The 576716-nt window shown below is 48.3% G+C and overlaps 1 protein-coding gene across 1 annotated transcript; it reads left to right on the forward strand.

Moving 5' to 3' along the window:
- Positions 1–198037: 198037 nt before the first annotated feature.
- Positions 198038–453613, forward strand: GRIK3 (glutamate ionotropic receptor kainate type subunit 3). Its single transcript, XM_006077572.4, has 16 exons — positions 198038–198190; positions 357483–357659; positions 366346–366603; positions 374614–374795; positions 377151–377204; positions 388974–389147; positions 389718–389861; positions 395437–395544; positions 398853–398966; positions 408723–408926; positions 423711–423934; positions 430211–430329; positions 432713–432930; positions 443968–444190; positions 444705–444955; positions 450923–453613. Exons 1-16 carry the CDS (start codon positions 198076–198078, stop codon positions 451115–451117), a joined length of 2760 nt encoding a protein of 919 aa, XP_006077634.1. The 5' UTR covers positions 198038–198075; the 3' UTR covers positions 451118–453613.
- The last annotated feature ends 123103 nt before the right edge of the window (positions 453614–576716 follow it).

Raw genomic sequence — 576716 nt, forward strand, 5'->3', positions numbered from 1 at the left:
TGCTGCCTCACCTCATACCTTCATTAGTCAGGCTTACCCCACCCGTGCTGTCCTGTACGCAAGTATGCATGGGTTCTGGTCTCTTCTTGGGAGCCACCTCCTTCTCCAAGTCACAGAGTCCAAACATCACTGTTCTGGGGCCTCCCTCCTCCTTTGAAACAGAATGTCAGCCTTGGAGGGGGTGTGGCTAGAACCCCCTCATCCCAACCCACAGGGAGGCACCTTGGGTCTTGAGGTAACAGCAGCTCCTGCTTGGCCAAAGATGGACAGACCTCCCCCAGATCAGCCCCTGAGCCTCAGCTTGGGGCTGAATTTAGATTGAGTCAAAGAGAAACAGAACGTGGGACCTCTTTCCCACTCTTGAATCTGCAGGGCCAAACCCATAGTTGGTCCAGGCATATGCGTTGATCCAATTTTAAGTAATGCATTGGTCAAGAAGTTCATTCGGTTTTCCCATAACATCTTACAGAAAAAAAGACCTGAATGAACTTTTTGACTGACCCAGTAGATTTAGGGGTGCTTCTAATGGAAGGGACAGCACAAGTAAAAGCCTGGTGGCCAGGAAGTCAACTGAAACCGTAACAGATTCTTTTAGGCTGAAAGAGACATTGCAAAGAGGCATCTTATTTTTGTCACTGACCTGGTGGAATTGCTTCATTGTGGAGGGGGAGACACGAACTTGTACATAATACAAGAGATAGAGTAAAATTCCCATAATTCAGGCAGAATTAAGAAGAGAGGGAATGATATAGCTGCAATCTGTCAGGGCTTCCTGGAGGAGGTAGCACCCTAACTCCCAGGTCTTTCTGGAATCTCCTCTCCTGTAGGACCTGAACACATGAGACAAAAACCCCATCAGGGGCCTGGGTAATAAATAAATAGATGATCTCACCTTCCTCCTGCCCTCTGAGCTCTGACAAAGGAAGGTAAGCCCCACGGGCCCAGGGTGTGCCAGGTAGGTGGGACGTGTGTCCCTCCAGTTCACATTCTCAGGATGACCTCAGGAGAGGCATTGTTGTTTCCACTTTGCAGCCCAAGAAAGGGAGGTTCAGAGAGGTGAAGTGGTTTGCCAAGATCACACAGCCGGGAGGCAGCAGAGTGGGGACGGTACAGCCAGGTCTCCAAAGACTGTGTGCGCTTTTCGGTATCATTAACACCCTGTGGGAGACCCAGCTCCCGGCGGGTAAGCGGAGCTGCCCACTAAGGGGTTGGTTCCGCAGGGGGTGGCATTGGCCACTGGAGGTGAGTGCTGAAATGCCAAGCCTGCTTCTAGACGTGACAGCTGTTCTTTGTTCGCCAGGCAGCTGTGGGCTGCAGCGTTCCTGCGAGCTGGGAAAGACTGGCTCCCTGCAAAAAAGCAGGAGCATAATTTGGCTCTTCTTAATTGATTTGCAAATGTACTGAAGAATTGGTGGTAATTCCTTTAAAATTTTACTCTCATTCAAATTTTGGAGGTAAACATAATGAGAAAGGAAAGTCAGCACCATATAATGGAAGGAAAGAAAGGTCTAGCATTTTATTTTATTTTTACCCTGGGCATAAGGAAAGCCAGCTCACTATGAATATCTCATTATTTGAAATTCAAATATTTCTCTGGAGTTGAGCACAAAAGGAAACTTAAAAAAAATATTAACACACACGCACACATACATACCCTGAACCATTTCTCCTCTTAAATATGTGACTCAGAATGTCCTAGTTTAGGTTATAATAGCCCAATTGCAAGAATCAATCAGCCCTAGATAGATGTGTTTACTCAGAAGTGCTTGGAAAGGAGACCAGTCAAAAGAACATTAATATCTTAAAACATTGAAATTATCTTTACCAAAGAACATTAGCTATAAGCGTTAATATTTGGGAAATCTTTTTTTTTTGCCTGCCAAGTGTCTACATTCAGCTGAGCCCAGAGGTCAGGTGTGGGGGAGAGTGAGGAGGTGGTTCTCGGATGAAAGCACAGCATGCGAGAAAGAGCTCAGCAGCCCAAGTCCTTCATTTATTTACATGACGGTTATTAAGCCGTCAGTACAGAGTACAGATGAAAACCATGGGCTCGGCAGTCAAGCAGACCAAGGTGAAAATCCCTGCTTCATCACTTCATTAACTGTGCCGCTTTGTGTGAGTTATTAACTGCCTGGGGGCTTCAGTTTTTCCATCTGTACAATGGGATTAATAATAGTGTCAGGCAAAGGAGGACCTTTCAGCACACTCAGCACAGGGCCAGTACAAAGTCACCTCTCAACAGAGGGTAGTGATGTCAAAGCCTTTTCTATGCAGGGTTCCTATGTCCCAGGCACTGCTAAGAGTGGGGACAAAAGGGCAAACCAGACAAACACAGGAACTTTCCTCCAACGCTTATCAAGTAGGGGCAAGGGGCATCACTTTGCTGAAAAGACTGGGTCTGGATGCTGGCTGAACCCACTTCTTAGCTGTGTCGCCTGGCAAGTCACTTTATCTTTCTGATCCTGATTCCTCATCTGTGAAATGGAGAGAAAACTCTGCTACTCTCCACTCAGGGAAGTTATGAAAACCAAGGAGATAAACCACAGGGAGGAGTCTCTTGTAATGTAGTGAGATCTGGCTGGGGAAGTTTTTGGCTGGTGTGTTTAACCCCTTCAGGCCCAGGACCCAAGTGGAATCAGGAATGACCAGGAGTCCTCTTCTGTTTGGGTCAGGTTTTCTGGGAGGGACTCTGTTTCTGATTGTAGGGCCTTATGTGGTCCATTGCATTAGGAGTTCATGTGTTATCCTGAGGACGATGGGAGGCCAGTGGAGGCTTTAAAGTAGAAAGTGATGGAATGACACTGAGTTTGGGGAGACAGTTCTGACTGTGTGTGGAGGATGGGCTGGAAGAGGGAGCCTGGGTGCAGAGGGCTCAAAAAGAGGTGACAAGGCCCCTGACCAGCTCTAGTCAGGCTCGTCTGAGCCCTTTTCCTACTGGCCTTGTCCGTGGTTTGCCGTCCTTGATCTGCTGAACCTGGATAGCAAGGATTCTGCCAAGTCACTTTAGTAAGAATCCTCCCGCCTTGGACACGTGACCAAGTTCCTCCTGGTAATTGTCTATGCTCTAACCCTGTCACCCTGGCTGCTGGCTACACATAGCCAGTTGCTCTGCTCTATCTGGCGTTGAGCTGTACCAAAGTCTTTCTCTCCTATTGCAGTAGCCCAAATAAAATCTGCCCTGCCATTTTCAGCAAGCATCTGGCACAATTTCACTTTGACTCAGCGCAAATGCCAAGCCACATTTAAGAAGACAGAAAGGCTGGAGAGGCAAGGGCAGGCTTTGGAGGTAGAATAGAAAGGTCAGGCAGGAGAGGAAGGGGTCAGGGACCCATCCCAGGTCTCCTGTGGAAGCAACAGAGATATGAAATCTGGAAGAGAGAGTGGCTTTGGGGATGAGAATGCCACAGTTGGTTTTGAACTGTTGAATTTGGCCTGGTTGGCCTTTCGTGCAATCCCCTTGGTGTTTTCAGCCCAGATGTCGCCCTTTGGAGCTTCCCCACCCCATTCCCAAAGTGCTCCCTGAGTTCCCTCTGGGTCTGCTGCCTCTCAGCAGGCTCCCTTTCCCTTAGCAAAACTCCTGTGTCTCATTTCCTTAGGAACTGGTTCTCCAGTGGCAGGGGCCTACTTTAAACAGCACATCTGGGCTAATGGATGCCTGATGCAGGGCTTCTCTGCTGAGTGGATGTATTTGCATTTTAACAGAGGCATGTTGGAGGGAATACTTTTGCCCCAAAGACAATGAAATGAGGTCACAGAGGCCACAGACCGCTGGTGGTGGACAGACTTCTACAGAAGGGCAAAGAGAACCACGGGCTGTGCAATCAGGCAAAGTCAAGTTCAAATCCAGGCTCAGAGTCCTTAGCTTGGCAGCTTCGGCGGGGACAATGTGTCTCCTCTGAGGAGCTAACCTATCACATCTGGGGCACGCCCCGTACCTCTCTGGGCCTCCACTTCCTCGTGTGGAAGGGGATAGTCATGTCTCCCTTATGACCTAGCACACACATCTTCCCTACCCCTGCAAATGCCCTTCATTTTTAACACACTCTGGTCCTCTCCCTCCTGGGTGGCCTTTGCTCACTCTGCCCCTTTCTCTCCCTTGACCTTTGTGTGTGCTGGGGGTTCAGTCTGAATCCCCAGTGCCAGAGAATTCTGCTGAAAAGCTTGTTGTTTCCAAAGATAAGTGGAGAAGCCCACCCTATGACACCGCAAGCCAGGAGCAGTGGAAGCTGGGACTCGCAGGAGGTGGCCCTGTAATTAATCCCCCCACATTCTCGCCACCATTGTGTCTTCCCTATTGAGATCAACCAATTAGCGGTTCCACACTCCTCTGTGTGGCAGCCACTTATTAACAAAGACAAAGGCAGCATTGATTCCAATTTGCCCTGCATTTGGCTGTTTCTGAAGTTAAAGATTGCATTTGGGTAGCAGTGCTGGGGAAGAAACGCAGGGGCAATGTAGAGAGAGCGCCTAAAATTAGTTGAAATAATTTTAGCTCTATTGTGAATGGCTAAACTAAATATAAACAGAAGAGAGAAGAAAAATCTTAGTAATGTTAATTACCATAAGCACTAAGAACCCCAAAATGAGGCGTACAATTTGTTTGGTGACACTCTGATAATTAAATCATTTTCTCCCATTGAGGCTCCTTGCAGGTTTGTGCCGAGCCTGGTTCTTCCTGAGCGGTTTTCTCTGGCTCTGAGGGATGTTCCAAATTCTGCTTCCCAGGTTTCTGAGTTCATAGGTTTTCTTCAGTCTGGGTGAGTGGTGCTCTGCTATTGTTCAGTTGAGTAATCAAGTGATCACTGGGTCTTGGGGCCAGCCTGAGATATTTGAGAATAAGGTTGAGGTGGTGGTTGACATGGACAGAAAGCTTGCTCACTTCCATCTACCCATCCCTCTATCCATCCGTCTGTCCATCTGTTCACATCCATGCACTTTTTCATTGATTCATTCAATAAGTACCTTCTTTTGTGTAAAGCACTGAGGATGCAGAGCTAATAAGATACAGTTCTTTCCTCAGAAGAATCTATCTGGGGAAGGGAAGGATGATACGTATGTGAAGAATTATTTAACAACACAGTGTCAGAAGTCTTAAAATGGAGGTATAAACAAAGTACTTTGAGAGCATAATATTGACAGATTCATTTTGCCTAGGGAGTCGTGGAAGGCTTCTCAGAGGAGGTGACATTAGTTTTGGGCTTAAAAGCATGAGTAGGAGTTTGCTGAGTGGGAAAGTGGGAAGAGGGACACCCTACCAGGGAGGACAGAGCAGGAACAAAGAAAGGCCCAGTGTTTCCAAGAGCCCTGGAAGACTTGGGTGAGGGTGAGAAGGCTGGTTTAGGAGGAGCAGCAAAAACATCCATGAGAACAATGTATTTATTAAGCACCTACTACATACCTGACACTATGCCAAGTGTCTTACCCTCGTTATCTCATTTAACCCTCACCTCCACTCCCCCACCCTGAGATTTTTACCCCCTCCTTGTTCTGATGGGGATTCTGGGATTCAGAATTTACAAGGCTGGGAAGACCTGTTGGTGATGACTCAGAGCTGTGTTCTTCGTCACCGTATCATTCTGACAGGCTGTGGGCCAGCCTGGGAAGAGCTTAGATGTTAAGCTAAGGAACTGGGCTTTATTCTGCAGTTGGTGTGGGTGCACGCCCAAGAGAAGGCCCTGACTCTGAGCTACCGTTTGGTCTGGTCAAGGAGTGAGGGCTTTGTCCATTGTGGGGGTGTGCACATTGGTTTTGCTGCCTGCTCACTCCTCTTCTCGCCTCTGGGGTATCTTCGGTGCCATATTCTTGCCTCTTATGTCCATGGCCCAAACAAGGGCACTGATACAATTAGGGACAAGGTGTGCCTGGTGACGGCTTCACACACTTTGAAGCCCTTTCTCTGTGTTACTTTATGCAACATGAGTCTTATTGTCCCATTGACGCTGAGAAGGCTCAACTCTTAGAGATGTCATGTGACTTGTCCGAGGTCACCTGGCCTGTGTTTTGGTCCTGAACTGGCATCTGGCTCTTCCAACATTATCTTCCTCTTCCATCATAAAACTCACCCATCCTACATCCTTGAGGAGATCACATGGTTTGGAAGAAAGAGATGCTGGAAGATTCTCCTCAATTTCTCAATGTCCCTTAGGATGTGGGCCTTCAAACTGAAAAAAGAGCATGATCCATAGGGCCTGAGTAAGACAGAGCCAGGTGTGGGGTTAATTATTGCCTCTCAAGTGGTACCATGCCTCTTCCACTCATTACTCCGTTTATTATGCTCTTTTGTGTGGCAAAGTTTCTCGAAAGAGTTTCTTCAGTTGCTGACTTCAATTCTTCACTTCCTAGGCTTCTTCAACCATCTCGTCTCAGGCTCTGGTCCCATCACTCCATGTCTATCGCTTCGGTCAAGCTCTTTAATGACCCCATGGCCATCTCTTGCCATCACTGTGGTCCTCCTCTCGGATCCTCTCTTCTCTGGTTTCTATGGTCCCTGTTTATCCTGGATTTCCTCCTGATGCTCAAGTCTTTCCTTTTGGGCTGGATCTTTATCTCTTGCAGAAGTCACGATCTTCTCCTTATCTTGCTGTGTCCCTGCCGCTGCCACTGGTTTTTCTTCTGTTCTTCCCTCTCAGTGGGTTTCCTTTTATTTCTCAAACCACAATTCACAGTAAGAAATTCATTTTATATTCTGTCCAGTGAATCACCATTCTATAAAGCAAAAATGTAACAAAAACAACATGTTAATCCTTACTAGGTGCAATGCTCTTTGGTATTTTTAGTCTATTCTGTTCCATTTTATTTCATTTGAAAAATACCCATTTTGACTCAATCAGTTTTGCAACCCACCAATAAGTTTTGGACCCTCATTTGAAAAACACTGTTCTAACTTTAGTCTTTCCCAGCATCAGGGTCTTTTCTCATAAGTCAGCTCTTTGCCGATCCTGACCCTGATGCTGGGAAAAATTGAAGACAAAAGGAAAAGGCAGGGTGGGGGTGGGGAGCAGAGGACGAGATGGTTAGATAGCATCACCGACTCAATGGCCATGAATCTGAGAAAACTTTGGGAGATAGTGGAGGACAGAGGAGCCTGGTGTGCTGTAGTCCGTAGGGTTACAAAGAGTCAGACATAACTTAGCGACTGAACAACAGACTTATGGGCTTCCCAGGTGGCACAGTGGCAAAAGAATCCAATCCTTGAGACTCAAAAGACACGGGTTTGATCCCTGGGTCAGGAAGATTCCCTGAAATAGGAAATGGCACTCCTCTCCAGTATTGCTGCCTGGAAATTTTCGTGAACAGAGGAGCCTGATGGGCTACAGTCCATGGAGTGGCAAAGAGCTGGACACGATTGAGCTACTGAGCACGCACACACACACATTCCATCTTATTAAACTAGTTCCACCAGGGGCCTTTGCACTTGCTGTCCCATCACCTAGAATGATTCTTCTCCAGAGAGTCTCCTAGTCGCCTCCTTCTTTGCTTTCACATTTCAGGTCAAACATCTTCCTCAAAAAGTCCTTCCCCAACTGTCCCATCTAAAGGAACTGCATTACCTCGTCTTTCTCCCTTGACCCTGCTTATCTTCACTTTTCACTATCTGAAATTGGTTTGTTTCCTTTCACTCATGTCCTATCTACCCCTCTGTCCTAGAGGAGAGAGCATATTTAGTTTGTTCACTGATGTGGCCTCAGTGTCAGGCACAAGCCTGGCAAACAGTGGGTACTTAATAAATGCTTGTTCGTTGGATGATCAACTCTAGCTGTGTTTGAGCAGCTGCTGACCACACTAACCCTCTCAGCAGTTGTGCCAAATCACTGATCATATTATGGAACATCCAGGTGTCTTGCAGTGACCTGCAAAAATACTCGCAATGTAGAATGATAGAAAATGAGCTGAGAGAACTAACTTCACAGGTGAAACGAGGTGAGTAAAGAACAAAGGCAGAATGTGGCATTTAGGCTGATTTCGGCTCAAGTTTTAAACAGTGACCCTGTTTATTGCTTTACATAACAGGAAGTCCAGAGAGGGTGACCCAGAGACCTATATTCCTTCTGTCTCTTTTCTGTTATCTTCTTTTCCTTAATCTTCAGACAGGTAGCACTACTAGGGATCATACCCAGACATCATGATGTCCAGAGGAAGAAGAAAGATCATCACTTCTTAAAAGAGTGGAAAGTGTTCCCAGGTCCCCCAGGCATACTTGCTCTTTCTTTCTTATTGCCTGGACCTATGTCCCCCACCCACTCCTTAACAAATCATGGATAAGGGGAAGAGAATTTTCTTGCCTGGCTTTTACTAATCATATGGGCTTGAATTAACATTGGGGCATCAACTATGATGCTCATGACACCTGGGGTAAGGTGACATAAATACCATGAAATATCCAGAAATATATATCATGCGATTCTGTGTAGCTGCTGAAGGTGGGTTGTAAATTTCACTTTGAGTTTCCCAGCAAACAAGGCAAAAAGGGGAAGCCAAACTGTTAAAATGCTTACAATGTAAACTGTTAAGAAATTTACAGTGCCCATAAATTTGAAATAAACCAGTTGCTTAGGAGAATCCTAACTTTTAAAAAAAGTTTTCTTTTTTTTTTTTTTTTTTTTTTGCTGTGCCACACAGCTTGAGGGATCTTAGTTCCCTGACAAGGGATTGAACCTGGGCCCTTGGTAGTAAAAGTGCAGGAGTCCTAACCACTGGACTGCCAGGGAATTCCCGAATCCCAATTTTTTCTAATACTGATATCTGAAAATTTCTCCTTGGATCTTCATAAGTAGGGTATTGTGATGGTCCATTTTCAGGTCATACCCCCACATTCAATGCAGTAGCATGCTAATGCTCCAAAGCAAACTAAAGAAAAAATTCCAAAGTCCTAGCACCAATTTAAAAAACTGATCCGGGGGAGGAGTAAGAGAGGATAGGAGAGGCAGGCTGGAGCAAGTAGTTTAAGCTATGTACCTGGCTTTCTGATGGACTACGCTGAATTTTACCCAAGGGTAGAATTTAGATTAGCTAAAAGAACAAATGAACAATTTGTCTCTCAGGCAGTCCACCATGAATATCCTTTCTCTCAGCAAAGTTGTGATAAAGAAGGGGCAGCAGGAAGTTCGAGGTTGTGTCCGCTGACAAGAATCCCCACATACAGATTTTCTAAGATATTCATATGTTGACAGAGCAGATGGGACATTTCTAAAGTAAAAATGGAGCCTCCTGACCAGAATAGGTACCTGAATGGATGTCATGGATGTGGGTTCTCCTACATTCAGCCTCCCCTGTGCTTGTGAAATCGATATTTTCAATCCACATTCAGGACTTCATACATCTCTAGGGTGACAAATCCCAGCAACCCGTCTTTTTGTTAGTATGCTCATTTTAAACTCTCAAGTATGACATGTTTGCAGAGAAATTATATGGCCGTTCTATATCTATCCTGACCTGAGTTTATCTTGTTACCCATCCTACCATCTGGATCTCTGAACCTTGAGTCTGTTACAAAATGTGTTTGCTCCTCTACCTGGGAATCTGAGTACATACAGTATCATCTCTATCTTAACTGAAGGCCCACAAGTGAGAGGTTGGATAGGGATGTTTAGAACATATGATGCGGGCATGTGTGTGTGTGTGTGGGGGGTGTGTGTGTGTGTGTGCACGTGGCCCTAACAGTGTGAAGGTGAGAATGTATGTGAATGTTATTCTGTGTGTGAAGGCATCTCAGTGAGTGTTCCCACTGAACAGGTGCATGGGATGACAGGGCAGCCATATTTGAGTGTTTGCATAAGTCTTTGTCCCTTAAGATGGCCTGTAAACTCCAAAGGTCAAATCATGGGTTTCTTTCTTCTTGGAAGGTCAGCTAGTCTCCAAAGATGACACCTAATACTTGCACTTGGTACTTGTGCCCTTGCAAGTACCATCCTGCATGCAGTCAGGGCTGGCCTGTGACTCACCTAACAAAAAGGATGCAGAGAAGGATGCTGTACCTCATCTTGACTCAAGCCTTAGGAAGTTCTGAAGTTTCTCCTTTTCTGCTTTTTGGAGTCCTGAACTGAGGACCATGCTGGAGAGACCATGTGAAAAGGCTACATGGAAGAAAACACTAGAGACTTCACAGAAAGGGACAAGAACCCCAGCCTTCCAGTCACTGCACAAGAAACGTGAATAAGCCAGCTCACATGTCCCTGCCCAGCCTGGTCCCCAGATGAACACTTTACATGAGCAGAAGAACCACCCGGCTGAGTCCAGTCAGTCCTCAGCATCAACCCTGATGAAGTGGCTGATGTCTTGGATCCTTAACTATGGGGGTGATTTGTTAGTTGCCACAGAGAATCAAAATGCTTGGGTAACAGTTCCTTTCACCATTTCTCCAGCCCTGCATGGGAAAGGGCTGCTGGTTTGCAGGGGGTGGGGTGTGTGAGGGAGCTAGGGGAGACCAGGTGCTGGGGAAGGGAAAGCCACTTTTCCTTGCCCCTTTCCTGTCCTCCCTCTTTTATTTCTCACCCAGACTGGATGGGAGGAGCCTGGGCTGGGAGCCTGCCTTCCTCTAAGTGAATGTTTGGTACCTGGTGTCCTGCCTGTTGGTCCCCTCAGAGCAGCTTGGAGGCCTGTTGGAATTCCACCAACATGCCATCAGGCAGACAGGCAGCTGTTTAAGTGGGTAATTTCATCAGTGGGAAAGGCACTCTGCACTCTGCCTAGAATTCTAATGGGTGAGGCCACTCAGAGAATGCATTCAAACCTGGGAGCACAGTGGCTACGCCCTGCTAGTGCATAAACTGTGGTCTCCACCCTGGGATTCAGACCCGCTTGGGACTGCAAGTAGGAAAGAAAGAAAGAGAGAGGTTTGGGGATCTACTTACGCAAATGCCCAAGAGCCTCCAGGGAAAACTCACCTTAAGAGAAGAAGGACAAGATGGTAAAACCAGTGTGAGACCACAGGCTGGGTGGGGAAGTCTGAGCTCAGGAGCATCTTCTCTTAGAGGAGTTCCCAGCACAGCCCCCAGACCTAGCTCAAGTCCTGGGGCAAGGAGGGTGAAATAAGAGAGAGAAACCCTCAATTTCTCTCCTTTCTTAGACTGCAGGTAATAGAAGCCCCGTTCAAGCTGGCTTGGGTGGAAAAGGAGACTGTTTTGTAAAGCCAAAGGGCATCTCCTGGAGACCAAAAGTAGGAATGCATTTGAGCCCAGAGGACCAAGAATGAGGTGCTCCCCCATTTCTCATTTCTATTCCTTTCTCATCTCTCTGCACATTACCTTCCTCTGCTTCTTCATACCTAGAGAGCAACAGGACACCTCCCAGACCCAAAGTTTATGTGCACAGTTCCAGCCACCTGCAGAAACCAACAGGCACTTGACAATCCTCATTCCAAATTCTCAGGAGAGAGATCTGACTGGTTTTGCTTGGTCAGGTATCTCCCCTGGCCCATCAGCTAGGGGTGGGGTTGTGGCATCATTACAAAAGTGACTTCTGGGGGTTACTTGTTTTAATTTTCTTTTTTCTTACATTGAAGCATAGTTGATTCACAATGTTGTGTTAATTTCTTCTGTAAAGCAAAGTGATTCAGTTATACACATATATGCATTCTTTTTAATTCTTTTTCATCATCATTTATCACAGGACATTGAATATAGTTCTCTGTGCTATCAAAGCTTACTTCTTACAGTCAATCACTGATGTCCAGTTTCCTGAGAGTTATCATTGCATCCATTTTTGCTGTGAGATGCGGAGCATTCAGGGTATTGACCCCGTTGGCCAAAATATTTGTCTACGATGGGCAAGACTGGGACTAAAGCAGCACAAGCAAGGCACCTAGGAAGTACAATTTAAGGAGGCGATCATGGTGGGTCTTATGAAAGAGCATGGTCAGCCTCTGCACAAGCCTGAAAGTGAGCTGGGCCCTAAATTTTGCACCCTGGCAGGGGAGTCTACACCCCATGCTCCATGCAGGAGTGATGCCCTGGGCACTGCTATCCTCAGAACAGACAGTGGGTGCCCACAGGGTGGTACAATGCCCTGGGAGGGTGTGGGTGACACCTCTGTCATGTGCAGGGTTGCCAGTAATAGGGGGCATCATTTCAATGAGTCATAATGTAGCTGAGGCCACATGGTCACCTGACTATATGTGAGATGCTCCTGGGAGATCCTAGAAGCCTGCAAGAGAATTTAAGTGAGGTTGGGTATGAGTGTGAGTGTGGAGTTCTCCTAGAGTGGGTGGAGGGCAGAACCAAGAAACACCAACTTACCACTGTTCTTGTGAGCTTATTCCTACCTCTTAGGCTGGGGTGGCTTGGAAAACACGTTGCATCTCAGTTGGTGCCTGGAGACACAGTTTCCCTTGCTCACTATCACCAGTTCATTGCAGCGATCCTGGGCACAGACAGGCATCATCATCTTGCATGTGTATCTGAATGAACCGAGGCTCAGAGGGGCTGTGCCACTTACTCAGCAGTTTGCATCATGGACTTTGTAGCATTGTTTTAACCTCTTCTCTGCACATATAGGGAAATCGAGGACTAGAAAGTTGAGGTGTCACTCACTGTCACACAAGTTGAGTCATGGAAGTAAATCCCACTGAATTTAATTTCTAGCCATTATCCATCTTGCGAAACCCAACTGAAGCTTGAGGAGTACACCCTGAATTTCCAGATTGGAGACAAACTCTCTCAATCTGGTGTGACCACAGTCAGTCTTGCAGACTGTTTTGGCATCCACAGTGGTCTCCTCTGCCCGACTTCCCATGCTTCTCCTGCCTCCCCAGGTGTCGCTTTGATTTTAGAGGATGTAGGGCAGCTTGATTGGGACTTGCCACAGGTCCTGCTCAGCTAGAAGTTTCCAGCCCTGTCCCTGGTAGTCTTCAGGGGCTCCTCTCACCTGGAAGGAAAGCAGAAGGACGAAGCTTGGCAGGCAGCCGTTTGAGGGGTCGATCAACCGTGGGCACCCCTCTCCTGGCCTCACAGTCTTTGCCTAAGCCCCAGGTTTCCTCCAGGCAACCACGGCATCTTTGAAGCTTGAGCTTGTGTTATTGCTCTTTTTTAAAAATGATACATTTTAAAGCAATAAAATCTGCACGTTAAACCCTTCGTCTGGGCTGCAGCAGCAAGGGCTCCGACAACCTTCCGTGCACTCCCAGTCAGCTTTGCCAGGGGAGCTCCATTATCTCCAAGCTTTGCAGAGCTTCACCTCTAAAGCACATTTGCAAGGGATATAGGGAGGGTGTGGGGGCTTGAAGGAGATGCAAAGCAATACTCTTCTACATAACCCTCAGGTCAAAGAGGAAATCACAATGGAAATAGAAAAATATTTTGAACTGAACAGGAATGAAAAATAGGAACAAATCAAAACTTGGGAAGGCAGTTAAAAGAATACTCGGGTATGTGTAACTTAGGATAAGAATTGGGAAGAAATATTTATTTTAAATAAGCTGATGCAGAAATTTAGCATTTCTTTCCACTTAGGAATATGGACAGCGGATCACAATTGTATTTATGGTATTTGTGATGCCACCAATAGATATCACAGATAATGAATCTACACTCTCCATCAATTTAAGGATTCAAGTCATTTATTTTCTCTCCCTTGGTCTCACAATATGCACTCAGGCTTGCCTAGATACAGGGACACAAATGGCAACAGTTTATGTTTTTTATTGCTTTATAAGCTATGTCAGCATAAGCACGGAGGAAATATGCCTAGAATTTTGCCAAAGAGGTGTCTTGGGCAAGATTTTCAGGTTACCAAGCATAGAAATATCCACGGGTGTATCTTGCAAAGAAGTCAATTAATAGATTCATATAGCAGTCTGAAAAGTTCCCAGATCCACTCACCATCAGTATTATTTATGTTTAAAAAGCACTTTTTATTTTGAACAGTTAAAATTCACAGAAAGTTGCAAAGGTGGTATAGAGAGGTCTAGTGGATCCTTTACCCAGTTCCCCCACAGTTTACACATTACTGGTTTTGATATTTACATTGATAGAAAGTGTGTATATAGCACTATGTAATTTTTGTCACGTAAATAGCTTTGTGTAACCATTACCACTATCCAGATACAGACCTACTCCATCACCACAAAAGATCTCTATCATGCTACCCCTTTAATCTTGTCCTATATGTGACCATCTCTACCATCTGGAAATCACTGACTTATCCTCCATCTTCATAATTTTTTAATGGCAAGCTGCTGCTGCTGCTGCTGCTAAGTCACTTCAGTCGTGTCTGACTCTGTGCGACCCCATAGACGGCAGCCCACCAGGCTCCCCCGTCCCTGGAATTCTCCAGGTAAGAACACTGGAGTGGGTTGCCATATCCTTCTCCAATGCATGAAAGTGAAAATTGAAAGGGAAGTCGCTCAGTCATGTCCGACTCTTTGCGACCCCATGAACTGCAGCCTACCAGGCTCCTCCGTCCATGGGATTTTCCAGGCAAAAGTACTGGAGTGGGGTGCCATTTCCTTCTCCATTTAGTGGCAAGAATGTTATATAAATGGCATCTTCCAGTATGAGACTTTTGAGATCGACTCTTTTAACTTAGATAATGTCCTTGAGATCTATCCAAATTGTTGCTTGTATTAATAGTTTATTCCTTTTTAGCACAGTCATGGTATGAACATACCAGTTTGTTTAATCATTCATTAATTATTGAACATTTTGTTTTTTTTCCAGTTTTCGTTATTTTTGAAGTGAGTTTCCTGTAGATACCATATAGTTGAATCATTTTTTAACTCATCTTGCTGATCCATTTTTTTCTTTAGTATATTTAGATAATTTATAGCTAATATAATTATTATGTTCGGGCTTAAGTCTACCGTTATATTTATTTATTTTCCTTTTCTGTTCATGCTCTCTTGGTTTTTTGGTTTCCTTGTTTTCTTGTTCCTGACCTCCTGTGGGTTACCTGAATATTTTATAAGAATTCATTTTGAATTGGCTCTGCTGTTTTGAGTGTGTATCTTTGTATACTTTTTTTTGAAGTGGTGGCTTCTAGGTATTACATTATATATACATAGCTTATCACAGTCTACTGGTGTCAACATCTGTCAGTTTGAGTGATGCATAAGGGAGTGATAATTCCCTTTGTATCCCTCCACTTTCCCCCATATATAATATAATTGTCTGGAAAGTTTGCTCCACATACGGTGAGAATCACTGTATGGCTTTCACTTCACCATTAAATGTAACTTAGAAAACTCAAGAGGAGGAATGTCTATTTGGCTGTATTTTTGCTCTTTTCATTGCTTTTTTCCCCCCTGATGTTCCAAAATTCATTATTTTATTGTTCCATTTCTGTATTTCCTTATTGTCTAATATGCAAGTCATTCTTTTATGGTATATTTGTTAGCTAAAATATTTCTTAGTTTTCTTTCCTCTAATAATATCTTGATATCTTCATTTCTGAAGGATATTTTTGCTGAATGTATGTTCCTAGTTTGATAGTTTCTTTCTTCTAGCTTGAAAAATTGTGCCACATCCTTCTGGCATCTATGGTTTCTGATGAGAAATCACCGTCATTCAAATTTCTTTCCCTCTAAAGATAAGGTTTTGCTTTTCTCTGCTTTCAAGTGTTTTTTTTTTTTATGTGTGTCTTTAGTTTACATAAATTTGACTATAGTGTGTCTCGGTGTGAATTTCTTTGGGCTTTTCCTGTTTGAGGTTGCAGCTTCTTAAATTTGTAGGTTTGTGTCTTTTGTCAAATTAAGGAAATTTTCAACCGTTACTTCTTTGAATATTTTTTTCAGCCTACCCTCTTTTTTCTCGCCCTCTAGAACTCTAATAACATGAAAGTTAGATCTTCTATTACAGTTCCATAGTTCACTGAGGGGTCTATTTCCCCTCTTATTCAGATTTGGTAATTTCTATTCTGCCAGTTCACTAGCTCTTTCTTCTGTTCTCTTCATTCCACTATTGAACCAATCCATTGAATTTAAGATTTTCAGTTATTGTATTTTTCAATTCTAACATTTCTATTTGGTTCTTCTTTATATGTTCTGTTGCTGAATTTTTTTTTTTTTTAACAAAGTTTGTTTCAAATGTGTTTGTGATTGTTGAAACATTTGAAACATTTTTATGGTGATGGCTGCTATTAAATCCTTTTCAGGTAATTCTAACAGCTGTTATCTCCATGTTGGTATCTGTTGATCGTCTTTCTCATTCAAGTTGCAATTTCCCTGATTCTCGGTGTGATGAGTGATTTTTTTTTTTAATTGAAACCTGGATATTTTGGGTATGTTGTGATGAGACTCTGTATCTTATTTCAGTCATCTGTTTTATCTGGCTTCATCTGACACAGCTCTCATGGGAGAAGAAGAGTTCTGTATTGCTATTGTTGGGTGGCGATCGAAGCTCAGGTTCCCCATTCAATGTCCCTTGACACCATAGTGGGGGAAGGACTGCTTGTTACCATGGTGTGGGAGTGGGAGTTCAGGCTCTCTGTAAAGCCTTTATTGATACCCTCTGGTTGGAAGAGGCAGAAGTGCCTCATTTCTGCTCCGCACATGGCTTCCACTGACGTAATAGGGGGTGGTGGTGATGTTCATGGTGGTGGCGGCAATGGTGGTAGAGAGGCCTCATTATTAGTAATTCTGGATGGTGGTGAAAGTTTTTTGACTCTTCTTAGGCCTGATACCACCTCTGCTGGAAGCGTGAGGAGCACCCTGGTACTGCTGGGTCGGAGCAAAAGTCCTGGCTGGCCCTATTATCTCTACTGACACAGCACAGAGAAGCCTCATTACCACTTGGCAGGGGTGAAGGTCCCAGTTCCCCAGTTGATCTTTTCTGATGCCACCCAGAGGGGGATGGGGGAGGGCTGAACACCTCATTATCATTTGATGAGGATGAAAGTCCAGGTTTCTCACTTAGCCTTTGCTGGTGGGGATGGGAACGGGGCTAAAGTTTTTCTTTGATGTTTGGTTGGAGTAGGGCAGTTATTCTCTAGTAGCTTTCTGTCTTGCTAGGCTGCCCTTTCTTGGTCCTTTGGCTAGAGGGAGCAGACTTTTCTCGAGGCTTTTTCTGTCTGCATCCATGGACATTCTCAGGCTGCCAGCTTCTCCAGCAGCCAGTGGGTTATGAGGCAAAAAGAAGATCTGGGGAGCTCACCTGAGTCATTCCTGGGGTCCTAAAGACCCTAGTCAGCCTGTCATCATCTCTTCACCTTTCAGAGTCTTATGTTTATTTTGTATATAATGTCCAGGTTTTCAGCTATACTCCTACCAGGCTCCTCCATCCATGGGATTTTCCAGGCAAGAGTACTAGAGTGGGGTGCCATTGCCTTCCCCGATACTGAGCAGGAGGAATAGGGAAAAGCATGTCTACACTATCTTTCTGGAAGCAGAAGTTCAGCCTCACTTACTAGGGCAATGACCTACGGAAGGAAGAAAAAAACAGATCAAGCTTTTTTGCAGATGTTGGGGCATTTTGATTACTTTGCCCTAAAGCTATGTCAGCAACTTGGAGGGCCAGTTTGCCTAAAGTCCTGGGCGTCTCCATAATTAATACCAGGCCTTGGTGTGATTATTAATAGAGTACCTCCACAGTTTGGCCTTACAGATTTTGATTGAGTAGGTTCAACCTTGAAAAAAAGAAACTTGCTCAATAAGCTAGTTTTTGCGAGTCACTTTGTCATGAAGGCGAAAGACAAATTCATTCAGCTCATCGATATTTCCACACCAGGTTTTGGTGTCTCAGAAACTCTGGCCATCAGCTCTCCTTGCAAAACTGGCATGCATTAGTGAGGGAGAACAGGCTTTTCAAGGCACTTTCTACAAGGTAAGTGTTCAAACGAGTCCTTATTACAAAATGTACCCATTTTGCTTCCCCGTTGAGAACACGACGGGAATCAAGAAGCAGAGCCGTTGAGGGGAAGCGTTACTGTGGCTGAGGCTCTGCCTCAGCCAGGATGTGTCTGCGACCGCTCTTGCCACTTCTGCAATTTTGCAGAAGTTTACCTCCATCTGTTCACTTTCTCCGGTTGATACCGTGGTTTTCTCAGAAGCTCGTATTATCTTGTTAACATTTTCTTAACCAGCTATTTCACGTCAGGAAATTTGCATTGAACATCTTACAGGCGTCATCGTTATAAACACTGCGAACAAAGATCAATAAAAGGCCCTAAACATCAACATCTGCTCAGTCACGTGACTGTAAGGTAAAGACCCCACTTTCCCTTGGTCTCCTGATGGGTTGCTCAAACGTGCCTTTCTGAACACATTAAAATGCTTTACTTTTCAGTTCAGTCTGTAAGGGTATTTTTTTTTTTTCCTAGCTTGGTTTCCTCTTTTGACAGAAACCTTCAATCATATCTATAGTTTGGCCCCATCCCTCATCACATGGGTTTTCCTTCCAAGGTGATTTAACAAAAATGTGGTAAAATATACATAACATAAAATTCACCATTTACCCAGATAAACGGATGGTAAATTTACCCAGATCCCTGAGTTGAGAAGATCCCCTGGAGGAAGGCTTGGCAACCTACTCCAGTATTCTTTCTGGGAAAATCCCAATAGACAGAAGAGCCTGGTGGGCTATGGTCCATAGGGTCACAAAAAAATCAGACGTGACTGCAGGGACTGAGCACACCTACCGCATGTTTTTTATCCGTTCATCTGCCAATGGACATTTAGATTGTTTCCATATCTTGGCTACTGTAAACTGTGCTGGTATGGACATTGGGAATTTTTGTTTATTTTTTGTAAGAAAGGGTTCTTCTCTCCTATTTCGTTAGACATTAAAGAAGCATCCTTCTCTATTCCACCATCTTTTCTGGACATTGAATCTTGGCTCATTATTTTATTTTATTTATTTTGAAATTGTTATAGATTCACAGAAATTGCAAAAATAGCATTTAGAGAACCCTTGGATTCTTCATTCAGTTTCTCTCAAAAATAACATCTTTATAACTATATATACAGTTCATTATCAAAACCAGAAAGCCACTGTTACAATGCACAGACCTTATTGAGAGTTTACCAGTTTTACATGCCCTCACTTATGCGTGTGTAGTTAGTTCTATGCAATTTGATCACATGTGTTATTCATACACCCACAGCCGCAATCATGACATAGAACTGTCGCATCACCACGAGGATCCTTTGTGCTCTCCCTTTCTGGTCCTATCCACTGTCCTGCCCATACCTCTCTCCATCCCCAACACCTAGCAACTACTAATCTGTCCTCCTCTGTAAGTTTTTTATTTGAGAATTTTGCACAAGTGGAATCACACAGTATGTGACCTTTTGTGATGGCTTTTCTTCTCACTCAGCGTAATGTCCTCAAGATCCACCCAGGTTGTTTTGGGTGTTGACAGGGTGTTCCCTTTCTTTTGGATTGCTGAGTAGTATTCCATGGCATAGACTTACTGTGGTTTGTTTAACCATGAACTGATTGTAGGGCATTTTGGGTGGGTCCAGCCTTTGGCTCTTACAAAGAAACATACTACGAACAGTCAAATACAGGCTTTTATGTGGGCCAGAATTTCCTTTTTCTGAGACAGCTGTCCAGGAGCGTGATTGCTGGGTCACATGGTAAGTGTATGTTTAGAGCTTTAAAAGGCTGCCGAACTATTTTCTGTGGTGGCTGTGCCATTTACATGCTCACAGGCAATGTGTGAGAAATCCCCACCAGCATTTGGTATTTGGTGTTTTCACTATTCAGTCGTGTCCGACTCAGCGACTCCATGGACTGCAGCCCACCAGGCTCCTCCGTCCATGGGATTTTCCAGGCAAGAGTACTGGAGTGGGGTGCCATTGCCTTCTCCGATGATTAAATTTAGCTTTCCTAATAGATTGTACATTGTATTTAAAGTGTCACTCCAGAAGTGGTGGTTTCACACAGTCATTGCTCCAGGTTTTCCTGAAACAGAGATGCTAAACTTTAGGCTCAGTTACAGTCCACAACACTAACACTCATATTTAAAACAAGCTTTAAGGCATCCTGCACTTTCCTCTCCAATTGCTACTACATTGTGGTAGCATCTTCTTCACCCTCAAATCTTCATGGGGAGCTTCAGAGGCTAGAACAAGGTTACCACAATGCTTGATGCTTTGGGGTTCTGAATTTTCCTTATTATCTGGCTGGAATAGTTCACTAATTTCAAACTAATGCTCTAGGCTTCCTATTTTGATCTATGATCCCATTTGATTTTATAATTTTTAAATGATTGTACTATGAAATGACATAAGGAGAATGAAACCAAAGTCATGCAATCTAGAATTTGGGAAATTCGTTGAGGATTCAATGTGGAATGAATCATTGACTCCCCTTCCTGAGCCCTAGTTCCCATTTTTGTGTATATAATGCCAGCAGACAGATACCTTCTCATCCCTTCTACCCTATAAAGAATACTGGGAGTTTAGTCTGGAGAAAGTGAATCCATGAAATTTGGAACTGAGATTCAGCAAAGTCAGCTGAATATCTACAGATGAGATAATCGTACCATCAGCCTCACCACTCTCTGCTTAGTATGAAGACCACCTTGACCCCCAAGTAGGAAAGAAGGTTTTTCTCTGGAGAAAGTGAATTGCCCTGGAGACCTCCACACACTGATTTTTGGGGAAACCACACAAACAATGGCTTATTTCTTTCCTCATTACCTTTATATAAGCCCACTATGCATCAATCTTGCCCAGATCTCTGAATTTTAAGCCAGTTCTTAAACACAGACAATCAAATGACAAATAAGGAGAGGCTTCATCCTGAAAGAGAGAAATCTAAGTAAAAATCAAAACTGAATAAAGGAATCTGGGAGCGACAAAGATAATACAGCAAACAGAAGAAAACTTCCAAAAGAGCCACCAACTCAGCCCTAATGTGTATTTTCAGAGAGCAATGAGAAGGTATCGCATCTATGAAACAAGGACAAGATCTTATAAAGATCTCATGAGAATAAAAATTGTAGTTCAAATAAAAATGGGTGGAACACTAAGTCAAGGAAACATGACAAAAAGCAGAAAAAAAAAATAAAGGGCAGAAAAACATTGAGAATGGTGAAAAGAGACATAGAGAATAAACCCTAGAAATTTCATATCTGACTAAGAAGTTTCCAGGAAGAAAGAAGAGAAAAAAACGGAAGAAACAGAGGAAAAAAATCTATGAAAAAATTTTCCAAATGAAGGATACCAGGCTCCTAATTAAAAAGGCCCCTATCATAAACAGGAATCAGAATGAGGGAGAAAAGACCTCAGTTAAAGCACACCATAGAGAGGTTTTCAGTTCAGTTCAGTTGCTCAGTCGTGTGTGACTCTTTGTGACCACATGGACTGCAGCATGCCAGCCCTCCCTGTCCATCACCAAATCCCGGAGCTTGCTCAAACTCGTGTCCATTGAGTCAGTGATGTCATCCAACCATCTCATCCTCTGTTGTCCCCTTCTCCTCCTGCCTTCAGTCTTTCCCAGTATCAGGGTCTTTCCCATTGAGTCAGTTCTTTACATCAGGTGGCCAAAGTATTGGCGTTTCAGCTTCAGCATCAGTCCTTCCAATGAATATTCAGGACTGATTTCTTTTAGAGAGGTTTTAGAACCTGGAATTAGGAGATTCCCCTAAAAGCTTCCAAAACAAAAACAAAAACAAAAAAACAGTGCAAAAGAAGTCATACACAAAGGGCTAGAATCAGAATGATATCAGAATTCTGAGTAGCAACATTGGGTACCAGAAAGCGACTGAACAATAGCATCAAAAATCTCATGGGAATATAATTTTCAGCCAGAAACTTTATACCTTGCCAGGCTATCAGTCCAGTGTGAGGGCAGAATTAAGACATCTTCATGTATTCATAGACAATTTGCCTACTTGAAACTCTTTCATAGAAACCGTGGAGAAAATATCTCAGCAATCCTGAGTAGTTCAAAGGAGGGGACATCATGGAATCCAGGAAATAGGGGATTCAACTCTGGAGAACACTTAAGAGAAAGTACAGGCTGACAGCAGACAGAGCCACCAGCTGTGAGTGGAGGAGAAAGTTGTGGAGATGGATATGGGGGAAGAATTAAGGATATACATATGGAAAATTCTGCAAATGGAAATAACAATTAATTTTTTAAAACCACCCAAAAGCCTGTCATGAAAAGATATGTAATTGTACACTATTCAGCTCTGCAGTAAAACCACAAATAATTTTATGTGTGATAATGATGCAAACACTTACATTAATGAGAAGACTTTCCTTTACAAGTAAAGGAAAACTCAAAGTGGCTTAAGCCGTAAAGGGAATTACAGTGTTTTGCTCACATGATAGACAATTTTGAAGTCAATTTAGGCTCCAGATAAGGCTTGATGCAGGGGCCATCTAAAATCTTTAACTTCCATCACTTCCTTTGGCAATAGCTATTCAAAGTATTATGGCTTTCCTCATGGGAGCAAGGTAGCTTCCAGTATTTTCTAGGGGTTGCTAGGATTCAGTCCATCAGGAAGAGAATATTTCTCTAGGGGCTTCTGCAGAAAAACATGAAAATTCTACCCCAGTTTCCTCCAGAAAACTTCTTATTGGTCAATGCCGGTTTGCATGCCTTTTCTTGACCAGTCACTATAGCCTGGGGGATGGGATTCAACAAGACGGGGCCCAACCCTGTAGCCAGAGATTGTGTCCGTTTCCAAGGAAAGTGGTGACTTGGTAGGGGAACAGTGGGTTCCCAAATGGAAATCAAGATGTAGTTAAAAGAGGGAAGAATGAAGGTTAGGTTGCCACTAAACGGCAAATGTCTATTTTACAACACAATTTAACTAAAAATAGTGAAATGGCTGGAGGGAGCCATGCAGTTTGGAGGCATAAAGAAGCCAAGCCCACATCCATCTTAATTGAAAATAAATAGAGAATGTCTGAAAATGAGGGATCAATAAATAGCAGTTTAAACATATTATTTAGACACATGGAGGGAGCTAGTAGAAAAAACAGCTGCGAGAGTTATAAAGAGATATAAATCACTATGTCTAGGGAGTTAGGCTGGGGATTGGGTGGAATAGGGGAAGGCATTATGGTTTTTCATGAGAAGCTTTTTGTATGATTTGATTTTAAAACTATGTTCAAATGCATCACTTTGATTAAACATTTAAAAAAGTCTCCAAGCTGTCATGAAAAAACATTAAATTATATGAAATGGAAAAGCAGGAGGTTGCTGACTTTGCCTTGTGAAAAAGACATGGAAAAGTACAAAAATTCAAAATGGCACCTCCAGCCATTTTTTAGTTAGATCCACATGCCACAGATGTGTGTAGTATTCTGTGACTTCCTGTACCCTTTAGCACACTGCTATATATCCCCAGGGAAGGAAAGAATATGGCCTAGTTTGAAAAGTATAGATTAAGACACATCAGAGCAAAGAATATGAAATGTTTTAAAAAGGACAAACTCAAACTTTACCCTAGAGGAACAACAAGCCCAGGTCCCCTGTGAGCATACCGCAATACCACAACACAGAGAAGAGGCTAAAAAGATGCTGGCTTTGGGGTGCTGTCAGGAGCTTTGCCTTGGCGCTCTTCTTTCCCTGGGGGCTAGTCTGTTGCATTGTTCTTCCTTTTGTCACAGTTTCACTGCTTCTGTTTCCCCTTAGACCACACGTGCTGCTTTTAGCACTCAAAGACTTTTCTTAAGTTTGTGTGACCAGCCGGATCCAAAACTGTTTGTTCCTCCTGGGCCCCTGGACCCAGCAGGATAACATCACCTAAAGAGCCATTTCTGCAGCACAGGGGCACACATACAGGATGTCCCCCTTGGGGAGACTTAGGTGTGAAGGACAGACCACAGAAACAGAGGATAGTTGAGGCACTACCATCCCTCCCAGCTGCTCTGTGTGGAGATAACCTCCAAATGATAAAGGCAGGCTCCAGTACTGATGACAAGAAATGAGCAGATAAGGTTCTGCTTTAAAAACAAGTGGCTTTCTGTTTCAGCAAGGGGAGATTTCTGTTTAAGTTTGAGGGCAAATTACGTCCGAATTTATTACAAATCCTTTCCTGGGACTTTTGGTTTCAACAGCTGTAAAGCAAAACATTCTTCTCTGAAACGGCATTTTGGGAGCAGCGAGGAATTCAGCAGCTCCTCAAGACGGTGTTAATACTGTTTCTCCACTTTGGGTTGTGTTAACGTGTCTGTAGATTAGGGAAACAGTGACCTGAGGTCTCTCCCACCCCCACCCCACCCCCACTCTTGCTGGACCCCGGAGGAGACTGGGATGAGGGCGAGGATTTTAATTAATGTAGGGAAGACAGAGACAAACAGTTCTGTTGTGGAAAGAAGCTGGTGGGACCAATGATGCAGCCCAATGGAGCCCAAGGAGGCAGATAGCCCTCTGCACTGTAATTCCATTTTACTTCCCCTAAGGCTTCAGCAAAATTTTGTTAAATGTTGCAATCTGGTTTACAATCTGGTTTCTGTGCTTGGGGAGAATTTGGGATGGGACCTTAAGAGAGCAGAAATAATTCATGGAAATGCAACACACAAATGAAGGAACAAGTTGACCAAAAGTGCGATAGCTGCTTAATATTCAACAACAACCGGGATTTCTTCGTGGGGCACGGGACATGGAAATATCCCTCAGGGATTTTCAGAGCTCCTTGGGGAAAGAACACGAGGAATGGTGAGGCTTTCTTTCAGTTAAGCCATTTAGGGACTCAGACTATCATTTCCAAGATTTTAAGTGAGAAGTTTGATTTTTGGAAGTCTGTAGAACTTGGGAGTGTAGAGGGCTTATTTTTAAGACCTTGAGTATAGTTCTGGGACTAACTCTAGTGTCAGAGCCATTTGTTTCTCTAGTTCAGTATTTTCCCAAATTCTTAACGGGGAACCATATAGCCAGTGAAGGATAACAAAGACCACAACCCACACAACTGCAGGTATCTACAGCATTTAAATGCAGCAGGTTAGCTGTACTGTACCTAATACCACAATTGGACACACTCACTGAGCCAGTTCAAACGGACAATTCCCTTGAGCTCAAGCCTCATTTCCAATATTTCAGCTGCAATCCCTGACCTGCTTAAGCCTGAACTCATTCATTTTACATTCACTTATTGGCCCCCCACCCCCCACAATTATTACCAGCAATTCTCACTGACTCTTGGGAAAACCTTGGAGTCCTTTTATAAGAAGGGTGGAGGGGAACAGAAGCAGAAAATCACAGAGAATTATAGAAAAGCAACCAACTCTTCCTTCTTTCTAAATAAATATCTTTTCAGTTAGAATATCAGATTCTTTGCATGAGCCAGATGTTTAAGACCCACATTGGAATTTTGCATTTTGTGTGGATGGCACACCCTTCCCACAGGACATCAGGTAAGATATTTAGTCACTAGTAAATATTCAAAACCTACAGAAACAAAACAAAACTCCCACAAAAGTTTTCATTCAAATTGCCATTGTGAAATTAAAAAAAACCCCAAACTAAGGATCACACCCAATTAGAATTACGCTAATGGAGCTCCAAGTTTGTCTTCTCGATTTCATTGATTGAATCCCCCAGTTTTCAGCCATCGTTTTGCTGATACACAGCATGTTGGCCCCACACTGGGCTGAGTTTCCAGGGAAGTAGCCCCAGCCACCTGGAACCCTCACAGCAGGGAGCCCCTCCCTGGTGGCTTCTGAGCAGCTGCTCTGAGCACCAGGAGGAGAGGTGTTCCACTGGAAGACCCTCAAAGATGGCGTTTCTTCTTTCTTTTTCTTGTTTTGCGCTGAGATTACCCCCAGATTGTTGGCTCTCAGCAGCTGTCTTTTGGAACTTGATCTCCTCTTTTCTCTCTGGTCTTCTAATCTACGAATTCTGAGCTGTCTTGTGGCTAAAAACTTTACAAGAGCCTAGTCCAGGCATTCGGTGGGAGGTGGGAAACTGTAACGTTCCAGCCTTCCCTTTGGCATCAGAGACTCAACTGTTTATCCTCTGTATGACCTTGTGTGAATAATTCCAACTTGGACTTGAAATATGGGGATAACACAGTCCTAGCCCATGGGGTCGTTGGGATGATTAATGAGGTGATGTGTGTGTAGCATTTGGCTCATTGCCTGGCACAATGGAGTGCCTCCAATAAATTACTGATATTAATATCACTTCCTGTTGGGAAGTAAGAAAGGGGAAATCATTTAGCTTTATCTAAAATACTTTCATATAAAGTACTAAAGTACTTTCATATAAAATTCAATTAATAATAGCAATTGTTAGGCCAAGGCCCTGTTGGTTCTCACTTTCGGCTTGTCCTAGAGCAGAAACAGAATAAATAAATGCAACTGAATTGTTTAAGAGCGTATTAACTCCCAGTTAATCAATATGTAACTAAAGTTTTCTTTGAAGCAGGCCTAAAAGGCAAAGTAGACATTTGTCTGACAGGCAAGAGGCCAGCCAGGATGGCAAACATGTAGCTGGCATCTTGTCCTCCTTGCACTCCCTACTCTTTCTGCATCTCCCCTGCCTAGGGCAGACATCATTAATCAATCATAGCATCTCATCTTGCTGAACCTGGATTCTGCCCTATGATAGTTTTCCTCCTGTGGTTTTTCTGTAGTAAAATATTCTAAAGCAAATCTTAACTATCATGTCATTATGATCCTGCAGGATACATTTCTAAAGAAAATGGCTGCCTTCTTACATAACAACAAGGTGTTGCCTTACCTAACAAAATTAACAACAACAAAAATCCTTTGTGTTGTCTGATACCCAGTTCATGACAATATTTTCCTGATTGTTTCAGAATATTTAGGATTATGTTTAACACAGCTGTGGACCAGTAGTCAGAGTCTTTTAAGCGTGAGTCAGAAGCATCTTCAGGTTGCCCTTTGAGGAATGGAAATGAGGGACTTCTACTCCTAGATGGGTTTGTGCCTTCAAAGGCTTTTTCCTAAGGGTGGGAGCATCCATAATCCACCTTCCTCTCAGAGAATTGCTAGTTCTTCAAATCCTTTCATCTGCCAGGAGGCAGGGGGACCTTCCTATAAACAGGACTCTGGAACTCTGGGGTCCCCAGGTTTTCCAGGGGTGACCATAGCTGATCAGGCCCCACTGTGAGTGGCCATACTAATGGGGGGTCATGGCCACCCTTAGCCCCCAGGAAGCTGCTGATCCTACCCTGGAGGGCTGACTATGGGAGTTAGATCTCCCCCTGCCCAGGTGGTCTCAGATCATCGGTCTGTCCCCTCTGCATGCCAGGGAGCAGGTGCCCTGTGTGCTTTGGAGTCAACTGCCAGTGTGCCTGCAGGGACTGGCATGGATTTTCCATTTCCTGTGCACGTCTTTGAGGAGATTAGAGACTCAATTTCAGGATGACTGGGCTTGCACAAAGGCGGTGATGATGACTATTGTCTGGGAAATGGCCTATTGTGGAGATGGGTTGGGGAGGGCAGCAAATTAGGGACTGTCGATTCCTTCCCTGGGGAGCTGAGACTGTGCTCTGGCAGACGTAGGTCTGATGGACATGCTGAAATCAGAGAGGACGTTCTGCGAGGAGGAGCTGCAGAGGACCTCAGCTGAGACCCTTGGTTCTCAGAGTCTTCCTGAGGTCAGGGGTTTGGGGGTTAGGACAAGAACGGGAGCAGGGCAGCCTGGTCAGGGGTTCCTGGGAAACTTTGGCGTGGAAAAGGAGATCCGAGGGTTTGTATGTTGATTTCACCTTATTCATGACCCTGCCTTAGCCCTTCTAGGGGGAGTAGGACATAGTTATTTCCTGTTTCTCTCTCTGTTTTGCTTCTTTCCCTGTCTTCCTTTCTCCTTCCTTTTATTTCTTCATTTCTTCATGCATCTATCCAGTAACTGTCAAGAACCTTCCTGTGTCAGCCACTGTGCCCAGGGCATAGGGTAAGATGGTGGAAAAGCAGATGTGGTTTCTGCCTAATGGGATTTACAGTTGGTGGGAGAGACAGACACCAACTGAGGGAACACACAGATAAATGCACCGGTTACAAGTTGTAGGAAGGATTATGAGGAAAATAAAAGGGCTGAGATAGGACATTAGGCAGTGTTCTGCTGAGTGGCAGCTGTTAAGCTCTGACCAGCTCTCTGCCCTTGCCCATTTCTTCCCTCACAGTTATGACTTCTTACCTTCCTCTGTGACCAGTGGCTCTGTGTTGAGCCAGTTGCCAGGCTGCCTCCCTGGCTGTAGGCAGGAAGGATTTGAGAGCTCTGGGGCAATCCTCTGGGACTCTGACTCCAGGTTAGTTCTCAACCTTGAGCCCCAGACCTATTTCTGTGTCAGAGATTCTATCCTTAAAAAAAAATCCTGTAAGTTTTTAATGGAGATGTAATTTACATACAGTGAAACACACAGGTCTTTACTTCTGTCTATTTTTGCTTCATGTGTTTACAAGCTCTGTTATTAGATGCATACACATTTGGGATTGTTCTGTCTTCTTGATTATTTGACTCTCCTCATATGAAAATTCCCTCCTTTCCTCTAGTTGTATTCCTTGTCTTGAATCTACTTCACCTGATATTAGTACACCGTTTCTTTTAATTCATGCATCTTTTCACTTTAAACTTATCTGTGTTTTTATTTGTTTTATTTTAAAAGTTTTTCCAGATTCATCAAATTTTAATATTTTGCAGAATCTGCCTACCCCTCTCTAGCTATATCCATTTTGGGGGATGATTTGGGAGTAGATTACATACATTCTTCATCCCTTTGATGTTTCAGCATGCATTTCATAAGAACAAGAATATCCTCTTATGACACCCCAAAAGGGTTAGCAATTAGAAATTTTAACATTAATACAGTATTTTAATCTAATATACGGTCATTACTTTAATTGTCCCAGATCTTAAAAAAAATTCTTTTTTGGTGTATTGTTGAGTTACAAAGTGTTACTTTCTGCTTGCTGTAAGGCAAAGTGGATCTGTTATACATATACATATATCCACGCTTTTTTAGATTCTTTTACCATGTAGGTCATTACACAGAACTTGGCAGAGTTCCCTGTGCTATACAGTAGGGACTTCTTAGTTATCTATCCATCTATCTATCTATATATATTTATAGTTAACATATATAAAAATAAAAATAAATGTCAAAAACATAACAAAAGTTCCATATATAGTTAACTAAACTCTCTCTCTATATAAAACTAAACTACATATATATCAATTTTATTTATGTAGTTGTGCGTATATGTTAATCTCAATTTCCCAATTTATCCCTCTTCTTTTTGTGTTCTTATAAAGTGTGTGTCTTATTATAAAAGGATATAAGTTGGTCTTGCTTTTTTTATTGTCAGACAATTTCTTTTAGTTGAAGTGTTTAGTTCATTTACATTTAATATAATTATTGATTCGGTTGGATTGCAAGTACCATTTTTCTATTTGGTATCTGTTTTTCCACTATGTGTTTTAAAAATTATCTTTCTTCCTTTTCAGCTTCCTTTGGGTTCTTGAGAATTTTTAGTATCCTATTTTTACCTCATCTACTAGTTTTTTAAAAAAATCTACAGTTCTTGTTAAAGGATTGTTCTAGGAATTGCAGTATAAGAATGCAAGGATCTTACAACAGTAGATTTTAATTTCCATCTTCTTTTGTTCTATTTTTGACATTTATTTTTATTTTTCAGTTCAGTTCAGTTCAGTTGCTCAGTCATGTCCGACTCTGTGCGACCCCATGAATTGCAGCACGCCAGGCCTCCCTGTCCATCACCAACTCCGGGAGTTTACTCAAACTCATGTCCATCGAGTCGGTGATGCCATCCAGCCATCTCATCCTCTGTCGTCCCCTTCTCCTCCTGCCCCCAATCCCTCCCAGCATCAGAGTCTTTTCCAATGAGTCAACTCTTCGCATGAAGTGGCCAAAGTATTGGAGCTTCAGCTTTAGCATCAGTCCTTCCAATGAACACCCAGGACTGATCTCCCTTAGAATGGACTGGTTGGATATCCTTGCACTCCAAGGAACTCTCAAGAGTCTTCTCCAACACCACAGTTCAAAAGCATCAATTCTTTGGTGCTCAGCTTTCTTCACAGTCCAACTCTCACATCCATATATGACCACTGGAAAAACCATAGCCTTGACTAGATGGACCTTTGTTGGCAAAGTAATGTCTCTGCTTTTGAATATGCTGTCTGCTTTTTAATATGCTGTCTAGGTTGGTCATAACTTTCCTTCCAAGGAGTACGCGTCTTTTCATGGCTGCAATCACCATCTGCAGTGATTTTGGAGCCCCCAAAAATAAAGTCAGCCACTGTTTCCACTGTTGCCCCATTTATTTCCCATGAAGTGATGGGACCAGATGTCATGATCTTTGTTTTCTGAATGTTGAGCATTAAGCCAACTTTTTCACTCTCCTCTTTCACTTTCATCAAGAGGCTTTTTAGTTCCTCTTCACTTTCTGCCCTAAGGGTGGTGTCATCTGCATATCTGAGGTTATTGATATTTCTCCCAAAAATCTTGATTCATTGAGTATGCCAAAGCCTTTGACTGTGTGGATCACAATAAACTGTGGAAAATTCTGAAAGAAATGGGAATACCAGACAACCTGACCTGCCTCTTGAGAAACCTATATGCAGGTCAGGAAGCAACAGTTAGAACTGGACATGGAACAACAGACTGGTTCCAAATAGGAAAAGGAGTATGTCAAGGCTGTATGTTGTCACCCTGCTTATTTAACTTATATGCAGAATACATCATGAGAAACACGAGGCTGGAAGAAGCACAAGCTGGAATCAAGATTTTTATTTTTACATATGTTAATTCCCACAATATAGTATTGTTCGTTTTTGGTCTAAATAGTCATTTTTCTTTTAAAGAGATTAAGAATTGAGAAAAGTTTTTAACACTGACTTTTATTTATTACTATTTCTGGCTCCACTTATTCCTTGATGGGGACCTTAGTTTTCATCTGGTGCTATTTCTCTTTAGCCTAAAGAACTTCCTTTAGCATTTCTTATAGTGCAGATCTGCTAGTGATGAATTCTCCCAGCTTTGGCTTCTTTACAAATGTCTCTATTTCATCTTAATTCTTGAAAAATTTTTTTCTGAATACAGACTTTTAGGATGATGGATTATTTTTCTTCTAGCATTTTAAGTTCTCCTTGCCTTCCAGCTTGTATTGTGTCTAGTGGTAAATCTAATGGTGATAAGTCATATTTTTATCTTCATTCTCCTATCTGCAGGCATTTTTGTGAGAAGGGAGCTGCTTTTCTTTTTCTCTTTGTTTATCAGAAATTTTGTTTTGTGCCTTGATGGTGTTCTTATTGGCGTGTGTTTATATTGCTTGGAGTTTGTTGAACTTCTTGGATTTGTGGGCAGACATATTCATGACATTTGAAACATTTTCAGTGTTTTCAAAAATTAACATACTTTTTAGAGCAATTTTAGGTTCACAGCAAGCTTGAGCAGAAAGTGCAGAATTTCCACATATCCCCTCCCATCATACATGCACAGTCTCCTCCACCATCAGCATTCTGCATCAGTGTGGTTTATTATAATTAATGACCAACACTAACACTGTCTGACATAAATCGCAGCAAGATCTTTTTTGACCCACCTCCTAGAGTAATGAAAATAAAAACAAAAATAAACAAATGGGACCTAATTAAACTCAAAAGTTTTTGCACAGCAAAGGAAATCATAAACAAAATGAAAAAAAAAAAACCCACAGAATGGGAGAAAATATTTGCAAACAAAGCAACTGACATGGGATTAATCTCCAAAATAGACAAACAGCTTATGTAGCTCAATAACCAAAAAGCAAACAACCCAATCAAAATATGGGCTGAAATCCTCAATAACCATTTCTCCAGAGAAGACACACGGATGGCCAAAACACATGAGAAGATGCTCAGCATCACTAATTATTAGAGAAATACAAGTCGAAACTATGGCTACCATCAAAAAACATATACAAACAATAAATGCTGGAGAGGATGTGGAGAAAAGGTAACCTCCACCCACACACTGTTGGTGGGAATGTAAACTGGTAAAGCCACTATGGAGAACAGTACAGAGGTTCCTTAAAAAAACGAAAAATAGAGCTATTGTATGATCCAGCAAATCCATTCCTGGGCATATACTCAGAGAAAACCATAAATTAAGAAGATTGCTATATTTGTTTATTTGTTGTTTTGTTGCTAAGTCGCATCTGACTTTTTGTGACCCCATGGACTGTAGCACTCCAGGCTCCCGTGTCTTCCACTGTCTCCTGGAGTTTTCTCAAATTAATGTCCATTGAGTCAGTGATGCTATCTAACCATCTCTTCCTCTGCCACTCCCTTCTCCTTTTGCCTTCAATCTTTCCCAGCATCAAGGTCCTTTCCAATGAGTCAGTTCTTTATATCAGGTGACTGAATTATTGGAGCTTCAGCTTCAGCATCAGTCCTTCCAATGAATATTCAGGACTGATTTCCTTTAGGATGGACTGGTTGGAGCTCCTTGCAGTCCAAGGGCCTCTCCAGAGTCTTCTCCAGCACCACAGTTCAAAAGCATCAATTTTTTGGTGCTCAGCCTTCTCTGTGGTCCAGCTGTCACATCCATACATGACCACTGGAAAAACCACAGCTTTGACTATACGGATCTTTGTCGGCAAATTGATATCTCTGCTTTTTAATATGCTGTCTAGATTTGTCATAGCTTTCCTTTCAAGGAGCAAGTGTCCTTTAATTTCTTGGCTGCAATCACCATCTGCAGTGATTTTGGAGCCCCCCAAAATAAAGTCTGACACTGTTTCCACTGTTTCCCCATCTATTTCCCATGAAGTGATGGGACCAGATGCCATGATCTTAGTGTTTTTTTTTTTAATGTTGAGTTTCAAGCCAAATTTTTTCGCTCTCCACTTTCACCCTCATCAAGAAGCTCTTTAGCTCCTCTTCACTTTCTGTCATTAGAGTGATATCATTTGCATATCTGAGGTTGTTGATATTTCTCCCAGCAATCTTGATTCCAACTTGTGATTCATCTAGCCTGGTATTTTGTGTGATGTACTCTGCATATAAGTTAAATAAGCAGGGTGACAATATATAGCCTTGTCATGCTCCTTTCCCAGTTTTGAACCAAAAGATGCACACACCCCAGTGTTCATTGCAGCACTGTTTACAACAGCCAGGACATGGAAGCAACCTAGATGTCCACTGAAAGATTAGTGGATAAAGAAGAGGTGGCACAGATATACAAAGGAACATTAACATATAGCATACAACAAAGGAACATTAACATATAACAAAGGAACATTACTCAGCTGTAAAATAGAATGGAATAATGCCATCTGCAACAATATGGATGAACCAAGAGATTCTCAAATGGAGTGAAGTCAGACAAATATTGTTTTGTATTTCTTATATGTGAAATCTAAAAAAACGGTACAAATGAACTTATTTACAAACCAGAAATAGAGTTACAGATGGAAAAAATAGTCACGTGGTTACCAGGGGAGAAATAGGGGAGGGATAAATTGGGAGGGACATATGCACACAACTATATATAAAATACATAACTAATAAGGACCTACTGTATAACACAGTACTCTGTAATGACCTATATGGAAAAGAATCTTAAAAAGTTTGGATATATGTATGTAGATAACTGATTCACTTTGCTGTATAGCAGAAAGTAGCACAACATTGTAAATCAACTATATTTCTATAAAAAAATTGTTTTAAAATGATGATCATTGACATAGTTTTATCAGCCAAAGTCCGTGGTTTGTATTACAGTTCACTGTTCGGTGTTATATATTCTCAGTGAAAGTGAAAGTGTCAGTCACTTAGTTGGGTTCAACTCTTTGTGACCCCATGGACTGCGGCCCGCCAGGCTCCTCTGGCCATGGAATTCTCCTGGCAAGAATACTGGAGTGGGTTGCTATTCCCTTCTCAGGGGAATCTTCCCAACTCAGGGATCGAAACTGGGTCACCTGCATTGCATTTTTGACAAATGGGTATGATATGTATTCACATTACAGTATTAGAGTAGTTTCACTGCTCTAAAAGTCCTCTGTACTCCTTCCCTCCCCCTAATTCCTGGAATCTACTAGCCTTTTTACTGTCTCCATAGTTTTGCCTTCTCCAAAATGTCATATACTAGGTCAGTTCAGTTCAGTTCAGTTGCTCAGTCGTGTCTGACTCTTTGCGACCCCATGAATCGCAGCATGCCAGGCCTCCCTGTCCATCACCATCTCTCAGAGTTCACTCAAACTCACGTCCATCGAGTCGATGATGCCATCCAGCCATCTCATCCTCTGTTGTCCCCTTTTCCTCCTGCCCACAATCCCTCCCAGCATCAGAGTCTTTTCCGATGAGTCAACTCTTCGAAATAATACAATATGTAGGCTTTGCTTTCTTTTACCAGTGAAAGAAGATTGCCTTCTTTCACTTAGTAATATGTTTTTAAAGGTTCTTACATGTCTTTTCACTGCTTGCTAACTTGTTATTTTAATTACTGAATATTTCATTGTTTGGGTGTATCGCGGTATGTTTATTCATTCACCAATTGAAGGACATCTTGTTTGCCTTCTAATGTGGACAATTATTAATGAAGTCAATATACACATTCATGTACAAGTTTTGGGGGGGTAAATATAGGTTTTCAACTCATTTGAATAAATACCAAGAAATGTGATTGCTGGGTCATATGGTACAGCTATCTTTAGCTTTGAAAGTGACTGCCAAACTGTCTTCTAAAGTATCTTACCATTTTGCATTTTTACCAACAATGAGTAAGAGTTCGTGTTGCTTCACAGACTTACCAGTATTTGGTATTGTCGGTGTTTTGGATTTGGTCATTCTCTATAGGTATATAGTGATATATCACTGTTGTTTTAATTTGCAATTTCCTAATGATATATAAAGTTCAACACCTCTCCATATGCTTATTTACCATCTGTATATCATCTTTGGTGATAATTCTGTTCAGATATTTTGCACATTAAAATTTTTTTTTCCTTATTGTTGAGTTTTAAGAGTTTTTGGTATTTTTTTAAATCAGATATATCTTTTGTAATATTTTCTCCCAGTCTGTGGCTTGTCTTTTCATTCTTGACAGTAATTATAAAACAATTTTTTTTTTTCAACTCCAGTCTCTCTTTTCTTTCTTGGGCTTCAATTCCATCTATGTGACACTTTTTGGTATTGTTCTATTTCCAGTTTTCCATTTTTTTTCTGTGTACTTCAGTTTTCATGTCAAGTACTGTGTTTTCAAATTCACTGATCTTTAAAAAACTTTTTCCAAACTATTGTTTAATTCCAGTTAATTTTTATTTCCAGATGGTGCATTTTTAAGTTTTATCATTTTTATTTGGTTCCTTTGATAGTTTCTACTTTCTATTGAGATTTCCCATTGGTTTATTCACTACATGGTACTCTTCTTTATATCCTTAAACTTATTTATAAAGGCTGTTTTAAAGTCCTTTACTGTTAATTTCAGTACCTGTGTCATCTCTAGGTCTATTTCTGCTGGTAAAATCTCTCATGGTTATGGGTTGTATTTTCCTGCATAAAAAAGTGTATATTGGACATTATGGATGCTGTAGTGCTGCAGTCTAGATTTTTGTTGTCTTCTTTTAAAGAACGTTGTGTTTTTGTTCTGGGAGGCAGCTGATGCACTGGTAAATCAGCTTGGTTCTGCCATTTCTTGGTTTTTAGGTTTTGATAGAGTGAGTGTAGACTAGTCCTTAAGGTCTGGTCTTCCTTCAGTCTCTGCTGAATGTCTGTGGTGTTTGGTAAGCTCTCTCCACCCTGGCTGCTGATCTTCCAGCTCCGTGAGACCGCCAGAATCTCTGTTTGGCTCCCACTATGCCAGGAGCTGTTCCCTGTCAGGTAGCATAAATTCTTACTCTGTATGTACCCAGCTTTGTAACCAAAGACTCAATAAAGCCCTTATGCACATTCTGGTACTGTTCTGTGCCCCTCCCAACTCTCCTGTAACCTGCCCCACAGATTCCAGCTGCCCAGGCTCCTTCAAACATCATCTCTTATTTCCTCCACCCAGTAGGACTCTGCTCTCTCTCTGGGGGCCACTCTCTGTGCTGAGGTCTGGAGAGTGCCCACTGGCAGGAAGCTGGGATTGAGCTTGAATCAAACATCAAGCTCCTGTGCTTTCCTTTCTCAAGGATCACTACCAGTTAGGAGTACAATGCTGCAGACATAAAAGCCAGAGAAAACCATGAAGTTTTATTGCAACTCCATTTCCCTTATCCTTCCTCCACCCTAGGCTTTCCTGGGGCCATTTTCTTGCAGGTGGGGATGAAAGAGCAGAGCAGGAGGCCAATGGGGAAAAGAAGCCTGGAGAAGGAAATTGGGGTATCGCCTGCTATATTTTGTTTACCTCTTCCCAGTGGAGCCCCAAAGACGGAGGCAGCTGTGTGTTATTGAGCTCATTGGAGAGGCAGGGAGGGAGGAGGGTGCTGGGAAGTGCAATTAGCCAACGGTTTGAGACTGATGAAGTGGATAATGAGAGGTGCTAGGACAGATTTTTGTGCTAAAAAAAGGAGACAGGGGAGAAACTGTTGCTCAGGCCTGATCTATCAGGAGCTGACTCCCTGCCAAGAGGACAAGGACCAGAAGATTCAAAGGCTGGGCCAACACCTCCTTCCCAGGCAGCCTTGCTCGGCACTCTTATCATCCCACTTCTCATCATTAACATCTACTGAGGTCATATGGGCCAGGTCTTATGCAAAACAACTCTCATGCTTTGCCTCATTCAATGTCTAAAACAACCTTATGAAGTCGATGTTATTATAACCCATGCTATAGATGAGCAAACTGAGATGCAAAGAGGTGAAGGACCTTTCGTAAGTCACATTGTTAGTAAACAGTGAAGCTGAGTCTCTTCTGTGGTCTGACACCAGAACCTGATGGGTACGGTCTTGGTCTCATGGTGCAGGTACGTTTGACTCCACTGACTGTCCTCGAAAGAGAAGGGACACATCTGCCTAGCACCTGCTATGTATGAGGCTCTGTGTTACATTTTGAATCAAGCAGGTTATATTTCTTCCATTTTGTCTTTCAATTATTTCTAATAACACCCAATGAAGAAGATACTATTTTTACTCTAATTTTACAGAGGAGGAAACTGAGTACATATTAGAAAAATAAAATATCTTGTCCCCAAAACCAAATCTAGCAAGCTATGGATCAGTATTAAGATATATTAAACTCCTAGCCAACAATTATATATTGAACACTTACTGAGTACCAGGCTTTATTCTAGGTATTAGAGCAATAAATAAAACAGACAAAAATCCTGTCCTCATGGAGTACATTCTAGTGGGGGCAGAGAGGGAGCATTGGTAGACAGTAAACAAACCAGGTGGAAGTAAGTAATATAGAGTAAACCAAGGCAGGGAAGGAGAGGAGGGAGGGTTTGGTGTGGAGGATATAATGTTGCATAAAATGTCAGGAAGGATGTGCTGAGAATATGACTTTTATGCAAAAGTCTGAGGAAGCTGAGGAATCCAGCCCTTGGATATGTTACGGGAGAGTATTCTAGGCTAAGTTAGGAACAGCAAGTGCAAAGGTCAGGAGGCACTGAGTCTCCCAACTCTATGGACAGTCTTCATGAAAGTGCCTGTGTGAAGGGTGTCTTCTGGGGCTGTGTAGCGAGGGGGCCTGGAGTGGGGGATAAGAGAAGTGTGGCAGGAGCAGTGATAGAGGGGAGAGGAGGGACCAAGAGTCAGAGGGGTAACTGCAGCTGACTGTGTGGGGCTCTTTACCCATCATATGGACAGAAAGTCTCCTCTGATGGGAACAGAGAAGGGGGTTGAGAGATGATCCCCGAAGTGACCGTCAGTCACTTTGATAGCCTCCAATTTGCCCCTGAGTTTTGCCTTCCCCTTGTGTCCTGGCACCCCAATGCCTCCTGCCCCCTGGTTGAGTGATACCACTTTAAATGCCAAAATGTCCACCATCTCTCTCCCTTTGCCCAGGTGAGAACCTGGAACTGTGCAAAGAACTCACTCAATATGTGTGAGAGAAGAGGGAAGCTTGACTGTGTGCAGGCACCTGCCTCTGGGCCTGGGAAGGGGCCAGAGAAGCCTCCACCTCTGAGTGGTTTAAGGCTTAAGTGAGGTGATGCCCACTTGGGGCAGAGAAGGGAGGTCATCCTCTCATGTTACACAAGGGCTGGTCCTGTGACACATAGCACGGTGCATGCTAAGTCACTTCAGCTGTGTCTGACTCTTTGCGACCCTGTGGACTGTAGTCCGCTAGGCTCTTTTTTCCATGGGGATTCTCCAGGCAAGAATACTGGAGTGGGTTGCCATTCCCTCCTCCAGGGGATCTTCCCAACCCAGGGATTGAACCTGGGTTTCCTGCATTGCCATCAGAGCCACCAGGGAAGCCCAAGAATACTGGAGTGGGTAGCCTATCCCTTCTCCAGGTGATTTTCCTGACCCAGGAATTGAACCGGGGTCTCCTACATTGCAGGCAGATTCTTTACCAGCTGAGCTACCAGGGAAGCCCATGGATCCCACTACTCAGCCCTCAAATCGTCTATACAGTTTATCTAGGCCAGAGATTGGCATGTTTTTTCTGATAAAGGGCCAAATAGTAAATATTTCAGGCTTTTTATGCCTTTTGGTCTCTGTTGCAGCTACTCAGCTCTGCCGTTGCAGCATGAAATCAACCATAGACAATATATATTATAAATGAATAGGTGTGGCTGCGTTCCAATACAACTTCATTTACTAAACAGGTGATGGTCTGGATTTGGCCAATGGGCCATAATTTGCCAGCCCTTAATCTATATCAATCCCTTCACTTACCAGAAAGAGGAGGAAGAAGCCCAGAGTCAACAAGTCACCCATCCCGGGGTGGCCACACCAGTCAGGGACTGAGGACAGGCAGGCAGGCAGGAAGCCTGATTCTCCAGCTTCTTCCCTGAGTTATTCTCTTCTTGTTCCACGTGAGTTAGCTTTCTCTCCCCTGTTGGTTTGTCAGTTGCACACATGCTAGTTACTCATTAAATATTCATTTGATTGGCTTCATATAACAATACATCTTTGACAATACATATAACAATACATTTCTTGGAAGCTTCTGCATCAGTCCTTTGGAGAGAGCTGTGAGATCAGAGAAAGGGACCATGAGCTGGTTGAAAGTTCCCAAGTGATGAGCTTGCCTGGTGGCCCAGTGGTTGAGAATCTGCCAGCAAAAGCAGGGGACATGGGTTTGGTTCCTGGTCCAAGAAGTACCACATGCTGTGGGGCAACTGAGCCCCTGCGCCACAACTACTGAGCCCGTGGGCTGCGACTACTAAAGCCCACGTGCCTAGACCCTGTGCTCCGCAGCCAGAGAAGCGGCTGCAATGAGAAGCACGTACATCACAACAAAGGGTGACCCCCACTTGCTGCAACTAGAGAAAGCCCTACGCAGCAGTGAAGACCCAGTGCAGCCAAAAATAAATTAAATAAATACCAAAAACAAAACAAACACCACCCTAAAACCTTAAACAAAGCAAAACAAAAACAGGGTCTCCAGGTGAGTCCAGAGTTCCTTATTCCCGGCCCTGGAGGATGTTGTCAGCATAAGGACAGCCTTGCTGCACCAGTGAGGCAAGGCTCGGCAACCGTGAAATTCTGCCTTTGGTTTCTCCAAGAAAACAATCCTTTAAAAAGAATCTCGTCTATTAATGTGATTATTAATCTGGAAAAAAACCCACTTCTCAATAAAATGAATCTATGACAAGACAGATGTAATAAACCTGGTTAGGATTTATGATGTGCCCAGGCAGCGTTTTGCAAAAGATAATGTTCCTCTGTAATGTTGATTTGCCGGATGAGAACCATGTAATTTATTCTGTCAATGTACATAAGAAATGTTATCTGTGTGCAGAATGACTGATGGCCTCATGAAAGCTGGCAGGGAAACAAATAAAACAATTTGGGCCTTAAAAATATAATCACCTAATGATCGTGTCCTGGCGCTTGTGACGGGGAGAGCAGGATTGGGAGCTGTGGCTGCCATGAATTCACCTTCTGGAGTTGAGGCCACTTTCCTTTGAGCTTGGCACCAGAGGGCAGCAGGGAGCCCTGAGAAGCTCTCTTGGCAGTCCAGGTTCCTCCCTCTGGGCCTTTGCCCAGATTGTTCCCGCTTTCCAGCTGTTCATCCACGTGTCCTTCAAGGCCCGGCTTAGAGGGTCTCTCCTCTATGGTGAGCTTCAGTGCCCGGGGCTCTGCTAACACACACGCTGGCAACAACAGGGATTTTCCTTTCATGGGACTCTTGAAGTCACCCTCTGGGCCTCTTTTAGGCCACTCAGCATTTGCTCCCTTGGAACTCAGTGATGGATGTCATCTCCTCTTTGAGATTGAAGCCTGTCTTGATTTAGCATCCTCATTGGCAGGATCATTTTGCGAGTGCTCACAAGAGTTTGCTGAGTAAATTAATATTCAGAGGTAGAGCTATCATATGTTGAACGGTTTGAGTGTGTCAGGGACTTTACAACATGATTACATGATGGAACCCGCCTAAGAGGTGGGAGCCATAATTGTATGCAGTGGGAACTGGGGCTCAGAGGACTTCTGATGTGTCCAAGGTCATATACATCTAGCAGACGATCCAGGTTCCAAACCCAGACTGCAGCGTCTACTGTGATTGGATATGAACTCCTACACCATTGACCCTCTCTGTACTGACCACCCCCTTTTTGAGACTCTTTCCTCCTTTGGTTTCCATACACTGTATCACCTGGTTTTCCTGCCACTGTTCTGGCAACACTCTAGGGGATAGCTTCTTTGCAGCTCCCTGGAGCATCGGTTGAAAAGTCCATGGGTGGGGCCAGCAAAGGTTATGGAAAAGGAACAACAGAGATGTGTCTGAGTCAAGGCCACAGGAAGGCCTAGGCCAGGAGGACACAAGGTTCTGACCTGGACAATGTGCAGCTTTGAGGAGAGGCTAGAGGGTAGGGCTGGGGACTGGGCAAGGCCTCTCACTAGGTCAGGGCCAGGTGGGAAGTACCTGGGCATCAAGGGGCAGTCCTGAGGAGGATGCGATGTCAGCTGTGGGGCAGGGAAGCCTACATCCCAGGCCTAAAGGTCTTGAATCAGAGCTTGGATCTGGAGGGCAGTTTCGACAGGCAGGCTCAGTGGCACCAAGGCTGGGCCATTAGGCCTTGAGTCTGGGGAATGTGATTGGATCATTCGGGGCAACGGTGAGAAACAGTATTCATCCTGCATGATTTGAATGAAGAAATTCTAATGAATGGATTGCTCATAGAGGTATGGGCAAAACGAAAGGAATCTACAAGGGGCCGCCCAGAGAGGCACACAGCAGAGAGTTTGTACTACCCTTACAGTCAAAGAGACAAAGGAAGGAGGCTTCTCTGCTGGCTCAGAAGGTAAAGAATCTGCCTGCAAGGCAGGAAACTTGGGTACAATCCCTGGGTCAGGAAGATCCCCTGGAGAAGGGAAAGGCTACCCACTCTAGTATTCTTGTCTGGAGAGTTCCATAGACAGAGTAGCCTAGTGGGCTACAGTCCATGGGGTCGCAAAGAGGTGGACACGACTGAGCAACTAACATACACACAAGGTTACTGGGGTCCAGAGAGAGTTGGAGCTGGTGGTGGCTGGTCATAGCTGTTGAGAGCTGTTAGTCACGAAGTGATGTAGCTACTTCCAGAGACATGGCACCAAAGCAGGAATGAGTGGAGAAGAGGTGACTCAACCTCTCTCTCCTCCTAGCCTGCAGTGACTCCCATTGCTTGAATTCGGCATCAAGGTCAGATTCCTAGGTCATGGAGCAGGTTAGAAAAGGAGGTAGAGTTGATCTGGCCAGCACAGTGACTCATTGCTGACTCTTCCCCACTGGGTACTGAGGGAACTTATAGTGCAAAACCGACTCATGTTCTGGCTGGTCTACAGGTGGAGCCATGAGAAGATGTAGGTTTGGGATCTGGGGAGGCACTGGAAGGAAGGGAGAGGAGGAAGATTGGCAGTCCCCCAGGGAGATGCAGGTCTCCCTACTTGGCCCCTTTGTTGTTGTCTTGTTTGAATTTCAAGCAAGGATTGAGCATGGAGTTTGGGCTGAGATGGGCTGAGACCATGACTCTAGACTCAGTTTTACTAAGGATAGAATGGGAGCATTAGATCAAAGCAGCAATTCTCAAATGGTGTTCCAAGGAACTCCAGAGCTTAGTGGAGATGTCTCAGGGATCGGTGAGTATGCGAAGGGGAAGGCTAAGAGAGTTGGCTAAAGGAACCCCTAACCAATGCTAATCCTGCTAGTTGACTAAAACAGAAAATCTTTCTTGCATTTGACTTTAGTAGAGCAGCTTAGATGAGCTGGACTTGAAGCATTTCATCCTGGATCTGGCTAATGCCTGGGAAAGAGGTGAGGTCATTATAAAAGCTTTTGGTAAGCCCAGAATGTGGTCCATGATGTAAGGGGCAAAATATCGGAAGGAAGTTAAGGTGAGTGCCAGGCATGACCTAGAAGATGCTATAAACCAAATTGGAGAGCCAGCAGGGCTCTCTTCAAGGGTCATTTTGAAAATGAAAATGAAAAAGTGAAAGTGAAAGTTGCTCAGTTGTGTCTGACTCTTTGCAACCCCATAGACTATACAGTCCATGGAATTTTCCAGGCCAGAATACTGGAGTATTCTGAAGGGAATTATGAAGGGTAGCCTTTCCCTTCTCCAGGGGATCTTCCCAATCCAGGGATCGAACCCAGGTCTCCCACATTGCCGGTGGATTCTTTATCAGTTGAGCCACAGTCATTCTATGGGGAAAGAGTATAGAGATGTATCCAATGAAGTGTATTACTCTGAGAATCTCCTGGCTGAACCCTAAGTTTGCTTGTCATATGTGGTTGTTTCTTCAGGTACAGATATAAATGTCTTCAAGGTGGGTGGAGAGTGACAGTTCTAATTAAATTCTTTGATGCATAGAGATGCTGACTCTTAGGGAGGTCACCTGACAGCCAGCAGAGTTTCCCAGGCCTTCTTAGTGTTCTCCCTGGCCCTGAATAAGGCCCTGTTCAAATTTTCCCCTGTGGCTTAAATCTCCTGCTCTCAGTGTTTGAGTCCTGAGCAGCCTAACTCAGCAACTGTGGCTTTTTCCAACCTGGTTCTGACTTCCACTTCTTGGGTTTTCTCTTTTTATCTATTTTGTAAATGTCCCTGTGTCAATATCCCACAGGGCTGACTTCTTCCCTGGGGTTCTGCACTGAGCAAGACTCACCCAGTTTAAGAGATCCCACCTTTGACTTTAGGTCTCAAGCCTCCTCTCCATCTCCCGCTGCAAGTCTTCCCTACTTATCCTGCCAAGACCCATATAGTTCTAAGCACAAGCTCCCAGTCACAACCACAAGGGATCTGCTTTTTGCTGCAATGTGCATGGAAAGAACAAATTGAAGAAGTGTTGACAAACAACTTTGCATGTACGAGTTAGTTTAAGTTGTTTGTGGCTTACAATGATAACAAGGGCTAACACTTCTGGATCAATTACAATCTGCCAAATACTGTGCTAGGTTCTTCACGCACACCATTTCAGCCCTCTGAGATTGTGCTTTTACTATCTTCAATTACACAAAGAAGAAACTGAGGCTCAGAGAGGAAGTGCCTTGCCCAAGATCACACAGCTAAGAAGTGATGGAGCCTGGGAGTTCCTATTACAGTCTGTGTGCCGAACAACTCTGCTAGTTATTGTTTGGGTTTGGGGAGCGAAATGAACAAACCCTTCAAACCTTCCAGAGGGCCCTTTTCAGCCACAAATTGAGCAAATGATACAAAACTGCGACAAGCAACACAGAAAGACTGATCAATAAAGCACCATCTCCAAGAAGCAGAGCAATTAGGTGAGGAAATGGAATAGCTTTCCTGTCTGTAAAATAATGGGCTCATATTAATTTTAAAATATTTTCACTTCATTGTCTAGAAGAAATTCAACTTTGATTCCTTCTACTTGGATCACTCCTCCTTGTCCCCTTGCATGGCTGACCTTTTCTCACCCTTCAGGTCTCAGTTTGACTGCCCCTCCTCAAAGGAGCCTTCTATGATTCTCCAAACATAAAGTAGGTCAACCTCAAGGTTCAGTGCTGGCCCTATGCTCCATCATAGCAATTCTTTGCATGGTCATCATGTACAATTATGTGTATGTTTGTGTGTGTGAAATTGTTCTATCTCCTCTAATAGGCTCTACCATGGTGCGGCTAGGGGCTATACTTGGTACATTCACCCTGTAGACCCTGCACCCAGCAACATGTCATTTATGCAGCAGGTACCTAGCTAGCATTTGTTCAAAAGATAGATGAATAAGTGTGGAATATTCTTATTTACAAGAGTTCAGAAATCTATTTTTGTGTTCTCTGATCTTATTTAGTAACAAATCACTTAAAAGCAGTTTGATATCCTTTGCAATATGTAAACTGGGAAATCATGTAAATACGGTTATCACTTTCTGGTTGTCAATGATGCCCTTGTATTCCTGGAAGGGGTAGAAACAGAGTAAGAGAAAGAGCAATGCACAGGGAGTTGGGTGATCTGGGTATGGGCCTTGGTTTTGCTGTTACTAGCTGTGTGACCTTGGGCATGACCTTTTCCCTTTCTGGTCCTGAGTTTCCTCGGCTGTAAAATGAGCTTGGACTGGCAACTCTCTAAGGATTCTTTCAGCTGGAAAAGTTTAAACTCTGAAAATTACATAAATTGAACTTGTGTATGGCTGAAATGATTGGATTGGGGGCATCAAAGCATGTTTTGGGCAATGCTAAAGCTGAAATGGCATTTTATTGGGGTCCAGTCTCAACCTAAAGTCCGGGTGACTTCTTGTGCAGTCTCCCAGTCACTCTCTGCATATTGCTGGGAGCCATGGGGGAGAGCAGAGCTACCCCCCTTCCTTTCTGATGGGGGTCATCCTTTGTCTGCCCCATCCCCAGAAGTCCTGCAAAGCCTGGGAAGAAAGAAGCTGCAAAAAAAGAATAATAATTTCCCCCTTTTAATCCTCCACTGCCATTTTCTCATCCTCAGACCACAGAGCATCCAACTGCTACTCAGCGGCAGGGCTGGAACCAGAATCAGAGAAGATGCGACTGAGTTTCCAGGCTTTGGGCCGAGGAGCCTGGAGGTGCCTGCGGGTCACGGGGTCTGCCTGGACCAGTGCCGCAGTGCCTATTAATCGGTACTTAAGTGGATTCATCAGTGTGGAGCGGCGGCGGCGGCGGCTGCTGAGCTCAGCCTGGGCCCAAAGAGCCGGGAGCTGGGTTAATAACACCTTATTTAGCAGAAAATTCCACTCCACTGGAGCATGTTTCAGAGGGGCTTGATTTGAATGAGGATTGATGTCAATCCTGCAAGGCAAAGGCGCCTGAAGCCGCTGCCGCAGCCCCCGCGTGTAAAACAAGCCTTTTGTGGGGACCGAGGGGCGCATGCAGGACACTGCAGCGCTCCACGCACCTCCACCCCCACCCAGGCCAGGCAGCCACACGCTTGTCCATCCCAGGCGGGTAGGATGGACAGTCCTCAGAGGACCAGTCAGTGGAAACCCTGTTGCACTGGGGATTCCTGGGCTTTGGAGCCAATAGACCAGGGTTCAAATTTGGAACTGCCAGTTCTTAGCTGGGTGATCTTGGGCAACTTGTGTAACCTCTCATAGTCTTGCTAGACTCATGCCTACCACAGAGATATTGATACCCACCTAGAAGAGTTGATGTGAGGATTCAGGAGCGAGGTGCCATGGGTTAGAGAGCTAATACATTTCCTGCCAAGGAGGTTGCCCTAAGCCCACTAGAGACCCCATCTGACTCCTGTCCCAGGCTGAGGTGGGGATGTCAGGGGCGGGAGAAGGAGTATGGGTTGGGTCCAGTAGGGAGTTTGGGAGGGGCTCTTATAGTTTCACTGTGACTAGCCTCTAAGGCTTTTCTCCAGCCCCTGGTGAAGAATCAGACCTTGTCTGCCCTCAGCGCCAAAGGGGCTGGCAGGGCCTGGTGGCTCCAGGTCCAATGCTATCCCCTGGGATCTGGGTTAGAGACAGTATGATTGGGTGGCTGGTCTCTGTCGATCTGTCTCATGAAGGATGATAAAAAATAAAATATCTTTTTTTCCTTCAGTTTTAAAATCCTCTGCTCAGGGTGCTCAGGGCCGGTGCACTGGGATGACCCTGAGGGATGAGATAGGGAGGGAGGTGGGAGGGAGGGTTCAGGATGGGGAACACATGTACACCCATGGCTGATTCATGTCAATGTATGGCAAAACCCACTACAATATTGTGAAGTAATTAGCCTCCAATTAAAATAAATAAAAATAAAATAAAATCCTCTGCTACCGTGGTGATTCTCAACTTGCATACTTGCATATGCTGTGTGCTGTTAGAGAAAGGCCTAGAGGGTGAATCCGGAGGCCTGTGTCCTAACCTTTCCTGAGGCCTTGGACCCTCCCCTCTCATTGGCCTTCAGGACCGCACCAAAGATGGAAAGCTATGATCTCTAATAGCTGCAACATTTCCAGATTTTGAATCTGAGCAGGGAAGACATTCTGCATCACTGTCTTCACAGGCCTGGCCAGAGCCGCCGTCCCTTCTTCAAGGCAGGGATCGAGAGCCAAGGCCACAGGATTTGCAGCTGCAGAGGGCCCTGAGAACGGGCTTCATTGTGTCTCTGCTGAAGGACTTGGTGAGAGACTCTGAATGGGGCCTGGAGCAGTTTTCATGTTTATTTTTAAATCTCTTTGGGCTTGCTGTTCTTGGCGGTGCTGGTTTTAATTCTTCTCCTTCTTTGGCCCTTTCATACAGGAGCTGGATGACAAGGCATGGCACGATTGTGTGCCCAAGTGCAGATAAGATCAGTCTTGGCAGATCTGCTGAGCCCCAGCTCCTAAAGAGAAATGGAACATAATAAACAGGTACGGAGGGGAGTAAACAGGGAGGATTAAATCTGAACAAAGGCAGGAACATCTGGGACATACAAAGCTTATTCGGAGAATTGCCTGGGAGAGAAAGAAATGAAGAAGAAAGCAGCCCACTTCACTCTTACCTGACTCCCCTACTGGTCTTCAGGAGCACAATGCACCCGGGGCGGGGGCCTCTTGAGAAAAATCTGTGCTCCAAGAGGATCCCAGATGGCAAAACTCTGGTCAGCCCGCCACGTACTGCTGCAGCAGAGGCCAAGGAACACACAGGCCCCCAGCCCCTCATGTCAGCCCTCATTGTCTCCTCCCAAGAGTTACTTTGCTCTCCACTGGGGATTTCTGGAATCTCTTCTCTCAGAAAGCCTTTCTGGGCTGCCCAGAGATAAGCAATGCTCTTCATTGCATTGCATCTGGGATGATTCCCTCTGGGTCTGCTTGTCTGATAGAGTGTGAGTCTCATTTCAGCTCCTGATTGACTGATTAGACCAAGGGAAAGAAAAGAGTATTTTACACGAGTCTCTTGGACTGATCTACTTCTCTGCAGCCATACTTGCCCTACTGCCCTGGGAATGGCAACCATCACTCGTCCCCAGTTAGATTCGCTTAACCAGCCCCTTGCTGCCTGTCCCATCCCCCCAATTAATTCTCAGTGCTGAGGTCAGATAGATTTTAACAAAATGAAGATCTGACCATGTTAGGCCTCCAGTTAAAACTCTTGATGAGAGAAAAGCAGGCTCAGAATGGCAGAAGAATGGCAGAACAAGAACCTCCTTGAACATGCTCCTCCATAAAAGCAATAAGAACATGGGAAAATGCTCTAAATTAATGTTTTCAGAACTCTGGAAGTTAATCAAAGACTTGCAACAATCCACAGTGTTTATTCAAGAAAAATGATATTAATATAATCTCAACAAGAACAATGAGCTCTGCAGCATTTTAACTTGTCCTATTCCCACGCCTCTTTCTCCAGCTCTGCAGTCGCCTTGAGAACTAGCAGCATCAGAAGCACAGTGGCTGTGAAAGCCAGCAGCCTAGTAGTCACTGGATGGGGAAATAGAAATTTGGAGATCCCAAAACCTCCATCCTCAGAGAATTGTCACGATTTGACTTGTACAGCAGTTCCCTGGAAAAGCCTTATTCACAGGACTTGCCTTTATTTGATCTGACTCAGAGCTTTTTCAGTGAGACCCTTTATCTGTAGAGCATTTGTCAAAAATAATAATAGGCAATTGTTTAACATCACACTTACCTGAGGTGGTGATGCCTGCTGGGCAAACAAGAACCTGGCCCAAACCTTAAATCTGGTGAATGAGATGTCCATAGGGAGCTTTGAGAAGCTCTGACAAATTTCTGAGGATTTAGAAGGCTACACACACCTGTGCAGGGGTGTGTGTATCCCCAGGAATGACTGAAAAAAATCCCAGTCTCTTGCTTCTGGCAAATCTTGGGTTTCTGAACAAGCAGGAATGAAGCATTCAGGCAGAGTTATAAATTGCCAGAGCCTTGAAGGTGTGCGCCAGTACACACATAGATCCCCTCAGAAAAAGATGGGAGACATTTTATCGGGTGAAAGCATTTAGGAAATCTCCATTCAGTCATTAGATAATCAATAAACTAACTGAACAGAGACCTCAGTGGCTGCACATGACAAAGAACATAGACTACAGAACTAGGTCAGAAAAGGCACTAAATAAATGCTAACAGCAGCCTCAACAACAAGCATAATGCAAGCCCAGGGATGGGAGAGCATCTGATTTCCAGAGTTGCCCCATCATATTATTCAAAATGTTTATTTTTCAACAACAACAAAAATAAGAGACATGAAAAGAAACAGGAAAGTATGGTCCATACACAGGAAAAAAAAGTCAAGAGAAATTCTTCCTGAGGAAGTCCAGATGTTGGATTTACTAGACAAAGTCTGTTAATAATCTTGTATTATAAAATGTTTAAAGAAGCTAAAGGAAAACACAAAGAATTAAATGAAAATCGGAGAACAATGTGCCACCAAATAGAGAGTATCAATGAGCAGATAGAAATTATTTTAAAAGACTCAGATAGAAATTTTGGAGTTGAAAAGTAAAGTGTCTGAAATGAAAAATTCACTAGACAATCTCAGCAGTGTATTTGAACTGATGGAAAAAAAGATAAGGAAACGTGATGATAAGTCAATTTAGATTATCTTGTCTGAGAAACAGAAAGAAAATGAATGAAAAAATGAACACATTTTCAGAGACCATTGGACACCATTGTTGTTGTTCAGTCATTAAGTCGTGTCCGACTCTTTGCGACCCCATGGACTGCAGCACGCCAGGCCTCCCTGCCCCTCACCATCTCCTGGGGTTTGCCCAAGTTCATTTCCATTGGATTGATTAAGCATACCTATATATATGCATAATGAGAGTGCCAGAAGGTGAAGAGAAAGAGAAAGGGGCAAAAAGAATGTTTAAATAAATTATGTCTTTCCAAGAAATAAAAGAGGAAGAAATACTTTCCAACTCATTCTGTAAGGCCAGTATTATCCTAATACCAAAGACAGACAAAAACATTACAAGAAAACTACAGACCAAAATCCCTTGTAAACATGGACACAAAATCATCAACAAAATACCAGCAAGATGAATCAAGGAATAAATAAAAGTGATTATACATCATGAATGAGAGGATTATCCCAGGAATGCAAAGTTATTTTAATATCTGAAAATGAATCAATAAAGTACACCATATTAATAGAATTTTTAAAAAACCTAATGATCACCTCAATAGATTCAGAAAAAGTGTTTGACAGCACACATTTTTCTTTCAGATAAAAACATTCAATAAAAAAGGAGTAGAAGTGATGTGTAAAGTGTAAAGTGACCTCCTTTACAAGTGATGAAAGACTGGTAAAATAATGATGAAAGACTGATAACTTTCCCTCTAAGACTAGGAATGAGACAAGGATGTCCACTCTCACTACTTCTATTTAACGTTGTAGTGGAGGTTTTAGCTGGGACAAATAGGCCAAGAAAAGGAAGAGAAACGCATTCTGATTGGAAAGGAAGAAGTAAAACTGTCTCTCTTTGCAGATGATATTCAATATAGAAAATACTAAGAAATGCACACACACAAACTCTTAGAATGGTTCTTGCATGATTGCAGAACATAAGATCAATAAATGAAAATCATTTATATTTCTATGCCTTATGAACAATCCAAAAATGAAACTAACAAAAATTCCAATAACATAAACATAAAATGACAATAACATAAAATAATAAAATACTTAGGAATAAGTTTAAAGTGTAACACTTGTACATCAAAAACTACAGTTGAAAACTATTACTCGATAACAAAAAAGCAAACAGCTCTATTCAAAAGTGAGCAGAAGACCTAATAGACATTTTTTCCAAAGAATACACACAGATGGCCAATAGGCACATGAAAAGATGCTCATCACTGCTAAATGTTAGAGAAGTGCACATCAAAACTTCAATGAGGTACCACCTTACACCAATCAGAATGGCCATCATTAAAAAGTCTACAATTAATAAACGCTGGAGAGGATGTGGAGAAAAGAGAACCCTTGTATACTACTGGTTGGAATGTAGGTTGGTGTAGCCGCTGTGGCTCATAAAGCTAAAATAGAATTACCATATGGTCCAGCAACCCCACTCCTGGGCATATATCCAGACAAAACTGTAATTCAAAAAGATACATTCATCCCTTTGTTCATAGCAGCACTGTTCAAAATAGCCAAGATATGGAAACAACCTAATGTCCATCGACAGATGAACAGTTAAAGAAGATGTGGTGCATATATACACTGAAATGCTACTCAGCCATAAAAATGAAATCACGTCATTTGCAGCAATATGGATGGATCTAGAGATTATCATAGTAATGGATGTAAGTTAGAAATAGCAGCAGAGATTGTCATAGTAAGGGATGTAAGTTAGAAATAGAAAGACAGACACCATATACTCTCACTTATATGTGGAATCTAAAATACAACACCAGTGAACCAGTGACGTTGCTCAGTTGTGTCTGAGTCTTTGCGATCCCATGGACTGTAGCCTGCCAGGCTCCTCCATCCATGGAATTTTCCAGGCAAGTGTACTGGAGTGGGTTGCCATTTCCTTCTCCAGGAGATCTTTCCAACCTGGGGATTGAACCACAGCTCCCACATTGCAGGCAGACACTCAGGTCTCCCACATTGCAGGCAGACACTTAACCGTCTGAGCCACCAGGGAAGCCCCCAAAATGTGACACAAATGAACCTATCTATGAAAAAAACCAAAATCACAGACATAGGAACAGACTGGTGGCAGCAAAGGAGAGCGGTGTGGGGAGGGGTGGAGTGAGGAGTTGGGGTGAGCAGGTTAAGCTTTTATATACAGAACGGATAAACAACAACGACCCACTCTATAGCACAGAGACCTATATTCAATATCCTGTGATAAATCATAATGAAAAAGAATATTAAAAAGTGTATCTTTATAAGTACAATTGAGTCACTTTGCTGTAAAGCAGAAATTGAAACAATATTGTGAATCAACTAAACTTCAATTAAAAAAATTAAGAAGTTAAAGAAGACCTAAGTAAATGGGAAGACATTCATGTTCATGATCAGAAGGCTTAATATTATTAAGAATGTAGTACTCCTCAAACTAATCTACAGATTAAATGTTATCCATATCAGAATCTAAGCTGAGCTCTTTGTAGAAATTGACAAAATTCTAAGTTCTAAAATTTTGATTCTAATCTTCATATGGAATTACAAGGATTCATAGCAGCCAAAATTATCTTGAAAACTGGGAACAAAGTAAGAGTACTCACATTTCTTGATTTCAAAACTTGATACAAAGCAACAGTAATCAAGACAATGTGATACTGGCATAGAGATACTGATCAGCTGAACAGAACTGAGTCCAGAAATAAATCCATATATCAATGTCAGTGAATTTCAGGACAATGCAATGGGAGAAAGAGTAGCCTCTCCAACAAACACTATTGCTGGGCACTAGACAGCCACACGCAGAAGAATGCAGTTGGATCCCTCTCTCAATTATGCACATTAAGGAACTAAAAATGAATCAAATACCTAAATGTAAAAGCTGAAACTATAAAAATCTTAGACAAAAACACATGACCTTGGAATTGGCAACAATCTCTTGGATTTGACACCAAAAGCACAAGTGAAAAAACAAAACAAAAATTAGATAAATTGGATTTCATCAAAATTAAACCTTTCATGCTTCAAAAGACACCATACAGAAATGGAAAAGACAGCCTAATGAAACAAAATATATTTCAAGCATATATCCTATAAGGAACTTGTATCCAAAGAAAAGACAGATAAATCAATTTTTTAAAATGGGTAAATAATTTGAATAGACTTATTTCCAAAGAAGACATGCAAATTGTCAATAAGCACATGAAAAGATACTCGATACTATTACTCATTAGGGATATGAGAATCAAAACTATGATGAGCTACTACCTTATACTCACTGGGAGCACTAAAATAAAAAAGGAAGGCAATAACAACTATTGATAAAGATACGTGGAAATTATAACCCTGACATATTGTTAGTTGAATGTGGTGATGCAGTCGCTTTTTGAACAATTGGTAATTGCTCAAAAAGTTAAACAGAGTTGCTATATGATCCAACAATTCCACTCCTAAACACATACCCAAGAGAAATGAAATCTTATATTTATACAAATAGTTGTACATGAATGTTTATGTCAGCATTATTCATAATAGCCCCAAGGTGGAAACAGCACAAATGTCTAACAGATGATGAATAAATAAACAAAATACGGTATACCAATCCATGGAATATTATTTGGCCCTTAAAAGGGATGAAGTACTGATACATGCTGCAACATGAATGAACACTGAAAGCATTACACTAAATGAGAGAAGCCAGTTACAAAAGATCCATAATATATGACTCTATTCATATGAAATGTCCAGAATAGGCAAATCCATTGATATAGAAAGTAGATCAGTGGTTGTCAGGGGCTGAGGGGAAGGAAAAATGGCTAGTGACTGCTAATGTATATGGAGTTTCTTCTGGGGGTTATTAAAATGTTCTAAAATTAGGTAGATGGTTATTCAACTCAGTGTATATACTAAAAGCCACTGAATTGTACACTGCAAGAAGGTGAATTTTATGGTGTGTGAATTACATCTCAATAAAATTCTATTTTAAAAAACTTTGTGGCTTCTTAATTGCTCTCAGGATGGATTCCACCTCCTTAGTGTGACCTACTAGGGTCCCGCAGCATGTGGCTCCAGCTGATCCTTTTACTTCCCACCTCCTCACCTCCAGCATTTAATGCTCCAGCCTAAGAACTAATTCCTGAACATGCCTCTCAAGCTTTTACCTCTGTACCTTTGAGCTTGCTGTATACGCAAGCTAGAGGGTTTGAGCAGGGGCTTAGGAGTCAGTCAGGTCTGGGTTCACATCCCAGCTTTGCAATCTATGTTGTTTATTGCACCATGCAGTCTCCTGCCCTACAAGGACCAGACCAATGCAGGCTGCATTTATGAACACTGAGGGAGGCACTAAAAAGCTTGAGGACCTCTTAAACTGATTGGTTCCATGGCTTGCCTTTCCCACAGGCTTTCCTAGTGATCACATGTTTATTAGCTATTTATGAGATATTGGTAACTTAATCTAGGAGATACAGGAACTGGTTGGGTGGTGATGGGCTCTCAAGTTGAGAAGCCAGGTAGAGTCAGGGGAATGGGGTAAGTATCCAGAAGAAGCTGGAGAGATGATGGTGAGAGAAAGGAGAGATGGAGCTGCACTCTGATCCTTCATTCTGAGAGATGCCCTGTATCTTTTTCATAATGTTCCCTGTCTCTTCATATGAGCTTTCTGTTCTTTTGAAAACCAAGTGGGCCTCCCACTTACCCTGCTTAAAAAGGACGAGAACACCTTCTTCTGCCCTTTAAGACCTCAGTGGGACCATAAACAGAAGCTTTGTCACGTCATTTAATAATACACATTCTGTTATTATTCATTATACTTTCTCTTTGAGCTTCTAAGATTGGGTGGAAAATTTTCAAGCTTTAGCTCTCCTATTAGAGTACTTTGCAAGATGATAGTCTTGACCTTTAAATTTTGTACGTCCCAGATTTAATTCTTCATCTTTTCTTTCCTCACAAGTCCTTATAAACCAACCACCTGCCGTCACTGTGCACTTTGGGGCTGTTACCACTGGGCTGCCAGTCACTCTGGTGGGAAGCCTGGCTGTCAGCCTGACTCTTCCCCTTTTCTCAGCCTCCAACAGTGCATCCTTCCTGCAAAGGTCTCTCTACCAAGCTGCCTCTCCACCGGCCTCCCCGCCTCCAGCCTCTCCCCCTTTTCTGTTGCCCTGCACACATTTGCTGTATGACACTCCACAAAACACTGCCTGTGATCAGCTAAAGTAACTAATGCCTGTCAAGTACTCACTGTGGAGTGGTTGACTGTGTCAAGAACTTTACATTTTAATTCATTCTCCCAACAGTCTCAAGAGGAGGCTTTCGTTTTTCTCCATTTTTATAAATGAGAAAGTTGAGGTTCAAAGAGGTTAAGTAGCTTTCAGTTCTATCTCGCACTCTGTATGATTTCATGCTTTAAATTCAGGTGTGTCTTGGCCCCCTTCTTTCTTGCTCACTGGACTCAGTCAAGCCATATTCCCCTTCTCAGAGAATGTTCATATTTCTATTTTCCAGAAATAACATTTAAAGTTTTCCCCTTGTTATTCAAGTTCCCCCATGAGCTGTCCCCACACTGGATCTCCAACTAGACTGGCCGATGGTTGCTTATGTTTTCCTTTGTTCCTTAGAATTTTCACTTGGCTTTTACACCTCACGTAGAAAAGTTCTCCCTCTCATTCTAGCAGGCATGGTCCCTGAAGCATGCCTGTTGTGGGCTTTCCCTGAATACAAATAGATTAGCTCCCTTTTGCTCTGCAATAGGTGAAGGGATTTGGTGCATTCAGAACTTGCTTCTTGAAAGAGAGGGCAAGAGGACCGGGAATGAAGGGAAAGCAGGACATTGGTGATCATTGAACCCAGTGATTATTATTGGGAATGATTAGGATGTCTATATAATTTATGATCCAAGCTAAAACACTTTTGAGAGTAAAAAGGGTAATTGTGTGTGTGCTCAGTCATGTCCAGCTCTTTGCCACCCCATGGACTATAGCCAGGCGGGCTCCTCTGACCATGGAATTTTCCAGGCAAGAATACCAGAGCAGGTTGCCATTTCCTACTCCAGGGGATCTTCCTGACCCAGGGATCGAACCTGAGTCTCTTGAGCTTCCTGGATTGGCAGGTGTATTCTTTACCACTGCACCTATTCATTCCTAAATTGGGACAACAGGCAAAAACTGAGACTCTCAGGAAAACAGGTTGTGTGACCATCCTGGTAATTACCTCCATTATGAATCCCACTTTTCTAAGAAAGAAATCAGAATTCACTTTCCCAGCCCCATCCTAGTGAGTAGGCATATGACCTGGAATCCTGCAATTGGCTCTGAGACGTTGCAGTTCAGAAGAGGGGAAGAAAGGTCCATGGGAAAGCTATGCTGTTAGCAAGGGGTGGACAGTGGTGGAGGGCCATCAGGCTTTCAGAGGGAGCAGTGACAGAGGTCCTGGGAATGGTATTCTATGATCTACTCTATGAAGCAAGCTTCAGTGCCTGGGCCTTGGACTTGTGTGCTAAGTTGCTTCAGTCATATCGGACTCTTTGAGACCCCAAGGACTGTAGCCCACCAGGCTGCTTTATCCATGGGATTTGCCAGGCAAGAATACTGGAGTAGATTGCTATGCCCTCCTCCAGGGGATCTTCCCGACCCAGGGATTGAACTTGTGTCTCTTATGTCTCCTGCATTGGCAGGAGGGTTCTTTACCACTAGCGCCACCTGGGAAGCCTGGGCCTTGGACCAAGGGGCCCTATCAGCATGTGGGCCAGCCAGGATAGAAGACCAGCTCTCTGGCCTTCTCTGACATTCTGTGAGCTGTCTAATATCTCCTGATACATATGTTTTCATTGTAAAACCAGTTAGAGTGGGATGTGGGTTCTGACTCATGCAACAGGGAAATGTGTAGGTTTTTGTTATTTTTTTTTATTATTTGTATGAGTGTGTGTGTGTGTGTGTGTGCACGCACGTGCGAGTGCGTGATGGAAACAAATTACCCAAAGCATAGAAGCTAGAAGCCTTAGAACTGTGGGTAATAGAGTTAAAAACACTTTTGTTCCCAGCCCTGGGCATCCTCTAGGGGCTGATGCTCAGGCAGCTCAGCTGTGTGGCTACCCTGAGACCAAGAGTCTGCTCTTACAGGAGGAACAACTGGGGCAACGCAGAACCTGAAGCCTCATAAAATGCATCTTTCATCTTGCTTTCCTGTCTTTGGCCTGTTACTACATCTTTTCTTGACTTGCTATTCTGAGAACTTTCTCTCAGTCCATGATGGGAGATTCCTGGAGGGCAGGGTCTGTCCAGGGACCCTTGCCCAGTCCATGTATGGTGAATATTTTGTCTAGTGGTCTCCAAGTCTAGACAGAGTTGATGGAGCCCTCCCAGTCTCAGTGCCCCAGGGCAGCCACTCCAGCATCAGCTTAATTTGGTCCTTGCCACATCCTTCAAAACCTGATTCAAGGGACTTTCTTTGTGGTCCAGTGGTTAAGAATCTGCCTTCCAAAGCGGGGGATGCAGGTTTGATCCCTGGTCCGAAACTAAAATCCGACATGCCCTGGGGCAACCAGGCCCGTATCCTGCAACTAGAGAAGTCCCTGTGTGCAGCAATGAAGACCCAGCGCAGCCAAAATAAATTAAAAAACGAAACAAAACTGATTCGGATTCCTCCTCCTGCTCCAAGTCCTCCCTGCTCACTCAGCTCAGTGTAACCGCCCCCCCCCCCACCCACCGCCAATCTGCTTCCACCCCTGCCATCCATAGCTCCCATCATCTGGACCACTTATTCAACAATTAATCACATTGTTTTGTTTAGAATTGTTCAGCTATCTCTTCCTTTAAAATGATCAAATTTGTTACATGATTCTGTTTGGTTTCCCTGAGTAGACGGTGAGTTCTTGGAGGGAAGAGATGATGATTTATACTCCTAATTTCTTGCCCTTATTTTTCTTTATAGAATTAACTGAGTGGTTTCCTTGCAGAAGATGTTGAAAAATATTTGGTGCGGAAAAAAAAAAAAAAAAAAACCAATATGAAGTAGAAAACTTTCTAAACTGTTTGCTTGGGTTCTCTCTACTTATTTCATTATTGGCTGTTTTTAAGTACACAGAAGCCTGCTATTTACACACTGTTTTTAGGCCAGTTTCTGCGTGGATACACACGGGGACAGCCCATTCTCCCACGAAGTCACAAGTCACCAGTTCAGGAATGTGGCTGAAGAGGATTTTCTGCTCTACTCCACTCCTCCTGGGGGAAGCGCTCTTTGGAGCAAGCAAGGGTCTTAGCCTGTCTTAGGCAGCACATTCTACATCAAAGACAGCGTAGTCTAAGGCATGAGAGCAGGGGCTCCAGAACCAGGCCCTCTGGGTGTCATTCCCAGATCTTTCATCTTTAGTGATTACACTTTAAGCAAATTATTTACTCTCTCTGTGCCTTGGTTTCTCCATATGATGATGATAGTCTTAATATCTACCTTATAGGACTGTATATTGTCACCCTACTTGTTTAACTTATATGCAGAGTACACATCATGAGAAATGCTGGGCTGGATGAAGCACAAGCTGGAATCAAGATTGCCGGGAGAAATATCAATAACCTCAGATATGCAGATGACACCACCCTTATGGCAGAAAGCAAGAGGAACTAGAGAGCCTCTTGATGAAGGTGAAAGAGGAGTGTGAAAAAGCTTACTTAAAACTCAACATTCAGAAAACTAATGGCATCTGGTTCCATCACTTCATGGCAAATTGATGGGGAAACAATGGAAACAGTGACAGACTTTATTTTCTAGTGTTCCAAAATCACTGCAGATGGTGACTGCAGCCATGAAATTAAAAGACACTTGCTTTTTGGAAGTAAAGCTATGGCCAACCTAGACAGCATATTAAAAAGCAGAGACATTACTTTGACAACAAAGGTCTGTCTAGTCAAAGCTATGATTTTTCCAGTGGTCATGTATGGATATGAGAGCTAGACCATAAAGAAGGTTGAGTGATGAAGAATTGATGCTTTTGAACTGTGGTGTTGGAGAAAATTCTTGAAAGTCCCTTGGACTGCAAGGAAATCAAACCAGTCAACCCTAAAGGAAATCAATCCTGAATATTCACTGGAAGGACTGATGCTGAAGCTGAAGCTCCAATGCTTTGGTCACCTGATGCGAAGAACTGACTCATTTGAAAAGACCCTGATGCTGGGAAAGATTGAAGGCAGGAGGAGAAAGGGATGACAGAGGATGAGATAATTGGATGGCATCACTGACTCAATGGACATGAGTTTGAGCAAGCTCCGGGAGATGGTGAAGGACAGGGAAGACTGGCATGCAGCAGTCCATGGGGTTTCAAAGAGTTGGACAGGACTGAGCGACTGAACAACAATAACAACAAGGACTGTTTGAAGATTAAATTAGCTATGACATGTGAAATGTTCAGAGGCACTGATAAAAGTATTTTCATGATTATTATTTAAAGGTGATACTGTTGATAATGCAGAGCATGTGTCAAATAGAAAGATCATACTACTACTACTGCTACTAAGTCACTTCAGTCGTGTCCGACTCTGTTCGACCCCACAGATGGCAGCCCGCCAGGCTCTGCCGTCCCTGGGATTCTCCAGGCAAGAACACTGGAGTGGGTTGCCATTTCCTTCTCCAATGCATGAAAGTGAAAAGTGAAAGTGAAGTCGCTCAGTCGTGTCTGACTCTTCGAGACCCCATGGACTGCAGCCTACCAGGCTCCTCTGTCCATGGGATTTTCCAGGCAAGAGTACTGGAGTGGGTTGCCATTGCCTTCTCCAAGAAAGATCATATAATAAATCCAAAAGGTTTACAAAAGTCTCTGGCATGCACACATACCTGTGGAAACCTCCAAATGAAGACAGAAACTGAAGCTTGGTGAGAGGGGCCATGGAAATAAGTGCACTTTTCTGGCACTTGGAGACTGTACTGAATGACCTTCCATCACTGAGAGCCTGGTTCCTCCCATTGTGTACCAGACAGATTCACATTCATCCTAAAACAAGTGTTTGTTTATTTATTTATTTTTTTTGCTCCCAACTCACATTGGAGATCCCAGCAGAAAAGCAGCTCTGTTTTTCCTTTGGGCAGTTCTTTGGTCTCTCATCCATCTTTCTGTGGCTCTTTCCTATGAATTCCATCTACCTCCTTCCTCCCACCTTTTTTTTTTTTTTTTTTTTGCCAGAAGAGAACTCACTTCTGATTTCAGGTCCATGGCAGCCATCACTGATAATACAGCCGTCCATTCCTCCTGAGACAACACTTTCTAGCTTCATTGCAATTGCATGGAGACGTGGAGCTTGTTTTGGGTGATGGGATGTGAGATATGGTGACAAAACACGTAAGAGTGTGTTTGAGATCTCTCCACATGCCTTTCTCCTGCTTGCCTCAGTGACCAAGACCAGGCTACAGAGGGTGGCACCTTAGTCAGCCTGGATCCTTGAGTGACTGTGAGAAGCAGAGACCCCAGGCCAACCCACAATGAGCCTGAAGTGTGAGCAAGTAATAAAACATGGTTCATGAAACCCCAAGGCTTGGAGCTTAATTGGGGACTGCAGTGTAGCCTAAGCCATTCTGACAACTACCAGGATGTTTGCATGACTCTCCTCTAGGGATTCGCAGACAAAAACCTCCTCCCTGCCCCTGGTCATGGTCACTCTTTATGGTACCAGCAGCATATTGTCTGTAACAGCATCTAAAGCTAAGACACTCTGCTGGCTATTTCATACGTTTTGAACTCGGAATTGTATTTGCTCTGTCACTACCTAGCTCCCCTACAATGCATTCTCCACCCAGCAGCCAAAATGATCTTTTGAAAAAACACAATATCAAGTCAGATCATGTCACTGTCTTGCTCAAAGCCAGTCCATTCAGCCTCCCCGCAAAACGTAATACTCAGAATCAATGCAGAGTCCTTGCTTAGAGATCCTACCCACTTCCTTGACCTTGTCTTCTACAGTCCTCCAGCCACGTTTGTTCCTATTTTAGCGTCTTCTCACCTGGGTGTTCCCTCTGCATGACTTGTTCTTCCCTCTTCTTATTAACCAGGTTTCAGCTTAAATGTCATCTCAGAGGGGTTTTCTTTGACTAACACTACTAAAGTGCCTTTTACCTCTACCCCTGGAGCTCTGTTGTGCCACTCTGATTAATGCCCTTAAAGCACTGATCACCATCTGAAAGCATCTTCCTTAATTATTTATTTACCTATTTCTTCTCTTCCCTCCTCACTAGAATATAAGCTCAAAGAGCTTTTTTGGACCTTTTCTGTCTTGTTCACTGTCATATCCCCCGTGGTTAGCACAGTACCTGATACATAAGGGAGGCTCCATAAATATTTCCTCAAGGAACAGACGAATCAATGAACAGCTCATCATCCATATTACTGCTCACATACCACCCCCTCCTCTGTGAAGCTAGTTGCCTTTGAATTTGACCTCTTTGGTGAAACAGCTAGTTTCTTCCTTAGCCTTTCTGATCTGATGTTCCTTCAGAAGAGTTCAAGGCAACACTACTTTCTATGAGCCGAAAAAAGTGTCAGTATATGGGTGAAAATCCACTCCAGTATTATTGCCTGTAGAATCCCAGGGACAGAGGAGCCTGGTGGGGTGCCGTCTATTGGGTCGCACAGAGTTGGACACCACTGAAGTGACTTAGCAGCAGCAGCAGCGTGGGTGCAAAAGCCCTCCCTTTTCTAAAGAGTAAAGCCCCTTCTTTATATGTAGCAGTCTCCTCTGGTTATTCCACCCTGGGACTTGTGGTTAGTCTGTTACTGTGGCATAGCCCAGGCTGTCCTGATGGATAGAAGGACTTTTGGGAGATTCCTCTCTCCCTAGATCAGGTTGTGCCCTCTGTGCCATCAGGTCATGAAAGGACAAACAACTCAAAACCCAAACCATAGAATGTTAATGTCAGGGGGGAATTGAATGACTAGCAGGTTTTCCTTTTGCAGATGAGGAAACTGAGGCCATGACAAAGGAGGGAAATTGCCCAGGGCCTTTGGCTTATTGGCTCATTCACTGGCTCATTGCTGTCGTGGTTTCCACTTCTAGTGAACTACCCAGAATGTGTGCTGCATGTCTAGGAATTCCCATCCCACTGACTCTTGCTGGGGAACAGAGCCCATCCCCCATTCAAGAACAGGAAAATGGCATGTACTCCCTTTTCCAGGCTCCCTTGCAGCTAAGATGTGGATACATGGCTCTGGCTCTGCCCATCAGGCCACCAGCCTCAGTCTCTCCAGCAGGAGTTAATAACATAAAGAGTGGTGGGAGTGGCTCAGCAAGTTCAAGTTCCCAGAGTATCCGGGGCACAATTCTTGCTGGAGGGGTCAAGGGTCCATGGTTGGGAATGGTGATGTCTCAGCTGAGGGGATTTGCTCTCACAGAGCAAAAGTGGTCTCTTCATCAAACAAGTCCTGCCTGTGGCTGGCCATTGTTCTGCTGTATGATCCTGAGCCCTGTTCTCCAAAATGTGCTGTGATTCTGTGATTCCCAACAGCCCCATGTAATAAATCTCTTTTCTCCTTAAATCAAGCCTGGATGTTTTTGTTGCATGCAACAGAAAATCCTGACTGATCTGTTTAGTCATTCACTTATGCTTGTGGCTCAGCTGGTAAAGAATCTGCCTGCAACGCAGGAGACCTGGGTTTGATCCCTGGGTTGGGAAGATCCCCTGGAGAAGGGAAAGGCTACCCACTCCAGTATTCTGGCCTGGAGAATTCCATGGACTGTATAGTCCATGGGGTCACAAAGAGTCGAACAGAACTGAGCAGATTTTACTTTCAACTATGCAGTCTGTGCTTTTAGACACCTGCTGTGTGTCAGGCACTGTACTAGGCTCCAGGGAAACAATGGTAAGCAAGACAGATGAAGTGGCCCTCTGGAAGCTTCTATAGCAGATGGTTAGACAAGTGGACAGAGAAAACACATTGAATTGCAATACGTACTCCACTGGAGGACATCCATAGTGATATGGGGAGTGTTAGCAACTTGACCCCATCTAGCAATGATCATCATAGAGTACTTCCTATGCTAAGTCACTTCAGTCATGTCCGACTCTGTGCGACCCCATAGACAGCAGCCCACCAGGCTCCCCCGTCCCTGGGAATCTCCAGGCAAGAACACTGGAGTGGGTTGCCATTTCCTTCTCCAATGCATGAAAGTGAAAAGTGAAAGTGAAGTCGCTCAGTCATGTCCAACTCCTAGCGACCCCATGGACTGCAGCCTGCCAGGCTCCTCTGTCCATGGGATTTTCCAGGCAAGAGTACTGGAGTGGAGGGGGTGATATTTAAGTGGAAGGAGGAGTAAGCATTTTCCAGTCAAAAAAAGGAGGGCAAAGAGACAGTTCTAGAGACATCTATGAGGGTCAGAGGTTGGAGAGCATGGCCTTCTGAGGTGCAGTGAGGTGTCCATGGGAAGAGTGATACACGAGAAACAGATGGACCCTGGAAGTGCAGAACCTTGTCTTCTACTTTAAGGAGTTTGGAAATCATCTTAACGGCAAAAAAAAAAAAAAAAAAAAAAAAAAAGCCACTGAAGGTTTTCAAACTGGCTGATGACCATGCTAGGAGTCCAACCCAGCTATCCTTTCTCCCAGTCAGCACTTTTCCCCTGAACCAATTGCCTTCAATTTTTCGACAAAGATGGAATTTGGGTCCTGCAAGTCACAGCTGAAGCAATTCAACAGGAAGGTGGAAAGTCACACATGCTTCACAATGGTCTCAGAGGAAATGCCATTTCTTTGCCTATTTTCTCCCGTGACTGGGGCTGTTTGTGCCTTCACAGTCCAAGGTGACACTGGAAGCGCTGAGAAGGTGTGGTGACATCGAGAGCAAGGTTGAGGAGCACTGTGGCTGCCCCTGAAGGATCGTTCCAGGAGAGTCAGGGAACAGCTGCCCTCGCGTCTGCTCAGAGCTGGAGGGGGGACACAGACTGAGCGCACAGGACAGGGAGCCTCAGACCCCACCTGGGGAGACAGGTGAAGCAGCCCAGACTTGCCAGGGCCCCTTCCTCAGAGTAAGTGCACACTGAGGGACGTGGGGTGCTGGGAAGCTGGGCTCTGGAGGGAGAGCGACCATCGAAGGCTCTGAGTCCCACACTGTGTAGCAAATTTGTGTTTAGTTCAGGGAATATAAGTGCAAAGCAAAGGCTTTGCAATCAGTCTGCACGATACTCAAATTCCAGCACAGTCACTGCTTGCGGTGTGACCTCGGGTAAGTTACTTAACCCCTCTGTTCCTTATTTTCCCCATCCATAAAATGAATATAAATAATAATAACATTCACTTCAAAGGCTTGTGCAGTTGGAATGAGCTAACTCTGTAAAGCTCTTCGGTCTTGTGACCTTGGGAGTGGGGCCAGGCAGTGAGAGTCTAGGGACCCAGGAGAGTTTGGGTCAAGGGCATGAGTACCTTGGCTATGATCAAATCAACTTAATCGCAACTGGAAACTGACCTTAGGGGGATTAGGAAGCAGGTGCCTGCTCTGCCCCAAGAGAGGAGATAGGAAAGAGCTTGGTGGGTCCCCGAGCTTCAGCCAAGAAAGACAGAGTTTGGGACAGGCAGGCTTCTGGTCTAATCAGGGAAACTGAGGTACAGATTGAGCAAATACGGTGAGAGGTGAGCAAGGATTGCTCCACATGTGAGTGAGAAGCCCTTTAACTAGAGCCACTCATTCATTCAAAACTAATGAATTGAGCCCTAGCCACATGCCAGTGTCTGGGCTGGCACTGGAGAGATGGCAGTGAGCAAAAGAGCTCATGGTGGCTGTCCTTGGGAGCTTCCACTCTAGCAGAGAAGCGTAAATTGTAATTACAGGAAGTGACTGCTGTTCCAAGGGAAGTAGAAGATGCCAAGTACTACACGACAGAGGGACTCAGTGAGGGGTGGGGTGGGAGTCAGGGGGGTCTCCCGGGAGGAAGTGATTTTTTTTTTAATTTAATTTTATTTTTTAAACTTTACATAATTGTATTAGTTTTGCCAAATATCAAAATGAATAAGCCACAGGTATACATGTGTTCCCCATCCTGAACCCTCCTCCCTCCTCCCTCCCCACACCATCCCTCTGGGTCGTCCCAGTGCACCAGCCCCAAGCATCCAGTATCGTGCATCGAACCTGGACTGGCAACTCGTTTCATACATGATATTTTACATGTTTCAATGCCATTATCCCAAATCTTCCCACCCTCTCCCTCTCTCAGAGTCCATAAGACTGTTCTATACATTAGTGTCTCTTTTGCTGTCTCGTACACAGGGTTATTGTTACCATCTTTCTAAATTCCATATATATGCGTTAGTATACTGTATTGGTGTTTCTCTTTCTGGCTTACTTCACTCTGTATAATAGGCTCCAGTTTCATCCACCTCATTAGAACTGATTCAAATGTATTCTTTTTAATGGCTGAGTAATACTCCATTGTGTATATGTACCACGGCTTTCTTATCCATTCATCTGCTGATGGACATCTAGGTTGCTTCCATGTCCTGGCTATTATAAACAGTGCTGCGATGAACATTGGGGTACATGTGTCTCTTTCCCTTCTGGTTTCCTCAGTGTGTATGCCCAGCAGTGGGATGGCTGGATCATAAGGCAGTTCTATTTCCAGTTTTTTAAGGAATCTCCACACTGTTCTCCATAGTGGCTGTACTAGTTTGCATTCCCACCAACAGTGTAAGAGGGTTCCCTTTTCTCCACACCCTCTCCAGCATTTATTACTTATAGACTTTTGGATCGCAGCCATTCTGACTGGTGTGAAATGGTACCTCATAGTGGTTTTGATTTGCATTTCTCTGATAATGAGTGATGTTGAGCATCTTTTCACGTGTTTGTTAGCCATCTGTATGTCTTCTTTGGAGAAATGTCTATTTAGTTCTTTGGCCCATTTTTTGATTGGGTCATTTATTTTTTTGGAGTTGAGCTGTAGGAGTTGCTTGTATATTCTCGAGATTAGTTGTTTGTCAGTTGCTTCATTTGCTATTATCTTCTCCCATTCTGAAGGCTGTCTTTTCACCTTGCTAATAGTTTCCTTTGATGTGCAGAAGCTTTTAAGGTTAATTAGGTCCCATTTGTTTATTTTTGCTTTTATTTCCAATATTCTGGGAGGTGGGTCATAGAGGATCCTGCTGTGATGTATGTCAGAGAGTGTTTTGCCTATGTTCTCCTCTAGGAGTTTTATAGTTTCTGGTCTTACGTTTAGATCTTTAATCCATTTTGAGTTTATTTTTGTGTATGGTGTTAGAAAGTGTTCTAGTTTCATTCTTTTACAAGTGGTTGACCAGATTTCCCAGCACCACTTGTTAAAGAGATTGTCTTTAATCCATTGTATATTCTTGCCTCCTTTGTCAAAGATAAGGTGTCCATATGTGCGTGGATTAATCTCTGGGCTTTCTATTTTGTTCCATTGATCTATATTTCTGTCTTTGTGCCAGTACCATACTGTCTTGATAACTGTGGCTTTGTAGTAGAGCCTGAAGTCAGGTAGGTTGATTCCTCCAGTTCCATTCTTCTTTCTCAAGATCACTTTGGCTATTCGAGGTTTTTTGTATTTCCATACAAATTGTGAAATTATTTGTTCTAGCTCTGTGAAGAATGCTGTTGGTAGCTTGATAGGGATTGCATTGAATCTATAGGTTGCTTTGGGTAGTATACTCATTTTCACTATATTGATTCTTCCAATCCATGAACATGGTATATTTCTCCATCTGTTAGTGTCCTCTTTGATTTCTTTCACCAGTGTTTTATAGTTTTCTATATATAGGTCTTTAGTTTCTTTAGGTAGATATATTCCTAAGTATTTTATTCTTTCCGTTGCAATGGTGAATGGAATTGTTTCCTTAATTTCTCTTTCTGTTTTCTCATTATTAGTGTATAGGAATGCAAGTGATTTCTGTGTGTTGATTTTATATCCTGCAACTTTACTATAGTCATTGATTAGTTCTAGTACTTTTCTGGTGGAGTCTTTAGGGTTTTCTATGTAGAGGATCATGTCATCTGCAAACAGTGAGAGCTTTACTTCTTCTTTTCCAATTTGGATTCCTTTTATTTCTTTTTCTGCTCTGATTGCTGTGGCCAAAACTTCCAAAACTGTGTTGAATAGTAATGGTGAAAGTGGGCACCCTTGTCTTGTTCCTGACTTCAGAGGAAATGCTTTCATTTTTTCACCATTGAGGATAATGTTTGCTGTGGGTTTGTCATATATAGCTTTGATTATGTTGAGGTATGTTCCTTGTATTCCTGCTTTCTGGAGAGTTTTTATCATAAATGGATGTTGAATTTTGTCAAAGGCTTTCTCTGCATCTATTGAGATAATCATATGGTTTTTATTTTTCAATTTGTTAATGTGGTGTATTACATTGATTGATTTGCAGATATTGAAGAATCCTTGCATCCCTGGGATAAAGCCCACTTGGTCATGGTGTATGATCTTTTTAATGTGTTGTTGGATTCTGATTGCTAGAATTTTGTTAAGGATTTTTGCATCTATGTTCATCAGTGATATTGGCCTGTAGTTTTCTTTTTTTGTGGGATCTTTGTCAGGTTTTGGTATTAGGGTGATGGTGGCCTCATAGAATGAGTTTGGAAGTTTACCATCCTCTGCAATTTTCTGGAAGAGTTTGAGCAGGATAGGTGTTAGCTCTTCTCTAAATTTTTGGTAGAATTCAGCTGTGAAACCGTCTGGACCTGGGCTTTTGTTTGCTGGAAGATTTTTGATTACAGTTTCAATTTCCGTGCTTGTGATGGGTCTGTTAAGATTTTCTATTTCTTCCTGGTTGAGTTTTGGAAAGTTGTACTTTTCTAAGAATTTGTCCATTTCTTCCACGTTGTCCATTTTATTGGCATATAATTGTTGATAGTACTCTCTTATGATCCTTTGTATTTCTGTGTTGTCTGTTGTGATCTCTCCATTTTCATTTCTAATTTTATTGATTTGATTTTTCTCCCTTTGTTTCTTGATGAGTCTGGCTAATGGTTTGTCAATTTTATTTATCCTTTCAAAAAACCAGCTTTTGGTTTTGTTGATTTTTGCTATAATCTCTTTTGTTTCTTTTGCATTTATTTCTGCTCTAAGTTTTAAGATTTCTTTCCTTCTACTAACCCTGGGGTTCTTCATTTCTTCCTTTTCTAGTTGCTTTAGGTGTAGAGTTAGGTTATTTATTTGACTTTTTTCTTGTTTCTTGAGGTGTGCCTGTATTGCTATGAACTTTCCCTTTGGGACTGCTTTTACCGTGTCCCACAGGTTTTGGGTTGTTGTGTTTTCATTTTCATTCGTTTCTATGCAAATTTTGATTTCTTTTTTGATTTCTTCTGTGATTTGTTGGTTATTCAGCAGCGTGTTGTTCAGCCTCCATATGTTGGAATTTTTAATAGTTTTTCTCTTGTAATTGAGATCTAATCTTACTGCATTGTGGTCAGAAAAGATGCTTGGAATGATTTCTATTTTTTTGAATTTACCAAGGCTAGCTTTATGGCCCAGGATGTGATCTATCCTGGAGAAGGTTCCATGTGTGCTTGAGAAAAAGGTGAAATTCATTGTTTTGGGATGAAATGTCCTATAGATATCAATTAGGTCTAACTGGTCTATTGTATCATTTAAAGTTTGTGTTTCCTTGTTAATTTTTTGTTTAGTTGATCTATCCATAGGTGTGAGTGGGGTATTAAAGTCTCCCACTATTATTGTGTTATTGTTAATTTCTCCTTTCATACTTGTTAGCATTTGTCTTACATACTGCAGTGCTCCCGTGTTGGGTGCATATATATTTATAATTGTTATATCTTCTTCTTGGATTGATCCTTTGATCATTATGTAGTGACCATCTTTGTCTCTTTTCACAGTCTTTGTTTTAAAGTCTATTTTATCTGATATGAGTATTGCTACTCCTGCTTTCTTTTGGTCCCTATTTGCATGGAAAATCTTTTTCCAGCCCTTCACTTTCAGTCTGTATGTGTCCCCTGTTTTGAGGTGGGTCTCTTGTAGACAACATATGTAGGGGTCTTGTTTTTGTATCCATTCAGCCAGTCTTTGTCTTTTGGTTGGGGCATTCAACCCATTTACGTTTAAGGTAATTACTGATAAGTATGATCCCATTGCCATTTACTTTATTGTTTTGGGTTCGAATTTATACACAATTTTTGTGTTTCCTGTCTAGAGAATATCCTTTAGTATTTGTTGGAGAGCTGGTTTGGTGGTGCAGAATTCTCTCAGCTTTTGCTTGTCTGAAAAGCTTTTGATTTCTCCTTCATACTTGAATGAGATCCTTGCTGGGTACAATAATCTGGGCTGTAGGTTATTTTCTTTCATCATATTAAGTATGTCTTGCCATTCCCTCCTGGCTTGAAGAGTTTCTATTGAAAGATCAGCTGTTATCCTTATGGGTGTTCCCTTGTGTGTTATTTGTTGTTTTTCCCTTGCTGCTTTTAATATTTGTTCTTTGTGTTTGATCTTTGTTAATTTGATTAATATGTATCTTGGGGTGTTTCGCCTTGGGTTTATCCTGTTTGGGACTCTCTGGGTTTCTTGGACTTGGGTGATTATTTCCTTCCCCATTTTAGGGAAGTTTTCAACTATTATCTCCTCAAGTATTTTCTCATGGTCTTTCTTTTTGTCTTCTTCTTCTGGGACCCCTATGATTCGAATGTTGTAGCGTTTCATATTGTCCTGGAGGTCTCTGAGATTGTCCTCATTTCTTTTAATTCGTTTTTCTTTTGTCCTCTCTGATTCATTTATTTCTACCATTCTATCTTCTAATTCACTAATCCTATCTTCTGCCTCTGTTATTCTACTATTTGTTGCCTCCAGAGTGTTTTTAATTTCACTTATTGCATTATTCATTATATATTGACTCTTTTTTATTTCTTCTAAGTCCTTGTTAAACCTTTCTTGCATCTTCTCAATCCTTGCCTCCAGGCTATTTATCTGTGATTCCATTTTAATTTCAAGATTTTGGATCAATTTCACTATCATTATTCGGAATTCTTTATCAGGTAGATTCCCTATCTCTTCCTCTTTTGTTTGGTTTGGTGGGCATTTATCCTGTTCCTTTATCTGCTGGCTATTCCTCTGTCTCTTCATCTTGTTTAAATTACTGAGTTTGGGGTGTCCTTTCTGTATTCTGGCAGTTTGTGGAGTTCTCTTTATTGTGGTGTTTCCTCACTGTGTGTGGGTTTGTACAGGTGGCTTGTCAAGGTTTCCTGGTTAGGGAAGCTTGTGTCGATGTTCTGGTGGATGGAGCTGTATTTCTTCTCTCTGGAGTGTAATGAAATGTCCAGTAATGAGTTATGAGATGTCTATGGTTTTGGGGTGACTTTGGGCAGCCTGTATCTTGAAGCTCAGGGCTGTGTTCCTTTGTTGCTGGAGAATTTGCTTGGTATGTCTTGCCCTGGAACTTGTTGGCCCTTGTGTGGTGTTTGGTTTCAGTGTCGGTATGGAGGCGTTTGATGAGCTCCTGTCAATTAATGTTCCTTGGAGTCAGGAGTTCCCTGGAGTCAGGGTTTGGACTTAAGCCTCCTACTTCCAGTTATCGGTCTTATTTTTACAGTAGTTTCAAAACTTCTCCTTCTATACAGCATCATTGATAAAACATCTACGTTAAAGATGAACAGTTTCTCTACTGTGAGGGTCACTCAGAGAGGTTCACAGCGTTACATGGAGAAGTGGGAGGAGGGAGTTAGAGGTGACCCAAATGAGATGAGGTGGAATCAGTAGTGGAGAGAGTGGGCTAGCCAGTAGTCACTTCCTTATGTGCACTCCACAACTGGACCGCTCAGAGATGTTCACGGAGTTATACAGAGAAGAGAAGAAGGAGGCAGGAGACAGAGGTGGCCAGAAGGATAAAAGAGGGAAATGAAAAGGAGGGAGACAGATCCAGCCAGTAATCAGTTCCCTAAGTGTTCTCCACCGTCTGGAACACACAGAAATTCACAGAGTTGGGTAGAGTAGAGAGGGGTTAGGGAGGAGATACAGGCGACCTGGTGGAGAAAACGGAGAGTCCAAAGGGAGAGAGAGCAGTCAAGCCAGTAATCTCGTTCTCTAGTGAAAAATGGGTCCTGAAGATTGGGTTCTTAAAGGTACAAAATTGGTAACAAATACATAAAAGCAAAAATTAAAAATCTAGAGTAGAGTTTGGAATTTCAAAAATGCGATGTTAATGAAAAGAAGAAGGAAAAGAAAGAGAGAAAAAACGAACAAAGAAAAACAAACAAGGTTGCGAAAATTATAAAGAAACTACAGGTACAAAATTGATAACTAATACCAGAAAGCAAAAATTAAAAATCTAGAGTAGAGTTTGGAATTTCAAAAATACAATGTTAAAAAAAAAGAAGAAGAAAAATAAAGAGAGAAAACAAACAAACCAACAAAAACAATGTCGCAAAAATTATAAAGAAAATACAGGTACAAAATTGATATCAAATACCAAAAAGCATAAATTAAAAATCTTGAGTAGAGTTTGGAATTGCAGATGTACGATGTTATACAAAAGAAGAAGAGAAAGAAACAGAGGGAAAAAAAAGAAAGAAAAAAGAAGTCACAGAAATTATAAAAAAAACTATATGTACAAAATTGATAACATATACCAAAAGGCTAAAATTAAAAATCTAGAGTAGAGTTTGGAATTTCAAAAATACGATGTTAAAGAAAAGAAGAAGGAAAAGAAAGAGAGAAAAAACGAACAAAGAAAAACAAACAAGGTCGCGAAAATTATAAAGAAACTACAGGTACAAAATTGATAACTAATACCAAAAAGCACAAGTTAAAACTCTAGAGTAGAGTTTGGAATTTCAAAAATACAATGTTAAAAAAAAGAAGAAGAAAAATAAAGAGAGAAAACAAACAAACCAACAAAAACAATGTCGCAAAAATTATAAAGAAAATACAGGTACAGAATTGATATCAAATACCAAAAAGCATAAATTAAAAATCTTGAGTAGAGTTGGAATTGCAGATATACGATGTTATACAAAAGAAGAAAAGAAAGAAACAGAGGAAAAAAAAAAAGTCACAGAAATTATGAAAAAACTATAGGTACAAAATTGATAACATATACCAAAAGGCTAAAATTAAAAATCTAGAGTAGAGTTTGGAATTTCAAAAATACAATGTTAAAGAAAAGAAGAAAAAGAAAAAACAAAACAAAACAAAACAAAACACGGTCAAAAAATTATAAAATATATATATGAAGTTTGCTGAAGAAGAAAAAAAAATAGGGTCTTTTTTTTTTTTTTTTGCAAAGTAATAGTTATAAAAGTGAAAATTAAAGGACAATAGAGGACTTAAAATTTTTTTTTTATTAAAAAAAAGAAAAGAAAGAAAGAAAGATTGATCATAAAAATAGTAAAAATATATCTAGGTCTTTCTCTGGTTTTGTTGTGAGTATTGTGGGTTCAGTTCATTTTTGGCTAGTTTCTTGGTCTGACTTATATTTCTCAAGATCCTATGTAGTCCGTAGTAACCACAGGGTTTTAATCTATGGCCTGTAGCTTCCAAGGCGTTTCCCTCTGTTATAGCTTCTTCTGTTTGCTGGTCTCTTCAGTGTCTGGTTCCCGCCCTGACACAAAGAGGGCGGTGGAGGACACTATTTTTTTTAATTTTATTTAGGCTCACTTGTTCAGCCGCGCTGTGGGGAGGGAGGGAGGGATGCTGCAAACAGATAACACTGGCGTGCGCTCGCAGTGCCTCAGCCACACTGGGTCTGCCCCCGCTCACGGTGCATAGAGCCTCCCTGCCCACACTGCTCGGGCTCTAGGTTGTTCCGCCGGGAACAATCAGAGGCCGGCCCTGGGCTGAGCTCCCAGGTCCAAGTCGCTCAGGTTCAGGCACTCGGGTAGTCCTCAGAGGCGCAGACTCGGTTGGGCCTGCGTTTTGTGTTCTTCCCAGATCCGAGCAGCTCAGGTGATGTGTTTGGCGGGCGCCAATGCTGCGATTTATCGCCTCCCCGCCACTCGGTTATCTGGGTGTAAAACCGGCGCACCTTCTCAGGCAGATGTTGACCGTCCAGACCCCCAAGAAGTTTTAGTTAGCAAAGAAGCCTGCTTACAGTTTTATAGATAGTGTCTCTCTGGGCCTGCGATTGCCCCCTTCCGGCTCTGGCTGCCTGTCACCGGAGGGGGAAGGTCTGCAACCGGCTATCTCTGTTCAGTCCTTTGTTCTGTGCGCGGGCCTGGCGGTGTCTTAGGTTAGGGCTGGCTTTTCGCGTGGTAGATATCCCACAGTCTGGTTTGCTAGCCCAAATTATTTCGCTCAGATAGCGCTCAGGACATTCGGGCCGATTCTTACTCTAAGGGACACAGCCCGCGCCTCGCTTCCCTGCCCAGCCCCCGCTTGCTAATGCCGTGTGCAGGCGTCTGCGCTGCTTCTCCGCTGGGGGAGTTACCATAGGGCTCACAATCTGCGATTTTTAATTGTTTATTTATTTATTTTCTCCCTTTTATGTTGCCCTCTGTGCTTCCAAAGCTCGGCACAGATTCGGCAGTGAGAAGGTTTCCTGGTGTTTGGAAACTTCTCTCTTTTTAAGACTCCCTTCCCGGGACGGAACTCCATCCCTCCCTCTTTTGTCTCTTTTTTTGTCTTTTATATTTTTTCCTACCTCCTTTCGAAGAGTTGGGTTGCTTTTCTGGGTGCCTGATGTCCTCTGCCGGCATTCAGAAGTTGTTTTGTGGAATTTACTCGACGTTTAAATGCTCTTTTGATGAATTTGTGGGGGAGAAAGTGTTCTCCCCGCCCTACTCCTCTGCCATCTTGGCTCCTCCCACTCCAGTCAGGAAGTGATTTTTTAAATTTTATTTTTAAAATTAATTTTCTTGGAGTATAGTTGATTTACAATGTTGTGTTAATTTCTGCTGTACAGCAAAGTGAATCAGTTATCCGTATACATATATCCACTCTTTCTTAGATTCTTTTCTCATATAGGTCATTACAGAGTATTGAGTGGAGTTTCCTGTGCTATATGGTAAATCCTTGTTAGTTATCTATTTTACATGTAGTAGTAGAGTGCTGAGTGGGAGAAGGAAATGGCAGCCCACTCCAGTGTTCTTGCCTGGAGAATCCCAGGGACAGAGAACCTGGTGGGCTGCCGTCTATGGGGTCGCACAGAGTCAGACACGACTGAAGTCACTTAGCAGCAGCAGCAGAGTGTTGAGTGTTAGTCGTGCAGTTGTGTTCAACTCTTTGCCACCCATGGACTGTAGCTCGCCAGGCTCTTCTGTCCATGGGATTCTCCAGGCAAGAATACTGGAGTGGGTTGTCATTCCCTTCTCCAGGGGATCTTCCCGACCCAGGGATCAAGACCAGGTCTCCTGCACTGCAGGCAGATTCTCTACCACCTGAGCCACCAGAGAAGCCCAATGTAGTAGTATGTGTATGTCAATCCCAACCTCCCAATTTATCCCTCCCTCCCCTTTCACCTTTGGAAACCCTAAATTTATTTTCAACATCTGTGACTCTATTTCTGTTTTGTAAATAGGTTCATTTGTACCATTTTTTTTTTTTTTTTGAATCGCTGGGGAAGTCCTTTTTTTTTTTTTCCTTAGATTACACATATAAGCAATAGCATATGATATTTGTCTTTGTTTGATGTAGGAAGTGATGTTTCAGTTGAGAGCTGAGGAAGTAGTGAGGGGAGAGGAGAGCATGGCAGGCAGAGAGCTAGCATGGGAAAGATGGGCAGAGAAAACATGCTTCTTTGAGAAAGGGACAGAATCCAACATCTCAGAGTTAGAGATGAGGGAAATAGAGCTTGAGGTGCCTAAACAAGCAGGCCAGCCAGGACTCTGGGAACCAGGTTGAAGAGTTTTGAGTTTACCTGCAGACAATCAGCAAGTTAAGAACTGATTTTACTTATTTTTATTTAAAAAAATTTTTGTTTATTAATTTTGTCAGTGCTGGGTCTTTGTTGCTGCTAGGGCTTTTCCCTAGCTGTGGCAAGCAGCGGCTACTCTCTAGTGGAGGTGTGTGGGATTCTTTTTTTTTTAATTTAAATTTATTTATTTTAATTGGAGGCTAATTACTTTACAATATTGTATTGGTTTTGCCATACATCAACATGAATCTGCCACAGGTGTACACGTGTTCCCCCCCTCCCACCTCCCTCCCTGTACCATCCCTCTGGGTCATCCCAGTGCACCAGCCCCGAGTGCACCAGCCTCATTATGGGGGCTTCTTTTGTGGAGCACAGTCTCTAGGGCGCAAGGGCTTCAGTCGTGGTGTGTGGGCTTAGTTGCTCCGTGGCATGTGGGATCTTCCCGGATCAGGGATCGAACCTGTGTCTCCTGCATTGGCAGGTAGATTCTATATCACTGAACCACTAGGAAAACCCAAGAACTGATGTGAAATAGCAGGTGAGTGACACTAGTGCGGATTCATCCTCCAGAGCTGGGCACTGAGCCCCCAGCCCAACTGTATGCCGTGGTCCAATGGGACAGAGCTTCTGAGTGTCCCTCCTGCCTGGGTCATTATGTGCTCTGGGTGGGGCCGCAGGGGCGGGGAGGGGCCGCTTAGACCCTCTGGAAGGGAAGCTGACAGCCACACGACAGAGAATGTTCTTCATGTGCCCTTCCGAGGAGACCATGCAAGTCCCTCTTTGCGGCAGTCGCTACAGGGCTGGGGGCGGGGCAGGAGAGGAGAGGGGCGAGAAGTCAGCTTCCCCAGAGCCCCTCGTCCTTTGTACCATGGCACCAATGGAAGCTACGATGACGCTCAAGGTGATTGACTTCTGGGATCAAGACATTTCTCAGTTTGAAACTCAGTTCAAGAAAAAAATCGATGTTTCACATTCAGCGGTGTTTGGTTAAAAAAAGAAAAATAGCTGTAGCTTGTGCTTTAACGGCAGAAAAGAGTGAGCCCCATCAATTACAGCGGGGAAAACAACAGTGTCTTGCGGCGGTTTTGTTCCTTGTACTCCAAAAATATTAAGTCATTTAGCCCTACAAACCGTCTGCTTGGCGAGTGGCAATGTCTTCATTTGAAAAGCGCTGGAGCCCTGAGGCTCTCCTAAACCAGGAATACTGGGGAGCCCAGGCCCCATCACAGAGAAAACTCTGGGGTCTGGCCCTCTGTCTAACCTGAGATTCCCTTCCACAGAAACTGGCTGCCTCATCCCACAAGGCTTGACCCACACGCCCCACCCTGGCCATTGACCCCAAGCCCTGAGAAGCGGCCCTCTCTGTGCCTGTAGCATTTAGTGCTGACTTCAAGTCGAGCCCCCTAGGAAGTGACACACACCTCCATCCCTCCAAGCTGAACCCAAGTTCAAGGACAGCTTATGCCAGTGTTCTCAACCCTGGGGCTCACCAGAGTCACCTGGGCTTTGAAAAACTCCAGTGCTCAGACCACACTACACCTGAACTAAATCACAGTATCTGGGGGAGGAATCGCTGCATCAGTATTTCTTTGAAAAATCTTTTCATCTGAGGCCAGTTATGCAGGCCAGGTCCAGAAGCAGACAATATAGAGCTCTTCTAGAGAGTCTGCTCTGAGTTAAACACCACTCTTCCCATGCTCCAGTCACTCCTCTTACAAGCCCTGTTTGCCCTGGTGAAGTTGAGTATGTGAGATAAGGATGTCAGAGGGGGAGGTATATGCTATTCTGTTTTGTTCTTCTTAGGGGCCATACTTTAACAGGGATGCCAGGGTTCAGCCAGACACATTCAGATAATCAATATGCCTACAGGGACTGAGACTGAGGGAAACAACTCAAACCGACTAGTCTTATAGAAGCCTGATGTACAAGCCAGCTGCCACTTATTACAGGGGGACTATAGAACCCTTACGGAGAAGGCAATGGCACCCTACTCCAGTACTCTTGGCTGGAAAATCCCATGGATGGAGGAGCTGGAAGGCTGCAATCCATGGGGTCGCTGAGGGTCGGACATGACTGAGCGACTTCACTTTCACTTTTCACTTTCATGCATTGGAGAAGGAAATGACAACCCACTCCAGTGTTCTTGCCTGGAGAATTCCAGGGACGGGGGAGCCTGGTGGGCTGCCGTCTATGGGGTTGCACAGAGTCGGACACAACTGAAGGGACTTAGCAATAGAACTCTTATATTCACCATTCAGAGAAACTTCCTTATGGTAAAAAAATATTTGCTATGTATTTCCTTCTTGTCTTTATTTTTCCATACATATTTTTCCTTTTCATAAACTGTAGTCCAACAATTCTTAAAATATACCCAATCTTAAGTGATTTCCTGTGTAACTATGTAACATTCATAATCATGCTAAAGTTCCATTGAGGAATTATACCATAATTTACTTAGAGGCTGAGTTTCCAGGCATTTTACTTTTTTTCATATTTTAGATGTGACATCATATAAGTAGTTATTTCCATGTCAAGCACTCATGTTTTAGGCCTGATCCTAGGAGTGGGACTCCTGACTCTGAGATGGGATTATCTCTGGGACAGCCAAGCATCTTGAATCTTCTCTCCACCCCTGTGCATTGTGTGTGAGAAATATTTGATGAGACCAGTAATTTCCTCATTTTCCAGAAGGTGTGTACAGGTGTTTCTGGAGGGGATGAGGGATGCTCTGTGGTCAGTTAAATTACAAAGTTGGCTTATACAAAATATGTGTCTTTAAATCAGGACTTCTGTGAAAATTTAAAGTTGAGTCAAATAAAGTTAAGAACTCCTTTATAGCAGGGCCTGTCTGGGCCTTTACTCTTTGCTGATGTGCATCACCAGCACTGGCATTTCCAAGCAAACTTGGCCCTGGACATCTTTTTTTCTTTTAATTTTTATTGTAATATAGTTGATTTATAATGCTGTGTTAGTTTCAGGCGTACAGCAAAGTGAATCAGTTATATATACACATATATTCACTCTTTTTCCTTTTTAGATTCTTTTCCCTTATAGGCCATTAGAGTGTGCTGAGTAGAGTTCCCTGTGCTATACAGCAGGTCCTTATTAGTTATCTATTTATATATAGTAGTGTGTATACGTCAATCCCAACCTCCCAATTTATCACTCCCCCCATCCCCTGGTGACCATAAATTTGTTTTCTACATCTGTGACTTTATTTTATAAATAATTTCATTTGTACCCTTTTTTTAGAGTCCACATATAAGTGATATCATATTATATTTGTCTTTCTGTGTCAGACTTACTTCACTCAGTTTGACAATCTCTAGGTAAATCTGTGTTGCCACAAATGGCATTGTTTTGTTCTTTTTTATGGCTGAGTAGTATTCCATTGTATATATCTGCCACCTCTTCTTTATCCATTCCTCTGTTGATGAATATTTAGATTGTTTGCAAGTCCTGCCTGTTGTAAATAGTGTTGCAATGAACACTGGGATGCATGTATCTTCCTGAACTAAGGTTTTCTGTAGGTATATGCCTAAAAGTGGCATTTCTGGGTCATATGACAGTTCTATTTCTAGTGTTTGGAGGAACTTCCATACTGTTCTCCATCTGGACATATTTATTTATAGTGAAACCTCCTGATGGGGTCAGTTTTCCACACAAGATATTTTGGGAAAAGCCGGGCTAGGAGGTCTTGAAGATTCCCTTCTGCTCTGAGGTTCTGAGATTTTCCATCCAAGTAGCAAATCCAGCTTCTGCTCCCACCTCGTAATTCCAGGGCTCATTTTTCCAGTCCATTTCCTCTGATGCTGTCATATGCTGGGTCTTCATTCTCTCTCACTTGAATTGCCCCAACAGCCTTCCACCTGCCACCTCTTCCCCGCTGTTCCACCCTCTGCAGCTTGGCAGACCCTCCGCTTCAAGCTCTGCTGCTCTGATTGCATCATTCCTGGCTCACAGGCTCACATCCCACTGCTCCACCCAGCTCTCCTAACCTGGTTGACGTCTGCCCCTTTCCCCTCATGCACTCAAGGAACACATGAGCCTGTACGTGGTGCCAGGACCTCCATCCAAAGGAGACCAGATTTTGGCTGCCCTGGGGAGTCCCAGAGGGGAGTGGGTGGCTGTGAGGTGGCAATAGGGAGACAGGGAGAGAGCAGTGTGAAGACTGTCCCCTCCACGTCTTCTTAAATAGCCTATAATCATGAGGAGCAGACGCTGCCTCTGGTGAAGACACCAGTGCCCTGGGCTCAGGCTTCCCCATCTCCATGGCAACCAGCACATGAGGCCTATGTGATGGAGTTGGCAGCTGGGGGTCTGGGGTCTCACCTTTTTTTTCCTGGAACCCATGCCCTTAGGGCTTGTAGGCCCTTATGCTTCCTTCTTTCCTCTCTCTTCCTTCTCTCTCTGCCCTCCTTTTTCCTGCATTTATCCATCAGGTCATATTTAATGAACCTCTCCAAGTGTGGGTCTTTGACTTGAAGATCCTGTGTAGGCCCAGTCTCTGGATGTCAGCCAAGCATTTATCAGGGGCTCTCGTGACACACAGAGAACAGAGCTGTCATAAGGGAGACCATTTATTGCGTCTCTACCAGGTTCCAGGCCTCTTTCATATACAGTATTTTATTTACTCATAAATCATGAATTGTCAGAGCTAGAGAGGGCCTTAGGGACTATCATTCCAGTGGTTTTCAAACTAACTCTTGGCGATGAACTTTTTTCCCTAAGTGAAACTTTTCTGCAGAAGCTCTATATACAAAGCAGATAAGAGAGGTGTTACTTTGGTTGGAGCAAGGTGGCACAGAGCTCAGATCTTTTCACCTTGTCCTCCTCTTTGCCTGTAGGGGATGCTAAGGCCAATGGAAAACCACTGGAAAGCCACTGAGCCTCACGTCTTATTTATAGAAGAGACCTGAAGCTCAGAGAAAGAAGGGCACTTCCAAGGTTACACAGTGAGTGAAGGCTGTCTGGACTTGGCTTTGCATCTCCTGACCCACAGTATGGTATGTTTCAAGTTTCTTGCCCTATCTGGGGCTATGCGCTTGTGTGAACAAAGCTCTGGAAGCTTCTGTCTGGCTGCCAGGCCTTCTGTTTACACTGTGACCAGTTGTGTACAAGATAGAGAGTGATGCTGTGGAGCAGCTGGTATAGGCAGCCCTGCAGATGCCATTGGAACTGGCCAGATGTGCAGGCACCAGCTGCCCTCACAGGGCAGGCTAGCCACTTGTGCCACTTGGATCCACCCGATCCAAGGCTACAGCTACTCTGAACATTTCTAGCACCTCTTGGGAAACAAGCCCCTCTCTCTATCCCAGCAAAAGCATGCCCCCTTTGATGCCAGGATGGGAAATAAGCTGCTCTTTGCCCTTCGAGTAGCTGACCCTGAGGGAGCCATTGGTCATTGGGAAGTCCAGATTCCCAGCACTCTGCCTAGGGGGAGGTCCGTTCAGCAGGAGCTGCCATGGTCAACTTGAGTTGCCGTGTTCACCAGACCAGAAAAATGTCAGCTGGCCGTGCATGTTGAGAGGAGAGTGCCAGGAGTGTTAGAGTAGGAGCAGGGTGGATCCTTTACGAAAACAACTTTCAGGTTCATCGAAAACGTGTTCACACCACTTATACGAGAGGAGTGAAGGACAGCCAGGCCTGATTCTGCTACAAGGCTGACACTTGTTTGGGTAAAGTGAGATTCGAAACTAGCTATAGAGATGCAGATGATTGTGGTTGAAAGGGTGGAGTAGGTGATGGAGACAGTGATGGGGAGGTGACAAGCCTTCCTTGGTTACCCCTTAAACATTACCCGAGAAGCTTCTGTGTCAGATACTGCCAGGGACCAGGAACAAAGACAGACACAACTGCTCCCCTCAAGGGGCTTCCTTGAACCACTCCCTGCCCCACGTCCAGGTTGATACTTCTGCTATTTACTCTTGGGGATGCGTGAGTTTCCTTTGTGGCACATATGATAGTGTGTAACTAGGTATTTGTGTGATTATTTGGACACAAGCAGAAACCAAATAATCACACAAATACCTAGTTACACACTATCATATGTGCACAAGTTTTGCTCACTACTGTGTCCTCAGGCCCAGTAGAGTGCTTGGCATATACTAGGTACTCCTAAGATATTTACTGGATGAGTAAAAAGAGAGTCACTTTTGGTGATCACAGCATGGGCCCCCTTCAGGGTCCCAGAGTTTCCCCTTTCGAGTAGACTGTACACTCACATTTGAGGGGCTGTACATCTCTGGTTGGAGGCAAGCAAGTGAAGACATTTTTGGCTTAAGGGATGTAAAATCCTCGAATGCCAATGAGTGAGGTTGGGTAGGATTGATGGCAGAGCCGTGGGGCCAGTGGACAGCAGAGAGGAGAAGGCTGTGGCTCTTATCAAATGGAATCCCTGGCTTTCCTTCTGTCCCCCAGCAGTCAGGGGCAGGAAGAGGATGTGTACACATCAGGAAGCCATGACAAGTTGTCCTACTCATTTAGGCTTTAAGGGAGTGTTGGAGAAACTGAGGTCCCAGTAGATCATGCCCCCTTGGTTTCCAGGTTCTTGGATGGGATGTACCATTGGCACCATCAAAGCAGGTGGCAAGAAATCCTGCCATGCTGTGAGGAGAGCCAGGGGGCCTGTAGAGTGCGACCCCAGAACCTGGGCTGGGGGATCTCTCACCGTGGGAGCCTGTAGGGAAGCCTGTTGTGAGGATGGGGTGGAACAGGGACTGGGGGAGTCCTCCTCAGGTGGTTCTTGGCAGTGACTTCCTAACCCCGGAAGCTCAAGGAAGCATTGAGACAGACACTTTGAGAGGAAGTGTGACACCTGGATATTACACACTGTAATGGAACCAGCCAAGTGGTAAATGTAGCTTTTAAATAGATTTTGTGTTCCCCATTAACCGCCCTGATGTTGATTAGCCCTGACAGCCAAGGAAAAGGGACTGGTCAGCAACTTTCCCCTGACAAGGCCTCTGGCTCCTGGGGGCTATGAGAGCTCGGCCTCCCTTTTTGGCCATGTACTGGAAATTGCATAGACAGGCTGATGGAAAGTGTGGTGGGGAGTGCTTTCCGGAAGGAATCTGGTGGGCAGGCTTGGGCCCAGGTTCCTATTCTCTTTTCACTTTTTTTTTGCCTACCCCTGCACTATAAGTAGGATCGACCATGGTCATTTGGAGGAAGACATAGAGAATGACCTCCCTTTAATACATAGGTGTGGAAAGGGGGCCACACTAACGAGGAAGTTGCTCAGTCTGAAGGTGCCCTGGGAACAAATTACCATTTGGAGTCTGAAAGACTTGAATGGCCAGCTGGTTCTGATCTATTTAACGACCTGCTCTAGAGATACCTTCAGACTTGGTTTTGGAGACAGGTAGGTCCACACTCAAGAGTCAAGGAGGACATGTGGAACACAAGGACCATCCCACCAGGATGCCAGGCTTTCTAAATCAAGGACAATGAGTGAAACCATGGAAGATTCCAGAAACCTGGTAGCTCCCAGGCTTGTCTGCCCTCATGGAGCAGCAGAAAGAAGCTGTGGGATTGCCCTTGGGAAGAAAAAAGCCGGAGCAGCTGGGGAGATTGAATCCTGTCTGATCAAGTTTCATAGGTATTTTGGTAGCTCCAGAAGATGGAGAAAGCAGGAGGGTCCTTGATCTTGCAGAAAGAAGGAATTCAGGGAAAGTTGATCTGGGGCAGAAGAATGACTCCAGGAATTTAACCCCAGGGAGTTGAGCCTAGAGGAATGGGAGGAGGTTGGTGGGATGTGTTTCTCATTCTCTTCTGTCATCTTATATTCTTGAAGGAGTTTATGTCAGCTAATGTCATATGTTTTTGTCAGCTAATGTCATATTCAGGCCCCAAGTCCAGAATATCTGACCAATGGAGAAATATCCCTTTTATGTGCCTTTCTCTAGGTAAACTGCTTTTGCTCAGCCCTGGACATGAGGAGACAAGGTTGTAAAGTGATGGAAGTTTATCATCAATGGTTCCCACCTCATTTTACAACTGTCTCTGGGGGTTGCCTGCCTCTGCCTCACAATCCTTCATCTCATTGCTCTGGCAAGGTCCACTCCTCCTACACTCAAGATGAAACCTCTAAGAATTCTTTCAACTCACTACAGCTGTGTTTTAACTCTATTCTGTCTGACTCTATGCTCATGCTCTTTCAATCACCCCACATGGTTTTCATGTAAAAATGCTCATCATAGCACAATCTACAAAATAAAAAACTGAAAATAACCTTAATGTTCAACAATTAGGGGGTTGTTTAGTAAATCATGGTGCATCCATTTGTTTGAACATTATGCAGACATTAAAAGTGATCATTACAGAGACTGTAGAACAACTTGGGAAAAGGTTTATGATCAGACACAAAGGGAACATACAATACAAATACTACAATTGCTTTAGTTGCAATGATGGAAAATATGTCAATGTGTCAACAAGGACTGAAAGATAATATGCAGAAGTGAGAAATGACTGGTAGGGTGGAAGAGGGATGGATTTTTTTTTCTTTTAAAATGTTTGCTTCTTTTTTATTCTTCTTTTGCTTAATCCTTTTCCCTTTGAGATACCTTTTTAGTGTTTGTATAGAGCATACAGAATATAAGATCAGATAAGGTCAGAATCTGAGAAAGCCTCTAGGCTGGAGATTCTGACTCTTTCATGGTAAGGGGCCCCGTTCAGAGAGAGCCTCTGTATTGTCATTACGAGTATGAGTGTTACAGTGAGATAGGCATGGATCAGAGTCCCTGATCTATTACTAGTGGCTATATGGCCCTGAGCCTGACCCAGAGCAAGCACCCCTAACTTTGCAAAAGTTCAGTCAATGCAATCAGATATAGAAGATAAAATTCTGACACATTTAGCTCAGTACATTTTGAGGGCATAAAATATCTTACCAACACCTCCTCCATCATCTGTCTTCAGTGCTGTTTTAATTTCCCTAAACTCTTCCAAAGCAAAACATAATGTTTAATGGATGGGGAAGGGAAGAGGGCTACCGCATCGGTTGTTGTCCATGGTCCTGAATCATTGCTACACATGAGTACAGGATTACTTGAGAAGTTGAAGGGGGCTGATGTTCCCCCTGCCCTACTCCATTCCTCCCTGAAACTGGTTTTATGATATCAAGTTCATTGCGGTCTTTATCAGTGAAAGAATGAAAACATTAGGATTTCTAGACCTGGGAGGAAAGAGAATTAGAGTAAGTTACAGATTGGAAGTTACAGAACAAGTTACAGATTGGCTTCCCAGGTAGCTTAGTGGTAAACAACCCCCCTGCCAATGTAGAAGACATAAGGGATGCAGGTTCGATCCCAGGGTTGGGAGGATCCCCTGGAGAAGGAAACGGCAACCCACTCCAGTATTCTTGCCTGGAGAATCCCGTGGATGGAGAAGCCTGGTGGGCTACATACAGTCCATAGGGTTGCAAAGAGATGGACATGACTAAAGTGACTGAGCAGGCAAGCAGGCAGGCACAGACTGGAAACAGGGGAGGAAGCTGACATGTCAGCCCTGACTGAGTTATGATCCTGGTTAATGGCACCAAGACATACCATATACTGAACAGAAAGCTAAAGCTTTAAAGTCACAGTGGCCTTTGGAAGCATTGAAATCGGGAGTGAAAAACTACAGGATCAACAGTTGGTGGTGATGCCTCTTCCCTAATCTACAATTGTTACAGAGTCTTGATGTATTTTATAAAGTGTAAAAAAGTGGCTTTGATGATCTGTTCTATAGACTATCTCCGAAGTGTTGCCTGATAGCAACTAGAAAATGCCAACTCTGATAGGAAGTAATCTTTGCCCACTCTGTCTCTGTCTCATTTGTTCTCTATTTATTTCTGTCTTAATCTGTGCTCAGGTAGTCTCTCCCTCTCTCTTCCTCCCTTCTCCCCCTCTTTCCTCAATCTATTTTTGCTTGTCAGAAAAAACACCATGTAATTTTCTTTAAAAATTAATTCTACTCTACAAAATATGTCCAAAATATTCAAGAGGGAAAAAGTTTCCTTTAAGAGTTGCTTGCATTAGAACTGCTTCTTCTAGCATAATCGGGTTAATGAGCACTCCCTTAGAATTTAATGCAAAGTAACTTTCACACTGGTGGTAAGCTTCAAAGATGGCTGAATAGATAACTAATAGCATGGTTCCCCTTGGCAACCAAGATAAACTTTGATCCTGATTGGTTAAAAACAGTCAAGGAAAGGATGGAATTGAGTCCAAACAGCCATATTTGTCACCCGTGCTCTTTGAAGCAATGAGAAGAGAAGAATGGCAATAATGGAAAGTGGAAGAGGGATGGATTGTGAACCTGAAGCTAGTTTCAGAAAATTGTCTTTTTGGACTATGGAATTTGATCTGGCTTTCACTGGAGGAACTAAAAGGCTGGAGTGACATCCAATTCTAATAAAACCAAGAGCAAGCAAAAACTAGTTTCTGTGTGTTTGAATATAGAGGCTGGTCAATCCATGAGTTGCTGGCACAGGGGATCAGATAGAATTGAGTCCATGCTGTTCATTAGCTCCAAAAACCAGAGCCCAAGGCAGAGCAAACACAACCCAGGAAGGCTGCTGACGTAAGGACATGTTCAAAGAAAATTTGCAATCCAGTCAGTCTTTGAAGCCTGGAGACTCTTTATACTTAATGCCATTTTAATTCATTCATTTTCTCCATCCCCACTGCCTTTACCCAGGACTTTATTGTGTCTCACCTGAACCACTGCAGTGTCTTCCTAACTTGTTTCCACATTGGCCAGAAAGGGTTCCACTCACCACTCGAATCCAGCCACATTACTTCCTGCTTAAATCTTTTCAAAGGGATTGGAATACTTGGCATAATATGAGGATACATGATATAAACGCTCTAGTATCGAATGCAAGTTCTCACTCCAGTTCCCCTTCCAGCCAGCCACACCTCCCATCTCTCCCTCCCACTGCCCCAACACGCAGTCCATTGTGAAACGTTCTGAACAACCTGCTGGTCCACTAATTTTTGTATTGTGCTCTCCCTTTTCTCTGGGTTAATCATTCTGATTGAAATTCTCTCTTCCTCTCCGACCCTTTTCCAACTACCCCATGTCCTTCAGGATTCAGGGAAGGATGACCCTTGGTTCTCCTGACCACTACCTCCTTCAAGGTCTTGGCTGATCACCCTTATGCTGTATTTCCCAAGCACTCAACACATGTCTCTCTATGAATGGCTCTCACCTTGTCTTGTAACCGCGTATTTACCTGTCTTTTTGTCTTTACTATAGGCTGCTAGAGGGCAGGGACTGTGTCTTGTTTCTTTTGGCACCCAAGCTCTTAGCATGGTGCCTGGCATATGATAGGCACTGAGTAAATGTTTGTTGAATAAATAAATGAACCTGAGATTTCCAAGTTGAAATTAATTACAGACAAGGTTGAAAGTGAGAAGGGAATAAATCTGTCCCCTGACACTGCATTTATTTAAGTCTGTCTTTAAATAGAAATTTCTCCTAATTTTAATATATAATTGGGGAGTTAATGTCACCAATATTTGTTAAATTTTGTGCTTTCAAGAGAAGAAAAAAAATAGCCTCTATACACAAATGACAACCATAAGTAAAATACAAATGGTGATAAGATGAAATGCTTTGGAAGAATAGAGAAGAGACAGAGAGAGAGAGACAGAGAGAGATTGCTACTGAGCATGATGAGAGAGGCATTTTATAGCAGTTAGGGATTTTCTATCCTGACCCCAGTCTTCTCTGGTGGCTCAGTCAGTAAAGAATGCAGCTGCAAAGTGGGAGACCTGGGTTCGATCCCTGGGTTGGGAAGATCCTCTGGAGGAGGGCATGGCAATCCACCCCAGTATTCTTGCCTGGAGAAACCCCATGGACAGAGAAGCGTGGGGTCTCAAAGAGTTGGACATGACTGAAAGACTAAACACGCCCTGATCCCGTGCCTTTAACTTACACGGTGCCCACTCCTGCACCATGACTCGTGGCTAAAATGCTGAGTTTCTGGAACCTTAATCAACTCTGACCATGGCAGTGAAACAGTATCTCATTTTTTCTCACCCCTGTTCTCATCCCCAGCTTGTTCCAATGTCTCTCTGGCTTCTGAATCTTCTGATTGGGTCTTTTCTTCCCGGTCTCATGCTTGCTTAAAGATGCACTCTCTATGCTTGTTGTCTTGGACTCTCTTAAAGTTTAAGTCTATCAGTTTCTCCCTGCTACTGGCTGTTTTGGAGGACCCCTGGGATCTTACGTGTGTTATCTAATTGGCTCCCTGCAATAGGGGATAGGAAGGAAGTGAGCCTTAAAGAGTAATGGGAGCTTAATAGGCAGAATGACTGACAAGGCCTAAACTTTTCCAAGTGAGGGACAGCGTAAGTCCATGCATGAGTGGGAGATCAGAGGTAGGGTGTTGATTTGGCCGTTGTGTCTATCCCACCCACAGCTGGTGTTTTGTGAGAAAGCATGATTTGAGGAGGGCAGTTGCTGTGAGCAGAGTTGGGAGCATGGCCAAGGTCTCAGACCCAGATGGTACATTAAGAGATGTAAATTTGCATAGCTCATTTTAGGGATAAAAATTGACAGGGGCAGCCAAGAGACAAAAACCAAGACCAAGAGGAATGAGTGGCCGGCATCAGGCAGGATCACCCACCCACCCCAGACTTGAGGCTGCCCCAGCAGGTACATGGACAAGCCTAACTGCACCCTAAAGTTTTCTGGACCTCAGTATAAAATCTGAAAACTTCATGTGGAAGGCTACACCTACATTATTAAATACTAAAGAGATATGAGTTCAAAAGAGTCATTGGTTTGGACAATTTGGAAAAGAACAAAGGGCTTTTGAGAGACTTATTTGAGAGGAAGAAGAATAATGAGATGAGTTATAGGAAGTCGGGAAGAAAGAACTATCTTCCCTCGACAAGCATGGCACAGAGGAAGGCAAGAACTCAGTAGCCAGATGGCTAAATGGAGGCTTTTATGCTGTTATTTTAATAGCTGCAGCTTGCATGTAAAAGGTTACCTGGATAGATGGTGTGCATCCATGTCTGGCCACGCACTGCCCAGGAAGGACCCCACCTCCACCAGGACTTCAGCACAGGTGGCACAGCTCAGTGCCGGGCAAGATGAAGACACTTGCTGGGACTGTCATCTGAACACTGGGCCCTTGGGTCTTCTGGGGTCTGTGAAGACAGCAGGGCTTCTCTGTGTGTCTTTTGAACTGTGTCAGCATCCCCCAAAACTCGACACAAAGGACGCATTTACCTGTGATCAGACTGTACAAGGCTGATGACTCAAATGGCAGATTTCTTCGCTTTTGGCTGGAAGTACAGCAATTCAGTATGGCAACATGAGTGAACCCCTGCTGCTCTGAAACTCTGATTGCCAGTTATAGATGTTTTTGATGAATAAAAAATGGGAACGCAAATTAATTATTACTTATGAAATGCAGATTGTTTGGGAGACAAATATCTTTCAAACTTTAGGGCCCATCAGGGAGGCTCATAAAAGTAACAATGAGAAGATGATGAGAAGGTTGGAATTCATGGATCCAGGGACAATTTTGAAAACTCCATTCCATAGTAAGTGATGGCAATAGTCTCTCTCTCTCTGGGTTTCTGGTCCAGCCTTTCTGTCTCCTTGACTCTGGGTTTCTAATTTTCTCTGCTTATGCCTTTCTCATTCTGTTCCTATCTTCAGCCTCCTTGATTCAAAGCGCAACTCCATGGTCTTGGTCTCCTTTCTCATCCGTCAGTGTTTCTCAGGCATCGTAACTGTTGTATCTCTCTCATGGCCTCTGCATCTCCTGGTTTCTCTGGTGTCACTCTTCTGTGGTTCCTCTACCTGTGTCTCCTCTTTCTCCCTCTTCTTCTTTTCTTCTCCTTCCTGGGCCTTGGTCTATTCGTGGTCCCTATGACATTGTCTACCTCCTCCCTGGCATCTCTGTCTCCCTGGTTCTCAGTGTTTCCATCCCCTTGCCCCATTTTATTTTCTCATTGCTCTCCAAAATCATGTCTTTCCTACCCTGACCTGTTACTGGACTGGACAGGGCTCTCTATGGGAGCAGGCATTGCCTCACTCATGGCTGTATCCTCAGCACCTAGAACAATGCCTGGCACATGAAGGGGAAGGTCAATAAATATTTTTTAGTTCAGTGGATTCTCTGTCTCAGGCTCCACCTTACCCTCCTCCTCCCACTCTCACTTTTTTTTTTGTTTTTTTTTGCCACAACACACATCTGTTCTGGGCTTGCTATCTCTCTGTTGTGGTCCCTAACCCTTGACTCTTCCTCGTGGTCTCTGTCTGCCCTGGCATTCCCCTCCAGGTCTCTGGTTCTCGCCTCTCTTAGCAGCAGGTGATGGGGCTGGAGAGCTGCCTGGTCCAGTTCAGAATCCAGATCAGTTGTCCCAGACCCTGCCTCCTGCACAGCCTGCTGTTTGGCCTCTCTCTAGGACATTTCCATGGCAAATAAAAAAGAGAAGCTCCTTTGTTTGCTTGGAAGCCAACAGTGGTGGCCCCTGATAAGACAGATAAGGCTGTCTCTGATTTGCATCACCCACCCTCCCAGCAGCTGCTCTGTCCAGTCCAGAGTTTTGAGAGCATCCCTGGACAGTGACTGTAGGTGGCTGGTCCCTGCCTGGGTTGTGGTGTGGGGGCCACTTTTTTGGCGGGTTCTTGCTTGTGAGTTCTAGACAAACAGCATTGTTCTTGGGACTAGCAGCTGACTCTCTGGACCCATAACTCTTGTTGGCTTCAGCCAAACATATTGCAGGAGCAGAACCCTGGGGAAGGGTCAGCTCTTGGAGCAACAAAACCTTTTGGGATGAGGTTCCATGCTGTCAGGATTAAGAGCATGAGTCACACAAGCTGAGTTAAAATTCCAGTTAAGCCAGAGAACTTATGTCTCAGTTTTCACATCTGTAAAATGGGAATGATCACCTATATCTTGTAGGGTGGGAGTGGATTAAATGTGATGATACCCACAATCATGGTATCTGGTCTGCAATAAATACTATGTAAACAGTAGATATTAGAAATGGTGGCAGGCAGAATGGGAGATTTTCTGCTGAAGGAAGGAGGCATGGGCGCTAGTCCTATGACAGCTGAGTGTATTTTCAGCAGTGATACATCCAGAGCTGAGGAACTCTAGAGGCAGACGGAGCTTCACCTGGCCATCTGGTCCAGCCCCCTGCCTTAGGCAGATGACTTTGCAGACCACCCGGGGCCAGTGGAAGGTGTTCTCTTTCAGAGTTTCCCCAGGGGCAGACACACTGCAGCCTTCTCCATCACCCATCTCTACTTCCTCTGCAGTCAAGTTGGCTTCCTAGGATCCCATCTAAAGCCTCTTGCTTTCACATGGGCCTGGTGGCTTGTGGCAAGTGCTCTGCAGACCTGGAGAAGAGCCCTAGGCTATCATCCATCATGGTGGCGGCCCTTCGGACAGTGTCTCCCAGGCTGTGGCTACAACTTCTGATGGAAGCCTTCAGGGTCCCCAAGGACCTTCCTGTAGGAAGTTAGGGATAACACGGAGTCTGCAGTGCAGAGCCAAGAACTCACTTGAAAATAACTCCAAGGCTTTCTCCAATTTTCTGGAAATTGATGAGTGTTTCCAAGGGCTGGTTGGGCCCTGCCTTCCTCTCCAACACTCCTAAGTTCACAAGCCCTACCCCACACCCTGAGCCAGCCTCACTGTGATTCTTCACCAGGCCGGCCCACTTCCCTTGATGCCTTGATGTGGCCCCATGGATCTGAGCACCTGCAGATACTGACAGAGAGGGAAAGAGTTTTGGGTGAGATTTGTTCCCATCTTTGCTCCAGATGACTCACCACCTGCCTTAGTTTTTCTCTTCCCATCGTTACGTAATCTTGACTCCAGGATTAAAAATATTCCACTGACTACCCCGTCCATCTGTCATTCTCTCTCTTTCTCTCCCTCATATTTATACATATGATCTTATTTTTAAGATACTTTGGAAAGAGCACTTCCATCATACGCATTATATCAGACATAGGTTTCCGAGTCATCGTTGGCTTCCTCCAGAACAGCAGTCCTGGAGGAGTGAGATTTCCCCAAACCTCTAGGATTGCAGTCTGCTTGGTGCCTCTGTCACTCTGATAGGTTTGCTTCATTCAAAGGACCTGTGTCGGGAGCTGTCCAGCACTCCCTCAGGGCAGCTCCTTGGCCATTCTCGCCAGTCTCACAGCCTGGGCTGGGTGTGTCTTCCTTACCAGCCTGGGAGTTAGAGAAGGTTGTCTGGCTAACTCAGGGTTCAGGTGGTAGATGGCCTGAGTCCAGTCCTCAGGATGGGGGCACATGCCTCCAGCTCTGCTCCCCATCTTATGACCCAGCTCCCCTTGTCTCCATATTAAATTCCCGGCAAGGATGCCAGGAATCATCCTTGGATTGATGGAGAAAAAGCACAAGGGTTCATTTCTATTGTCTTTGTTGTCATACAATCTGAGGACTGTTGAGGACCAGAGGGACCAATACTTTTGACTGAGGACTCCTTTATTCATTCTTTGCTCATTTGATATACTGATGAGGGGGCGGGGGTGGTTTACCAGGTACACAGTAGGTCAGACTCCCAAGAGGGTGCAGTCAAGGTAGGAGAGACTACTCATGAAGGCCAGCTAATTTAGTGTCATAGGGTTCAAGTCTGTTTTCTGCTGGATGCTAGTTATGTGACAATTGTTGGAGCTCTCAGAGTCTGAGTGTCCCCACATGTGCCATGGACACTGTGAATTCTGCCTCTGGGGCTGGTGCAGCGCTAAAGGGATTGACAGTGCCTCGGAGCAGCAATGCTGAGCAGAAGGTATCGTCATTCTGTACGTGTGCTTTCAGACCCCTCGTGAACCTTGCTCATGAGCCCTGCCTCCTGTTTTGCCTCCTCTGATCCACACTTCACGTGGGCCAGCAGAGTATTTAATCCAGAGTTTATACCGCTATTTCCCCGCTGGTCACAGCACCCAGTTTAAACTCGGAATGACACCCAAGGCCTGCCTCACTTGTCCTCTGTGGACTCCACGGCTGGCTGATTAGGCCTTGCTCTTTCTGTTCTGTGTGCTTGAGTTCATTGATTAACTCTCTGTGTCCAGTTTCCTGAACTGTAAAATGGCGCAAATGAGAGTATAGGCAGACTTGGAGATACCACAGGCTTGGTTCCAGATGACCACGATAAAGCCAATATCAAAGAAATAATCTTTTTGGTTTCTCAGAGCATGTAAAAGTAGCTTTATACTATCAGATCAGATCAGATCAGTCGCTCAGTCGTGTACGACTCTTTGCGACCCCATGAATTGCAGCATGCCAGGCCTCCCTGTCCATCACCAACTCCCAGAGTTCACTGAGACTCACGTCCATTGAGTCAGTGATGCCATCCAGCCATCTCATCCTCTGTTGTCCCCTTCTCCTCCTGCCCCCAATCCCTCCCAGCATCAGAGTCTTTTCCCATGAGTCAACTCTTCGCACAAGGTGGCCAAAGTATTGGAGTTTCAGTTTTAGCATCATTCCTTCCAAAGAAATCCCAGGGCTGATCTCCTTCAGAATGGACTGGTTGGATCTCCTTGCAGTCCAAGGGACTCTCAAGAGTCTTCTCCAACACCACAGTTCAAAAGCATCAATTCTTCAGTGCTCAGCCTTCTTCACAGTCCAACTCTCACATCCATACATGACCACAGGAAAAACCATAGCCTTGACTAGACGAACCTTTGTTGGCAAAGTAATGTCTCCGCTTTTGAATATGCTATCTAGGTTGGTCATAACTTTCCTTCCAAGGAGTAAGCGTCTTTTAATTTCATGGCTGCAGTCACCATCTGTAGTGATTTTGGAGCCCAGAAAAAAAAAGTCTGACACTGTTTCCACTGTTTCCCCATCTATTTGCCATGAAGTGGTGGGACTGGATGCCATGATCTTCGTTTTCTGAATGTTGAGCTTTAAGCCAAGCTTTATACTATACTGTAGTCTATTAAGTGTGCAATGGCATTACGCCTAAAGAAACAGTGTATATACCTTGGAATCACACTCCCAGACTTCAGACTATACTACAGAGCTACAGTAATCAAAGCAGTATAGTACTCACACAAAAACAGACTTATAGATTAATGGAATAGGATTGAGAGTCCAGAAATAGACCCATCCACTTATGGTCAATTAATCCATGACAAAATAGGCAAGAATATACATTGGAGAAAAGACAGTCTCTTCAATAAGTGGTGCTGGGGAAATTGGAGAGTTACAGTAAAAAATGAAATTAGAACATTCTCTAATATCATATACAAAAAAAAGAAAAACAAACCCCAAATGGATTAAAGACCTAAATGTGAGACCAGATACTATAAAACTCCTGGAAGAAAACACAGGCAGACACTCTTTAACATAAGTCACAGCAATATCTTTTTGGATCTGTCTCCTAAAATAAAGGAACTAAAAGCAAATATAAACAAAGGGGGCTTAATTAAACTTAAAAGCTTTTGCACCACAAGGGAAACAGTCAACAAAATGAAAAGAAAACCTACTAAATGGGAGAAACTATTTGCAAATGATGTGACCAATAAGGGATTAATATCCAACATATATAAACATACATAAACAGCTCACACAACTCAACATCAGAAAAACAAACAACCTGATTTAAAAATGAGCAGAAGAACTGAATAAACATGGTCAACAGGCACATGAAGAGATGCTCAGCACCACTGATTATTATGAAAATACAAATCAAAACCACAATGAGATATCGCCTTACACACCTCAGAGTAGCTATCATCAAAAAGAACACTAAAAACAAGTGTTGGCCAGGATGTGCAGAAAGGGAACCCTTGTACACTGCTGATGGAAGGCTGCATTGGTACAGCCACTGTGGAAAACAGTATGGAGATTTCTCAAAAATGTAAAAATAGAACTACCACATGTCCCAGCAATTCTACTCCTGGGCATATATCTGAAACAAACAAAAACACTAATCCAAAAAGATACATGTGCCCGCTGTTCATTTCAGCATTATACAATCACCAAGATATGGAAGCAACATAAGTGTCCATCAACAGATGAATGTATAAAGCAAATGGGGTATACACATGCAATGGATATTACTCAGCCATAAAAAAAGAACTAAATTTTGTCATTTGCAATGACAGAGATGGACTTGGAGAGCATTATGCTAAGTGAAATAAGTTGGGGAGAGAAAGATGATTACTTATATGAGGAATCTAAAAAATACAACAAGGTAGCGAATACAACAAAAAAGAAGCAGACTCACAGATGTGGAGAACAAACTGATGGTTATCAGTGGGAAGGGGGTGGAAGGGCAATAAAGGGGAGTGGGATGTGAGAGTTGGACAGACTACTGGGTATGAGTAAGGGGCAACACGGGGAATATAGTCAAAATTTTGAAATAATTGTAAATAGAAGGTAACCTTTAAAATTTGTATGCATTCTAAAAAATTATAAAATAAATAAAATACTAGATTGATAAAAACCAATGTATGTATCTTAATTTTAAAATGCTTTATTTCAAAAAATGCTACCAATTCTCCTCCAATTAAAAATAAATAAATTAAAAATAATGCTAACAAAATCACTGCAGATGGTGACTGCAGCCATGAAATTAAAAGACGCTTACTTCTTGGAAGGAAAGTTATGGCCAACCTAGATAGCATACTCAAAAGCAGAGACATTACTTTGCCAACAAAGGTCTGTCTAGTCAAGGCCATGGTTTTTCCAGTGGTCATGTATGGATGTGAGAGTTGGACTGTGAAGAAGGCTGAGCGCCGAAGAATTGATGCTTTTGAACTGTGGTGTTGGAGAAGACTCTTGAGGGTCCCTTGGACTGCAAGGAGATCCAACTAGTCCATTCTAAAGGAGATCAGTCCTGGTGTTCTTTGGAAGGACTGGTGCTGAAGCTGAAACTCCAGTACTTTGGCCACCTCATGCGAAGAGTTGACTCATTGGAAAAGACTCTGAGGCTGGCGGGGATTGGGAGCAGGAGGAGAAGGAGATGGCCGAGGATGAGATGGCTGGATGGCATCACTGACTCAATGGATGTGAGTTTGAGTGAACTCCAGCAGTTGGTGTTGGACAGGGAGGCCTGGCGTGCTGCGATTCATGGGGTCACAAAGAGTCAGACACAACTGAGCGACTGAACTGAACTGAACCACCATCTGAGCCATAATCTTTTTGCAATAATAACATCAAACTTCACAGATCACAGGAAATATAATCACAATGAAAAGTTTGAAATATTGTGAGAATTACCAAATGTGACACAGAGACACGAAATGAGCAAATGCTGTTGGAAAAATGGCACTGATAGACTTGCTCAATGCAGGGTTGCCACATACCTTGAAATTGTAAAAAAAAAAAAAAAAAAAAAAAAAAAACCACACTTACGTGAAGCATGAGAAAGCAAAGTGCAATAAAACTAGGTGCGTCTATAGATACCCAAAGAGAATAAACCAGTGGAAACGTGGAAAACACTTGAAACAGCAAGAAATGGTTAGTAAGGGTTTGTTACCAGTATCAATTAGTCTTCGTGCCTTTATACATGCTGTTTCCTCTGTGGGGAATATTCCATTTCCACGACCTCCCTCCACCCTCCCTCTGGAAAGCTCCCACTCATTTCAAGATGCGTTTTAAAGAGGAGCTCCTGTGTGAAACCTGCCTCGGTCCTCAGACACACAGGGCCCGCCCTTCTCGGGGCTCTGCTTCCTGTCTCACGGTGCACATGTCAGTTTCTCAGCAGGCTGCCTTTCCAGGACCGAGCACCCACCCTTCCTCTCTCACCTCCTTCCCCTCCCCTAGGTCTTACTATGCTCAGATTCTGTGAGCTAGTAATTGTTGACTTTGGGGCCAGCCTGGTTGAGCCGTGTTTCCTTCACCTCCAGCACATACCTTTGGGCTTGTGTGAGCTCCTCCAGGGAACCAGGTGATGGCTAAGTGATCCCTCCCAATCATCCCAAGAGAGACTGTGCCCATTGCATGGATGAGGAAAGTAAAGGCCAAGTGAATTAACCACAGCCCCAAAGAACTGAGACTGGCTTACTTTGGCTTCAGGATCAGGCATGGGCCTCCTTTCTGCCCACATGCCTGGGCCTCCCAACCCTGGGGTGCCCACACTTGCCTTCTTCATCCTGCCCCAAACTGAAAGCCTGGCAGGAACCTGCTTCTGTGGCCTGAGTGGGGCAGGGCAGGGAGAGGAGGGCTGACCAGATCCCTGCCCCTCTCTCCTAGCCTAAGTTACGTGTCTGTCCTTCCATGAGGTGTGCCCCCAACCCCAGAGCAGGACCTGCCCCTGGAGAGACTGAGGAGGTCACCAGGCACAGGGACTTCTGATCAATCGCCAGCATGAGCCAGATGTACCCTGGCTGCCCACCCTGGGCTGGCCTCCGCTCAAGGGGGGATGTCTGGCAGGAAAGAAGAAGAAGGGAAGGAAAATTGCTTTTTCATGGCCCCACCACAATCGCCTCCAGGCTGTTATATAATCAATAAAATATCAGTGCCTGTGAGAGGCACCCAACCTCCCATTCCCCGCTCCTCCCAGGAAAGCCAGGCTCTCATCGCAGGGTCTGCTCTGTGACCATGACCCTGTGGGTGGAATGGCTTTCAGGAGGGTTTGGCAGTGGAAGGTGTCCAGCACACTGGCTCCTGCAGCGTGCGAGCTCGCTGCCCCTTCCCCTTCCAGCAGCCTGTGTCTCTCCCTCGCCCCCATCCTGCCTGCCTCCAAAGTCATCTAAGTCCGGTTCAAAGCACCACCTTGCTTATGCCATTTGTCCCCGGGGTGGGACTATCACAGCTGACAGCTCTCAGGTGCACACTCCCTACCCCACATGTACACGCCCTCCCCGTGCACAGCACACACACGGCCACACTCTCACACACCCAGAGGCAGCCTTTCTTGCATGCATCTTTTGACATTCACAGTTCCCCCTCACAAATGCACCATGGAGTCGGAGACACACTCACACGTGCCTACACACACACACACATACTGCAATCCATCCTAAATTCTGAGCTGCTTCTGCCCATCCCTTTATTTCTCTCTCTCTCTCTCTCTCTCTCTCTCTCTCTGTAGGAGATGAGGGGAATTTGGCAGCCAGGTCTCTTTGTCTCTGACTCTGTCTCCATCAGGCTCTCTGGCTTACTCCCCGTGGCCCACAGCATCTGTACACATGGCATGCAGAAGCCTGTGAGGCTGCACACACACCCACTCCTCACACATAACCATGTAGAATCCAGTCAGTCGCAGGGCTCTGATCTGTGGGGTGGGAGGCCTGGGAGGGATGGGGCAGACAGTGAGGGATTCTAGGAGGTGGTCCGGCTCAGAAGCCTGGCAGACAGCCTTGGCATCGGGACCTCTGATGACAGAAACAACAATACCCAGAAGAGGACGCCAATTCTGTGTAGAAGGTAGATGTAGCGTGGGACTCAGAGTAGACTCTCAGGTTTGAAAATCTAGCTCCGGCACTTTCCTGGTGGTCCAGTGGTAAAGACTTTGCCTTCCAATGCAGGGGTGCAGGTTTGATTCCCAGTCAGGGGGCTAAGACCGCAATCCCCTGTGGCCAAAAAACCAAAGCATAAAACAGAAGCAATATTGTAATAAATTCAATAAAGGCTTTAAAAATGGTTCACATCAGAAAAAATCTTAAAAAAAGAAAAAATCTGGCACTACCACTTACTAGCTGTGTGGCTTTGGGCAAGTTATGTAATCAAGGCTCTGTGCCTTGGTTTCCCTAAACCAAGGGAAATGTAAAATTAACGTGTATCAGCACCATTGCCAGGGTGGTCATGAGTTAAATGAATTACATGAGTAAAATGCTTAGGACACTAGATGTGTTAGCTACTTGCTGGTCAAGTCGGGACAAGCCATAGTCCTGCTATTCTACCTTCTGGGGACGAAGTAGGGACCTGGGTGGGCCGGCATCTTCAGGGGCAGAGTCAAGCATCAACAGGCACAGCTGAAGGGCAAAGAAAGGACACAGATGCTCAGATGTGTACTGGGCCCACGGGCCTGTGATCTCATTGAGTGTATGCCAGAACCTACATGGTGGGCATTCTCATTTGCATTTTCAGCTGCAGAGACTAAGGCTTAGGTAGCTAAGGCTTGCCTGAAGTGCCCAGTGGGCTATACCGGGGCCCCTGGGATTCCACCCCCCGAACCAGGGTAGGACTGGGGGTAGGAGATGGCCAAGGAGCTTCCTAGTGACCCCAGTAGTAAAAAGCAGGGGGGTGGAACAGGAGACCAGGCACCGTAAGTCACAGACGGACGCTGGAAGTTTCAGCATCCGCCTTTGGCGCCCAGGTCCTGTGACCCAGTGGGAGCCACGTGGAGCTGGGGTTAGGAGTAAAGCTGGCTTTGTGTTTAGTGAGTAAACACACATCTCCCTCCAGGAGCAATTTCTTTCTTTTGCTCCCCTTCAACGGTGAGCACTAAGCTGTTTCTTCCCCTAAAGGGCAGAAGTCCAACCCCACTGGGTAGTGCAGGGAGAGGGGAGACAGTGGCAGGCAGGTGGGCTGAGCCACCTGCCTCGCTGCTGGGCACAGGACGCAAGGCTGGGTGGGTTAACATTCGGGCTAATTCACACACACACACACATATTCATTAACATTTTGCAGGGAAAAGCTGAGTTTCCAGAGGTGGCAGCACCCCTGCTCTAGTCTGGGAGGGAAAAGGGTCCTCTGGCTCTTCAGCTCTGCATACGTGGGGGTGGTGGGCAGCAGGGACTGGGAGGAGACTGCCAGGATGATGCTAGTGCTCTGGGTGATGGTGGGGTGGGCACAGGGGCAACTGTGGGGCTGTCAGCAATGATCTCACAGCCCAGCCACGCGGGTGCAACTCCTCCAACTGCTCAATGAGACCCCACATTCACCCAGGCGGGGCAGAGACTGAGTCTTAGATGCCTCCATCTAGTGGCACGTGAAGACCTACTATGTGCCCAGGACTGTACTAGGTGTTTTGATCCCTCCACCTGTAGAGCTTGCAGGCTCGGGGAGGAAGCAACCCACAGAAGCAGTCATGATACGTTCCCGCGTGCAGACACAACGGGAGCTGTGGAAGCATATGGTAGATATATAGCTCTACCCCCTAGGGCCAGACTATAAGCTACATGAGGGCAGGGACCTTTCCCTGTTCCCACTGGATCCCCTTGCACATTTTAAAGGTCAATAAATATGTGTCAACTTAGTGAAGGAATGGATGAGTGACATTCAGCCTGGGTCTGGAGTATGATGAGCCGTCCAGACTCAGGAGAGTGGGAGCAGTGTTCCAGGCAGAGGGAACAGCGGGGGCAAAGGCTTGGAGGCAAGAAAGCACTGGTTCAGCACCTTCGGAGGAGTGGAGGCGGGCATGGGGTGGGTCAGGAGGGGAGAAGTGAAGCAGAAGATAAGGTTCTGGAGGCAGAAACGGGGTCAGGTCATGATGGGATCACAGCCCTTTGGGGGTCTTTGGGGTCATGAGAAAGAGGGAGATGTGAGAATGGTTTGTGGTTCACCCTGGTGTGGAGGTGGGTTGGGCTGGGGGATCCTGAGTGCAGGGGGGCCCCCAGGGGCTGTGGCAGTGCCTGAGAAGGGAGACAGCAGCAACCCACCTAGGGGAGGCGGCGGTGGCCGAGGGGATGGAGGGAAGAAATGGAAGAGCAGGACTTGGAGACAGATGGATGCAGGAGGGTGAGGGACCAGGTAGAGTCATGGGTACTCCCAGCTTCTGGTTAGGACCACTGGATGGAAGGTGGTAGCTTTTTCTGAAATAGAAAATGAACGCATAGGCAGAGGCATGGAGCAGGCATGGAGAGCATGTTTCTTGAATAAATTAAACAGAAATGTTTGGACCAGGGATGCGATTGCACTCAAGTCTCCTCAAACCACCCCATCCCCCATTTGTTCTCCACACAGAGCCTGAGAGATTGCCCTAAAGCATGGGTCTGATCTCATCATTTCTCATCAAAACACTCAATGACTCCTCAGTGCTCCTACGATGAAGTCTAAAATCCTTATCATGGCCTCTGAGACCCTGTGCGATGAGGCCACGCTTGCCACTCAGCTCTCGTCTCAGGCAACCCCATGGGCCTGGTTCCATTTCTCCCTTGGCCTAAGCTCCTTCCTGCTTCAAGACCCTCACAGGGGCCGTTCCCTCTGCTAGCATGCTTTTCCCCCTACTTCCTATGTTACTAGCTTCTTCTCATTTCTTATATTTTCACTTTAAAAGTCACTTCATCAGGGAAAACTTCCTTTACTCCCAGACCAGGCTAGCTTCTTCATCCTTCCTCTCCTGCAAGTTTCCAAAATTATAGTTAAATTTGGATAATTGCACCTCCACACCCCCTCCACTCCACCTTCAAACTCTAAGTGCTGGAGGGTGGTGAGCACGTCTGTTTACTTGAATCCTGTCGCCCCAGGGCTGAGCACAGTACCTGGCAAGAGAATAAGTAGTTGTCACTGAGTGAATGCAATATGTGATATATTTAAGATTATTTGTATCATGATGAATGTTTAGCAACAGTTAATTTGCAACATTAGGCAAGTCAACAGAGACCAAAATAGCAGAAGCATTCCCTTTCAAATATAACCCTCCATAGAGATGACTCCCGGGCCTGCACCTCCATCCAACACTCTCTGAGCACAGTCATTCCCTACTTCTTGTCAGTGTCTTCACCTGCCCTCTGGACCTCTGACCCTAGGTATTTTTCAGGCATCTCAGGTCCAAACCTGGGCTGAGCTTGGCCTGGTCAGGCCCCATATGCCTTCCAGGGATGGAATGAGTGACCTTGCATCATTGGGTCTTCCTTCTAGTCTTTTCCATGCACTCTCATTTGCCAAGGTGGGATGCAGGGGCAGGACGTGAGACCACCAAGCAGTGGGGAGTGGCCAAGAGGCCTGTGGGCCTCTGGAGGGACTGGTCAGCATTCCACAGAGGGGTCTGGGCAGATCCACAGGCCACAACAGGGAGCAGGCAGAGGCTGCCGCTGAGCAGATAAACAGGTGTGCAGCCAGAGGCAGAGACCAAGCGGAAATGCCAAGGCGCAGGCTGAGAGAGCATTCCTTCATTCCTCTATAATTTATGATCCTGCCTACATCTGCAAATGATGCGAGGTCACTTGCTACAAAAATACTGATAAAAGCCTACAGGGAGATTCAAAATAGATGGTAGGGAGATCAACCAAACGGATGAAGGGGAAGAAGACGGCAGTGGGCACAGAAGCATCATCTCCTATTAGAACAGTGTTTATGGTTTGCTGGCTTCGGTCCTGACAACCCCAGCCTCATATGACCTCTGCAGTCCCCCCGATTCTACGGATGGCCAGAGAGGCAAAGTCACTCGCCCAAAGGCAGTCAGCTGGCCAGTGGCAGGGAGCGGTGGCTGTGGCCAGAGGAAGGGGAAGGGTAGGATGGGGCACGTCCAGGAGTGTCTGTCCTCTCAGTTTTCTTGCCATTCCCTCCCAGCTTTGGGGTGCAAGCCCTTGATCTTGCCCCTGCTTTTTAGAAAATGTTCTGCACCTTTGTCTACCCTATACAGCAGGGTCAGCTTGGTCTCCTGCAGCCCTGGGCTTGTGACCCTATTGCTGCTGGTTCAACAGATCTCCACCATCTGCAGGAGAACCAACACTCCCTCTGCCAGCACGATCCTCTCTGCTCTAGCTGACCTGCGGTGTCAGCTCAGGTCCAGTTCCCCTTATTCCCACCAGTGAGCAGCCACAGTGGAATCTGAACCCATTCCAAATCCCTGCTGGACCCTCCCACCTCTTACACCTTTCTGCTTGGAGAGGAAAGACAAAAGTGTGGTCAGGTGCATGGACCCTGGAGCCAGGCTGCCTGTGCCCAAATTCCAGGGCTGCTACTTTAGCAGTGCAAGCTTGGGAAAGTTCCGTCCCCTCTCTGCTCCTCGGTTTCCTCAACGGCCAAATGGCCTGCCATTTGGATTGTCATGAGCATTAAATGAGGAGGTAATATCTGAAGGACATAGCATCGGGCTTGACTACTGAGTGCTGCTTCTGTGAGGGGTTCATATTCTTTATCTCATTTGCTGGGGGAAGGGCCCCCCAAAACTGCCTCCCCCACCCCAGAAGCCACTGAAATCCTAAACATCCTGAGTAAGCATTCTAGTTGGACTCCCTCTCCTGCTTCCGTGATTGACTCTGCTCACAGGAATGGTTCCAGCCCTGTCTTTCCCCCAATCTGAGCATTCTTTGAGCTCTAGGATGTTTTGATCACGAGGGTTTTCCTTTGTTTCTGAGAGTGTCTTGATCCCTAACAAGATAGTGAACTCCCAGGGCAGGGCCCTCTCTTATCTTGCGGTGTGAGTCATAGCAGGTGCTTTGCAAACACTTGTTAGGTTTATGTTTTATAACATGAACCCCCTTCTGGCCTCTGCTCACTCTTAAAGGGGGTTCTCTAGGCTTGGAGCTGAGACAGTGGACAGGCTCTTAAAGATACTGTCATATATGCTACTAGAGCCGTGTGATGCAGTCATGTGTGGGGGTGCCACGAAGCAGGGTGGGAGGAGGCTGCCAGCCAGGCGTCAGGTAGCAGGAGAGCAGAATCCCATACCTGGAGGGAAATATGGGCTGGGGGGTAGGACTAAGGTTGGCTGGAACAGATTGTCTCAGCCAAGGACAAGAGCAGACATGGGAGCTGGGGGCCAGGAGGCTGACCCAGGGGAAGGAGGTATCTGTGATTAGAGAAGAAGGAAGCATGTGATCTTCTCTTATTGTTCCGATCTTCTTACTTACTTCTTCCATACTAGCATTCCAGTCCCTCAAAAGCCTCTCTTTCTCTCCCAGCCCAAGCTTGCCGTCTTCTAGTGCCTGACCTTGGGAAAGCATTTGACTTCTGCAGCCCCATCTGTGTAGAGGGACTGACGATCCTCTCTTCATGGCATTCTGTTGAAAAATAAGGTATAAAGTATGGGTTCCCAGGGCTTCCCTGGTGGTTCAGACGGTAAGAGTCTGCCTGCATTGCAGGAGACTTGGGTTTGATCTCTGGGTTGGGAAGATCCCTTGAAAGAGGGCACGGCAACCCACTCCAGTATTCTTGCCTGAAGAATCCCCATGGACAGAGGAGTCTGGTGGGCTGCAGTCCATGGGTTGCAAAGAGTCGGACACGACTGAGCAACTAAGTGCAGCACACAGGAGTTCCCAAGCCTAACTGGGAGGGGAAAGCACCAGGCATCACCTGTAAAGTCAGACACCAGGCCCCACTTTATTCCAGCTGAACCATAATTTTCATGGTAAGGAGCTCAAGAATCTGTATTAAAAAAAAAAATAAAATCTGCAAGTATTCCAGTGCAGCTGGTCCAAAGCAGTGTTTGAGAACCACATAAAAAAATGTCAAAATAAGTTCTCAATCAATGTTAATATCATTTCTTATTTCCTTTTTTCCTTTCTTTCTAACTAAAATGGAGGGTCGCCAGGCTTAATTAATGAAAAGCCCCAAATACCCAATGGTTGGAGAGAATTTCTGCGTGACTGCTGTTGAGGGTGCTTGTTTCATGGGTCAGGGTGACAGTAACCCCCTGGCAAGGCCCTCAGAAGACTATCACCCGAGGAGTGAGTCTGTAGATGTTGAGGGGAAGATCGTTAGGAAATGAGCATTTTGAATCATTTCCCCTCTCCAGTAATTAAGATCTTCTGGCCGCGATTTGTTTTTACCCTGTGTGTTTACTCAACAAACTCGCTTTTTGATTCAACAAGCATGGAGCATCTTCTTGGCACCAGACTGAGAGACGCACTGAGGACTCAGAGATTAAAAAGCAAATAACACACACTCAGTCTCTGTCCCTCAGTCTAGCGAGGGAGGCAGATCACTGAAACGAAAGCAACTGATCCTGCTGGAACAGGCCTGTGGGACCCCAGAGGAGGGAAGGTTGGGCTGGACATGGAGCCCTTTTAGAAAGTCTCACACAAGAGGTTCTGTCTGCATGGATGTGAAACAGTGGGGACAGGTATGGCCTCTGTGTGTCATTAAGCAAGTTACTCAACCTCTCTGTTCCTGGATTGCCTCTCTTGTAAAATGAGAATGATGATTTACTTTATTCTGTAGGATTTCTGTATTAGATAAGTTAACATATGAAGATACTTAGAGCAGGGCCTGGCATATAGAAAAAATTTTTTAATGTGCACACATGCACATTATTATTATTTTGAGAGTGCACGAGGCTTGCCACCCAGAGAAAGGGAAGGCACTCTGGACAGGGAGAAATCACGTGGAAAGGAACTGAGGTGAAAAGTGTGGGTATGCTCAGGAGCTGGTGAGCAGTTGGGTGTGACCAGGCGTCAGGTCAGAGGCAGGGCTGTATCTAGAGATGAGGTTCTTGGGACACAGACATCTCCATGCATGGGGCTATAAGGGTTTCCGTTCTACCTCCCTGGTGGTCCAGTGGCTAAAACTCCAAACTCCCAATGTAAGGGGCCTGAGTTCCATACCTTATTAGGGAACTAGGTCCCACATGCTGCAACCAAGACCTGGTATAGCCAGATAGATAAATATATCTCAGATTGTTACTGGGTTTGAGATCGAAACATGTACTCTCTTCTATATTCAAAATGAATAACCCACAAGGTCACAGGGAACTCTGCTCAATGTTACGTGGCAGTCTGGATGGGAGGGGAGTGTGGGGAGAATGGATACATGTGTATGTATGGCTGAGTTCCTTTGCAGTGGGCCTGAATCTGTCACAACATTGTTAATCGGCTCTACCTCAATACAAAATAAAATGTTTAAAACAAAAATGAAAGTACCCAATGAACAAAAAAGCGTTTCTCTTCCAGTTCCAGTCCATATTCTCTCTCACTGGGAACCAAGTGAGTTGAGCACAAATTAACTGGACTTCACAGTGACCTGAAAACCATTTGGTAAGAGCTGTGGTCACTTATTGGAGAAGGAAATGGCAACCCACCCCAGAGTTCTTGCCTGGAGAATCCCATGGATGGAGAAGCCTGGTGGGCTGCAGTCCATGGGGTCACACAGAGTCGGACACGACTGAAGCGACTTAGCAGCAGCAGCAGCAGTGGTCACTTATGGACTGCTCACCTGAGTCTCCACCTCAGCTGCCACCACAGTGAAGCGTCATCTGCCCCGTCCCCCTCACCCCCACCTTGAAAAAGACCCTTGTGCTGGACACAGCTCGTTCCTGCCACCGCCTCATCTGACCCAGCCAAAGGCAAGCTCTAAGTCATTCTGCTGGTGTCAGTCCAGCGGGTTGTAGACATCTGCCTTGTTTTTGGCCGTATGGGCCCCTGGCCCACCCTCTCGTGTTTGGCTAGCCTCCAGGCCCACATGCTCTTCATCTCCAAGGCTGCTTTCCCAGCCCCCTTTGTAGCCAGAGAGTTGGCAGTTGACCTGGTCTCCATCAGCCAAGCTCACTTGTACAGACTCGCTGAGAAAATGAAGAGAAAATTGGGAATGGGGGCTCCTATGGAATGCATTTTGCTGTTAAGCGGGAGTGTCAGGGTTGCTGGCTCTGGATGGGCGGCAGGGGTAGAGGATAGAGTTCCTGGGGCAGCAGTGGCATTGGCACTGAAACCCAGGACCAGGTGCGCAAAATGCAAGTTCTCAGCCGTGGTGTGAATAGCTTGGCCTGGTGCTTGGCAGGAGGGGAGGCGGCAGAGGCGGCTTCCTCGTCAGAACAGCTCTGCCATGTGGTTTTGGAAGCTCAGGCTCAAGCCGGTTCTCTGGACACTCACCATCCACTGGAAGATTATCATTCCTGCTTAGACATTTAGAGTCAGTTTTCATTGCTTGTAACTAAAAGCCCTCTTGATACACAGCTCTGCCCACTTACTGGCTGTGTGTCTTTGGGTGAAACCATTCTCTGCCTTGAATCCCTCCTCTATTTTACATACATATATATATTTATATTATTTATATATGTATTTAATATATTATATTTCATATATTTATATATATGAAATGCTAACAGTAGCCACTATGAGGCCTGTTACTAAGACTCTGCACTTTCCTTAGCACTTATATTAAGATTATTTTCACTAAATCTAAGAAAGATAAGAAAAATGCCTTTGTTAGCTAAAGAGGCACCGAGAAGTGAAGTGACTTATTCAAAAGCTACAAAATGAGCAAGGGAGAAGGTTTGGGGCCTCCAAAACTCAGATCCTTTCCTCTCTCCCGTAGCTGCCTTGCAGTGTGTGTGTGTGTGTGTGTGTGTGTGTGCGTGCGTGCACACACACATTCTTTATTGCATAAAGCCACTGTATTATGTGTGCTGTCAGATATCCTATTAAAAAGCAAAGTGGAAAAAACAGTGAGAAGTCTTCCTCTGCCTGCGCTTTCACTGATTACAAAATTAAATTAAGCTTTGTGGCTTGCTGCTGCTGTTTGATGGGGAATACAATGAATTGCTCTTTGCCTCCCTATAAGAGGTCCCAGAAAGCAGTGCTGGGGGAGCTGGGCCCAAGATAGTATTTCTTCTTCCCAATGCCCGGGGGGAAGAGACTTCCTCTCTCCAGAAATGTTAAGCCCCTGAACCAGGCTGCCTTTTTATTAGGTTAATAAAACACCAGGCCCATCAAGTCTCAGGCTCGTAAAGGTCAGTGAGTCACGTCTGAGTGCAGGGGAGAGCTGGTAGGGCAGCGGCCAGCTCCCCAGGGCCAGGGGAGGAAGGAAGCTCTCCCTCCAGGCCAGCTCCGACTTTGGGGCTAGGATGAAAGACACAGGCAGGGCTGTGGAGGCAGGATGCTCGGGGATCCTTACATGCCCTGCTGGCTCCCTAGACCTCAGCCAAGCCGGGTCCCTTCGGAAGGGTCAGGACCTGGAGGTGGCTGATGGATATCAGAGCTGGAGAGAAAAGGGACCTGAGTCTCAGAGCTGGGCTGGCCGATGGCCAGGAGAGTTAACGTATGGCATCAGTGATCAGAGAGGCCTTGGTGTTACATGGCATGGCGGATAGGAGCAGGATCTTGGAGTCATTGAGTTCTGAATTCGAATCATGTCTATCTGCTTTTGTCTTCCCTCAATCTGTTCTCCATGTTCCAGTCATCTATTGCTGTGTAACACACCACCCCAAAAGTTAGCGGCTTAAAACTGCCACCCACTGTTTGTCTCTCAAAGGTCTGCGAGTTAACTGGGCACAGCAAGCAGTTATTCTGTTCCATATGGTGTTGGCTGGGCTACAGCCTTCTGAGGCTTCACCTGGCTGGCAGTTGGAAGCTAAGCTGGTGCTGTTAGCTGGAATGCCTCCATTTGCCACATGCCTCTCTGTGTAGCTTGGGCTTTTCATTGAAGAGTCTGGGCTCTAATGGGAAAAATCCCAAGTGGCCAAAACAGAAGCTAGAGATCTTTGAAGGTTCCATTTTGAAAATTATTCAGCGTCACTTTTGCTGCATTTTCTTGGTCAAAATAGGCCAAGGGCTAAACTTGAGGGGAGGGGAAACGGACTCTGTCTATTGATGAGAGGAACAGCAAAGAAGTAGGGGCCATGATTAGCGCACCACCCCTCCCAAGGCAAACAGCGATCTCCTTAAAATGTAAATAGCCCTGTATCCTTTGCTCGTTGGCTTCCCTTTGCCCTTGTGAGAAATACCAAACTCCTGTATCCTGGCAGCCTCCAGGAATATGACCTCTACCTACCCTTCGAGACCTCATCTTATGCTACTCATTGGCTTTCTCACTGCGTCCTGGCATCATCCACTTCCTGTCAGTAACCCCAACACACCAAACTCTTCTCACCTCCGGGCCTTTGCACATGCTGCTCACTCTACCTGGAGCCAGCCACTCCTTGTCTGACAGCTCTTCTTCATTTCTCAGGAGTTGGCAAAAATGATACAGTGTGACCTCCTTTTTCATGTAGTCAGTCAGCAAGTATTTAGTGTGCTAGACACCGATCTGGGCCTGGGCTATTCTACTCAGCATCCTCCCCCAGGTTTTTTGCTCTAATTAAAGCCTATAATTTTGTTGTTTCACTTCTCTTTCCTCTTTTTCGTATTCTCTATCTCTCCCCTTGGAAAGAGGGTGGACCTGTCTGGAATCACCGTGGTTTCCCATTTGAGGGTAAATGCTCAACAAGTACGCTTTGAAGGAATGAATGCTGCTTAACTTAGGTTTATGACCTTGGCCAAGGGACCAAACCTCTCTCAGCCTCAATTTCTCTATTTGTAACATGTAGTATGAAGAGTACCTATCTCAGGAGAGTTGTGAGGATAAAGATAAATGAAGAAGATAAAGCCCTTGCAATGTTTGGTTTATAGAGGTGGGCTCCAGTCCATAGGGTCACAAAGAGCTGGACATAACTGAAACAACTTAGCACGCACAAGTCTTCAATCTAACGGTCCCTGACCCTTTATAATTATTATTGTTGTTATTGTTATTTTATGAAAGTGAGATTTTGGCTCTGCTGTGGTAAAAATTAGCCAGCGAATTCCGTAAGGGTGAGGGAACTCTGCCGGCTGCTTCTGAGTTGTGGGTTAAGCACCTAGGACAGCGCCTGACTCTCGCGAACTGCTCGATTCAGATCGCTTAGACGAAGAGACACGGAAGGGACACCTTGTGCTGATTGTGTCGTCCGTCCCACAGCAGGAAGTACTTCTAGCTAACACCTAACATCATCCTCTTATACCAGCTAATGTCCAGCATTATGCAAACTCGAGAAAAAGCTGCCGGCAGCAGATGGATGCCCTCCCACTGTGGAGCTGTCTGGTCACCATGTGGCCTGGTTAATATACCACTGACCCTCCAGAAGGAGGAGCTGCAATCGTCTCACCCTGTTCATAGCCATCAGTCATAAAGGACACTAATCACCATTTACTCGGTGCTTACTGTGGGCCAAGGACTGTTACTGCTTTTTGTGTAGCATTTGGTCAGGCCAATAAGCTACTGTCCTGCCTGAGGATCCAAGAGGTTGAGTGGGCTGCCAGAGGTCCAACAGTTAGGATCTGTTTGATTCTGTGTCCACGCTCTTGTCCACTGTCCTGTGTACCACATTGCTAGTGCCTGGCCCTGTCCTTCCCGTGGCACTCCCGTAATCTCTATAAACATCTCTATCATCACCCTGTGCTTATAGCCCTAAGGCAGAGCTGGCTTCATGGGCACACAACCTGGGCAGTCACACAGAGCCCCAAGCTCAGATGGTCCCCATGTTTGGTTGAACGCTCTGCTATCACTATCTTGAAATCCTTAATAATTTTGAACAAGGAGCCCTGCATTTTCATTTTGCACTGGGCCCCCTAAGTTATGTGGTCAGTCCTACCATACCAGCTCCCCTACCAGCCTGTGAAATCTTACAGGATAACTCATAAGTATGGTTTTCCTTTTGGATCTTCAGCACCTCGGGTTCAAGGGCACTGGGCCAAGGTAAGATAGCCATAAGGGGCAATGCCTTTGGCTGGGACACTCCTCAGAGAAGTGGCCCCACCACCACTTGCTGTGTGGCCTCTGGAAAGTCACATCACCTCTCTGGGCTCGGCTATGCTTCTAGTTTTCCAGCCCAGCTGGGAGTCAAGGCAACACAGGACATGGTGCTTTATGATCCTGAATGTCTGGGGCTGGTGGGGACACAGAGTGTGTGGGAGGGGGTGTCGGGAGCCCGTTCTTCCTCCAGCAGAGCTGGCTGCTGAGTGGAAGGGTCTGGGAAGGCTCTTCTTGCCAGACTCTGTGCTCACTTCCCCAAGTGGGAATGGTCCTCGGAGGTGACAGTGAGGTATGCCCACCCAGAAGTGGAGATACTGCACATGAAAATCCTTATACATTTCCCATGCCTGGTGCAGCCAGACAGTTGGCTGTCTTCCTGGCTGGCATGCCAGCTTCCGCCACTAAGACTCCTTGCCTCCTCCTCCTGCATGTGTAAATGTTAAGTGCTGTGGAGGGCAAACATGCTCAGGAAGCCTGGCCGCTTTTCCATTTACCTGCCCCACTGGTTGGAGATCAGACAGCTCTGGAGATCAGATGCAAATTTCAACCACAGAGTCTGTACCAACAGTGATGCCGGGGCGGCCCCTGGAGGCTTTGGCTGCAGCGAGGAGAGTGGGGACAGACCCTGTCATTTCTAAAGCAGAGGAGAACACTGCCTGGGCTGATTTTGTGGAGGATTAGGTTTGGGGCAGACAGCCCCAGTCCAGGTGCCCTTTAAGGAAGAAACAGCCTTCTTCTGACAGTTTCTCCCATGTCTCTCAGGTCCTCATGTGGTCACTCATGTCATCCGGGCCTAGCTTCACTGTCCATCGGGCAGATGGAGACACAGGCTCCTGTGCCCAAGGGCTGGCAGTTGGAAGTGGCTCTTCCTCTAGTGCTCTGGGCACTACACCATGCGGATCCACTCAAGAGGTAATACAGGCAGAGGGCATGACTAGGAAGAGACAGATAAATGCCTCATAACCGACAATGTGGGTCAATTAACTGGTCTAGGTTAGTATAGGGCAGTGCTTTGGGGATAACGAATATCCTAGAATGCCCCACTAGAGTTGGCGAGTCTGGGGAGGGGGCAGGGATGGGGTGTCAGAGTGGGTGGGAAAATGTTTTACAGCCTTGTAAGTGCCTCATGCAGAGGAGGGCATGTTATCGTTAAGAACTGCAAGTTGTCAGCAAACATTTCAAAGGTCAGCGTGCAAAGGCAATTCTTTCCATAGCTTTGCTGCCTGTGACCATCTCCCTGGGCATCTCTCAGCCCAGCTCCGTGAGTGTGCATCTTTCCCATGTTTCCGGGCCTCTCTCTCCACCATCGTCTCTCTCAGCCTTTCCTCCTGTCTCTTCCATCTGTCTGGCTCGTCTCTGATCTCTCTTGTCTGCTCTCTCTGTCTGTCCTTCCTCTCCCCAGACCCCTCACTGCCCCTGCCACAATTTCTGCTGCCAGATGCTGTGTCTAAGCCTGCACACAGGTTTTTCATGTCCTGAGTGATTTACGGACCTGGCTCAGCCCGAGAAATGCTGAGTGACGTCTGTGCTACTCCAGGAGCTGGTGTCTGCAAAGCAAGCTCCACCCTTGGTCCCCAGGCAACCATCTCTGGGACGTGTTCTGAGTTTCTGCTTCCTTCTGATGGTTAGGCTCCTCACTGTGGTCCTCGTAGAAGGATACCTGGCTCTGGACTGCACCCCCATCCCCTGGCCTTCGCTGCTCAGTCTCTCTGTGCCTCTGATGTAACTCTGGCTCTGTTTCCATGCATCTCTGCTCCGAGCTCAGTTTCTGTCTCTTTGCCTGTCTGTCTCCATCTCTGAGCTTGAGGTATGTCCCCACCTGCCCATCTTTCTCTCCGGCTGCTCCTCTGTCTCTGCCCAGGCTCCTTTCCAGTTCCACTCCTGTCCCTCCCTGATTTTGCAAACAGCACTTAAGTGATACCAAAGGCAGCAAAGGACAACCCTCAAGCACGTTCTCCAAGCTGGACTACCCTCCTCAGACAGCTCGGGCCTAACCCAGGACCCAGGGCCACGCTGCGCCCCCTCCTGCCCCCCCCCCCTTGTCTTTCATGTCACGTAGGGGAAGTTGCCTGAACTCTTGGTGACACCGCTGTCAGGGCCTGACTTACCAGGAGAGCATGAATAATTAAAAGCTGTAGCTGAGGCTTGTTCCGATTTAAACTGTATTAGTGTTGCCAACTGTCCTGACCCATTTAATATTCATGCCATTCTTGGCTCCTTTAAAGAGAGGGGAGTTTGCTACCTGATTTAAATTGTGCCTGTCAGTTTCGATTAAAGATCAGGTTGACCACAGTTGCAGGGAAATTAAATGAACATTCTCTTAAGCAGTATCATAGAATTTAATGTAGCAATTAATATCTATTGCAATGTGCTGCTGCTAGGAGCAGCTTGGAGTATAATCCAGGGCTCGGGGAGGGGTGAGGCCAGCAGGGCCCCCAAAGTCTTGATTCTCCAGAAATGAGGTCCCCAGTGGTCCTGGTCTTTAACTCACCCTCCCTCCAAGACAGGCAGAAAGCAGAGACACAGATGTTGCTTTAGGATCGGTACAGGTCATGCAACCTTTTGCCCAAGTCACATTTGGGGAAACCGAGGCAGGGGGCGTCAGAGGCTTGTTCAAGGCCAGTTTTGATCTGTAACAGACGTGGAACACTGGATGGTGGGAAGACCAACCTCTCGGGTCCAGGAGTGCCCCAGTGGCAGTCAGGTGTGGTCCACAGCTGAGGAGGGGGCAGAGGTGTTTCAGACAGAAGGGCTGGGAGGACCACTAGGGCCTGCAGAAGTGGAGATTGTTTAGGCTGAGGGGTGGTAAACAGGTTTTAAAGTGTGGACCAACCTTAATTGATTAATGACACCTGCCTACAAGGGCCGGGTCTTGAGTCTGTGCCATGATCCATCAGCTGGGTCCACTGGGGGCGTGGTGAGGAAAGAGGTTTATAAATGTGCTCTCTCCTGCCGGCAGAAGTTTGGCTTGGCTTCCTCTTCTGGAAGATGGAATAATAACTAACCTATCCCTGCAAGGGCCAGTGTAAGAACTAAATAGGATAATGGAGGCAAACCACAGGCTCAGTCCAGTGGTTAGGGACGCAGGCCCAGAACTGGGTGGGCTGGGGTGCATCCTGGCTCTGCCACTTAGTGGGTGCATGTCCTTCGGTGAGGTGGCCTCTCTGACTCAGTTTGACCATCTGCAAAATGCAGATAATAGTGATACTTTTCATGGAGGTCAAATGCATGTAGAGCATCTAGAGAAAGACCCGGTCCCGAGGGTCATATGAATATTTGCTGTTATTAGTGTGATGGTAAGGACTCATTGGATAAGCAGGAGGGAGATTTGTTGTTGTATATATCACATATATATTTATATACAAGATATTATAAGAATAATATTGTTTTCTAAATTAACACCTGATTCAAATAAAAGTATGCATGTGTATGTGTGTGTGTATTATGAAGGTAATAAAATGAACACTGATGTTTCCACCCCAACCCAAGAACTAGAACCTTCCCGAACTACTGAAACTCTGCTGTGCTTCTCCCTCATGGTAAATCCTTGCTCCCTGTCAAGGGTTACGCTATTTAAAATTTGCGTTTATCATTCTGCTGTTTTCTTAAAAACATAAAGTCTGGGTTTGGAGAGGTTTTTTAAAAATTAATTAATTGGCTGCCCTAGGTCTTCATTGCTGCACGGGGACTTTCTCTAGTTGCAGTGAGCAGAGGCTACTCTTCATTGCCATGTGCGGGCTTCGCATTGCAGAACACAGGCTGCTCTTGTTGTGGAGCACAGGCTCCAGGTGTGTGGGCTTCAGTAGCTGCAGCACGTGGACTTAGTTGCCCACAGCATGTAGAACCTTCCTAGACTAGGGATAGAACCAATGTCCCCTGCACTGGCGGGTGGATTCCTAACCACTGGACCACCAGGGAAGTCCACGTTTTTGTTTTTCTTCTTATGACAAAAAAGGTAATTATTTTGCAACTTCTTCACTCAAAAATCCCATTTTTAAAGATTTCTTCAAGCTGATTGTGGAGCTGCCGTTCATGTGTTCTTACGGCCGCATAGGGTTCCAGAATGTGCCCGTGACACACCTTGTTTATCCAAACATTCAGTTATAATCCCCACCACTGGGGACATCCCTGGTTGTGTCTCCAGGCACACATGGCAAGCGCTTCTCTAAGGTGTGAACAAGGGAGTGATCCCTGGGCCCTAGTGTTAAGACAGCCTCATTTTTATGACTTGATCAAATCCCTGGATGCAACTGAAATCAGATTAGGTCAGCCTGGTCCTGCCCGCAGATGAGGATGGGCCATGGACATATGACCTCTCAGGGCTCTGGGATTCTGGAGAAACAGTGCCAACTCTTTTGCTTCTGTCCTATTTGTTCCCCTTTTACCTTGAACACTGCATGGAGCTCCCCAGGACTGCAGGAGCTCCTTGGGAAGTGAAACGAGGTGAGTCCTTGGGCTGCAGCTGAGTGGGCTCAGCCTCTGGCAAGATGTGGGCTCTGTATCTGCTCCTCACCTCTTAGCATCAGGGAGAGGAAAAAAGCAGTACTAGAGGAGAAATGGAAGGGTTATTGATACCTTACCAGTGAGAACTCTTGTCAGTTTATTTTAATGTTATGGTTCAACTTGCCTCTGGGGGTAGGAATGTCTGCCTCATGGGTTGTTGTGAGGGTTAATGATTAATACAGCACCGTGCTTAGAATAGTGCCTGGCATATAATAAGCGCCCAGTAAATGTCAGATATTATATTATACTCACAGACACACAGGCATCTGTGCACCAGAGCACACACTCATTTAAACTTTAAAACAACCCTATGACAAAGGGATCAGTGCTCCCACTTTAAAGATATAGAAACTGAGGTCACATGCTGCTGCTGCTGCTAAGTCGCTTTAGTCGTGTCCAACTCTGTGCGACCCTATAGACGTCAGCCCACTAGGCTTCCCTGTCCCTGGGATTCTCCAGGCAAGAACACTGGAGCAGGTTGCCATTTCCTTCTCCAATGCATGAAAGTGAAAAGTGAAAGTGTAGTTACTCAGCCGTGTCCGACTCTTCGCGACCCCATGGACTGCAGCCCACCAGGCTCCTTCGTCCATGGGATTTTCCAGGCAAGAGTACTGGAGAGGGGTGCCATTGCCTTTTCCACTGAGGCCACATAGTACTTGACAATTCAAAGGCAGGTTTTTCTCAAAATACAGGCTCTTAATTCTTAATCTCCATGGTCTCCACCCCATTTGCCCTTCTTCCTACATACATACCTGGTCACCCACAAACATCACCTATAGAGGTCCTCATTCATTTGACATTTGATTGAGAACATTTTATATAGGGGCTGTCAAGAAGAGACGTGTCCTGTAACCATCACTGTGGAAGGTGGCTGTTGTTTTATCCCCACTTGACGGGTGAGGGAACTGCAGTTTGGAGAGATGGAATGGCTTGCCTCAATTCACCTGCTCAGTAAGTGGCAGAGCAGGGATTCAAATCCATCTTGTGCTCTGGAGCCCCTGTGGTTGGTAGACAAGGGGAGAAGTTGCTCTCACACCTTGCAGACAGGGGACAGTTAAGAGTCAAATTACATAGGAGGGGTGTACCCCTGCCCCCTGCCTAGTCTCATGGAGATGGACAGTAAGGGGCTACTGAGATGCTGTGTGAAGCCTCCTGGGATGGCCTCAAGGGCATCACCTAATTCACTGTTGGTTCCTGCCTGGGGAGTAGATGGGAAAGTAAGAGGGGATCCTTTATAGAATCTAAAGAGAGTGATGCAGGAGCAGAATGCTGGCTATCTGCTTTCAGTGTGGTCCGGGGAAGAAGGTGTCCTCTTTGATCTGTGCAAGGGAGTGTGCAGTGATGGTTGGAGAGTCTCAGGCTATATAGCTCCTGCTGAGACACTTAAGATTCCTTTTCTCAAATCCCTGGGACTGATTCCAGGGCCCCAAGTGGTTTTCAGATGGGAATTCAGTTTCTTTCATTAACGTTGCTGTTGTTCAGTCACTAAGTCATGTCTGACTCTTTGCGACCCTATGGTATGTCCATGAAAAAGGTAGTCCTGACCAGGGTTCCATCTCACCACAAAGTGATAGATTGGGTCCTGTGAATGTGGCTGAGCAGTGAGGGGTTCTGAAACTCCGGAGAGAATAAGTATACAGCTTGCTAAAGTTGTAAACCCCTGGGCCCTTCTCAGGGTTTATGGTTCTAGGTCCTCTGAGGTGGAATCAAGTATGTGCGGTTCTAATAAGCTTCCTGGATGATTCTAAAGCCAGCAGCCCTAGCCACACTTGAAGAGACACTAGGTGTTAACTTCTGCAATCAGGCTAGGCTAGGCTAGGCTCTGCTGCATTAACAAATACACTCTGACATCTCGGGAGGTCACTGCAACAATACTTAGCATTTGCTCATATATGTAGTCTGACACGGTGTGGGCGGCAAGCCTTGGCGCTTTCTTCCTAAGAGTGATTCAGGGATCCAGGCTTCCTCTATCTTGTGATGCTGCCATTCCCAGGGCATGGCCTCCAAGGTCCGTGATGAAGGGGAAGAAAGGGCATGTGGTCTGGCTTAGAGTTGATGCAAATCAATTCTGCTTATAATTAGTTGGTCAAGCCCCATCACATGACCATGACTTAACTGCAAGGGAGGCTGGGATATGTAGTCTTCCTTTGTGTCTAGAAAGAAGAAAATGAAATAGGATTTGGTAAATATAAAGCATTCTCTCTGTTACCAAGCTTGATCCACTTTGGTGCATTAATAATACCAAGTTTCCACAGTTGCAGTGTTGAGGACAAGTGTTAGTCTGTGTCTAACCCTAGGAGGCCCTGCCAGCTTCTCTTTCATGTCTTTTGGCCCATTTTGAAAGAGGGTCGATCTCTGTTCATGTGGGTCACAGTTCAATTCACAGCAAGGTCACCGCTCATCCATCCTGTCCATATGGTGAAGGACTGGTCTATAGGATTCATCTTTGACTGAGTGCAGTGTTGGCTGAAGTAGAGGTTTTGGAAGCCACATTCAGACTCAGGAAGTTCTGTGATCGAGTAGTGATGTCTGCCATGGGATGGGAGGGGGTGAGTGGTAGCATGAACGCCATGCATTTGGCATCCTTGGCGTGGCTCTTGTCAGAATTGACTCTGCACAGCCTACCCCAGCTTCTGAGAGTTAAAGTCTAGCCTTCTGAGAGAAAAATGAAGCATGAGGCTAGGAATGGCTTCTGGTATATAATAAAAGATCAATAAAAGTTAGCTATTATCCTAGGTGGCTTCTGAATTCAGGATCGTCTCTGCATTCCCCTCATGGTAAGATTCCCAAGAGTTAAATTCAACTTTGTAGACATGTGCTGATCAAGACAGAGTGGAATAAAACTTCCCCCTTTCTACACTTTACCTCCATTGATAGAGCCAAAGACTGTATTAGGTTTTTGGTGAAAACACACCAGTGATGCTCTTTGATCTGTTTTCTGATCCCACAAATCTGTCTCATATATATTATACCCAAGCCCAGTGCCTCAGCCTCCCTGTCTTTGTTCAAATCTTCTTTACCTGAGACTCGGACTGTGCGCTGACTCCTGTTTTATTTCATCTCATTCAATTCACCTTCCAGATTGTCAAGGTCTCCTTTTTTTATGGCATGAATGCTCTTTTGTCCAATCTTAAATTGACTTTTCACAACCAGTGTAAAGACCGAGTTGGTTGGTGAAGAAATCTAAGCTGTAATAGTAAGAACCATCCACCGAGCACTTGCTGCATGTCTAGTATTATGTTCTTTACAATATATTATCTCATTTGAGCTCTATAAAACATCGTGAAGTACATATAATAATTACCACCATTTTATAGGTGGAGAAACTGCTATCAGTCCCAAGGTTTCATTAGTAGAAAATGTTAGGGCTGGGACTTAAACCAAGGTTTTTCTAAAGCCAGAGTTGTTGGTCTGAACCACGGCACTGTACTGCTCGAGTGGAAGGAAGACCAAAGCAGAACCTGATGCTCAGGAATCTTAGTTGCAGAATGAATCTACTCCAGGTGCTTTTAAAATAAAGGGATTTATTTTACAGGTCAAGCAACACACAGAATTGTTGAGAGGGTCAGGAAACAAAGCCAGGAGAATGTCCCATCATAAAAGAGAACTGCTCTACTGAAGCCTTTTGGCCACCACCTCCCACTGCGCAGTACCTATGACTAGGGACTTCATAGAAGACCCTTAGCCAAAATTTCTGTAGATGATCCCATAGACACCACATCACCGGGCTCACAATGGCCTTCCACGTCTCATCAGACCTGTCTGCTTGGCAAAACCTAGGTTACATGCAAAAGCTTAGTTACAGAAGGTGTCAGAGAAAGGTAGTTTTTAGCTTCTTAGAATCTGTTATACAGGAAGACATCTCCAAGGTGACAGTGAGGTATCTACCACACTTGGGAACGTCTGGGAATTTAAAGAAAATCTTAGCATCCTAGCCTCTGAATGAGCTCTTACTCAGCACACATGTCTCTTCTCAGATGTGAAGTTTTGTGTACTTCCTCAGGTTAACTCACCGTACCTTCTTCCCTGGACTTCTAGAATCCCTCACCTTGCTGAAAACCACTGCACCATATACTACACCACGTCTCCATGCCCCACTAGCACGAGCCTTCCTCAAGGCCAGGACCATGTGTTTTTATCTGTATCTGAGGGGCCCAGCATGTGAGCCGTCATATACTCAGTACCAGCAGTTCTATTTTGAAAGCATGAGTGATTATGTGGGTGTTTGTAGAAGACACCCTCCTATCCTGGCTATTTTCAGAAGTGTGTGTCCTGCAGGGAAGTGTGTGGGATGCTGCTGCTCTCTGGACCTGAGGGCAGTGCAGAGATATGGCCCCTCTTCCCAGGAATGTATTTATTTCTTACTGTTTCCAAGAATGCATTTATTCCTTACTGTATCTGTGATACTGCCCCATTCCTTGGGAACCCCGGAGCAAAGTACTAGAGATCACTGAGATCAGCTTGCCTCACAGACCCAAGAATCATGAATCTAGGCCACATGACATCCAAGGAACAGCCCAAAGGATTGAATTTAATAATAATAATAAAAAAGTATAATTGTACAAATCCCTTCCTCGTGGGTGCTTCCCTGCCAGGTCAGGCTCTCTGAATCACTATGACCACCTGCATCCCATGACAAACACAAACCCTTCTCCCAGGGAGCTTTTTATGTTTGCCGCCAGGAGACCCACTCAGTGGTCTTCTCTTCCTCTTGTGGGTTTTTACAATGCTACTGGATTCTGTCCAGGCTGTTGGTTGCAAGTTACAGAAACTCAACTTTAAAGTGCAACCCCAAAGGGGCTTTATTAGAAAACTCATATGATTGTTGAAGGGGTATAGCTTGGTCTGGGGGAGAACTAGAACTACTAGGTTTTCTCTATCTCTATATATCTATTTTTATATCTCTACTATCTCTCTCTCACTATCTCTCCTGCTCTATCTTCTTATCTTTATGAGTCAGCTTTGTTTCCTCAGACCAAATTTCTCCACATGTCAAGAAATGACTACTGGTACTTTCCATGCCTTGCACCCCTCAATTTAATCAGCAGAGAGGATCAACCCTTCTTCCCTTAATTCTGGGTCCAAAACTCTCAGGGAAGGCCTCTGTCTGGCCCAGGGCAGGTTTCTCATCCATGATTAGTCTATACCTGAAGTACAGAGTTGGTGATGGACAGGGAAGCCTGGCATGCTGCAGTCCATGGGGTCACAAAGAGTTGGACACAACTGAGTGACTGAACTGAACTACACAGGGGTACAGCTACTACCATGAGGTAGGTACACAATGAGAGTAGGAATACCTACTACCATGGGGTAGGTATTATAATTAGCAGCCCACCAAAAAATCACATTGTTGGAGAGAGAATAGGAATCATTATACCAAAGAAGGGGCAGCTGCTTCTAGAAGATGAATGGGGTGCTAGGCAGACATAATGTTAAATGAGCTCCATCCAATTGGCACTGCATAAGGCCCCATGTATATCACATACTCCCAGCCTTATGGGGCCAAATTTACTGCTTGGAACCACAAACATCCTCCTGAACATCCTGCATTAGTACATCAAAGCTAAAGCAAATGCCAAGATGGTCTTCATGGCCAGTGTTAAGAAGGTCAGTAATTCCCATTCTGACCCAAGTTAATCATTAAAAAAGCCATAAAGCAGACTGGCAACTAAGTTTTATCTCATCTTCAGTTGGTAGTGGCTGGCTGGAGCTCTGTGCTGAAGTAGTCTCAGTCTACTCCCAGCCTCAGCAAGACAGAGTGTCATGATCGATTAATGATGTCTGCCACAGGCAGAGTATTGAGGCTGGTTGAGTGCACCACTTCTGCTGTAAAATGCTCTATAATAAAAGGCAATGAGCATTAGAGCTCCAAACACTGGCCAGATTGGAGAAGCATGTTTGGGGTGTCCATTGCTGAACTTCACCTGAGAGGCTAGTTTCTGAGTGGACAGCTGGCCACTGTCCCTTTCAGGGGTTTCTTTTTTTCAGCCTTCCCTATATATTCAATAGCTATTTCCCAGGTAGGATCACAGCTTCAGGTCTGCATGCGTATCTGTAGGTGCCTCATTATTTAAAATCAGCCAATCACATCCTGACTATGTTGCTATGGGGACCTGCTGTCCCATAAATGGTACTGAGGTGATTTGGCTGATTGTGTGGTTCAGGCTTTGAGGACTCCCTTAGCAGAGTCTTTTCTGCAGCCCTAATTCATCCTAATGGTCAAGTGTTGAGAGACTAACACCAATAAAACAAGAGGTCTTATTAGGCCCAGTAGAAGACCAAATGATGCTTGCTCTGTGTGTTCTGAGATAACTGTAGTTGTTTGTCGTAGCATCTTGTTGGTGGCACAGCTGCTAAAAAGAAACTCTGATTCTAGGCTTTCCTCTTAATCAGGTAAAAATAGTCCTGAGCCTTTGATTAGATCGTTCTAGGAAAGTTAAGAGAGCTGGGCGCTGAGTGGAGCTAACATCACAGCCTGGATGGTTCAGTTTCCCAAGCACTGATTGTTGCTTTTGGTGTGCTGGCAAAAGATGGGATGTACAGATGTGGCTTCTGTCCTGTCCTCCATGGGCTCAGGACTCAAACCCTGGCTGCTTGTGACCAGGGCTAGGAAAAAGAAAACTGCACCAGATGATCTGCTACTGCTGCTGCTAAGTCGCTTCAGTCGTGTCCGACTCTGTGCGACCCCATAGACGGCAGCCCACCAGGCTCCCCTGTCCCTGGGATTCTCCAGGCAAGAACACTGGAGTGGATTGCCATTTCCTTCTCCAATGCATGAAAGTAAAAGTGAAAGTGAAGTCGCTCAGTTGAGTTCGACTCTAGCGACCCCATGGACTGCAGCCTACCAGGCTTCTCCATCCATGGGATTTTCCAGTACTGGAGTGGGGTGCCATTGCCTTCTCCCCAAATGATCTAATTGGCCCATAAGCCAACATATAGTGAGTGTTTTAAGCCTCTGTTAGAAACTTGCCCTTGACCTCCAGGATCAAGTTCAGTCTTCAAAACTGCATAATTTTCCTGTTGTTAGAGGTTATATTCACTGGGCCCAAGGCCCTCAGGGTGTACATTGCTAGGTAAAAGAAAACCACCATCCATCCATCCATTTATCAAGATAGGGTGCCATGACTGATTAGTGATGTCTGCCACAGGCAGAGGTGGAGGATTGGTGATGTGCCATTTGCTGTGCTCCATCTTCCTGGTCCCAAGCCCTCTGGAGCTAGCCTCACTTTTCTGCTAACTTCCTGCTAAGGGAGTCAGGGTCCCTGTAATCAGGGGGCCTCTACCTTTTTTTCCTATCTCAGGTAGGGGAAAGAACTGATATACTCTTGGGCTCCATAGGACACTCTAGTTAAGGGAACCGCTAGGATTTCATCTCATTTTTTTCTCTCTCATTAATTCTCTGTCTGTCTCTCTCACTCCAGGCCAGCCAGCCTCTACTCCACCCACAAGTGGCCCCAGAGTAACAAGGTCTCCCTTCTCCAAGCTGAGACCTCTGGGTAGGCAGACCACAGCCACCCCATCCGACCTGCACCACCTGGTTACCTAAGCCCTCTTCTGGGGCAGTAGGCAATGGGGAAAGCCGTGTGGTGGTGTCCAGAACAACTGGCTGGAAGCCTCATGGTGGGAGGCAGAAAGGTCCAGGTGGAGGTTTCCAAGTCCTGTGCGCTGTGGGCTGCGGAGTCGAGTGCATCCTATGTGAATTTAGTGTGACCGCGCACTAGTCACGAGCCTCACAGGCCCTGAGCTCTCTGTCACTGGAGGTTTGCAAGAAACAAAGTGGCAAATGGCTCCTTGGACATTTCTTACCAGGCAGAGCCTCAAGGGCCCTTATTGTCTTTGTGTGTGAAAAGGACCTCACAAGGTTATTGTGTGGGTTGAATACTGTACTCAGGGTACACTGGGTCCCTCTGGTCTCTGCAGAAGCTGGTGGTCCCTCTGGCTCTATGGCCCCCATCCTGGTTCTGAATGGCCACCCCAGCTTGGCAGGATTCTCCCAGGGCTCTTCTGGTTCTCATCCTGAAGAGCTTTCACGAAACCAGCAGGGAAGCACCTCCAAGCCTCATCTCCTGCAATCATGAGCTCGGGCTGTCTTCCCGCTCTGTCTCCTCCTTCTCATTTTCTCTCCTCCAGGAGTAGATTCTTCACCCCCTGTTTTGCTCCCTCCTAATCTTCAGCCCACTCCCTATTTGCATTTACAAGCAACCTCATCTACATAGGGGCTTCCCTGATAGCTCAGTTGGTAAAGAATCCATCTGTAATGCAGGAGACCCCAGTTCGATTCCTGGGTTGAGAAAATCCCCTGGAGAAGGAATAGGCTACCCACTCCAGTATTGGGCTTCTCTTGTGGCTCAGCTGGTAAAGAATCCAGCTGCAATGTGGGAGACCTGGGTTCGATCCCTGGGTTCGAAAGATCTCCTGGAGAAGGGAAAGGCTACCCATTCCAGTATTCTGGCCTGGAGAATTCCATGGACCGTATAGTCCATCGGGTCGCAAAGAGTTGGACACCACTGAGCGACTCTCACTTTCACTTTTCTTTTATCTACATAGAATGTCTATCTGATGGCTTCTGGGTGATGGGGACAATCTGTGCTACTACACAAACCTCTGGGATGGGACTTTGCATCTAATTCTTTTCCTGCTCGGGGTGACTCACTTTCTTTACAGCAAAGTCAGTTTGGCTTGTTTGATGAAAGCAAAAGTTGCTCAGTCATCTCTGACTCTTTGCAACTCCACAGGTTCTACAGTCCATGGAATTCTCCAGGCCAGAATACTGGAGTGGGTAGCCTTTCCCTTCTCCAGGGGATCTTCCCGATCCAGGAATCGAACCAGGGTCTCCTGCATAGCTTCTTTGATATTTGTGTTAAAAAAGATCTAGGAGACAGAGGGGACTATAACTTTATGTGGGCCAAGGGACTGATATGACTATGAGGAGGCATCATTAGAAGTCAGAATGAGGGAGGAGAGGGCCTGTTTTGACCCTGCTCTTGCCTGGGGTGTCCACACCACATTCTGGGGCATGTTGAGGGGAGGAGTATCTGGCTCAGCACAACAAGGGCTATTGTGGCAACCATGGGAGGAAGGTTCTGCCACGCTCCCATTTTACAGATGGGGAAGTAGAGGCTTAGGGAGGTTAATGTGCCGTGTTCACGGGCATTAAAGTAGTAAATGGCCGAATCAGGACTTGAACCTGAGCAGTCTGACAATCTGGCCAGATAGGCTGAGGAGAGAGCTGGACAGGACTGGGCACTCTGAGCCCTCAGGGACCCATCTTGGGAAAACTCTATTAGAAAAAGCACTGAAAGGTGCTGTGGAGAGCTTTCTTAACAGGGAGGCCTGGCTTCCAATCCTGTCTCTTCCATTTTCCAGCTGGGTGACCTTGGCAAATTCTTTAACATCTCTGAGCCTTAATGCCATCATTGGTAAAGTGCGGATGATGTTAGTTCAGACTCAGGGCTGTTTTGAGGAATAAGGGAGCTAAAGTGTGTTGAGAGGGCACGAAGCCTGTCTCAGAAACATGAGGTCCTGGGATCTGAGGTTTATGCCGGCACGTCCCATCCCAATGTGGTTGTCGTGGGGAGGTTGCATGCAGGAGCCAGCGTGGAGGAGGGAGACAGAGGCTGGAGCTGACAGCTGCTTCTCTTATCCCATCTCGCAGGCACCTGAAGCCTGTCTGCCTTCCTCTGAGGGGTCTGACAAGTGGAATCACACAGTTTAGCAGGAACACTAACGAGTCTCTAGATAAAAGATGTGTCGCTGGCTGTGAGCAGGGCTGGCTGCAGGCAAGGCCTCCGGAAGACACCTCGAGGAAGTTTCCACCTGGCTCCCAGACAGCCACCCCCCCACCACGTCCCCCGCCCTCTGGAGCTGGGCTGGTGGGACTGGCAGGGGGAGGCTGAATGGGGTCTGGGCACTCTGAGCCCTCAGGACCTGTTTCTGGAAAACCTAGTCAGGAAGTGTGCTGAGAGATGCTGTGCAGGGCCTGGGGGCTAGTGGAGTGCTGTCTGGCTCCCCTGGGGTCCTGGGCAATTGCGGGAGGGACAGAGGCAGCTGTGTTCTTCTTACCTCTAGTAAGTCAGGAAAGATGCAATGTGGTCCAGCCCACGGGCAGCCCAGGATGAAAACACCTCTGGGAGAAATTACCCCCGATCTCTCCTCCCTGCTCCTCATGCTCAGTGACAATCTTCTTTTATTTTCCTGGGAAAACAGATGCAATCGGAAGTGAACTTCACAAACACCCACCACCCACGTCCGCAGAGCTCCCTGCGCCCACGTGGTCTGCCTCTGGCCTGGGACTACGGAGGAGCCACCCAGCTCCAGTGCAAGGCCAGTCCCTGCACTTGGCCACAGGACTTGAGTCCCGTGAACCTACTGGAGGACATGATACGCAGCTGTCCTCGCCACTTTTTCCCACCACAACTGGGTCATTCCCGTCATAAACATGGTGCTCTAGTTATACACCCGATGTTTAAAAAGACCCCTCACTTGACTGCACCCTCTCTGATAGCTCCAGGCCCCTTTGCAGTGAAGCCCCAGCGAGGGTGTCAGTGTCTGTTGGGTCCAAGCTCCTTCACACTTTCTCTCTTGAGCCCATCTCCCCAGGACTGCCCTGAGCGCTTCCAACCCAGCAGTCAGTCCTTTAACCCTCAGGGGCAGGTGACTCACTGGCCGTGTCCTCTCCCTTGAAGCCCTTTTTTCACGTGGCTCCCTCTACTGCTGTTCCTGTCTTCCTGCGGGTTCCTCACCATCTCCCAGGCCCGAACGCTGAAGGGCTTCAGGGTTCATTCTTTTTCTCTGTCTGTACCCGTCTCTGCACGATGCTTTCCAGGCCATTCAGTCTACCCTCCTACTCTCCAGTGTCTTCCCCAGATCACTCAGAATTAAACCCAAAGTTCCCACTGAAGTGCCCAGGGCCACATGTGATCAAGCCCCTCTGATGTCACCTCCAAACACACAGAGTTGTTAAATGAATAAATGGGTGGGCAGCAGGGGTGATTGTGCTCCTGGACAAGCCAGCATCACCACCCTTCCTCTCCAGGCTCTTAGCTGATCTGCCTCGTGCTCCCTGCCCCCAAGGGATGGCTTAGCCCCTTCCCTGTCCTTTGAGAGATGTGCCTGACAACCAATCCCGGGCCTGCTGGTTTCCCCAATACATGACTACCCCTTTCCCATCTTTGTTTCCAAGGCAGCCATAAGAGCTGCTGATGGTTGCTGAAGCAGGCCAGGCTTTTTCATATCCTAGCACCTTGACACCTGCCAATCTGCCTGGAACTTCCTTTTTATCCTTCACCCTGCTTGTTCCTATTCTTCCTTCAAGAGCCAACTCAGGTGTCATCTCCTTCAGGACGGCTTCCCTGCAGCACCAAACTAAGGAGTGCCTGGACACCTCTTTTAAGAGCCCCTCAATCTTCACTGAAACTTACAGACCTGGAGAAAACTTTGTTCAGCAGAACTCCTCTCAGAGTCCTGGGGGATGTACTTTGATAAGCAACTGGAGGTATGGATATTGGTGGGGAGTGAGGCCCTCAAAAGGGAAAGAAGAGTGGGTGGGTCTGATAACTTTTGAGCTTTTATTTTGAGAGGCAGGATGCAAACATAGGGGCAGAGCTGACTTGCTCAGGACCTAGGGGCCAGGCTGAGCCTCTTATCAAAACAGGTGAATGATGTTGGTTAGAATTGGCACTGGATCATGTCTTCTGGGGGGTTCTTGCGGGTGTTCATTAGGCTCTGCTCGCTCTCCAGTCTGAGTTAGGAGCCCCCAGTTCTCTACTTAGCATCTTCTCTCCTAGCAGGAACTGCCATGCCCTGTGAACTTCTGTATCCCTCCCCTAGACTGTGGTCTCTTGGAGGGTGAAGTCTATGTTATTTCTGTCTTTATGACCCTAGCTGTTGGCAAGTAAGACTGGCATGCAGTAGGTATTTAATAAATGTTTAGGATTCCCCAGTGGCTGAGAGGGTAAAGACTCTGCCTGCAATGTGGGAGACCTGAGTTGGATCCCTGGGTCAGAAATATCCCCTGGAGAAGAAAATGGCAACCCTCTCTAGTATTCTTGCCTAGAAAACCCCATGGACAGAGGAGGAGCCTGGCAAGCTAGTCCATAGAGTCACAAAGAGTCAGACATGACTTCACCTTCACTTTTCTGATTGAATGGGTGGATTTTTCCCCTTCTCACACACATGCTGGGTGCCTTCCTCCCATGCCTGAGATTAGAGGTTTGTAATCCATTCTGAGCTCTGTGTGTCATCAGTCTGGGGGTGTACAGATTAGATCATGAGCGTCGTAGAATGTTTAGGGGACCTCAGGATGCACTGGGCTCAGGCTCAGGCAACACAGGGTCCTTCCTACTGGGTGGCCTTAAGATGGTCGTTTTCCTCTAAGTACCTCTCTTTCCTTGAGAAAGAGTAGTGGATCTCAAAAGTCCTTCTCACTCTGAGAGAAACTATGAGGGTAGGGGAGGGTTCCTGAGGTTTTGAGTCAAAAGAACTGACTCATCTCTGCAGACCTCAGTTTCTTCATCTCTAAAATGGGGGCAGCGGGGAGGATTTAACAACTTAAGAGCTGTGAAAACGCTCAGGAAGCTACATGGGACTGTGTCCATGGAAGGGGCCGCAGATGTGTGATTGCCCCAATATCCGGCAGCCACCATCTGGCTCATAATCTAACCCTGATTCACGTCCCTAAAGACCTTGCGGACTTTCATTCATACTTTCTTCCTGTCCTCTACCTTCTCATTCATTAGTTCATTCATTCAACACTTTTACTGAGGCCCTGAGACTGCAACTGTACAAAATAAACAAAACTAGGTATCACTCCAGCCATTAGGAGCCAGTGGCCTAGGGAGTGGTGATGGCCGTTTACTAAGATTCTGTGCAAGGCACTGAGTTAGGGGCTTCCATTGCAATGATCTCATTTCATCCTCATGTATTACTTTCTCCATTTTGTAAATGTGGAAACTGAGTAGAAAGGCTAAGTTACTCGCCCAGCTAGAAATGCTGGAGATAGGATTCGAATTCAGGTCATTTGGTTTACGAGTCTGAACATCCCCCCATCCCATTAAGCTGTCCCATCTTGCTAGGCCCATGTTCACAGCCAGTTGCTAGAGAGGCATGCGATATCTGCCTCGAGCTCACATCTGCTCCCTTCTGCATGCACACACACGCACACAGAGGGAGTGAGGAGGTCCCAACGCAGCCCGGGGGCAGACATCGCCTGGAGCTCATCGCTGAGCCCTTGGCCATCTGCTCACCAGGACATGGAATGAGAGGACCTTGGACTGTGGGCTTCCTATGCGCCCACAGCCCTGCCACTTCTGCTGTTCCCTCTGTTCTTGCTCCCAAGTCACAGGGTGACAGCCTTTTCCTCCTTCCTGAGGAAGCTGTGATCTGAGCCACCACTGGGGCTTATGTCAGAGCTGCTCAGAGGAGGATCTAGAAAAACCCTGCCACCACGGGACCAGAGCCTGCTGGGCTTGATGTCTCTAGAGGGAGTTTGGAGCAAACCGCTCACACTCACAGACTCTCCACTGATGACAGCAAGAAAGAATCCCCCAGAGATGGAGGGGAAATAGTGTTAATTGCTCAGTTCTGTCTGACTCTTTGCGAACCCATGGACTGTAGCCCACCAGGCTTCTCTGTCCGTGGGATTCTCCAGGCAAGAATACTCCAGTGGGTTGCCATTCTCTTCTCCAGGGATCTTCCCAACCCAGAGATTGAACCAGGATTTCCTGCATTGCAGGCAGATTCTTTACCATCTGAGCCACCAGGGAAGGTCAGGAGGGGGAATAGGATAGGGTTTAGTTCTCACTGTTGTCTCCTACAAGCCCTTCTGTGGGTGTTTGTGCTTGAATATGTGCAGAAGAATGCCTGTGAATGCAGGTGCACGTATGTATATTCATGGGGGCTGTTATGATGCCTGACTCTGCCTCTCTGAGTGTGTGTATCTCCCTGGATGTGTTTATTGGTTAGCTCTTGCTGCATCAGAGACCACACTATTTCTCATTGTCCAGGTATCTGTGGATTGCCTGGGCTCAGCTGATCCATGCTGGGCTCTGCTGGAGCAACTCTGCTGCTCTCTCTCACCCTCCTGCTGGAACCTGTGCTAGACAGGCATGTTTCTTCCATGGTGTTGATATAAGGGTCGGAGGTATAAGGGTCAGAGGAGAAGTCGAAACACATGAGGCTGCTCAAGTCCTCACCTTGGAACTGGCTCATCATCACATCCACCTTATTCTATTGGCCAAAGCAAGTCACATGACTGAATGCAAATTTAAAATCAGGGAAATGCGTTCTGCTCCTCTCAGTGGGAAACATTGAAAAGTCACATGGCAAAGGATGGGAATCCAGGGAGGGTCAATATTGTGTTGCTATCATAGGCATGCCTCTATGTTTGCATGGGCTCGTGCACATGTGCGCAGTGTCTGTGGGTATGTGCATGAGGGTATACAGCTTTATGTATGCACAAGTGCCCTTCCATATGAATGCAAATGTGTGTGTGTAGTGGTGTACATACATGAGAATGTCAAGCTGAGCATGTACCTGCATTTCTGTGGGTATTTGCATAAAAGCATCCCCTAGACACATGCATGCCAGCATTCAGCCAGTCTACACTGGGGAGAGAACAGGCTGATCCTGTAAAGTGAGTCAAACCCTCACCAAGATACCCATGGGATGCTCCAGCAAGTCTCATGCCATCTACATGTGCTGAGGTAGGTCTTGCTGCTTTAGTGGCCCCGAGAAAATTCACTGGTCAGTTGTCTTGTAGTCTATTATTACCCAGATGTCTGTGTGTTCCAAACAATTGTTTTTAAATTGCTTCATTAGTCTGTCTCGGAGAACCAAATCTGCTACACTTGACTGGCTCAGATTCTCTGGAGCAGTGCTAGTGGGAGCTGGGCAGGTAGTTTGCTTGCACCTCCTAGAAGGGGGCACAAAAGAGAGTTACCCCAGCAGAGATGAGGAGGAGGTGCCCCAATCCACTTGACAAAAGAGGCAGCAATGAAAGGCATAGACTCTGGAGTTAGAAGAGATGATTTCAAGTCCAGAATCTGACATTCACACTCTGCATGTATGGCTGTTGGACTATAAAGAAAGCTGAGCACCGAAGAATTGATGCTTTTGAACTGTGGTGTTGGAGAAGACTCTTGAGAGTCCCTTGGACTGCAAGGAGATCCAACCAGTCTATCCTAAAGGAAATCGGTCCTGAATATTCATTGGAAGGACTGATGCTGAAGCTGAAACTTCAATACTTTGGCCACCTGACACGAAGAACTGACTCACTAGAAAAGACCCTGACAGTGGGAAAGATCGAAGGTGGGAGAAGGGGACAGCAGAGGATGAGATGGTTGGATGGCATTACTGACTCGATGTACATGAATTTGAGTGAGCTCCAGGAGTTGGTGATGAACAGGGAAGCCTGGCGTGCTGCAGTCCATGGGGTCACAAAGAGTCGGACACGACTGAGCTACTGAACTGAACTGATGACCTTGTATAAGCTCCTTGAGCCTCAGTTTTCCCTTCTGTCCAATGGAGTCATTTTCACAATATTGTAAGCGGTCATGAAGATGGAGGGAGATGCTGCATATGACCAGTGGCTGGAATATGGGTGGCCCCTTTCCCCTGCTTTCAAAAAGAGCCTCTGATCTCCCTGCAGAGGCCAGGCCACCCTCAGGACTGAGCAGCTGGGTAGATGGCACCCGTGGCTTCTCAGGTGAGTCACTGACATTCCAGGTAACTTTACCTGCCGACCCAAATCTAACAGACCCTGCTGTGCCCAAGAACCATCCTGCTGGCCAGGATGAGGACACAGGACCTAGAGTCACGCTGCCTAGACTCAGTCCCCTGCTCCCCACTCCCCACTGGCATGTGCTGGGCCGCAGCCAATCCTTCCCAAGGCCCAGGCTGCCCCTTTGAAAGCAGGGGTCATAGGAGTGCCCAGTCCACTGGGCATGTTTTCTGCACAGTTCATGCTCCTCCCTGCAGCCTCCATACTCCATCTCCCTCTCTGGATGGAAATCATCTGGGAAGGCTTATCCCAGTCCCTGCCCCCCTAGCTAGAGGAGACAGTCTCTCTAATGACTCGGGGTCAGGGCTGCTCCCACCACACCATGTGCGGAGCTGCCTGGGGCTGAGCTGTGCCGTCTCCTCCTCTCATTAGCTGCCACCCCTTCAGCAGCCAGGGTGCTACAGAGATGCCCCTGCACCCCGGCCCCTCACCCACTATGGACATATTTTCTGTAAAGGGCCACATAAGAAGTATTTTAGAATCTGTGGGCCAGCTATGATCTCTGCCACATATTCTTCTTTGTGTCTTGTTGTTTGTTTCAACCCTTTAAATGTGGACAAACCACTCTGAGCTTGACAGTCACCCCAAAACAGGCTAGATGTGAACCTCAGGATGTCATTTGCCAATCCCTGGAGAGACAGGTTATGTTAAAAATGTATGTTAAACCAAAGTTTTCAAGTCTGTGAGTGAGAACACTGCATGTCTCTGGGTCAATAATGTCAGGTAAAGTCATTTTCCACTTGTAGGTAAGAGGCTGTATTCCCAAGACTTCTGGACTCTTGGTCTCTTCATGGGTGTGGTGTGCTTGCCACCCCTTGCCCCCACCCCCTGAATGTTCATTCAGCACCCATTACATCCAAGGCATGGTCCAGGTGCCTCCCTCTAACTTATGTTACCTATTTCTCAAACAACCTTGAAAGTGAAAATGACTCAGTCGTGTCCAACTCTTTGCAACCCCATGGACTATACAGTCCATGGGGTTCTCCAGGCCAGAATACTGGAGTGGGTAGCTTTTCCCTTCTCCAGGAGATCTTCCCAACCCAGGGATTGAACCCAAGTCTCCCACATTGCAGATGGATTCTTTACCAGCTGAGCCACAAGGGAAGCCCAAGAATACTGGAGTGGGTAGCCTATTCCTTCTCCAGGGGATCTTCCCAACCCAGGAATTGAACAGGGGTCTCCTGCATTGCAGGCAGATTCTTTACCAACTGAGCTATCTAGCAACCTTAATGGAGTGGAAATTCTCGAGTCCATTGTATACAGGGAGTCAGAGCTGACACGACAATTCTGGCCACTCCACTCCAAAGCCCTCACTATACAGAGAAGCTCCTGCAGGAGGATTTGAAGGGGATGTGAAGGAAGAGCAGGGTAGGGAGAGGGTGGAGGAAGAGAAAGCACTGAAATTCTCTCAGCTCTGTCCCATATTATAACACTGACTAAATAGCATCCTGAATTTTGAGAATGTGTTTATAATTTTTTTGGGGTAAAAGATGATATGTGTTCATTCTTTATAAAAACCAGCCACAGAAATGAACCAAGGAGAAAGTAGAAAAATCACCCGAAATCCTATTCCCAGCAGCAACCCCTGGTACCACTTTGGTGAATGTTCTCAGACACCTCTGTCTGATTGTAAACACATATGTACATGGCTTTAAATGAACAGGAGCAGACTCCACATGCTGTTGTGTAAAATCTATTTTTCTCTCGACAATATGTTGTGGACATCTTTCTATGTCAATAAATATAGAGCAACAGCTTTGTGTTCAATGGCTGCATGATATTCAATCACATGTACAAACAGGACTTTTAAATGCAAAAAAGGCACTGGGTTCCCCCAGTTCCCAAAGAGGGTGTTCGTGGGACGATGCTCAGAAAGCAGCCGGGGTGCCTGAGCCACAACACCAGGGCTGCCAGGGCCAAAGTTCTCAGACTCACCCCATTAGAGACCAGGTCACACCAGGTGGGCTCCTGCAACCCTAGGTTCTGGAGAGCAGCCTCAAGCGGGGCTAATGAACGTAATCAGGGGTCCCAACTCGCTCCTAGAAAGACATTGCCATCATCATGGACCCAGCTCTCCTGGGGTTTCTTTTTGAGGTACCCCAGTAGGGCGTAGCCGATATCTCCATTCTACACAGAGGCTGTGGTATTCTGAATTTGCATGTCAGAGAAATGAAGCCAATCACTCCTTGAGACAGTATGGTGAATGATTAAACACAATTCACTGATTTTGTGATCCTGGGCAAGTTGTTAAAAATGCCCCCAATGCAGTTTCCCCATCTGTACACTGGGGATAATCATAGTCCCTAAATCACAGAGCTGTGGAGAGGATTAAATGAGATCATGAAAACCAGCTCTGAATACACTGTCTGGTGTATGTAAGTGTTCAGTCAATATCAGTCCCTCTCCTGCCCCAATCACCTTCTTTTTCTCCATCATTCTTCTCCTTCTCCTTCATCCTTTCTGGAGACCTGCCCCTTTTTTTCTGACACCAGCCTAGACAAGCAAGGGATGAAGAATCTTTTCGTACAGGGATGGGCTCTCTGGGAAATGGCTGTGAGTCCTGGGGGTCAGACAAGAGAAGACCTGGGGTGGTGATCTTGGTTTTCCAGTCCTTTCAAGAAGCAGAAGGGTAGGGAAGGGATGAAGGACTCAGGCTTAGACCTCTGTCAACGGAGGAAGGTACTGGGACACTGGGATGGGTCAGTAAGGGCAGAAGTTTCTAGTAAGAGAGCTTCAGTGGGCTACTTCGAGGGGTAATAAGCTCCCCATCACAGCAGGGCTGTGGGCGCTCGGGTAGGGATGACCCATGATAAATCTTTCCAGGTCCGAGTCTGTGAGAACAGTCTTCGGCCTGCGGATGCTCGCAAGCTTGATGGGAGGCGGAGGGTACCACGGGGCGAAGGTACCGTTTCTCACCTGCTCCCCTGGGGTAGGCGGGGCCCCAGCTGCTGCCTCTGCGATTTGCATTCAGCCCTTGTCTGTGACGAACTCAGCATGCGGCAGGCTGCTCCCAGAGATGTGCTATTTTAAGTGCTTCCCCTCCGCCCCTAAGGGTGCCATGTGTTTATCTTGCTTTCGAGTTAAAAGGGAAAATCAATTTCACTCTTACCTTAGGAAGATTTGGGGGTGGGGGCCACGGGGTGGCTTCATTTCATTAAAATGAAAGTGGGATTGGGGAGTGGGGCTGGGGGCGGGGGCGGGGGCGCGGGGAAGGGCTGCCGAGTCCGACCTCCGAGGCCAGTTATGAATAAACAGTAGCCTGGTCCCTCCCCCATCAGCCCAGACTGTGGGGCCGCAGGAGGCCCAGGGTTCACCTGTGATGAGGGATAGGACTGTGGGAGAGAGGGAGGGAGAGAGGAGCCCAGCTCATCACTGCGGGGTGGGTGTGTGTGTGTGTGTGTGTGTGTGTGTGATGGGAGGAGAAAGAGAGGGAGGAATGGGAGAGAGAGAGAGAGGTGTCTTTGGGCTTTTGTTTCCCCGAATGCTCATTTAGAGAATAAACCATTTATTGAGCTCCTATTGCATTCCAGGGGCCACACTAAGCACAGACGATCTGACAGAAATCGATTAACAGTCTCGACCCTTAAAGAGCTGCCCGGGAGGGAGGAAAGGAGGCCAGGAACTACTGGGCTTCTAGCGGGTGACATCCCACCATTCTGAATTATCTCATTTAATCCTTAGGTCAAGATTATCTCTCCATTAAAGGTAAGGAAATTGAGCGGTGCATTCCCTGGGGAGGACGAAAGTCTCTCACTGATGGCTGTAGCTCCAGCCTCTGGAATAGCGTCTGGCGTGTGGTGCGGATGCTGATAGAATGAGAGAAGATGGGTGGAGCACATCCTCTGTAGAGGAACAAAGCAAAGGCTGTACATGTCACTTCTTTTATCCTTAAAAGGGGAGGTGGGTCCTGTCAGTCTCTTTCACAGATGAGAAAACCGAGGTTTAAAGACACAAATATCTCAGCCCAAGTTCACACAGCTGCAGTGACTGCATTCTGGGGGCCATTGCTTCAGGCAGCCTGGGCCAGCCCCTGGCCAACGGGGAGACACAGTGGTGGGTGGGGGATGCTAAGCCTTTCCCGGCACTCTGAGGGTCAAGAGTTTGGGTAGCTGCTGGGGATGCTTGGGGTTTGGGCTGGAGGAATAATGGCTGTAGAATGTGAGTGGTCAGGACTGCCATTGAATTTGGACCTCCAGACCCCGACTCAGGTTTCTCCCAGGGGAAAGGGGTGTGTGTGTGTGTGTGTGTGTGTGGTGTGTGTGTGTGTGTGTATGCACATGTATGTGTGTGTGTGTATCTTGAGCTAGTCTAAATATGTATGCATATATGGACCCATGGGTGTGGCATGGTTCTGAGCTCTGGGCACCATTTTCTTGGATGGACATGGCTCTGACTTAGGATCTTGATGGGCTGTTCCAGGCTCAACTGGGCTAGACTGAGCCTGGCCACCATCCTCACCCTCCTTTTTTACAGCTATCACTTTGGTGGTCTGCATTTCTATCAATCTTCTCAGCAGTTACGAGGGAATCCCAACTCCAGGCCTCAGTCCTAGGCGTTGCTCTGAGGCCTGAGGCAGCCACATTGGGCTTCCATCCACAGGGCAGGAGGAGTCTCTCTTTCCTGTGTCTGGAAATGTTCCATGAGAAGAGCCTTTGGGGTTGGAAGTTTAGAGAGAAGAGAGACGAAGACCAGAGGTAGAGTCTTCCTACAGAGTGGTCAACGTGCAATAAAAGGTTGCTGTTCAGTCTCTCAGTCGTATCCAACTCTTTGCCACCCCATGGACTGCAGCATGCCAGGCTTCCGTGTCCTTCATTATCTCCTGGAGTTTGTTCAAACTCATGTCCGTTGAGTCGGTTATAAAAGGTAGATGGTAAATATACCTTTCGGAGAAGGCAATGGCACCCCACTCCAGTACTCTTGCCTGGAAAATCCCATGGACGGAGGAGCCTGGTGGGCTGCAGTCCATGGGGTTGCTAAGAGTCGGACACGACTGAGCGATATACATTTACTGCCATCCTTCCCTAAGATCACCTACCCTGGGGGCTTCAGAGGAAGCAGATTGAAGGCTGCTGGGGTAAGGGCTTGGGTTTGGTTGCCCACTTTTCTTTCCCACCCATTCATGTTTTTAACTAGCATTTATTGAAAATCCTTAGGTTCCAATCTGTTCAAGTAATCTCCTTGCCTTCCAGTTGAATGACACTTCCATGCACTGGGCTGATGGAGAATGCAGCCATAAATCAGATGAGGTTCCTGTCCTCAAGGAGCTTACCATCCAAAGGGAACCAGACACAGAAACAGTCAATGAGGCAGATGTTCCAATGGAGACCTGAGTAAAATGTGGTGGGAGTGAATGTGTGGGGGGCGATTTACTTGAGGAGACTTTTGGGCCAAGTTTAATGAAGGAAGTGGAGTGTAAGCTGCCCCTGGTAGAATGGGCCGGGATTTACAAGCTGCTGAAGCAGGTGAGGAGAGACTCAGCCTGGGAAATCCAGCTTGAGAGATGTTCAGGGACCTGATGTGCATGGTGGTCTGGGGACTGTGAGTGGACAGGATCAGGATAAGGTAGGTGGGAATATGCCCAGAACCACGTTATCCTGAAACCCACAGTGGGTTCAGTACTCTGCTTAAGACTTTACAACTCTCATTCTATCCTTATAGCCATCTTTCAAGGTCAGTATGATCATTCCCAATTTATAGGTAAGATAACTGGGGCCTAAAGAGGACAAGTGATTGGTGCAAGATTAGACAGTAAGTGGCACAGCTGGGATTTCAACCTGAGTCTATATGAGTCCAGAAGTGGTGCAGCCAGAAACAGGCTTAGAAATTTGGGATTTATGATATAAGCAGTGGGGAAGGACTTGGGGTCTTGAAGGTTTTGAGGAGAAGAGTAGAACTTCTCAACCGTTGCTTTAAAAAGATCAGTTTGTAAGGATGGTGGGAGATGGAGGGAACAAGCTTGGAGAACTGTGGACTACAGGGTAAGCCAGGCAGAAAAGCAGGAACAACGCAATGGCAATGGGGAACATGGCAGTGGCAGTGAAGGATCTGGGAAGAATGCAAGGAACAGGGCTTGATGACAGCAGGATCGGGATGGGGAGCTGGTGTTTCTAGAACTTTTCCCACCATTTCACAGAACCCATGGGTAGGGAGTGTTCACGAGGCCATGCAGTCCACTCTCCTGTGTACCTGACCCTGATGCTTGAATCCCCTTGTAAACAACCTGGGCTTTGGGAATCCAGTGAACCACTCCACCAGAATTCAGAAACACCTCAGCATTCAATCACACTGCTCCAGCTCAGGGGTGTTCACTTTCTTTTGATTCTTGGATGCTTCCGACTATTAAAAAGGTCTCCTTTCAATTGAAATGAAACTTGCCTCTCCACACTCTCCACCCAATCAGTCCAATTCTGTCTCTTGGGACAAAGCAGAAAGGGTCTGATGCATATTTCATATGCCCGATCATCAGATACTTGATGGCAATTTTCATGTCCTCCTAAACTCTTTTCATCTCTAGGCTATACAGTAATAATGGTAATAATGTGAATATTTATTGTGCCTTTTCTGTCCCCGGCACTGTGCCGAGAGCTTTGCATATTCTGTCTCAGGGGTGGATCATGAGTAGCTTTGAAATGTCTTCATAAGGAGTTCCATTGTGATCCCAAAGGCAGGAGGGCTTATTGCAGAATTTTAAGTAGGAGATGGGGTATTTTAGAAGACTACTCAGGTGGCTGGTGTGAAGGGTGCCCTGGTGGGAGTGAGAATGAGGCAGGAAGGCTGTTAAGAATAATCTAGATGAGAAATGAATGGGATCTTCATTTCTTCTGTGGTGGTTAAGGGTATGGCAGATAGGATAATTTGAGAGACACTCAAGTGTTAAATCAATAGGGCCTGGGGGGACTTCCCTGGTGGTCCAGTGGTTAAGACTTTGCCTTCTAATGCAGGGAAAGTGAGTTCGATCTGTGGTCAGGGAGATAAGATCCCACATGCCTTGTGGCCAAAAAACCAAAACATAAAACAGAAGCAATATTGTAACAAATTCAATAAAGACTTAAAAAAATGGCCCACATGAAAAAAAATCTTAAGAAAAAATAGAGCCTGGGAAGTAGTTGGATACGGGAGATGAAGGAAAAAGAAGAAGCTAGGTTAACCAAATTTTTGTTCCAGGTGGATTCTATGAGGCGGAAAGTCTACGAAGAGTATCTGGATCATTTTTTGAGGGTGATGAGAAGGAGAGATTAGAAGGCGAAATGACTTTCAGCTTTGAATATATGGAAGACAGATGCCAGTGGGATACTATGCACTGATTTAACTTGTTCATTCACTTACTTAACAAGCCTTTATTGGGCATTAACTATGCACTCTGCTAGGTGTGGAGGTTGTAAAAACTTGGTCGCCTCTGTTCTTAAGGGGCTTTCTATCTAGTGGAGGGAGACAGGCATGTAAATTGTCAAGTGTAAAAAATTTGTATCGTAAGATTTCCTTCAGTAGATGAATGGATAAACCGTGGTACATCCATACAATGGAATATTGCTCAGTGCTAAAAAGCAGTGAGTTTTCAAGCCATGAAAATATATGGAGGAACCTTAAATGTATACTGCAGAGTGAAAGAGGCCAGTTTGAAAAGGCTGTATGACTCCAAAGACCTAACATTCTGCAGAAGGCAAATCTATGTAACAAGATAGTAACAAGATCAGTGATTTTCAGGAGTTAGAGGGGAAGGAGGAATAAATAGATGGAGCCTAGAGGATTTTTAGGCAGTGAAACTACTCTATATGTTACTATAATGGTGGACACGTGTTCATTTGTCAAACACATTTGTCAAAACTTTTAGAACGTACAACACCAAGAGTGAACCCTAAGGCAAACAATGGGCTTTGGGTGATAATGATTTGTCAATGTAGGTTCATTGATTATAACAAATGCACCATTCTAGTGAGAGAGCTTGATATATTGGAGGCGTGCATGTATGAGGAAAGTGTGTGGATGCTTTCTGCTTAATTTAGCAGTGAACCCAAAACTTCTCTAAAAATACAGTCTGCTTTAAAAAATTAATATTACAAGATGCTTATAATATTACATTATTACAATATGCTTACAATATTACAAGAGATTAAAATCGTATAGGGAATAGAATTCTAAAGGGGGAGGAGCAGTCAGGGCTTCATCATGGAGGTGACCCTTGACTTGTAAAAGGCATTATGGAGATAACGGATCTACTAGTCCATTAGAGCTCGGGAGAGGACCCTAGGCAGGTAATGATGATTGAGAATTCATCAGACCATCAGCAAACACCGTGGAAGCCAAGGAAACCCAGGGATGAGTGAGTCAAGTTCAGAGGAAAAGAGAAGTGAAGTTTGAGACCCCCAAGGATGCCAGTGTTTGAGGGGACAAATGACCTTGGAGGAGGTGAGGAGGCATGCTCTCAAAGGGAGGTGAAAAGGAGAAGAGAGGGCCACTATGTGAAAGGAGAATGCTGGTAAGTGGGAGAGAGGCTAATTCTATACAAGGGTGGCACTGGGGAGCTTGGAAATGAGGGAAACAGATAAGTCTCTGAGAGCCAATTTGAACCAGTGAACTAGAGCAAAGATACGCTGGGTCATCTAAAAATGAAAAGCAGTTCTGGGGCCAGGAGTACTGGACTGTAACCCATATCGTATGTCTAGGAAATTCAAAGTAAGAAGGGAGTTAGTCACTGAGCAGAAGAATCCCCAGAGCCAAGATGAGCCTTGCCCATCCAGGGCTGTCTAAAAGAGGAAACTTCGGTTTCCAGTCTCAGAGAATTTGGTTCCTGAGGACAGAAACAGCAGGCCATAAGACTCTGTCTGGTCCCAGGGGCAAGACCATCTCAAGGGCAAGATGGATGGATGGATGCAGGAAACCAAGGTGGCCCCTGGTCCTTTCCTTCAGCATCCTCCTTTGTTCTGAATCTACTGCTCAAGCAGCCTTCCAGCACCCATGCAAATCTTCTCCTAGGGTATCAAGTCCTGAGCCCAGCCTTTCCCAGTTGGAATTTTGGTATTTATCTCCAATTGCTCATCAAATTCCCCATGTGCCCTTTCTTCTCTTTAGCTGGCCTCACACTTCACTGGCAAAATGTAACTGCCTCACCTTCCCCCTACCAAATCTACTGACCTGCCAATATCCAGTGTCTAAACCTACACTCAGAGTCTTCCCTTCTGTCCCAGGGACAAACGGCTCCTGTGCTATGTCCAAATCCTCCATTTATTCCCCAGACTCCACCCCAGCTAGCCTTCTCAAGGACTTTTCTTTTTGCATCCTCTCCTCCTCATCTTCATCTGCATCCTTAGCTGCAGATGTCCATGCTCCAGAATGACCCTTTTTAAAAAACCCTGCCACTGATCAGATGTCTCCTTCCATATATTGTCCCATTTTCCTGCCTTTTTTTTTGCACAGCAAGACATTTCAAGTAATTGTCTACAGTTACTGTCATCTCTTCTCCATCTCTGATTCTCTCCTTAACCTTTTCTACCTGGGCTTCCTTTCCCACAACTCCACCAAAACTACTCTTGTCAAGATGATCTGGGACCCAGATGTGGCCAAATCCAATGCTCATTCCTCATTGGCTCTCCAGCTTGATGAGTCCTCCCTTTTCTTTAAGACAGTTCCTCTCTGAGCTTCCAGGACACCCACTCTCCTTGATCCCTTCCCACTTCATAGTCTCTCTCTCTTTTTTAAATAATTTATTTTTTATTGAAGGGTAATTGTTTTAGAATTTTGCTGTTTTCTTTAGCATCTTTTGCAGGCTCCTCATCCGCTATTTGTTGGAAGGTTGCTAGCTCCCAACACTATATCTTCAGCCTTGACCTCTGCGAAGCCCCAGGCTCACCCAGCACACGGCGTCGTTGTCTGTGACCTGTGGATGTCTATCAAGCCTCTCAGATGGCACATGGCCAAAACCAAACTCTTCATTTTTTCACAAAAATCTGTGCCCTACCTCAGGAAGTGGCACAACTGTTTATCCTGGTGCTTGAACCAGACTCTCAGGAGTCAGCTGTGATTCCTCCCCCATTCTTCCCTCCTGTGTGGGTGTGCATGCTCGGTCGCTTCAGTCATGTCTGACTTTTTGCGACCCCATGGACTGTAGTCTGCTAGGCTCCTCTGTCCATGGGATTCTCCAGGCAAGAATATTTGAGTGGGTTGGCGTGTTCTCCTCCAAGGGATCTTTCCAACCCAGGAATCGAACCCACATCTCCTGCACTTCAGGCAGATTCTTTACCCACTGAGCCACCTGGGAAATCTTTTTCTCTCCTATCACCAGGCCAATTATGAATTCCACTGGTTCTACTTAGAAGTTACATTCTGACTCTGCCCTGTTCACATTTCTATGGGACCACTTACAGTAGGTACTGTGGGGTGGCCAGGCACCCATCCTTCCAGCTGCTGAGTCCTTCTTGAGGAATTCCCCTCAGCTGAAGAGAGAACTCCCTTGCCTGAGGCTATGCCCCCTCCCTTGACCCATACCCCATGTCCAGTGACTGGTTGATTCTAAAGTACGGAAACCTGGCCCTCTTGCCTTAGTTTAGGACAGCTTGAGGGAGTATCCCAGCTCTGCAGCTTTCCTTTGGGTGGGCAGAGGGCTCTCATGCAATTTCATTAGTCTGATTTCTCCCTCTGCCCAATCCTGCTTTCCACCCTCTCCCATAGGTGCTGTTCCTAAGTCCATTCCCCAATGAAGCACATGCATACAAATCACAGAATTTCAGAGCTGGTCTCCTGGAAACCTGATCTGTACCACTCTAGTCAAAAATACCAATGATTTTCCCACTTCACCGCCACATAGCCAGCCAACTGATCTCTCTGTTTTGGCACTTGCCTCCCTATAATCTATGTGGCAACCAGAGTGATCTTCTAAAACAAAAACCACATCATTGACTCCCCTGCCTTAAACCTCTATTCAATCACTGTTGCACCTGGAGTAAAATCCAAAAACCACAGTCTACAGAATCCCATTGATGTCTCTGGCTTCATCGGCTACCTCTCACCTACATGCTCAACTCTGTTTCAGCACACTGGTCTTCTTTCTGCTCCTTGGGCAACCCACGATTTTTCCCATATTAGAGCTTTCCTCTGGCCTAGAATTCTCTTCTTCCAGGGTCTTCCAAGGTCCCAAAGCTCCTTATTTTCATTTAGACCCCAGTTCAAATGTCACATCCCTAGAGAAGCCTTTTCCATCCACCCAGTTGAAAGTAGCCAGCCCCTTGATGTAGCAGCCTCTATCATTTCACCCTATCTTACTGTCATGATAATTCCTACCATTCTCTGAAATCATACTATTTGTTGACTTATTTTAACTGGTGCCCTTATGTGTAGAACATAATCTCCACTGAGAGTGGAGACTGTGCCTAGGCTGTTGAGTTCTTTAGTGCTGCATCTGCAAGACCCAGAAGCGTGCAAGTATATGAATGAATGAATACATGAATGAATAATGAAAGTTACCAGGAGCCACCCTGTCAAGGATCTGATCCCTCTTGGGTCCTCTGAAAGAGATTTAGATTCACTGAGTGTCTTTGGAGGACAAGACTCTGAGGCACGTCAGTCACCAACATCAAAGGCCACAGAGAAGTCAATTACAGAAAGGATTCAAGCCATTCATCAGATTTAGTAACTACGAGATGATTGGTGACCTTGAGAAGAAGAGCTCCAGTGGAGTAGAGGAAACAGGATTAAATTGCAGCAAAACGGGAGTGAACAGAAAAGCAAGTCATGAATATAGAAAACTCTAGGAAGAGATTTTTCAGGGGTGAAAAATAAAGAAGGTTCCACTGATTTTTGAGATGAGTTTTGCTTTGAGATGGGTTTTGCTTGGTTATACTCTAAGGGAAATTGCTAATCTGGAATCACCACTAGCACCAGCTAATAGTCGTAGGCTGTGCCAGACTCTCTTCTAAGCTCTGTGGGTATTCATTTTCCATTGCTATAACAAATTACCACAAATTTAGTAGCTTAAAACAACATGTATTTATTATTTCACAGTTTCTGTGGGTCGGGAATCCTGACATGGCTTTGTTGGGTCCCCTTGCTTAGAGTCTCACAGTCAATTGTAGATTGACACCTACAATCAAAGTGTCAACTGGGCTGTATTCTCATCTGGAGGCTCAACTGGGGCAGATTAAACCCACTGAGATTATTGACAGGATTCAGTTCCTTGTGGTTGCAACTCTGAGTTCCTTGGCTCTTGCTGGTTGTTGGCTAGAGGCTTCGCTGAGGTCCTAGAAGCCACTCTCACTTGCTACAGGCCACTTTCAGTCCCTAGAGGATGCACAGAGCTTCCCAGTGTGGCTGTGAGCATCATCAAGCCAGGGAGGGAATCTCTGTTTTCTAAGATGGAGTATTATATAATGTGACATAATCATGGGAATGACATCTTATCATCTTTGTCATATTCTGATGATTAGAAATGCAGCACAAGTCCTGTCCACACCATCAGAGGGGATTACACAAAAGCCTGAACAGCAGAAGATGGGGATCATGAGACCACCCTAGAGTCTATCTACCTTGATGTGTATTAAACCATTTGTGTGCCTGTGTGCTCAGTTGCTCAGTCATGTCTGACTCTTTGTGACCCCCATGGATGAGCTCACCAGGCCCCTCTGTCCATAAGAATTCCCAGGCAAGAATACTGGAGTGGGTTGCCATTTCCTGTTCCAGAGGATCTTCCCAACCCAGGGATCAAACTTGCATCTTCAGTGTCTCCTGCATTGGCAGGTGGATTCTTAACCATTGAGCCACCTGAGAAACCCTTAAACCCATATAATTCTCACAAAAACACTAGGAGACAGGCCTTATTATTATCTCCATTTTATGTAGGAGAATGCCAGTGATAAGAAAGAGAAAAAGGAGAATTAATGCAGCAAGTGATTTTGGAGCCCCCCAAAATAAAGTCTGACACTGTTTTCACTGTTTCCCCATCTATTTCCCATGAAGTGTTGGGACTGGATGCCATGGTCTTCGTTTTCTGAATTATGAGCTTTAAGCCAACTTTTCCACTCTCCACTTTCACTTTCATCAAGAGGCTTTTTAGTTCCTCTTCACTTTCTGCTATAAGGGTGGTGTCATCTGCATATCTGAGGTTATTGATATTTCTCCCGGCAATCTTGATTCCAGCTTGTGCTTCTTCCAGTCCAGAGTTTCTCATGATGTACTCTGCATATAAGTTAAATAAGCAGGGTGATAATATACAGCCTTGACATACTCCTTTTCCTATTTGGAACCAGTCTGTTGTTCCATGTCCAGTTCTAACTGTTGCTTCCTGACATGCATACAGATTTCTCAAGAGGCAGGTCAGGTGGTCTGGTATTCCCATCTCTTTCAGAATTTTTTACAGTTTATTGTGATCCACACAGTCAAAGGCTTTGGCATAGTCAATAAAGCAGAAATAGATGTTTTTCTGGAACTCTCTTGCTTTTTTGATGATCCAGCAGATGCTGGCAATTTGATCTCTGGTTCCTCTGCCTTTTCTAAAACCAGCTTGAACATCAGGAAGTTCACGGTTCACATATTGCTGAAGCCTGGCTTGGAGAATTTTGAGCATTACTTTACTAGCGTGTGAGATGAGTGCAGTTGTGCTGTAGTTTGAGCATTCTTTGGCATTGCCTTTCTTTGGGATTGGAATGAAAACTGACCTTTTCCAGTCCTGTGGCCACTGCTGAGTTTTCCAGATTTGCTGGCATATTGAGTGCAGCACTTCACAGCATCATCTTTCAGGATTTGGAATAGCTCAACTGGAATTCCATCACCTCCACTAGCTTTGTTCGTAGTGATGCTTTCTAAGGCCCACTTGACTTCACATTCCAGGATGTCTGGCTCTAGGTGAGTGATCACACCATCGTGATTATCTGGGTTGTGAAGATCTTTTTTGTACAGTTCTTCTGTGTCTTCTTGCCACCTCTTCTTAATATCTTCTGCTTCTGTTAGGTCCATACCATTTCTGTCCTTTATCGAGCCCATCTTTTCATGAAATGTTCCATTGGTGTCTCTAATTTTCTTGAAGAGATCTCTAGTCTTTCCCATTCTGTGTAATGCTGAAGAAGCTGAAGTTGAATGGTTCTATGAAGACCTACAAGACCTTTTAGAACTAACACCCAAAAAAGATGTCCTTTTCATTATAGGGGACTGGAATGCAAAAGTAGGAAGTCAAGAAACACCTGGAGTAACAGGCAAATTTGGCCTTGGAATACGGAATGAAGCAGGGCAAAGACTAATAGAGTTTTGCCAAGAAAATGCACTGGTCATAGCAAACACCCTTTTCCAACAACACAAGAGAAGACTCTACACATGGACATCACCAGATGGTCAACACCGAAATCAGATTCATTATATTCTTTGCAGCCAAAGGTGGAGAAGCTCCATACAGTCAGCAAAAACAAGACCAGGAGCTGACTGTGGCTCAGACCATGAACTCCTTATTGCCAAATTCAGACTGAAATTGAAGAAAGTATGTAAAACCACTAGACCATTCAGGTATGACCTAAATCAAATACCTTAGAGTGCCTGATGAACTATGGAATGAGATTCATGACATTGTACAGGAGACAGGGATCAAGACCATCCCCATGGAAAAGAAATACAAAAAAGCAAAATGGCTGTGTGGCGAGGCCTTACAAATAGCTGCGAAAAGAAGAGAAGCGAAAAGCAAAGGAGAAAAGGAAAGATATAAGCATCTAAATGCAGAGTTCCAAAGAATAGCAAGAAGAGATAAGAAAGCCTTCCTCAGTGATCAATGCAAAGAAAACAATGGAATACTATCCAGCAATAAAAACAAACCAACTAATGATACATGCTACAACGTGGATGAACCTCAAAAACATGCTAAGTGAAAGAAGTCAGATACAAAAGATTACATGTTGCATGACTCCATTTATATGATGTGTCCAGCAAGACAAATCTATGGAGAGAGAAAGTAGATGTGTGGTTGCCTGGGGCTGAGGATGAGAATGGAGAGTGGCTGTGAAGAGACACAAGAGTTCTTTTAGAGATGATGGGGGTGTTCTAGGATGAGAATGTGGTGATGGTTGTACAACTCTGTCAATGCACTAAAAATCATTGAATTGTACACTTCAGTGGATGAATTTTATGGCATATAAATTACACATCATAAAGCTGTTAAAAAAATGGGGCAATAAGTTGACAGCTGACATTAAGTTGACAATAACTTTCACCCTTCTCTTCTAATTGGCCTTTTTCTCTCCCACGGAGGTGATGGTCATACACTGATAGTGAGGAGTCCAGCACTGGGGTGGGTGGGGGGCTTGTCAAGAAGGGACGAGGGTTAAAACCTCAGTAGGAGACAGTGGACAAAGCTGCCGCATGGAAGGTCATTGCTGGCAGAGCCAAGGGTCCAGCTGACGATGGAGATTGTGGACTGGGCCGCGTCCCAGTCTATAGTACAGTGTTTTCCAATCTTGCTCCCTACAGAAGCCCAAGAGCCTAAGAAAAAGAAAAGCACAGTTGGGTTATATCAGACTTGGCATTTTGCTGGATGGGATGGGGAAAAATGACAAGAAGGTGGAGTGTTGGCAAGAATGGGATCATTATGATGGTGGTGGCATCTCTTATGGGCAGGAAAGGAAGCAATTCTGGGGAGGTGCTGAGGACCAGGACATCAAGAAGGGCTCAGAGAGTGGGGGTCTCAAGAAGGTCGAGGCACCATGGGAGCTGAGGGTCTCAGGGGTAGTCAGAGGAAGTCTGGTATATGCTGGTTGCTTTACCTGCATGTCCTCAACCATCAGTGTTCTTCTGGAAGCATGATCCCCAGGTCTGGGCATCCCATCCTAATGTGTTATGGCCAGAGCAGGGCAGAGCAGATGTCTTCCTCTCTTGGGATGGGTGTTAGGCTTCCACTGAAGCAGCCCCAGTTGATTTATTTATTTTTAAGTTTTCATTTATTTATTTTTGGCTCCTCTGGGTCTTTGTTGCTGCGTGCGGGCTTTCTCTCATTGCAGTGAGCAGGTGCTGCTCTTTGTCGTGGTGTGTGGGCTTCTCATTGTGATGGCTTCTCGTTGTGGAGCGTGGACTCTAGGCGTGTGGGCTTCAGTTGAAATGTTTGGGCTCAGTGTTGTGGTACATGGGCTTAGTTGCTCTTTGGCATGTGGGATCTCCCCTGAGTACGGATAGAACCCATGTCCCCTGCATTGACAGGTGGATTCTTAGCCACTGGACCACCAGGAAGCCCCCAGCCGAAGTTTAAATAGTCCTTTTTTTTTTTTTTTTGCAGCTTGCTGAGCAATGGGTTTGCAACCACCTTGTCTATATTTCAAATCCTGCTTCCCCCACTCTCCAGGTCTTAGAAGTCATTTAACTACCCTCAGCATTAGTTTCCTCATCTCCCTGATGGGGTAATAATCGTGTGTCTCGTAGGGCCACTGTGAGGATCAAATGGGATGTGCCATAAAAGACCAGTATGGTACCTGGCCTGAAGAACATGCTCACATGTGTCTACCATCACTGGTACCTGTAGCAGAGAGTCGACTGATGCTGAGCTTACTCTTAGCTCATAGCTCTAGAGCCACATGGTAGGGGCTGCTGTAAGTCGGTGGTTGGGTTTGTAATGCAGGGGCAAAATTGCACATTTATATTTGTATCATGTCGTTGTATAAATCTCTGCCTCTTGGTCAGCCAGAGGACATCTGTTTGACCCCACTGCCCTGGCAGCACCTCCCCAGTCACCTGAAACTGTGTCCTGTGTACCTGTTTGCAGGCAGGTACCTTCTGGTGATTTCCAAGTCACTGGTTGACAGAGCACGAGAATGGTTGGATGGCATCACCGACTCAATGGACATGAGTTTGAGCAAGCCCCGGGAGCTGGTGATGGACAGGGAAGCCTGGCATGCTGCAGTCCATGGGGTCACAAAGAGTCGGACATGACTGAACAATTGAACTGAACTGAACTGAACTGAAGTCACTGGTCAAAGGCAGGCTCCTGGGCACCACACCCTCTTATGGCTCTGAGACCCTTTGATCATTCATCCCAGGAAGGAAAATACAGAAAAATGAAAGCCCTTGGGTCTTCAAAGGCTTGCTTGAGGAGTGGGGCACCACGGGGGAGGGGGATCCATCTCTTACTGGGTGCCTCCCTGGAGTTAGAACCTCCTCTCCCCCAACCAGTCTGCCCCATGAAGGTGAAGCTGATTTCACCACAGCCTCCCTCCCAGGGCGCTTTCTGTTCACGCTCCAAGTCCCCCAGGCAGGAGGATCGATGCTTTCTGTGTCTCCTGGAGACAGACCGTGCATTCCTGCAGGACTATTGACAGCCTTGCCTCTCTCTCGTATCTTCCATACTTCATTTGTGAAAGAACTGTAATTACCCTCCGGAGTCATTGGAGAAAAGTGCACAGATTGAAAAGGACTGGAAATGGGCACCTCTGGCTGCGGAGAAAACACTTTCAATATTGAACCGTTCTCTCCCGGGTCTGTGCGTTCTCCTTTGCTGGGCCCTTCGTGTTTCTGCCGCAGACTGTGGCCGCCTTTGTGCCCACCCTGACAATGGGCGTCTGACGTGGAAGGCAGGGAGATTAATGAAAGACTAGAGTTTTTCATTTCTTCCTTCAACAGCTAACTACTTTCTTTTCAATCCCTACTGCTAAATAGCTCAGACAATTAATAAAGCTTTGGTTGTGCTTGGTTTTTCTCTCTTTTCTTCCCACACAGTTGGTTGTTTATGCTGCCTTAACCTGACCGCCCAGTGGCCCTGTTAACTGCTCTGGAGACTCAGCTCTTGCCAAGTGTGGAGGGCTCTGGGATTCAGGGAAGAAAAGGTCCCATTTTGGGGACAGTTATCTGAGGACAAGATGCAGAAAGCTTTGTCCCAGGCCCTGGAAGGTGACCCTGAGCCAGGACCCACCTCCGAGCTCCCCTCCCAGCTGCCTGGTCTGAGGGTGCCTCTTGGACTTGAGGCCTTCTGTCCGGGGAGCTGTATTTATTTCCCAGGGCTGCTGTAGGAAATTATCACAAACCTGGTGGCTTACAGCAACAGAAATCATTCTCCCACAGTTCTGGGGCCCAGAACTCCCCAATCACGGTGTCAGCAGGGTCAGTTCCTTCCGGAGGCTGGGAGGCAGAGCCTGTTCAGGCCTTTCTCCCAGCCTTGGGGAGCTGCCAGCAATCCTTGGTGTCACTTGGCTTGTAGCTGCATCCCTCCAATCTCTGCCTCCATCATCATATGACCTTCCCATCCCTGCAGCTCTGCATCTTCTCCTTTCCATCTTGTGTAAGTTATTGGATTTAGGCCCCATGCTGATCTGGGATGATGATCTCATCTTGGGATCTTTACCTTAATTATATCTGCAAAGACCTCGTTCAGAATAAGGAAGTTGCAGGTAGACTTCTCTTTCGCGGGGGCACAATGCTAACCATCCCAGGACCCAACACGACTCTTGTGTCCCCTGGACTTCAGAGCTTGGGCTTCTTCAAGCTCCATTCTCTGCCCAGTGCTAGAGGCTGAGGACCTTTCTGTTCCCACAGCAGCTCTCAGGAGGCAAGTGAGGTTGGCCATGAGGCAGGAAGGGCAGGAGAGTGACCATGAACCACGGTAGCCATGGGCTGTGGTGGGCACCTCCACTCGCCTGCTCCCCCACAGTCCACCCTGCACAAAGCAGGCCCTCGAACACCAGCTGGGGTCTGAGGAAGCTGCTCAGGACCCCTTTTTCCTCAACCCACTTCCTCTCCATCTCACCTCCCTAACTTTGAACTCTCAACTCTGGGACACTGAATTCAACTTGCCTTTGACCTCTCCTTTTGTTTCTGTCCTTGGACTTTTGTTCTTGCATAGACTCTGCGGGGTTCCCTCCCTTAGCTCTCGCTCTTTCTACTGTCTTAAGTGCCAGTCATTGTCTTGATGGCACACATTTGTGGTGCCTGTTCGGTGCTCGGCACAATTCTAAGCACTTTATGTGCATTAGGTCACTTAATCCTCATATCAGCCCAGTGAGGAGGGTTCACATCCCCATGTTAGAGAGGAGGAGACTGAGGCACAGAAATGTCCAGTCATTCACCTAAGGCAGGGTTTCTCATTTGTCCTTTTATGCAGTTCATGAGGTTCTCATGGCGAGTATATACGAGGGTGGTTTGCCATTCCCTCCTCCAGCAGATCACATTTTGTCAGAACTCTCCACTATGACCCTGCCATCTTGGGTGGCCCTACACATCATGGCTCATAGTTTCGAGTTACGCCAGCCCCTTCACCATGTCAAGGCAGTGATCTGTGAAGGATCCAAGAAGCAACAGTTAGAACCCTGTATGGAACAACTGATTCAAGAACAACATCTTGAACAACTGGTTCAAGATGGAGAAAGGAGTATGTCAGGGTTGTCTGTTCTCACCCTGTTTGTTTAACCTATGCGCTGAGCCCATCATGAGAAATGCTGACAGCATGAGTTACAAGCTGGAATCAAGACAGGCGGGAGAAACATCAACAACCTCAGCTATGTGGATGATACCACCCTAATGGCAGAAAGCGAGGACCTAAAGAGACTCTTGATGAGGGCAAAGGAGGAGAGTGAAAGAGCCAGCTTAAAACTAGATATTAAAAAACTAAGATCATGGCATCTGGCCCCATCACTTCACGGCAAATAGAGGAGGAGAAGTGGAAGCAGTGACAGATTTCCTCTTCTTGGGCTCTAAAGTCATTGCAGATGGTGACTGCAGCCATGAAATCAGAAGACGAGTGCTTCTTGGCAGGAAAGCTATGACAAACCCAGACAGTGTGTTGAAAAGTAGAGACACTACTTGGCCACCAAAGGTCCGTGCAGTCAAGGCTATGGTCTTCCCAGTGGCCACGTACGGTTGTGAGAGCTGGACCGTAAAGAAGGTGGAGTGCTGAAAAACTGATGCTTTCAAACTGTGGTGCTGGAGAAGACTCCTGAGAGTCCCTTGGACAGCAAGGAAATGAAACTAGTCAGTCTTAAGGGAAATCAACCCTGAATACTTGTTGGAAGGACTGATGCTGAAGCTGAAACTCCAGTATTTTGGTCATCTGATGCCAACGGCTGACTCATTGGAAAAGTCCCTGATGCTGGGAAAGACTGAGGGCAGAAGGGGAAGAGGGAGTCAGAGGATGAGACAGCTGGATGGCATCACCAGTGCAATGGACATGGACCTGGGCAAACTTCGGAGATGGTGAGGGACAAGGGAGGCGTGGAGTGCTTCAGTCCATGGGGTCACAAAGATTTGGACACGACTGGGCGACTGAACAACAGCGAGGATTTCTCAACCTTATCACTACTGACAATTTGGCCTGGTAATTCTTTGTTGTGGGGTCTACCCTGTGTATTGTAGGATGTTTAACAGCATTCCTGGCCTCTGCCCCTAGATGCCAGTAACATCCCCCTACTCCCTCAATGTGACAACCCAAAATGTTTCCAGTGGTTATTGCCAAGATCTCCTGAGGCAATAAAAATCACCCCAGTTGAGAACCATTGGCCAAAGATCTTATGAGAGTGGCAAAGTCAAGGCTAGAGCCCAGGAAGTCTCCACCTGACCCTCTGTTTCTCTCAATTCAATGCCTATTCTGAGCTTGAATCTGTATTGTTCTGCAGTTCAAAGTTAGGGATAAAACTTTAGCCTGCACCTTGTGAAATCTAATGTATTTCATGGCCTTTCACTTATGCCATGCTGGGCTCACTGGACACCAGGAAGAGGGGCACACACTTTCTAGAACAGCAGACAGTCTCTCCAGCCCTGCACAGCTCCTGTCCTTAGGACAGGGGTGAGTCCCCTCACCTCATAGTGGTTTGCTAGGGAAAGGGCATGGATTCCCCCTTCCCTCCTTAAGAACTTGAGCGATTCCCACTTGTACTCACTGGGGGAGGGGATGACCTTTCAAGGTCTCTTCTACTCTGGCTTTTTTGGATTCCAGAAGTGGTGAGGGTTTTGGAGTCTGCAGAGAAGGACTAGTAATTAAAGAGTCAAAGTTAATTGCCCCCACCCACCACCCTGGCCATGGCCAATAGCCTTGGCTTCTGTCCATCTCTTCTCCTGCAAAGAAGAAAGGAAGGTATTAAGGTATTAAATTAGTAGAACCAGAGAGGGTTGCTAGTTCTGTGTCCCATCACCCCCCGCCCATAAACACACACACGTGTGTTCAGCACTGTGAAAAGCTCTGCAGTTTTTGTTTTTGTTTTTTTTTAAAGAGCCCCTCTCTGCCTGATTCCATAATGAGCAGGAAAGGACGTAGTGGTGTCATTCTCAGGGGAAGTGAATCCGCTCTTTCTAAGCATACAGTGGCTATGAGGCCTCGCTGCTTTTCGTTGTCTTCTATAATCGCATGTTTTTTTATTGGCACATAAAAGAGCTTCCTGCAAAACATATTAAAGCTTCCAATTCTGAATGAAAAGCACTTGATGTACAATCTCCCCATGAACAGGAGCCTCAGTAAGTGAGGCTGATGGCATCTGCCCTGCGGGGAGGGCATAGAGCCACCTCCAGTGTGGTCTCAGCATCACCCACCCTCCAAGGAAGTCATCCTAGGGAGGACAGTGTCTGGCCAACTCCTCCAGGAACCTGGGCCCTGGCCCCTTCTCCATGGCTGAGCCCGCCACAGATGTGTTCAGGCACGTACCGGGAGGTTCCAAAGCCCCAGGCAAACATGATCCATGTCTCCCGGATGCCTGTTTTATTAGAAGATTCGAAAAGAAAATGTTATTATCTTCATGGGCAAACAAACATGGCAATACTACGGAGCAGAATACAAAATATGTGCACACTTTTAAGATTAAAACACAAGGTAGCAAAGAAAGTTCCCGGCTCTGAGCAATGCTTCTTTCTAGCAGGTATCTTTTAGCAGACAAGTCTGAGCAACATTCATGTTTGGATCCAAGCACTAATTCTGCAGCATTCCGAATCTTTTATGATCAGGGTCCACTTCTGGGGTGAAAAAGCCCACCTGCCTAGAATTTAAGCCCCCTTAATGCTAATCCTGTTTTACCTGTGTGAGGGAACTTGGGTTCAGAGGGGAAAACTGATTTGCCCAGCAACACACAGCCAGCAGCAGCGCCAGAATGCAAGCCTGGATCTCCTGACTCACCCCTGATGCCTCTGGAGGTTGCTGCCCTCGCTGAGACTTCCTCCCCCAGACCACCAGCTCCGGCTTCCCCAGACAGTGTCACGCTGACAGCCCAGAGATGGAGAGACATTGTGGGTTCACCGTGAGTGAGTGCATAGTTCAAGGTTAGTGCTGCAGGAGCTAGATTTAGCTCCCGTTTACATACTACCTATATGAACACAGGATTATAGTGTTAGCTCACATTTAACAAGTGTGTCCCATGCGCCAGGCACTCAGCTTTTGGTAATAGGCTTATGAAGGAGTTACTATTATTATGCCGATTTTACAGATGGAGAAATTGAGGCACAAAGTGATTAAACAACATGGCCAAGGTCACACAGCCAGGAAGCAGAGGAATTCAGGCTGTGAATGTGGGCAGTCTGGCTACAGAATAAGAACATGACTGTCTCTTCAGTTTCATGGTACCTATTTTTCTTTAGAGCAGTGTTTTCAAAGAGTTGTCCCCAGACCAGCAGCATCAGTGCTAACTGGGGAACCTGTTAGAAAAACACATTCTCAGTCTGCACTCTGACCTCCTGAACCAGAAGCTTTGGAGCTGGGCCACTGCAGCCTGGTTTCTTCCTCTGACTTAGAAACCTGGAAGTCTCTGTGACTTAGAAAGTCCCTTGGGTGATTCTGATTCATGCTATAGTTTGAAAAGCACAGCTTTAGAGGGTTAAAATAAAATAATGTTTATAAAAGTCTTAGCACAGCATTCAACAAATGTTGGCTATTATCATGACCAGCTTTATTTGGTGAGAATGAAAATACTGTTGTGGGGAATATAAAAAAAACACCTGTCTGCTTGGTAAGGTGCCATATGAAGCAACTTAAACTGGCAAGAAGGAAAAAAAAAGGTATTCAGGCGAAGACTGAGGGGGGAGATATTGACAAAACCATCATGGTACACCTGGCACCTGGCACCTGATCCTTTCTAAGTGAATGCAGCCCACCCCAAGGGGCAGAGCTCATTTTGTCATTTGGAGGATGCTGCTGCCTCCTCCAAGGACCGGAGGAATGTGCTGGCCAGCTGATTCACTGGCTGGCTTTAGAGCTAGATGCAACCCCAGCTCCCTCCTGGGCACCCCAGTTACTGCCCCTGCGGCCTCCTGACTTAAGAACAAGGATGAGCCCTGGCTTCCTGTGCCTAACGGGTATCAGGAAGATACTTCCCTTCAAGCATCACCTGCCCCTTGTCACTGTATGTCACCCTCAGTGGTGATGGGCCTTCCCTGCTCCAGGATGCTTGTGTAATTGGCCTGGCATTACCCAGCAGTCTCTGGGGAATTGCTTCTGTCAGGCGCGGAACAAGCTTATCTGTTTAGCCTGAATTATGTCACCATGTGCCCCGTGTAAATCTGACCGCCTTCCCAAAGTGCTGGGCCTGGATGGATCTGTGAATAATTTCACCACCACAATTATTTTACAATTTTGAATCTTCTCTGGCAACATAATGCATAGTTTGCAGTAAGAAGCCATATAAATCAGGACTTCGAACAAAGGCTCTCCAACCAGGCGAGGGATTCCCAAGCACCCCCGAGAGGGGCTGGCGAGCGCCTTACTCAGGGGAGTGGGGCTTCCTGTCCCTAGACCACCCAGGCCACACCTCAGCCTGGAGCTTGCATCTGCCCTGGGGGCTTTTATTGCTCTCCAGGCTAGATTTTTCTTGCTATCTTAGTGCTTGAGTTGATTTCCTCTTTATAGATGGGTGTGAAGGGTGGCAGTGGTTTCACCTCCTCTCTTCCTGCTTCTAGAACCAGTTTCCTTATCTTTCCATCCTCCAGAGCATCTGTCAACCCACAGGCTTTAAGAGAATAGAATATCAGGATGTCTGAACTAGCAGGGCCCATAGAAATCATCTTGTCCAGCATTTTTCTGTCCTTTTTTTTAATAGGAAGTTATACATGACATGCAATATTGTATTAGTTTCAAGTGGGCAACAGAGAGATTTGATATTTTTATACATCGTGAAATAGTCACCACAAAAGCAAAAATAAACAAACGGGACTGTTCCTGCATTTTTCAGCATCTGCTCCCTGGAGCCTCAGAGATGCTTCAAAGGCTACCTTGGGGGCGACAAAGAAGTCCGGGTGAGGCTCCGCTGTGTGTCAGCCAGAGGCATCTCCTTTTACTTATTTTACACATTGGGATTCTGTTTGAATAAAAAGGTTCAGGTGCCAAAAAAATTTTCCAGAAGCCGGCAGTCTCATTCTAACTTCTTTGTTTTACAGGATGGGAATTTGGGGTTCAGAGAAGAGTGGCATTGCTAAGTAAATTTAAGGGTAAGCACATGGTTAGAAACTCAGACTCTGCAAATGATTCCCCAAGCTGGCGTCTTTCACTCACCAGCTTGTGCGACCTTGAGTTAAGGCTACTTAACCCCTCCAAGACACAGTTTTCTCATCTGTTAAATGGGGATCACAATGAATTTGTTCTGTAGGTTCCATGATGTCATGTTTAAAGTGACAGCATAGCATCTGGCCCATGATAAGTACTCAGTAAATCAGTAAGTGTGGCTAATATTATGAACTTGAGTCTGCTAAATTCCAGCTCCAAGAAAACCCTTTAGAAACTCTTTTGTGGTAAGAGTCTGTCTGTAAGGAAAGAAGAAACTGCATGGATTGAGCCCCTAATGCTGGTCAGCTTCTCATTTCACCTTCATAATCAGCATGTGCATTCTCATTTACGTTTTGCAGGAGAGGAAACTGAAGCTCCAAGAGGCAGATTGACTAGGGCAGCCTCCCAATGTGGTCCCACCTTCCTTAGACCAGACACTGACTGGGCAGAGGCTTCTCTAGCCGTTTTTGCTGAAAAGGATTCAGGCTGGGCTATAAGCAGGTTCTGTAAGCCATGTTAGCTGTTCCCCCCACGTAGGTCTTATCAGCAGACGTTAATTTCTATGCTGTCTTCTGACTGTGTTTACTTTGATAGCATTCAATAGCTATAGTGTGTTGTTCTATTAGTTACCTTTTCCCCCCGTTTTGCTTTGTTTTTATACTCTCCCCACTTTTACAAATGATGAGAAAGACTCAAAGGGGCCCCTCCTTGGGGAGGGAGGACCCAGGAGAGGGATGCTGCAGTTCCTGAGAGCTTTAAGGGGGTAGGAAAATGGAAATTGTTCTTTCTCTGTACATACTGGACAGGACTGGGCATTTCCTTATTCATTCAGTAATTTAACTGATATTCATCAAGAACCCCCAGGCAGTAAGGGTACACCGGTGGTTGAGACAGACCTGCTCTCTGCTGTGTGAGACCCAGAGGCCACTGCGGGTGGGGAGGGCAGCTAAACCAGCCCTGGGAAACCAAGCATTGCTGCCACGATGAAAAGTTCTTGCCTTGAGTCCTGGCAGCACTTCCTGGGGCCCCACTCCAGCACCCGGCTCAGGGCACAGCCCAGAGCATGGCTTGGTAACGAGGCTCAAGGAACGTTGGTGAGGAAATATGAGTGGCATCTGCCCATCATTTCTGGTCCTGGCCCTTGCCCTGGAGCCTATAGTCAGTGTCTGCTCAGACCTGCAGTCATTCCGAGGCGCGACTCCAAGGCTAGGGCAGCCCTCTGGGGATTTGCTTTGCTTACTTTCAGGATAGTATTTCATTCCCAGGCTATTCTGGGTACCCTAGCTTTCCTTCCTTGAAGTCCATCCAGGACCTAAGTAAGTCCAGCTGGGACAAAGATGAGCAGAAGAAACAAAATGCCTACCAAGTTTAATACACACTCTCAGACACATACATACAAGTACAGGTACTTAGTACACACACCGACCTGCAGACTTGTGCACACAGGTAAGCATGCACATCCAGAATGACATATTCCCCTACTCAGAGGTACATGGCAAATTCACATACATGCACACACACACTCACACACACACACTCACACACACATTCACCCAGTCACTTAATTCTTATGGAAAACCTACTATCAATGGGATACCACGCAGGGCACAGAGGATGGCAGGCATACAAAGAGAGACTCCCTGTCCTCATGGAGACAAAGACTAGATACGCAACACACGAAAAATATACAATTACAAATGGAAATCAGCGCATGGAAGGAAGATAATTGGACATAGTGAGAGAAAACAGCAGAGAACATTTTCTTTGAGTTGGATAAAGAGGTAAACAGCAGGGAAAGCGTCTCCAGCATGGGAGCACACACGTGGAGGCCTTGAGGGTGGAAAGAATTTGGGACAGTTAAAGAATCAAAAGATGGCATCAATGTTCATGTGGATGCTCATCAATGCACATATATGTAGAGACCTACACACATACGAGCGTGTGCATCAAACACACATCGACAGGCTACAAAGTGCACACATACTCTGAGGCCCATGTACCCGTGTGGACAAACACACCCACACACGCACCTGTGTAAACATACAGGCAGTACACAGGGGCACATGGAGCCACACGCATGAGGCTCACCTCGGTAAAGAGAAGCCCACATGAACAGGGCATGCAGGGAGGGGCACCGCACACGGACGGGTATGCACACTCACACACACACACACATTCGCCTGCATGCTCATGGACCTGAGAGGAGTGCCCACCGTAGCTACCAGGTCTGTGCACATCCACCTTCTGCACGTGGCACACACGCACGCACACGCCAACACACAGAGGATATAGCATGTGCTCCAGAGCACCCGCAAGCTCCGTGATCCCGGAGCCCGGGATCATTAAAGTCAATGGCCGTTAAGTAAACTAATCCTTCATTCAGTTCTCTGAACATTTGGGAGCCTAATCCGTGGCCTCCTCCGACTGCATAGCTTTGAAAGGATTCTGGAGCGTGAGGACAAGCGAAGGGAGGCTGGGGTCTTAAGAGTCCTTGATGTTAAGTCTTTTCCGCGGCAGCGTCTGCCTTCCTGGGCTGTGTGAGAAGTCGATCTGGAGCTCCGCGGAGGGGGCGGGGCTGGGCCCTGTAATTCACTCTCCTCGTCCTTTCTTTGGAGATTACACCAGCGTCCCGCTGGCCACGGAGACCCGCCAAAGCTCCCTGGGGCCTGGAGGCTTTCTTTCTCCAGTCAGGGAGGGTCTGGACCTCCCTCTCCGCTGTAGGGTGAAAAAAGGAAGGTCGTGGTGGGGGGGGGCGGGGAGCGGGGAGGGGGGGCCCTGCTGTCTGGGGACACGTGGCCCAGCAGACTTCCAACCTGCACTCCGCTGGCCACATGTCAGTCTCCCCACACACCTCCCAAACCCCAGAAGAGTCGGAGGCTTCATGTTGGCGGGGCTCAGAGGAAACCAGCAGAAGGGGCTCTGCTCAGTGTCAGGAGGGAGAAGCCTGTGGTTCCCATAGAGGAATGCCTGGGAGAATCGGAGTCCAGGAGGAAGTTGGGAGGAGATGATCCTGAGAACCAGTGTCCAGGAATTGCCAGGAATCTAGGAGCGGCCCTGACCTCCAGGTCCATTAGGGTCATAGTGTGAAGAAGGCCAGTGGCCGGGGAAGCAGGAGGTGTGTCCTGAGGGGGATGGGCTCGGATGGATTCTCAGAGAAGAGAGGATCTGGAGAGGCATGGCAGTGCCCCTGTCCTGGAGGGAAGACTGGCTGAGCTGAGCCTACAGCTAATGGGGCTCATGGGGGACAGGACCAAGCTATTCCAGAGACCTGCAGGTCCACAGAGGGACAGCCTAACAGGGCCAGGTCCACGCCTGTCTCCTGGCCATAGTGAGCTGAGTCTCAGTTGAGACAGCTCTGACCTGGGCAGGAGCCTCTGCGACAGCCTCTCTCTGGCTGCCTCCCTCCCCCAGGGTCCACACAGTATGCAGGAGGCTCCAAACATGTCCATCACACCTGCCCCTGGGGAGGCTGAGCAGAGTTCACTAGACTCAGCCATTCGGCACGTCTGTTAAATTAGATTGAGCAATTACGCGCAGTTTAGAGGCAGAGTGATGGAGCAGGAGGAAGGCATGTCAGAGAAGGGGATGCAAATGCATCACTCACATTACATGTCTGATCCTGACTTATGCCGCCTGGCTCCTGACAGCAAAGCCCACGCACAGGAGCACTGAGCAGTCCTGCCTTTCCTGACCCAGCAGCTCAGGCCGAGCTGGGGAGACAATGCTCAGAAAAGGGAGAGGGAGGCAGCTGGAGGATCTGATGCTGGATGATCAGAGAGGAAGCCTCAAGGAGTGGGCATAACATATGGAGCAGTTTAGGAGAAACTCCTTGGGGACCACGTTCCCAGGAAAGGGGAGGAAAACAACTCATTCATTCATTCAACAAATATTTACTGGGCACCTAACAGGTGCCTCAGCAATCGTGGGAGAGTTCACGAGAGCAATGAGGTTGAAATGTTTGCGCCAAGAGCAGAGACCTAAACCTGAATAGTGAACTTGGAGTCCCAAGTTCAAGTGCTCTCATTTCTTCTTGATTGAGAGAGTTCAGAGGAAGAATCCTTGACTTGACAGGGAGGTGGGGACTGGGAGAGGAGCCAAAGGTGGAAGTAGGAAATGAACCTGGAGACGTCTGTGGCAGCCTGACTAATGAGCCTTCCGTGCCAAGCCAGCAGGAGTGCCCGCGCCCATGGCTGGCTCAGCTCCCTCTGCAGACAGTGATGGAGGCCTCTGCGCTGTGACCAGCTGAGCGAGGCCACACGTGTGCCGGAGGTGGCGAGAGGAGAGGACGGGGCAGAGGTAAGAGCAGACGGTGGGGACAAAGGCAGTGGCGCATATCCGGGAGGCCCGGTGCCCGGGGAGAATGCCACACTGTGGAGGCTGTTGTGGGCGTGGGCGTCAGGACACCAGGCGTGTGCTCCCACCTGTGCTGGTCCGAGTGTCTAGGGTGGGCCCAGTGCACAGCCAGAGGGACGGGGGGAGTTCAGCTCCTGGGCAGGGGCAGAAGCATCCCAAGAAGCTGGCTGAGATGCAGGGCAGGCACGTTAGACCCGGCTGAGCAGAGCCCTGGCCTGGGTCCCCACCTCCACCCAGCCAGGTCTGGTCAGGCTGGGTTCAGCGACCTGGCAAGTGAGTGAGCAGAAAGGGCTGAGGAAGGCTGGGCAGATTGGGAGAAGAGATGCAGCAAAAGCCAAACAAATGGATCTGTCCCCGGGTGATGCTGTTTAGATGGCATGTAGATGACACGGGAGCATGTGCTCTTTCTGAAATAGGTGCTTTGGCCCATTTCCCTGAAATGTTTATTTGGTTTGAGGAGGGCGTGCGGATGAACAGAAGAGAAGGCCTGCGTGTGGGTCCAGGAGAGGAAGAGAGAAAGAAAGGCCTCGTAGGGCCAGTTGTTGAGGGATGTTCTTCATGGCAGCCTGCAGTAGGGTTGGGGGACATTGGACCCATCTGGGCTCAAGAATTGATGGCTGAGTTTGCAATTCTTGTTTAGGAGAAGCCCCCTTCCCCCCTAGATTGGTAGCAGAACCATGAAGGTGGGAGGAGCTGTGAAGAATTTGAGGAAAGACCACCATGTGATACCAGTTATTCCCATTCAACTGGTAAAACTCAAGCTGCCTAACAGTAGCACATGTGGAAGAGCATGGTCCTTCCAACACTGCTAGAAGGATGCATGGGCACAACTCCTCTGGAAAACAGTTTGACACTGTTTTGTAAAATTGAGCAATTCAAATACCCTCTGCCCCAGCAATTCCACTCCCAGGTATATACGCTCAGAAACCCTTGCACCTGTGCCCCGGGAGACACATACACGGCGGCTCGTAGCAGCAGTATTCATAAAAGTAAACATAAAAGACACTGAGATCTGGAAACAGCCCAAAAGTCCAATGCTGGAAGGATGGCTAAATAAACTGTGGTGAAGCTCACACTATAGAATGATGTAGAGCAATGAAGAAGGAATGAACTGTAGCCACACACAGTGACCTGGATAAATCCCGGTCACAGATTGTGCAGTGAAAAACCACATCTCAGAAGACTGCATACCATTTGCTGCCCCGCTTATAATGAAAAATCCAATGCTAATTGCTTAGGCATATGTCATGTGTTAGAATTAAGAAAGGAAGGAGGGAGGGAGGGAGGGTAGGGAGGGAAAATTACCCATTGTAGTAATTACCTAAAGAAGGGGCAGAGGGCAGAACCATAGGATTAGGGAAAACGCATAGGTAGATGTGAATTCTAATTTGGGGCTTTGAGTAGTGGGTTAATGGTTGCTTGTTGCACTGTAATTATTAAACCAAAACTGTAAAAAATCACTAAATGTGGGTCATGGCAAAACAGTGTTTCACGAACAAAAGCTTCTGATGAATATGATTCTGTGCTGAGGGACAAAACATGTGGGCTCCCCTCGAAGGTGCCAGTGTTGTCAGGATGTCCCCGGGTCTCACTTTGGCTCTTTCCTACTGCCCCTCCCTTCTGCCATCACTTCCTCTGGGCATCTCTTTGAGCTCTGCCTGGAGTGAGTGCTGAGGAAACAGAGCCGTGAAAAGAGGGGACCTCGGAGATGAGGAGCCAGAATTCTTGGATTCACTGCTGCATCCCAAGATCCCAGCGCAGAGGAGAAGATGCTGAACATTCAGCAAAGAGCAGAGGGAGAAATGGCTCTTTCTGTGTCTGCTTTTGGTCCTTGCCCTCCTCATGCTCTTAGCAACTTTCTGACTTCCTTTGCTGCACCTTTCTGCCTATGATGGGCTGAAGGGAACTTTCTGTCAATTCTGGTTTCTGCAGGCTCAGAGGTCTTAGAATTCCCATGACCCCTGCTCCAGCCACATCAGTGGCTTCTCTTCCGTTCATTCATTCAATCAAATGTATTTGCTAAGCGCCTACAGTGTGCCAGGCACTGTCCTAGATGCTGAAAACAAAGCAGTGAACAAAGGGAGCAAAGATGCTTGTCTTTGTGGCGCTTGTCTTCTTGGTGGGAGGCAGGCAGGCAAGGAGACAGATGATTACAAAAGAAAAGACCTAGTGTGTTATACGGGTGGTGTTAAGTGTTGTCAGTGGAGACAGGGGACCAGGGGTAAGGATAAGCGGCAGGCTGCAGTTTTAAATAAAGTCCAGGAAAGGCCTTCTCACCTTGTTGAGAAGGTGACATTTGAGTAAAGGTCTGAAGGAGGTGAGAGAGTGAGCCATGAGCACATGCAGAAGCACTGTCTAAGGGGAATAGCAATCACAGGTGTGTTGTGGGACTGCCTGGATGGAGAGGAGCTGGGGAGAGGAGGAGGTGAGCTAAGGGCTGAGACAGACAGAGGTGTGAGCTTGCCGGTCTGACAGACAGGTAAGGAAGCTAAGACGACACCTGGGCAGTAATCAGCAGTGACCTGGGTGAAGCTGGTAGCAGTGGAGGTGATGAGAAGTGGTTCAGTTCCGAGCGTACTTTGAAGGAAGAGCTGACAGGGCTACTCACAGACTGGGGTGTGAGCGAGGTGTCAGCAGTGACACCAGGCTTTTGTCCTGATCCCCTGGAAGGATACGTTGTCATACAGCGAGATGGCAAACCTGTGGGTGGCACAGTGAAGAGCAGGAGCTCTGCTTTGGATGGTTAAGGTGAGATGACAGTGGGGTGTCCAAGCAGATGGTCAGGGGAAAAGTAGGGAGGAAGTGGTGGGAAAAGAGCCCTGGTCCAGACTTACCGTGCCTCCGTCGATCATGTCCCATGGGACCTCCAGGCATCAAGAAGGCAGGGATCATTTCCTGGGCAACTCAATTTCTTAGTGCCTAATACAGAGCCTGGCCACAGGCAATGTTGAATGAATGAATGAATATACAAAGAACAAGAGTGTCAGCTTGCCAGTCTGAGAAAATTGCCTATGTATGACCAAAGAGGAGGAACTGAAGTGTTTCCCTAACTGTGTGCACATTTTCAGAGGGATCTTGTAGAGACAGTGATCCACCCTGCTTGTGAGATCTACTGCAGGAGACCAGTGCTCTTGTGGGAATTGATCGTAGTCAGCAGGAGTAGAATCCCCAGGGGCAGGGGACCCCAGGCTCCACAGGGCATGGTTGAGAGATGGCAGTAGTCATGTATAGATGTGAGAACTGGACTATAAAGAAGGCAGAGCACCAAAGAACTGATGTTTTCGAGTTGTGGTGCTTGAGAAGACTCTTGACAGTCCCTTGGACTGCAAGGAGATCAAACAGCAAGGACAGTCAATCCTAAAGGAAATCAACCCTGAATATTCACTGGAAGGACTAATGCTGAAGTTGAAGTTCTAATCTTCTGGCCACCTGATGCGAAGAGCTGACTCATTGGAAAAGACCCTGATGCTGGGAAAGACTGAAGGCAGGAGGAGGAGGGGATGACAGGGGATGAGATGGTTGGATGGCATCACCGACTCAATGGACATGAGTTTAAGCGAGTTCTAGGAGAAGGTGAAGGACAGGGAAGCCCGGTGTGCTGCAGTCCATGGGGTCACAAAGAGTTGGACACAACTGAGCAGCTGAACAGCAACCACAAACTTCCCCCGTGCTGGGTCAGTGACTAGCTACACTCAGCAATGCCGGTTCCCAGTCCCACCCTGGAGACTCTGAGTCCGTGGGTCTTCTTTGCCTAAAGGGTAAGCCCTTGGCCTCCTGTTTCCAGGCTTATAATCTTGTTCCCTAGGGTCTGTGATTTGGACTAAGCTTTTACCCTCTCTAAGCCTCGGTTTCAAATCTTATAAAAATGAGGATTCTGCCAGTACCTTGTTTGCAGGTGAGGATTCTGCAAGACAAAGCTCCGACAACCATGGCTGTTCTCTCTTGTTTCTATCAAAAGGCTCTTTCAGGTGGAGCCAGGTTTGGGGACAAGTAGCGGGGAGGTCACCACCACCCTGAGGATGCCATTGTTGTAGAATTCCATTGAGCGGTTCCACCATCCTGTCTGTGTTGAAGCACTTTACATGCAGCTGCAACGGTCTGCCTTTCCCCTCACCCTCTCCCTCTCTGCCCTCCCTCCCTGCTTCTCACCTGCCTCCTCTCAGCCCCCACCCCCCGGGGACCCTGGAGAGGGATGCAGCCCTTCTGCACAGCATCACCTGTGAGACTAGCAGATGCTAGGGGGACAATGGACTTCTGGCGCATCCCCTTCCTTCCCGTGGCCTCTCAGAAATTGGGGGCAGCTTCTGAAGATGCTGTTTTTGGCCCAGGCACCGGGAGCCCAAACAAAAGCATTTTCTATGGCTGCTGGGAAGGCGACAATTGTTTCCATTTAGCAAACGTTTGCTGCCAAGACCAGTGTTTTCTCTCGGAAGCCAACGTTTGGTTGAGAAGACAATGCCAAGCTAAATATTTTCTCTGCATAAAAATCCCTTTAATTTTTTAATCATTTGGCAAACGTTTCCTTCCTCCCTCCTCTCGCCCTTCTGTTCCTCTTCTCCAGCCCCGCACCACCACCCCCCCCCACCCCCGCTCTCTGTCTCTGGCTGGGTGTCTGCGACACCAAACATCTGGGCAGGAAAGGAAAGATTTGGTAGGCCATGCTAATGTGTCCGGACCTATAGATGGTGGGCTTGGTGCAGACACATCTGGTTGATGTGTTAACATTTTTTTTTTTCTTTTAACAACATTTTATCTGAATCTTTGAGGTTGATGCAGACATGGTCTTTTCAGCTTCTGCCCTATCCTAGTTCCATTCTAGCTGCTTATAGTAAACTTTGGTTAAGAGAAGCCAACCAGGACTTCCCTGGTGGTCCAGTGGTTAAGACTCTGCACTTCCAGTGCAAGGGACACAGGTTCGATCCCTGGTGAGGGAAGTTTCGCATGTTGCAGGGTACAGCTGGAAAAAAAATAGAGGCCAACCAGAGAGTGATGAGAGCTCTCTATGCTGCCAGCTAGCGCAGGGGAGACAATAGCTTCCCATCACTCTATGGCTGATGGCTGGAGCAGCTGTGGATCATCCAGCTCCTCTGGCTTCCTGGGTAGCCCCTGAGGAGGACCCTCATCCTTTTCTCTGTGCCAAGGTCTGAGGGTACTGAAGGGTTCAGCCCTCCAAATTCTCTAGATCCAGGAGGGAGCTTTCCCCACCCTGCGCCCCACAAATCTTCCTTTCTCATGCATCATGGCTTGTGGCTGGACCACTTCCTCCCACCTCTACCGTGTGCTGCCCTTTTGGAGCTGCCCTCCCTGGGATCAGGCCTCCTCCCTGCCCCTTTCAGTGCTGATTCACACCTGGAATGCTTCAATTTGGACTTGACCCAGGTCTCCCTCTCTGGAAACTTGAATTTCTTTACCACAACCTAGATGGTAAAGCATATATGGACAGGATTCACAGAATGAGTGGATACATGGATAAATCAGTCGATGAATGGATAAATCAATTGAATGGCCTAACTCCAGGGGGAGTTAGTGAACATGTGAATAAGTGAATGGGAGAGTGAATTAATCACCAAACTGTGAGAGACCAAGTGAATAAACAGTCTCATCTCTGCATCTGTGCCCAAAGGCAAAGCATGTGCATTGACATTGGGAAGGAATACAATAAACGTAATATTGTGTGGCTCATTGAGTCTCCATGGAAGATCTCACCAGGAAAGGGGGATTGTGTTTATTCCTTGTCAATGACAAAAGCTACGCTGTCCTTAGGAAGAGCACCAGCTTTGGAACCTGAGCCTTATATCTGGGTTTTATTCCTGGCTTTGTCATTTTTTTTGGCTTATGACCTTGAGTAAGTTGCTTCACTTCACTAAGCCTCAGTTTCCTCTTCAGTGGGGGTGAATGGGTACCTATCTGTTGGATTGTCTGGAGAACTGGGGAGGAGGTTGAACATGAGGCGCTTCCTAAGTATGAGTCTTTTCTCCCTAAAAGAGGGTGAGGTTTTCAGGTCATTGGGAAATATAACCTTTGGGGCCAGACGAGGAGTGACTGAAGTTTGCCTAGCAGCATAGTGAGTAAAGGCCACCTTTGGGCTCCAAGGGAACATCCCATTGTGCAGAAGGACATCTGGGTATAAGAGCCTCTGTGAGTACATGGATATACCCAGAGGTCACTGTCAACTCTTCTGCCTTTCCTATCCTGCTGCTGCTGCTAAGTCGCTTCAGTCATGTCCGACTCTGTGCAACCCCATAGATGGCAGCCCACCAGGCTCCTCCGTCCCTGGGATTCTCCAGACAAGAACACTGGAGTGGGTTGCCATTTCCTTCTCCAATGCATGAAAGTGAAAAGTAAAAGTGAAGTCGCTCAGTTGTGTCCGACTCTTCGCGACGCCATGGACTGCAGCCTACCAGGCTCCTCCATCCATGGGATTTTCCAGGCAAGAGTACTGGAGTGGGGTGCCATCGACTTCTCCGTTTCCCATCCTAGCTCCTAGTGAATGTTTGGCATCACATGGGCCAGGCAAGGGTGGGTATTTTCAGGAGAAATCCTTCTTGGCATGAAGAAGGGAACTTTCTAGAAAGAATCGCTACTGAATACTAGCAGGGGAAGATCAGAGAGAATGTCCACTGGGGCTGAACATATTAATCACCAAGGCCAACAATTTCTATGAACCAGGGAACAGGCAATGATGTAGAGCCAAGGCAATGCTGATGAGAAACTTACTTGCTTGTGACCTTGGCAAGCTGTTTAACCTGTGTGTCTCTGTTTCCTCATCTGTGTAATAGCAAAAGAAGTATATACCTCAATGCTTGGAATAGAGCCCAGCACACAATTGTTCAGTCATGTCCAACTCTTTGTGACCCCCTGGACTATAGCCTACCAGGCTCCTCTGTCCATGGGATTTCTCAGGCAAAAATAGTGGAGTGGGTTGCCATTTCTTTCTCCAGCATCTTTCTGACCCAGGGACTGAACCCGAGCCCAGCCCATAGTGAGCAATATATGAATGTTAGCCATTGAATATTGGCATGGCCCTCAACTCTTCACTCCTCTCCTTTACAAGAGGATTACACAACTTCTCCCTGTTGACTTTGGGCTTGGCCATGAGACTTGCCTTGACCAATGGAATCTAGGTGGGTGGGACCATGTTCTAGTTCCAAGAAGAGCTCTGAAGAACATCTTCTACAGGCTCTTCATCCTGCCTCTACCAAGGAGAACAGCAGAGTCTAGATAACGGTTGTTTCTTTAGCTTTGGAGTTAGGACAAAAAGATACACAAAGCCCAGGTGAGTCTGGTCAAGGGCAGGTGAGCTGCAGCTTTTGTGTAACGGGAACAAGAAATAAATGTTTGTTACTATAACCCATAAGCCATGAGATTTGGGGGTTATTGTTATTGCCACAGAGCTGACTAATACACCTGTTATTACTATCATTCTCTCCATTTTACAGATGAGGAAACTGAGGCTCCAAGAGCCTCATGTTTATGCTTCCATAACTTCCTTGCTCATGGTTACACAGTAATTAAGGGGATTTCATACACAGATGAAATTCAAATGCAGAATCACTCATTCATTCAACAACTAGTGGCAGGCCTTAAAAAGGTAAAGAGGACGCTGCTCTCATGGAGCTTACATTCCAGGAGGTAGAAATAGAGAAACACATGTCAACCAGTAAACAAGCAAGAAAATTTCAGGTGGCCCTAGATAGTTTGAAGCATATAAAATATGGTGATGTGACCATGAATGGGGAAGGAGTGAGGGACTAGCTTGGAAATGACAGTCAGAGAGGAGCCCTGAAGGAAGTCACATTTGTCTCAAGATGTCAAGGATAAGAAGGAGCCAGCTGTGGAAGGCAATGGGAAGAGCATGGCAAGCGGAGAGAACAGCACATTCAAAGATCCAGAGGCTGGGACAAACATAGAGTGTTTCAGGAACAGAAAGGGGCCCCAGGTGGTTGGAGGGGAGTGAGAGGTGGAGTGGAAGATGAGGCAGAGTGAGAAAGGCAACGTAACGTGTGACTTTGTTACCTGCACTGTGTACGGACTCCAGAATTTAGTCTGAGCACACAGAGGATTTCAAGCAGAGGAGAGGTGTGCTTGGATTTATGTTTTAGAATTAATATTCTTTTGTACAGAGAAGGAGTGCAAGAGGCCAGCTTGCAACTATGTAGAGTGTAGGAAGGAATGGTGGCTAGGTCCTCGGGTGATCAGGTGGAAATAAGCAAAGGAAACTGACCTGAGAGATACTTTAGAAGGAGAAGGCACATGTTCACTGGAGATTTGGAGGTGGGGATGAGATAAAGAGATGATCAGGATGATCTGTTTTGTGATCTTGGGTGGGATGGTACCAGGCTTTGACTTGGGGAAAGTTGGAGTGAGTTTTCCATTAAACATGCTCACCTTAGGAGGCCTGTAGGCCATCCAGGGGAGCTGTTAAGTGGGCAGTGGGCAGTCCTAGGCCAGAGTTCAGGGCTGGAAGCATAAACGTGGGCATCACTCCCATCAGATCAGATCAGTCCCTCAGTCATGTCCGACTCTTTGCGACCCCATGAATCGCAGCACGCCAGGCCTCCCTGTCCATCACCAACTCCCGGAGTTCACTCAGACTCACGTCCATAGAGTCAGTGATGCCATCCAGCCATCTCATCCTCTGTTGTCCCCTTCTCCTCTGCCCCCAATCCCTCCCAGCATCAGAATCTTTTCCAATGAGTCAACTCTTCGCATGAGGTGGCCAAAGTACTGGAGTTTCAGCTTTAGCATCATTCCTTCCAAAGTAATCCCAGGGCTGATCTCCTTCAGAATGGACTGGTTGGATCTCCTTGCAGTCCAAGGGACTCTCAAGAGTCTTCTCCAACACCACAGTTCAAAAGCATCAATTCTTTGGTGCTCAGCCTTCTTCACAGTCCAACTCTCACATCCATACATGACCACAGGAAAAACCATAGCCTTGACTAGACGAACCTTTGTTGGCAAAGTAATGTCTCTGCTTTTGAACATGCTATCTAGGTTGGTCATAACTTTCCTTCCAAGGAGTAAATGTCTTCTAATTTCATGGCTGCAGTCACCATCTGCAGTGATTTTGAAGCCCAGAAAATAAAGTCTGACACTGTTTCCACTGTTTCCCCATCTACTTCCCATGAAGTGATGGGACCGGATGCCATGATCTTCGTTTTCTGAATGTTGAGCTTTAAGCCAACTTTTTCACTCTCCACTTTCACCTTCATCAAGAGGCTCTTCAGTTCCTCTTCACTTTCTGCCATAAGGGTGGTGTCATCTGCATATCTGAGGTGATTGATATTTCTCCCGGCAATCTTGATTCCAGCTTGTGTTTCTTCCAGTCCAGCATTTCGCAGGATGTACTCTGCATAGAAGTTAAATAAACAGGGTGACAATATACAGCCTTGATGTACTCCTTTTCCTATTTGGAACCAGTCTGTTGTTCCATGTCCAGTTCTAACTGTTGCTTCCTGACCTGCATACAAATTTCTCAAGAGGCAGATCAGGTGGTCTGGTATTCCCATCTCTTTCAGAATTTTCCACAGTTTATTGTGGTCCACACAGTCAAAGGCTTTGGCATAGTCAATAAAGCAGAAATAGATGTTTTTCTGGAACTCTCTTGCTTTTTCCATGATCCAGCAGATGTTCGCAGTTTGATCTCTGGTTCCTCTGCCTTTTCTAAAACCAGCTTGAACATCAGGAAGTTCACAGTTCACATATTGCTGAAGCCTGGCTTGGAGAATTTTAAGCATTACTTTACTGGCGTGTGAGATGAGTGCAATTGTGCGGTAGTTTGAGCATTCTTTGGCATTGCCTTTCTTTGGGATTGGAATGAAAACTGACCTTTTTCAGTCCTGTGGCCACTGCTGAGTTTTCCAAATTTGCTGGCATATTGAGTGCAGCACTTTCACAGCATCATCTTTCAGGATTTGGAATAGCTCAACTGGAATTCCATCACCTCCACTAGCTTTGTTTGTAGTGATGCTTTCTAAGGCCCACTTGACTTCACATTCCAGGATGTCTGGCTCTAGGTGAGTGATCACACCATCGTGATTATCTGGGTCATGAAGATCTTTTTTGTACAGTTCTTCTGTGTATTCTTGCCATCTCTTCTTAATATCTTCTGCTTCTGTTAGGTCCATACCATTTCTGTCCTTTATCGAGCCCATCTTTGCATGAAATGTTCCTTTGGTATCTCTGATTTTCTTGAAGAGATCTCTAGTCTTTCCCATTCTGGTGTTTTCCTCTATTTCTTTGCATTGATCGCTGAGGAAGGCTTTCTTATCTCTTCTTGCTATTCTTTGGAACTCTGCATTCAGATGTTTATATCTTTCCCTTTCTCGTTTGCTTTTCATGATTTTAAAGAGACAGGATGCGATGACCTGGGGAGTGAGGAAGAGGTGCAGGGCTCGGTCCTAGGAAGCCAGCTGGGGTTAAAGGAGTCAGTAGAACAGTCTGAGAACAAGAAGCCAGCAAGTTACCTCTATACCATCCCAGAGGCAGAACTCATTATTAACAAAGCTCCACGACCCTTGAGGCCTGAGACCGCGCTGTATGATAAGATGGTAGCCACCAGCCACATGTGGCTATGGAGCATTTAGAATGCGGCCGGTCCACATGGACACAAGCTGCAAGTGTAAAGCACACACCAGATTCCAAAGGGTTGGTATAAAAACCAGAACGTAGAATATCTCATTAACATTTTGTATACTGATTACGTGTTGAGATGATAATATTTTGATATCCTGGACTGAATAAAATATAGAAGCAAAATTAATTTTACTCATTTCATTTTACTTTTAAACATGTACACACTGCAACATGTAAAATAGATAATGAATGAAGATCTACTGTATAACACAGAGAACTCTACTCAATACTTATGGGAAAAACAACAGCAGGGGATAAGGACTTCCCTGGTGGTCCAGTGTCTAAGACTCCACTCTCCCAGTGCAGGGGGCCTGGGTTCCTTCTCTGCTCAGGGAACTAGATCCCATATGCTGCAACTAAGAGTTCCACGCTGCAACTAAAAATTCCAAATGCCGCGGCTACAACCCAGTGCAGCAGAATAAATAAATGAATAAATGTCTTTAAAAGAGAGTGGATACATGTATATGTATAACTGATTCACTTTTCTGTACAGCAGACCACATGGTCAATGAAATCATCTGGGAACGTGTCAAAACACATTGCAAATCAACTATACCCCAATGAAAAATGTTTCAAATGCAGCCACTAGAAAACCTACAGCTACTATGAGGCTCACGTCTGTGGTTTTGTACTGTATTTCTATGGGGCAGTGATAGAAAGACCGCAGTGCAGTGTCATCCCCATGTAATGACTTAATTCCCGAAGCACTGTCCAGAGCTGTCCCTGAGAGTTGCTGGGCTTCCCCAATCAAAAGTAAGTGTTAAATCTCTCCGCAAAGACTCAACTGACAAGTTCTCACTCCGGCCCATGAGGACCTGTTTTTGCCTTAGAAACCACATGCAATTTTCTTCAGAAAACACACACACACACACACACACACACCATGAAACTAAAGAAAGGAACAGAATTCCCTGATGCACTGCCAAGCAACTGTTCCATTTCCCACAACACCCTGCAGTTTCTTCAAACACAATGATGTCTGCCACACAGTCAGTGAAATCATTTGGGAATGTGTCAAAAGAACATCCATGGCTTTGGGATGTCTGAGAGTCACAGGATTTCCCCACGCCTCGTAACCATCTCAAGGACTGTCACCTGTCTCCCCAGCTCAGAGCTCCCTGGGGAGTGGTCCCTGTGAGAGTGGTCCCTGAGATAACTCCACAGCCCCATCAGACCCCACACTCCCGAGGAGGGTTGCCACTGAGGGTCTGTGTGGGCCTTGGGGGCAGCTTGGGCTCTGAACAATTATCATTTCTCCTTCCTGGAGGGTGTTTGAACTCAGCAGGGTCAGGGAGTGTTTGGAAAACGTGTCATCTCCTCCTGCCTGCTCACAGCCCTGACTGGCTATGTCACCTTGCCCCAGAGCCATTGAACAAAGAGGACCCTCAGTGGAGCAAGACAGAGATCTCAGAGCTGCAGAGACAGGCAGATTCAAAGAGACCAACAAAGACAGAACCTGGAGATGGTGAGACAGAGAACAAAGAGAACACCCAGCAAGAAGGATGCCTTGGGCCCTTGGGTGGGGACAGGCCTGGAGACAGCTCAGCAGAGGGGAGTGCATTCATTCATTCACTCATGGAAACACGAACAGTCTATCTGCTAGGCACTGCAGTAGGTGTGGGCAACACACAATGAGAACGACAGATCTGCTGTCTGCCTTCCTGGGTGTGATGGGAGAACGTTAAACAAAGAACCTGAAAATGTATGTATAAAGAAAGCAGCAGGTGCTGTGAGGTTAGGGATACAGTGTTGTGACATCTCCATCAGATACTGATGCTAACCTGAGAGACAAGGAAAGGAAAGCCCTCCTTGAGGAAAAGACCTGTGAACTGAGACATGAGGGGAGGCTTGGGATTAACCACACAAAAGGAAGACTGAACATGCCGAGCAGAGGGAGAGCATGTGCAAAAGCCCCGCGGCAGAGGGAGTAGGAGAGATAGAACAGAGACAGCTATGGAAAGCCTGTCAGGAGATGAATCTAGAAAGGAAGGCAAGGGCCAGACCACACAGGGCCTCAAGGAAATGTCAGACTCAGAGTAGGCAGTAGGGCTGAGACTCTGAAGCCAGAGGCTAGAAAGAGCGGGAGATTTGTTCATTGCCAAGGACGGCATGCTCATGGTGATGCATGGCTGAGGTAGTAACAGAGGAAATGTGACTGAACCATGAGGGGATCACACCTGGAGTCAGCCAGATCTGGATTCACAAGATAATTTTTACTTTGCGGGAGGGTATCATGAAGATTGAATGGGATAATTCTTGGGATGCACATAGCAGAGCACTAGTCTGTGGTGAGTGGAAACGTATTTGTTGTCATTGTTCAGGTGCTCAGTCGTGTCCAACCCTTTGCGACACCATGGACTGCAGCAAGCCAGGCTTCCCTGTCCTTCACGACCTCCTGGAGTTGTTCAAACTCATGTCCATCGAAACATATTAGAAAGACAGTGTTCGTCTGTTATTAATATTGTGAAGCTGGGATGGGGCAGCCAGACAGGGAACCCCACAGCAGAGCTCAGGCTTAGGGATAGGATGCTCTGGGTCCATGGAGGACCAGGGTTGGCAAGAGACAAAGCCAGAGTCAGGCATGCTGGGCAGGGCACTGCCAAGTTCCCCCAAGCTCCACCACCCAAGTCCTAGGACCTCAGTCTGTGTCTTTCCTCCCACCTGCCAAACAGGCAGGGGTTGGGCTTCTGGCTGGTGTCTACCATGAGGCAGGGGGATAGAGGAGGCATCCTGGTGTCTCCCTCTAACCACCTTGGCTTTGGAGCTTGAACTGAAGGATGAAGACCCTTATTCCTTGTGCAGTGACCGAGCATCAGCTTCTGAGGCCTCCTCCTCTGGGGATGCAGTCACTGGGCACAGATTTTGAGGGAGCCTGGGAGGTTGGCATCCATGGACCACAGACCTCAGGGTCTAAACAGGGTTTAGAGTGTTTTAGGTTTCTCAAAGTTCCCAAAACTTTTTATCTGCTTTTCAAAAGTATTGTTTTCAATTTCAAAGATTTGGGGTTGTTTTTTAAAATGCTGCCCATGCCTGAAGAAATCTGAACAAAAGAACTTTGGGATTTGGGAGGTAAATAGTATACATGTAATGTTTATTGGTTTTTCTCTTAATTATAAAAGTAACATATGCCCAACCTGAAAACATGTAAAACACAAAAAAGACAAATTAAAAAATTGACTTAAACCCACTGTCTATATACACTGAGTATTAATAGTATTACTATACAGCATTAAGGCTATTACTATATATTTGAAAGTGAGAGTTGGTCAGTTGTGTCTGACTCAGCAACCCTATGGACTATAGCCCACCAGGTTCCTCTGTTCATGGAATTCCCTAGGCAAGAATACTGGAATGGGTTGCCATTCCCTTCTCCAGGGGATCTTCCTGACTTGGGGATTGAACCTGGATCTCCCACATTGCAGGCAGATTCTTTACCATCCGAGCCACCAGGAAAGCCCGTTGGAGCTCTTCTAATAGCACATAACAGCCATTACACTTGACCTTTTAGTACATGTTATTTTGTCCTCATAACAACTCTCAAGTATTACTGTTAAGTATTACTATTAGTATATGCTCTCTCAAGTATATACTGTTACTATTTCACAGATGAGGACAGTGAAGCCTAGAGCAGCTACACAGTTCGTTCAGGTGAGAAGAAGCAGAGTTGGAATCCAAGCCTGTCTGATCTTGGACCACTCGCCCCCCCGCCCCGCTGCAGATCACCACTCAGTCAGCTTCTGTCTTGGGTCACATCCTGATAGTCTGCTTTTCCATGCATAGATGCGCATTTAGAGTTAGATTTACACTTACATTGACAGCATTACCCAGATTGTTTTGCAGTTCACCCTCTGCACTTTGCAACGTATCATGTCTATTTTCTCAAATCAATATCTATTCTTCTTTAACATTATTTTTAATGTCTGCATAGTACTCTGAAGTTTAGACTAACAGTGGTTCTCAAACATTAGTTCCAGCATCACCTGGGAACTTGTCAGGAATACAAATTCTCAGGTTCTACACAGAACCCACTGCATCAGAGATTCTGTGGGTGAAACCCTAGAGTCTGTGTTTCAGCAAGCCCTGCTGTGATTCTGCGTGCTCAGTCATGCCTGATTTTGTGTGATCCCACAGACTATATCCCACCAGGCTCCTCTATCTGTGGGATTCTCCAGGCAAGAATACTGGAGTGGGTTGCCATTTCCTATTCCAGGGCATCTTCCCAACCCAGGGATCGAATCAGAGTCTCCTGCGTCTCCTGCACTGGCAGGTGGATTCTTTACCACTGGTGCCACATGGGAAGCCCCTGTGATTCTGAGGCAGGCTAAAGTTTAAGAATGGATCCTTTGGATATTCCGTATTTTTCTTAACTGATCTTCTATAACTGGTACATTTAGATTGTTTCCAGGTTTTGGCCATCAAAGATAAGGCACAACAAGCACCCTCATTTGTCCATATCTGTGAAGATCAAGAAAGTGGTTTTCAAATAAAATAGGTGAAAAATACCAAATCAAATAAGAACTATTAATTAGTAAATGTTACGTTTAGCAAGAATTTCCCAGGTGGTTCAGCAGTAAAGAATGTGCTTGCAATGCAGGAGATCTGGGTTGGGAAGATCCCCTGGAGGAGGAGACAGGAAAATCAGGAGAGATTCTGGTGAGACCCAAGAAAGTACTTCCTTTTGGTGGCAGGAGGAATGTCCCTGGGCCACTTTGTCACCTGTGGCTCAGTCCCCAGACAGCCTGGGTGGCCTCTCCAGCACTAAAGCTAAAAAGCTCCAGGCTTTTTTCACAGTTTCTGTTCTTTAGAGCATAATGGCTGAGATGTTTATTAAAGAGACAGCTGCTGTCTGGGCCCACCCAGCAGGGGGAGGGCAGAGGGGCTCAGTAGCTACAAAGATGGATCTAGAGGGCAGGCTGACCGCTCACCTCCCAGCTGGCCATTTTTATTAAGCAGGGGCTGCCAGAAGGGCTCTGTCCGCTGCTCACTGCTGTTGCCCTGCCAAGCTGTGTGATCATTAGCCCAAGGCCAAGCCCAGACTTCTGAAACAAACTCCAGGCTGTTCCCCAGGGTCTCAGAAGACACCCTCCATCTGATGCCGAGAGGAGATCCGTCAATAGGGCATTTCGCTGCCTGCTCTGGAGCCCAGGCAATCACTAACGCCTGCCAGTTTTCATCTCCCGTCCAGCTCTCTAGCTGCCTGTTGGCAGAAAAACTTTCCCAGAATCGGATGGGCCTGAGAAGGACTTCACAAAGAACTCAGAAAAAGAAATTTTAACTTTCTGGCATGCACCACTTTTCTTGCTTAAAAGACAGGAGTAGCAATATCCATCCAATGAGAAAAGGGACACTCTATGGGTTGTAAGCAGTAAGTCTTACACAAAAAGTGGATTTTTGATGTCATGGCTATTTTTGTGAAATTGTTTAGTTTATTATTTATGCTATTATTATCATTCTGGAAGCACAGGTCTTTGGGGACTAATTGGCCTGGATTCAAATCTCAACTTTTCCACTTAGTGACTGTGTGACCATGGGTGAGTCACATCTCCTTTCTGAGCTGCCATCAGTGACACAGAATTAATCACGCCTGTTTCAGAAGGTGACTGTGAGAATGATGTGGGCCAGCCAGGGAGAGTGCCCAGCACGTGCCGGGCACACAGGAAGTAAGACTGTTCCGCTCCAGTCTCCATCGACCCTTCCTGCTTCGGAGTGCTCCTGTGGCTTTCTGCCTGGAAACGGTCACATGTCAGACACCTGCCAGTCTGGGTCCTGTTAAAGTGTTTTCCAGCCTTGAACACACGATGTCACCTCTCTGTGCCTCAGTTTCCTCAACTGTAAAATGGGAAAATGACAGCTCCTATTTTATAGAACTCTTGAGAGAATAAGATTACAACATAGTCTTTAGATGTGACTGATTGTTAGGTATCACTGTGCCTATTGTTCCCAACGTGACAAAGCCCGAGTCTCTGTATCATCAAACATCTGGAAAGTGGAAAGGCTGGGAGTGTTGAAGCTTTCCTGTTTTGATTGGATGTTCAATGACCAGATGTTAGTTGAGAACCAGCTAGGTGGCAGGTCACTTATTGGTCCATCAGCCCTTTGAGTTTGGGGTTTGTGGAGGATTTTCCACATGACAGAGAGACCCTGGGACTGGAGATGCTGGAGGGTTTGGGGGGGGTCACTGTGAAGGTCAGAGGGAGTGGACAGCCTTTGCAATCATCCAGTGAGGAAGCCACCTCTCAGCTTTTGTGCGCACATCTCAGAACAGTTCCCTTCTCTGACAGCCCCTCCCCTCCCACCTCCAGAAAAGCAAAACTTTGAGAAATTTCAGGTTAAAAATCAGCCCTCAAATTCCACTGTAGGTTATTCAAAGGAGAAAAAGAATAAAAATCAATGCAGTCCCAGTCTCCGGTTCTGAGGGAGCAGTCGCATCTTGTTTGTAACCTGAAAGGATCAATAAGAGATGCTTCTTCTGGTCCATTTTTTTAAGCTCGATACCATAGATGCAATTTGGTTGACAATTATGAACAATCAGTAATCTTGTACAGTCCTGCTCCCGTCATCAGCCACCCTTCGGGCAATCATGAGCTATTACCAAGGGGGTGGCATTGGCGAGGGGCCAGTTCCTGTGATGCCCTCTCCAATGATCACTCAGAAGTAAACGAAATTTGCCGATCAATTGAGTCATTGGGATGGAGAAGTTATGAATGCTTTGAGGCAGAAGCCTGGCTTCTCGAGTTTTCAGACCATTAGCCAGGGCATAGATTACTATTGATTAAATTATACATCTCCCTGGCATTGGCAGTCTCAGGGGCCAAGAGTCTAGGTTAGAACTTGTAGGAGGTCAGAAAATCAAATGCCTCTTATTATCATAGAGAATGCAGAGGGACAATTGTCTTCACAACACGGATATCTAAGTTGGGTGGATAAAACTCTGTGAGCTGCCCCTGGGTGTTTAGGTGCCCCAGACACAGACCTAGGCTAGAGCTTGGCAATCCCTTGAGGGGAACATTCCTCCAATGTTCTTGGCATGTGGTCACTTGGCTGCAGGAATCCACAGGAGCAGCCCTATGTGTGGTGGCTGACCACTGAGGATTTCACCCTCTTTCGGGTTGCTATCATTGTTGTTGCGGAGAAGGCAATGGCACCCCACTCCAGTACTCTTGCCTGGAAAATCCCATGGATGGAGGAGCCTGGTAGGCTGCAGTCCTTGGTGTCGCTAAGAGTCGGGGACGACTGAGCGACTTCATTTTCACTTTTCACTTTCATGCATTGGAGAAGGAAATGGCAACCCACTCCAGTATTCTTGCCTGGAGAATCCCAGGGACAGAGGAGCCTAGTGGGCTGCCGTCTATGGGGTTGCACAGAGTCGGACACGACTGAAGTGACTTAGCAGCAGCAGTCATTGTTGTTGAGTTGCTAAGTCCTGTTGGACTCTTTGAGATCTCATGGACTGTAGCACACCAGGCTTCTCTGTCCTTCGCTATCTCTCAGAGTTTGCTCAAACTCATGTCCATTGAGTCAGTGATGCTATCCAACCATCTCATCATCTACGGCCCCCTTCTCCTCCTGCCCTCAATCTTTCTCAGCATCAGAGTCTTTTCCAATGAGTTGACTCTTTGCATCCGGTGGCCGAAGTACTGGAGCTTCAGCTTCAACATCAGTCCTTCCAATGAATATTCAGGGTTTATTTCCTTTAGGACTGACTGGCTTGATGTCCTTGCTGTCCAAGGGACTCTTTGGAAAACTGATGCAGGCTCTTCATCTTTTCTCTAGAAAACTAATCAGATACTATGAAACCTGGGATACAAACGTAAAGCCAAGGGTTTGGGCTTTTGCAGAGAAATCTTAATATTTTACTTAGCAAACTGTGATACTGGGCAAGAACCTTAGTTCTCTAACCTGGAGTTTCCTCTTTATCATGGGAATGGTAATTGTATTAACCTATAAGACAATCCAGGTAAAGCAGTAATCTATATGCCTAGTGTATCAGTTCAGTTCAGTCGCTCAGTCGTGTCCGACTCTTTGTGACCCCATGAATCGCAGCATGCCAGGCATCCCTGTCCATCACCATCTCCCAGAGTTCACTCAGACTCACGTCCATCGAGTCAGTGATGCCATCCAGCCATCTCATACTCTGTCATCCCCTTCTCCTCCTGCCCCCAATCCCTCCCAGCATCAGAGTCTTTTCCAATGAGTCAACTCTTTGCATAAGGTGGCCAAAGTACTGGAGTTTCAGCCTTAGCATCATTCCTTCCAAAGATATCCCAGGGCTGATCTCATTCAGAATGGACTGGCCGGATCTCCTTGCAGTCCAAGGGACTCTCAAGAGTCTTCTCCAACACCACAGTTCAAAAGCATCAATTCTTCGGTGCTCAGCCTTCTTCACAGTCCAACTCTCACATCCATACATGACCATAGGAAAAACCATAGCCTTGACCAGACGGACCTTTGTTGGCAAAGTAATGTCTCTGCTTTTCAATACGCTATCTAGGTTGGTCATAACTTTCCTTCCAAGGAATAAGCGTCTTTTAATTTCATGGCCGCAGTCACCATCTGCAGTGATTTTGGAGCCCCCAAAAATAAAGTCTGACACTGTTTCCACTGTTTCCCCATCTATTTCCCATGAAGTGATGGGACCGGATGCCATGATCTTCATTTTCTGAATGTTGAGCTTTAAGCCAACTTTTTCACTCTCCACTTTCACTTTCATCAAGAGGCTTTTGAGTTCCTCTTCACTTTCTGCCATAAGGATGGTGTCATCTGCATATCTGAGGTTATTGACATTTCTCCCAGCAATCTCGATTCCAGCTTGTGCTTCTTCCAGTCCAGCATTTCTCATGATGTACTCTGCATGTAAGTTAAATAAGCAGGGTGACAATATACAGCCTTGACGTACTCCTTTTCCTATTTGGAACCACTCTGTTGTTCTATGTCCAGTTCTAACTGCTGCTTCCTGACCTGCATACAAATTTCTCAAGAGGCAGATCAGGTGGTCTGGTATTCCCATCTCTTTCAGAATTTTCCACAGTTTATTGTGGTCCACACAGTCAAAGGCTTTGGCCTAGTCAATAAAGCAGAAACCTAGTGTATAGTAAGTGCTTAATAAACATTACCAGTGGCACTATTAACATGAATGGTAACTATTAGTGGTAAATAGCTATAAACCATGTAATCTCTCTATGCTGTGTCTGTAAAACGAGGATATAAGAAAACCAACCTCACAGACACATTTAAGAAAGTGTTACTTAAACGGATGTGTGCAAAGCACTTAGCCCAGACCTGGCACATTTTAGGTTCTCAATAAATAGTAGCTGTTTATTGTATTATCTGGGGCTTCCTGGTGGCTCAAATGGTAAAGAATCTTCCCACAACGTAGGACACCTGGTTTTGATCACTGAGTTGGGAAGATCCCCTGGAGAAGGGGATGGCTACCCACTCCAGTATTCACGGGCTTCCCTGGTGGCTCAGATGGTAAAGAATCTGCCTGCAATGCAGGAGACCTGGGTTTGATCCCTGGGTTGGGAAGATCCCCTGGAGGAGGGCTTGGCAACCCACTCCAATATTCTTGCCTGGAGAATTCCATGGACAGACGCTATGGTCCATGGGGTCACAAAGAGTCGAACACGACTGAGCAACTAACACTTTCACTTTTCATTGTGATTATGCTCATTCATAGTTTTTTACTAGTAAATATTTCATTATTTCCTGGGTGCCTCCTATCTGCCAAGGACTATGCTGGGCCTGAGGGGGAGTCTGATGAAAGCCTTGGCCAATGACAAAGATCATGGAGTTCATGTTGGACTCTGGCAGGGTAGCAGGGGCTGGGGAGGCAACAAAGCAACCACATGATGCAAGCTACCCAGTCCCAACTCTGTAATGGATATGCTGTGTGATCTTAGCTAAGTCTCTTTCTCTCTCTGGGCAGCACTTCTCCAGATATATGGTAGAAATCGAACTTGATGATTTCCAGTGGTGTAGACTCTACATGGTTCAACCCAGTTGAACTAGTCAGCTAGTCAGTTGCTGGAGAGATTTCCTGTAGCTGACATTGGGTCTGGATGAGTGTGGTTTGATGCTGAGGCTGGACCAGGAGGAGACAACCTGGGCAAACCCATAGAATCCTCTTCTCTTACTCTCTCCTTTCCCTTGGGAAAGTTAGGCTCACGGACTATAGATGTTTCCCAAAACATCTGGGAATGTTTTCCTGGCCTCTGTGGATCATCTCTTTCCATCACATGCAAAAGCTTCGTGTTGGGCCAAGAATGCTGAGTATTGCTGGCCCAGCAGGCCAGGCAGCCAGGTCCATCTCTCCATCCTTCCCCACCCTTACCTGAGATCAGGAACTGTGGCTGCCTCATGCCTGATGCTTTGGCTGGGGTAGTGGGAGGCCCAGCCTGTCCCGCCGTCACCATTTGCTTACTGGTGAGGCCTTACTTTGCTTACTCTCCAAGCCTTAATTTCTCCTTCTACGGAATAGGATGGACAGCCCTTGCCTCCCCACCTATGATGAAGCAGGGCAGGACCTCTCCATGTAGAGCAGGAACAGCAATGGGCCGCCCACAAAGCCATTGTCCCTTTCCCCAGCCCTTTGAGCAAGCTGGTTCACTCAGCAATGTATCCTCAAGACCCTTATGGAGGAACTGCTGATGCCTGGGGTGGGAGGTGGGCAGGTGGAAGCTGCTGTTTCTCATTCTAGATTTGCACCCCCCCTCCAATGCAGAGCCTCCTTCACTTGAGTGTTTCTCCCCAGTTCCAAATTCCTGATGCCATATACCTGTCTCTCTCCTCCAGCAGTTGATCTGATGTTCATGTGGACTCTTTCTTGGTGCTGTCTGAGCTGCACATGGCTGCAGTTGGCCAGCTCCTGGCTGATCTTGCCCCTTCATCCCTGGACCCCTGGATCTTTCTCTGGCACCGTTTTCATTCTGATTCACAGGCAGTCACAGCCATCTTCCCAGGGGAAGTGGGAGTAAGAGGGACTGGGTGACTCCTAAAACCCGGGGCTGCAGGATTAAAGGCATGCTATTGAGGAAAAGGGAGGGGATAGTCCTGCCTATGGCCCTGCCACGTCACCCAGGGGTTGTATTCAAATCAGTTCTGTTATCAGTTCTCAGAGAACTGAGTGATCTTCCTTTAGGTCTCAAGGTTTGTAATGACTCATTTATTTATGTGATTATTTGTTCATGTCTAACCTCCTCACCAGACTGCATGCTCCCTGAGGCCAGGGGTCGTATGAACCGATTTAGTTCATCCTTGGTATTTACAGCTGCCACATTGTAGGTACTAAATATTGATTTACTGAATATATACATGGATGAATGTATGCTTGGATGGATGGAGGGAGAGTTTAAGAGGGAAAGCAGACTTTTATAGAACCTGCCCCTCACAGGTTTGAGTTCAAAGGACGTTAGGAGGGGAACAGCCCAATATGCAGAGGATGGTGTTCTGTGCATGTCTATGAGGCCTCCAGCCTCTGAGTTAGAGCCCAGGTCTCCTCCAGGGTCAGGGCATCGACAGTAGGAACAGGATGGACCCAGGGGTCCTGGACACGCCCCTGCCCCTCCCCCAACCCCTACCCTTCTTTCCACTGGATGGCAACCTTGTACTCTTGTATGTCTTGTCCCAAACCATCTTGCTTTCAGGAAATGATGTGATCCTTTCAGGAGCACCTGAGATTTAACTGGATTCCATTCTTGGGGTTACTTGCATTTTAATAACCAGGGGAAAAATATGCAAACATGGCGAGACAGCAGAGGCTCTTCCAGGTGTTTAGAGAGAAGGTCTCTGGGTGCGGAGGGCTTAGGCCCTGCCACTCGACGTCCTACGGGCAGGTTTGTGGGCCATGCAGCTTTTATTCCTGCCTCCTACCCCCAACACCTCCTGTTCCAAAACTGTTGTTTATTTCCAGGATAGGACTGGGCTCTCGGTGGTGGGCATCATGGCAGGCTTTCAGAACCGGCTGCAGTCTTTTCTTACCCTCTCCTCCCCAGCCAAAGGTCCCGCTCCCTGCTCAGGCACCCAGCCTACCTGGAAGCTCCCAGTTCAGCACCTCCCAGAGACGCAGCTTCTATGTAAGCACTGGAGCTTCTGCAGGGGTGGGACTGAAAGAGCCAGGCTGCTAAGAAGCCAGAACCGGGTTTGCAGGCAAGCCCCACCCCGCCCTGTAATTAGGCAGGTGCTGGTGAGGAAGGGGAGGGGGAGGGGAGAGAGAACAGGCCTGCGGCACCAGAAAAACCGCTGCATGAAGTGCCTGCCTGCAGGATTCTGGGTTCAGACGGTCTCCCGACCCAGCCATGGTCTCCCGAGCCATCCACGACCCAGATGGCTATCCGTGACCTCAGAGAGAACCCTGAGGGGGTAGGGAATGGGTTGAGATGGGCTGAGTGGAAAGGGGCCTTTTCCCAGCCTCCCCGGTGGGGAATTGCTCCCTTGATGAAAAGTAGGCCCACTTTAGAGTGAGTGGCTGGTCTACGCAGTGGCGCGTTCATCTGGTATTCATAAGCCTGGCGTGTTAGCTCTAATGGCAAGGCACCGCGGGCTCTGGCTGAGACACTCAGCACGGCTTTGCAGCTAGCTCCCTTTCCCGGCCCACTCTGTGATTTCCCGTTAGTGAAATGAACATGCAGAACTCAGATGACAGTAGCTTGGACTGCCAGGGGTACACACACGTGCACACATGTCTACGCACGCAGGCACACGGGGCTGGGTTCTGACCCAACGTCTGGGTGAAGGTGGCAGGACAGCTACTTCCCAACACAGCCGCACATCCTCGAAGGTCGGCTTGCGAGCCTCTGCATCACAGATTGCTAGAGCGTCGGAGACGAGGAGCACAGGCTGGAAGCCGAGAGACCAAGATGCAAGTCCCAGCTAAGAGCTGGTTGCCTGCGTGTTCCCATCCTCCTGGCACTGTGCGGTGTGCAGGGTACACCTCACAGCCTTGAGTTGCCACAAAAATGCTCAAGTGGTTATCATCACCCCATTCTGTGGATTAGGAAACCAAGGTGAGATAACTTGCTTGACGTCGTACAGCTAAGAGGCAAAGCTGGAATTCGAGCCAGACCCGCCAGAGCACAGGGAAACACAGACTGTCGCTGTCGCTCCATTTCTTACTAACTTCATGACCTTCTTGGAGCTCAGTTTCCTCATCTGCAAAATGGAAGCTCATACATCTTCTACCTCCTACACAGGATCGTGATGAGGCTACAGATTACGTACATACTTACTCATGAGATTTTTTTTTTAAGTCTTTATTGAATTTGTTACAACATCACTTCTCTGCTATGTTTTGGCTTTTTAGCTGCAAGGCATGTGGGATCTTAGTCCCCTGACTGACCAAGGATCAAACCCTCATTGCCTGCATTCGAAGTTTGAAGTCTTAACCACTGGACTGCCAGGACAGTTCTCAATGAGATTTTTATGTTGCTTGGTCAGCACTGAAAAATTGATGCTTTTGAACTGTGGCGTTGGAGAAGACTCTTGAGAGTCCCTTGGACTGCAAGAAGATCAAACCAGTCAATCCTAAAGGAAACCAGTCCTAAATATTCATTGGAAGGATTGATGCTGAAACTCAAGCTCTGGTACTTTGGTCACCTGATATGAACAGCTGACTCATTGGAAAAGACCTTGGTGCTGGGAAAGATTGAAGGCAGGAGGAAAAGGGGACAACAGAGGATGAGATGGTTGAATGGCATCACCAACTCGATGGACACGAGTTTGAGCAAGCTCCAGGAGTTGGTGATGGACAGGGAAACCAGGCGTGCTGCAGTCCATGGGGTCGCAAAGAGTCAGACATGACTGAGTGACTGAACTGACTGGTCCATGTTAAATTCCGGACCAGAGATTCAGACAGTCTTAGATAGCTGAGAGCATTCTGAATATCCCTTGTAAGAAAACCCCACTCCAACAACTTGGAAAATGTTCTTTTCATTTTCAGAAAGAGTGGAACTGATAGATCATGGAAGAAGCACCCTAGCCAGAATTGGCAATGCCTATAAAGGACTCAAGGTGATACATTTCTCAGGACTTTCACCTTGAGCCCCCCCGACTCATTGCCTTGAACTCAGAGAAAAGGACCAGTGATGATATCTAAGGCATCTGATGCTTTGGCCTCAGGGCTCTTGCTCGCTCAGCAAACACCAGAGCCACCCCACACTTTCTGCCTCTGACTGTCTTTGTCTGTTAACTATCTCCTAGGTCAGTTTTCTGGGTCTTAGACTAAAGGAAGACATTTACTTTTGTTTGTACTTGAGTCAGAGACCACCAGGAAAGCATGAGTTGGCAGTCAGAAGGCTGATTTCCCTGTGTCTTGAGGCCTGAACACAGGATGGATGAAGCCACTGGGTCAGACCTGGTCACATCGAGGTCACCGAATTTCTATTCCAGACAGCGGCCTTCTCCTTCCACCATCCTGCGTGTGAGCCAAGCTGCAGCCACTGGCATGGGGGGGTTGGAAGGCTGTCTGACTTGCCACTCTGTCACCTCCACACTGAGGTGTCCCAGCTATGGGCACACGGGGACAGGCGCGTTCCACGTGAGCAAGGAGTCAGCAGGTGGTGTTCTGGGGTGAAGTGATCTGAGCCCTTCGTCCCAGACCCTGGGTGTGGGCACTGGAGAGCCAGGGGGAGAACCACAGGAGAGATGCTTGCAGGCCCCGGAGAAAGCTGCGCTTGCAGGGAGCCACCTTTTGGTTGAAGCTCCCTCACTCTCACCTTTTCCTGCTCAGGCCCCAGGAGCAAAGGAGCCAAGAGACTCCTCTCCTCACTTTACCTGCAAGATTCTTCTCCCCACTCTGGGAGAGCTTCTGGTCACATGTGCTTGTGTGAGTTAGTGCACTTTTCTCAAGATGGATGTGTGTGTGTGTGTGTGTGTATACATGTACTCGAATAGGTGCATACATAGGCATTTGCATATGTGAACATGTTGATGTGTGTGTGCATATACGTGTTCAGTACAAGCACAAGCCCTCGTGTTTGCACGTACATGTGCATTCTGAGCCGCCTTGCCCCTGACTCCTTTCCCTGCCTGGGTAGGACACCTCCTGGGCCCCTGCTCATGGCTTCTTGTCTCCTGAGTCTACACACTCCCAGGGGATCTCATTCTTGTTCATAGCTTCTTTTCTTCCCTCATGAAGACAAAACTCCCAGATCTATGCCTCCGACCTCTGACCTCTTTTTCAAGCTCTAAGGCTTTATTTTCAGTTGATAATCTGTGTACATCTCACCCAATGGTCCCAAATTGCCCCTTATCACCCTTTCCCCAAAACCAGGTCTCCCTCCAGCCCTAAGGGTGCCTGAGATGGGCACAGCTGCCCTCCCAGCCTCCTTCGCTCTCACACCTCACCCCACAGAGGCCGGGTGGCTTCTCCTTGTGAAACACGACTCTCTACTTCACCCCTGCTGTCCTGGGCCAAGCCCTTCCCATCACACACCTGTGACCTGGTCTCCCCGCATCCAGGCCCTCTGGCCCCAATACATCCAATTCAGAGGACTTGGGTTCTTTTTATAAGCATGAACCAGACCTTATCATTTCCCATTCCCAACCTGTGATTGGGTTCCTGCGGCCTTTGGAGCCAACTGTATCTCTTTTTTTGAAGTATATTTGATTTACAATGTTGTGTTAGTTTCAGTTGTATAGCAAGTGATTCAGTTATATACATATATGTGTATATATATAAAACTTTTAGATTGCTTTTCCATTAGAGGTTACTAGAAGATGTTATACAGTATACAATGCTGTACAGTAGGTTCTTGTTATTTATCTGTTTACTATACACTAGTATTTATCTGTTGATCTCAAACTCCTAATTTATCCTCCTCCCTCTTCTCCTTAGGTAACCAGAAGTTTGTTTTCTGGTCTGAGTCTGTTTCTGTTTTGTAAATGAATTCACTCATGTCATTTCCTTTCTAAATTCCACATATAAGTGATAGCAGATGACATTTATCTTTCTCTGACTTACTTAGTATGATAATCTCTAGATAATCCGTGTTGCAGCAAATGACATTATTTCATCCTTTTTTATGGCTGAGTAGTATTCCATTTCACATTCTTCTTGATCCACTCCTCCTCTGATGGACACTTAGGGGTGCTTGCAAGTCTTGGAAGCCAACTATCCCTTAATCTGATTCTCTCCTCTGGTGCTCACTGCCTGTGGGTTCCTGGCCATGCTACTTGAACTCTGAGCCACACCAGGGTTTTCATGGTAGCAGGATGACAGCTGGGCAAACCAACATTTGAAAGTACCGCCAGTTGTCTTGTTTGTAATATATATGCTTTTATGTGTTGTATAAATATGTATAAGTATTATATAAAATATGTATTTTCTTCAAGTTCCTTGGTTTGCAGGGAGAAGCAGTATGTATTTATGTATGTGCAAATTTGCAAATATGAAGGGAAATGAGTGTTGCATATAACTGCATGCACTGAAATACTTTTATCTTTCTCATTCTTTCATTCAGCAAGCAGTCAAGTAAGTATCTGTTGATCCAACCATGGACCATGTGTTGGTTCAAATGCATAGAAAGACCCAAGTTCTAGTCCTTAGGAACCTGGCATCATATATGAACCTCCTCTCAAGTCAGAAGCCCCGAGAAAAGTCCAGATTTCCGCAGTCAAATCCTAATTCCCTTGCTCAGTCAGAGTTCATGGTGGTGTAATAATGTTTACAGTGTTTACATGAATGCCCGGCTGGCCCTGTCCCTCCATTGCTGAGGGGCCTCTCACCTGGAGTTACTTGCCCTGGAAATCACCAGGCTCCATGGAGTCCTTCCGCAACACAGCATGTCTGTCCTCTGCCCGGCTTTTTTCTGCTGAGCGTGAGTCCCTGGCCAGTGCAGACAGTGGCCTGGGCAGAGCTGGGGCAAGGCCCCAGCACACACACCCTAGGAAAGAAAGCCACACTTGCTTTTGTGGGGGGCAGGGAAGTGGAGGTCGCCGAGACTCCATCAAACTGAAGTCTCTCCAATTTACTTTCAGGAAGGAGCTCCATTAACACGAGCGTTTGGGGAAAAAAACAAAAACACTAATCACCATCCAAAATGTACATGCTATTTCCCATCTGGTGTGCAGAATTGGATCGTCTCAGGAGTCTCGGGAAAATGCAGCAGATGGGCTGGGTTTGGAGCGCGTCTCCCCACAGGCAGTGAGGAGAGGAGGAAGAGACTTGGCATGGCAGCCAGCCTGAGTGAGGGATGCTGGGCCCCGCCGGGCCCCCTTCAACTGGTCCTGCAGGAACCCTCCCCACTGTCAGATGCCTGATGCCGCCAGAGCAGCTGTGTTGGCTGCCCCTGTGGCTTCCAGTCCATCCTGGGAAGCAGTGGCTCATGCTCTCGGTTTGCAGCAACTCTGCTGCAACTCAGGCCTCAGTGGTGCCAAGGAAAGATTCGAGGACGTTTGCTGCTACTTCTTCTCTGTGCACCAAGGGCCAGCCACTCAGCAAGGATCATCGTTAGGGCTCCCAGAGTCACCATGCGGGACCATTGCTGATTAGTGGGGTCAATGGGAAGCATCGAGTACTCTGCCTGCACATAGTATTGCTTGGTTTGGATGCCTCCAGGGAGGGAATTTAGGGGTGCTCCAGGGAGGATGGGGGCAGACAGATGAGGCATTGTCCTCAAGCTTCTGGCCAGCCAGACCAGGGCAATAGGTGACCGGGGTCTCCAGGCTGCACCACTGCAAAAGGGGCTGTGTGTCCTTGAGAGCAGCTTAGTCTGTGACCTTTGAGTGGACTCAGAAAGGAGAGAGGTGTGTGCAGCAGGCAGGAGGCTGGATCAGCTCCCAGAACATGGAAACAGAAACTGGGAGGGAAAGCACTGGGTGCAGAAACAGGGCCTCTGGAGAGAGGGACCATGGAGATGGCAGGGAGTGAACAAAGCTCTCCATTCCCTATTTACAGGGGCCTCTAGAAAGGGGATGGCCCCCTCCTCCTTCATCTGATCCTGCACATGACTGTTGTCCTATCAAATAGCAGGATGCCACCAACACCTTTCATCTCTGCTGTGAATTTAGATCCCACTCCCTGGGACAGCCCTACCCACCCACCTCCCCACCATCTAATTAAAGGGAAGAAAGTAATTAAGGAAGGACATGTAACGTTCCCTGTAACACTGAACTTAATAACGGCCCTCGGCCCCTCCCCCTTCTGATCCATAAATATGACATGGAGAACAACTCTCCACAACACCAAATTGTTTATTGCTTGCTAAGCTGGAAAGCACTTGAATTAACCTCCTGCATAAGTGGAGTTAGGAAAGATCCAGGCGTCTTTAAGTGGAAAGAGCCAGACAGCGTCCTTGTCAGAGAACCCAGAGGATGGGGCCTCTCTCACTCACACACTCACTCATTCATATAAGCATTCACTGAATGCCCACTATGTAACGGACCATTTGGTAGTGCTCAGGATGCAGAGGAGAATAAACAACATCGCCTTGGCCGTTGGAGTCATATAGTGTTTCCAATTTCAAGAGTGGCAGCTGTGACCCAGGAAGAGGAGGCCCTGATGCCCCAGGATGAGACCCTTGGAGCCGGTGGCTAAAATGAGATGGGAGGGCAGCGCCCCAGGGCCCCACCTCCCAGTCCTGGCTGGTCATTGCTGATCAACACCAGGCACTATAGATATGCAGTGGATGGAGATAAAGCAGACACTGCCTACCCACTCCACCTAGAGAAGTTCACAGTTAAGGTGGGGAGACAGACTAGAACCCAGCATGAACTATAGCATAAGAAGAGCCACTCCTTAAACAAGATGTGTGCAAAGTGCAGGAAAAACACAGCGACAGCAACAGTTAACTCTGGGCGAGTTCTAGAAAGGATCACAAAGAAGCTGACCTTGAAGTTGGGTTTGAAGCATAGCTAGGAATTCCCAGGAGGGAAAAGGGCACAGGAAAATCTAGGTATTAGGAAAAGTTCGTGCAAAGACTCAAAGGCATGGAAAGAGAGGTGGCCTGTTTGGGCTGAAGTGGAGAGGGGTTGGGGGCAGGTGAGGGTGGGGAGGGGAGCCATGGAGACGGCTGAAGAGAGGAAAATAACCCACAGTCCATGAAAGGTGATGTAGTCTAGAGGTTAAGAGACCTGGAGAAGGTGGCCTGGATTCAAAACCTGGCCTCACCGCTTCTACCTGCACCTCATGCAGTTTCCTCATCGGTAGAGCAGAGTGAATAATAGTACCTACTTTTCAGGGAAGTTGTGTGGATCAAAAAAGTGAAAAACCATAGAGTGCCTGGCACACAGCAGGAACCAATAAATGTATCTGATTACCACTGAATTCATATCACCATTCCATCTAACATACTTCTCCCTGAGCCACGGGGAGGGTTTGAGCAGAAGAGCAACACCCTATTTGCAGGGTGCACTTGGACTGATCCCTCCAACAGTGGTTTAGACTCAGTACGTTCCCAAACATCACCACAGTCCCAGAATGCCCCAGGATGCTTGTTCAAATACATATTCCCAGGCCTGCCCCAGAATCACTGAGTCCAAGTCCCCCAGATCAGAAGGGATATTTTGGAGAGGATAAAAAATATTCTAAAACTGGATCATGGGGATGATTGCACCACTAAGTTTACTAAAAAAATCATTGAATTGTACACTTACAACAGATGAAATTTAGGGCACGTAAATGGACCTCAACAAAACCATCATTTAAAAAATCCCCCAGGTGATTCTGTAAGACAGCTCAGCCTTGGAGGTCAGGGCGGGCTCAGGCAGGGAACTCAGAACCACAGGGCTGGTGGGCAAGCTGGGGGGAAAGAAGGACAGTGATGGTGGAGTAAATCCTGCAGCAGCCTGTGCCAGATCGCCTGGATTTGAGGCCGCTTCGCTGGGCTTAAACTGCTCTCTCATCTTTATCAAGGAGGCCATTGGATTTCGCTGAGGGCTCTCCCTTCTCCGTGGCTCCCTCAGGCACCAGCCCTGCCCACCTGCTATTGTAGGGCTTGGACCCATCGTCGAGTGTGCTGCTTCCAGGCCTGGCTCTCCAGGGGCCCTGAGAGCTCCTCCAAGGCAGGCAGACAGAGGGGCACAGATACATGGTCATCCAGCACACAGTGGGTGCCCCGTGCATGCACTGCCCAGGCTTCCTTTCTGTGTGGGGTGTGGATGGCGCTTTAGTACCTAGGTGGGGTCCCAGGCGCCTGGCTTTGCAAAGATCTTCCCAGGAGCTGATGCTAAGCTTGGCCTTCTGCTCCTGGTGGCTCCGAAGCTACTTTCGCTAAGATACTGCGTGTGTGCATGCACACTCAATCGTCTCTGACTCTACAACCCCATGGACTGTAGCAGCCCACTAGGATCCTCTATCCATGGGATTTCCCAGGCAAGAATACTGGAGCAGATTGCCGTTTCCTTCTCTAGATCTTCCCGACCCAGGGATCAAACCTGCATCTCTTTTTTGTGTCTGCTGCGTTCTCAGGCAGGTTCTGTACCAGCTAAGCCACCAAGGGAGCCTCTGCTAAGAGATGTCAGGTTTTCCTGTAACATCTGATGGAAAAACCGGAAAGAGCTTTTTGGCCAACTGCAAATTTATTCATCTCCTCCCCCTCCTTCCTCTCTGTCCCTCTCCCTGCTCCTGACATCAGTCTTCATCTGTGTTTCTTCTCCTCTTCAAGGCTGGGAGTGGCTTCTAGGGGAGGGTCTGCCTCCCAACCCCCAACCTCGCCCTTCTTCTCTTCCCTGGGTCACCACACCTCCTACCCGTCTTTCTTGGCTGAGTCCCAGGAGCTCTTACTTTAGATGACCCCTCGTTTGTCCCTTCTGGGGGTTCTAAAGTTCTCATCTGTCTCCTCAAACTCTCCGTGTATTCCTCTGTCCTTTGCTGTGACCCCCACAATCCCTTCCTGCATCTCCTCATCACGCCCTGTGCCCCTTGACCTCTATCATTTATCCCATGGACCCCACCTGTGATCGTGTGGTCCTCCTACGTCACCTCAGCCTCCTGGTCTCCCCATGCCAATAATGCTCGTTGAAAAAGAACAAACGAATGAATGAGGGAAGCAGCTGTGCAGATATTCAGAACTAGCTTGAAGTGTGATTGGTGCAAAGTGCTTTTCCTTGAATTGTCTGGAAAATTGTTTCTATTTTTTGCTCACTGGTATGTAACTCCCCACCAGAAACTGTGGAATTCTTGTCCATACCCCTGTCCTTCTGTCCTGGTCTCTGGCCACGGGATCGAAAATCAGGAAGATAATAACTCTCTGCCTAAGGGCTCCTGACTTCCTAGGTTACATCCCACACACTGGCTCTCTCAGGGGGCACCCAAGAGAGCCACATAAACAGCCAGCCAGGGTCCCATCCTAGCTGCTTTGTTGTGGGACCACCATCCAAGACCCAAGTGACCTAATGTGCAGGGAACCTCCTGCACTCGGCAGGGAGAACCAGAGGGCCATCCAGAGTCCCCAGTGTCTGAATCTTGTTCTCTGTCACCATCCCCTGGTTCTCATCTGTCCTCAAGCTGCTCAGAGCTTTGGGCTTCTCTGAGTATCTTTGAGCATCCTGGTACTTGGAAGGGATGGACATACATGTTAAGAGCAAAGGGACTCAGCCAGCTGAGTCAATAGAATAAAATGAAGCCGAATCAGAGAAATGAGGCTGTGGCCACTGGCACCTGTCCTGTTTACTCAACCCAACGCAACCCAGGTGGAAGAGGGGAGCCTGGGCTTAATTGACTGGCAGAACCTGCTTCCCCATGGCTCTGTCTTCCTGGTGCCTGAGAGAGAGCACAGAGCAGGGTCTGGCTCCTGCAGCCTGGCCTCCTCCCTCCCCAGGCCAGGGCTCCCACCTGAACCTCCTCTCCCTACTCTCATCTGCAGCTGCCTTCCTCTGTCCACAGGGAGCACAGCAGTGTTCACAGCTTGGGGCCTGGGGCCCCCAGCCCTCCCTGAAGTCTCTGAAGGCTCCCTGCTCTGAATGGGGTGGGAAGGGTGTGTTCTCTTTTTAAATGGAATCTTCTGAATTATGTCTCTTACAGGCTGGGAAGTACTCCTGGGGATCAGAAGATCCTGGATTGAGATCAGAGACGGGTCAGGCACATCACCAAGGACAGGACCAGCAGGAAGCCCAGGTGAGTAGGGGTGGGGGCTTGCTGGGGAGGAGGGAGCCTGGAGAGTTTTCCAAACCTGACAGCAGGTTTGGGGATCAAGCTCTAGGCTTCCGTTTCCCCTGGCAGCCAGCCTGCCCATTGCATGAACACAGAGACTCACTCCCAGTGCACACACAGCTTCTGTGGGTGCTGTCCTCATAGTGGGAGTGAGTGGGGGGAGGGGAGCAGAGGAATGGCCCGACCTGCATCATTCCTCTGAGCCCCTCCCACTCACACACATCCAGTGAACCCTGGGGGCCTGGAGCGAGGTGTGCGCGTATGTACTGCAGGCTTGCAGGAAAGAGGGTTATTTTTTCCCCCAGGGTGGACTCAGGAGTCTGGCATGTCCATGAAGAAGGGAGAGTTCATCGCTAAGTATAACACGCCCTGACCGTGTGCTGGGTACATTTCTGAGGACATCACATGTATTAATTCATTTAATGCTGACAACAACCCTGCTGGGCAGATACTATTATTATCCCCATTTTATAGACAGGAAAGAGAGGCACGAAAAGTAAGGTAAACTGCCCAGGGGTACTCATCTGGCAAGAGACAGGGCACATGTGAAGCCAGCTGCCTGGCTCCAGTTCCCACTTTCGTTGGTACTAGGTAGATGCCAGCAGCTGAGCGTGCCAGTCTGTGCTTGCCTAGAGTAGTACAGGCACCTTTTTGTGCTCAAGTGTTTGTGTATGCAAAGCGCCAGGACAGGTGCGCTCTCGCGCTCGCCTGCCCAGCTTCGTTCAATGAAATCTTGAGGAATCTACCCCTTCTCCTTCCGCCAGAGGAGCCTATAGCTTTCCTCGTTCCAGGCTGCATCTGACCAGCTCCCTAAGGCTGGTGCTTGCCTTCTCCACGCCCTCCCTGCAGGGGACAAGACACCAGAAGGAAGACCAGCACAAAAGCAGAGCACACCCAGTGTTCAGATATGATGCCGGGTGAGCTGGATTTCCAGCACCGGCTGCAGCTGGAATTCTGGCCACCCCCAGCCCCATTCTGCACACAAACAGGAGTACTTCCTTCCGCCTTTGACAGTTGCTGGAGGAAAATCTCTTCCTAGATCCAGGCAGGATAGGGGCTATATCCCCGGAGATCCTCTGTATTACGAGGTGGGGGCTGAGACTGTCTGGATCAGAGCCCAGATCTGACATCAATGGCAAGCTGGGGACCCAGTGGCCACACCCCTCTGGCCCTGGGGCAGGGAGGCAGCGTCTTGTCCCCACAGCCTGCTGTCCCCACCTTCCCTGGGGCCCTCCACCCAAGGGCATGTGCTCCTCTCCACTCCCAGCCTGGCTGCCTGCCGCCTCGCCTGTCTTGCGGGCAGAGCAGCGCCATACCTGCATGGCGGAGAGGCACAGGTGTGCCCGCGCCTCTCACACAGCGCACCACCTGCTGGAATCTTGGCGGAGGGCGGGCTTGGGATGGGATCCACGGGAGAGACAGTCTGTGGCATAATTAAGAGGGAGCAAAACACAAAACAGAACAATGTTTTCCTTCCTCTCTTTTCTACCACTTGCCCTAATTATTTTCCCACTTTAAAATTCTACATCAACTTTAATTAAGCTGGCCTCGGGCAGGGAAGTCTGGCAAACTTGGAGAAGTTCTTGTTTATTTTCTTATCGCTCGGTGATTGGATTTTCGTGTTTCACTCTGTCGCTTTCTGAGGAGGGATGACGGCAGCCTCCTGCCCGTGGGGGCACAGGTGCAGACAGGACTGCCCACCACAGCCTCCAAAGAAGGTACTTCTCCAGAAAAATCTACTGATGGCTGACTTATGCTCTAGTTTTATCCCACCTCTTATTACACCCTACAAGGTCAGGGTGTGGGAGCAGGGTGTCAAGCAGCTGAGAGAGCACTGGACTTGAACTACAGAAACTTGAGTCAAAAGCTCAGTTTTGCTGCTTATCTGTTGAGCACAGGTCATTCATGTGTTCATTCATTCTTCATTCACTTGTTCATTCATCTGCTTTCTCTCACCTATTCATTCACGAACTCATTTAGTCTCCCGTCGTTCAGTTGACCATCTGCTCTCTAACACCGTGAGCCAAGTACATGCCTGCTTCTGCTCCACCCTCAACCCCAGCAAGCAATTTGTTCTCAAGTTATTTGGTTCCTTTAAGCTCATTTCTTCATCTTTTGGTTATTTCAAGGACAAAAAGATCATGTGAATGGAAGCCAGTGTGGCTTCTGGCTTGGTGTGGTGGCATCACAGTTGGGCCTCCCTGGTGGCTCAGATGTACAGAATCTGCCCACCATGCGGGAGACCCGGATTCAATCCCTGGATCAAGAAGATCCCCTGGAGAAAAGAATGGCAACCCACTCAAGTATTTCTGCCTGGAAAATTCCATGGATAGAGGAGCCTGGCAAGCTACAGTCATCAAGGGGCACCTCTAACGTTACATCCATCATCAGACCTTGGCTCTGGGGCATTCTGGACCTTGGTCTTCACTGGCAAGTCAAATGCCCAGACCATCTTCAGGGTCAGGTAGGTCAGGGATCCTGAAGGTTCCTGAATTTCATGATAAAGCAGGGAGCTAGGTGCTCTGAAGGAGTCACAAAGCTTGGGTAGCTAACTGGTGAGTTCAGCACAGTGCTGCGGCACCCTGGGCTGTACCATAAAGTTGGGTGGTATTTGATGCTCAGGCTGAAGGCTGAGGACAAGAGAAGCAGGCAGTGGCTGCCCAGGCTGGTGGGGAGGCAGCACATGAATGGCAGTTAATGAGCGAGTGACTGAGTGGATGAATGTGTGAGTATTTAAGGAAGTGGGTGATTGAGCAAAGGACTGAATACATGAATGGAGGAGTGAACAACGGAATGCCTGATGAGTGCCTGAATGAAAGAGTAGATGACTAAATGAAGGCATGAATACGTGAGTGAGTGGGTAAAGTGAATGAATGAATGAGTGAGGGCTGAAAGAGCAAATGAGTGAGGGATTAGTGAAGGAGTCCTTAGGTGACTGACTGAATGAATTAGGAACGACTGAATGGATGAGAGGATGAATGTATAAGGGGCTGAGTAAATGAATCAATGAACGAGTGAATGAGTGGATGATCCTATACATGGATGAATTAGTGTGACTGTATGAATGTCTAGTGGTGACCAAGGGATCTCACGCATAGATTAATTAGGGAATGACTGAGTGACTCTCCTCCCCACCTTTGGTAACGGGGCCTGGAAGGGGATGGTTTCTGATGGGCAATTCTCCTCTCCTCCTCTCCCGCTGTGCAGCAGAATCCCCCCTCAGCTTTGGAACCACTGGAGACTGTTCCATTATGCATAGATACAAACAGGATTGCCTTAGCATTTACTTCGCCCCCAGAACTGCACCCAAACTATTGAAATGCAGGTGTCAGGAAAATAACAGATCTCTGGTGGCTTGCTTACCTGTCCCCCTGACTGCTGAGAAATAACTCGCAGCAGCAGGTTAAACTGACAATAAACACAGGAATTGACTTCAGTGGGAATGAACTTGCTTGACTGTTGACAAAAATTTAAGGTGATGCAACTCTCACAGGGCTTGCTGCTTGCTCAGATGGCAGCTGGCCGCTCTGTGCTTTTTCCTTCTCGGAGCAGGGACAAAGGACCCAGGATGACAAAAGGGTGCCCATCCCTGAACCAAAAGGCAGGTCACAGCATCTTGAGAAGCGCTGAGGCTTAGCTCTGGAAGTTGGCACAGGTGGACTTTGCCGAGGAGAGGATGCTGTTAAGTGAAGAGTGGGGATGAGGAAGGCCTCCCCTTCCTCCTGCCTCCCATTCAGGAAGGTGACAAAGATCAGGCGAGGGCTGGCAGCTTTCTGTCCTGGCCACCCTCCAGGTTGAGATGGGGGTGAGGTTAATTTCTCCCCGCATTCTCATCAGGGCTCCCTGAACACGCACCAGGCTAGTGGCTGCCACTTTAGAGAGTGGCCAGAGTCTGCCTGCAGCCTGCCCACCGGGCAGTCTGAAGGGAGATGAAGGTAGGCAGGCTTCGGCAGAGGGCACTCACGTCCTAGGAATCTGCACTCAGCAACCACACGCCTGTGTTCCATGGTTTCCTGGGGAAGCGGAGATCATGAATCTCGGTAACTCGAGCCCAGGGCCCCATCACTCACCGTGATTGTGGGGGGATTGAGAGCTGGAGTGGATCAGTCTAAACAAAACATGCACACAGGGGACTCTTCCAATGGGCCCGCTTGGCCATCACTGGGGGAGCCCTCCCGCCGCTGGGGGGAAGCAGGGGAGGCGCTCGGGAGGGGCCCTGCAGCTTAGGGTTTCCTCCTCCCCCATCCCCACCTGTGAGCCGGTGGGAGACATGAATCTTGCTGGCAGCAACTTGGGCCAGCTCAGCCGTTTTCAGGGATGTTAATGAAATGCAGGAGCACTTGTCCTTTCAGACAGCGGCCCCTTTTATTTTGGAATGAAAAGCTGCATTAGTCTGAATGAGGTTGGGAGGCCTCATAAATCCGCTCTGCCTGCCTCGTGGGGGAGCGAGGAGCGGAGGCCTGGCTGGTGGGATAGACTTGTTTACCAACAATTCAAGAAGCCAGGATTGGTGGCTCCCAATCCCCGGAGATGCCGCTTGAGATCATGCCAGCCTTGGTGCCTGCTGGTGGCAAGGCAGCCGGGAGAGGTGCATGACGGCAGAGACAGGGGGCTGCAGGTTCCTCCCGACCTGTGCTGGGGACAGTGGAGCTCCCCAGTTTGCTCAACTGAAGGACTCAAATCCTAGTCCCCCCTCAGCCTTTCTATAAGCAGCCAGAAGCCTAGTAGGTCTGCATAGGCGGTGATGAAGGTCCTCTGCTAGAGCCTGTCCCCTGCTCGGTCCAGGCGGGACAGGACAAGGGTCAGGCCTGCAAGCTTAGGATACAGATGGGCCCCGGTGGGGGTCCTGGCTCCCCACCCACAAAGCCCGGCAGTGATGGCCAATACAATTAGAGGGAGGGAAGAAATTAGGAGTGAGGAGGAAGGAAGGGAAAGAGGGAGATTGGGAGGGGACGAGGGGAGGGGCAGGAGAAGGGTCACACACTAGCTGTGTGACATTGGACCTCCCCGACTTCTCTGAGGCTCGGAGTCTTCAACAGAAAAATGCAAAAATCAACCAGATCCTATCACAGAGGGCTGGGAGATGGTTAGACGAATGATGCACAGAAGGGTCGCTGAGTGGTACATCGTCTGGAACACAGAGAACATGTAATAAATACTAGCGGTCATTATTATCATTGCTGTTGTTTTTGTTGTAGTACATCCCAACCTCCCCTGACTGGGAGGGAGCTGGCTGCTGTCAGTTTGGGGAGACCTCTGCGTAACAAAATGGCTTGCAGCTAGGTCCAGAATAAGGCCTGGTCCCCCTCTGGGGGCAGCCGGCTTCCCGCTGACCCACGGTTCCAGCAGGATTTCCAGGCCCATGGACTGAGTCCCACAGCCTCTGCAGCTGGAGGCTTTTCCCAACACAGCCAACGTGGCAGCAGAGGAGAGCCTCCCTCTGCTGCGCTGGCTGACTCCCGCCCACTCTGGGATGCGGCAGGAGCAAGGCCTGGCGGATGCTGCTTCCCTGGGGGTGCTGAGGGGGCTGCAGGGCCACACCCTCGAGCCCCAGGGTCCTCAGATTGCCCCTCTGCCTTCCCCCACGTGCTTCTCCAGGGCCAATCTCTTTCTTGGGAGCTACTGCTTCTCCTCCTCCTGCTCCTCACCCTTCATCCCTCTGTCACCACTGGCCTTTCCCAGAGTTCTGGTCCAGGGCACATACCTACCCATTGCCTGCAATCACACCTCTACAAGTTCCGCTCTTCAGTTTTCCAGCCAGGTCACTTGTTCCCTGCCCCTCTCATGGCAAGAGGCTGCCTGCAGGATAACCAATACAGACATAGCATCCCGGCTCACCCCTCCTCCCCCAGCCCCTAGCCATTTCAGGGCCCAGCTGAAATTTTACCAAAAACATCCAAGGAAGATAAGTACCAAGCAGCTTGCAAAGGTTTTGGGGTTAGCTTGCCTTCTTGTTTTTTCTTTTTTCTTCTTGGACACTGTTGGCAATGCCTTTTTAGCCTTACATCCTTTGCCTTGAGTTCAGATCCTGCCATTGCCTTTTCCATTTCCCTCGCAGGGCACTGGAATTTCCTTCTTTAGTCATCAGCCAGGACTTTCAGGTTCCTTGGAACAACTAAACCAGCTGTGGAAGCTGCTAAGTGCTGGCAATGGGGTGTCTACTCTTGAAGAGGCGCCTTCAGCTTTACCCTAGAGGGTGGGGCCTTCTGCTTCCTTCTCTTGCACGTCCTCCTTGCTGGTGCCCACTGGGGCCCATAACTCTCTATCAAGAGGTGGCAGCTGCTGCTTCTCTGGCTCTGGTCTGCATGTCCTTCCCTCTGGTCCCTTGGGCCACATTTTTCAGTGGCTGCTTGGGAAACCAGCCACTCCTGCTGGAGGGTGAGGAAGGCCCAAAGTCTGGCAAAAAAAAAAAAAAAAAAAAGGTAACCTTCATTTGCTGGCAGATCTTTGAGGATGTCCTCAAGACCTGCACACCTCTTTCCCTTCTGGAGAGGAAATCCTTGGGAATCTCCCTTCTTGCTCCTTCCAGGGTTGCCTCCATTTCAAGAGGGAGAGAGTACCTCCCCCGCCTCCCCCAGTCATCAGGATTGGCCATGCAGTAATACTCACGTCCCCACACAATGCTTCCTATGCCTGGACAGGGAGGCAAAGAAAAGACCGGGAAATTAACAAGCCAGATAGAGCCCGATTCATAGTCTATTTGTAAGAAAATTAAAGATTTGTTTTTCAGATGTTGGGGGCCATGCTGTTACCAGACAGCTGGCAAATGGGAGAGATTGGAATGATGGAATAGATCAAATTATTTAAATGAGAAAAATAAATTCACACACAGCCTAGCCGCTGCCCGGTGACAGATTCGTTTATTTATCTACTGTATCGGCACCGCTTTGTCTCTGTCAAAAAGGTCATTAAACTCGCCTAACTGCGTATTTCGCAGCCTCCTGCTCCAGACTCGCTCCACAGCTCTTCTCTTCCCTCGACACCCAGCGCCACTTGAAAAAAAATTTATTATTGCTAATAAACAAGGTTTTTTTTTTTTTTTTTTTTTTTAACCCTTTCTAGCATGCTCCCCCTCGGGTCCTGCTCCACCCCCAAGGAAAATTACAGTTTCTCTTTATTCTTTCTCAGGAGAAATGGGGAAGGGGGGCCGTCCTCCTGCAGGGTTGGAGAAGAGAGATGCGAAGTACCAGGGTGCATCTCAGCCGCCCCTCCGTATCTAAGGATTTAAGCCATCTTCCTCCGAAAACCCCGTAGTGGCTGTGCACGGTCAAGTCCGGCTTTCCACAGCAGAGGGTCTGGCTTGGGCTCTCCCACCCCCACCAGCTCCTGCAGCTCCCCTAGAGCAGCGCTGGACGATCCTCTTGGAATTTCGTCTCCCTCGAGTCCCGGGCCCAACTCTAACTCTGCTTCCACGAGGGATGGGGGTTAGGGAGGGAAACCGGTTCCTGGGTCAGTCCCCGGCCGCTGCCGTCCAGCCAGTGCCGGTTGCGTGGGAGCTGAAAGGCGCGACTCCGCCGACGGCGGGCTCCGGGTCCCTCTGCTCCCGGCGGGCGCGTCTCCTCCAGCTGGTCGGGCCGCTAGGCTGCCGCCGTCTCCCAGCTCGCGGTGCCAGCTCTCGTGCTCCACGCCCGGCTCCCGGGCTCCGTGCCCTCGTAGTCGAAGGGGACCGGGGGCCGCAGGGCGGATGGGGACGTCTGAGAAGCGAGGAGAGTCCTCGTTCTCCGGGCGTCCCCCTAAAGCGGGTCTCGGGCCCCCTTCCCCGCCCCCTGCGCAGGTGTGAGCTCGCGAGTGTACGCCTCGGCGGGTGTGAGTGTGAAATGTGTGTGCGCGGGGGAGTGCGCGGAGGGAGCGCGGGCGGCGCGGGAGGCGGGAGGCAGGGCGCGAGGGAGGGGGCTGGGAGGGAGTGTGTGCGCGCGTGCAACTCCACTCCGGGGCTTTGTGCGAGCCCGGGCGATAGCATCCGCCGCGGCTGGAGGAGGAGCGGCCGGAGACGCGCGTGCAGCCCGCCCGCCAGCGCCCGGCAGCCGGGGCAGGTGGGAGCCCGCGCGGTAGCAGAGCCGACGCGAGCCGCAGCTGAGTCCGAGCGGAGCCCGGGCGGAGCCCAGGAGCATTGCTCGCGGGCGGCCCGTGGGCGGCAGCCGGGCGGGGCGGGCGCCGGCGGGGCGGCCCCCCAGTAAGATGTGCGCGGCGCCGCGGGGCGCCCCCCACTCGCAGCGGCGCTCGGGAGCCAGGCTGCTGGGCCAGGCGGCGCCTCGGGGGCTGCTGCGCGCCCGCGCCTAGAGCTGCCGCCCCAGGGAGCCCGCCACGGCCGCGCCCCGGGCACGCTTGGCGGCGCCCAACGATGACCGCTCCCTGGCGGCGCCTCGGGAGTCTGGTTTGGGAATACTGGGCCGGGCTCCTCGTGTGCGCCTTCTGGATCCCAGACTCGCGCGGGATGCCCCACGTCATCCGGATCGGTAAGGGCTCCCGGGAGCCGAGGGTCTCCGTGCGCCCGGGCGGGGGCGGGAACGGGGGCCACTGAACGCGATCCCAAGAGATTTCCTAACGTCTCTGCGGTCTGCCGGGGCCGGGTGACCATCAGAAGCTCGACCCAGTGAGGACAAAGTTCCAAGCCGGGGTCACGGGCCTTACTTATTGGGAAGGAAGCAGCTGGGCTGCGGCGGGCGAGGGGCCCTTGGCGCACTCCTGGACCGCCAGACCTGGCGGAGTGTAGCGAAGCGTTCGGGTCCCAGCCTGAGTCGCGGGCGCATTTGCCCGCGACTGCCAGCAGGACCGGCCGCAGACCGAGTTCTGGGACCTGGCTCCTCTGCGAAGCGGGAACCCTGGGGAAGGCGCCAACTTCTCTTGTTTCTCCCCGCTTCCCGCGGGCCCCTAGCCTCGACCTGGGGCAGGGCTCGAGCGGCCGCGGCGGGGAAGCAGGGTCCGGCTTCGCCAGACGAGGACGGCCGGTCTCCTCTCCCGGTGGCCGCCCTCGGCCTCAGTGGCCCCCGTTCAGCCCCGCTGCGCGGGGCAGGGGAGGGTCGTCCCCTCCCCCGGTCGCTCCAGCCATCCATCGCGGCAGAGGCCTCTCCCCCGCCTGGGGCAGGGCAGAGCCTGACCGGCGCAAGCAGGGAAGGCGAGGAGAGGGATGCCAGCGGTTTTTTAAAGTTAGCCGAAATCCCTCAGCAGCTGGCGGCGGCTGGCGGGTCTGCGCGCGGCTCTGAGGCTCTCGCGTCTCCGCGTCTCTTCTCGCCAGGGACTCTTACTCGGGGCTTTAACTTTGTTGTGGCCGCCCCAGGCATCCCGTAGGCAGCGCTCAGGCCTGTGCTGGGAGGGAGAGTGGTGGCGGGGGAGAGGGTGGAGGGGCGCGTGTCCCAGGCCCGAGACCGCCAGGGCTGGGCCCGGCCTGGCCAGGCGGGAGCCTCGGCCACGCAGGCCCTGCGCCCGCCGCCAGACGGGAGACCTGGGCCGCCTGGGTTCGCGAGGCGCCCCCACCAGCATCTGGCTCCGGCGAGCTAGGGCCGCCTTCCTCCCCTGTGGCTCTAATCCAGGCGCGGACTCTGGGCTGCCCGCGGCGTGACCGGGTGCAGGCAACCGATATCGAGCTTGGCTTCCGTACTTGAGGTTTTCCTAGGAGGCAATCAGAAATCCCTTCTCTCGCCTCCCTGCTCTCCCCTGGATTCCAGGTCCTCTTGAACTGGACATCTGGACGAGGGTAGAACACAGTCCTCAGCTCTGCCCACGCTGGGGTCTTCCTGTTCCTGCCCAGGACCCCAGCAGGCAGATATTTGAGGCAGAGGAATCCAGGCACCCGACTCTGGGGACAGCCCTCACGACCAGGCTTAACCCTTTGCAGCCCAGACTGCTCCAGGCAAGCCAAAAATATTGTTTCCATCTCTGCACCTTTGCCTGTCCCACTGCCCGGTTTGGTCACCGTTCCAGGAGCAGGCAGCCCCTTAGTAGTGGGCCAGGACTTCCTTTATTCTGTTTGTTTGTTTTTGGGGTGTGTGTGTGTGTGTGTGTGTGTATAGGGGCCTGATTGATAGGGTGCCCTTGGGAGAAGAGAGGGGGACCCAAAAGGTGCTATGCACCCAGCCCACGCATTGCAGTTCCCTCTTCTGTGTTCCTTCCCCTGCAGGGGTGGGAGGGGCACTCTCAAAGCCCAGAGTCAGGGGGTGGTGGTCTTTGGGGGCCCAGGAAGACAAGAGCAGGTGAGGGAAGCCAGGCAAGGATGCACTGAGGAGGGGCGGGATGATGTATCCTCACCCGCTTCCTCTTACCGTGAAATTGACTTTCACCGGGGGACTCCTCACTGCCCTGAGGGGAAGCCCCAAGCTTGCCCGCCCTTTCTTGGGTTCAGCGTGTAATAATGCAATTAAGGATGGCAAAGCCCTCCTCTCTTCTAATCTTCTTCGTATTAAGCCCCAGGATTAATTAGCGTGTCGGCCCAAGCCATTTATATCCAAGAGCCCTGCCCCATTTGATTCCCAGCCCGAGGACTGGGGTGCTGTGCCAATGCCAAACGTGACCGCCGGAGCTCTGCCAGCTTGGATGGAGGATGGGTAGGCTCTGAGATCCCTGGGTTTCTCTGGAGCTCCCTGGGGAGCTGAATTTGCCTCCTTCTGAGCCCAGGCTGGAGTCTCAGCAGGAGCCAAGGGCAGTGGACGTGGTGTGTTGAGAGAGAGACACACACAGAGAACCGTGTGTTGAAACCCAAACACAACACCTTGGCTGGGCCCAATGCCCTCTCCTTTTTCTCTCTCTCTCCAGCCCTGAGATCTCAGGGCTCTGGCTGGGGCCACAGGAATTGAGGCCCTGGAAATTGGGTGTGCTGGATGGTTCTGGTTCCCAAGACGGGTGCCTGCGCTGGCTGTGTTGGGAGCCGAATCCTTCTCCAGTAGGCAGGCGTCGCCTAGCACCAGCCCAGGAGAGGGTTTTCCTGCAGGTGTGCAAGGGGCTCTCTGGACTGGGGAGCAGCGTACCCGCCCCCTCTCTTTGTGCCTTTTTGGGGGGCTTAAATTTCCTCTTAGACAAGGAGATGGATAGCTCAGCAGTGTGACAGAGTGTCCAAACAATCCGTCTTGAATAGATGAATTGCATTGCTCTGTCTTTTTGTAATTGTGTCTATCAGAGGGAGAGGTCAAGGCATTGATTGCTTGGATGGTTTGCAAGTAACAAAGGAGAGTGAGGGAGAGAGCGAGGGAGAGAGAGTAATTGGATTGTAGTCTGCAGGAAAAAAATGATCATTGATTATTTTATATGAATATGTGGAAGATGTATTCTGTGTGTTGTTATCAAGTGTTGCTCATTGAAGATTTTCAAGACATATTGTTCAGCATTTTGTTATTATTATTATCATCGTTATTATTGTTCAGATGGATCCTAGTCTTAACTCACGGAAAGCAGCTTAATGCGTGGGTCCTTCCAGTGCTTCTGTGGCCTCATGTGGGGACCTGATTTCCTGGCTACTAGACCTAGACACTGATGCGGAGGGACCTTGGGCTGGGAACCAGGAGGCCTGGGTTTTCTACTCTGCCTTCCACCAATTTCCTGAGCCATCTTGGTCAATTCACACTCTCCCACCAACCCGGAGCCTCAGTTTCCTCATCTGTAAACTATTGAGCTGGCCATGATGCTTGGGATATTCTGTGATTTTAGGTTTCCTTTTAGTGTGGGCTGATGGGGACTGTCAATGCCTTGGTAGGTTTCATGTCTAGATCTCCCCTTGTTTTACATACATGTAGAATCGAGGGCCGCCTAGCATTTGAGAAGGGAACCAGACAGTGGTGGCGTTAGCTGGAGGGGTTCCAGCGGATGGTGGTGATCTCTAGCCAGCCGGGGGGAGGTTCAGAGCCAAATGACTGCAGAGACATAAAGCAGGTGTATGTGGCAGGGTGGAAGGTGGGCAGATCGGGCAGACTCGCGGAGCATCTACACTGGGAGCAAAACAGAGTTGCGAGACTCTGAGCCTGGACTGGGGGCGGGGAAGCCCAGCGGACACTGTAGTCAGTCCCAGGGGCATGAGGTCCCCTCCCCAAGTCAGCCCTGTCTGCATCCCCTGTCATCAGTTCACCCAAATGGTCCTGAACGTTCATCTCCTGAGTTTCAGAGCCGCTGTGTGTAAAACAATGAGAAATTTCTCGCAGTGACTGGTGATGCGCTGAAACATCGCGGCCGTGTTGGAGCAGACAGGCACTGAATGAAGATCAATAGGGTTTCCCCCCCTGGAAGTAAATAGCTTCAGACAAGACCTGGGAGTGGCCCGAGGGGCCTTAGAAAGCATTCACTTGAGGAATTTCTGTCTCCACTTTCCAGCCCAGCTGCTCCTGTCAGCCCGGGCTTCCCTCCTTCTCGAGCTGGAGTTTATAATTTCTTCTTGATGCCTGCTTCGCACTGCGCTAAACCGTCTTTTGACGTCAGGATGATCCGGGGTTTTTAGAGGTGGCTGATGCGGGGTGAGCCAGCACAGCGTCCCGACTAGGCCCTCCCAAGGTCACTCGGGTCCCCCTGCCGCCAGCATGATAGCTGACTTCAGAAGTCCAATCCACTGCTTTCTTTTGGGCTTTGAGGAGCGACTCTTCGTTCCCACCCTTCCAAATGCAAAGCTGCTTGGTTGCTTCCTTTGTGGGGTCTGTGAGGGCCCCTGAGCCCCCGTTCCCACAGGCCCCTTGTCCTGTCCCCAGGAAACAGAGCCCACTTGGTGGGGGTCGGGGGAAGAGGCACAGATGCACTGTGGGTTCTAGGACGACCGCATCCTCAGTGGCAGGGGGTGCAAGGTCATATGCAGGGGAGGCTCAGGGCTTAGGGCTGCTTGGGATATCCATGCAGGGCAGCACCTGGCTGTGCTCCACCACTGGGACCGTTTCTGATCTGCCGAAGCCAGGCTTCCTCCAGGCTGTTACAGTCACCTGCCCCTGCCTTAGCCCCACACTGCTTCAGCCTGCACATCCCCATCCCCACCCTCCCCCTACCTGCCCCCCCCCCCCCCCCCCGCCCAAGCCCCCGCCTTTTGCTCAGGACCTTCCAGAGGGAACCGAGGGGCTCCCCAGGCCCTGCCTGGCAGCAGAGAGAACTGAAAGTCCAGAAGCAGAGCCCTCCCTTTAGGGCTGGCACCCAGCAGGCCCTGGCGTGTCCTTGCCAAGGTGCTTTGATGGACAGACGGGCCAAGGGTGGGCCTGGAGCAGACGCAGACCGGCCTTGGGCTTGTTGGCTGGCAGCTCTTCTTGCAGGCGCCGATTCCCCCGCGTGAGCACCAGGGGGCAGTGTGCCTGTGCTGAGGTGGCTGCACCATCTCCTGCCTGGGACCCCACCTGGGTCTGGAACAACACACAATCGAAATATAATGGCTCTGGTTTACTGAGCACTTACTAGCTGCCAAGCACCGTGCTTTTCAAAGAATGACTAGTAGTGTGACTAGTAACTGCTTGAGACCAGTAGCTGTTGCATATTTTTTTTCCTTCGCCATCTGGTTTAGGCTTCACCAATCCTGCCTGCAGACATTGTCCTCATTTTGCAGATGAGGAAACTAAGCTTAGTGAAGTCACTTGCCCAAGATCACGTGGCCAGTAAGTGGTGAATGCAGGATAAGAACTCTCACCAGCCAGACCCCAGATCCTGCGCTTTTACTGTGTAGTCTGTGTAGTCGGAAGACAGGAGGCACTGATACTCAGGGGTGCTGAGTGTAGCGCCCCACCACTGTGCTTCTGGGTGCTGAGTGTGGCCTCAGAGTCCTGGGCTGTTAGGCTTTCTCTGGGGATGATTGCATGGGCTCTGTGACACTGAAACCTACCAGTAACTGGTGTTCAGCATCAAACTGTCCTTGTAGATGGACCAAGTGGTAGATAAGCTTTCCCGAGAGGAAAGGGATGTTTGGTCTTTCCCACCCCTTCTGCACATGCGATGTACATCCTTACATGTCTACACCCCACCTCGTCTGGGCTTCTGGACTCTGCTTAATTCTTTAATCCGAGTCCGAAATAAAGGTGGGACACTCCTTTGGGTGTGGCCAGTCCACCCACAGGAATCCCTCTGCTCTCCGGGAGCTCCAGCCTACAGTTCACCCTGGCAGCCCGCAGGCTGTCCTCAAAGACATCATCAGAGCCTTGAGGAAAGCCCAGGGCTCTGCGTTTGTGTCTCCCTCCCTGCTCTTCAGCTGGTGGCCTGGCCAGAAAAGGGGGTCAGCGAATTTGCTCTTGTCCTTCCTTCCTTCCCCACCCTGTCTCCCCTCCAACATCCTTTCCAGGCTGATAGGTTGTTTGGTCATTTTGTTTGTAAGCAAGAGTCACATTTTGACCTTCTAAATAGAGCCTGCCTTGCTGTGAGCTGAGATTGGTGGACCATCAGAGGGTAAGGTCCACTGATGCTGGACCCTGGAACATGTTGCTGTTCCATGGACACTGGGTGGGGTGCAGGGACCTGGGTGCAAGAGCTGCCCATTCCCCTTACCATGCCACCTCTGACAGAGCACAGGCAAATCCATGCTTACTGTTCTTCTGCACCATGTTCCTTCTTCCGGGGGCACAGCGAGATTGGGATGATGGTGGCTGCCGGGGACTGACCTGTTCTGGAAGTATGGGAAAATGCCCTGCTTAGAGTCCCCACAGAAGTGACAGATGTGGAACAAGCACGATAGGAGGGGTCATGTTATTTTCCAGGGTCTCAGTTTCCCCATCTGTAAAATGGGATGAGACTGCTTGCTTCATAGAGTTAGACAGATGGGATATCATTTCAAAAAAGCTTGAATTCTGTTCCGTTCCAAGATCAGCATTTCTTCTTGTTTTTGTTGGAGGAGAGGAGTCTACTACCAACAAACTGGGTGGGACTGGGGTCAGGGGAGTGTGGCCGCCAGGAAGCAGGATTTAAGGAGGCTCTCAAATGGTGGCCATACTCTTGGCGTGACTGACCGTGACAGTGAGCGCCTCCTTAAATTTTGTGCTCCAGATGCCTCGCTGGCCTATGCGTATTAGCACCAGTGCTTCCTCTGAAGTCCCTGTTTTCTTCGGCTTCTCTTTGTACTCCAGAAACCAAACCTTGATTGAGTGTGATTGGGAGATCAGAGAAGACTGGACTGAGGGCAGGGGACCCGAGGACAGCAGATCATTCTGATTTTGCTTTGTTTCCCTTCAGCCACACTTCAAAGGTGCTGCACCCCAGAGCTCTCCACCCTCACCGCACTTTGGTTTATTTCCAGTTACCTCCAGAGTCCACACTACCTAACCTCCAGCCAGGCTTTCTGCTCCCCACAGAGCTTGCGTTCCCCTGTTCCTCTCCTTGTTTCCTTTGACCTTTGCAGTTTCTTCACTAAGGCTCACTGACCTTGATTATAGCTATGTTTGTGGGTTTGTCTAGGGCTTTCTCTCACAGAGAAGTTCTGTGAGTCACTTAATATATCTCACTGATTCTAACATCAACTCTTCCCCTGACATTTTCACATTTCTGAAATCAGTCTGGATCTCACATCGGGTTTGAGTTTACTTGCAGGATTTTTTCTTTATTGGCACCTTTAAACATGATGGTATGTCTCAGGTTTGATGAAATATGGTGGATCTGAGCTTGAGTGGGAGTCTAAGGTGCTAGCTGTGAGACCTTGGGTGAGTCACTTCACCTCCAAGCCTCCATTTCCTCATCAACGAGGTAGATTTATTAATATTGAATTAAACCATTTTCAGCTGGTTTTGACCCATAAAAATTTCATATTGTTGAAACTCCTAGGGTCTTCACAGGGCTGTTGTGAGGATTAAAAGAAATAAAGTATATAAAGCTCTTTGCATAGGGCTTGGTGCTTAATAAATGTTAAGGAGAAAAAGATTCCCCAAGGATGGAGGCTCTGTCTCCACCCTCAGACTCTGAGCTGTGAGGTTATCTGCTTCTTATCTGCCCTCTGCCTGTGCCAACCATGTGCCTTGTGCCAACCATGTAACTAGTACCCCCTGCAGCTCAATATGTGGGTATTTGCCCATTTCTCACATACCCAGCAATGGAATGGATGTCTCCGGCAGCCTGTGATAGTTACCTGCCATGCTAGGGAGCAAAAGGGGTACTCTTCCTAGCATGCTCCTGTATGCCCAAAGCTCCCAGACACCTCCTGGCCTGTTATTTATCACACACCCAAAGCCCATGAGGTTCTGGTTCTTCCCTACATTTGCAGTGTTTTGATTGAAATGTCATTTGCACATATTCAGAGCTGGGAAGACCCTGGCTATGGGATGCCCTTGAGGGATTGGTCTGGGAGTCCTGATCAGTTCTTCTGGGATGGGGAGTCCAAGCTCGCTCCTGAAGCAAGCTGGTGAATCCTAGAGAGGATCTGTGGCTGGAGGCTGGGCCCCAGGGCATAGGCACTGCTGGTTCTGCTGGGAGACTCCAGGTAATGAAGCCATGGAGCGAATCCCACGGTGATCTTACAGATGGGAGACAATGAATGGGGTGAAGTCGGGGAGAGCGGAAGCTTCCACGCCAAATCCTTTGGTGCTATACTGAATGGGGGTTAAGGAAGACAGAGGGAAAAAGATGAGGGAGAAGGAGCTGAGACCCCAGTTTGTGTGAAGAGGGTTCCCATCCATGGGAGACAATGAAATCTTATGCTTTTAAAGGGACCGATGCAGACACGCTGTGTTGGAAGGGGGTTAAGAGTATTCTCAGAACTGCTGCAGAGATGAGCTCTTTAAATATAGGAATGAGGGAGACTTCTGCAAAGCCTTCCTGCATCTGCTTTGCAGAACTGAAATATGCTATTCCAAAAAGCCTGCCCAATTGGGCGGAAAAGCAGGAGCAGGGAGCCAGGGCCTTCCCAGGGCTCCAGGCATCACATTTCCTGTTTACAGTGAAGAATCACAGAATCCAGGCTGAAAAGAACCCCAGGGGTCAGTCTAGGCCTCTGCTTCTCCAATCTTAACATGCATCTGAGTCACCTGGAGAGCTCAATAAACTACAGACTGCTGGGTCCCACCCCCAGAGCTTCTGATTCAGTGGGTCTGGGGTGAGGCCTGAGAATTTGCATTTTAATGGATTCCCAGATGAAGCTGATGCTGCTCATCAGCCTACACTTTCAGAACCACTGTTCTAAGTCACTGGAGGACCCCTCCCCCATCCCTAGTAAGTGGATATCTAGTCTCTGATTGAATACCACCCATAACAGGAAACTCACCACTTTTTGATTGTGCTTTGTTCTTTCTCGCAAACATATTGGCCCACTCCAATCTTTGTTGCAAAATTTGCCCTAAAATTGGTTTTCCTGCAGTTCCAGGGAAGGTAGTGTGACTTACACGTCAACAGTGTAGGTTCTGAAATCCATCTGTCTTGAGTTTGAACCCTCATTCCTTCATTCCTTCCTTCCATGCTGTGTCACTTTGGGTAAGTCATTTAACTGCTCTAAGCCTCGACTTCCTCACGTGTAAAATGCGGATAGCAACAGATCTGACCTCCAGGGATCATTGTGAAAATTAACATGGCCCGAAGGAAGCTCTCTGTAGAAAGTAGAAAGTGAAGTCGTTCAGCCATGTCCAACTCTGCGACCAGTGCTCTTCTGTCCATGGGATTTTCCAGGCAAGAATACTGGGGTGGGTTGCCATTTCCATCTCCAGGGGATCTTCCTGGGTCTCCTGCACTGCAGGCAGACTCTTTACCATCTGAGCCACCAGAGAAGCAAACTCTCTATAGATTTTAGCAATCTAACATTGTGGATAAACTCACAGGGTCTGGAATCTGACAGCCTGAGTTTAAGGACTGCCTCCATCACTTCCCACCTGAGTGATCTGGGACAAATTATTTAATCTCTCATAATAATAATAGTAACACGTGCCTTACGGGGTTTTTATAAATCCTCATTTATAAGGATTAAATGAGTTAATGCACATAATGTGTTTAGACCATAGCGTTGTAAGCTCTCAATAAATGTTACCCATCATTCTTACTATTATGCTCACCCTGCCTGCCTGCATCTGGTTTGGATTTATACCCTGGTGCACAGTGCAACCCCACAGAAATGTAAAGGCATTTCTCCAGACCAACGACGCCCAGTTCTTTCAGTGTGGTGTCCAGAGCCAACCACAGTCCTGCTTATGTACTGAAAACAGTAAGCTCATCCCCTCCTTGCATCTCAGCATTGACGCAAGGTGTCTGCTTATACACCCCCAGACTATTTCAGCCTTTTCTGCAGCCATTTCACTCTGTTGATTTATACTGAGCTGGTGGTCTCATGAGATCACAAGGTCTTTTCCGCAGGTATGGCTGCCGATCTACCACTCCCCTCATCCTCTCTTTGGCAGTTGATCTTTTGAGCCTAAAGGCAGGACCTGTCATTTATCCCTGGTAAATCCTATCTTGAACCTTCAGGCAGTTTTTCTTGCTCGCTGTTTCTGGACCACCAAAGCCTGTTCCCATCTCTCTATCCTTAGGAGGTAGGCAGGGATTTCATGCTCTTCTTCCTCCTTGACCTCCCACCCACTGCCCCCCAGGGGTCTGTGGTAGAGAAGTAAGTGGTTATGGGCCTGCAATGTGGTTGTGGTTGAGAACCATGGGTCTGGACAGTGAAGCTTTTGTGCCTCCTTTTCTGTTGTCTGGCATGCTTCATGCCCTCTGAGCCTTGGATGAGCATGCTTGCCTTCACTTCATCTATCCATGCCATCAACGCATTAGGCAGGAAATGACCAGTGTCAGAGTTTGTCAACTTTATTCAGTGGTCTTGAATCCACCACCCACACTTTAACCAGAGTTGAAATCCTACTGGCTTCTTCATGCTTTCAGGCCCTTTATGACTGCTGGGGTTGATATCTGCAGGCTCATGCGCTGTCCCTCCTTGCCTCACACACTCCTTGCTCCTCTGAACTGAACATCCAAGTCCCTAGAAGTCACTATGTTTTCCCTTAAACTTGACCTCTGCTCTTGCTCTTCTTTCTGGCTAACTTCTTAGTCATCCTTTCAGTTCAGTTCAGTTCAGTTCAGTTCAGTCACTCAGTCATGTCCGACTCTCTGCGACCCCATGATTCACAGCACGCCAGGCCTCCCTGTCCATCACCAACTCCCGGAGTTCACTGAGACTCACGTCCATTGAGCCAGTGATGCCATCCAGCCATCTTATCCTCTGTCGTCCCCTTCTCCTCCTGCCCCCAATCCCTCCCAGCATCAGAGTCTTTTCCAATGAGTCAACTCTTCGCATGAGGTGGCCAAAGTACTGGAGTTTCAGCTTCAGCATCATTCCTTCCAAAGAAATCCCAGGACTGATCTCCTTCAGAATGGACTGGTTGGATCTCCTTGCAGTCCAAGGGACTCTCAAGAGTCTTCTCCAACACCACAGTTCAAAAGCATCAATTCTTCGGTGCTCAGCTTTCTTCACAGTCGAACTCTCACATCCGTACATGACCACAGGAAAAACCATAGCCTTGACTAGACGGACCTTTGTTGGCAAAGTAATGTCTCTGCTTTTCAATATGCTATCTAGGGTTGGTCATAACTTTAGGTCTCAGCAAACATATATTTTCTTCCAGGAAGCCTTTCTTGACTTCCATCTCCTTTTATGAGTCCCCACAGCATCCTGAACTTCCCTTGTCATAGCACTTACTGGATTGTAATTCATGGTTACCTCACAGAGAAGCTTTCTTAGAAAATCTTAGAGACAAGTGTGGACTGCAACTGACTTATTCACCACTTTGCCCAATTCACCTAGTACCACGTGTGGTACGTAGTAGGTGATTAATAACTATCTGTTAAATAAATGAATGCCTTGATACATACAGGTTGAATATAAGTCTATCTAGCAGCCTTGTCATTCAGCTCAACCCTTTTTCCATGTTGCCAGCAAGGATTTCATGCAAGACATTGTTAGATTCTTCCGTGAAGTCAGTGTTCTAATGCTGTCCATGGTGGTCTTCTGCCCTATCAATTCAGCACCTTCTACGCCAAGACCTTTCCTATGGGGTCTATTGGGCAGAGCTGGAGTGTTTAGGGGAATGGATCTTTCTTTTTTGGGCCTAGGATTGGTCCTTACATCCATTTTCTGGCTCCTATAGTGATGATTCTCCTCTTGAGAAAGGCACAAGCTGTCAACTTCAAGAAGAGGCAAAAGAAAAGGCCATGACCCTCCTGTCTTTTCTGACCTCAGCCCTCTCCTCTTCCCATCTGTCCCTCAGCATCTCTGCTGCTCCCTCTGGGAGCTGAACCATAAAAGAGAACTTCTGCGGTTCCAGCCTCACCAGGCAGGTTACTCAGGGCAGCTGCGCGGCAGAACTGTGGCTGGACCACTTGTGCTGTCGCCAGCCATAGGTCAGGCTTCCCCTTTTCCTGTTTATGCCACATCACAGGATCCTGCTAGGATGTGTAGACAGCAGGTCTACATGACAGCTTTGTGTAAAGTGAGGTGTTGACGGTTAAACCTGGAGATTCAGGCTCTATAGACAGTCAGCTTGGGCCATTTAGCTTTGAGAGTATAAATGCCATCCACCCTGAGTCTGGTGAGCAAGAGTGTGTGCATATGTGTGTGTGTGTGTTTGTGTACTTGTAAGAGATGACCAATCGAAGATTTGCTTCTCTAGCATAGGCTTCCCAAACTGGGGTTCAACAGCCATTCTTTACCCAAGTCTGATGAGTGAATACAGTGACTTTACTTTGGATCACGGGGGAAACAGAGTAGTTTCCCACTGGCTGGCCTGACCTGTCTACCATGTAGCTGAGAGTGGGGGTGGGACAGGTTGCAGGGCAACCCTGAGCTTCCCCCCTGAAAGTGACAGGACTGGGCTCTCCTATTAGACTAGGACCTCCCCTTTCTTGCTTCCCTCCCCCAAGGAAACAGATGACACATTATAAGCAGAAATAGCCTGTTGCCTACATGGCTGTTTTTCCTGCCCAGTTTAATAGAGGTGACAGCCGTCTATTTTACTTGTCTCGTAACATCGAATCAGTAAATAAAATATGGGTGAACTCTCAGGTTTAGCTGAATTATGGCTGGTCCATGGGGAGTGAGGGCTGGGGGGAGAGTTGAGCAGAGAGAGATTGAATCCCTGGCTTCTTACAAGAGAAGCTAAGCCTTGTCTCTTCCTCTGGATCCAGAAAATCTTCTGTGCTGGAGGAGGCTAGGCAAGGTCATCCTGTTTGACAGTCTCTGAGTCCCTGAAAGAGCCAGAACACAGGTGTAGGCACTCTGAATGTCAGAGCTACAGTACAGTACCTGCCCCAATCTTTTCTACCACAGATTGAGAGATGAAAAAGGGAAATGACTTGTGCCACATCCTTGGTGAGCCATGGAAAAATCAGATGAAAACATGGATCTCTGATCAGCACCCCCAGTCCATTAAGAAAATCCCATCCATTTTCCTGTCATACACACACAAACAAGCACACATTTGAAGCTTTAAATTTACAGTCTTAAGAGAGAGGAGACTAGATTTTTCCAGTGTTGCAAAACAGACCTACGAAACCATTTTCATATTGAGGGAGAAATACAAATCAGATGCATGTGTGTTTATAAAAGCTCCTAGACAGTGAGAACAGTCTGTGTTGTCCGGGGAGCAGCAGGGAAATTAAGGTTCACCCCAGCCTCTGTGTTCAGCACCATGGAGAGCAGCCAAGCCCTGGGGGTGGTGAGTGGGCACCATTTGCATGCTGATTCTTATAGTAGGAGCAAAGTGGTTATTGTAAGGTCTTGCTTAACAGGCATTCTTTTTCCTAATGCTATTCCTCTAGGACTCTGGTGTTCATAAACCAGACTGAGGTGTTTAGCAGGTACACAGTAGGCTAGTAAGAACTATTATTTGTGGTCGTTCAAATAGAGTAGCTCACAGTAAAAGAAAATGGAGCGAATGGATAGAATTTTCTCCTTTTTTTTCTCTCTCTCACGTAAATTGTTCTTAAACCTTTGGTGCCTTGTACGGCTTGTATGCTCAGGAGCAGTAGCAGATGACAAAATGAATGAACATTCCATTGTCAAATATCACACCTGATACCGAGCATCTTTGCTCAGCTTGTCAGCATCATCTTTCACATTGCATTTGGTAAGTAGGCTTGTGTTATGTATTTTTATCCCACTAAATGTGATTTCTTTAAAGTATTTTGTGTGTTATTATTTCTTGAATCGTGGAGCCCTGCATACCTATAATAGAGCCGTATTTTCTTCTAGTAAATAAAATTACTCCTTGTTCAGGTGACAGGAATTAAATGTGTCACAGCTTTGTGCATTCCCCAAAGAACCCCAGCCATACCAAGTGCTCCACCACCTGGATGTGTCTGAGAAGACTTGTGATCAGACTGGGTATTGACAAAGGTCTCCCCAGCTAGGAAAATTATGACATGGGTGACCTCAGCAGGCCTCAGAGAAAGGGAGAGTTTGCCCATCACTGGGGTACTGAGCGTGGCCAAAACACCTGGACTTGAAGCCAAGGGCATAGGAGGCTAAGAGTGTTAGAAAGATAGAGTCTGAAGAATTGGCTTTGGCCTCTGAACAAGGAGGGAAGCTTGGGTAAATGGGCTTCCAGGATTTAGGAGGCAAGATGGCACCTTGAAGTCATATTGAAGATAGAAAGGTCAGGAAAGACATGAGCTATGGTTTGTACAGAGTAAGGCTACTCCAGGGACCCTGGATTGAGATATTTTAGTGAAAGGGGATTGGAGGTTTTGCTGCTCCTGCTTGGATTCGCAGAATCAGAAGAATCTGCTTTGGAAATGGGGCTATTTTTATGCTGCTTGTAATTTAGTGTTTATTTCCTGTCTTTTTCGCATCGTCTCTGGGCTGACTCATTGATTCAGCAAACATTTCTGGATCACCCACTCTGGGTACTGCAGAGTACACAGGGCAAGGGATTGAGGGAGTCTGAGAGGTGGCACAGCATCTGAATGGCCTCATGGTAGGTCCAAGTGGGTGACCATAAGTAATAGCCACAGTTCCTTGAACATTTAGGGACGTGCAGTTCAGGCTAGAACCTTATGCTTAGATTGTTCTTTGTTCCTTGTTCTCCTGTGTTCTGGGGAGGAGTATGGAGGCTTAGAGAAGAAAAGAAACAAGGTGACCATCTCACAGAAGAGCCAGCTGGGAAGCCACGTCTCATCTTTCACGCTTCACTCCCCCCCCCCAACCTTGTTCTTGCCTTTGCTCCTAAATCATTTCTTCACTTATATTGTTCTGAGAGTTCCCCCATGCCTGAGCTGTTACACCTCATCCTCAAGCCCCACCCAAGGTTCATTTTGGCCAGTTCTCTGTGTCTTGGTAGAACTGAGCCTTAACTTTCCTCAATGGAGTGGTGCATGTGTAAGCAGGAAGGAAAAGGTAGGGACAGGAGTAAGTATTCAATTTTTTTATGTCTCCAAGAGCTATAATTCTGTCTCCTTGGTGAGAAAGTTCTTCTTTCTGGCCAATTCAGATTCTTCCTGCTGCTATGTAAATCCATCTCATCCATGGTGTGATGTGGCCATTCATAAGGCTTGAGAGAAACCTCTAGATTGGTAAGTAGTAGCTTCAGGGACTCTTTCCCTGGGGCTGTAGCAAAGAAGGTCTCAGACAATTAAATTGAAATGGCTACACTTTCACTCACATGGGTTCAGACAGATTTATAATATTTTCTTTTTAAAAAAATTGGGATTGTTTTTCATGGAGACAATGATTTATGGAATAATCAATTTCTTTATCTACCTAATCCATAGGAGTGATCTATCAGTGTATGCATCAATCTCCCCTAGAGGCTGGAGAGAGTGGACAGCCTTTAAGCCTGAGTCACCCAGCGGAAGGCAGCTTTTACCAGGAGCTACTAGAGAAAGGAATGGCAACCCACTCCAGTATTCTTGCCTGGAGAATTCCATGGACAGAGGATCCTGGCAGGCTACAGTCCATGGGGTCGCAAAGAGTTGGACACGACTGAGCGACTCACACACACACACACATACACACATACACTGTGATCCCAGATCTGGATCTGAGGCCTGTAGGAAGGAAGGGGTGGAGCTCCTGCAGCCTCCCTCTCTGAGCCAAGATGCTCATTCTCTCTCCTCATCAGTCTTATCCCCCCCAAAGAGGAGTAAGGTGCATCACGTGCTATTCCCACTGTACAGGCGTGGAGACTGAGTGCCAGAAAGGATGCTCAAAGACCAGATGTTGGAGACCTGACATCAAGAGGGGCTAGCTCTCTATCTCTGAGGACTGCAGCATAGAAGAGAGGGCAAACCTGAAAATTGGGACCAGTTGGGTGGTGGTCCCAGAAGGCAGAATTTGGTTCAACACCAGCTATCTTCTAGTCAGTGTTCTTTGAAGATTAAGTGAGATACCTTAGGAGTAGTGAGCTTCTTGCCATGGGGTATGTTCAAGAACAGATTGGCCTGGGATGTTTCAGAGGAGCTCTGAATCCCTTTCACTATGAAATTCTAGGCATCCTCAACTATGCAATTAGAGATGCCATAAAAATTCCAGCTTTCTGAGTTTCCTAAAAGACCAAGCTTGTGCCTGCTCTGGGTTACACAAAGTCCATGAAGGCTGAGCTCAGTGTGGTGGTTACAAGGAATATTCTTAAAGTCAGACGCTTCCCTGTCTGTCTTCTAATAGCAGTTCATCCCTTGGCAGTGCCCTTGGGTCAGAAAGGAGCCTGGTGGCTGCAGCCAGCTCCAGGCAGGGCCCATCAACATTTCTGAGCAGTATAATGCCAAACACACTGGCATGCCAGATGCCACTTAATTTGCACATCCCTCTCGTATAGGGATGGTGACCATCCTTTGCAGATGTAGAAAACCCATGTCTGAGGGAGGTGGCTGGTTCGAGGTCACATAGCTGGTTGGGGTAGAGCTTTGTCTATTCATTCATATGTACAGGTGGTTGTCCAGTGAGCCTTTACTGGGCACATGCTGTATGAGGCATTTAAATTGAAATGGCTACACTTTCACTCACACGGGTTCAGACAGATTTATAATATTTTCTTTTTAAAAAAATTGGGATTGTTTTTCATGGAGACAATGATTTATGGAATAATCAATTTCTTTATCTACCTAATCCATAGGAGTGATCTATCAGTTCTCCATGAGGTGCCAAGACTAAAGGGTGAGCAAGACAGACATGATCCTGGCCTCATGGAGCTTTCAATCTAGCAAAAAACAGACAGCAAAGAATCACTACAAACTCCACGCATGTCACAGAGGGACTTGCAGGCTACCAGGGGAACATCAGGAAAGGCTGCCCCAAGGAAGTGACACTTGGGGAGGAGAAAAGGAGTGGTTAGGTGATGGTGATGGTGGGGAGCAAGGGATACATTCTAGGTGGAGGGTACAAATGCCCAAGGCACAGGTGGTTGTGTTAAGTTGATGCCCTATAAGCTTTGGAGGTCAGTTCAGTTCAGTTCAGTCGCTCAGTTGTGTCTGACTCTTTGTGAGCCCATGAATCACAGCACGCCAGCCTCCCTGTCCATCATCAACTCCTGGAGTCCACCCAAACTCATGTCCATCGAGTCGGTGATGCCATCCAGCCATTTCATCCTCTGTTGTCCCCTTCTCCTCCTGCTCCCAATCCCTCCCAGCATCAGGGTCTTTTCAAATGAGTCAACTCTTCGCATGAGGTGGCCAAAGTATTGGAGTTTCAGCTTCAGCATCAGTCCTTCTGATGAACACCCAGGACTGATCTCCTTCAGAATGGACTGGTTGGATCTCCTTGCAGTCCAAGGGACTCTCAAGAGTCTTCTCCAACACCACAGTTCAAAAGCATCAATTCTTCGGCATTCAGCTTTCTTTACAGTCCAACTCTCACATCCATACATGACCACCGAAAAAACCATAGCCTTGACTAGATGGACCTTTGTTGGCAAAGTAATGTCTCTGCTTTTGAATATGCTATCTAGGTTGGTCATAACTTTCCTTCCAAGGAGTAAGCGTCTTTTAATTTCATGGCTGCAATCACTATCGGCAGTGATTTTGGTCAACTATCAGCAATTTCATATGTTTCAAACCAGTGTTTAAAAAGAACTCAAGCAAGTCTGCTGTGAATGGAGCAAACAGAAGGGATTGTGAAAAAAAAAGTAAGGTTTGAGTAGTGAGAATATGGAAGACTGAATAAGCAAGGTAAGGAGGCAGGACTTTAACCCCAGGGCACTGGGGAACCACTGAGGACTTTATGAAGGGGAGCAGCAAAACCACATTGTAGCTTTGAAAAGTCGACCTAGTGGCTGTGTGATGTGACTGCAGGAGGGGCAGGGGGGTGTTGGGGACAGGCATCAGGAAGCTGTTTAAGTAGTCTAGGTAGGAAAGGACAGGAAGATATAGTGTGGAAGGTTGTTATAGAACAAATGTCCTGATTCCTGGTCCAGGGCTCTCCCCAGAAGCCTGGCCATCCCCTTTGCCCCAGGTTTGAGCACTGGAGGCCGGACTGCATTGTGCATGAGTGGACCCTTCCTGGGGCCACCCATCTGTTTCCCGAATCAGCCATCAGTGGATGCCACATCCGCTGTCTGTGAGCTCAGCTGGGCCTCCAGTCCCATTTCATGGTTCCCTGGTTGGGCCGGAAAGCCCTAGGTGTGTTCCAAGGCAGCAAGCATTCCTTGAGGCGGGGAGGATGGGATGGGGTGGGATTAGTTGGGTGGTTGCTCCCCTGATAGACTCACCCAGCTAGGACTTCTGTGAGTCTTCAGTATCTATGACAACCCAGCAGGCAGACCCAAAAAATGGGCATTGTCTGGTCTCGACTTTTCCCTTAGAAGCCTCCACAGGGCCAGGAGCTTCCCTGTGGCTGAGCTGCAACCTCTTCTCCCAGTGAGGGTGGAGCCATCTTCCTGTTCCTTGGCAGATGTGGTGGGAGGGGGGAGACCTCAGCCTGTAGGACAGATGCAAGGGTCCCTGATACCTAGGACTGTGGCAGCAGGGGTAGGATGGCAGCCCCACACACATGTGGCTGGGCTCTGCTTCCAGTACCCTGAGCTAACCCAGTGTTACTATATTCGTGAAAATAATAATAGCGAACCCTGGATCCCTCGAAGGCTAACAATGTGCCAGATACGCTGTGCTAAGCAGCTTCCAGACATTCAGTCACTTAATGCAGCCAATCTAAGAGGTGAGGACTCTATTGCTGCTTTTTAGATGAGGAAGCAAAGCCTGGGGTGATGAACACAGAGGGAGCATTCCATAGAAAGGTGGCCATATCCTCAACACATCGTCATGATTGCTGTTGTTTAGTCACTCAGTCATGTCCAACTCTTTGTGACTGCGTGGACTGTAACCCACCAGGCTCCTTTGTCCATGGGATTCTCCAGGCAAGATACTGAAGTGGGCTGCCATTTTCTACCCCAGGGGGTCTTCCCGACCCAGGGATCAAACTCACATCTCCTGCATTGCAGGTGCATTCTTTACCACTCAACCTGGGAAGCCCTATGATTGCTGATGTTATTTTAAATAATGGACATAGACACCTATCAGTGCCAGCACATAGTAGGTGCTCAGGAGTGTAGGTTGAATCTGTTTATTCAGATTTGGGCAGAAAATGGGGTGAGTCGGCTGGGCCTGGAAACCAGCACAGGACAAGGCTCTTCCCAGCCCTCTCAATATTCATGGATCTCTAGTTCCCATTCCTCTAGCACAGGATTTTCTTAGCCCAGTCCCTCCTCTTTCTTTTGCACATAGCCTGTCTCCCATTTCTCTAGCCAGGACACCTGATTCTCTGGGCTCCCTGGGTACCCTTTCCTGGCAGCTGCAAGGAATGAAGGTTCAGCCCTCAGTACCCCTGATTTGGGTGGGGAGTGAGGGTTATAAAGAAAGCTGAGCACCGAAGAATTGATGCTTTTGAACTGTGGTGTTGGAGAAGGCTCTTTAGAGTCCCTTGGGCTGCAAGGAGATCAAAACAGTCCATCCTAAAGGAGATCAGTCCTGAATATTCATTGGAAGGACTGATGCTGGAGCTGAAACTCCAATACTTTGGCCACCTGATGCAAAGAACTGACTTATTTGAAAGGACCCTGATGCTGGGAGGGATTGGGGGCAGGAGGAGAAGGGGACGACAGAGGATGACATGGCTGGATGGCGTCACCGACTCAATGGGCTTGAGTTTGGGTGGACTCCGGGAGTTGGTGATGGACAGGGAGGCCTGGTGTGCTGCGATTCATGGGGTCGCAGAGTCGGACAAGACTGAGCGACTGAACTGAACTGAGGGTTATAAGACCTCCATCCTTCAGGTCTTCCCACTGTGGTTAGCTCTGTCCAGCCATCAACTACTGGCAACTCCTCCCTTGCCCTGGCCCAGCCAGGACTCTACAGAAACCACTTCACCTACAGATCCGTTATCAACTCAAGGCAGGTAGGGCTATTTCTGACTCGAGTGCATCAGTATTCTGTGCTTCCCACCTGGAATGCCCTCCCCTCTTCGGCTTCTTGCCTAATTCCTTCTTCCTTTTTTCTATCGTACTTCATGTGCTATCCTAAGACTCACCTCTTCCAGGAAGCCTTCTCTGATGCACCCAGGCAGTGGTCACAACCTTCCCTGAGCCTCCCTGGGGCCTTGCTGTAGCCGCCTTTATTGATGCAGAAATGTCTCCTTCCCCACTCCTCTTCATCGTGACCCCCAGGGCTTATAACACTGAGGCTTGTAGATCTTTTGTATTCGCCTCAGATTGGTATATTTTTGTTTGTTTTCTTTCTTTCTTTCTTTTTGGCTGCATGGCATGTGAGATCTTAGTTCCCCAACCAGGGATTGAACCTGAGCCCCTTATAGTGCCGTGTCTTAACCACTGGACCACTAGGGAAGTCCCTAGACTGTTTTTAAAATCTTGTCATTAAAATAACAACAGTTTCTGATAGTTTATCCTCTTGAAAGACAAACTCCTTAGCCTGGAATTCAGGGAATTCTTTTTCTGAACTCTTTGGGGCTTTGCCCTTAACGTTCATCAATTTAATTTTAAGTTGCATTCATTGTTTTGAGTTAGCCGACATTCAAAAATGGGGATGTTTTATATAAAACTCTGGATTTCCAAGTTCTTTTCCCACCATATCGCAGTCCCCACCTCTCCTTATCATGCCTCCCTTGTGGCAACACCGCTGACTGACGTGTGTGCCCTTTTACTTGCAGTGGAGTTAAGACAGAAAAGTAAAATGTTTTGTGTACCTGTGTTTTTATTATCAGGAATAAACAGAAGACAAAGAGGGCTGTTTATTTAGAACATTTCTCTCTCACCAGCCTTGCTTCTCTTTATGTTTCCTGTTGGAACTTCTCAGAGACAAGGACCTTATCGCATTCTTGTTTATCATGCTAAAAACAGCTAGTGTTCATTGAACCCCTTTCTGTCTCTTTTTTATTTTCTTTTTTCCCCAATTTCTTTTTAACCCTCCTGAGCCCCAGCCGGGTGAATGTACCCCTTTAATAAGTGATGGTGTGCCCAGGATTTGAACGTCCACCCACCTGGCTCCCACTCTGTTCCCCGTGTATTCCCAGCATCTGCCCCAAGTGATGCCCACAGTGAGTGATTAAAAAGTGCCGGACAAATCTAATTGAATTCCAGAGTCACAGATGGGATGGAGACGGGTGGGGAACCTCCACCCTTTTGAGAAGGGACACCTTCAGGATGCTCCAGTATCTTCCTTCTTTCTGTTGGCACCTGGCTCCAAGCTCTTGCTGTGTACCTCTAGGGTAGCATCACCCAAGTTGACACGTGCTGGGTGGAAAATCTGCTGTGGTCCATTTGCTTCACTATGTCTTTGAGGTACCAGAACCTGGTGCAGGCGTCAGAGCTCTGTGGGAGGATTTAACAAACCTCTATCCTTGTTCGCTCCCTGTAGGGCTCACAGTGGTCGCAGGCCCAACACTCTGACACAGACCCAGGGACTAATTGGGCCTGGATAATGGGCCATGGGCAAATATGCCCTTTCCCATCTTCCTCATACTCCGAGATGGGGGCTGCAAAGTAGGAGGCTCTGCGAAGCTACTGAGTTACTGATTCTGCTTGGTGGGGGTTGAGGGAGAATGGGGAGGGAGGAGGAGAATGTGCCCCCAACCAGGAAAGCATGAGGTGCTGGGCACCCTTGCCCTAGCCAGGTCTTGGGCAGGGCCCCCTACAGTGAGCATGCGGGCTGTCTGGTGCCCAGCATCCCCTGTGGATGTTGTCAGGAGGTGCCTGTAGGAGGAAGAGTTAAAACAGTGTCTGTAAAAACCCCCTCACAGAGATCCTGAGATCTCATTATGCCATCGGTCCCCTGGAGCCAAGTGGCAATGGGAAGCCTCAGGTTCATTTGGGAGATGTTTTCTTTGCAGAACCTCCAGCTTTCTGTACAAGTGGATTAAGTTCTGGACGCAGTGGGGGTGCTTACTGTCTTAGTATTTGGGGCTGGCTTTACCTTCTGTCTGCTGGGATGTGCTTTGGGCATATGGATTATCCCCCCAAATCCAGACTCAGGGATCCTGGGACTCAGACACACTTCTGGTATGAGATTCTAGACTTCCTGATCTAGTCTTCCTGGTCCTGGAAGTAGGCCCCTTTCCAGGGAGAAAGTATCCTTGGTTGAAGGTGTTGGGTGCAGTGTCTTGGCAGGGATGGGTGTTGTGGCAGGGATGAGGAGGGACTTGGTCCTGACACCACCCGGGGGGATGCCAGAGACCACTTCCTTGGGCCAAGTTCAGGCCTGCCCATGGGGGAAATTGAAAGGTCTTGACCTCCTGGAGATTGCAGTGGCCTGGAGGTCAGATGGGGGCTCAGCTTCTGTGAAAGTCTGTCTGCCTTCCTTCTTCCCAGCACCAAGTAGGTCATGCTGGGGTCAGCAGACCTGTCATGGGTCAGCAGCTCTTGTGTCTCTACTTCCTGGGATTTAGAACAAAAAGAAGACCATGAAACATACAACCACTCTCAGGCTCTGTGCTTCCTGAACCTGCTCAAAGTATCTCCATCATGGGCCAGGATGAGGCTCAGGTACCCTTGCAGGGTTTAGAGGAGAGAGTCCAAGCAGGGCTTCTCAGAAGACCGCAAGCTCTGTCTCTCCCTTAGGGGTCTTTGCTTTAGCACATGACCTTCAGGGAGATAGGGCTTTTCCTACTCAAGGTGGACCGCACTGCCTTTCCTCATTGTTCCAACCCAGAGGATGGGCTGGCACTGCAAACAAACAAATGAGAGCTAGCAGACTAAAGGCAGGAAAGCATTATTGTAAGGTGAGTGCAGAGAAAAAGGGAGTGAGCCGGGCAGTCAGGCAAGAAAAGGGAAATTTATTAGAGGGAAACGAGAGGGTGACTGGCCCTTGAGGAGAACCAGCGTCCTCCCTTTCTGACGAGGTCTTTCTTATAGCCCACCAATGAAAAATTCTCTGAAGAGATGGTTAAATTTTAGCTTGTAGTTGAGTCCTGTGGTCACGTAGCCGGAGGTCTGGAATCTGGTGGTCTCGTAGCTTTGAGAAGGTAGGCGCCAGTGATAAAACAGAATGTCATTTGGACAATTTGGTCAGTCTCAAGGATCACTGTGATTTTATTCTTTGTTTGTAAGGTCAACATAATGAGCCATCTTAACAATGAGATCCCATGTGGGCCTCATCAATTATAGCCAGTACTTACTGGACACTTACTATGCCAGATACTCTCTGCACATCTCTGTAGTCTTCTTTAATCCTCGCGATGCCCCTTATCCCCGTTTTGCAGATGAAGAGATTGTGGCTCAGAGCAATGGAAGGACATGCCTGAGGTCACACCGCCAGTAGGTGGCAGATCCTGGATTCCAACCTAGATGGCAGGCTCCAAGCCCTGGCCATTAGCCATCTCGCTCTAGGAAGGCTCTGTTTACTTAGAGAAAACCTACATTATTGTTTAATAGTAATTTTTTCCCACACGGACACAGAGATCAGACTTGTGGTTGCCAAGGGGGAGGGGAGGTGGGGGAGGGAAGGACTGGGAGCCTGGGATTAGCAGATGCGAACTGTCACATGTAGATGGATAAACGACAAGGCCCTACTGTATAGCGCAGGGAACTATGTTCAGTATCCTGTGACAGATCATAATGGAAAAGAATTGGTGACGTTTATGTATAACTCAATCACTTTGCTGTACAGCAGAAATTAACGCAACATTGTAAATCAACTGTATTTCAATCATTTTTTTTTAAATAGTATTTTTTTCCAGATTTCTGAACCCAGAGTCCTAAGAGAATGTGGGTAGGAGTTTCTTGGGTTTCAGGATCCCTTGATGCTAAGATGGAAATGGGATGTTTAGACTCTGTTTTGACTCCACTGTTTTCACACCCCTGAATGAGCCAATGTGGTTGAATTCTTACTGAGAGATAAATGGTGGGTCAGAAAGAGGAAGCCAGCGACTGAGACAGAGACACTCAGAGACAAGGAAATAGAAACAAAGAGTTGAGAGAGCGACAGGAGAAGAAAAGGAGACTAAATGGGTTGTGGTATGGGATGTTCAGGCTCCCTGGTGGGGTCAGAAGATCCCTGAAGTCCAAGCAGCAGGTCAGGTGCCCCTGACCCAGATGTCCACTTGGGATCACTTCATCCTGATCCCACCAGTGTTTCTGTACCCTCTGCCCACCTCCAAGTTCTTAGCAAATATGCCACTGGGTGTGGTCTATCTATTGGGGGGTGAGTACCATATGTAAAATACCTAAATTGTGCCAGCCTGGCACAGAGTGGGGTTCAATAAGTTATCTGAGACAGTTTTCCTGGAAGAACCAGATCATGTAAATGGGATCAATGTGAAGAAATGTCTGAGAAACTGCGAGAAAAATAACTCTATAGGTGGACACACCCATCCCTGTTGGCCTGCAGTTCATCTTGCCGGGTTTCTTTCCCCTCCTCCCTCCTCAAGTCTCTTCTTCCTTTAATAAATTCTGGTTGAGCACCTACTGTGCACCGGGTGGACTAGGAGCTGGGTCTAAAATGATGACCAAAGAGACGAGGTTCCTTTCTTCATGAGATCTTGTCTACTCTACTTGGGGTGACAATAAACAAGTAAGCAGACAAGGAGACACATAGTTGCGAATTGCAGCAAATGCTGCGCATGAGGACAGTGGGGAGGCCACTCTGGCTTGGGAGCAGGGAGGGCCTCTTGGAGGAGGTGACATTTAGGTTGAGGCTTGGAGAATGGGAAGAATTCAGCAGGGTGCATTCCAGGCAGACAGAAAGCGTGTGTGAGGGTGTTGAGGTGGGAAAGAGTGCAGAGTTGTCAAAGAACAGAAAGAAGGCCCCTGTGGCTGGGGCTTGGTGAGCAAGATGAGAGGCATGGCATAAGATGGCATGGGGGAGGTGTGTTTTCAGAAGCTCGGGGTCATTCCAGGGCTCTTACTCCAACCTCAACCTGCGTTTCACTCCCACCACAGACCATTGGCTCCTTTGGTGCTCAGCCACACTCTCCCTTCCCTGCATCCTTCCTTGAAGCTGCTCTTGGTGAATGACATCCCCTCCCAGCAAGGGGCCTCACACAAAGCCTGTCCTAAGCACATATGACCCAATGGTGGAGAAGCCATATTGCATCACTGGGGAGCAGAGCTCTCTGCAGGGTTGGGGGGGGTAACCCTCTCTTCCAGGGAGGTTTATGTCTCCTGGCAAATCTTTACCATCCAGGTAAGTGAACCCATGGAAGCCTGCAGGTGCTGATCATGCTGGGAGCAGGTGGGGAGTTAAGAAGCAAAGGTTCTGATTGGCTCTGTCCATGAAGCCCATGCCCAAATTTGTAGCTAGGCGTGGCCCACACATCTGGAGGAAGAGTACACAGCCATCACCCAGGTGTTTCAAGGATGGGATACCAGGCTGTCCAATGATGCTTCAATCCATCGATGAATTACTCGACATGTATTAGCATCTGGGCTCAGGCTAGGAGTTTTGGAGGGCTCTTGGAGGAGAGACCACTGACTGGAGGAGTAGAATTCTCTTCCATTTGTCAAGTGCATTCACCTCTGTGTGTAGTTCCATGCTCCCAGTTGTGAGCTCTGCAGACAGGGCAGGACGAGGCTCCCCCACATGCACGTACAGAAATTGAGGTTCACTGAAGCCAAGTCACTCATTCAGAGTCACACTAGTATGAGCTGGATCAGGCAAGTTCTGAAGTCAGATCTGAATGTGAATCGTTCCTTCACCCTTTAGTTACTCTGTGACTGTGGAAACACAAAGTTGTTTAGCTGCCAAATTGTGTCCAACTCCTTGTGACCTCATGGACTATAGACCGCCAGACCTCTGTCCAATGGATTTCCCAGGCAAGAATCCTGGAGCCGATTGTCATTTCCTAGTGCGGGGGATCTTCCCAGCCCAGGGACTGAATCCGTGTCTCCTACATTGGCAGGCAGATTCTTTACCGCTGAGCCACCAGGGAAGCCCTGGGAACACAGTTCCAGCCTCATTTTTCTCATGTTTCTCTCAAATACAGAGAAGCATGGTAAGTGCTACAGCATTTAGCTCTGGGTCTGGCAAACAGTGGGTACTTAATAAATGCACAGCTCCATTTGCTTCTGGCCTTCACCCTGACCCTGGGCTGGCGTTTCCTAACCCATCACCTTCTTCCAGGTTCATCATGGTGACCTTGCACGGAGACATCTTCAGGTAGACAGAACCTCTGGAAGATTGGCCCATCTTTTCCCTCCCCATCCCAGTGTTGTGATGTCATGAAGATAAAGCCACAGAGATGTAACTGCCAGGGCTCAGTTCCCAGAAGGCCATAAAACACGGGCGACTCTGCCCAGGCCTGCTCACCGCAATCCAGCAAAGTGCTCCTTGCCTCCAGCACTTGGTTATTTTTTACAAAATCGCTGAACTAGCCATGTTAGCTACATTGATCAATAAATTACTTTGATGAAAACTCAATAGGCATTGCCCCCTTTCCCCTGGCACTCATTCGCACACAAAGGAAGGATTTTACACTCTTCATATCTCAAAAACCTTGGTGCTAGGTCCTGTCCTACTTTTCTCCTCTACGTACCACTCCCAGGGGCCACTGCCCTGGCCAACACGGCCTGGACAGGGCTTGGAGATTTCTGGACCCACAGGCAGGGATTCTTTTGGGCCAGGGCACAGGGGACCCATGGAAGGAGTTGGTCCATCTACCCCAGCCTCAAAGAAGCATTTCACTTTCCAGGGCAGTGTGGACACCCAGCCACCACTGCTGCTGGGCATCCCCCATAATTAGCTGGCCTGCTGGGGGAGTGACAGCCAGTCGCCACACTGGCTTCCCTGCTGGAAAGAGCCAGGAGCCACAACAAGCTGACGGTCTTCGCTTAACTTACCTCCTTCGTTTATTCACTTGGCATTTTCTGAGACCCTGCTCTGTGCTGGGAGCTTTCTGTGTGTAATATTGAATCTATACCAAAAAGCAGGCTTTTGAAGTTAACTTTTCACCCCCTTAGACCTAACAATAGCCTGCATTGCATGCTTATTAGAAAAGGCCGGTGTGGGCCAAGGCATGGGCGTCGGATGAAGCAGAGGAGCCATGCTGGTTATGAGCCCAGACACTGAGACCTCACTGCTTGAGTTCACGTCCTGGCTCTTGACCTTGAGTGCAGATTTTGAACTTCTTTGAGCTTCAGTTTCTCCATCTGTAAATTGGGCATGCAATAGTGTTTTCCTCACAGATAGACTAGATGGAGTTACTGTGGCTATGCTCCATATGCCTGGCACATATAAGCACCAAGTAAGTGTTGGATGCTTTTAGCTGGTGAGGGTCAAACGAACTTGCTGCTGCTGCTGCTGCCAAGTCGCTTCAGTCATGTCTAACTCTGTGCGACCCTATAGATGGCAGCCCACTAGGCTCCTCTGTCCCTGGGATTCTCCAGGCAAGAACACTGGAGTGGGTTTCCATTTCCTTCTCCAATGCATGAAAGTGAAAAGTGAAAGTGAAGTCGCTCAGTCGTGCCCGACTCTTAGCGACCCCATGGACTGCAGCCTACCAGGCTCCTCCATCCATGGGATGGAGGCAAGACTACTGGAGTGGGTTGCCATTGCCTTCTATATGTGTGCAAAGTGTGTAGAACAGTGTCTGATACCTAGAGCTCAACATGCATAAGCACAGATCATCATCACCATGTATTATCTTCACAGCAGTGCGGTGAGGCAAGAACTGTTCCCCTCCCCATGTAACTGATGAGAAAGTGGAGGTTAAGCAGATCACCCAGCATTTCAGAACAGACAGTTAAATAGAGCTGGTCTGACTCCAGCCTCAGACGTCTTTCTATAGTGCTAGACTGCATGGTGCCATCCTAGCGCTTTGGAGTTGGAAAGCACCTAGAAGATGCCTGGACCAGCAGAATAAACATGGTATAGATGTGAAAAACTGATGCCCAGAAAGGTGCGGTGACCTGCTGAGAACACACAGACATTTGGGTTAGTGACTCTTGGGTGCTTCCTGCGTGCATTGCAGCTGGTGCTCACGTGTCCTGGGGTTGTCAGGCTGTCCTGGGGGATGAGGAATAGCATCTCCTTCAGTCCAGGAGTGTCTTTCAGAGCTGTCAGACTTGCTGGGTTGGAATCCTGCATCCACCACTTCCCATTGGTCATACTTCCTGTCCCTCAGTTTCCCAGCCTATAGAAAGGGTCGAGTGGGACAAGATGCCTGGTACTCAGAAAGCGCTTGGTTGACTTTACCCCCTATTTATTCTTCTCAAGAATAAGCACTAAAATGAAAAGAATAGATATTGATATGTAGAGCTCTAAATGTATGTACAGCTTGTTTGGGCCCTCTGGGAGATGGAAAGGGTAGAGTTCGTCTCTCCTAATTTGAGGCTGAGAGAAGAGAGGTCCAGCTCTCTTTTGGGGACTTGTCCAGGTCACACAGCTGGCTGGTAAGAGAGGCAAGACCCAGACTCACACCCGTGGATCTGCCAAGTGGCCTGCTCCCCTGCCCTACACCTGACCCCTTTGTAAAGACCTGGCTGCAGGGAAACCCAGCCACCTGCGAAGCAGCTAGCATATGGCAGCACAGGCCTCTCACACAGCTTCTTCCCTCTTCCAGGTGTAGGTGAACGCTCAGCAAGCATTAAGGGTGGTCTGCCCAGCTTAGCGCTTACCTTGTCTTCTTTATTATCGAGACATTATCCTAACTCTGCCTCCTGCCAGACCCTGACCTCTGGCCCCTCCCATCAGCCTTCTTGGGACTATGGCTGCAGGCCAGGGGACATTTTTCCCAATTAGGGCGATCGCCCAAGTTCCTGATTCAGCCTGGCCGGGCCCAGCCCCATTTGCATACCATTAGCTATGATGCTATGCATTATGGATTCATATTTAATTTTAGTATTTTTTTAGAGGCAACTCTAACCTAATTAAATCTTCTCCAAGAACCTGACATTTCTCTGAACTCTGGTAACATGGGTTGTGCATGAGTGGACCACACACACACACACACCCACATCCTTCCAGCCATAGACACGTACTGCCATTTCAGCCCCAGTTCCATAGATTCTTTTTTAAATGAAAGGGGAAAAAAATGAAAAAAAAAAAAAAAAAGTCTTTTTTTCTCCAAGGTGATTTGTATGCAGACTTGGCTCTATGAGCCCCGTGGGGCTTGTGCCTAGAGAGGCTGCCGGAGCCAGGCTCCCTGAGAATCTGGGATAGCAGAGTAGTGGAGACCCAGGCTCTAGCTCAGCCTCAACGCATCTCCCTCTGGGAGTCATTGAGCCTGCCCTGGCCTCCGTTTCCCTTTTCTTGAGATTATTGAGTTAAAATTCTCAAGTCCCACACCAACCTATTTCCACTCAGGCAACATGAAATGAAGTATGTGAATTTTTTTTTTCCTTAATCAAATGAAAATAAAATAGCCGGGCGAGAAAGGGATGAATAGATGAGAGTACAGGGGATTTTATGGGGGTGAAACTCTTCAGTGTCATATGACAGTGGTGGATACATGTCATTGTATGTCAAATCCCATGGAACATACAACACCAAGAGTGAACCCTAATGTAAACTCTGGGTGATAATAATGCGTCAATGTAGATTCATCGATTGTAACAAATGTCCCACTCTAGTGGGGGATATTGATAGTAGGGGAGCTTGTGTGTGGAGGGGTAGGGCATATATGGGAATCTCCAAGCTTTCTGCTCATTTTTTTCTGTAAAAGCAAAACTTTTCTAAAAAAATAATGTCTTATTAAAATTAATAAATAACTTTCTTTAAGTGTGCACCATTTTACACGTGTCGAGTATTTTACACGCATTAACTAATTCCAGTTGATCCTTGAACAACGTCGGGGCTGGCGGCCCCCCACACACTTGAAAATCCTTGTACTGCTGTCTCTGCTTCAAGAACAAAGGATGTGATAAATGAGTCACCCAGGGGCAGGAAGTGGAAACACTTTGGATAGAATCGGAACTCAAACCCTAGTTCTCTTGATTCCACACATTGTGATCTCTAATCAAATACAAACATTCCCCCACATTTAATTTAAAGATCTCGGAAATGAAAAATACAGGTTTTACTTTGTTTATTGAGAAACAGCCACATATAACGTGGACCGATGCAGTTCAAACCCATATTGTCCAGGGGTCGACTGTAATTCTCACAACAACAATTTGAGGTTGGTGTTATTATTATAATTATTACATCTCCAGTTTACAGATGAGGTTCAGAGGCCCCATCGCTTGCTCAGGGTCACACAGTGGGAAGATGGTAGAGACTGGATTTGGACCCAGACAATCTGACTCCAGAGCCCAGAATGATAACACAGCTGCCTCATCCTTTTTACCAAAGGAGGAACCAGGAGTGATGTGCTGGAATTATTTCATTGTTCTAATTCTATGATAATGACTTAATTCTTACCTGACTCGGGGGCAAGATGTGGGCCACCAGTCATCTCCCTGACATTTCTCAGAAATCAGCAGGGCGAGCTTTCTGACCAGGCTCTACTGGATGCAGTGGAGCTCAGACCAAACCTGGGAGCTGGGCCATGATCAGCCAGGAGGTCAGGTGTGTTGGGTGGGTGGGGTATGGTGAAAGTGCAGAGCTCCTCAGGGAGCAAGGACCCTGGCCCAGTGCCGTCAAAGGCCCTCACCATCACCTATCCAATCCCTTTGTCGTTCCACACGTGGAACAACCAGAAAGATGCGTCTAGGTGGGTTGCTTTGTTTGGGTTTGGTGCTGGGTTTGCAGCATCCAGGGAAGAAAATGCAGTATTTTTTTGCTCCAGCATTTAATTATGAGACATTTGAAATGTACAGAAAAGTTGCGAGAACTTTGCAGTGATTGCCGCTGTGCTCACGTGGTATTTCTCTAGTTCTCATCTGCCTTGTGCTCTGGCACCATCCCGGATGCCCGTACAGTCATTTCAGTCCCCACACAGACCCCGTGGAGTTCCCCACATCACCCCCATGGTACAGATGAAGACACTGAGCCTCAGATAGAGGAAGAAATCTGCCTAGGGCCCCAGCTTTGCCGGGGTGGGAACACGAATTGCACTTAGAATTTTCTGACCCTAAGGCTGTTCTTTTTTCTACTCTGTCCTCTATTATCCCCACAAGATTTGGGAAGTCCTCTTGACAGTGGCAGGCAAAGCCCTCCCCACCCAGAGTGCTCTGGGTGCTGGGATGAGATGTGCATTGTGGTCAGATGGAGGAATGAGAGATGGAAGTGAGATACGGGGTATTACTCTCAGGCAAGCTTGCACCAGGCACATTAACAGCTCCCACTTCTGGGGCTGCTGGCCCACCAGGGACCCAGGGCTCTGAGGAGCAACTGAGCCCCTGTTGCAAGCTGGGTGGTTCCCAGGCTCCAGGGTCCTCCCTGCCAGAGGTCCACTCCCACCCTTCCATGGCCACCTGCTATGTCTGCTACTCCGTGAAGGCTGGGTGAGGGCTGTGTCCCATCACTGCCTTCTTCAGAAGACTTGCCTGGCTCCGGCCATGCTCAGCCCCCTTAGCTGGGTCTCTTCGGACAAGTCACTTCACCTCTTTTGCGGGACCACCATACTTCAACTGTGAAGCAAAGAGGTAATCATTGAACCAACTGCGTATGGTTGACAGTGTTTAGAAAATGCCTGGCAAGTGCTTACTCTGGCCCTGGTACACAGTAGGCATGTAGTGTCATGATGTTCTCGTGTTCTCCATCTGCAGCTTCCCAGTGAGATTTGTACCCTTGTCCCCAGCAGACCCAATGGCTCCCAAATGCCACCACACACTCGGTCCTTTATCATTTGGTCCTCTTGGCCTGGGATGCCCTTGCCAACATCCGTCTGGGTCAGCTCCCACCTCCTCCAGAAGGTCCTCCAGGTAGGAACTACTCCCCTCCTCAGACTCTCCCTGGCACCTGAGGTCTGTGGTTAGAGGCACAGAGTCTGGCACCAGCCTGTCTGGTTTGATTCTCACCTCTGTCACTTACTGGTTGCATGATCTTGGGTTAAGTTGCTTCTCTGTTCTAGGCCTCAGTTTCCTCATCTGCAAAATGGGCATGATGATAGTCCCTTCCTTGTTGGGAGATCTTAATGGGTTACAACATGAACGAGCATTCACACAGTGCCAGCATTCACACGGTGCCAGCACGTAGCATCTCGGAGCCCTGTGCATGGTGGGGTCGCCTGTGCTTGTCTGCCGAGTCAAGATGACTAAGGTCAACCCGCATGTGTGAGACTCAGCGAGGAGGAGGCGCTGCATTGACAGGAAGCTCTGAGAGGCAGAGCTCAGGGCAGCTGGCAGGCTGGGTGGGGAGTGGGCACATGGCAGGGCAGAGGCAGGGGCCTCTTTCCTGCCTGGGAGGTACCTCGGTGAGAAAGGCGCTTGCAGGGCCACTCTGCTAGTGGTTCAGGGCTGTAGAGCAGAGTCTTGGTCCAAGAAGTGGCTCTGGGGACACATAGCCCTGAGTTCCATTCCTGGCCACCCCAGGCCTGCAACATGACCTTGGCCAAGTTCCTTAGGCCCTCTCAGGCCTCAGTTTTCCTTCCTGTAAAGTGGAGACAGCGCTCGTCCCCACCTCCTGAGGCTCTTAGCATGGCGAAGCTGCAGCCCTTCCAGTATTTGTGCTGTGACTGCAGATGGTTTGTCTCAGGCCTGGTCTTGGCGGCCTGCCTCATCACACAGCCCCGCCAGTGATGGCGAACAGAGCTCTGACCGAACCCACATGCCTGGTTTGTATGGAGACTGCCTGCCCTTTGTCCAGAGGAGTTTAGGTTCTTAACGAATCAGTTCACCTGGGTCCTGCAGAGCATTGACCAGGAAGGTCTTTGACTCCAATCTCCCATTAGCTGTCTCCTCCTCTCCTGCCGAGGCTTTTGCAGAAAATCATTTAATGTTTTCTCTGTGTTTAAAGAAAGCTCCGAGGGGCCATCGGGCTCAGCCTGGCTGGCTTGATCTTGAAACAAAGTGTAGTTCCCAGTGGAACACGCCAACCTCTGCTCTTAAGTAAATTCAGGGGAGCATTTCTGCACATGGCCTGGCTGGCTATATTTAGGCCTTGCGAGGGCTTTGAGTTCCTCCCTCACTGCATTATTAAGGTGTCTGGCTGCCTGAAAGGGCTGAGGCCCCCAGGGCAGCGGGAGAAGCCCCACCTCGGTGAACACAGCTGGAGTTTGCCTTGCAAGGTGTGGAATTCATCTTCCATCTGCCAGTTGTGTGTTTAGAGACAAGCATCTCACTCCATCTCACTCCAGCCCCTCCCCCACCAACTCACATCCACGCCCTTCTCTGTTGCTTCCTCTTCGTTCCCATCTTTCTTGTCAGTGATTCTCAGTCTTTGGCATGTATTCACAAGTCACGAACCTCGCTCAGAAACCCTCGAGGGCTCCCCAGTTCCTGCGTGATAAAGCATAACCTCCTCAGCCTGGCCGTCAAGGCCTTCCACGATCTGGCCTTCACCTACCTTTTCATCCTCACCTGCAACCGTAACCCCTTTGAGAGTGAGCTCCGTGGAGATCAGGCCTTTTATCTTTTTTATGTACCACAATATGCCCAGGGCTTTGGAGGGTGTCTAGAAAGTTGCAGGTATTCAGTGAATATTTGCTGAATGAATGATTGAATGACTAAGCCAATGAATGAACGATACCATGATCTGCAGTTCCCCAACCTCGTGTTTTTGCTTTGACGGCTATTTGCCAACCTGTGTTCTACCCCTTACAGCCCAGATCCTGCCTGCTTCTTCTGTGTACCTCCCTGGTGGCCCAGCCCCTGTGATTCCTGCTGCTAACTTTGACATCTGTTGTCAGATACCCAATGCCTGCCCTGGTATCTGACTTTCCAGAGGCCACACCTGCATGCGCCCCTCTGAGGTCTAGAACGGGTGAGACTGCCTTTACCCCCAGCCTCCCAATACAGGAGACCTTGGGGACATTGTTGGTTGGGTTCCAGGCCAACCAGTATCACAGTAAAGGGAGTCACACAGGTTTTTGGTTTCCCAGTGCATATAGAAGCTACATTCACACTGTATTGTCGTCAGTTAAATGTGCAGTAGCATTATGCCTAAAAATACTATGTACGTACCTTAATTAAACAATAGTTTATTGCTAAAAAATGCTAACCATCATCTGAGCCTTCAGCAAGTCATAATCTTTTTGCAGTAGTTACATCAAAGATCACTGATTACAGATCACCATGACACATACAATAATGAAAAAGTGTGGTATATTGTGAGAATTACCAAAAAGTGACACAGAAACACAAAAGTAAGCAAATGAGTTTGGAACACCGTGCTCATAGACTTTCTCGACGCTGGGTTGCCGCAAACCTTCAATTTTTAAAAATTGCAGTGTCTGCAAAGCACAGTCAATTGAAGCACAGTAAAATGAGGTCTGTCTGTACCTTGGAGAGTCCCTCTGTGGCCTTTAGTGGATGTAGGAGGGCAGAGTGGTCAGCTAGGAGGGGACTTGGACTGTCTGGGAGGGCAGAGCCACCCCTGGTGGGTTGGAGGCTGGGGCAGAGACGCAGCCACGAGTAGGGGGTGGGGTCCTCTCAGGACAGAGCATGACGGCCACAGAGGCTGCCAGCCAAGGTCAGGTGGGGATCCAGGCAACAAGGCCACCAGTGAGGTAGAACATGGGCCAGGGGAGTGGCCAGAAAGTGACAGAGCCCAGAGCAGGAATCCCAGGTGCAGGTCAGCTTTGGTGGTCCAATAGACAGCAGACAGAAGTGGGCCAGGACTGCAGGCCCTGTCATTGGATTAACTGTCCTTAAAGGGAAAAGGCTATGAGACAGGTATCTGAGACCAGCACTCCAGCCCAGGAAACAAGCAGGGGCCCTCACTACACCCAGGAACTAAGACTGGGGCTCCAGCCAGCCAAGGGGGCTCTTGATGGTGGGCCCACTCTCCGTAGTACAGAGTTGACTGGTTAAGTACTTTCTGTCCCTACCCTTACTGGGGTAGGGTCCAGAGATCTGAAGGGCCTGGACCTATAGGAAGATTCCAGGGGTCTAGAGGGAAGGAGATGAGGCTGCCCCGGTTACACTCAGTAGGTGTTTTGTAAACATAGGCTTCAGCCACTGCAGATAATGATGGTTCCTCTCTGTGGTCACCAAGCTTAAGTCATGCCTGTGAAATCTCCCCTATTGGAAAGCTTTAGAGGACACAAACATGCACACATACACAGGCACACATGTGCACCCAGACACAGAAATACACACAGACACACACACACAGTTAAGTAACAACAAAGGAACACCCGGCCTGGCACCTGGGGAGGGACCAGATGACCTCCCGATGGCCCCTGGAGACTCCTGCTCTGAGCACTCAAGCCTGTTGATTCAAGGGGATAAATGAAAACAGGGTGTTTCCATTTGGGCAGTGGGTGCAGAGGCAGGGACCTCAGGCTACGCCCCGCCCAGATCTTGAAGCTCACTTTCTCCCTGGTTCTTCTGGGGTCACTTAGCTCTCAGAGGGAACAATTGCAGTAGCAATTCTCTACTTCTTTGTGTGGTCCTTTATCCTTTTCAAAGTCCTTTTGTGCAGCGTTTTCAATTTGATTCACCCTCTGTGAGATAGGCTGGGATCCTTATCTCTGCTTTAAAGATAAGGAAATCGAGGCTCAGAGAAGGTGCGGAGGCTTGTCCGAGTCCCGTTGGTGGGTGGGCTGTGAAACAGGGGATTAGAACCAGGAGCATATGACATTCTACCCTGTCACATTCTCCTCTTCCCTCTGATATGTGATTTTTTTTTTTTTTGGAGAGTAGTTTCCTCCAGTCATTCTGCCCTGGTGTTTCCTGGTGTGTGTGTGTGTGTGCATGTACTTGTGTGGATGTGTGTGTGCATGTACATGTGTGGATGTGTGTGTGTGCATGTACATGTGTGGATGTGTGTGTGTGCATGTACATGTGTGGATGTGTGTGTGTGCATGTACATGTGTGGATGTGTGTGTGTCTGTACATGTGTGGATGTGTGTGTGTGCATGTACATGTGTGGATGTGTGTGTGTGTGTCTGTACATGTGTGGATGTGTGTGTGTGCATGTACCTGTGTGGATGTGTGTGTGTGCATGTACATGTGTGGATGTGTGTGTGTGTGTCTGTACATGTGTGGATGTGTGTGTGTGCATGTACATGTGTGGATGTGTCTGTGTGTCTGTACATGTGTGGATGTGTGTGTGTGTGTCTGTACATGTGTGGATGTGTGTGTGTGTGTCTGTACATGTGTGGATGTGTGTGTGTGCATGTACATGTGTGGATGTGTCTGTGTGTCTGTACATGTGTGGATGTGTGTGTGTGTGTCTGTACATGTGTGGATGTGTGTGTGTGCATGTACATGTGTGGATGTGTGTGTGTGTGTCTGTACATGTGTGGATGTGTGTGTGTCCATGTACATGTGCGGATGTGTCTGTGTGTCTGTACATGTGTGGATGTGTGTGTGTGTGTCTGTACATGTGTGGATGTGTGTGTGTGCATGTACATGTGTGGATGTGTGTGTGTGCATGTACATGTGTGGATGTGTGTGTGTCTGTACATGTGTGGATGTGTGTGTGTGCATGTACATGTGTGGATGTGTCTGTGTGTCTGTACATGTGTGGATGTGTGTGTGTGCATGTACCTGTGTGGATGTGTGTGTGTGCCTGTACATGTGTGGACGTGTGTGTGTGCCTGTACATGTGTGGACGTGTGTGTGTGCATGTACATGTGTGGATGTGTGTGTGTGCCTGTACATGTGTGGATGTGTGTGTGCATGTACATGTGTGGATGTGTGTGTGTGTACCTGTACATGTGTGGATGTGTGTGTGTGCATGTACATGTGTGGATGTGTGTGTGTGCATGTACATGTGTGGATGTGTGTGTGTGCATGTACATGTGTGGATGTGTGTGTGTGCCTGTGTGTCGGATGTGGCTTTGCCTCTGTGCATGTCTGAGGGGTGCTGAAGCCCTGAGTCTGAAATCTGAGGCTGGCCAAGTGCTGCTTAAAGAATTCCATCCTCCCCTCTTTAGTGCTCCCTCAGGTTGACTTTGGGCTTCCTGATGGGCAGCAGGAGCCATTCCCAGCTCCCTCCCTCCTCACCCCTCCTCTGCCCAGCTGGGGAAGCATCCGCAGAAAAGTGGGGGAGCTTGGAAGCCAATAGGGTGGCAGTGTGGGGAGGAGGAGACTAGAAATGGCTTACTCAGTCCAGAAGGGTGGCAGCTGATGGGCCTGGGTTCAGAGTTTGTAAAGACAGAGGGACTAGAGAAGGAGAAAGCCTAACTCTCTAGTACCCACTGAAGGGGTCTGTCCTGGGACCAGAAGGGACACATTTTAAGAAACGTTCAAAGGAGACGTTCAAAGGAATTTGGAGAGAGATGTGGATTTATTGTCAGTTGTTCAGAAAGGCCAGGAGTTGATTCAGGGGACAAATGATAACAAAAAAAGTGGTGATTCCACTTGGGCGAGGGGCAGGGAGGTGTGGGGGCTGGGAGCCTATTGGCTGGACCCCAGACAGACTCCACCCCCATCTAGATCCTGAATCTCAAGCACCTTCACCTTGTGAGACTGGCATCATGAGGTAGAGCAGAGGACCTTTCTCTTTCTCGTGTCCAAGGCAGACTCAGCAGCTGAACTATCATGGCACTAACCCAGGAGGGCATCATTGATGTTTCCTCTTTGTGTCCAGAAGTGCTATTTGCACTCTCATTGGCTGGGCTTAATTTTTAATTGATGAGTTAGTAACTACTTCATCTCATTCCATGAAAGTAATTTGAAGTTGTTTACAAGAATTGCATAGTTCTTGTACGTCATATATCATAAGATAGCTAACTTATCGTTCAAAGAATTCAGGGCCAGGAAAAAAAAATATATATATATATATATAATAAATTAGAAACACCATGTTTCCTAGGAGGAAAAAGAAAATGCTATACTGAAGTCATGACATCCATAACAGTTGCTGTAATTGGCCCGAACATTTGACTCTGTGCTCCCTGGTGGCCAAAAGGAAAAGAGAAATACTACTAGTTATATACGTGTACGTTTTCTATGTGAAAAAAAAAAAATCACCCTAGTATCTCTGAGACAAAATTAAGCTTTCATTAACCCTTCACTTGAAAATAACTATTTCATCTGGGGTTTTAAGAGGAAGATGCTGAGAAAGACAGTATCTTTCTAAAAAAATGGCAGTAGCAGATTTCCTAAGACGGTGCCTGGCATTCTGTCTGCTCTACTTCTCTGCCAAAGGCATAATGACAGAAGACACAATGAGAAAACGCCAGGAGCCTAGGCACACGGTTCGAGTGCACAGCTTCATCAAGGATGCATCTGAGAATAATTGGAGATATCAGCGGCCAGTCCGCTCTTCTGCCGGTTCTCCAAAACAGACTTTGGATTTGTGCTGGGCAAGAAGTAACCGTCTCTGGCAAGACCTGGCATCTGGGCTGCTGTTTGGTTGGATGGAGGCAGCTCCCGTTTAATTTCAAGCAGTGATTTCCAGGCTTCCCTGATTGATAATGATCACCCCTTAGTAACAAAATTTAGCATGTATCCCGATAAAGGTGATTTATCCCCTATAGATTGTCTACAAGTACACCCAGGTCAGTCTACTATGTACGTAATAAATCATACACCAGTATGTGTGATTAAAAAGGATGAGATGCAAATCAATGTAGGTAGAAGTTAATAATTTCCTACTTTCCCCAGTGGGTTGTCTTGAGTACTCCTTAACTGAGCGCATATACCTTTAGATCCTTCTGCAAGCCCAGGCTGCTCACTGAGAATTCCTGCAGTTCTTTCCATACAGGAGAGAACAAGAGTGGATCCACCAGGATCCCAGTTTCCTCTTCCGTCTGTTGGGATCACTCTGCAGCAGGCTCCACACCACCTCCCAGAGGTCCTCAGCAGTAGGCAGTGGCCAGACTGAGCTCCAGCTGCCCAAGTGCCGTTTGCTTGGTGAGCCACCCATCTATCAGCTGCCTTTCTTTCCCCGGCTCACTCTCCTCTTCCCTCTCAGATACCCTCAGATCTGTTGTTGTTTAGTCACTCAGTTATATCTGACTCTTCTGCAACCCAATGGACTATAGCCTGCCAGGCTCCTCTGTCCGTGGGATTTCCCAGGCAAGAATACAAGAGTGGATTGCCATTTCCTTCTCCAGGGCATCTTCCTGACCCAAGGACTGAACCCACATCTCTTAATTGGCAGATAGATTTTTTTACCACTGAGTCACCTGGGAAGCCCCAAACCTTGAGGTCACCTCCAAATAAACTACCAACAGTCAACTCTTGGTCTAGAGTACTGTCCCCAGGGAAATGCAAATTCCCTCAAAGTTTTCTTTTGAAGGATATTGAAACTTCTTTCTTTTCACTTCAACATGGAAAAGGGCCCTGGGTTTTTTCTTCAAAACCAGTCCTGTGTCTCTTCCTACAAATGATCAAACGGACAGATTTATTCCTGGTGTGATGATTCTGGGCTGAAATTTCCCTATCAGACATCATGGGCCTCCCTCTAGGAGCAGGGAGAAATTCCATAAGGTCCTCCAAGAGGGCAGGCTGGTAGAGCCCTGGGGCTTTCTGCCTGGGGATCAGGTGCAGAACATTCCCCATGTAACTAAGTTAAGCTCCCTGCTGTATAGTTATTGAACATAAACTTGTTAAATTTAAGAGGACAACTGCCAAATGCAATTGATTTTTGCTTTAGAACAATTGATCTCAGGCAATTCTTTCTGACAATAGGCAGATGAAGGACCACTTGTCTATTTCAGTCACTCCTGGTCTGTGACAATAAAATGAAACCATTGGTTCATGGAAGCTCATCTTTCTGAGTGCAGTGGGCAGCAGGGGTGGGGGACATCATTCACAGCATCTAAAGGCATTTCAATTCTGTAAATCTGAATGAAGATTACTGGGTGGTGATCCCAGGAATATCCTTGTTATTTTTTGACAGATATTGAAAGTAGGATGTTACTTAGGCATTTTACTCCCTGACCTCTGCAGCCAGGTACCGCTGCCAGCTTTCCTGGCTGACGATTAGGTGAAATAAGGGCCCAGCACACTACTTTGTTATATATCAGTGGATATGTGTTACATGTGGATTTCAGAGATGGAAGACTCCCCACAGGCATTTTGACCCAAGAAAGGAATTGGGATCTAGACCACCCTTTTCAAGGCTCACCTTCCCTCCCACTCTGATTGCAGGTCCCTCTGAATGTCCACTGCTGATAGGAAGCTCCCTGTCCACGTGGCCACAGGGGGAAGGAGGCTGGGTTTAGATTCAGACAGATGTGGGGTTGAATCTAGCCACACATCTTGCTGCCTGTGTGATCTTTGTCAGACAGTTGCATCTCCCTGAGCCTCAGTTTCCTTTTGCACAAAATAGAATGATTGCCTTACAAGACAGGTATAAGCATTAAATGATAGGGTCCACGTAAATCACTCAGCTGTGCGACCTTGTGCAACTTACCTTACTTCTCTGAACTCCATTTTCCTCATCTGTCAAATGGGGTTAACAGCACTTACCTCCTAGGGTTGTTGTGAAGACTGAATTGATTAGATTTATGGGAGTGGAACATTTATCACAGGATCTGGCACATAGGGAGTGCTCAATAAAGTTGGCTGTTAGTACCGTAATTATTATTCACTCATATATATGGGCGAGATAATAAAAGTAACATCTGTCTTGTCAATCTTACTGACTGAAGGGCTGAAAGATCCAGTGAGACAGTGGATTTCTGAAGGTCATTCATTGATCTATTCAGCAAGTATTTCTTGGGAGTCCACTGTGTGCCAGGTACTGTTCTGACAAACACTGGGGAGTGAGCAGAGAGTAAGACAGCAGCAGTCCTCACCCTCAGAGAGCCTGCGTTCTAGCGGGACACTAACTATGAGCATTATCGTTAAAGTAAAATGTAGTGGGTGCTTGATAATATTGAGTTTTTAAAAGACAAAATGAACAGGGATGAGGAATAGGAGGGGGAAGGAGAAGTGGTGTGAGATCGTGGTTGGGTCCCCAGGGCCTCAGTGAGAAGCATGTTTGAACAAGATCTGAAACAGCACTTTGAACGTGTCAAAGGGACGTTTAAGGGACAGTGATTGGTCCCTGCTCTGCAGAGGCCTTTTGCAGGCAGTGGACTGCGTGTGCTGCCCTGAGTCAGAGCCAGAGAACCCACCTGCACTGTGATGAGCCCGAGCTGCTGCGGGGAGAGCTGAAAACCCTGGGCTGTTGCAGGGTTGATTAGGTGACCTTTCCTTAAAGCCGCTTCCCAGCTGCTGCAGCCTCTTCAGGTGGGAGCAGGGAGATAGACTTAGGGCCTCAGGGTGCTTCCCGGAAAAGACCTTTTCAGAAGGCAATCCTGCAGATCAGATGCTGATACTGCGCTGTCTCCCTGCCCTGGTGCTCACCTGGCTCCCCATACCTGCGACCTGACTTTAGTTTTCTTCCTTCTGAGAAAGCAACATCCAGCCCTGGCCTGGAGAGATGATCTGCTTCTCCACTAGCCCCTGAAGCCGCCTCTCCCACCTTGGTGCACCTGGGCCGCTTCCCCATGCCATGCACCTCTGTTCCTGAACTCTGTGCTCTGATTATTCATACAAGTGTGAAAGTTGCTCAGTCATATCCGACTCTTTACAACCCCACGGACTATGCAGTCCATGGAATTCTCCAGGCCAGAATACTGGAGTGTATAGCTGTTCCCTTCTCCAGGGGATCTTCCCAACCCAGGGATCAAGCCCAGGTCTCCTGCATTGCAGGCAGATTCTTTACCAGCTGAGCTACCAGGAAAGCCCCTGATTATTCCTGGGTTGTCCTAATACGTGGGCCTGGCTCACTTTCCCCTGCCCTTATGCAGTCAAGTCTCCAGCCTTGGGCACCTGAGCCTTCCACTCTGCATCCCACATCTCAGCAGGTCACCTGAGCCGCCCTCTGGGTCTGGTATCTGTGGGGTCCTCACCCCTCCTTTGTTCCCATCCCTAATACATACCACCCCACCCCTGCTTACTTCTGAAGTTCAGCAGAGCAGGGTTAGAGGGGATGTGATGGGAACTGCAGACCATACAGACGGCTGTCAAAGGACGTAGCAGGAGCCTCAGAAGCCCCTTGGACTTGAGCCCCTGGGAAGGGTCCTTCAGTGGTTCTGGGGGCCCCAAACCTTGCCTTGCTTCCCTTACTGCCTTGAACTGAAATCCTAACTGCTACTCACAGACTGGGAAAGGGGGTCCCTTCAACACTAGGATGTTAGGGAGCTGTGGGAGGCTTCTCTGAGCTTCAGACTCCTCTCCTGTAAAATGGAGTTGATAACCCCACATCATAAAGACATTGGGAGGGTGGGGTGAGATGGTGCAAGTGAAGTGCTGAGGACAGCACTTGGCAAGTGATGGGGAGGGAGTCCAATAAATGACAGACAAGATGAAGAAGATGCTGCTGGTACTTGCCCATCAGTCATCTGCTTGTTCATGAATCATCCCAACAGACACTTATTAAGTGTCTTCTGTGTGTAGGCCTTGGCCAAGGGTGGAGACACACAGAACACTAGTTATGGGGCTTATCTTGGGGAGGCCATGGTCTTAACTGGTGAGGTGGTGTTAACTTACAAGGCCTTGTGGTCAAGCCTTAACAGCTGTGAGATGGGGTGCCTGGGAGACCAGCATGAGGGCACAGTCAGAGAAGGGTGCCCCCTAATGGTGGGGTTTTAGGCCATTTTCCAGCAGGAGGCAACATTTTTGACTCCATCCTCCCATTCCCCAAACCTGGATCAGGTTAAGAACTGCTTGTTTTACTGGTATCCTCCAATCAGAAACTTGGGCTTGAGGGAGTGGCATGGCCAGCTTTGGCCCTTGTAACCCCACGGCCTGGACCCCACTGCCTCTTCCCATTCATTCATTCAGCTATGCCTACTATGTGCCAGGCATTCTATGCTCTGAATTTACACCAGGGAGCAAAACAGATCCCAGTCCCTGGATTAATAGAGCTTCAGGTTTATCTTGGGAAGAGATGGCCAATAAAAAGAAGCCAATTACCCCAAGCTCCTCCCAGGCTGGGCGTGGCCATCCCTGGCTCCTCTTAGCCTGGATTTGGTCATGTCCTTTCCAAAACTCAAGTTTTCCCTGGTGGCTTAGATGGTAAAGCGTCTGCCCGCAATGCGGGCGACCTGGGTTCGATTCCTGGGTTGGGAAGATCTCCTGGAGAAGGAAACGGCAACCCACTCCAGTACTCTTGCCTGGAGAATCCCACGGACGAAGGAACCTGGTAGGCTACAGTCCATGGGCTCGCAGAGTCAGACACAACTGAGCGACTTCACGTGCACTTTCTTTTTCAAGACTCAGGCTTGTTTTCCGCCCTTAATCCCACCCAGGTTAGGTCTGGTAATTCCTGGTCTTTCTTCGGACCTGACCTTCATGGTACCGCTCAGGCTAAGTTTGGTCATCCTGGCCCCTCCCATGCTGGGCCCGGCCACTCTTATTTTCCCCAGAAGCAGCCTGAGTAGCAGGAGTTGGCAAGGGCTTTGGACTGAGTCCCTCTACTGCCCCGGGCTCCTTTACTGTCAAGGTTGCAGCCTGCCGCCCCCCAGCCAGTGCTGTGGAGGGGGACCCTGGCTCTCCCTCACTGTGTGTGGTGTTGAGCTCTGGAATTATATTTCCTGATTTAACAACTGCGAGTGTTTGCTGCAGCTTTACTGCCTTAAAAATGTTTTCTAATAATCCCCAGGTGTTTCTCTCACATACAATAGTCTGGCTTGTTACAGCCCAATTAAATTCTTATTTGAGACGCTTAATTAAAACTCTGAACAGAACAAGCCATAAAGCTGTCTCCTTCCCAGCCTCATACCTGTCCCTTCCCCTATTTGCCGCCACCCCGTCCCACCCCCACCCCCCACCCCCGCTCTTTTTGGCGCCTACCCCTGGCATTTTCTATTTCCCGTAACTTGGTAGGGTGGGAATATCCAGTTTCCTGTCTGGGGGTTGGGTTGGGGCATGGATGCTAGGCTTTGTTCAGACACAGGGAGGGGGCTCCTTGAGCCCTTGGTTCCCACCCAGAATTAGCTTCTTCTGGGTCCCTGGAATGGAGTTCTGCAGCCTTTGCACTCTTGACATTGTGTGCCAGATAAGTCTTTGCTGTGGGAACTGTGGGAACTGCTGTGGGAACTGCTGTGTGTTGTAGGATGTTTAGCAGAATCCCTAGCCTCTGCTCACTGGACCCCAATAACATCCAACCCCTGAGTTACGATGACCAAAAATGTCTCCAGACGTTGCTAAATATCCCCCAGACCAGGGAGGGTTGTGAACCACTGTCTCAGAGGAAGGCACCATCTCAACACATCCCAACACCATGGTTCCAGGAGCCAGGACACAGCAGGGCAGCCCCTGGATGCTAATTCTCACCTCCTACCTCCTACCCATGGGGAAACAGTGGAAACAGTGTCAGACTTTATTTTTTAGGGCTCCAAAATCATTGCAGATGGTGATTGTAGCCATGAAATTAAAAGACACTTACTCCTTGGAAGGAAAGTTATAACCAACCTAGATAGCATATTCAAAAGCAGAGACATTACTTTGCCAGCAAAGGTCCGTCTAGTCAAGGCTATGGCTTTTCCAGTGGTCATGTATGGATGTGAGAGTTGGACTGTGAAGAAAGCTGAGTAACAAAGAATTGATGCTTTTGAACTGTGGTGTTGGAGAAGGCTCTTGAGAGTCCCTTGGACTGCAAGGAGATCCAACCAGTCCATTCTGAAGGAGATCAGTCCTGTGTGTTCATTGGAAGGACTGATGTTGAAGCTGAAACTCCAATACTTTGGCCACCTGATGCGAAGAGTTGACTCATTGGAAAAGACTCTGATGCTGAGAGGGACTGGGGGCAGGAGGAGAAGGGGATGACAGAGGATGAGATAGGTGGATGGCATCACTGACTCGATGGACATGAGTTTGGGTAAACTCCGGGAGTTGGTGATGGACAGGGAGGCCTGGCGTGCTGCGATTCATGGGGTCGCAAAGAGTCGGACATGACTGAGCGACTGAACTGACTGACTGACTGACTGACTGACCTCCTACCCCCAGCTGAGTTCTAACTGTTGTTCAGTCTCTAAGAGGTGTCTGACTCTTCGCCCACCCCTCCTCCCCACCAGGGACTGGAGCACGCCAGGCTTCCCTGTCCTTCACCATCTCTCAGAGATTGCTCATACTCATGTCCAATGAGTCAGTGATGCCACTGAACCATTTCATCCTCTGTCGTCCCCTTCTCCTCCTGCCTTCAATCTTTCCCAGCATCAGGGTCTTTTTTGATGAGTTGGCTCTTCGCATAAGGTGGCCGAAGTATTGAAGCTTCCACTTCAGCATCAGTCCTTCCAATGAATATTCAGGGTTGATTTCCTTCAGGATTGACTAGTTTGATCTCTTTGCAGTGAAGGGACTCTCAAGAGTCTTCTCCAGCACCACAATTTGTAAGCATGAATTCTTCAGCACTCTGCCTTCTTTATGGTCCAACTCTCATATTTGTATACAACTACTGTAAAAACCATAGCTTTGACTATATGGACCTTTGTCAGCAAAGTGATGTCTCTGCTGTCTGGGTTTGTCCTAGCTTTTCTTCCAGGAGCAATCTTTTAATTTCATGGCTGCCGTCACAGTCCATGGTGATTTTGAGCCCAAGAAAATAAAATCTGCCACTGTTTCCACTTTTTCCCCATCTATTTGCCATGAAGTGATGGGACAAGATGCCGTGATCTTAGTTTTTTGAATGTTGAGTTTTAATCACAAGCTGGAGTCAAGATGGTGGGGAAAAATATCAACAACCTCAGATATGCAGATGATACCACGATAATGACAGAAAGTGAAGAGAAACTAAAGAGCCTTTTGATGAGGGTGAAAGAGAAGCATGCTAACTGAATGGGGAGTTATAGGTGACAGAGACACCTCTGTTCCCCTCCAGGAGTGGGGATGCCCTGATACCAGGAAAGTGACGGGGGAGAGGGAGGAGCTGAGAGGAGCCCTGCCTTGAATGCAGTCACAGATCTCTGCCTGAAGTACCTTCTTTGCTTCCCATCTTCTTGGTCTTCCCCTCTCCTTGCACTAGTACCTCAGCTTCGGACCTAATGTAGCCAGGTTCCTTTGAGTAGCCTTTCCCTCCAGGTAGAAGCTCAAGGTAGGGTGACCAGCTTCTCCCAGTTTGCTGGAGGCTTTTCCAGTTTTAGCACTGAAAACCTCATGTGCTTGGAGATTCCTTCTGAGAAAATCAGGATGATGGGGAAGGACTGTCCATTGCTCATGCCACCGAGTGGTCCTTGGAGCACCTGCCCTGGAATAATGAGTTGTTAGTTATAAGCCATGTGCCCTGCGTGCATCATCTCATTGCATCTTGCAGCCGGGAGAGTCTGGTGGTATGAGCTTCATCTTATGGGTGAAGGAAGTAGGACACAGAGAGACTTGCCCATGGTAACCCAGCAAGTGGAGAGAGGATTCAGCCAGCCCTGCCTCTCCCAATTCTGCTCTCAGAGGCTTTTCCCACAGATCCCAGAAAAGGGGGACCTGGACACCTGGGTTCCCATCTTCAAAGAGTCTGTCTTTGACCTTGGCTGTGGAGGAAAAGGGTCCGTTTTCCCGGTGCTGATTGTAGGCTGATGCAGAAGTAGAGTTGGCGGTGACAGGAGAGCCAGACCCCCAGACAGCAGCTGGGAGTATCCTTGGAGCCACACAGATCCTCCACTGAGTTCTTGACTTGCCTGGTGACAGTTCCAACTTCCAGAACAAAGAATGTGATTGGAGGAGCTGCCTGGGACCTAATTCTGACCAGCAAGAAGGTGGCTGGTGAAGGGGCACAGTGGGGTCCAGCTCTTGTGTGATGTCAGAGCGGGTGTATAGCCTGAGCTTTAGCAACTGATGTATTAAAGCTCAGAGGAGACATCATGAGCAGCATGATGTCTTCTGTGGCAGGAGACAGGGCTCAGAAACTTGGAGAAATTTCAGGTTTCTGTTTCCAAAGGTACAGTTGCCAGTTGATCCCAGGAAATAGAAGGCTGTGGGGTGATTCCTAAGGAAAACTTCCTGGTTGTATAAGGGAGCTCTCTGGAGAGACTGGATTTATGGGGGTCATTTTCCAAGGTTGGAAAGAAGGGAGGTTAATCGAGAAAGCACATCAGAAGGGGTGTGATTCCTGGAGCCGGTCATTCCCCAGGAGGAATTTCAAATGCTGAGACTTGATGGCAGCATACAGAATATGCCTAGAGAAAATAACCATATGTCATAATAATGGCTGTTATTTACTGAGTGCTTACTATGTGCCAGATACAGTGCTAAACATCCTTCTTATAATGCCAGGAATAATGCCCCCAACAGGCCAGGACTTAAGCAGTATTGGTTGCCCTGTTTTTTTCAGATGAGAAACTGAAACAGGCTATGGCACTTAACCAAGTCAGACTGGTAGTTAGTGCTGGAGGCAGGGTTCAAGTTCAACAGACCAGGGTTGAAGTTGTGGTTTGGCTACTCTCTTCCTTGCTGTGTGGCCTTAGACCAGTTATAAAACTTCCCTTTTCTTAGAATGGAGGTTGTGAGACTTGAAGAATTCATCCATGTGAATGTTGATATGTTGACAGTGATGGGTGTATAGCTCATGTCCAATACGTAGGAGTGCCCTTCTTTTTAAGAGACAAGGAACACTAGCCCTTGAATGGGCTGTGGAATGGAGGCAGAAGGGAGCAAATGGTAGGCCAGAAGAGAGGGAAAAGTCTCTTCGATTTCTATTGAGAATGAGAAAAGGGTTTCACGTTGACGGGTGATGAGGGACACAGGTGACACGTCACTCCTGTTTTGCTTTTGCTATTGAAGGGAAGTATTGTCAGCCTACAGGGGCAGCCCAGGCCTCAGGGAGAGAAACAGCCCCAGAGGAAGCTTTCCCAAATTCCCCCTGCCTGGGTACTGGGAGAATTTGCCACCGAGATTACTAAATCGCTGCTGGTGACTTCTGGCGCACAGAGGATGGGAGAGGCCTAGGAGCCCAGGATGGGCAGATTTCAAAAGGGAGAGTAGTTTTCAGAAACTACCAATCAGGGATCTTGCTTGAGGCTGATGTTGGTGAACACAGGTTCACCGTAAACAAAAACCAGGTTTTCTTGAAGCCCTATCACGTGTCACATGCTGTTAGGTGTAAGCCCGAGTTCTGCCAGCTGAAATTTTCTTGGAGGGGTCAGCAGACTTTAGACCAGGGGAAGGCATATGCCTGAATTCAGAAGGAGAAGCTTCTCAAGCTCTCCATACAGTGGAGAAGTGCAGATATCAAGGTGGGTCATACCTGCTCACTGATGGTGTTCTGTCTACAGGGAGGGGTCTCTGCTAGAGTGCCACTGGGCTCTGTCCTTGGCTCATAGGTCGAGTGTGTGGGTGGCTGCAAGCAGATTCCCTCTCATGATCTCAGGTCATCAGGGTTTATTGCCATGGCACGTGTGTGGCTGCTGCTGCTGCTAAGTCACTTCAGTCATGTCTGACTCTGTGTGATCCCACAGACGGCAGCCACCAGGCTCCCCTGTCCCTGGGATTCTCCAGGCAAGAACACTGGAGTAGGTTGCCATTTCCTTCTCCAATGCATGAAAGTGAAAAGTGAAAGGGAAGTCACTCAGTCGGGGGACCCAGTAAATGTGAAAGAACCAGGACTCCAAACGCTGAAGGGTCCTTGGGGTCTGGAATGGCCCTAGGGACCTTCCGGAGCACCCCATAGACTGGGCTCAGGTTCCCCGGTGTCTGCCCCGCTTTCCTGACTGCCCATTGCCTTTTCATCCTGTTCTCTGCCTCGCCAGCCATGTCCATACATTGCACCTGTCCTCTGTGCCTGTCACTTGAGTGTGGTCTGTCATGACCTCTCCTTCCTCCTCCCTAACCTTGTGGCCTTTCAGCTTCTGCTACCCATGGCTTCATGCTTAGCCTGGCCTCGTTCAGATTCCCATGAGAATGGTCTCACGGGGCCATCGGTTTTTCACATGAGGCCACTCTCGTGGGCTTTGGGCAACCTGTGGATAGCTGCCAGTCTCAGCCAGTCATTTGAAGCCCAGGGGGAAGAGGGTTGCAGGGTCACAAGATACAAAACAGAGGTGCTCGAGGGCTGCACAGACGTGGTGGATGGAACGTGACTACCATGAACAATAGTGATAATTGTTATTATTGATGGTGTGGCTGATGTGTGGTTATTAATTTCACATGTAATGTGAAATTGTGGGAAATTGCAATTACATTGGACAGCAGCAACATTTCTAAGGATCTTGATGGCTCTCTGATCTTCATGAAACCACTCCCTCCCCTTACTGGGCACCTGCTCAGCTCCAGTCTTTGGAGGCTCCCTCTCTGTCCCCACTGCTCTGCAGAGGTCACTGGCAGGGTCTCTCTGTCTCATTTGTGAGCTCTCTCTGCTCTTCTATTTGTGAAGGGCTTTCCCCAGACTAGACCAAATCAAAGAAGGTTAACTGTCGCAGAGATAAAGCTGGTGCCTAGCACACAGATTCGGAATCCAGCAATAGTCAAAAGACAAAGACATGCTATGAAAGTATGCGTGAAAGAGTTTTAGAGGTGGGTTTCCCTCCCAGGAATCTGAGAATGACGCTTGGTGTGGTGTGGCAACTAGTGGCTAGAAAGAATCACCCTCCAAAAATTCTGGGCAGCATGATTAGAAATAAAAGAGCCAAATTGGGAGGTGGTAGCACCATATTTTCCCCAGTGGCTCAGCAGTAAAGAATCCACTGCCTGTTCAGGAGACGCAGGAGATGTGGGTTTGATCCCAGGGTTGGGAAGATCCGCTGGAGAAAGAAACAGCAAAAGAGACCATAGCCAATAGCATTGCATTTTAGCTCTCAGAACCGACTGATAAAAGAGTTCTGAAGACAACAGCCAACATCTATTGAAAACCTACTTCAGGTAAGGCACTGTTCCCCAAGTGTTCTGAGGATGAAGTACTCAATTTTATAATAACTCTATGGGACTGGAGCCATTTTTGTAGATAATAGAACTGAGGAAGAGAGAGATTAAGTAACTTGCTAAAGGTTGCTCAGCTTAAAGTAACTTGAAACTTAGTCGTTTATATAATTATTGGGGAAATTGGGAATGAAAAAAATTTAAGTCAAATGGTGTGAAGGCAGAGCCCATGTTACATAACCAAGGAGCACATGAATATCTTAAGAAATGTTTTTTAGTCTAACACAATTCTTGTGTGAAGTGAGGGTTCCTATGCCCATTTGATGAAGGAAGAGACCAAGGCACAGGGAGGTGATTTAACTTGTCCTAGGTCACAGTGTTAAGTAACAGAAGAGGGGATAGCCCCGACTGTGGAACGCATGCTGGATGCTGTGTGGGATCCTCAGAGAGGTCGGTGCAGCTCCCTGGAGGGAGAACCAGATAATGGCCAGCACTGTCCACCGATGGGCTTCCCAGGTGGCTCAGGGGAAAAGAATCCACCTGCCAATGCAGATGCCACAGGAGACTTGGGTTCAATCCCTGGGTTGGGAAGATCCCCTGGAGGACGAAATGGAAACCCACTTCCATATTCTTGCCTGGATCATCCCATGGACAGAGGAGCCCATGGCTTCATGCTCAGCCTGGCCCCATTCATATTCCCATGAGAATGGATCTTCTGGGGCCATCAATTTTGGCCTGACTGCAAAGAGCCTCTGCAAAGGGTCAGACACGACTACGCAACTGCACACACATGCACGCACGCATGTCCACTGATGGTCTGGGTGACACGTGGGCTCAATGACCTCCTGGCAGGCTATTTATTAGGGAATGCTCTCAAGACCCACCGCTGTGAAGGATGGGACAGGAAGCAGGTTTAGTAGAGAGAAACGTTGCTGCAACTCAGTGGCACATGGGGCCCCTGCAATCCCATAAGAAGCTCTGGAGCTGGAATGGCCTTTCCGAACTGAACTGCACCGGGATGAGAGTGCCAGGCTGGTACATCCCTGGGCTGGTCAGTTCTATGTGGGCCACCCCTGGTAGGAGGCATGACCTTGGCTGAGGCAGTCCCCAGAGTGGGCTGCTGTCTAGGGAGTGGGGGGAAGTGAGAACAACCTTTCTTCCTAAAGGGGATTTGGGCAGCATGTCTCAGCGTCCACCATACCCCCTCCCCGACTTCCATGTGTTATCTACACAGAGCTCGCCCAGGCTCACATCACATAACCAAAACTGTGAGGGTGCTTACAGATAGCCATCAGGTTTCCTGTTAACAAAAGGCTTTTGAAAGTTCAGTCACATTTTATCCTCCCAAATACCCTCTGAACAGAGAATTATTAATGTCCCCACTTGATAGAAAATGGGCTCGCATGCTCAGAGTTAAGATATTGGTTTAAGGATGTACAACAGCAAGAGGCAACATGGGGACTCATCAAATCCGGCCTCTTGAGCCCAGCCAAGTGCTTCTCACATAAGGTCCCCAGGGCTCTCTCACAGCATGTGCAGATGGCACCCTAGGTTTGCCACGCTCCATCAGCCTTCCCAGCTCTTTCTCTGCAGCTGATCCATTAGACATCCCCCATGATCCCACCCCTAGGGCTTCATCACCCATGTCCCCGCTGATGCCTCCAGAACTCCCATCTCCCCCCTGCCCTGAGATTCAGGTCCATGTTTGCTCCCTATTAGCCCACCCAGATGTCCTGAGTCACCTCGGACTTGCCATGTCCAGCCTTGACTTTCTCATCTGACCCCAGGGCTGCAGGGCAGGAAGGTAGCATGAGCTCAGGCCTCGAGCTCAGACTGGGTTCTAATCCTGGCTCGCCACTTCCTAGCTGTGGCCTTGGGAAGTGGCTTAGCCCTTTGTGCCTCAGCATTCTCATCTGTAAAATGGGGATAAAGATGGTGTGCCCACCTCCTTAGAGATGCTGTGAGGATCAACTGAGCAAATGCACATGAAGTGCTGACAACAGGGCCTGGCGCGCCGTCAGTGGTCCAGAGACTTGAGCTGCTTTGACAGCTCAAGATACAAAACATATTCATGGTGGTGCTTAAAGGTACCACCCGCCACCGAGTCCCAGGTTGAAACACGTGCTCCCTCAGCCCCCTCTCCTGATTGGTCTCTGCCTCCCCATATGCTGGGCATGTGCCCCCTCCTGGCCTTCCCCATTGCCACTGCCTCAGTCGTGGTCAGTTTCCCTTCCACCAGGACCCACTATTTCCTGGGATCCATCCTGTTATTCAGCCACAAGAATTGGACTTCTCTGACATGACTATTTGATCATGGCCTTCTTCTGCGGCCATTCCTTCTATGACTCCCTGTCCCCCTCAGTTTATGGTCTGGCTTCCCAAGGAGGGTTTCTGAGGCCCCCGGCCAGTCCACTCACGCCTTCCTCCCCACCTCTCCCCGAGGCCTGCACATCCTGGGATCTTGCCTCACTCAACACCTAATATCTCCCTTGCACGTCCTGCCTTGTGACCTGTCTCCCTTGAGTGACCTTCCTTCCTTGAAGTCACCCTCCCTTACTTCCCCAAACTCTGCATGGGACAGAAGATGGCATCTTGTCCCTCTCTAGGCCCCAGTAACACCATTACTGTTCAGTGAACTTGACCACGAGGAGAGGCACACAGTGGGAGGTTTCTAGCTCCATTGGAAAGCAGGAGTCAGCTTTCCTTTGGGGGCCATCCCAGTCAGTCCTCTGTTTTCCCACCAGACATTGGCCTACCCTGACTCCCAGATGCACTGCAGCCCCGCCTGCCCTCCCCGCCAAGCCACACCTGCTGTGCTGGAAGCGGCTGGGCCCCGGCTGCCCCAGCTCCAACCAGCCCGGGGCCTCTTCCACCAGGTGTGCCTCTCAGCCCACAGCAGGACACAAGTCCCCCTGGACAGAGTCTCTTGTGCTGGCCCCAGGCCCTCCCCACCACCTGGCTGAGAAGCTTCACCATTACTGTCACAGTTTTCCTGGGCTGGCCAAGGGCTGAACTCAGAAGCGGCAAACCACCTGAGGCTGCAGCCCTCAAGGATCTCAGTGCTCAGCTGCAGAAAGGCAGATTCCCGAAAGAGCGCCTTTGGACCTGAGCACCCTGAGACCTGGGTTCAAGCCCCCGCCTCTCCCCTTGTGTGGCCCACACTCCTTCCCCTCCATCGTGGTTTTTCCCCTGTAAAATGAGGGTTCTTGCTGGAAAGTTCATAAATCAGCCTCTTGTGCAGGTGAGCTGATGGGAGCAGCTGGGGCACCACGGGAAGGACCTCTGCCACTGCTCTGCCGTGTGTTTGGGGTTGCCCACTTCCTCTCCCTGGGCCTGTAAAGCTCAGGAGATAAAGAAGATGGTTTCTGTGGCCGCTTCGGGCTCTGGCCTCCAATAGTCTAGGACTCCTGTGAAAGGGAGTCTAGGAGAGTTGAGAGAAGGAGTAAAAGAAGTGATACTTACTCAGTGCTCCAAGGTATACAGCACTGTATTAGGCAAGCCTTGCCTGTGTGAGCTCACTGAATCCTCCCAGACTCTGGAGCGCTGAGGGCTTCTATCCTTAGTCTTAAGACGGGCTCAGAGAGGTAAGGTGACCTGCCTAAGGTGACACAGCAAGGGCATTGTATTGCTGACTCTGAAACCCATGTGCTTCTCTCAGGCAGCTCAGGGTAATCTACAAACCCCACTCTACTTTTCTCCCACACACACCAAGGACGGGGCAGCTGGGGAGCAGGGGATGGACAGGTGGGTGGGGGCCTAGCCTCCACAGCCACACGGACTATGGAGGCAAAGTCATTTCCCCTTTCCAGGAGGCACATGGCCCCAGCAGAGCCTGGATTTGAGTCTAGACCTAAGCAAGTCTCCATCTCATCTGGCCCCAGTGGCCCCCAGGGCCCACTCTCCCCACTCCCTGAAACTCTGGCTCTCACCAGCAGCCCGGGCCCTGGGCTCAGCGGTTTGTAACTGCCCAGTTGCTCCAGACCCCAAAACAGTCCCCTTTGATGCCCTCCATAAATGCCCTCCATTTGATGTTCACGTCCACACTTACAAAGGAATTGTGGCATCTATTCCTCCAACAGATCTCAAGATCCTGTTAGTGCCTTCATTTGCCACTAGAGGAAACAAGTATTGTTCTTCTTTGTAAGCTGGGCCCCAGCCTGGGCAGCTCCCTGGAATTCAAATATTAAAAATAGTCAATTAATGGGAGTGTGCCTGGGTAGAGCCCTCCGGCCGTCCAAATGCTTCTCCAGAACTTCTGGCCTGTCCGCCCTACAGCCTCCGAGGCTGTCCAGAGCCTGCCCCAGTTCTCCCAGTCCGCAGGGATGCACGGACGTCACTGGTTCTTCCGTGCTGATAGGTAAACGAAGCAGGATCTCAGGATGTGGGACGGGATGATGTGGACCTGGCTTTGTGGGGAAAGCCTTGCCCAGTGGACACAGCCGACTGCGGTGAGGACAGGTGGTGCCCAGGCAAATGGGGCATCATGATTGTCAGCGCCGGCTTATATTTCAGAACCAGGACACCAGGCCTAGGCTGGGCAGCTGGGAGGGCTAGGCAGGAGCTCAGGGCTCAGCCTGGTAAGTCTGAGGGCTGTGGTCAGGCCAGGGACCTGGAGGGCAAGCTGAGAAAGCCTCATTATAGTGTTGGGGTTAAGGTGTGTGCGCTGAAGCTGTGCTGCTGGAGTTCAAACCCTACTGCCCTGTTACCTGGTGTAACGTCTTAGACGAGTTCCTTGACCTCCCTGTGTCAGTTCCCCTCTCTGAAAATTGAAGATGAAAATAATGGTATATAGTCTGCGGGATGCCAGTGAGGCTCAAAGGGGATACTGTCTGAAAGAGGCTTAGCATGGTGCCTGGGATGAAGCAGTTGCTCCAAAAGGGGGGTGTGGTTGCCCCCACACTATGGGTGCTAGGTGGGCCAGGCGAGGCTGTGAGTTAGGACTACTTCACCTGAGGCTGGGGAGAGGACAAACTCTGGCCCCAGAGGACATTCAGGAAGAAGACCCTACAGACCCCAAAGTAGGTGAACACAAAGGGCAGCCAAGCTTTTCTGGGCTGAGTGGGGACCTGGTCTGTGTCCACTGCGTGGTGGGCAAGGCTGTGCCGGGAAGCGGTGAAGGACTGGGCTTGGTCTCCCCAGAAAGATCCCAACGATCAGAGCATGTGATTCACAGGGGCCATTCTGCGGACAGCTCTCTCCGTCACACCAGACTCCAAGCAATTAACCAGCCAGGCCCCTGGGAGGAGCGCTCCGCGGCAACCAGAGAGTAACCTTGACCTCCTTTGTGCGCTGCCGCAGCCGCCTCCTGCCTCCTGTCTCCAAGGTGCTCCGTGCTGTTGAAGGGCAACTCCTCCCCTGCCAGCCAGAGCGGTGAGCAAGGGCGCCTGGGCCCGGCCACAAACGCTGCACTCGGGTCTCCCACCTGGGACAGGTGGCCTCATTTGACCTTTACACGCTGATACACTGTTCACGTTCTGGGTATCTTTCTTAGAGATGTGCCATGTCCTCATCTTGTGTGTGTGCGTGCATGTGTGCATGGCCCCACATGTGTGCAAAGCAGAGAAGGGATGCAGGGCGTGTGTGTGCATAGGTGTGCAGAGGTGTTGACACCTGTTTGCCTGTGTGAGGGGAGAGGACGTGGGTGCTTGTGCTGGTGTAGGAAGATGGACCAGGGGTGCAGGAGCTGGGAGGGAGTCGGGTGTGTCTGGTGGGCAGGGGAGGAGGTGGGGCGTGTGTGGAAGGGGAGGAGGAACTGTGCTGGAGGGGCAGGGGGAGTGTGTCTGAGGATCACGTGAGACAGAGGCGTTGGAGGTGGGGGAGATGTTGCGAGGGGCGTGTGTGGCTTCGGTTTTAGGATGTAGTGACTGTACGCTCCCGCCACCCCCTCTCCACCAGCTCGGGCCTGTACGTTTCAAATACTTCATTGTCAGCCCTGGTAAAGCCTTTATTTATAAAGCGCGGGTGTTTCATTCAGCTTAACTGAAAAGGCCTTTAAATCACCGCAGCTGGGAGGGCTAATTACAGTTAGAGTTGTCAAGGACTCTCTTGTCTGCTTTTGCCATCTGTGACATAGTGAATGCAAAGATCATTTTAAACATAGGCAGTTAATGTAGAGAATAATTTGAGAGCTTTAGATATTTATGGTAAATTATTTAACTTTATAGTTGAGTTTTATTGCCTCGTTATTCCATGTGTGAAGAATCTTGGCATTTTCTGTGACTCGGCACTTTGTGGAGTTTCACTTTGCAACACTCAGGAGTAAAGTTACTCCGCACTTAACAGGAGCTCTGGATCCATTACTAGTCCTCCCACATAAGGGACTCTGATCTTTGCCCGTCTGGCTGACAGCCACAGCTTCTCCTCGCCTCGCCATCAGGGTCTCTGGGTGGACTTGGGTGCTTAGCAGAGCTTTCTGGTGCTTGTTACCATTAAACCAACCCCTGCTTCCTGCTGCCCCATAGGTGGGAGGCGACTCTGCCCTCTGACCTCAGCCCTGCGCCACCCCCATCCCTGCCGGGGACTCCACAGTGATGCCCCTGGGGCCAGGAGGATGGTGCCCAGGCATGGGTTTTTATTTGCATTAAAGCTCTTTGGAACCTCTGTCCTGGCACATTTTGTATCCTACCCGAGTCCTATTAGGCAAGCACTTGTCATCTGGATGTCATCTATCTGAGTTGTCACTGATCACTGTTCAGAATTGAACCTTCCCAATTACTTAGATTTCTCTTGAGTGGCTGAAACTTAACACTTCCCTCACAGAAGATCGCCAGTCTCTCTCTCTGCCACGGTCCAGAGCAGAGGTGGTCCTGCCCTGGACACTGTAGCAGAAGCAATTGGTGCTGTGCCCATAGGCCCTTGGCACCCATCATTCTGTTTATGTTAGTAGGATTTTACTGCAAGTACCCAAGACTGCTTCCCCAGACCATAGAGCCGGAGTGCTGATGCTCCGGGAACAGCCCTTGGCCAATGGTGGATAGAAACTGGAGAAGTACCCTGGCTTCCTAGCAGCTCTGGTGGTTTAGTCGCTAAGTCAAGCCCGACTCTTGCAACCCCATGGACTGTAACTCGCCAGGCTCCTCTGTCCATGGAATTCTCCAGGCAGGAATACTGCAGTAGGTTACTATTTCCTTTTCCAGGCGATCTTCCCAACCCAGGAATCGAACCCGAGTCTCCTGCATTGCAGACAGATTCTTTACCAACTGAGCCATGAGGGAAGCCCTCCTAGTTCCTCTAGAGGGATCTTTCTGGGGCACTGTCTGCACGTCTCACAGAATGACCCAGCGAGCCTGAGCCCAAGTGGTCCTTGGTGGTATATACTCATCTACACTCTCATTTTTGGGCTTCCTTCCCTTCCCTGCCTCACATCCCCTTTCTTCACCAGTGTTTATTGGCATCACATTGCAATTAAATACTTGAATGCAAATCCTTGTCTCAGGTGAGATGTACAATTGAATCCCAGCCCTGCCTACCTGCTGGGCTTGGAGCTGTGACCCCTGAGCTCTGTGAGCTCTTCAAATCCCTGGCTTGACTTTGACTTTGGACAAGACATATCCACTGTTTGGGGCTCTGCTCTTGACGGTTCAACTTTGATCAGGATTTCTGTGAGAGGAACGGGGACTGCTCAGCTAGCCAGAGCTACAGTAGAGCCCCCTAAATGCATAGGCTGGGATTTCTAGGGAAAGGTTTTGCCCTTGGGAGGGGCCAGTGACTATTTTCTGTGAGGCTCCGATTCTTAGTTCAAGGTCTAAAATGACTGTGTCAAGTTTGAGCTCCGTGGCAGGGGAGGATTTAGTTGGAACCCTAAAGTTATTAGTTGTGGAGCTAAACCTGTCACAGGACACCTGAGAGATGTCAGGCCGAGCTCTCCCCCTCGTCTCCGGCTGGGAGCCTGCCACTCATTCTACAAGCGCAGTTGAATGTCACCTCTGCCAAGCCTTCCCCAGCTCCTCCAGGCTTTGGCCGGTGTGTTTGCACAGCTGTGTGTGTGTCGCCCGATAGTTGCACTTATCACACTGTCCTGTCACATGTCCGTGTCCACATCTGGTCCTGAGCCAGACCGGGAGTTCATCGAGGGCAGGGACTGTGTTGGTTCATCCTCTCTGTCCACAGGGCCCAGGGCCGGGCGCAGCTATAGCTGAGGGAACATGACCTGAACTAATGGAGGGATGAGTAGATGGGTGGATGGATGGGTGGGGAGGTGGGTGGATGGATGGACAGACTTGAGGAGAGGATGGATGAAAGGGAAAGGATGGGCTAGGTGGGTTTGTGAATTGATGGATGGATAGATGGACGGATGGACAGAAGACTTGTGGCATTCTGTGTTCGAGCTTCGGAATCAGTAAACATCCACTTTCGCCAGTGACTCCTTAGGGTCCTCCCTGGAAGCTCAGAGAGGAGGCCATAGTGAGTCTGAGTCTCTGGGGGTGTGGTGTGGGGTCCTCGAAGCAAACTGAAGGGTGAGGTCCCTTCCTCTTGCCTGGGTAAGGAATGGTTGGGATGGGAGCTGTGATCCAGGGAAACTTCTTTCCCAGCCTTCTTCTGGAGTCAGCATCTTCTACCATCTCGGCCCCCACAACTTTATGAAGACCCCACAGCAAGGAAAGGGGAGGGAAGTCACGGGGAGAGGGTCTGCCAACGCCCTCCATTGCGGGTCCTATTTTGGGAGAGAGGGGGCAGAGAAAGGTCCCAGGTGTGACATGCCTGGGGGGCGGGGGTGGGGAGGAGAAGCCCCACATACAACTCCAGCTCTGCAACACAAGGTCTGGGAGTGGCAGAAGCCGGCAGCAGCCCAGAGGGCAGGAAGCAGGAGTGTCTAACGACAGTAGCTGGGGGCTCAGGGTGCAGCCTCTGAAAAGCCACTGTCTGCCATTCAACAATTGCTGTCATGTGGGAGGAAGGCTGAGGTCCCAAAGCCTTTCCTCTGCCCTGAGATGCCGCAGGAGGAAAGGTTGCCCCATCACCACACTGAGACCATCCCAGCCATCCTGGGAATGGGCAGCACCCACACTTTTTGCCCAGGATGACACAGGAGGCCAGCAGGATCAGAGGCGTGTGTGCCCATGTGCATGCCAGTCTGCACACACGTCTCTGTGCAGGACGTAGTGCATTCAGGTATGGTGTTCACCCTGCCTGCTCTTGCTGCCCCACTCCGGACATCCACATGAGCTGCATGAAGATTGTGCTCGGGGCCCGAGTCCCAAAGTGATGGCAGCCCCTGGGGAGGCAGGTGGTCTGATGGGGTGTGGCTGGTAGAGAGGGTACATCAGGGGCCCTCGCTGCAGGGTGGCCCTAGCTTCCAGCAGCTTTATTAGGGGTGGACAGGGACATCCTGGCCTGCCTTGGAGCCTAAGGAGGGGGATGGGCAGAGCAAGGGCAACCCCTCCCCGACACCTCCTCCCAGAGCTCAAAAGCCAGGTTCTTCCTGCTGCCACCCTGAGCCTCTGTCCTTTCCCCATTCCCTCCTTGTTGATCCCAGGCTTCTTCCTGAGCCCTCTGGCCTGCTTCATGGTCTCCAGGGCTAGACGCTGCCCCTGTCCCCCACATCCTGGACACCCACCGAGGGGGTTATCCTGTTTTGGGAGGCACTGTCAGTGCCCAGCATGTTCTTTCTGCTTCTGCCCTTGCTTCCAGGAGCCTGTGACCATCATACTGCTCCCTGCCTGATTGTAGCCCGTGTCCCAGCCTCCTTGTCCAGCCAGGTCCCTCCTCTATCCACTCTGCCTGCTCTGTGCTCTGCCTGAGATGTCCCTGAGGCCTGGCTCACCCTGATTCATCCTTAGCCTGCTCTCTGTGTTCACTGCGGCCCCGCTGACCTGGGCCCCACGCCCTCGCTGCCCACATGGCCACATGATTCTGGTGTGGAGGTCCTGCCCCATCAGCTGGGCTAGAGGGGGCCATGTAGAAGGGAGGGGGTTTGGTCCTCACCCCAGGTCAAGCCCCCGAAACCCAGTCACTGCCTGTGTCTCCCTTCCCTCCTGGCCGCCACCTCCCACCCTTCCCACCCTGAAAGCACCCCGTTATCCACTGACCCCACCTTCCAGTTGCCAGAACCCTTCAGTCCCAGAGCTTAGACAAGCAGGGAGTAGCCTCTTAGGGAGCTGGGGGCGGGAGCTCTGCTGTCCTCTGTCTCCTGCTGGAGCTCCTGGGTTCACCCGTCCCCACCAGTGGGGTGGGTGCTGTCAGTGTGCACGGGTGCGAACGTGCAATGAGAGGGTCGTCGGGAGAGTGTGTGTGTCTGTGTAAGCATCTGTAAGGCTGGGGACCCAGGGCTCCCTGCGGATGGGCATGCAGGTGTGTGCAGACGTGGGAATGAGTTGTGGCAGTATTGTCTGTCTTTTCCACACATCTGTTAATTCAGTCTAGACTCTTACTGAGGGCCTGCTCTGTGTCACAGGTGCCCCGGGGGCAGTGTGGACAGAACCCCCAGCGCCATGGGGGTGGACAGCAGTGGGAGAGACAGACCGGAACAGGCCTCAGCAGCCAGCACAGTGCCCGGGACCCGGGAAACACTCCACCAGCACTTGTTGAATGAATGAGTGCAAGTTAGACAAACTCATAAATATGTCATTAACTCTGGTAACTGACTTCAAGGAAAAGCCCAGCGTACCCCAAGACCATATGTCAGAGGAACTAATTTAAACCTGGGGAGGGGCATCAAGGAGGGCCTCAGCTTTGAAAGTTTCTTGTCGTGAGCTGAAACATGGGATGGAGCCAGGAAGAGTCCTGATCAAGAGCTCCAATTTGAGGCCTAGCTCTGCTGCTTATTAGCTGTGTGATCTGAGCCAAGTGCCTTGACCTCTCTGTGCCTCCATGCATGTGAAATGAAAATGACCGTGGCTCCTACCTCCTAGGATGGCAGTGAGGAGTAAAGCCATGAAGAGCATTAAGACATGGCATGAGTGAGTGTTCCCCCACCCCGGGTGCTGAAAGAGGTGTGCACGCGTGTACCACCGGCACATGGGGATGTGAGAAGCACGCACACGGGAGAGTGTGGGTGACTGAGCAGGTGTGGGGATGTGGGCCTATCCATGCCAGAGTGTGTTTGTGTGACTCCCATGTGCGTGGAACAGGGCAAGTACACTGCGGCTGGGGAGGAGGTGGAGGTGCATGTATTTGCGTGTGCACCAGGCCTAGACAGGCCATCCCCAGAACCCTGGAACCCCCGGTGTGCAAGTAGGGAGGAATATGCCAGCCGCTTGGTGTGCGTGGCCATGGGTGCATACCAGCATGCGAGATTGGAGGGAATGAGTGATGCTGTAACTGGGAAAGTGCCAGCGTGTGTGTGTGTGTGTGTGTGTGTGTGTATGAGAGAGAGAGAGAGAGAAGAGGAAAAAGAGAGGGAGAAGGAGAGAGATACAAGCCGGGGTGGTGGGGGAGAGTGAGAGAAACAAGGAGAGAGGGAGAAAGAGAAGGGGAGAGAGAGAGAGAAGGGGAGAGAGAGAGAGAAGGGGAGAGAGAGAGAGAAGGGGAGAGAGAGAGAGAAGGGGAGAGAGAGAGAGAAGGAGAGAGAGAGAGAGAAGGGGAGAGAGGGGGCTGGACCTAGAGCCGCAGCAGCAGGCGGGCCCCGGACCGCCAGGGCTCACTCGAGACAGCCGGGTTTTAATTGTCCGTGGAGATGGTGGGGCTCTGGGGAGATGTCAGCTCACTCTGAGGCTCTGAGAGCTGCAGTCGGCTCCTTGCCCTACTTGTTGGCCAGCAGCCTTCAGCTCGCCTGCCTGGCAGCGGCTGCGCCCCGGCTCCCTTCCTCCTTGCTCCTCCCGTACTTCCTGCTCGCCTCCCTCCCTGTCCAACCTCAGAGCTCCTTGTTTGACCCTTCACCCTCCTCCATGCTAATGGACACCCCGACACCCCAGCTCCTGGCTGCCTCTTCCATCCTCCCTGAGCAGTGACTTGCCAGGAACCTCCCTCCAGCAGCTCAACTCCATCCCCACAGACCCACTGGACAGCCGTCCTGAGGCAGCGCTCCTCCAACCTGAACACAAGGATCGTTTCTTCTGCAGATCTGATTCCGGGGCCTGGGGTGGAACCTGAGACTCTGTATTTCTAACAAGTCCCCCTAGATCTGGTCTGAGTACCGTAGCAAGGTCTTGAGTAGCAAGGACTCGAGGCCTTCGGGGTCAGCTGTGAACCAAGGGCCCTTTCTCAGGAACTCCGTGTCCTCCCCACCCCTCCTCTCGGGTGATGGGCTGAGCCAGGCCGCCTCCTCTGGCAGCTGTAGAATCTGTAGCCGCACGTGAGAGCGCCCAGCTCTACATGGCCACAGCCCACGGCAGTGCTTCTGGCCGGCTGGTCTGGTCATCTGGCCACTGGTGTCCTCTTGGGGAGCTGCCTCTCACCAGCACCACTGACGCATTCCACGTGCCCCACCCGGTTCAGCTGGACAAACTGAGATGTTGCCCTGAGAGTCTGCAGGACACACGTGTTCTGGGGCTTCCTCACCTGAGCTGGCTGAAGGAGGGACTGCAGGGAGTGGGATTCAGGAGCTGGGGGCCTGGGGATGACTTGGCAACAAGGTCAGGAAGAACCCTGGGGAGGACTCCTTCCCACCCACAGTGCCTCCTCTGGGCACGCTTGCCACTTCACATTCCTTTGCAGGCACAACCCAGAGAGCCTCAGACGCATGGCTCCCTTGTAACTGGACTTGATGTTACGAGTTCATTCACTGGTTTGTGGTCTGATTTCCTCAATAGGACTCTAGGCTCCAGGACGGACTTTTTTCGGTGTCATTTCCTCACTGTGAGCACACTGCCTGGTATATAGTAAGGGCTTGAAAATATTAACTGCATGGATGCCCTAGGCCACCTGTATACCCTGCTAGAAAGAATAAATAGGAGTAATAAAGCAGAGGCACAAGTTGCCCCTCATCCTTATCCTTCCTGGAGGAACAACCAGGCTGGCTTCTGGGAGGTAAAATGGAGCGGATGACAAACAGAGGCTGATCAGACAGGCCTGGCTGTGCTCCCTGCTTTGGCCACTATGAACTGTGTGAGTCTCCTAGGCTTAGTTTTCTCAACTGCAAAAGGGAAACAACAATCTCCATCTCATCGTAGCGATAAGGAGTCCGAGAACATCGTCCAAATGGAGCTCCAGTGATAGTCCCCTTTACTTTTCCTTTCTTCACCTCTGATCCTGGCTGGCTGCCTTACCACCCCGCCTGCCTGGTCACTAGGCAACCAACAAAGGGGGTGTGGTGATGCCTGACTCACTCCCCCTCCTGGAGACCTAGCTCAGAGTCCCATGGTCAAGGCAGGTGAGCACCTTCTAGCCCCGTCTCTCTCCATGTACGCTTTTGCCACTTGCTTCCATTGAGAAGCCCCAAATTAGCCTGAGTTGCCTGAGACAGCTCAAGTTAGTGGAGCAGGCATTAGTTCTGGAGCTAGATTGCCTGGGTTTAAATTCAACCCTCACTTAGCAAGTGAGGGACTCTTAAAGCCTCCCTGAGCCCCAGTTTCTTCATCTGGTTAATGTGTTGTAAGAATGAAATAAAATCACCCGTGTCAGATACTTAGCACAGTGCCTGGTGTATGGTCAGCACTCAATAGATTGCAGCTGCGGTTATTATCTTTGGATATAGCTCATTGTTCTTATGGCCAAGCCAACGGGACAGAAATGGGGGGTAAGATGGAAGGATGGTGGGAGCTTTAGTTTCCTCATCTAAAATTAAAAGAGCAAGACAATCTTTCCTATCATTTCCTGCTGCTATGGACCCTAAACTTAGTGTTCATATCCCTTGCTAGCTATAGTTTATACTCTCTTCTCTGGGGGGATGAAGGCTGGGGATGGAGGAGAGAAGAGTCAACTCCACAGAGGGAAGCCAGACCTTCCCAGAACTGGGGTGGGCGGGGCTGGCCTCAGGTTGGCGGGGCCTGGAGCTGCCTGTTATTAGCTCCTGCAGATGTGGTGAGGTCAGTCCCTGAGTGTATGTGAGCAAGGCTTGTCCTTGAGGATGTCCAGGCAGGTCCAGTGTCCAAACCATATGAACTGATCCTAGGAGCCACGGGGCAAATGGCACCCCAGGAGGAGGGAGAGTGACCCAGGCAGAAGGAGCAGCAGGGGCAAAAATCCCATGTGAAAAGAAGCAAGGCCCATTCATGTCTACATGGAACCCAGCTAGTAGGGTAGGGGAGTGTGGTAGGAGATGGGCTGGAAGCCTGGCCACAGGCCAGACCACACAGAGCTCTGTAGGCCTTGGGAGGATTTGCAGTTTATCTTAAGAGCAATGGGAAGTGTCCAAGGGTTTTAAGGAGGGCTATAGCCAGATTTAAATTTTAAAAATATCCCTCTGGCTCCTGCATAGAGAACGGATTGGAGGTCCATTTTTTGGTCCTGCTGGTTCTGCTACAGTGAAGTTGTATTCTTTAAAACGGAGCTTTCCTAGGAAACTGAGAAGGACATGAGAAGACCCAGACATGCTGGAGCTTGTGAGTTTGTAGAGTGTTGTGGTTAATAGGTTTTTCGAGTTGCAGGGAATAAAAGCCCACTTAGGAGAATTCACTGTCAAGAAGCACGTGGATTGGAACTGCAACTGGAAAGCCTTCGGGATCCAGGGGACCCTGGAGAGCAGCCTCTCTTTATCTCAGTTCGCCCCTCTGCCGCCACCCTGTCTCAGGGGCGATGTGGCTTGAGGCTTGTGAAGTCTGAGGCCCCCTGTTCTCCTCCTCCACCCTCTGTACCTCATGGCTTCTCCATGCCATTACTTGGGGTCCTTTCTGGCCTGATGAAAACCTTATCCTCTTTCAGCTGCAGCTCCTGCCACTGACCAGCAAATTGTTTCTATTTCTTAGTTCAAATACTCAAGAGAAGAAATCTAATTGGATCAACTCTTCTTTATGAGCCAGGTCATAGATTATTTGTCTTTGGTTCAAGTGTCTGCCCTTTTGTCTAATCAACTGTGTCCAAGGAAGATGTGATCCAAAGCATGGCCTCCAAGGTAGCAAGCGCTTTGTAGGGGGAGCCCCGCTGCTCCCCTTGGAGAGGGTGCACATACCTGCTTATTCCAGACCTAAAGCATTACCATGTTATGCCTTCTATATCTGACTGCTCAACCGGTTGAGCTGGAAGACCAAACCCAGGCCTTTGAACTCTGGGTGAACCAGAACCAGACATGAATCTCCAGCTATAGGTTAAGACCTAACTCTGACCTGTTGGTTCGTGTGTCTATGCCATTGGTTCCAACAAGGGAGTGTGAATGGTTCTTGGCAGCCCAGTGCTACCATCAGACCACAAGTTGTAGTGAGGACTGGCAGATCTGGGGTCCCCTTCTGTCTCAGTGCCTAGCCTATTAGACTGGGGTTGGATACCACACTTAGAGGCACAATTCAGTTTATAGAGGTTATCATAACCAGTAGCAATCTATCTGTCCCTGACCCCCCCACCCACCCACCTCACTGGGCTACACTTCCATCATCATGAAATGGCACCTGAGCATGGCCCATCCAGCCTCTCTTGCTCTTCAAGTATGTATAGTTCAACATCTCCAGTAGTAGGGTGATGGCAAATGGCTATAGGTTTTCATCCCTCCCTGCATCCAAGATATAAGCAGTATAACTGCAGCATCTCTTATCAAGAGGTGAGGTCTATTTTAGCCAATAGAATTTGCAGAAGGGACATTGTGCCAGTTCTAAACCAGACATTAAGACTCTTTGCCTGCTTTTACAATCTCTCTCTTTCTCTCTGAATCCAGCTACTGCCATATGAATAAACCTGGTATGCCTGCTGGGTGATGAGAGATGGGATGGATGGCTAAGTCACCCCATCACCCCATTGATAGTCAATTGCTAGACATTAAATGAGCTCATCCTAGACCAGCTAGCCCCTGTAGACCACTGACACGCTAGTGAGTTCTGCCTAGGTCTCCCTAGCCTGGCCCACATCAGTAGAGCCATTAAGTTGATCTGTAGACTGCTGAGTGAGCGAAGTCACTCGGTCATGTCCGACTCTTTGCAACCCCGTGGAGTGTAGCCTACCAGGCTTCACTGTCCATGGGATTTTCCAGGCAAGAATACTGGAGTGGGTTGCCATTTCCTTCTCCAGGGGATCTTCCTGATCCAGGGATCAGACCTGGATCTCCTGCATTGTAGGCAGACGCTTTACCATCTGAGCCACCAGGGAAGTGCTCAGTTCAGTTCAGTCGCTTGGTCGTGTCCAACTCTTTGTGATACCATGGACCACAGCACGCCAGGCCTCCCTGTCCATCACCAACTCATGGAGTTTACCCAAACTCATGTTCATTGAATCGGTGATGCCATCCAACTGTCTCATCTGTCATCCCCTTCTCCTCCTGCCCTCAATCTTTCCCAGCATCAGGGTGTTTTCAAATGAGTCAGCTCTTCGTATCAGATGGCCAAAGTACTGGAGTTTCAGCTTCAACATCAGTCCTTCCAATGAACACTCAGGACTGATCTCCTTTAGGATGGACTGGTTGCATCTCCTTGCAGATCAAGGGACTCTCAAGAGTCTTCTCCAACACCACAGTTCAAAAGCATCAATTCTTCGGCACTCAGCTTTCTTTATAGTCCAACTCTCACATCCATACATGACCACAGGAAAAACCATAGCCTTGACTAGACGGACCTTTGTTGGCAAAGTAATGTCTCTGCTTTTGAATATGCTATCTAGGTTGGTCATAACTTTCCTTCCAAGGAGTAAGCGTATTTTAATTTCATGGCTGCAGTTACCATCTGCAATGATTTTGGAGCCCAGAAAAATAAAGTCTGACACTATTTCCACTGTTTCCCCATCTATTGGCCATGAAGTTATGGGATCAGATGCCATGATCTTTGTTTTCTGAATGTTGAGTTTTAAGGCAACTTTTTCACTCTCCTCTTTCACTTTCATCAAGAGGCTCTTTAGTTCTTCTTCACTTTCTGCCATAAGGGTGGTGTCATCTGCATATCTGAGGTTATTGATATTTCTTCCAGCAATCTTGATTCTAGCTTGTGCTTCTTCCAGCCCAGCATTTCTCATGATGTACTCTGCATATAAGTTCATTAAGCAGGGTGACAATATCAGCCTTGACATACTCCTTTTCCTATTTGGAACTACTCTGTTGTTCCATGTCCAATTTTAACTGTTGCTTCTTGACCTGCATACAGATTTCTCAGGAGGCAGTTCAGGTGGTCTGGTATTCCCATCTCTTTCAGAATTTTCCACAGTTTATTGTGATCCACACAGTCAAAGGCTTTGGCATAGTCAATAAAGCAGAAATAGATGTTTTTCTGCTCTCTTGCTTTTTTGATGATCCAGTGGATGTTGGCAATTTGATCTCTGGTTCCTCTGCCTTTTCTAAAACCAGCTTGAACATCTGGAAGTTCACGGTTCACGTATTGCTGAAGCCTGGCTTGGAGAATTTTGAGCATTACTTTACTAGTGTGTGAGATGAGTGCAATTGTGCAGTAGTTTGAGCACTCTTTGGCATTGTCTTTCTTTTGGATTGGAATGAAAACGGACCTTTTCCAGTCCTGTGGCCACTGCTGAGTTTTCCAAATTTGCTGGCATATTGAGTGCAGCACTTTCACAGCATCATCTTTTAGGATTTGAAATAGCTCAACTGGAATTCCATCACCTCCACTAGCTTTGTTCCTAGTGATGCTTCCTAAGGGAAGTGCTCAGTTCAGTTCAGTCACTCAGTGGTGTCAGACTCTTTGCGACCCCATGAATTGCAGCACGCCAGGCCTCCCTGTCCATCACCAACTCCTGAAGCAGTAGCAAATGCTTATTGCTTTAAGCCACTGAATTTTACAGTGGTTGTTACACAGCAATAGCTAATTGATACACCTCCCTGCTGGGAGACCTCCAGGAATGTGTTAATTTACCCTTTTTAATTTATTCCCTGAGCCTGGGAGGTCCACTCCTCGAAGGCAGGACTTGAAACATAGTCAGTCTCAAGTTGCCATGATGACTCTGTATATTGATAGATGCCCCGTAATCTGGGTGCGGTGTGTGCCAGGCAGCTGCACTTCCTGCCACTTACAGAGAATTTGCTGTAATGCATTGTGATGCATTAGCATAATAATTGCTAAGCATTCGTAAATGAATAGCTCACTGACTGATGGATTTTGTACAGAATCTGTGAAGGTTACATCGAGGGTGAAAACATTTCACTGTGTCAATGAACATACTTAATTTTTCTGGAAGTGCTATTTAAATTGCGTCGTGCTATGACATTAGCATAACAAAGACATAATGCATTCGTTTACGCTGTAGTAGGGAACACTGCCTTAATCAGGGGACACAATGCAGGGGGAGGTGGGGGTGGGATCTGTAGAGAGTGGCCTGGGAGCTTAAGAGAGCAGCCCCATTGGTTCCCTGTGACCATGCAGGGGAGGTCCCAGCCCTGCAAACTCCACCCCCAGCTTGGCTCCAAGGGCCCTGGGGGCTCTGGCAGTGGGTGGACTCTTTATTGGCTTGTTTTCCTTTCACCGATTTTCTCTTCTCACAGCACTGGCCACCAAATCCTGCTAATGGGTGGGTGGGTCTTGGCTGTCAGTGAAGAAATCCTCAGGAGAATTAGGAAGCATTCAAATCTGGCAGGATTCACCCACCCCCTTCAGCAGGGCAAGGCAGCCTCCCCAGAATCAACCAGCCGGTCCCAGGAAGCTGGGTCTTGGGCCCTTGGTCTCTCCATCCTCCTCTCCAAAAAGGGCCATCAGAGCTGCTGTAGAAATAGAAAGCCTCATGAGGAGGCTGGAGGATGGCTCTATTATGGTGTCTTAATTTCCTACATTTTCTGTGTATCTGGCTCTTCAAAGGGGAAGTGTTTGGGGGAAGAGACAGCCTGCTAATAGTATATGTTGCTTGGCAGGCCCTGAGCTCCCAACTTCTCAGCCAGCTGTGCACAGATGCTGGGTTTCATGGTCCAGCCCTGGGTTAAAGAGATTTTTGCACAACTTTCTAGAACCTTTAGTATAATAATGAATCTTATGTGTCTCGAAGAGGGAGACATAAAGGTATCAAAGCTTTAAAATAGTGGAATATGGTTTGGGAGAGGCAGGCATGATTTCATTTGTTGCTTTATAAGGACTCAGTGAGGTAAAGATTATCAACCCTATTTCAAAGCTAAGGAAATGGAAGCTTCACTGGGAGGTAATTTGTACCGAGCTGGCAAATGGCCCAGGTGGGATTTTAATCCACATCTCCCTGGTTCTGACAGCAGAGGGATAATGTAAACTGGCTTCTTGAGGGGAAAGGAGATGATTGTCAGCCAACCTGTTGGAGGGACAGACCAAATTGAGGACCACCCACAACTGCTGCTGGTCACACCCCATTTGGACTCCTATGTATGACCCTGATTGTCTGAGGGAGCCGTTCTGGGGATGCTCAACTGAGGTCCAGGCTGAGAGAGGAGTAACTCTCTCTGTCCCATGGCCAGGGGCCCTTCTGGCAGAAAGCATGTGGCTCAGAAGTGTAACTTGGGAGGGGGTCAATCAGTCCTCCCTGACCCCTGGGTTGTGGTTCACAGAGGAGGTCACTTGAGTGTCACTTGGGCTGGTGTGGAGTGGAGGGGGTGCAAGGAGGTTGCAACTCAGACCCAGGTGGTGACTCAGAGTCCTGGAAGGAGTGAAGAACCAGCAGATTCAAGACCCAAGGGGAGGGGATGGAATCAGCCCCAGCTCGAGCATAGCAGACCCTTGAAATACAGTTGATTTCACACCCCTGAGTCCCAGCTATCAATTCAGGTGGTTTTGAGGTTTGCACAGTGGCTGAGCTTCCTGGGTGGGCACCTCCACTTTCACCTGCCAAGGTCTAAGGCCCATGGGGCAGGGGGGACAATTTGAGTGGGTCCCACAGGCTTTTTCCTTGGAGCCAGGAATTTCTCACTCTTTAAGAGAGCACAGGTCCTTCTGGAATCTGATGAAAGTTATGGAGTCTTTCCCCAGAAAAACGCACATTCATATAATAAGTTATATACAATATGAAGGATCACAAGTATCATAAAGACCAACCCCCAGTAAGGCCTCCTGTCTTGGGGTGAAAGAATCTGAGACTTAAGACCCTGCCAAAGGGAAGAGGCAGGGAGCCTTCCCATTGGCTTACCAGGACTCAGCCAGTTGCCCTAGGTTGGCATTCCAGGGCTCATTTCACCTTCCATCTTCCTCTCTAACCACACATACCTGCCCACACCCCACATTCCTGTCCTCTGCTCCAGCCTGGCATGACAGATCACTGTCTCCAGAACATGCCATGGGTCTCTACTTTAGGTTCCCGCTTGGGCTGCTCTTCTATTAATCCTGCTGCTGCCAGAACAAAACTTGTCCACTTTTCCTGATAGCTTCTGATTCAATCCTGTTCAATGGAGCATGTATTTATGGAGTACTTTCCACATCCTCTGTGCTGGGATGCAGAGAGGAACAGGTAAGATGAGTCATTGATTCCATGTGACCAATAGGCCAGTGGGCAACCAGACAAGGAAATAAGCATTTACCGAAGTGATGAGTTTATAAAAAGGCAAAAGTGGAGGGTGTTCTGGGAGCAATGGGGGTGCTTCATTTCATGTAGGGTGAGGTTTCCCAAATTCTGATCATTTAAATTCCATCCTCACAATTTTTGCCACATCAGCATATCATCTGTACTATTTTTTTTTTCCTTTAAACTCTAAATGGGCTCACTCATCTTCTTAGTCTTGTCCTAAGCAATATTATCTGTGAGGTCTTGGATGTTAATGTACTATTTATATATACATATATATATATGTATATTTAAAGTTTGAAGTTTTATTTATTGTGGTAAAATAGAAACTTCAGTAAAATATAAATGAATATAAATTTTAAGCATTTTATAATGTATGATTTGGGGGCATTAAGTACATTCATGATGTTGCACAACAATCATTGCTATCCATTTCTGGGTTTTTTTCATCGTCCCAAACAGACTATACCCATTAAACAATAATTCCATTATCTCCTCCTTCCAGTCCCTAGCGACCTCGGTTCTACTTTGTGTCTCTATGGATTTGCTTATTCTAGATAACCCATAAGGGCAGAATCATAGAATATTGTCCTTTTGTGCCTGGCTTGTTTCACTTAGCATAATGTCCTCAAGATTCATTCATTTTTGTAGCCTGTATCTGAATTCCATTCTGTGGTGGTGCAGGGCTTAGGACTCCACATTTCCACTGCTAGGGGCCTGGGTTTAATCCTTCACTGGGGAATAAGACCCTGAAGGCTGTGTGGAGTGACCAAAAACAAGACAGACAGACAAATTCCTTTTTAAGGCTGAGTAAACAAAGATCATGGCATCTGGCCCTGTCACTTCATGGGAAATAGATGGGGAAACAGTGGAAACAGTGTCAGACTTTATTTTGGGGGGGCTCCAAAATCAGTGCAGATGGTGACTGCAGCCATGAAATTAAAAGACGCTTACTCCTTGGAAGGAAAGTTATGACCAACCTAGACAGCATATTCAAAAGCAGAGACATTACTTTGCCAACAAAGGTCCATCTAGTCAAGGCTATGGTTTTTCCAGTGGTCATGTATGGATGTGAGAGTTGGACTGTGAAGAAGGCTGAGCGTTGAAGAATTGATGCTTTTGAACTGTGGTGTTGGAGAAGACTCTTGAGAGTCCCTTGGACTGCAAGGAGATCCAACCAGTCCATTCTGAAGGAGATCAGCCCTGGGATTTCTTTGGAAGGAATGATGCTAAAGCTGAAACTCCAGTACTTTGGCCACCTCATGCGAAGAGTTGACTCATTGGAAAAGACTCTGATGCTGGCAGGGATTGGGGGCAGGAGGAGAAGGGGATGACAGAGGATGAGATGGCTGGATGGCATCACCAACTTGATGGACGTGAGTTTGGGATGGTGATGGACAGGGAGGCCTGGCGTGCTGCGATTCATGGGGTCGTAGAGTTGGACACGACTGAGCAACTGAACTGAACTGAATATTCCATAGCTCAGTGGGTAAAGAATCTGCCTGCAACGCAGGAGACCTGGGTTCGATCCCTAGGTTGGGATGACCCCCTGGAGAAGGAAATGGCAACCCACTCCAGTGTTCTTGCCTGGAGAATCCCATGGACAGAGGATCCTGGCAGGCTGCAGTCCATGGGGTCGTAAGAGTCAGACACTACTTACCAACTAAACCTCCACCACCAATATTCCATTGAGTATATATAACACATTGTTCATCCAGTCTTCACTGATAGACATTCAGATCATTTCCACCCTTGGGTTATTATGTGTGCTATTTATATTTTAGTGTATGTTAAAACATATACATAGCTATTAAAGTAAGAAGATAGTTTCTTTGTGATCATTTGTCCTGAGAGCAGAGCCCAAAATAAGGTCTTCTAGGAAAGAACTTGAGTACAAATGGTTTATTTGTACTCAAGATAAGGACTTGAGTAGAAAGAAAGAAAGAAAGAAAGAAAGTGAAGTCGCTCAGTCATGTCAGACTTTTTGCGACCCCATGGACTGTAGGCTACCAGGTTCCACCATACATGGGATTTTCCAGGCAAGAATACTGGAGTGGGTTGCCATTTCCTCCTCCAGAAGATCTTCCTGATGCAGGAATTGAACCTGGGTCCCCCACATGCTAGGCATTGTAGGCAGATGCTTTACCATCTGAGCCACCATTTGGGATTGCTTGAAGTGGATCGTGGGTGGGAAACTGTCCAGTACAGCTGTGCTGAAATCAGGTGAGCAGAAAGGATGCGGTATACTATATCATAAAGACTGCTACCTCATCTAAAGACATTTCTTTTTTTTTTTTTTTTATTTTATTTTTAGACTTTACATAACTGTATTAGTTTTGCCAAATATCAAAATGAATCCGCCACAGGTATACATGTGTTCCCCATCCTGAACAAAGACAGAAATATAGATCAATGGAACAAAATAGAAAGCCCAGAGATAAATCCACGCACATATGGACACCTTATCTTTGACAAAGGAGGCAAGAATATACAATGGATTAAAGACATTTCTTATACCTGATTCTATACTTTGGGAAGCTTGGCCCTAAAGAAAGTGATGTCTAAGCATCACCTGAAGAAAGAGTAAGAGCTAGTCAGGCAGAGAGTGTGAGAAGGGTGTCCTTGGTGGAAGGAATGGCTCAGGCAAAGACCTGGAGTACAGACAAAGCAAGGTGTGTTTCCAGACCAGAGCTGCTGAAGCAAGGAGGAGGAGCAGAAAGATGGCTCGGTGGAGGTGAGCAGAGGACAGGCTATGGAGGGCCCTGAGTGCTGCAGTGATGTCTGTATGTTAAGAGCCATGGGAAGCCTAGGAAGGATTTAAACAAGGTTTGTGTGATGTGACCACCTGGTGCCTTGCCTTTCTTCCATTCTCCTGGGACAGAGAGTAGATTGTCATGGGTAACTCATAATACCTATCTTTCCAAGGAACTACAGTGGGAGCCGGTCAGGGTTTTGCATTCCCAGGGTCCTTTGGCATCTGGTACATGATGAGAGTTGATAGTGATGATGGTGGAAGCCCTAAGCCTGAGACCACCTTGGCAGGTCGCCAAGCCCCTATGTGTCTGGCCAGTTTCTTCAGTGTTAGAGAATCCTCCTGTGGACACACACATTCAACCCCATCCTCTGGCCTCCAGTGTAGTAGAGAGGAAAGGGTCCCATGGACCTGGATCCCACTTCTGCCACCAGCTATCCAAAGAACCTTGAGCAAGTCATTTTCTTCCTGGGGTCTTAGTTCAGGGCTGTTAAGCAGGAGTAATAGTGTTTTTCTTGCCTGGTTTCAGGACAAGTTCCATGAGAAAAATTTACTAAGGGCACAGCAAGCCTAAGTGCTCAATTGCTCAAGACATGGGGATTTCTTTTGTCAGTACCCTTCAGTCATCTTGACTCCCTGAACATAACAGCCCAGCCTACCTGAGGGAAAGGCCACATAACAATGGCAGAAGGAATGTCTCAAGATAGTAAGATCCCTTATTAGGACAGGTCCCACCTCTCATTTCTCCAAAGTCTGCTTCTACCCCTTCCATTCTCTCTGCAGTGTACCCTCATCCAGGGGCTGACTAGGGTGGTACCCCGCATCCAAGGTGTTGAAGCCAGGCAGAGCTGGGCCATTCCAGCAGGATCTGTCCACTTCCAGTCTGGGCTGGCTCTTTGGACATAGACGGAGTGGAGTCCTTGGGGGCTCCAAAGCAGCTCCAGCCCCAGGGAGGTTCTGACAGGCAATTCCCAGGGGTCCCAGGCCCTGTGGATTTCCCTTCAGAAATAATGGCCTTGTTGGGATGCTGAGCACATGGCAAAGCCCACGCCAAAGATGGATCGGGAGACTCCACGTGTGGCCCGGCTGGGATGATTATAGCCGCTAAGTATATTGCCAGAGCCTCCTCAAGCCCCATTCTGCCTGATTTTGTGATTCATTTCCGTTCAGAGAAGTTTAATAATTAGCAAAGGGGATTTCTAACAACAGATGGCGCCTGGCCCTAGAGAGTGGTTCTGCTGCAGACGTACTTCACAAAGAGGTAAGCTGGAGATGTTCTCTGCTCCCTCCAAACAGGTGTCTCCAGGGTTCTGTGACTGTTAGGTCTATTTGCATAATGTGGCTGCAGGATGAGTAGGAGGAAGGGAGGATATCATCTGGGCGCACATGGGAGTTCGTGGCTCTGCTGGAAAGGGGATGCCAGGCAGGGGTCTCCTTCACTCTGTTATTCATCTGAAGGTCTTCAAACATAGAAGGTCAGAGCAAGAGCCTTGAGAGACCACTCAAGAGCCCATTGGGATTGAAGCAAGATAGCACAAATGGGCTAGGAGCCTCCAGGAACCTGTAAGAGGCTTCTGATGTCCAAGCAGAAACTTTTCCTCCAACTGCTTCTGAAAGCAGAGCAATTTGCTCATCTCCCATCCTCTTCATGGTACAGAGGAACAGCTTAGACCTTGGTCTCAATTTTGGAAACCCAACTCAAAGTAGCTTAAATAAAAGGGGGAATTGGCAGGCCCTCTGAATTGGACAACTGAGGGGTAGGCTGGCTTCAGACTTAACTATACCTACAAGACCAGGCTATGCCATCTTTGGCTTTGCTTCTGAAAGGCCTAGATGTGGCCCCATTCTCTTCTCTAGCATAGATTTTCTTCCACTGGTGTGGGAAAGACGTTTCCCCTGGTAGCTCTGTCATAAACCCTCTGATGGGTCTGGACTTGGTCATGTGCCCATCCTAGAGTTGATCTCTGTGGCAATGAACATGATTATGCTGACTGGCTAGCTTGAACATTTGCCCACCCTTGTGGCTGAGAGCGAAAATACTGTGATCGACAGTCCCACCAGAACTATAAGGGGTGAAGGTTTTCCAAAGGAAGGGCTGCAGAAGAACCAGACCAAACATGTTCTGGAGGTCCAAAAAGAAGTGAGCAGCCATGGTCACACAGCACAGAGCTGAGTAGAGAAATCAGGCTTTACTTGGCTAGTAGCGTCTCATGCCTTGGCATATCTCCCCACTGAGGGCTTGTTGTGATCCCATCATCACCTAGTGAGTGTCTCCTGGGACTTGTCCAATGAGCCAGGACTGTGTTGGAACAAAACACAGGGTGTTTATTTTTGTGGTAGTTGTAGGCTACTTGAAGAACAGATGTGAAAAATTAGTTGCAAAAACCAAGAGGAATTAAGAGATGTTGCAGGGTAGTTTGTGGAATTAAGGCATGATTCATTTCCTGGTGAGCACAGCAGATCCATTACCAGGAATTAAGATGAACAAATAATCACTGTGCGATGGAATGGGTTTGGGGGTGGGGGGAGGGGTCCTGGAGGGCTTGAGAGAGAGAGGTCTTACGAGTCAAATTTTCAAAGGTGAGCTGGATTTAGATAGGGTATTCCAGACAAAGCAAATGGCATGATGTAGGACCTATCCAAGCATTAATCCACCCACTCACCCCTTTATTCATTCTACAAGATACTTATTGAGTACAATTTATATGCTAAGAATTGAAGTTACAATGGTGATCAAAACAATAGAGCATGTAAGGTGAACAATGAGTAGAATGACCCAGCTGGCTTAGAGAGTATTGTGAAAGAAAAGGCTGAAAATGTAGTTTGGGTCAGACTATGGGAGCCTCAAATACCAGACATAGGCATTTGAGAATTTTTCTGGGGGCAGCCAGGCCTGGCATGATGAGGTGACCTTACTCAACACCCAAGGATGCCATGGGAACAGCCTCTTAGGTCAGACTAGAGGTTTCAGGAGCGTAGAGACCCTCCGCTGCTCTGACCATAGAGTGATCTTTTTCCAGATCACAGAAACTGTGCAGTCAGTTGATAGGATTTTCTCAATCACCCCAACCCTAAGGCATTTTAATTAATCATTTGGTGCCTGCTAAAACTGGTTCCCAGGAGTCAGTAGCAGATGACATGACCAATGACTATTCAGTTTTCAGATATCACACCTGACACCAAGCATCCTTGCCAGCCTGTTGACCTTACCCTTCACACTGTCATTGGTGAGACGACTTGTGTTATGTATCTTCTCCCTGCCAAAATGGGATTTCTTTACAGTACTTCATATTGTTTTGACACAATCATAATTTCCGTTGGCTGAATTGTTCTTAGCTTATGTGATAGAGTTCTGTCCAGCTACATTTTCTCAGTGTTCCACAGAGAGCACTGTGATTTCTGGGTATGCCATACCCAGATGCACTTGGAAAGACTTGTGTTGCAGCCTGAAGCCAGGACCCTGTGACTTTATTGAGCTCTCTGAGCTCCCTGTCAGCCCTTGATGAATTCCTACTTATCCTTCTAGTACCTATGCCAGTGTTCTCTTGGATTTGAAACCTTTTCTGATGCCCTTAGAAAATAAGGAATCTTTCCCCACCACAGGCTCACGGGGCACCTTGCACATAGCTCTACCCTAGTACTAATTTCATTATCAGGGTTTTCATATCTGTACCTCCGAGGCCTAGGTACCGGCCTGGTACATGGTTGGTGCCAACAGATGATGAATGAGTGAATGAATGATTCTATCAGTGATTGTGTGTGGAGGAGGTTAAATTTTCAAGACCAAAACTCTGAAAACTCTATTCCTTAAAATCCCCAACAGCACAAAACCCAACTCCTGTTCCCATATGGCAGACTCAAAATAAAACAGATCCCACTCACCTGGTTAGCTCCTGCCACTGGTCTCACAGGGGACATACAGAATGTGGATGACCAGATGTAGCCCCCATGCTGGTTGCCAGGGTGGGGTGACCTCCCTGTATGAGTCCATTCCTTCCCCTTCTCCCTCCCTGGTCCCCTGACAATGTCAGGGACCTGCTCAGCCTTCAAGGAGGCTCTTTGCAAGAGAACCTCCAGGGCTGATTGAGGAGACGAGTTGGAGGATACTTGCCTGGCCTTCTGGAAAGTTTGCTTTGTCTTGGAAGCCAGAGTAATTTGGGGAAGAGAGAGTGGCATTTGCAGTCATTCCATTAATCTGGTTTCCCCATAGGAAGCAGAGGAGAATGGGGGCTGGCTCTGCAGTGGGTACTCTGGTGAGGCCACTTAATTAGTTTGCCTCCCTTGAGAGAGGATTGGAAAGGCTCGCTGCCTTGGTTTTGTCTCCAGGACGAGTCATTCTCTTTCAAATTGTCAATTGTCAAACCACAGTCAAGAGTGTGTCCTGGGTGAAGGGTCAGTGCCGTCCTGACAGGCATATCTGTTCCCAAGACACCTGCAGCTGGGAACTGAGGGCCATGCTGCTACCAAGTTACTGGCCTGGATGTCTCAGCAAGGGCTGCATGGAGACCAGGCTGGCCCCATATGGAGCTGTTTCTGGAAGATGGGAGGTGGGGGTTCCAGGCTGAGAGGAGGAGGAAGCTATTGAGACTGTGTCCCAGTGTTGGTGGACTGGTGAGATGTCTGTGTGTATATAAGAGAGTGAAAGTGAAAGTCACTTGGTTGTGTCCAACTCTTTGTGACCCCATGGACTATACGGTCCGTGGAATTCTCCAGGCCAGAATATTGGAGTGGATAGCTTTTCCGTTCTCCAGGGGATCTTCCCAACCCAGGGATCGAACCCAGGTCTCCCGTATTGCAGATGGATTCTTTACCAACTGAGCCACCAGGGAAGCCCAAGAATACTGCAGTGGGTGGCCTGTCCCTTTTTCAGGGGATCTTCCTTACCCAGGAATCGAACCGGGATCTCCTGCATTGCAGGTGGATTCTTAATCAGCTGAGCTACCAGGGAAGCCCATATAAGACAGGGGTAGATAAGTCAGAGGCCTTTGAAAAGGCAAGTGAAGCTAGTGTCTGAGCTGCCCAAAGCTTGACTGGAAATAGGTTAAAATATTCCTTGTTCTTGGGGAGCCTCAATACCTGGGGGAAGGATACTTAATCAACCCCCTTAACAAAGAACTTCTCACTTACCTTTTGGGAACATGTGCTATTCTCAAGGACCACCGGTTATCTTTCCCTGCAGGGCAGTGGTAATGATGGAGGGGGCAGAGACAGAGAAGGAGAAAAATAATGCTAGAGAGAGAACATGACCAGAAGGAGACAATATGAAGAGACATAGATAGAGAGGCAGAAAGGGAAAGATGTATCAGCAGGTGAAACTGTGGGGAAGTGAATAGAGGTGCTCCCATAACCCATGATGAAAGTTCCTACCTTCAAGAGACGGATATAGATGGGGCAGGGTGGTGGGGAGTGGGGGGTCTGTACCATCACAGAACACCTGCCCTCTGCTCTCAGTGGAGTAAAGGGCCTGGAGCTGAATCTGGGTTTCTGTTCCCAGGAGTTTGGAAGCCAGGTCTTTCAGAACAGGCTCAGTTGATGAGTATATGTCATTCATATACTGACTCTTATTGATTGAGTGGTTACTATGGATCACAGATCCATTATCTCAATTAATTCTCACAACAAGGATATATTTTTGCCATTATTAGCCCCATTCTACAGATGAGGAAACAGAGCCTTGAAGAGTTGAAATAACCTTCCTATCAGTGGCAATGTTGGGCTCTAACTCAAGCCTGTCTCCAAAGTGTATCTTCTTTGCCCTCCTGTCATTCACCTCTCATCATACGCCTTCCATGGGCACTGCCTAAAGACTCCTCTTGCCCACACCCCTCTGTGTCTGTCTGGCTGGATTTTCTCCTTGGTTTTCCCTCCTACTTCCTCTTTACCTCCTGTTCTGTCACCTCCCACACTGCCATACCACAGTCTGTGGTTCTGAGTCCTGGTGTTGTCTTTTCTCAGCTAGCCACAGATGACCCAGGGGTCTCTGCTTCCTTAGGTCCAATGTTAGGCCCCTCAAAGGCCTATAGCATGTACATGGTGTGACCCCCTAGGTGGGGGGCCAATCAGCTCCTGCTGGGCATGGAGATGGGAACAGAAAGCCAGAACAGGCTGGGCGAAAGCAACAGTCAGAAGCACTACTCAGGGCTTCGTGGTGCCCAGTAGAAGGGGCCCAGGACTGGGCACATGGCCCCTGGTATCTCAGCTTTCAGTAGAGAAGACATGACCAGGGGCTAGGAAAGGGAATTGAGGACCAGAAAGCTCTCCTATGCACCCAAAGACCTCTCTGACTCCATGACACTGCAGCTCAAACTGTACTATCATTTTCAACTCCTGCAAATTGGGTCTGTGCACAGGTGATTGGAGTGATAGAGGAAAGTTCACTGGTTTTCCTCGGTCTTTTATCCTTAATACTTCTGACACCAGTTACTCCCCACCCCCACCGCCCACACCAAGTAATTATCCAGTTTTCTGCAGACACTGACTGGGTATCCCACAATTTAACTCAATTTTGACCCTATCTACTGGAGTTAGTATCAGATTTCATGGGTTAAGGTGCTCAGTTCCAAAGACTGCCTCCACTTCAAACACCAGTCACAAGCAGCAGGTCCCCAGGATACCCACACTTCTGTTTGACTTGGCTATAAATTGGGGGTGCTCACAACCTCCTCCTCAGGTTAGATAGTAAGTTCTAACAGTTCACAGAACTCAAAGAAACTTACTTATGTTTAGCAGTTTACTATAAATTAAAGGATATGAGAAAGGATATAGATGAACAACCACAGGTACAGAGGACGAGAGCTTCTGTCCCTGTGGAGCTGAAGTGAACCACTCTGCTGGCTTATGGATGTGTTCACCAACCTGGAATTTCTGTGAACCCACACTGATCCAGAGATTTTTATGGAGGCATCATCACACAGACATGATCAATTATTACTCAGTCTCTGGTGTCTTTCCCCTCCCAGGGCTGACCACTAGTGGGGCTGACCACTCCAAGTTTCTGATCATGGCTTGGGCTTTCTGGTGACCAGCCCCTATCCAGAAGCCCACCAAGAGTCATCTCGTTAGAACAAAAGACATTTCCATTGCCCAGGAAATTCCAAAGGATGTATAAGGTCTGTGTAAAATACTCCTATCACCTCCATCACTGAGGAAATTACAAGGATGTTAGGAATTTTGTCAGGAACTGGGGTCAAAGATCAAATATTAGTAGGAGGTGGGGGGCAGAGACCAAATAAATCTTATAAAGTCACAGGTGACCCCTCAGGACAAAAGATAATTACATTAATACACAGCTGGCTGGACCTGCACTCTTGCTGGGTGCCTCTCACCAGCCAGCATCCCCTATGGCCCAGCGTCTATTGGGATCATGGGCCATATTTCTCTTTCAGAGCAAAACTTGTGTTTTGGGTGGGATTGAGAAGTGCCGTCTCAGCACGATGCTTCCCCGGCTAATATAGCAGTGTGAAGGCTCATCCCTGGAAGGGCAGATTAATCATTTCCGCCTGGAGTCACCATCCGGGCCAGATTTACGGTGGCGGGAGCATGGGAGCCCCTGACTTTATGGTCTTGTAAATTACAGAGCTGCTTGTGCAAGAAGCAGGCTGGGCTGTAAATCATGTGTAAGTGCTTGTAAATTGGGAAACAAATAGTATTTTTGCTTAAATTACCCTCTTTGCCATGTTTCTTAGGGAATCGAGGTTCCATAAAGGACCTTTAACCTCACTGGGACCAAAATTCCCACTGGGACTCAATATAAACCATCTCAAAGTCTTTCAAAGCCACATCCCAGCTGGTCCGGAGGCCTTAGGGTCAAATGGAGAAGAATTGACTGCGGTTGTCATAAATCCCTCTTTTAGGCAGGCTTAATCCACATTCTCCTGGGACCTCCCCCCGACCCCCACTCGCCCCTGGCTTCGTTTCAAATTAACCCCAATCCCAGCTGGCCCCTCACTACAGCCGGTCCTCCCCAAGGCTCTGGGAGGACAAGCTCACGCGAGCTGCAGAGAATCCAATTTCATTCCTCTTTCTCCCCCACGCAAAGGCCGTGGCTCACCATGCACCGGTAAGCGTGGCCTCTGTGTTACGACGCTATCTGCTGGCTTTTCCTCATCTTTTCCTATTTCAAAGAAATTACATTTATAATCTTTTTGCCTGCTTTGGTCAACTTTGAAGAGTCATTAAACTTGCTGATGGGCAGCCTGAGAAACTTTAATTGAATCAGGAATCATGGGCTCCTAGAAGGTTCAGCCTTCAGGGGACCTTGGGGGCCACATAATTCAACTGTTTCATTTGACAGATGAGGAAATGGAAGCCTGCGGTGGTTAAGTGACTTGCCCAAGGCCGTACTCTGAGGGAGGGCAGCTCTGGGAGGGGAACTGAGCCTCCGTCTCAGGTGTGGCTCGCTTTCCACTCGCAGGGCGGGGCCCCTTGGGAGGGGAACTGCGCCTCCGTCTCAGGTGTGGCTCGCTTTCCACTCCGCAGGGCGGGGCCCCTTGCATTTAGCTGTCGCTGGTACAGCTCTGCTGTGTGATGAACCCTCACAGGATCAACAGGCCTTTGTCTTATTACTGGGAGGATTAGCTCATTTCAAATCCCTCCCCAGGAGACTGGGGCTGTGATGGGGGCCCCTGGCGGCTCTGGGAGCTTCCTTATGGGCTCTGGCATATGATTTTTGTCAGATGCCTTGGAAACTCCACTTTGCGAAGAAGTGGCACCTGAGGCTTGACTTTGATGAGCTCTGTTATGGCTGCACCGATCACATCGTGTGGGGTAGTTGCAGGGAGAGGAGCGGAAAGGACATGAATAGCCTTGGATCCAGGTGCGACTACTCACCATGGATGTGGTCTTGCCCAAGTCACCCCCCTGAGCCTTGGTCTCCTCAGCTGTCCAATGGGCCTCAGGAGCTTTCCCTGGCAGTGTTACTGTGAAGACAACAGATACAGCATGAGAAATCATCTAGGCACATGGAGAGCCCTCGTCCACGCTGGTTGTATCAGAAGGGCAGAGATATGGAAAGTGAAAGTGAAGGTCACTCAGTCGCGTCTGACTCTTTGCAACCCCATGGACTATATAGTCCATGGAATTCTCCAGGCCAGAATACTGGAGTGGCTAGCCTTTCCATTCTCCAGAGGATCTTCCCAACCCAGGGATCGAACCCAGGTCTCCCACATTGCAGGCAGATTCTTTACCAGCTGAGTCACAAGGAAAGCCCAAGAATACTGGAGTGGGTAGCCTATCCCTTCTCCAGCAGATCTTCCCAACCCAGGAATCAAACCGGGGTCTCCTGCATTGCCGGTGGATTCTTTACCAACTGAGCTATGAGGGAAGCCCCCTGAGATGTGGAGCTTTGGGTTTTAAATGACCTGAACTTGTCGGCAGAGGCTGTATATGTAAGAAGAGGGAGAGGAATAGCTGTGTGGAGGGCATCCGTGCTCATGTGGAGCCTGGGGGCTGACTTCCTGTCTTTCGATCCTCATCAGCCATGCTAGTCGAAGTGCCAGGCCAGAGGTCATGAGCCCTCTCCACAGGAGGTCGCCTGAGCTCTGACAAACCCTGAACCTTCAGCAGGTACCTCTCTGGGCAAAACAAGGAGAGGGGGAATACTGTCTAGAGAAGGACTACGGGGTCATCCAGAGGGCCGACCCACCATGGTAGATGAGAAGCTCCCACAAAGGACGGCATTCTCCCACTGCTCTTTATACATCACAAGGACTAGAAATTTAAAGCAGAGGTTCAAATCCCGGCTCCACCACTTCCCAGCTGAGCCACTTTGGGCAAGCTCCCGAACCTCTCTGAGCCTCAGATGTTCAAAGGGAGTGAGTCCCAGTACACAGCTCAGAGTGGCTGTGAGGCTCATTGAGATAATGCCAAGAAAGAGCTTAAAACGGTGTCTGCCACGGAGAAAGATTTCCTCGACATTGTGGTTATTCATGGAACTCCCAAGCCTCCTTCCAGGCCGGCAGGAAACCACTGGGAAGCGTGACGGGTGTGACTTTCATGTTCAGCCTGGCGTCCTGAGTGTCCTGGTCTCAGGAGGCTGAGCAGGAGGATTGTTTATTCCTGGAGCTGTTTTCTCCACCGCCTGCCTCCCCCAGACATACTTAAGGAGCCAAGTGGGCAGGAGGCACGAGGGAGCCCTGCCAGCCTGATGGAGTGGAAGACTGCGGACAGCTCCTGTGGACAGACAGATGGACCAGCGAACACTGGGCAGGCAGCCCCCTGCCCAGCGCCTTGACCCCAGGCCTGGCCTGGCCTGGATTGAGGCCCTCCTCCTCCTCCTCCTCCTCTCCCCGTTCCTGCATCTCTCTCCTCCCTGACCCTGGCTGCTTCTGTCTCTTCTACCCTTCCTGTCCTTGTCTTTGCTCCCCCTCGCCTCCACCCACCCCACATAATTGTTGACTGTTTATCTGCTTCTATGCGTTTTTCCTCTTTCCTCCCTTCTGTTCCTTCCCTTTGTACGGTCTTTGCCTGTTTTGATCCTCCTCTCTGGCTCTCCATCTCTCTCTCTCTCTGATCTTCTCTTCTCTGCTATCTCTCTGTCTCTTAGCCTCTCTCTGCTCATCAGTTGTCTCACTCGTCAATTGTCTGGCTCATTCTTTCTCTCTGTGTGTCTCTTTCTCGAATGTGTTTGTTTTCCCTCCTGCCTCCCCCCACCTGTCCCTTTGCATGAACTCCCTCTCCAGCCTTCAACCTGCTCCCCTCAGGGTTGATCAGCCTGCACTGCGGACATGCCTGGCTCTGTTCGGGTCTCCCAGGTTTTCTTTACCTGCTGGGTGGCTCAGCTCTCTTTCTCCTTCCCTGGCCCTTCCCCCAGAAGCCAGAAACATCACTTCAATTCTTTCCTAAGTGGATTCTGGGCTGTATCCTCCTAGAGCATGTATCTGGGGGAGACCTTGAATCCTTTGGAGCAGAAAAAACAGGGACGTGAACTTAGTACACTCTGCCCATGGCCGTTTTCTGAGCACAGACAAAGCTTCCATTTGATGAGGATTTGTGGGGCTCACTGTGTGCCTAGGACTGTGGGAGAGAGAAGAGAAATGGCGGAGTGCCCACTTGCAAGGATCTTTCTACTTAGTTGTGGCTGAGAAACTAATACATCCTTGTGGAATTGTTCAGAGGCAGGTACTGGGCAGTTAGGGAAAAGAGCCATCCATCAGGGGGTCTGGAGTTGTCAGGGCCAGCTCCAGCCCCTCCCCAGTACTTCCTTGGGTCTCCCTTCCTTTAGAAACCCTTTCATGTCTTCCCTGACAACCTGGATCCAGTATCCTTCATCCTCATTCCAAGGGCACCTGTACTCAGGCTCTGAGACCAGTGGTCCCAGCATATTGAAATCCCCTGGCTGGATTTCTCTGTCCTCTCCCATCAGGCTGGGAACTCCCCAAGAGCAAGGACAGTTGGCTTTTCTGGTCCCTGCCAGAGTCCCCTGTGCTTAGCACAGTGCCTGGTACAGAGAAGGGACACGTTCTGAGCTCTTCATGAGAAAGGCTGGGGAAATAAGGAAATGTGACTTGAAATACAGCAGGACAACCTTGTTGCAAGGGTCTTTGCATCCTTCGGCAAAGTGATTTTGTCTAGTACATCCCAGCTCTGCCATCTCCAGGCATTAGTGTTGGAGTGGCAGGACCTTGAGCTCGCTTGGTCCAGCCCTCCCAGGTAACAGAGGGGCATCTGATGCCCATGCTGGGCCTGGTGTAGAGGGAGTGGAGGAAGAAGGACTCCCTCAGGGCTCTGCCTGGGGCCAGCATCCCTGCTTCCTCTTTTGTATGGCTGCTTCCCTGAAGATGCCACCTCTCACCGTGCCTGTTGCTGTCTTTGTCTCTGCCTCTGGCTATCTCTCTGTCTGCCACTGTCCTCGTCCTCTCCTGGTTTTTTTTTTTCCCTCTCTGATGGGATAATTATGCTAATCAGCCTGTCAGAACAAAGATAATTTGTGGTGGGCTATTATTTCAGACTTTGGAATTCAGGCCGAGGCCCCTTTCCTGCCTGCCTCTGCATGCTCTTTGACCCGCGGCTCAGGGTGTGAGCCGGGCAGGTCTGTTGAGGGAGGGTGGTGGGCACTCGGGGGCAGATGGCAGGGTAAGGGTGTGGATGAGTGCGTCGGTGTGCACATGCAGCGTACGGGGCCCACTTCTGCACAGGCACACGCTGCATGAGATGCCTGCAGACACCAGCAGAACGTGGAGAGGCTGATCAGAGCCAGGGGTCCTGCACGCTGCATGAGTGCACCTACGCACTCATGTGCTTCTGGCTTCCGGCTTCCCCTCTGGGGTGGGTGACCACTGACCGCCCCAAAGCTGATAGTACTGACATGCACATGGTGGTCCCCTGATACAGGCCAAATCAATACCCTTTCTTCTCTGGGGCTTTGAACCCCATCCTCCACTCTAGCCAGTCCTGGGCTAGAAGGGGCCTTGGCATATTCACTCACTGGGTGCAATCGGTCATGACTGTGGGGAAACAGGGCTGGTATGCCAGGCAGCAGGGCCAGAGGGGTAGTTCTGTGTCCCTGGGAACTCCAGGGTCTAAAGATACGGATTCACGAGGACCCAGGTTTAGCAGCGGGAGTCCTGGAGGTGCCAATGGGGCGAGCCCAGAGACTGGACACAGAATTCTGGGCCACCCTGCCTGCTCCTGTTTCTCTGAGATTCTGAAATGGGTCAGGGGAGCATGTCCTCCACTGAGTATGGAATGAGAACCCCAGAGGCCATACATACCGCATTCTTGCCTTCAGTGTCCCCCTCCTTCTCCAGGGGCCACCAGTCCCCTGACCTTCCTCTCACATTCCTCCACTTGACAATATTTATTGAGCATCATGAGTTTGAGTAAGCTCTGGGCGTTGGTGATGGACAGGGAAGCCTGGCGTACTGCAGTCCATGGGGTCGCAAAGACACGACTGAGCAACTGAGCTGAACTGAGCAGGGGCCAAGAACTGTGTCAAGCGCTGGAGTTACAGAGGATGCTTGCCTGATGGAGCACAGTGCAGACTCACAGAGCTTCTCACAGCCACGCCACTCCCTGCCCCAACCTAGGAGTTCCCTGCAGCGTAAATGTCTCCTTCTTTTTTTTAATTTTTTTTATTTTATCTTTTAACTTTACAATATTGTATTGGTTTGCCATACATCAACATGAATCCGCCACAGGTATACACGTGCTCCCCATCCTGAACCCTCCTCCCTCCTCCCTCCCCGTACCATCCCTCCAGGTCGTCCCAGTGCACCAGCCCCAAGCATCCAGCATCGTGCATCAAACCTGCACTGGCGACTCACCTCATATATGATATTATACATGTTTCAATGCCATTCTCCCAAATCATCCCACCCTCTCCCTCTCCCACAGAGTCCAAAAGACTGTTCTATATATCAGTGTCTCTTTTGCTGTCTCGTATACAGGGTTATTGTTACCATCTTTCTAAACACCAATACAGTATACTAATGCATATATAAGAATTTATAAATGTCTCCTTCTGTCTGTCTTAGTAAGAGTGCAGGCCCCTGACCAGTCTTATTCAGGGGCTGGTTTGTTTGAGCCTCAGCTTCTATACCTGTCATGAGGGCATCGTGCTCCTTGCCTCCCAGAAATGTCAATGAGGCGGTAGAGGGATGGTGTCTGGTACTCTATGGGGCTCAAAGCATGGTGGCCCTACCCCACCCCACCGCCATCACTCTCTTTCTCCTACCACCACCCCCAATACACCCAGCCTCCTCTCTGCCCTGTCCTGGCACTTGGATGTTATAAAAAACTCATCCAGCCCATCTATAAATTCACCTTTAAGGCTGGCCTCCTCTGCACCAGCCCAGCCCCTGTCCACTAGGCTCTTGGCTCCAAAGGGCCGATCCATGCTGGCCCCTCTGGGTGGAGTGCTACCCCCATCCATCCTTCTCCAAGCATCTTCCTGCTCATCACTCCAGACCAGCCTGAGTCCTCCTGCTCTGCAGCGGGTGGGAGGATGGGTCTTGCCTCTCATACCCTCATAGGTGCTCAGCCTCACCCAGAGAGATGCAGATGAGTCCACTGGACAGTGAGTGCTCTCAGGGCAGGGCCTCCGAGAAAGGAATGGTTTGAATGACCGCATGATGGAGTAACTGAGAGATGGATGAGTGTTATCTCTAAGAAAGGGAATCCAGAACTTAAAAACAAACAAATGAACAAAACCTCTTTTATTTCAGAACACTTCAAAATATGCCAAAGGAGAGAGACTGGGCCAGTGAGTCCTCACGTGCTCATCACCTCAATTGTCAGCTCAGGGCCAGTCCTGTCTCGTCAATTCCCCACCTGCCTCTGAGAGACAGGAGCATCTGCAGGAGCTTTCGCTCTGTGCTCCCTGTCCCTTCCTAAGGATGCTGGGGCTCTGGGTCAGGCTCATTTTAGGAGTCTTCCATGACTGCCTAGATAGTGGTGATGGGGTGCGCAGGCCGAGGGAGGGTGGCGGACGTGACCCCGGCAGCCCTCCTCTCAAAGACAGAAACCCGCCGGCCACCGGCCAGCATGGAAAGAGTTAGTGGCAGTCTTCCCTTTCTCTGGTGTGCAATTGGAATGCCGCCGTCCTGGTAAATTGTGGCGGTTTTGCAATTGAGGCTTTGAGTCATTTAAATGGCTGTGGGTGAGATGCTACACTGACTCATTTCATCTTCCTAAGTAACTTTCCTCTCTTGTGCTTGTGCTTACGCAGCACCGGGCGGTCTCATCAAGGCGGCTGCCAGACCCTGCTGCTCCCGGCCGCCAGCCTGCACCCCCAGCTCCCTCCTCCAAGGGCTTCCTCCCCCTCTGCTGCCCTGGCTCAGCGCAAGCTGGCTTAGCTGGAAAGGGGAGAGGTTGCTGTTGGAAAGGCGGGTGTCAGAGCTCCCAGTGCTCCACGCCCCAGGCTGAGGATCGAGACGGATGAGCAGGACGCCTTGACTCCTGCCCAGGGGTCTTCCACAGGACACGCTAGCTGGCGAGGGAGCCTGGGGGCCTGGGAGGGGAGGCAGCACCCAGACTCTGTGTCTGAGCCCTGTCGCCTAGCAGTCCTGAGAATCCTGCCCAGACGCCGGGCCTTGGCTGTGACAGCCTTGGTCATATCAGTCCCCCAGGGGTGACCAGCCGCAACCCCAGACCCTGGCCCTGCTGGCAATGAGGGGACCCTCGTGTGGAAGGCCTGCAGACACTCTGAGGTTGTGTGTGTGAATGTACGCGTGTGCACCGTGTGTCTGCCCGTGTGTGTCCTGGTCCTAAATGCCTTGGTGCTCTGGATGCGTCCAGATCTGTACGGCATGTAGCAGGGTGTTCTGAGCCTTCTGCTGTTGTGTCCGCATATACGTGTGCTTCAGCGTGTGTGTGTGTGTTGTGTGCTCTGGGTATATCTGACGTCTTTGAGCATGCGCGCGTGTGTGTGTGTGCTCTGTGTGACTGCTGGAGTCTGTGTTTGTCCTAATATGCCTGTGTGTGGTCGTATGTGTGGGTGACCCGAGTCTCTCTGTATCTAGGCAGTGTGTGTGGTGTGTGTGTGTGAGTGTGCACTCTGGGGTGTGTCTGTTGTGAGTCTGTGCCGTGTGTCTCTGCCTCTGTGTTTGGATGACGTGAGGGTCTGTGATGACTCAGTATGCTTGAGTTTCTGTGTGTGTCAGTGCCACGCGTGTGTTCACGCCTCCGTCAGCCTCTCTGCTTCTGTGTACGTTTGCATGCTTGCCCACATGTGCGTGTGTGGCCCTGCCTTTCGGGGTGAATGGGGGTGGGGAAGCACAGTCAGGGCAGTGACTGGTCAGGCCCAGCCCGGGTGTCCCGCGCCCGCCCCTTCCCATCCCGCTGTTGGGTTGAGGACAGGCCAGCCAGGTCCTGCCGTCCAGCCAGGTGGCCTGTCACTCAGCCACAGCCTCTACTTAGGAGGGGAAGCAGCTGACTGGCAGGCAGCTGGCTCAGCCCGAGCTTCAGTGAATCTGTGAGCTCGAGGCCCATTCTGGGCACCCCTGCCTCTGCGGAGGGCTGTTGAGGGCTCCCCAGAGCTGGGGGCCCACGTGTGCCTCTGCCCATATGGCCTGAAACACCACCATCTAACAGAGAGCCAGCTTGGGCTTTCCTGCCTACTCTTGAAAGAATAGGGCCTTGCCCAGGGCTCCTATGGGCCCCTGCACACACACGTGTGTGTGTGTGTGTGTGTGTACACATAGGAGTGTGTCCCTCTGGGCATACCTGCAGGCCCTTGTCCATTCTCCCCTGTGTGCTGAAGCACCTTCGTGTGGCCTGAACTTGTGTGTCCCTGCGTGTCTGTGCTTGGTGTTACCCATGACATGTATGTGTATGTGTTTGTCCTCATGTGTATGCAGGATAGGCATGTGCCTCTGCAAACGTGTGTGCATGGATCCGTCTATGTGTGTGTGGCTGGCGGGGTGGTTTGTTGTATATCCTCTTTTCCCCAGCTTCCTTATACTAGCCAGTCTGCCTTTCGGAACTTTGCTGTGGTTTCCTCCCCTGGGCCCTGGGAGATACAGGCAGGAGCGAGCACAGCTTGGGTTCCCAGGCCTCTCAGGCCAGCGCAGTGGCAGCATCCCCGGCCTGGGACGTAAGGCATGCTCGAGAGACAGGGGTTTTCTGCCAGGTCTGGGTCCTCTGTGCCTCTGGCCCTCTGTCTCCACCTGGAGAAGCCACCTCTGTCTTCAAGGATTCCTTCCTGAGCCCCCTTTTCAGGACTTCTCTTCTGATGGCCCAACTAAAGACACAGCCTTTGCCCTCCTCACGCCTACACGGCAGCATCGACATCGTGCTCCTGGGAGATCCCTTTCCTTCAGGGACAGTAGGTTCCCCGAGCCAGGGCTGGGGCCAGCAGTCAGCTCGGAAGACAGGGGCCAAGGGCCCTCTGACTGCAGGGGCAGCACTCTGTGGAGAGGGGGGCCTGGCTGTGGCTCCCTGGTGCCCGCAGTGCCATCCTGGGAGTCCTCTTGTTGCTCCCTGGCTGCACTTTCCTGCAGCTTTCCCATTCAGACTATTCATTCTCAGGGTCCCTCTTTGCATCGTCCCCAGGGAGCTCCTCCAGGTCCACACTTTGATTGTTGTTGAGCCAACAAAGCCCTCATGAGTATCTCCTTTGAGCTCCGAGCCCCAAGTCTCCCACAACTTGCTCCATGTCTCCACATGGAGACCACAGATGTGCCCAACCCCCAGCTCCATTTGCACAGACTGGGAAACCATAGTTTCACTGCTGACTCCTTCCCATCCATCTCCGCTCCCCCCACCTGGCCCATCACTGTCTCGTAGGTTTCACTTTCTAAGGGTGCCTGGGACAATTTTCTTCTCTCCATCCTTTCTGCCACCTCCTGCCCCGGGCCACTGTGATAGCCATCTCTGCTGCTCTCCTGCATCTGCTCTGGTCCCACCCCTTCATCTGTTCCACCTGTGGTATCTACACATTTCATGATGGAGACCCCCTGCTTAAAGCCATCAACGGCTCCCCATTGGTCTTACAATAAGACCCTAGTTCTGTGCTAGGCCCCCTAGTCCCTTCAGTCCAGTAATTTCTCTTCATCCTGCAGATCTCTTCTCAGCATCACACATCACATATCAGAGAGGACTCCTCTGACCTCTCCTCCTTCCCAACTTGTGCCAGGCCAGGTCATCCTGCCACCTGCTCTGACCACACTGAGCACCTCTTAGCACTTGCAGGAACCAGAGTGAGATGCTTATTGGGGATTATCTATTTCATCAGCTTCCGACTCCTCCTCTAAGGGCTCTGAGGCCAGGGCTGTGTCAGGGTTTGCCCAGTGCCAGCAGGGAGGTTCACAGTCTGCAGACTGGGAGCTCGGCAGACGTGTCTTGATGCATGGGTGAGTAGAAGGAAAAACGAGTGGAGTGAGCCCCATCTCTTCCTCCTTTCTCCTCCTCCTCCTCCAAGCAGTCCTGGGTCAGCCTGTAGAGCCCTTCAGTGGACAGTGTGGACACCTAATGGTTCACTGATGCTCCTGTCATCTTTCTCTACCTGGAGAGCTTTCCCTTGTCACCTGGCAAGGGAAAGCTCCCTTTGAAAATTCCCTTCCTGGGGAGGCCTTCCCTGGTACCACAGGTAAGTTAGACCCCTCCTACCATTCTCTACCTTGTCTTCTTCCTCCTAGCACTTACACAGTTGAATGTCATTCATGTTTTAATTGTCTGTTCGTCCCACCAAACCATAAGCTCTGTGAGGACACAGATCACATCTGTTTATTCCCCACTGGTTACCCAGAGCCTTGTTGGTACACAGTAGATGCTCAATAAGTGCACACATGAATGAATGAGAGATTGTGTTATATAATTTATTTTCCATCTCTGCAAGGGATCCATTTTAGAGATGAGAAAACTGAGGGCCAGAGAGGCTGAGAAGCTCACCAGTGGTCCGGAGCTCATGAGAGGTAGAGTAGGGATTCAAACGAATTTGTCCCATTCATTCATTCAGGGCCTGGCCTGTGCCGGGGACTGGGGCACAGAGGTGAATCATCAGACTTGCTGCTTGGGAGATGTCTTGGGCCAGCTGAGGGTCTGACCCAGATCATGGCCATTGGGAAGGACAGACAGCAGGAGGTTGTGGGGGCCCTGCAGAGACTTCTTGGAGGAGGTGTCTTTGAGTGGGGTTTTGAGGGATGTGTAGGCATCTGTCACTGCGTGGTACATATTGCACAGCAAAAAGAGCACCAGACGGGTCAGGAGGCCTAGGCTTCACTCATCTACCATGCCTCCCACCTGTGACTTTGGGAAATTCACTTTCTGCCCCAAACTGTTTCCATATCTATAAAGCAAGGTGGTTGGTCCTGTCTGCCAGTGAAAGGCTCAAGTGGCTGATTGACAGGACATTGGTTTTTCTTCACTCCTCCCCTTACACAGGTCCTGGAGGGAGGGGCTGTTTGGTGGTGAGAAGCATGGGGCAGCGGCTGGGCTCACTTCCTTCCCTCTGCCCTCTGCCCTCTGCCTCCCGGCCCCGCCACTGCCCGCTCTTCCTCCCTCCTGCTTCCCTGTTCCTACCCCCTCCTCTTCTTCCTCGTGCCCCTCCTCCTGTCCTCTCCTCCCTCCCCCCATCCTCCTTTTCCTCCCCTCTGGGCCTCCTCCCTTTCCTCTCCTTCTGCCCTGCCCTAGGGGGAGAGCACAAAGGGTAGTCATAGTTAATTTAGGCTCAAGTAGCTGGTCACCTGGAAACAAGGCCAGTCCCCCGGCACAGGGCCTCAGCCGTGGCCTCATTAATCTGCGCAAGACCAGCCTTGTCAGTGCTGATCTAAGTAGGGCAGAAGCCACGCTGCCGTGGAGAAGGGACCTGGCACTCCAGCCGCTTGGCCCCCAGTGGTCACATGGCCAGCCCCAGGTGTGCGGTGGAGGAAGACAAAGAAGAAGCAAGGAGAAATGAAGACCCAGGGGTGTCTGCTGTCCCTTCCTCCTTGTGTCCTTGCTGCTAGCTTGAGGGCTCCTGGGCTTCTACCGTGCCTTCCTTGTATGTGTCCGTGACCACAGTCCACTCCTCCCCACCCTCCCCTCCTCCCCGAATGCAGGGCTATGTTGTCCCCCCTTCAGAGGGTGCTGCGGAGCTTGGGGTCCCCAGTTCCCACCTCTGCTCGAGTGCACGGACCCTCAGACAACTCCTGTGTCCAGCCTCGCGGCTGCGAGCCTCTGCCACGGGAGTGCTGGGTGACCCCAAGCAGCTTGGCTCCCTCCACAGAGCCACTTCCTCCCAACTCCAGACCTTCTTCTCTGCTGGGTGCTACTCTGGGACATTTTCCCTGCAGGGCTGAGTATATTGCCTCTGTCCTGCCTTGGCTACTATGTTTAGAAGAACCTCTGACCCCAGCCTGCAGCGGAGGCTCTGCCATGCCCCACCTTAGGCTTCAACTGGCTTATTCACAGTAGCATCACAGGCCCCAGCATTCAGCATTCAGAGGAGGAGGGGAGTGGAGGTGGGGGGGAGTGTGTAATTGGTAGGTGAGAGCGCATGATCACTTGTGACATCAGCTTCCACAGATTGTGACCCCCCAAAGCCCTAGTTCGGCTCTGCAGTGGGGGAAACAGCAGGTTTTCATCCAGACAGCCCCTGAGGATAAACAGGCAAAGGTCGTGAAGGCTCTTGCCTTTCCCAAAGCCAACTGTGCAGCAGGCTGGAGGGTACCAGCTGGGCCACCATGTCCATCACACGTTCCTCTGCTCTGCGCAGCCCGCCAGCCACACAGCCTGCCCAGTCCAGCCCAGTCCAGAAGCAGATTGCTGAGTCTATTCTAGCTTTGCTTCTGAAAATCTGATCCATTCAGTGTGCAGGAAGATGGATGTAAACACTGGCCACAACCTGACTGCCCAACTGTTGGGATTTGTCAAGGGAATTATGAAGCATCTACATTTTTTTATGGGAAAATATTTTATTGAATGGAAAAATGTTATTTTATACATGGAGAAATGACTTGAAAGGACCTGCACCACAATACAGACAGTGATCTTTCTGGATGGTGCAGTTATAAGTGCTATTAATTTTTTTTCTATTATTCAGTGGATGTGTATTTTGTAAGGAGAGATGAGTATATTTCAGAGTCTGAGTTTGAATGCCAACTGATCTAGTCTCAGCTGTGCTGTCTTTGGCAAGCCAGCTCTCCTTTCAGAGTTCCAATTTCTACACCTCTAGAACTGGGTAATAAAAATCATTTCATATTAGCATTGTCCCGAGAAAGAAAATGAGACTCTGTGTGTGTGTGTGTGTGTGTGTGTGTGTGTGTGTGTGTGTGTGTACATACTGAAGCAGAAGCTGGTACATATTTAGAGCAACTCCAGTGTGATGGGCACATAGGTAGCCTGGATTCAAATCCTGACTGATACTTACCAGGTGTGTGAGTCTGGAAACGCTACTGAACCACTCTGCGCCAGTTTCTTGTCTGTAAAAGGGTTGTTATAAGGGATAACCCAATAGTAGCACAGTCATGTCGGACTCTTTGTGACCCCATGGCCTGTGGCCTGCCAGACTCCTCTGTCCATGGAGTTTTCCAGGCAAGAATACTGGAGTGGTTTGCGATTTCCTACTCTAGGAGATCTTCCCGACCCAGTGATTGAACCTATGTCTCCTCTGTCTCCTACATTGCAGGCAGATTATTTACCATCTGAGTCACATAAAGGGATTAATATATGAAAGCACTTAATATGGTGCTTGTATACAGCAGGTGCTCAATAAAGCCTCGCTGCTATTCTGGTTCTTATCATTTTATTATTGAATACGTATTCTTTCACTTTCTTTTCAGGCCATTAGGATTCAGAGGCTCGAGGAGCCATGGGGGTCACCTTTTTCAGAGAAGGTTCTTCCCACCAGTTTCAGAGTCAAGGAGACAGGGGTCCTCTGGGAACTTTAGTCAAGGGCCTGGGGGCCACCAGGAGAATTGGGGTTCTCTGTAATAGCTGGGGTCAGAGGCCAGATTGGGGTGATAGGGTTCAGTCTGGGCTCAGGATCAGGACTAATTTGGGGCCCAGATCTGTCTCGTGCTCTCCAGTGGAACCAGACAGTCTGGGGTCTGATCCGTGCTGCTGGCTGGACATCCAGAAAGGACCTTGCCGTGGGTCCCAGCCTCACTCTTCGAGTGAATCCATCCTTTAACTTGTTTCAGCCTCCCCACAGGCCCCGTGATACCTCCCTTCCCAGGCAGACTGAATCCCCCAGCAGTGCCCTTGACCTGTCCTCCCCAGGAGTTGCCCACTGGGTCCTGGCCTCTGAGCATCCTCCAGCACAAGAAGCAGCCAGCTCAGCTTGGGCGGGGGGGAGGAGCATACCCGCCCGCACCCAACCCCATACCTGGGCCCCCAACCTCAGCTGTAGTTTTAGAATCGTTCCTGCCTGTCCACCTGGTGGGCAGTGGGCTGGAGACAGGGAGGTTGGCCACCTCTTTCCCCAGGCAATGACAAGTTGATGGAAGGCCCAGATGCTCCCTAGAGCCGAGCTGGGCTCCTGCACTGGCCCTGGCTGGTGATGACAGGCACGGAGCTGTGTGCACAGATGGCCCTACATGCGCGCATAATTTGCCAGAATAAATAGTTATTATTAATCTCCCCTGTGCTTTCCTTCTTCCCCTTCCTCTCCTATTTACTGTTCATCCCAGGCTGATGAGGAAGCGCTTGAAGGCAGGGCCTGACTTGTACTCTTCTTGTTGCCCCAGAGCCTGGTTCAGGACTGGCACACAGTAGGTGTACTCTCAGCATGAAGCCAGGCACACAACTGCTCCTTCCTCATCCCTCCATCATAAGAGTTCTTCAAACAAGATCTGTACACACTAGGGTTTTGGCCAACTCAGGTTGGCACATAGGAGATGCTTTCTTGGCCTGGAGCCTGGCATAGAGTAGGGCCTCTCCCAGCATGGGACCTGGCTCATAGGAGAAATTCATCCAGCATGATATTGGACACACAGTAGGGCCTCAGCCAACCCAGAGTTTGGTTGGGAATAGGTAGGTTTCAGACAAATATTTACCAAATCAAGTTTTCATTCTCTCTGCTATGCTCAGTCAATACTTACTAAGCACTTAGTATGTGCCCAGTTTTGTACCAGGTATTATGAGGATTGCTTCTTGAGAGAAAAGCTATGTCAAATCTGTGCTGGGCTAAGTTGCTTCAATCATGCCTGACTCTTTGTGACCCTATGGACTATAACCCAGGCTCATCTGTCCAGGAGATTCTCCAGGCAAGAATACTGGAGTGGGTGGCCAGGCCCTTCTCCAGGGGATCTTCCCAATTCCGGAATCAAACCCACATCTCTTATGTCTCCTGCATTGGCAGCTGGGTTCTTTACCACTAGCACCTCCTGGGCAGCCCTATGACAAACCTAGACAGCGTATTAAAAAGCAAAGACATCAGACATCACTTTGCCGGCATATTAAAAAGCAGAGACATCAGACATCACTTTGCCGACAAAGGTGCATACAGTCAAAGCTGTGGTTTTTCCAGAAGTCATGTCGGTATGTGAGAGGTAGACCATAAAGAAAGCTGAGAGGCAAAGAATAGATGCTTTCAAACTGTGGTGTTGGGGAAGGCTCTTGAGAGTCTCCTGGACAGCAAGGAGCTCAAACCAGTCAATTCTGAAGGAAATCAACCCTGAATATTCATTGGAAGGACTGACGCTGACACTCCAATACTTTGGCCACCTGATGTGCAGAGCCGACTCATTGGAGAAGACCCTGATTCTGGGAAAGATTGAAGGCAGGAGAAGGGAGTGACAGAGGATAAGATGGTTGGATGGCATCGCTGACTCAATGGATACGAGTTTGAGCAAACTCTGGGAGATGGTGAAGGATAGGGAAGCCGGGCCTGCTGCAGTCCATTGGGTTGCAAAGAATCAGACACAACTTAGCGACAGAACAGTGACAGCAAATTATGAGCGGAGCAGGGTAGGTTAAGACAGGGACCATTCATTCTTTTTTAAGGAACCTACAGCCGAATGATGAAGCACTAGCCCTATACAAAAACCCCATCACAAGGTGGACTGAGTTGGGTGTAAGAAGGGGGAGCTGCCTGGAGGAGGAGGTGCTGGAGATGGGTCACGTTTCCTGTGTCCTCTAAAGAGCAGAGGTGAGTGATAGAGTGGGTGGGGCCTGTTAGAAGAGCTGTTAACTGCCACAGCTGTAGGTTGGCAGGGTGGTCATTCATTTATTCAACAAGTGTCAAGTGCCAGTGATATGCTGGCCCTGCTCTGAGCCCTGATGGCATGGCTCAGAATAAAAGCCTCCCTGCCTGCGTGGGGACAGCGGATCGAAAATCCAGTGTATTAGATGTCAGCTGGTGATCGTGCTTTGAGGAAACATAAAGGAGGGAAAGGGGATGGAAGACGGGAGGGGGTGAGCTCTTTTGCAAGGTTTGACATGGTGTGATATGATGACACTTGAGCTGGAAGCTGATCCAGTGAGGGACAGAGCATGTGGGTTAACAGGGGGAGAGCCTGGCAGACATCGGGAAGGGGTGTCGGGGGGAGGCTGCTGATTAAGAAGGGCCTTGAACACCAGGGTGAAGAATCTGGACCTGATTTGGTCATGGCAGCCAGCATTTGAAGGCCTTTGAACAGAGGAGGGATGTGATCAGAGCCTTAGGAAGAAGAACTGGCAGAACTGGAGGCTGAGGCCAGGCAGGGGGTGCGTGGCCACGGTCTAGGTGGGAGATGACAGGCCAGGTGGTGATGGGGAAGGGGAGGGGCAGATGCCATAGGTTTTTTAATGGTGGGATTGGTTGTGTGAGATCAAGGGAAGGGGAAAAACAAAAAGGCAGTGAGAGTGAACTCTCACTGTGAACCCCTCCAGAGCCTCCCCTACAGCCTAGAAACTCCACAGTCTAGGTCCCCTTACCTCGCCTCTTCTTTCATCTCCCTGTATCTTTCTCCATCTCCTCTGTCCTTCACACCCCTTCTGAGCCAAGCTCCTTGGAGAAATATTAAAAATCAAATTGTCAAGGTCTTTGCGGGGATCCCGGTGGCCTGATGGGGAATGACCACATCAGAAGTAGTTAGGGCTCTGTTTTTTGTGTCAGACAATAAAGGGTTTGCATCCCAGCTCTGCTGTTGACAAGCCACACGATGGTGGTTGAGTTAATATCCCTGAACCACTGAGTCCTCAGCTGTAAGATGAGAAGATACCAGTGCTAGCCCAGAGCCCGGCACAAAATCCGAGTTCCGCGAGTGTGGCTGTTGCTCTTATTGTTGTTATTCATTAACCAAATGGGAGGCTGTTAACATAGGTGGGTCCTTCAGACACTACAGCCACCTTCAGGGAGGTATGACTGATTCGGAATCGGGCCGGTCTGCCCAGGTCGCTCCTGATGCTTGGGCTCACCCAAGCGTCCAAAGTCCCCACTCCAGGCAGGCTACCTGGAAGCCACTCAGGATGGCCTTTCTGCAGCCCCCAGCAGGCACCCGACCGTCAGTCTCCCTGTAGAAGGCCCGGAGGACACTGCAGACCCTTTGATGCCCACTGGAGCTGCAAACTCTGGGTTGCCCCAAGGCCTGGACCTCAGCTTGTGCTGTGATGCCCCTGGGACCTGTGTTCCTTCAGTTCTCCTAGGGTTTGGCCCTGCCTCCCAGCCTGACATCTCAGTCGTCAGGGCTTCCGTGGAGGGTCTGGCTGCAGAACTCACTTCTGGTCTGGCCTGGGCTGGGCCCCGGGGCCAAAGCTTTAATGGTGGAACTTTTGGCACCTGTGCTATCCACTGACCACAGGCCCATGAATCCCTGGCTCTTTACCTTTACCCCTAGGCTGGAACTTCTTGGGGGCCAGGAATTTGTCACCCTGGAAACCAGGATACCCCAGATGGTAAGACTCTTTGGGGCACAACAAGGGTTCACAAGGACCCAAGGGAATGACAGAAGCATCCCCATCAAGCATGGCCTGGTAAGAGCAGAACATCCAGTGCTGCCACGCATCAGCTGTGTGACCTCGGGCAAGTCACATAACCTCTCTGAACTTCTTTTTCTTTATCTCTGAAGTTAAGACAAGTAATTCCATCCTTTCAGGGCCAGTGTACTGATTAAATGAGATTATAAACAGCAAAAGCACATTATGTACTGGGGAATATTGGTTGTGGATCAATACCTGAGTCAGTAGACTCAAGCCCTGCCTCTGACTTGATGGACAACTTTGAACCATCGATACACTCTCGGGTCCCCAGTGTCCCCCTATCTGTTGTGTGAAGGATCCATTTAAATGATGTTGCAAGATGAGTCTTAATCATGTGACAAGTCCCTGCCAGTTCTGAAAGTCGGTGATGGACACCTGGACGTTTTCATCCCCAGTGGAAACCCCGATTCCTGGGAGCCCCTCCCTGCCCAGACCTGGTCCTCAAGACTGGTTCAGGCCCCTCTCTAGCTGCCCGGCCTCATCCACTCCCCAGCTAGCCTCTCTCCACGCCTCTGCCCCTTTCCCCCTAAACGGATGTGTTGTCCAGAAAACTAATTGCTGTGACTCCAGTGTTTATTTGGAGACAATACAAGCCAATTGAAGCTGCCGCATCAGGAGAAATATGTTCCACTTAGATCTTTAAATTAGCTCGGCACCGGCCTTTGATGAGGCTGGCCTGGGAGAGGCATCTGCCCTCGTGCTCCGCTGATCATTGGCCACTGCGGACCATTTGCTTAATGAACAGTGTGGCCAGCGGCCAGGGGGCAGGACCAGCTGGGCACACCTGCTGCCCACGGGCTGCATTGGCTGGAGTGGCCTCGCTGTGCCCTTGCCTTGGACTTCTGCTCAGCATCCTGCCCTTCTGATCGAGGAGGACACTGAAGTCAGCTCAGTCAGTGCTAATGGCCCTGATATAAAGATGGTCCCATTACTGGGTGCTTCCTGCATCCCCTGCCACGTAGGCTGAGCTCTCTGCAGACATTACCTCGTTAAAGATTAGAGCAGTCTATAGAGGTTGGGGCTGTTGTTCATCCATTTTGCAGATGTGGAGACTGATTTAGAAGTGCGTGGCAGTCACGGGGAAAGGACAGGAGGAAGGGGACTGAAGTGGAGGATGAGGAACCATATACTTCCTGCCAGAAATGCAAGGTCACAAGGACTGTTCCCTTAATGTCTCCAAGGCCCCCTCCTCTTCCCTTCTCTTCCTGTGGCCTCCTTCCTGGGAGCAGTCTCTGCTTCCCGACAGCATGCTCCGCTGCCTCTCCTCATCCCTGTCCTCCTCTGCCTTCCTCTTTTCTCCTTCCCACCTTCCATACCTTCCCCTGCCCTGATATCCTGCAGTCCTCAATTTCCTGCTCCCTCCCCCCAGATTCCTGTACTTGCAGACTATGGAAGGCAATGGAAGGCTGCGACCCTTTCAACCTGAAGGGCCTTCCAGCAAGATGCCCCTTTGCCATCTCCCATATCCATCTCCCGGGAACGAAGAACTCAGATGTTGGGGATTCACCTTGCCTCCCAGCTGTTCTGTTTACTAGCAGCCCACTAGCCCTGGGAGTTGCTCTTGTCCTACCTCTCCTTGTTTCCTTCCGTGGTTATTCCCAGGGATGGGGGATGGGGGGAGATGTATGCATTAGGGCAGTAGCCCTTCAAGGGGCCCCCTGGTCTGGGCCAGCTGTGCGCCTCCCTAGGGGAAGGGGGTGGGGTTGTAAGTCCTGAGAGTCAGTCACGCAGTTCTGCGGATTCCTCTGATGCCTGTGTGAGATGCAGGTCCTGGGCTGGCCTTTGGCCTGATGAGAAGGTGTTAAGGGGGCAGAACTCTCAACTCTCCCAGAAATGCTGCACCTGCAGACCTAGCTGAGGTCTCTGTCTGAGAGTCAAGCCTTCACCTGCAGCCACTACCTGGCAGGTACCTGTGAGTCCCTCCAGCAGGTTGGGGCCAACACCTGAACCAGCCCAGCCCAGCTTTGCAGGGCTTCCTCCTAGACTGTGAGCTCCTCCAAGGCAGGGCACATGCCTCGTCTTCCTAAACCCCTTGACTGCTGTCCTGCACATGGTGTAGCAGTAGACCAAGAATGAATGAACGGGAGCTGACTATCATTCATTCAGCCACTCTTCATTCATTTTTCTTTCTTCATTTGCTCATTTATTGTCTACTCTTGCCAGGAAGTTTCTGGTCTGGATTCTTAACATGTAATTACCTCCAGGACCAGACTAGGGAAAGACTAATGAGGTGCCTCAGGCACAAAATTTAAGGAGACACTTACTCTCAGGGTCATGCGAGTACCTGATTAGCTCAGTTCCTGAAAATGACCTTGCTGGTAGGTATTGTAATTTCCATTTTAGAGATGAGGAAATGGAAGTCAGAGAAAGGCTAATTACTTCCGTGGTCACCTGGCTGGTAAATATTTGTTCCCAGGTCTGTGTGATTCTAATGCCTTTGTTTTTTCTTCTGAATGGCCCTCAGTTTCCTTGCCCTGCGTGACCTCTGGGGGGCGGGGGCAGCATTAGGGAGGAGGGCTGAGTTACAGCCCCTTCCCTCCCTGTTTTATGCTCACCTCCAGCCCGTCTTCTGAACAGACTGTCTGCCTGGAGTCTAGTCCCATCTCCTCTGCTTAGGGGATGACAGTGACCTTGGGCAAGTTACTTAAACTCTCAGTGCCTCAGTGTCCTTCTCTGTAAAAAGGGACAAAATAGTAGAGCCTGTTTCATGGGTTGCAGTGAGGATGCAAATGAGTAGGGCTAAAGATATGCACAGCACTTAAGACGCTGCCTCCCACATAGCACGCTCCGTGGACATGCGAGCTGTTATTTTCAATAGCTGAGGAATCTATTATCACCTGGAAGTGGGTAGAGTCTGCAATGAGCCCCAAACTGTCTGCAAACTGAGCCCTCGGGGTTCAGTCCCCATTTCCCCAGGGTCAGCAGCTCTCAGGGTGTTACCTCAACTCTTTGGGAGGTGGAGCCAGTTTGGTCCCTGACACCCCAGTTCCCCTTCAGCTCTGGGAGAGCAAGCAGCTTGCCTGGCTCCTTCCAGCTTGAGCTCTCCTGGAATTCACAGAAGGTTTGAAGAGAGAGAATTCACACTTCACTGAAAATGTGTTTCAAACAATTAGCAGGTCTTTACCAGAGGAGCCTTTGAAGTAGAAGCCCAGACCCATCTCTGTGAAGGATTTCCCCAGAATTGACAGGCTGGCAGACAGCACCACCAGCTCAGCCCTTCCCTGGGTGCCAGGAGCTCCTGTGAGTCCCTCTGTGTGGCAGCTCCAGTGTCCTCTTCAGCACAGAGGCTGCTGCTGCTATAGGTTGTACCACGGGGTTGGACTCCCACTCGTGTCCTGTGTTAAATCAATGGGATTTTTCCCTTCTCCAGATCTTCCAACGTATAGGCCAGGGCAGCTGAAGCCTTTGACTGTGAACTCAGACCTCCTGCATCCTTAAACGATGCCTAAAACCATATGTAATTATTATTATTGAATAAATGTGTGCATTCCTCCAGTGATTGGCCCCGTGGCCTGGGGCCAGCCTCCATCTCCCCATCTGCAAGCTAGAGACAGGTGGGGTGGGAAAGGAACGGGCTAACTGACCTTTAGAACTCTCAGCTAAACCTCGGTGTCCTTAGAAGGGCCCTGGTGGCAGTGGAATGAAGGTTGGATCCTAATTCTGCTCCCTAAACTTTTAGCTGCAAGAACTTGAGCAAGTCAGTGAATGTGTCTCAGTTTTCCCATCTATGGAAAGGGTAAAATAATCCCCTTTATTTTGTAGAGCCGTCTTGAAGATGAAATGAAGAAACACCTAGAAATTTCCTGGTACAATAAGTGCTCTGGATTTATTGAATACAGCTATGATTCTCATTGTGCCTTTTCTGACCTGTTCTTTCTGAGCCAAAGTGACCGGTTAACTATGGTGGGAGGGACCCTTTATGCAGTATCCCTCCCCCATAAAACTGAGGGGAGGAAGGGCAGAACGAGCCAGCATAATGGGAGCTGAAAGGGCCTGTCCGCATTCTCATGGCCCACGAAGATGCCCACCTCCTCCCCCCACCCCCCCACCGCCCCCCAAGCCTGGGTCTCTAGGCTGCTGTTTGATTCCCTCTCCCTGACATTCCATCCATCATCATAATTGCTTCTCCTGAAAAATGAATTTGTAGTTGATTTCTTCAAAAGAGGGAATCAGCCAACAGATAAAAGGCTTGTTTTATTTAATTTGCATGAAGAGGCTGCCTGCTGCCGCCCAGCTGTGCCAACGGGGCTTGTGGGGAGGGCGCCCGGCAGCGTGCAGTGGGTGTGCACAGGTAGGTATGGCCGTTCCCTGGCTTGGAGCCTGCCTCCCACGTTGTTGGGATCCTGGCCCCAGAGATCAGATCCTTGGTGGTCACTCTGAGCTGAAATCATTCTATTTTAGTAGGTCCCTCGCCTGCCCCACATCTGTTGTTCAGGGGCAGGACAGGGCTTCTAGTCCAGGAGGCTGAAGGTCGTGAAGCTAGATACTCATGAGGGCAAAACTCAGGAGGTCAAGGGCTCTGAAAGGCCAGGGGCTTGGTACACAGGACAAACATCAGTAAGCTTTCTCAGGAGGAAGGAGTATTTACATAGCATGTGTGTTCAGATCAAACTGGGGACCCCGGGCTCCCCTCTGAGATAGATTTCCTCTACAAGGGTGTTGTGTTTCCTCTCTAACTCAGCAAACACCCAGTGATTCTCCCTTGTGTCCAGGGCATGGCTGATTCTCTCCAGAAGCTTCTCAGGTAGTGAATATGAGCTCCATGTTCAGGAGAAACTCTTGGCAGGGGGTGGAATTTAATGACTAAGGCAGAGCCACCAAGGGATAGAAGTGGGAGCAGGCAGGGAAGGCATCTGAAGAGATGCTTTCTCCTCTGCCAAAGCACCTCAAGGGTGGAACAATGATCAGGGAGGTGGGCCCCGAGGTCTTCTGGGGCAGAATGTGGTAGGACCCCTCGTGTTGTTCCACATCTGGAGAAGATGTGAAACATCCATTCTGGCATCAGGATGCTCCAGGAATCCAGAGGCTTGGGTACTTCACAGATGGGGGATGGCGCGGAGCATATAACTTATCTAAACCTGGACACTTCTGCAAGTGGAGATGGGTTCTATTTACAAGCATTTACAACAAGGACAACAAGTGTAAACTAGAATTGTCCCCAGTGAAGCAGACATATGATTACTCTAACCATGTGCTGAATGTGATGGGGACTTAGGCCAATAGGGCATCCTCCCAGGAGTTGCCAAAAAGAGCATCGTATATTTCTGGATAGAACCACAGCACATTCTTAGGGCCACAGACTGGAGGTAGAGAAGCAGCTGGGGTAGAGCAAGCAGGAGTTGAGTTTCATCTCCTGGGGCTGCTGATTAGAGCAAGTCACTTACTCTCCCTGGACCCCCGACTCCTCTCCATGAGATGCTGAGGATCTTTTATGTTGATTACATCCTGTAATTGTCTGTTCCTTCATTTGTTTACTTGCTTCTGTCCCCAACTACCAGGTAAGTCTCTGAGGACGGAGACCTTGTCTGTCTTATTCACTGCCATGTCCCCAACTTCTAGAATAAGTAGACACTCAGTAAGGGGGACACAGATTTAAGGAGCCTGTGAGGGGGTCTCATCTGTACATTTTCAGGTTCAGGAAGATGACTGTGTCAGGGTGGTCCAGGACAACTTTGGTGAAGGCAAGTGGTAGACCAGTTGTCTTCTGGGAGCTCCTTCTTGGCCTCTGCTGCTATTTCCTTGTCCCCTTCTCTGACTCACATGGAATTCCTCTGCCTGTCTGTAATATTCTGTATATCCTCTGTAATATTCCAGATACAGAATCTTGGTTATAATTATTAAGGCAGGTTTAGGGGTGGGACAGAGCAGAAGGGTCCCTGACTTAAAACTGTGAAGATGACAACAGGGTTATCAACAATGACTAAATACTACCAGCAAACTTAAACAGCATTGTGAACAGCCACTGTAACTCACCCTGGTAGGCTTCTAATACTCATTTCTACTTCTTTCTCCTTGAAGGCTTGGTGAGAACCCCTGCCTGAGATCTGCAATTGTACCATCCGAACTGCTCCTCTACCGGAGTCAACCCCCAATCTCTTTGTTCTCTGAGTGGTTCTTGTCCCCTGCGCTCTAAGCTGGGATGTGCAGCCTTGTGTCAGCTTAGACCTCTTAGTGTTTGCAGAACAGATTGGTCTTCCACTGGCAAAATGCACAAACCCAAGTGTGGGGTCGTTCTCTATTGTTCTTCTTGGGAGAGTTTCTTCCTTGGCGGCAATCCCCCAGGAGAAAGGCTGCTGTTCTGACCGTGTCAATCCCCATTGGGGTTGCGTTATTCCGCAGGCACTGGGCCTCTCCCACCGGCTCCCTCTCTGGCTGCACCATCAGCTTTGAGTGTCTGGCTTCTGTGTGGCGTGTGTTAGAGGGACATTAGGCCTTGATTACGAGTGGTGGGAGCCTTGTATCAAGCAGCTGACATATCAGTAGAGGCCATTATTGGCTCATGCAGCCAAATGCAGGGAGGCAGGGGCAAGTCAGTCCCCCCGCCTTTGTCTCTTTCTTTCTCTGTCTCTCTCTGCCTCCATCTCTCTGTCTCTATGTGTTTCTGTCTCTCCCTCTTTCTTTGTCTCTCTGTCTTCCTCTGTCTCTGTCTATCTCCCTTTATCTCTGTCTCTCTTTTTATTATGATTTTATTTACTTATTTATGTATATATTGGCTGCACTGGGTCTTCGTGGCTGGCGTGGGCTTTCTCTAGTTGTGGCAAGTGGGGGCTACTCTCTAGCTGCAATACAAAGGCTTCTCGTTGCAGTGGCTTTTGTTGCAGAGCATGGGTTCTAGAGCACAAGCTACTCAGTAGTTGTGGTGCATGGGCTTAGTTGCTCTTTGGCATGTGAGATCTTCCTGGACCAGGAAGTGAACCCGTGTCTCCTGCATTGGCAGGTGGATGCTTTACCACTGGGCCACCAGGGAGGCCCTCTCTCTGTCCTTGTCTCTCTCTCTCTTTATCTCTCTCTGCGTCTCTCTCTCTCTCTCCGTCTCCTTCTGTCCCTGTATCTTCCTCTTTCTTTGTCTCTCTCTGTCTCCCTCCGTCTCTGACTCTCCCTGTGAGTCAACTTCATTCTTTCTAGCTGGTGTCTCCAGGAGGAGATAAATCACAGCTTCAGGGAACTCCAGGCTTTCAGCTGTTATGGTGTTATGTCAAAAAAAAAAAAAAAAAAGTCTCTTCTCTCCCTTCTCCTGTTTGAAAGACACCAGGAAAGGACTCAGTTGATTCACCTTGGAGCCGCTGACCCTATAACCAATGACTGTGGCCAGGGAGTTGACTCAAGAAAGAGGATAATAGCCCCCATCCAGAATGCTGGCCAAGAGTCAGGGGCAGGAGGCCGCTGCCTGAAGGAGGCACCAGAGTGTGGAGTGACACAGACGTTGCTACTGGGGGGATGGAGTGAGCTGGGCAAAATCACTCCAGTTTATGACTGACACACGAGTGGCGTTTCATCTCCTGGCCTCTCAGCAGGAAGAACGTGGAGAGTCAGTCCAGACTGCAAACACATTTCTGCAGTAAACAGAAATGCAGGCACCACGGAGTTCCCGACTAACACCATCGATGCCCTCCCCGGCAGCAGCAAGGCGAGGCTTCACTGTTTAATCAAGGCAACCCCTGCTCCTTGGTTCGTGATTCAGCTCTGGGCTCCATCGGGCCTGCCTGGGGCAGAAACACCCCAGCGCCTTTGAGGGAGAGGAAGTCAGGTCTGTACCCCCTTGTCTGGCCCAGAATGGGGGCTGTCTCCACCCACTCTCGGCCTAGGCTAGGTGAGAGCCAAACGCGGTGAACCCAGGAGGCACTGTCCATCACCCCTCTCTCATGCCCCACCCTCCAGACCCAGCCCTCCGTCTCTCTGCTGCTTTGCCTGGGATTGCAGCCTGCCTTGAAATGGTGTGTGTTTTTCTCTCCTGCTAGTCCTTGAGCACCTAAAGGCCATGGACTAGGTCTTGTTTATTGGTTTGTCCTAACGTGACATAGGGCAGGGCACCCCACATATCCTTAAGGGGATGCTTGGTTATTATTTATGAATAAAAGAACGTGTACAGGCTCGGAAGGTGTGCAGGCAGATGGGGTTAGCAGAGGGTGAGGTGTTCAGCAGAGACCACTCCGTGCGGCCTGACTAGCATTTATCTGAGGGCCTTCCAGGCTGCCTGCACAGTGCGTTGCCCTCCAGCTGGGTCGGCTCATGACTGTAATGGCCCTTGGACCGTTGTGAGTAGCTGTGAAACTTGACTGTTCATTATAAACCTGAAACGATCATAGTTGGAAAGCCTGTTTGTAAGAGCTAGTTTTGCCCTCCCTCCCTTCCTCTCTCTTTCTCTTCCTTCCTTGGAGCCTGACTCGTCTCCTCAGCTGGATCGTCAATTCCACAAGGCAGGAGCTAGGCCTTAGCTGTGTCTGCTCCCCACCTCCACCCCGACTCTAATCACATGGGGATGTGAGGGGTTAGGCATGACTCTGGGGTCATTTTTCTCCACAAGATTTCCCTTTCATTGAATCACAGTGAACTCAGGCTGAGTTTATTTATCTAGGGGATCTGAGACAGTCATCCCATGATGAAGAATAGCACACAAAGCCTGATAACAGCTCCATCTTCCAGCATCAAATGTTGGACCTCAAAATTGAGTCCAGTTCCATCTATGCCCCAGAGTGAAGTAACATCTCATCCTCCTCCTCCTAGGTATTCTGCTGATCTCCATAGCTTTCTGGGAAACTGATTCAAACTGGGCTGGTTGATCACTGAACGGGGTGTCGCTAAGGTACATCACCCCATCCTGCACTGTGGTCCAAGGATGGGCTTCAGTATCCTCCTGGGACAGCTCATCCCGCAGGGCTGGTCCATTGTTCCGGCTCTCCAAGATTCTTCTATCCTGATTCCTAGCCATCCCTCTGGCTTTGTGACATGTTTCTCATTTGATGACAAGTTGGGGGAAGAAACAGAAAGTCCACCTTGGTCTTTTGGCATAAGTTATATTTTCCAGTACAACCCTTCTAGGGAAGATACAGAAAGGGGAAAGAATGGAGGCGTCCGGGACACTGGAGCAGCTCCTCACTGGCTAAGCAGTGCCTCCTCTCCCGTACCCTTCCTTGATCAGAAGTTCAAGGCACCCCCAAACCCAAGGCCCCTTCGGTTCTATCACCCAGTTTTGTGGATTCTGGCTTTTTCTCGTCCTCCAGGCCTGTACGCCTCTCTCTTACAACCATTCAATATGGTGAGGAAGCAAGACTCTTTCATCCCAGGCTTCCTGGGGAAGGGTGTGTATCCAGCCTGTACAACCGCCCCTCCACTCCCCTCTCTGGGGCTTCCCTGGGTCTTCCCTGGCACACAGCCCAGACAAATGTCCAGGAGGCCTCTCTGTCCACTGTGACCCAGAGCCCCTGCTCTCCTGTTTGCCAAGTCCAACGATGTCACTCTTTCCCTGGTCACCTGAATACCTTTCTGAATCTCATCTGCTCCCTGATCCTGGCCCCACAGGTTTTCCTGCCCTGGCCATGGTGACTCTGTTTCAGGTTTTGAACAAACCAGGCTCTTCCCTGGCTCAGAGACTTCACAGTGCTGTTCCCTCCAATGCAAGGCTCTTCCAGCCATCCATTTTGGCTAACTTTTTTTTTTTTTTTTTAATTTAGCTGTGCTGGATCTTTAGTCATAGCATGCAGAATCTTCATTGCCACATGCAGGTTCTTAGTTGTGCATTCAGGATCTACTTCCTCAACAGGGATAGTTACCTCCTGCATTGGTTACTGGCCCACCAGGGAAGTCCCTTGGTTAACTTATGTCCCAACTCAAACATCACATCTTCAGATAAGCCTTCTCCTCCCTGCCACTTTTTGTTCTTTTCCTTCAGAGAATTTGTAACAAATTGAAATTATACGTGAATGCTGCAAAAGTAACAGATCTCCCCAGATCTCACCAGGTGATTCAGCCTCACCTGTGAGCCCCTCTCCAGTTTCCCTTTCCTGGTGTCTGTGCCTCCTTTTCTTCTCCTTATTTGGTCTTGATTTCCTACTGTATTTGGAGTAATTTTGCCTCTTGGTTCATAAATCCCTTCCTCCTCCCCACCAGCCAAAGAAACGGTGTAAAAGAAGCAAGAGAATATCTAATAAATGCATTTGTGTTGAATACATACATGAAAGTGTATTTGTTTGATGACATCCTACTACTATATTGCAAGTTTAATGACACTTTCATGTCTTCAGGGACACTTCATCACCACTGTATACCCAGGCCTAACATGGTGCCTGGCACACAGTACAGGGGTTGATAAATATTGTCAGGATGAATGAATATCATATTTCTGTAACAAAACTCATACTGACCTCAATTTGAATGTTGAGAACCCCTGGATATCTAAATCTGGGTGAGTGCCTATATACCAATTAGAATGTTCCTGTGGTATAATAACAAAGATATATGTGGTCTTTGTCCCCAGTTCTTGACACAGAGCTCCAACAAATCTTGGAATTTCCAGAGTGGTTAGGGTGTTGAGGGGCTTCCTTGTTGGCTCGGTGATAAAGAATCTGCTTGTAATGCAGGAGACTGGGGTTCGATCCCTGTGTCAGGAAGATCCCCTGGAGGGCATGGCAACCCACTCCAGTACTCTTACCTGGAGAATGCCATGGGCTGAGGAGCCTGGCGGGCTGTGGTCCATAGGGTCACAAAAAGTTGGACATGACTGAGCATACATGCATGCTAGGGTGATAGGAGCATCTTTCGTTCCAAAGAGGTAATTCTTGGGGGCCCCCTTGTAGCTTCAGGACGAGGGGTGATTGCCAGAAAGACCACCTTGATTAGAACCTTGATTAGAAGCTTGGAGCTTTCTGTCCCACCCCACCAACCTCCTCTGGGAAGGGAGAGGAGCTAGAGATTAAGCTAAATCACCAGCGGCCAGTGAGTCAATCAACCATGCCTGCGTAATGAAACCTTTATAAAACCCCTGAACCATGAGGTCTAAAGAAATTCTGGGCTGGTTAATATAAGGAGGTACACTTTCTGAGTAGTATCCTTTGTAATAAACCAGTGACAGTAAGTCAAGAGTGTTCCTGAATTCTGTAGCTGTTCTAGAAAATCACTGACCTTAAGGAGGCGATCGTGGGAACCCCTGATGTATAAGCAGTGTGTCAGAAGTCCAGGTAGCCCAGGATTTGCAGCTGCCATCTGAAGTAAAGCTTGAAGTAGGGAGAGACTTGTGGGAACCCTTAACCTGTGGGGTCTGCACTAATTCCGGGTAGTCAGTGTCAGAATTGTACTGAATTGTTGGACACCCAGTGGGTATGGGAGAATCAGAGAATTGGTTAGGTAGAAGAAAAAACCTTCAGAGTCACCACAGCCAGCAGACATTTCTAGTCTTCTTAACCTCTTGGGACAGGCATTAGCATCCAGAACTCTCAACCACGTTTGGATTACACTCATCCCATTTAGGTAGGGGCTCCTCTGAATCTGGAATAACGGGAAAAACCATCTCCTCTCCTCCTCCCCTCCCCTATGGTCTCTCCCCCACCCTGCCCCCATTCCAAGTAAAGATAAAGAGAATGACTGAACAAGCATGAAAGATATGGAAACTTCCCCCCTGAATGATCCTGCTAATGGTAAATTGATGGGATTGAATACATTCAAGTCGGAAATGATCCAAATATATGCTAATGAAGCTGAATATGCATTATTTAGACTAAAACAAACTAACTGCGAGTCAGGAAATAAAGTAGGTGAATTATTAGTTTGGCAACCCAAAGAATCGGAAAACTCAAGCACTATTCCAGAGACAGGCAGAGGCAGGCAGGAAAATGTGGTTAATGAATTCTAAACCAATTAACTGCAAATTGATGGCACACTCGAAGACTCGCCACCCCCGACTCAACTCCCTCAGATTACTTTCTGAAAATTTAAAAAGGAAACACTGTTGCCGCGTACTTTCCTTGTTTCACCTTCCTACATGTGCTCCCCTGGAAACTTGAGTGAAACCAAAAAAAGAAGAAATGTAGGAAACTACAAACAGATTCCAGAGATGGAGAATAGGGCTATTTTGGCTACAGGGGAAGATAAATAATGCAAGGAGGATTTTCTCAATTCTTCTTTGTCAAAGATAGCTATCCTCAGACTGAAGAAAGGAAAGCAAGTCTTGATGCAGGAGAGCTAAAGTCCCAGATGGAGAAGAAAATATGAGAGCACACCTTGCTTGTCCAGACTAGACTGCCCTGGCTGAATTCTACCCTGGGGAACAAAAGATACACACGTTAGGTCCTGGTGAGACTGAGGAAGTCACAGGAAGAGGTTAGAACACAGAAGGTGGCAAAGATGGAGTCCATAAGTTTCAAAGCATTGGATGATCATCATCAAAAAATCTCAGGTTCAGTTCTTAAAAAGGTGTAGGTTGTGAGGTCTTAGGAAATTGAGCAGTGGTTAGCTGGAACCAGCATGGGTTCCTCAGGTACGAGATCTTGCCGAAAGGGCACCTTTCTTGGTGAAAGCTCTCCTGATCTCTATAGAAAATAGCCCTCCTCACCAGCCCCAACCCCTCATCTTGCTCATCTCCCATTGATTGCTTTATTTTTCTCCATAGCACTGCATGTCATCTAATCCACATAGATAGTTGGCCCTTGATGTGCTTGAGGGGCTGGTTCCAGGACCTGCTGCAGACACCAAACTCCAAAGATGCTGAAGTCCCAAAATCAGCCCTTTGTATCTGCAGTTCCACATCTAGGGATTCAATCAGCAGCAGGTCACATTATACTATATGTATTTATTGGTGGAAAAAAATCCATATATGAGTGTCCCGCACAGTTCAAACCCTTGTTGTTCAAGAGTCAACTGTATTTACTTGTTTATTTTCTTCTTCTCCCACTGGACTAAAAGTTCCATGAGGACCAAGACTTTGCCTGGCACCTGTTAGGGGCTCAATAAATATCTGTTGGATGAGTGAGACTTCTCCCTCATTTCACACTCACCCATATTGGCCACACCCTCAAGGCAGACCGGTCCCTACCCACCTACCCTCTCACAGACAGAAATTCTGGAACTGAGCTGGAGGGCAGCCCTGGTGCCCTCTAAGGCACATAGCCTGTCCACTAAGAAATATGGCTCAGTGGACTCTGAATACTCAGACTGACTATTCATCCTCATCCTATGTAGGGCATGGGGAGGGGGCAGAGGAGGACAAGAAGCCCCTGGGGAAGCTCTTTCTTCCTCTAGAAAGAAGCAGAAGCTTGAGAAGAGGGGCAAGGATTCTCTCTTCCCCTGCACTCCATCTAACCAATCGAGGAAATGGAGGAGAAGGCATAGCTAGTGAGTTCTGACTCTCAGCCCTGTGCCCCTTCTATACTCTGCTGTTCTGAACTTGGAAGTAATGTTGGAGAAAAGTGTGTAAGACATATGAAGGACTTCTGCTGCCTCAAGCCAGCCAGAGCAACTGGAGATATTCTGCCTTTGATTAGGAGAGAGTCACTCAGTTATCTGTGGGTAGATTAACTGGCTTGCAGGTAAACCATGGAAAAACACATCATAATACAGAAAATAATGGGGCAGGGGGCAGACATGGAAAAAAAAGTCAAATTGATTACCGATCAGTAACAACCTCCTTCTTTCAGAAGATGCCAACTGTGTGGAACACATGCTTACACGGAGGTCCACATTGTGCCCTTGGCAACATGGAAACCTCCCCTGCATCAGCAGTCCATTTCAGCAGCACATGGGTGAAGACAGAGAAGTGAGGACTCCATGAGTGACTCTCTGTGACATGTGTGGACTGAGGTCTGAAACCTTGAGCCCAGTGGGGTCACCTGGCAGAGGTGGGGGTTGGCATGGGTGGGGGAGGGGCTGCTTACTAAACCAAGCCCCCGAAACTGCTGGGCTTTGTCACCTTGGCCTGGGCAGGCTGCCAGAATGTTTAGAAAGCAAAGAGCTCAGCCTGCTCAGTGACAGACCGTGTTAGTGTAAGCTTTGTTCTCAATTCACACACAAAAAAGATAGCTCAGATAGAAGCAGACAGTGTAACAGACTGCAGAATGAACGGTAAATGTGTTTGTACATATTGGATGTGACTGTAACGGAATCAGCTGACATCAAATGTGTCTTGGGCATGTTTTGGGTTTTAGTGTTAACAGTGACTTGGGGTTCTTTCTGGTCTCTTTCCCCCTCCATTATCCCAGGACATTCATTCAACATACATGTATGTGCCCGGCACTGGGCTAGATGCCGGGGTCCAGCCCCGGTGGATCCAGGGAATTCAAAGCGGGGATGGCATCAGCGAGGATCAGGAAACAACTGCTTAATTAAACGTTAATTAAGGATATAAAGAGTGGTTAAATAAGGATAGCTCAGTGAGGAAATTCAGTGGAGAAAAGAGGCTGAATAATTCAGCCAGAAGGTGAGAGAAAGAACGACATGGGGAGACCAAGTTTCGGTGAACAAGGCCCGCACTTTATTTTCCAAAGTAGTTTTTATACCTTAAGTTATGCATAGAGGATAATGGGGGAAGGGGTAGAGTCACGCAGTAAGCCAGGCTTTCTTCCTGCAAACTTATCATATGCAAAAGTTTAGGTGATTTGCATCATCTTCTGGCCCGGAGGCCTGTTAACATTTTAAGACCCTTTCTTCAGAAAACTTATTTTTCTCTAAAGGTGATTAGTCAGGCTACCCTCCAAAAGCATTAAAGTTGCATTCCTATAAGGCAAAGGTGTGGTGGGCTATAATAAGAAAAAGAATCAACTCAAGAGTCCAAGGTTACAAACATTAAAGCTACTACTTACACCAATCATATTAATCAATACACTGCCAGGGACACAGCAGGTAAGGGATATGGAGACTTAGCGGCAAACATTGGCCCAACAAGTGAAAAACCCTTCACCAATACAATTTCTAATCAATCTTTTAACTGCTCAAAGGAATCTGTATTTGACAGTTTAGAACATCTCATGCCTCTCACAGTTGGGAGGCTCTGAGCAATCACATGTGGCCGGAAAAACCTATTCAGGCAGGCTAGAGGACTTCCAAAGGAGTTTGTAGGTTGAAATACTCTTGTCACGCCCAGGAACTTTATTAACTGGAGCTGTAAGTTAACTCTTTTTTTCAGAGAGAGGTAGTGGGGGACAGCCCCCCATAAAGTCAGAGGTGTAGGTGAGAGCACAAAGAAGAAAGTAGGCAGACTCTGGTTTTGGGGGTAGATGCTCAAGAATTTCCAGGGGGACTCCTGAGGCTCGATCCTGCCTTTGCGTATGCCGAGCCTCCTTCCTCATGACCTTTGCCACGAGTGGAACTCCTCACCGCCGGCTCCCAGCAGCTAGAGATGCCACCGTGAGCAAACAGATACGGTACCTGGCCCTGGAGTGCTTACAGGCAAAACCTGATGACAGATGTGCCTGGCAGAGTGACCACGTGTGACCACCTCTCTGTTGTTTAGTCACTAAATCATGTCTGACTCTTTGTGATGCCTTGGACTCTAGCCCTCCAGGCTCCTCTGTCCATGGGATTTCCCAGGCAAGATTACTGGAGTGGGTTGCCATTTCCTTCTCCAGGGACTGCCTCTCTACTCTTGTGCAAAATGAAAGGAAAAGGGAGACTTCACTTAGGAAGTGGAGTGGATGGACGTGAATTGGCAGTTTGGAAAACAGCATGGATCTTATTTTAGCCAAGAAGCTTCTTAATGGAGGAGGTACCCCTGGCTGTAAAGTGGCCATCATGGTGACTGAACATTTGTTGAAGATCAAGGCCCTGAGAATATTGCCTCCATGTCCTCTGACTTCAGATTCCAGAAGCGAAAGGAGGCCGAACTCCAAGTGTCTGTGGTAGCAATGGGCAAAGAAAGGCAGGGAAGGCCTTTGAGGTGCTCAGGTATCTCCTAAACCCCCCTCTTGGGTGGAAGAGGGAACTTATGACACATCCGAGTCCCAAGGGCCAGAACTGACTGCAGGTATCACTTGCTTGGGAGTGGCATTCACTGAGTTTCCAGAGATTGGGTGCAAACCACAACTCCGGGTTGGCTTTCTATGCCTGGAAGATCTATAGCGTGATAAAAATTAAAATGAGGATTAGATTAAGTCACGTAGAAACTAATCCAGTCAAATTAGAGTTAAGGTCAGTCATTAGGAAATTGCCAGCATCAGAATCCTAGTCTGAAGATCCTTCATCTTTGCCCTGGAGAAGGAGGAACAAGCCAAGAGGCCAGTAGGTAAATGGGATGCTGGCCCCCAAAGAAGCCCCAAGCATAAACTGGGTTTACCCAGGAAGAGGAGAGAGCAATGAAGCCAGGCTGTCCCAGCAAACACTGAGGTCCAAGATGGGACTTGTCTCTGGTGGGGCTGGACAGGGTGGAGAGAGAGAAGTGGGCTGGCAGAAGGGCTGATGCCAAGCTTCTGAAAGATCCAACCAGAACCAGACAGGATGAAGGGGCAATGGACAGTCTACTCCTGAGAAATAGGGGCTGACAAGAGTGGGGTCAGCCCCAGCCAGCCAGCTGAGGAGCAGGCAAGACTCCTTGCTGGATGCCAGAGACACAGCATCTGAAACCCAGACAGAAGGGGATGTGCATGCCTCTCTGTGGGAGTGGGTTGGAGAAGCTCTCATCTGGTCCTGCTGCCAAAATTAGGAAGGCGGACTCTCCTCCAGATGTCTCTACTCTTGGGCATATGGCAAAGGAAAACCCTCTCCTATTAAGGCGAGAACAATCATTCACAGAGTGAATGGGCACTGGGCTGGGCACTGGGGACAGAGCAGGGAATCAAACTGTTATTATCCACATCCTCATGAAACTTGCGGTCTAAAAAGGGAGATAGTGAACAAGCAAACAGCACGTGGATAAGTAAATTAAGTGCTGTGAAAGAAACAAACAGGATTCAGAATGAAGATGATCAGAGTGACTAAACCTTTAAGAAGGTGATCAGAGAGGGCTCTTGGAGGAGGGTGATATTTAAGCTGAGGCCTGCAGAATAATGAAGACTCACTCTTGCCTCTCTTTAGGGGACACTGGGTCTGAGATGGAGCTTACTTCAGCAGTATGAGCAGGGTGGTGGTGTTTCTATTTCTATTCAGTCTTGCTCCTTATTGAATTCCCCGTTTATCTTGATTTTATCATCATCTCAGGTTTACTGTAATAATTTGACAAATTTAGTTTGTAGCGAGAAAACATGCTTATGGAAACTTGCGACAGTTTGAGTCCTAAAGACTGAGTGCAGGTGAGACCTTGAAACTGGCTCCACCAGCCACTCGTGACTGACCAGAAAGGCAGCCCCTGTGTCTCGAAGGACATAGTCCCTGTGAGTGCTCTGTATAGATTCAAGCTGGGCCAGAGATACAGGGTCAGCAGGCAGCCCAGTGTCCACAGCTCTCCCATCCACAGGGGCAATGGTTCCACTGCTGTGTGAGTGGCTGAGCTCCTGTTTGGAGAGGGGGGTGGGTCTCCAAATCAGGTTTTGAGAAGAATGCTCCTAGGGGTCCCAACCACAAGAACTTAAGAAGCCCTGAAATAAAGGAGCCTCTTTAGTTTTGTTGAACCCAGAGTTCTCTAAACTCACTTGACTATGGATACTTTTTTGTGCCTAATGTTTCCAGGAATTCATGCCCCATATCATACATTTGGGGAACTACTGTTCTAGGACAAATAGAAGATTTGAAATTTACTAATGCACTGTAATCTTAAACCTGTGTTACCCCAGGATCTGTTTGGGTTCAAAATATATCTAAATTCATTCATCTATCCATTTAACCACATTCCTGCCTCATCGCTGCAGGAACCCATCCTGGGTCCCAGGAGTACAGAAATGAATCAGGCAGTCCCTATCTTCAAAGGCTCACAGTCCAGTGGGATTTAGCAGGGTAGTTAGGATGAAGGCTCAGATGTTATAATGCCTGATTCTGAAGCCCAGTTCTGTCCCTTACAAGCTGTGTGACCTGGGGTAAATTCCTTCACCTCTCTGGTTTAGTCCTCCCATCTCTAAGTTGGCACTAATAACAGTGATATCTGGCCCACAGGGAAGGTTTTAGGATTCAGTGAAACAACAGAGGTAAAGCACTGATTGTGTGCCTGGCACATAGTAAGTATCGAATAAACACCAGCTATTCTCTTTACGTTTGTTGTCCTTTCTGCGGAGTTTAACATAGGTGCCATTTTCTCCAGGAATTGTTCTCTAGAAGCTGTGTCTTCAGGCTGATTAAGGTGCCCCTATTCTCTCCTTCTTTGAGAATATCATAACTTTACCTCCATCAAGAGCATTTTCCTGCTGCGTAACTGGGGACAGCGAGGGGCCAAAGCAGAGAGTATAAGAGGATGAATGAAGAGGTAGGGGTGGGGGCTTAATTTTTTTAATTTTTATTTTTTGGCCAGGCTGAAGTCTCTGCTAGATTTGCTGGGAGATGGGAAGCCAGGGAGGGTTGCAAGTAAGGATGTAGACAGCCAGCCCTCCACCCCAAGCCTGGCTCAGCCTGTCATCAAAATGATGTCCCACAGGCAGTCCTTACCCACCGTGAGTAGGGTCCTGTTCTAAGCCCTGTGTTGGCAGCCAGTGGTTTTGCATAGCAAGGAGGGTAACATCATCGCTTTCACCGCCCCATGGCACGCCACTTTTGTTCAGACATGTCCAGTTTACCAGGTAACACACTTCTTTGTTCACCTGGGCATCCACAGTGAAAGGTTTGAGTGATGGTATGGAAACCACTGTGGTTCCTCAGGCCTGCATCCCTGGGGTGGAGGGAGCGGGCACTAAACCCTGGCTGTAGGAGTTCCTTGTCTTGTTACAGCTGCAGAGCACACTCAGAGGGGCTTTGCAGAGAACAGCTGGTAAATTCTCTTCGGTGTCTGCCTCCCCCAGCCCTTCCCTGCGCCCTGTGTGGGTGGCTGACTCTCCAGCAAGACAGTGAGCCTCCAGATGACTCTGAGGCCCTCCCACCTCCCCAGGGGCAGCTCCCAACCAGCAGGCCTGGCTCTGAGGCTCCCTAACCTCCCTCCCAGCCCATTCTCTTTGATCAGAAGCAGCAGCCCCATGCCAGCAGCTCCAGGGGGGTCCAGGCGAGGCCGGGTGTCTCCACCTCTGCTCTCTTTCCCTCACACACAATTCTGCAGGTGGAATTCTAGACAATCTCTTTTTCTTCTTAAATCTGTGAAATCAGGAACCAGAGGGCAAACTAGGGCTCTGGGTCTCCAATTATCTCTCTCCCCCTGCCTCTCGGGGAGCCTCACACTCTCCCGCTCAGCTCCAAGCAGTCAACAGCCTCTCGGAACCTGTTGAAATCTATTACCGACCTTTGGTCTCATCACCACAAAGGAGCTTTCTGCAGCGCGGAGATGGATTAAACAGAAATGATTTGGCCGACGAAGGCTTTACGACCCTCTTCGGTTCTTGCCTTCCTTTTTCCCCCCTTCTCTCCCTGTATCTCACTTTTATTTTTTATAGAAAGCCAGCTGGGCAGAGCTAAGATAAGGCAACGTGGCCTGCATGGACTGAGGTCACAGATACCTGAATGAAATTCACTTTGTTCATTTTGCAAACTAGGACACTGGCAGTTCCACGGCACGGGGCCTGTTAGTGCTAAATTCATCGTGTCTGGCAAAAAAGAAAATAAAACAAAATGAAAAGCCCATAAAGTTGAACCGTTAAATATTTAGGGCTCGTGATGAACAGCATGTCATAATATTTGTTGAATTGCATTTGCTATTCAATGCATCTTTTCCACTTATGGCCCCAGTTTGGGGAGGTAGATGAAGGAAAACTAGAAGAATTGGGTTGCGTCAAAAATGAAACGTGGGCTTTAATTTAACCTCAAAAGACAAATCTCTCTGTCTGCACATCCTGAGCTGCACGGCTGTTAGCGCTCTTGAATGGGGGTCTTCGCCTCCCCTGAAGCCTGTCTCTTGGTGTTCACACACAGCTCCTCGTGTAATTAAGCAGATGCTCCTAGACGTTCGACTTAAATTATCAAATGTCAGGACATGACGCTTTATTTGTGTATGTTTTCCTTGCTTAGCAAATCAGGCAGTACCTGGGGAAGGGGGATGTGTTTGCTCAGCTCTAGGAAGGAACCTATTCCTGTCACTCTGTGTCTGAAATTCTACCCTTAGAGTTTTACTTCTTGGCTTATTAACTCCTTTCAGGCACATTCCCCAGGAGTACCCAGGCAGACTCAGTTTCTTACCTGGTCAGAGGATGGGTTAATAAGATCTTTTCTTGACAGCAAAAAATAAGAGTGTATATGAGAACTTGGGGGAATCTAAGAGGTGATGGGGGGGCTGGCTCTGGCCCAGAGACAATGAAAGTGAAAATGTTAGCTGCTCAGTCATGTCCAGCTCTTTCTGACCCTACGGACTTTGGTCTGCTAGGCTCCTCTGTCCCTGGAATTCTCCAGGCCAGACAAAATAGTAGATTCCTTTTCAACAGGCCTGGGAGATCTTGCTGAAGAAGTTGGGGTGGTGACAGGAGAAGGAAGGAAGGGAAAGAGAGGGAGGAAGGAGGAGCCCTTCCTCTTCAAGCATGTAACTTGTATGTCAATTACCAAATTCCCTGGAAGCACACACCACCCCTCCCTGCCAGCACCATCCCTGCTCTGTGGTACTCACCATCTAGTTGGGAAGTTTGACTGCTCCAGACTTGCCTTTTTGTCAGGAGCCCAAAGGGCCAAGGCTGAGGACAGAGTCAGATCTTCCTCAAATAGAAGATTCGCAGCCTCAGAAATGCTTGGCCCTGACCCTAGGAACCACTCTGATCTCAGGAGTCAATCAGAAATGGTCTTAAGTGTCTCTTTCCAATCACTACCCAAATCATCGTGCATGACCTTGGGAGTCAGTGAGGAATGACCTTGAAAATCACTGAGAAGTTGGTTGAGGGCATCAATTTTTAGTGACCTTGGGAACCAGGAAGTAGTGACCTTGAAAATCAGTGAGTAGAGATCTGGTGACTCAGTGAGTGATGACGCCCAGTGGAGGGTGCTCAGGGAGGCCTAGAGGCAGTGGGTCAGGCCAGGTGTCCAAATGGGCAAGGCCAGTGGGGGCTGAGATATGGCTGATGCTTAGGGTTCCCTAGCCAGACTCCTACCACATGAGCACTGAAAGCCTCTCTGTCCCCTGCGTTGCCTAGACCCAAGTAGCTTTTTTGCTGAGCTGCCCAGGGCTCTGGAGAAGTCCAGGCACTGGAGCTGAGCCCTCCCTCTCTGTTGCCAGGCTGTTGTGCCAGGCTTGACTCATGGTGGGGGCCATACTGACTGCACTATGAGCAGAGCCCCAGCCTTTGGGAGGGCCACTCAGCAGGGCCTGGCTGTAGCTGAGCTCCCAATTTCAGCAGACTTGTTTGTTTCCATACAGCATCTGGGGCTTACTGCCACCATCTGGACTTGCTCCCTGTCAAAGCCCACTTTATCTTGCCGGCTGCCAGTGCTGTTATCAACAGCAGCCAGGTAGCCTGCTCCGAACCTGGGGAGGTTGCAGGGAAAGGACTCAGAGCACATGGACTGGCTCCCTGGGGGCAGTGTGTCCAGGCGCCTGGGGGCACTGAGGCAGAGGGTACATGGGTGGGGAGGGAAGTGCTTGTGCTATGTGTGTGTGCATGCAAATGTGTTTCTGTGAATAAACGTGTGTGTGAGTCCAACTTTGTCTCTATGTGTTTGTTCACGTCTGTGTGCGTCTGAGTGTACACATGTATGTGTGTGTGGGGGCAGGTGTGTGATGGTGTAGTGAATGGTAAGAACTCTAGCTGTGGAGTCAGCCTGTTGGAGACTCAATTTTATCTGAAAAATGGGACCATGATAACACCTCTCATCTAGAGTTGTCAGGAGAGTTGGACTATATAACACCAATTAATCGTTTGGAAATAACACACATGGTAAGCGCTCAGTGTATATGACATATGGGTTTGTGTGTGCCTGTCTGCGTGTGCGCATCTGTTTGTGTATCGACGGTACTTGTGTCTCTGGGTCTGTGTGTCTGGGGAGTAAGTCTGCGTGGATGTTTGTATGAGTGTCGGCATGCTGTGCGGCATGTGAGCAGGTGTGTGCGCGTGTGCTGGAGGGCCCGGCGCCTGCTAAATATTTGCTTTGTTGGGCCCTAGGGAGCACAGTTGGCAGAGCTGCCAGCACTGCGTGCAGTGCTTCTGACAACTCGAGCGCGGCCTCCCGAAGTGTGAACTTTCTCAGGGTAAACAGCTAATGATCCTGTGATGTTAGTGCTGACCCCCTCTAGGGCCTCCTCGCAGGCTGGGAGTGATTGGGAGGCTCCTGGCTGGCGCCTCCCTCCCAGTCCTTCAGTGTGTGAGAGAGAATGGTGGGGCTCAGTAGTGAGCCCAAACCCCTGCCGCTCCCCACCCTGCCTACGGCTGGTAGCCTAGTGATGGAAGAGGATAGCGTCTCCTAGCCAATCTCTCCCTGCCCTCAGCCAGTCAGCACCTTGGAGAGCTCCTGAGCCACGTTGGGGGCGAGTGGGAAGGATACAGCACCAACCCCTGCTGGTAGTCCAGGCGCCGTCAAGACTGGGGTTGTGGGACTGCAGCCACTTCAGGTCTCTGGATCAAGGGAAGCCCTGGTGAGGATGTGATTACTTTTAATTTATTCAAAACTTCACTCTTGTCTAAATTGGGTCACAGCCTCTGGGAGCTCCTGAAACCCTGGCAAGAAACCTATTTCGTTGGTGAGAAAAGTGGCCCTTGATCCTCTGCCCTATAGCAGCACCCTCCCTGCCCCTCACTCTGCTGCTATCTCCTGCCTGCGCCTGGCCAGGACAGGGCTTCCTCTTCTACGCAACCGCGTGTGCACTCATATGGGAACTCTGAGTACATCTGTATGTGTGCACAGGCTTGCTTGTGTGCATGGGTCCCTGGATGCAGATGTGTGCCGGTAGGGGTCAGCCAGTGCATAACAGCAGAGACATGTGAACACATTTTTGTGCTTGTGTGTCACAACAGGGGTTTTCTATAAGTCGTGCAAGGGCAGGGGATGTCTGGGGCTCAGCTCTTACTAGGTTATCTGCTAAGAGTAAGGACAGGGTAAACACCAGCATTTATCCTAGAAGCCGGTGATGTGGGAGAAGCAAAAACTGGGAGGAGAGTGTTGAGGATTGTTTCATTCTCTTCCCCAATTTACAGATGAGAAAACGGAGGCCCTGCCAGGCAATTGACGTGCGTAAAGTCTGCAGGAGCAGAGCCAGAGCCATTTCGATGATCCTACTTCCTGCACAGTGTCCTCTCCCCACAACCCCAGTGCCACCCCACCTCATGACTGGTCAACCACCTGGCCTTGAACCTCCCCCACAAGACTCCAGAAAATCAGGGCCAAAGACTCCAGAATTCTCAGGTCTCCAGTCAGGCCCAAAGAAGCCCCCTTAGGTCTCTCTTCCCTGCCTTGCCCCATGCCAAGCAGCTGAGGTCCCTCTAACAGATGGGTCAGGCCCCTACCCCAACCCCCTGCCGCTGCTGCTGAAGAGAGAGAACCTTTCCAGACAGCCCCTGTCTGTGTTTCATTATAAAGACGCAGCTATATTCCATTAATTCCTCATTTGCTATGGGCTGAGCGCTGACACATACATTTTTACCTGGGGTGGTTTTAATCAGTTAATTTAACCAGAAGCATTAATAATGTATTTCTTTGCCACCCGACTGCCCATCTGTTGAACAACTTACCTGTTGGAGAGCAATGTCACCTCCTGTGACTCGGAGCCCTCGGCTTCCCAGGAACAAGATGAGATCCTGCATATTTAATGGCTTTGCAGACCAAGGGTGAGAGCTGGGAGTGCCTCTCCCTGCTCGGCATGGGCCCCAGGCTGCAGCTAGCAGCATGGCCTGCTCTTACCCCAAGGTCCGGATAAACACCACCTTCCCGCCTTTAATCATGCTTTGTGGATAGATTTAAGATTGCAGGAGAGGTTAAGGAGTGGAGGGGGCTATGTGAGCCAGGAGATACCAGCAGACAGATCCAGCACTCTGAGTGCCTCCTGGCCTCTGCTTGGGCAGGCAGCTGCACCCCTGAGCCTCAGTTTCCTCCTTCACCTCTTGGATCTGTTGGAAGGACTCAGGGAGGAAGTCTGTGTGAAGTCCAGGCTACAGGGCCAGGCACAGAGTGGTCCCCAGATAAGGTTTACTTCCTTGAGGCTGAGTAAGCCATGGCCCCATAGAGTCAGGACTGATCCCAAGGAAGCTGAAAGCTGGAATTACCTTAGGGGAGGCAGGGGTGATACTCTGTATAAGTAACTGCCAGTCTGGGAGGAGGAGCAGCAGCCAGTCAAAGTTCCTTTTAGGATTAGGCATGGTGGCTCAAACGGTAAGGAATCTGGCTGCAATGCAGGAGACCCAGGTTCAATCCCTGGGTTAGGAAGATCCCCTGGAGAAGGAAACGACAACCCACTCCAGAATTCTTACCTGGAGAATCCCATGGACAGAGGAGCCTGGCAGGCTGCAGTCCACAAAGAGTAGGACACAACTGAGGGACTTTCACTTTCATTAACCATTTAGCTGCTGGTAAAGGATCCCAGGGAGGGGGTTGAAGCAGTTGAGGCTGCAGCGGCACTTTCAGAGGTTTGGGGGTGCTGTGTTGGCTGAGGAGGTCAGGGGGTGCCAGCCATAGGACAGAAAGTGTGACCTGGCCTCCCTTAAATCTCGCCTTTCCTGGGCTTCTCAGCTTCATGTTCCTTCCATTGAAACCAGGAAGCAGCCAGAGCTCTGGGTGCGCCACCCACTTCGGAACCCACCCCTCTGGGCTTGACACGCAGCCAGCTCAGGTCTGTGTCCTGTTCTCCTGCAGTCCTGGGGTCACTGGAGGGGGGTGAAGATGCTGTGTTCCCACCTGGTGGCTCAGGACCCCAGCGCACACTCACTGCCTGGCCATCAGCTGTCAGCCACCTTCACCTCTCGGGGCCCTCACGAGCAACATAAAAGCAGAGCAGATGCTTCTCTGTTTAAGAGCTTCCCTGTCCTGAAGGACATTGACCTCACTCCCGGAAGAAAGAGCAGGCAGGTGACGGAGAGGCAGGTGGGTTAGGAGGGGACATTGGGCCCCAGGTGGCCAGAAGAACTTGTTCCCGAGGGGGCCAGGGATGGGGGGCAAGACCAGTTGGATACCCTCAGGACACAGCAGGGCCAGGTCCTTGGTGAGATTCTCCTTGCCTTGGTCTGTTTTGATTTCATAAATACTGAAACACCACTGACGGTAAGATGCGTAATTTGATGTACTTCCCTAAGAAAGAAAAAAATGCCACCAATTAAACTATGACACAGTGCTTTCTTATCATCTATTGCAAGACTCATCTCCATTTCAGGGATGTTAAAATGCGGAGGAAAAAAAAAGTGTGATTTTGAATCAGTGAAATACGGTCATAGAAACAACACTCACTGCAGTTTATCAAGTTCTCTGCTGAGGGCTATCCGTGCAGCATCTCTTTCAATCCTCCCAAACCCTGTGAGTCGAGATATCGTTCAGAGAGGTTAAGCAACGTTACAAGGTCACATAGACAATCCTAATAATACTTAGTGTATGACTAAACTCAAATACCAGCATGATCGCTCTGCAAATCTGTAGTTAAGGAGTTTGAGACACCCAGAGCTTGACAAGCTTATCTGAGTGCCTGTGGCCTGTAGGTGGCGGAGGAGTTGGGGCTGGCTGACCTCCCTACCATCCTGTGAGCAGCTAGCAGGGGTGGAACTGGGCCTCAAATCCCGCCCCCTGGAACTCCAGGCTGTGCTCCTAGCCACTGGGCATCACCACCTCTTTTCAAGAGAAAAGGGCACCAAAGAGGATGGGTCTGCATAGGCGTCTACCTGCAGGACTCACCCTCTCTCTGGCCCTCCCAGGCCCCTGCGGGCTGCTCCTCACTGTCCACCCCCCTCCTCTGGATGGGCATTTGCTTTCCCTTCTGACTGGCCGGTAGAGGGTGATTCCCACCTCTCTGGCCTCCTTCAGAATCCTAAAAGCCAGTGGAATGAGAGGGAGCAGCAGGCAGGCAGAGATGAGGCAGAAACAGAGAGCAAGAGCAGCCTTCGAAAACTCACAAATTGGTCCCAGAGAGAAATGGAGTCTCTTTTTTGCCCATCAGCTCACTCCCCCAACCATTACCCAGCAAGCAGAGTGAGGGCCTTGGCTGGAGCAAAACCCCGGCATGGGTGTGGGGAATGGCATTTTAGGGCAGTCATGGCTCCCTCTCAGAGGGGCAGGGACACCCTGGGAGCCAGCCTGGGCCCAGCCTCCTCAGAGGAGAATTGGGCAGGAACACACAGCTGGTACCTGGGGAAGACTTGACCCTGCTAACTTCAGGTGGATGGGAGAGGCCAGGACCGGTTTGATGCAGGGAGCAGGGGCAGGTGCTGGAGAGACAGACACAGGGGGCTGGGGCCCCAAAATCCACCCCAAAGCAGACAGTGGCTTCTGGGGATCAGGCATGAGCAAGAGGTGGGGCTTGGAATTATAGATTCAGGAATCAGAGCCTTATCCCAAGCTACAGGCAGAGAGCAGCGAGAAAGGAGAATCAGAGGAACATTCACTATGTGCCCAGCACTGGGCCAAGAGCTTTAGGTGTATCATTTGCTCTAACCCATCCAGCAGCACTGGGGAGGTGAAATTTCCATTTCACAGATGCGAAAACTGACATTCAGAGCAGATGAGTAATGGCTAGTCAGTGGCTGAGCCTGGATGTGAACTGTACCAAAGCAGTCTGGCTCCAGACCACCGTGCTCTGGTGCTTCTAGAGAAATGAGGCGTTAGACAAGCAAGCCAGGCCGGACAAGATGAGCTCTCAGAGCTGGACACACAGTCAGTACAGACTAACCTTCAGGGGCTAGTACACCGTGGCTCCTGAATTCCCTCCCAGCCCTGCTCAGCTGTGGTCCTTAGTCCTCAGTTCAGGGTAGGGCTGAGTGTGGGGGAGGTAGGGGTGGGGACATAGGCCTTGCTTCTAAGAACTAGGAGCCAAGCAGGTTTCCACAACTGCAGCCTGCACACTTCTGCTGACAGCCTGGATCGAACTGGCTGTCCAGCTAGGAGGGGTGTTCCATCCTTTCTCCTGCATCACATGCCTCTCTTCTGAAAATGAGGATGCTCGCCAGCCTGGGAGGCGCTCCCACTGTGCTTCCCCACAAGACTCTCCACTCCCCAACGCTGGCCTCGCTGGCAGCCCCAGTGCCTGCTGAAAGATGCTATGGAGATGCAGTCACAGGGTGTCTGCTGTGAGCCGAGCATAGTGCTGGAGAAAGGAGCAGCAGTTCCTAGAGGCAGCATGTCTTTCTGAGTCAGGGACTGAGAAAACTGATACCTGGGCGGAGATGGCCTGGCAGGCGGGGCCATGACCACACCTGGTCCCTGCCTGCTTGCTACAATCACCAGACCCTTTCATGCTTCACTCCTGCTGTTCCTCTGCCCATTCAGTGCTTTTACTATGCTGCTTGATCAGCTTCTACTCACTCTTCGAGGCCTTGCTTAAAGATCACATCCTCTAAGAAGCCTTATAGGATTTCTCCTGGCCATTTTCATTCCTAAAGCACTTCATATTAATCACAACAGAACAGCCATCACCCTTATTGTTAATTATTTCTTTGACTCTACCCCTTCAATCTGTGAGCAACCAAAGGAGACAACTACTCTTATCCAATTTTTTTTTATCCCCCTGCACTGAGAAGGTAGCAATAAATGTTTGTTGCATTCAACTTCCCTTGGGAAAATCATTAAAAAAAAAAAACAAAAAACAGCCCTCTGTAGATACTTGTTATCATCTTACCTGTTAATTCTTCTCATAGCTTTTTATAACAAGAAGGTTAGTACTTAAAAGGCAGGAAGATTATTTGCTTCAGTTCAGTTCAGTCACTCAGTCATGTCCGACTCTTTGTGACCCCATGAATCACAGCACGCCAGACCTCCCTGTCCATCACCAACTCCCGGAGTCTACCCAAACCTGTGTCCATCGAGTGGGTGATGCCATCCAGCCATCTCATCTTCTGTCGTCCCCTTCTCCTCCTGCCCCCAATCCTTCCCAGCATTAGGGTCTTTTCCAATGAGTCAACTCTTCACATGAGGTGGCCAAAGTATTGGAATTTCAGCTTCAACATCAGTCCTTCCAATGAACACCCAAGACTGATCTCCTTTAGGATGGACTGGTTGCATCTCCTTGCAGTCCAAGGGACTCTCAAGAGTCTTCTCCAACACCACAATTCAAAAGCATCAATTCTTCGGCACTCAGCTTTCTTCACAGTCCAACTCTCACATCCATACATGACCACTGGAAAAACCATAACCTTGACTAGACGAACCTTTGTTGACAAAGTAATGTCTCTGCTTTTGAATATGCTATCTAGGTTGGTCATAACTTTCCTTCCAAGGAGTAAGCGTCTTTTAATTTCATGGCTGCAATCACCATCTACAGTGATTTTGGAGCCCCAAAAAACAAAGTCTGACACTGTTTCCCCATCTATTTTCCATGAAGTGATGGGACCACATGCCATGATCTTAGTTTTATGAATGTTGAGCTTTAAGCCAACTTTTTCACTCTCTTCGTTCAATTTCATCAAGAGGCTTTTGAGTTCCTCTTCACTTTCTGCCATAAGGGTGGTGTCGTGTGCATATGTGAGGTTACTGATATTTCTCCCAGTAATCTTGATTCCAGCTTGTGCTTCTTCCAGCCCAGCGTTTCTCATGATGTACTCTGCATATAATTTAAATAAGCAGGGTGACAATATACAGCCTTGACGTACTCCTTGCTTAGATCAACACTATCTCCCCAACTCTAGAAACAATCCTTTAATGGGGTCACAAAGAGTCAGACACGACTGAGCAACTTCACTTTTACTTTTCACTTTCATGCACTGGAGAAGGAAATGGCAACCCACTCCAGTGTTCTTGCCTGGAGAATCCCAGGGATGGCAGAGCCTGGTGGGCTGCCATCTATGGGGTCGCACAGAGTCGGACACGACTGAAGTGACTTAGCAGCAGCAGCAGCAGCAGATGTTCAGTAAACATTTGTTGAATTAATGCATGAATTAGAAAAAGGCTGCTCTGAGAGTTCAGACACACAGGGACTGATGTCGGTTGTATTCCCACCTGCTCCCTGGTAGCTCAGCTGGTAAAGAATCTGCCTGCAATATAGGAGACCCCAGTTAGATTCCTGGGTTGGGAAGATCCCCTGGAGAAGGGATAGGTCACCCACTCCAGTATTCTTGGGCTTCCTTGGTGGCTCACATGGTAAAGAATCTGCCTGCAATGCGGGAGACCTGGGTTCGATCTCTGGGTTGGGAAGATCCCCTGGAGGAGGGCATGGCAACCCACTTCAGTATTCTTGCTGGAGGATCCCCATGGACAGAGGAGCCTGGTGGGCTGCAGTCCATGTGGTCACAAATAATCGGACACAACTAAGTCACTAAGCATGGCATAGCACTGTACTGGACACAGGATGATACTTTCCTTACAGGTCCTGCAGTCTAGTTGGGGGACCAACATGGAAACAGTGACAGGTAAGTGTCAAACCAAAGACTGAGCTGTAGTCAGGACATACCTGGGCACACCTAGGATCCAGATGTGAATGGAGAAGTTACTACCCTAAGTCTCAGTTTCCTCATTCATAATATAGTGAGAATCTGATATTTAGGGATATTGTAAAGATTAAACAAGATGATGCTCATAAAGCATTTGGCACAGTACCTAATGCCTGAGAAGGCATCAAATACTTTGTCACCGTTAATAAGGAACATAATGTCATGAGCAAACGCATAAAAGTGTGGAAGTTAATGGAGTAGTTGAGAAACTGATGGGGAGACATGTACATGGATAGACTCAAAGATAAGGCAGAAAAGTCAATGCGAGCCAGATTTATGAAGATGTTGAAAACCAGAAAGAAAACTAGGCCCTGATCCTCTGGGCAGGAGGGAGTCAGGGACACTGAACCTGAGCACTGGCATCGCTGAGTTTGTACTTTGGGCGTCCCTGGGGCTGATGTGTGGAGGGTGGACTGGGAAAAGAGAGGGTGGAGGGAGCAGGAAGGAGCTGGTGCCAGAGTGCAGGGCATGGGCTGGAGGGTGACGATGGAGATGGCAAAGACAAATCCCAGAGTCTTCTGGGGGACAAAAGGTGATGCAAGAGATGGGGCTGGGAGGTGAAAATGATACCAAGGTTTCTAGTCTGGACCACTGAAGGGCATTGGTATCCTTCCCTGAGATGGGAAGCCCAGAGAAATCATAGTTTTGGGGAGAAGATGCTATGTTTGATTTCAGAAATGTCGGGTTGTAGATATCATTGAGAACTTGAAGGTAGATCTTAAGACAGAGATCCTTAACGAGACAAAAGTCCATTTCTTACCCACAGCCTGGAGGCTGCCAACCTCTCATCAAAGGCCATGTGGAGGTAAGGGTGGTGGAGAAGAACCCTCTCCTGGACAAGGATGACAAGCAGCCCACTCAGGCATGAAGGGCCCATGCTAGAAGGGGGCACTGACTTGGTCTGTTTTTGTGGAAAATAAGCTTTCATCTATCTTCTTCTTCTTCTTCTTTTTTAAATTTTATTTTATTTTTAAACTTTACATAATTGTATTAGTTTTGCCAAATATCAAAATGAATCTGCCACAGTTATACATGTGTTCCCCATCCTGAACCCTCCTCCCTCCTCCCTCCCCATACCATCCCTCTGGGTCGTCCCAGTGCACCAGCCCCTAGCATCCAGTATTGTGCATCGAACCTGGACTGGCAACTCGTTTCATACATGATATTTTACATGTTTCAATGCCATTCTCCCAAATCTTCCCACCCTCTCCCTCTCCCACAGAGTCCATAAGACTGTTCTATACATCAGTGTCTCTTTTGCTGTCTCGTACACAGGGTTATTGTTACCATCTTTCTAAATTCCATATATATGCGTTAGTATACTGTATTGGTGTTTCTCTTTCTGGCTTACTTCACTCTGTATAATAGGCTCCAGTTTCATCCACCTCATTAGAACTGATTCAAATGTATTCTTTTTAATGGCTGAGTAATACTCCATTGTGTATATGTACCACTGCTTTCTTATCCATTCATCTGCTGATGGACATCTAGGTTGCTTCCATGTCCTGGCTATTATAAACAGTGCTGTGATGAACATTGGGGTACACGTGTCTCTTTCCCTTCTGGTTTCTTCAATGTGTATGCCCAGCGGTGGGATTGCTGGATCATAAGGCAGTTCTATTTCCAGTTTTTTAAGGAATCTCCACACTGTTCTCCATAGTGGCTGTACTAGTTTGCATTCCCACCAACAGTGTAAGAGGGTTCCCTTTTCTCCACACCCTCTCCAGCATTTATTACTTGTAGACTTTTGGATCGCAGCCATTCTGACTGGTGTGAAATGGTACCTCATAGTGGTTTTGATTTGCATTTCTCTGATAATGAGTGATGTTGAGCATCTTTTCATGTGTTTGTTAGCCATCTGTATGTCTTCTTTGGAGAAATGTCTATTTAGTTCTTTGGCCCATTTTTTGATTGGGTCATTTATTTTTCTGGAGTTGAGCTGTAGGAGTTGCTTGTATATTCTCGAGATTAGTTGTTTGTCAGTTGCTTCATTTGCTATTATCTTCTCCCATTCTGAAGGCTGTCTTTTCACCTTGCTAATAGTTTCCTTTGATGTGCAGAAGCTTTTAAGGTTAATTAGGTCCCATTTGTTTATTTTTGCTTTTATTTCCAATATTCTGGGAGGTGGGTCATAGAGGATCCTGCTGTGATGTATGTCAGAGAGTGTTTTGCCTATGTTCTCCTCTAGGAGTTTTATAGTTTCTGGTCTTACGTTTAGATCTTTAATCCATTTTGAGTTTATTTTTGTGTATGGTGTTAGAAAGTGTTCTAGTTTCATTCTTTTACAAGTGGCTGACCAGATTTCCCAGCACCACTTGTTAAAGAGATTGTCTTTAATCCATTGTATATTCTTGCCTCCTTTGTCAAAGATAAGGTGTCCATATGTGCGTGGATTTATCTCTGGGTTTTCTATTTTGTTCCATTGATCTATATTTCTGTCTTTGTGCCAGTACCATACTGTCTTGATAACTGTGGCTTTGTAGTAGAGCCTGAAGTCAGGTAGGTTGATTCCTCCAGTTCCATTCTTCTTTCTCAAGATCGCTTTGGCTATTCGAGGTTTTTTTGTATTTCCATACAAATTGTGAAATTATTTGTTCTAGCTCTGTGAAGAATACTGTTGGTAGCTTGATAGGGATTGCATTGAATCTATAGATTGCTTTGGGTAGTATACTCATTTTCACTATATTGATTCTTCCAATCCATGAACATAGTATATTTCTCCATCTGTTAGTGTCCTCTTTGATTTCTTTCACCAGTGTTTTATAGTTTTCTATATATAGGTCTTTAGTTTCTTTAGGTAGATATATTCCTAAGTATTTTATTCTTTAGAGCAGAAATAAATGCAAAAGAAACAAAAGAGATCATAGCAAAAATCAACAAAACCAAAAGCTGGTTTTTTGAAAGGATAAATAAAATTGACAAACCATTAGCCAGACTCATCAAGAAACAAAGGGAGAAAAATCAAATCAATAAAATTAGAAATGAAAATGGAGAGATCACAACAGACAACACAGAAATTCAAAGGATCATAAGAGAGTACTATCAACAATTATATGCCAATAAAATGGACAACGTGGAAGAAATGGACAAATTCTTAGAAAAGTACAACTTTCCAAAACTCGACCAGGAAGAAATAGAAAATCTTAACAGACCCATCACAAGCACGGAAATTGAAACTGTAATCAAAAATCTTCCAGCAAACAAAAGCCCAGGTCCAGACGGCTTCACAGCTGAATTCTACCAAAAATTTAGAGAAGAGCTATCACCTATCCTGCTCAAACTCTTCCAGAAAATTCCAGAGGATGGTAAACTTCCAAACTCATTCTATGAGGCCACCATCATCTATCTTATTCTCATGGCCTAATTCCCTCTGCTTGTAAATAATCAGATGCTTTTGTTTTTGTTGTTGTTAAATTATAACCTTTAAGTCAATGAAAGAATTAGTTGGAAAAGATTGAACCCAGACATAGAATGAGAACCCCACACCATAAATCTAGCAGTGCTAATTTGTGAATAACCTACAGACTTAAGGACTCTCTGGATGCTGGTGTTAATTACCAGGTGAGATCCTTTCCCAGTTGAGGCTTAGGAAGGACATTCTTTCCTGGTTCTGGGCTAAATGCTCATTCAGTTCAGTTCAGTTCAGTCACTCAGTCGTGTCCGACTCTTTGCGACCCCATGAATCGCAGCATGCCAGGCCTCCGTGTCCATCACCAACACCCAGAGTTCACTCAGACTCACTTCCATCGAGTCAGTGATGCCATCCAGCCATCTCATCCTCTGTCATCCCCTTCTCCTCCTGCCCCCTATCCCTCCCAGCATCAGAGTCTTTTCCAATGAGTCAACTCTTCACATGAGGTGGCCAAAGTACTGGAGTTTCAGCTTTAGCATCATTCCTTCCAAAGAACACCTAGGGCTGATATCCTTTAGAATGGACTGGTTGGATCTCCTTGCAGTCCAAAAAAAAAAAAAAAAAAATGCTCATTACCAGTATGCTATTTACAATCTCTTCTTTTCACAGCTATTTGTAAGGCCTCCCTACACAGCCATTTTGCTTTTTTGCATTTCTTTTCCATGGGAATGGTCTTGATCCCTGTCTCCTGTACAATGTCACGAACCTCATTCCATAGTTCATCAGGCACTCTATCTATCAGATCTAGGCCCTTAAATCTATTTCTCACTTCCACTGTATAATCATAAGGGATTTGATTTAGGTCATACCTGAATGGTCTAGTGGTTTTCCCTACTTTCTTCAATTTAAGTCTGCATTTGGCAATAAGGAGTTCATGGTCTGAGCCACAGTCAGCTCCTGGTCTTGTTTTTGCTGACTGTATAGAGCTTCTCCATCTTTGGCTGCAAAGAATATAATCAATCTGATTTCGGTGTTGATCATCTGGTGATGTCCATGTATAGAGTCTTCTCTTGTGTTGTTGGAAGAGGGTGTTTGTTATGACCAGTGCATTTTCTTGACAAAACTCTATTAGTCTTTGCCCTGCTTCATTCTGTATTCCAAAGCCAAATTTGCCTGTTACTCCAGGTGTTTCTTGACTTCCTACTTTTGCATTCCAGTCCCCTATAATGAAAAGAACATCTTTTTTGGGTGTTAGTTCTAAAAGGTCTTGTAGGTCTTCATAGAACCGTTCAACTTCAGCTTCTTCAGTGTTACTGGTTGGGGCATAGACTTGGATTACTGTGATACTGAATGGTTTGCCTTGGAAACGAACAGAGATCATTCTGTCGTTTTTGAGATTGCATCCAAGTACTGCATTTCGGACTCTTATGTCTGAAAACAGAATGGGAAAGACTAGGGATCTCTTCAAGAAAATCAGAGATACCAAAGGAATATTTCATGCAAAGATGAGCTCGATAAAGAACAGAAATGGTATGGACCTAACAGAAGCAGAAGGTATTAAGAAAAGATGGCAAGAATACACAGAAGAACTGTACAAAAAAGATCTTCATGACCCAGATAATCACAATGGTGTGATCACTGACCTAGAGCCAGACATCCTGGAATGTGAAGTCAAGTGGGCCTTAGAAAGAATCACTATGAACAAAGCTAGTGGAGGTGATGGAATTCCAGTTGAGCTATTCCAAATCCTGAAAGATGATGCTGTGAAAGTGCTACACTCAATATGCCAGCAAATTTGGAAAACTCAGCAGTGGCCACAGGACTGGAAAAGGACAGTTTTCATTCCAATCCCAAAGAAAGGCAATGCCAAAGAATGCTCAAACTACTACACAATTGCACTCATCTCACACACTAGTAAAGTAATGCTCAAAATTCTCCAAGCCAGGCTTCAGCAATATGTAAACCGTGAACTTCCTGATGTTCAAGCTGGTTTTAGAAAAGGCAGAGGAACCAGAGATCAAATTGCCAACATCCGCTGGATCATGGAAGAAGCAAGAGAGTTCCAGAAAAGCATCTATTTCTGCTTTATTGACTATGCCAAAGCCTTTGACTGTGTGGATCACAATAAACTGTGGAAAATTCTGAGAGAGATGGGAATACCAGACCACCTGATCTGCCTCTTGAGAAATTTGTATGCAGGTCAGGAAGCAACAGTTACAAGTGGACATGGAACAACAGACTGGTTCCAAATAGGAAAAGGAGTACGTCAAGGCTGTATATTGTCACCCTGTTTATTTAACTTCTATGCTGAGTACATCATGAGAAACGCTGGACTGGAAGAAACACAAGCTGGAATCAAGATTACCGGGAGAAATATCAATAACCTCAGATATGCAGATGACACCACCCTTATGGAAGAAAGTGAAGAGGAACTCAAAAGCCTCTTGATGAAAGTGAAAGAGGAGAGTGAAAAAGTTGGCTTAAAGCTCAACATTCAGAAAACGAAGATCATGGCATCCGTTCCCACCACTTCATGGGCAATAGATGGGGAAACAGTGGAAACAGTGTCAGACTTTATTTTTCTGGGCTCCAAAATCACTACAGATGGTGACTGCAGCCATGAAATTAAAAGACGCTTACTCCTTGGAAGGAAAGTTATGACCAACCTAGATAGCATATTCAAAAGCAAAGACATTACTTTGCCAACAAAGGTCCGTCTAGTCAAGGCTATGGTTTTTCCAGCGGTCATGTATGGATGTGAGAGTTGGACTGTGAAGAAGGCTGAGCGCCAAAGAATTGATGCTTTTGAACTGTAGTTTTGGAGAAGACTCTTGAGAGTCCCTTGGACTGCAAGGAGATCCAACCAGTCCATTCTGAAGGAGATCAGCCCTGGGATTTCTTTGGAAGGAATGATGCTAAAGCTGAAACTCCAGTACTTTGGCCACCTCATGTGAAGAGTTGACTCATTGGAAAATACTCTGATGCTGGGAGGGATTGGGGGCAAGAGGAGAAGGGGACGACAGAGGATGAGATGGCTGGATGGCATCACTGACTCTATGGACGTGAGTCTGAGTGAACTCCAGGAGTTGGTGATGGACAGGGAGGCCTGGCATGCTGCGATTCATGGGGTCGCAAAGAGTCAGACACGACTGAGTGACTGATCTGATCTGATTTGATTTACAATCTTAGTATGTATTCTTTGAAAAATCAGAGCTGAGCATGATTCCTGGATCTGCAGAAATGTGCAGTTTTGGACAAATCACTAACTTCTCTGAGCCCCCATTTCCTCCTCTGAAAAAATTAGAGTAACAGTAGAATCCCCTCATTGAGTTGTTCCGAGGATTAAATGAGTTAATGAGTGGAGAAGGCTTAGAACATAGACTCAGTAGGTATTAGTGATTCTTGTTACTGTTATTATGACCCCTGCGCTGCTTTTGGTTCCCCTGCTAATTCACACCAGATGGTGATGCAGAAAACTCTGTCTTTGTGTTTGTTCAAAGTGCAGGGTTTAGAGGAGGATGGCTTTAAGTCTGTATTTTTCTTCCAGTTTTATTGAGACATAATTGATATACAACACTTGTATACAAGTTTAAGGTGTACAACATAGTGATCTGACTTATTGTACATATGTCAAGAATTGTTTACCACAATAAGTTTTGCAAACATCCATAATCTCATATACATGTAAAAGAAATGAAAAAGTATTTTCTCCTTGTGATGAGAATTCACAGTTTACTGTCTCAACAACTTTAATAGATAAAACTTTCTGCAGTGTTAATTATATGTCATGTTTTATGTTACATCACTAGTACTTATTTATTTTATAACTGAAAGTTTGTACCTTTTGACCACCTTCATCTAATTCTGCCTTCCCCAAACCCCTTGCTCAGGTAACCACATATCTGATCTATTCTTCCTTCTTTCTTTAAAAAGCTGAAGTATCGTTGGTTTACAATCTTTTATTAGTTTCAGGTGTATAGTAAAGTGACCCAGCTATTTTTTTCAGATTATTTTCCATGATAGGTTATTACAAGATACTGAATATTGTACCCTGTGCTATACAGCAAATCCTTGTTGCTTATCTATTTTATGTATAGTAGTTTGTCTCTGTTAATCCTATACTGTTATTTATCCTTCCCCTCCTCCCTTTCCCCTTTGGTAACCATAAGTTTGTTTTCTGTCTGTGAGTCTATTTCTGTTTTGTATTATATATCATTTTGTATTATATATCAATAATTCATTTGTATTATTTTTTAGATTCCACATAAAGTGATATCATATGATAGTTCTCTTTCTCTGTCTGACTTAACAACACTTAGTATGATTTTCTCTCTGTTTTCTTTATGCAGTCTATCCATATTGCTACAAATGGCAATGTTTTATTCTTTTTATGGCTGAGTAATTTTCCATTGTGTATATCTACCTCATCTTAAACTAATTATCTGTTGATGGACACTTGGGTTGCTTTCATGTCTTGGCTATTATAAATCATGCTGCTATGAACATTGAGGTATATATATCTTTTTGAATTAGAGGTTTTTAATCTTCTCAGGGTATATGCCCAGGAGTGGGATTGCTGGATTACATCTTGGCTCTAGTTTTTGTTTTTTAAAGAACATGAACACTATTTTTCATAGTTTCTCCACCAATCTACATTCCCACCAACAGTGTAGGAGGGTTTCCTTTTCTCCAGCATTTATTATTTGTAGATTTTTTTTGATGGTAGCCATTCTGACTAATGTGAGGTAATACTTCATTGTGGTTTTAACGTGCATTTCTCTAATAATTAGCAGAGTTGAGCATGTTTTCATGTGTCCATTGATCATCCGTATGTCTGCTTTTGAGAAATGTCTATTTAGGCCTTCTTCCCATTTTTTTATTTTAACATTGAGTTTTATGAGTTGCTAGTATATTTTGGTGGAGAAGGCAATGGCACCCCACTCCAGTACTGTTGCCTGTAAAATCCCATGGATGGAGGAGCCTGGTAGGCTGCAGTCCATGGGGTCACTAAGAATCGGACACGACCGAGCGACTTCACTTTCACTTTTCACTTTCATGCATTGGAGAAGGATGGCAACCCACTCCAGTGTTCTTGCCTGGAGAATCACGGGGATGGGGGAGCCTGGTGGGCTGCCATCTATGGGATTGCACAGAGTCAGACACGACTGAAGTGACTTAGCAGCAGTATATTTTGGATATTAATCCCTTGTTGGTAGAATCATTTGCAAATATTTTCTCCCATTCCATAGGTTGTCTTTTCATTCTAATGATTTCCTTTGCTTTGAAAAAGCTTTTAAGTTTGATTAGGTCCCATTTGTTTATTTTTGCTTTTTCTTTGCCTTGGGAAACTGATCTAAAAAAATGCTATGATTTATGTCAGAGAATTTTTTTTCCTGTGTTCTCTTTTAGGATTTTTATGCTGTTGTGTCTTATATTTCAAGTCATTTTCAGTTTATTTTTGTATGTGGTGTGAGGGGGTGTTCTAATTGCATTGGTTTACAAGTAGCTGTCCAGATTTTCCAACACAACTTATTGAAGAGATTGCCTTTTCTTCATCGAATATTCTTTGCCTCTTTTGTTGTAGATTAATTGACCATAGGTGTGTGGGTTTATTTATGGCCTCTTTATTCTGTCCCATTGACCCATATGTTTATTTCTGAGCCAACACCATGCTGTTTTGATTATTGTAACTTTGTAGTATTGTCTAAGATCTGGGAGGATTATGCCTCCAGCTTTGTTCTTTTTAGGATTGCTTTGTCAATTCTGGGTCTTTTGTGGTTCTATATAAATTCTAGTATTATTTGAAAATTTTCAAGAATATCTTGATAAGGATCACATTAAATATGAAGATTACTTTGAGTAGTTTGACCAGTTTAACAGTATTAATTCTTCTAATCCAAGAGCATGGAATATCTTTCCATTCCTTTGAATCAGCCTTGGTTTCCTTTACCAGTGTTTCATAGATGTCAGTGTATAGGTCTTTAACTTCTTTGGTTAAATTTATCCCTAGGTATCTTTTTTTGGACATGATTTTGAGTGGGACTTTTTTTTAATCTTTATCTTTCTGATATTTCATTATTAGTATAAAAAAATGCAACAAATTTCAATATGTTAATCTTGTATCCTGCTGCCTTGCTGAATTCATTTATTAGTTCTAATAGCTTTTGTGTGCAGCCTTAGGGTTCTCTACATAAAGTGTCAATGTCATCTGCAACTGATCTCTTTCTCTATGAGCTTATTTTTGAAATACAGTTGACCTACAAGATGGTGTTAGTACCTGATGCATAAAATAGTGATTCAATATTTCTATATATTACAAAATTATCACCATGACAAGTCTAGTTAACATCCATTACCATATAGGGATATTACAGAATTATTGACTGTTATTTCCCATGCTGTACATTTCAGCCCCATGACTCATTTGTTTTGTAGCTGTAAGTTTGTACCTCTTAATTTCCTTCACCTGTTTCATTCATTTCTCAACCCCTCTCTCTGTCTGGCAACCACCTGTTTGCTCTCTATGACTATTTTGTTCTGTTTGTTGATTTGATTTGTGTTTTAGAGTCCACATATAAGTGAAATCACCTGGTATTTGTTTTTCTCTGTCTGACTTACTTTGCTTAGTATAATACCTTCTAGGTCCATCCATGTTGTCACAAAGGTCAAGATTTCATTCTTTTTATGGCTGAGTAATATTCTATTATAAACACACATCACAACATTTTTACACACTCAACTATCAGTGGGCACTTAGATTGCTTCCATATATTGGCTATTGTGAATAATGCTCCACTGAATATTGGGGTGCACATATGCTTTTGAATTGGTGTCTTTATTTTCTTTATAAAAATACTCAGAAGCGGAATTGCTAGACAATATGGTAGTTCTATTTTTAATTTTCTGAGAAATGTCCACACTGTTTTCCACAGTGGCTGCACCAGTTTACATTCTTACCATCTATGCACAAGTGTTCCCTTTTCTTCATATTCCTGATAACACTTATTTGTTGTCTTTTTTGATAACAGCCTTTCTGACAAGTGTGAAATGATAGCTCATTCAAGTCCTGATTTGCATTTCCCTGATGATGAGTGATATTGGGTTTCTTTTCATGTACCTGTTGGCCCATTTTTCAATTGAGTTTTTTGTTTTTGTGATGTTGAGTTGTATGAGTTCTTTGTATATGTTGGATATTAAGTCTGTGAATATTTTCTCCTGTTCAATAGGCTACCTTTTCATTTTGTTGATTGTTTCCTACACTGTGCAAAATCTTTTTGGTTTGGTGTAGTACTATTTGTTTACTTTTGCATTTGTTTCCTTTGCCTGAGGACACATATCCAGAAAAATGTTCTTAAGACCAATGTTAAAGAATGTACTGCCTATGTTTTCTTCTAAGAGTTTTATGGTTTCAGGTCTTATATTCAAGTCTTTAATCCATTTTGAGTTTACTTTTGTATATGGTCTGAGAATACAGTCCAGTTTGATTCTTTTGCAAGTGGCTCTCTAGTTTTTCCAGCACCACTTATTGAAGAGGCTGTCTCTTCCTCCATTGCATATTCTTGCCTCCTTTTTTGTAGATTAATTGACCATATAATTGTTGGCTTATTTCTGGGCTCTCTATTCTATTCCATTGAGCTATATGTCTTTTGTGTCATTGCCATACTGTTTTGATTACTGTAACTTTGTAGTATAGTTTGAAACCAGGGAGTGTGATACCTCAAGCTTTTGTTTTTCTTTCTCAAAGTTGTTTTGGCTATTTGGTCTTCTGTGTTTCCATACAAATCTTTGAATTATTTTTTATAGTTTTGTGAAAAAAATACCATTTGTATTTTGATAGGAATTGCATTTGCTTTGGTTAGTATGGTTATTTTAATAATATTAACTCTTCCATTCCATGAGAATGGTATATCTTTCCATCTGTTTGTGCCATCTTCAATTTTTTTTATCAACGTCTTCTAATTTTCTGAATACAGGCCTTTTGCCTCCTTAGTTAGATTTATCCCAAGGTATTTTGTTCTTTTTTGATGTAATTGTAAGTGAGACTATTTTCTTAATTTCTCTTTTTGATACTTTGTTGTTAGTGTTTAGAAATGCAATATATTTCTGTATATTAATTTTATATTCTGCAACTTAACTGAATTCATTTATTAGTTCTAATAGTTTTTTAGTATCATCTTTATGATTTTCTATATATAGTATCATGTCATCTGCAAACAGCAACAGTTTCACTTCTTCCTTTCTAATATGAATTCCTTTTTTTCTTTTTCTTGTCCGATTGCTGTGACTAAGACTTTCAGTACTGAATTGAATAGAAGTGGTGAGGGTGGTCAGCCTTGTCGTCTTCCTGATCTTAGGGGAAATGCTTTCAGCTTTTCACCTTTGAGTATGTTGTCTGTTCATTTGTCAGATATGGCCTTTATTGTGCTGAGGTATGTTCCCTCTATACCCCCTTTGTTGAGAGGTTTTTTTTTTTTCTTCTTTTTTATCATAAGAGGATGTTGAATTGCGTCAAACGCTTTTTCCACATTGATTGAGATGATCATGATTTTATTCTTCAGTTTGTTAATATGGTGTAGCACATTGACTGATTTGTGGATATTGGACCATTCTTGCATTCCTGGAATAAATCCTACTTGATCATGGTATATGAACCTTTTACTGTATGTTGAATTTGCTTTGCTCACGTTTTGTAGAAGATTTTTGCATCCATGTTTATCAGTGAAATTAGACAGTAATTTCCCCCTTTTTGTGGTATCTTTTTCTGGTTTTGGTATCAGGTGATGCTGGTACTGTAGAATAACTTTAGGAGCATGCCTTCCTCTTCAGTCTTTTGGAATCATTTGAGAAGGATTGGTGTTAGCACTTCTTTAAGCATTTGGTAGAATTAACCTGTGGAGTTGTCTGGGCCTGGACTTTTGTTTTTTTGGGAGTTTTAAAATTACTTGTTCAGTATCATTACTGATATCTGGTCTAGTTCTATTTTTTATTTCTTCCTGATTCAGTCTTGGGAGATTGTACATTTTCAGGAATTTACCCATTTCTTCTAGGTTATCTATTTTATTGGCATATAATTGTTCGTGGTAATCTCATATGATTATATTTCTCTTTTAACTTCTCTTTCTGATTTTATTTATTTGGGCATTCTCTCTTTTTTCCTTGATGAGTTCGGCTAAAGCTTTATCAATTGTATTTATCTTTTCAAAGAACCATCTCTTATTTTCATTGGTCTTTTTCTATTGTTTTTTAGTCTCTATTTCAACAACAACAACATGATTAAAGACAGGGACTAAAATAACAATAGGAATATAGATAGCCTCACCAACACAATGGACATGAATCTCAGCAAGCTCCAGGAGATAGTGAAGGACAGGAGAGGCTGGCATGCGGCAGTCCATGGAGTTGCAAAGAATGTGACACGACTTAGCAACTGAACAACAACATGATCATTATTATTTCTTTTATTTTATTAACTTTGGTGTTAGTTTGTTCTTTTTATATTTCCTTTAGGTGTAAGCTTAAATTGTTTATTAAACCTGAATTTTAAAATAAATTTTAAAGTATTTCACCATGGCTGTTGACAGTCTATGCAGATTTTAGGATTGCAACTTTGTGTATGATGTGAAATAGAGGCCTAGTTCTATACTTTTGCATGTGGCTGTCTAGTATTTCCAAGACCATTTATTCAAGAGACTATCTTTTCTCGATTGTATGTTCTTTGCTTCTTTGTCATAAATTAATTGTCCATATATGTGTGGGTTTATTTCTGAGATTTCAGTTCTGTTCCATTGATCTATGTGTCTTTCTGGCCAATACTGGGCTATTTTGATTACTATACTTTTGTACTATAATCTGAAATCAGGGAATGTGATACCTTCAGCTTTGATTTTTTTCTCAGAATTGCTCTAGGTAATTGGCCTTTTGCAGTTCCATATAAATTTTAGAAATTTTGTTCTATTTTTTGTGGAAAATGTCACTGAGACTTTGATAGGGTTTACATTGAGACTATGTTTTGCTCTAGGTACTATGGGCATTTTAATTACCAATGGTAATTCTTTCAGCTCATGAGCATGAAATATCTTTCCATTTCTTGGTGTTTCTTTACTTTTATTCAAAAATGGCTTATATTTTTCAGAGTACAAGTCTTTCCCTCCTGGTTAAATTTATTCCTAGATATTTTAGTTTTTGCAGTTGCAATCATAAATGGGATTGTTTTCCTAACTTCTCTTTCTGCTAGTAAATCAAAATGGATCAAAGAGCTGAATGTAAGACCTGAAACCATAAAACTCCTAGGAAAAAAAGTGGTTTGCCCTTTGACATCACTCTTATCAATCTTTCTGGATACCTTTCCTTAGGCAAGGGAAACCAAAGCAAAAATAAACACAAGGAGCTATATCAAACTAAAAATTTCTGCACAGCAAAAGAAATCGACAAAACAAAAAGATGTCTACCAAATGGTAAAAGATATTTGCAAATCACAGATCCAATAAGAGATTAATATCCAAAATACATAAAGAACTCAATGATTAAAAAAAAAAAAACTTGATTGAAAAATTGGCAGATTTGCACATGAAAAGATGTTCAACATCACTAATCATCAGGGAAATGCAAATCAAAACAATTAGATGTCACCACGTGCCTGTTAGGATGGCTGTGGATGAAAAAGTCAAGAAAAAAGCACTGGAGAGGATGTGAAGAAAGGGAATCCTCGTGCATGGTTGGTGGGAATGTAAATAGGTGGAGCCACTATGGAAAACAGTATGGAGGTTCCTCAAATTATTAAGAATAGAATTACTGGGGCTTCCTTAGAAGTCCAGTGGCTAAAATTCCATGCTTCCGCTATAGTGGGTAAGGGTTTGATCCTTGGTTGGGGAACTAAGAGCCTGCATGCCACACATCATGTCCACAAAAGTGATTTTTAATTAAAAAAAAATAGAACTACCATATTGTCCATCATTTCCACTTCTGGGTATTTAACTGAAGAATAAAAAACCACTACTTTGGAAAGATATGAATGTTCAGTCACTCAGTTGTGTCCGACTCTTTGCAACCCCATGGACTGTGTGTAGCCCACCAGGCTCCTCTGTCCATGGAATTTTCCAGGCAAGAGTGCTGGAATGGGTTATCATTTCCTACTTACTCCAGAGGATCTTCCCAACCTAGGGCTCAAACCCACAACTCTTGCATCTCCTGCATTGGCAGGTGGATTCTTTACCACTTACCACCTGAGAAGCCCATGGAGAGATCTATGTATTTCTATATTTGCCACAGCATTCATTACAATAGCCAAGATGTGGAAGCAACCCAAGTGCCCCTCAGCTGGTGAGTGGATAAAGAAGGCATGGTATATGTGATTGACCCTTGAACAAAGAGGAGACTAGGGACACAGTTGAAAATCCAAATATAACTTATAATCTACCCTCCATATAGATGGGTCCTCTGTATCTGCAGTTCCACGTCCACTGATTCAACAAACTGCAGATGCTGTATGTATGAGATGTACTATTGAAAACAATCTGAAAAAGAAAAAAGAAAACAATCTGCATGTCAGTGAATTCACACAGTCCAAACTCATGTTGTTCAAGGGTCAACAGTGTATAGAATGGAATATGACTCAGCCATAAAAAAAGATGAAGTCTTGCCATTTGTAACAACATTGAGGGTAAAAAGTAAGTGAGGTAAGTGAGACAGAGAAAGACAAACACTGTATGGTTTCACTCGAGTGTAGAATAAAATAAAATGCATAAGCCAAATCAAACAAAAACAAGTACATAGATAACAGAGTAGCAGTTACTAGAGGAGAAGGAGGGTTAGGGGGAGAGCAAAGTGGGTAAAGAAGGCCAACTGTGTGGTTATGAATGGAAACTAAATTTTTAGTGGTGAGCACACTGTAGCTTCCCAGTTTGCTCAGTGGTAAAGAATCTGCCTGCCAATGCAGGAGACACAGGAGATGCAGGTTCGACCCCTGGGTTGGGAAGATCCCCCGGAACAGGAAATGGCAACCCACTTCAGTATTCTTGCCTGGAAAATCTCATGGACAGAGGAGCCTGGGGCGTTACAGTCCACGGGGTCACAAAGAGTCAGACATGACTGAGCATGCATGTGCACACACATGAAACTTATATAAAGTTATAAACCAATAAAATGAAAGAGATTGCAATTTTTCTCTAGTCCTGGGAATGCACCTGCTGTCCTGCCTGTTACAAACTGCCTTGGGCTTTTCTGAATGGCTGTGACTAGAAGGGACTATGAGTCTTTCTGGCTTTTGGCAAGAAGTGTTCAGCTTTCCGATCTCAATGCTTCCTATAAGGAATCTCCCCCCACCACTTAAAAGCCCCAGATTATGTTCTTACTTTTTGTGCTGTCCCCTTCTATCATTTGTTGTTCAGTCACTCAGTCATGTCCGACTCTTTGCAACCCCATGGACTGCAGCATGCCAGGCTTCCCTGTCCTTCACCACCTCCCAGAACTTGCTCAAACTCATGTCCATTGAGTTGGTGATGCCATCCAACCATCTTGTCCTCCATCATCCCCTTCTTCTCTTGCCCTCAATTTTTCCCAGCATCAGGGTCTTTTCCAGTGGGTCAGTTCTTCGCATCAAGTGACCAAAGTATCGGAGTTTCAGCTTCAGCATCAGTCCTTCCAATGAATATTCAGGACTGATTTCTTTTAGGATTGACTGGTTTGATCTCCCTGCAGTCCAAGGGACTCCCAAGAGTCTTCTCCAACATCACAGTTCAAAAGCACCAATTCTTTGGTGCATAAAGAAAGCTCAGTCTTCTTTATGGTCCAATTCTCATATCCATACATGGACTACTAGAAAAACCATAGCTTTGACTATACAGACCTCTGTCTGCAAAGTAATATCTCTGCTTTTTAATATGCTGTCTAGGTTTGTAATATCTTTTCTTCCAAGGAGCAAGCATCTTTTAATTTCATGGCTGTACTCACCATCTGCATTGATTTTGGAGCCTGGAAGTAAAGTCTCTCACTATTTCCATTATTTCCCCATCTATTTGCCATGAAGTAATGAACTCCAGGAGTTGGTGATGGACAGGGAGGCCTGGCATGCTGCAATTCATGGGGTCACAAAGAGTCGGACACGACTGAGCGACTGAACTGAACTGAACTGAATGAGACTGGATGCCATGATCTTCGCTTTTTGAATGTTGAGTTTTTAAGCCAACTTTTTCACTCTTCTCTTTCATCTTCATCAAGAGGCTTTTTAGTTCCTCTTCACTTTCTGCCATAAGGGTGGTGTCATCTGCATATCTGAGGTGGTTATTGATATTTTTCCTGGCATTCTTGATTCCAGCTTATGCTTCATCCTGCCCAGCATTTCACATGATGTACTCTGCATAAAAGTTAAATAAGCAGTTTGACATACTTGACAATAAACAGTATTGACGACATACAACCCTGACATACTCCCTTCCCAACTTGGAATCAGTCCATCATTCCATGTCCAGTTCTAACTGTTGCTTCTTGACCTGCATCCATTTTTCTCAGGTGCAGGTAAGGTGGTCTGGCATTCCCGTCTCTTTAAGAATTTTCCAGTTTGGTATGGTCCACCCTTGCCTTCTATCTTGTCAAGGCGTAAAAGACACCATCCATGTGTCACCTCCTTGGAGTTTTGTTGTTTAGCCATTTCATGCTTGCTTCTGTCTGTTCCATACATCTTCCTTTACAGTTGAGAAGTACTAAGTGCTTGCTATGTGCCAGGCACTAGAAAGAAAATAATGAACAAGCTGCTCATGCTCAAAGAGCTTATATTATAGCGGTAGGGGTGGGGGACACAGGCAGACTCTAAGCTAGATAACAGATATTTGAGATCATGGATGGAGGAGCCTGGTAGGCTGCAGTCCATGGGGTCGCTGAGGGTCGGACACGACTGAGCGACTTCACTTTCACTTTTCACTTTCATGCATTGGAGAAAGAAATGGCAACCCACTCCAGTGTTCTTGCCTGGAGAATCCCAGGGACGGCGGAGCCTGGTGGGCTGCCGTCTATGAGGTCGCACAGAGTCGGACATGACTGAAGTGACTTAGCAGCTTTAAGAGCTTTGGGAAATAAACAGGGTGTTTCAGGGGTAGAGGTCTCCCCTATTGTTTATCTGCTGTGTGCCTGGTGTGTGACACATGGGAGGTGCTCTCTGAGTCTTTGGAGAAGGAAAGAATGGCTGAGCAGATGACCCTCTCCATCAGTGGTGTCTGTGGGAGGTAAGGTCGCTTGGAATTCCTTTGTAGGATCTGAGAGCTTATGAAGATGCAAGCAGTCTCATTTTCTAATGATCATAATTAAGTCAGAATCTCTTAGTTCAACCCAGTGCCTTGGGGAGAGAGGCACAAAGCATTGGGCTGATGAATTGGCTCCCCACGCTTCCCTCCCTGCTGTGCTCCCCCCAGTTGTGTGCCCACACCTGCTCAGGTGCACACAAACACACATAGACATGTGCTAATGAGAGCCCAGCAGAGTAATCACACCCCTACGCTGCATTAAAACAACCTGTCCCTGACGTCCGGAATCAATCCAGTGAAAAACCTAACCCATCACACCGGGCCCCTGGTGTTAAATAGATTGAATACTTTCACCATCATACTTTGTCATACAGTCTTCATTCTTTCTGGTGTGTCTCTGGTTCTCAGTGCTGGGGACCAGCTTCTGTGGGGCAGACTGACCTATGAAGGCTTTAGTCCTGAACATCAAATAGCTCACTCCTCGGAAGCGGGGAAAAAAAACTTTTGCCCAAATCACTGTAATGTAGCGATTCCCAAAGCATGTTTTCAGTGAGATGCTCTGCCAAAAAGGGTTTCCACGATTGTCAAGTAAGTTTGGGAGATGTCACTTACGCTCCCCACCTCTCAGAGGCAGCGCGCAAGCACAGTACAAGCCCAGAGAAGTTCTGCAAAGAAGAAACTGCTCAATCTTGTTTAACTTGTAGTTTCCCAAACATCAGGAGGATGGTGACCTCCCTGCACACTGACTGCAGTTTCCCTAAAACAGCAACGACACTCTTTCCCCTCCAGCCAAGGTAGAGGTGCCCATGCCCTGTTCTACCCGAGGCAGCCTGGTAGATGGAGCCAGAGCCTGGACAGGGAGGGAAGAGAAAGCAACAGGGCACGTCTCCTGAGTGGGAGAGAGGAAGTCACGGTTCCTTGGCTGAGGAACCCTGGCTCCCTCAGCTGTGGTCCAGGCACCATGGGGCCACAGCCCGGGATGATAAAGAGGGAGCTACGGGAGGGTCCAGAAGAGTGCCAAGGAGACCTGAACTGTACTGCCCAAATCCAGGAGGCCAGTCCAAAATCATGAGCTGAGACCCCAGAGGTCAAAATATGTGAGCGGAAAGTGGACTTGGAGCAACTTGGGCTGCATTTGTGGTTTTGGGGTTTTTTAAGCAGGGACAGCCACAGTGTGGGTGAGAGCAGACAACAGTACTAATATTTTCAGCATCTTGCAGTCCTGCCTTTAAGAGCTTCCACCTGGGAAAGCTGTGCCCAGGAGGCCCACCTGGGAGAGCTCATCCCAGTCAGGGGTCTGGTGGGGGTTTGAAGGCGGGTGGGCAGGGCCTGCGGGGCAATGTTAGTGCTGCTTCCGAATCAAAACAACACGTGTTTTGCTCCACCAGACCCCTTTCTGTCACTCCAGCAGCATTGTCAGAGAAGAAACAAAACAAAATAGAGAAATGGAGGTTGATTCCATAATTAGTGCAGTTTCTTCACTGTTCATTCAGGATCTCCAGAGATCAATTAGCTTGCTTTTAAGCTAAAAGGCATCTGAATAAGTATTTAACCTGCATAGCAATTGATATTTAAAACAGATGAGGATGGGAGTAATAATGCAGAACGGACTGGCTCCTTCCTCCTCCACTAATTTCCCAGGTTCTGCTCCCCCTGCCCCTTGCCCCTGCCCACTCTGCATCCCAGTGGCCTTAGATTGGCCTGCTGGCATTCTCAGGGCCGGGCTGTGGGTGGGCAGGCTGGCACTAGGGGGCTGCTGGAGGCAGGGCGATCTTCCAGACGCTGACACCGCTGTGGAACAGGGTCCAGGGTTTGGAGAGAAGCTTCAGTTGGGGCTACATGTAGGGTTCACGCCCAGCCAGGGAGAATCAGGTCCTTTCTCTACAGCAATCCAGCCATGTCACTTGGCACATGACACCCTATCTACCCCTGCAAGGGGCAGGCACCTGGAAGTGTGCCTACTGAGGACACCTCAGCCTCAGCTTCCACCTCTAGTAAGAGCCAATCATGGCCAGAGCTGGGGAGGGAGGAGCTTGAAAACTGCAGGACTTGGGTGTCTGCCCTGCTGGGCATCTCCATGGCAGGTGGTCTGGAGGATGTTTGTGTGTTTTTTGCTTTGTCACTTAAGTATCAAAGTCCTGAATAGGAATTAGCTTTTAACAGCAAGTAGTGGGCTTCCCTTGTGGCTCAGCTGGTAAAGAATCTGCCTGCAGTGTTCGAGGCCTGGGTTCAGTCCCTGGGTTGGGAAGATCCCCTGGAGAAGGGAACAGCTACCCACTCCAGTAGTCTGGCCTGGAGAATTCCATGGACTGTATAGTCCGTGGGGTCGTGAAGAGTCGGACACGACTGAGCGACTCTCACTTTCAGTGCATCCCATGCAACATTTTGGATACACACTCAACAGTTACTCATCTTGGGCTTCCCTGGTGGCTCAGACAGTTAAGAATCTGCCCGAAATATGGGAGACCTGGGTTTGACCCCTGGATTGGGAAGATCCCCTGGAGGAGGGCATGGCAACCCAGAGGCAACCCACTCTAGTATTCTTGCCTGGAGAATCCCCATGGACAGAGAAGCCTGGCAGGCTACAGTCCGTGGGGTCGCAAAGAGTCGGACATGACTGAGCGACAAAGCACGGCACAGTGTGTGTGTGTGTGTGTGTGTGTGTGTGTGTGTGTGTACAGGCACACACTCATGTACTTATGTATGTATTTATTTAACAAATGTATCTCGACATCCTCTCTGTGCTAGATGGTGTTCGACATTGGGGGGCGGGAAAGAGATATCTGGCCAACTAAGCTGTGCCCCCCCACCACAGATGACCACAACCTGATGGGGAGGGAGTAGGGCACAGGATACTCAGCACGCGTGAAGGTAGAGAGGGATGCATTTGGACCTCAGGGAAGGCATCTTAGTTGGGAACCCCTGAGAGCAGGCTGGCAACAAGAGTTAGGATGCGAGTAGTTTATCTGGGAGATGATTCCAGGAAGCATGGTGGTGGAGCAGGGAAGAGAGACAGGGTAGGAGAAAAGCCAGTGAAGGAGTGTCAGCAGGGGGCATGTGCTGTGGGCGATGGGCTCAGCCTAGCTGTGGACCTTTGAAAAACTGCGTGGGTCATGCCCCGGAATTGCACTCTGAGGGGTGAGGATGCCAGGGTCCATTCACCCGCTCTGTGCGTCCTCCACCAAGGCTCTGCTGAGCTCAGCTCCCTGGCTCTTGTGTGCTGCCCTTGCTGGTCTCACCTGCGCCATCGCCAGAGAATGTCCAGGACACAGAAAGCCCGGGGTGGGGGGGCAGAGGAAATGTCTTCAGGTGGCCCCTGGGGGTGGAAGGAGGACATAAAGGACAGTGCCTGTGACACCAGGCTCAGGAGAGAGATATGGAAGCCAGGTTTAGAAGGAGGAAATAGCAGGAAAGGCGAGCCAGGCAGAGAAGGAACACACTCGAAGGCAGAGTGGCATGAAGAGGTGGGTGACAAGTGCGGTGACAAGTGTGGTGGACGGAGGTGTCCTGGTGGAAGAGCTGAGGCTGGAGGAGGCCGGGCTGGACCAGGAAGGGCCTCAAATGCCAGGCTTATGGTGGGCCTTTCTGCTGTGGGCAGGCATGCAAGGGGCGGGGCGTGTGACGGCTCCGCCTGTCCAGGAAGTGAGAGAGCCCCACCAGGGCCTCGGAATTCAGGATCATCGTTCCTTCAGCCCCTCCAGCAAGGGCGCTCACGGCCCCTTGGGCCCCTCCACCGCAGCCCCGTTCCCAGCAACCCTGCTCCAGCTCCTCCGCCTGATGACAGCCCATCGGTCATCAGGGTCTCTGGGCAGCACGGGAGCCTCCGGCCATCCTCCCGACATGGTCCATCCTCCAGTATTTGACTTGTGCGTCCCCGAGTTGTACAGACAAAGCTCGGCATATCGCCAGATCAATTAAAACAACTGCCACCGGGCCCCAGGACTCCATCAGGCGCCCTCCCCTGGGCCCCCCACCAGGGTTGCAATCCTCTCCTCTCATCTGCTGTTTTTCTGGATACCTCCATCTCAGTTTTAAAGGCCTACCTCCCACAGCTTCCTTGTCACTACATAATAATAATTTCTTGTCTTTATGAGGGCTTACAATATGCCTAAGGTGATTTATGCCATTTAAGCCTTAAAGTAGAGCTATATTGTAAGTGCTATTAATATCCCTGTGTTCAGTTGATCAGACAGAGGCATGGGGCAGGGAGGGACTTGCACAAGGTCACACAGCTCGGAAGTGATGAGATCAATTCCAATCCAGGCAGGCTGGCTGTGGAGTCCACAGGCTTGACTGCACTCCCACCCTGGTTCAGGATCCAGGGTCTTCTCTGATGCTCCCTCTGCCAGGCCCCCACCTCCCTTCATCACCTAATCCCTGACCAGTCCTGGTGACAGAGAAGCAAACCCAGCAGCTCCCCTCCTGTCTGGCCCCCTGCTTCACTCCCTCCTCCCGGCCTGCCTGAGCCCAAGTCCTCATTCCGGGAACCCACCCAAGGCCATTCTCCCCCTCGCTGGTGCCACATTCCTTCCACAGCTCAGCTCTGAGCGGAGAGGATGCTGCCTCTTGCATGGAGACATCCATGACTCCCTCTTCTGTTAGCTTCCCCAGCTTTCTGTTCACATGGACAGTTTTTACCCTTTCACTCCACAAATCAAAAAATGCTTTGATTTATGCCCCTCTTCTTATTTCTTCTTCTGAGCTGTGAGTTCCTGAAGACCTGGGAGTGTTGCTTAATCTCTCTCTGACTCATCTAGTGCCCAGTGGGGTTCCTTGTGAATGGCTGTAGCCTGTAAACTGCTTGGGGAATGAATGAATGAGTCAACAAACACACAGGAGGGAAGACATTCATACTCCTTGTCTCCCTTCCCTTGCCTAGGACCTCAGAAAGCCCATCCCTGGCCCTTTTCCACTGGGCACTGCTTACCTTCTATAAACCACCTACTATGCCCACCAGGGAAAGCCAGCCAATGTGTTCCCCAGCTCCTTCCGCTGAGACCACGAAACAGCCCCAGAAGCAAGTCCCCAGGCAATGCCGGGGCCCCAGGAGCTGGTGCAGCAGAGAGCAGAGCCTTGTTCTTCCAACCCACAAGCTGCACAGAGCTTCAGGGGCCCCGGCAGGGAGAAGAGAGAACCCTGATCAGAACAGACAGGGAGGCGGCCCCGGGAAGAAGCTGTTAGCAACCACCTTGCTGATCAGTGTCTCAATTAATCTCTATGACACCTTGGAAACTTCAGAAAGAGAACAAAGCAGATTAGGAAAAAAAAAAAAAGAACAGACTCAGGCCCTGGAGGACAGATGCCTGGACAGGTGCCTGGGCCCAGTGCTGGGAATGTGAGTGTCTCCTGGGACTCAGCTGCCAGACAGTGGCAGCACGTTGCAGACCGTGCCTGAGTCTCACTGTGCCAGGGGCTGGGCTGGCTGGGCCAGCCTTTGCTTTGGCAAGGGCCAAATTCAAAAGCACAAAGTTGTTCAAGAGAAAGGAAAATCTCAAGATTCCAGACTGGCCCTAAACAGTCCTGATGCCGTGAGCTTAAGTCGGGGGCTCAGTCTTCTGCCTACATCTTCCTTGGGACCTGTGTGTTGGAGACTCTCCAGGGCCATCTGCCCAGAGGGAGTGTGTGTTGGGACAGAAGGGGGTGTGGGGTGCCTCCTGGCCCTTCACGATGAGACGTGGCAGGACAGCACCGGGTTGTGAAGGTCACACTCAGCTTAACACAGGCCTCCATAGCTCATCCGAGAGGCGATGATGCTACCATTTGGGCACATTTCCAGGGACAGAAAAAGCCATCTTAACAATAAGGGTCTTTATGCTCAGGGCAGTCAGAATGTTTCTCGAAACGTCTGACAACATGTCATGATATAGAAGGCGAAGTGTTGGTTGAGCTGGCCCAGCTAGTTCGAGTCCTCTGCTCCCACCCGGCTCTATGTTTCGCTGTCTGCATATGAGGTTAGTTTGGAGTGGTGGTTTTCATAATGTCCCTGGTGGAACCCTGGGAAGGGCTATGGAGCCTTCTCGATACCTGTGGCATCCAGCCTTTAAGAGCCCAGAGGACAGAAATGGGTTCGGGCAGGGTGGGCTGGTAATCAAGCTCTCCAGGAAAATGAAGCCCTCCTTTGTAGAACCTGCTTGTTCCTGCGGTGTAAACACACTCACCATGCCTGATTTCAAGCTGCCAATGGCTTAGTGACTTGCTTTCAAAACTCCTGAAAAGTTAACAATTGTCCCTAACAAGCTGCCTTTGGTTGCAGAAGAGAATTTACTGCATGGTAATTGTCACAACGTCTTTAACCTCCCTGGGCCTCCGTTTTCTCTTGTGTGAAATGGGAGGATAATAGTGTCTATGCAATGGGGTTGTAGGGGTTGTAGAGGCTCTTGTGAGTGTTAATGAAGGGGGTGGAATGCACTCAGCATCATGCCTGGCACATGATCAGTTGTGTTGCTGTTATTATTATAGTTGGTGTTATTTGTTTTACCCATTGGGCTTCCACTCAAGGTTTTCTTGGAAGAAAATGATCCAGCTGCACCCATGCTCCCCATGCTAACATCTTCTGGGACCCATGCACGCGCGCACGCACACATACACACACCCCATCCCATTTCCTCAGCAGCCCTGGTGTCTGCTCCATTTTATTAAAGCAGAAAGCAGTGACAATTATTTTCATAATGAACTGGCTCTTCAAATTAATGCCAATTACACTATGCAATCATGATTAAGATTATGCATTAATCAATGGTGCCAACCTACTTATTAGCCTCTTTAAATAACGATCGTGAGGAATGTATAACGATCGTGAAGAATGTATGGGAAGGAAGAGAATGGAGAGGAGCCAATTGGATGGGGGAGCTGCCTCAAAGCAGGACGGGGTGCTCTCTCCAGAAGCCAAGACCCAGAGCAGACTTTCTTCCATGGGGTGGAGCCTGAGTCAGAACCCGAGCCCATCAGACCCTAAGCTTCCAGACTTCCTGCTCTCCAGAGCCCCCTGCATAAGCAAGAAAGATCAAGAAGACCAGAAAGGAGAAGGGAGAGGAACCCTCAATAGATGAGAGTTTTTCAATAGATGACATTCGGTGCCCCCGTCCCTTCCTCCTAAAGCACTGAAGAGTGAGTGTGGTTGATACTTGCCTTGGATCGATGTCACCCCTGTCTTTGGTCAGGTGTCTCAGATGCAGAGCCTGAGTCAAGGATTCAGGTGCCTAGGGTTGATACGGGGAAGGGTGTGCTTTAGGAAAACCCTGTAGGGGAGCGAGCACAGCAAAATAGAGAAGGGGACAGAGCTGGGCAGCCTTGGATAAGCTCTGGTCTCTGTCTGATATAAGGTGGCAGTGTTGGAAAGGTCTCGGAAGCATACACACACCACAGTTATACCCACACTGAGACAAGGGGACCACCCTTTATAGTGATACTGCACCCCAGTATCACTCAGTTAGGGCTTCCCTGGTGGCTTAGTGGGAAAGAATCCACCTGTAATGCAGGAGATGCTGGACACTCAGGTTGGATCCCGGGGTCGGGAAGATCCCCTGGATGAAGACATGGCAACCCACTCTAGGATTCCTGCCAGGAGAATCCCATGGACAGAGGAGCCTGGCGGGCTACAGTCCACAGGGTCGCAAAGAGTCAGACACGACTGAGTGATTGAGCACATCATTCTGTTATTGCCTGCGTTCTGCCCCCAGGGCAGAGGTAAGAGCAATTCTCTAGAGAGAGGACAGCCTGTGAACAGAACTAAGATTCAAAACCAGGTCTTCTGCATCCAGAACCCACCCTCTGAACCTCTGTGCTGTATCTAAATATTTGCTCTCTGGGTACCCCAAGACATTCAAACTTTAGGGGCACTTTGCCCCTAATGTTCAAGCAGGATGACCCAAGCTTACACTGTGTTTGGGGGATAGATGTTGGAGGGCAGCCTCTCCCTAGCATCTCTGAGATGCCCTAGGGCTTAAGTTTCTCATCTCCTCTTGTTCCAACTTCCTTCTCTGCTGAATTTTCCATGGCCTCTCTCGTCCCAGCTCCTGCACCTCTTTTCCTCTTTCTGCCCCAATTCGCCCTGTGCCAGGCTTTGCCCACCTTCCTTCACTGTCCCCAAAGAACACAAGCCAGGGGTAGTTTTCTGTGACTGGCTTTGGTAAACTATGAGGCTCCTGTAAGTAAGGAGATAACACCACAGCTCAGGCTAAATGGGCACTAAAATGTTAGCATGGCCTTTCCTGCCGTGAGGTCACTTGCCTTTGCTCCTGGGATATACTGTCCTTTCCTTTCTCCCTTTTTGGGCACACTTCCTATCTACCCTCTTTCTCTTGGGCCCTTCTCACCCATCCTCCCCACACAAACAATCAACAGCCTACCTTAGCTTCTTTCACACAGCAGTTCAGTACTATAAATGTCTTTTCTTCTTCATCCAGGTCTTAAGGTGCTTTTACCTCTAAGATAAAGACTGCCCTTCACTTGGAAGAGGGGACAAATTGCAGCCCCCACTGGCCAAATCCAGCCTACCACCTGTTTTTGTAAATAAAGTTTTATTGAAACACAACTGCATCATTATTTACATATTGGCTACCTCTCTCATGCTGCAGTGGAAGAGTCCAGGAGACCTTCTGGTCCACAAAGCCAAAAATATTTACTGCTGTTTCTTTACAGAAAATGTTTGTCAACCCTTGACCTAGAATGTAGAAGTTCAGAATTTGTTTTGTTTTTTCTAAATAGCATGGTTTCACCCCTCCTTTAACAACTACTAAGTCCTGGCCACATCCCATGCATTTAGCTACATTGTTTTCTTTCTTCCTCGCGGCAATCAACGTTGGAAGTATGTACCCCATTTTGCAGATGGAAAAACTGATTCTTGGAGAGTGTAACTTTCTCCTGTGACTAGAGCTGGGGTTTGCACTGAGGTCTGGCTGTCTCTGGAGCCTAAGTTGAAAACCACTCCACTCTTGGTTCTAACAGCTGACTACCACATGTATGTGCTCCTTATGGTCATCTGTTTATTGTCAGCTGAGTCCTCCTTGAGAGCAGGGGCCCAGGACTGACTTCTCTCATTCCAGCACCCAGTCATAGGTGGGCACATGGCAGAGACCAATGGGTATTCATGGAACCAAATGGTGTAGCCTCTGGGCTTGGGTCTCAGTGACTTGACACTCCCTCTCTCCTTTCCCCCCCTCAACCTGCCACTGTCTGAGAGGCAGGCAAGGAAATGTGAAGCCCTAGGAAATGGCCCTTTCTCCCGTGACCTTTGACTTTCATTTGAGATAGGACTCCATAATGGCTAGTTTTCTCCCTAGACTTTCTTGGGAAAAGATTTTTTAATGTTTATGTTTTAAAATATTAAAAATAATACTTATTCACTGGAAGTAATTTGGAAAAATCAAGAAACTACAAACAGCAAGATTAAAAGTATCTATAAATCTCTCTTCCCAGAGAAGCTCACTGGTACCATGATACAAATCCTTCCAGTCTTTTTTCTATAACTGTAGTTACGTGCTTTTTATTTGATAAATAGGTTTCATACTGTAATATTACTTTGTTGCCTTTCGGAGGAAGCAGAATGAGCATTTCCAGTATCATTAAGTATTTTTTAAGAGCATTTTTTAAAAGCTTTTTTCCTTATTACCAAAGCTCTTCTTCATTGCAGAACACTTGAGGGAGAAAAGCACTAAAGCAAAAGGAATCCATTATCTTTTTACTTTCTAGAAAGAACTTCTGTTAACATTTTGGTGTATGCCCTTCTGGTATGTCCTTTTTGATTTTAATTGGAATTGCATTAAATTTATAAATTAATTTGAGGAGAACTGACATCTTTACAATATTGAGCCTTCCCTTCCAGGAGAAAGTTATGTCTCTCCATTTATTCAAGTCTTCTTTTATGTGCCCCAGTAAAGTTTTGTAGTTTTCTTGATATAGGAATTGCACGTTTATTGTAAAGTATTTTATTTTTTTGCGGTTGCTTTTGTGAATAGGGTCTCTTTTTTCCCTTGTAATTCCTCACTGTTTATTGCTGATTTATAGGAAGGCTATACATTTTTCTATATACGTTTTTATGTGCTGGCCCCTTGATGAGCTTTCTGTTTACTTTCTACTAGGTTTTGATATGATTCTCTTGAGTTTTTAAGAAAATGGTAATAAGCATCTTCAAATGATACTGTGTCTCTTCTCTGATTGCATGACTGTGATTTGCTATTTTTACCTTATATATCACGATTTTGAAGGCAATTTTATCATGGAAGATATGCTTATATAAGCTTGTGCTTAGGAAGAATGGGATAGTGAATCCCTGTGTACTTACCACCTGGACCAACAACCCATGACTTTTCCTATCCTATCTGCATTCCCTTCACTTCTACTCCGCCCATATTATTTTGAAGCAAATCCCGGACATCACATCCTGCCATCCTATACCCTGACTGTTAATGCCTACAAATTGTTCTGCCATATGGGTGGATTTTAATACATTGAGCAGTCTTCTGCTTTTGAACATCGAGTTGTTTCTATTTTTTCAATATTATGTCAAAAATATTCTTATACATAAATGTTTATGTGTCTCTAACTCTCTAACTTTTTCTAAATTTGTATCTGTAGAAAGTGGAATTACTGGATCAGATGGTATTTTGATCACTTATTTTCCTTTAAACACATACACACCATCACATGATGGCTTTTCTGATTAGAAATATAACACATGTTCACTGCAGAACTTTTTGAAAATACAGAAAAACACAAAGAAGGAAATTAAAGTCATCCATAATCCTTCCCCTCAGAGAGACCTACTCAACATTTGAGGAGGTGTTCTTGTCTTGTTTTATGGATGTGCTGCACCCCCACACAGACTCATGTGCGTGCACACTCTGTGTTACGACTGTACCCTGCTGGCATACCAGCATGGGGGTGGGGAGAACAACAGATTTATTTGTTCACTTTTTTAAACATTCAAAAAAATCATTTTTCAAAACAGTGAAACAACCTGGATACCCATCAACTGGTGGTGAATGGGTAAATAAAATATGGTACAGCCATAGAAAGTAGTACTGTTTAACCATAAAGAGAGATGAAGTACTGATACGTGCTACAACAGAGATGAGCCTCAGAAACATTATGCTCAGTGAAAGAAGCCAGATGCGGAAGACCACCCATGATATGATTCCATTTAAACGAAGTGGCCAGAAAAGACAAATCTCTAGAAACAGAAAGTAAATTAATGGTTGCCTGAGGCTGGAGCATGGAGGGGACTGAAAACAATGATTGACTGTTAAGTGGACACCGGGGATCTTATAGGGTTGCTGGAAATGTTCTGAAACTGGATTGTGGTGCTGGTCATGAAATTTAGTAAATTTACTAAAAATCATTGTATACCTAAAATGGTGAATTTTGAGGAATTTCTCTATGTAAATAATACTTCAATGAAGTTAATGTTTTTTTACAAATAGAGGTTTATATGGGGAAAGTCAGCAGAAAGAACAAACTAAGAAATCTATTACCTAGGAGTGTTTACTGGTGTTGCTTTAAAATGTCTTCTTTTCTTTTGTCACTGACATAAATCCCTCCTCATCTTCCTTTTTATTCTTCCTTCTCTAACGTGGGGTCACACTGCATCTCTGCTTTATAACTTTTGTTTTTCACTTAAAGCTATATCATGGATATTGCCCAATCATTAAATGTTAGCTATTATATGGAAATATATAGCTATTTCCATGTAATAGTAAATGAATGGCAAAAAAAATTGCCACTCATTTACTATTTCTTTGGTGTTGAGTGTCTTTAGATCCACCTCCTTTCACATGATCTGTGTACCCATTGTTGAATTCAGTTACTAGAAACGGAGGTGTTGAGTCAAAGATCTGCAAGTTTTTAAGGCTTTTTATATATTTCTAACAACCATCAAGGAAGGAGGATGTACTGGCTCCTACTTCTACCAACAGTTAAGCAAATGTCAGTTTCCGAATGCCCTGGGCAGAGCTGAGTGCTGCCGTGTACTTCATGCTTGTCAGTGAGACAGTCAGAAAACAGCATTTCACTGTTGGGTCAAACAGCGTTTATTTGATTATTAGTGGGGATGTACATCTCATCATGTATGAACGGTTCCTTTGTATTGTTCTTTCTTTTTGTGCAAAGCCCATGCTTGCTCTTTGCATATTTTTCATTTGAGTATTTGAGTATTTTCTTTTGAGTATGTTCATTTCATTTGAGTATTTGTCTTTTTAAAGAATTTTAAGTGGTTTTTGTAAAATTAGAGCATCAACCTTTACATGTTACTGATATTATTTCCAAGTTTGTTTACCATTTAATTTTGTTTATGGGGGTTTTGAAATCTACACATTTTATATTGTCTCTATGAAGTTATCAGTCATTCTCGTACGATTTCTGACCTTATTGGAAGGCCTCCACCACTTCAATATTATATAATATTCACCTATATTTATTGTCTTTTTGGTTCTTTTATAGTGTTTCTTCCCCTTCCTTCCCTTACTTCCTTGCTATTTAATCTTACTCCATCTGAAACTTTTTTTTTAACTTATTTTATTTTATTTTTTAACTTTACAATATTGTATTGGTTTTGCCATATATCAACATGAATCTGCCACACGTATACACGTGTTCCCCATCCTAAACCCTCCTCCCTCCTCCCTCCCCGTACCATCCCTCTGGGTCGTCCCAGTGCATGAAACTTTTTTTGATATATGGCTTAAGATTGGAATCTTACATTTCTCCCAAATAATTGAATAATTGTCTCAGCACAATTAATGAATAATTCATCTTCTGCCTTCTGATTGGAAATAGCCATCTTTATCATGTCTTAAATATTTATCTCTACTAGAGCCTCTTTCTGGGGATTTTATCTCATTCTATTGACTTATCTGTGTTTTCATATGCCGTTAGGGCTTGGTTTTAATTATTTTGGCATCATGATATATTTTAAATCTGGCAGTGCAAGTCATCTCTCATCTCTGTGTAGGCTGTCTCCTGTTTAGTCTTCCAGATGTATTTTAGAGCTGTTTTGTCAAGTAAAAAAAAAGTGTGCATATATAAGTGTATGTGTGTGTGTGTGTGTGTGTGTGTGTGTACGTATATATTCTATGATTCTGATTGGAATCACATTAAACTGAAAAAGTAATTTAGACACCTCTATCCTTGACCCTGTCTACCCACCATGACATGGTTCCTCATTTAACATGCCTCCTATTTTTATGTCTCTCACCCAAAGTCTTTTTATTTTGTTGCCATTTTTAATACTGGAGTTGGTTCATGATTAGTTATTTAATATTTGCTGATATTGCAAAGGAAATCCTTTGGCCATTAAGGTTTTGCTGGTTGTTGTTTATTTAAAGTAACACTTAATTTGTGCTCACTGGTCACTGAACTTGAATCTCCTGCTAGTTCTTATTGGTTTTCGGGTTAAGGGATTATTTTAAGAGTTTTTAGGAAGGCATTTATATCATTTGCAAATAAGAGTGTTTTTCTTCCTAAGAGGTGTGCCTCCAAGTTATATTTCTTCTTATCTCAGTGGTTAATGGTGTAATGTAACTCTCCGCACACCTCCTCTTTTTTCCCTTTAATGAGCGTGCCTCTTGTGTTTCACCATTAGTTGCTATTAAAGGCCAATTTGAGCTGAAGATGCTTCAAGTGAGTATCTTTTCTAGAGCTAGATTATTAAGCATTCTTAACAGCATTAGATATTGAATTTTATCAAATGCCTTCCTGCATTTTGTGAGTTGATCATGTTTTTCCCCTTTGAACTACTGATGCAATGGAATGATATTCATAGATTTCTTTATATTGAACCACACTTTATATTCCTGAAATACAACTCTATGATCATGGTATGCTATCCTTGTAATAATATTCTGGTAGATTCTACTTGCCAGCATTCTCCTGAGAATTTTCATAGCAACATTCATAAGTTGGTCAGTTTTATTTGGCTCCGTTTGTCAGTGTCTGTTATCAGGAATTTGCCAGCTGAGTGAAATGAACTAGGAGAATTTTCGTATTTCTTATGCTCTGGCACAATTTCTACATAGGGGGATTACCTGGCATCTTATTGAACATTTGGGGGAAGAATCTTGCCCATAAAACCTTCTGAGCCAAGCATATTTCTTCGCATACCTCCTCCTTCACCAGCACACACAGTTTTCCCCATCTCTCGCAGGAGGAATCTTTGAGTATGCAGACGGCCCCAATGCCCAGGTCATGAACGCCGAGGAGCATGCCTTTCGATTTTCTGCCAACATCATCAACAGAAACAGGACTCTGCTGCCCAACACAACCTTGACCTATGACATCCAGAGGATCCACTTCCACGACAGCTTCGAGGCCACCAAGAAGGGTGAGTGTGCTGCCCCCACCGTCCTCTTTCTGGCCTTGGGGGGCATGGGTCTGTGTTTGTTGTCCAAGGTCCTTAAAACATACCCAATCTCTGGCTGGGTTTGGGGATTAGAGCCTTTTCTGCCTGGTTTTTGGACCAGCCTCAGGCCCAGTTAGGCTTAAGTTGAGTCACCTCCCAGGAGGAGTGGTTTGCCCATCAGGAGTTCCCAGGCCACAGGCAAAGGCCATGAAGAGCCTTGGGAAGGGGTGGGGTATTGAGGGATGGAGTCCGAGATGGGTGAGGAGGCAGCCCAGGTCTTCACAGCCTCTGAACCAAAGCCAGCATTTTCACATTTACTTTTTCTTTCATTGAAATCCTGCCCAGTAAATCGGTATTTAAAATATATATAAAACAGATTATGTAGAGATTCAAACATGCAACATTTACTTGCCATAAAAGGACTTGCTAAAAACAAAAACAGCTGTGTCTGTGGCTGCAACAATTTGACCCCAGTGATGGATGACACTTGAAGTCTGACAGTGACCTCAGCTTAAGTATGTTTCCTTTTTTATTTTTTGCTACATAATAACAATAAAACCAAAATTCACAAAAATAATTTTAGTAAATCCAATCAAACAGTTTTCACCATACCTGAGTTTTAAAAAATCAAAACTAAAATATTGGGCTATATTCTTTCACGGTAGTGACATGTTTACAGTAAACTCTAATGTCTGTACAGAAAGGACTGGAGAAATTTATTCCAAGATCCTCAAGGAAAAATCATGGTAATTTGTCAATACATGAATGAGCTACCAGTTTCCAATGTGGCAAATAGCACATCTGAGTATACAAGTATGCTCTTTTGTTACTGTCTTTTAAAAATACCACATACATATATTTAAGTGGAATTTAACTTAAAGGCCTAAATAACTTTGGGAATAACTTCCATAGAACCCTAGAGGTCCATGGAACTCCATTTAAAAAAACCCTCAGACCTAAGGAGTCTTGGTTCCCAGAGACAGCTAGGTCATTCGTCCCATAATATGTTTTTATAGACCCTCGCTTTTCTTCTTCAAGGCCCTTATCACAATTTGTAGTTAAATCATTGTGGATATTTAATGTCTTTCCCCTCCTCGCCAATACCACTGAAAAGAAGTTTCTCTCTTGTTACCTGATATAGCCTGGCACCTAAAAGGCTGGCATATAGTAAGTGCTCAATGAAATGGCCATTGAATGAATCCGTGAATGAGAGGTATGAGGATAGGGCACGGGAGGCTGAGCATCACTGCCCAGGACCACTGCCCAGGCTGAGCTGACTGTGATATCCATGCATCTTGGGAAGACAGCCCATCCACACGATCCCCTTGGTCTTTCTAAGGGCTTCCCAGTAGCTAATCAAGGTCTCCTGGGCTCTCAAGTGCAGACTTGCCAAGGTGCTGCCTGCTCCCAGCTCTTTTGCAAAGCCCCATTGTAAAGTAAACCTCTCCGTACAGAAAGGCAGAGCAGCATGGGCTTGGAGCCAGACAGCCCAGAGTTGCACCCTGTCCACTCTTAGTTGTGTGACCGTGCACAAAATACACAGTGACTCCGTTTTTTTCATCTACAAAACGGGCACACCTCTGTGATTAGAGCAGTGCCTGGTTCATACAAAGTACCATCAGACTTTGTTCCTTTTACATTGGTTGCCTTGCTGTCCACCCACTGAACCATCAGGTCAGGGGCTTCACACCTTCAGGCACTTTCCCGTTGGTGGTCCCTGTCTCACCCACCCTGCTCCTCCTTGCCTTGTGCACTGAAGATCGAGGGGTCTCTGACGTTGAACACAGCTGTCACTGAGATTTTTGAGGCCACTGCCTCAGGGCCAACCTGCACACAAACTACAGGCACCCACCCTGCTAGCCTTGAAGAGTGGTCCTTCCCCATCGCTCCATCACTCACCTTCTTTGGTGCTGGCGTGCTCTCCTCCCTACCTCCATCCTCCTAGCCACCTCCCAGCAAGCATTGCAGCCAACACCGTGTAGTCAGGTCTCCATCTCCCTGCTGAGAGTCCATGCTGGCACCCTCTGCCTGGCCTTGTCCAGCTGGAAAATGGTTGACCTCAATCAAAACTGCTCAGTGAAAAGGTCAAAACACAAAACCGATGCCTGGAGACAGAACACAGAGGCCTGTAAGCACACAACCACCCCAGAGGACCAGGCTGTGCCTTCTATCCATTTTCCCTAAAATTCACTAAAAGGCTATGATGACTCTCTAGTGGTGTATAAGCCATTCAGTGCAGAGACCTTGCCCAGCAGTGAGCCAGGAGCAGAGTTTCAGAGCCTGCCGAGGAGCTTCCTCCAGTGGGAACTCAACAGTCCCACACTATGTGGAATTGCCTGGCAGCGGGAGAGCAGACCCGAGATGGAGACACTCAGCTACGAAAGTCCAATCAGATTGGTCCAAGTGACCAAAGCCACAGCCCCTCCCCATCCTACAGGAGGTCACATGACTTGTTTGCGGGCCTGTCTAGTCTACCACCAACATGGCCCACCAGCCACATCTGCGCCGCTTGCCCCTCAGTCTCTGGGTTCTAGTCGTCCCTGCTGTCCTCGGGACACCATGCTTCCTCCCACCTCAGGGCTTTTGCACATGTTTTTTCCCTCTGCTTATAACTCCCTTTCCCCATCCCACCTCCTTGTCTAAATAACTCCTCCCTCTCCTCTTAGCCTCCTGGTCCTCAGGGAGTCCTCCCCAATCCCGTAGACAAGGTCAGATCTCCCTGCTTCCATCTCGTAACACCCTGGACCTTTCTATCATATCTCTGACCCCTGGCTGTGTGGATATGGGTGTGTGGGTATATTCTGTGATTGCTGTCCATTGCTTCCACTCAGTGGCACATCAATTTGCCTCCTCAGTGACGTAAATACAGAATCATGGTTCTGGTGCCATACACTAGCTTTGCTTGTTTTCGAACTTTCCCTAAGTAGAATACCAATATATACTTTTCTGAGTCTTGCTTCCTTCACCCTTCAATAGATCTTGAGATTCATCTCTGTTGTCAGATGTAACAGTAGTCTCTTGTTATTCATTGTCACGTAGTATTCCATTATATGAATAGGCCACAATTTTTAAAAAGCAAATTTACTGTTGAGCATTTGAGCTGTTTCCATGTGAGGCCACAGAGTGGTCCTGCTGTGAACATTCTTGCTGATGTCTTTTGGGCACAAAAGCGCACATTTCTCACTGGATGCATGCCTTGTAGTTGTTCAGTCACTCAGTCATGTCTGACTCTTTGAGACCCCATGGAATGCAGCGTGCCAGGCTTCCCTGTCCTTCACTATCCCTCAGAGTTTGTTCAAACTCATGTCCTTTGATTTGGTGATGCCAACCAACCATCTCATCCTCTGTCGTCCCCTTCCCCTCCTGCCTTCAATCTTTCCCAGCATCAGGATCTTTTCCAATGAGTCAGTTCTTCGCATCAGGTGGCCAAAGTATTGGAGCTTCAGCTTCAGTATCAGTCCTTCCAATGAATATTCAGGGTTGATTTCCTAGGATGCATACCTAAGTGGAAATGTGAGGTCACCCAATGTGCATCTGTTTAGCCTAACAGTTTTTCAACTAATTGCTGTACCAATTAGCACCCCATGCCCCTGCAGTAAAGCAGGACAGTCGTGGTTGCTGTATGTCTTTGCTAACTTGTGGTGAAGTATGTTTTATTTTTGATGGTTTATGTGGTGGATGTCTCACTGTGGTTTTACTTTGTATTTCCCTGATGACCAGAGTTATTGAGCATCTTTTCATATGCTAATAGATCATTTGGAGCTTCTCTTTCCTGGAGTGTCTTTTGGAGGCTTTCAACCACTTTTGAAAATTGAATTGCTTGTCATTTTCTTATTGATTTGTAGGAGTCTTTATACATTCTGGATACGTGTCCTTTGTTGCATATACGTATTGCATATATCTATTGCCAATGAGCTTGCCTTCTCACTCTCTTAGTAGTATCTTTTGAGGAGCAAAGTTTTTCATTTAAAGGAGTCCAATTTATCAAGGTTTGCCATTATGGCTAATGCCTTTTGTGTTTCTGTTTTTTTTCTATCCTAAAGTCATGAAGATACTCTCCTATGTTCTCTTCTAGAAGTTCGATTGTTTTATCTTTCAGAGTTAGCTTTATGATCTGTCTCAAATTGATTTTCTGGGTAGGGTGGGAGGTATGAGTTGAGGTATATTTTTTCTACATAATGCTGGTGGGAGTGAAAACTGGTTCAACTTCTCAGGAGAACTGTGTGAAAATATTTACTAAAGCGGAATATATGTGTGTAAGGATATTCCTAGCCACTTTCTTGATAATAGCCAAAGTTGGAAATAAAGGAAAGGTCCATCAACAGCAGAATGGATAGATGGGGGAGGGTACAGTTATACAATGGAATTGAATCAGCAATAAAAACAGAAGCAACTCTTGCTATGCATACCGTCATGGATGAGGCTCATAGACATTGTTGAGTGAATGGACAGTGATTACTTTTGGAGGAGGGAGTCCAGTGGATATAAACTGGAAAGGGGAAGACAGAACCTTGTTAGGTGTTGCAAATGTTCTGTATTTTGATCTAAGTGGTAGTTACGTGAGTACAGTTATATGTAAAAATTCACAGAAGTCTGTGCTTAAAATTAATGCACTCCACTGCATTATATTATATCTCAATAAAAAAATTAAGTGGCTCCTGTCTACCATCACTCTCCCTTAATGTCCTTCTGATAACACACCTAAGACAGACCCCTGCTGTGGTTAGAGTCATCGCCGTCTGACCCCGAAGGCATTTCTGCTGTTGGATCATACTCCCCATTGGGTACCCTCTATCCCTCGGGGAACCCCGTGTTCTGTGATCTTTATTTTTCCTTTTGATCTTTGGTTTTTGAAAATGTATTTCTTGGGAGCATCATTAGGACTCTTCCAGGGGGGTGAACTTGGGCCTCATTCTAATTAACCCAATGATAATTCATTTTTTCTAGGCAGAGGTTCTCATCACAGCTGGACCCACCCAGCCACCTCAGGCCCTGTGGGTTGAGGGGATGCAGAGGCACAGAGCCTGGTACCGCCTGCCCGGCCAGCCCTGGTTGAATCAGTCCTTCCCTCCGCATGAGGCCCAGAAGGTCTTTTCCCATTAACAGGGACATTCACTTATTGTCTTTATTTTTAAATGTTTTGTGGAAAATTAAAAGAAGAGTGACTGCCAGGCAGTGCCTGAGCCAACAACTCAGAGAGCGTCTGTGTTTTCTTCCAAGCCTGAGCGGAGTGAGCCTGGAATCGACCCAGGCCTCCCCAGGCTCCTCTGCCTTCATTTATTCTCTGGGCAGCTCAGTTCCTTTTAAGACACAAATTGATTGGGATAATTTTTGCTATAACTACAATTGCCACGGAAAGGGGGCGGGGGAACTGCATTCAGGCTGTGGACTCCTGCAATGACTGTGAAGCACTGAGTTACTGTAAAATGACCAGAAAATGGATTCAAAATTGAAGTCACAAATAATGTAATTACTGCTGTGTGTGTTCAGAGCTGCCAGAACAAGAGTTGGCTGCCGCCCTGGAAACATCTGGAGAGAAAGCTGCTGCTGCTATAACCCTACTCTCGTCCCTTTGGGGCAGCAGTATTCTTCCAGGCCGGAAGCCCCTCAGAGGGTGGAAGGAACATGAAGGGGATGGGAAAAGGGATGTGGAGAGAGGCCACAGAGAAGGAATAGGTGAAAGGCAGGGCTTATACCTCCTGTAACCCAACAGGGGGACGCAGTCATTGCGTCTCGGGCAGAATGAAACCCAGTGTGGTCGCTGTCATCCTATCACACCGTCATCACCGCTATCAACACCTCCACACCAGTGCACACCGCCACGGTCAGTATTACCACCGTAGTCGTGGCATCACCTCCACTCCTGAAGCATCAGCACTGCCAGCAGCATCGCTGCCGTGACATCAGCGTCTTCATCAGCACCAGTCTCATCCACGCCAGCATCATCGCCACCATGGCTATCACCTCCTCTCTCATCAGCACTTGCATCACCATCTTCATCCCTACCATCGCCATCACCATTACTTGCGTGACATTGGCATATTTATCATCGTCAATCCCCTCATCACCATCCCACCATTGTTACAGCATCATCACTGCTCCACCCCCACCATCACCATCATCATCAACAGCCTCACAACGTGGTCTGAAGACACCATCCTGACTGTCGTAACTGTCAGGGCAGTTACCTTTACCATCGCACAGTCAAGATCAAAATCATTTCCTTCAAGATCCCTCTTACAGTCCTCTGCCCAGTTGGCTCTGTGCTAGCCTCCAGGCCTACATGTGCCATCCTCTGGAGGTACAGCCACGCTGCCATGGTCATACTCCTAGGCTCTGTCTAGGGGTAACCAATAGATAGCTCCTTGTAAGGGGTGTGGACAGAGCTTGGACCTAAGAAGTAGGCTGTCCATATGATGAGTTCAAGGCCCTTTATGGTTCAGTATGAAACCAGTGGTCAAAGAGGAGGGGGCGGGGAGTGGGGGAGCTGGTGCCACTCCTCCCCACATCACTGAGGAGGAGAAGTCTCCATTCTCACATGACTTTCCAGGTTGTTTTGAGCATATTTGCCAAGGTAGAAGGAAAGGGCATGTTTTATAAAACCGTTTGTTAGCTTGACTTAAAGTATTTAAATATTTAGCCACTTGATATGTGGGCCTCTATTTGATCTCTGGCCCTGGGCTTTGCAAACCTTAGGGGTGGGTCAGAGCCCAGAAGGTCTTTCCCAGAGGCCCTTGAGGCAGCCAGGACATGTGTGAATCCACTATTCATCCATGTCTTGCCTCCTCCCACATGCATCATGTGTTCATATATGTGCACACTGTGTCATTCCCATGGCCACAAGCTGGTGGGTGTGCTCATGCTGCATTGAGGGTTGCAAGTGACAGAAAGCCAATCCTAACTGGCTTAAGCAAAAAGAGCACGTATTGGTTCGGGTAACGGAAGTCCAGGGTGCCACTTGATCATGGGGCCCACATTTCTTTCTGTCTCTTAGCTCTGCTCTCCTCCACAATGACTCCATTCACAGAAAAGCACCAGGGTTTTTCTGTGAGCACTAGAGGCTACACTACCTCCAGGTCTTACCTCCTCCCTGGTCCAGTTATAGCAGGAAGTTTCCCCTTTTCAGTGAGAGGTCTCATGCCATCCCATTGGCTCCAACTAGTCACATGACCAGCCTCCAAACCAATGACTGGCCTGGGGGTGGTGAGTGAACAGTCCAGCTAGAGCCTGTAGCCCTACCGCTCAGAGGCTGGAAGTGGGAAAGGCAGTGGAGCCCAAAGGAAAACTAGAGATAGTTGCCAGAGAAAGGGCAGTGGCTCCTGGGGAGCCCTCCCCATGACTGCCCCTGAGGTCCCACTTTATGGCTTTTTTAGGCATGGTCCCTGCATGAGCCTATGCCCTGCTTTGAGTCCCAGCTGCTCTGGTTCCTACTCATTTCATGCTTCTGCTTTCATGCTTCTGCTGTGCCCACTGTTTCTTGCCCTTCCCAGAAGCATCTGCCTTCTGACCTGCCTAAGCCCTTGGGCCTCCCCCAGGATGAGTAGCTGTTTGAAGACAGGGATTCAGCCTCCATTCACTCAGCAGTTGTCAGTTAAGCACCAGATACTGTGTTAAGCACTGTTGATACAGCGATCATCATTTCTGTTTCATGAGTGCTGTGCTGTCTTTTTTTTTAACTGAAGTATTACAGTGGGGTTTACAATCTTGTGTTAGTTTCAGGTGCACAGCAAAGTGACTGAACTACACACACACACACACACACACACACACGCACACATACACACACACATATACACACACACATATAATATTGAGTATAGTTCCCTGTGCTGTACAATAGGTCCTTTTTGATTATCTGTTTTACATATGGCAGAGTATATCTGTTAATCCCAAACTCCTAGTTCATCCCTATGCCTCTTTCCCCTTTAGTAATCATAAATGTGTTTTCTGTGTCTGTGAGTCTATTTCTGTTTTGTAAATAAGTTTATTTGTATCTTTTTTTTTTCAGATTTCATATATAAGTGGTATCATGATATTTGTCTTTCTCTGTCTGACTTACTTCAGTTAGTATGATAATCTCTGGCAATTGGCATTATTTGCAATTGGCATAATCTCCACAAGTGGCATTATTTCATTATTTACGGCTGAGTAATATTCCAGTGTGTGTGTGTGTGTGCGTGCGCACGTGCATGCATGCATGTGCCTCTGTATGCCACGTGTTCTTTATCCATTCCTCTGTTGATAGACTTTTAGCTTGTTTCCATGTCTTGTTGTAAACAGTGCTGTGATGAACAATGGGGTACATATATCTTTTTGAATTAGAGTTCTCTCCAGATGCATGCCCAGGAGTGGGATTGCAGGGTCCTTTGGTGACTCTACTTCTAGCCTTTTAAGGAACCTCCATATTGTTTTCCACAGTGGCTACACCAACTGACATTCCCCTCAACGGTGTACACTCATTATCTCATCCAACTTGCCTATGATTCTCTAAGGCCAGGATTATTACAACCCCAGTGCTGAGATGCAGAAACTGAGATTCAGAGAGCTCATCAGTGATGCAGCCTCAGAGGGGTCAGTAGGGTCACAGCCGCTCGTGCTCACAGTGCCCGGCTGCCTGGCGAGACAGCACTGACCCCTGTACTGTCCTCCCTCCCTCCTCCTGCTGCAGCCTGTGACCAGCTGGCGCTGGGCGTGGTGGCCATCTTCGGGCCGTCCCAGGGCTCCTGCACCAATGCCGTCCAATCCATCTGCAACGCGCTGGAGGTGCCCCACATCCAGCTGCGCTGGAAGCACCACCCACTGGACAACAAAGACACCTTCTACGTGAACCTGTACCCGGACTACGCCTCTCTCAGCCACGCCATCCTCGACCTGGTGCAGTACCTCAAGTGGCGGTCGGCCACTGTGGTCTATGACGACAGCACGGGTGAGTAGCCACGCCTGGCTGCACCAAGAGCAGGAGGTGAGGGTGGCAGAGCCCCGCGATCGGGTTCTTGGCTGCTTGTTCAGCTCAGCCGCCCTGTCCACACTTACACCCAAGTCTCATCCAGTCACACTGATGCTTGCCCTGCACTCACCCACAACCCCGTGTGCACCAACCACACTCACCCAAGCTGCTTCACACCTGCCCTGAATGGCTCCCACCCCAACCCTGGCAGCATGCTCCAATCTGCACTCACACCTGCATGGCCATGCCCACACCTGCCTACACCCTCACATTCACACATTCTCACCAGAGCGCACACATCCAGCTCTGTGCTATGGGGCTGTGAGCACAGACTCTGGATTCAAACCAAACAGAGCATGATGTGGGCTGACCCTGCACTTAATAGCTGAGCAGCACAGAGCAATTTCCTCTCTGCCTCATTCTTTCCAAAGACTCAAGTCCCAAGACGTTTCTTAGCCCTGGCTCTTAGAGAGTGACCTTGGCAAATCACTTAACCCATCTGGCCCTGCTCTGCCATGTGACAAGTCAAGAACTATAGCAGCCAGTTTGGAGAGAGCCCTCCAGCTCTCAGCTCCCTGTGATTCGATGTCAGCTCTTGATTACCTCCTAATGGGGAGTCAGGGTATGGGGAGAGATTCCCTCAGAAGAGATGCTCAGAAGTTGTTTCATTAACTGGGATTCAACAAGCATCTCTTGAGTTCCTGCTCTATCCGAAGTGCCAAACGGTAGATCCTGGATGGCAGAGATCCCCCCGACCCCTGCTCACTGCCCCCAGCCATCGAGAGGCACTGCTGCCCAGCTCCAAGTCTCGGCCTGCATTGCCGCAGCCCTGTATTTTTGTCTGTCTTCACGCACCACTATGAATGATTGTCTGTCTTGAAGCCTGTTTCTGCCTCCAGACCATGAACCTTCTGTGCCTCCGGCGTTTACCGCAGCACCTGGTACAATGAATACTGTTTAAATATTTGTTGAGTTGAATTGAGCTGAAAATAAAATGGAAATAAACTATAATTAAATATGGCAGGAAACGGCATGTTGGGCCCTGGTAAGGAAGAAGAAATAAAGATGAAGTTATCCCATCTTCTTTTGAGAAGTTAATCATACTGAAGGGGAGTGAGTGCCCACCCAGAGCTCACTGGTCTTTTCCAGGCCATCAGAGCTAAGAACCAAGTGACATGTTCATACAGTCAGAGCTAGAAGCACTTGCGGAGAGGAGGCTCCATGACCTTGGCTAGTGTGGCCTGACACCAGAGGAACAGCGACATGAGCCTGGCCTTAAGGATGGGTGGACAGGAAGAGGAGTCATGAGGCATTATATGAGGGAGGAACAGCAAGGGGTCCCAGTATGGTAGGTGGGAGGAAAAGGTCAGATACACTGTGTGTGTCAGGCTGTGGGCAAGGTCTCTGCAGTCTAGCTTCAGAGTTCAGACTTTATCTTGTAAGTGGCTGAGGATCATTGAGTGTTGTTGAACAAAGACATAGAATAATAAAAGCAGAGTTTTAGAGGGTGGCACTAACAGCTAGGCAATTTGGCCACCTGATGCGAAGAACTGACTCATTGGAAAAGAGCTTGATGTTGGGAAAGATTTAAGGCAGGAGGAGAAGGGGACGACAGAGGATAAGGTGGTTGGATGGCATCACTGACTCAATGGACACGAGTTTGAGCAAGCTCCAGGAGTTCCTGATAGACAGGGAAGCCTGGCGTGCTACAGTCCATGGGGTTGCAAAGGGTTGGACATGACTGAGTGACTGAACTGAACTGACAGCAATGTGCAGAGAGTTAGAGGGAGAACATGGAGCAAGAAGACTGGGACAGAGGTGGCCATTTTGGTCCAGGCAGGCACAACAGGGTTGCTTGGAAGAGAACTTGGGGCCAGCATGGGAGAGAAGTAGATATGAACAGATCATATTGAAATTATGTAGGAGTGTCATGGGCATGGAGTGGCCACAGTAGACACTCACATAAACTGCTGCCTAGCAGGAATGGGGCCTCCATAGGCTGGATGCAGGTAGAGAGAGAGGCTTTGCAGAGGAAGATCCTGTGGCATCAAGGTGGTCCTGGTGAGACTGGTCCCGGCAGATGCTGAGATCTGGAACCTCCTCTCCCTGTGGATATCTAGTTCTGACTGTACACTTGCCTCTGATGACCAGTGGCTTCTGGGTGGGCACTCACTCCCCTACAATATGATTAACTTCTTAAAAGAAGATGGGGTAGCATCTTCATTTCTTCACCTTTCCCAATGCCCAACACACTTTTCCCTTCAGTACTTATCATTTAATTCAATTTTGATATTTAATTCAATTCAGCAAACATTTTAAAACGTAGGGTAGTCAGTAATGGCGCTGGTTTAGTTAAGAAGTCAGTACTAGGTATTCAGTGTTGGATTCAGTCAAACAATAATATGGCTTTGATGAAAAATAGTATTAGTAGGAAGTGTGCTCCCAGAATCAGGATATTTCAAGGGGACAGCTTGCGGGTCATCAAGCCCATGAAGTGGGAAGCACTTAATAGCAGGCTTTGACCGTGTTTGCTTTGGGGGTTGTTTCCATTAGGGTATTTTGGCTGTAAGTAACAGACAGCCCAACTCAAACTGACTGGAGCAGTAGCCACTTAGTTATCTCACTGACAAGAAGTCTAGAGATGGGCCTTTCCAGGATAAGTTTAGCAGTTCATCAGAGTCAGGATTCTGGGTCAGTATCACACTGCAGTTCCCTTAACTTCCCCCCTCATGGTCACAATAAGGATGCTCCAGCTCCAAATATCAGATCCGCACATGATGATACCCCAGGAAGTGGGAAGGAAAGAGGTAGAAGACAAAGGGATTTTTTTAAATGTGATTTGTGCCTGTTCAGGGAGGAAAATCTGTCTCAGAACCTTCCAGCATACCACCCTATACAGTTCATTGAGTCTGTGTCCACCACCCTAAACATCCCATTCAGATACGAATGGGACTCCTACTGATTGATTTTGCCCGCTGCTGCTGCTGCTGCTAAGTCACTTCAGTCATGTCCGACTCTGTGTGACCCCATGGACGGCAGCCTACCAGGCTCCTCCGTCCCTGGGATTCTCCAGGCAAGAACACTGGAGTGGGTTGCCATTTCCTTCTCCAATGCATGAAAGTGAAAAGTGGAAGTGAAGTCGCTCAGTCATGTCTGACTCTCAGCGACCCCATGGACTGCAGCCCACCAGGCTCCTCCATCCATGGGATTTTCCAAGCAAGAGTACTGGAGTGGCGTGCCATTGCCTTCTCCGTGATTTGGCCTACCATGAGTCATTTCTTAGGGCTGGCACACAGCCACCAAAATCAATGGTTCTCTTAATATGCTAGAAGAGGGGACATCTATTTCGATAATAATTCTGTATAGCAAACCACCCCAAAACAATGTGGCTTGAAATAATAAGCATTTGTTTAGCTCACAAGTCTGTAGAGTCAGTGACTGAATGAGATTGGCCAGGCAGTTATTCTGGTCTCAGCTGGATTGCTCACCTGCCCGGGGGTCGGCTGAGTGTTGGCTGAAATAGGCCAGCCTTGGCTGAGATGATGGGGTAGCTGGGCTCTCATCCTCCAGCAGGCTAACCCGTGCATGTGGTCATGACGATGGCAGAGGTGAAAAGAACAAAACCAGTGTACAATTCCATTTCAAGCATTTGATTTCGTCATGCCTGCTGATACCCCATTGGCCAAAACAGTTCACACAGTTGAGCCCAGCGTCGTGGGTGGAGCAAGTCACCTGCCGCAGCTAGCGGGCGCTGCAAAGTCACGCAGCAAAGGACAGGGTGTAGGGAGGGGTGAAAACTGGAGTCATCACTGCAGCCCACTACAGGTAGAACCGCTTTAAAATGCACCTGGGATCTAAGGAGTAGATATGACTAATTGATGACACAGAGAGGCCAATGGCATGAAAAGATGGGTTGTTACTTACAGTTCCCTAAAAGCTGAAGGGGGCACATCATGGCACCTAGGGCCACATGCAAGGCTGGTCAGGAGGTAGGAGCAAGGGGAAGACACAGGCAAGAGCCTTTATTACTTTAGAGCCTTTATTACTTATTCCCTGGTGGCTCAGGTGATAAAGAATTCTCCTGCCAATGCAGGAGATATGGGTTTGATCCCTGGTCCAGGAAGATCCCATGGAGAAGGAAATGGCAGCACACTCCAGTATTCTTGCATGGAAAATCCTGTGGACAGAGGAGCCTGGTGGGCTACAGTCCATGGGGTCGCAAAAGAGTCAGACATGACTGAGTGACTGAACAGCTATAAGATTGCCCCTATTACTACTAGGTGGAATTTGTTAGGTGCCAACATCCCATATGGGGTAGGAAGCAAAACCCAGATTTGGGAGTTTGTGACTGAAGAGTTTATAACATGATTTTGGTGTGCCCAGGAAAACACAGGTACTACGGATACAAACAACTTTGGTCATTAGCTTGGCCTGTGATTTCAGGATGCCAAGTCATCAGTTACAGAATATCAAGAATGATTATTCCAGGGACCAACGGTGTTTGCCCTTTGAGTTTTGCCATGCAAACCTAATCTGTGCACAAGCCAAATTTATATCAAGAATGAAAGGAAGGGGTCTAGAAAAAGCTGGGGTAAAAAAAAAAAAAAAAGCCCAGCCTAAGAGCCCAAAAGATTGGGTCTTGAATTTGGATCCCATTGCTAACATTCTGCAGAATCTCGGGAGGATCACTTAACCTTTATGGGCCTCAGTTTCTTTATCTGAATATTGGAACCAAAGCAACTACTCTGTATGTCTTCTAGGACAGGGAGATGGTTAAATAGGGTAATGAATGCACAAGTGCTTTGTAAGTGAAAACCATGACTTCAACAACCATGATTCACTGCAGATATTTTGAGAGAGATTGATTAGGGAAGCAGCCAGGAAGGAGAGCTCATCTCAGGCAAACGAAGAACCTAGTCCTCTGCTGGGATGGGCTAGGATGAGCCTCTGGTCTCCTTCGGGAATACGCTGACGGGAAGGAGTTCTGACACTTGCTGTGAGAGAATGTGGGTCACTGTGTATTACACGGGGCGATGAACTTGGCTGACGAGAAGGCTCTGATGGCTGTCCTCCAGCATCCACACTGTCCCTGTCCTCATGTCCTGGGTCCCCAAAGCCCACGTGCCTACTGATGCTGTGCCTGAAAACTGAGCCAGTAGGAGCAAAGTGTGCGCTCAGAGCCTTGCAGGGTAACAGGTGTGAGCAGCAGCATTCAGCCAAACCAAGGACTTCCGGGATTCGTTGAGGAGGGAGGGTAAGGATGGAGGTGTGTGTTTGGGGGGAGCTTGTGGCCCTTCCCTCCTCTGCTAAGATTACCTGATATCCCCTTCCTGCCCCCATCAAGTCTGGTATTAGGAGGTACTGGGGCCCCTGTTTGGTCCAGATCCCTCCAGGACTCCAGAGCCCTCTCCCAGCCACACACCTGGATCTGAGACTATCCAGGGGGCCAGGGGTTCCTGATGCCCACAGTCATGGCAAAGCTTGTTTGGAAGCTCTTTGGGAGGCTTAGGTCCCAGAGAAATATCTCTGTCCTCCCCAGCAGAGATAACTCCCTGGTAGTTCAGGTGGTAAAGAATCTGCCTGCAAAGCAAGAAACCCAGGTTTGATCCCTGGGTTGGGAAGATCCCCTGAAGAAGGAAATGGCTACCCACTCCAGTATTCTTGCCTGGAGAATTCCACAGACAGAGGAGCCTGGCAGTCTACAATCACAGAGTCGGACACGAGTGAGTGACTAACACACACCCCAGCAGAGTGTAATGAAGGATACCAATCAGCTTGCTTTCCTGATGTCCAGCCTTCAGGAATGGGAGTAAGGGGCTCATCAGACCCAGGTGTGTGTGCCAGAAGTGGCTTTGGAAGCCCAGACTCTTTGTTGGAAGGCTGGCAGTGTGGGCTGTCTGTGTATGAGGACTCTGTCCAGATAGGAACACTGAGACTGCTGATCGTGAACTTTAATCCATCGCAAACTAGCTTAAGCTAAAAAAAAAAAAAAAAAAGCAGGGGATGGGGTTGAGGGGTGGATTCTGTTGATTTCCTTTACTGGAAAGTTCAGGAATGATTTTAGCTTTAGAGTTGCAAACAAGTATCTTTAGGGCTTAGGCCTCCCAAGTGGCACTATTGGTAAAGAACCCTCCTCCCAATGCAGGAAACATAAGAGATGTGGGTTCAATCCCTGGGTTGGGAAGACCCCCTGGAGACGGGAATGGCAACCCACTACTTGCCTAGAGAATCCCACGGACAGAGGAGCCTGGCAGGCTACAGTCCATAGGGTCGCACGGAGTTGGACCCGACCGAAGCGACTTAGCACACACACACACATCTATAGGGCTTAATTTCTTTCTGTGTCCTGACTTCTGCCCTGTTGGAATCCTTCTCAGGTTCTAAGTGGTGACCCCCAGACTCACTCCCCCCACCCCAATTTGAAGTTAAATTTAAAGAGAGTTATCTCTTACCAGTTGCCCTGGCACAACTCCTAGGAGTCATCTGATAAGACCAACTGGCATCTCACATCCGTCTTGTACCTATGCCTCAAGCAATGTGTGTGCTGATTGACTGGGGTGGGGTGGTGGGACAGATTCTGTGTCCCTAGAGTGGGAACAGATCCCTTCTGAGTCACGTGGACTGAGCATGAGGGAGGAGTTGTTCCCCGAAGGAAAACCAGAGTGCTGTTAGCAGGGAAATGGAGCATGGCTGAGTGGACAGGGCAGCCAGGATGCAGACACCAAGCCCTGCGTATGGGCAGTGAGCCCAGCAGGTGGGAGGGGCCGGCCTGCCTGGGACCCTGGCCGGATACTGCCACAGGTCTCCTTGAGGTGGGCGTGGCTGTAGAGACCAGCAAGCAGGCTTGTTTCCAGGCTAAGCACAGAGGAGTCAGCAAGAAGGGACCTCGAAACAGACGGAAATGAACTTAATTAGGCCTAAGCAAGCCATTTGTCTCCAGGAAGTGACATTCAGTTTTCCCTGGAAGTCCCCAGATTAAGTGGTTTTGCAAAATGCCAAGGTGGAGGATGGATTTTTCAGTGTAGAGAGAGGAAAAACAGTAGCCAGTCCAATTATGGAAATTGGTGCTGAGTACAACCAAAGGGCCAGGCCCTGTGCTGTGGGAGTGTGGAGACCTAGCCCCCCTGATGTTGAAGAGCTTGTGACAGGACAAGGAAAGTGAGATGAGGTCTGAGGAGGCGAGCACTGAGGGACGAGGCCCCCAAGTTGGTGGGGGGGAGGGGCAGGATGGGAGTTGGGTAGAGAGATCTTCTCCAGGCAGAGCAGTAGGGGTAGGCTTCGTGGAGGAGGCGGTTGCGTTGAGCCTGGAAGAATGGGAAATGTTTACAGAGGAGCCTGCTCTTGGGGCTGGGGGTGGGGGCGGTGACTCAGCACGAATACCCTCTGGCCTTACCTGGTCCAGCAGTTGGTACAGCTGAGGCTGAGCTGCCACTTTTGCCGCATTCTGGCAGCCGGTTGCTGAGGCTGTTTCAGGAGATTATGTCCCGTGCTTTACAGTGTTGTAGGGGGCGGGGAAGGAGGAGGGGGTGGCCTCTAATTCAGGCTCCATAAGCCTCTACACCCACTGGACGAGAGAGGAGCAGGGGGGTGGAGTCAGTGGGGGTTTGCTAGCTGTCTGTGCCTGCTTTTGAATCTACAGGTGTGTACACGTTATCTGTGTGTGCGCACACCTTTACATGTGTAGGCATGTCTATCAACCCAAGCATATGTCCTGTCTGTGTCAACATGCATGTGTATGTGTAAGCATGTGTTTGTGTGTGCACACGTGTGTGTGCATATGCGGGCCTGCACAGCTGGGTGCACGGGTCTGTGCCCCAGTGTGCCAGGGCCTGTGTCTGCACACATGTGGCTGTGTCCATGCACAAATCTCTGGGGGCCACACATCGGTGTCTATGTGTGGTTGTAGACCTGTGACGACCCAAGTCTGTGGTGTCTGCAGCTGTGTGTCCATGCGCTCACGTGTGTCTTTTGTGCCCCGGGACCTCTCAGGGCTCATCCGACTGCAGGAGCTCATCATGGCCCCGTCGAGGTACAACATCCGCCTCAAGATCCGCCAGCTCCCCCTTGATTCTGACGACTCGCGCCCGCTGCTCAAGGAGATGAAGCGAGGCCGGGAATTCCGCATTATCTTCGACTGCAGCCACACCATGGCTGCCCAGATCCTCAAGCAGGTGTGTGGGCGCCGGCCAACGGGAGGGAAGGCTGGGATCTGCCTGCCATTTCTCCCAGCCACCCTCATTTCCCAAACACAGCCCTGACGTCAGCCAGATCAGAGTTCAATCCCTAGTCTGCCTCTTTCTGGCTGTGTGACCTTGGGTGGTCACTTTACCCCTATGAGCCTCAGTTTCACCAGCAGCAAAATGGGCACAGTGGTCTTGACACTCCGACTTGCTGTGGGGATGGGATGAGACAATGGATCAGCTGCCCAGCCAGGCCTGGAGCACAGAGGGTGCTGAGTAAATGATAGTTTCCACATCACCCTGATGCAAGTGGGAGGCAGGGGCTACTGAGGAGGCATAGAACACTTGAGGAAGCACAGAGACCTGGGGGTATCACAGCCTCCAGACTGCCTCTTCCAACCACTAATTCCCTGCAGCCTGTGGCACTCAGTGTTACTCTCCGATCACTGGGAGGTTTATCGAGGCTCCGCATCCCATCTGCTCAGCTCTGCAGTGATGGTGGGGGAGGAGAGTGGCTTGCAGTCCTGGCCGCGCCTCCATTCCCTGACGAGCCCAGCATGGCGTGCTGGGAACCAGACCAAGCTCTGCCAGCCACCCAAGAAATCAACAATGAAATTGCTCACAGCCCCCTCTGGGGGTGTCACAGCTGAAACCAAAACCACTCTGATTCGAGCCAGTGCTTTGTGTAAAAGGCAATTATATGGTCTCAGAAAGCGTCCCTGGTGATTGGAGGAGGCATTCTGTGGGGCCTTGATACATGACCCCGAGAGAGGCAGGTGGCAGGGAGGGGACGCAGGGAAGCCGAGGGAGAGGTGCCGAGCTGGGGCCAGAAATCTATTCAAGGCCTGACGCCCCCCACCCAATCCTACAAGGGGTGCCAAGACGGATAGCAGCCTGTGTCTTCCCCAAGGAAGCCTCCCACCAGGCACCTTCACACAGCAGCTAAAAACTCGGTTGAGGGCATGAATCCTGTTCCTGCCCTGGGGCATGGTGTACCTGAGAGCGAGTGGCCCCGGGGTCATCCCCTGCTCTATAGATGGAGTAAACGATCGCTCCTTTATCTGGTTCTGGAGGATTTGGTGAGACGAGTGAAGGAAGGAGTTCATCCTTGTGCCCAGGGCACAGTCAGCACTGGATGTGGCACAGCTTTAAACTCAAAGTGGGAGACTCAAAGCTCCCGGAAGTCCCTTAGTCCTCGTTCTCTGGCCCATGGCGCCCAGCGCTCTCTCCTTTTTCAGGCACGTGGAACCAAGTAATAAAGACCACCACTGCTCATGTTCACTGAGGAGTGACTCTGTGCAGTGTACACACACCCCTGGGAAGTGGGGCGATTATCCTGCTTGATTTACCAGCAGGGAAACTGAGGCTCCAGGGGAAAGTCCTAGGCCTGACGTCACCCAGCCAGAAAGTCAGAATTGACTCCCTGGTCTGCTGAGTTGGAAACCCCTAGAACTGAAAGTGGAGATTCTGTGTTCAGCCTGACACTGAACTAAACCAAGATGAGCGTGACTGCTGACCGAGGACTGCTCCAGCCTTTCACCTGCGGATGCGGGCTGTGAATCCCCTCCAAGACCGGGAAGAGATGAGAGGCGTTTTCAAAGTATACTTGACCTCGTGACATTTCCCCCTGAGCACTATGTGGGCCCACATTCTGAAGAACTCTGTAGAAAATGCATTATGGTCATTAGTATTATAGATTATAGGCTTCTAATAAAATACATAATATAAAATGTAGACTTCACGATGGTGGGTGATAATAATTCACACAGCCACGTGGCCTGCTGTGTGGTCAGCCAGCACCCAGGAAGCAGGGATATCTCACTGCTTCCCATTGGGGAGCCTCAGACCAAGGATAGACCCTGCTCTTTAGGTCTGGCTGGGTTGGCGGGGCTCGGGCTCCCACAGACATCTTTCCAGAGCTAGGACAGTGGATTCAGCTGAGTGGAGTCAGGGGACTAGAGAAGCCAGTGTTCGGTGGATTCCATCAGCATTTCTCCGAGTGCACAGACCTGGAGATGCTTCCTAAAAACTCAGACACCTGGCCCCCACCTGGGCCTGCAGAATTTGGCATCTTTGGAGAGTGCGGCCCAAGATTCTGCAGTTTAACATGTCCCCTGTGATTTTGCCGCACACTCTGGTGTGAAGTCCTCTGCTGTCTGCCAGCCGGCCACTGTCATGGTCACAAGGTCTCACAGGACATCCCACTCTGAGCATCCAGCCTCCCCCAACCCACCACCAGCCAGCCTGTGATGCCCCCATCCTCATCCTGGCCCCCCACTGGGGTAGAGAGAAGGAGGGGCTTCTTGGATGTTCCCTGCAGGGCACTAACGCTTTGCTCTCCCACAGGCCATGGCCATGGGCATGATGACCGAGTACTACCACTTCATCTTCACCACACTGGTAACGTACCTTCGGGTCCTGGCATGGGTCAGGGTGGGGCTCCCTCAGAACAAGGTCAGCCTCGGGGGGTGGGGGGAGGACAGTTGCTACAGGAGATTCAGACTGGACTTGCTTCCTAAGGCTGTAGGCGTAACCCCAGACAAGGGCACAATTTGTCTCTGTGGCCCACCCACTTTGAGAAGGGGCATCATGTTGTGAGTAAGGGTAGGGACTCTAGAACCTGCCGGTGTGAACACAAGCCCCTCTGCCTGCTGGCAGAGAGACCTTGCAGAAGTCAGTTCTTCCTCTGCAAAATGGGCACAGTCGTGGCTCCTGCCTCCTAGGACTGCTGTGGGAACTGAGTGGGTTCACGCACTGATGCACTGAGGGCAGTGTCTGGCTCGTGTGAAGCGCTGTTATTAGGACAATGACCCCTGGCCCCTGGCCCACGCACCTCCACACAGGTCTCAGGCCTCATGCAACAGTAGAAGCCGCCACTTTGGATTCCTGCAGCATCCACGCCTAAGTCTGACCACTCACCGTCAGCCAGGCCAGCCCACCTGCAGGCTCCAGATGGGTCTTGTCCAAACCGTGAGAACATTTAGGACCATTTAAACCCATTAGGATAATTAGCTGTGGTCTGAGATCAGCAGAATAAAGAGATCCCTGTGCCAAACGGGCACCAACTCCCAGCCACCCTGTCTTGGAGCCAGATGCCCTCAGATGTCACTGGGCCCCAGGTGGACTCTTCTGCCCAGCCCAGGTCTGGGGCAGGTGACAGCATCTTTAACCATCCTGGTGATGCAACCATCTCCTGAAACCTACATCAGACTTGCTGCTGCAGTCCTGCAGGCCTCTAGCTGTGTTCATTCATTCATCCAGCACCTGGCTAACATTCCTTACCCAGGGCCTGTGCTCGGCTAGGTGTCTCAGGATGCCTGATCCTGAGGCCTGCCCTCAAGGAACTCCCATCCTGTCCAATCTGCATCTGTACGTCTAACTCATTCAGCAGACTTGTGCTGTTACACGCCTGGACAGATTGCCGTGGGGCACAGTAGAAGGAGGCATCAGATGCCACAGGGCTGGTGGAAGGTGGGGAATTTCAGACTGCCTTTATAGGAAAAAAAAATGCTTGAACTGGGCCTTGAAAGGTCAGAGGGAATTCACTAAGGAGAGAAAGGAATGATATTCCACAGAGAAGTTACAGCATAAGCAAAGGTCAAAGACAGGTTAGCTCTTCGAGGTTCATTCTGGTTGAGTCAAAGTGTCAGTTGCTCAGTCGTGTCTGACTCTTTGCGACCTCATGGACTGTAACCCGCCATGTTCCTCCATCCATGGGATATTCCAGGCAAGAATACTGGAGTGGGTAGCCATTCCCTTCTCTAGGGGATCTTTCTGACTCAGGGGTCTCCTGCATTGCAGGCAGATTCTTTACCATCTGAGCCATGCTCCTTTATGTACTAGTTGATTGCCAGCACCAATTGTGTTCATCTCTTCCCAACTCCATATTCAATGACATCACTCAGGTAGCTTGAAATTAGCCATGGCAGGAGTATTCATACTACAGAAGTTGGCAGATGCTACAAATAAAAGACACTTTCCTACCATCCCCTGACAGCTGGTTATTAAGCATTTCCCAGCGCACCAATGCCTCTCTGCACCCCCAGCCACTATACCCTGTACTCATGTCTGAGTCACCTTGCTCCCTCTCCTGATCCAGTGCTCAGATCTGGGGACCTGCCAGGAGCCATGGTGGGAGAAAGGGATTCTGGAAGCTGGTGACTGAGACCAGGCATCTTCTTTCCCAATTCCCTTTTGGAATTCTATTCACCCAAGCTGGCTTCTCTCCTGGGAAAGTCATCGGAGGCTGGGGATAAAGCCATCAGATCCCCAACATTCCATCTGAAGCTAGAAGCAGGGAAAAGGAGCAAGTCTGGGAAGGTGGGCACATTCCAGGGATCCCAGGCTCTCTCTCCAGGTGTGGCAGCCCTAGCATTCCCCGACTGCGCTCCTTGGGTGCTGAGACCTCTGCACCCATAGAGGTCCTCCCTAGCCCTGTGCTAGCTCAACACATTCTTCCCACACTTCCATCCTGCTGGCTCACCTCCCTGAGTCTTTGCCACTCTGAGTTGCTGTAACAGAGCCTTGGAGTCCCCGTAAGAAAATACGAGGGAGGAGCAGGCAGACCTCCTGAGGTAGCCATGGCCCCCTCTACAGACCATGCCCATCCCTGCTTCGCATTACTGTCCAGCACAGTGATGGGAGAGCAGGCCTCAGAGGCACAGATAAGGATGAGAGTTGCTGTTCCACCACCTCTTGGCTGTGCCTGTGGGCAGATTGCTTAACTTCCCTGGACCTCAGTTTCCTTGCCTTTAAAATGGGAATAATTCTGATGCCTCTAGGCCTCAGGGGTTTCTTTGGTGGCTCAGACAGTAAAGAATCCACCTGCAATGTGGGAGACCAAGGTCAGTTCCTGGGTTGGGAAGATCCCCTGTGTTATTCTTGCTGCCTGGAGAATCCCCATGGATAGAGGAGTCTGGCAGGCTACAGTCCATGGGGTCGCAAAGAGTTGGACATGACTGAGGGACTAAGCACAGCGCACAGTTAAGCCTGAGATCCCACATTTAGCCTCTTTTGGTCTCACTCAAGTAACCTCAAGTCACTAGGAACTCAGGAATGAACTATGAGGCCGAAGAGCAGACATGGAGAGTCGTTCTGGATCCAGAGCAACTCTGAACATCATGGGGTTTATGGTCCAAACCTCTGCCCTGAGACTCAACCAAGGTTTTTCATTCCCCTCTCTCTGCCTGTTCTCTGCCTGTTGCTCCCTCCCTCCTCTCTCAGCCTCAGCTCCTTCCTTGTGATCTCTGTTCCCTGGAAACTTCAGCTTATCTCAGCTGCCCTGGGATTGTCACATCCCAACAGACCATCCATTCGGTCTCTGCCACTTTTCAGCATCTCTTTCTCTGAGTGTTATCTGCCTTTCCCAGGTCAAATTTCAGACTGGCCAGGTGCCAGTCAGGGCAGTATATAGGCATTCGGGGCTGGACAGTTCCTTCTGGAATATCCTGCCCAGGATACAGAGTTTAGCATCCCTTCCTCACTTATTGATTTCCAGGCTTGATGACAAATAAATGCCATCCCCACAGTTTCTAAAGCCCCAAGGATAGGGACTGAGTCATCAGCCAGATTGTAGCAACCCCCCAGGAGGTGACCCCCTTGGCTGGTCAGCTGAGGTCTGACGGTGGGAGGCAGAGTGCGGTGGATTCACAGAATCCAAGGCTTGGCCACCAAGCAGAAGGACTGGGACACTGAGCAGTCCCTTTCGAAGTGGCAGGAACAAAATCCACAGATCTCATTCCCTGGCGCTGAGTACTGCCCCCTCATCCACTGTGTCCACACAGGACCTGTGTTTAAGTCCTCTCTGGGCCTTGCTCCCAATCCTGGCTCCAGAGAGTCTATTAAAGGCATCTCCACCTGGCTCACGCCCTCATTCCAAGACCAGAGAGGTGTCCCCTCAGGGAGCTGAAGCTTTGAACTCTCAGCCCCATGGTCTGACCTGACCTTCTAGGCAAGACTCTGGGGAAGGTACAACCCTGGTGACTCGGGTGGCTCCTCACATCAACCGCACTGCGAGCATGGGGTCAAGGTTGGAGGTCCCAGAGGGAAGGGCAGGGCCAACGTATCCTTGCACGCTGGGGCAGTATCCTATTCGCAGAGAGTGTCTGCTTTCCCTAAATTTTTATGTTTTTGTTTGTTTTGGGGGGTTCGGGGGGTCTTTGCCTCAAAGCATGTGAGATCTCAGTTCTCAACTAGGGATCAAACCCACACACCCTGTAGCAGAAGCTGGAGTATGACCACTTGACCACCAGCGAAGTCCCTGCTTTCCCTGCTCTTACATATCCTCCGTTCAATCTTTCATTTACTCACTATCCAGCAGCCATATACCTACGCTCTCAAGGCCCCAGGTACCGAGCTAGACTCTTAGGTGAGGGGTGGGGGTTGTCTAGAGGCAGATCCAACACAAAGTTCAGCAGCTGGTGGGCTCCCTTTGTGCATATGAGAATCAAGGATAGTGCCCAGTCTGCCTCTGTATCGCCAGTGATCAAACAGAGCCTGGAATACAGTAGGCGCTCACTGATGCCTGAATGAATGAATACAATACAAAGTAGAAAGTAATCGGTGAAATCAGCATCCTCATCATAGCAAGAGTGAAGACCATGCACTCTGGGGCCCGTCTGCCTGAGTTAGAATCGAGATTCTTCCACTTACATGGGCAAGTTACTTCACTTCACTGTGCCTCATCCCCATCTGTAAAATGGCCACAGCAACAGTACCGCCTCGTACAACTGTTAGGCTGAGCATTAAGCAGGTATGTTGACATCAGTAAAGCCCTATGGAAAGTGCGTGGCATTTAGCACTACTGCTGCTGTTAAGTCGCTTCAGTCGTGTCCGACTCTGTGCGACCCCATAGACAGCAGCCCACTAGGCTCCTCTGTCCCTGGGATTCTCCAGGCAAGAATACTGGAGTGGGTTGCCATTTCCTTCTCCAATGCATGAAAGTGAAAAGTGAAAGTGAAGTTGCTCAGTCGTGCCCGACTCTTAGCAACCCCATGGACTGCAGCCTACCAGGCTCCTCTGTCCATGGGATTTTCCAGGCAAGAGTACTCGAGTGGGGTGCCATTGCCTTCTCCATTTAGCACTATGTAAGAGTTAAATAGATCATTAAAATAACTCCTGCTTATATTTTTTATGTGCTCAGCACACCCCATTTCATCCAAAATTCAGAACAACTAGGAAGGTATGACTTTTCCAGTTTTACAGACAAGTAGAAACTGCGACTCAAGGAGTCTACTCAGTAAGAAAGGGGAAGAGCAAGGATTTTGACCAGCTGGGGGCTGTCCGACTCCAAAGCCCTCTGCTAGGCTTGTAGCAAGAGCCTTCAGGCAGTGTCGCCTGGCTTCCTCTGGCTGGCTCAGGCTCAGATTCCACAGGCCATGATGGTCCAAGCATTACGTGATTAACACTAATGGGGGGGACAAAGCCTCCACAAATCCCTGCAGCACCCACACTTCACAGGTTCTAAAGCCCTTTCTCCACGTTGCTGATTTTCCTTTTCACAGGGCAGTTTGTGATTGATGGGGAAACCTGGGACCAGAGAGGTTGAGTGAGCTGCCCCGAGCCCCACAGCAGATCAATGACAGAAACCTTGGCTCCTGACTTCTTTTCCAGCCCACTGCCCTCCCTCCCCTGACCTCTCTGAGGGTCAGGGAGAGCCGATCCTTCTAGAGACACAGTTGCTACAATATAAACAGTTCTGCAGTGGAATATGCATGTGTGTTGGAGGGGGCAGGTACCAGGGCATCTCCCAGAAGCTCCCCATATGCCAGGGCATCAGCTATGTTCCCTGGGTCCCCACGTTCTGCTTCTAGTTCCAGGTCCAAGGTCCTCCTTCCAGCTTCATTGGCTTAGGAGCCTACCTCGTGATTCTGCCTCTTGGTGCTCATTGGTCAGTCCTGGCTGGATTTGGGAGGGCAATGGCATTTGACATTTATCTTCTTTGCTTTAGGAAACCCATGTCACCAATTCCTCGCCTCAAAATAATTCTCCAAACTTGCTTCTCCCACGCAGAAGACATTTTAATTACCCCAGCTGCCATTATCTGTGCCAGCCAGCTTTGAGCCATTCCCAGATAACCCCACGTTAATCAGCCCCAGCTGAGCCCCTGGTCCATGTCATGTGTAGGTAAAAGCCTGGAGGTGAAAAAAGAATTATAATAAATTAATAGATAAGCAATCACAATTAATGCCACTTCCCGGCAATAACAGTTATATCATGGGAAAGATATTTTCATCTGTCATTCCTTAAGGCGATGTTTTCCGAGCTTCAGCTTCTACCCAGTCAGACCCATGGGGTGCTAATGAATTAGTCTATTATGTTATGCTGAATGTTTCTAAAAGGTCCCTCGTCGATACTGAATTCAATGTGTCAACATTTGGCATGGAGAACAGCAACTTTTTGCCAAGCAGCAAGGTTGTGCACAGTTCACTGTGTACAGCACATGGGGTCTCAGCCCAGGGCAGTTTGGACAAAAAATTGTAGCCAGACAAAGAGGCCTCTTTTCCAGCTCCCCGTTGTCACTGCCCTCATGTCACATGGATGGTGGCACTCGGTGCCACAAGCCTTGCAACACTTTGCAGCTGAGCCCAGGCTCAGAGTGACGGATGAAGATGACCCCAGCAGCGACACCCCATCATGCCCCCTCCCAGGCTGTGATTGGCCACAGCCACTGTGTGACTGTCAGCCAACCCAGCGCTGCATCTGGAAACTGGAAGGGCTGACGTCGCCAGCACCCGAGCCCCACCAAAGCCAGAGATGCTGCCCTCCCCACTAAGTCCAGAGGGCCTCTGGTCCTCAGGGAAGTGAGCCAAGTCAGGGAGGCCCTAGGTAGACTCGTGATGGGCATCTTTCAGGCTTTGGGTATCAGCACTGAGTTGGAGAAGAGGCTGAGCCTCATTACAGAGGCAGAGGGAGAAGGGCGCCCCCTGGGGGCAGAGCTCAGCTTTTCTTCTGTGTCCCAGGCAATTCAGCTCTGGCCCCAAACTTGCATTCACCACTCTACAAAGCAAAATCCCTCCATCTCCCCAGACCCACCTTCTTCAAAGGCAGTTTAGGGAAGATCTGTCATTTCTAAAGCAGTCCCTTGAGGGGCTCATCCACCACCCCAGGGAATTTACCAAATCACCCCTAACTTCTAGCCCCATAGAAAGCTCCCTCTGAGAGTAGGTTATGAAATTCTACTCTCTCATTTCCAGGCTCTTCCCAGAGAGCTACCCAGCCAGCTGATCCTTCTATCCACTTTGACTGATGGGAGTATTTGGTATGGGAGCTTCTAGGGGAGACAGATGCAGACATAGAGAGTTCTCATGAGTGGGATGAAAGCCAAAATGTCCCAAGATAAGAGCAGAAGCACCTTTGACCCACCTGATCATGTGTATCTAGAGTAGTAATCACGGGAGGCTTCACAGAAGAGGTGACACTTGAGCTGAATCTCAGAGTGAACCCACTCAAGAAGGGTTGAGAAGACAGATGTTCCAGCCCAGAGATAGACAGAGCACACACAAAGACACTGGCACAGAGAAGCTGCATGATGGGGAAAGGGGCCACGAGGAATGGGGAAGGGAGGCGAAAATGGTTTGGTGCTCCTGGGGCGAAAAACTGAGAGGCGGTGGGAAGAAAAGCGAGGCTGGAGGGGTGCAGAGCCTGGCAAACTACACTAAGGAATTTGTGCTTTATTCTGAGAAGGCAAGAAGAAGCCATTGAAATATGCCAAGCAAGGGAGTGGCAGGGTTGGGTTTATCCTTCAGAAAGACCCCTCTGAATGCCATGTAGAGGGTGACTGGAATACCCAGTGGGTGGGAACTGAAGGCTGGTCATGGGACAGAGGGAGGGCTTGGGAGCTGGCAGACTCGTTTTGACACTGTTGCTCGCAAGTGTATAACTGTGAGCAAAAGACCTAACCTCTCTGTGACTGAGTTCCTTCCTCTAAAATGGAGTGATAATAACACCTTTCTTGTAAGGCGGAAATGTACATTTAGTGAGTTAGTATACATAAGGCACTTAGAAACTGTTCTGAGGTTTGTAGGTGCTCAGTAAATGTTAGTTCAATGTGATTGTTTTTATATTGCCAAGAGGGGTAAGGCAGGAAGGATGCAACTCAGGTCTGCTCCTCTCCTCCAAGAACCCAGTTGTGTCGTGGGGGGCAAGTCAATTAGCTTTCACAACCTGCTGCCAGAGAAGGCAGAATATGAATATTTATCAGCACTTGTGCGATGTCTGCCATGCACCAGACATGTTCTAAGTATGTCTATTAGCCCATTTCTTCTTCAGGATGACCCTATGTGGCAGGTACTATTTTCATACCCATTTTGCAGATGAGGCAGGTGAAGTAAGGAGAGTAGATGGCCTGGCCTCACAATCTATGCTCATAACCATCACCTGGGGCTGCCCAGTGAACCATTCTCAGGGAGCAGCTGTGGGAAGAGAGGCCTCTTTCCTGTGTGTCCCCTGCCTTGCTCTCCATCTCTGACTCCACAGGTCTCCGCTTCTAAGCCCAGAGCCATCTCTGTGTGTTTCCCGGTCAGGAGTAATAGCTTAGATGAGCGGCTTCTCAAAACACATGTTGCAGCCCCACCCCACATTCTCAGTGGCCCGTACTTTCCAAAACAAGTTCTCCAAAAGCAATTCTGATGCGTGTCTTGTGTTTGACAACCACTGGGGACATAAACACAGGAAGTTTTAAATAGAACAGATACTATGTACTGGTAAATGCATACTACCAGCTATCCAAAAGTGGGGAAAACCCAGGTTTGTAATGCTTGCCAATTTTCATTGTGTGCATTCTTGTACTATGGCCAATGTCAAGCTACCAACGAATGTCACTGAACATAGTTGGGAAGTGTTGATGATTAGCTCTTACAAGCCGATGGGAGCCAGCTCCAACGCCCCACTGAGCTGGACCTGGGAACAATTTCTGCACTGCTTCCGTGAGCAGTGTGACCTTAAGGCGAGCCACGTCACCCCCTCTGGTCCGTGTTTCCTCTGCAAAAAGGGAATACTATTGAATACCTACTTTACAGGGGATCGTGAGAATCAGATGACACACTCCACTTGAAGGGCTGAGCACAGTGCTCACCCTCCACTCACTCCCCACTGAGACTGGGGCCACACAGACACCCTCTGGCCAATTCCATGGGGACTCCTCCATCTACTTCCGCCCAGCCCCTCCCCCATCCCAAATCCTGGTCTTGAATCAGGGCCCCATTTGAGCAAGGCTGGGACTAAACTTTCTTTCCTGGGCTCAAAACTGCCCCCAGCCTCTCCCCTAATCCCTAAACTCTTAAAGGGGAAACCAATACTGTGTATTTCAGAAGGAAGCCAATTGGAATTACAGGAGGAGTTCTGCATGAATTAGGAACATTTTGCCTGGAAAATCCCATGGATGGAGGAGCCTGGTAGGCTGCAGTCCATGGGGTCACAAAGAGTCGGACACGACTGAGCGACTTCACTTTCACTTTTCACTCTCATGCATTGGAGAAGGAGATGGCAACCCACTCCAGTGTTCTTGCCTGGAGAATCCCAGGGACAGGGGAGCCTGGTAGGCTGCTGTCTATGGGGTCGCACAGAGTCGGACATGACTGAAGCGACTTAGCAGCAGCAGCAGCAGCAGAGACCAGAGAAGACCAGCTCTGTGGGCTCCAGGTTTTATCCCTCATTATTTTTCCATGAACCATCATGGATTTAACTGAAGCTGGGACTGTGATGGGGCCAGATGTTTCTCCTGATGACTGCAGCCACGGACCATTCTGACCCAGCATTGGATGGATTGACTGAGTTGAGGGACCTGGGAAAGATGATGGGCCAGGTTGCGGGGGTGGGGGGTGAGAGCGGAGGAGAGAGAAGAACAGTGGAAGGCAGCTGGATGGGAGGAGAGTGTGGAAAAGAGCAGACAACAGATGAGGAGGACCTCAGACCAAGACCTTAAGACTCATTTTCCCTACTAGTGGAATGAGGCCCATCTAGATTATCAGCGTATATGTTTCAAAAAGTAACATGACTCTTATGCAAATATAGAATGAACAGGAGTCCAAGATGTATTCAAGTCATGAACAAAGGAGCCAGTAGGATGACAACGCCTGCTCAAAGAGCATTTGAAGGATTGAGTATTTATAGGTATTCGGTGTAGGGAGAACATCAGATAAGTCAGCTAAGTTAGGTACAAAATGGATTAATGTCCTACAGGGCAATAAAACCACCAGCTTGGGGATTATCTTTTCTATGGGCAAAAGTCTACACATTAACTCAGGATCTGGGCCTTTAACCAGCGGCTGACAGTGCAGTCAAACCCAGGTGAATTCTCCCAGAGAATCGCACAGTCCCCGGAGGGCCTGGCGAGCAATGTGTCCACGTGACATTGGAAGGACGTGCTGGTCTCCATCTTCCTTATCTCCAAGTTTGGGAAGTTTTTCTTTCTTTTCTTCTTTCTTTTTTTAAAATTGGAGGATAACTGCTTTACAATGTTGTGTTAGTTTCTGTTGTACAACAACATGAATTAGCTATGCTGCTGCTGCTGCTGAGTCACTTCAGTCGTGTCCGACTCTGTGCGACCCCATAGATGGCAGCCCACCAGGCTCCCCCGTCCCTGGGATTCTCCAGGCAAGAACACTGGAGTGGGTTGCCATTTCCTTCTCCAATGCATGAGAGTGAAAAGTGAAAGTGAAGTTGCTCAGTCGTGTCTGACCCTCAGCGACCCCATGGACTGCAGCCTACCAGGCACCTCCGTCCATGGGATTTTCCAGGCAAGAGTACTGGAGTGGGATGCCTGAATTAGCTATATGCATACATAAATCCCCTTCCTCTTGGACCTCCCTCTCACTACCCCCATCACCCCTCGAGGTCATCTCAGAGGACTGAGCTGAGCTCCCCACACCACCCACCTCCTGCCATCCCTTCTCAGCCTAGCATCTGGCTCCGCCCTCTGCAGCCAACCCCCTTCTTCCCCCCTGCCCCCTCCCCTCACCAGCTCATGATGTCCCAGAGCTGAAGCTAGGTTGCCCCCATGCATTAAGACCTGTCTTCCCAGCTTTTAGACCCCTGCACCAAACTGGATGTGACTTGGCCAACATGCTGACTGCTCCTAGGATGCAGGGTGTCAGGGGGCCTGGCTGGTGATGTGAGGTCGAGGAGAGAAAAGAGGGCCCTGTACTCCTTCAGTCCCAGGCACAAGAGTCAATTTTAATTCTTTTTATTGAAGTATGGTTAATTTACAACATTGTATAAGTTTCAGGTGTACAACAGATGATTCAGTTATGCGTGTGTGTGTGTGTGTGTGTGTGTGTTTGTGTGTGTGAATCACTCAGTCGTGTCAGACCCCATGACCCCATGGACCCGTCAGGCTCCTCTATCCAGAGAATTCTCCAGGCAAGAATACGGGAGTGGGCTGGAGATCTCCAGGGGATCTTCCTGAGCCAGGGATCAAACCCTGATCTCCTGTGTTACAGGCAGATTCTTTACCATCTGAGCCACAGGGAAGCCACCTCAGTTATGCATATACACCTATATATCTATCCTTTTTCAGCTTCTTTTCCATTATAAACTATAAGACAATGAATACAGTTCCCTGTGCTATGCAGTAGATCCTTGTTGCTTATCCGTTTTATATATAGTAGCGTGTATCTGTTAATCCCAAACTCCTAATCTATCCCTCCCCCGCTCCCCATTTGGTAATCATAAATTTTTTTTCAGAATAGACTATTTTAAAATATCCTCTTTGGGGAAATAAAATCTTCCCTCAGCTTCCCTCTGGGTAACTTGGAGATGCCCAGACCCAGTGCCCTTTGTCTTCCCAAAGGAGGCCTCCCCCATCAAAGGAAGTGACGGTCATGACCATTATCACGCTTCTTTGCTGTTCCAGGCTGGGCATTTCATATGAACTGCTTCACTGGGGCCTATAAAGGAGGCACAATCCCCGTTTTGTAGATGAAGAAACATGCTGAGCCGTGTGTCTGAGGTCCGGCAGTAAGTCCGTGGGGTCAGCCACCAGGCAGCTAGGTCTGGCTAACTCCAAGAGCAGAGCCCCCATGAGTGCTCCATCAGTGCCCCCTGAGCCTCCACCCCCAGAACTCTGCAGGGAGCTACAGCTGCTCTGGGGCCCCAGTAGGGAGTGTGGGAGGTAGGGCTGGAGCTCACAGCTGTGTCACATCTCTGTTTATTGAAACTCTCTCTGTCAAGGATCTTTACGCTTTAGACCTGGAGCCCTACCGCTACTCGGGCGTGAACCTGACGGGATTCCGCATCCTCAACGTGGACAACCCTCATGTCTCGGCCATCGTGGAGAAGTGGTCCATGGAGCGGCTGCAGGCGGCTCCCCGGGCAGAGTCCGGCCTGCTGGATGGGGTGATGATGGTACTGACGCTGGATGCGCCAGACCCGGGGGCTCCCCTCCCTCCCTCCCTTCCTTCCCTTCTCTCCTTCCTCCCTGTTTCTTTTTTTCCCTCCCACCACTTCCCTTCTTAAGACTTACACTGCATCTGCTAGACCTGAGGCCAGGGGCCAGGGACACTCAGGAATCAGACGCAGGCCCCCTCCCCCCACCCAAGTACGGGAGTGCAGGCATATAAACAGGTGGTCACAGAGAGTGGGGACAATGTCCTGGATGCAGAGGACTTTTAGCTGTGGTGGGCAGGAAGCTGGGGAGGCTGGAAAGGTGAGCGTGTGGACAAGGCCAGGCAACAGAGAGACGCCGGGGGTGGAGGGCCTGGCAGAGAAGATCTGAGCTGCAGAGGGAGGGAGTCAGGTGTCTGCAGAGCTGCAGAGACACCCCAAGCCTGGCCTCTCATCAGGAGCCAGGACAGGGCCTTTCCCTCTCCAAGACACCATGCTTTTGGCGAGGGAGATAAAGGGAGACAGGGAAAGGTGGGCTGAGGACTCTCAGGGCCCGAGCCACTCTCAGGCAGCCCTGGGCTTCCCCTCCAGACGGACGCGGCCTTGCTGTACGATGCCGTCCACATCGTGTCTGTATGCTACCAGCGGGCACCCCAGATGACCGTGAACTCCCTGCAGTGCCACCGGCACAAGGCCTGGCGCTTCGGCGGCCGCTTCATGAACTTCATCAAGGAGGTGAGTGGCCCCTGCACTCACCCCCACCAGGGCCATCTGCTGGGGCCACAGAGCAGTCAAGGGCCCAAGTTTGGGAGTCTAGTCCATGTGAACTTGGGCCAGAGCTGTTTCCTCAGGTGCAAATGGGCTCAGCAGGGACCAGTCTTACAAAGTGACAGAGAGGTTGCGTCCTTGGCACACAGTAGGTGCTCAGTGGGTGGTTGGCATTGTCAGCAGGACACAGCCTGGGCCTTAAACAGCTGAGCGTCTTTGCCTCCAGCTGTGTGGCCTCAGGCAAGCTAGTGTACCTTGCTGAGTCGGGTATGAAGCATGCCCATCTCCTGCAGATGCTGTGAGGACAAAATGAGACATCATGTGGATGAGGCTTAGTGCTGAGGGCAGAGGCGGCTCAGTAACTCGTAATCAGCCCCACAAACTCCTCTTCACATCATGGGCCCATCAGCCTGTGGTCCCTAGTGGGACCTGGCTCTCCTGGCACCATGGCAACTGTGAAGTCCCATCCGGCTCAAAAAACCAGAGAACATGTCCTGCTGCTGAGAGGATGAGCATGGAGACACACAGTGCCCACGTTTCCTTTCAGACTCTCCATCACTGTTGTCCTTACAAATGCAGAGTGTATTGTTCCCATTTTACAGATGGGGGCACACAGGTCTGGGTCTGTGCCCTGGCTCCAGGACAACAAGCTGTGTGACTTTGGGGAAGATGATTAACTCTTTGATCCTCAGTCTCCTCAACTAGTAAGAGTCCCTGCCTCAAAGCATTGTTGGAAAAACAGTGTAAAAAACTGTAAGCAAAGCACATAGCCCAGGACTGGGCAGAGTCAAGTCCCAGTAATGGTAGATGAGGAAGGCACATAGGGGTGAGATCTAGGTGTGTAGGGGCGAGATCTCTGGGTCAGAAGGAGTGACCTGTCCAGGGCAATGTCAAGTGCACTTAGGAGAAGCCCCCTAGGAGGGCTTTGCATAGACCACGTCTTTGTAGCCATCACAATGAACCAGGAATGAAGCAGACTGCCTTGAGAGTTCATTCAATTCATTTATTCACTAACTATGTGTGTGGGTCTGCTGAGTGGCCAGCACTGAGCCTGTGCTGGGGATCCAGCGGGGTTAAAACAGACTGGCAACTGCATGCACAGAGCTCACCGCCTAGGGAAACGTCAATCAAGGTATTCCATTAGTGAATGCAATCCCTTGACAAATGAAGGCAGCACAATGAGGGGAAATAACAAAGAAATTCACCACTCAGCAGACAGGATTGCTCCCCTAGAGATCCCAGTTCACCATCACTGTTTGGGACAAGGGCAGTAACACCTCCTGTATTTTAGAACAACACTAAAAGGCATATGGCCTTAGAGTCTGATACACATACCTTTGGGCTTGTCTCTGCCTCTTCCCAGCTGTGTGGTTTTATACAAATTCCTGGACATTCCCAAGTGTCAGTTTCCTCACCTGGCAAACCATGTCCTAGTCCCAGTGAGGGAGCAGTTAAGTCCTTGGTACGGGTTCCCTCACACCTAGAAGAGACTCCGGTGTCAGCTGTTTCGGTAGAAGAGGACCATGAGGGTTCCTTCTCATCCAACCCCTCAAAACTGTGGAGGCAGGCTGATGGTCCAATGCCCTGAGCGAGGCCTGGCTGGCCTGCACAGTCGTCAGCTTGTTCTTGGGGAGCACGGAGGCCTCACACCCCACCCCCTGAGCCTCCTACCTCTGCAGGCCTCCAACCCAGTAGCCAGAGACTGGCGTGGGTTTCTCAGTGACCGGGGCCACAACTCTAAGACCCTTAGGAGCCACACATAAGTGACTCTGAAACTTAACCACTTTTCAGCGGTGTGATCTTAGACAAGCTACTGAACCTCTCTGTGCCGCTCCGGCACAATGGAGACAACAGCAGTGTGGTCGTAGGTGAGTCATGATGTGTGAAGCGCTTAGGGCAGTGCCTGGCACAGAGCAGATGCTGAGCGGCTTGGCTGCTGTTACTATTTCTATCATCACGACTGTCTTCGCAGAGGCTTCTTGCTCCCCGGTGGGTTTCTAGCTACAGAGGATCTCCAGGCCACAGAGCTTCAGAGAACCCCCTGGAGTGCTCGAGGCTCAGTCCTGAAGCCCCAAAGGGAGCAGATGGCTTGCAGAGCAGAAAGGCGCCTCCCACCCCAGGACTGACGGGCCCTGCTGGAGTGTCCACTCTCCTGTTTCCTGGCCCCAGCCCAGTGAACAGCCCTCACCACACACTCTCCTTCACACAGTACTTTCAGAAACATCTTTGTCTCAACTCCATGTGGGGGAAGTGGAGACTGAGGCCCAGAGCAGCTGTGGGGCTCCCCGATGGCCCTACAGCTGGCCACCCCCAAGACCCAAGCCCGCTGCCTGAGCCCAGCACCCGGTCTTCCCTCAGACCATTTCCAAGTCTCCCGTCTCCCCATCTGACTGCGTGACAGTAAATCATTTTAAAGACTTGGCATTTCCGAGAGGAGCTGGAAAATACCAGGCCGGAGTTCAGAGCTTGTGAAGCATCTTTCATTTAGGGAGTCCTGCGCGGCAGCTGAAAGGGGCGGGAGGGCTGGGAAATGTCACGGGGCGGAGCTCCCGCGGCCCCCTGGCCTGGCCCTGCCCCTGCCTGCCCGCCCACAGACAGGCCGCACACCTGCTGACATTTAAGTCCTCTGGAGCTGACAGGGAGGAAGGCTTCCCTCCCGCGCAGGTCTGAAGACCTGCCATGATTTCCCCAGGGGCCCGGGGAGATAGCCTCAGGGGGCGGGGCCCAGGCAGAGAAGGGGGGAGGCGGAGGGACTGGGAAGCCTCAAGGGAGCGGAGCTTCCCTGTGAGGTCATACACAGTGGCCTTCACCTTCTCTGATGCATTTTTAACTGAAGTAAAATAGTGTATGGCCTTCCTGGTAGCTCAGAGGTAAAGAATCCGCCTACCAATGTAGGAGACGCGGGTTTGATCCCTGGGTCGGGAAGATCCCCTGGAGGAAGGCCCGGCAGCCCACTCTAGTATTCCTGCCAGGAGAATCCCATGGACAGAGGAGCCTGGCAGGCTATAGTTCATGGGATTGCAAAGAGTCGGACAGAACTGAGTGACTAAACAAGAACAAAACGGTGTATAACATGTAAGTTTCAGGCATAGGACATTATAGCTCCACATCTGTGTATGTTACAAAGTAGTCCCCGCTGAAGGTCTGGTTACCGTCCATTATATACAGTTGACCCTCCACACTTTATGCCCACCCCCAACCCGGTGCCTCACTGTTAACCACCAATCTGTTCTCTGAATCAGATGCATCTCTAAATCTCCATCCCCAAGTCCAGTCGGCAGTTTCCTGGGCTTCATAAACTGCCCCCACTCAGCTTGGACACAGTGACCCCAGCCCTTCAGCTCTGCTCAGCACAGAGGGGATCTGCCTGGCACCACCATTACTTGGGACCTGCAGAGCTCAGCCTGTCTTTGAGCCTCAGTGGCCATGACTGTAAAATGGGGACAATCATGACACCCACCTGATAGGACTGTGATGCGAACCAGATGAGCTCATGCAGGGAAGTTAATCATGGACGAGCCTTCTGTGATAGGTGTCTACGGAGGTGGCCCACGTGATCATCCTCCCCTCTGCCCCCAGCCAAGGGCCAGCCCTAATCCAAGGGAGCCCCACAGGAGGAAGGGACAAAGGAGAAATCATAGCTGGGGCTTTGTGTTCCAGGCACTGTGCTAAGCCCTTGATACACCTTTGTCACCGCCTGTGAAATAGGTTATTGTCCTCTTCCTGAAGCTCAGAGAGGTTGGATGCCTTATGCAAAGTCCATGTTCCACCCACTTTTGATTTCCAGCCCCCTGGAGCCCTTCGAGGTGCACCCCTCTGCCTGAGCTAGCAAAACACATGCCATCTACACCCTTATAAGACTTTACAGTGCCAGACGGCTGCCCAAGTGCTCGGAGATTCCCATGGATTTTAGCTTCGGTCTACAGATGGGCCTTCAGGGATCCAGGAACCCATAAACTTGTGTATTATATTCTGTAAGCTTGGGTGCTGGGGAAACTTCAGCCATGGAGAGGCTATGGAGCCTTCTTCAGAATCTGCAGGGATCATGACCCCAGTGGGGTGAGGCACCTACTGAGCCTGTCTCCCAGGGCTTCTGCAGAGGCTGCATGGGGTGAGTGGCAGGAAGGTCCTTATAGCACTAATGCTCTAGGCCCACAGAAGAGGTATTGGCTAGAAGGGCCGATGGCAAACTTTCTGTACAAAGGGCCAGATACTGAATATTTTGGACTTTGCAGACCAGGGCTTCCCAGGTGGCTCAGTGATAAAGAATCCGCTTGCCAATACAGGAGACGTAGGTTCGATCCCTGAATCAGGAAGATACTCTGCAGTAGGAAATGGCAACCTACTCCAGTATTCTTGTCTGGAGAATTCCATAGACAGAGGAGCCTGACGGGCTACAGTCCATGGTGGTGGCATACGTACCATCTAATGGGTGTCACAAAGAGTCAGACACAACTTAGGAACTAAATAAAAGCAACAACAGACTAGACAGTCTCTACTGCAGCTATTCAACTCTGAAGCTACAGCACAAAAGCAGCCAGAGACAACAGGTAGATACACGGGTGTGACTTTAACAGGAAATGGATCCATGTGTATCACCAGACATCATTTCCCAATCCTGGCTTTAGAAGACGGAGCCTTTCTCAATTTAGACCCGTTCCTTCTCTGAACCTCTGCCTGCCTCTCTGTTAATGATGCTAAAAGCAAGAAAAAGTAGAGAAAGCTACCATTTATTCAGGGCTCAGGTTGTACCTATGGACATGAATCTGAACCAACTCTGGGAGACAGTGAGGGACAAGAAGTCTGGCATGCTGCAGTTCATGGGGTTGTGGAGAGTCGGACACGACTTAGCTACTGAACAACAAAAACAACAGGTTGTACCAAGCACCATTCTCAGTTTTTCATGAGACTTACTTCATTCTGCCCTCATAGTGTTTTGGTGAAATGGGTACTGTTATTAGTTCCATTTTACAGATGAGGAAACTGAGGCAGCAAGGCAGAATTAAATCCCCAGGTCACACAGCTAACTGAGGTTGGACCCTGTATTCTGACCCCAGTTTTTAACTGGGACATGAGTGGAGTTGAGGTGAGAGACCTGCTCTGTCACCCCTGGCTCTCTGGGGGTTATTCTGTCTGGTCCTACAGCCAGAGCTGGCTTGGCCTCTTGACTTTCTGCCCCTCGGTAGGTCTCACCTGCCACAGTCTACCCACTTGCCTCTTTGCCCCTCCTTGGGGACCTGACATGGACTGGACTACCCCCTTCTCATGGCTTCGAGGCAGGGGCTCATCTGAGCGCATCTGAGATCGATGTTGTACACGAGAAGGTGCAAGTGTAAAGCTGGCTAAAGAACATAATAGAATTTATGGAAATCGCTGGCTCGCACCACAGCCCTAGCAATGATGGAGGTGATTATTAATTAATCATGGTCTTGGGGGAACAGTATCAGTGCAAGGAGTAATTAAAATGAAGCATTATACAGTTGTACCGAATGATGATTTATGAGCCCGAGGAATTGCCGATCTGCCCTCTCCCCTCCGGCAGGCTCAATGGGAAGGATTAACTGGACGGATTGTTTTCAACAAAACCAGTGGCTTACGGACGGATTTCGATCTGGACATCATCAGCTTGAAGGAAGACGGCTTGGAGAAGGTGTGTGAGCTCAGCAGTGGGGGGGCGGGCCAAGGAGCAGGGGCTGTTAAATCCCCCACGACAGATCCCAGGCAGAGACCCTGAGAAAGAGGGCAAGACCCCATCCAGCTGCCCCCTCGGGGCTCAATACGACCCGGTGTGGCCACTGCCTTGGCCCCTCTTGGCCTTCTCAGCCTGGAGGGGTGCAGAACCCAGTAGCCTGGCCGTGGCAGATATTCAAACGATCACCCTGTCAGCAAGGGCCATCAAAGAGATGCTTAACCTGGGAAAGGTTCATGGGACAGATGGATTGTCTCTAAGTCCTCTGTCATGGGGCAGAGGGACAGACGTGTCCTTGGGTAAGAGAAACTCTCTAATGACTTATGGATGCCTGCCTGGGGAGTAGTGAGCTCACTGTCCCTGGAGACATTTCAGCAAAATTGAACAAAGGGATTGCTTGTCTGGGAGACTGGAGGTGATTCTTATCCTTGGATAGAGGTTGAAGCACATGGATTCTGAACTCCCCATGCTAAGCTTCTAAGGCCTCTGTGATTCTGGGAATTACAAGGAAAGCAAGCCCACAGGGCTGGCCTCCCATCCGGCTACCAAAGAAATATTCGTAATGGGGCCAGTTCTGACCCTTGGGAGACATAAGCAATATTGTGACAAAGTCAGGCTGCTGGGCTGAGAAGGAGATTTAACATCAGCCCTGATTCTCAGCATTTCCTTGGACCTCAGGGCCAAGGGCTCAGCCACACCCCCTGGTCCCTGGGAGCCACCAGGGCACATCTCCAACCCTGGGAGAGGGGGTGTATAAAATGCAGAAGTGGAGGGGCCGCCCCTGGTGCCTGTGATCCTTCAGGGGCCCTTGATTCCTCTCCTATCTTCCCCTGCCCTCCCTGGTCCAGGTCTCTTCTGTGGATTTTTTTAACACCCCAACCTGGCTTGCCACTTCCACTCCTGGACCCTCCATCCATCCCAAATGCACACAGAGATGAAGCTACCCGATGCACAGCTCCACTCTGCCCTGGGACTGTGCGTGGCTGCCCAGTGCCGAGGCATTCAGCATCTGCCTCTCACCCCAGCCTTGAAGACTCTCCAGGAAATGCCCCGATTTCCTCTCCAGGACAAGTCTCCACTGCCCCCCAAATATTCCTCAAGGCCCAGCCACATCCCTCCCTCCCGCACCTCCAGGCCTTTGCCCATGCCATCTCTCCGGTTATAGGAATGGCCTTTGTCTCCTTGGTTCGTTCCCACAGGCACAAACCCAGCTCTGCCTGGGTTGTACTTTGTGGCCAAGGTGATGCCATTTAGTCCTGAGTTTCCCACGGACTCGTGGGGCCACTGTCCTGGGGCCAGGTGGCCAGGACAACCTCACCACTCCCCTTATAGCAACAGTCCCCTAAGGACAAGGTGCTATACCCCCTCTTCCTAAGATGATCCAGCCCTGTTGGTCTAACTCTTCAAACTATGGCTTATCAAGCGCTCTGCCAGCTCCTATTTAGACTCCTGCAGTGCTGGGAGCCTGCTTCCCCCTCTGGCAGGACCACTGTAATAGTTCTCACTCGAGTAGCTGTCTCATTTTTGCTCTCTCAACTGTCCATCTCTGGGGATAGCCTAAAATTCTAAGGATGGCAATTAGATGGCATGTATGCCACCACCTCCCACTCTCGTATCTATGGCAGGCATCAGTAATCGCCCATCAGAGCACTTTTGCCATCTGAGCCTACCCGCAGCTCCTACCAGCCCTCCAGCAACAGCAGACAGACCACAGCTAATACTCAAGAAAACCTCTCTACTATACCTAGACACCGGCTGACCTGCAGAGGCCCCACCAGAGGCTCCTGGTCACAGCCTCCCAGATAGTGGGCAGAGAGTCTCTGAAAGCTGGGTCCTCCTCAGTCTTAACTGTTCTCCGATGTCCATGGGAGATAGGGTAGGAGTTCAGTAGCTGCTTGCTGGAGCAAGGGTTCCTGCTGGTCACCAGGCTGCCAGCCAGCTGTTTGTTGACAGCTTTCTGCACCCAGACCTGCCACTAGGGTCCCTCATGCTGGGGCTGGGCTCTGCGCTTGGCCCCCTTGAGAGAAGAGCCTGTTTGATGCTGTCTGATTGTTTTCTCTCCTCTGGGCTCTGGGGGTCTGCACAGAGAAAGATGCTGCCCAGAGAGGGTGCTGAGCCCCCAAACACAGACATTCTGCCTCTCGTCACTTCTCTCTCATCACTTCTATTTACTAAGCCGGGTCATAGCTGATCCAGCCAGCTCCAGCCAGTGGCTTTGGGGGGATTAAAGCAGAATTACCCAAGCATAATTACATGTCTCTCTGCTATCTGCTTTGCACAGCTCTCTTAATGGGATGTTTGCATTCGGCCTCCCTGTTTAATTGATTAGGTTTCCTGAGTGCCGTCCCCCGAGCCCCCAAGCAACTGGGCCAAGGACAGGATGGTCAGGCCAGAACCTTCCTTGAGAGGTGCTGATATGGGCACAGAGAGGGGCAGAGTTGGATCCCAAAGGCTCTTCAAGAGACCCAGGGCTTGAGAACCATTTGTAAACTTGATCTTCCCTTGCCTCCTTCCAGCCCCAGGCCTGACGTCCACAAAGGCACTATGGGAACAGAGATTAGGCCACCTCAGCCAGAACATCTGCCAACTTTAGGTGTAAAAGTACAAAACAAATTCCCTTCAAATCCAATGGCATCCACTGCCCTCTGTGAGGGTGTTCCATTCTGTCTGCCACCCCCTGAAATAGCCGCAAAGACCAGCATCCTGCCCAGACTGAGTTCCTGCGCAAAACACATCTCCTTCTCCTTCCACACATGCCTAGGGAACATCTCCCTCGCTCCAGGCCCTCTGGAGGGCATCTGGCCCCAGAGCTGGCACAGGCTGAGACCCAGTGAGTGAGCAGCTGGTGCCCAACTCTTCCCTAGGAGGCGGGAGGCCGCCCCCCACCCCCAGGCTTGGAATGACTCTGACCCAGGGCAGGACCTGACCCTAACACTAACTTGACTTCATGGCATCCGCTCCACCCCAGGCTGGCTTCCACTGTGCTCCCTGGGCTCTCCTTATATTCCTCTTCTCCCTCTGCATTTCCCTTCCATCTGGGATGGGTTTGCCAGCAAATGGGGAGGGAGGAGAATTCAGGAGACTCAACATCTCGGGGGCTTCCTCTGGGAAGGAGGAAGGCAGCAGGGCTGTCAGAAAAGTTGGCTCAAAACTTGTCAGCAATGACGATGCTCCTAAAAGGTGGGAACAAGATGAGTTGCTTGCTGATGTGAAGAGAGGGTGGAGACACTGTGGACTCAGCCCCTGTACTGCATCGTCTGTCCATCCAGGTGGGAGTGTGGAGTCCCGCTGAGGGGCTCAATATCACGGAGGTCGCCAAAGGCCGAGGCCCTAATGTCACCGACTCTCTGACCAACAGGTCTCTCATCGTCACCACCGTACTGGTAAGAGCTGCAGCCCTGCAGGAGGCCCCCTGTGAGCTGGGAGATGGGCTGGCCGTTGGGGATAGAGGGACCCCTGCATCACCCCGCCCCGCATAGACCAGCTGCCTCTTATGGGGCTGCTGAGAGGCTGGAAGATGAGGGAGGGGAGCTGAAGGAAGCTGGAAACACTGAGGGTCCCTCAGAAAGCCCCCAGAGAGAAGTTGAAACATAGCAATACTGCTCACAGTCACAGGTCAGAGACACCAGGAGGTAACTGGGCTGTCTCTTCCCAAAGGTAGAGCGGGCCAGCCCTCCTGCCTGGACCTGCTTGGCCAGCCCCTGCTCCAGAGGCCTGCCTGTTTGTATCCCAGCCTCACCCGCTCCCTGAGCCCCTGATGCCTGTGCGGGAGCTGTGGGAAGGAAGGAGGGGTGACCTGCTCTCTGCACCAGGACCTGAGTCTGCTTCTTCCAACCCAGTTCCCAGGAAAAAGGGCCTTCCCAGCAGTCCCCCACCCCAGCCTGGGAGGTGCTATGGTCATACCCAGGGAGCCCAGTGGGTGCGGTGGGCCCTCACACATGCCACCCCCACAGGGTCCTGACCCAAGTGCTCCTGGCCATGGCCATGACCATTCTCCCTGTCCTCCTCCTTCCACTGCCCGGGACTAAATAGTGTGTCCTTCTTCTGACCATTTCAACCCAAGGAATTGCTCCAGGGGTCTCCCGAGCTCCGTGCATCTTAGAGCTCAGGGTGAGCAGGATGCCCAGGCAGTTGGCCTCCTTTGGCCACCACTGTGCCCACTCCATGTGCACCAGCCCCTCCTGGAAGGCCTCCAGGGTGTCCACAGGTTCAGGATGCACAGTCTCAGAGGCACAGCACTGCTCCTGGGACCCATGCTGGACCAGGGGGCAGCCCGGTCACAGCCCAGTGTATTCTGACCAAAGACCCTTTGAGGACAGTCTGGCCCCGGTCAGCTTCTCCGTGTAATGAAGCAAATATGTTTGTCAGGACCACGTGCTGAGGATATTCTCAACCAAAAAGAAAGGAGCTCAACCCAGTTTGGAGCACTTAGAGTAAGGCTGTCACAGGATGGAGCCTGGGAGCAGGGCTGGGAACCTCACCCCGGGCCTCCTGGCACTCAGACAAGGCTTGTCCCGCCTGCCTCCCGCCAGCGGCAGCCCAGCCAGGCCCTGTGCCCTCTCTCTAGTGCTGGGTATATGCTCAGTGACTGGGTGTTGGACACCATGGACGAAGAAGGGATATCACATTCCATTCTCCCAAGAATCCAGTGAGCAGCAGACTCCAGGGGCACTATCAGCATCTGAGGAGCGATTTTAACCTCTGAATCTCATCCTCAGTCTCCAGGCTTATGACTATTAAGACGATCCACGTTAAAGGTGATGGAGACCTAAGAGTTCTGAACATGTTGCTGATGGGGCCAGAAGGAGAAGGCTGGGGAGACACCTCCCCACCCCCACCTTTTGGGAGTGAGACCCCCCACAGTATCTTCCCCAAAACCATACATCCTGCCTGCCTTTATTGATTGACTTTTGGTTAACTAAATAAAATACAAATATCAAACTATAAAACCAGTAAGTCAAAAGATCTCATCAGGAACAGGGGAAAAAGTATAAAAAATAAATTAAAGACTAAAAATAAAATAAGCTATAAAGATATATTGGACAGCACAGGGAATATAGCCAATATTTTATAATAACTATAAATCGGGTTTAACCTTTAAAAATTGTGAATCATTATATTGTACACTTATAAGTTATATAAAAATAAAAAAGAATAAAGCAAAAAAGATTAAAAATAAAAAGACATAAATAAAAGGAGCAAAAGGGATAGAAGGAAGAGTGATGAGCAATTAAAGGAATATTGATGTGGATAAAAATAGAAAGGATAAAAGGAGAGTTGAAAGAGGACAAAATAAAGGTTAAAAGGAAGGTAATAAAGAGAGAAATGAAAATAAGGGACGAGATTAAAAGGAAAGCTACCCAGAGAGAGGAAAAATTAAAATAAATAATTAACAGCTCCAGCTAGAGAAGGTGAAAAATGTAAAACCGAAATGTCAGAAAGCAAAAGGATAAAAGTGTGACAAAGCTAAAATATAAAAGGGTAAAAATAAAATAATAAAAAGGTGGTAAAAGATTAAAAGTGGAGCTGCATAAAATGTGAGATATAAATAAAACACTTTTCAGAAGACAAGATTAAAAAAAGGTAGAACTGGTATTCTTGGAGAGATTAGGAGAGATGATTAAATGAACAGAGATGATTCAGCCACAAAACAATACTCTCACGTAACAGGAGAGCTAAAGATAATACAGCAGAAGGATGCAAAATACACACCTTTCAAAGACCACAGGTTAAATTTTATTAAAGTGGCAGGAGCCTGGTTTAAAGGGTGTAAGACCCTTCCGCAGAGCCGCAGGACATTTATGTACACCCCCAGGGGCAGAATCCCGCAGACTTCCTGTGCTCTTCTCACAGGTTTTTAGCCAATACTATGGGGGAGCCTGGTGGGCTGCCGTCTCTGGGGTCGCACAGAGTCGGACACGACTGAAGCGACTTAGCAGCAGCAGCAGCAGAAGCTTCCTTGATAGATCAGTTGGTAAAGAATCCGCCTGCAGTGCAGGAGATTCCAGTTCGATTCCTGGGTTGGGAAGATCCCCTGGAGAAGGGATAAGTCTACCCACTCCAGTATTCTGGCCTGGAGAATTCCATGGACTGTATAGTCCATGGGGTCGCGAAGAGTTGGACATGACTAAGCAAATTTCACTTTGACTTTCAGAAGCTTCTTTCAGGGCTTCCCAGGTGGCACTAGTGGTCAAGAACCCCCCTGCCAATGCAGGAGACATGAGACAAGGGTTCCACCCCTGGGTGGGGAAGATCCCCTGGAGAGCGGCATGGCAACCTACTCCAGCATTCTTGCCTAGAAAATTTCATGGACAGAGGAGCCTGGTGGATTACAGTCCATAGGGTTGCAAAGAGTCAGACACGACTGAAGCAACTTAGCACACACATGGAAGCTTCTTGCAGAGGTCCCAACCTACTGCATTCACTTGCTCACTGAGGGTCCCACCCGCAGCATCCTGCTGGCTCCCAGCACCCTCCAGAGAAGGAGAGAAGCCCCCTTGGCCGGCAGCCTGGACACAGCTCCATCTGTCCCCCTGCCCCTCATCTGGGCAAACATGAGCCCAGCAGTTCTTGGGGACATGCAAGAGTGACCAGAACACAGCAGTCAGACTGCGAGGTGCTTAAGAGACTCAGACCTTTGCATTTGAGTGCTGGCTGTACTGTTCTCTAGCTCTACGATCCTGAGAAATTGCTTAGTCGATCTGTGCCTCTCTTTCCTCATCTGCAAAGTGAAAGTGAAAGTGAAGTCGCTCAGTCATGTCCGACTCTTCGCAACCCCATGGACTGCAGCCCACCAGGCTCCTCCGTCCATGGGATTTTCCAGGCAAGAGTACTGGAGTGGGGCACCATTGCCTTCTCCGTCATCTGCAAAAGAGAGGTGATAATAATTGTATCTACTTCATGGAGTTGAAAGAATGAATGATTAAATAGCATACATGGCCCAGGGGACTTCCCTGGCAGTCCCGTGGTTAAGATTTCACCTTCCCATGCAGGAGATATGGGTTCGATCACTGATCGGGGAGCTAATATCCACATGCCTCATGGCCAAAAAACCAAAACAGAAAACAGAAACAATATTATAACAATATTCAGTGAAAACTTTAAAAAATGGTGCACATCAAAAAAAAAAAAAACCTTAAAAAAATAAAGAAAAATAAATAAATGGTACAGAGTGGATGCTGTCAAGTAATGGCTGCTGTTGGTATTATTGATTACAGATCCAGTCCCCAGTAAGCCCAGGTTTAATACAGTAAGCACAGTGAGTGTTCTAGAGAAAACCTCTGCTTCCGTCCACAAGCAGCATCCTGAACGTCCCTGAAGATTGAGCCCTGACTGTGGTCACAGAGGTTATCTCTGTCTAGCACAGGATGCATCATACACGTTGAGCTAGGGTTTAAATGACTTTGAGACCTGGATCACTGCAGACCCCACCACTCCCTCTTGCTTACTCTTGGCTGCTTCTTATACAGGCAATTCCTGACTGGTCCCTGAAAGCCCTAGGGTGTGAGCCACTCTCTAGGCTCTCATCTCCTGCTGATACATAAAACTCCGCATTCCAACCACCACCTCATCCCCTGCCCCGGAGGAGTTCTGAGCCCCTAGCACTGACATTGTGATAATCCCCTCCCTCAAACTCCTTTGCCTTGACCCGAGACGTGGCTACTGACCCACTTGAAACAGATATCCCACCATCTTAACCACATTATGCAGTGTCAGATATTCACATGGCCTGGGAGTGAGCCATGATCCAGCTCTCTCCAGCCCCACTGCCCAGAGATCATGGGGAATTGGGTCTGCTTCTTCCCTGAGAGAAGCCCAGTCTTTCCTGGAGGCGGGAGGGGGACAGAGGATGTGACACACAGCCTTCAACTGGTCTCCAAGAAACTCTCTGTGTCCAGCTGAAAATGTCCTCGGGGTCCCCTGAAAGTCTCAGCATGGTCTGCATGTCCCAGAGCCGGGGGTGGGGTGGGTGGGGCTGTGATGCTCTCAGCCTAGGCTTTGGAGGACAACACTACCAGTTGTGTGGAGTGGCCCAGGCTGGCCCAGCCCAGCTGCTCTGGGAAAAACCCCAACCCCAAGCTTGGCAGCCTCAAAGCAGGGCCAGCACCTTCCACAGAGAGTACTGGCCCCTGCCTCTCTGGAAGTGTGTTGTCAGGGCAACGGTGCTTTGAGTGACAGGCCGATACCAAGCCTGAGTAAAGGAACATCCGCCAGCTTTGCCCCAGAGAACAGGGCTGTACCTGCACCCACGCTGAGGGGGTCTCTCCTCCTCTTCTGGTCCCTAAAATCTGGATGTGGCAAAAAACACAGGGAGATGTAGGGGCTGCCCCCAAGCTCCATCTTTTCTCTCCCATCCCGAATCCCGGGGTTAGGTGCTAAGGGCTCATTACCCTGGAAACACAGATGGACAGAGCCTGGATCCTGCCCTCTCTGGCTCAGCAGAGCCACAGGCTCTTCCCCCTTCTTGGGGCTGAAGCAGCAGCAGCAAGAGGCTGGAAGCCTGCCCTCCCCGCCCTCTCCTTGCCAGGCCCCAGCTTCTGCTCAGGTTTCCCTCTTCCATGAGCTCATGAAAAATTCATCTGCCCAAACCTCAGCTCACACACCGAGAAAACACACTCAGCTCTCTCCTCGGGGCCCTGCTTTGGAAGGTTCAGGGTTCTTGGGGCCACTGAAGTGAGCAGCTGTGTCGGCATGCGTGCGGATACCTGTGCGGGTGTGGGGCTGGCTATACACAGGGGTGTCTGGATACAAACCGATGGGTAACGTGTTTGTGCCGTGTGTGCATTGTGACCATTTAGACTCAACTGCCAGGCAGGCCAGACCTGTGCATCTAGTGCAGGAGAGGAGAAGCTACGGAGACCAGAATATGGGCTGGGAGAACCATTCCGGGCCAGGCCAGGGACCTTTCTGGGCCCCACCTGCTGGGAAGACTGGCCGGACTCCTAATGCTCTGCCCTGGTTCTAACTGACAGAAGCCAAGGCCTGAGGGCCAGGGTCCTTAACCTCTGTCTCTGAGCAGGGCAGAGCATCCGAGAAAGTGGTGTCTTCATGCCCGTGGCATTGTGTGTGTACAGAGCGCATGTGCGTGCAGATGTGTGTTGAGATGGCCTAAGCCAGAAGGACTTAGGAACGCAGCTCTTAGGTAGCTAACCCTTGGCTCCCCGCCCCCCAAAACCCCTTCTTCCAACTCCACAGGTCCCATCACTGGGAGAATCTTAGCACCGGACCTGGCTCTCATGATGGTGAAGCTCGACTAAGAAACTGAGAGCCCTAGCGATGAAAAGTCAGAAAAGGTTATTTTTCAGGACCCTTGTTTCCTGTGACTTGTTGCAGAGAAATATTACCCCTGTTCTTACTGCTGTTCTCCCAGAGCAATAGGAGAGCGTGAAGTTATGAAATTGAGGGCACCTTCACTGAGCAATCGATTAGCAGCCGAGAGAGCTTGTGAATTGGCTGTCTGGACATTTCCAGTAATAAATTGTGAAATAGTCCATGAATAAGTAGTTGGCGGAGTTCAGAATTACCCCCTAGGAAATGTTGCAGGTCTGGAGACATTACTAAGGCGAGCACCATTTTAATGCTCTGGGCTTTGGCTGTTAAATATGTATGCCATCCGCAAAGCACTTCCAGAAATTAATGGCATTTTACAGCTGCTCTGAAGGCAGCGTATTTATATGGAGATGTATAGATTCTGGGGCTTGGTGGCTCCACAAATGAAGTGCTAATTTTAGAGGATAGGGCCAGGGAGGGGCTGGGAGATAGGGTCAGGAAGTGAGCCATCTCAGGGACCTTTCCGGAAATAGTTTTCCGCCGCTAGCTATGATTTTTAACCTTTGGTGGCTTTGGGCATGGTCTCGAGGCTGGAGAGGTCACTGCAGTAAGAGGCCACGCAGTGCACAGAAAGACAATAATGATATTCATCATCATCATAATATTGCAGTTTATATTTGCCAGGCACTAAGTGCTTTTCACAGATTAACCCATGTAATCCTCCCAACAATTCTGTAAGGTAGGTTCTGTTATTATTCCCATTTTACAGAAGGAGGTCGATTTCACTTAGGAGTCTACGTGTGGCTGGTGATTCTCCTGGCAGAGGACTTGCCTTCTCTTTAATTCGCTCCTGAGCTAACAGCAGGGCCAGCTAGTGCAGCCGTGTAGGGTGTTCACTGCGCAAGAGCATCTGACCTACAGTTGAGACAGGATTGAAATCTCCACCCTGGCCCTCTCACCAGGCCCCATGCTGGGGTTCCAGGCAGCAGGGTCCACTGTAGCCTAAGTCCCCTTCTCTCCAGGCAGTCCCAGCCCCTTCCCCGGCACCTCCTAGACTCTTTTCTCCAACCTTGTGAGCTGCCTACTTGGTTGGAGGCAGGGATGGGGGGCACTGAGCCTTAGTATGGAGTCTAGTCAAAGGACCCAGATTTCCACCCAGCTAGACTGCAAAGTGGTTTTCTCAGAACCCCTTAGGGGTACAGACACTCCCTTGCCCTTTCTCTGTAGCATCCCCAAGGGCTGTTGAAACTCTAGAGTAAATCAATCATGGGGTGGGACGGGATTTTGAGAACTAGTGTTGCTGGGGAAACAGGGCCAGACAATCAGCCCATCTTCTGGAGTAGGAGCCTGGCAAGAGGCTGCTGGTGGGTTTCTGCACCTGAGGACCCCTGATGAAGGTCCTTCAGGCTCAGCCAGTTCCAGGGGTCCACAGTGGCAAAGGAATGGCCCCATTCTCTCATCACCACTTGAGAGAATGATGTGCTTAGCCGTTCATCCGTGTCCAACTCTTTTGCAACTCCACGGACAGTAGACCACCAGGCTCCACTGTCCATGGGGATTCTCCAGGCAAGGATACTGGAGTGGGTTGCCATACCCTCCTCCAGGGGATCTTCCCACCCCTGGGATCGAACTTAAGTCTCCCACACTGCAGGCCGATTCTTTACCATCTGAGCCACCAGGGAGGTGCCTCCAAATGAGGTATGTGCTCTTCTTGTGGGTCCAAGGACATGAGCTTCCCGGAACAAGTGTGTTCTGTCAGCTAATGATTGTCACCCATCAGCTGAAGGCTTGAGGCATTCGGACAGATGAGGGTGCAGAGGTGGCTGAGGGGAGGGTTAAGGTCCAGAAAGGCCAAGAAGCTACAAGCAGGAAGGACTGAACCTGGACTCCATCTGATTATAGTTCAACTCCTGTGTGACCTTGGGCAACTTACTGACCTTCTCCTAGCCTCAGTTTGCTCATCTATCAAATAGGGATAATGTCACCTGTCTTACAAGCTTCAATCAAACAGCTTATGAAAATGTTTGTCAGTGCCTGATGCATAGTAGGAACTCAATAAATGATTAGTTTGCTGAGTTCAGCCCATACATTGCAGTTCCTCACTCTGTATCTCATGCTAGACAAGGTCAACAGCTTTTTTCACCATTTTCCTGTCTCTGTTCCTAGTTATTGGGCTTCCTGGGTGGCTCAGCTGGTGAATTTGATTCCTAGGTTGGAAAGTTCCCCTGGAGAAGGGATCGGCTACCTACTTCAGTATTCTTGGGCTTCCCTAGTGGTCAGACAGTAAAGAATCCTCCTGCAATGCAGGAGACCTGGGTTCAATCCCTGGGTTGGGAAGATCCCTGGAGGAGGGCATGGCAACCCATTCTTGACTGGAGAATCTCCAAGGACAGAGCAGCCTGACAGGCTATAGTCCATGGGGTCTCAAAGAGTCAGACGTGACTGAGCAACTAAACACAGCACATCCCTAATTATTCTTTACAGGGTTGTCAGTGTTTGTTTCTAAATGAGAAATCAGACAGAGGTGGGCCCTTTGAGAGTCCATTAGTGGCTCCCCATCACCTTGGAGGGAGGGAACCTGACATGGGACGGCTGTCAGGTGTACTGTAGAACACAAGCCACCTCCTGAGGACCCCCCCTGCCCACTAGGGAGAGGCACCATGTGACTCAGGGCCTCTGGCACAGTGAGGTGGTTAACAGCTCCCAGTCTGGGATCACACCAACCTGAGGCCAGATCCTCTCTCTATGGCAGCTGAGTGACCTCTCACAAGGAACCTTGTCTTCACCAATTTACTCTCTGCATCTATAGGATGGGGTTATTAGTATCTCTCCCAGAAGGTTGAAATTAAGACTAACAAAGTGATACCAGCACTTCCACTGAACCCCACTGCTCCGCTGGGCTCTGCACTGGGCCCTCCACAGGAGCCACTTCATCTGCTGACTTGCTGGTGCCTGGTCCGTCCACATGTAAATGCAAACTGCCATAGTTGTCAGGAATCACCAGCAGATCCTAATGCTGGGGACTAGACCCTTGGAAAGAGAGAAAGGGAGCAGGTAGGTCTAGTCTTTTTATGCAGGAGTTGGGGGAGATGGGACAGGCTTCCCCTGGTGGCTCAGATGGTAAAGAATCTGCCTGCGATGCAGGAGCCCTGGGTTCAATTCCTAGGTGGGAAAGATCCCCTGGAGATGGGAATGGCAACCCGCTCCAGTATTCTTGCCTGGAGAATCCCATGGACAGAGGAGCCTGGCAGGCTACAGTCCATGGGGTTGCCATGAGTCAGTCGGACATGATTGAGTGACTAACACTTTCATTTACTTTCTTGGGAGTTGGAAGAAACTTGATGAAGGCCTTCTGGAGCAGTGTGCTCACCCTTGAGCAGACATCAGAATCCTCTGGAGGGCTTCTCAAAGCACACATTTCCAGGCCCCACCTAAGGGTTTCTGGTTCATTATTTCTGGATGGGGCCTGAGAATGTGCAATTCTGACAAGTTCCCAGGAGACGCTGCTGGTCTGGGGGCCACACTGTGAGAACCATCAGCCTGTGCTGATGGTGCAACAGAGAGAAGGTGAGATTCAGAATCACAGTCTTGAGTTCAAATTCCAGTTCCACTGGCTTCTAGCTCTGTGAACACTGGGACAATCAAATCCATAAGGACCTACTAAGTTCTGCATGCATGTCAGTAGGTGGCCATCTGTGAGGCACTAACTTGGCTTTCCCTCTCCTGACTTAGTGGGCCATTCTTCTGAGCCACCCCCAAAGATGGCTTAGAACACCCTTGCCGAGGCCCGGGCACAGGCTCTCTGACCCCAGGCGGCCCTGTCCCACCCACTCAGCCTCCATCAGCCCCTGTCCTATCTGTCCCCACAGGAGGAGCCCTTTGTCATGTTCCGGAAGTCTGACAGGACCCTGTTTGGGAATGACCGGTTTGAGGGCTACTGCATCGACCTGCTTAAGGAACTGGCCCACATCCTGGGCTTCTCCTACGAGATCCGGCTGGTGGAGGACGGGAAATATGGGGCACAGGACGACAAGGGCCAGTGGAACGGCATGATCAAGGAGCTCATCGATCACGTAAGTGGGGTGGGAGCGCCATGGACAGGGCCATCCGGGAGGTTTGGCCAAGTCCTCTATGCACATCAGGATGGGGCATCCTGGCAGACCGCAGCCCTGGGGCAGGGGAGATGGAGACAAAGGAGCCATTGGTACAGGCCCACCCAGCACATTCTAAACATTACCTGCCCTCCAGCTCAGGGCCTTTGCTTTCCAGAAGCATTTTTCTATCTGGGGCCTGCTAATGAATGCAAGAACACGATCTGTACCCCTTATTTCTTCTCTCGTTTATCCTTACAACAACCCAATGAGATGGGTACTGTTATTACCACCCATTTAACAGATGAGGAGGCTGAGGCAGAGAAAGATGAAGGCTCCCAGCTAGTAAGAAGTGGAGCTGGGACTGAGAGAGTCTTTTGGAGGCTCTCTGCTTCTGAAAGGCCTGGGCTCTGACGTCTGCAAAGAGCCATCTGATCACCGGACCCAGGGTTCACGCAGTCAGTCTTTGCAACCTGAAAAGCATCAGCCAAAAGAATTATTGTCACTTTGCCTCTCCAAGTGCAGACAGCTAGCCTCAGGACCTTCTTCGGTTAGCCCTCTTGCCCCTGTCAGAGGGGAGCCAGGAAGAGAAGGAGGCTGGAGCTCAGAGCTAGAAGGCTCAAGTACAGCCTCAGTGGTGGAGTGATTTCCTCGGTCCTAGAAAATCAGTCCCCCAGGGAAGGCGGGTGGGAGAGGCTAATGGTCCAGAGAGTGAACCCAGTCTGGACTTGATTCCTACTCTCCCACTTACTAGCTGTGTGCTTCTGGACAAGTTTCTTAACCTCTCTGTTCCTCAGTTTCCTCATCTGTAAAGTGGGAATGATACTAATGGCCCCCTCCCCCACAGGCTGTGGTGAGGACTAAGTTCACACGTGCGCACTACACAGTCAGCACCGTGTCAGTCCTTGCTTGTATTACTTTTATCATTATGGCTGCTCCTTTGAGGCGGGGAGAGGGGTTTCAGGAAGTTTCTTTTTCTCCCTAAGCTCATTTCCTACCTCAACAGTGAGAATAACGATGCCTGCCCTGCGTTCTTCCCCGCTTGTTGGCGGAGGTGACAACTGCTGGGGAAGCAGCTCCCAGACTGTGGAATTCAGTCTAACCGGGAGGGAGGGGTGTTGTCAGCATTATTAGTAATAACTGTAATTATTATGGAAATTAGTCAGCAGGCCCCAGAGACATCTCCATTTATCGGCCCCCCCCCCGAGCTTTATGAGTGGGGCTCTGGAGCGTGGGGCTCTGGGTGGGATATGAGCATGTCATTTGCAGAGGTGAGCTGGGCTGGGGAGGAGGGTGGGATCCCATGGACAGTGGAGGCCACATGTGGAGGGGAATAAGGCTAGTGACGCTCTTGCCATCCACAGCATCCCCAGCAGTCCAAGAGCTCTACTGAGCCATTTGCAAGGGGGAAGACCAGAAAACCCAGCAGCTTCCGAGGCTGACCCTCAGCTGGAGGAAAGAGGGGGTCTTGTTCGTGGCCTGCATGCAGCCCAGTATCCATCAAGACCATAGGCCCTGACGGCTCATGAGGGGACCTTGTTAAACCCAATTCCCTACAATTGATGAGCCTATTAATCCTAGCTTGGTGCCATTTTTAATAACATCATAACCATTTATTAGTGTCGTCAGATAATTAGTCTTCTCACTAGCTCATAGAAAGCGTGGCAAAGGCTTGGCAATATTATTACTTCCTTATTAGGGATCTGAACGCAGATGTAAAAATGATGAATGCCCACCTTTACAAGAATCTGCCCCCTGAGGGCCATTTGGAGTCCCTGGGTCGAGCCTCTGACCAGCAGGACTTAAAAAGTCCTTCACTGATACTCTCTGCTCGTCTCTGTCCATGCCACGGGCCATCAAAGGAGACAAGATTATGAGGGAAGGTGGGGGATCTAAAGGGTGTGTCCCCCTCCTGCTCACATCCTCGGCCTTCCTCCAAGTTGTCTCCAACTATGGGAGCAAAACAGATGATTGGACAGAGCAGTGGTTTCTCCCTCCATCTCCTGGTCTCTCAGATCATCACTGTTCCCACCTCTACTGCCCGCTCTCTCTCACTCCCGCCCCCCGCCCACCTTTGGAAGTCTCCTGCTGGAATCCATGCCTTAAATCACTCCCATGTGTTTTAATGTCTTTGGAATGCAAGAGAGATGGGTTCAAATTCAGGGTCCAGCACATTTTAGCTGACAGTAGGAAAGCTATTCAACCTCTCTGGCCTCTATTTCCACATCTAGGAAGTGGGAATAATAAAATAAGTCTTCTGCCCAGGGTTCATGGGAAGATTTAATGAGCTACAGTACAAAAATGCTTAGCCAAGTGCCTGGTGCTCAGTAATTGTGCAGTGCACAGGGCTGTCTTACTCCTCACCATTTCCTCCTGTCTTAAGTATGCACATGTCCTGTCTAAAGTATGTATGTGGGTGGCCATGATGATAGTGAGGGAGTCCGCCCCTCAGCCATGGTCACCCTGGTGGGCCAGAGTGACCCGGGATCTGGATCTTGCCCCTCTGAATCTAAAAAGGAGACTCAGGGAACCGACTCACGTTGATCAGAGTCACAGGGAATTGAGGCACACATGAGACATCACCCGCTTATTGCGCTAGAGACCTTTCCCAACACCTGCTGTCCAGAGCTCCTGTTCTGGCACCGGCTGCCTGGGACCTTGCTGGGGAGTATGGAGACAGAGCTCTAAGTGTGGAAAGCCTGGAAGCAAGCGGAGAGGCTGCTGCTGGAGAAGGGGGCAAGAGATGAGCCTTGAAGGACCTTGGCTGCTAAAATGAGGCATTTCGTTTTTACCCCAAGAGCTACAAGGCACAGTTGAAAGATGTAGAGCAAGGGGGTGACATCAAATTGGGACTTGTGCTGCCAGGCTAAAATGGAGCCAGTCTGGAGGCCATCCCTGGGACCTGGGTGGAGGAGAGCATGGTGGCCTCCGAGGACTGTGGTCAGAAAAGAAAGTTGATGGCACAGGATGGAGCCATGAAGGTAGAATCGATGAGGTTGGCAGTTGACTGGATGAAGGAGGAGAAGGGCAGGGAGGAATCAAGGACATGGTGTGAAATCCTAGCTTGGATGGCTGGGGAGGGAGTGGCATCATCCCCAGAGACAGAGCCTCCTGGGAAAGCAGAGGATCCAGGAGAGGTTCTGAATCATGTTGAAATTGGGGTTCCTAGAGGCTGGGGTTCAGGCTGGACACTCAGAGGGGGGATTGATGGGGAGAAAAGAGAGGAGGACTGGGTGCAGGACCCTGAATGGTGACAGAATGGGATGAAAAGGAGGCCTCCACAGAATGCTGGCTCCTGCAAGGCCAGAGCAGAGGGAGGAGAGGCAGGGAGGGTGGGCTATGGAGCCAAAGGAGCAAAGAGGCTGCGGGAAGGTGTGGGCACAGGGTGTGAAGCAGCAGGTGGGGAGGTGGAGGCAGGTGAGGATGGACCTGCATCCATGGGTTAGCATGAGTGCCATCTCCCAGGGGTACAGGTCAGTCCCAACACGGGTTTTGTGACCACCCTAGCCTGGCCTCCCCAAGCTTTGTGCTCAGAGGCCAAGGAGTCCTGTCCTGGCTGCTCTCCCAGGCCCTTGAACAGTAGGGGAAGGAGAGGGAGCAGGAGCCTGGCCTCAAGGGGAGGCCTGAATGCCCTCTGGCCAAAGGAAGCTGTTCATTCTTTTTTCTTGAAATTGTTACATCTCACTATAGCATATAAGGCAGTTTCCCTGGTTCATGGAAGAGGCTGGACCAAAATGGGTTTGGACCAAGATGGATAGGAGTGATCCTGGGTAACCCTGATGTCATCCCTTCCCCTGTGAAAGAAGTAGCACTGCCCAGATGTGATTCCCCATAGGACGGAGAGCAGAGCAGGGGAGTGGCACAGCTCCACGGACCCATGTCCCAGCCTTACTCTTCTGGACAGACAGTGCCTTTGGATTATACTGGCACTTCCCGCACCTGGCGTGGGGCTGGGCTTGCAGAGCAGGCGTTGATGGGTGAGGGGTGTGTGAATGAGCACGTGGACTGGCACACCTTCCCCAGAGACAAGGCCGTGGGATCATGACTACTGAGCTTCCCATCCAAAGTGTGCGAGCGGGGGTGGGGGGGGGGGGGGCGGGTCTAGTGTCAAGGTCGTGACCCCATCATGCACTGTGTCCCCTGCCTCCGAAGCAGGAACCAGATCTTGGTTCTGGCCAGCATGCACTGGTGTTAGAAGGAGCCCCAGACTCCTGTTTGGGTGGCCAGGAAAGTCTATGCCAAGCCACCTCCTTCAGACTGGCCAGTGCACTTTGAAGCAAGGCATGCTGGGAGCTCGCCTGGGGCAGGTAAGAATCCTGAATGAGACAGAGCAGGTGAGGGCAAGGAAGCAAATGGATGAAAAGGTAGCCTCTTATCAGGGCATCCAGGTTGCCCAGAGCAATGACTGAGGCGCTCTGAGGAAGCTCAGGATCTACCTGGGGACAACCGGATAAGCAGATGAGGGAGGCAAGAATGACTTGGGTTCCGTTGAGATGCACCCCAGGGCTGTCAGCTGGACTCAGCAAGCAGAGACCAGCCTGGAAAGATGTGGAAAGAGCCTGGCAGGAGGTCAGGGTCTAGACAACCAGGTGTGAGAGAGGACAAGAAGCAAGGTAGCAATAGAGCTGCAGGAGCGAGGTGGGTGTTGAAGAGAAAGTGAGGTCACAGGGAGCAACGGGAACAAGCTAACCCTCCTGCTGAGGATTGTTCCTTCATTCTTTCCACAAAGCTTTATGGAGCCCTGTCTCAGCCTGGGCTCCTGGGGGCGGGGCCTGGGCTCCTGGGGGCGGGGCCTGGGCTCCTGGGGGCGGGGCCTGGGCTCCTGAGGGGCGGGGCTTGAGGAGGAGGCTTAGATGCCACTGCTGACTGAGTTCAAGGGTGTGATGCCAGGGAGAGTCAGGGCAGGGAAGTGGAGCAGAGGGGAGGGAAGGCCAATACAAGGATGTCATATTGAGCTGGTCACCACTGAGTGAGACTAATCCAAGTCGGCACCCCAGAAAAGCCTGACAAAGTGTGTCTCAGAGCCATCTCTTGGGGTGAAGGGAGAAGAGGAACAGGTGCATCCACTGGCTCATGACTTCCATGCATTTCTGGGTTTGGCAGGGCACGCATGGGAACCAACAGGACCTGCCGGAGCATCAACAGAAAGTTGTGGGGGCAGGGGGTGTCTGTGTGCAAGGAGTGCCCAGGTAGACAGGAGGCGAGATGCTGCCAGTTTGTACCTGTGTGAGGCTGGTGGTGGCCAGAGGGTCTGACCTGGTGCATGAGAGGGGTGAGCCAAGCACAAGGGACGCACCAGACCCAGGGCGGTGACAGGAAATGTAGGAGCAACCAAGGTCAACGTGATTCCTGCCCCTCTAGGAAAAAGCAATGAATCAGCCGAGTTAAATTTCATTAAAATTTTGATCAGTGCTGCAAGGGGGAATATGTATAGGGGACTTTGGGAGTATAAAGCAGGAAAATGACTCAGACTTCCCTGCAGAGGTGACTCTTGGAGCTGAAACTTGAAAAATGAAGGAGAGATATTCAGGGCTTGGATGTGGGTACTGACCTGGATGGGGGCACCTAGATTGCTGAAGTCTCTGCCCTCGTGGGGTCCTGTGGGGTGAGCAGTAAGGTTCCCCGGGCGGACCCTGGGCAGACACCAGCCTTGCAGATATGCAGGGCGTAGGGGAGGGAGTATATTCTACAGATGGGAATGGAGGTGTGGTGTATCCCCATAGTGTGCCACAAAGTGGGGAACGCCATCTGAGCCGTCCTGAAAGACAGCCCTGCAGGGATTCAGGAGCGGGCCGTTCTCCCAGGCCTGGAAAGGCACAGGCTTCAGGTCTCACTCTCAGGCGTCCATCAGCTCAGGAGACCTATGTGTGAATCATGGGTACACAACTCCTCGGTCAACACTTAGGAATTTTCTAGCACCTGTCCCATTTCTTTAGATATATACAAGCTTTCTGAGGTTATCGGTAGCTACATTGCTGATTGATAAGTGTGGCGCTGGCTGGCTGGAGGGACATCAGTGGACACTGCTCATGACTCAGTGCTCTTGCTTCCACAAGAATGGCGGTGCACCAGGCCCCAAGAGAAGGCTCACTGGGTGACCTCTTCTAAACCTCAGAGGGGGAATCCAGCCAATGCCTCCTTTGATCAGGTTATTCATTTATTTGTTCATTCAATTTATTCAGTTAAGTCCCATGCTAGGTGCCGTGGATACAGTGTGAACAAAAGTCAGGATCCCTTCCCTGAGCCTCAGGATCTTATGTTCTAGGGGAGGAAACAGGCAGTAATCTATGACTGTGTGAATAGATGTCACTGTTCTGTGAGAGGAGTGTGGTAAGTGAAAGAGCTTCCCTGGCTCCCAGGCTGGGGCCCGGGCTGAGAGATCCCGCCAATCAGAAACCAGTGGAAAGCTGCTGATGATCCATCCCAGGAAAGCCTGGAGGAAGGTACTGGAGACTTGTGAGAGGTGAGGGTAACTCAGGAAATGCCTTTCCCATGCCCTTGGCTGGCAGCATTCAGAGAGATCCAGGGAGGGGGTCTGGGTCATTTCTAACTACCTGGCATGCAGCAGAAGATGGTACGTGAGGGGCAGAGGGAGGAGGGGCATGGACTTGAGAAGATGTCCCCCAGTAACAGCCACGGCCTTAAGACTACGCCCTCGGGTCTCCCAGCCTCCAGGTAGGCTGGCATATGTGCCGGGAAGATCTGGTCTCACAGACACACCACTATCGCCCTGCTGTGTCCCATCTTCCTCCTAACTGGGACAGAGACCTTGTTTCTGTCCTGTATGCGTTGGACCCAACCCCTGTTTGCAAGGCCGGGGCTGTCACTGAGGGTGCCATGGAGCTGAAAATGTCGCTAGGACCTGACTGAAGAGGGCCGTGAGGACAAGTGAGGGCTATCAGTGAATGCTCGAGACCACTGATGGTCATCAGAAAGGTTGCCATTAGGGCAAGGATGCAGCACAGCATCCAAACTCTGGAGGGAGGCTGGTGAGAGACAGTCAGGACCTGGCAGACTGGCAGGGGTCAGCAGCGGATGCTGAACAGGGAAACAGGCCAGAGCTCAGCCCACAGGCTGGAGTAGGGGTTGATCAGAACTCTTGGGGGTACTTTGATGCTCAGTCTTCCATCAAAACTATACTGAGCCCCTTCTTTTTGCCTGCCTTGGTACTAATCCTAAAGAAGCATCAGAGAGTGAAATAAATGTAGTCCCTGCCCACCTCCCCCCACCACCACCAGAACTTATATACCAGCAGAAGAGCTAGATATTAAGCAGTGACTTACAAATCAACATTCAGCTGTGTGAGGACCAGGGCAGGGGCTATGGGAATGTACAACTCAGACCTCACAGCCTGTAGAGGGAGAGGCCTCCCTGTCCCCAGGTCCTAGGGCTTGACTGGGCAGGGCCTGTCTGGGCGGACACCACCTTTAGGGCCCTGTGGGATGGGGAAAGAGAACCACTAGAGATAGGAGACAGAGCCGTAGCTCATCCGTCCCCAGGGTCCCTGTGGCTACGAAGCAGGAGGACCTGCTCATGCTTCCTGGAGACAGAGGTGCAACATGGTGCCTGCTGGGACTCAGGAATCAGCTCCTCTCCCAGGCCAGGGAGAAACACAGCATCATTCCGCACTGTCAGGCCCTGAGGCTGCCGTCAGCTCAGGAAGTTGGCGTGTGAATCAGAGGTGTTGGCAGCTGACCCGTCCGCTAACATTCATGAATTTACTAGCACTCCTTTCCCCTCTGTTCAGATGTGTGGGTTATTGAGGTTGCTGGCTGTCGGGTTAATGTCTAGGGCTTTTCAGGGGGCTCTGTGTTTTCTTCAGCTCAGAGTCGGGGGTTCATCAGCAGACACTGTCTGTGACTTGCTCTTAGAAACTGTGAGGTGCCCAGCCAGCTGGCTCTGAGAGCATGCTAGCCGATTTTCTCTTCTAAACCAGCAACATCCCATTCATTCAGTTCCCAAGTCTCTACTTGAAGGCCTGCTATGAGCTGGACACTGTGTTAGGTGGAGGGCATACCATAGTGAAAAGACACTGACTCAGGCCAGCTCTCAGGAGCTTATGGGCCAGTAGAGAGGAAATCACTCAAAACCTCTGAAATCACAACTGTGATCAGTGCTAAGAGAGCAAGTACCTGGTGCTGTGAGAGTCATCACTGGGGAGGCTTGATTTCATCTGAGGATTTTGTCTGTGGAAGTCATGTTTGAGCTGAGATCTGAAGAAGCAAATATTAGCTAAACAAAGGTTCAGGGAGGAAGAAGTTCCAGGTAGAGAAGAGTATTGTGCAAAGGTCCTGAGGTGAGCATGGACTGGAGGGTCTGAAAGCAGCCAGTGGGAAGAGAACCAGGGGGAACAAGATGAGAGGTGAGACCATAGAGGCAGGCAGGACTGGGACTACACTTTCTAATGCAGGAGCCACCAGCCACATGGGGTTATTTAAATCTGAACTTTAATTAAAATCAACTGGTTACATTAATTTAAACTACTTAATTTAAAATGAATGAAATCAAAGTATAAATTCAGTTCCTTGATTATACAAGCCACATTTCAAATTCTACTTGTGGCCAGTGGCTACCATACTGGACAGTGAAGATACAAAGCATTTCCATCATCGCAGAAAGTTCTGCTGGACAGCACCACCTAGATTGTGAATGGCTTCATGAACCCATAATAAGAATTTTCTGGAGGGCAGAGGGAAAAGTCTTAACATAGACTAAGCAGCATTGGGAATCAGAAAAGATTCTATTTGGAGAAATAACACTTTGGGAAAAGAATGGAAGGTGAATTCCATGGATCCCACACACTAGAGATGTGGGCAGAGAGCCGGCAAACAGAGGCCTGGATTCAAACCCTGCCTGTGTGGCAAGAGTGAGCCTTGTCTTCTTGGGTGGCTTTGGAAGTAGAAGTACAAGGACCTGGTGGAAAGTAGGGGCAAATCAGCGTGTTCCTGCAGCCACAGGCTTCCCAAGCATGATCAGGTGTCGGAAAGTGTATTCTGGGGAGGCCCAGGCAGTCATGGCCAGGAGCCAGAAGCAAGTTCAGGTCTCTGGGAATGCAACGTGGGCTCAGGAAGGGCAGTGTGGGCCCAGCCCTAAAACTTGCCTACCAGAATGGGTCCGGTGCAGGGGCGGGGCTGGCAACAGGTGGCACAGGGAGTTGCATGCGTCCTCCCCAGAATCTAAGTAATATGTGTATGAGTGTCCTTGGCCTGTCACAAACCTGGAGACTTAAAACAGCAGAAGTTTATTCTGTCTCAGTTCTGGAGGCCAGAAATCAGAAATCAAGGTGTCTGCAGAGTTGGTCCCTTTGGAGGGAGCATTTGTTCATTGACTCGCCTAGCATCTGGTGTGGCTGGCAATCCTTGGCATCCTTGGCTCAAAGCTACATTGCTCCAGTCTCTACCTCCATTATCACATGGTCTCCTCTGTGTGTATCTGTGTATCCTCTCCTCTTTTATAAGAACATCAGTCATTGGATTTAGAGCTCACCCTAATCCAGTATGACTTCATTTTAATTTGGTGACTTCCACAAGAGCCTAATTTACAGAGCTTCTGAGTTGGTGAACATGTGAAGATGTGAGGAGGATGGGACGCTCAGTGAAAGAGAGAAAGCATGGAAGCACCACACCCACTCCTGTATAACTTGCCCTATGTATCTCCTCCATCTAGCTGTTCCTGAGTTCTGTCCTTTTATAGTAACCAGTAACTTCAGTGGCTTCACCATTATACATCCCCACCAACCACCTATGAGGGATCCAGTTGCTCTGCATCCTCATTGCCATTTGGTATTATTAACATTGTTCTATTTTGGCTCTTCTGATAATTTGACAGTAGTATTAGCGGGATTTTAAACCACATGGGGTGTGTTGCTGGGGGACATATGAGGGAACTGTATGCATTTTAACAGTAAAATGTACTGTAATGCAGAGAGTCTGAATAAAAAAACAGCCTTGTGCCAGGAGACTTCACAAGGCTGCACACTCAGGAGAGGCTGTTTTGCACACCAGTGGATTTAGGGGCACTTGGCAGGAGCCAGAGGGAAACAGATCTTTGGAGAAGTGAACAATCCCACTGAAGACAAAGAAAGTGAGTCCTTCCTTAGCAAAGTCCCAGTTACTCTACCCAGGAATTTCTCCAAGATTATTTAATCATAGTGGCAACAATGAGACACTGTTTTAGTGGGGAGTAGGCAAGGGGAATGGCACCCCATTCCAGAACTCTTGCCTGGAAAATCCCATGGATGGAGGAGCCTGGTAGGCTGCAGTCCATGGGGTCGCTGAGAGTCGGACACGACTGAGCGACTTCACTTTCACGCACTGGAGAAGGAAATGGCAACCCACTCCAGTGTTCTTGCCTGGAGAATTCCAGGGACAGGGGAGCCTGGTGGGCTGCCAGACATCTATGGGGTCACACAGAGTCAGACACGACTGAAGCGACTTAGCAGCAGCAGCAGCAGCAGGCAAGGGGAGGAGGAGCCTATTTCCTGGTAATGTCACATTCATAGGTACCAAGAGTTAGGACTTGAACATATTTGGAAGAGGATGCACAATTCAACTCATTGAATATGGCTGGTATGGTAGAGTGATAAAACATTTGAGTTTGAGGTCATGGTCAACGGGTCCATGCACTGGCTCAGCCACTCACCAGCTTGGAAGGCAGCTCTGCTCATTTCTGTATCACCAATGTCACTGATCACTCACAAACTTGACCAAATCTCCTAGCCTAATTGAATCACATTACCCTTACCTGGGATGTGGTGATCCTGTTTACTGCATCATGGGACTGCTGGGAGGGTCACATAAGGTAATATATATAGTACACATAGCAGTGCTTGGTATATAAGTGAAAGTAAAATTTGCTCAGCCATGTCCGACTCTTTGCGACCCCAGGGACTATAAAGTCCATGGGATTCTCCAGGCCAGAATACTGGAGTGGGTAGCCATTCCCTCCTCTAGGGGATCTTTCCAACCCAGGGATCGAGCCCAGGTCTCCCACATTATAGGCAATTCTTTACCAACTGAGCCCCTAGGGGAACCCAAGAATACTGGAGTGGGTAACCTATCCCTTCTGCAGCAGATCTTCCTGACCTAGGATTCAAACCGGGGTCTCCTGCTTTGCAGGCAGATTCTTGACCAGCTGAGCTACCAGAAGTATCCACAAAAGATAGTAGTTCTTTCCACAGAAGGTATATATAAACTATGACAGGTCACAGTCAGCAAGCTGATGCCCAGGGGAACCCCAATCAAGAGGCAGAGCACATAGATGGGGAATCTGGTTGAGATCATACTTAGGAATTAAAGTAGGCAGGTGCCAACAGGGACACCAGACACAGGTAGCAAGCTGAGGCTTTCCAGGTTTCACTCTCAGGTATGAGGCTAGTGTCTGACCAGCAGCCAAGGAGCCTGGATACTAACGGCAAAAATGTGGAGCTGTAGCTAGTTAAGCATTCTTTCCTTCAGTTTTGGTTGTGGAGATGTGGTAAAGCAAGTGGTGCCAATCAACCCCATGTAAGCTTGGAGGAGAGTAGGACAGCTTCTTTGTAAATAGAAAGCTGCTTATGGTGATGGAGTCCTCGAAGTGCTATCCTGTCGGGTCCAGAGGTTTATAGAAAAAGGCATGGAAGGTCTTTGGTGAGGCAGATGGAGCTAACAAACCACCCATAAGACCAATGAATATGTCGGAGGAGTCAGATGTTTGTTTTGTTCAAGGACATGATTACTGACAGCAAAGTCTTCAGACCATCTGTGAGCCTCAGTTTCCCTCCATAAATAATACAGGTTGGAATAGATGCGCTGAAGGTCTCTTGTCCAGCTCTGACAGCCTATGATTTTATGAATCATCCTCAAAGAAAACTTGCACAAGTAGGAAGAGCCTGCCAAGATTGGGCCTTTCATTCTGAGTAATGAGCTGAAACAGCAAAGGCTTGACATCTGTTCGGCTCTTTCAAGGGAAGTTGGACAAAATAATGCCTTTTTCAAAGAAATCGTAACCAACGGTGAAATGTAGTATTTCCTGCCTAAACCAAGTGGAGAACTCCAGCCTTGCTGAAGCCCAAGGGAGAACACACATCAAAACTTCTCATAAAGAAAGTCAGGTTGACCAGCTGTCTTGCTGCTGTAGACACAGAATGCCCAGACACCCCTGCCTTCTAACACCATTAAAACCAGAGAGCAGAAAGGCTGGTGGAGAGATTCTGAAGATTCTGAGACCATCTGGGGAAAGGAAGAGGGCCTGTGGTTGGCTTTCTGGCTAGCCCGGGAATACTGCTAGTTGAGATAAGCATTGGCCACAAACACCTTGATCCTCGAGTTACTGACATTCTCATCCAACCTGCTATCAAAAGCCAAAGGAAGACTTGCCACTGCTGACTTTGAGATTCTTCCCAAGAATCCATTCCAAGCCCCAGAAGCCAATCCCAGAGACCAGTTCCAAATGCATTCTGAGCAGTGATGATGACTTTGGAGTCAGAACAGAACCTCCCAAAGTGATGTGCTTTGAAAGGACAGGGCTAGGGGAAGCCAAGTTCTAGAATCATGACATGCCAACATTATAAGGGATCCTAGAACTTCAGGGCTTAAAGAGATCCTCCAGAATGTCCCACTGAAGTTCCCACTCCACTTGGAATCTTATCCAGTCTTCAATAGGGATTCCCTTGCCTGGAAGCTGCATGAGAGCAGAGCTGGGTCTCTTGCTCGCCTCTCTACCCAGACTGTTCCACAGTAGGTCTTGACCAAATACACACTAGTCACCGGGCACCTTCCCTGACAGTTCTCTCTCCTTTTGTTGCTTTCCTTTGAACACACCCCGAGATGAGAGTACTCCAGGGAGCCGAGGTAGCAGCAGCTGCCCATTTCTTCTCCCTTGCCTTCAAAGCTAGACAAGTTCCAACACACACGTTTAGAAATTCGCCAAAGAAAGATCCCAGTATCAAACAGCCTTTCTAATAGGCTCCCCTTCCTTGATGTTCCCAAGTAGTCCTAAGTTTCATTAAAGCCTTGGGCTCCTAATGTCAATAATCAGCCATGGGGGCTGGTGTTAGAAGGAGAAACATTGGGATGAGCAACACCAGGGTTATGCGTTTGCCAACGTCCCCCAGCCTGGGGCACCAACAGAGTCGTTTCAGAGCTGGGGTTCTACCCATAGCAATCCTCCTTGCCTTGAAGTCTCATTTCAACTTGGTTGCTGGTTTCTATTCTAGGATTGGTGGAGTCAGAGGTGTGTTAACAGCTACCACTTAGAAAAGAATTTGATTAATGTCCATTTTCCCTACTAGACTGTAAGCCCCATAAAGGCAGAAACCACGTCTGTTTGGCTCCGCTGTGTATCCCTAGTGCCTAGTGGATCTCACAAAATAATTAATTAACTGTTTAATTAATCAACTAATTAAGCTAGGCAAAGTCAGAGGGTGACTGCCTAGGGACTGTTGTTTGGAAGGGGGTTCTCAGAGGCAGCTGCTGCCGCCCTTAGCAAAAGGGTCTTTAGTGCTGATCTTTAGGACTCAGTCTCCCTTTCTGTTCTGCCCCATCTGAGGAAGGGAATTGATTATTTTGTTCACATTCTGGTAGATATCCACAGGAGCCTCTGAGAGGGAAACATTATTAATCAACAAACACTGCATAGGCTGAGATGGGGCTTGGTGGTAGAAAAACAGAGCAGTGAATCAGCCACAGTCCCAACTGTGCTTAGGAACTTACAGGTAAGCAGGCAGATATGACGAAAGGACATATGCCCGCACATACTGCCATTTCAACGGTGCAGGTTAGGGCCTTACCACAGGACAGAAGGAGCTTCACGGGCGTTTAGAATTGGAGGCTATCAGGGAGGACTTCTTGGAAGAGGATGCATGTGCAAACGAATATTTAAGGCGGTGAAAGTTAGACAGCAGGGAGAGGCATTCTCAACAGGGCACACTGTATGTAAAACACAGAGGTCAAGAAGGGAATGTGGTAAACAAAAAGCAGTTAAGCGGGACCTTGTGCTGGAGGAGAGCAGTGGGGCAAGCCTGCAAAGGTGGGAAGGAGAGATTGCAGATGTTTAATCAGAAAAAGCTCAGACTAGAGATATGAAACTTTAATTACTCCCCTCGTTAGAAGTGTGATGGGGTGAGCTCTATCGGCATGTGAACATCCCTAGCTTTCTCCAACCCCTTCCCTGCCTCCTCTGCTCTGTCCTCTTCCTGACCCTCTGCTACTAAAGAGGGCTCAAAATTTGTCTGTTTCATTTCTCCTCCTGCCCTTTCCCACCAAATAGAGTTTTATTTTTGCCCAACAGGTTTCGGGGGCTTTGAGGATATATAGAATATCCAAAATGGGGTAAAGCATGCGAGAAGTAGATAGGAAAGGAAAACGGATATAAATAAGGGGTGCTGTGGATTGTGTCCTCTTCATGACATTTGAAAGTCACAAAGAAAGAACACAAGCTATTTTTAAATGTTTGTAGATTGCTGAACTATATTTGACAAGGCACCGTTTTGAGAATGGACCACATGGGTTATAGCTGTAATAGTGTTCCTTTCTCCACATGTTGATACCACTGTCCTCTTCCTCAAGGCCATCAGCTCTTGGATAACAGGGGTTAAGTCTAATTCACCATTATCTCCCAGCACCCAGGGCATTGCCTGGCCCAGAAGAAGAATTAGTAAACAGTTCCAGGGTTCAGGCAACAAATTCCACTTCACTCCCTCATCTCTCCTCCTTTCAAGAAGGGATGTTCTGTCCCCTGCTAGTCTTAGGCTTTGCTCATAGTCTGTCTATGTCTCTCTCACTGCAGAAGGCAGATCTGGCTGTGGCCCCCCTGACCATCACCCACGTCCGTGAGAAGGCCATCGATTTCTCCAAGCCCTTCATGACCCTCGGCGTGAGCATCCTCTATCGCAAGCCCAATGGCACCAACCCTAGTGTCTTCTCCTTCCTCAACCCCCTGTCCCCAGACATCTGGATGTATGTGCTTCTCGCCTACCTGGGTGTCAGCTGTGTCCTCTTTGTCATCGCCAGGTAAGGGCAATGCCCTGGTCAGAGCTCTGGCCCAGGGTTAGGAGCTCAGGGAGCCAGGCAAGTCTCCCCATCCTCTGTGCAGTTGGCACAGAAGACCCAGGTTCAGACCACTGCTTACCTTCTCCTGTCTCTTTCCCTGAGGCTCAGATCCTTTCATATCCCCCAAGGAACATTTCATGGCCCTCTAACTTGAATCCCCCAGTCCTCACCCTGGTCTGTGTCCATGACTTTAAGAGGTATCAGTTGTATCCTAGGTCCTATGAGCAGGCTTGGAGAGGTTCAATCACTCCCCAGAGCTGGACCACTTGGACCAGGCACCCAGTACAGCAGACCCAGGTGGCCCAGCAGGTAACTTAAAACTCAGAAAACAGACTGTGTCCATCCACTCCACAACAACAGGAGGAACAATGCCACATAAACTCACTTGCACGCACACATGCAGAAACTTGACTTGCACACAGCCTTACCTGCCTCTGCCACATGCTAGCAATACTCTTGCATATTCAGCTGTTCACGTGAAGTAGGCGTAGCACATCCTTACTGGTGGGTCATACTAGAGGCCACTGGGAAACGGATTTAGCCCAGTGCTTACTGAGCACCTACTCTGTGCCAAGCACCATGCTCTGTCCTTTATAGCCAGTTATCTTATTTGATTCTCGTGGCCTCGCATGAAGGGGAGACAGCCGACACTCAGAAAGGCTCATACTCTCCCAGGCCACCCTAGCAATGAGGGACACATCCAGCTCGTTGAACTCAGGTCACCAAGTGTTTCATCTGCAGCCCACATCTCTGCCACCTGAACACCTGTGTTCTACTTCCGCCCCAAGTTGGTAGCTCCTGGCCCCCCGCCCTCTGCCGCCTCCCTCCAGGCTCCAGCCCCAGCCCTTGCCCTGCTTCTTTTTTCTCTAAATTCTAACAAGGTGTGATGCGAGACTTCTCCGGAGAAGCAATCTGAGATCCAAGGACTTGGTGTGTCGGCCTTTTTCTCTGCTGAGTCTTCTTTGAAAGCTTTCTCCCCACCCTGCTCCTTTTCACTCCCTCCTCCCACACAGACACAGACCAAAGGGAAGGATGTGAGAGAGGAAATTGTCCTGCCTGCTCGCCCAGCCGGCAGCCCAACCTGCCACAGAGAGACCTTCATTATGCCTCTTGTCTCTAATGGTCTAACAAGCCTTTGAAAGCCAGGAGCCATTCTCCAGAGCTCTCACCATAATTTTAGCAGCGCCAGCCGGCCTCTTGGCTCCCCACCCCCTCGAAAACAGCTCGAGCTTTCCCAGCATCAGCTTTGCTCATTTGATGTGTATCCCATCCCCCTCCAATTCCTGGCCTTTCATCCCCTGCAGCCGAGCCTGCTTTCCACCCCTTACCTTCTGGCCAGGCAGGTAGGAGCCCCTCCTCCCAAGGTCAGGATGAGAAGATTTTCTGGAAGAGAAGGGATTTCTGGAGCTGCTGGAATGACACAGAATGCCTGGAGAGAGAGGAGAGGGCCAAGGGTCTTGATCACAGAGCCATGGATAGCATCACAGGACGATCATCAGTGTACCACTCACACAACACAATTCACACCCATCCTGTCAAATCCTTACAGCAGTCCTGGTAAGGTCAGTATAATTATCCCCACTCTACAGAAGCAGAAACTGAGGCTCAGAGGGGGTAAGTCTTTGCCCAAAGCCAGAAAGCCTTTTGTCGCAGAGTTGGGCTTCAAATCAAGACTTGCCGGACTTTTAATCAGGGGTGGCACACACAGGAAGCATGAGAGAGTGAAGCACGCTGGGTGGTAGGCAGCAGGGGGTGGTGGGGACTGAGGCAAACTCGAGCACACACCTGGAGAAAAGGGTCATTACCACTCAACTCCAACAGACCATGCCAAGCAGGAATGCAGGCCAGCGCTGTGGGGGTTCATGATTTTAGAGAGAGTTTCAGATCTTCATGTGATGCCTCATGGCTTTTATAAATAGCCACTAATTAGATTTTTTAGAATGCCGTTGAGGTCAAGCACAGCCCATCTGTAGTGTGGAAGTGGCCCTCTGTCCCCTCCCTGTGTATGCCCTGTGTCCTTTGGACCTCTGCTTGCTGGTTACCAGAGAGCTAGACACAACTGTGCAAGAGATAGGGTCTGCAAAGGGTGAGTAGGTGTCTAGATTCTTTCTGGGCAGCTCCAGCAAGACACAGGACTGTCCATCCTACAAACTGGCCAGCCTATGCCTGGCTAGCATTGGAGTCTAGGCATTGACCAAGGCCTTTCTCTATGAGAAGAAAAGGGAGGCAGGGAGGGAGGGAAAGAAGGAGGAAGGGAGGGAAGGCGTGGGGAGGGACGATGCTTGCCATCATGGAGACCAGGCCAGTTGGCACTCACAACAAGGAGATAATCCTAAGTGCTTGACCCTGGAAACAGGACTGAGGGAGAGCCGCCAGTCCAGCCCCCCAGGAGTCACATTCCAGCCAAATCCAGTACAGATGAGAGCCCCAGGGAAGAGGTGATCCCAGCCACAGTTGGTGCTCTGTCTACACCTGTCATCTGGGGCTGGAGTTTAGCCTTCACCCTTCAGGGGAGACAGAGTATCTCCAAGTCAGTCTCTCCCACTGACTTGCAAAACTTGGAGAACCTCTTGTAGCCACAAGCCATAAATCCAAGATTCATCATTCACTTCAGTGGCACCCTCCTTACTGTCCAGCAGCCATCCCACCCCTCTGTCCTCCTGGGGCACTGGAGTGGGAATCTGGGCCCCTCCACCCCCTGACTGCAGGACCACCGCCAGCTGGAGGGCCCAAGCTGCCTCCCCGCCTGTGAAGTGGGCATCTGCTGCGCTGTCTGCCCTCAAGGGGTAGTGAGGACCCAGGTCTACAACAAGACTTAATAACCCGGAGATCCATTCTAGACCAGTTATTTTTATCATGGTAAGAAATTCCACCTCCGGGAATGTATCCTGTTGAAAGCCACCACTGAGCCTCACTTTACATGCATGTGCGTGCTTGGTTGCTTCGGTCATGTCTGACTCTGTGTGAGCTACCCATGGACTGTAGCCTATCAGGCTCCTCTGTCCATGAGATTCTCCAGGCAAGAATACTGGAATGAGTTGCCATGCCCTCCTCCAGGGGATCTTCCCGACCCAAGGATCAAACCCATGTCTCCTGCGGCTCCCGCACTACGGGCGGATTCTTTACTGCTGAACCACCGGGGAAGCCCTGCCTCACTTTACAGTCCTCCATGAATCTAGAAAGCCTTCTCAGCAAGGCCCTAGACAAGGCTGCCCTTTGGCCTGGGGACTCATAGAAGTGTGGGCAAGGATGTTTCTTTCAGCAGAGTGTATCACAATGGGAAAAAGGGCCAGGCTGTGTCAACAAAAGAGGAGTGGTTAAAAACACCCATTAACTGAAAAATTATACAAACGAACTTATTCACAAAACAGAAAGAGATTCACAGGCATAGAAAACAAACTTATGGCTACCAAAGGGGATGGAGGGAAACTGGGGAGAGGGGAGGGTAAAAATTAGGAGTTTTGGATTAATACATACACACTACTGTACAGAAAGTAGAACAACAGGGACCTACTGTATAATAGCAAATGCTATACTGTAACACATGCTATACTCAATAGCTTATGATAACCTATAATGGAAAAGAATCTGAAAAAGAATATACATATAGAACTAAAGCACTGTGCTGTGTGCCTGAAACTGGCATAACATTGTAAATCAACTATACTTCAGTGTTAAAAATATTTTTTTAAAAAATCCTATCAAGTAGTTATAGAGAATAAAGGGCATTAGGAGTAAAGGTTCTAGAAAGAGGGTGGTGGCTTATTAAGTGACAAATCAAGACCTTAGACATTATTATGGTATGATGTGATTTTTTTCTATGTAAAAGGATGATTACATGTATCATATCTATCTATCTATATTCATATATATTGTGTGTATGTACATGAAAAAAGCAGGGCTCATGAGATCTCATCAGAAATCACCTTTGCTTTGTCCCTCACCCACTTTTCACCCACCTGCCAAAAGAAGGAACTGGCAACCCACTCCAGTACCCTTGCCTGGAGAATCCCATGGACAGAGGAGCCTGGTGGGCTAGAGTCCTCGGGGTCGCAAAGAGTCGGGCACGACTGAGTGACTAACTCACACACCTTTCAGTGTGTACAGAGGAGAAGTTCTTTGCCCCAGTGAAAGCTCTGCTAGGACCTGTCACTTTTTGGATCACTTCCAGAGCACAGAAACCCTAGGTCTCTCTCTGTAGCACAAACACACTTTCAACTCAGAAGTTAGAAGGCTGAGTCCGGTATAGTCCTCCACGTTTCTATCGTCATGCACAGTTCAGACTCCTCCCCTTGCCCCCTTGCGGGTCTGCTTTGGCAGTACCTCCTTAGTCTGCCCACGCCCTGTTCAATGCCTGGTCCTTCAGCAGCCCCCGCCCTATGGCTTCTCTCTGTTGGAGTCTCATTGCCTTTCTTGGATACGAGTCGCGATGGGTCTCTTCTGTATAAGCCCATCTGGTCCAGGAAAACAACCTCAGCCCTGACTGTGCCAGGCCTGCAGGCCAGTCCTGTGCAGCAAGGACTTACTCTCGTAGAAAACATGCATCAGCCCGACCCCTGCCCTCCAGATTTCCCAGCTAGTGTCCACCACATCCTTACAGAGCCATTTTCAGGCTCTCCCAGCCATCCTGTGGAAGCCACTCTCCCTAGACTTCACTGTGGGAATGCAGGGGCCCCTGAGTGCACAGCTCTCCAAAGGCTTTCTCTAAAACCCTTCTCACAACAGCCTCTCATCTCCGCTCTCTTCATCCTCTATCTCTTCCTTGTGGATTTTTAGAGCCTCTAGCCAGATCGTGGTCATTCCCTTTGAAAATCCCCATCTTGATTTGAAGCCTCACTTTGGAATTTCCTATTTGCAGGATCTTTCCACTTCATGAAAACCAAATTCTTTTCATGTGAGCATTTTGGTGATCAATGTTTAATTTACTAAAGCTTTTAGAAGAGAGATGGAAAGTCACAGCCTCACTCTTAAAACGCATCACACTTTACAAAACAAAAGAAAATTCCATCAGACATGTGTCTCCTTCCCGGTCTCTCATCTCAGCATCTGACCCTACACCAGCCACTCTGAACACACCGACATCAGCCACTTCAGCCACGTCAACCACACCAGTCACACCAACCACACTAGACTGGGGGGGACTTTCTCCAGAGTCTCTCAGTCTCTCCAGAGTGTTCCAGCTTCCTCCAACTTACATTTTCTCAACTGGAATTCACCCAATAAACAAAGACCCCTCCAGTTATCAGGTCTTCTCTTCCTTAGAAGGCAATGGGGCCGGGGAGGCTTAAATAACAGTTTTTTTTCTGTCATGCATGTATTTGTATATTCAGAGAGAAAAATCTGAAAAAAACGATAGAACACATTGTTCTTCCCAAGAGGTGGGATCATGGAGTACTTTCACTTTCTCAGTGTGTTTTATACCGTCTGAATATTTTATGAAGAGTGTATTTTACTATTTTTCTATTTCAAGGTTTTCAAAGTACACAAGTAATTTAAAAGCCTATTTTCATTTTTCAAAGTTCATGCAATACACACAAAGCAACAGGCTTCCATGAAATTTCTTCTGTGTTTCCCCTCCCCAGAGGTCAATAGTGGTTTTTTTTTTAGATCTGGATCCTTCCAGACTGTATATGCATTTGTATTCAAATGTATATAAGTAGGTACGCAACTATGTCTTCAGGAATCTATTTATGTAAATGTGATCATATTGTTCTTATTTTTATCGCTTAAAAAAAAACAAACAATATGTGTTGAAGATCCTCCCTGTTGGTGCATCTCTTCTAACAGCTGCATGCGGTTTCAGAGTGTGATGGTGGCGTAGTCTATTTAATCATTCCTCTATTGAAGGACATTTAGCTTGTTTCCAGTTTTTTGCTATTACAAACAATGCTTTGATAAACACCCCCATGCACTTCTCTTTATGCTCCTGGAAGACTCTTTTTTCTACGATGGATAATGAGTCACAGAATTGCTAGGTTGAAGGGCATGTGCACTTTTAATTTTAAGAGATACTGCTGAATTACTTTTATCACCAGAAAAGGGCACTAACAATAAAAAATGAGAAGCAAAATGACTCTGGTTTCCCATTCCCTGACTCCTTAGCAGAACAATGAAGGAATTGATGCTAAAGTGGTCGGCACATCAATGTTTGCTAAACCACCAGCTTGTAAGGCATGAACACCCCTTCCTCCCATCTCCCCAAAGATTTGCCTCATTGCTCCCCTCTTCCTGCTGCAGGTTCAGCCCTTACGAGTGGTATGACGCTCACCCCTGCAACCCAGGCTCCGAGGTGGTGGAAAATAACTTCACTCTGCTGAACAGCTTCTGGTTCGGAATGGGGTCCCTGATGCAACAAGGTATGTGTGCCCTTAGAAGGGTGCAGACACCTTTCCCAGGTCCCCAAGCTCCACCTCTGCTGGAGCTAGCTGGACTGGCTCACCGTCTGAGGCTGAAGCGTATGCCAACACCTGCGGTGGGCAGGGCTCATCCCCAGCCCCTCCTGCCCCAGCTGGGACGGACATACAGCATCCTGCCTCCTGCAGTCAACCCCCTGATTCTCACCACCGCAGAATCTGCCTGAGCAAAGTTGGGCTGAGGATGGAGGGAGACTGGAGGCAGGGAGGCTGGATGGAAGGCCACTGCAGAAATGAGACAGTGAGACCTGAGCCAGGGTAGTGGCTGTGGGAGTTGAGGCCAGAGATGGACTTTAAGAACTTCAGGATGTAGCAGGGACTGGACTTGGTGACTGCCTAGCTCTGGGGAGCCCAGTAGAAGGAAGGGGGCACATTTGTGTTGGGGCCACTAGCCTGAGTGCATCAGACCTGGTATACCCAGAAGGATGCCATTTTTCTCACATCCTCCTGAGGGAGGTTTGGGATAGGGTACCTGCCCCACCCACCACCACCATTCCCCCCTTCCACTCCACCGCTGGTAGCCTAGCTTCTGGAAAGATTTGCATCTTTCCAGATTTGCATCTATCTCAGAAAGCAGAGCACCTGCAAGGAGCAGAGGCTGGAAGACAAGCAGAGCGGGAGGGGACCCCAGCCAGGAAAGACCCCCAGAAGAACCCTACCCCCACAGTCCCTGATGACCAGGAGCCAAATGCGGATTGCCTCTGTCTATGGAATCACTGTCAGAGCCTCTTATCTCAGGGAATGAGGAGGGAGGCAAGGACCAAAGTCTCTGCCTGGGTTAGGGCCCCACAAAGGGACAAAAGGGGGGCCAGGGAGGGAAGGAGATCCAAGAGGCAAAGAATGTCCCTGTCCCTCTCTCATGTGTGTATCCTCAAGGCCTGGCACAAACCCTGGTCCTCAGTGATATCTACCAGCAAGCGCCACAGGCGTGCACAACTGATGTTATCTCAGAGTGTCCTGAGTGCCCACGACCTGCCAGGCCCTGTGAATGAAGAACCCTGGACCCGAGCAAACTCTCAGCCATAACAGAGGCCAGGGGTGGGGTCCGACAGAGCCTGACCGAGCTCACCAAGCAAACAACTAAAATAAGTCCTTCTCCCTTTGGGGGTACCTCCAGCCCCTTGTTTGGGGGAGGGCCAGGCAAATGAGGCTGAGGTGGGGGTGGGGGAGTGGTCTCCAGCAGCTGGGAAGTGACAGGCAGCTTGAGGGGGAAGCGCCTCATTCTGTCCCCACGACTAATGAGCGTCCTGAAGCCTCACCTTGCTGCTCTGTCCATCATCTCTGCTCAGTGACAGTTAGGAAAGAACCTGAAGGCCCCTCCACGCAGTAATAGCTTCTCTTCCACCTCCTGCTGCTATTCAAAGCATTGGCCCCTGATGTATTCCCCGTGAGGTTTTGATTAGGAGGGAGAAAAATGGTTATGTATTTGAAAAACTCTCCCTTGAGTGATTTCTTTGAGAAAAAAAAAATCATCCATATCAAAGCAGACGCTTTTCAGATGCAGGTCCAAATATTCTGGAAAGTTCAGGAGTCACTTGCTATTTAAATCTCTTGAAAGCCGCCTAGTTAATTACTTCAGTTAGAAGGTTTCAGCTAAACTGTGCTCCGCACCCAAGGTCGGGAAGGAAGAGTGATCGGCACTCTTTCTATTTCAGCAGAGAGCTTCGAAAAATGTTGATTTTTCTCTGCCTGCAAAGCATCGTATAGCAATCTTATATTTGTATACCACTCGCATTTCCAACACACTTTCCTCCTCAAATTATGTCATCGCAGCAGCACCGTGGTATTTTTGTGAGGCTGGGACAGAGGAAGGACGATGCTTTGCTGAGTTCCAAAGAGAGAAAATGACGGGCACAAGACCACACAGAGAGCTAAGAGCAGGATTTACTCAAGAACCCAGGGGTTCTTGAACCTGGGACATATTCAGGTGCTCAGAACCTGGGACCACACGTGTGGTTCACAGATACGCATCAGAGGGTCTGACATGCCTGTGAAATAAATATTCTGCTTGTGTGTGTTTTTGTCAAGCAGTGGTTCTTGAATTTTAGCCCAGATCAGAATCACCTAGAGGGCTTACTGAACCCAGATTGCTGGGCCTCATCCCTAAAGTTACTGATTCAGTAGGTCCTGGGTGGGACCTGAGAGTGTGCCTTTCTAACAAGTTCCCAGGTGATGCTGTCAGTCCAGGAGCTACACTTCGAGAACCACTGGTCTAAGGAAGAGGTCTCAGCTGTTACTAGATTATCAGTGGAGTCTGTGACCCAGAGGACCGAGCAGCCCTGGTTTGGGCATTTTCAGGGACTATTTGTCTCCTCCTTCCTCCCAGGGTCTGAACTGATGCCCAAAGCCCTGTCCACACGCATCATTGGTGGCATCTGGTGGTTCTTCACACTGATCATCATCTCCTCCTACACGGCCAACCTGGCTGCCTTTCTGACCGTGGAGCGCATGGAATCACCCATAGACTCTGCGGATGACCTGGCCAAGCAAACCAAAATCGAGTATGGGGCAGTCAAAGACGGGGCCACCATGACCTTCTTCAAGGTGAGACCCTCTCCCTCCCTTCACTGTCCTTCCTTAGTCACACAGAGCCAGAAATCCCAAGGGCTCAGCCCCTCCCTATTTAAGAACAATTGACTTTGGGGAGCTGTAGTGTTTTGACCAACTGGATGGTCCCAGCACAGATCCTAGAAGTTTCCATACCTGGGACAAGCAGCCTGAATATGCTGTGTTTCCCTAAATCATCAGAGGAGAACATCAAAGGAAGCTGGAGAAGGGGGAAGGAGAAGCATGGCCCAGAAAACACACAAACAGGCCCTGGGGCCAGTAGGCTCCCTGCCCTTGGCTTTGCATCTCAGGGGCTTTCATCTCCAGGAGGCTGACCTAAGCTTGGGGTGAGCTGGGAAACACCGAGGGGGCGGCAGGGGTGCATCCTCCAAGGAAGGCTTAAAACTTGAGCAAGCGTTTACGAATGTTTACCAGCATGTTACACTCGTGGAATGCTGGTGTCCAGGTAAAGCCTGTCACCTGCTCAGGTGCCGGCTTTCATGGGGATCTGGCCATGACTTCGTTGCGTCTCCTGTTTTGTAAAGCACTGGCTTGCTTCCTTACATTTTTTAACCTTCTACGAGCGTAGCTGAGGGTTTAGGACAGCGGCTGACCCTGGCTACCGGTAGCTATAAATGTTCCCCAGGAAATTAAAGTAATCATAACTGTAGCTGGCGCCACTAAGAGCTCACCGTGGGCCAGGCACTGCGCTGGGCTTCATTTAATCTTCCTGACAAATCCCGTGAAGTAGGTATTGCAGTTATTTCACACGTGTGGCAACTAAGGATCGGAGCCATTAAGCGAGTTGTCCCAAGGACTCACAGCTGAAACAGCCTGGGTCTGGCCCAGGTCTGCCTTCCTCCAGAGCCCATGTCCTAAGCCGTGGTTCTCAGACTCAGTGTGTGTCCAGATCACCTGGAAGGCTCGGGGAACCCCAGGTTGCCGGGTCCCAGCCTCTGCAGTTACTGATTCAGCAGATCCTGGGGCAGGGCCTGGAAATGTCCCTTTCTAATGAGTTCCCAGATGATGCTGATGCTGCTGGTCCGGGGACCACACTTTGAGAATCACTACTCTAATGATTTCTCAGAAATGGTCAGGATTGGGACCTCTGTGGCTCTGAGTCCATTCATTCATGTATTTATTTAGTAGTCAATTGCACTCAGTCAGTGTGAAAGCCTAGGGTGTTTTCCCTTCCACTGGGCCCTGGTTCCCCATCCACTAGCCCTTGCCTCCTTCCAGGCTGAACCTCTGAGTGATGGATTGAGCTTCCAGTGAGGCCTGAGTGAGAAGAGAAGGAAAGGGTTGGGTGGAAAGCCTTCTACCTCCTGGGCATGGCCACTCTCCTCCCCCTCCCCTGCACCCGATTCCCCTCCTCTACATGCTACCCTGACCTCGCCTGTTATGGGCTCTCCCTGGTGGCTGAGGTGGTAAAGAATCTGCCTGCAATGCAGGAGAGCCTGGTTCAATCCCTGGGTCGGGAAGATCCCCTTGAGAAGGGAAAGGCAACCCACTCCAGTATTCTTGCCTGGTGAATTCCATGGACAGAGGAGCCTGGCAGGGTACAGTCCACAGGGCTCCCTTCTCAAAAGTAGAAGCAGTTCCATGCTTAGTGAGGAGGAACAAGAGGAAACAGACTCCCCTCTGGAATGCTGCTACTGGCAAAGGCAGTGTTCCTGTGAGGTCCCCCCCATGTATTTATTTATAGTGAAGGGGAGATAAAGCATTGTCATAAGCGCACTGGGGGCTCTCTGGGACCCTGTGTATGTATTCATGAGGGTGAGCAAGCATGTGAGTATATGACTGCATGCACGGTGCATGTAGCAGTATATAATGTGTATACGTATATGCACATGTGTGCCTATGCACGAGTCAGCCTGTCTGGATGCTCGTGTGTCTTTCTGCTGGACCACAAGTGTCTGCATATATGCACTGGTGGGCACATGTGTGCCTGTGTCCCTGTGATCTGGGCATGTGGACACGTGACTATGACTGTGTGAAGTATGAGCTCGAGGGTCCCCATGTATATGTATGTGGAGAGTACACTCATGTCTGTCTGCTTAAATGTCCCCATGGGTATGCTTGCATAAGTGTGAGTGGGAGGATGGGCCCATGTGTGTGTGTGTGTGTGTGTGTGTGCACATGCATGCACACGCCTGTTCCTGCCAATCCCCAGGCTGCGGCCCAGCCCTTTGACTATGCCAGAGCATCCCTCATGCATTACACATGAGCCCGTCTCTAAGCAGGGCTCCCGATCAAAGAGAAGCAGCATAAATAAGCCCAGTGCAGGCTCATTGGCGCTGATTGGATGCCCTTGCCTCCCTCCATGCTAAGATGCTCAGATTGGCTTCCAAGAGCCCAGTCCCTGCTCCCCACCGAGCTGCTGTCCTCGGCATCAAGCAGCACCTCCCGCAGCCCGCGCCGCCCTCACCCACCTTCCCTGCAAATGGTGCAGCGAGGAGGGCAGGGGAGGGACGCAGATGCTACCACCCAGCTGGGATGCTGGGGCGGAAGGGCCCAGGCTCACTGGGGCCTTGGGCCAGGAAGAACAACTGCACAGCCCCTGAAGAACCAGCTCCCCTTCCTCACTCTCCTGATCGCCAGTGAATTCTGCTTGCTGTCTGACCACCTTGTCTCCTGCTTTAATTCAAATGAAGTGCTTCTTGCCCAGCCTCCCTACCAATGGCACCAGCCATGGAACTGTTATGTAGGCAGAGAGGAACCTGAGTGTGGCTACATTAACCACACCTCGGATGATAAGCTAGAAGCAAAGATCCTCCCAGAAGGTCCCTGGACAAACTTACTTCCTCCCTGCCCCACCCCACCCTGCCTTGCTTAGTCCAAGCCCTCCGCCTCCCCCACACCTGTACCGGGCCTGGGGGTAGCCTCCTTATGGTAGCTTTCAAATTAGAGCTGAAAGGAAACCTGAGCTAAACCTAGAGAATCAGAGGCCCAGAGGGGCTGGGTGAATTGATCAAGGCTCAGAGGAGCTGATGTACGGTCCGTTACTCTGTCTGCACACACACTGCCCTCTCCCTCAGCCCCTCTAGGGTCTTCTCCTGGAGGGGTGGGCCTCTCCCCTGCCCATGAGTGTGTACTGCAAGGTTGGCACTAGGGTTGAACAGGAATTGGCTCCAGAGGTTGCCGTTAGATGTCCTGGAGACACTGGCAAAGTCCACAATTACAGTAACATTTATTGAGCACTTCCTGTGTGCTAGGCAACGTTCTGAGCACTTTATCTGTATTCACACCTATCATCCTCATGACTCCCTAGAAGGCAGACACTATTACCACCCCCACATCGAACATACGGTGAAAGGAAGGCGCTGAAAGTAACCTGAGTTCATACTTCTTGCCTCATATCTAACAGCTGGTGAAACGCAGCATTGGGGTTTGAGCCCAAGTAGTCTGGCTCAAAGGCCTGTGCTCTTTGTCCCTGTGTCCATAGCATTTCTCCAAGGAGCCAACTACCATCCAGGAATTCCTTGGGGGAAGAATGAGGCCGTATCCTCCATAGCCTAGAACAGTCCTGGTACATCGTAGTTGCTTAAATACTGCATGTTGAGCGGATGCCGTTGTTGGATTAAAGGGTGGAATGAAAAGACGGCAGGAAGCAAGTAAAGCAAACACAGGAGACTGTGTTGAGGCTAGGAGCCCAGCAGGGAGCACCCCTGAAGGTTCCAGAGCCCAGGGCAGATGAACTTTGGTTCTGCGGTTAGCCTGTTTCCAGGTTAAGCTGCAAACCGTCTTAAAAAGCACCCCCTGATGGAGAGGAGCACTCGAGGGAGAGAATGCATCCCCATCCAAAGATGGCAACTGCAGGAAGTGGGGTGCCAGTCTCTTGGCGGTGGAGGGGGGTGGTGCTCCGCTCCAGATCCCTTGCCCCCTACTCTGTAGCCTGGGAGACACGTGGCTGGAGGCAGCCCGTCATTCCAAAGGAAATTTCATTTGAAGAGTTGTCAGGGAGCAGCAAGCATCACAAACAGCGTCTCCTGTGTTGTGCTCCCTCCGTCTTGGAAGATAAAAATTAATTAGGAGATAAAAAAGGAGGCCTTTGAAAGCACTGTTTGGCTGTAAAAATATGTAGGCAAAAATGTAAAGGAGGATGTGGGGAAAGCGTGTTCTCGGCAGGGCGGGCTGGGGAGCTTTGAAGAGAGAGGGTGTCGGAAGGCAGCTTCTCCAAGGATTTAGCCCTCTTTGGTCTTGCGGTAGGAGAGACATCACGCGTGGGAGAGACTGTGTGTGAAGCCACAGCTGCTTAGGAAAGCGACAGAGCTGGGGACCAAGACTTCCAGGCTCCCAGGGTCCCTGGCACCATCAGGCCCCACTGAGGGCATGGTGTCGCCCCATCCTAGCAACTGAGTCTGGAAGGTGCCTGGAGAGGCCATCCAGTCCAACTCCCACCTTCCAGCTGCTCAACAGACTCTGCCCTGGGCTGGAAGTCTCAGGAGGGTGCTCCCGAGCTCTGCCTCTAATTCCTCCTGAGCTGACTGCTGGCCTCTCTGATGGCACTTAGCAGAAGCAGAATAGGACAGAAATGCAGTGACCAGGCAGAATTGGGTGTGGTGCAGCCTGGCACAGTCAAGTCACATCAGTCTTAGAGTCAGACAGGCCAGGACTAGGGTCTTGGCTGTTGTCTCTGCTGGGTGACCATGGGGAAGTCACTTTATTCCTCTGAGCCTCAGTCTGCTCACCTGGATGACGGATTCTGAGTCCCACTGTGCCGCAATTAGCAAGGAGATTCAATGAACTACCGTGTATACAGTGGTTAGACCAGAGCCAGGCACACAGAGGCAAAGGCTTTCTTCTCTGATGTCCCTCCGTATGGCTGACCCAGAAGATGGGCAAACTGGCTGGCTCCTTTTCTCCTTTTTCCCTGTAGTCCCCTCCTGAGGCAAACAGGAGCCCCATGGAGAAACCACAGCCAGTAGACACCTGGAGAACCTCTCATCTTCCAGGTCCCTCCAGATTAGGTCCGGGGGGCATTGTGGAGGAGATTGGTGCCTCTGTCACAGGATGGCTGTCTACCTCTGCACAGAGCCGAGCACTTCAGGGGAGCCCAGAGGCCCTCAGAATAGAAGAGACACCGAGCAGGCGGCCCGAGGGGCAGCAACAGGTGCAGGGTCGGCCCGGGGATGATGGGATGTTATTGAGAATGACTCAGTTATGGTGAGCTCTCTGTGCCTCGGTTTTCTCACTTATGAAATGAGTATAATAATGATACTCCCCCCTGCCATAGAGGTGATTTTTGAGACGATTAAATGGGATAATTTATATAAGCAACTTCGAACCATACCTGACACAGGATATACATGCAATGAATGTCAGCTCTTTTTGTTGTTTATTTTCGGTGATACACAGCCCTGTTGAGCCCACAGATATAATTTTAGGGGCCAGATATTTCTTATATATATTATTTAGTGATCAGCATTTTAAAAAGGGAGATTTTTGCATTAAAAAGTCACATATCCAGCTTCTTGAAAACATGAAAGATGGAGTATCACTGAACCAGCGCTCATGCAGAGAGAGAGATTGTTGGGAGCCAAGAGGGCACTCGCCCTCTCAGCTTACCAGAACTCCATCCAGCCATCTTGACGTATTTACAGTATCCCTGCCTGGACCCTGTCAGCCCTGGAGTTTTCTACCACTGAGTCTTAAGTCATTTCATTTCTTTAGGAACTCTGCACTCTAGAAATTATTATCCCCAATTTCTGGATGAGAAAACCGAGCCTTAAAGAGAATTAAGGAGGCTTAAAAAGATAGAATGATGCCAGCCATTTATCAAGCACATCCTAGGAACTTAGCTCTATGCTAAATGTATCCCTATTTTACCCATGTGGAAAGAGAGGCTCAGAGATGTAACATCACTTGCCTGTGGTCACAGAAGGAGTTGGCATTTGAACCCAGGTAAGTGTGACACCAGAGTCCATGCAGTGGGGCCAACCTCTACCATTACCTCCATCCCCCGTCTGCAGCCCTCACCTCCTCACTTTCCCTACAGGGGCCAGTCTGCAACCCTTACCTCCTGACTCTCCCCTGCACGGGCCAGCCTCAGGGGATCATGCAGTCTGTAGAAGCAGCTGCTAGGCCAAAGGATCGGCAAGTCTGTGCTGGGAAGGTGGGCAGAGGTGGGGGCCTCAAGGAGCCCCCTGATCCCCACGAAAATAACCCAAGAGACATGATTAACTGCTCGAGTATGTGGATCCAATAAGGCCAAAGACTCCACATCCAGGGATAAGAAAGCCAATTAATCTGGGAAAAGGTCTCCTCTCCAGTATGGAAAATACCCGAGGTCTCGCATGGAATCACATTGCCACTGCCTCCCCGCATACATTGCCTGAGATTCAGCTCCCTTTGGAATTGATTTATGTTTATATATATATATATATATATATATATATATATATACACCTATATACATTTTCTTGTACAGAAATGTTAAATTCTCAAGATTAAATATCTTCAGTTGGGGAAAATCAATTTACTTCTTTGAGAAGGCTAGAATTGAAAGTCGTGAGCCTGAAACTTACTTTCTTGCCAATTTCACTGATAAAAAAAGCCTCTCCGTCCTGGCGTGTCGCCCTGTATCAGCTGCTCCAAACGATTCCATTAATTGATTGGGTGACTGGCCCTGAAACAGCGCTTCTTAAGGTTTCCACTGGAGCTGGGGGACAGGCAGGATTGCATTGGAGCCATAGTGATGTGGGACCATCTTCTGGGGTGGTGACTACTCGGGCCAGTGATGGAACTCGGACCGCTGGTGACCCGGCCCAGGAAGGTGGGAGAGGGGCTGAGATTCCAGGAAGGGCCCTGGCTGTAACCCTCCCTGCCTCAGAGGTTCCAGAAGGAAGTTTCTCAGGGATGTACTCGGAATCATGGAATATCACTTAAGGACGGGACAGAATCTAAGGGGAATTAGAAACCATGAGTGGGTTTTGTGGAAAATGGGGATCCCAAGATATGAGACAACACAGGGGCTGGCCTTTCTGGGGAGGCAGGTTTCAGGCTCATCTGCCTGCAGGTGATGGAGATAGTGAATTTGTTGACACTGGAGCCAGGAGAGCAGAAACTATTGAAATCAGTATCACAGCCAGCTTCCTGCTTTACTGTTACTTTTCACCTGAACTGGCCCAAGTTCTCTGGTGTCCTTTCCCATCTTCCTCATCCTGGCCCTTTATCTGCTGCGGTGTCTCTCCTCAAAGCCCATCAGCCCCAATACCAGTCCCTCCCCACTCCAGCCTCCAATGGAAATTCCTGTCTACATTTGTGATGGGGTGTTCCTGGGAAGAGCATATGTTTTGATGTCTGGCAGGCCTATGTATAGGAGGAACTAGGTGTTGGGGTGTTAAGGAAGAGAATTCAGGGAAGGGTTTCCAGAAACAGGAGAAGTTCTCCCCTTCTGACACAGAGGGAATGGGACAAGGCTCCCTGAGTGGTTCATTGTCAAGTTACTGATGGCTAGTTGTGGGGAGAATGAGTGGGTAAGCTGGGTGAGGAGCAGAGATGGCGGGATGGTTGGTGATGGGTAGGTGGACAAAAGAATGGGTGGGTATTGGATGGATGGATAAATAGGTAAAAGACTGGCTGGATAGTTGCATAGTTAGTAGAATGAATTGGTCTGTAGATAGTGTGAGAGGATAGGTGAGAATACAAACATGGCGAAAAAGAGAATAGATGGGTGGTGGATGGGTGGGTGGATGGATATGTAGATGGAAGGATAGATAGTTGGATGGATGGACACATTAGGAGATAGAAGGGGAGCCCTGATGGGCTCAGCCACTCCTAATTCCCACCTCTAGGAAAAGAAGGAGAATTTGAAAGCAGGAGGGACTGGGATGGAAAAGGAGTTGAGGTGCTAAAATCACTGATGAGAGAATAGTATTTAGTTTTTATATATCTCCGGCTTCCCTGGTAGCTCAGGTGGTAAAGAATCTGCCTGCAATGTGGGAGACCTGGGTTCAATCCCGGGGTTGGGAAGATCCCCTGGAAGAGGCCTAGCAACCCACTCTAGTATTCTTGCCTGGAGAATCCCGTGGACAGAAGAGCCCAATGGGCTACAGTCTATGGGATTGGAAAAGAGCTGGACACGACTTAGCAACTAGACAACAACAACAAACCAAGAAAGCAGAGTGCCTGAGGCCGTGTGTCCCTGGGAAGCAGGGATGACTGGACTTGGATAATCTTATTAGAGGAATAATTGCAACTGATTATCTGAGAAGCGACTATATTGGGAATAAAAGCAGCTTCTGTCAGCATGTGTGTAAGAGAGTATATCAGTTACCTGCTGCTACATAACAAATTACCCCAAACTTAGTGTCTTAAAACAACAATATTATGACCTCTCAGTCTGTGGGTCAGGAATCAGCACAGCATAGCTGGGTCGTCTGCAAAGGGCCTCTCACAGGCCAGGATCCATGTGGTGGCTAACGCTGCACCTCCAGGTCCAGCTTTCAGACTCACTCAAGTAATAGTTGGCAGCCTTCAGTTCCCCCCAGGCTGTTGGACTGAGGGCTTCCGTCTCCCCACTGACTGTTGGCTAGAGGCTGCCCTCTGATCCTTGTCATGTGGACCTCTCCATGGGGCAGCTCACAGCATAGCAGTGAGCTTCCATCAGAGCAGCAAGCCAGAGAGAGTACAAGCAAGGCAGAAGTCAGCCTCTCCTGTAACTTAATCTCAGATGTGAGATTTCCCATCACTCGTGGAAAAAGCGAAAGTGAAAGTCGCTCAGTCGTGTCTAACTCTTTGCAACCCCATGGACTATAAAGTCCATGGAATTCTCCAGGCCAGAATACTGCATTGGGTAACCTTTCCCTTCTCCAGGGAATCTTCCCAACCCAGGGATGGAAACCCGGTCTCCCGCATTGCGGGCAGATTCTTTACCAGCTGAGCCACAACGGATGCCCAAGAATAGGGGAGTGGTAGCCTATCCCTTCTCAGCAAACCTTCCTGACCCAGGAATCAAACCGAGGTCTCCTGCATTACAGGCGGATTCTTTACCAGCTGAGCTATCAGGGAAGCCCATCACTCCTGGGGACAGGGGTTAAAAGCAAGTCACTGGGCCCAGCCCACACTGCAGGGGAAGGGATCTCACCAGGGTGTGAATCCCAGGGACAGGGATCATTGGAGCCAGTTTGAAGCTTCAGACTATGAGAATCTGGGCAGGAAAAGGGACAGAGAGCAGACCCAAGGGAGAAGCTGGAGGGGGCAGAGTCTGGGTAGCAGAAGTTATCTAGAAAATAAGAGACGTCTGGAGAGTCCGAAGAGCTGAAAATCAGGAATGTTCTTAAGGGCAAGGGCAGTTAAGTGTGGGGTTGGGGTGGGGAGCATCTGGGGCTACAGGAGGATGAAAAAGTTGAGGAGCAGGAATAGCTGATCATGGGACAGGCTGAGGATAGGCAGGAGTGGGATCAGCCAGCTTGCTGCTCCAGTGGAACCCACTGAGGGTCTCCAGGCATCTGAGCCCTCCCAGACCTTCGGCTTCAGGGCAGATAAACTTGCAGGAGGAGAGTGTCTGTGAGGTGCCCTCAGACCCTATGCCCAAAGGCGGCATCACTGGCACTCAAGAGATTCTGGGCTCAGGTGGAATCTCGAGTGAGGCACTGCCTGCTGCTCTGGGGCTCCCTCCTCCCCAGGCCCTTTTGGAGGGACAGCCCTTAAAACTAGGAGGCACCTGGAGAGTCGAAGGTCCACTGTCCTCCCAGCCCCCTCCCCCGCCACTCCTGACAGTCACAGCTTCTCCCTTCTCCTCCAGCCCCACACCAGCCTCTTGGAGCACACCCATGCCACCACGCACCCCAGAGCTGGGCCAGGTGCCAGTCAGACAGGTCAATATCACAGACAGGCATGGTCAGACTCAGAAAAAGCCAGGGACAGTGGGGACTGCAGAGCCACCTGCTCCCCTGGGATGCATGGAGGTGGGGCTGATCCCTGCTGGGAGCAGGCAGCCAGCAGACATTAAGATCCCAACAAATCTCATGAAGGCATGCACCTTGTTCTGCCCAGTCCTTTCCGGCAGCAAGAGACACTGAACCTCTCCTGGCCTCAGGCCCTCCCTGAGTTCCCCCAGCTGGGGATCAAGCACAACAGCCCGCTCACCAGCCTGTTCTCAAGGATGCTGGTTCCACCCAGGCAGCAGCATCCAGCCTGGGACACTCTGGAACCAGAGGGTGAGGGGGCCTCCGGACCACCTGCTCTGACTACCCCTACTCTCCTGCCCTCTCAGCAATTCTCACCCTGCTTCTCTTTCACTATATTGATGGAGAACAGACAGGAACCCTTGCCTGAGACAAACATTCCCCAGGAACATGGTGCATAAGAGGGACTGCTTGAAGTGGGAGTAGGGAGCCCAGAATCCACCGAGCTTTGCCCTCCTCAGCATCCACCCACCTTCCCGGCCACCCTCACAGCGGTTTCTAAGAGGCAGGGAAGCTCAGTGGTTAGGAGCATGGACTCTGGAGTCAGATAGCTTGGTTTTGCCAGTTTGTGTCTGAGTAAATCAGGCAAATTGAGGCACAGCTAAACTCCATTCTCTTATCTGTAAACTGGAGCTAGTAATAGTACTGGGTTGGCCAAAAAGTTCATTTGGGTTTTTCCATAAGATGCCATGGAAAAACCAAAACAAAATTTTGGCCAACCCATACCTGCCCCCTTTGACTATGGGGAAGAATCAGTGAGTTCATGCAGGCAAAACACTTGGAACATGACCTGCATGTGTTTAATTGTTTAATAAATCTTAGAGAAATAAAAAAGTTTTTAAAGAAAAGCCTGAAGACCTCTTGTGCCACGGCAAAGAGTCAATGGTTTCCATGTGGGTGGGCCTGAGTCTGACTCTCAGCTTTACGATCAGATGCCACGTGTTTGAGGACATACCCTCCCAGGGCCTTAGTTTCCACATCTGAGCAGTGGGTGGAACTCACTCACTCTAAGGACTGTGCACAGGATTCAGTGACCCAGGCCCTGCTGAGAGTGAGCAGTGCTTGGCCCCTGTGTGGTCAGTAACTGTGTGTGCATCACCCCCACTGCTTCCCCGTGGCCCAGAAATCCAAGATCTCCACCTTCGAGAAGATGTGGGCCTTCATGAGCAGCAAACCTTCGGCGCTGGTGAAGAACAACGAGGAGGGCATCCAGCGGACGCTGACGGCTGACTACGCACTGCTCATGGAATCGACCACCATCGAGTACGTCACCCAGAGGAACTGCAACCTCACCCAGATCGGGGGCCTCATCGACTCCAAGGGCTATGGCATCGGCACGCCCATGGGTGAGCACAGGGGCTGCAGACAGGAGGGCGGCGGGGGACAGAGGTGGGCAAGACCCTCAGGTTCACTCTTGCGCACACGTGGCCTCCCACTCCCTCTCTCAGATCACCCCCTGAGCCTTGAAAGGGCTCAGCCCAGAAACAAAACGGCAGAGTCATAAGCCTCCTGCGGTCAGCGCCGGCCTGAGCAGAGGAGACCCGGAGGCAGACACAGAGATGGGGGTCAGTTCAAGGTCTTGCCTCCTCTCTCTCACCTCATCCCTGCTGAGGCAGCTCAGATACACTGGGCCTTCCAGAGGCCTGCGGGGACAGGGATTCATAGGCAAGACTCTCCACCCTGGATCCGTGGAGACACCATTGATGAATTAAAAGAGGGGCCTCCTGGCACTGGGGGCCCCCTTCGGAAGAGTGTGCTGAGAGGGCTAGTGACAGTGGCTAGCCCCTGCCAGGATGTTGGCGGGGGCGCACAGATGGGCTGAAGGCCGCTAATGGCCAGGGCCCCCTCTCCCCCACCCAGGCTCCCCGTACCGGGACAAGATCACCATTGCCATCCTGCAGCTCCAGGAGGAGGACAAGCTGCACATCATGAAGGAGAAGTGGTGGCGGGGCAGCGGGTGTCCCGAGGAGGAAAACAAAGAGGCCAGCGCCCTGGGCATCCAGAAGATCGGGGGCATCTTCATCGTCCTCGCCGCCGGGCTGGTCCTGTCTGTGCTGGTGGCTGTGGGCGAGTTTGTGTACAAGCTCCGCAAGACCGCAGAGCGAGAGCAGGTAAACCTCCAAGAACTGGAGCAGGCATGGGGAATGGACAGAACAGATCAGGGACCACACTGGCTTCACCCTCCTTAGGTGCCAGGTGCAAGGTGGTGTCCGATCCCACCCCTCCACCCATAGCCCACTCTGCATCCCATTCTCCAGGAAGCCCTACCAGCCCCATTCTGCATGCTTTCCCATCATGCTGGCTCCACGCCAGGCCATGCCCATCATCCCCAGCTGGACCACGCACTAGCCTCTGGTCGGGTCTTCCTGCCTCCTCTCTTCCTCTCCACCAGCTGCTCTCCATACAGCAGCCAGTGCCCTGTTTAAAACTTAATTCGAACCATGTCGTTCCCCTGCATAAACCCCTCCAGGGTAATTGTGGATGCTTCGTGATGCTTACATAGGGGTTCATTATACTGTTCTCTTTACTTCTGCATATATTTGGAAATTTCCATAATCAAAAGTTTAACAGAGAAAAAGAGTTAAGAGGGCTAGCCCAAGCTTGCTAGGTTCACCCCCTCTGATTAATTCACGTGTGGTTGGGCAGTGGTTCTGGGTCCCAGTAGCAAATTGGAATCACAGGGAGAAAGTGTTTTAAGTGCTAATACCCTGGCCTCACTCCCAGAGACTGTGTTTTAATTAGTCTGTGGTGGCCCCTGGGATTGGCTTCTTAAGAAAGCATACGGAGTGATTTGAATGTGTACCTTGAGTGGAGGGCCAGTGGTCTGTGGGGAAGCTCTTCTCACAGGGAAGTTGAAAGGGAGACAGGACAAGTGTAGAAGGAGATTGCAGTTAAGTCTTCTGTATAAGATGCACTTATACATCCAACCAAAATTCAGTGGAGTCATTTCTAATCAGTAAGCTGGAGTGAGCAAAGAGGAAGGGCGAAGATAATTCTTGGTGTTCAAGTTCTCACAGGTGTGAGAAAAGGGACATGTTACCACATTGCTCAGGGGGAGTCCAAGAGGTTAAGTTTCTGGAAGGTAACTCTGCAGTATGGCCAGAGTCTTTAAAGGAGGCTACATGTTTTGATCAGTCAATTTCTACTTTTAGAAATGTACCCAGTAGAAGTGGCCAAAACATGTGCAATTTTATTGACAAGAATGTTCATTGACGTGTTCATTGTAATGTGAAAAAAAAATGTGAGAAAACCTAAATGTTCAATAATTGGGAATGGTTTTAAAAATTATGATTCATCTAAGAAGAACAATCAAATCCTTTAGGTTACATTAGAATTACATTACAATTGAAATGCGCTCCAAATTCCACTAAAAAGCCTACAGGATCTAGTCCTTACCCACCTCTCCAGCCTCCTCCTTCCCACTCTCCCCTCTCTTACTCTGCTCCACACACACTGGCCACGTTTTTAGTCCCTAACCAGCCAAGCACATTTCTGCCTTAGGGCCTTTGCACATGCTGTTCCAGCACCCTGCACTGTGCTTCTCCCAGAGCCCCATATTCTTAGAGTCTTCTGGTCATCAGCTGAAGCTCAAGTAGTCTTTCCCTCCTATCCCCACTCCCCACCCAACTCTATCCCATTTCAATGCTTTATTCTCTTAATAGTTATCTCTTTCTGAAACTATTTATTTGTTCACATGTTTATTATCTGTTTCTATCCCATCATCAGCGTTCCCTGAGCACTAGGACCTTGTCTGTATTTTTCACTGCTCTGTGCCTAACACCTAGAACATCAGTGCCTGGCACAGAATTCAGCTCAGTTCAGTTCAGTCGCTCAGTCGTGTCCGACTCTTTGTGACCCCATGGACTGCAGCACACCAGGCCTCCCTGTCCTTCACCAACCCCAGAGTTTACTCAAACTCATGGCCATTGAGTCAGTGATGCCATCCGGCCATCTCATCCTCTGTCATCCCCTTCTCCTCCCGCCTTCAATCTTTCCCAGCATCAGGGTCTTTTCAAATGAGTCAGTTCTTCACATCAGGTGGCCAAAGCATTGGAGTTTCAGCTTCAACATCAATCCTTACAATGACTATTCAGGACTGATTTCCTTTAGGATGGACTGGTTGGATCTCCTTGCAGTCCAAGGGACTCTCAAGAGTCCAACAGTTCAAAAACATCAATTCTTCGGCGCTCAGCTTTCTTTATAGTCCAACTCTCACATCCATACATGACCACTGGAAAAACCATAGCTTTGACTAGACGGACCTTTGTTGGCAAAGTAATGTCTCTGCTTTTTAATATATTGTCCAGGTTGGTCATAACTTTTCTTTCAAGGAGCAAGTGTCTTTTAATTTCATGGCTGCAGACACCATCTGCAGTGATTTTGGAGCCCAAAAAGAAAAGTCTGACACTGTTTCCACTGTTTCCCCATCTATTTCCCATGAAGTGATGGGACCAGATGCCATGATCTTCGTTTTCTGAATGTTGAGCTTTAAGCCAACTTTTGCACTCTCCTCTTTCACTTTCATCAAGAAGCTCTTTAGTTCTTCTTCACTTTCTGCCATAAGGGTGGTGCTATCTGCATATCTGAGGTTCTTGATATTTCTCCTGGCAATCTTGATTCCAGCTTGTGCTTCATCCAGCCCAGAAATTGTCATGATGTACTCTGCATATAAGTTAAATAAGCAGGGTGACAATATACAGCCTTGACGTACTCCTTTTCCTATTTGGAACCAGTCTGTTGTTCCATGTCCAGTTCTAACTGTTGCTTCCTGACCTGCATACAGATTTCTCAAGAAGCAGGTTGGGTGGTCTGGTATTCCCATCTCTTTAAGAATCTTCCACAGTTTGTTGCGATCCACACAGTCAAAGGCTTTGGTGTAGTCAATAAAGCAGAAATAGATGTTTTTCTGGAATCCTCTTGCTTTTTCAATGATCCAACAGATGTTGGCAATTTGATCTCTGGTTCCTCTGTCTTTTCTAAATCCAGCTTGAACATCTGGAAGTTCATGGTTCACATACTGTTGAAGCCTGGCTTGGAGAATTTTAAGCATTTCTTTACTAGTGTGTGAGATGAGTACAATTGTGTGGTAGTTTGAACATTCTTTGGTATTGCCTTTCTTTGGGATTGGAATGAAAACTGACCTTTTCCAGTCCTGTGGCCACTGGTGAGTTTTCCAAATTTGCTGGCATATTGAGTGCAGCACTTTCACAGCATCATCTTTCAGGATTTGAAATAGCTCAACTGGAATTCCAACACCTCCACTAGCTTTGTTTGTAGTGATGCTTCCTAAGGCCCACTTGACTTTGCACTCCAGGATGTCAGGCTCTAGGTGAGTGATCACACCATCGTGATTATCTGGGTCATGAAGATCTTTTTTGTACAGTTCTTCTGTGTATTCTTGTCACCTCTTCTTAATATCTTCTGCTTCTGTTAGGTCCATACCATTTCTGTCCTTTATCGAGCCCATCTTTGCATGAAATGTTCCCTTGGTATCCCTAATTTTCTTGAAGAGATCTCTAGTCTTTCCCATTCTATTGTTTTCCTCTATTTCTTTGCATTGATCACTGAGGAAGACTTTCTTATCTTTCCTTGTTATTCTTTGGAACTCTGCATTCAAATTGGTATATCTTTCCTTTTCTCCTTTGTTTTTCATTTCTCTTCTATTCACAGCTATTTGTAAGGCCTCATCAGACAACCATTGCCTTTTTGCATTTCTTTTTCTTGGGGATGGTCTTGATCCCTGTCTCCTGTACAATGTCATGAACCTCCGTCCATAGTTCTTCAGGTACTCTGTCTATCAGATCTAATTCCTTGAATCTATTTCTCACTTCCACTGTATAATCATTAAGGGATTTGACTTAGGTCATACCTGAATGGTCTAGTGGTTTTCCCTACTTTCTTCAATTTAAGTCTGAATTTGGCAATAAGAAGCTCATGATCTGAGCCACAGTCAGCTCCTGGTCTTGTTTTTGCTGACTGTATAGGGCTTCTCCATCTTTGGCTGCAAAGAATATAATCAATCTGATTTCAGTGTTGACCATCTGGTGATGTCCATGTGCAGAGTCTTCTGTTGTGTTGTTGGAAGAGGGTGTTTGCTATGACCAGTGCATTTTCTTGACAAAACTCTATTAGCCTTTGCCCTGCTTCATTCTGTATTCCAAGGCCAAATTTGCCTGTTACTCCAGGTGTTTCTTGACTTCCTACTTTTGCATTCCAGTCCCCTATAATGAAAAGGACATCTTTTGGGGGTGTTAGTTCTAGAAGGTCTTGTAGGTCTTCATAGAACTGTTCAACTTCAGCTTCTTAAGCATTACTGGTCAGGGCTTGGATTACCGTGATACTGAATGCTTTGCCTTGGAAATGAACAGAGATCATTCTGTCGTTTTTGATACTGCATCCAAGTACTTCATTGGACTCTTTTGTTGATCATGATGGCTACTCCATTTCTTTGAAGGGATTCTTGCCCACAGTAGGAGATATGATGGTCATCTAAGTTAAATTCACCCATTCCAGTCCATCTTAGTTCACTGATTCCTAGAATGTCAACATTCACTCTTGCCATCTCCTGTTTGACCACTTCCAATTTGCCTTGATTCATGGACCTAACATTCCAGGTTCCTATGCAATCTTGCTCTTTACAGCATCGGACTTTACTTCTGTCATCAGTCACATCCACAACTGGGTGTTGTGTTTGCTTTGGCTCCATCTCTTCATTGTTTCTGGAATTATTTCTCCACTGATCTCCAGTAGAATATTGGGCACCTACTGACCTGGGGAGTTCATCTTTCAGTGTCACATGGACTACAGCCTTGTATAACTCAATGAAACTATGAGCCATGCTGTGTAGGGCCACCCAAAACAGACAGATCAGGGTGGAGAGTTCTGACAAAACATGATCCCCTGGAGAAGGGAATGGCAAACCACTTCAGTATTCTTGCCTTGAGAACCCCATGAACAGTATGAACAGTATGAAAATGGCACAGAGTAGGTCTCAGTAAATAGTTGCAGAATGAAGAGGGGACGTAAGGAGGGAAGACATCCTGCATTTAGTGGAGGAGCAAGAGGAAGCTTGGTGAGGTCACACAGAGGGTAAGAGACAGAATTCAAAGCCTAAGTCCTCGTTCCCCAGTACCATATGACCTAACTACAACCTATCTGAGTGCTGATGCCCAGGCCTCCCCGGGCAAGTTGAGACATTGACAGCCTGCTGCCTTCTCGGCAAGCCATGGGACAAGCCTCTGGCAGCTGGTCTCGTAGAAGCCACTGCCATCAGATACCTGTGGGCAGTGCTGCACTTGAGCTGTCCCTCTTGGATACCCACAGGGACCCAAGCCAGCAAAAGCCCTACAGGGATGTGCCTTCCCATTGAGAAATCTGTACTAGGCTTTCCTGAATGGGAGCAAAGTGACTCCTCCTTTCAATGGGAGCCCCTTTCACAGAGGTCATCCATATATTCATTAAGTGTTTCTTAAGCCCTGACTCTGAGCCAGGCCTAGAGCTGGAGGCTGGGCTCATAGGATGAAACTGCTGGTTCCTGCCCTCAGAAGCTAGTGGAGAGAAGTCAAGCAGGTGAACTACTCAGACTTTAATGTGCATGCCAGTCAGAACCACAGTTTGTTCATCAGTAAAATGGGGCTAAGATGATATCACCTTAGATTCCAAACAAGGACGTGATGCTTTCTGGGGTGCTCTCCAAACTACCTGGGCTTCCCTAGTGGTTCAGTGGTAAAGAACCCACCTGCCAATGCAAGAAATGTGGTTCAGTCCCTGGGTTGGAAAGATCCCCTGGAGAAGGAAATGGCAACCCACTCCAGTATTCTTGCCCAGGAAATCCCATGGACAGAGGAGCCTGGCAGTCTACAATCCATGCGGTTGCAAAAGAGTTGGACACAACTTAGTGACTAAACAACAACAACCCACACTAATCACCTTGCAGGGGGCAGAGGGTGGGTGGCGTAAAGCTGTGAAGGAAACCCAGAGGCCTTAGCACAGGCTCTGGGAGGAAGGGGAGGAGTTGGCTGGAGTTCCATGGCCGGGCCTCACCCCTGTGCTCCTTTCCCTCCCACCCCCAACCCCAGCGTTCCTTCTGCAGCACCGTGGCTGACGAGATCCGCTTCTCCCTTACCTGCCAGCGTCGGGTCAAGCACAAGCCGCAGCCTCCCATGATGGTGAAGACTGACGCCGTCATCAACATGCACACATTCAATGATCGCCGGCTTCCAGGCAAAGACAGCATGACCTGCAGCACATCATTGGCCCCCGTATTCCCCTAGGCACAGGTGGGGTGGGGACTGCCAGCCTGGGGGCAAGGTGGAGGAAAGCAAAGGAGACTGGAAGAACATCCCCAAGCCCCACACTGGACTTGGGGACTAGAGCTGCTGCCTGCCTGTTGGGCCAAGAGCCCTCTGCCCTTACCTACCAGGAAACCAGCAGGCCCCCAGGCCAGCTGCTTGGGCTTCACCCTCCTCTTGTTTCTTCTATGGGTTTCTAAAGCTGCCAGCCAAGACAGCCAAGGCCAAAGGAAGCACATGCCTCTCTCAGGCCAAATTCACCTGCCCCTCAACTCTCTTCTATAGTCAGAAGTTTCTACCATGGCCCTGCAGGGGCCAAAGAAAACAGGAAACAGCTCTCATGTTGCCGCTCCTTCCCCACGAGGGCAGGCCTCCTGGAACTTGACTATAAGACCAGAGACACAGACCTTGGGTACCGAAAAGGATGTTATCGTTTGGCTGCCCATGTTGCCGCTCCTTCCCCACGAGGGCAGGCCTCCTGGAACTTGACTATGAGACCAGAGACACAGACCTTGGGTACCGAAAAGGATGTTATCGTTTGGCTGCCGATGGGAGCTGAAGCTGGAGGACAGCCACCCCACATGCCTGGTCAGAAGGAAGAACTCATCCCCCAGGGGCTGCTCACATGGTCCTCATCTCCTGGACTTGACACCACCCATGGTGGAGCCCCTGTTTGGGCAAAGTTAAAGGCAGGAGCCCCGCAGGGAAAAAGAGGAGTTTGGAGTCTGGGAGAGAGGAGGATGCACAGAGAATGCCAATTTGAATTCTTCCAGACAATGTCCCAAAGGGTCCTGCTCCTTTAGAAGGTCTCTAGGAGTGGGAGAGTGGTCAGAGCAAATTCTCCTCCCCATTGTGACTGGAGGAGAAAGGACCCGTGGGATCTCTCGCAAAGGATGCCCAGAGACTCGGCCAGAGGAACAGTGGATTCCATGGAAATCCCACAGGCCCTCAAGCCATTGGATTTTATTTTGCTGGTTTCCAAGCTGTTTTCTAAACCCCAGTGGCATTAGGACGCTTGAGCTCTTTGCCATCTACTCTTCAGCAACTCCCCATTCCTGGCCAGTTGACCTTGACCGTCTTCTGTCATCATGGAAGGAGAAAAGTAGCCTAGATTGAAGTGAACATTGTCACCTTCCTCCAAGGAGGATCAAGTCCACGGCACAGGCTCACTTTGGGGTAGATGGGGAAAGCTGGACTGGGGGGCGCTTAAAGAACTCCATGCCTCCTGGACTTGTCAAACCTGAAGATGCCCCCCAGAGAAAGAAAATTTCCAGGGAGCAGAATAGCCTCCCTGGTAGAGGCCTCTGGAGTGGGGAGGCTGAAGCTGCCTCCTGGAGGATTAACCAAAGACCCCACACAGAGATACAAGGTTGTGGTGGCCCCTGGTCTCTTGTCCAGAGGAGCTGGGACCTTGTGGGGTTTGGGGGTTCAGCAGAGGAGGTGCAGCGAGGGGTGGGCCAGGTGATATGTGGGTTCCAGCCAGCTGGGACAGATACTCTAGGTCTGAGACATAAGATTCTGGGAGGAGAATGAGACGTGGAGGGATTAGGAACAAAGTGTCCTTAAAGAGAGCATGATGAGGCCAGCAAGGCTGCCCATGGCCAAGGGCAGAGGTCAGGCTTTGTGCCAGGGAAAGGGGGCTGGAAATCTGTACAGAGACCAGGAGACACCAGCCACCCACCCCCTGCCACTCTTCTGCTTCTGCTTGGGACCCTGGTTAAGAAAAGAGCCACATTTAGGTCTCAAGAACCTTCTCAGCTGGGGTGAAGGGTAATCTCTAACTCTCCTCAGGAGTCCCAGAGCAGGAGAGCACAGTGGACGCATGTGATAACTATCGTCCCTTCTCCAAACTGGGCCAAACCAGCTGGTTCCCAGGGCCACAGCAGTTCCGACAGGCTGTGAGCACTGGAGGTGGGAGAAGAGGGATGGAAGGCCACGTGGCCAGCACGCATCATGATAGGAAAAGCCATGCTGTTGTGAGCTCCTGGATGTAGGAATGTATGTGTGTGTGTGTGTGCGTGCGCATATATGTGTATCTTCGTATGTCTGATCTTTGGGGGCTGGGCATGAAGGATAAATGAGGGCATGTAACAGAGTCCTGGGCATGCAATAATAGGAGAATCCTTTGGGTTCTGATGTGTGTGTGTGTGCACGTGTGTGTGAATTTGGGGTGAAGGAGATAAATCTGGACAAGCAGCAGGACCCCATACATGTAAAAACAGGAGAAGCCATGCCATATTGGGGTTCTGGTGAGTATACATATGTACACATACGTGAACAACTGTGTATGCTTATGTGTGTGTGTGTGTGTGTGCACGCGCACGCTTTTGTGCACCTAATGGCAGAGGGTGGAGGACAAGATAAAATATGTTTTAATGGAGAAGCTACTGCTGCTGCTAAGTTGCTTGAGTCATGTCCGACTCTGTGCGACCCCATAGATGGCAGCCCACCAGGCTCCCCCATCCCTGGGATTCTCCAGGCAAGAACACTGGAGTGGGTTGCCATTTCCTTCTCCAATGCATGAAAGTGAAAAGTGAAAGTGAAGTCGCTCAGTTGTGTCCGACTCTTTGCGACCCCATGGACTGCAGCCCACCAGGCTCCTCTGTCCATGGGATTTTCCAGGCAAGAGTACTGGAGTGGGGTGCCATTGCCTTCTCCAATGGAGAAGCTAAATGTTTAAATGGAGAAGCCATGTCATCCAGGTGTCTGTTTGTGAGCACGTGTGCATGTGTGTGTGCAGTGGAGGGAACTAGACTGGTGCACAGCACAAGGGAGTGCATGTTGTATGTGAGGAGCCACGTGGGCCTGGAGTTCATGTGTGTGTTCACATATGTGTGTTCAAAGGTGCACATATGTTCCAGCTCACAATAGGAGCAGAGATGGACAATCAGGAAGGGAACTAGAGTCTGGGTACACTTCTGCCATGGAGAGAGGTCATTTGTCACAAAGATTTGCTGAGATTACATTGGCCTGGGGAGACTGGGCCAAGTGGGGAGGAAACCCTGCAGGGACCCACAGCTCGTGACTTCTTTGCTCTCTGTGGAGTGTCCTATTTGAAGGGAAAATGACTGTTTTGGGCAATTTCCAGATAGCCAGATTCTGATGAAGGTATTTGCCAACTTTTTCTCACCAATCACAGACATGAGCCACTCTCTTTATCTGGTCTACTTTCATAGCACATGCCCACGTCCATGTTCGTATCACACACTCGACCGTGTGTGTGCTTTTGTGTGTGACACGCCATGAACGTGTCATTTCTTCTGAGGCTATGCACATATATAGACTGTGATGGCAGGAAGACTAGGAGGTGGTGGGGTAGAAAGAACTTCATCAAAGGAGGGGAGGAAGGTGAAACTCAGTGGCACAATTCCATTAGGGAAATTCCCTGAAAGGGACTGAAATTATTTCTCAAGTCCTACATGGAGATGGGAGGACACACAGCCTGGTATCGCCTTCCATTCAAGCCTTATGTCCATGTGTGGATAATGGCTCCAACTCCGCCTGATGATCTGTGTTTCTCCAAGACCAGCCCAGCATTCAGAGTGCAGCGGAGGTCGCTTCCCTCCGAATGTGAGCTCTGTCCCAGGGGACGAAGGTGCTGCTGCGTCTTGGGGTGGGAGCCAGGGAACTATTCCCAGCAAGGTGGGTCAAGTGGAAATAACGTTCAGGGCCACCTGCCTGTGGGCGTGGATCTGAGCCATGGCAAGTGTGCATGTGCACACACGGAGGCACTGAGGTCATGGCAGCTCAACACTGGTTTGGATAGAGAGGATGGGACTGGCCCAAGCAGGCACTGGACTGTTCCTATCCAGCACATATCGGCCCTGAAGAGAAGAGCACCCCTACCTTCCACCTCCATCCCCCACCCCAAAACGCCAGTGCCTCCCCTCAGCCTGCTCCAACTGGCCAGATTGAGGGGCAGCACTGGATACATACACACCCTGCCAAGGCCCTGGGGGTGGGGCCACGAGGCCTCATTTTCTCTCTCCCCTTGACCTGTTACTGGTCCATCTTCTGTGGACAGATAAGAAAAACCTGAGAACTTTGTCACCATTCAGTGGGCCCCACGCTGGGCTTGTGTCTCAAGACAGGTAAGGCCCCCTTGGCCAAGGGGCTGACTCTGAGTCTCTGAAGGGTGGGAGTACCTCCCCTGCTCACAGCCAAGACTCTGTCTCCACTAGCCGAGCCCACAGGTTCCCCACAAGGCCCCAGGCATGGGCAGAGGGCAAGTCCAGCCCTGGATGGAGGAGGGCTGTGGCAGTGGAGAGAAGGCTCCACGTGGTTAGAAGGCACTCCCTCCCTAAGCCCCAGGAAAGCAGAAGTCAGACACAGGCACCCGCTCAACCCAGAACAGTGGGAAGCTCCCTCCCCGACATCTCCCAGGTGGGCATGCCATGTGTGGGCTGGCGGCTGTGGCTTCATCACTCAGCATGAAGCCCATCCCTTCCCAGACCCTTCCCAGCTCTCTGCTCCGGCCCACGTCTCTGGTCACATGTGGACAGTCATCTGGGAAGGCCTTAGCAATCTGGACAAACAGCTGTATGGACTTAACCTCTGAGATGGGCCCAGCCCCGTGGACAGACTCAAGAAGTGAGCCCAGCTCTGTAGACGGGCCTCTGGACTAGACCCATCAGGAAAAGCCCCGGGCTGGGAGGACCCATCTGGAACGGGCCCCAGTAGAAGGGTCCTGCCATCGGTCCCCCGGCCAGCCTGAATGGAGCCTTCCTCTCTGTCCTGGCTTTGCCCAGGAGTTAGAAGTTCAGAGCTGAGGCCATACATGAAAGTCACAAAACTGTTTCTGGTAGAAGGTTAAAGTTCTGTACAGTATATATATGAATGTAAAAAGATATATATATATGCTGTATATATATATATATATATGCACAGTGTATATATGACCTGTAGCCCATGTGTATATGCACCCCTCCCCGCACGTCTGCACACAGAGTGTACATTACCCAGCCAGTGTGGGTGGGGACCAGGTGAGCGGCGGGGGCTGCAGCTGCAGAGTCTGGGATGGAGGCTGCTTGGGGCAGGGGCTGTGAAGAGCCCTGTGGGGGACGGGAAGGGCCCATGCACGTCAGAGCTGCAGAACCTGAGCAGGAAGGGAGAACCGAGGGGCTGGTGGATAGGCCTCCTGAGGACGACAGGAGTGGTCCAAGGGCCTTGTCTGCATCTGAGAGGCTCTGAGGATTGTCGGGCCCCTGTCTGGGGGCAGTGCCGTACAGTACTGGGCTCCTGGGCCAATATGACAGCTGAAGCCCCCGGGCAGTTAGCAGGGAGCTGGAAGGGCTGGGAAAGAGGGGGCCACTCGCTGGACCAGCTCTCAATACCTGTCTGCCCAGCTGCCAGGGATGCTCCACCTGGAATACCCTAGAAGGCTGGAGTATGGCAGAGGCCATTGACTCACATTCTCAACTATACACAAAGACAACCCAGCTCCCAGCTAAGAAAAACCCTTTTTCAGGAGAACGGCCCCCTGGGTACTGCCAGCATGCCAGTCCGATGTCCCCAGCCCCTGTCTTATAGAACAGACTTCAAATCACCCTGCAGCGTCTCTATTTTACAGATCAAAACTCTGAGGCCTCCAGATGTAAGAAAACAGCTGTGGACCCAGCAATTCCAGCCATGAGTTTGTCCCACCCCAGACAATCTCCCCAGCCCCATTTAACGGCAAGGTCAGCTGTCAGGGAGTGACTGGGGAGCCAGAGATGTGAGCAGAGCAGTGACAGGAGGTGAAAGCGGGGAAGCCCAGAAGGCAGTCTGAGCACAACCTCGTGCCATCTGTCTACTCCCTCTCCCCTGCCACACCTCCCCTGCAGGGCAGTTGGCATAGAGCCTGGCCCCGCCCCTGCGGTACCTGCAAACCTCCATCCCTACCACACTCGGATCCGTCTGTTCTTTCCCTTCTAACCCTTCAGCGAGTGATTCGGCTCCATCACCGGCGAGAGCATCTCTGGACCACGTGGGAAAGGGTCTGGAGTGGGCTTCCGTATGGTCAGCAGTCTGCCTTCTGCTTCAGCCCCATGCGTCAGACTGGTCTGCACTTAACTCTGGGTCTGCCTCTGTTTGGGGTCCTGACCGGAGCATACCTGAACCCAGCCTCCTGAGGATGGGCCTGTCCTGACTCCAGGACAGGAACAAGAGGCTCCAGGGGCCCCCTTGCCACTGTGCTCCAAGCCCCCAGCCCACCTCTGCCTGGGCCAGCTTCCTGGCTGTGCCTCCCACGATGGGGACTTGGGTTCCCAGCCCCTTGGTGAAGCCCCAAAACAGCACCATGTGAGACCCCTGGCCTGTCCCACCACCCAGACCAGAGTGCCTGGACGCCCTCCCAATCCCACTCAACATAGTTCCCACACACTGGTCTCTGGGCCATTCAGGGGATGCCCTTTGTGGACATGCAGAATTTCTATGAATATAGTTTTTTGTAAACATTTTGTAACAATTTGGGTTTCATAGTAACTGTGTTACTTGCCAATCATTCTAGGCTGATGTAAATAAATTTCCAAACAAATCTGATTATTTTCCTTTTTAAGACACTGTGATATATCAAAGTGCACAGTTTGCTGTATGAAGTAATATGGTTTTAAATTTTAAATAAAGAAATGTTTCTAGAAAACAGGGCTCTCTTCAGATGCATTTTCTGCTTCTCTTGTCTCTTTAGAACCAGAGGGTCCTGAAGTTGTGCCATCTTCACCCAAGGTTGACTGTGTCCTGGGCAGGGGCCCCTGGTGGTGAGCAGGTGGGTGACTCCAGCCCAGGCTCCTGGTCCCCGTTTCAGACGTTTACATGGGACATCCGTATTGATATCATCTGACCTCCATCTTCCCTTCTCTTGGGCACATTCCTCTCCGTCTCCTCTCCATCCCATAGCTGCCTTCAAAGTCGCCACGACCCTGTGTAATCCTGTCCCTTTGGCAACAGCTGAGGAAGCGAGGTAAGCCTCTTATCCAGAGTTGGCCAATCAGAGGTCTTGCCTGAGCTTTTTCAAACTAGAAATTAGAGAGTGCTCCGTCGGTTACTCTTGGGTGATGGAAACTGTACACATAATAAAGGGTTTGGGGCAGGACACTTTAAGCAGGAAGAGGTTGAATACAGATGTTTACAAAACCAGTGAAAGATAAGGGAGCAAGGACATGCTGGGCTTCCAGTGGCTCTCAGAATACAGAAGTGACCCACCAGAGGAGCGACCCCTCCAAGACTGGGAGGCAAAACACACCAGACAACTATGCCCTCAATGCCAAGGCCTCCTTTCCCTTTGACCTTGGTCATCTCACCCTACCCAGAACCCTCCTGCTCCAAGCTCTGAAGACCCAGGCCCAATACAACAGCAGCAAGAGCTGGACCTGTCCCCATTTAACCCTTCACCTGCCCTATCTGAAATGCTTATGAATTCCACCTCTCACTGCACTGCCCTATTCCTCTGTCTTATCCAGCCCCAGAATGTGTAGGTTGGAGTGGACACAGATCACTCAGCATCCCTCTGCTTAGGCCTGATGACAAGCCCCACCAAGCAGTACAATCAAGGAGGCCGGGTTGAACTTGCTAAGCTCTGCCCACCCCCACCCCACCACCGCTGTGTCTTCTTCAAGCTTCAGTCTCCTTCCCTGCAGAGAGGAGAGGCTAAGATCCGCCTCCTGAGGTTGTCATAGGGATTCGATAACATTGTAGCTGCCTGGCACTGCTACAGCTCCTCATTTTCTCATGGAGGGAAAGTAACAAATGACCGGACCCCTCCCCAAATATTCCAAGAGTCAGAGTAGCCCAGGAACAGAGAAATCAAAGATGGCCAAATACTCACGTTTGAGTAACTTCAAAGAGGTGGGTTCTTGTCTCAAATACAAAACATCTGGAAGGACACATGATCCATCACCCCTCCACCACTTCCTCAATTAGGCCCAAGAGTCACAGGCTGGAGGAGGGAAATGGGGGAGGGACGGCCAGACAGAAACAGAGTCACGTGTGGAGGGCTCCCCAGATCGCTGGCGCTAGCCAGCTCCAGGGGGTGGACCCTAGTCTCCACCTGCACAAAGCCGGTGCAGACCTGGGGACATGTGCCAGGCTAGAACATCCTTCTCAGCACCGCCATAAAGACAGCTTCCTAAGCAGCCAGATGATGCCCCCTGGCCATCTTGCATGAGTGAAGAGCCATTTGTAGCCTGAGAGCTCCCCAGCCCACGTGGCTGAGTCCTCTTTTATTGAATCAGGAAATCAGAGCTTTGTCCTGAATACTTAGAGGGAGGGTGGCGGTGTGTTGCGGCACCTCCGCACTTCCAGCCAAGTGAGACTGGACTAGAGGCTTCCCTCTGAGTCGTGGAAAAGTCCCTCTCCACTGTTTTATTCATCACCGTCATCATTATTGTGGTGGTGGTTGTCACTTCTGCTTCCCAGGCGGTCGTCAGGAAGCCCTGGTGTCTTGGAGTTGATAGGCCAGGATGGTTCTGGAGCAGGTTCTGGTTAGGCTCCTTTTGGGCCTCTAGGTCTGGGGAAGTCCCATCCCAGATAACTATACCCTCGGTGTCAAGGGCTCCCTTCCCTTTGACTCTGGTCATTTCACTCTGCCCAGAACACAGAGGTCTGAGACCCCTCGAGCTGGCTTTCACCTCAGGTCCCTACCATCCTCCAGGTCAGGGACACACCCTCCCCCCTGACATTTCCCATGGCAAGGGCCTCCAATCACTCATGTCCAGAATCAGGGACGAGCTTCAAGGCCCTTCTGCCACCTTAATTCGAGCAGGTGATCTTGGACCATTCACAAACCTTAGCTTCTCTCCTATACAGTGTGAATGCCCATTTTGACTGCCTCAGGGAGCTCATGTAAGAATGAAAGAAAAAGCTCCCACAAAAGCACATGTTAAGTGTGAGGCATCGGGCTCACTCTCTGTGAGGGTCCTCCGCTCCTCTGTCAGTTTCCCCTTCTCCCACAGCTGCCCCAGCGCCCAGGTCCAGCTGAAGTGAGCAGGAAGGGTTCAGGGACCAGGCACTCTTGGGGCTGCAGGTTGCCATTCCAAGAATCAGGCTGGGGCCAGGGCATGCAGCTCCCCCAGGGCCTTGATGGCACTTCCTTGGGAAACAGAAGCTGAGTGTTTAAGAAGCATCTGTCATTATGGAAACAAAGTTGCCAGGCCATTTTTTCTTTTACTATTTTTACTGCGGTTTCATTATCTTATGCAAATGAGGCCGCTGATGAAGCCTTTCTGCAGGGTGGCCCATGCTGGGACCAGCTCCACCGAGGGGATTTATTGCCTGCCTCAGCCTCCAGACTGGATCTGGGATGAGGAAGCCCTGTGGAGATGGCTTCCAGAGCAGCTGCCCCACCCTGGAACACACGACTTCCTGCCAGACAAGCCCCCAGGTCCTGCCTCTGTCCTAGGAGAGCCCTGGTCCTTTATTTCCAAAGACGTAAGTGTCAGCTCAGCCTGGCCCAGGACCCTGTCCCCACTTCTTCAATAGCTGGGGCTCCTTGAAGACAGAGTTGCCAGTACCCAGCAGGATGTAAGGGAAATGATGGGAAGCAACTGGGGCTCCATCCCTCTAGGAGCTCTGGGAACAGCATATAATAAGCAACTCAGTCTCCCATTCAAGGAGAAGAGAGCTGGGCGAGGTACACCCCCACCTGGGCTCGGCTGGTCTCTGGAGGCTGGCATCGCACACGTTTCTGGCACGCCCCAGGTGTAAGGTGGGCTCTGGGGTAGGATAAAGTCTCAGAGAAAGCAATCAGGTGGTGGCAACTGATAACTGGGTGGTAACTGTGCAATAATTGTGCAGACGTGGTAAGGGCAGGAGACATGTGGAAGACAGTGCCAGCATCTGCTATGACCCCATTTTAGAGACGAAAGGCCCAAGGCTCAAAGCATCCAGATAACTTGCCCACACTCCAGGGCTGTCTGCCTCCCCAGCTCTAGGATCCACAGTCGCTTACTATCTCCTGACTCTTTGCCCCTCCCTCACACATTTCCTCCCAGCTTGAAGTGTGCTGGCCAAGCTCACGTTCTTCCCGGTGAGTCCAGAGGCTCCCGGGTGTGGGGAGAATTTCCCCTGAGAGTGCCCATCCTCTGTCCAGTCCCTCTGGCCCCAAACTTTCCCTTGTAGTGTACCATGAGGACCAGCCTCCCCTCCTTTTGCCTAATTTAGTCCTGGAGACTCTCTCAAGTCTAATAAGGCATGTTCAGGCACCAGAGCAGGTCAAGCCTTCAATAAGAGCCTTCTGAACCATGTGGGCACTTCCCTTTATGAGGTGGTCTAACTCAGCCCATATTTCTTTCCCAAGAGTTGTGCATCAATGAAATGCTGTGAAAAGTCAGAAGTTTCTCAGCCTCGCTCACCTGAAGTGCGTGTGGAGGGAATAAAGTCACAGCAGTTGCCGTAACCCAAATGTCCCTGGCTCTGTGCCCTCTTGCATTACCTTGACTTCCAGTCCCCACAAAATCTAAAGGAAAGGTGCCCCCTGCACTCAGAATCATCTCTCATCTGAGGACCAGAGGTTAAGAGCTCTTAGTGCTCAGCTCTTTCTTTTCCAGGAGAAGCTGTCATTAATAATAAAATAATAATAATAATAACACATTCTAGCTACCTGAGCAACAACTCCAGACCTGGGACAGTGTTCAGCAGTTTGCTTATCTCATCTTATAGAATTCTCACCATAACCCTATGAGCTAGGAGTTATTGTCCCCATTTTACAGATGTGGAAACTGAGGCCAAGAGAAGTAGGGTAACTCACCCACAATTACCCAGTCAGTACCAGAATGAGACTTTTCAGCTGGGACCTTCACATCATAGATTTAATAAATGAGTGAATAACTAAATGAATGAGTGAATCAGAAAGCAGTCAATAATCAATGGTGTTTAGAGACACTGGGGAACTTTCCTACTTATAGAAAAATAATCCAAACTTGATTGGGCCAAAAATGAGAATTACTAATTACAGCCGCTCACAGGAACGACCTACCATTTATGCCTAATTGCAGTGCAGTCCAATAACAATTATGCACATCAATAAATGTGTCAGATTAACTTGGGTTTAAGCTTTATTTGATTGCAATGCTAAAGCTGGTGGTGGCTCAGACTTGGGAGGCTGTGGCCCATCCTTGGAAGCCCATGGTCCCTTCTGGAAGCAAGGTTGGTGATAGAGGGGAAGTGGGAGGTGGGGGCAGAGAGGAACAGATCTCTTCTCTGCCGTGGCAGGTCTGTTCTGGCAAGCTCGGGAAAAATATTTGGCAGGGGGTCTTTGTGGGGTACACAACATCACAAAGCCTCCCCTCCCTCCCTCAATGCCAAAGGCAGCTTCCTAATTAGAACATCCATAACCCTCAGCATCTGCTCCAAGAGAATTCAGCTGCTCTAAGATGGAGAAGTCCATTAACTTTATTGCAAAAACGTCGGACGTGCTTTTAGACAGAGGATCACTGCCAAGTGAGATAAACTGCCAGGACCTGCCAGGGGACAGGCCAGAACTTCCTGCGGTCCCCAGTTGGGTCCTCCTGACTGCCTCCTCTCCCTAGCCAATGCCCTGGGTGGGACCGCGGCCTCCTGGGAGGCTGGAGCTGGGGAAACTGTGAATTTCAAATGCAGGTGCAGTCTGGGCATGCTGGCTTTCCCCGTGCAACTCACAGCCTGCTGGATGGCAGCGCCAGAATTGGCACCATCTAACTCCCAGAATGCACCAGGAGCCCACTCCACGGTCCGGCCCCTCATTCCTGCGTCAGCAGGAGTTGGATTTGTTGGTGTCCTTGGGAGCAGTGGAGCAAGGTGGCTAAGAACGGGCTTTGGAATTAGATATTCCTGGGGCTGAATCTCGATTTTGCCACTTAGGAGTCGCTGTGTGACCTTGCAACAGTGGCTTAATGTTCTGAGACTCCATAGTCACCTCTCAGAGGGTTAGACAAAATGACTCTGGGAACCTTCAACTCAGTGCCTGTCACGCAGCAAGGGCTCTACAAACAAGAGTATCCCTGCCAGGTCTGCAGTGTGGAAATGGAGAGGAAACCAAAACCCTGAAAGCGTGTCAGGGAAGGGAGTAAACACCAGGTTGGAGTCAGATGGTCCTGGCGTCTAATCCCAGCTCTGCCCTATGCTTTGTTAGCCTAGACCCTCAGTTTCCTCATCTGTAAAATGGGATTGATGGTCCCTGCCCTCCTTTCCCCAAAGGAGAATTAGAAAGATGTGAAAGTACTTGGAGGCCGCTAAAGGGATATTCAAAAGTGCCACTTTATTGCTCCTGTTACTCTGGTTGTCAACCTAATGTCTAGCACTCTCCCCAGACCCACCAGGCCTGAGGCTGGCTGTGCCCCAGCCTGGAATTCATCTCTGCCCCAGCACCCCATGCCACAGCCCTCCTGCCTTGTCCTGGGCGGCACAGTTCTCCACAGGGAACAACCACAGAGCTCCCAGGCTTTGCAAATGTCTTGCCAAGTAGGCCTCCTGGGTGTCCTTTCTCAGATTCGGATCGTTCTTAATATGAATAATTAGCAGAAACAATCCGAGGGAGAGGCGGCAGCCATAGCAATCGACCCCCATGATTTCCGAGCCACGGGGAGAGCCCAATTTCGCTCCAATCCGGATGCTGTAAATTCCCATCAAGCTAAGAAAATATAGTGCAATTTAGAAACACTGATACGGCAATAAAACACAGATCTCCGGCAAATGGAATTCGGCAACATCTAAAAATGGAGCCATACATTACTCCGCCTGCAAACTCCCTCTGGGGACACGCTGCTGGGAGAAGTTGGGGGAGTTTTAGGTCTAAGCTGATCTTTCCTTTCTGGATGAAGGCAGGACCACCCATGGCTGCATCCCAGGCAACCGTCTCAGGCAGGCCTCCTCCGTGGGCCCGGAGAAGGATCCCAGCAGAGTTCCCCAGCCAGAGGCCCTGTGGCCTGGCCTCTATCATCCAGGGGCCGCTGGAAGAAGCATTTCTGAAAGGGAGGGAGGGGAAGGAGGGAGAGAAACTTACCTCTGTTTAGTCCTCACATGTGGCCTTCAAGGGAAATGTGATTGTTCTATTTATCAGATGAAGATCCTGACATTTGGAAGTAAAGCGACATGTTCAAGGTCATTCGGGGACAAGTGGTAAAAGCTGGATTTGAACCCACATCTGTCAGCCTCTTTCTCTTCTATGTACCATCCCATTAAGCTCAGGACTCAGTTCATGACTCTACAAAAGCCAGAATGGAGCCAAGCATCACTGCTCACTGCCTTCTGGGACTGTAGATAGGAACACAGCCCACAAACGGGCTCACCACTCTGCTTCCTGGTGTTACTAGCCCCACTCTATAGCTCCTGAGCGCATGCTGGCACACATAACACGAGAGGCAGGAAGAGGCACACTGGCACAGTCCTCTCTCTGTCTCCTAAACATGTCAGGGAGACCTGACTTCCCTGGGAAGGATCGATGGACAGAGGGCAGACTCACAGCCCCTAGTAAACCCAGTATTTCACTTCCCCCCGGTAGGGGCTCAGGGGCTCAGCACACTGTCCTCTCTGAGCCAGGCCAGCCTCCTCACTAAACCCATTCCATCTCACCCTCAATGATACTCATGCACACATGCATGCACGTGCGCGCACACACACACACACACAACATTCATTCTCACCTCCACACTGATTCCCATCAGACTGTGAGCTCCATGGCAGCAGAGTGGGCTTTCGGTCCTTGACTGACTCCACTCAGGAATTCCACCAATACCTGGGTCTCTCTGGAGACAGCTTTCAAATGCTCCCCTGGGTCCCACTACATCCTGGTGCCTAGATCCCAATAAGGGCATAAAAACTAAGGTGGCCTTTCTGGAATATGTGTGTTAAGAATCCCAGCTCTGGAATCAGACAGACCTAGGCTTGCCTTCCAGCTCTGCCACCTACTAGCTGTGTGATAACTTGTGGAAATTACTTAATCCCTCTTAGCCTCAGTTTCCTCTCCTGTAAAACAGTTAATAATAGGCCCTGCCTGGAAGTACGGCTGCAAAGATTTCATGAGATTATGTATATAAAGCACTTACCACAATACTTAACCCACAGTAGGTGAATAAGAAACTGCAGTTAGTTAGGCTAGCCTAGGTTAAGCTACAACAAATATCCCCACATCTTCATGGTTTAATACTATTCTGTTTATCTGTGGATCTGGCAACCACCTGGGACAATTGTCCTCCACTGTGAAAATCGGTGGTCCAGGCTGCTTCTTCTCCAACACCACAGTTCAAAAGCATCAATTCTTCGGCGCTCAGCTTTCTTCACAGTCTAACTCTCACATCTATACATGACCACTGGAAAAACCATAGCCTTGACTAGACGGACCTTTGTTGGCAATGTCTCTGCTTTTCAATATGCTATCTAGTTTGGTCATAACTTTTCTTCCAAGGAGTAAGCATCTTTTAATTTCACGGCTGCAGTCACCATCTGCAGTGATTTTGGAGCCCCCAAAAATAAAGTCTGACACTGTTTCCACTGTTTCCCCATCTATTTCCCATGAAGTGATGGGACCAGATGCCATGATCTTCGTTTTCTGAATGTTGAGCTTTAAGCCAACTTTTTCACTCTCCTCTTTCACTTTCATCAAGAGGCTTTTGAGTTCCTCTTCACTTTCTGCCATAAGGGTGGTGTCATCTGCATATCTGAGGTTATTGATATTTCTCCCAGCAATCTTGATTCCAGCTTGTGCTTCTTCCAGCCCAGCGTTTCTCATGATGTACTCTGCATATAAGTTAAATAAGCAGGGTGACAATATACAGCCTTGACGTACTCCTTTTCCTATTTGGAACCAGTCTGTTGTTCCATGTCCAGTTCTAACTGTTGCTTCCTGACCTGCAGATAGGTTTCTCAAGAGGCAGGTCAGGTGGTCTGGTATTCCCATCTCTTTCAGAATTTTCCACAGTTTATTGTGATCCACACAGTCAAAGGCTTTGGCATAGTCAATAAGGCAGAAATAGATGTTTTTCTGGAACTCTCTTGCTTTTTTGATGATCCAGCGGATGTTGGCAATTTGGTCTCTGATTCCTCTGTCTTTTCTAAAACCAGCTTAAACATCTGGAGGTTCACGGTTCACATATTGCTGAAGCCTGGCTTGGAGAATTTTGAGCATTACTTTACTAGCGTGTGAGATGAGTGCAGTTGTGCGGTAGTTTGAGCATTCTTTGGCATTGCCTTTCTTTGGGATTGGAATGAAAACTGACCTTTTCCAGACCTGTGGCCACTGGTGAGTTTTCCAAATTTGCTGGCATATTGAGTGCAGCACTTTCACAGCATCATCTTTCAGGATTTGAAATAGCTCAACTGGAATTCCATCACCTCCACTAGCTTTGTTTGTAGTGATGCTTTCTAAGGCCCACTTGACTTCACATTCCAGGACATCTGGCTCTAGGTGAGTGATCACACCATCATGATTATCTTGGTCATGAAGATCTTTTTCGTACAGAAAAAGCCAAAGAATTGATGCTTTTGAACTGTGGTGTTGGAGAAGACTCTTGAGAGTCCCTTGGACTGCAAAGAGATCCAACCAGTCCATTCTGAAGGAGATCAGCCCTGGGATTCTTTGGAAGGAATGATGCTAAAGCTGAAACTCCAGTACTTTGGCCACCTCATGCGAAGAGTTGACTCATTGGAAAAGACTCTGATGCTGGGAGGGATTGGGGGCAGGAGGAGAAGGGGATGACAGATGATGAGATGGCTGGATGGCATCACAGACTCGATGGACGTGAGTCTGAGTGAACTCTGGGAGTTGGTGATGGACAGGGAAGCCTGGCGTGCTGCGATTCATGGGGTCACAAAGAGTCGGACACGACTGAGTGAGTGAACTGAACTGAGGCTGCTTCTACCATGTGGCTCCAGCATCTCAACAGGAGGCCTTCTCTGTAATCACCTCAACAAAGAAATAAATGGACTGAAGCATCATATGAGTGCTTTTTACTGCCTCTGCCCAGAAGAATGGTATGATGTCCACTCACATTTCATAGCCCTGGTGGTTCAGATGGTGAAGAATCTACCTGTGATATGGGAGACCCAGGTTCTATCCCTGGATCGGGAAGATCCCCTGAAGAAGGGAATGGCTACCCACTGTACTATTTTTGCCTGGAGAATTCCATGGACAGAGGATCCTGGCAGGCTACAGTCCATGGGGTCACAAAGAGTCAGACACAACACTTCCACCCTTTTCATGTTTCATAGACCAGAACAGCCAGACCTAGACTCGGCCTAACTGCCATCAGCAGTTGGAGTGTGTCTCCCACGTACCCCAGATGGAGAAAAGAACTGGATGCCAGTGAGTCCCTGTAACTTCTTCCACCATCCTTAGCTGTTATTGTCCTTCTCCTGCATCTGTACCCAAGTTTTTTTTCTAGACCCGGAACCAGCCCTACTGCCCAAGAGTTTCTTCTTCCCCCTTTTCATTTCTGCCACGTGTGCTGCAGGCCACCCTGAGCCCCACTGGCTAAAGGCCAGCCCTGGCCCAGGGGAGGTGATTCTTGCAGAGGAAGGGCTATTTCTGAAGCCCTCCCTGACCCTCTCCCCGACCTGTCTTCTGCTGACTGAAGAGCCCTCGTCAATTTGTTGACAACCCGGAATCAGGCCTCCGGCATCTGATTACGGCGGTGCCTCTGACTGTCAGGGATAAATGTCTGTTGTCTTTAGGAAGATCTATGTTGATGGAGGTGTCAGCAGAGACAGTGGTGATGGAACCAGATCCCTCCCCAGTGAGATGTCATTTGTGGCAAGTCAGATATTTCCAGTTCCTGGCAGAACTCGGGCCTCTGAAGAGAGTGGAGGTAGGATGGCTGGCAGATATGTGAGGCTGCCTGGGGTGAAGGGCGGGGAACCAGAAGCCAGAAGTGAGCAGATCATGTGTGAAGTGGCATCAGCGGCCCAGAGGGGAAACTACTTGAAAGAAGCTAATCTTCTGGGCTGCAGGAGACCACGAAGATCCCCCAAGCGGAATCCAGCAGGCCTGACAAACAGGAACCAGAACACGGTGCCGGTATGGTCTCTGGAAATTAGATCTGACTCCTGGTCCTATCACCAGACAGCTGTACGCCCTTGGAACAATGGCTCAGCCTCTCTGTGTCTCCTTGGTAAATGAGGCTCAAAAGCCCTGCCTTGTGAGCTTCTCATAAAACTGCAGTGAGCTGGATGCAATGTGTTCAGCACAGGGCTTGGCCACAGCAAGACCTCCACCAGGGGTGAGTGGAAGCTCAGGGAGAGGGAAACGGGCCCATTCTGGAGATGCTGGGCCACTGTAGCATGTTCTTCACCCAGACTGCCTTCGCCTGGACGATGCACCCCTCCTCTCTGAGTGTTGGCTGCTAATGGCTCCCAGCTGTCCCCTTCCCAAGCGCCTCCTTACCACTAGCCTAGGTTTCCCATTTCCTGGCACCTGGGTCAGCTCACAGCCTAAGACCTGCAATGTGGATGTACAAAAGACCTCCTTGTTTCCTTAAGATGGGACTGACTCCATGTGCTCCAGAGCTCGGCAACAGGACCACCATGAAGCTAGACTTCTGCTGAGACCGTAAGCTTGCCCTTATCTTATCCTGCTGCTCTCTGGAGAGCATCTTCTCAACACATTATGGGTTCTCAAGTCCCCATCTCAAGCTCTGCTTCTAGAGAATCTGATCAAGACAGACATCAAACAGAAGGCCAAAAAATGAGATCTAAGGTGGTCTCAGGTGGCCTAGAGCTGGTCATGACCTGGGTCTGACCCCAGCTGAGCAGCCAGACTGGGCTCCTGCACAGACACTGAGTTATGTGGCCTCTGGTGAACTTTGATCCCTTGCCTGGGGGCACTGGCCCAGAGCTGGTGTGGCATTTGGTCAGGGCATTTAGGATAAGCTTTAGGGAGATAGGGAGGCAAAGCAGGGAAGAAGAGCGAACTCCCAGCCCTTCAGATTTCTCTATTTATTGCCTCATTCATGGACGCCTTATCCCTATGTACTTAAACAGGATTTGAGGAGCTTAAAACTAAATGCACTTAAAAGGGAATGATCGTAAAAGCAAAACAGCACAAAAACCATGTCAAAGGAGTGAAATATTTTTATTTCCTTGGAGGTTAACTGGGATAATGAAGTCAGAGCTTCTTACTTAGATCACCAGGAAAGCGAGTTATTGCACACAGCGCCCCTGAAGAATCAACAGAGCCCTTACTTCCCTGGTAAGTTCCTCCAGGAGTTCTGGGACCCACACAGGTATACTCCCTGTCCAACTCTGGAGCAACGCCTCTTGACTTCAACAGAGGAGGCAGAGGCTCCCACCCCATCCCCAGCACTTTGCAGGGCCTGGGGAACATCCCTCCCCTGTCCAGGCACTTGCCCCCTCTGCACAATGAGGGGGTTGAGCCTGATGATCTCAGGGAGGGAGTGCTCTCTAGCTCTGGGGCTCAAGAACCCCATCTAAGAAAACCAGAGGCCAGAGTTACCAGGTCTCAAGCAGGTGGAATGTGAATCTCACACTCCCAGGTGGTGGGAGATGCTGAGAACCCAGCGCTGGGTCTGAAGTGAAGTGAAAGTCACTCAGTCATGTCCGACTCTTTCTGACCCTATGGACTGTAGCCCTCCAGGCTCCTCTGTCCATGGAATTCTCCAAGCAAGAATACTGGAGTGGGTAGCCATCCCCTTCTCCTGGGCATCTTCCCAATTCGGGGATCAAACCTGGGTTTCCCATATTGCAGGCAAATTTTTTACCACCTAAGCCACCAGAGAAACCCATTGAGTCTGAAGCTGATGGACAAAAGTAAGGAGATTGGATACAAGGTCAAGCTAAACCCAAGACAGAGAAAGTACAGGAGAGGGACATGGAGGCGGGAGACCAGGACAACCTGCAAGCTCAGAAAAGGGCTGGAACAACAAGGGAAGTCTCTGTCCCACTGGGGAGGTTTGATATGAGCTAGGGTTAGAACCAAGAGAAACGAGCAGAGACAGACAGGAGACCCTGCCCTGGCTGAGGGGACCTGGGGGCAGGCAGGAGAGAACTTGGGAGCCCTGGACCAGGGGTCTTCAGAGTCTCCACTCGTCATTGGCCACTGTGCTAAGCCCTGGATGTGCGCTCCCTTTCCTATTTCATCTTTCCAATTCTCTTTGAGATGGATTCCACGGCAAGCTCCATCTTGGAGGTGAGGCCAATGTTAAGACTCTGCCTCAGGTCATCACCTGGTAAGAAGCAGAGTCAGGTTTTGCCTCAGTTACCTTTGACTCAGAGTCAGTGTTCTTCTGCCATAATGCCTCTCTCAGTGGGACTCAGGGCATTCTAGGTCCTGGGAGGACCCAAAAGAAGTCAGGTCCTGCTTTGCTAATCACATCACTTTCTAGTACCACATGTGTTCTCACTTGCCTTCAGGAGCTAAGCCCTTCACAGTACAGGCACTGATGGAGAGGGAGGGTGGCTATCAGGCACTGGATCAGAAGAGGATGGAAGAAGAATCTTAGCAAGTGGGGCCTTTCCATGTCCATAGACGTCAGATGGTCAGCCAGACCCCTATCTGATCTAGCACCTGACTGCACCCCACCTCGAGATCTCTGCCCTAAGCATTTGCATTTCCCAGGACCAAGGAGGTACAGACCTCCCAGGACCTGTGAGTTTCAGGGCACCTAGTGGTGTTGGCTTCAAGCACTCCTGGTGCCCTGCTGGCACAGGGGAGACGTCAGGGGCATCTGCCACCTAAAGAGCACTTCTGTGCACCAAGGTGCCAGGAGTGCACAGAACTGTTTGGCACAGTGGAGATTAGTGAGCTGAGCCTCTCATTTTGCAGGCAGCCCTGCTCCTCGGTGCTCAGAGACCAGCATTTCATGAGGAGCATCATCCAGGCGCAGAGCAGCTCTTGAAAGAACACCAGGGCAGGCAGTGAGAGATGTGAATGGTGTGTTCCAGGCAGGCTCCCTGAGCAGGGACCCTGAGGATCCAGAGGCAACCAGGCTCAGGTCTGGCATCGGCGGCCAAGAGAGCATCACCCCGATTTCCTGGCACTTCCAGGGCCCCAGAGAAATTCCACAGTTACCACCGTGCTGGGCATGAGGTTGATACTGTCATTATCCCCCTTCTATAGCTGGGGAAACTGAGGCTCAAATGAGAGGAGCTAGTTGAGAGTGAGGTTAAGAATGCGTTGGACCACACCGGTTGGTTAAATCCTGACTCTACCATCTTCCAGCTGTGTCCTTGGACAAGTTCCTTGACCTCTCTGAACCTCAACTTTTCCAGCCACAATGTGAAAGAAATACCAGTACTTCTCCTAGATGTCATCATCGAAATTGGATAAAAGGTGAGAGCATGAAGATCAGCACCCAAAGTCCAGACGTTTCAGGGAGAAGTGAGCAGGAGGAGATCAGAGCTGGGAAGTGAACCTCAGAAGGTAAGACATTAGGGGTGGGTTTAGGGGGAGCTACATAGGTAATCACGCCCGACCTAAGCTGCTCCAGCCTCTGCCTCACCCACCCTCTCCTGGCACCAGGAACAGACCGTCTGCTCAAGAATCTGCTGCTGGTCCTAGAGTGCTCAGCCAGCTTGGCTGAGGGTGGGTGGTCCTGTGGATCCAGGGGCAGCACAGACCCCTTCTTTACCACTTACTGCCACACCCTGGTGGTGTCTTCAGGATACTATGAACATAGAATGTAAGATCTAAGCATCTGGGAACTCTTCTCTTTCTATTCTGCCTAGCATCCCCAGTTCCCAGAAAAGGCTTTACCTGCAGTCAGCGACCAAGGAAGCTGCCCATGTGGTCCAGAAATTTGGCTTTCTTGGACAGTTCCTGAGCTGAATTACAATAAACTCTCTCTTTCCCTGTGTCTCCACTTCTCGATCTCTCTCCCTTTTCTTCTCCTTTCCCCCTCTCTCCTTCCCACCTTCCTTCCCTAATTTTTCCTACCACATTCAAGTCAAGAATCCAAGGCACCTTAAAACAATAGATGCATTAAACAAACATCAAGGGATGAGGAAATGAAAGCAAGCAAATTCAGAGCATGGGGTCAAGACAGAAAATACAAACCAGAAGTTACTACAAGGAATTTGGCTCCAGGCCAAAGCAGAAGGAGCTGGGATCTGTCACTGGATCTGGGGGTCCACAGGGTAAAAGCAAACAGGCTGCGCATGTGTCCTGGGTCTAGAGACCACAGAACCATTTGATTGCCCTTGCCAACAGCTGATGCAAAGAGCTGACTCATTGAAAAAGACCCCGATGCTGGGAAAGACTGACAGCAGGAGGAAAAGGGGGTGGCAGAGAATGAGATGGTTGGATAGCATCGGCAACTCGATGGACATGAGTCTGAGCAAACTCCAGGAGATAGCGAAGGACAGGGAAGCCTGGCACAATGCATTCCATGGGTTCACAAAGAGTCAGACACACTTAGGGACTGAACAACAACACCTGACAACTGACTTAAAAATCCTGCCCTAAAATCTTGCCCAGGGCCTGTGAATTGGCAGTGCCCTCTGGGGCTGCAACCTGACCCCCTGGGAGGACAGATGGCAGGGATCCAGGCTCTGCATCCCAGCCTGAGGGACCTAAGCACACAGGGACAGCCTACTTCACCGGTCCTTCCAACTGGTGCCCAACTACTGGCTGGGGCCTCTTATCCAGGGCAACTGCCATCCTGCCTCCTCTGATTCACAGAGAATCAGAGGGGCTGGGGGGAGAAAGGCACATTTACTGAGCTCCTACTGTATGCCAGGCACTTGCTCACCCCTTTACACCTCCCACGGGCTCTTTCCCATCTGGGTCTTGGTTAATCCCTGTGCTTGAAATGTTCTTTCTCCCCTTTGCCATTGGACAAATCCCTCCCAACCTACACAGCATCTCTCCATTACAGGTCCTTTGCCATCCCTGCATCATGCTTCCTGTCATCCTCTCTCATAGCCATTTCCTCTCCCCTCGCAGCACGCATCACAATTTATGCTGCTTCCTAAATGCTTGTTAAACGTACACGTCTGCCTTCTTTTGTGCTGTGTTCTCCTGTGTGTCTGCGGCATTTATGACACCGCCCAGTGCCTAGTAGGTGCTCAATAAATATTTGTTGAAGGAGGAAGAGATTATTTCTACTTATCTGATGTGTCTGGGGTGGGGGGATTTAAATAATCTGCTCAAGGTCACACAGCAAGGAGGAGCTGGAGCCAGGATCTGAGCCCAGATGGTCTGGCTCTGAAGTCCACTCTCTTTTCTCAGCATTAGCTAGCAGACTCCAGCTAAGGATGTGGGTGAGGGGACAGTAGAGGGAATGGCTTTGGGGTCTCCAGCAGCTTGGGTGGTAGGAGGCAAGAGGTATTTGGCTTTGAATCAGTCATGCCACAGGAAAACGCGTTGCAAGGAACATTTCCTGCCACCTGTTATTCATAAATTCTAGAAACATTTACTGAGTCCCAAACGCTGAGCTCGGTGGCAAAGATTCAACAGTGAACAAGACAGAGGTGGTCCTGCTTCTGCAGACCTTGCAGCCTAGCAGGATCACCCAGACCTGTTCCCAGTGGGATGCTGGTACAGACTCAAACCAGCTCTCAAGGACCGATCGTTCATTTTTCAAGAATTTTCAAGCTGGCTGATAAACACTGGCATTGTTAAAAATTAAATGATGCAAATGTACAAACAAATAAACTCTAAACAAGTGTGATAAATGTTCAAAACCCATCGTGTGTGCGTGTGAGCTCAGTCATGTCTGACTCTGTGCTACCCCATGGACTGTAGCCCACCAGGCTCCTCTGTCCCTGGGATTCTCAGTGGAGCAGGTTGCCCTTTTCTCCTCCAGGAGGTCTTCCCCAACCAGAGATCAAACTCCAGTCTCCTTCATCTCCTGCACTGCAGGCGGATTCTTTACAGATGAGCCATCAGGGAAGCCCCAAAACCCATCTGGTCTTGGTTATTATCTATGACCCAGAGATTATTTTTATCTGTTGAATCTGGAAATACCAAATTTCCAGTGATGTCATATTGTACTTGGAAACTGGAAGTATTTACATCAGCTTACCTGGCAAACACTACATATCAGGGTGTGTTACGTTGTGTTGTGGTTGTTTGAGAGCCAGTGGCTAAGCACTCAGAGTTCCCCACTGCCGGGCCCCCATTACACAATCCAGATCATCTTAGACCACCTTGGCTCCTCATTGGAAGTTGCTGGGCCAGGATTCAGGCTGCAAGGTGAGGACCTTGGCGGGGGCACATTCTGCACCCCTCGTTCCCTCCTCATTGGCCTCTGGGTGAGTTTACATATGCAGGGCCCCGGCTCACCACCTCTTCACCTCCTCAGAAAAATATCTAAGCCTGGTCATTCCATCAGAAAACAGCTGTTCCCACAAAGCTTTCAGGCTTATTTCTGATCACAGACACAGCTGGACCGCAGCTCCCAGGCCGATATGTAACTAACTTTCACTTTACTCACATTCACAGGAAAATTGACGATTTTCTGCCGTTTTATTACACTTGACGATAATTTAAAAGGCAGGTTTAGTGCATCCATAAAACCAACTTTGCAACAAGCTTGTGATGATAGAAAAATATATGCAGCTGGGACCTATTGTTTGGAGTTCTAAAACCGAGACCAGGGAGAGCCCTCTGGAGGGGCCGTGTCTACCTACGGCTTCTGCTTCCAGAACCTTGGCCCACCTCTGTCCTACTTCTGGAGGGGCCAGGCCAGCCTGGGGCTCTTTCCTGCACGTCCCCATGCCAGCCTGAGCAGAACGCTCCCAGCCTCCATCCCTGAGTGGCCGCTCGCTGACCACCGACGCCGGAAAACTTTACCCAAGTTCTGGGCCACACACACACCAAGTGCTCTGCTGAGGCCTCCAAGGGCAACACTGGCTTCCGAAAGGAAATTTATAGCCAGCTAATCAAAGCTTAATTACAGTAGCTCAGCGGGCTCCAGCAGGAACTCAGGCCAGAATGGTTTTGCTAGGAAACTTTTTACGAGCTTAAGCAGAAGCAGCAAATTAGCAGGAATGAGAGGAAAATTGTCCTGCCTTTGCCGTGTCCCTGAGCTGGGGATCTGCAGAGTCACCCGTAGAATGTGGCTCTGGGTGGGCCCGGGAGGGGGAGTGGGGGGTGGCGGCTGCCTGAGTGTGGTCCCCTGGGGTCAGCAGGTGGGATCCACGTGTCACACACACTCCTGCCACCCTGGTGGTGAAAAATACATGGTGACTGCACACCTCTCCACGCCACCGCCCACTAGCCCCCACCCTGTTCCATCTCCGTGGCCGCTGGACGTGGCTGAAGGTCACCCACAACCATGTGACCTGGAGTCTCCTCCTTCCCTGGCATACCCTTCATCTCAATCCTCAATTCCTTATAAGTGCTTCTGATCAATAAACTCTCCCACCTTCCCTCTCTCTCCATATTTCAAAATTCCTCTGCTCTCTCTCCAAAAGCCTCCAATCCGCCACTTAACTAACTCCTTCTCTCCTGCTCAAAGACCTGCCTCCAAGTTCCCAGAAAAACCAAAGCTATGAGTCAGGACTGTTTCCAAACCCTGACCTCTCTACACCTGGCACCCACACATTCCTTCATGCTCACCCCTCCTTTCTTCCTCCCTCACTTCTCTAAGGAAAGGCCACTTTAGAGCAAAGAGCCACACCTGGGTTTGACTCTTGTCCCCGCCACCAACCAAAATGTACTTCCTTAGGCAGATAATTTAGCGTCTCAGAACCGCAGTGTCCTTGTCTATAAAATGGGAAAAATAAAATCTTCAACGCGAGCTGAGGCACTACATTGAAAAATTCACGCACCATAGAACTCCACACCTGTGCATTGTAACATTCATAAGTGATGGTTATTATATTTAATTACAACATGGACAGCAGATATCCGAAGAAACTATAGTTGCCCCCTAAATCAAGGGTCTGGGGTTTGAGAGCTTCCAGATCCCTGTGTCTGTTATCAATGGTCAGACCCAAAAGACGCTGTCTCTGCAACTGAACTGGGGAGAGGGTGCCCCAAGAGAGGTGTGCACAACACTAAAGACAAGTAAATTGGAAGGATGGAGACCTCAGGATAGAGAAAAGCAGGGGCCCTGGAGCTGGGCAGGGGTTTCTGCCTGGATGAGTTGACCACGTGTAACTCCCAGGGGCACAGAGCAGGAGGGAGGAGGGTATACTGGGTTTTATTTCAATTTCTCAGCTGAAGCAGCCTTCGGGGATTAATCATTTCATTTACAAATTAAGAAAGGACTGAAATATGCCTGGTGCTGCTCTAGCCCATGTAGACGCTTGCTTTCGACTTTATGAACTTCTTTAACAATGAATAAAACCACTCTGGCATGACAGGCGCCTGTATTATTCTGTGCGGATTCCTTATTCCTAATGTCATCAATTACAATAATCAGAAAACTGTAACACCAGGTTGGAACAGGGATGTTGCTGGGGAGCGGAGCAGACGTGCGAGACCACGGCTCTTCAGAACCGCTCACTCGTGCTTTTAAAGGACCATAAGGTGGTGGGAAATGTGATTGCCCTTAAGTTTTAAATTACCTGCAATCATTAAAATAATCTAGTTCTTATTCATAAAGCTGTGATTATATTTTACATACCCAGTAAACACTTTATGAGACAAACCCACAATTCTGCAATGAAATAAAGAAACTCAGTCTGGTGGTGTCAAAATGCTAAGACATGTTGGCGTGAAATTAGCCCAACACACTAAGTATGGAGGGTGAACACTATTCATGGCCCACACTCTGTGTCTCTCTCTCTGGTGGGCGGTAGGGTGGGTTTTTGAAAGGATATTAAGCAGATGAGGAAGAGAAAGGACAGGAGAGGAGGAGGCAGCCCGTTTCTGAGCTTCTGGAATTGTCTTCAGTCCATGTCTCTGGGCGACCTCTGTCCCTCCGACCCCTCTGGTGCCAGTGGGGAAGGTCATTACCCATCATGCAGCTTGCCTGGCACTACAAAAGGCATATTGGGAATCCTTGAAGGAGAAACTCTTGCTTCTCTCATTTGATAGTTGAGGAACCTGAGGCTCAGAGAGGTCAGCTGATTTTCCTAAGATCACACAGTAAGTGGCAACGCCACACTCGAGCTGCAGGTCTGTGTGACGCCAAAGCCTACACTCCACACTTTTTTGTGGGTGCCTTGGCCCAGGTCACATGGCAGTGAATGCAGACTGGCACCCTGCTGGCTGAGTGACTGGTCTGGCCTGACCCCACTCAGGCATTTTTTATTATGCTGAGTCATACTGTAATGTGGTCCAGGCAGCCTCAGCATTCAGTGAGATGTCAAGGACAAGGCCCAGGGGGCACTGGATCTGAAGCCAAATGTTATGAAAAAAAAATCCCTGACTTATTAAAGAAAATTATCCATGTGCTTCCCAATTTTTAACAAGACATTTTTTGGATACTATTCATGCTTCGGAAAAGCCAATAAATAGCATCCTTCTTTTCCCACCAGAATTAGACAAGTGGAGATCAGAGTACCAGCCTTAGTACATACGAGAACGTGGTTTAGGTATAAGAGTCATGTGGCCCTGTCAAGTTGAGATCCTTACATTGAGCTTCCTCCCCTTGACTGCTGACCTGCCTCTGTGAGCAAAGCCCACCCCACCAGTGGACGGAAAGAGATGGGGAAACCTCTCTGCAAGCCAGCAGAACCCAGGGAGGAGGGGCCTGAGCTGAGCATGCTCAGTGAAGTTAGGTGACGTCAAAGTCGCTCAAAAAGTCGTGTCCAACTCTTTGCGACCCCATGGACTATACAGTCCATGGAATTCTCTAGGACAGAATACTGGAGTGGGTAACCTTTCCTTTCTCCAGGGGATCTTCCCAACTCAGGAAATGAACCCAGGTCTCCCGCACTGCAGGCGGATTCTTCACCAGCTGAGCCACGCATGCTCAGTGCCTTTGCCCAAACCACCAATCAGAAGAGTTCCTCCTCTTCCCAAAGGGATCAGAGGCTGAGCAAATGCAAAGTTAGGTCTTAAGCGTTGTTCCAAAGGAAGTGCCTCTACTTGCAACCCCAAGTTGTAATAAATGAGAGTTGCCCTTACCCCAAACAATAAAGGTAAAGAGAGTGAAAACCATTTCTAATCCCCTCTCTCCAGACCTTCTCTTTTGCAAGTTCCCTTGGGTGCTCTGCACAGTCACATGACTGCAGTCACTGGGCACATCCATGGCACTTCAGTGTCAGCTATCTCAGGGATTACTAAGGCTGCTCAGAATCATCACAGCCACGTCCACAGGCTGGGAGTGTTTCCATGGGGCAGGAGCCCACCATTGAAGCACCCTCCGCTTCTTAGTGATGGGAGAGGGGCTGCTTCCAGAAGGGGCATTACAAATAGCTCCTGGTGGTACTGAGCTTTCAGTCTGGCCTTGGCCATTCTTTCATGCATGTGCTGGCCACCCAGACCCCCACCAAGTCCCAGCATGACTTTGGTTGGGAAGTAGCTAAAGGGCTAAAGGAAGTCCCATCCCCTTACAGTTCCAGCGAGAGACATGTCTTTTCCAGGTGTGCACACACCTGGGGTCTTAGCAAACAGTGGTCATTAGTGAGAAGGGCTGGAGCCCCACTAGGCAAAAAATGGTTGAGCTTTAGCACAATCGCTGTAGTTCAAGAGCCACTCCGTGGTCTCATTTGTTAGTATCAACACCCAGTGTACATCGTAGACAGGTGCCTGACACTTCCCTGCATATCAGCCTCAGAAGCAAGTTTGACACAGCTCAAGAGCAACAGTCCAGCAACCATCTGCCCATAGGCTGTGTTAACAAGCATTCTGAGACTACCTAAGGAACAAAGCAAGGCCCAGGTTCTCAGAAGTGTGCTATTTGAGAGCAAGGCCAAGATGCCAAGGAGCCTGAGCCTTCTGTACTCCCCTCTGTCCCTTACCTACCTTAGCTCCTCACAGTCCACCTTATGAGTCCTTATGAGTCCACCTCCTAACATCACTCTCGGATTGGCTGCTTCTCCCCATCCCCGTGGCTGCCCCCTGCCCATCCCTCCACCCTCATCTCCATCACCTGCCCTTCAACACTAGGACAGCTCCTTGAACACACCACTGAGGCATGAGGGAAAAATGAATAGCTCTCTCTTTCTTTATATGTTCAGGCTCAGACTCCAATGGGAGTCTGGTGAGAGAAAAGGGGAGAATTGAGCAAAGTCACACTCTTAAACTCACAGATTACTTGAGTCTCTCCTTTTCCCTCAGGGAAGGCCAAGGAGGAGCAAGGGGACAGAAGAACAAGGTTCCTCTCCCTGGAGGAGACATCTTCTCCTGGAAACATGAAGACAGGAGACTCGGATTCTCCCTGACATGTTTCCACCCCAGGGCCCTCACACATGCTCTTCCCACAGTCACCAATGTGCTTCTGCTGCGAACATTTACCTCCCTAATCCCCTCCCCACACCCCCGCATCCTGTACACCCAGCTCAAGCACCTCTTGCTCAGAGGAGCCTTCCTGATACCCCTGTAAGGTGCTCTCATGGCTCTTCACAGTCTTCCTCAGATCACTCGTCACAATTCCATTTAGACACATAGTTGAGGAAGCTATTGTTTAATGTGTGGGTCCCTCTTACAGTGGAGGTGCCCTGAGTGGAAGATCCCTATTTGCTTGCATCTCCAGGCTCTTGGCCACAGGAGGCACTCATTCAATATCACTGAATGATGGAGCAGTGGAGTACTACCACCCCACCTATGCCAACGAGGATTGACCATGTTGCACTGCAGCAACAAACAACCCCAGGATTTCAGGGGGTTTAACAAGACCTAGCCATGAAATTAAAAGATGCTTTCTCCTTGGAAGGAACATTATGACCAACCTAGGTAGCATATTGAAAAGCAGAGACATTACTTTGCCAACTAAGGTCCGTCTAGTCAAGGCTATGGTTTTTCCTGTGGTCATGTATGGATGTGAGAGTTGGACTGTGAAGAAAGCTGAGCACTGAAGAATTGATGCTTTTGAACTGTGGTGTTGGAGAAGACTCTTGAGAGTCCCTTGGACTGCAAGGAGATCCAACCAGTCCATTCTGAAGGAGATCAGCCCTGGGATTTCTTTGGAAGGAATGATGCTAAAGCTGAAACTCCAGTACTTTGACCACCTCATGTGAAGAGTTGACTCATTGGAAAAGACTCTGATGCTGGGAGGGATTGGGGACAGGAGGAGAAAGGGACGAGAGGATGAGATGGCTGGATGGCATCACTGACTCGATGGACGTGAGTCTGAGTGAACTCCAGGAGTTGGTGATGGACAGGGAGGCCTGGTGTGCTGCGATTTATGGGGTTGCAAAGAGTCAGACACAACTGAGCGACTGAACTGAACTGAACTGAACTCTTGTTAAACCCACAGGTTCATCACAGACCATCTGGGTTACTGCACTCTCACTCAGATCATCACAGACCATCTGGGTTACTACCTCTCACTCATGTTGGCAGAGCAGCCACTGTCTGGAACACTGCTGGTCCCTGGCAGAGGAAAAGAGAGCGCAGTGACTTCCACCCTGGCTTGTTAAAGCTTCTCCCTGGAATCACACGTCCACTCAGCATTACCGGTCAAAGTGAGTCATGTGTTCACCTCCACCCTCGGGGCTGGACAAGTAATAATCCTATCCTGTGCCTGAGAGAATGGTAACCTTTGATGCGCAACAGTATTGACCTCCACACCACCCGTTCAGTCCCTGATGCCACCCTGGGCTTGGCCCTATGCTGGTACTGGGTGGAGACATGAGTCCCAGACACTGAGATGTCCAATATAGTGACGGCATATGACTATCAAGCACTTGAACTGTGATTAGTCTGGATTTAGACATGCTCCAATTATAAAGTACACACCCAATTTCAAGACCTGGCATGATTGAAAGATTTTTAAGTGTCTCATGAATAATTTTTAATTCTGATTACATATTGAAATGATGCCACTTGGGTTAAATAAAAGATATTATCAAACCTAATTTCACCTCTTTATTTTTTACCTTTTTAATGTGTCTCCTAGAAAACTTTAAATTATATATGAGGCTGGCATGTGTGGCTCACATTCTGTTTCTATCAGCCAGCACTGCTCTAGAACCTCTAATTCTAGATGTGGCCAAAAGTAGGACTGAGACTGCAAATGAAGTCAAGTGGGCCAACCTGTGGGAGGGAAGGGAGCAGAGCGGGGTGTGAGGGAGCCGGCAGGTGGGGTAGCTATAGCTTTCACTTCATTTGAAACCTCACCAGCCCTCGGTGAAGATGAAGCCACTGCTCCATCTCTGGGTGGGGACCTCATTTACTGGTCTGCCTGGGGCTCCCTTAACACAGGCAAGCCCTGGGGTGTGGCACGGAGCATCGCTGCTACAGTCTGATGCCCCAGGAGCTGCAGCCAAGAAGGCGCTCTCGCCTGCAGAGGAGTGTTAATAAATATTTACCGAGCCCTTTGACAGCGCCAAGGGAGAATACAAATCAGCCCCAGCAGGCGCTGAAATGAGCCTCCCGGGGCTGGCAGCCAGAGCCGCTGGCCACACAGGGCCAGGCAGCGCACTGACCTTCGCCCGCCTGCCCCTACCCTGGAGTGGCCCAGCCATCCCCGTTTACAGAAGCCGTGAAATAGAACAATCTCTCACTATTGATTTTGTGCCTCTCCCTGTGACCGCCGCCCTGGATAACTCACAGCGTATGGATTTTTCTATAAACCCCCGAATTAATATCTGCAGCGGGAGGGAATATACTGCTGTTGGATGTGGCAAAACCTCCTGGCCCCACTGGGCTGGAGATTGGAGGACACGTGGCCTATGGTTACTTCTCATGGGTCTGGGTCCACAGCCTGACCTCTGCTTGCAGAAGTCAGCAGGCCAGGGGCATGGAAACTTCCCTGCTGGCCTATCCACCTAACCGCCAGGGGCTCTTGGTGTTCTCTGTGTTTGAATGAGGTTGGGCGTTGAAGAGTGTCATCTCAAGATCCTACAATTTTTAAACAGAGGAATAGAGAGGAAAGAGCAGTTTTTGTGTTCATTGAACTTTGGTTTACTCTCAGCTTCACCACCAACCTGCTGTGTGACTTTTGAAAGTTACTTAACCTCTCTGTGCCTCCATCTCCTAATCAGTAAAATGGGAATGATATGATATGAACATTACAGAGTTGTTGCGATGATAATTTACTCATTTAACAAGTGCAAAACAATAGAATTTCCACTTGGATAAAAGCTATAAGGAAATAAGCAGGGGGCTGATCTAAATAGTAACGGGAAGGTCTCTTGAGGTAGGGTTGTCAGGGAGGGTTTCTCTGAAGAGGTGACATCTGAGTTTAGACCTGAAGGGTGAGAAGAAGCCATGCAAAGAACTGGGGAAGAAAATTTCAGGCAGAGGGGACACAAGTGCAAAAGCCCAGAGAAGAAGGTGTGGTTAGTACACAGCACATTTCCCTGCAGGGAGAAGGAACCCAGGGATGTGAAGTCTTCTCTTTGCTTCAAGGGAAGGGACCTTTGTTAGGGCGGTGAGTGGGAGTTGGAGACAGTGGAGAGAGAGTTGGGCCCTGCTTACCTCCACCTCTCTGCTTCTGAGTTCAACGCTCCCTCCTGGTTATTGAGAACAGGAGAGTCAGGGCGCTGTCCTGGGTGCTGAAGTGGAAAGGCAGTGGCAGGTAAGATATGAATGTAGGAGAGAGGCAGCCAGGGTGTGCATCCAGCCAGACAAGTGCTCCAAGGGCCAACAATTGACAGAAAGAGCAGACACATTAGTGAAAAATGAATAAACTCCCCCAGCTAAAGTCAAGTAAACGTTTGCTGCAGAGGCGTCTAATCCAATTGTCTTTAATAAAACCGTTAATTGGGTTTGGGAGTCTCCTCAGGGCCTGGCCAAGCCGGTTGGTTGCAGAGCCGCCCCTCAATTCCTCCCCATTCAAGGTCCCTCCTTTGCTTTCATGAATTAATTTGACTTGACACTTCAGGGCATAAAGATGTGGAGGTAAGTTAGGGCCAAAGGAACTCTCATGGCTAGGGCAGGCACGGGCACGTGCTTGGGTTTAGGTGTCATGTGTGTGTGCTTCTGGATACAGGCATGTGCCACTGAGAAGAAAGTGGTTAAGGATGCCAGCTCTGGAGTCAGGCTGTCTGAGTTCCAATCTCAGCTCTCTACAACTTACTCAACCTCTGAGGTCTCGGTTTTGGCATCTGTAAAATGGAGATTAAAACAAGACTGGAAACCTCAAACTACTGCTGTGAGGATTTGATGAGATAACCCATGTAAAGTGCTCAGTGAGCACCTGCTCCCTGGTCCGCACTACTAACCGTGCCCCAGGCTGGGTCTTGGGCCTCAGTTTTCCCATCAAGTACTTTGGTGCCTCCTCTGCTGATTTTGAGGTATCCTGCTTGATCACATCCCTGAAGCCTGCAGAGCCTGTGCCTGTATCCTTGCTGGGAGCTAGATCCTGCTCCCAGTTCCTCACTGCTCTCCTGGGACAAACAATGTCCTCATCCTCTCACTTCTCAGACCAGGGGCTATAACTACATCAGGTCTTATCAGTCATACAACCTCCTCCATTAGACTGGTTCCCATGGCCTCAGCAGCTGGCTTTGTGCTTCCTGGCTCTTGGGCCAGTCTAGACTTCTTTCTCTTACAGGGTGGCAGGACCCTGACCCCTGAGCTGCCAGCCTCTGACTCCACTCTCTCCTGCCTGTGAGAGGGGGTGTCCCAAGTGTCCCAGGCCCAAAACTGTTCCCATTAATATCTCATACACTTATATGTGAGTGTGCATGTCTGTGCAAGAGAGAGTATATGGATGTGGGTCCATGTGTGGGAATGTAAGAGGGGAGTGAAAACGTGCTTTAGAGGTGAATTTAGTGGCAGATCCAGAGGAGAAAGGAAGCAAAGACCATACAATACAGGCTGGATGGGGTGGCCCAGGACAGGGAGGTAGGGCACAGAGGAGGGCCCAGTCCTACTGCAGAGGAGGCGATGCCTGAGCTGAAGCAGGAGACACATGCAGAATTAGGTGAAGGGCTGCCGGGGCAGGGACACAGTGAGCACACCAGGTGGTTGTTGGAACCACTATGCAAGCCACCACCAACGCTGGGGTTTTGCTGGAGCTGAGGACAGGTGAGTGGGATCAACAGCATCTGGGGTGCTGCTAGTCACAGGGAGGGATGAGGGGGATAGCTGGGCAGAGTCTGAAGAGAAGCGCAAGGAAGAGGAGTCTCCCCTCACCTGTGGAGGCAAGAAGGGGAGGCTGTATGTGGAGAGAGGACTGGAGCTGGGGCAGATACAGGAAGATGGACTGATGCTTGCCCACCGATGAGCCAGTCCAGCAGGCAGAGAGCTGGACTGAATGCAGTGAGGGGCAGGATCCATGGAACAGAGAGGAGACTGGGGATCAGAACTGACTCCTGTGGCCCCAGTGAGACCCGGGACCAAGAATCAGCAGAGTGCTTGGGCTCTACTGTGTGGTCTTGTCCAGGTGGCAGAGCCCCTGAGTAAAAGTGGTGGAAGAGAAGTGGGGAAGAATCCATGCAAGGCTGGGCCCTACCCAGCAGACAGAACATGGGCAAGGGGTAAAGGTACAAGCAGATGGTCCAGGTGGCTCTCTACCTGGTCTCAGGCTGAGCAGAACAAAAGTGGGGTCAGAAGAGGGTGGGGGAAAGAGGGGATGAGGAGGAGGCAGAATGGAGAGCCACCATGTAGGAGATCTACTAAGTGCCAGGCACTGGGCTAAGCACTTGATATACATCAACACTCAGAGCTCACAGCAGCCCTGCAAGGCAGGATTAGTAAACTCATCTTAGAGATGAGGAAGCAGAAGCTCAGAGGGATTCAGTGACCTTCCTGGAATCATACAGCTAATTACTTCCATGGAGTAACTTAAAAGGACACTGAAAAGATAGGAGGTTACAGTCAGAGAGAGCAGTTAAGATTGCAAAGCTGCATATGACTTAAGTGATGAGACAGTCCAAGGTGTGGCACCTCTGACAGAGAGGCCAGAGTGCTGGACAGCCTGTCCACAGGGCCAGTGAAACCCCGAGGATGGTGGCTGTTGAAAACAGCCAAGTATTTTACCAGCAAAATGGGCTTATTTGAATACAGGAGAGAATTGTGATCAGGGACAAGCATACTATAGCAAAAACTATAGGCAAACAAAGGAGAGGGACATTACATTATAGACAAATGAGAAAGTTGGGATGCGTGCTTTGAATGAAAGACCGTCATAGGGAATGAGAATTCAGGGTGGTGAAGGCTTCCCACGGCCTGACTTGCAATGGTTCCCATTGGCTGGGTTTGTTGCTGGGTAAGGAGAAATCTTTCTTTCTCCTGCTGGAATGGTAAAGTAGACACTTTCTGCTGGGAATGCAGGGTAGGTGTCTTCCTGTTGGGGTCTCTGGCTGGAGTGGTAGTGTGTGGGAGCTCCCTCTTCTGGCCTCCTGGTTCCATTTTGAATGAAGTTTCCTTTATTCAGTTTCACATTGCAGGACTTGGGGTGGGTCAGGTGCCAAAGTCATCATGAGATCTTCCTCCCATCCTTCTTCCCTTGCCTTCTTCCCTCCCTCCTTCCCTCTTCTCTTTCTTCCTTCCTTTCTCCCTTCCTTTCGTTCATTCCTTCAATAATTCAATATTTCTTGAGCACTGGGATTCAAGGTATGAACTAGATAAATTGGTCCCTCCCCTTTGAAGGAATTCTATTTCAGTAGGGGAAAGACAGGGGTTTCCCTGGCAGCTCAAGGGCAAAGAATCCACCTGCAATTCAGGAAACACAGGAGACTCGGGTTTGATCCCTGGGTCGGGAGGATCCCCTGGAGGAGGAAATGGCAACCCGCTCCAGTATTCTTGCTGGGAAAATCCAATGGACAGAGGGGCCTAGCAGGCTACAGTCCATAGGGTCACAAAGAATCAGGCATGACTGAGCTACTGAGCCTGCATACACAGGGAAGAGACAATTTTAAAATGCAAATAAATAAAATAATTCCATTAGTGATAAGTGTTAGTTGCTCAGTCGGGTCTGACTCTTCGTGATCCCATGGACTGTAGCCCACTAGGCTCCTCTGTTCATGGGATTCTCTAGGCAAGAATACTGGAGTGAGTTGCCATTCCTTTCTCCAGGGGATCTTCCTGACCCAGGGACGGAACCTGGGTCTCCCACATTGCAGGCGGATCCTTTACCATCTGAGCCACTAGGGAAGACCCATTAGTGATAAGTTCATAAAGAAAGTAAGAAGGTGATTGAACTGAGTGCCCAGGAAAGGTTTCCCTACAGAGAAACCCAAGGATGGGAAAGAGTCAGCTATGTAGGGGTCTCGGGGCAGAGCATTCCAGGCAGAGGGGCATCCATGAGTAGGGGACAACCAGTGGATTAGAGGCACAGCAAGAAGGTGTGGTGGGGTGGGAGTGCTGTGTGAGGGGGAGCAGAAAGGAGAGGACTTGAAAGGTTGCCAGGGCTTGAGCTGGAAGGGACTAGAAAGGGTTAGAATCTATTCTAGTTACAATGAGAATCTTCTGGAGGCTTTTAGCCAGGGGGAAAATATCCCTTATTCACATTTTAAGAAATCTACCTCTTCTCTGTGGACCATGGACTGTAAAGAGGAAGCAGAGTGGGCAGTGGGGAGACTCTGGTGGAGCCCAGGAGAGGGAGATGCTGGTGGTCTGCAGGAGCGGGCAGGGAGGAGTTGACATCAAATCTGGGAGATACGGGAACAAAGAGGGATCACCAAGAAGCGGGCAGTTCCAGTAGCTCCCTGTGTGCTGCGTGTCTATATCCACCCTTTACTCCTTTATGGTTATATTTAGTGAGCATCTGCTTGAACCAGATGCTGTCCTGGGAGCCAGGGGTACAGCCACAAACCAAGGAGACAAAGTTCCCTGTTCTCAGGCAGCACCCATTCTAGTGCGAATGAGACAACCAGCACCTTATAACATGGACTGTCAGGCAGGGGCATGTGCCGGGAGGAAAACAAACCGCGAGGCGGGCTGGGGAGTGAGCATGGAAGGGGTTGTCATTTCAGATCAGGGGCTGAGAAAGGCCGCACAGAGGTGAAGATCTGCATCAGCAGGAGGAGATCTGTGGAAGGACTTTCCGGGAAGAGGGAAAGGCAAGTGCAAAGGCTGGAGAGGAGAGTTAACTTGCCAGGACTGAGGAATAGTGAGGAGGCCCGTAGGAGTGGAGCAACGAATAGGAGGAGAGAAAAGGCAATGACGTGGGAGAGGAGACGGTGTCTCGTGGGGTCCCCTGTGCAACACTGAAGGCACTCACCGTGAGCTCCACTTCACAGATAGGGCGAGGGAGAGGTGGAGGGCCGAAGCTGGTGGCCAGCGGCCAGGACACAGCACGCCCCAGAGTCAGGATTTAAACCTGGCTGGCTCCACGGCCAGTGCACTGAGTACCTGCCTCTGCCAGCACTGGTTGGCATAATCAGGGAAGACAAGGTGCAGGATTGTGGTGTGGTCACTCAGCACCACAGAATATCAGCCAAATGCTATTATTCTAGTATTAGACCCATTTTACAGATGAGGAGATAGAGGCAGCTATCAGTTGCCTGAGGCCATGCTGCTAGGGAAGGGTGGAACTGGGCTTCAAACCGGATCAGTCTGACCCCAGTGCCATGCACACACCAGCTGCTTTAGCTGTTGATCCCTGAGCTTGGACAAGGGTGGCCCTGAGCCCAGGAAGAGGGGCCCGCTGGGACAGAATGAAGCAGACTCTGCCCACCCGTCCCTCTGTCCATCCGTCCTTCCATCCGCCAACACGTCCACTGGCTCTGCACTTGGACTCTGCTCCTGGGCTTCCCTCTGGCTCAGGGGCTGGCACCAGGGCTGACCCCAGGGTCACCTCCCTGCCATAGTCCACCCACCAGCTGCCCATCAGCGTGACACATCCTGGAACTTCTTGTCATTTGCCATCCAAGATTCCATCCCGAGGTGTGATTGCTGAACTAATAGATAGATAAGGGATCTGTCCAGGCCCTGCCTGGCGCACCGGGCAGCTGCCGGGTTTTTCCCATTAGCCACAGGGCTTGACGGACAGTAATGGATTTCATACTGATGCCAGAGCCTGCGGCGGATAATTCCATGATAACGGTTTATCAGGCGCTGACGGGAGGTAATGGGTAATCACCAGGCAGAAAGCGAACCCGTCAGGGAGCCCTGGCTTCCGCCCAGTCTGGCCCCACTTTTGATGCACCAACTGCCACCTTCCAACTCACGGGCCACCTCCCCTCTGTGTCCTGAAGGACAGCAGAGCACTGGTCCCGGCTGGGGTCCGTGGAACCGTTTGCAGACATGATTCTCATGGATGACGTCCTCCCAACAAGCCTCAGACACCTTGCCCTCTGGGACTTGAAGCAAACTCAGGAAAAGAAACATTAGGGGTTTCAAGGACAAAGTAACCCAGTGCAGCCCGCAGGTTCCAGTCCTCCTGGCACACAGAGCCCTGTCCCAGCTCAGCATTTCAAAAGGGGGACCATGCCCAAGTCAGACTCTGGCCACTCTTTGCATCCCCCGTGGAGTTAACCAACATCTATGCCTCCTTGGTGGCTCAACAGTAAAGAATCTTCCTGCCAATACAGGAGACGATGAGGGTTTGATCCCTGGGTTGGGAAGATCCCCTGAAAAAGGAAATGGCAACCCATTCTAGTATTCTTGCCTGGGAAATTCCATGGACGGAGGAGCCTGGCTGGAGGCAAGGGGTCGCAAGGAGTTGGACTACTGAAGCAACTAAACAGCAACTGCAGCCTGGAAACTACCCCCCCAACCCCAGACCCTGGGGACCCAGGAGTGTCAAGAGCCCCCTGCCACAACCTTGACAGCCCCCACACCCCATCCACACCTTTGCAAACATCTGAGAATGCCACCTGTTTCTCACCCTATAGCATCTGTCTTTTCCAGATCTGTAGAAGAAGAACAAAATGAAATGAATGGATACAATTTCCCCTACTTTAAAGTTTTCTGCCTTTTAATTATTTTTTAAACATCCAGCTTCTCCTTATCTCCCTGTGACTCCTGGAAGCAAAAGAAACAAATAGGGAATAATGGTCACTAATGAGAAAGCCCACGGCAGGCTTTTCATACCTTGGTCCACCTGGGTTTCCTTAACATGGTTAGGATTTTCCGGAGTGTTTTTTAAATGTATAGCTTATTATATTTAACATTTCTAAGCTCCGCCAACAAAAGATGCCTGAATTAAAACTCAGTGCAAAATCCCAGTCCCCTGACAGAATGTCAGTCACTAGAACGTGATCTGTGTCTGGGGATTCCCAAGACCCTCCTCACAAACGACCAGGTCTGGGATTCCTGATCTGAGCACAGGGAGGCGGAGAGCTCCAGCCACAGGCTGCAAATACCGGCCACAGAGAAGAGGAAGACCAAGAGTTCAAGAGGGTCCCTTCTAAAGACCGCAGGAGGAGCCTGGGGAGAGCAAAGGCATCATTCATTCATTCGTTCATTGCACTTGTGTATATAGCCTAAAGGTAGGCTCTGAGAAGACAGACCAAGTGCAAGGGGAGATGTAGACGTGGGAACAGACAGTAGCAGTGAGGGGTAAGGATGGGGGAGAGAAGCCCAAGCTGGCCCTGAATGAGCTCCTTCTTAAATTGTGATCTGATCACACAGCCTGCCTGATCACACAGGCTTCCTGCTGCTCTGCGAGCCAAGACTGAGATGGACGCCCTGCCTCCTGCCCCAGTATCCTCTCAGCCTGATGCCCCTCTGCACCCCCAGACACAGGGGCCTTTCTTTAGGGTGCATTGTCCCTGGGGCTCAGGGCTCCCTTTGCTTGGAAATCACACATACACACAAACTCATCTCCCCTCACCTGGCGGATGTCCCCCCACCCTTCAGATGTCAGCTCAATGCCATTTCCTCAAGAGCCTCTAGACCACTCTGGGCCCCTCACCCCCACCAACTGCATCCAGCCCCCCACCCACATCTCTCTCTGAGCACATCCCACACCCAAGAATGAAATATGCTTTTGTATGATTATTTGGCCAATGTCTGCTGTCCACCTCCAGACTAAAACTGCAGAGACAGAGCCTTCACCTTTTCTGTGCCCAGAACAGGGGCCAGCAAACAGTAGGTGATCCATCACCACTTGATGGGCAGGTGAATGAGTGAATGAATGGAGGATGCAGGCACAGGTAAAGCCGGGAGGCGTGTGAAGGAGCCTCAGGTGGTTCCCTGCAGCTGGAGCCCCAAATGCAGTGAGAAGCAGGGGGTTCTGGGCTGTCCTTTGGGGGAGAGAGACAGCATGAATTCTCTCCACCCCTTAGCAACCCTGTAACTCTCGAGGGCTCAGCACAGTGGGCAGAAGGGCTAGGGTGGACAGACACACAAACAGGGACTGGCCTGGCTGCCCCAGAGAGGCCAACAGCTGAGCCAAGAGAAGCTGCCACCCTACCCGATCCGTCCCCGCCCCACCGGCTGGGCACCAGAGCTAATTAAACTGGGTTTGCTCAGCCAGGCCCTGGAGGGGCCCAGCTCCAAGCACTCCAGATGGGCTTTATTTGTCAATTTGAAAACTAATCTCTGACTATTTAAACAGCAGCTTATCCAGGCCCAGACCAGGATTAGCATTTGACACCTTGGCTGAAAAGAATAGGTGGCACTCCCCCAGGTGCGAGGGAAGGATTTGAGGGTGGATTTCCACGCAGAAAGAGGAAGAGCCCAGAGCACCCGTAACCTCCAGCCCCCAACCCCAAGCTGGTCAGTTACTTGCTCTGTGGAGCCTTCCAGCTCCGCCAACCACACCTTGTGCCTCCAGGGCGCACCCCTGACCTGGATCCTAGGGAGCCTGTGATTGTCTCTATCCTCACCTGGGGAGGAGGGGAGGGCAGGTAGAGGTTGTCTCCATTCACATCTTAGAGCCCCAGCTTCACTCCAAGAGAGCTAGGAAAGCCAACATCTGGGGTCCCTGGGGAACCCCAGATACCCCTTGACTATTCCTTGGGGGCTGTCACCCTTTACTCTCACCCCTGGGAGCAGGTTCCATAGGTCAGATGGTCACTTGGAAATGGGCGGGCATCTTGCAAAACATTGGTCTGGCCTCCTGGGTCCCACTCTCCCTTGGTGCGTCGGCCCTGCTGTCCCTCCCAGCAAGCCTTGACCTCCACTTGGGGAATTCATTGAAATGATTACAGAGACTGTCACGTTCCAGGCACTGAACTAGGTCCTGGGAATCCAGGGCTGACCAAGACAGACACGGCTCCCGCCCTCTGGGGGTCTCAGTCTGGAAAGGCAGGTAAGTATTTACAAATAGCTCTCTAGTTCCAGGACTGAAAAAAGGAACAGTGAGGGCTGCTTTGTGAGCTGTATCAGGGCCCCAGCTGACCTCTGTGAGGCCAAATCTAATGGTCAGTTCTTGGGCTCATCTTGACCTCTCTGTGGCATTGAACCTGGTCAAACCACTGCCCCCTTCCCCCAAAACATCTTCTCTGCTTGCTTCTAGGCCATTACTGGCCTCCCCTTATCTAACCACCCCCATCTCCATGCCTGTACCCCAGTAGTGAGTTGAATGGTGACTCTAAAGATAATGTACTCACATTCTAGAACCTGTGGATGGGACCTTATTTGGGAAAAATATCTTTGTAGATGTAATCAAGCAAATGATCTCAAAATGAAATAATCCTAAATTATCCTGTGGGCCCTAAATATAATGACAACTGTCCTCAGAAGAGACAGAAAGGGAGAAGAGACTGCCGTGTAAAGATGGAAGGAGAGATTGGAGCAATGTGGCCACAAGCCAAGGGATGTCTGGGCCCCCAGAAGCTGAAAGAGGCAGGGACGGAGTCTCCTCAAAACCCACTGTTAGGAGCTCAGCCCTGCAGACCCTTGATTTCAGGCCCATTCCCTCTAGAACCATCAGGGAGTATAGTGATTTAGGCAGTGTGTGGTACTTTGTTCCTACAGCTCTAGAAACCATACGGTAATACAAGCCCCTACTCGTCCTGGCCTCCAAATGCTGGCGGGCCCCAGGGCTCTCCTCTCTCCACCCTCTCTCCCTCAGTGATCTCGTCCAAGGACATGGCCCTAGAAGCCTTCTATAAACTGAGGACACCTGAATGTGTTGTCCAGCCCTAACCCCTTCCCTGATCTCTTGGGCTTCCCCATAAACCCACCTCCCCAAGGCTTCTGCATCTGAATACGCGTTACCCAGTTGCTCAGGCCAGAACCACTGCCGGCCTGCTTTCACACCCTGGATCCAGCTCATGGGCAAAGCCTGTGGACTCTGCCTTGAAACCATGTCCTTCAGAATCCACCCCCTGCCTCCACCATGACAGCTGCTGTCCCTGTTCCAACAACCACCACGTCTACTGGACCATTGCCTGGCCCTCGCCAGCCTCCCTGCTTCCAGGCTCTGCTACCACACAGCAGCCAGAAGGGGCCTGCAAAAATGAGGATCAGATCATCAAATCACCCCCACTGAAAACCCTTGGTGGCTTCTCACTGCAAAAGCAAGTAAAACCCCAAGTCCCTACTGGGACTCAAAAGGCCCTCCCTGACCTGAATCCCTGTCAACACCTGTGACCTCCATCCCTGCCTCTCCCTCAGCTCCCTGCTCTCCACCCTCTGGGCTCCTCCAAGCTCCTTCCAGCCAACTCCCTGACCCAGACCCACAGCTCCTTCGCCTGGAACTCTCCACCTTTAGATCCCAGTGGCTCATCCCTTCATTTGCTTCAAGCTTGTGCTCAGATGTAACCTCCTCAGAGAGTCATCTGAGCAGACGGCCTGAAACTCCTCATCCCCAGGCATCCAACACCCTGTACCTGTTTCACTTCTTTCCTTAGTTTGTATGTGTGTGTGAGTGTATGTCTGTGTGTACGTGTGTACATATATGTCTGTGTATGTGTGTATATCTGTGTGTGTGTGTGTGAGTGTCTCTGTGTATATCTGTGTATGTGTGTCTAGCTGTGTGTCTGAGTGTGTATGTCTCTGTGTGTGTGTGTATGCTCCACCTCCGCTTCAGGGGCAATATAATACAAGCTCCAATTTGTTTCCTCCACCAGTGGCCTCTAGAAAAGTAGCTGACATGTATTAGGGGTTCAAAAATATTTACTGAACTATTGAGGTCAGATAAGAACAGGTTTCCCTGAGAAAAGTGATATTTAAGCCAAGGCCTGAAAAATAAGAAAGAGATAGCAAAGCAAAGTAGGGGAGGGTGAACAGAGCTTTCCATGAAGATGAAACAGAATATGCAAAGTCCCTGTTGCAAAATGGCTGGCACATTCCAGAATCAGAGCATGCTAGTGTGGATGGAATACAGTGAGCTAACCAGGAAAACACAGTGTCCACCATGCTTAACTGGGCCTCAGCCTGTGGCCCTCCAACATCCTATGCTGACCAGTCCCACTGCCTCAGGATGCAGGTCCAGGTCTAGAATTTCCTCCCTGAGAGGCAGGCATCTCAGTGGTAGAAGGACCATTGTACTAAAGTCCAGAGATCTCATTCCTTGCATGTGTGACCTCACCTCTGGACCTCAGGTTCACCATTTATACAGTGAGGAGCTGGGGCCTTTCCATCAAGAGCTCTCTGCTCTTTCCCCCGAAGAGAGAGGCATTACCATTACCCAGGGCTGAATATCCAGGCTGAGTCTCAGCAAACCCACCATCAGTGGGGTTCTTTCATTTCAAACACAAACAGAAACACCAACCAAGACTGGCTTAAACATATAGAGAATACATTAGCTGATGTGTCAAAGAGTTGCAAAAATCTGATAAAGCTTTAGGTACGGTTTGATCCAGGTCTCAAACAATTCTTCAAGATATAATCTCCTCTCTTCTCTTGTCTTCTTTCTATAATACAGCTCTCTCTAGTTCTACTATCTTACTGGTAGCTCCCCTCATAGGCCTCTTGTGTTTTCAAAATGGTTACAGTATCTCCAACCCCTCCATCCTCCCTATAAAAGGAAGTGTGGAAAAGAGAGGAAAGAACAAGGTGGGGAGTGCTGAGAGAGGAGGCAGAATCAGATTAAGCAGGACTTCAGCCTGAGAGCAACCAGAGCCATGGAAAGTTTCCACAGGGGGATGGCAATGACCCAACATAGCTGAGTTTCCCAAGACCAGCCCTCCCACTCCTACCCCAACCCCAGGGCAGCAGCCGTAGCTGCAGGTTTATCCTCTGACCCACTGTGCTGCCCCATGGGTCTGTCCGACCTCTGCCAGGGCTCACCAAGACCAAACTGAGTCAGCTGGTCACCATACTGCAGGTCCATCCCAGGTCCATGGCTCCCCCATGAGCTAAGGCCTTTGTTGCATCTGCACCACTATTCAACCCCTTCCTCTGCCTAAGCCTGTATCCTTCCTGCCCCCACACCTCGCCAAACTTCCTGCCCACAACTCCCCATCTCAGAGTGTGCCTCCTCAGGAGCCCGACCTCAGCTAGCACCTCTCCTGTGCCCTGCTCCAGGCTGGCACGTGCCTTGCCCTGTTCACTCCTCAGCAGCAGCACTGGAGGCGGGCAGTGCTGTCCCCTAAGAAAACCAAGGTTCATGGATGCCAACTAACTTGTCCAAGTTCACAGAGCATGTCCACACCCTTGCCTCCGCCACACTGCAGCCCCGGCGCCTTGGCTATCTACTTGCTTTTCTGCAGATATCTCTCTACTGTGTCTTATCTGTTTTGAAAATAAATCCAACCACTTTGGGGATTAAATTCCTTTCTTTTAGCCAGGACGAGCAAGAAAAGCCAGAATGTGTACCTGGTGTGCAGAAGAAAGTGATGCGTCTGCCTGGTGTCACCTGCAGCAGGTAGAGCTGCTGGGGAAGAACAGCTGCAGACTGGTGGCCGACTTGCTTGCTTGCAAGGCTCCTGTAAACTCAGACCCTCCTCATCGCCTCCTGAGTTGTGTTCCTTTCTTCCTTTCTGTGAAAAGATGATGATGCTCTCAGGCTTCATTTGTAAACAAGCTCCCTGCTTTTCAATTTCTCTAAGAGGCAGCTGCCTCCATAGCTAGAAACAGTTCCCATTTGTTCATGGGCTGTCCCTGCTGCTGCTGCTAAGTCGCTTCAGTTGTGTCCGACTCTATGCGACCCCATAGATGGCAGCCCACCAGGCTCCCCCGTCCCTGGGATTCTCCATGCGAGAGCACTGGAGCGGGTTGCCATTTCCTTCTCCAATGCATGAAAGTGAAAAGTGAAAGTGAAGTTGCTCAGTCATGTCCGACTTTTAGCAACCCCATGGACTGTAGCCCACCAGGCTCCTCCATCCATGGGATTTTCCAGGCAAGAGTACTGGAGTGGGGTGCCATTGCCTTCTCCGGCTGTCCCTGCAGTAGCTCTCACATCACTGTCTAATTCTCATCTCCCCTGAAGATGGAGGGGCAGCTAACTCTTAGGATGAGAGAGAAGTGCCCCTGCCTCCCTTCTCCTCCCCTCTTCTCTTCCCACCTTCCTTTGCTCTGTTCCCCTCCTCCCTGTCCCCTCTTCCAATCTTCCTGTCCCATCTGCCTCTCGCTGCCCTCCCATCTCCTCCCCTTTTCTCTCTCCCCCTCCCTTCCTCACGCCCTTCTAGGCTCATGTCCTTCCTTCCTTCCTGGACTTGTACTATTTAAGACCATGGCACCCTGGAAATACCTGAGGCTTACAAATCAAACACACTCGGGCTCAAATATTAGTTTTGGTTTTCTCACCTATTGTTATTGCTGTTTAGTCACTAAGTCATGTCCCACCAGGCTCCTCTGTCCATGGGATTTCCCAGGCAAGAATATTCGAGTGGATTGCCATCCCCTTCCCTGGGGGATCTTCCAAACCCAGGGATCAAACCTGCATCTCCTGCATTGGCAAGTGGATTCTTTACCACTGAGCCAGCAAGGAAGCCCTTTCTCACTATGCTGCTGCTGCTGCTGCTAAGTCACTTCAGTCGTGTCCAACTCTGTGTGACCCCATAGATGGCAGCCCACCAGGCTCCGCCTTCCCTGGGATTCTCCAGACAAGAATACTGGAGTGGGTTGCCATTTCCTTCTCCACTTTCTCACTATACAAGACAACAAATGAGACCTACTTCTCATGGTGGTTGTGGAAATCAGTGTGATCACATAGGACATGGCACACAGGAGGGGCACCATCTATTTTTATTCCAACCTCCTCAAGGGACATAATACAGATTGGAGTTTCTTCCAAGAGGGAGAAGAAGATGGATGAGGGAGGTGACCCGGGAAGCCCTCCTCTTCTCGTTAGCAATTGGCAATTTGTTAGCAAACTTTGCAATTTGCTGAAAGGGAGGCTGCCCCCAAGACTCAATGCGACGCTTCCTCAGCACCCCCCACAATCCTCTCCTGGGGTTGAGAGCTACGTCTGGCATGGGCTCCTCAAGCACAAGCCATCAAATTGCCACCAGCACCATCTGGCCTGCCAACATCCTCATGCGGGATTTATTACCTATTCCTTTCCATTAGCATAAATAATATGGAGCTTGAGTTTCGTGATGGTTTACATAATAAATAAAACAGGTCAATTGCCCACAAAACTAGTCTCTGTGAACAGTAGCAGATTTAATTAGATTTATTTTACCCTGGGTTTTCTGGAGTGAAGCGGATGTCTCTCATGCCAGAGATATACTTCCCCATAAACTTCTATTTCTGGGAAGGCAGCTCCCCATCCTCCAAGAAGACAAAAGGGAAGAGAGATGAAAAGGGAGGAGAGGGAGTGAGAGAGAGAGAGAGGGAGTGAGAGAGGTCAGAGACAGGAGGGGAAGGAGGGAAAGGAAGACAGAGGGGGGCCTATATCACCCCATAGATGGCACCCTCCCCAGGCCATCTGGTCCCTTCCACTGCCTCTGTGCCTATCCGAATCACCTATAATGGACTGAATGTTTTTATCCCCCTAAAATGTATATGTTGAAGCCCTACTCCCCAGCGTGATGGTGCTCGAAGATGGGGCCTTTGGGACGGAATAGGGTTAGATGAGGTCATGAGGGTGAGGCCCTCCTGATGGGATTAGTGGCTTTATAAGAAAATGGCCTTGCACAGGCACCAAGGAGAGAGTATGTGAGGACACAGTCAGAAGACAGCTGCTTACGAGCTGAGAGCAGGGCTCCATCAAAAACAGGATCAGCGGACACCTTGGTCTTAAGCTTCCTAGACTCTTTCTGTTTTGTTTTTTTCAAGGTAAAGACAAACAATGTACTTTTATTTATGTCTAAATCAGCGAAACAAAGTGTTTTGTACTGCAAGGTACACATTTTTTAACTTGAAAAGTACCAAATCTTCTTATATTTGAACATAAAATATCTTGCTGAATTTGAAAAAATATGTTTTTAAGTGAAATTTATTCTTAATTGACAGTTATTCTGAAACACGCCCGAGGCCAGGGGCAGCGGCCGGGAGGAGCTACCCCATGTCCAAGGAGCAGTGGCTGCATGGGCACAGGAGGGCCTAGAGGAGCTATTCCACGTTCAAGGTTAGGAGGGGTGGCAGTGAGGAGATACCCCTCATCCAAGGTAAGGAGCAGCGGCTGCACTTTGCTGGAGCAGCTGTGAACAGACACCCCACGTCCAAGGTAAGAGAAACCCAAGTAAGATGGTAGGTATTGCAAGAGGGCATCAGAGGGCAGACACACTGAAACCATACTCACAGAAACTAGTCAATCTAATCACACTAGGACCACAGCCTTGTCTAACTCAATGAAACTAAGCCATGCCCATGGGGCAACCCAAGACGGGTGGGTCATGGTGGAGAGATCTGACAGAATGTGGTCCACTGGAGAAGGAAATGGAAAACCACTTCAGTATTCTTGCCTTGAGAACCCCCATGAACAGTATGAAAAGGCAAAATGATAGGATACTGAAAAAGGAACTCCCCAGGTTGGTGGGTGCCCAATATGCTACTGGAGATCAGTTGAGAAATAACTCCAGAAAGAATGAAGGGATCGAGCCAAAGCAAAAACAATACCCAGTTGTGGACATGACTGGTAATAGAAGCAAGGTCCGATGCTGTAAAGAGCAATATTGCATAGGAACCTGGAATGTCAGGTCCATGAATCAAGGCAAATTGGAAGTGGTCAAACAAGAGATGAGAAGACTCTATACATGGACATCACCAGATGGTCAACACCGAAATCAGATTGATTATATTCTTTGCAGCCAAAGATGGAGAAGCTCTATACAGTCAACAAAAACAAGACCAGGAGCTGACTGTGGCTCAGATCATGAACTCCTTATTGCCAAATTCAGACTTAAATTGAAGAAAGTAGGGAAAACCACTACACCATTCAGGTATGACCTAAATCAAATCCCTTATGATTATACAGTGGAAGTGAGAAATAGATTTAGATCTGATAGATAGAGTGCCTGATGAACTATGGAATGAGGTTCATGACATTGTACAGAAGACAGGGATCAAGACCATCCTCATGGAAAAGAAATGCAAAAAAACAAAATGGCTGTCTGGGGAGGCCTTACAAATAGCTGTGAAAAGAAGAGAAGTGAAAAGCAAAGGAGAAAAGGAAAGATATAAGCATCTGAAGGCAGAGTTCCAAAGAATAGCAAGGAGAGATAAGAAAGCCTTCCTCAGTGATCAATGCAAAGAAATAGAGGAAAACAACAGAATGGGAACGACTAGAGATCTCTTCAAGAAAATTAGAGATACCAAGGGAACATTTCAGGCAAAGATGGGCACAATAAAGGACAGAAATGGTATAGACCTAACAGAAGCTGAAGATATTAAGAAGAGATGGCAAGAATAAACAGGAGAACTGTACAAAAAAGATCTTCATGATCAAGATAATCACGATGGTGTGATCACTGACCTACAGCCAGACATCCTGGAATGTGAAGTCAAGTGGGCCTTAGAAAGCATCACTATGAACAAAGCTAGTGGAGGTGATGGAATTCCAGTTGAACTATTTCAAATCCTGAAAGATGATGCTGTGAAAGTGCTGCACTCAATATGCCAGCAAATTTGGAAAACTCAGCAGTGGCCACAGGACTGGAAAAGGTCAGTTTTCATCCCAATCCCAAAGAAAGGCAATGCCAAAGAATGCTCAAACTACCGCACAATTGCACTCATCTCACACACTAGTAAAGTAATGCTCAAAATTCTCCAAGCCAGGCTTCAGCAATACGTGAACCGTGAACTTCCAGATGTTCAAGCTGGATTTAGAAAAGGCAGAGGAACCAGAGGTCAAATTGCCAACATCTGCTGGATCATGGAAAAAGCAAGAGAGTTCCAGAAAAACATCTATTTCTGCTTTATTGACTATGCCAAAGCCTTTGACTGTGTGGATCACAATGAACTGTGGAAAATTCTTCAAGAGATAGGCATACCAGACCACCTGATCTGCCTCTTGAGAAATTTGTATGCAGGTCAGGAAGCAACAGTTAGAACTGGACATGGAACAACAGACTGGTTCCAAATAGGAAAAGGAGTACGTCAAGGCTGTATATTGTCACCCTGCTTATTTAACTTCTATGCAGAGCACATCATGAGAAACGCTGGGCTGGAAGAAGCACAAGCTGGAATCAAGATTGCCAGGAGAAATATCAATAACCTCAGATGTGCAGATGACACCACCCTTATGGCAGAAAGTGAAGAGGAACTAAAAAGCCTCTTGATGAAAGTGAAAGAGGAGAGTGAAAAAGTTGGCTTAAAGCTCAACATTCAGAAAATGAAGATCATGGTATCTGGTCCCATCACTTCATGGGAAATAGATGGGGAAACAGTGGAAACAGTGTCAGACTTTATTTTTTGGGGCTCCAAAATCACTGCAGATGGTGATTGCAGCCATGAAATTAAAAGATGCTTACTCTTTGGAAGGAAAGTTATGACCAACCTAGATAGCTTATTGAAAAGCAGAGACATTACTTTGCCAACAAATGTTCATCTAGTCAAGGCTATGGTTTTTCCAGTGGTCATGTATGGATGTGAGAGTTGGACTGTGAAGAAAGCTGAGCACTGAAGAATTGATGCTTTTGAACTGTGGTGTTGGAGAAGACTCTTGAGAGTCCCTTGGACTGCAAGGAGATCCAACCAGTCCATTCTGAAGGAGATCAGCCCTGGGATTTCTTTGGAAGGAATGATGCTAAAGCTGAAACTCCAGTACTTTGACCACCTCATGTGAAGAGTTGACTCATTGGAAAAGACTCTGATGCTGGGAGGGATTGGGGACAGGAGGAGAAAGGGACGAGAGGATGAGATGGCTGGATGGCATCACTGACTTGATGGACGTGAGTCTGAGTGAACTCCAGGAGTTGGTGATGGACAGGGAGGCCTGGCGTGCTGCAATTCATGGGGTCGCAAAGAGTCGGACACGACTGAGTGACTGAACTGAACTGAACTGAACTGAAACTATGGAACAAAGAAAATAAAATTATGTTAATTAGGGCTGCTTAAATTGTATCTTTTGCAGATTTTTTTCTTTTTTTAATTTTTATATACATATATATTTTTTCATTGAAATATAGTTGATTTACAATGCTGTGTTAGTTTCAGGTGTACAAAACTTCCGAGTTTCTAGAACTGAGAAATTCAAGTCTATTGTTTAAGCCACCCATCCTACGTATTTGTTATGGCGGCCCGAGGAGACTAAGACACGGCCCCAGCTACCTCAAGCCTCACATGCCTGAGGGAACTTCTCTCTTGCTCAGAACCCTCTACTGGCTCCAGATTGCCTGAGATCAAGTCCAAGCCCCTTGGCAGGACCTCCCTCCCCACCATTCTCCTTTAACTTGGCCTCATCTCTCACCACCTCTGCTCACAGCCGGTCCCCACATCAACCCTCCAGTCACAGGCGTCCACCTGCAGTTACTATTAATAAATTCTCTTTCCCCTCCCAGGTCTCCACACCTTTGCTTGGGCTGTTCATCTATCTGGAACACACCCCCTCTTCCAGGCCCCTCCTGTCTTTAACAGTCATCCTTTAAGTCTCAAAGCCCTGCACGTCTCATTCCCCTCTCCCCCTACCCCATCCTCTGATTTTCAGGGCACCTGTGACCTGCTGACTCTGAATGTCTGTTATTTCTGCACATGTGTCCCCTAAAAAGGATGAAAGCTCTCTGAAGGCAGTAACCACAGCGTTTACTCTTAGTCTCCTTGGCCCAGAACAGTGCCCAGCCCACAGACTCACTCTTTACCCAGAGTGCCCAGCCATTTCTGACCCACAGTGGTTTTCAGTCCATGCACAGCAGATAGATGATTCTCTCAAGGACTTCTGGCCTTCCTTGATCCTCTGCTCCAACAGCTTCTCTGCAGCCCTTGAGTGGGTGCTTAAGGTAAAGTTGGATGAAATAGAGTTGGCAAGGTGCCTTCTAGTAATGAGCATCTATGGGGCTTGCTATGCAGCGTCGTTTGATAAAAGGACCCCTTTAGCCCTTGAGAAGTCCCCTTCTCTCACTCTCTACCCACCGGTTTGGGAGGATAATACCTCCAGTTTCCAGGAGTAGGCATGTGGCCCAGGACTGACTGATACTGAGTCACTGCATCTCCCAGCCTTGGTGCCTGATTCAAGGACACCAGCTAGTCCAATGAGACTCAGCCCAGGGCTTGTGTGGACCAAAGAGGAGAGAGAGATGCTCCTTCTGGGCAGATAGCTGAATGGGCAGAATATAAGGTTGGAGTGCCCAGGGGCTGTGCAAGGAGAGAGTTGGGTTAGAATTGAAGGACATGAGAACAGTTCCCAATGACATTGACAGAGTTCTGGATCCCACCTGGAAGGAAGCCGAGTCTACTCTACCCTACACCATGGGCTTTTCCATTTTAGGTGAGCCAAGAAAACCCCCACTCAAATTTGTTTAGTCTTGATAAGCCAGCTTAAGGGGGTTTCTGTGCTACAGCCAAAAGACTTGATTGATGCCCTTACACTTTGGCACAGAAATTTCACTTCTAGGAATTTGTCCTAAAGAAATAGACTGACACAGACAAAGGTTTATTAACAAAGATGTTCACTGATGGTGTGCCTTCTGAGACCCACTCAGACCACAACCTCCCATCCAGAAAACCTCCCTCCAAACCCTAGACTGGACGAGACTCTCCCAGTTACCCTATGTTCAACCTCCTGCCCAGAGCTCCATGTGGTGAACAGCATCCTCTGCAGCCAGAATGTCCCCACGCCCTCAGCTTGCTAAAGGAGGTCACATTCCCAGGCATTCTTAAATGACAATAACTTGGACCATCCACCATCTCCTGCCCTCACAAGAACCTAGCTCACCTCAAAGTGCCCCCAGTGAGCTGCCCAATATTTCTACAGGAACACACCCCAGCATCTTCCCCTGACCCGCTTCCACAAGCAGCAACACCATCTCATGTCACCACTGCTGGGGGGCTGGGCAGCCGCTTCTAGCCACTCATACCAGCTCTACAAAAGCAGTCTCCAGCCTCCCCTTCGCCGTTCGGTCCTAACCAGGAGGCTCTTTTGTCCCAGCTGAGAGCAGATCACGGTGAGTTCTTTGCTGTTTCTTTGTTAGCTCAGATGGTAAAGAATCCGCCTGCAATGCAGGAGACCCGGGTTGGATCCTAGGTTAGGAAGATCCCCTGGAGGAAGAAATGGCAAGTCACTCTAGTATTCTTGCCTGGGAAATCCCATGGAGAGAGGAGCCTGGCAGGCTACAGTCCATGGGGTCACAAAGACCTGGACATGACTGAGCAACTAACAAAGTTGATTTACAGTGTTGTGTTAGTTTCAGGTATACAGCACAGTGAATATATATTTTTTTTAATTTTTCAAATTCCCTTCCCTTATATTTTATTACAAAATATTAAATATAGTTCCCTGTGCTATATGGTAGGTCCTTGCTGGTTATCTATTTTATATAGTTTTTTGTGTGTATAGTGATTAACAGAACTTGATGTTTAATGAAGCTCTGCTGAAGGTTCGAGGATACAGAAGGGAAGCTCCACACAGAGTAGCATACAGGTTGGATCTGCGGGATCAGTACACACATCCCTTAATGGATGTTTTCTGCCCGGCTTCTTCCTGTCTCCACCAGGCAGAGGTCAGCTCAACTCAGTCCGGACCCAACTGACATAAGGCCCAGAGGAAAAGGTAACCCTCTTTCCTTCTCTTCAAGACCCACCACCCCAGTCCTCATTTTCCCTCCTGGGGCCAGTCACTTCCCCAGTGGTTGACAGAGGAATGCTGAGCCTAGAAGAAGGTCCTTTTCCAAGATCACACCATCCAGGCCAAGCTGGATGCTTGGTCCAGAAAAGTGAGTGTTGTGATGGGTAAGGGAATCACAGCTGCAGCTGGGTGGACGGGAGGCTCTTTATCCAGGATAAGACGGCTGACAGCAGGCCCTGCTCTGGCCCTGGCTGGGCCCTGATGCTGCCACTACCCCATGGAGGCATCAGAGCCAAAGGTCAGCCCAAGGAGATCAGCAGGCTGCCTGCACACCCAGAGCAGACCATGGGCTGGAAGGAAGTCACTGATTGTCCAGGGATCATTTCAGGAACGAGTGGAGGAAGCCAGAAGAAGCAGCCCAGCCCATCAGCTGCCTTTGGAGAGCTCATCTCTGCAGAATTATGCAGCCTTCTCAGGCACACATCTGTTAATTATTAATGCGTTCTCTGCCTGCTGGGGACCCATGCTGGGGATGACAAAGAAGGGCAAGGAGTGTTTCAGTTAACAAGGAAATTGGGCAGAATGGGGATCCAAAAACTGGCAAGCCTATATAATACCTCCTTTACCCCCACCTTTGCCACACTCCTGGTTCCTCTCTGGGACAAGGCCAGGGGATGGGATGTCCCTGTCTGAACTCCTTCAGCCCTATCCCTTCAAGCCCTATGATTTCTTCAGGCTTGGTGGTCACCTAGCGTAGCCATATGGAGGCCTGAGTCCCCAGTGTCCTAGGCCCCTCTCCCCATGGAGTTCGTTCCAGTCTCTGGCACCCAGGTGGTATCTCTTGGACACTGTTCCTGGTGCCAGCAGAGCCTGCAGAGGTGTTAGCTGGGCCAGACCCAGCCATGACTGACAAAAAAACCAGTGTTGAAGACTGACCTTGTTTATAATCAGATAGAAAAATTACAAGCAGGTAGGCCCAAAATTTCCAAATATATTGTCACCTTGCTTATTTAACTTATATACAGAGTACATCATGAGAAACGCTGGGCTGGAAGAAGCACAAGCTGGAATCAAGATTGCCGGGAGAAATATCAATAACCTCAGATATGCAGATGATACCACCCTTATGGCAGAAAGTGAAGAGGAGCTAAAGAGACTCTTGATGAAAGTGAAAGTGGAGAGTGAAAAAGTTGGCTCAAAGCTCAACATTCAGAAAACTAAGATAATGGCATCTGGTCCCATCACTTCATGGGAAATAGATGGGGAAACAGGGGAAACAGTGGCTGACTTTATTTTGGGGGGCTCCAGAATCACTGCAGATGGTGATTGCAGCCATGAAATTAAAAGACGCTTACTCCTTGGAAGGAAAGTTATGACCAACCTAGAAAGCATATTAAAAAGCAGAGACATTACCTTGTCCACAAAGATCCATCTAGTCAAGGCTATGGTTTTTCCAGTGGTCGTGTGTGGATGTGAGAGTTGGACTGTGAAGAAAGCTGAGCGCCAAAGAATTGATGCTTTTGAACTGTGGTGTTGGAGAAGACTCTTGAGAGTCCCTTGGACTGCAAGGAGATCCAACCAGTCCTTCCTAAAGGAGATCAGTCCTGGGTGTTCTTTGGAAGGACTGATGCTGAAGCTGTAACTCCAATACTTTGGCCACCTCATGCGAAGAGTTGACTCATTTGAAAAGACCCTGATGCTGGGAAAGATTGAGGGCAGGAGAAGGGGACGACAGAGGATGAGATGGTTGGATGGCATCACTGACTCAATGGACATGGGTTTGGGTGGACTCCGGGAGCTGGTGCTGTGATTCATGGAGTTGCAAAAAGTCGGACACGACTGAGCGACTGAATTGAACTGAGGTCAAAAAGAACCAAGGAGGAGCCACTCTCTCTGTGTTTAAACACTAGATTGAGACACAAATTTTTTTTCTTACTATAAAGGAGAAAAACCCAGCAGTATAGGCTATGAAATACATTGCAATATAAAAAAGTGGTCATATCATGCTATACTATTAATAATAGTGTGATACGAAAGAGGACTCATATGAAAACGATTTACTAAGGGAAACAGAAGGTGATTTTAGAAAGGCTTGAGCTCTTGTTTTGAATCATTTTTTTTTAATTGACTCTCTCCTTTCTGTTCCTAGAGTCTTACTTTTTCCAGTGTGTCTTATAAATGAAATGAAATAGTTTGTAGTCTTTGAATCTGTATTCTTTAACTTAGCATAAGAATCTTCATTAGGAGACTATCAAGACCAAAAAAAAAAAAATCTGAAAATGGAATTGGTGATGTGACAAGCAGATTTTAAGGAAAAGACAACAGGGTTTAAAAAGTATTACAAAAGAGAAATGACAGATAAGGAAGATAAATAACTAAGATTTGATATATAAATCATTAGTATTTCTAAAATACATACAAAAACAGAACCAAAGCAATGATCAAAGACACAATAGATGATATGTGTTTTGTTAGAAAACTGAGTCTATAGTTTAAAATCTCTAAATAGTAATAAAAATATTGAAAAAAATCAAAGCCTACACATATCCTCATTAAATTTCATTTTTTACCATAAAAATATTATCCACAAAGCTGGCCTAAACAAAACAAAGTCGGTTCCTGCAAAGAAAAAATAAAATCAAGTTTTTATGCTCTAGAACTATGCTGTTCAATGCAGGGGTCTCTATCCACACACCTACTGAACACTTAAAATGTGGCTGATCTGAATTTAAATATGTTAAACGTATAAAATCACACAATGTTTGAATACATATTACAAAATGAAATACTGTAAAGTATCTCAAGAACTTTATTTTTATTACATGCTGAAATAACTGTATTTGGGATATGCTGAATTCAATAAAATAAATTAATTTTACCTGTATCTTTTCACTTTTTAAATATGTATACCAGAAAATTTTTAATTACATATATGGTTGCTCTAAAGCAGTGGCTGGCAAGCTATGGCCTGTCGTAAATATAGTTTTATTGCAACACTGTCACACTCATCTGTTTCCCTATTTCTGTGCTCTTCTAGATTATAGTAAGGTTGAGCAGTTGCAGCAGAGATCAGATAGCCTGCAAAGCATAAAGTATTTGTAATCGAGTCATTTTCAGAAAGTTTGGCAATCTCTGCACCAAAATATCGTGTGAAAATTTCAAACAAGTTTTGAGATTAAAAGGTAGTGTAATGTCTAGAGAGAGTCAAATTCTCATTTAAATGTGTTTTTCCTCTTTCAAATTGGCAGAGATCTATTTTCCTCCTTTTGTCTTTTTTCTTTTTCTTTCTTTCCTTTATTACTTTTTTTGTTATAAAACCTAGTATAGGTGACAGCTTTGGGGAAATGGATACCCTTATAGCTTATTGAAAACAGTATAAATTTAATCTCTACCTTTCTGGATGGCACTTTGTTAATAGGTATCAATACTGTAGATCTAGGATTCATGGGTGGAATTCAGGAAGATCTTTTATGAACCTGAGCAGGAAAGTTTTGCATCTTTATTTTTACCATATATGCGGGTCAAGAAGCAACAGTTAAAACCCTATATGGAACAACTGACTAGTTCAAAACTGGGAAAGGAGTACATCAAGGCTGTATGTTGTCACCCTGCTTATTTAACTTATATGCAGAATATATCATGTGAAAAGCCAGGCTGGATGAAGCACGATCTGGAATCAAGATTGCCAGGAGAAATATCAACAACCTCAGATATGCAGATGATACCACTCTAATGGCAGAAAGTGAAAAGGAACCAAAGAGCTTCTTGATTAGAGTGAAAGAGGAGAGTGAAAACTTTGCTTAAAACTCAACATTTAAAAAATTAAGATCATGGCATCCAGTTCCATCACTTCAAGGCAAATAGAAGGGGGAAAGGTGGAAGAAGTGACAGATTTTATTTTCTTGGGCTCCAAAATCACTGCGGACAGTGACTGCAGCCATGAAATTAAAAGACACTTGCTCCTTGGAAGGAAAGCTATGGTAAGCCTAAACAGAGTATTAAAAAGCCGAGACATCATTTTGCCAACAAAGGACCATATAATCAAAGCTATGGCTTTTCCCATAGTCTTATACGGATGTGAGAGTTGGACCATAGAGAAGACTGAGTGCCAAAGAATTGATGCTTTTGAATTGTGGTGCTGGAGAAGACTCCTGAGAATCCTTTGGACTGAAAAGAGATCAAACCAGTCAATCCTAAAGGAAATCAACCCTGTATATTCATTGGAAGGACTGATGCTGAAGCTGAAGCTCCAATACTTTGGCCACCTGATGCGAACATCCAACTCATTGGAAAACACTTTGGTGCTGGGAAAGACTGAAGGCAAAAGGAGAAGGGGTCGGCAAAGGATGAGATGGTTAGATAGCATCATTGACTCAATGGACAGGAATCTGAGCAAACTCTGGGAGATAGTGGGAAGCCTGGAGTGCTGCAGTCCATAGGATCACAGAGTCAGACACAACTTAGTGACTGAACAACAACAACATTTTTTACCAAACTCTAATTGAAATATATTAAATAGAATTTCCTTTAGTTAGGAATGTAGGCATGGTACACAGGGAAATAGCCCTGCCATTACCTTACAAGGTAAAAGGAACGTTGCAAAAGTGATTGAATCGAAGGTCAAGATGGAGAGATTATCCTGTATTATTTCAATGGACCCAATGTAATCACAAGGATCCCTATACGTGGGAGGCTGGGGAGGTACAATAAGAGAAGATGTGCTGAGGGAAGAAGAAGTCAGTGATGCAGGGCACAAGCCAAAGAATGGGAAGCCCCTAGAAGACAGGAAAGACAAGAAAACAGATTCTCCCCCAGGACCTCCAAAGGAAAACAGCCCCAGACACCTCGATTTTAGCCCACTGACACCAACTTTGGACTCTGACCTCCATCACATAAGAAAATAAACCTACATTGGTGGTCATCTGTCATAGCAACAATGCTGCGAGGCTTTGCAACAGCAAATACAGGAAACAAAACAACAGTAGGATTAGCACCTTGTTACTGATAAACATCGGGGATTTTCTTGGCTCATTTGTAGAGATATAAATGGACCGAGAGTTTATCATCAGAGTGAAGTTGGTCAGAAAAAGAAAAACAAATATCATGTATTAACAGCATACACTGCTGTTGTTTAGTCACTAAGTCGGGTCTTTTGTGACCCCATGGACTGTAGCTCACCAGGCTCCTCTGTCCATGGGATTTCCCAGGCAAGAATACTGGAGTGGGTGCCATTTTTTCTCCAGGAGATCTTCTCAACCCAGGAATCAAATGTGCATCTGCTACATTGGCGTGTGGATTCTTTACCACTGAGCCACCTGGGAAGCCCCATTAATGCATAAATATGGAATCTAGAAAAAGGGTTAAGAGGCAAGGAAGGAACAGAGACACAGACGTAGAGAACAGATGTGGACACAGTAGGGTAGGGGGAGGGTGTGCAAATTGGGAGCAAAGCAGTGACACATATACTACTATGTCAATATGCATGTGTGTCAGTATGTGCCATGTCTCTCTATATACGTATATATATACACGTATACTGCTATGTCAATATGCATGTGTGTCAGTATGTGCCATGTCTCTCTATATACGTATATATATACACGTATACTGCTATGTCAATATGCATGTGTGTCAGTATGTGCCATGTCTCTCTATATACGTATATATATACACGTATACTACTATGTCAATATGCATGTGTGTCAGTATGTGCCATGTCTCTCTATATACGTATATATATACACATATACTACTATGTCAATATACATGTATGTCAGTATGTGCCATGTCTCTCTATATATGTATATATATACATATATACTACTATGTGTAAAATAGAGAGCTGTGGGAAGCTGCTGTATAGCCCAGGAAGCTCAGCTAGGTGCTCTGTGACAACCTAGAGGGGTGGAATGGGGGGGCAGGGGTGGTAGGAGGAAGGCTAAAGAGGAAGGGGATATATGTATACTTACAGCTGATTCACTTTGTTGTACAGTAGAAACCAACACAACATTGTAAAGCAATTATACTCCAATAATAAAATAAATAAAAATTAAAAATCAGATAAAAAGTCAGTTTTCCTTCCAATCCTAAAGAAAGGCAATGCCAAAGAATGTTCAAACTACCAGACAATTGCACTCATCTCACATGATAGTAAAGTAATGCTTAAAATTCTCCAAGCCAGGCTTCAGCAATACGTGAACCATGAACTTCCAGATGTTCGAGCTGGTTTTAGAAAAGGCAGAGGAACCAGAGATCAAATTGCCAACATCCGCTGGATCATCGAAAAAGCAAGAGAGTTCCAGAAAAACATCTATTTCTGCTTTATTGACTATGCCAAAGCCTTTGACTGTGTGGATCATAATAAACTGTGGAAAATTCTGAAAGAGATGGGAATACCAGACCACCTGACCTGCCTCTTGAGAAACCTATATGCAGGTCAGGAAGCAACAGTTAGAACTGGACATGGAACAACGGACTGGTTCCAAATAGGAAAAAGAGTACGTCAAGGCTGTATATTGTCACCCTGCTTATTTAACTTCTATGCAGAGTACATCATGAGAAATGCTGGGCTGGAAGAAGCACAAGCTGGAATCAAGATTGCTGGGAGAAATATCAATAACCTCAGATGTGCAGATGACACCACCCTTATGGCAGAAAGTGAAGAGGAACCAAAAAGCCTCTTGATAAAAGTGAAAGAGGAGAGTGAAAAAGTTGGCTTAAAGCTCAACATTCAGAAAACTAAGATCATGGCATCTGTCCCGTCACTTCATAGCAGATAGATGGGGAAACAGTGGAAACAGTGTCAGACTTTATTTTTGGGGGCTCCAAAATCACTGCAGATGGTGATTGCAGCAATGAAATTAAAAGATGCTTACTCCTTGAAAGGAAAGTTATGACCAACCTAGACAGCATATTAAAAAGCAGAGACATTACTTTGCCAGCAAAGGTCCATCTAGTCAAGGCTAAGGTTTTTCCAGTCGTCATGTATGGATGTGAGAGTTGGACTATAAAGAAAGCTGGGCACCAAAGAATTGATGCTTTTGAACTGTGGTGTTGGAAAAGATGCTTGAGAGTCCCTTGGACTACAAGGAGATCCAACCAGTCCATCCTAAAGATTAGTCCTGGGTGTTCATTGGAAAGACTGATGTTGAAGCTGAAACTCCAATATTTTGGCCACCTGATGCGAAGAGCTGACTCATTGGAGAAGACCCTGATGCTGGGAAAGATTGAAGGCAGGAGGAGAAGGGGACGACAGAGGATGACATAGTTGGATGGTATCATCGACTCAATGGACATGGGTTTGGGTGGACTCTGAGAGTTGGTGATGGACAGGGAGGCCTGGCGTGCTGCGGTTCATGAGGTCTCAGAGTCATCAGACATGACTGAGCAACTGAACTGAACTGAACTGAAATTTTCATGTCAGATCATAGTTATTGCAAGTATCTCAAAATATTGTTTACTCTTATCTTAACTTCAAACTGTCAATAGTTACAGACCTGCTTCTAGATCTTGATATAAAATACATTTCTCCCAGTCTATTTCTCCCAGCCTATTGTTTTACTTAGTTTGGTATAAGGTATTTTTGTCTTATAGAAATTTTAAATTTTGATATAACTAGAATAATCAGTCTTTTCTTTTGTGGCTTTTGCATTTTGTATCTTTCTTAAGAGACTCTCACCTGTATCACTGTCATAATCACACCTTCCTACATTTTTTCTAACATTTGTTTGATTTATTTTAAAGGTTGTTTTTAATTTACCTGAAATTTGTTTTTGTGTATGATATGAGGTAAGAGTCTCCATTTATTTATTTTCCCAATGGTGATCCAGTTGATTCAACACTGCTTATATTTTCTTTGCTTATTTAAATGGCCATCTTTATCGTATACAAAATTCACATATCCCTTAACTTAATAAGCATTTATTGAATTCCTACTCTGCCAGGCACTGCTCTAGGCAGAAGAACAGCAATGGACAAGATAGACAAAGGAAAGCAGAAAAATAAAAGTGTAAAATAAGATGACAGTGCAGAATTACATGATCAGTTTTGACAAGTACAACTGGATTAAATTTCCCTAATTTAAAAGAAGGACTCTTGTTTTAGGTCAAAAAAACATAAATTCAATTGTACTCTAGTTCAAAAATAGTCAAATAAATCAGAGGGATCTAACAGAGAGCCTAGAAACAGATCCTAGCAGTGGGTCATAAGGTGGGTGCCCTTTCAAACCGTGAAGTAAAGGAATGGAAAAGAATTAGCTAACACAAAACATTGAGGGAACCGGTAGACTTCTTGTAGGGGAAAAAAGCTAGATCCTTATCTCACCCTCATCAAAATAAATTCTCAATTGCCAAATGAGTTTAAACTACTAAGTTTTAGAAGAACCAGAAGGACCTATGGGCAAACACTTATCTGATTTTGTGGCAAGGAAGGTATTTCTATGCACAATTTTTTTAGAAGAGAACACAGAGGGAGAGAATGACAAATCTGAAAACATAAAAATGAAACCATTATGTAAATCAAAATATCATAAATAAAATTAAGAATCAATCTGCAATCTAGGAAACTAAGAAATAGTGTTTGTACCATACCCAACAAAGTGCACGCATAAGTCTACAAATCAATAACAAAACCTGAAAATCCCATTAGAAAAATGAGCAGGGAACATAAAAATGAAGTTTATGATAGAAAACTACAACAGCAAATAAATACTTGGAACATTTCGGCATCACTAGTAATCAAAGAAATTCAAATTAAAACAATGAAACATGTATTTTGCTTGTCATCTTAGCCAAGCTTTTAAAAAATCACAGTGCTTAGAGTTGGCAAAGGCTGAGTGCAAAGGAACCTCTTTAGCTCTATGAGGGTAGTGAGAATTGTCACAACCACTCTGTAAGGCAATTTATTTATATGGATCAAAGGCTGTAAAATGTCCATACCCTTTGATGTAGCAATTCCATTTATAACAATTTCTCTTAAGGAAATAATTAGAGATGTGCGCAAAGATTTATTTCCAAGGAGGTTCCTAGAAGTGTTGTACACAATAACAAAGAAATAAAAGCCAACCAAAAATGGAGACAATTTTTTACAATCCTCTACACTGCGATTTGTTGAATAAATCATATTAAACTCATATGATGGAATGCATTGAGGTCATTAAAAATCACATCTCCGATCATATTTCATTTTTAGGGATGATGCCCAAGGTGTAAAGTCAAGTAAAAATAAAAAGAACACTAGACTGCATTGATCATGTGATAAATCACAAATAAGTCTGTTCAATTATATGACACGTACCTACTTCCACCCACCTCCAACTTTCTGCTGCTTCTACCAGGTCTCTCCAGCTCTGCCTTCTCTCCTGGTGTCTCTAAGGATATCCCTACTTTTGCTGGTCACTGCCCCTCTCAGCAGGCACCCCTCTCAGCAGGCACCTTGGAAGCCGGGGCTTCCAATATCTCCAGCCAGATCCATTGTCAATGCACTGAAATGTTCTATACCAAAGTGTAGTTGGGACTTGGCAATTTGAAGTAGCCAGCTGAAAAGAAGAGTTTATGGGTTCACATGATCAAACCATTGGAAGCAGAGAGGTGTACGTGGATGGCAGAAATGACCAGAACCAGGACTGTGACTGCCCTCCAAGCCCTCCCTTACCCCACTTCTCACCTCTGCTTCTCTTGATGCCTGGTCTCTGCTCTCTCCTACACAGACTGAGCTCTCCCACAGCGGGGGAGAGGTTATCGCCAGTCATTTAAAGGATCATGTTGCATGCCTTTGCCTTCAAAGAACAATTGACTCCTTCCCCTTAGTTCCAAATTCTCAGGGAAGCTTCCTGAGGCTGGACCTATGTGGCTATCAGGTTGAACCCTGTGACTGGCAGTTTCCACATGAACTGTAGGGCTGGACGCAGAGATGAAGCAGTTTTCCAGAAGGAGGAAAGGCTGGAAGGCAGGCCAAACTCATCTCTCTCAGTGAAGTGCCAACAGAATGCTGCTGTGTCCCCAAGGTCTTATGGGAATTTTAGTGAAATGCTCCTTTTTATTTTTGCTGAAGTCCCCTGTATCCTTCCCAGGTATATACACAGGAGTGCATGGGGCTGGGCCATGAGAAAATCTGAGTTAGAACCTAGGAGATGCTCAGCCTCATCTCTTCCATGTGGCCCCAAGGCTTTGTAACTAGCTAACATTCATTGCATGCCTCCTGTATGCCAAGCACTCCCCAAGTATTTAAGGTGTCCACAACCAGCCTGGCCAGCTCAGCAAGTGGGGGGTGGGGTACAAAGGCAAACACACCTGTCAGTACGTTCCCTATTATTTAAGTGTCCACCAGTCTCAACAATAGGATCTGGTGGCTCCATCTTAAGGCCTCTATCCCCATCCCTTCTGAATTATTCAGAAGTCCTAGTTGCTCATGGAGTCAAAAGAGGTCAAACTTACTTCCAAGCACCAATAGAGAAAGAAACAGGATGCCCCTTCCAGCTGAAGGCTGGTCCTGCCTGCAGAGTGTAAACCTGTCTACCAGCAGGTCTGAATACTGCCAGCATCACCTGGGCATCCAGGGACCCAGGGCTTTTATTACACATATGTGCCTGACACGTGCTTCTGTGCATGCTAAGTTGCTTCAGTCATGCCCGGCTCTTTGTGACCCTATGGACCATAGCCCACCAGGCTCCTCTGTCCACGGGATTCTCCTGGCAAGAATACTGGAGTGGGTTGCTATGCCCTTCTCCAGGGGATCTTCCCAACTCAGGGATCAAACCTGCATGTTTCATGTCCCCTGCATTGGCAGGCAAATTCCTTACCACTAGCACCACCTGGGAAGACCTGTGCCCCCCGCACACACACACACACACACACACACACAAAATGTCTCGCTACCTCTCAGTAAGCTTACTCACTTGCCATGTATATACCTCATTATGTGTATTGTTATCTCACTTCATTCTCTCCACAACTGATGAGTTGGACCCCACTATTATCCCCCACCTTCTAGATTAGGAAGCCGGGGAATGGACCCAAGTTCACTCACATGTCTGTGGTGGAGCCAGTATTCAGACCAAGCCCTGTCTGTCTTGGAGGTCACACATGCTGAGCTGTCCCTACCTCGCTGCCTCTTCTGTCAGGGTGAGTTTTCTTCCAGGAGGCATTCAAGTGCTGGGAGAAATGGTGATGGCCCTATGCCACCAGTTCATCAGATATGCTAGAGCATGGCTGGATCCCAGTGCTGGACACAGCTCAATCCTAAGCCAGGAAGCCCTCGGAATGCCGCATATTCACCTAAAGGAAAAAAGCTTGGAAGAACCAGTACAGTGCTAATACTATTCATTGCTCGATGTTGAGGTCGTGGATCATTTTAATTTTCTTCTTTATGCTTTTCTGTATTTTCCTGGTTTCCAACAATAAACTCGGATTACTTTTATTGTTCAAATAACACTAAAGAACATATCAATATATGCATATGTTTAATTTTAGCTAAAGTGTCTGCACCCTAATATTAATGCTAGTGATTTTCTGTATCTTCCACATCTCAACAGTGTCCTTGAAAAGAACCTACATGTCATTCTGTCTCATTGTCTGTCTGCCTGCCTCAGAGACAACATATTTATATCAAACGCTCTAACTTAGTCTCTGCCTTCCTCGTGTTGGAATGATGGCCTGGACCCTCAGCCAATGAGAGCCAAGCAGCCTCTCAGCCAGGCAGCACTGCCCTTCCGTGGACTGTTTTCACAGACCCGATGGGGCAGGTGTCATCATTTCCTTTTTACGGATGAGAAAACAGGTTGAGGGACATTGTCACCTGCTCAGCTTCAACTTGTGAGCTCTGGCTTTCTATTACTCCTGACATGCGAGGCGGAATCGGCCATCAGTGAAGGTGGGACACACCACAGCCCCGTGATGAGGGGCCTTGACGTTGGAGTCAGCACACCTGAGTCCAAATTCTGATGCTGTCATACAAGTTGCGTGACCTTCCCCAAGTCTCCACTTTCTCAGCTGTGCAATGCAGTAGTGAAGGTACCTGCGTCATGGGACCACTGCGAGGAATAAAAGAGACAATAGCCTTCACGCCTCTGGGATAGCTGTAATTTTTTAAATTTTTATTGAGGTATAATTGACCCATAACATAATAGTTTTGGTTATATGGTGTAATGATTTGCTGTTTGTAAGTATAATGAAATGTTCGCCATGGTGTGCTTTGCGCTTAGAGCTCAGTCGTGTCCAACTCTTTGCGACCCCATGGACTGTAGTCCACCAGCCTCTTCTGTCCATGGGATTTTCCAGGCAAGAATACTGGAGTGGGTTGCCATTTCCTATTCCGGGGGCTCTTCCCAACCCAGAGATTGAAACTGTGTCTCTTAGATCTCCTGCATTGGAAAGCAGATTCTTTACTGCTGTGCCACTTGATCACCATAGTAAGTCTAGTTAATATCTGTCAGCACACAAAGTTATGAAATGATTTCATTTTTTTCTTATAATGAAGACTTTTAAGATCTATTCTCTTGGCAACTTTCGAATGTGCAACACAGCTTTACTAACTATAGCTACCAAGCTGTACGTTACGTCCCCAGAACTTATCTATTTTGTAACTGAGAGTTAGTCCCTTTCGATGCCCTTCATGTAATTTTTTCTTCATGAAAATAACAAGTGAAAAGGATGTACCCTGAACTTCTGAGGGTTCAGGAGTCTGAACCCTCACACACTGCTGGTGGGAATGTAAAATGGTGTAGAGCTGCTTTGGAAAACAATTTGACCATTCCTCAAAAATTTAAACATAGTATTACCACAAAACCCACAATTCCATTCTAGGATATGTATCAAAAGAATTGAAAATGGATGTTCAAACAAAACCATGTACACCCATGTTCATAGCAGCATTATTCATAATAGCCCAAAGCTAGAAATACCCCAAATGTTCATCAACTGATGAATGGATAAAGAAAATGTGGTATATCCATATATGAGTGAAAGTTGCTCAGTTGTGTCCAGCTCTTTGTGACCCCATGAACTATACAGTCAATAGAAATCTCCAGGCCAGAATACTGGAGCGGGTAACCTTTCCCTTCTCCAGGGGATCTTCCTCACCCAGGGATCGAACCCAGGTCTCCCGCATTGCAGGCAGATTCTTTACCAGCTGAGCCACAAGAGAAGCCCAAGAATACTGGAGTGGGTAGCCTATCCCTTCTCCAGTGGATCTTCCCAACCCAGGAATCGAACCAGGGTCTCCTGCATTGCATGCAGATTCTTTACCAACTGAGCTATCAGGGAAGCCCATATATCCATATGATGAAATACTATTTGGCCATAAAAAATGAAGTGTCATTTATGCTACACTATGAATGAGCCTTGAAACCACAGTAAGTTGAAAAAGTCAGAACATAGGAGCTTATATATTGTATGATTCATTTCCATGAAATAGCTAGGATGGGTAAGACCACGGAGACAGAAAGCAAAGTGGTTGCCAGGGGCTGAGGTGGGGGTGGGGTGCAGGGAATGGAGAGTGTCTACTTAATGGATATGGGGTTTCCTTTTGGAGTGATGGAATATCTTAGAATCTGACCTAGGTAATGGTTTCACATTATAAATGTACCAAATGCCACGGTACTGTACACTTGAAAACAATTTTATGCTGTGGGAATTTTTTCTCAATAAAAAGCAAGAGGGAAAAAGTGAGGTTTGTAGTATTGAACCCGGCATGTAGTCAGTGCTCATGTATTAGGTTGGCCAAGAAGTTCCTTTGGTTTTTAAGTAAAAATAAAAGACACATTTTTCATTTTCACCAAGAACTTTATTGGACAACGTACGCACTGTTTTGTTCCACCACCTTCTGCCATTTTTCGGGCAACTTCATAATTCCATCTTCCCCAGAATTTTTATTTTTTTGAGCAAAGAACTGTTCCAGGTGACTTTTACAGTCTTACAGGGAATTGAAATTTTTTTCATTAAAAGAATTTTGTAAACACCAAAATAAATGGAAATTCGAAGGTGTGTTGTCTGATGAATACGGCAGATGAATCAGAATTTCCCAGCCAAGCTGTGAGTTTTTGCCTGGTCATCAAAGAAACATCGGTCTTGCATAATCCTGATGGAAGATTATGTGTTTTCCGTTGACTAATTCTGAATGCTTTTTGCTGAGTGGTGCTTTCAAGGGGTCTAATTGGGAGCGGTACTTGTAGGAACTAATCATTTGGTTTTCCAGAAGGAGCTCATAATAGAGGACTCCTTTCCAATCCCACCATATAAACAACATCACCTTCTTTGGATGAAGACCAGCATTTGGTGTGGTTTTCGGTGGTTCCTTTTGCTTGCGCCATGATCTCTTCCATTTCACATTATTGTACAGCATCCACTTTTCATCACCTGTCACAATTTGCTTTAAAAATGGAACATTTTCACTACTTTAAGTAAAGAATTGTATGCAAGAATATGGTCAAGAAGGTTTTTTTAGTTAAATTTATGTGGAACCCAAACATCAAAGTGATTAACATAACCAGCTGGTGCAAATGATTTTCAGGGCTTGATTTGGATATTCTGAGTATGTCAGCTATCTCCCACATGGTATAACGTTGATTGTTCTCAGTGTCTCAATTTGATCACTATCAGCTTCAACTGGTCTACCCGACCGTGGAGCATCATCCAGTGCGAAATCTTACCCGACTGTGGAGCATCATCCAGTGCGAAATCTCCAACATGAAACTCAGCAAAACACTTTTTTTTTTTTTTATTGAAAGATAATTGCTTTACAGAATTTTGTTGTTTTCTATCAAACCTCAACATGAATCAGCCATAGGTATACATATATCCTCTCCCTTTTGAACCTCCCTCCCATCTCCAACCCCATCCCACCTCTCTAGATTGATACAGTGCCCCTATTTGAATTTCCTGAGCCATACAGCAAATTCCCGTTGGCTATCTATTTTATATATGGTGGAGATCCAACCAGTCCATTTTGAAGATCAGCCCTGGGATTTCTTTGGAAGGAATGATGCTAAAGCTGAAACTCCAGTACTTTGGCCACCTCATGTGAAGAGTTGACTCATTGGAAAAGACTCTGATGCTGGGAGGGATTGGGGGCAGGAGGAGAAGGGGATGACAGAGGATGAGATGACTGGATGGCATCACTGACTTGATGCACATGAGTCTGAGTGAACTCCGGGAGTTGGTGATGGACAGGGAGGCCTGGTGTGCTGCGATTCATGGGGTCGCAAAGAGTCGGACACAACTGAGCGACTGATCTGATCTGATCTGAATGTAAGTTTCCATGCTACTCTTTCCATACCTCTCACCCTCTCCTCCCCCTCCCCATGTCCATAAGTCTATTCTCTATGTCTGTTTCTCCATTGCTGCCCTGTAAATAAATTCTTCAGCACCAATTTTCTAGATTCCATATATATGCATTAGAATACGATATTTATCTTTCTCTTTCTGAGTCCCTTCACTCTGTATATGATTCTAGGTTCATCCACCTCATCAGAACGGACTCAAATGTGTTCCTTTTATGGCTGAGTAATATTCCATTGTGTATATGTACCTCAACTTTTTTATCCATTCATCTATTGATGGATAGCTAGGTTGCTTCCATGTTCTAGCTATTGTAAATAGTGCTGCAATGAACAATGGGATACATGTGTATTTTTCAGTTTTGGTTTCCTCAGGGTATATGCCTAGGAGTGGGATTGCTGGGTCATATGGTGGTTTTATTCCTAGTTTTTTAAGGAATCACCATACCATCTTCCATAGCGGCTGTATCAATTTACATTCCCACCAACAATACAAGAGCATTCCCTTTTCTCCACATCCTCTCCAGCATTTATTGTTTGTAGACCTTTTGATGATGGCCATTCTGACTGATGTGAGGTGACATCTCACTGTAGTTTTGATTTGTATTTCTCTAATAATGAGCAATGTTGAGCATCTTTTCATGTGTTTGCTAGCCATCAGTATGTCTTCTTTGGGTTTATTTCTGGGCTTTCTTCTATGTCCTCTTGTTTAGGTCTTTTTCCCACTTTTTGATTGGGTTGTCTGTTTTTCTGGCATTGAGTTGTATGAGTTGCTTGTACATTTTGGAAATTAATGCTTTGTCAGTTGTTTCATTTGCTATTATTTTCTCCCATTGTGTGGGCTGTCTTTTCACCTTGCTTATAGTTTCCTTTGCTGTGCAAAAGCTTTTAAGTTTAATCAGGTCCCACTTGTTTACTTTTGCTTTTATTTTCATTACTCTAGGAAGTGAGTCATAGAGGATCTTGCTTTGATTTATGTCATCGAGTGTTATGCCTATGTTTTCCTTTGAGAGTTTTATAGTTTATGATCTTACATTTAGGTCTTTAACCCATTTTGAGTTTATCTTTGTATATGGTGTTAAGAAGTGTTCTAATTTCATTCTTTTACATGTAGCTGTCCAGTTTTCCCAGTGCCATTTACTGAAGAGGCTGTCTTTGCCCCATTCTATATTCTTGCCTCCTTTGTCAAAAATAAGGTACCCATAGGTGCATGGGTTTATTTCTGGGCTTTCTATCTTGTTCCATTGGCCTATATTTCTGTTTTCGTGCCAGTACCATACTGTCTTGATGACTGTAGCTTTGTAGTATAATCTGAAGTCAGGAAGGTTGATTCCCCCAGCTCCATTCTTCTTTCTCAGGACTGCTTTGGCTATTTGGGGTCTTTTGTGTTTCCATATGAATTGTGGATTTTTTTGTTCTAGTTCTGTGAAAAATGCCATTGGTAATTTGATAGAGATCACATTGAATCTGTAGATTGCATTTGGTAGTATAGTCATTTTCACAAAATTGATTCTTCCGACCCAGGAACAAGGAATATCTCTCCATCTGTTTATGTCATCTTTGATTTCTTTCATTAGTGTCCTATGATTTTCTGTGTGCAGTTCTTTTGTCTCCTTGGGTAAGTTTATTCCTAGGTATTTAATTCTTTTTATTGCAATGGTGAATGGGACTGATTCCTTAATTTCTCTTTCTGATTTTTCATTGTTAGTATATAAAAATGCAAGTGATTTTTGTGTATTGATTTTGTTTCCTGCAACTTTGCTAAATTCACTGGTTAGCTTTAGTAACTTTCTGATACTATTTTTAGGGCTTTCTATGTACAATATCATGTCATCTGCAAACAGTGAGAGCTTTACTTCTTCTTTTCTGATCTGGAGTCCTTTTATTTCTTTTTCTTCTCTGATTGCTGTAGCTGGGACTTCCAGAACTATGTTGAATAACAGTGGTGAAAGTGGACACTCTTGTCTTGTTCCTGATCTTAGGGGGAATGCTTTCAGTTTTTCACATTGAGAATAATGAGCAAACCACTTTTGACACATTTGATCAGTCCCAACACCTTCTCCATACACTGCACAAAATCTATTTTTGCATTTCAGTTGCGTTTTTACCTTTCTTGAAGTAATAAAGCCTAATATGCTAAAAATTGTTGCGTTTTTCCCACCTTCAATGTTAAAACAGCTATACAAAAATTGACCGATTTTGATGTTTTTTTAAAAAAAAAAACACACACAGATATGACAGGTGTCACAATACAATCTAACAAAATTGTTTTGAATGAAGTGAAAGACAGCTAAGCTCTACTACCGGCATCTTATGGAAAAAACTGAACGAACCTTTTGGCCAACCCAGTAATAGGCACGAATGTTTCAGATTGTGGAGACACAAACACTGAGCCCTGAGCAGCCTGCTAACACCAGAGACTGGACCAGAGAGGGTGCAAAGGGGCTTCTCCAAGCACAAAGGCTCCAACTCCAAACCCCAGCTGGACCATAAGGACCTCAGAGGCTCAGTCTGCATCCCAGGCCAGCCCGAGGCTGACAACAGTGAACAGGCCCAGCAGTATCTTTGCCACCTTCTGTCACATTCTCCTAGCAAAACCCTGCCCCTGTAAATCTCACCCACGGCAGGAAAGAACTCAAGGAAAGAAGCAGGGCCTTGTCCCAATGGTCCCAGTACCTGAATCAGAGCCAGCCTGACGAGTCACCTGCACTCTGCTGGGAGAGGCAACACCTAAGCAAGAGGTCACCCCAGGCTTGTCTCACTATGTCAGATGCTCTAGAGATGCTTATCCAAGAGAAGCCCAAGAGTCTGTGCTCCCAAGAGGAGCACAGGGGGAGGAGCCTAGGAGAGGGAGACGGAGAGGGGCAAAAGGGGAACTTGGTGGAGGACTTGAAGCTTTGTTCCCGGCGTGGCCAAACTCCACACCTCGGCACTGTTGCTCTTTGTTGTCCAGGCACTAAGTCGTGTCTGACTCTTTGCAGCCCCATGGACTATAGGACACCAGGCTTTCCTGTCCTTCACCATCTCCCAGAGTTTGCTCAAACTCATGTCCATTGCTTCAGGGTCTTTATATCTGAGCATGGTGATGATAAAATCTCTCAGTCTTCCATCCCATCCCACTCCAGGATAATGGGAAGGTGATGTAGAGGGGGAAATGAAGTGAACCATACAACCAAGGTCATCTTTCACTGCCCCTTCAGTTCACTTCAGTCACTCAGTCATGTCCGACTCTTTGTGACCCCATGGACTGCAACATGCCAGGCTTCCCTGTCCATCACCAACTCCCAGAGCTTGCTCAAACTCAGGTCCATCGAGTGATGCCATCCAACCATCTCATCCTCTGTCGTCCCCTTCTCCTCCTGCCCTCCCTAAACAGAACTGAGCATTAAGTGAGGACCCATTAGAAACTAGTTTATCCAGAGGGTGGTCCCCTCCCCTCCCAGGACCTTGAAGCCCAGGCAGCCTAGAGTTAATTGGAGGCTGAGCTTGCCTCCTTCCTTCCTTCCAGGCCCACTGCCCCTTTCTGCAAAGAGAAATTTAAGATATTAAAATGGAAGTATCCCCTCCCTCACCCCTACCCGCACTACAGAGCTCCTAAGCCCTGCCTGAAAACACGTGAGGAGGAATCTTGTCCTCAGGAAGCTGGTCCAACACTCACCCACCTTGAAAAGGACTAGGTTTCTTTCTGTTCAATTAACCTGCACATGGGAGGCAGAGGTGGTGGGGGCATCAGGGAGTAAGGAATAGAAAAACCCTGCGTGATTTCCTCCTTGGCTCTAAGATGAGGGAGAGCTTGCAATTCTGCCCCCAGGAGCCAGAAGCCCTTTTCCTACCTGTGATAATCGTGAGGGTGTGTTTTCTTTCATTTAAACTCTCCCAAACTTAATTTAAAGTTTCTCTCTCCTTTAAATAAGTCCTGGCTGCAGAGTGAACAGCGATAAGCTGCCAAAGGGAAGTGGAAGGGGAGAGAGGATTGCCTGTGAGGATATTGCTGCTGCTTAAATGAAAAACTGTGTCCCTTGAGAGGACAAAGGTTGAGAGGCCGGGTGGGGAGCAGCCCTGGGACTTGGAGAGGGAGCACAGTGGTGGTGGTGGGGAGGGCGGGCGTTCTCAAGGGACCAGGCAGGCCCAAGGATTCTGAACAGTGCCCCCCACTCCCCTCCCAGCTCCCTCCTCTGCGAGGGGCAGCCACCTCCATGGGGCCATGTGCTCCACGGTGGGGCATGCCTGCTACCCCTGCTGCCACCACCTTTCGCCCATTCAAGACATCACACTGGAGGGTCCAGATTCTGCCCTAGCCACCCAGTCCCTATGAAGAAAGGACTTCTTCCAGGTAAACCAGGAGAGGAGGGGAAGGGAGGGCCAGTGCCAGGGTGTCTGCAGGGCCTCACACCCCACCTGTGCTCTCTCAGATGCCTCCAATGTGCAGATGTATCCGTCCTTGGAAGGGAAACATGATTAGACCATCAGCAGGGCCGAGGCATGAGGTTACTACGTGAGGGTGGGCAGGTGCCATCCCTCTCTGGGCCTCAGTTGCATCTAAATAAGAGGCCACTGTGAGTATCTGTTGGCTTTTGATTTCCCCAGACCCATTTTCCACCATCGTCTGGGTTGGGGCAGCTGAAAGCACTTCTCCCACTGGAGGACCGTGTCGTGTTGTTGTTGTTCAGTCGCTCAGTCGTGTCAGACTCTTTGCAACCCCACGGACTGCAGCACGCCAGGCTTCCCTGTCCTTCACTGTTTCCCAGAGCTTGCTCGAACTCACGTCCATTGAGTTGGAGATGCCATCCAACCATCTTGTCCTCTGTCGCCCCTTCTCCTCCTGACCTTCTGTCTTGGCAGGAAGAAAATCCAGGTGACTGCCTTCTGGTCAGGAAGATGAGCTTGTCTTCCTCCTCCTGAGACCAGCCTGGTGGCGTGGGACCCCCCACTCACCCTCCCCTGTGATTCTTGGAAGGCTGCCACTGCTGAGGGGACAGTAGAGGTCAGTCCTGACCCCAGCTGCACACCCCGCACTGTGGGGACACCATATTCCCCTCAGCTTGACCGCCCCCCCCCCACCAACATCCTTCATCCCCTCCTGTTCCTGCGGCCAATTCTCACGTCCCTCTTGAGACAGAGAACCTCAGAGACTTGTGGCCTATGCCCCTCTGCTATGTCTGCTCCTTTCAAACAAGAACCAGATTGGTCCCAGATGCCCTGGGTGTTCCATCTTCGTATGAGGGTCTTTAGCTCTCACGGCTCGTGCGTTGACGAGATGAGTGGAGGTCAAGAGGCGGGGGCCAAGGCGCTTGCGTCAGGCTTGCTTTGAGAGAGGCTGGGCTGTGTCCTCCCCACCGTCACCCCGCAAACACCCCCACCGCCGCTAATTGCCGCTCACCCCGCCTCTCATAGAAGCGGCGCTCTCTGTGTCCTTGACTGCTCAGCTGTGTCTTCCCTTTGCAGTCCTTCAAAGGCCTCCTCCAGCTTTGTTGTGTCCTGCAGAGATCTCATTAGTTTCTGCTGTCTCCCTCGGAGCGCAATCGGAAGGCTCCGCTCACCTTCGCGTCCTCGCGTCTTCTCCTCCTGACTCTGATGCGCTGGCGATACTGTCCCGGTCTGGGGAGGGCCGCGGTGGCATGGAGAGCCTCAGCAGGGCTCCAGGAGCCCCAGCTTTTTCGTGGACAAGCCCCTGTCTCCCCAGCCTCTGTTTCTCCATCTGTAAAAACATGGGGCAGCGTCTCATCCAGATCTCATCCTTGGGAGTGGGGGGAGCAGGGGTGTGTGCCCTCCAGCAGAGAGACTGAGGAGCAGGCTGGGTCCAGGAACGGGGTTTTCCCGGGACTGTTGACTACAGCCTCCTAAAGGCCTGCCTGCCTCCAGTCTTACCAGGTTCCGCTCAGTCGTCCAGTTTCCACACCTAGTGGGTTTTGTTGTTGTTTTTTTTTTTCCTCTCTTTTCCTTCAGATCTCCCAGGAGCTTCACGTTGCTCCAGTCTGTTTCTGTTGTGGCTCCATTCACCCAGATGAGGAGTGCCGTCCAAACAGGGAAAAATCATTCATTGGAAGTGACACACACCAATCAGAAAGATGCCCTGGAGGGGACCCTGGAGGCTCCCTGCTGTGCCCACGAGTTATCCTTTTAGTGTGGAGGAGGGGGGGACAGAAAGGAGGGGCCAGGGGAGCATTTGCGGGCTGGGACAGCAGCTCTTGATCGAATGTCTTTCTGTATGTCTTGCGCTGGTGCTGCTTGGCTCCTCCACCCATTCCTCATCTGTGTAACCAAGCCCTGCATTAAATCTCTTCTGTCCAATAGGTTTCCCTTTGCCTGGCTGGATCCTGACTGATACAACATCTGACATCAGAATTCCTCTTAGGCAAGCACATGTCTTTGTATGAGAAAATACCTTGATAAGGCACTTGAGGGGAGGTGGCATCCTGGGGGTATGATTTGACAGGAGACAAGGATCCAAAAGCCATAGTCAAACTGCTCTGCATGGAAAATAAGTGGGAATTCAGAGGTAGGGAGAGGAAGAGCACAAAAGGGAAAATAATAAAACAATGTAGCGGGAGGTTGCCGCTCAGGTGGTGGAAATGGCTGAGGGCTTTTAGGAATGGAAATATCAAAGACAGGCTTTTATGTTGCTGGCATTCTAGCAACCTGTAAATCCCTTCTTCTCGCCATCCTTTGGAAATGTCTGCTACCCACAGAGACTTTGTGTGCCCAGCCATGCTTTGTTTTACGGGTTGGGTTTTTTTTTAATGGAACATTTTTAAAAAAAAAAGGATTGAGGTCCATGTCTGGGCTGACTCAGGGTGAAACTGGCAGCAGCAGCAGGGGGTGAGAAGATGCACAAACTGAATTAATTCCGTGCAAGCAGGAGCTCAGAGCTAGAAGTGACAATAAGAATAAAGCACTAATCTTTCGTAGTGTTCACCATGTGTCAGCCTCTGCTCTAAGCACTTGCGCTGAACTAACTCATGCAATTTTCACAACAACCCTAAGCAGTAGGTACTATTGCTATGTGCCTTCTAAGGATGTGAAAACGGAGGCACAGAGCAGTTGAGGAAGGCAGCTTCTTTCAGCAGATGGGTTGAGTTAGGATTCGAACTCAGGACAGTCTGAACTCCTAAGCAGTCCACGTGGAGAAGCCCTCTAGGAACATGTGCGAAGCTTGGGAGGCTTTCAGCCAGCAGTCTGCTGAATGGGAGGCTGAATCTGTCTGACCTGGATTTTAAGGAACAAGACGAGCCTACCTGGCACCTGGGTTCCTCTGTGTTTGCATCATATTTTTGTCTAGCTCTGAGCTCCCCCTGAGGCAGGGACAGTATTTTATTCCTCATCATCCTCAGATCTAGCACGGGGCCTTGCATAAAGCAGGACAAGGCTCAGTGGAAGCGAGGGAGGGAAGGAAAGACCCAAAGGAAGCTGGCACATTCGTCTAGACCAGACTGGGGCTGAATCCAGGGCCAAGGGAGACATTTGTTGCCTCCCCTCCCCTCCCTTCCTCGCTTCCCTCCTCCCCCTGCCCCCCAGTGCTAATTCCAGCTCTGCCACCTCCCATGCAGGGCGAGAAGCTGCGGATTTTTTCTAATTGAGAAGGAAAACATCTTCTGTCTAGTCAAGGCAGCTACATCAAGGCAGGACTGTGGCGGCAAGCAGCACGAGCTGGCAGCAAACACTCAAGGCGATTCGGAACCGCTTTTCCTGCCGCTGTGGCACGTTTAACTCTCCCTGTGTTTTAAACCACGACACCCTCTTTGAAAGCCCCAAAGAGAGAGAACGCTGACATTTCAACAGGGACAGTTCTTCGGGGAGGTGCAGAGGGGACGAGGGGACTGTACAGCAAAGGCATAGTCGCTCTCTGCAGTATTGTCTCTTCGGGTTTATTCCAGCATTCTTTATTTCATTTTCATGTGATAAAAATTGAGATGTACAACTCTTGTCTCAGCAAACACGAGCGGCAGTCAGCTGGAAAGAGCTTTGTTCTCCCGCGTGGGTGGGTGACGGGCAGGAGACAGGCTCTTGGGAAACATTCTAGGCACCGCGGGGAAAGAATTCCCTCCTTGATCACCCCAGGCAGCAGGCTGACACACAAGCATGCGATGCACACACACATGCACACAAAATACCCACATGCACGCACACACACACGCACATATCTCTTCTCCCCAAAGCCAGGCCCCAATTCACAAGGAACCAGAACTCCAGATCTGCCCCAAGTTCAAGAGACCTCTCTCAGGGACACCTGTGGACACCTCCCGAGGACAGAGCACTGCTGATGTTGCTGGGATCAGGGAAGTAGAAGCTGGGATGCCACAGCGGGCTGCGTCAGTGATCAAGGCAAGAGATACTACTGTCCAGGACTAGAGTGGTGGTGTCCACAAACAGAAGGAAAGAGCAGATTTCAAAGATGCTCGGAAGGGAGAGCTGACAGGACACTAGTGACTGAATGGGAAGTGTCTGTGCATGCTAAGTCACTTCAGTCATGTCCGACTCTTTGAGACCCCACGGACTGTAACAGCCCACCAGACTCCTCTGTCCAGGAGGACTCTCCAGGGAAGAATACTGGAGCTAGTTGCCATGCTCTCCTCCAGGGCATCTTCCCAACTCAAGGATCGAACCCGTGTCTCTTATGTTTGCTGCACTGGCAGGCTGGTTCTTTACCACTAGCACCACCTGGAATGGAAGCGGAAGAGTAAAACAGATGAAGGAGTCCAAGTGTGGGGAGGAGTCACAGGTTTCTGGTTTGGGTGCCTGAGTCGCTAGTGTTGACAGAGAGCCCTGGGGAGGAAAACGGTGACCTCTGTGTTGGCCTCTGTGAGCTTGAAAGACATCCCAATAGAAATGGCCAGCGGGCAGTAGGATAAGCAGGCCTGGTGTGCAAGAGAGAGGCCAGCCTGGAGACACAGATTCAAGAGTCCCCGCACACAGGTGGCAATTGTAGTCACCCAGGGAGAGTGTAGAAGTGGAGAGCGAACAAGGTCAAGTGCAGAGCCATGAGGCTCGACAATACTAAAGAGCCTAATAAGGAAGATGAGGTTGAGAACCTGGAGCCACGTGATGGGCAGAAAAGCAGGAGAGCACGTGTCTTCCGAGACAAAAGCATGTCCCAAGAAAGTGGGTGTGATCCTCAGCCCCAAGGCTGCTGTCATAAGGACTGAGGGGTGTCCACAAGGTCCACCATCGGGGTGCCACTGATGACCTTGGAGAGCTCTTTGTGGAAGCATAACACTAACTACCCTTGAAGCCTGGCTTCAAGGCAAGAAGGAGCGACAGGGTCAGAGCCATCAGGACTCTCAAGAGGGGTATTGTTATTGTTGTTTTCTTGTCTTTTTGGTGGTTGATCTTTACAATGGAAGAGCCTTCAGGGGTGTTGTAGGCTAAAGGGGGGTGTGCAGTACAGAGGAAGAGGTTGTGAGTGCAGGAAACAGGAGTTACTGGTGGAGAAAAGTGCCAGGAGAGAAGGTGGAAGGGATAGCTTCAAGGGCACAGACGGAAATTGGCAAAACAGTAAGAGGAACAGCTCCTAATCTGGGGGTCAGGGTGGGAATGGGGATAACAGAGGGAGAGGCTCCATCCGAGGAATGCTTCCAAGAGGGAGAAGGAGAGACTTCAGCCTTGAGAACCTGGGGCAGCCCCAGGGGCCAGGAGCAGTGAAGAGAAGTGGAAAGCCCCCAAGCGGGGATGGAGGGGCCACTGGGGGCCCAGCAGTGGCCCTTCTTTCATTCCAGTCGTTTGCTGCTCTGGCACCCAATCTCCCCAAGGGTAGCAGGTTCTTAAACCTTGCCAAGCTTCTCTGTGGCCAGGGAAGCTGATGGAACTGCGGAGACAGAAGACCCCAGTCTAACTGAAGAACTCCCAGCAGAGCCTCTGGCAACGCCTTGGGCTACTGTGGGAGGCGGTGTATTCCCCATCCGTCAAGAAGTCTAAGCCAGGAATCTCAGCTGGAGTCTGCAGAGGGGATCCCCAAATGGGAGGGAAGCTAGGCGCCAGGCCTCCTATTCTATCCACCCCTGGATTCTACAGGCATGGGGACAGGGTCCATTTCTCCCTCTGCTGTCCCCAGATTGGGAGGATGATGCTGAATCTGGGATTGTCCCCATGTCAACACTCTCCTCAACCCCCATGGCCCCACATAGCTGTTGGGAGTTCCTATGCTCCCCCCATCTTGGTATTCTGACAAGCCCTGCCCATTTAGGTTCATTTCCTATTAAACTCAAGTCTGTTAATGCCTCCCTCATCTTTAGAACATCCCAAGAGGCTCTGAATGTTTGTTTTCTATAATTTTCAGATGAAGAGACTAAGGGTCAGAGAAGTTAGGACTTTTTCCCAAGATCACAAAGCCAGCAGGGAGCAGAACTACACCCTATGGCTCTGGCTTGTGTCCCAACTATTACACTCCACACAGCTGGGCCCGCGGCCCCCACCACGAAGGCCTCCTGCCTAGCCCTGAGCAGATGCATCAGTGCTCCAGCCTCATGGCTGAGCACTGAAGTTGCCCCCTCCCCAAGCCTTCTCCATAGCAATCACTGAAACCGACCATGACTGGAGCCTCCAAGGATGGACCCCAGATGCTCAAGCACCCTCAAATCTCAGTTCTCCCCTCCCTCTGCGTCGAGTTGATCCAGGGAATCCACCACCTCGCTGAGTGTCCTGGTCCATCCAGCCAGGGAAACTGTTTTTCCTGACTCTTTAACCTCATGGGATCCTTGTAGAAGAGGTGTCTCTGCCTTGCAGATGAAGGAACTGAGGTTCAGAAAAGTGAAGTGACTTCCTCCAGGTCCCACACTCCAGGAGCATCCAGGCTGGCTCAGGGCTCCTGATTCTGAGACTAGTGCTGCTTGCCTTTATTCTGCTCCCTATCTGGTTCCCGGAAAATCAGACGTGACCCCCTCTCCAGCTAGCTGGCAGATCCCAGACATAAGGACTGACTCTCCTGGACTGTACAGGTACAAATCATCAGACGCAAGCTCTCCCTGCCTCTCTCTTGAGGTCTCTGTGGCAGCGCCTTAAGAAAGTTCTGGCCAAATGCCAAGGGAGCTAAGGACTGCCTAACATGGAGCTAGGAAGACATGATTACTTGCTGAACATCCCTAAGAGCTTTCAGGGGACACAGAATAGCCGCATCCTGAGTAATCCCAGGGACCAGAGCTAGAATCGCTGGGGGTTGGGGGTGGGGGGAGAGACGGAGATAGTGATAGAGATTTTAGCTCACTCTAAAGAAAAATTCCCTATAGCAAGGGTTGTTGCCCCAAGATGGGAAACCTGGCTTTAGTATTAGCATCCTGTCTGGTGGGGAGAGTAACCTTCTCCCAAACCAGGATGACCTAAAGAAATTCCTGTCACAGTTAAAGGTTAGACTGCTACCGCTAGGTCACTTCAGTCGTGTCCGACTCTGTGCGACCCCATAGACAGCAGCCAACCAGGCTCCCCCGTCCCTGGGATTCTCCAGGCAAGAACACCAGAGTGGGTAAAGGTCAGACTAAATGATCCCAAATGCCCTTTCTCACTCTGAGATCCTGTGGTTCCATTAAACATGGCAGGTGGATCCCAGTCTCTCTCTTTCTCTCCCTCCCCCACCCCTGGCCTACCAGTCTCACATCACATCTGCATCCTTTTTTTAATGAATATTTAAATATCATCTGATTGCATTATGCGTCACAAGTAGGAAAAAACTGGTCCTGAAAGGCCCTCCTCTGCCTGTCCCCCCTTCCTCACTGCCGTGTAGGAGCCAGAAAAAGAAACTCGTCCCTAATTACAGCTTCTGTAGCTCCTTTCTCCCCGCTTCCCACCCCACCTCACTCTCCTGGCAGGTCCACCTGGTCCCGAGCTGCGGGGTGCGGCGGGGGGGGGGGAGGGATGGGAGGGGAGGGCGGAGGCCAAGGAGAGTGGGAGGACCAGGGCTTGTGGGAGAGGGGCGGGGAGGTCTAGTCACAGGCGGCATGGCTTTGCTACTCCTCTCTGTTTTCTCACACAGAAGGCCCCACTTCAGTGTCATATGCCTCCTTCTTCTGACCTGTCTCCCAGCACATGACCTGAACATGATTCCCATCACCATCCATCCACCAGCCCTCCCTCTCTGCCTTAATCAACTCAGGCTGCTATAGCAAAGTACCACAGCCAGAGTGGCTTACAAACCACAGGCACTTATTTCTCACAGTTCTGGAAGCTAGAGTTCCGAGACTAGGGTACCAGCTTTGCAGGACTTCTTTGACAAAGATCCTCATAGTCAAAGCTACGGTTTTTTCAGGAGTCATGTACGGATGTGAGACTTGGACCTTCAAGAAGGTTGAGTGTTGAAGAATTGATGGTTTTGAATCATGGTGCTGGAGAAGACTCTTGAGAGTCCCTTGGACCGCAAGGAGATCAAACCAGTTAATCCTAAAGGAAATCAAGGCTGAATATTCATTGGAAGGACTGATGCTGAAGCTGAAGCTCCAATACGTTAGCCACCTGATTGGAAGAGCTGACTCACTGGAAAAGATCCTAATGCTGGGAAAGATTGAAGGCAGGAGGAGAAGGGGATAGCTGAGGATGAGACAGTTAGATAGCATCACTGACTCAGTGGACGTGAACTTGAGCAAACTCTGAGATGTAGTGGAAGACAGAGGAGCCTGACGTGCTGCAGTCCATGGGGTCGCAAAGAGTCAGACATGACCTAGCAACTGAACAACCCCAGTGTTTGGGTTCTGGCAAAGGTCTTCCTCCAGTTTGCAAACTGAGAACTTCTCACCCTCACGTGATAGAAGAGGTGAGGAGCCCTGTGGGTCTCCTGATAAGGGCACTAATGCCATCCACAAGGGCTCCACCCTCAAGACCTGGTCACCTCCTAAAGGTCCTACCTCCTAAGACCATCTCATTAAGGGTTAGGATTTCAACACAGGGATTTAGGGGGACACGACATTCCTTCTCTAACATTCTCTTTGTGGTGATTCCACACTAGAAGCAAACAGGAGCATCCTGTCCCCAAGTCTCACCCCAGCTGTAGTGAAGTCATCCCAGCGTTGCAGTAAGCAGGTATGGCTGAGCTGGGAAGAAAGAAGCAGGACTGTATGTGGAGCCACAAAGCAGGGCCCCCCCACCCAAAGCACCTGGGACTTTGGGTAGAAATAGAAAAGGAGCCAGGAGAGTAAATACTCTCATCCCGCTCTCAGATTTCCCATCAGGGTTTCCCATTGGCCGAACCCAATCGGAGGCCGAGGCAGAGGAGCCTGGTGGCGGGGTCAGGCTAGTATGGGGAGGGGTGTGAAGGAGGAAACAGACAGGATGTGGAGGGCAAGGGAACAGAGCAGATCCAGCCTGGCCTTCCTCCAACTGCCCCCTGCCTCCCCTGCCCCGCCCCCATGTCTTTCTCCTCTCCTTTCCTCTCAGGACAAAAACTAATTCCTCTAACTTTCTCATGCAGAACACTTTAGCCATCTTATTGCCTTGGCTCCTGCCATCATCCTGCCCTCAGCAGCTCACCCTCTTGCCCAAGCAGCTTATTAAAATATTTCCCTAAACAAAGAGCTTAAAAGAAATTGTGCTGTCAAGCTGTTAAGCAATCATTTTTTTCCCCATTCTTTTCACCTTAACTATTTAAAAAGGAGAGGAAGGAGGGAGAGGAGCATTCCCAAAGGCAAGAGTTAATAGTCCATCCCGGAAACCTCTCTGCCCAAGTGTGGAAGCAGAGGGATGGGCTTTTTGGGTCCTGCCAGGCCCCCATGGTCCTAGAGTGCTGACTGAGGTCCTGCTTTCTCCCATATGCTACTCAGAAAAAAAGTGGGGCGCTCCATTGGGTCCCCCATCCCTGGGATCTCTACCTAAAGGGCTGCTATTTCTGCCCACCCAGAGCTGGCTGGGGGCTTCCCTGGTGGCTCAGTCAGTAAAGAATCCACCTGCAATGCACGACACCTGAGTTGGATCCCTGGTTTGGGAAGATCCCCTGGAGAAGGGAACAACTACCCACTGCAGTATTCTTGGGCTTCCTGGAGGCTCAGTCGGCAAAGAATCCGCCTGCAATGCGGGACACCTGGGTTCAACCCCTGGGTTGGGACGATCCACTGGAGAAGGGAACGGCTACCCACTCCAGTATTCTGGCCTGGAGAATTCCATGGACAGAGAAGCCCGGCCGGCTACAGTCCATGGGGTCGCAAAGAGTCGGACATGACTGAGCGACTTTCACTTTCACTCTTCAGAGCTGGCTGTGACCCAGCCTAGCCCACTGCTGCCCCTGGAGGTCTGTCCCCCAGCCCAGGAGACAGCCCCACCCCAGACGGAGTTGGCTGCTTCTCCACACCTCCCTCTCTTCTCCAGCCCCTGGGACCCAGGACAGCAAATGGGGCTGTTAACAAAGGCTCCCCACTGGGGGCTGAGTTTCCCCCTCCAGGAGCCACTTCCTTGCTAAATATCACCCTCTCGATATTTGGTAATGACCTTTTTAAGTCTCTACTTTCCTGCCTTGGTATTTAGAAAGCAGCTTGGTCTCTGGGGAGGGAAGGGAACTGAATACTTATTCATGGCACTTCAGAAGCTGGCTCCAAAAAGAGAGAAGAGAACAGCCTCCTCCTTCCCCACTGGAGGCTGGTGCTGCAGCCCCGGCCAGCCGCAGGGACTTGGCAGATGCCCAGCAAGGTTGTGGACTCACAGCTGTCACTCAGGCTTCAATACTAGCATGCCCGGGGTGAGCTCACACCAGCACGTTAGAACGTCGAGTGTCTGCCCGCATGTTTTCTGTACGTACCAGCAGGAAGATGGGCACAGTGGATGGGGGTGGTGAGTGTGGGCCCTGGGCAGTGGGTGTGCATGGGGTTGTGGCATTCCAATCCATGTATGTACATACATGGGAGTGTGGACGTGCTTACTGCACACGAGTGGGGAATTGGAGGCTTGGTTCTGGGTCTGCGCACTAGGGGCACGGGTCTGTGGACACACATGTGTGTGCATAGGATCTGAGTATGATTCTGACTTTTACAGAGCCATCAGGGACTACAGGCCAATTCCCACAGCAGGAGAGCTGGCCCAGCAGGTAGGTGCCTGTGGGTTTCCCAGGAAGCAAAGCAGGGGTTATATGGGGTGGGGGTGCCCTGCTCCACTTTCCCCAAGGCCTGCAAACACCTGGCCTGTCATCTGAGCCTCTGGCTGCCCCATCTCCCTGGGGCTCACTCCTGCCACCATCCCCTTGGGGCTTGACTAGGAGGCACTCCCAGGGTATGTGAGCGTGGCTCTGCCCAGGTATGCTCCATGCTACCCATCCTTCCACCAGCCGGGCTCCCCAGTCAGACTCCATGGACCAGGCAGGTTGATTCCAGGCCCAAAACTAACTTCCAACAAGCCCCTTACCGGTGCCCGGGTCCCACAGTGCCTTGCACAGAGTGCACACTCAGCAAACGTGTGTGGAATTAATGAACACAGACACAGACAGCACGCGAGAGGCAGAAGGGTCAGTGGTGGACACAGCTTGCAGCCTTCGGGGAACTGTACTGTATGAGAGCACACACTCAGCAGTGGTCGACTTCGTAAGTGTGGTCTTTGCACAGAAAAGGGAAGGGCTATAAATTCAGACTTGGTACTGTGCCAAGTTCCCCCAACTTCCGGACTGAGATGCTCACTTCCCTGCTGTCTGCTCCCACTGGACTGTTCTTCATGAATTGCCTTTTAGAAGGAGGCTACCTCAGCCACTCAAGGGGCACGGACCCTCCCAAGTGCAGGACACAAAGGCTGGTCTCCCTGGCTTCAACTCAGCAGTTCAGTTCTCCATCTTAGAGCCTGTTTTCTGATTACTTGATCTAAGATAGGCGTAATAGGCAAATAGTGTTAGGTAAGTGTAGGGGGACTGAATCCAAGTCTGCCTGCAAAGCAGGAGACACTGGTTCCATCCCTGGGTCGGGAAGAATCCCATGGACAGAGGAGTCTGGTGGGCTACAGTCCGTGGGGTCGCAAAGAGTCAGACACAACTGAGTGAGTAACATAACTACTACTAATTGTAGGGTGGAAAGAGGAGTGGAGAAAGAGCAAGAGCCTCGGGAGAGTGAGGCAAGAGAGGAAGAGAAGTAGAGAGGAGGATAAGGGGGGACCAAAGATGGACCTTCCAGAAACAAGGATTTTTTTTTTCCAAAATAATTAAGATATATACAGTTTTCTCACAAGAGTAAGATACAAATTGAAGTTCCCATCAACTGTAAACTGGGAGACATTGGAACATATCCAGGGACATAAAACAAGGTGGAAAAACAAAGACTGGTTTTAACCAAAACTGAAGAAAGTTTGGTCTGAGAGGTAGAGGGAAAAACCAAAAGATCATATTGTCAGAAGATCAAAAGAGGAGACAATTTAGAATATTTTAAGGAGAAAGTGACTGAGAAAGTGACTGATGGTATCAAACTCCAGAGAGAGGTCCAATCAAATAATAACTTCTTTTAAAGTCGTTGAATCAGGAACAGGAGACAACTGATGACTTTAACCAGAATAGTCCTCAGAAGGTGACCAGGGCGAGAGCAGGTCCCCTTGGGATGAGCAGTAAGAGGAAGCGGACATAATGAAGGGAGGGTTTAGACCTCTCATAGAAGAAATGAAAGCAAGGGATATCATTATCACCGTTGTCATTGTTTTTAAGACTGAACACACAAACCTTGAGAATTTTCCAGGCTGTATCCATTCATGGCCCCCAGAGAAGTCTTCACTATCTGACCATGTGGGGTTCTCTTTTCCGAAGGCAAAATAAATCCCAACCGCTCGAATGAGAGGAATCCATTACTTTGAACAGAAAAGACACTTTTCAATACAGGAATACACTTCACGTGAGTAAAAATTGGGTGCCAGCTGGTAACGGCCTTGGCAAACTTTTGGGGTCTCCCTGAGAAGCCCCTCCATTTGGTCATTGTTGCAGGCATTGTTTATCCATCCCTGGGTCTTGGAGGGCAGCCCAGAGAAGACACTCAGAGGCTACTGTTCTTATAGCGAGGTGACATATGTTAGTTCCCCAACCAAGAGACTTCCAGATTGCCCTTGCTTGGGTCAGTTTTATCATTTCTGTGGAACTGGAAGATGGCCACTTGCTTAATTAGCCAGTCCAAGCATGTGCTCCAGTTGCTCATCCAGTGCCAAGAGGCCAGAAGGGAGTGAGGAAGCCAGCTTCAGGCGATATGGAAAGCTTTTACTGCAGCACAGACTAGAAGGCTGGGTGGGGGAATACACCCTGGCCTCAACACTGTATCAGCTACAGAAGCAGAGAACCATCAAAAAAGGGGTCTAATGGAATGTGGGTCAGGACTGGTGTGGTGGATCTACACAGTCATCTCAAAACCCACTTCCCATCTCCATCCCAACATGCTCGGTTTTCATCCTCAACATTTCCTCGTGGCCCAATATGCATGAAAGAGCTCCAGCCATTACATCTGCATTCCAGATGTCAGGAATGAGGATAAGCAAGAGAAAAAAGGACTTGCCCCTCCATTTTAAGAATGTTCTTAAACGATCTGTCTGACACTGCTCACATGTTTTTGGCCAGAACTTATTCACACAGCCACACCTAACTGCAAAGGAACCTACGAAGTGTACTCTTTTACCTCGACACACTCTAGCCCAAATGAAATAGGGTTCTGTTTGCAAAGAAGAAGAGGAGAATGGATGATAGGATAATCAACTAGCAGTCCCTCCCCCAACCTGTGACTTTAAAGCAACTTGCTTGAGCCCTCTGGGTCTCAGTCTTCTTACTTGTAAAATAGCAATAATGGCCATTTTTTATTGTTGTTGATTGATATCACCAATAAGGGTTCAAACCTTAAATTTCTACTGAGCTCAAGAAAGTAATTTAAACAAGATGCAAAAGAGAATGGTAGGGACTAGTGCTAGCTGGAGTGGCCAGCTAGGTCTTGAAGGAGAAATTCCTATTCAACCCCAGCCTTCCATAACAACGGAAATACTAGCTCAGCACTTCCAAATCTTCTCATTTAAAAAAAAAAAAAAAAAAAGAACTGAAAATCAGGATTATACATTAAAGGTCTCTAACTTTAAACTTTACAATAATTCACTCTTTTTACCCTCCTAGCACGAGAACACACAGAGGCACACACGTATCTACAGACTAAATACAGGCCTGGTTGCTCTGGCCAGGGCACAATACCATCCTTCTGCTCCTCCCTTTTCTCAAGACACCTTGATTTCTTTCTGGTACAATATACACCCTTTTCCTGGACAAAGGACAGTGTGGACGTGGCACACAAAATTCTACAAGGACAGAATCCAGGTGTTGTGGGTCTGAGAGTGTGTTCTCACTGAGTAACTGAAGCAAGCCTTGCAGGTCACGACACTCCATCTCTTGCTTTTTACAAACACTGAGCACCACTAAATAAACATCCTTTTTAAAAAAGTGAAAGTGCTAGTCACTCAGTCGTGTCCAACTTTTTGTGACTCTACGGACCATAGCTCACCAGGTTCCACTGTCCATGGACTTCTCCAGGTAAGAATACTGGACTGGGTAGCCATTCCCTTCTCCAGAGGATCTTCCCAACCCAAAGACTGAACCCAGGTCTCCTGCATTGCAAGTAGATTCTTTACCATCTGAGCCACCAGGGATTTCTCTTCAAATCATATAAAACATCCTAAAGAATAGTGCAATTCTACATGCACTCTCATCCTTTAAGCAAACCATTGGAGCAAGTCAACAAAAATGTGGACTGGAGATCTGGTTGCTGACCACAGTGTGTGAACCTCTGGCCATGTGACTTGATCCACATCTCTCTGTAAACCGTGCTGAAATTGCATGCATGCCAACGTCCCTGATGGGGGTAAAGGAGGTTCTCTTTGAGCTGGCCTCTGTGCACATTTCAATTTTCCCACAGGCATCTCTGAAAGCATCATTGCCTTCCAACCTCAAGATCCAGCACAGTTATCCTTCAGGGAATCCCTGCTTCCTTTCAGTACAAGGTGATTTGAAAAACTAACCCACAGTCCCCGTGGCTGCATGATTCTATCACAATACCTGGGGAAGGTGCATCAGCCCAGAGGCAGCTGGGGCTATTTCAGTGATGGAGCAGAATGTGAGTCACAAGTTCATGCTGTTCTTTGCAATTCAATTCCAGGGCTTCTAAATTCTTTCCTATCATGCTCTAATACGCTTTTCTCAATTTCCATTCTCCCTTCCCTTTCTAGCATCTAGCCCTCCTCCTCTCTTTTATGTATGACATGCTCATCTCAGATTCAACATATCGCACTAAATGTTGTCACACCAAACCATGTTTTGAATTACGACGCTGCCCAAAGCTTCAGGAACATCAACACTTAAATGCCAATCTGTTAATATCCCTTTGGGCCAATGGGCCCACACTTTTAAGGCGCCTACATTTAACTTCCCTGCATTATTCAATTTATTAAGAGCAGTCCTTGTAACTGATGGACTTAGGATGGTTTGTAATGGTGCCAATTTTACTCAAGGCTCTGTATCTTTCTTGGCTAGGATTGAACCTTGCCCACATGTCTTAAAACAAAATACATATGAGGTATGTGTCTGGGTATAATGACACTATTACCAAACTTTATGCATTTAAAATCATCTTAGACACAATGCGTCTGATACGGTCAGAACGGCTCCAGGATAAATGGCATTGGATATTCTGCGCAGGCTGTGTGTGTTGGCAGCTGGAGAAACGTGGCAAGTTTGGATTTTGCTAGTGGCATCTGCTCTCACGCAACCAGAGTAATCACCTCAAAACATAAATCAGAGCGCGACTCTCCCCTACTTTAAACCGCAGTAGCATCCCATCCCACTTAGGATAAAAGCCAAGCTCCTTGTGCTGACTTAAAGAAGCAGCAGCCCTCGGTCTGCCTCGCCAGCCTCTGTCCCCTGCCACATCCCCACCACTCGCTCTGCTCCAGCTGGGGCAGCCCGTCAGTGTTGCTCCAGCGCCCTGAGCTCAGGCCCGCCTTAGGCATTCTGCACCTGCTGCTCTGTCTGCCTAGGGCTCTCCCCAGAGATGGCACCTGGCCAGCACTGTCTCTTCACACAGTGTCACCTCCTAAGAGACACTTTGCATGTTATGCTAAGTTGCTTCAGTCATGTCCAACTCTTTGCGACCCTATGGACCACCATTCCCCTCTGTCCATGCAATTCTCGAGGTGAAAATACTGGAGTGGGCTGCCATTTCCTTCTCCAAAGAAATACTTTCTTGACCACCTAAAGTGTCCCCTTGTTCACTCTCTCTTCATCTGAATTCCTTTCTTAGCCCCTCATCACTCCTGGGCTTTCTCTTGTTTCTTTATTGAATTTGTTGGTTTCTGCCTCTCACTTGCGGCTCCATAATGATGGGCACCTTGGGGGGTCTTCTATGCTCTCTTTCCCCAGCACAGTGCCTGCTAATAATGGATGCTCCATAAATGTTTGTTGGGTGGGTAGATCGGTTGAAAGAAGCAAGCAGGAAAGAGAGAACATTAAGACAAGTTGTGCCTGGACATAGTGCCTTGTGCAGAGATGGCATGCAGACGGTCAGGAGGGTGGGGAGTGATGGACATCAGGTTCCCAACCACCATGTCCCTTCTTCCAGTCTGGCCAGGGTCATGGCACCCATGCCCAGCCCTGCCCACTGACCAAGTTTCCCCAAAGACCTATAGCAGACATGTCCCGCCATCCACGGCACTTTCCACAGACTCGCCTGCTCTGACAGCAGTCGGTGGAGCAGAGACTCAAGGAGCCAGTCCATCCATCACTCAGAGAGAAGAGCCACAAATTCTGAGATCTCTGTCTGCACCTGTCAGGCTCAAGGGTAAACTTGCCACGGTCGCGGCGCAGAGCCACTCCTCCCTCTGACAGCTGTGCTGGACCAGGACTCAGCCAGTGGCGACGCTGTTGCCAGCTCAGCAGCACCCACGGACCGAGGCCAGGGCCAGGGCTGGATGGCCACGGAGTTGGGGAAATTTACAGCCAAGTTCTCCTTGGATAAACTTTGCTGAGGACGAGTCGGGGAAGTCCCACTGTGAATGCCAACCAAGGACAAGGGCTACCCAGCAGCAAGCAGCAGAAAGCGCTCCCCAGCAGTGCCACCCCGTCTCCCCCAGACAGACCAGGGGCTCCCCCTGGTCTCCTATCCCCCACCCAGCTGGGTCCAGGACCCCCAGGGCTTCCTCCTGCACACTCCCCTGTTGACTTAATTAAGGGATGGACCACTTCCACTTTATTTGACCTCGAGAGGTGTTCAAGAGCATCCACTTGAAGTGAGACCTGCATGTGCATTCCCCATCCTTTCTAGGCTCACCACATGACCCTGAACAAGCCGCGCCTCCATCTCCTCATTGGTAAAATGCGGTACTTGTGGGACCTTTGTGAGGATTACATGCAGCGCCTGTAAAGTGCCGACCAGCACCTGGTGGGAAATAAGCACTTAAAATGGCATTTGTTGCTGTCACTGTCGAGATGTTATTGTCCTTGTCGCTGTTTTGCTACAGTCTATCTTCTCAGCCCAAAATGCATTAACCGGAAGGAGAGGGTACAGTTACCTTTGATGTTGCCAGTGGGGAAAAGACACCAAGAGGCGGGACTCACTCTCCTACATCATAAGCTTCTGTTGCAAGGGACAGTGGCTCTGAGGGAAGGTAAAGGGGGCACAGCCCAGGTCCAAGAGGACTCTGCCAGAGCCCCAGAGCGCAGCCCCAGGGCAGCATCTGAAGGTCTCAGGAGCACATAAACTTCATAAGGTGCATGCGGGATTCTGAAAACTGCAGACAAAAAGGATGCCTTCAGGCCACTCCTACCCTGCCCTCCTCCAGAGCCTGTACCCCTGCCCCAGAGGTCCCACAATGAGTCTGCTTCCCCACCTGTGTCATGCCTGACCACCCCCCGACACACACACACACACACCATCCTGACATAGCGGGACCACACCTTTTGCTCAGACCAATCCATCTCCCACTCATCCCTCCTCCACTCATCAACCCTCTCCTCTCTTATACTTAGGTACTCTCTAAGTGGCAGCAGCCAGTTTAATCAAATCACACACAATGACCTGCCCTCCCCAGGTAATATATACAGGGCTCTTCTAGAGTCAAAGCTTTAATCAAAGGAGAGACCCTGATGGTGGAATTCCAGGTCCGTGGCAGAGCAGGGAGTGAGAAGTAGGGCGGGTAGATTACGGTGTGGCTACCATCATGGATGGCGGGCGCCTGCCTCCTTGACCAAGGTATATGTGACCCTGAACTTCTTGAACAGAGGTTTTCTCTGCCGTTCCCTTCTCCTTTCATGAGTGCTTTAGCTGTAAGTCAGAGAGAGACACCCCCAACCCCTGTAAAAGCTGAGATGGGAACGAAGACATACCCTCCCCATCACACGAGGTAATCATTGGTCCTTCCCGACTTGGCCCCCAGAACCCGGGGCCACGGTCCTTTCCCGGGGTCCAGTCCCGGTGGAGTCAGAGGATTCGAAGGGGAGACGGCTTTGGCAATCAGGATATGATAGAATTAAAGATATAAAGAGTGGTTAAATAAGGATAGCTCAGTGAAGAAATTCAGTGAAGAAAAGAGGCTGAATAACTTGGTTTACGTGGAAAGCCAATAAAATTCCAAGACAAGGAATTTGCATCACCTACATAGGCCGCAGGCGTCCTCCCTTTCTCCCGAAGGAGAGGAGACACTAAGCCCTCCCCGGTCAGATCTTAGAAGCCCAGGCAAAATTAGTAGGCTTGACGAGCCTCCACGCTCCAGATGGGAATTCAGCCAGAAGGTGAGAGAAAGAACGACACGGGGACACCAAGCTTCGGTGAACAAGGCCTGCACTTTATTTTCCAAAGTAGTTTTTATACCTTAAGTTGTGCATAGAGGATAATGGGGAAAGGAGTAGAGTCATGCAAGGACAACAGTCCTTGATCGAAGCCAGGCTTTCTTCCTGCAAACTTATCATATGCAAAAGTTTAGGTGATTTACATCATCTCCTGACCAGGGGGCCTGTTAACATTTTATGACCCTTTCTTCAGAAAACTTATTTTCTCTAAAGGTGATTATTCTAAAGTCAGGCGCCACCCTCCAAAAGCATTAGATAAAGTTGCATTCCTATAGGGCAAAGGTGTGGTGGGCTATAACAAGAAAAGAATTAACTCAAGGGTCCAAGGTTACAAACATTAAAGCTACTACTTACATTCCTATACAACAAATATATTAATCAATACACTCCCAGGGACACAGTAGGTAAGGGATATGGAAACTTAGCAGCAAACATTGGCCCAACAAGTGAAAAACCCTTCACCAATACAATTTCTAATCAATCTTTTAACTGCTCAAAGGAATCTGTATTTAGACAGTTTAGAACATCTCATGCCTCTCACGGTTGGGAGGCTATGGACAATCACACGTGGCCGGAAGAATCTGTTCAGGCAGGCTAGAGGACTTCCAAAGGAGTTTGTAGGTTGAAACACTCTTGTCACGCCCAGGAACTTTATTAACTGGAGCTGTAAGTTAACTCTTTTTCAGAGAGAGGTGGTGGGGGACAGCCCCCCGTAAAGTCAGAGGTGTAGGTGAGAGCACAAAGCAGTAAAGTAGGCAGACTCTGGTTTTGGGGGTAGATGCTCAAGAATTTCCAGGGGGACTCCTGAGGCTCGATCCCGCCTTTGCATATGCCGAGCCTCCTTCCTCATGACCTTTGCCACGGGAGGAGTTCCTCACGCTGGCTCCCAGCAGTCCATCCGCTCAGCCCTGATTCCCCACAGTTTTCACTGAGGTTCAGACACAGGGGGGGCTGTGGGAGCTGGCTGTGCCGCAGTCATCCTGGGGGAGCGATAGCTTGGGTTCCCTTTGGGACAGGCCTAGTGGCTTTCATGCAGATTCAGAGCCCTCAAAGTCTCCAGGGCTGTCACCCATGGTCACACAAAAGCAGGCGAATGGCCCACTCTTCATGCAACAAGGTCAATGAATATCTGCAGGATGGACATTTGCGACTCATCCCAACTCTGCACTCTGCCCCCCTTTTTCCACAGTAAGCACGGGGTCCCACCAGGCCAGGCAATGCCACACAGAACTGGCTCTGAGTCCTGCCTGTCACCAAGAACCCAACTCAAAGGACCCGAGAAAGATCAGCTGGTGCCCCCACTACCTCCAGTTCAAGCACAGCCATCTATCCCAGCCCCGGAGGAATCAGAGGAAGAAAGTTCCTTTGGTCATTCACCCATTTACCGAGACACTGCTGTGTGTCCTGTCACTGGGCAAGTTCCTTCCTCTGCATCCAGACCTGGGTCTCCTCACAGGCACGGTGGACGATAACCCAGGGTGACATCTGAAGTCCTTCACAGCCCTGACAGCCCTTCCGCTCTCCCAGGTCCACCACCAGCTTGTCTTAAAACAGTCCCCTCCAACACTCACAGGAACCCCCCACCCCAACCCCCACTTTGACCACTGTTCTAGGGTCCTGCTCACTACAGCAAGCCTTTTTCTGACTTTTGCAGCCACTAAGCACCATTTTGGTTTAAACGGTAAAGATTCCACCTGCAGTGCAGGAGGACCAGGTTCAATCCCTGGGTCAAAAATATCCCCTGGAGAAGGGAATGGCAACCCACTCCAGTCTTCTTGCCTGGAGAATTCCATGCACAGAGGAGCCTGGTGGGCTACAGTGCAAAGGGTCGCATACAGCTGGACACGACTGAGCAACTAACACACGTGCAAACACCATGTACTAAAATTTTCAGTTAAGACTCCATGCTTGGGCTGCACATCTGTTAGAAAGGCAAGAGTAGAAAATACTGGCAACCGCCAAGTGCTGGGAAGGCTATGGAGGAACCGGAATTTTCCACATTGTTAGTAGAAACGCAAAGTGGCACAGCTACCCCAGAGAACAGTCTGGCAGTTTCTTGTAAAGTTCATCATATGACTCAGCAAACTTAGTTTTAAGTATTTATTTACAAAGAAATAAAAACTTATGTTCACACAAAAACCTGTGAACAGATGTTTATAGCAGCACTATTCATGATTACCAAAAACTGGAAACAATGCAAATGGCCTTTAACAGGTAAATAGATAAACAAAACATGTTATAACCCAGCTATGGAATATTACTCAGTAATAAACAGGAACCAACTATTGATTCACAAAACATCACAGGTGCATCTCAAATGCATTATATTCAGTGAAAGAAGGCAATCTCAGAAGACGACAGGCCAATGGTTATATTTATAGAACCTTCTGGAAAAGGCAAAACTGTAAGGCTGGAGAACAGATTTGTGGTTACCATGGGTCTGGGGTAGGAGAGGGACTGATTACAATAGGTCAGCATGACGGAATTCTCGGTGGTGTTGGAATCGTTCTGTACCCTGTTTATGGCCGTGGTTCCAAGAACCCATGCTGGCATTAAAATGCACAGAATTGAACAGAAAATTTTAAAGTTAATTTTTCTGTGTATAAGTTAATTTTTTAAATAAATGGAAAACTACTTTTCTTTCTTAATTTTTATTGAAATATATATGTCTGAAATTATCTTTATAAAGAATCCATGCTTGCATTCTTGGGAGGTGAACTATTAATACCTGGGTTCGTGTCCATGGTCACCTTTCAGTTCGTGCCCATTCAGCATGCACACCTCTCCGGTGACACTCTGTGACTTTCCTCTGGCAGGTCAACCATCACCACACTTGGTCCATGGTGCTGGGAGGACTGGCCGTCTCTGTGCTCCAGGGTGGGCATGTGATCAGGCCTAATTAGCATATTCCCTTCCCTGGCCACAGGCGTTGGTTTAGCAGACAGCACAGGACCCAAGTCAGTCTGATATTAGTCAAACATGGGCCTTTTTCAGACTGCAGGGTAGGGAGGCTCTCTCCCCACTGGGAACTTTTAAAGGTAGCAGCAGCAGTGCATACACACTGAAGGTCAAGTCCATTTCCTAGCACTTGCTACTCATCTAAGCTGCCAACAACCCCACAAGGTAAGTACAGCTCTTATCCCCATTTCACACACAAGGAAACTGAGCCAAACAGGCTGACCCATTTGTCCAGGGTCACACAGCCAGGCTAGAGCTTGACCCAGGTACTCAGACTTCAGAAATGGAGCCTTTAACATCTACACTATTTTTCTTCTTGGAGTGGGCATTCCCCATGACACTGGTCATGTTGAAGTGATCAGGAGAAAGGAGAATTCCTGAAACTGTGATTTGGGCTCTTGGGTCAGGTCATCCTGGACTTTACAGATATGGAAACAATACCTTCTCTTTTATCCTCAAGGCTATGAGTTGCATTTCTGCCCCACGCAGCTGAAAGAGTTCTGAGTAATATCACCATTCTGTCTGTGGGGCAGAGCAATCCTCTGTGCCTCAATTTTCTCATCTGTGAGATGGGAACAATAACAGCACCTGTATCATTGAGTGGTCACGAAGATTTAATCAGGAAACAAATGGGAAGCGCTCAGTACAATGTCAGGCACAGAGTAAACAGCCCATGAATGTTCAACTTTTTGTTAACTCTGCAGGCTGAAACAGCCTCATATGATAGATTTTAAAAAGTTATATATATATATTTATATATATATATATGGAATATTACTCAGTCACAAAAGAGAATTAAATCATGCCATTTGCAGCAATATGGGTGGACCTAGAGATTATCACACTAAGTGAAATAAGTTAGAGAAAAACAAATATCACAGATATCACTTTCATGGTGAATCTAAAAAATCATACAGATGAACTTATTTATAAACGAAAATAGACTCAGAGACATAGAAAGCAAACTTGTGGTTACCAAAGGGGGAAGTGAAGGAGGGATAAGTTAGGAGTTTGTGATTAACAGATACACACTACTATATATGGCTTCCCTGATAGCTCAGTTGGTAAAGAATCCGCCTGCAATGCAGGAGACCACAGTTCAATCCCTGGGTCAGGAAGATCCCTTGGAGAAGGGAAAGGCTACCCACTCCAGTATGCTGGCCTGGAGAATTCCATGGGTCACAAAGAGTCAGACGCAACTGAGCGACTTTCACTTCACTCACTGTGCTTAGTCACTAAGCCTTTCCGACTCTGTGTGACTCCATGGACTGGAGCCCACCAGGCTCCTCCGTCCATGAGATTCTCCAGGCAAGAATACCGGAGTGGGTTGCCATTCCCTTCTCCAGGGGATGTTCCCAACCCAAGGATCAAACCCTGGTCTCCTGCATTGCAGGCAGATTCCTTATCATCTGAGCCACCAGGGAAGCCCTAATAAGCAAACAAGGTCTTATTGTATAGCACAGGGAACTGTATTCAACATCTTGTAATAACCTATAATGGAAAAGAATCTGTAAAGGAATATATATATATATATATATATATATATATACACACACACACACACATATATATATATAACAGAATCACTTTCCTGTACACTTTATATAGCATTGTAAATCAACTCTACTTCAATAAAATGTTTAAAAAAAACAGCCTCGCTTGTCTTTCAAAAGTCATCTGCCTAGATCCTGTCATCAACGTGGAACCACACTGACTCCCTCATTTACTCAACAAATATTGATTAGTTGTCTGCTGGTTACAGTCACCATCAGAGCAAGGAGCGACCTCAGAGGTCATCAAATGCAATCTCCCCACTATACAGATGGGAAGACTGGAGCCCAGAGAGAAGATGGGACCCTTCTTCTCTCACAGTTGTTCGGTGATGGAGCTCCCAGGCCAGGCTCCCCTCCCTATAGCAGTCTGTCTCTTTAAGTGGCAGTGCCCGTATTTACAGTCAGAGCTGCCAGTGGAGGCCACCAGGTTCTTTCCAGGAGACAAAGCGCAGCCTTCAGGGACACCCACTGCCCCACCTGAAGCACAGGTCTCTGGGTACAGAAGACAGTGAGGGTGTCATCATCACCAGGATGCACTGGCTGTGTCAGGGACCTCTGAGAGAGGCCACCCCCGTGTAGGAAGCACCCTCCACCCTTCTTCTGATCAGCCCAGTAATAGGCCAGCAGGCTTTGCTCACTATCCCCGCCCCCCCAGCTTCCCAGGCTTCTACACAGGACCTCTGGACCACCTGTCAGCTATCCCCCATCCTGCTCTGCCACCACACACCATGGAAGGCACACTAGAGTCATGCTGGGAGGGCCAGGAATATTCCTCCCCCACCGCCCCCGCTGAGGCCCGTGCCTGCATCTTATCATCTCTGCCTTCTCCCCATCTATTGGCTGCCTCCACACACTGTGGGAGGGTGTTCTCCCATCCTCTCTCCCTGATATTCTAGCTCCCTGCCCTGATGCTGCACTTTGAGGGTGTATGGAGCTGTCACACTGGGCCCCAGAGTAGGGGTCCACTCAAGGCCCTTTCCCCGGGTGGGAGCAAGAGGGTAGATGCTTCAGGACTGAGTAGAGCTGGCCACCCAGTTGGGAAAGCCTGGGTCACGCTCCTGGTCGACAGCAAAGAGAAAAAGACTTGGAGTCAAACCCAGGTTTTTCACTGGCCACCCCATGTGGCTTAGCAAGTCCCTTCTCCTCTGGGAGTCCCATGTTCCTTCTCTGTAAAGTGGAACTCACAATCCCAATGCCATAGGATCATTTAGTGGCCTAACATCACTTATTTATTGGGCACCTGCAGTGTGCCAGGTGGTGATGGGCACTTGGAATTCAAAGATGAACAAGTTGGACTTCCTTGTTGGTCCAGTGGTCAGGGCTCTGTACTTTCCACTGCAGGGGCCACAGGTTCAAGCCCTGGTTGGGAACTAAGATCCTGCATGCTACACAGCCAAAAAATAAATAAATAAAATGAGGTGAAATTTTTTAAAAAGATGAACAAGCCATCGTCCCTTCCCTCTGAAACACCCATTCTCTCATGGGGGTTTGGAGGAGGAGATTGGGAGCCCAGAACCCCTTGGCACTGCTTCCATGAGGACTCAGGCTTTGTCATAATTATAACTAACAATCGTTTCCCTGATAGCTCAGCATGTAAGAATCTGTCTGCAATGCAGGAGACACAGGAGATGCAAGTTCAATCCCTGGGTTGGGAAAATCTCCTGGAGAAGGAAATGGCAACCCACTCAAATATTCTTGCCTGGAAAATCCCGTGGACAGAGGAGACTTACAGGCTACAAGTCATGGGGTTGCAAAGAGTCGGACACAACTGAGAGACTATGTATGCACACACGCAAACACTTCATACATGCCAGGCACCATTCTAACCTCACAGCAGCCATCTGAGGAAAGCTACTGTGATTACCCCAGATGAGGGGTATGATTATTACAGATGAGGAAGCTGAGGTCCAGAGAGCTTAGGAGCCTGCCAAGTGGTCCAGTCCCAGAGTCCGTGCTTGGGTCCCTCTGCCATTCTGTGTCCACGATGAGGTTTGTGTCCTCTGTAGGAGGATCTTCATGATCATTTCCCTTTGCACTGAGCTGAGCTCTTTTGGAAAATAGCCTGCCTCTGTTCTGTTGAAGAAGACAAGGAGTAGAGCCACAATGGCAGGACTGGTATAGTGCCCATCCCCATCCTGGAAGGGCGAGGCTCCGGGAGCAGGACCAGAGTGAGGAGCCCCAAGGGGGCCCTTCTCTGCTATCATCGCCTGCGGTGTTTCCCTCTGGACCCTCAAGTCCTCAGAGCTGGGAGAGAGGGGTCCTCTGTGCGTGGTAAGGAAGCTGCTATTATTTCCTTGTGATGTTTGGAAAGTTTGCTCCCTAATGCTGCTAACTGGGCAAAGCTAATGACTGCTACCATTTGTGGGGGATTGCCAGGAGCTAGGCAGGGGCTATGCATGGGGCTAATCTCCAGTCCCCTCCACGTGGCTTGGAATGGCAGAGCAGGGATGGAAACCCAGGTTCCCCTGGCTGCAAAGCTCCCATCATCCCCCCTCCTCTGCCAGCGCTCTCTTCCATCATCCCAGAGACTTGGCCACGCCCCCATCAGCACTGGGAAGCCTAAGCATGTTCAGAGACCCAGGCCTGTGGTCCTGTGACCTCATAATGGTCCAGGTTCATCAAAAACTGCCACTTAGGGAGGTGGGCATTGGAATAAACATGCAAAACAAGCACCTGAGTACGTTGATTAAATGTTTGCCATCAGGTTGCTTTACAGACCAAAAAATCATTTCAACCAACTCCACAGTGTAAAACATCAGCAATGTGGAGCATGTTTTAAATATTAATGCCTAATTTTACTTCAATTATTCATGAGATTATATATGTATTAGATGATATGGTACAGGAGAAATAGATTTAGAAATACAATGCCTGGCTCTCAGACACACGTGAGCACAGATGTACATGTCCATGTATAGCCCACATGTCCGACTGTAAAAACATTTCTTGAGAGTTTATTCTGTATCAGGCATTGTGCTAAGTGCTTTGCACGTATTATCTCATTGAGTCTCCTCAAAGCCCTCTTTGAGGTAGGGTCTGTTATTATTCCTATTTTATAGAAGAAGAAACTGAGGACAAAGTTTCCTTAGGGCCCATAGGAAGTCAATAGCAAAGTGGAAACTGAGGTCAAAACCCTTTGCTGTTATCTTCATGTGCCAAAGCCAGGCCCTTACTTTAAAGGACATGAGTTTTCCTCTCATTTAACCTCAAAGGATCGTCAAACAGAGCATTTTCCAGAAAGATCAGAAAACTCCCTTCAGAAGCAGTGCCAAGGGATAGCTTTGGCCCCATTGACATCTTCGCCAGCTCCTACCTCCAGAGCTACTGCAAAAAAAAAAAAAAAACAATAACAACAGTGTTCTTAAATATGAGCACATGATGTTTTCTCAGTGTTGCATAAATTATAAATAAAGTCATCTTAATAAAATGTTTGCTGGTTGATTTGATCTGGGATATGCAACCTAAGTTAAAGTTGCCCGCTTTCTAGGCTTCAATACAAATCCCCCTTCCCCTCCCCAAACTGATTTCAACCCCTTCTTACCTCAAGTCCCTCCCACTTGGGACCCAGGAGACTCGGAGCCATCCACGAGGGGTTTCTGCCTGAGATGGAAGCCTGCCAAGGAAGAACCAGTCTAGACTTACAAATGTTCATTAACCCAGACTTTGTACATCTGAAGCCTCCCACAGGGGTTTTCTGTCCTACCCAAGCAGGACTGCTACAAAAGACTGGGAAAAACCCCAGCCATGAGCAAAAGTGAGGCAAGATCAAGGAGCTGGGTGGGGATTGGGGAAGACCTCGCAGCCATATCCAGAGGAGTCCCCAGCAACGACTTGAGTTCAGAGATGGTTTGCTACTTTCTCTGCTTTACTTGGTCTCTTGGCAGTAACTGGGAGCCCCTAGGAAAGCTCAAAAGAGGGGTGTGCTGTCCCCAGGAGCGGTGTCTTAGGTCTCCGGGTTTTCCAAGGACTCACCCAGGACTGGACACCTCGCAGATCCCCAGATCAGTGCAGGCTGGGTTGAGCTGAGCAAGGAGGGAAGTGAGACTGTAGCAGCCTTTCTCAACCTGGCTACACATTGGGAAACACATTGGCAGTTTTTAAACCACCTCTGCCCAGATTCCACCCCCAGAAATTCTTATTCAATTGTTTGGCTGGAGCCTGAACCAGGTTCCTTAAAAAATAATTCCCCTGAGTAATTCAAGTGGGCAGCCAGGATCGAGAACCCCTGGGCTAGAGGAACGAGGTGGAGCTGCCAAGAACAACAAGAGGCTGGTACAGTTAAGCCCGAGAATCCACAGTAGAGGGGACCATCCGGGGCTTAATACAGAAGCTGTGTGCTGGCCACCGTGCCAAGGACCTGGGGTCAATCAGGGAAATCTTCTGATGGGGAAGGGAGACATTAGTCAAATAAACTCTGGATGTGTGTGTGTGTACACAAACTCACAAACAGGGGGGAAAGCTCAGAAGGAAAAGAACAAGGACTATATGAGCCTTGACATGGTGTGGAAGATCATGGGAGGTTCCATGAGAGATGCAGAGGGTGAAACAAGAGGTTTTTAAGCCAAAGGAACAGTCTGTACAAAGGCCCTGTGGGAGGTGGGAAACTTGGCACATCCCCTTAGGGGACAGAGGGAAAGAGGACTGGAATCTAAAGGCAAAAAGGCCAAGAGTCCCAAAATGAGATCGAAGAAATGGCAGTGAGCAGCTCAGACAGGCCTCAGGAGTGATAGGAAACCTGTAAAGGGATTTTAAGCTGGGAATTAACATGATCAGGTTTGTATTTTTCTTTGCAATTTTTTTGTTGTGGTAAAACGCATGTAACATAAAGCTCACCATTTTGAGATGCATAATTCAGTGGTGTTTAGTGAGTTCAGGAAGATCCCCTGGAGGAAGACACGGCAATTCACTCCAGTATTCTTGCCTGAAAAATCCCATGGACAAGGGAGCCTGGCTGGCTACAGTCCATGGGTTCGCCAAGAGTCAGACACGACTGCGCGACTAAGCACGCGTGCACACACACACACACACACACACACACACATCTGATTCCAGAACACATCCATCGTCCCATAAAGAATCCCTGTACTTGTTAGCAGTCACTCCTAATTTCCCCCCTTCCCCTTGTCCTCTGACAACCACTAATCTGCTTTCTGTCTCTATGAATTTACCTACTCTGGGCATTGCACATCAGTGGAAACAGACTACCTGTAGCCTTTTTTGTCTGGCCTCTTCCACTTAATTTCAAAGTTAATCCGTGTTGCAGCATGATCAGTGCTTTTTATTAATGGCCAGAGAGTGACCCACTGTGTGGATAGATCCCATTTTGTTGATCCACTCATCAGGTGATGGACGCTGGGTCGTCTCCACTTTTTGTCTACTATGAGTCTTGCTGCTTTGAACACTTTTGTACAAGTTTTCATGGAAACATGTTCTCAATTCCCTTGGGTCTATACCTAGTAATGGAATTACTGGGTCATATGGCAGCTCTTTTTACCTTTGTGAGTAATTGCCAAACTATTTTCACAGTGGCCACACCATTTTCATATTCCCATCAGCAATGCACAAGGGTTCCAATATCTCCACATCCTTGCCAACACTTGTTATTTTCCATTTTGGCTTTTATAGCCCCCCTATAATATATATATTATATATAAGAGTTATTTCATTGTGCTTTTAATTTTCATTTCCCTAACGACTAATGATGCTGAGCATCTTTTCATATAATTATTGGCGATTATTTTACCTGAAATGTCTACGCAAATCCTTTGCCCATTTTCAAACTGGATTGTTTGTCATTTTGTTATTGAGTTGTAAGAGTTCTTCATATATTCTGAATGCTAGGCCTTTATCAGATATATGATTTGCAAACATCTTCTTGTATTCTGTAAGTTGTATATTCTCTCTCCTGACAGTGTCCTTTGCTGCTCAAATGTTTTAATTTTGTTGAAGTCTAATATATGTGAACCGTGAACTTCCAGATGTTCAAGCTGGTTTTAGAAAAGGCAGAGGAACCAGAGATCAAATTGCCAACATCCCCTGGATCATCAAAAAAGCAAGAGATTTCCAGAAAAACATCTATTTCTGCTTTATTGACTATGCCAAAGCTTTTGACTGTATGGATCACAATAAACTGTGGAAATTTCTGAAAGAGATGGGAATACCAGACCACTTGACCTGCCTCTTGAGAAACGCAGGTCAGGAAGCAACAGTTAGAACTGGACATGGAACAACAGACTGAACTTATATGCAGAGTGCATCATGAGAAATGCTGGGCTGGAAGAAGCACAAGCTGGAATCAAGATTGCCGGGAGAAATATCAATAACCTCAGATATGCAGATGACACCACTTTTATGGCAGAAAGTGAAGAAGAACTAAAGAGCCTCTTGATGAAAGTGAAAGAGGAGAGTGAAAAAGTTGGCTTAAAGCTCAACATTCAGAAAACTAAGATCATGGCATCTGGTCCCATCACTTCATGGGAAATAGATGGGCAAACAGTGGAAATAGTGTCAGACTTTATTTTGGGGGGCTCCAAAATCACTGCAGATGGTGACTGCAGCCATGAAATTAAAAGACGTTTACTCCTTAGAAGGAAAGTTATGACCAACCTAGATAGCATATTCAAAAGCAGAGACATTACTTCGCCAACAAAGGCCCATCTAGTCAAGGCTATGGTTTTTCCTGTGGTCATCTATGGATGTGAGAGTTGGACTGTGAAGAAAGCTGAGCGCCGAAGAATTGATGCTTTTGAACTGTGGTGTTGGAGAAGACTCTTGAGAGTCCCTTGGACAGCAAGGAGATCCAACCAGTCCATTCTGAAGGAGATCAGCCCTGGGTGTTCTTTGGAAGGAATGATGCTGAAACTGAAACTCCAGTACTTTGGCCACCTCATGCAAAGAGTTGACTCATTGGAAAAGACTCTGATGCTGGGAGGGATTGGGGGCAGGAGGAGAAGGGGATGACAGAGGATGAGATGGCTGGATGGCATCACCGATTTGATGGACGTGAGTTTGAGTGAACTCCAGGAGATGGTGATGGACAGGGAGGCCTGGTGTGCTGCGATTCATGGGGCCGCAAAGAGTCGGACACGACTGAGCGACTGAACTGAACTGAATTTACCTATTTTTTCTTTTGTTGCTTGTTACTTTTGGTGTCATATTTAAGAAACCAAGATTACTAAGATTTACACCTTTGTATCCTTCTAAGAGTTTTATAGTTTTAATTCTTATAATTAGGTCTTTGGTTCATTTTTAATTCTTTTTTTTTAATTGTGTGATAGAGGGGTCTGAATTGATCCTTTCATATGTTGATTACCAGTTGTCCCAGCACCATTTATTAAAAATACTATTCTTTCCCCTTGAATGATCTGGACACCCTTGTCAAAAATAATAGATCTATGGAAATATATCCAGACTTTCAATTCTATCCCGTCAGTCTATATGTCTATCCTTATGCCAGTACCACAACATTTTGACTACTATATCTTTGCAGTAAGTTTTGAAATTAGGAGCTGTGAGTCCTCCAATTTTGTTCTTTTTTTACAAGATTGTTTTAGGCTATTTGGGGTCCCTTGCGTTTCCATTAGAGTTTTAGCATAAGTTTATACATTTCTGGAAAAAAAGAAAGGAAAGAAGGATGGAGGAAGAGGAGAGAAAGAGATGGAAGGCAGTTGAAATTTAAATAGGAACTGCATTGAACCTGTAGATGAGTTTGTAATGTCATTTTAACAATATTATGTTTTCCAATCAATGAATTACATTTCATTTATTTAGGTTTTAGTGTACAATTCTTGCATTTCTTTGGTTAAATTTACTACAAACTACTTTTTGATGCTATTGTAAACCAAATCACTTTCTTAATCTCGTTTTCAGATTGCTCATTGCTACTACATAGAAATACAACTGATTTTTATGTTGATTCTATATCATTCAACTTTGCTGAATCCATTTATTTGCTCTAATACTTTTTCTCTGGATTATTCAGGGTTTTCTACATACAGTATCATGTCATCTGCAAATAGAGATGGTTTTACTATTCTCTAATCCAAATGCCTTTTATTTCATTTTTTCATTTCCTTGCCTAATTGCCCTGGCTAGAACTTCTACACAATGTTGAATAGAAGTAGTAAGAGCAGACACCCTTGTCTTGCTTCTGATTTTAGAGAGAAAATATACAGCCCTTCAACATTGAGTATGAAGTTCGCTGTGGGCTTTTAATAGATACTCTTTATCAGGTTAAGAAAGGTCTCTTCTATTCCTAGTTAGTTGATCTTTTTATATAATGAAAGGGTGTTGGATTTTGTCAAATGCTTTTTCTGTTTCTATTGAGATGATCTTTTAGCTTTTCCTCTTTATTCTGTTAATATGATGTATTACATTGATTGATAAGGCTTGCATTTTGAAAAGACCATTCAATTGTACAATAGTGCCACGTGGAGTTAGACACAACTGAGCAAATAACACACACACACACATATATGTGTGTATATATATATATATATATATATATATATATACACTTTAGGGGTATATTGTTTAGAGATCATCTTTAAAGCAAGAAAGCAAGAAAATGACAAAGAGAAATTTCATAAGAGTAGGGTTTTTATGGGGGTAGAGGCTAGAGAATGAGCCTTGAGAAAAATTCAGAGGTAATTAAAGTGATATTGATCATGTCTCATTTTTAAAAACTCTCTGGGTAATCCAACTGGGCAAACATATCCCTGCTCAGATAGACTAAATATCCTTAGATTGATCATATCCAGAGTGAGTTACTGTCTTTATCCATGAAATGCTTCCTCTTCTTGTATGCTCCATCACTGAGCGTGTGTTAAGAAAAAGACTTACTATTTTACAGAACTCAAATTCTAGATTTAAGGAAATCTCAGAGTAGAGACAGAGAAGGCAATGGCACCCCACTCCAGTACTCTTGCCTGGAAAATCCCATGCGCAGAGGAGCCTGGTAGGCTATAGTCCATGGGGTCGCTAAGAGTCAGACAGGACTGAGCAACTTCACTTTCACTTTTCACTTTCATGCATTGGAGAAGGAAATGGCAACCCACTCCAGTGTTCTTGCCTGGAGAATCCCAGGGACAGAGGAGCCTGGTGGGCTGCCGTCTTTGGGGTCGCACAGAGTCCGCACAACTGAAGCGACTTAGCAGCAGCAGCAGCAGCAGCAAGGTAGAGAATTGCATATGGTGACATCTACTGGCAGAATACAACACTACACCCCAGCTCTCTTAGACACTAAATACTCCAGGAAAAATAAGTGAGGCAAAAGTTTGCAAGGTCCTGCTAAGAGTGTCATTAGGGAAAGTTCATTTGACCTGAGCAAAGCAAGGGAGTGTACTTGAGGGAAATCGCAATGACACTCCAGAAGTCTTCTGCACACCCACTGCAGTGATCTAAAGGAATCTAAGGGCTGGCTATCATTTGCTTGACCAACATTGATGGGATGCTTTGTAGAAAGATTTCCTTGAGTTCATTTACTCTAGAAGGACAACCTGAATGGCCTTCATAGAAAGACCAGGGGTCCTCTGCTCCCAAGTTTGAGCTCTGGGATGATTTCTAGAGAAACAATTGTGGTTGTGCTCTTTGATGTTCTCCCAGAGTTAAAGCACCAAGTCACAACCAGTGCATGGCTTACTGATTGGGGTTACAGAAGTTGGAGCCAGGCTGTCTGAGCTTTCATCCTAGTTCTATCACTTACTCTCTGTATGATCTTGGGCTTAACCTTTCTGTGTCTCATTTCCTTCATATAAAATGAGGGTAAATATTTAATATTGTACCAACCTTCTAAGATTCTGTGATGATAAAATGAGATAATGTATGTGAAGTACTTAGACCTGTGCCTGGTCTTAAGCTCACTCTGGCATCAGATCCCACAGGTCTAGATCTAACAGTCACCAATGACTCCATGGGAGACCCTGGGACAGTCTCTTCTTAACTGGGAGTATCTGAGCCTATTGACTCATCTCTCTCACAATTTTTTCTATCCTAGGCTTTCATGATCAGTCAGTTCAGTTCAGTTGCTCAGTCGTGTCTGACTCTTTGCAACCCCATGAATCGTAGCACACCAGGCCTCCCTGTCCATCACCAACTCCTGGAGTTCACTCAAACTCACGTCCATTGAGTTGGTGATGCCATCCAGCCATCTCATCCTCTGGCTTTCATGATACCACACAGCAAATGATCAATAAGTGTTAACTATTGGTTTCTTCCAGTTTCCTTTTCTATAGTAAGAGCAAAGCACTTATATAGTGTTTATTTTGTGGCAGGCGCAGTTCAAAGAAATTTACCCTTATTTATTCAATCCTCATTACAACCCTCTCAGGAGCCACTATTACGATCTCATTTTACAGAGGAGAAAACCGAGGCACACCAAGTCACATAGCTAAGACATAGCAGAGCCAAGATTCAAACCCAGGCAGTCTGGCCACAGAGTCTACTATGCATTAATAGCTGCACAATGGAGAGCTCTAATCCAAGTTGGGGGCATATAACAGGAGCCACCAGACTCCCCTGTCAGTCTCAAATCAAGCTTGAGCTGCTTCTCCTGTATTTCTCCAACTCTCTGCCCATGGGCTGGACATTCTGCAGCTATCCACGCCCTCTCTGTGACACCACAGTTCTTCCCAAGACATCTTCCTCTCTGGCTGCTCTCAGTAAGCAAAAGCCACTCCAGAAAGTGTGGGGCCACCTCGCCCAGCTGGGATGAGCCCCCAAACTGTGTCCCCTGGAATTACAGAAAGAGGAAGGAGACAAAGAGGAGGGAGGGCAATGATGTCAAAGTGGTCACAGACACCCAGGACAGACAAACTGTGTGAAGCCCTTGAAATAAAACCTCAGGGGACTTTATCTCCTGGCTCATGGTTGATTTGAGACTGCTAGGGAGAATCTGGGGACCCTCCAACATTTACCTCAAATTCTGGGCAGAATTATTAGAAATGATGAGAGAATTTGAAACAGTTCTCAGCCTTGGAAAGCAAATGTTTCATCATAAGTAAAAACTCGAGAAGGACTCCAAGCACTTCTTGACTCCCATTTCCAGGCCTGACTCTCCACCCCAGACACTGCAGTGACGCCTCTGCTGGTCAACCCAGTTAGGACAGACAGTTGGAACTGCATGTCAGGAGCAGTTCTTCAATGCTGAAGGACATGATGGCTGAGATCCCTGCTCCACTGGACTCCAGGGAGTGGGGAGGGTGCTTTTTGACACTGCCACTGTCTGACTCAGAGGTTAAAGCATCTGCCTGCAATACAGGAGACCTGGGATCGATCCCTGGGTCAGGAAGATCCCCTGGAGAAGGGAATGGCAACCCACTCCAGTATTCTTGCCTGGAGAATCCCATGATGGACAGAGGAGCCTAGCGGGCTACAGTCCATGGGGTCACAAAGAGAGCAACGTGACTGAACGACTAACACTTTCACTTTTTTCACTTTTCACTGTCATTTCCATTACAGGACTCTGATTTAATTTCTCCTCTGTCTTTCTTCACCCAAAACTCCAAGTCCTTTCTTGTCTCTCTTTTTCCTTTTTTTTTTTTTTTTAAAGATAACTTTGTCGTTTCAGTAGGCAACTTGGGAGAATTCGCCAAATTGATAGCAATTCCTGGTGCTAATAAAGTGTCAATTAAGATTGATTGTGCTGCCGAGGGCTCGGGGGAGGCTGGTGGTTTATGCTAATGTTTTAAAAGTCTATTTCATATGCCTTTATGTTGAGTTGTTTCATTAGGTTTATTAAGAGCCCAATTGATACAACTCTTGTTGACTCCAAATATTCCTGAGGTGATTAATTCTGAACAATGGGGTTAATTAGTCTGCAGACTTTGAAACACTTCTTCAGGCTGGAGCTCAAGAAACCAGTTTCCAGGGAATGTAATCTCCAAAAGAATTACATTCCTTTCTTCTAAAGGAAAGGGGGAGGAATTCTCCCTAGGGAAGAAAGGATGGCTGTGATCTCAGGAAGCGCATTAAATGAGTGTTCAGCCCTAATGGGACGCTGGGTTTTTTTGTTAACTTCTGCCTACTTTTACTTTCTGACTAGTAGGTAAATAGCTTGTATTGGGGAGGATGTATTGCAGGTGGATACGGGGATAGGATGCATGGACCCATAGGAAGAGACCAGTCTGGGGAAAGAAAAGGGTTTCCTCCTTCCTGTTTCCCGAATAGACGTGTAACCGCACCCCCAGCAGAGTCTGCAGCCTCTGGGGCTTTCCTTCATCCATAAAATGGGGACAATGACAAAACTGCCCTCCCCCAACACCCCAAGCTGCTGTGAGGGTGAAGTGAGATCATAACAGTAAAAAAACGCTTTGAGAATAAAACCCTTTTCTTTTCTTTTTTTAACCTTTGAGAGGTTAAAAAAAAAAAAAGAGAGAGAGAGAGAGAGAAAGGATCCATTTTAGAAGTGGGCTTTTTTAAACTCCTTTTTTATATTATTATTCCCTCATAAAAGGGTTCCTTCTTGTAGCTGGGATTTTTCATCTCGTGTTAAAGAGAGAGAGGGAGAGGGAGAGAGTTTTAAAAATAGCTATTTTAATGAAAAGAACAGCTCCCCTGAAGAACTGGGCAGTCCTTTCTGCAGGCTTTGCTGCCGAAACTCACGGTCCAAATTGATTTTTTCCCCCTCTTCTTTAAAGGTAAGTGATGAAATACTGTGGGTTTGAAAGGGCTGACATTTTGGGTAGCAATTAAACTCAGTCCCATCTAGCCGCGCGGCAGCTGGTGGCGGGCAGGCTCGTTATGGCGGAAAGGCAGGCAGAGGATTACGCGGTGGGCCAAACTCAGGCCCACTGCCTGCAGCCAGGTAATTAGATCTAACAAGCTGGCCTGTCCCCCTTTCTCCCCCACCCACTCAGGGCAGGGCGGCCAGGCCCCGGGGACCCACTTCACATCCCTCGGCCGGTGAGATGGCAGGCAAGTCTAGGATCGTCATCGCTGCGGTGACGGATACGGGAGATATTAATGTTGAGTGACTAACGACCATACCGGAGGCAGTGATAGTTAGGAATTCAAGGCAAATGGAGATGGCAGGGCCCTCGGCGTCATTAGAATCAGCCACAGGGCGAGGCTCCTCCGACAGGTCAGTGGGATGTGACTGGAACCATGCACCAGGGAAGGACCAGCAGGGCCATGGGACACGTGTTTCCCGTCCCTGCCCTGATCCTGTTCCCATGGAAATACAGCTGTAACAAGTCACACTCCCAGCCTGCTCTGCTCCAGAAAACCCATTCCCCAAGCCTTACTCTGACAGGGAGTTTGTGATCTCCCCACGGAGCCTCAAACCACCTGTAGAGAGGGCTTCCCAGAGCCCAGTGGGCTGAGCACCTTTCTTTTGTTGGACCCTCCAGGGACTCTAATATGCAGCAAAGGCTGGGAACCTGCTGTCTGGCTCAGCCTAGCATCCAGACCCAGATGGTGCAATGCCTGGCAGACCCTGGCAAGACCATGTCATTGGCTGGAAGCTCCCAGCTTCACCCCAGTAGCTAAAAGCTTCAAGGGAAAGAAATCCAATATTAGCTACACTCCCCAACCCAAAAGGCAGCAGTGACTTCTGAGGCAGCAAGACTGAGCCACGGCTTTAGTTGGACATTCAAGGCCTCCAGAAGAATTAGAGGAACCTAGAGACATGGTCTCAGTGCTGAGCGGCCCTAATTCCCTTTACAGCACAGATGCCCTTGCCTGTCCTTCTGCAAGCCTCAGCTTGCCCATCTGTGGAAAGGGTGAATTGGCCCATTTGAGTTCTTCATCCTCCCTAGCCTGAAATGCCACTGGTTCTGCAAATCTACCCACCTTGCTGACTTCCCCTGAGTTTTAAACACACACGCCCACACCAGCAGTTTCCTGGAGAGGGAATCATTGCCCAGATTCCAGCCAACCCAGGCAAAGGGTGAGAACCATCCCCAATCCCGGTGGGGGTATGCAAGAATGAGGTAGGGAGCTGAGGCAAGGAAAGAAAGGAAGCCCAGGGAGGAGGTTGGGGTGGGGGGCATGGATTCAACCCTACCATTTGCTGGGTCCTTTATAGACATAACCTCCAGTGTTCCTGACTGTGGGGAAAGAGAAGATGGGGGCATCGTCTTCCCCCATGCTCCCCTCCCCTGGCTTAAGAGGGACAATAGATTCAGTTTGTTTCAGAGGACTCCAGGAGATTGGGTGGGAGTCAGAGGAAGGGGCAGTGCAGAGCAGCCTCTCAATAATTAGAGGAATTAAAGACAGGTTCCATCCTCCCCAGCCCACCAGCATGTGTTCAATGAATTGAGTGCTCACATCAGGCACTCCAAAAGGAGGTTATTTCTCATTTTCTTATTTCCTTGTAAGATCTCATCAGTGATGTGGGAGTCTGATCACTGTTCTATTTCACCTGGGCCAGGGCAGAGGGGAGAGCAGGCTGATAATTAAAAATCATTTACATTTCTGCTTTCACAGGCAGGTCTGGCTCAACTGTGAGGGGCCAAGAAGTGCAATCCTACCATGTCCCCAGGGCCGCTGAACTTATACAGCCTGTTGGCTCCTTCGGGAATGATTCATCTGGTGGGAGTTGGGGAGAAGGAATAAGGAACGTATACCCACCCCTGGGGCACCCCAAGAAGAAGCACCTGTGATAGTCCAGTTGTGCCTGTGCCTGGAGGGTGGGCTTGGAGAAGGGGCCTGGGCAGGGGGCAGTCGTGGCTGTTTCCAAGCCACATTCTCTGGGACTATGTGCCCAACTCTTGAGTTATTAACCAGTTGATTCCATGTCAACCTGGGGGGCTGAATGTGATGATTGCCTCAAGCATCCCCCCTCCATCATAAACAAATTAAACTCATTCTCTTGTCGTCTCCTCCACTTTGAGAGAAAAACAAACAAAACTTGAAGAAACACCCTGTGCTGATGAGTAAGGGATGGGATAAGATGGTGGAGGATTTGGAAATAGGAAAGGTGATGAGAATGGAATAGAGAGGAGACAGGCCGGGAATACAAAGGTGTCAAGTGATATTAGGATTGGATTGTTTGGGATGGGATGGAATGGAGTGGAGTGAGAGAGCCAAAAACCCAAAGCAGAGAGGCCCTCTGAGCAAAGCTAGGCTCCCATCTCAGGACACACCCTCTACAGCCCGTGTTCCTGGCCAACCCCCTCCCCAGTTGCTCAGCAGGTACCAGCACCAGGGGAGAGGGAGCAGACAGCTCCTCAGGAGGCTGGCACCGGTCCCGTGCAATCTGTTCCCAACTTCCTCCTGCGTGGGTGGTGGCGGCACGTCCCCAGCCAGCCCCCACGCCTCTCACCAGCCGTCAACGCGCCCTCACTCTCTCCTTGTGTGTGTTGTCAAATCTTCCCGATATAGCAGCCTGGAGTCTGTCAACAGTTCTGTTCCATGCCTGCTTCTCCTCCCCAGAGGACGCCAAGTCTGCCGTCCCCTCCCTCAATGGATGCCTCTCCCGTCATGCTTCACTTGCAGTGCTGGCAAGCAGAGGCTCCCCACCTCCCCAGAGGAAGTGAGCTTGGGGGAGCTATTCCAGCCCCCAGGGTCTGGGTTACCTGGCATGGGATGGCAGCTGTGCCAGGACATACTTGAATGACATTAAGGAAGAGGACAGGGAAGCCTGGTGTGCTGCAGTCCATGGGGTCGCCGAGTCGGACACGACTGAGCAACCGAACAAGGAAGAGGAGTCCGGGGGACTTGAGTGTGGATCAGATGTGGGGAGGACAGAGAGTCAAGTTGAAGGTGATGCTTAGATGTCTGACCCGAAGTGATTCAGGTAAGATGGTCCTAGTCACTGCAATGGGGGGCCCTGGAGAAGGAGCAGTTTGGGGATGGAGATCTAGGGAGTTGAGATGGCTGTGAGCTCCAAATGGGGCTGTCCTATATGCATATGCAAACTGGTAGCTCAAGAGAGGTCTGGGCCTGCAGAAGTTTCCAGAAAGTGGAATCCCATCTTCCACAGGAAAGGTCAACACATACCCATTTGCTCCAACAGCCTTCAGCAGCAGTGTGTTATCAGTAAGGCCACCCAATGACTCCCTTTACAGAATTCCCCTTGTGCAGCCTGTGGGCTTAGGTCTGGTGCTGCCTGCTGCCCTGTGGGTGGGCCTCCATCCCCGGAGGTAGGTGACTGTGTCTCGTCAGCTGCCTCCGCCCCACCCTCTGGGCATCAGTAGCCCTGGGCCCCAGTTCAAGCTCTACCCACTAACTTTAGGAATTAAACAAGTCACTTTCTCTTTCTCACCCTCAGTCTTCTCAGCTGTAAAATGGGACCAAAGACCATCAGGGTCAAACAAGACAGTGCAGGTAGATACTTTACACCAGTAAGGAATCTGGGTGAAAACTGCCCAGTCCTGTCTGCCCACCCCCACCCCACCACAGGATCCGCAGCAGCACCTGTGCCAGGCATGTGTGGTGGCTGCCTCCATCCTTGTTGCTTCCTCCTCCATGGGACTCAAGGATGCTGTTCTGGTCTCCTAAAGCCTCCATGAGACCCTGTCATCTATGCTTCACTGGATGGCCCCACAGGTCAGAAGACACCACTAATAAGGCTTTAATACTGACATTTATCACAGCACCAGGCACCCCCTGCTTAGCTTTCAGGGCTAGCAAGAAACGCCAGACACAGAGAGAACCACTGTTAGCCAGGCATCTTGGGTAGAAGACCTGAAATGATCCTTTATTTGCTGATCTTAACTGAGACCTCACTGAGGTAGTCAGATCCCTCCTCTCCTCTCCTGCCCTCCAGCTCAGAACTACTCATGATGACCCCTTCATCAAGCCCACCTGAGTGAATCTTCACCAAGGAGCCAGGAAGAGGAGAATTTTAGGTGGGGAAATAGCTGCCATCCTCCTGGGACATCTATCTTTTCATTTAGGAAGGAGCAGAGGGGATGAGAGCTGCTAACCCGAGTCCTGAAGGTTAACTCGTGAATCTGAGAAAGTGGTTGGTGCCTGTGTGTCAGACGGGGAAGTGTCACACACACACACACCACCAGTGGTAGGTGCATGTTGGGTCTGCTCAGCTCCCATCTACCCCTCCCCAAGAGAAAGCCCTTTATCTGGAGAACACTCCTTCCCCCATACCAGGCAGTCCTTGCTGCCAATCAGAGGACTCCACCCCACCCCTCCTTGACCTCTCCCCGACCCCCCAACCACACAGAAGGGCATAAACCACAAGGCAGGAGTTGCTGGTGCCATGGTTCTTCCAGTCCCTAGAAGGATCAATCTGTAGGAGAACTGAAAAATAAAAAAGAATAAAGCCAACGCACAAGAGAGGATCAACAGAGGAAGGGGATGGTCCTGATGGCTTTTGAGTTCCTAGTTGCAACTGTGCCTGAAAGCCAGGTCTGGGGAGCTGCCGTATGATAAAGTCCTCTTTTTGCCTTAACCTGTTCCCACTGAGTCTCTATCACGTGCAACCAGCATCCGATGACACTGTGGCAGATGGCAGGTTCTCTCCACCGGCCTTCTGAAGACAGTTCCCACATCTTTACTATCTACTCCAGACCACTCCAGACAATGTGGCCTAGAGACTCAGCAGGGCGGACTCCGTGACCAGACCTTCCTATCCGCGGCCCCTTTGCCCAACAGCTGCAGAGCCACCTGCCCTCCGCCTGCCCCTTCTGGTTCACACTCTGCTGCCCTCTGCTGCCCCCCGCTGGCCACAGACCACCAGGTGCTCAACTCCTTAGGCCCAGGACGGATTGGGGGCTACATGACAGGCACCCAAATGAGGAACCAAAGAATGCATAGATGTGAACAGAGACCGTCTCTCACAGCTCCATCCTCCAAAGAAACCTATCTCTGGAGGTGGGAGCTCAAGAAAACCTTTACCATTACGTGTGGGCTAAAAATACTCCCTCCTTCCCTGGGGTGAGAATAATGTAGTAACATAAATTGGGAGTTGGATATGCAGGTATTTTCTTCGGAGTGAGAAACTTTAGGCAATTTTCCCAGGAAGCTAGAAGAGTGGAATATAAAGACAGTGTTGAGAGGGACTTCCCTGGCAGTCCAGTGGCTAGGATGCTACACATGCACTGCTGAGGACCTGGGTTTATTCCCTTGTTAAAAAAGTAAAATCCTACAAGCTGCGTGAGGCAGCACCCCCACCAAAAATAACCGAGCTGAGGTTGGAGTCTGAGGAGCCTGAGGGAGAAAACGCTACGAGGAGATGCAGCCGGGGTTAACATTGAGGACGAGGCCAGGCAGGATGCCCTAGTAATTCCAGGTGCCTGAGAGGGCTCCAGAAAACTAGGACTGAGCCCCCAAGAGCAGAGCAGCCCCTCCGGAACCATCTTGACCACAAAGACGGAGGAAGGAAAGAATAATTCATTGCTTGCCGTTTGCAGATCATCTTAGCCCACAATATTGCATTTGATTTCGCACCACCTGATGCGGTAACTGTTATTGTCTTGATGGCTTTTTCCTCACAAGGTAATAGATTCTGAGAGATTTCATGGCTTGATGGAGGCAACCTCTCTGAACAGCAGACTATTCAACTCAACAGCAGACTATTAGACTCAAACCCGAGGCCAAGCCCCAGGCAGGGAGTTCTCTGCTGTGGATGGGGCTGTATCTGTGCTGCCGTAACCACACAGTGAAAGCACAGGCTTCCTTGGAGTCAAGGAACAGAACCAAGGTTCAAAATGCTGACCCTGCTATCATTTATAAGCTGCATGCCTTTGGACAAGTTACTTAACTACTCCAAGTCTCCTGCATAGGTGTATCTTATGGGTTTCTTTTAAATATCACACATATGGTTTAGTTACTAAGTCCTGCCCAACACTTTTACAACCCCATGGACTATAATAGCTCACCAGGCCCCTCAGTCTGTGGGATTCTCCAGGCAAGAATACTGGAGTGGGTTGCTATTTCCTTCTCCAGGGACTCTTCCCAACACAGGGATTGAACCCACATCTCTTGCATTGCAGGCAGGTTCTTTACCACTGAGCCACTAAGGAAGCCTAAATATCATACACACACAGACACACACACACACGTATGTAAATCACCAAAAGCAGAACTTGATACATAGTAGATTGTCACAAAACTTAGCATGTGCATAGTTCTGAATGCAAGTTTTCCAAGATATTGAGTCTAATTTTGTGTTTTCTTGGTAAAATCAAATCCAAGGGGTCTACCACTTAGTCATCCTTTTAACCATGGGAGAGAAAACCCTGGAGACATCTCATCTCCAAAGCAAATTGAGTGCTTTAATCCTATTCTGCAGATAAGAAGTTAAGGCTCAGAGAAGTTAAGTCATCCCTCTAAGGTCACACAGATAATATCAATATGCAGTAGAACCAGGAGATAAAGCCACATTCATCTGACTTCGAAGCCCTTACCCTTCTAATAACCCTCGCAAGTTTGGTCTGTGGCAGCGGGAAGGCATGTAGGGGGCAAGGGAGAAAGTGGAGATGCTATTGCAATGGTCCAGGCGAGAGATCAGAGTGGCATGACAGCACAGGAGATGGCCACAAAGAGGTAGCTGTAGGCATCTGTAGGAATGAGCAGGACCTCCTGGTGGCTTGACTTGCAGAAGGATTTGGCTTGAGCAACTAAGGGCATAATAGTGCCATTTTCTGAAAGGGGAGATTAGAGAAGAAACAGGTTGAGGGGCAGGGAGAATCAAGGACCCTACTTTGCCCTTGTTAGGACTGGATGTCTATTAACCATCCAGGTGGAGCTTCTGGGTAAACGCGTGCAGGTATCAGTAATGAGGGTGGGACAGGAGATAAAGCACAGAGATGATACTTAAGCCCAGTGGCTTAGATGAGCTCTCCCAGGGGGACAATAGCTGTAGAGAAGAGGCCCAGCACTGAGATTCAGCCTGAAAGGGGGGAGGACCAGTGAGCTGAATGTGGTGTCCTGGAGGCCAAGGAGAGATGGTGTTTCAATGAAGAGAGAGTGAATACCTCTGTCCAATGTCCATGAGAGGTCAAGTGAGATGAGGACCCCAAAGTGACCATGAGCGTGATGAGGGCAAATGCTCCGTGCAGCATCCACCCCGAGCCTCACCCACTCCCCCTGTTCACCCCATCCCTCATCCTCTCATGCCCTCTTTATTGGTAAGATAAAGAAAGCCAAGCAGGTAGTTGATTTTTGAGAATCAAAACCCACCAGAATGTCATCTATCACTTCCAGCCACTCTGGATGGGTTTGACCACAAAAGCAGAAGACAAGATTGGAGGGATGGAGATTTTCACTTCAGGTCTTGGCAAGGGAGCCTGGACCATCTCTTTCACTACAATTTTTTTAAATTTTGTATTACATTTTTAATTCATTGATTTATTTTAATTGGAGGATAATTACTTTACAATGTTGTGATGGGTTTTGCTATACATTAACATGAATCAGGCACAGGTTATAATTTTTTAATTTAATTTTTTTAATTGGAGGATAATTGCTTTACAATATTGTATTGGTTTCCGCCATATGTCAGCATGAATCTGCCATGGGTATACATATGTCCCCTCCCTCCCGCCTCCCACCCTCCCCCACCTCTAGGTTGTCACAGAGCACCAAATTTTAGTGTCCTGAGCCATACAGCAAATTTCCACTGGCTGTCTAGTCTTACATCTGGTAATGTATATGTTTCAGTGATACTCTCTCAATTCATCCCACTCTCTCCTTCCCTTCATTACAATTTTTAAGACTAGAAACACTTCCACTTCAACCCTCATTCATGCCCTTATTCAGCAAATAAATACGTATGCTCTTCCACTCTGTGCTAGGTCCTGCTTCGATCACTGAGGACGTGGCCATGAAGTGAATTTGACCTCGACCTTGGGACGTTTAAAGGGAAAAGAGGCACATCAGCAGCTCCGTGCCAGTATCTTTACTGTAAGTGAAAAAGTGAAAGTGTTAGTGGCTGACTCTTTGTGACCCCATGGACTGTAGACCGCCAGTCTCCTCTGTCCATGGAATTCTTCTGGCAAGAATACTAGCGTGGGTTGCCATTTCCTTCTCCAGGGGATATTCCCAACCCTCGGGATCGAACCCAGGTCCCCTGCATTACGAGTAGATTCTTTATCTCTGAGCCACCATAAGGCAGTTCAAATTGGGAATCATCAGGTTTCGCTATTTGGCGAAAATAACCCAGAGGAAAGAATTATTTGAAGAAAAATACTATATTAAAGATATTTTATTCATAACAATAGCTCCTTACAGCAGATCGTGGTCATGTCCTGGTAGAAGGATATATCAGGAGCTCTGGGAACGCAGTTGAAAGGTCAAGGAGAGCTTCAAAGAGGAAGCAATTAGTGGGTCTTGGCCTTGAAGAATGAACAGGAGCTCAGTCAGCAGACAGTAGGTTTACCTATGTCCAGACAGAGGGGGTGAGGCATGAGAGAGTACCTGGTGATTAGAAGACCGTTCTTCACTAGTTGGCTTGAGCAGAGAGTAGGGGTAGGGCATTGAGAGGGGCAGGGCCCATGTCTTTAAGGACCTTAAACATGAAGCTAAGAAATTTAGACTTTATTCTCTACGTCAGCACTCCTCCAAGAATTTCCTAGGAAGCGCAAATCCCAATTTTGCTTCTCCAAATCAATGAATCAATAAATTCTGGAATCAAATGCATTTGGGACCTACTGCAGAGTAGAACCTTCCTCCTGAAGCTTCTGCCATGTTCATTAGCATTTGAAAGTTCTGAGAGAACCTACAGAAGAAAGAAAAGAAAAGAGAGAGGGAGAGTGAGGGAGAGAGGAAGAATGAGAGGAATGCAGGGAGGGAGGAAGAGAGGGAAAGGAAAAAAACAAAGGAAACTTCCCTTTCAACTTCCTGAGTGTGCGTTCCACATTACCTTTCGTCCACTAATGTATTCCGGCATCCGCACACAATTACTACTCCTCAGTCACAGTGGGAAACGCTGAGCCAGAAAATGGGACTCTCTGCATTTTAAGCAGGTGAATGATTCACCTGGAGGCAGGAGGTAGAGATATGGCTGTTAAGGGAGCATCTCATAAATGCGATCCAAGTTTAGCCCTTTACCCTGGAACAAAAAATATCTTCCCTTATTTCTTCAGCAAATATCTAGTGAGCACCTTCTCAGGGCGAGCTGTGCTGATGCTGGCAGTACAGTGAGGGGCGTCGGGGGTGGGGATCAAATACACTGCCCTCCTCAAAGTACTTACTGGCTAACAGACACTATTCACATAATCGCAGAGATTGAGATTTGAAGGAAAAGAAGCACAAACTGTAAGAAAGGAACCTGGAATGGAGAAGGATTTTCCTTAGCAAGCCACACTTGGGCTGAGATTCAAAAGACAAGTAGAAATTAATTAGGCAAGGAGGGGCAGTGTTGGGGGGTTGGCATTCTGAGCAGCAGGGGCATCATGTGCAAAGGTCCTGTGGCAGGAAAGGGAAGCCCTGTAGCTGGGGGCTTCACACATATAACCTCACGTTGCCAGGCACCTGGATGTCCCCCCCACCTGTCCAGTCTTGTGAGGTCACCCATCTTTTAATATATAAGTAAATGGCCCCAGCTTGCATCCCACATGGTAGAACACCCTGCAACCCCAACAATACCTACAGGGACTTGTGTTTCTCCTGAATGTCACTGGCTGAGTGCTCCGTCTCAGCTGGGTCTCGCCTCCTGCCATTAGAGTCTTCTCTGCACTTTGAACTAACCCAAAGGACCCTGCAGCCTTTCCTTGGATTCCCCAAAGCATCCAGCAACACAATGTGGTTCCGCATGAGTGAGTTTTACTGTAGGTCTGAGGGTAATGACAGTGTTTAGACAGCCAAGTACATGACTTAGATCTGAGCTAACAGTCTTGAGCCTCAGCCATTCCCAGTAATGTTTCATTGCCATCATTTCTCTTCAAGCCCATGGGTTCTTGCCATGTTCTTCCAATTCCCTGTCTCTCAAAACCCTCCTTCCATCTCTTCCTTTATATCCTGGGAATGCACCCTTCAATTTGGATGTCTGGAGCTGGACTCACTGAGAAGCAGAGCTGAGATGAGAACTTAGGTGCAAGTGGTTCATTTGAGAGGAAGTGGAGGGAGGGGATGGGGAAGATGGGGATGGAGATGGGCTGGAGGAGGCCAATACAGAGCGTGATAACGAGCAGGTGACCACTGTGAGCACCAGTGACTCTGTCCCACTGGGGACCTCTAGGAAGTGGTGTGGGACACGCCTCACAGGTGGCCCACCTGAAGGTCAAAGAAGTATATTTAGCCTCCAACTTCTGCCCATTACTGGTTGAGGGCAAGGCAAGAGAAAGCCCTTATTTGGAGGGTCAAGGGACTACAGAAGGATGGCCCCGACCACTGGGCACATGGGTAGGGCAGCAGCAGCACCCACTATGATGAAACAGGCAAGGTAGCACACAGCACATTGACTCCATGCCCTGGGTGGGGGTGGGGGTGGGGGGGCTGCCTGCAGGCAACTTTCACTCCAAAAACAGCCATCAGGTTATGTTGCTAAATATCATGGTCCATTGTTCCATCTACTCTGGATCAAAATGATGCCTCTGTCTCAAAAGATGGAAGAGTCTGTACACAGCTGTGGTTTGAAAACAGCGGTTGCTTCTTTATACCAGAAGGGAGGCACTATCACGACCTGCCTCTTATGAATCAGGGGCTGAGCTGGGCGGTGAGGGAATAACAGAGCCAAGGCTCACACTCTTCCCTCCTGCCGGGACCGCACACACTCCTAGCTGCTATGTTGTGTGGTCTCTAAGAGCCGCCTGGTGTAGCACCTGGGTTAACCTTGAAGAAGGACAAACACATCAACAAAACTTGGTACATTCACAATTACAACCCTCGCACCACCACCTGTGTGTTCAGGGTGGGATGCTTTCCTTGGACTCATCTTACTAGTGAGGAACCAGAGGCCCGAACAGCTTTAAGCCATGTGCCCGAGCTCCCACAGACTTAAACAACAAATTCCAGGTCCTGTAACTGACCCCCTTTAGTCCAGTGAAAACACCAAGGGTTGGAGGCAAATCCATTGCCGTCAAAGGCTGCAGCTATCTCAGAAGAGGAATCAGAGGCGTGACCTTCAGAGACAAAGGGCAGCCTGTCTTCCTAACTGTCCCCATCACCAGTGGGAGCACAATGAGGAGGTGCTGCCCAGCCTTGTGGTGTTGAGGGATCAGAACACTCGCAGAAGGAATTAGGATCTAAAGAGGAGATGGTCCCAGGCTAAGACGAGAGGCTTCACGGTGATCAAGCTCAGAAGGGTTAAGAGCACAGGCTGCTTGGGCTTGAATCCCAGTTCTGACACTTGCCAGCTTGGGTAAGGTATTTCAGTTCTCAATGCCTCGGTTTCCCCATCTGTAAAATGGGGAGAATAATAACATCTCCCTCCAGGGTTGCTAGGAGAATTAAGTAAACCAAAGTGCAGAGAGACAGGAATGTAGAAAGTGCCTCGGAAATGTTAGCAGTTATGAGGCTGGTTGTCAGGGTAGACTCCTATCCCTTTAGCAGCTCAAGGGTTAAGCAGGGAAACTGAGGCAGGGTCATATGGGGTCACCAGGAGCCTGTAGGTGACCAGCCTAGTGGGGAAGAGAGCAGCATACTGAGAAGACGGCTTTGGCATCCGATGAACCCAGCTCTGAACTGCGCTGTGCCCTGGGTGAGGCATTTTATTGCTGTTGCCTGTGAAGTGAGAGGAGCACGCACTTTCTCTGAGGGTGGACGAGGGGGTGGCCCTGGTGCCCACTGCCCCCCTGAAGCCCCCTCTCTGATGACCCCTTGTCTGACTCCTGCATGGCCTCTGCCTTGTGCCTGCCTCTTGGTGCCTGCAACTCTGATGGGGCCCTCCAGGGCCCTCCCCCTTCTCAGGCTACACGCTGCCCCTTGGAAACCACATCCACACTCAGGAGGGTTCACAGTGCGAGCAGCATGTGCCGCATCTTCTCTCCCTGCACAGACCTCCCACTGGCACCCCACACCCCCTTTCCAGCCTCTCCCTGCCCCTCTCGATCTCCCAGGAGCCTCCAACTCAGTACATCCACGACCAAGGCACCATGTATCCCAGCCTGCCCCTCCCAGTACACAGCACCGCTTCCCACCTAGCGTCCAAAGCCAAGTCTGCAGCTCCTGCCTCACTCCACTCTCTCCCTCAGCCCAGCAAACTCTCAAATCCACCCACTGCCCTAGACCAGCTGCCATCCTCTCCTGCCTCCACCTGCATCTGTCCTTCATTCCACAGCCACAGTGATCTTTCTAAGACACAAATACAACCAACTTCTCCCTAAAGCCTTCAGTAAGTAACTTACCATGTTGGTCAGGACCAAGCACGGGGAATGAGATTCTCACCTCCCTTCCACCTCCCTTACCTGCCTCATCACTTGCTACCCCTGCAGACACACCCTGGAACCAGGGTTTCAGGGGAGCTGTGCTTGTATACACCCTCCCGGGGACCCTGCCAGATAGGGCTGGGATCTGAGTCATCCTTGTCTTCGATGAGCTGTAGGGAAAATGAACAAGTGAATGAGGCAGTTTCCGAGCTGTGTGTTTCTAGATAAGAGGGTTTACATCGACTGGAAGGCTGGCGGCGAGCCTCTTGAAGGTGGTGACTGGTGGGGACACAAGCACTTTGTGTCGAAGGAGAGCGCGCTGGTGTGGGAGGAACAGGCGCTATCAGCAAGAATGCCACTTCCCTCTAGTGACCTTTACCGGAGACATTTTCCCTGAATGTCAGGTTCATTAGACACAGGACTGGGGGTGGAGGAATCTCTTTAAAACTGAATGAAAGACAGGACAGACAGACAGACATCATCCAGGCTGGCAACAACCAGTCCATCAGGAGGATGGGGAGACACACACTATCCATGAGCTAGGTTCGTCCTTCTTAGACCTGGGTTCTCCTGGCTGGGGCCACTATTCTCCTTCCGAGTGGGGTTCCCCTCCCCAGGGCAAGCTGTACCCAGAAAGCACCCTCAGTCCACAGAGCTCACCAACTGACACCAAGATCCAAGCCCTGGGAGGCCCCTGGGCTTGGACCCATGTTGCCTGCCCAGTCCCACCCCTTGGACCCTGTCAAGGATCTACATGGCTCAGAACCCACTCTGTCTCCACCCCAAGCTGGATACTCGGAACACAGAGGTAAATCAGACTTCTGCCCTACCCTCAAGGAGCTCCAAGTTTCATGAAGAAGACACAAATGCACAAATGTTACCAAAGGGTAGGCTCACTGCTGGGACAGCTTCAAGGTAGACGCGTGCCCCAGAAAAGACTCGTGAAGCACTTTCTGTTAGAAGGAACATCTGAGGTGGGCTTTGAGGGATGGATGGGAGTGCATCACCTCGTTTGTTCTTTCTGGGAGACACTGGTTTTCAGAAACAGAACAGGCTGCTTCTTTGAGCTGCGGGCTCCCTGCAATGGAAGAGGGGGAGGCGACTCTGAGTCCTTGACCCTCAGGTCACCGTCAGTGGCCTGCAGCATGGTCAGGGCACGGGAGCGAGGAGAGCATCTCACTCCTGCTTACTTCCAGCTATCCTCCCAGCCCCTCTGGCATTACTGATGGTGCAGGAAGACGGGCAAATGCACCTGCTGCTCTCAAACTGGCAAGCTTCTCCCAGGCTCTGCCACTGCAGCTCACTGCAGTTAGGCTCCTATGCCATCTGCTATGACTCTGGGTGTCAGTGTCCTGACCCCTGTTGGATGAAAGTGGGCAGGATAAGACCCAGAAAACCAGTTTTTCCTTTCCTTCCAGACTCCACTCCTCCCCACTGTCCCTCTCCCGCACACACACACTCTTGCCATCCTCAGAACCTCACCCCCTCCAGCCGCTCTCCAGCTCCATACAGGCCTCAGTCCCCTCCTAGCGCTGGCCTCACATGACCCACAGCTCTCCCTGGTTCTCCCTGAAGCGCCCCCACCCTGAGCGCTGAGCACCTCCACCCAGGCTCCCGGCTCTCAGCCTCCACAGCTCCTCAGCTGCCAGCTCTGTCTTCACACCTCCCCAGGGGGCAGCTGTCAGCCCGCTCTGGTGGCCAGGGACTGGAGAGACAGAGACAGAGAGACACCAAGCAAGGAAAGGGGAGAGACAGAGAGGGGAAGCAGGGCAGAGGCCAGGGGACAGGGCCAGAGCCACTGTGAAGGGCTAGAGCGGAGGGAGACAGAGCAGGGAGAGGCCAGGACGAGAGGCGCCGCAAATCTGAGGAGGGAGAGCAGCTTCATCTGCCCAAGCGAAGCGAAGCCCATTCCTGCCACTCCAGGAAGCAGCGAGAAACTGAAGAGCCGAAACGTGGGCTTTTTCACACTATACTGAGGAGTCGAGGAAAGAGGGGACTAGAGTGTGTGCCAGAGGAAGCGCTAAGCCCATGCTGGGTTTCCAGGGTCTCAGGGCCAGGGAAGTGGGAAGGCAGGAAGAAGCATTCAGCTTAGTACATGGGCCGCACAGACATACACAGATGGACACACGTTAACACAGACAGACACATACATGCACACAGAGATGTCCCAGACATGTGTACAAGCACAGACACAAATGCAAACATACACCCTTCAGGGGCTGAGTGGGTGGGTGGTCCATGGCATGTCAGGGGAGATGGGTTCCTTCTCTCCCGCAGTCCCGCAGAAATCACAGAGGCAGGTCAGTTCAGGTCCCCTCATCCCTGAGGGAGTGAGAGTGTCTACACAGGGGCCATGGGGTGCCCTCAAGTTGACAATTTCACATCAATCTGAGGCAAAGCACCCGTTATGTTGTCATGACCCCCAAGCCCTCCTGCAGAGGCCAGGGAGGCCCAGACCGGGAGGACACCTGCCCCGGCCCCCTGGCCGAGCTGCATGGGTCTGGGACTAGAATCCAGGCCTCCTGGCTCTGCCCCCATCTGGTTCTGCAGGTCCACCCAGGGAGGCAGCCTTGGGGAGGGCAGTGGGAACTGGGATGATCCTGGGCACGAGAGCCTTTCCCTTCCTCTCACGCCAGCAGGACAAACCACTTTGTCCAGCCAGGCTGCTTGATGCTTTGGCCCAGACCCAGCACAGCTCCCACAGACGAGCCCAGGCTCCCTGCAGCCTTGCTGTCTCCTCTTGGCCTGAGGCAGGCTAGGCCGGGCACTCCCGGGGCTGGGTGAGGTTGCCACCACTGGCAAGAGTGGGTGAGCAGGAAGAACACCCATCCACCCGGGATTGTCCCCCACAAGCCTGGATTAGTTCCGTCCTAAAACTGACTTTAGGTCCTCTGTCCCTGGAGATGCCAAAGATAGGAAGAGAGGGCTCTTAGGTGGGAAAGGACTCAGCCAGAGGCAGAAACATGAACAGGAGGGAATGAAGAAAGATTGCACCTTAGGCCAGATGTGCAGACAAAAGTCATCCCTGAAGACAGAGAAATGCAACCCAACAAACCCTTTCTGGTGATACCAGCTGGGCCCCATGTGGGGGGGCTGGGGACAGAGATGCTGATCATAGTGGCCACCCGACACTGACCATCACTGACCCTCCCGACACCTTGTGTACTGTTACTAAGTTATTTCACAGGAGAGAAAACGGAACCTCAGAGAAGTGAAGTGTCTGACCCAAGTGCCAGGCCCGGAATGCCAGTCTGAGCAGTATTGAGGCCCTCTTTCTTCCACACCCCCCTGCTTCCCTGTGGTACAGAGAGACAAATAAAGAGGGACACCTTAGCGCAGGGATTCTTTGTAAGGTGAGATCCCTGTTGTTGGGAAAAGACTTGTTTATAATCTCACGTAGATCTCAGTTGAGCCCCCAGAGCCTGGAGCTAAGGTTTCAGAAAAGCCAAGCAGCGTGGTGGATAGTGGAACTCTGGGATCCGGGCCAGATCGCCTGATCGAATGTGTCACCCATTTCCTTGTCCCCACAGTGGGGACAGTAAAAGCACATACTCACAGATTTGCATGAGGTGACTCGGCAAAGTGCTTAGAACAGATCCTGGCCCCTAACAAGTGCTCCATAAATGGCAGCTCCTGGCGTGATTCAGGGAGAAGTCCCTCTGCTGAACAGAGGGAGAAACAGTTGGGAGACTCCAGGAAAGCAGGAGGATGAGCGACAGGGAGAGGAGCAGGGAGCCAGCTCCACGTGGCAAGCCGTAGCGTGTGACACCCATCACCATCACCATCGTTCCTGAGATGCTTGGTGAGACGGGATTTGTCGTGAAAATCAGCAAAAATAAAATCTGAATTCTCCAACCAAGTGGACTCGAAGTGAGATGGTGGAGACCAGAGATCTCAAGTCCCTCGAGATGTCACAGGAATCCTGGGGAAGGCACTGCGTTTCTCAAGTCATAGGAATTGGGACGCCCTCCCCCTCCAGATTTTAACAAAGGCAAGAACAGCGAGGGTTCCAGCTGACATCTGCGTTGAACAAACCTGAGGTTTGAACAGGGCCAAGGGGTTGGTGGTAATATTAAAGGAGCTGATGCTCATCAAGCATTCACTATATCCAGACATTGGGCAAAGCCTTTTACACACATGAGCTAATTTAATCCTCAAAAGAGTTCTACAGTGTTGGTACTATTGTTAGTCCCATTTAACAGACGAGAAAACTTGGGAACAGAGAGGTTAAACAACCTACCTGTAGTTGCACAGCTAATCAGTGGTGAGGCTGGGAGACAGGCCCAGAAATTCAGGCTCCAGAGTCCACATTTTCAGCCTCTACTCTTATTGTCTCACACAGCATGAGGGGTGGGTGATGAAGGATACCAATGAGAGCCTGGCCTCAGGTCTGCAGACAGGGTCAGAGCCTGAAGGTGAAGATCTGGCCTGGGGCCCTCATATGCCTGACTCCAGGGTCAGCATCTCTTAGGAGCTTAGCAAGCTCAGAGTCTACCCCACTTCCTGCCAGGCATTCATCCCGGATCCACATGAAATGTTAAGTACCCGGGTGGCAGCACTGGTACCAACTCAGTCCAACCTGTCCTGGGCCGGCAGCTCTGAACCTGCATGGCACCATCTCTCTGGCCTGGGCCATGCTCTTCATTGAACATTTGGTCAACCAAGCCTGGTCCCCACCCTCTCCAACAACCCCTCCCCTGGCTCCATCCCACTGCTCAGATAATGCCACCATCTGGGACCCATCTGGAGGGAGCCTGCCTGCTTGTTAGAGATGGGGTATCTTCTATCTGCATCCCACAGGAATGTCCTGGGACTCCATAAATACCAGGATGGACAGGGCAGCGCCTGTCAGCAAGAGATGAGGGCATAAAACACAGTCCAGGGAAGACGCAGGCTACACACTCAGGACCACTCCAGAAAGGTCTGTGCCAAGAAGCAACTCCATGTGGTGGAAGGATTATGGGATTTGGAATGATGTGGGGTTGAATTGTGAATTCACCCTCTTTGGTCAGGGGCTTTAGACCAGTTGATTCAGCTCTTTGAGCTGATTTTCTTATTCATAAGATGGAGGTAACATAGGAGAGTCACTAGAACTCCAGCTTAATCATACATAAATACCTTGCACTTAGAACAGAGCATAGGAAGATGTTTGTGGAGTGTGCAGCCAACATGATAGCCATTCTGCCTTCTTACTTGCCTACAGAGCCCCATTTCAAGTCAGACAATTGGGCCTGATCACCCTAAAGAACTCAGGGAAACCCTGTTCCTCTTTATGGTGACTGGTGAAGGGGTGAACATGTGACCCAGTTCTAGCCAATGAGATGTGAGTGGAAGTCAGTGGGGATTCTGGGAAAGGTTTCCATCCCTGATAAAAGGCAGGAGATGTTTTAGGAGAGCACCCTGCTCCTGTACTTTCTCCCTCATGCTTTCCAGGAGCGCTTTGGGACAGTAAGGTGTTTGGAGATGGCAACCAATCATCACCCATGGAAATGTCACCATTATCTGAGAATGGCAGGAAAGAAAGAAGAGGGCATGGATCCTAACAATACCTCTCAGCTGCCAAATCAATCCTGGGACCTCCCACCATGGGATTTTTTATTAACTAACAATAAATATCCACTAAATTCAAGCCACTTCTAGTTTGGTGTGTAGAATCTTGCAGCTATAAACATTCCTATCCAATACAGTGACCAGTGAGTGAGTGAATGAATGAGTGTGTCTCATTGCCTGAAAATAATTGTGCAAATGCTTGTCATTATCAATGATATTAATGCAGTAACACCTCATTTATTCAGCATTATCAGCAATGGGCTTTTGCTCAGAAGGAAATTTTCAAGATAATTGAAGTCTACCCCTTTCATCACCAAAATATTATTTTTATTTTAACTTGTTTTGATTTTTTAAAAAATCATCTGAAATGGATCACACCTCATCTATCCTTTTTCTCTCTACACCCTCTCAACACACACACACACACACACACACATACACACATGCTCACATGCTCACACTGACATGCAAACGCTCAGAGGATGCTGGGGAGAATTAATTAATTCTGGCTAAGATACTGT

This window comes from Bubalus bubalis, chromosome 6 (genome assembly GCF_019923935.1).
Source record: "Bubalus bubalis isolate 160015118507 breed Murrah chromosome 6, NDDB_SH_1, whole genome shotgun sequence".
NCBI lineage: Eukaryota > Metazoa > Chordata > Mammalia > Artiodactyla > Bovidae > Bubalus > Bubalus bubalis.

Coding starts and splice junctions, on each gene's coding strand:
- GRIK3 (XM_006077572.4), top strand. CDS start 198,076: ATGACCGCTCCCTGGCGGCGCCTCGGGAGTCTGGTTTGGGAATACTGG. Junction 357,660..366,345: donor CTTCGAGGCCACCAAGAAGG/GTGAGTGTGCTG, acceptor CTCCTGCTGCAG/CCTGTGACCAGCTGGCGCTG. Junction 423,935..430,210: donor GTCCTCTTTGTCATCGCCAG/GTAAGGGCAATG, acceptor TTCCTGCTGCAG/GTTCAGCCCTTACGAGTGGT.